Here is a 576716-nt window from a genome sequence, read left to right on the forward strand (position 1 = left end):
TGTGGGGTAGTTATACTGCCCTGGCATTCTAGGGGCCCAAATGTGTGGTAAGGAGTTTGAAATCAAATTCTGTAAAAAATGACCGGTGAAATCCGAAAGGTGCTCTTTGGAATGTGGGCCCCTTTGCCCACCTAGGCTGCAAAAAAGTGTCACACATGTGGTATCTCCGTATTCAGGAGAAGTTGGGGAATGTGTTTTGGGGTGTCATTTTACATATACCCATGCTGGGTGAGATAAATATCTTGGTCAAATGCCAACTTTGTATAAAAAAAAAATGGGAAAAGTTGTCTTTTGCCAAGATATTTCTCTCACCCAGCATGGGTATATGTAAAATGACACCCCAAAACACATTCCCCAACTTCTCCTGAATACGGAGATACCACATGTGTGACACTTTTTTGCAGCCTAGGTGGGCAAAGGGGCCCACATTCCAAAGAGCACCTTTCGGATTTCACCGGCCATTTTTTACAGATTTTGATTTCAAACTACTTACCACACATTTGGGCACCTAGAATGCCAGGGCAGTATAACTACCCCACAAGTGACCCCATTTTGGAAAGAAGACACCCCCAGGTATTCGCTGATGGGCATAGTGAGTTCATGGAAGTTTTTATTTTTTGTCACAAGTTAGTGGAATATGAGACTTTGATGATTTTTTTTTTTTCTTACAAAGTCTCATATTCCACTAACTTGTGACAAAAAATAAAAACTTCCATGAACTCACTATGCCCATCAGCGAATACCTTGGGGTGTCTTCTTTCCAAAATGGGGTCACTTGTGGGGTAGTTATACTGCCCTGGCATTTTCCAGGGGCCCTAATGTGTGGTAAGTAGGTAAATGACCTGTGAAATCCTAAAGGTGCTCTTTGGAATGTGGGCCCCTTTGTCCACCTAGGCTGCAAAAAAGTGTCACACATGTGGTATCTCCGTCCTCAGGAGAAGTTGGGCAATGTGTTTTGGGGTGTCATTTTACATATACCCATGCTGGGTGAGAGAAATATCTTGGCAAAAGACAACTTTTCCCATTTTTTTATACAAAGTTGGCATTTGACCAAGATATTTATCTCACCCAGCATGGGTATATGTAAAATGACACCCCAAAACACATTGCCCAACTTCTCCTGAGTACGGCGATACCAGATGTGTGACACTTTTTTGCAGCCTAGATGCGCAAAGGGGCCCACATTCCTTTTATGAGGGCATTTTTAGACATTTGGATCCCAGACTTCTTCTCACGCTTTAGGGCCCCTAGAATGCCAGGGCAGTATAAATACCCCACATGTGACCCCATTTTGGAAAGAAGACACCCCAAGGTATTCAATGAGGGGCATGGCGAGTTCATAGAATTTTTTTTTTTTGGCACAAGTTAGCGGAAATTGATTTTATTTATTTTTTTCTCACAAAGTCTCCCTTTCCGCTAACTTGGGACAAAAATTTCAATCTTTCATGGATTCAATATGCCCCTCACGGAATACCTGGGGGTGTCTTCTTTCCGAAATGGGGTCACATGTGGGGTATTTATACTGCCCTGGCCTTCTAGGGGCCCTAAAGCGTGAGAAGAAGTCTGGAATATAAATGTCTAAAATTTTTTACGCATTTGGATTCCGTGAGGGGTATGGTGAGTTCATGTGAGATTTTATTTTTTGACACAAGTTAGTGGAATATCAGACTTTGTAAGAAAAATAAATAAAATTTCCGCTAACTTGGGCCCAAAAAATGTCTGAATGGAGCCTTACAGGGGGGTGATCAATGACAGGGGGGTGATCAGGGAGTCTATATGGGGTGATCACCCGCCTGTCATTGATCACCCCCCTATAAGGCTCCATTCAGATGTCCGTATGATTTTTACGGATCCACGGATCGGATCCGCAAAACACATACGGACATCTGAATGCAGCCTTACAGGGGGGTGATCAATGACTCTATATGGGGTGATCACCACCGTCATTGATCACGCCCCTGTAAGGCTCCATTCAGACGTCCGTATGCGTTTTGCGGATCCGATCCATCTATCAGTGGATCCGTAAAAATCTTGCGGACGTCTGAATGGAGCTTTACAGGGGGGTGATCAATGACAGGGGGGTGATCAAGGAGTCTATATGGGGTGATCACCACCGTCATTGATCACGCCCCTGTAAGGCTCCATTCAGACGTCCGTATGCGTTTTGCGGATCCAATCCATCTATCAGTGGATCCGTAAAAATCATGCGGACGTCTGAATGGAGCTTTACAGGGGGTGATCAATGACAGGGGGGTAATCAATGACAGGGGGGTGATCAGGGAGTCTATATGGGGTGATCAGGGGCTAATAAGGGGTTAATAAGTGACAGGGGGGGTGTAGTGGTGCTTGGTGCTACATATTGCTGAGCTATCTGTGTCCTCTGGTGGTCGATCCAAACAAAAGGGACCACCAGAGGACCAGGTAGCAGGTATATTAGACGCTGTTATCAAAACAGCGTCTAATATACCTGTTAGGGGTTAAAAAAAATCACATCTCCAGCCTGCCAGCGAACGATCGCCGCTGGCAGGCTGGAGATCCACTCGTTTACCTTCCGATCCTGTGAAGGCGCGCGTTCACAGGAAATCTCGCGAGAGGACGCACCGGCGCATCCACCCAGAAGAGCAGGGCCGCCGCAAAGACGCAATCCTGCGTACGGCGGTCCTGAGGAGGTTAAGCTATAGGGGCTGAGGTGGCTATGGATACAGGAGATTTCTCAAAACTGGCTTACTGGCCCACAGCAATCAATCAGATTCCACCTTTCATTTTTCAGAGCTCCTTTGGAAAATAAAAGGAGGAATGTGATTGGTTGCTATGGCCAGCTAAGCCAGTTCTACTTTCCACCAGTTTTGTTGAGTCTCCTCTACTACTGGGGCATGTGGCTGGTATGGGATGGCCGATCAAGTCTGATCTAGTCTGCCACAGCACTACATTGCCACACACGTGCCGCCCGAATTATTTGGCACAGATGCCAGGCAGCCATGCACAGACACATAGTTCATAACAATGCAGACACACCCCCTCCTTATGGTTGCCCATCACATGTCACAGGGACCATAGTAAATGCGGGGACTGGCGGAGGTTTGGTGCCCCACACTGGATGGCAGTAAAACAAAGCTGGCCCCGGGCCACTGGCGCTAGTTCGTGTGCCACCAGCTCCTGTACAATGGTGCCCTTCCTTCCTGTGCACAAAACATGGAGAGGAGGCGGTGCACGCTCGGCCGAATACCAGCACTGGCCCCCGTGACGGCTGTTTATAGCGGGCGCCTGAGGTAACAGCGGCACCATGGCGGGCGCAGCCACTCGCACCAGGCGGGGAGAGCCCGAGCACCGCAGGCAGTGTCATGGCAGAAGCGTCTTACCTCTCCTGTGTTGTTATTGCTCGGCACCAGACTGCTGCTCCCTCTCCCGCCTGCGACCAGCTCAGCTCCCCTCCTCCAGTTCCCTCGCTCGCTGCACGGGGGAGGAACACACGCACAGGACTCCCGCCAAAACCGGCGTCGGCTCCGCTCCGGTGCAGGCCTCAGCGCTCAGTCAGCGCCGCGCTCGGCCAGCTCAGGAAGCAGCGCAGCTCCGAGATTCCCCTTTACTTTAGCGAGTTTAGTGAGCGGGCGCCCCTGCTGAAGACTTGGTGGACCCCTATTCTGTTGGAGTGGTGCAGCCCGGCTCCCCCTCCCTCTCTTTGAATGAAAAGAAGGCTTGCTGGCAGATTAATGATGTGTGGAGTAGCGGCTGCACTCTGTTCTGGCCTCCCTAGATTCTGCGGGCAAAAAGACTGATATGTCTAACCTTTAACCCTGAGGTAGGGCTGTCACCTTCCTAAAAAAAATAGTGCCTAGAATGTATGGGCTTCCAGGAGGGTCTAGTCTCACCCCAATAATCCTCAGAATTGATGTTCACCACTGAAACAACCCAAATCTTTTTTCTATGTTTTCTGTGTGGTCTCTTGTGTGTTAGGCCTCTTTCACACGGGCGTTCCGGATGCGTCGCGTGTGCATTGCGTTGTTCAGTTTTTATTGCGCGGGTGCAATGCGTGATAAAAAACGGAATGTGGTACCCAGACCCAAACGCGGACTTCTTCACTGAAGTTCAGGTTTGGGTTAGGTGTCGTGTAGATTTTATTATTTTCCCTTATAACATGGTTATAAAGGAATATAATAGCATTGTTAATACAGAATGCTTACTAAAATGTGGCTTTAGGGGTTAAAAAAAAACCTCACCTCATCCACTTGTTCGCGCAGCCAGCATCATCTTCTTCTTTCAGGACCTGCAAAAGGACCTTTTGATGACGTAATCGCGCTCACCACGTGGTGACGTCAGCCCAGGTCTTGCTGAATGAAGATAGAAGATCCGGCTGCGCGAACAAGTGGATGAGGGGAGTTATTTTTTTATTTTATTTTTTTACCCCTAAAGCTACATTTTACTAAGCATTCTGTATTAAGAATGCTATTATATTCCCTTATAGCCATGTTATAAGGGAAAATAATACAGTGAATAGACTTTAACCACCTCCCGTCTGCCCATAGACTAAAAACGTCCGGGAGGTGGTTCTCTATTTCTGAATGGACGTTCCAGAACGTCCTTTCAGAAATAGCAGCTGCACGCTAATCGTGCAGCTGCTGATCGGGTTGCCCGCTGTCAGTGACAGCAGGGCAACCCAGAGAGAAGGCAGGGACAGTGCCCAGGTGTCCCTGCCTTCTAGATCGCTGCATACACAGCGCTCACCGAGCGCTGTGTATACAGAGCAGGAAGCGCTATGCGCTTCCTGTTCCGACTGCGCGGACCAGAGAGTGCAGGAGCTATGTGAGGTCTTTCACAGACCTCGATCAGCCCTGCGATGAGGCTGTATTGCGCTGTACAGCCTCTCTGGGGGGTGCTTTTCTCCTGTAACTGGGGCTACTATGTCATCCCCAGTTACAGGAGAGATCAACAGTGAAAAGAAAAAGTGAAGTAAATGTCCCCCAGAGGTCTTGTATGACCTTATGGGGGCCGAAAAGTGTAAAATAAAAAAATAAAGTGTTAAAAATAAAAAAAAGGTTTCACATGTAAAAAAAAAATTCCCCAAGTAAGGATTAAAAAAAAAGTTAAAAATAGAAAAAATAAAATAGACATCGGCTCTATAAATATATCACATAATCGACCCAGTCCAATAAACACCATTAAAAAATAAATAAAATAACTGTCAAAAAAAGCAATTTTTGTCACCTTACATCACAAAAAGTGCAACACCAAGTGATCAAAAATGCGTATGTCCCACAAAATGGTACCAATAAAACCATCACCTCATCCCGCAAAAAATGAGCCCCTACATAAGAAAATCTCTCAAAAAATAAAAAAAAACTATAGCTCTTAGAACATGGAGACACTAAAACATCATTTTTTTGGTTTCAAAAATGCTATTATTGTGTCAAAGTGAAATTAATAAAAAAAAGTATACATATTAGGTATTGCCGCGTCCGTAAAAACCAGCTCTATAAAAATATCACATGACCTAACCCCTCGGGTGAACACCGTAAAAAAAAAAAAAAATAGAAACTGTGCTAAAACAACCAATTTTTTGGTCACCTTGCCCCATAAAGTGTTATAATGAATAATTCAAAAATCATATGTACCCAAGAATAGTACCAATAAAACTGGCACCTTATCCCCTAGTTTCCAAAATGGGGTCACTTCTTGGGAGTTTCTACTGTAAGGGTGCATCAGGGGGCTTCAAATGGGACATGGCATCTAAAAACCATGTGGAGTTCCTTTTCTTCTGCGCCCTGCCGTGTGCCCATACAGCAGTTTATGACCACATGTGGGGTGTTTCTGTAAACCGCAGAATCTGGGTAATAAATATTGAGTTTTGTTTGGCTGTTAACCATCAATGTGTTAAAGAAAAAATTGGATTAAAATGGAAAATCTGCCAAAAAAGTGAAATTTAAAAATTTGATCTCCATTTTCCTTTTATTCTTGTGGAACGCCTAAAGGGTTAACAAAGTTTGTAAAATCGGTTTTAAGTAACTTGAGGGGTGTAGTTTCTACAATGGGGTCATTTATGGGGGTATCCACTATGTAGGTCCCACAAAGTGACTTCCGACCTGAACTGGTCCTTAAAAAGTGGGTTTTGGCAATTTTCTTAAAAATTTGAAGAATTGCTTCTAAACTTCTAAGCCTTCTAACGTCCTAAAAAATAAAATGACATTTCCAAAATGATGCCAACATAAAGTAGACATATGGGGAATGTTACATAATAAATATTTTATAAGGTATCACTTAATGTTTTAAAAGCAGAGCAATTGAAATGTAGAAAATTGCGAATTTTTCAAAATTTTTGGTAAATTTGGGATTTTTTCATAAATAAAGGTAAAATATATTGACTCAAATTTATGACTAGCATGAAGTACAATGTGTCACGAGAAAACAATCTCTGAATGACTTGGATAAATAAAGGCGTTCCAAAGTTATTACCACATAAAGTGAGATATGTCAGTTTTGCAAAATTAGGCCGGGTCAGGAAGGGGGCAAATGGCCCAGATGGCAAGTGGTTAATGGGGTCCGGGGTTGCTTTCATCCCTATCGTCTCCTTAGCACCGTGAAAATTGCACCACATCCACACTTGCTTGCGGATGCTTTCGCAGACCCATTCATTTCTATGGGGCCTGCATTGCGTGAAAAACGCAGAATATAGAATATGCTGCGATTTTCGTGAAGTGAATGGGTCGGTATTCAGTGCGGTTGCAATGCCTTCACCTCACGCATTGCATCCACGCGGAATTCTTGCCCGTGTGAAAGGGGCCTTAGGATTAGCGCAATTTCGCACAAGCGTATTCAATCTGCAAAATACACTCTGTGAGGAAGATTTCTCAGAACTGGTGTAAAGGAAAACTGTTGTAGTTGTCCATAGCAACCAATCAGATTCCACCTTTCATTTTCCAGAGCTCCTTTGGAAACTAAAAGGTGAAATCTGATTGGTTGCTATGGACAACTACAACAGTTTTCCTTTATACCAGTTCTGAGAAATCTCCCACGTGTTAGAGGTATTTCTGTGATTCAAACACATGGCATTATAATGATATACACTACTCACAAACTGGGGTATTTGGCTTTCGGGTGAAATTTATGGAAAACGTAAAAAGTTCACGCTACAGTTATATTATATTATGAAAGCAGGACATTCAAGTAGAAGCATGCAATGGTGATTTCCTCATCTCAAACAATATATTAAAACAAAAGCCAACAACAGTGGTGGGTATACCCCCACAAAAATGTCAGTGTCTCAATAACTTGTCATGTGTCCTTGAGCGTCACTTACAGCTTGACAACGACGTCTCATGCTGTTCACAAGTCGACTTATTGTCTGCTGAAGCGTGGCATCCCACTCTTCTTAAAGGGCGGCCCTCAGGTCACCGAGGTTCTGAGGTACAGAGTTAGGGTCCATTCACACGTCCGTTGTTTCTTTCCTGATCTGTTCCGTTTTTTGCGGACCAGATCTGGACCAGTTCTGTACCCATTCATTTTCAATGGGTCTTGAAAAAAAATCTGACATTGAGCTGTCCGATTTTTTTTTCAGGACCCATTGAAAATTAATGGGTCCAGATCTGGTCGAGATCTGTTCCGCAAAAAACGGAACAGATCAGGAAAGAAACAACGGACGTGTGAATGGACCCTTACATGCCTCTACATGGCGACTCAGCTGATCCCATAGATTGTCAATGGCATTCAGGTCTGGAGAAAGTGCAGGCCACTCCATTTGAGGTACCTCAATCTCTAGCAGCTGTTCCCTAATGATGCGACCTTGATGAGCTGGCACATTGTCGTCCATGAAGATGGAATTAGGTCTGTGTTGTTCATGCAAAGGCACAATGACTGGATTAATAATGTTATTCAAGTAGTATGGGCTTGTCACTGTACCATTCACAAAGTGTAGGACAGTTCTGTATTGACTAGACACACCTGCCCAATCTGTAACACCACCAAAGTCTCATCTGGAAACAACAGTGCCTGATGCATAGCGCTCTTCTTGACATCTCCAACATTGTTGGCGGCCATTATTTCTGCTCAGCGTGAATTGACTTTTATCAGTGAACAGCACTAAGGCCCTATGGTCCCTCGTCCAGGGTAGATGCTCCCTGGCCCATGCAAGATGATGATGCCTGTGGTAAGGTACCCTTACAGATCGTCTAGCACACAGACCATGCTGATGTAAATGGCTTCGAATGGTCTGACGTGACACTTTGATGCCTCTCACCTCTCTTAAATGTGCCTGGAGTTGTGTGGCATTCATCATCCGGATTCGCAGGGCATTGTTCACAATGAAGCGGTCATCAGTGTGGGATGTCCACTTGTATGCCTTTATGTGACTCTTCCAGTCTATCTGTATCTCTGTTGCAACCTGCTGGTGACACTCTGTGACACTCTAAGCTCAGTAGCCACTTCTGAGAACATACTGCTTGAAGCCTCGCAATGGCGAGATACTGTTGATCAATTGTTACGTGTCATCTTGGTCTCATGATGTCAAAATGTGAACAGCATGATGAAGAGGACTGTTTAAATACCAATTCTAATTGAACCAGGAAATGTATTGGGTAATTCATGGATCAAACACCTGTTGTTTCTACTAGAAGTTATGAATGAATTGCTAGCAGTCTGCAGTAAGGGTACAGAGGGGAGGTAACAAGCTGGGGGGGGTGTACCTGCACAGTCTGAAAATGGCAGCACTGATTGGATAGAGTGAGTCTATGCAGTGACACACCCCCCTAACTGGTTACCTCCCCTCTGTACCCTTACTGCAGACTGCTAGCAATTCAGTCATAACTTCTAGTAGAAATAATAGAGGAATGGCACAACATAGAGCCATAAAAATAGATGCTCCAGAATTTTTATTACATGGGGAATGCATGTAGCTATTAAAACAGGCATGTCAGGAGTGGTGAAAGGTCCTCCTTAACAGCAACATTCATAACAGGTGTTTGATCCATGAATTACCCAATACATTTCCTGGTTCAATTAGAATTGGTATTTAAACAGTCCTCTTCATCATGCTGTTCACATTTTGACATCATGAGACCAAGATGACACGTAACAATTGATCAACAGTATCTCGCCATTGTGAGGCTTCAAGAATTGCTAGCAGTCTGCAGTAAGGGTACAGAGTGGAGGTAACAAGCTGGGGGCGTGTACCTGCACAGTCTGAAAATGGCAGCACTGATTGGATAGAGTGAGACTATTCAGATACACCCCCAACTGGTTACCTCCCCTCTGTACCCTTACTGCAGACTGCTAGCAATTCATTCATAACGTCTAGTAGAAAGAAAGGAATGGCACAACATAGAGCCATAAAAATAGAGGCTCCAGAATTATTACCTGGGGAATGCAAGGAGCGGTAGAAAGTTGTGCAAAAAGTACTGAAACACTGAACAGTTGGACATGTGTATTCAAAAGTTTAGAGAAGGTCACATTAAGTTCACCTATAAAGGTTAGAGTGCATTTTAGGGTCCATTCACACGGCCGCAAGTGTTTTGCCGGCCCTGTGATAGAAATGCCTATTCATGGCTGCGGACATGAATAGAGCATGCTTTATCTTTTTTGCGGGGCCACGGAACAGAACTACAGATGCGGAAAGTACACGGTGTGCTGTCTGTATCTTTTGCGGCAACATTCCAAAATTGTGGAACGGATGCGACCCATTCATACAGAATTTATGTGTGAATTGACCCTTAGGTTCGTCCTGAAATTTCACCCTCAAGCCAAATATCCATAACTATTTGTGAGTAGTATATAATGCTGTGTGTACCTGCCTGACCTCAGTTGTACTGAATTGTACTTACATAATGGGAGTCATTTACAAACATTTTTACACCTTTTTGGCAAAAAATTGTCATACTCCCCCATTTTTGCGTCTTTTTAAAAGCCTGTGTATTTAATTTCACACCAGGAAAAAGGCGTAAGAGTTGCAGATAAATTAGGCGCATCTCCGTTAGTCTTGCTAGCATGGACTACCAAAGATGCGCCTATTTTATGATGAAGCGCACGCTGTGTCATAAATTAGGCGCATCTTCTGGCAGGAACACCAGAGTAACGTACCAAAAAACACAGTCAAAAATGATGGTCTTAATAAATGAGCCCCAATGTCGTCTGTACAATTCAGTACACCCACAGTCTTGGAGGAACACACACCATTATAAGGGCTCATGCACACAAACATTTTTTTGTCCGTGTCTGTTTTTTTGCGGCCCATATGCGGAACCATTCACTTCAGTGGGTCTGCAAAAAAACAGAAATGACTCAGTGTGCATTCTGTATGTCCGCATGGCCGTTCCGCAAAAAAGATAGAACATGTCCTATTCTTGTCTGTTTTGCGTACATGGATAGGCATTGTTACCATGGATCCACAAAAAATGGATGCAATATAGATATCACACGAACGTCATCTGAGTTTTTTTGCGGATCTGTGTTTTGCGGACAGCAAAAAAACATACATTCGTGTGAATTAGCCCGAAGGCTAGTTTCAGACGAGCGTGTCCTGTGTGGAAATAACGCTCCATGTGTGAGCATGATTTCCCGTTATGGACACTGCTCGTTTCGCAGGCGCCCAAGACTGAGAAATACTGCTGTCACACAGACCGTATTTCACGTACTGAATAGCTCTTGCATACTGTGTTTTTTATTTATTTATTTTTTATGTTTTACTATTTAACCTTTAGCATAATTTAACCCCTTAGGCCCCATTCACACAACCGTATGTTTGGTCGACATTCAATCCGCATTTTTTGTGTATAGGATACGGAGCCATTCATCTCAATGGGTCCGCAAAAAATGCGGACAGCACATTGTGTGCTGTTCACATCCATATGTCCGTCCATTCTGTTATTTTGGAAGCAAAGGGCTGGCTTCTCCAGTCTCCTCCCTGGGATGCTGAGGAAAGGCCTGAGCTAGCTGTCCATCTCTCTCTCGCTCTCTCTCTCTCTCTCAGAAGACTGGTACCCTGGTGGTCTAGGGTCTATGGCAGCGTATTCCCGTCTCAGTTTCTTCTTCTGGTCACTCAATAATGTCAGAGTCTTGCCCTCCAAGCATTGATACCAAACTACTGAACACTAGGGGCTGTGACTGCTCTCCTTATATACCATTTCTAGCTAGACTGGAACCTTCTAGTGTTATTTAGTCACAGTATGGTGGTATTATCCAGTTGTGGTGCTATTATTTACTCATGGAATGGTGGTGTTATTCAGTCACTGCATGCTGGTATTATCTTGTCTCAGCATAGTGGTAATATTTTAGTTACTATATTTATTATTATTATGGATACAACTAATACATGTACCTGTATACAGATTCCAGATTCTGCTATTGATAAGATTGACACTGACATATATATCTATAGGTAAACGCACATTTGATGGCGTTAACATATTGTGTATTTAAAAAGACACAGCGTCGGCACATCTCTCATGCTTTTTCAGATTCCAAAGCTTCCAAAAATTGCCCCTGATTGGGGGCAGATCATGTTTAAACACACACACAGTGTTATGAGATTTAAAAAAAAGTGGGTTGAGGGAGTGTGAAACGTGATGGTTGGCAAGTGGCAATTAACTACTTTTGAAGACACACGTGCAAGTGTCCTATTGTATTCATCTGTACCATAAATTTGACAGATTGAGAGATGTCTAATGGTACCACTAAGTCTGCATTTTAATTAGTATATGTATCAAAGTTAATCCTTATCGTTTTGATTTAAGGTTCTAGATGTCAAATGTATAGAATGCAAGATGAAGTCAGACTTGCGTAGTTAACTCTTTATAGTATGATGCTAATAGCTTATACAACAGTGCCACCTAGGTATGAGTAGGTGACATTACAACAGCAGCAGAAATGCATTCTGGTTAATACAATGACCTCATAGTTCTTATCGTGTGTACACACCTAACCGATAATGATTGGAAAACCCCAAGTTAGGAAGGTGTGTCTAACTGAAGTTTTTGGTAATAAGCCAGATACACGGATGAGGAGGAAACCAAGCAACCAGGAGATCAGAAAACCAAATAGCTAGACACCTACAGAAGTTAGAATACAGGCTTAGACACACAAGGACAAGTTGAGCTCTCTAGAGTGGTCTATCAAGATGAAAGCCATGGTGAGATATATGATGATGGACCACCCAGCCTTCCTAGGAGCAGAAGTAAGATTCCTATTAGGACTTGGTAAGAGACGCAAAGAATGATATTTCATTTTATTAAGACTAATTGGATAATGTGGGTGAAATAAAAACATCTAGATTGGCGAATAAATAAATAAATTGATTTTCTTCATATTGAGATGTAGTCTTAGGATATTGTGAGGCTTCATTCTACCTGCAGAAGAATCAAGACTCATAATCTATCAAAGTATTAAATGATTGCTTATATATATATTGATAGTAAGCTAAGTGATAGATTCCCACAGGAAAGACTTGTTCCAAGTTCTTCCCATTTAGGACATAATAATAGCTTTGATCATAGATCCCTGTTTGTCTTAATAGTCTTCCCAAAGTCATATGTGTGAAAATAGTCCAGGATGGGGCGGAAGGATACAGTTATATCTTCTAAGTTATATCCTTGAATGGATTTGCCCATTCATTCATTAAAGTCATGTGAAGTTTAGTTGGTTAGAAGGGGGCGGAATGTATTTAACATTCCATATTGATGTTTAGGATTAGACATGCCCATCCTGATATGAGGTTTCCTTTGAACAGAAGTAATGTATATAACTTATTTTCCTATTTTGATATCCTAACCTAATAATAGCTTTGTTATAATGTGACAAGTTAAGCTTGTAACAACGCTGAATATATTTGTTTGCATGTATCATTGTGTTTATTTACTTATTTATGTTTATAACCTTCTAACCAATAAATCTGCATATTTTTATAATACCTGTGTATTATTGTATAATGCAAAACTACACCTTTAGCATTAACGTCATTTCACGTCAAAGAACTTATTATCTGAGGAAATAGTAGGACTCAGATGTGAATTGTATCGATTAGGTTGTCTACAACTATATATTTTTTTTTTTCATGGTTTAATTATTTTATGACCATAATTAATAATTGTTAATTGAATTATTACCGCCCGACAATGGGGCACCATCAAGAAGGCAAGGTAGGTGAGGTTTATACAAACCGGATTCCCATAAAGTTGGGACACTATACAAATCGTGAATAAAAACTGAATGCAATGATGTGGAGGTGCCAACTTCTAATATTTTATTCAGAATAGAACATAAATCACGGAACAAAAGTTTAAACTGAGAAAATGTACCATTTTAAGGGAAAAATATGTTGAATCAGAATTTCATGGTGGCCTGTTCAGTAGTTGAAGTCACAATTTTTTCACATATTTTTCGGACACAGGGTACAATGCAACATAACACTACTGACAATACTAGCATCAAGACTATCACCATACCTATCTGGGTGAGGAAGGATTTCCAATTTTTGAACCATCCAAAGTACTCATCCCATGGGTCTGTTATCCATGAGTTACGTTTTAATTCCTCTGAGAGGTTAGAAAGCTTGTTTATTGCTTCAGTTGCCTTTCCTTTGGGGCCAGTGTTATCTGGGATGTAGGTGCAGCAAGTTTCCCCAATCATTTTACAAACTCCCCCAGTCTCAGCTAGGATAATATCTAGGGCCATCTTGTTCTGAAAGGCCACAGCAGAAGTAGCCTCTAACTGTTCTGCAATTCCTTTTAGGGCATCACAGGTGTAGTTTACAAATCTTTGCTGATTATAATATATGTAGTTTATCCAGTCGACGTTCTTGTTGATTGTCACTATTGGGAGTAGGGATTCAAATCCAGGTGCCACCTGATCTCTGGCCTTAAACTCGTTGGGGACCCCCCTTGTGACTCCTATTGCGTCTATATAAGCATGTGGGTCAAAGCTCCCCTGTGGGGAGGCCTCCCTTTTTGACCTCCCTAAATAGGTTTTTTGAGTATACCCTCTAACTGTGGGGTCATCTTCTAGTATGTGAAGGGGCATTATGGTTTTCACTACGGTGCATTCACCGGACTAATTGCCTTCTAACCTAGTTCTTATTTTTCCGTCTCCACAGATCCAATAGATGTCCCCCAAAGATACCCTCTGATTCTGTGTTTCAGTGGACAGGTTGCTGTAGGATGAGCAGTACCCCTCTGTGAAGTTGCCAGGGTTGAAAAATCAAGAATCTCTGACTGCCAGGGTTGAAGTAACAGGTGTAGTTACCAGGGTATATGGTTATGCCTTCACCTGGTTTGGGGGTTTTTACTACCAGGGGGTATTTTCTCTTCCACTTTTCACAGGCAGAGTCATTCACGCTAGTGTTGGTGTACAGGCTGAGGAAGCAGCTTTCAGTCTCAGGAGGCAGATGCAAGGGCACTGTGCCTAGGTGTGTTGCATATGTAACAGTTCGTCTTATTGTGTGTGTCAGCATTGTATTTCATCCATTCTAACCACAGGTTGGTGTCAGAAAATTTTGTCTCGGCCGCCATAGTATCTTCAAAGGTGGGGTCTGCTGTGGCTGTCATCTGCCTAAGGGAGGTAGTGTAGTGTTCGGACGGACCCTTCTCTATCTTTGTGAGATTATGTAGGTCTTTTAGGTGGAACATGCCCATGTCCCCAGCAGTTACCACCATCCAGGTGCCTATAAGGTATGTCCCTGCTGGGGTTTTCTATTGTGAGGGTAAGTGGCATGTTGGAGCCTGTCTGTCCACTTGGGTGGCATCTTCCACTCTTAGTCTCATGCGGGTAAGAAAGGATTTACCCATTTTTTTATATTTTTTTGTCTCTGACACTCTGAAGTCTGTATCCCTATGGGTCACCCGTGTTCCACCCAACTGCTCCCCACAAGTTACACTGTTCCCCATACTGGTTATCAGTGACACAGATGTATGTAGATCTCTGGCTGCCCGTTTGGTACATGCTACATTGCTATGCTGGCATTGAGCACAATACTAGACTGCAATAATCGAATTTGAAGGTAGCCACGTGAGAACTGGAGGAATTAAACCAGAAAGTGGTCAATATGTAGCCATCCTTCTCTTTTTGTTGGGTGATGGCAACTTGTCTTCCTATCTTTGAAAGATTCTGTGCATATGTGACTGTGTAGGAGAGCGATAACTGTTGCAAAAGGCATCATGCAGATTCAGCGGTGGTTTCCTCGATATCTGGAGCTGGCACTCGTATTCTTTTGCAGTGTGATGCGTGGATCCAGTTAGGTCTCCCCTCGAGTTTTACAGAAGTTGAGGTGGTTAGCAGCACCTGGTAAGGTCCCTCGTATCGTGGTTCGAGGGTGCTTCTGATATGCTTCTTGACCACCACTCACTCTCCAGGTTTCAGAGTGTGGCTTCCTTCTAGGGAATTAGGATCTGGAATGGAAGAGAAAACTTGTGCATGTATGTTAGACAATTGTTTACTCAGAGCTATCACATATTTGGCAACAGATTTATAATGCATTTGCAACTGTTGCGGGAAATACTGGCCCATTCTAGGCCCTGTCCCAAATAGGATCTCGTATGGTGTCAGTTTGTGTGGAGGCCTTGGTGTGTGCCTAACTGAAAAGAGTGCTATAGACAAGCACTGCATCCTCTGCAGTCCCCCGATCTGGCTCCTAGTTTCTGTCCACTACACAATTGTCACTGGAGTCTTCACCCTCCCTGCCACTTTTATCAGACTGTGAGATATCATGAGGGCTCCTGGGCCCCCCTCCCCTGCTCTGTGTTTTCCCCGACTCACACTGCCTCTGCCATGGCTATAGGTGTTACTATTACTACCACCATCCAAGTATTCATGGGGTCATGATCCTCCTCCCCAACTTCCTCCTCAGGGCAGTCCAAATGAGTCGTCAACAGGGAGACTCTCTTGACTATCTGCCATAGGACGTGGTGGGGTTTCCCGCTTTTTAGGGAAAAGATAGGTGTCTCCCTGGGAAGAGCAGTGGAGACTGAGAGGACTCCACTGAAAGTCTTTGGGAATGCAAGGAGGAACCCTGTGACCCATGGCACGGTGTCGGACCCTAAAGTCACCCCACATCATCCTGCTGCAACTAAGAGGAGGAGTGAGCCATCCAATCCACTATCTCATCCTTAATTATAATGCGCCTCTCCCAAGCCAGCAGGGGCAACTGTGTCCTACTACCACTAGTACTATTTGTGGCCGGATAGATGGTGTAGCTACTACCCACATTCTGGCTCTGGGTCTTTCATTTGGAACCCGGACATTTTTGGGCCTCTCAGATAATCTTGTGTATTGGTGTAATAAACACGTATAAATGCTGGTTTGAATATATTCAACAACCCTCCCCCCCCCAAAAAAATAAAAAATTTGATTTAAATTTTTTTTAATTGGGAAACCGATTTGGACCTAAATTCATTACCACTCCCAGATACTTTTGTGTGCTACCCTGTCTATTGGTGTAGTAATCACATATATATGCTGCTAGTTTGAATATAATGAGTCCCCAATATAAAAAAAAAATTGATTGGAAAAAAACATGTTTGTGAACATAGAAATAAAGGGAAACTGATTGATTTAGGCCTAAATTTGTAATCCTTCAGATACTTTTGTGTACTGGCTGGTGTATTGTTGTTGATCACCTATAGTAACATAGTTTATAAGGCCGAAAAAAGACATCTGTCCATGCAGTTCGGCCTGTTATCCTGCAAGTTGATCCAGAGGAAGGCACAAAAAAAAAACTGTGAAGTAGAAGCCAAATTTTCCCCACTTAAGGGGAAAAAAAAATCCTTGCCGACTCCAATCAGGCAATCAGAATAACTCCCTGGATTAACGACCCATCTCTAGTAGCTATAGCCTGTAATATTATATGTTGGTTTAATTAAATTGAACAAGTACTAAAAAAAAAAATCATTTCAATAGTATGTAAACAGAAATTTGAGGCCTGGTGCTCAATTTCTCATTAATACATACAGGTAGATTGCTGCTATACATTGTGTCTTGTAATATTCACATATATATGCCGGTCTGGTTTAATTACATTTAACAATGGCAAAAAAATTTTTTTATTCAAACCATGTGGAAACTGAAAATACGTAAATGGACGATTGAGGCTTGACGTTCAATTTCAATTTAATATATAGAGGTAGATGCTGCCACACAGTGGGTGTTGCTGCAGTAATATATATATATATATATATATATATATATATATACAGTCAGGTCCATAAATATTGGGACATCGACACAATTCTAAAATTTTTGGCTCTATACACCACCACAATGGATTGGAAATTAAACTAACAAGATGTGCTTTAACTACAGACTGTCAGCTTTAATTTGAGGGTACTTACATCCAAATCAGGTGAATGGTGTAGGAATTACAACAGTTTGCAGTTTGGAACTAAAAGTAATGGGACAATTGGCTTCTCAGCTGTTCCATGACCAGGTGTGTGTTATTCCCTCATTATCCCAATTACAATGAGCAGATAAAAGGCCCAGAGTTAATTTCAAGTGTGCTATTTGCATTTGGAATCTGTTGCTGTCAACTCTCAAGATGAGATCCAAAGAGCTGTCACTATCAGTGAAGCAAGCCATCATTAGGCTGAAAAACCAAAACAAACCCATCAGAAAGATAGCAAAAACATTAGTCGTGGCCAAAACAACTGTTTGGAACATTCTTAAAAAGAATGAATGCACCGGTGAGCTCAGCAACACCAAAAGACCCGGAAGACCACGGAAAAGAACTGTGGTGGATGACCGAAGAATTCTTTCCCTGGTGAAGAAAACACCCTTCACAAAAGTTGGCCAGATCAAGAACACTCTCCAGGAGGTAGGTGTATGTGTGTCAAAGTCAACAATCAAGAGAAGAATTCACCAGAGTGAATACAGAGGGTTCACCACAAGATGTAAACCATTGGTGAGCCTCAAAAACAGGAAGGCCAGATTAGAGTTTGCCAAATGACATCTACAAAAGCCTTCACAGTTCTGGAACAACATCCTATGGACAGATGAGACCATGATCAACTTGTACTAGAGTGATGGGAAGAGAAGAGTATGGAGAAGGAAAGAAACTGCTCATGATCTAAGCATACCACCTCATCAGTGAAGCATGGTGGTGGTAGTGTCATGGCGTGGGCATGTATGGCTGCCAATGGAACTGGTTCTCTTGTATTTATTGTTGATGTGACTGCTGACAAAAGCAGCAGGATGAATTCTGAAGTGTTTCGGGCAATATTATCTGCTCATATTTAGCCAAATGCTTCAGAACTCATTGGACGGCGCTTCACAGTGCAGATGGACAATGACCCAAAGCATAGTGCAAAAGCAACCAAAGAGTTTTTTAAGGGAAAGAAGTGGAATGTTATGCAATGGCTAAGTCAATCACCTGATCTGAATCCGATTGAACATGCATTTCACTTGCTGAAGACAAAACTGAAGTGAAAATGCCCCAAGAACAAGCAGGAACTGAAGACAGTTGCAGTAGAGGCCTGGCAGAGCATCACCAGGGATGAAACCCAGCGTCTGGTGATGTCTATGCATTCCAGACTTCAGGCTTTAATTGACTGCAAAGGATTTGCAACCAAGTATTAAAAAGTGAAAGTTTGATTTATGATTATTATTCAGTCCCATTACTTTTGGTCCCTTAACAAGTGGGAGGTACATATCCAAACTGTTGTAATTCCTACACTGTTCACCTGATTTGGATGTAAATATCCTCAAATTAAAGCTGACAGCCTGCAGTTAAAGCACATCTTGTTTGTTTCATTTCAGATCCATTGTGGTGGTGTATAGAGCCAAACATTTTAGAATTGTGTCAATGTCCCAATATTTATGGACCTGATTGTGTGTATATATATATATATATATATATACAGTACAGACCAAAAGTTTGGACACACCTTCTCATTCAAAGAGTTTTCTTTATTTTCATGACTATGAAGGCATCAAAACTATGAATTAACACATGTAGAATTATATACATAACAAACAAGTGTGAAACAACTGAAAATATGTCATATTCTAGGTTCTTCAAAGTAGCCACCTTTTGCTTTGATTACTGCTTTGCACACTATTGGCATTCTCTTGATGAGCTTCAAGAGGTAGTCCCCTGAAATGGTCTTCCAACAGTCTTGAAGGAGTTCCCAGAGATGCTTAGCACTTGTTGGCCCTTTTGCCTTCACTCTGCGGTCCAGCTCACCCCAAACCATCTCGATTGGGTTCAGGTCCGGTGACTGTGGAGGCCAGGTCATCTGGAGCAGCACCCCATCACTCTCCTTCATGGTCAAATAGCCCTTACTATCAAAGTTTTCCCAATTTTTCGGCGGACTGACTGACCTTCATTTCTTAAAGTAATGATGGCCACTCATTTTTCTTTACTTAGCTGCTTTTTTCTTGCCATAATACAAATTCTAACAGTCTGTTCAGTAGGACTATCAGCTGTGTATCCACCTGACTTCTCCTCAACGCCACTGATGGTCCCAACCCCATTTATAAGGCAAGAAATCCCACTTATTAAACCTGACAGGGCACACCTGTGAAGTGAAAACCATTTCAGGGGACTACCTCTTGAAGCTCATCAAGAGTGTGCAAAGCAGTAATCAAAGCAAAAGGTGGCTACTTTGAAGAACCTAGAATATGACATATTTTCAGTTGTTTCACAGTTGTTTGTTATGTATATAATTCCACATGTGTTAATTCATAGTTTTGATGCCTTCAGTGTGAATCTACAATTTTCATAGTCATGAAAATAAAGAAAACTCTTTGAATGAGAAGGTGTGTCCAAACTTTTGGTCTGTACTGTATATATATATATATATTATGCCTTTGCAGGCAGGAGAAATTGGGTACTACCGGTAAATGACAAAAGTACATTCTCAGATTCCCCACCCACACTACCAAGAGTGTGAAGAAGACTAAACACATTAGTTTTTTTTTTCTTTTCACCTTTATGTTTAACATAAGGACATACGTTAACAAAATGTCCTCCTTGACCACAGAAAAAGCAAAGTCTTTTCTTAACCCTAAAGTTTTTATCACCTGGTCCAGGAGTGACCTGCCCCAATTGCATTGGCTCATCACCAGACATGAGCTTGAGTGTCTCTTTACCCAGAGTGTCAGAAGAGGCCGCTTCCCCATATGATAGTACGCCCCGGGCGAGAGGAACTTTAGATCTTTCCCTCAGGTGTCTATCAATACGTACCGCTACGGACATGGCCGCCTCCAATGATTTAGGATTTTCGTGAAATGCCAAGGCGTCCTTCAGGTTCTCAGACAGCCCTTGACAGAATTGACTACGGAGAGCTGGGTCATTCCACTCCGTATCAGTTGCCCACCTCCTATATTCAGAACAATAGGACTCTGAAGAACGCTCTCCCTGCCACAAACCACGCAACTTAGATTCGGCCAAGGAAACCCGATCTGGGTCATCATAAATAAGTCCCAGAGCTCTGAAAAATTTGTCTACCGACCGGAAGGATTCTGATCTGGTTGGCAAGGAGAAAGCCCAGGACTGAGCGTCACCTAGTAATGAAATAATAATCCCCACTCTTTGACTCTCGTCCCCAGAAGAGTTAGGACGTAGTATGAAATATAATTTGCACGACTCCCTGAACCGAACAAAGTTGTCACTTCCCCCGGAAAACCTATCCAGGAGAGCGACCTTAGGTTCAGGGCAGGCTTGATTCCCGTTGCCGGAACCCACCCATGGAAATTGTGCAACGGCTGTACGAAGGTCAGCTACCTCCAGACAGCCCCTGCATACGATTGACCAATGCAGAAACAGTATCCATAGCTGCACTGAAAAATACAAAGGATAACGTTTTTTGGGCGGTTGATAATGTCGCGGGTATGGGAAAGGGGAAAACACTGGATACACACAAAAGAAATAGACAACAGTCTAGGCCTCAAAAGCTAAGGAAGAAGGATGGTGACCTCCTAGTAATTCCTAGGCCTTTCCCTAACTCCTGCCAGTATGAGCAGATCCTAATGGTAGAAATGCTCATACACCGGATACCTATGCCCTGCTAAAACTGACGAGCCCTAGGATAGGTAGCAGGAGACGAGACAGCTGGTTCCTTCCCAGATGAAGAAACCCGCATCTCCCTGAGACCTAGAACCAAAACACACCAGAGAACAATAAACAGAACTGGCAACTTGTACTTAGCTTTGAGATAAATTTAGAAGCAGGAGATCCAAGACAAACAAGCTCTAGCAACTCCAAGAGGAAATATCAACCGCATGGTTAGCAGTGTGAGGCGGACCTAAATAGAGCCTCATCACTGATTACAAGCAGAACCTGAGGAGAGGTGAGATCCTGCCAAACAACAACATACAAAGAGGGAAACAGAGAGATCTGTCAGATAGCCTCACGTGCAGCAAATCTATACGATCTTCTCACTAGTCTACTACAGCCTGCACTTTGGGCAAGTGACTTTCCCAGTCGGTACTGTTGATGACAATATTGTCCAGGTAATCTGTAGCGTACCGACGATGTTGTCGCAGCACAATGTCGATTGGCCTTTGGAGAGTGGCGGGGTGCCATGCAGACCAAAGGGTAACACCATATACTGGTACAGCCCCTCCGGTATGATGAAGGCAGTTTTCTCTTTGGCAGCCTCCATTAAGGGTACCTGCCAGTAACCTTTGGTGAGATCCAAAACAGAAAAATACCAGGCTTATCATAACCTCAAAATCAGCTCGTCTACCCGGGGCATGGGATACGCGTGAAACTTAGACACCTCGTTTAATTTTTGAAAATCATTACTAAACCGCAACATCCTGTCCGATATGGGTATCAGTACTATAAGGCTGGCCTACTCACTTCTAGACTCCTCAATGACGTCTAGTTGCAGCATCAGTTGTACTTCCTCAGAGATGGTCGCCAAGCCTTGGGTAACCGGTATGGTTTCAACCTGATTTTGGCCTGAGGCTCAGTGACAATGTCATGCTGGATTATGGAAGTGTGCCCAGGGAGGTCTGAGAACACATCCGTGTTCCTGCTGGCGAACTCCCTGGCCTCCTGAGTCTTTTTAGAGGAGAGGCTGTCAGCAATCTTCACTGTGGCAACTGCTTCCCTTACATCAGACTTAGGGGCCGGAACCTCTTCCCCTAGAAAACTCGGCCGCGGGCTATTGTCAGTACTGGTCTCCCTATCCTTCCACGGTTTGAGTAAATTCACATGGTACACCTGCGGCGGCTTCCGCCGACCTGGTTGGTGTACCTTATAGTTTACTTCTCCAACCTTTTCGAGTACCCCATAGGGTCCCTTCCACCAATCCAGTAACTTACTGTCAACTGTCGGCACCAGAACCAAAACCCGATCTCCCGGGTTAAAGATCCGGACCTGAGCCTGGCGATTATACACCAGACTGAGCTGCCTCCATATCTTCCTTTACCAACGGCAACACAGTTTCCATACATTCCTGCATCTGGGTGACATATTCAACACTTTCATATGGTGTGGGTTGTTGCTACCACACCTCTTTGGCTATGTCCAACAGACCACGTGGATGTCTGCCATATAGTAGTTCGAAGGGCGAGAACCCAGTAGAGGCCTGGGGCACTTTTCACACTGCGAACATAAGATAGGGCAGAAGGAGGTCCCAGTCCTTTCCATCCTTAGGTACTACTTGTTTTAACATAGTTTTTAACGTTTGATTAAACCTTTCTACTAGGCCGTCAGTTTGCGGGTGATAGACGGAAGTCCGTAACTGTTTGATATTCAGCAACTTACAGAGCTCCCGCATGACTTCGGACATAAAAGGAGTCCCATGGTCAGTCAGAACCTCTTTGGGTATCCCCACTCAGGAAAACATCTCCATTAACTCTTGCTATGAGTTTGGCCGATGTATGTCGCAGTGGCACCGCCTCTGGGTACTGAGTGGCATAGTCCAGGACGACCAAGATGTGTTGGTACCCCCTGGTGGACTTCAGTAGTGGGCCTACGAGATCCATAGCGATTCTCTCAAATGGTACCTCGATAATCGGGAGGGGCACTAAGGGACTGCGGAACAGGTGCTGTGGGCTAGTGGTTTGGCAGGTCTGGCAAGTCATCCACCTCTCTAAAGACACTGGGCCAGTAAAATCGTTGTAGTGTCCGGTCCTGTGTCTTCTGCAGTCCCAGATGACCCCCGAGAACATGTTGGTGGACTAACTCTAACACGAGTTTTTGATAGGCCCCGGGCCCTAACAACTGTTCAACAGGTTCACCCGCAGCTGGTTTAACCGATAGCGCACATTCAGGTGGACCACAAAACGGTAAAACATCGACTTGTCCCCAGCTTTTTAGGGTACACCATCAAGTATTACCACATCCTCCCAGGCCCAGGATAGCGTTGGTGTCGGGATTCGAACCCGTGACCAGCCACATCCCAGGCGGTAGCCCTGCTTACTAGGCTACCGTCCTCTCTGGACATTCCTCCCTGAAGCCTATTAGTTAACCTCAGTCTTGCCTAGCCTTGCTCATTACCCTTGATTCCCCACACCTGGTACTTCCCTATATAGTCCAGCCCCTTGAACTCCAGTTTGCCGATTATTGAGCTCCTGAGCCTTGATCAAGCTTCTCCTCATCTGTTGCTCCTGCTACTGCTGGAAGTCCACTGCTGACCAGGAATTGCCTACCGACTACTCTTCTGCCTTATCCCTACCTACTGAACTGCTACCACCGTTGCCATCCGGATTGTCTGACCACGCTTACTACCTGCCTGCGGTCCTTGCCACTGGGCTCCACTCCTACCTCCAGCAAGCGGTCCTCTGACTCAGGTGAGCCTGTAGGACTGTTACAGAATAATCAGCCACACTATGGAGTCCGCAATGGCCACTCTGCGTAAGCAGGTCTCCGAACTTCAAGAATTTTGCCCAGCTCCAAGGCGTAGTCCAAAGCCAGCAAAGGGAGATTATTGAACTACAGAGGCAACACCTGGACGTCCGCGGCGCGGCCGCAGACACCCGCATGCCACTTCCATCAAGATTCGGCGGCGACAGACGCCAGTATCGGGGGTTTCTAAACCAATGCCGCATCTATTTTCAGATGTACCCGGCCCCCTTCACCACCGAGAAAAAGAAGGTGCTATTCATGGTCAATCTCCTGACGGAAGAAGCATTAGCATGGGCATCACCTTACGTGGAGACTAACAGTCAGCTCCTGGATGACCTAAACAACTTCATCACCGCCATGAGCCAAGTCTTCGACGACCCCAACCGCTGTGCGACAGCTGAGGCGCGACTACATGGTCTGCGGCAAGGGAGACGCTCCGTCGCCGAATACACCGCCGAGTTTCGCCGTTGGGTCACGGACACCACCTGGAACCCAGCGGCACAGAGGAGCCAATTCCGGCGAGGCCTGTCAGAATTAATAAAGGACGAACTCGCCAGAGTTGAGGCCCCGGACGATCTGGATGACTTCATTCAGTTATGCATCCGGATAGATCAAAGACTCTCCGAGAGGAAGAGAGAAAGACTCTGGTCCTCGGACCACAGACCCACTTACTCCTTCTCTTCCAACGCCCAGCGCGACCCCCAATCAGCAACTGAACCTATGCAGGTCGACGCTCTACGTAGGTCTCTATCTACAGCTGAGAAGGAGAGACGGCTGGCCGAAAACCTCTGCCTCTACTGTGGGGAGCCGGGTCATTTTGCCATCAAATGTCCTCATAAGATCCGAAAGACTATTGCCGTCACGGAACTAAAGGAGCAACCACAGACTCCAACCCCGTCAGCAGCCCCGGAAAATAACAATACGGCAGCTCATGGATCCCATTTCATCATTCCCATCCTCATCGACATTGAGGGGCGACAACTCCCCTGTTCAGCGATGTTAGACTCCGGGGCGGGAGGCAACTTCATGGACTTAACCTTCGCCTGCGAAAAGAACATTCCACTGACAATGAAGGCAGCCCCCGTTGACCTGGAAACCGTCGACGGATCCCCACTCTCCTCGGGGCCGGCCACTCACGAGACCACCGAACTACAACTCCTCATAGAACCCGATCACCGCGAAAAGATCCACTTCCCGCTGATCGCTTCCCCGAAGTTCCCGGTGATCTTGGGCATCCCTTGGTTGGCCACCCACAACCCCTCGGTAGACTGGGAAACCCGCTGCATACGATTCCCGTCCGAGTTCTGCTCGCTAAATTGCTCCCACAGACCCGTCCTTCCACCCGAAGACACCACCATCTCAAAGCTATCCGTCAAGGATCTGCTACCCCCTCAATACAGCGAGTTCCAGGATGTCTGCGACAAGAAAAACGCAGACAAGCTGCCACCACACCGACCCTACGACTGCCCTATAGAACTGTTGCCCGGGGCCGAAATACCCTTTGGCAGTATCTACTCCCTCTCAGAGCCTGAACTCAAGGCTCTGAAAGAGTACCTGGACGAGGACCTGAGGAAGGGGTTCATCCGGCCCTCCACCTCCCCCGCGGGAGCCCCCTTTTTCTTCGTAGAGAAAAAAGACTCCTCCCTGCGTCCCTGCATAGACTACAGAAAGCTTAATGACATAACCGTAAAAAACCGGTACCCGCTCCCACTGATTTCCGAACTCCTTGAGAGACTCCGGGAAGCGAAGATCTTCACCAAACTCGACCTTCGAGGGGCCTACAACCTCGTCCGAATCCGCCCTGGGGACGAATGGAAGACCGCCTTCCGGACACGTTATGGTCATTTCGAGTACCTGGTCATGCCTTTCGGACTCTGCAATGCTCCCGCCACCTTCCAGCACTTCATTAACGACATCCTCAGGGACATGCTGGATCTGTTTGTAGTCGTTTACCTGGACGACATCTTGATCTTCTCTGAAGACCTCGAGCAGCACCGCGAACACGTCCGCAGGGTACTGCAGAGGCTCAGACAGGACTCTCTCTATATTAAGCTAGAGAAATGCGAGTTTGAGCGAACCACCACTCAGTTCCTCGGATACATCATCTCCCCAGCGGGCCTAAGTATGGACCCGGGGAAGGTCCAAGCTGTGATGAACTGGCCCGTTCCGAAAAATGAGAAGGAGATACAAAGATTCATTGGCTTCGCCAACTTCTATCGGAAGTTTATCCGGAACTTCTCCAAGGTCATAGCACCAATCACCCAACTCACCAAGAAGGCAGTCCCCTTCTCCTGGACACCCGAGGCCCAGGAGGCCTTCACCAAGTTGAAACTCCTCTTCACTTCTGCCCCAATCCTAATCCACCCGAACCCCGAACTCCCATTTAGAGTCGAAGTGGATGCATCAGACTCTGCGGTGGGGGCAGTTTTGTCACAACGGACAGGGGAGAGGATGCTATTACACCCGTGCGCATATTTCTCCCGCCAGATGTCCCCCTCCAAGAAGAACTATGACATCGGGAACAAAGAACTACTGGCGATCAAGGATGCCTTCTCCGAGTGGAGACACCTGCTGGAGGGAGCCACCAACCCCATAATCGTACTAACTGACCACAAGAACCTCGAGTTCATCCGCAGCGCTAAGAAACTCTCAGCCAGACAGGCCAGATGGAGCCTATTCTTTTCCCGCTTCAACTATCTCATCACCTATCGCCCTGGATCAAAAAACGGCAAGGCTGACGCCCTCTCCAGAATGTTTTCCGAGCCCTCACAGAGTAACAAGGGCCAAAATAACATCTTACCCGAGAGAAGGGTCGTAGGGGCCACCTACTCTAAAGAACTCCTGGGCACAATCAAAGAAGGATATGAAAATGACCCCTTCCTCTCCCACCCCACAGGCAATGTCTGCCTTACGTTTAAGAACGGTCATTGGTTTCATCAGGACCTACAACTATATGTACCAGAAATCGCACGGCTCGAAGTGCTCAAACTCAACCATGACTCCAAGGTGGCCGGCCATTTTGGCACAAGAAAGACCCAGGAGCTTCTCTCCCGCTCCTTCTGGTGGCCAACATACAAGGAGGACATCAAGAGGTACATCTGCTCGTGCACGGTCTGTGCCCGCAATAAGACTCCTCGTTCCTCTCCCGTGGGTCTGTTACAACCCCTCCCGATTCCCTCCCGCCCCTGGGGCTCGATCTCCATGGACTTTGTGGTAGACCTTCCTCCTTCAAAAGGGATGAACACCATCCTGGTCGTGGTCGACCGTCTCACCAAGATGGCCCATTTCATCCCCTACAAAGGCCTACCCACAGCCAAACAGACGGCCGATCTTATTCTCAGAGAGGTCTTCAGGCTGCATGGGATCCCGGACGACGTGGTCTCCGACCGAGGCGTACAATTTGCCTCAAAGTTCTGGAAGAACTTCTGCCTGGCGCTCGGGGTTAAAGTGAACCTGTCCTCTGCTTTCCACCCTCAGTCAAACGGGCAGACGGAGAGAACTAATCAGACCCTAGAGCAATACCTACGCTGTTTCAGCTCCCACCTGCAGGATGACTGGCTTGATCATCTCCCCACGGCCGAGTTCGCCTACAACAATGCTGAGCACAGCTCAACCAAGCACAGCCCCTTCTTTGCTAACACAGGCTCGCACCCGGTGTTCATTCCCCACCTACCCGTTGCCTCCACCCTCCCAGCAGTGGCCGAACGCCTAACAACCCTACAGGAGGCATAAGAGAACATTATAGACAACCTCCAGCTTGCCCAGAGGCGCTTTAAACAGGGAGCAGACAGACGTCGCAAACCCACCCCGGGCTTCCATGTGGGAGACAAGGTGTGGCTGTCCACCAGGAACCTCAGATTGAAGGTCCCCTCCAAAAAATTTGCCCAAAGATACATGGGTCCGTTCTGGATCACCGCACAAATCAACGAGGTCACGTTCCGGCTCGACCTCCCGGACTCCATTAGGGTGCACCCTGTCTTCCATTGCTCTCTCCTCAAGCCATACGTGGAGAACACCTTCACAGGCCGCCACTCGCCCCCTCCACCACCTGTGAGGGTACAGGGTGAAGAAGAATACGTTGTCGCAAAGATTCTCGACTCCAGGATCCACCGGGGAAGACTACAATACCTAATTGGGTGGGAGGGGTACCCTCCCGAGGATAACTCCTAGGAGCGAGAAGAAAATGTCCACGCCCCCAGACTGGTAAAAGAGTTCCACCAACGGCACCCCGGTAAGCCTGCCCCTGCGGTGCCCGGAGGTCACCTTGGAAGGGGGGGAGTACTGTCGGGATTCGAACCCGTGACCAGCCACATCCCAGGCAGTAGCCCTGCTTACTAGGCTACCGTCCTCTCTGGACATTCCTCCCTGAAGCCTATTAGTTAACCTCAGTCTTGCCTAGCCTTGCTCATTACCCTTGATTCCCCACACCTGGTACTTCCCTATATAGTCCAGCCCCTTGCACTCCAGTTTGCTGATTATTGAGCTCCTGAGCCTTGATCAAGCTTCTCCTCATCTGTTGCTCCTGCTACTGCTGGAAGTCCACTGCTGACCAGGAATTGCCTACCGACTACTCTTCTGCCTTATCCCTACCTACTGAACTGCTACCACCGTTGCCATCCGGATTGTCTGACCACGCTTACTACCTGCCTGCGGTCCTTGCCACTGGGCTCCACTCCTACCTCCAGCAAGCGGTCCTCTAACTCAGGTGAGCCTGTAGGACTGTTACAGTTGGGCTGTATCGAAATGCTTCCCGAAGACGTTGAGGTCTGCCAACCCAGGACCCGGTGGCAACTCCTCCAAGTCTCCCACCATTACCCTACCCAGGGTTGTCTCCCCCTCTTCCACCGAAGTAGCGGTCACCCCTTCCGCTTGTCCTTCGGCCTCAGGTTCCCAGGGTTCTGGCTGTCCCCCTGAACAAGGCCAATCTCTTGGGCTTATTCCTGTCTCAGGAGTATCCACAACTCTCATAACTGGCCATAGGGCAGGGAAACCTGGAATGTCTCTCCCTATTATGAACTCATAGTGGAGATTTGTGGTGACTGCCACTTCGTGGGTCCACCTGCCGGCCACCGTGGTTAGAGACACCAGCGCGGTGGGGTAGTCTTTCAAGTCTTCATGAATACACATCACCCCAAATTTCCGGCCAGTATACTGAGCGGACCGCACCAGGGTAGCCCTTAACAGGGTCACCAAGCTCCCTGAATCCAGCAGCGCCTCCGCTTGAGTGTCTCCCACTTCCTACTGACACAAGTGGTCTAAAGCCTCTGGGGTACCTGTGGCACACAGTTTCCTAGCATATAGCGATTGTCGGTAACCACAATTAGTGTCCATGGGCTCAACCCGATGACGACACTCAGCCCTGGTGTGGCCAGGTTCCTGACACCGCCAGCAGATTAACTGGGCCCGGCCGATAGGAGGAACCTCCCGGGGGGGGTTTCATTAGCTCATACCAGTGGGCCTGGAGTAGGGAGTTCTGGAGATTGCCTGCCCTCCTCCCAAAAGAACACCCCTTGACCTCATAGCGTTCCACCAGGTCCACCATTTCCAGGAGATACCTGACCTATCCAGTGCTGGAGAGGGGGTGGCAGCGCCCTCCAGAATATGTCAGCCAATAGTCCATCCAGCATAGCCGTGGGACTCAGCACATCAGGCTGTAGCCACTTTTGCAAAAGGTGGAGTAAGTCATAATACTGGGGTCTCACGGGCTCAGCCGGCTTAAACCCCCACTGATGTACCGGCTGGGCCCGGACCAACACGTTCACCCACAGTCTTGCCAAAATCTCACCCTTTACCTTCGGGTAGTCGGCCGCTTGATCATCCGGCAAGTCGAAATACACCCGCTGGGACTCTGATGCCAGGAAAGGAGCGACGACCTCAGCCCACCGGTCTCGGGGCAGCTTTTCCCTGGTGGCCACTTTCTCTTACATCACCAGGTAGGTTTCAATGTCGTCTGCGGGTGTCATCTTAGGGATCGCTGCACGGACTGCTTTCTGGGCATCGTGGACGCTTGGGGTTGCTCCTGCTGTCTGCAAAGCCATCACGTGTTGTAGCAGCAACTGGTTGGTCTGTTGCTGCTGCTTATTAGCCTCCCATTGGTGCAGATTGGTCTCTCGCTGCTGGAAATTAGCCTCGATGAGAGCCTTCACAACAGCCTCCATTTTGTCGTGGGGAACGGGTTGAAATATAGCTGGTTTGATGTACGACATACAACTGTGCATAAAAAATATATCAGCATTCACGCTAGCCTCACTGCGTATACCCGCATCCTCCACCAATTGTGGGGTTTCGCTCTGGTAGTTAGGACTAGCGGATGCAGTATAGAGGCAAAGTACACAGTTCTTGAATCAAACAGCGGTGTTTATTCACACATTGGTGTATAACAAAATGCAGATAAGGGCTCTTTCACACTTGCGTTGTCCGGATCCGGCGTGTACTCCATTTGCCAGAATTACACGCCGGATCCGGAAAAACGCAAGTGAACTGAAAGCATTTGAAGACTGATCCGTCTTCAAAATGCGTTCAGTGTTACTATGGCACCCAGGACGCTATTAAAGTCCTGGTTGCCATAGTAGTAGTGGGGAGCGGGGGAGCAGTATACTTACTGTCCGTGCGGCTCCCGGGGCGCCCCAGAATGACGTCAGAGCGCCCCATGCGCATGGATGACGTGTCCATGTGATCACGTCATCCATGCGCGTGGGGCGCCTGACGTCATTCTGGAGCACCCGGGGAGCCGCACGGACGGTAAGTATACTGCTCCCCCGCTCCCCACTACACTTTACCTTGGCTGCCCAGGAGTTTAGCGTCCCGGCAGCCATGGTAACCACTCTGAAAAAGCTAAACGTCGGATCCGGCAATGCGCCGAAACGACGTTTAGCTTAAGGCCGGATCCGGATCACTGCCTTTCAATGGGCATTAATTCTGGATCCGGCCTTGCAGCAAGTGTTCAGGCTTTTTGACCGGAGCAAAAAGCGCAGCATGCTGCGGTATTTTCTCCGGCCAAAAAACGTTCCGGTCCGGAACTGAAGACATCCTGATGCATCCTGAACGGATTTCTCTCCATTCAGAATGCATTAGGATAAAACTGATCAGGATTCTTCCGGCATAGCGCCCCGACGACGGAACTCTATGCCGGAAGAAAAGAACGCAAGTGTGAAAGAGCCCTAAGCTGTATCACAAAACGCAGGCGCTTAGTGTTTGTTCACACACAAGGAAAGTCCATAAACAATAAAAGTCACCTTTTTTCCTGGGTGTTAATTCACACCCTGTTATCAGTTCATCCTCATCAAGTCCATAGGCGGCCTGTTCGCCTTTAGAGGGGCCTGAGTCCTCCAACCTGGCTCAAACCTCAAATCCCACCACAGTGCTCAGTTCACAGCACACAGACTCCTGAGCTCCACTGTCAGAGGGAGGTAATCCACACACCTGGCAGTCCTGACAGTTTTTTATGCCTGGCAAAACCCGGCCTGGAACATGGGGAGTAGTCACCCACCCAGCACTTCGACTACTTCCAGTAAGAGCCGTCCCAGATCAGCTATGACAGCCATGCTAACTCTCAAGGTGTCAATTAGCAATAGCTGCTGCTGACACATAAAATACCGGTTCTTACTTCACCGAGGCCAGGAACCTCGGTGACACATACCTTCCATCCACGATGATTCCAGGTACCTTCTTACAATATGTATGTGTGTATATATATATATTTATTTATATATATATATATATATATATATGTATACAGTACAGACCAAAAGTTTGGACACACCTTCTCATTCAAAGAGTTATCTTTATTTTCATGACAAAGAAAATTGTAGATTCACACTGAAGGCATCAAAACTATGAATTAACACATGTGGAATTATATACATAACAAACAAGTGTGAAACAACTGAAAATATGTCATATTCTAGGTTCTTCAAAGTAGCCACCTTTTGCTTTGATTACTGCTTTGCACACTCTTGGCATTCTCTTGATGAGCTTCAAGAGGTAGTCCCCTGAAATGGTTTTCACTTCACAGGTGTGCCCTGTCAGGTTTAATAAGTGGGATTTCTTGCCTTATAAATGGGGTTGGGACCATCAGTTGCGTTGAGGAGAAGTCAGGTGGATGCACAGCTGATAGTCCTACTGAATATACTGTTAGAATTTGTATTATGGCAAGAAAAAAGCAGCTAAGTAAAGAAAAACGAGTGGCCATCATTACTTTAAGAAATGAAGGTCAGTCAGTCAGCCAAAAAATTGGGAAAACTTTGAAAGTAAGGGCTATTTGACCATGAAGGAGAGTGATGGGGTACTGCCCCAGATGACCTGGCCTCCACAGTCACCGGACCTGAACCCAATCGAGATGGTTTGGGGTGAGCTGGACCGCAGAGTGAAGGCAAAAGGGCCAACAAGTGCTAAACATCTCTGGGAACTCCTTCAAGACTGTTGGAAGACCATTTCAGGGGACTACCTCTTGAAGCTCATCAAGAGAATGCCAAGAGTGTGCAAAGCAGTAATCAAAGCAAAAGGTGGCTACTTTGAAGAACCTAGAATATGACATATTTTCAGTTGTTTCACACTTGTTTGTTATGTATATAATTCCACATGTGTTAATTCATAGTTTTGATGCCTTCATAGTCATGAAAATAAAGAAAACTCTTTGAATGAGAAGGTGTGTCCAAACTTTTGGTCTGTACTGTATATATATATATATATATATATATATATATATATAGGAAAAATAACTGGCAGCACCATCCAAGTAGTATAGAAAAAAAGCAAAGGTGGGTGCAATGTCCAAGTATGGTAACCGGTGCTTACTCACTAATACAGAACAAGAAAATCGGACTGCACTCCAGATGAATCTTCAGAAAAGTGTATATTTATTCACCCATATGGTGGCAAAAGCGATGTTTCGGCTCGTACATGAGCCTTTCTCAAGCATTGGTAAGAAGTGAACAGGTTACATATAAAGGGGTGTCAATCACAACAATTGGTGCTTCAACTTAATTGATACTTTAAAAAAATGAATCACAAACTATTACAAGTACACCAAAAAACATCAGATTTGATGTAATAAATAAAGTGACAAGTGCAATAGGTGTATAAAGTGCATAATATATCGGAAATACATGTCATATTTACCCAAATACATAATAGTTTAAAGCTGCATTATATCCCAACGTGATTATTATATAAACCATGATTATAAACATGTGAAGGAGGAGGAACTTAGGTAATTGATACCTTAGGAAGCGCCCATGTAGACCGCCACGCTGTATAGCGCGTCCTCGCGATGCCTCTGCGCATGCTCAGATAGCCACCCCGTCATTGTTAGGCGTCCGCATAGGGATGCACGTGCGTCGCACAGTCACACATCAGTGACGTCAGCGGCGCACAATGCAGTGACGGATGGCGTCCTACACGACTGGCCTGCAGAAGATGCGCGTGCGCAACAGGCGTCTCCTGTCTACTGTCCACCATATTAGGGAAGGGAATATTGCCCAAATCTTAGTTTGCTCTGTAACTAGTACTCAGCCGCAGATAGCCGTTCTACAAGACGTCGCTATGGGTCAATCCCAAACTCCAGCAGGTTGGCTGATTCTCCACCTTTTTCAAGTAGGAGGATCAATTCCAATAGTTACCCCAGCTATGCAGGCACGTCAGTGCCGGCAATGCTGTGGGTCCCTAACCTGTTGGAGTGCGTGACTAGGAGGGTTCTCCTCTTTTCCATGTATCAGACTGGTCCCTGGCCTGGGTCGGCTGTAAACAATATGCTTAAACTGTACCCTACCTCAAGAGTGGGAAAGGAGAAGAAAGAAAATTGGGGACAGCCATATCTTCCATTGTGTGCCATCGGGACATGGACAAGGATCGCAAAGAATAAACAGAATAATATCACAAAATTAAATAAAGTATTTCAATGTGGGCCCCTCATTCACTATCCAGGTTCATCAATTTCCCAAGGTGCCTTTTTCAATCGTGCACGTGTACCTGAAATAAAATATATATATATATATATATATATATATGGTAGGAATGGGGGGACACTATGGGGCATTTCTTACTGGCACATTATGGGGGGGGGGGGGACCATGGGGGAGAGAGGAGCACTATGGGGGCATCTAGGGGCTCTAAAGGGGCATTTTTTTTACTGGCATATTATGGGAGGCACTATGGGGCATCTGGTGGCACTATAGTGGCATTATTTACTGGCACATTATGGGGGCACTACGGGGAGAGGAGAACTATGGGGGCATCTGGAGGCTCTAACGGGGCATTTTTTTTACTGGCACATTATAGGGGGCACTATGGCATCTGGCACTAAGGGGGCATTTTTTACTGGCATGTTATGGGAGGCACTATAGGGAAGAGCAGCACTATGGGACATCTAGTGGCACTATAGGGGCATTATTTACTGACACATTATGGGGGCACTACAAGGATAGGAGCGCTATGCGGGCATCTGGTGGCACTAAGAAGGGTGATTTTTTACTGGTACATTATGGGGGCATCTGGTGGCACTAAAAAGGTTTTACTGACACATTATGGGGGGCACTAAGATGGGGTATTTTTTACTGGCACATTATGAGGGACACTATGGGGAAGGGGAAGAGGAGCACTATGGGGGCATTTACTGGGGCACTATATAGGGGTATTTTATATTGGCATACATTATGGGGACATTAGCTCAACTGTGGGCTCTAAGCGGGGGTATTTTTTGTACTGTCATATTATAAGAAGAATTATTGCTACTAGGGGGCATTATGGTGAGCTTTACTACTACTGGGGGACTGTGGGGAACATGATTACTAGCATGGGCACTATGGGGGCATAATTACTACTAAGTGTGCTCTGGCAGATAATTATTTCTACAAAATTCAAAATGAAAGGTTGGAGGGCATTCAGATCTCTAGAGTTCATAGGAAGATATAGTGCATTATATTCCTATTAAAATACATTTATTATTAAAATTTAAATTAAAAGGGTCAACAACATCCAGAATAATGCATAAAATGTGGTACGCACAAATACAATACAATATATTCTAATTGTATGTATCCCCTTTCAATAGTCCATATGGAAATCGGTGCAATGGTACACACTATGTGATGTATCGGCAACGCAGTGTGTTCAGACTATAATCACCTATTCCACTTATGGTACTTTCACACTAGCGTTTTTCTTTTCCGGTATTGAGTTCTGTCCTAGGGGCTTTATACCGGAAAAAAACAGTTTTATCCTAATGCATTCTGAATGGAGATCATTCCGTTCAGTATGCATCAGGATCCATCAGTTCAGTCCCTCTTACGTTTGTGGGGGAAGCAGGGACTCCAAGGAGTGGTAACGTACATACCATTATATTCAAGCGCTGCTATATGTGTTCCAAACTGTTACAAATGCGAACCCTATTTTGTACTCAGCTATACAGAGTTCACTGTAGTAACTGTATACTCAACTGTATTAAGCTTGCCACATAAACTTTGTACTCAGCCATACTGAGTTTATTATACCAACCTTGTACTCAGCTATGCAGAATCTGCCACATCAATCTTACATTAAGCTATACTGAATCTGCTACATCTTGTATTCAGCTCCATTGTGCCCACCATATTCATCTTTGTATTCAGCTATACTGGGTCTGTTGAAAAAGACTATTAGTCTATTACAGCTTTGTTGTTGAATCATACGATTAACTATCCGCAAAAAGGACTACAGTGTTGCTGCCGATAATTCATAGGCTTGATCTTATGATCATTAACTTATATGTTTTAATTTTATCCCTTTTTATTAATTTTATTCTTATTTTTATTGATGTGGATTTGTGAGCTAACATTCAGTAACCTTTTTGGCATATTTAGCCAATAATAGCGGACCATCATTACCATAGGAAGCTGGGTGTTTGCTCTTGAATTCAGGGTACTACAATAATGCAATGTGTATATATTAGATAGAAAATCCGGATTTACGTTAGTGAGAAATTTGTAACCGTATATCACTGTGTTTTTAGTTTAATAAAATCTGCTTTATTGATATAATTTGGAGTGTCCTGTATGCCTACAGATAGTTGAGTGCCCTCCAATTTATATTATTTACATTTTCTCTTCAAATCGATAACGGGTGTATCGAGGAGTGTGCACCTTTTTGTATTTGTTATAACTTTTGGGGAATATACACCCCCAATTGAATAGTCTAAGGGTACTTTCACACTTGCAACAGAGGATTCCAGCAGACAGTTCCATCGCCGGAACTGCATGCCAGATCCGGAAATCCGGACGCAAACTGATGCAATGCATTGAAATACCGGATCCGTCTCTCCATCTGGAAAAACGGGTCCGGTATTCATTTTTTTCACAGATTTAAAGGTCTGTGCATGCGCAGACAGGAAGAACAGATCCGTCAATCCGGAAATTTTAATGCCGAATCCGGCATTATCACATTTCAATGGAAATTCCGGCAAGTGTTCAGGAATTTTGGCCGGAGAGAAAAATGCAGCATGCTGCGGTATTTTCTCCGGCCAAAAAACGTAAGAGGGACTAAACTGATGGATCCTGAACGGATTGCTCTCCGTTCAGAATGCATTAGGGTAAAACTGATCAGTTTTTTCCCGGTATTGAGCGCCTAGGACAGAACTCAATACTGGAAAAGAAAAACGCTATAGTGTGAAAGTACCATAAGTGGAATAGGTGATTATAGTCTGAACACACTGCGTTGCCGATACATCACATAGTGTGTACCATTGCACCGATTTCCATATGGACTATTGAAAGGGGATACATACAATTAGAATATATTGTATTTGTGCGTACCACATTTTATGCATTTTTCTGGATGTTGTTGACCCCTAATTTAATAATAAATGTATTTCAATAGGAATATAATGCACTATATCTCCCTATGAACTCTAGAGATCTGAGGGCCCTCAAACCTTTCATTTTGAATCATGTAGCACTAATTTCATAGGGCTTGGGGTGTTGCCCTTGGAGAGAGGATCTTCTAAGATTACACCTGCTGGTGAGCCACTGTTATTTTATTCACTCTATACCAGATAATTATTTTTATTGGTGGGATTTTGGGGAGCGCTGTTACTTTGGTGGGCACCCTGGCACATTATCAGTTTAGCACAATTATTTATGGGGGACATTATGTTTATACTATTAGTGTCCAGGACACTATTTACTGGGCACAGTTATTTTTTTAAGAGCACTGTGTGCCAATAATTGCTGAAGGGGGCACTATCTGTGTGGTACTAGTATTTTCAGGTGGACTGTTTCCGCAGTATTGTATTGGGGAGCACAGTATTGTGGATGGCAGGAAAGGGTGTTCAGAAGATGTGAAGATGATGGAAAAGTAGGAAACTAATGTCTGTTTGTCAATCTCTGCAGAGACAACAGATGGCTGAAAAATCATCATGGCGGTCTGGTCTGAATGGAGAAGACAAGGAAAGAGAACGTCTACAACAAAGGTGACATCACTGGATGTAAGAGGTATGGGGCGCTATGTAGGAGAGGAGATGCTCCGGCTCCTCCCCCTGCCATTTGCAGAAGGAGGATTCAGAGCTGGGTGAGGACGGCCTAGGGGGGCAGCAGGCCACGGGCGGGTGGCAGATGGTGGGGGAAACCACAGGCCTTGAGTAGGATTTGGGGAGGGAGGAGAGTGGAGGAGCTTCCTGGCTGTAGCCTGCTGTTTATTGTATAATGTGAAGCAGGCAGTGCCCTCCCCTCTCTGCATGATGTCTAGAGTCAAGCCTCCATCCGGACATACACACCTTCAATATCGCACAGCTCCTCCTCCACTCCTCTTTTGGCGCCTTCAGGACTAGGAGTGAGTAAGGGAAACTGCAACAGCTCCTGCCACAGAGCTACGTGGGGGACAGTGGGAGTTTGAGTACCTTAGCTTTATGTCAGGGCCCTGAGTATTGAGTACAGTGTGTCTATGGAGGATGAGACTCTTTCCTTCATCCTCAACAATATAATTTCAGCTGTACAGCGTTTGTTGGGAGTGGCCTATTATATGTAGGAGAGGCTTATAACAATGGGCGGGGCCTGAATTTATGAGAGCCATATTTTTTCGTTTCGGAATTCCCCTAGACATAATTCCTGGGTGCTCCCCTGCTGTAATATACTACTGAGTTTTCATGTTCAATTCCATGGCAAAAGAATCTGTAGCATATCCAGCACTTTTGAACATACCCTTAGGACCTGCACACAAGTGCAAGTTGGTCTGCAGAATTTCAGAGAAAGTTTTTTTTCAAAATCCCAACCCCTGCAGTTCCCTAAGTATACGTACTGCCCTCCATCGTGACTCCTGGACACTAAATGGCCCCCATAGTGTCCCAAGCATAAAGAATGGCCCCCATAGTGCCTCCCAGTACAAAGACTGGCCCCATAGTGTCCCAAGCATAAAGAATGGCCCCCATAGTGCCTCCCAGTACAAAGACTGGCCCCATAGTCCCCCCTAGTACAAAGAATGGTCCCCATAGTATAAGTAATGGACCCCTTTGTGCTCCTATTATAAGTAATGGCTCTCACTGCCTCAGTATAAATAATTTACCTTCGTTGTGCTCTGAATAATTATAGTGCCTAAGCCCCGAAAGTGCCAACAATTAACAAAAATACTTACCTCCAGTACGGAGCAAGTGCTCCCTCATGTGAAAGTGGAAAGTGGAGGTATTATTTTTCCATTTTAACCCTAGAAAGGCCTTTTTTTTTTACACAGTGTACTTGTTTTTAACGGCCTTTAGAAAATGCAAGCCTGGTTCAGTGGCTGTTAAAAATGACCCCATTGATTCCAATGGGGTCCATCTGTCCATGAAAACAGATAAAAATAGGACATGTTCTATTTTTTTATGGTCTCTGTTCACTGGCCGTAAGAAAAAAAATGGCGATGTAAAAAGCTTCCTAGAGTTTAATTGATTTTACAAAACAGCCATTTTTCACTGACAGGTGAATGAGCCCTAAAACAGTTTTCACATTTTTAATAAATGCCAAAGGGTCTCTTACATAAATCTTGTGGTTGGTCTGATTTCACAAAATGAATGGCATAAATAGTATTTTCACAGAGGTTCTGAATTTAGCCGCTAGATGGCAGTATTGCATCAGCTATCATAAACAGTCAACAAAGAAATACAGTCCTCTCCATAGAGATAGCTGTGAGGACAGTAGGATGCCATAAAATTTCACAATGAAGTACACAAAGAGAGAGATTCCAGGAAATGTGCAAAATACATTGAGAAAAACGAAATCTGTATTTGCTATTTAAGAATACCAAAGATTCAATGAAGTTTGTAATTTCTGCTATGATCTTCTTGAGGGTGAGTGCGACTCAAATGCAGCGAAATCCTAGTTTTTAGGGTGGTGACGCGCGTTGCTTTTTTTTTTTTTTTTTTTTTTTTTTGGGGGGGGGGGGGGGGGCATTTTATGGCTTGTTAAAAACGCCATAAAATTCATGCCTTTTTCAGAGGTGGCATTTTATAGTCACACAATATTTTTCTTTGGCTTGTTTTTAGATTTTTTTTCCAATAGAGAAGCCTATGGGAAAGTGCTTGAAAAACGCCACACCCAGAGCATGCTACGATTTGAAAAAAAAATAAAAAATTTATGCCAGGAAACTGTCTTAAAACACTACAAAAACCCAATGTTTGTAGGGTGTTTTATCATTTTCTGTTGGCCAGCATGTTATACAAAACTGCTTAAAACCACAGAGGTATGTACGGTTCTGAGTGCCAAATATTCTCCGTATAAGCTTACTTCCATCGAAAAAGTCTTTTAATGCATACTTGAGTACAAACTTCTGCATGTGTAGGCCGCTGTAACACATCGACATTCTGTAACAACTAAGGCAAATGAGATGTTCTACAACGTATCTTCTCGGTTTTCTGGCGTTCAGTGTGCTTCAACCAGTGCCTTTTGGATGCCAGACCACTTAGAAAAGAACATTTGTCTCTAACTGATCCATTACTTTGTTCCGTCTTGCAGGATACATCCATAGCTTGAATGCTGTGAGCTCTTTTTCTGTTGTTTGAGACTACTTTTACAGGGGAGTATTTGTATATGGTTCTATGTATATTTATTTCATATATATTCCATAATGATGTCACCAGTACTGCATATCCATAATTCTGATAGGCTGCCCTCTATGGAGGTAATACAATTTTGTAAGATGTCTCCTCTGAAATATGGATGCAATATGTATAATATATCAAAATAAAGAGCATCTGTCAGCAGATCTGTACCTATAAAACTGGCTGACCTGTTACATGTGCGCTTGTAGCTGAAGGCATCTGTGTTGGGCCTCTTTCACACGACCGTTTTTTTTTCCGTTTACGGTCTGTATACGGAACCATTCATTTCAATAGTTCCGCAAAAAAACCGGAATGTACTCCGTATACATTCTGTTTCCGTGTTTCCATTTTTCCGTTCAAAGATAGAACATGTCCTATTATTGCCCGCAAATCATGTTCCGTGGCTCCATTCAAGTCAATGGGTCCGCAAAAAAAACGGAACACATTCAGAAATGCATCCGTATGTCTTCTGTATCCGTTCCGTTTTTGCGGAACTATCTATTGAAAATGTTATGCCCAGCCCAATTTTTTCTATGTAATGACTGTATACTGTATATGGCCTCATGCACACGACCGTATTTTGTTTCCGTGTCCGTTCCGCTTTGTTTGCGGATAGGATGCGGACCCATTCATTTCAATGGGTCCGCAAAAAATGCGGACAGCACACCGTGTGCTTTCCGCATCAGTATGTCCGTTCCGTTGCTCCGCCAAATAAATAGTGCATGTCCTATTTTTTTCTAGTTTGCGGACAAGGATAGGCATTATTACAATGGGTCCGCCAAAAAAACGGATGCCATACGGAACGTCATCCGTTTTTTTTTGCGGATCCGCAATTGGCGGACCGCAAAACACATACAGTCGTGTGCATGTAGCCTATGCCCTACGGAAAAACGGAACGGAAAAACGGAATAGAAACCGAAACACAATGGAACCAAACAACGGATCCGTGAAAAACTGACTGCAAAACACTGAAAAGCCATACGGTCGTGTGCAATAGGCCTTGGTCTCATGTTCTTATGTGTTCATAGATTTTAATATAAGCAAATGAGCCTTTGGCAGCAAAGAGGTTCTGCTGTCTCTGCAGCTGCTACACCCTCTGCACTTATTGACAGAGTAAGAGCTCATGCACACGACCGTTGGCTGTTTTGCGGTCAGCAAATTGCAGATCCACAAAACAAGGATACCAGCTGTGTGCATTCCGCATTTTGCAGAATGTAACCGCCGGCCCCTAATAGAACTGTCCAATATTTGTCCGTAAGGTAGACAAGAGCAGAACATGTTCTATCATTTTGTGGGTGGCATGGAACGGACGTGTGGATACAGACAGCACACAGAGTGCTGTCTGCATCTTTTGTGGCCCTATTGAAGTGATCTGGTCCGCAAACAATAAGGATTTGCTGTGGACAAAAAATACGTTCGTGTTCATGACCCCTAAGTGTAAATGTGATCACGTCTGACCCTGTCAATTAGGGTCCATTCACACATCCGTTGTTTCTTTCCTGATCTGTTCCGTTTTTTGCGGAACAGATCTGGACCAGTTCTGTACCCATTCATTTTCAATGGGTCCTGAAAAAAAATCTGACATTGAGCTGTCCGATTTTTTTCGGGACCCATTGAAAATGAATGGGTACAGAACTGGTCCAGATCTGTTCCGCAAAAAACGGAACAGATCAGGAAAGAAACAACGGACGTGGGAAAGGACCCTTAAAGTGGAGAGGGTGCCGGCAGTTGCAGAAGTTTTTTGCTAATATTTGCTCATTTGCATATATTAAAACATAATTTTTTTGAGCAATATGGCCACATATGAACTTGGGACCCACAAAGATGAAGAAGAGAACATGTAACACGTCAGCCAGTTTCGTCAAATAAAGTACAAATTGGCTGACAGATGCCCTTTTAATTTGTTGCAAAGACTGGTGTACATGCTATACAACACATGTATTATGTGTTTTATACAGTTTTTGCACTTTTCTTGTCAAGAGGAAAAGGGGCAGGTGTGGACTGGCCTACAAGAAAATTTTCTAGTGGGCTGATGTCCAATGGGACACCTGAGCCCTCCTGACAGCTGCAAGCCGGGTGCGTAATGATCTGATGCTCTCAGCATTAATTAATGCTAGGAGCACCAGGTACTTATGCACCTGTCCAATGGATGCAAGTGCCCTCCTGAACTCAACTGTATCACCATCCTCAGAACGGTGATACAGTTGAATACTGTGGTGAGGGAGGCAGTATTTTGTGCAGCACCCCGTGGTATTTGTTTCTGTTGAGGCAGTATTTTCCCTTCTTGTGTTGCCCTGCCATCTGTCAATTTGGACCCGCCCCCAATGTGGGGCCACTTTAACGTTTTTTTTTTTAGGGCTTTAGATTGCCAAAGTGCCCATGGAAAAGGGCAGGGTTTAAGATGTGCCAACGTACACAAACATTTCAAACTAAATTTTGGTCAAAGTAAGCCAACCAATAGGGAGTGTAAAGCTAGACAAAAGTGTCCAACAATGCACCATCCAGCATCAGCTACTTTGATAAATTTGGCACATATTTAGATTACCACAAAATAGCACCCTAGCAGAACAAAATACCACGGTGCAGCACAAAATACTGCCCCAGTAGAAACAAATACCTCCCTATAAGTACTTGACATTCCCAGAATTAATTAACGCGTAAGGTTGTTAAAGGGGTTTTCCGGTATTTACGAAAATTAAAATACGTAAATATTACTTCATTATAAACATATTCCCAAATATCTTACATAAGTTATAATGACTCGTTTTGTCTGGGAGCAATCATTAGAAAAATCTAAATGGCTGCTGTCCTTTTAGTTCACATAAAACCTGTCCTAATTACACAGAAGGACAAGTTACTTCACAACACTGAGCTAAAGAGCTGCCTCATCCTCGTGTCTGTTTGCTTGTCAGGGATTATGATCCTGAATACAGTTTAAAATGGTCATCAGCTGTAGGAATTGAGTTCATGAGCAGATGTGGCTAATAAGCAGCAGCACTTGTATGTAGTCCCCATTACCACAGATCCACATTACCACAGTCTGTCCTGTCCATCCTCTCTGTACTTCATGTCTCCTCTTGAACTTCATTCCTACAGAGATTCAGCTGAAGATATTCTCATCTGTATTCAGGATCATAATTCCTGACAAGTAGAGCAGAGAGAAGGATGAGGCAGCTCTTTAGATCAGTGTTGTGAAGTAACTTGTCCTGCTGTGTGATTAGGACAGGCTTTGTGTGCACTAATAGGATGGTGGCCATTTTGTTTCTCCTAATCATTGCTCCCTAGATAAAGCGAGCCATTATAACTAATGAAAGGTGTTTGGGAATATATTTATAATAAAGTAATATTTACGTATTTTCATTTTCTTAATTCCCGGGGAACCCCTTTAAGTACCCGGCTGGCAGCCATGAGAAGGGCTCAGGCAGCCCCCTGGACACCGGCTACCAGGAAGTTTCCCTGTAGGGTCTATGACCAGTCCGCTCTAACTCTTTGACCAATATATGCAAATATCTGAAACTTTGGATCAGATTTATTACGTTTGTCTAAAATGTAGACAGCGTAAAGCTGAGCTGGATAAAACATTTGGTGCATGCATAAACACTTTTGTTTAAAGGGGTTTTTCACGTCTTTTATGCTGATGACCTATTCTTGTCCAACACCCAGGACCCCTGCTGATCAGATGTTTGAGAAAGCAGCGGTGCTGATTGACCCCCAAGTTGTCATATCATGTATTTTCTAAAAGTAGTCCTCTGGTACACTGTGAAGATGCCACACAGAACTTTATAATCATGGGCACTCTTACGCAATTATTTCATCAAGTTTTGTAAAAGCCAATGCATTAAAAAAAACATGTTTGTGCCTGATGTTAGCAGAAGCAAAGATCCACAACATCTAAAAATTAAAGTACAAGATGTGCATAAAGTACAAGTGTTCATACATGTCATTCATTCTTATATCTACATGCACATATCACTACATATTCAAAAGAACTAAATGCACCAGAATCTCTATGATCCAGATGCTGGCAAACAGAGCAAACCGAGACGACAAATCTCCTGATTAGGTGCAAGGGTTGATTAGATGTGGAAGTGCTCATCTTCTTTTTCCTTTAGTAGTAATAAAAAAGACTCTCAAGTGTAACAGAGGAAGCATGGCCTGCTAAGAGGGTGATAACACAAAACAAAATCCCTGTAGCCCACCCCCAGGAAAACTCTGGAGACTGTACAGGGGCACAGAGTGAAAAATGACAGAGTTTTTTTTTTTTTTGTTAAATTAGAAGGCTCCCTGTCATTTGGTATTTTTTTGTTACTAACCCTAAGTATTTTACAAAGAAGCCTTTTGCTAGCCTCATGATTTAAAATGAATATAACTCACGAACTGACAATATTCACACAGTTGCAATAAAGACGTCACATATTTGTTTCCTTTTTTCATCCTAACCCTCTTTAACCAATGTACTGACGGTACATTTTTGTAACATTTTCAGTGTCACTGGCAACAGAGAATTCCCTTTGGCTCAAATGTCATATTGTGATCAATGTTTTGCCAGAAGCTGCTCACTGCTGTAACTCTTCTCCAATTAACAGACACATAGGTCTTGCTGTCTATTGCTGAATCCAACACAGGGCACTAATAGTTTCTTATGCCTTAGAGAGCTTAAAACTCATGATGTGATATTATGGAACTTCCACCAGCTTAGGATTTCAGCTTTGAGGCCATTTCTGAAAGAAAACTATAGAAAACTTCTATATCTAGAACATTCACAAATATGCATTCATTTTTCACCTTCCTGACAGCCTTTTTGTTTGCAAATCTTGCAGGTCAATTTATGCGGTGATAACTTTGTAATGCTTTTACTTATCCAACTGATCCTGAGACTGTTATCTCATGACACATCGTACTTCATGTTAGTGGTAAATTTGGGTCAATATGTTTTATCTTTATTTAGTAAAAAATCCAAAATGGACAGAAAATTTTGCTCAAAACTAAACTAATTTTACTAACTTTGTTAACCTTTTAGGTGTTTCACAAGAATTAAAGAAAAATAAAGGTAAAATTTCACCTTTTTTCCAAATATTCGATTGTAGTGATTTACACCTTGTGCTGACAACTGTAGAGGCTCTGGTGTGAAATAATAAATGGAACCCCCCTCAGAAGTGACCCCATTTTGGAAACTTTGCCCATTAAAATATTATGGGGTAGAGTGAGCATTTTGATGCCACAGATATTTTGCAGAAATGAATACACAGTGGAACATGCAAAGTGAAAATTGCACCTTTTCTACAGATATGGCATTTCAATTCCCAATATTTTGTGCCCAGCTGGTGCCATCTGAGACTCACACTACACTATTTAAATTGATAGACAGGTTCTACTGGATTAGAAAATGTCATCAATATGGATGTAAGTTGCTAGATGGGCATAGAAGGGCTCAGAAGGGAAGGAGCACCATTTGGCTTTTGGAGCATTTGGGCATTTTGACACCACAGTTGCTTTGCAGAAATTATTGAGCAGGGGACTGTGCAAAATAAAAGTTAAAAGTTTTCCACAGATATGGCATTTCAGTCCCCAATATACTGTGCCCAACTGATGCCATACCATACCCATTAAACTGTTAGACAGGTTCTGCCTGGTACTGAAATGCCGTAAATGTGAGTATAAACTGTTGTTTGGTTACTCTACAGGGTTCAGAAGGGAAAAACCACCTTTTGGCTTTTGCAGCACAGATTTTGATGGATTGGTTTATAGGGACCATGTTGCTATTGAACAGCCTCTGGAGTACCAATACAGCAATTTTCTGGGAACCATAAACAAAAAAAATTCTCTCTCGACAAAGCTGTGTGAGGGTTTATTTTTTGCAGTTGAGTTACAATTATGATTGGTTCTATTTTGGGATACATACAATGTTTTGATCACTTTTTATTTCACTTTTTGGGAAGCAGGGGAAACATTCAACATTTCCACTATTGATTTTTGGGTTTTGTTATTGCAGCATACACCTTGTGGGAAAAATGTCATGTTATCTTTATTTTGCTTTTCAGTAAAATTACAGAGAAACCAATTTTAAATATATATTTTTTATGTTTTACCACTTTACACAAAGCACTGTAGATGCTACAGTCAGCATTGACCATGGAATCTAAGGGATTAATTCACCAGCATCAGAGTTTTCAGCGATGACAGCGGATACAACCAGGCTTCTGTACTAATCGAGAGGGCAGAGCTTCTGTAACTACTCAATCAGTGCACCATAAATGTACAGCGGATTGCAGGTAGTCACTTGCCCCTGTGTCGTACATGTAGGGTGCATGTTGGGAAGGGGTTGAAAAAAGCCTAGTAAAAAGATAAAGGGACACATTTTTTTCCACCAAGAGAGAAAAATGCTCCTGTGTCTTATAGGGCAAATACTTATGATCACTTCCATTATGGAAGCGCTCATTAGTACCGGAGGACCAGAAAGCATTGAAAGCTCTGTACTCACCACTTCCTGGTCCTCGTCTGTCGGCTGTGCAGTGACTGCAGCACAGCGTATGGCCGCTCTGTGACCTCAGGATCACAGCACAGCTGATGGAGGAGGAGGAAGAAGAGCGCTGGAGCAGAGGAGTGGCGGTGTCCGGAGCAGGAGAGGCAATATGGGGCTGCCGGGGGAGGATCTGAGGCAATATGGGGGCTGCTGGGGCTGATCTGAGGCAATATGAGGTTGCTGGGGGATGATTTGAGACAGTATCAGGCTACTGGGGGTTGATCTGAGGCAATGGGGGCTAATATGAGAGGCAATGGGGGCTGATATGAGGCAATAGGGGCTGCTGGGAGCTAATATGAGAGGCAGTGGGGGCTACTGGGGGCTAATATGAGAGGCAATGGGGGCTGATATGATGCAATATGGACTGCTGGGGGCTAATATGAGAGGCAGTGGGGGCTGATATGAGGCAATGGGGGCTTCTGTGAGCTAATATAGGAGACAATGGGGGCTACTGGGGGCTGATATGAGGCAATGGAGACTGCTGTGGGCTAATATGAGAGGCAATGGGTGCTGGTGGGGGCTGATATGAGGCAATGGGGGCCGCTGGGGGCTGATAGGAGACTGCTGGGGGCTGATGAGAGGCATGGGGCTGAGGTCTGATTGGGGGTCATTTACATTGGGGTCTGAGCTGAGGTTTGGTTGGAGGTCTGATCTGTTGGGGTTTTATTAATATTGGGGGTCTGATTGAGGCTATCAGCTGAGGTCTGATTAACATTAGGGGTCTAATTGGCGGTCTGACCTGAGGTCTAATGAAAAATATTTTTTTCTTATTGTCCTCCTTTAAAACCTAGGTGCTGCTTATGGGCTTATAGGGCGAAAAATGCGGTAATTTTTTATCACCTATCAACCGCTTACATGTGAATATTCTATAAGTGAATATATATTTTTTGTTTTTTTACAAAAAATGGGTGCATGGTTTTGTAAATTTTTTTGAAGTCACTCCATATATTGTACTTCCTGTATTGGCTTTTTAACTTCCTCCTTTGTTTGGACTTTTAACATAGTAAACAGCCTCACTTGACTTTCTCAGTCAGACCTTTCACTGCAACCAGAGAGGGAAGGGGATAAGAGACTCAATTGGAATAGTACACATTACACTAATAAATGCAATACTCATCTATAAGCATCTTTATCTAGGCATATCAAGAGATCAATAGAGCTGCCATAGTTATCCTTAATGCTACACCTTCTATTATACTAACAGGAAGCATATTCCCCTCACCTTAGCAGTAAAGTACAATTCGGTTGCCTATCTATATAGGAGTTTTATCTCTCTGTGCTGACTGCTACATAAAGACAATATTTAGTGTTTAATTTCCAATGACATAGTATCTCTGAAATGAAAAAGATAAACAGCCAGAAATTTTACAAAATTATCTATGAATGCTGAGTTTACAAAAAATAGCCCTTTTTGAGGGAAGTGAGTGTCCCTTTAAACCTGAAATAATCAGTTCACTAATTTCAAAAGATCAACATTTATTTTACCTTGCAAACTATGATCTTCATATCTGACAGTGGAACATGTTTGGATAATGTTGTACTGGATATGCTTTCACCTTTCATCTCATCATTTGAAAAGTTTGCCTAGAGCAGTAAACGTTGGAAGGTCGTAGCACATGAATAAAGGACTCTCTTTCCTTTACCCAACATTTTAAAAAGACATTCTGCACTGTCAATTAGCACAATATTTTTTATTTAAAATGTATATGTCTTGTTTTATTATTATTTTTTCTTCTCACTCACTGCCTACTATTAAACAGTTATGATCTCTACTAGAGATTAGTGTTGATCCCGAATATTCGAATTGCAAATATTTAGAATATAGTGATATATATTCGTAATTTTGAATATTCGAGATTTTTTTATTGCGAATTTTCAGAATGTGAATTTTTATCGCAAATTTTTCAATTGCCGAGTAAAAACATGATTCCTCCCTGCTTCTTGCTTGTGGGCCAATGACTCATTGGCCCACAAGCAAGAAGCTGGGAGGAATCATAACTTTAAATGGGAAAAATGATGAATATTCTAAAAAACAAATATATAGCACTATATCGAATATATTAGTTTTTTCGAATATTCGTAATATTTTAAAACAAGATCATATAGCAATATAGCGAATATTCTAAAAAACTAATATAGAGGAATTTAGCTAATATAGTGCTATAATCTTCTTTGTCTAATAGTTGTAATTTTTTTCTCATCTGAAGTTCATTGAACTATTGGAAAAAACAGATTATAGCACTAAATTGCTCTAAATTCATTTTTTTCGAATATTCGCTGTATTGCTATATATAATTGTTTTAGTATATTACGAATATTTAAAAAAAAAAAAATATTCGATATAGTGCTTTGACTCATTGGCCCACAAGCAAGAAGGAATCATGTTTTTGCTCGGCAATTGAAAAATTAGCGATAATAGTCCGCATTACAAAAATTTGCATATTATGCGATCATTACCTTGTTGATCTTTCGAGTAAAAAAAATCGTAGAATATTCAAATTCGTGAATATTCGCGAAATATCGCAAATTCGAATATGACCCCTGCCTCTCATCACTACTACAGGGTGGGCCATTTATATGGATACACCTTAATAAAATGGGAATGGTTGGTGATATTAACTTCCTGTTTGTGGCACATTAGTATATGTGAGGGGGGAAACTTTTCAAGATGGGTGGTGACCATGGCGGCCATTTTGAAGTCGGCCATTTTGAATCCAACTTTAGTTTTTTCAATAGGAAGAGGGTCATGTGACACATCAAACTTATTGGGAATTTCACAAGAAAAACAATGGTGTGCTTGGTTTTAACGTAACTTTATTCTTTCATGAGTTATTTACAAGTTTCTGACCACTTATAAAATGTGTTCAATGTGCTGCCCATTGTGTTGGATTGTCAATGCAACCCTCTTCTCCCACTCTTCACACACTGATAGCAACACCGCAGGAGAAATGCTAGCACAGGCTTCCAGTATCCGTAGTTTCAGGAGCTGCACATCTCGTATCATCTGAAGGCAATTGTCTATGCTGTGAAGATACGAGATGTGCAGCACCTGAAACTACAGATAGTGGAAGCCTGTGCTAGCATTTCTCCTGCGATGTTGATATCAGTGTGTGAAGAGTGGAAGAAGAGGGTTGCATTGACAATCCAACACAATGGGCAGCACATTGAACACATTTTATAAGTGGTCAGAAACTTGTAAATAACTCATGAAAGAATAAAGTTACGTTAAAACCAAGCACACCATTGTTTTTCTTGTGAAATTCCCAATAAGTTTGATGTGTCACATGACCCTCTTCCTATTGAAAAAACAAAAGTTGGATTCAAAATGGCCGACTTCAAAATGGCCGCCATGGTCACCACCCATCTTGAAAAGTTTCCCCCCTCACATATACTAATGTGCCACAAACAGGAAGTTAATATAACCACCCATTCCCATTTTATTAAGGTGTATCCATATAAATGGCCCACCCTGTAGAGATGAGCGAATTTCTAAAAAATTCGATTTGGCCAGTTCGGCAAATTTTCCCCCAAAATTTTGTTCGATCCAAATTTATTTGTGGCGAATCGCGTAAAAAATTGCTATTTCTGGGCTGCAGAGAGCCTTTATAGGTGTGCAGAGCACTGTGCCTTGCAGTAACATGCATAGGGAGTCTGCTGTGGTAGTGAAACAATATTGTGAGTCAGTATGACATGCAGATGACAGGCATCGCTCTTAGAATCACTGCACACTTCACTTATTTGGGCAGTTACGGGGCCAAAACTGACCAAATAACTCACGTGTGAACTCAGCCTTACGGGTCGATGTTAGCGCCAAGAAGAAGCGCACTCCTTTTACACCTTTATCAGCTGATTGCACATAGATGTCTACAGAACCTGTTCTATTAAACGCTTATACAAGTAGAGCCCCCCCGACAGAGTGGAGAGGGTGTCAGCAGTAAGTTTGCGTTGACGTCATTGATTATTTTGCCCTTTCTCTGATCCGTCAGAACAATAACCCACAAAAAATGGATCCTGTCTGTGGAGCCTCCACTTTCACTCAGTCAGCATTTGGTCAGTAATCCATCAGTATTGCTAAAGCCCAAAAAAACAGGAGTGGATCCAAAACAAGATGACACGTGAATGGAATATTTGTATGTCTTCTGTGTTTTGTACCTACTCCTGATTTTGGCTACCAAATCATAAGTAAATTCTGATGCAAAATAGGTACTATGTCATGCAGGCCTTACAGCTATTACATACAGTCGTGGCCAAACGTTTTGAGAATGACACAAATATTAGTTTTCACAAAGTTTGCTGCTAAACTGCTTTTAGATCTTTGTTTCAGTTGTTTCTGTGATGTAGTGAAATATAATTACACACACTTCATACGTTTCAAAGGCTTTCATCAACAATTACATGACATTTATGCAAAGAGTCAGTATTTGCAGTGTTGGCCCTTCTTTTTCAGGACCTCTGCAATTCGACTGGGCATGCTCTCAATCAACCTCTGGGCCAATTCCTGACTGATAGCAACCCATTCTTTCATAATCACTTCTTGGAGTTTGTCAGAATTAGTGGGTTTTTATTTGTCCACCCACCTCTTGAGGATTGACCACAAGTTCTCAATGGGATTAAGATCTGGGGAGTTTCCAGGCCATGGACCCAAAATGTCAACGTTTTGGTCCCCGAGCCACTTAGTTATCACTTTTGCCTTATGGCACGGTGCTCCATCGTGCTGGAAAATGCATTGTTCTTCACCAAACTGTTGTTGGATTGTTGGAAGAAGTTGCTGTTGAAGGGTGTTTTGGTACCATTCTTTATTCATGGCTGTGTTTTTGGGCAAAATTGTGAGTGAGCCCACTCCCTTGGATGAGAAGCAACCCCACACATGAATGGTCTCAGCATGCTTTACAGTTGGCATGACACAGGACTGATGGTAGCGCTCACCTTTTCTTCTCAGGACAAGCCTTTTTCCAGATGCCCCAAACAATCGGAAAGAGGCTTCATCGGAGAATATGACTTTGCCCCAGTCCTCAGCAGTCCATTCACCATACTTTCTGCATAAGATCAATCTGTCCCTGATGTTTTTTTTTGGAGAGAAGTGGCTTCTTTGCTGCCCTTCTTGACACCAGGCCATCTTCCAAAAGTCTTCGCCTCACTGTGCGTGCAGATGCGCTCACACCTGCCTGCTGCCATTCCTGAGCAAGCTCTGCACTGGTGGCACTCCGATCCTGCAGCTGAATCCTCTTTAGGAGACGATCCTGGCGCTTGCTGGACTTTCTTGGACGCCCTGAAGCCTTCTTAACAAGAATTGAACCTCTTTCCTTGAAGTTCTTGATGATCCTATAAATTGTTGATTGAGGTGCAATCTTAGTAGCCACAATATCCTTGCCTGTGAAGCCATTTTTATGCAACGCAATGATGGCTGCACGCGTTTCTTTGCAGGTCACCATGGTTAACAATGGAAGAACAATGATTTCAAGCATCACCCTCCTTTTAACATGTCAAGTCTGCCATTTTAACCCAATCAGCCTGACATAATGATCTCCAGCCTTGTGCTCGTCAACATTCTCACCTGAGTTAACAAGACAATTACTGAAATGATCTCAGCAGGTCCTTTAATGACAGCAATAAAATGCAGTGGAAAGGTTTTTTTGGGATTAAGTTAATTTTCATGGCAAAGAAGGACTATGCAATTCATCTGATCACTCTTCATAACATTCTGGAGTATATGCAAATTGCTATTATAAAAACTTAAGCAGCAACTTTTCCAATTTCCAATATTTATGTAATTCTCAAAACTTTTGGCCACGACTGTACACAGGATCCGTTGTACGTATAATTTTTCCTTCCTTCTGACAGATGAGAAGAAGGGTCAAATAAATGATTATGTCAGCCAGGCCGAAAGGCAAAATAGTGGCCCAGTCATGAAGTGGGAAGGGTGGGAACAGCATGAGAAGTCCACTGAATGGCCCTATGACATAGTGGTGAGGTGAAAGCAGTATGAGGAGACCACAGAGTGGCCCAATGACAGAGTCTAGAGGTGGCAGCAGCATCAGGAAGAGGCCACAGGGTGGCACAATAACAGTTTGGAAGTGGCAGCAGCATCAGGAGGCCACAGAGTGGCACAATGACAGAGTGAGGAGGTGGGGTTAGCATCATGAGGAGGCCACAGAGTGGCACAATGACAGTGTGGAGGTGGCAGCAGCATCAGGAGGCTACAGAGTGGCACAATGACAGAGTAAGGAGGTGGGGGCAGCATCAGGAGGAGGCCACAGAGTGGCACAATGACAGAGTGTAGAGGTGGCTGCCGCAGCATCAGGAGGAGGCCACAGGGTGGCACAATAACAGTTTGGAGGTTGCAGCAGCAGCATGAGGAGTCCACAGAGTGGCACAATGACAGAGTGTGGAGGTGGCAGCAGCAGCATCATCCGGAGGAGGCCACAGGATGGCACAAGGACAGAGTGTGGAGGTGGCAGCAGCATCATCAGGAAGCCACAGAGTGGCAGATTGACAGAGTGTGGAGGTGGCGGCTGCATCAGGAAGAGGCCACAGGGTGGCACAATGACAGTGTGGAGGTGGCAGCATCAGGAGGCCACAGAGTGACAAGATGACATAGTGTTGAGGTGGCAGCAGCATCAGGAGACCACAGAGTGGCAAGGTGACAGTGTGGAGGTGGCAGCAGCATCAGGAGACCACAGAGTGGCAAGGTGACATAGTGTGGAGGTGGCAGCAGCATCAGGAGACCACAGAGTGGCAAGGTGACATAGTGTGGAGGTGGCACCAGCATCAGGAGACCACAGAGTGGCAAGGTTACATAGTGTGGAGGTGGAAGCAGCATCAGGAGACCACAGAGTGACCCGGTGACAGAGTGGAGAGGTGGGTGGCAATACCAGTACCAGCTGAAGATGGTGGGTGAAAGAAGGAGCACTTGGCATCAGATGTATGGCATCAGGCGGGTGGCAGCATCAGAATAGTAGCTGAGGCAGGTAGCCAGGAGAAACTGGTCTCTTTTGTCAAAGTGTTGGTGTGGCACTATGGATGATCTAGTCTGATGCATCAGGCATTGGTGGGTGGAAATACTGGCTGATCCACGCCTGATTCATCTTGACAAAGGTCAGTTTCTCCACATTTTGGGTGGACAGACGAGTTCTTCTTGTGGTAACTATGGCTCCCGCCGCACTAAACACCTGCTCTGATGCCACACTACTGGCTGGGCAGGACAGCTTTTCCAGGGCAAACTCTGCCAGTTGCGGCCACAAATCCAGTAGTAGTCCAGCGGATCTTCAATGTGGGATGGCAGGGTGCTGTCCAAGTATGCCACCACCTTCTGGTTCAGGTCCTGCTCCAGGTCTAGCTGCTGCTGGATGACTGAGTCAACCATTCAAGAACCGCTGTGTTGCTGGTCAAAACACGACTGCTAAATGGCACCGGGAGCTCAGGCCTCTCGTTGCTACTCCTGCTGCCATGCTCCCTTACTCTGCTGCGACCTTTGCCTGCGCCAGAAACATTTATGCCTCTGCCACTCCCCTGTGCAGGGCCTGGCACTTCTCTGTCTGACATACTGTTATATCAAATAAATAAAAAGGAAATTAAAACACCCCAAAAATCTCAAAATTTCTCACTTCACCACACAATGGCTAATAAGCCAGTTTTTTCCCACTAATACACACCAAAAAGGGCTTTAGAACATGTAACTGCACCGTTGAACGGCAAATATACATTTTTTTTGCAACTAATACATGCAAAAAAGTGCTTTAGAACATATAACTGCACCGCTGAACGGCAAATATATATTTTTTTGCCACTAATACACGCCAAAAAGTGCTGTAATTTTCTCACTTCACCACACAATGGCAAATACTTTTTTTTTTGCCACTAATACACGCCAAAAAGGGTTTAGAACATATAACTGCACTGCTGAAAGGCCAATAGGCCCTTATTTTTTCCACTTATACAATCCACAAAAGGTTTTAGAACATATAACTACACTTCTGAACGACAAATAGACCCTTATTTTTTGCCACTAATTCAAGCCAAAAAGGGCTTTAGAACATATAACTGCACCGCTGAACGGCAAATAGGCCCTTTTTTTTTTTGCCACTAATATACACCAAAAAGGGCTGTAATTTTCTCACTTCCCCACACAACGGCCAATAAGCCCTTTTTTATCCGACTAATACAAGCCAATAATGCTTTAGAACATATAACTGCACCGCACAATGGCAAAAAGGACGTATAAATATTTTCTTGTAATAAACCCTGTTAATGGCTGTATCAAACAGCACTTGCGCCCCAATAACAAGAATGGTCTGCTGGAATTACAGAGTTGTATAATGGCAATTTGGATCCGCAGTCAGTGCAGAAAGGTAGAATAGGATTGTTTCTATTACCCAGGCTTTAAACTCCCCTACTGAACCCGGTTCTGCTTCAGTACTGTGGAATGATTCCTCCCTATCCTTTCCCTGCACTTCTATACAGCAAAATAAAAGTTTTAAAGTCCTTTCTACCACTGTCCCTAGCGCCTGCTGATGTCTCTCCCTGCACTAAGTACACTAGAAAATGGCTGAATCCAAGATTGCTGAGGCAATTTATAGGGCTGTGACATCACAGGGCTGGCTGGCTGCTGACTGGCTGCATGCATGGCATTGTGGGTGATCCCTCGTTCCCAGAGTTCCTTGCTCCATGTCATAACACGTGCAGCAGCCATTTTAGGAAAAAATTTGATTAGTTACCACGGAGCATGAGGAAATTTGGATATATTGCGAATCTAATTTTTCCTAAAATTCGGATCAAATTCCACTTCATCAACTTCGATTTGCTCATCTCTAATCTCTACCATACTCAGGCACACACCGCAGGTTGGTGTGAGAAAACGTGAATAAGAAAATGCTATTGATGGGCACCTTGTACAGATTTTAAAATTGCACTGATGTAGTTGTAAAGTCTTGTATGGTACCATGTTTTTGACATATTTCTGTGTTCTGCTTTCAATATGGTTGCAATGTGAGTTTAGTATATTGTTTTTATACAATTATGGTATAAGTTGCAAAATGTTTCTTGCTTTAAAACCAGTCACCCTTGCACGTAGTTCAGAGAAGAAAAATGCAGTACAGTACATGTTCAGAGGTTTTTACTTAAATTCATATACAGTGGTGGCTCAAGTTACAATATTAATTGGTATTAAGACAGTTAAAGTAAGTCTTTACATATAACATTCAGGTATAGGTAAATCACTATCTATGATAAGGACCAGAGATATAAAAAGGAGCCACCCTCACCTGACATCCAAAGGAGCAGGTCATCCCGGCACAGACAGAGGGCAGTACAGGTCACGTAGTACCACACTGTACTGTAAAGAGGCGCTACTAGACAACCAATACAGGTGTTTTACCAGAGAAAGGGCCATGTTGATTGGCTGGATCTGAGATATGGTATGTTGAGTCTAGTTTCAAATTATGATGACCCAGAAAAGACCATTGTATGCTGAAAATATTGTATCCTGAGGCCATTGTATCTTGAGGGACCATTGTACAATAAAGTTATTGACAATGAAACTCAGAACCTAATACAACTTTTAGTGGAGCATAGCACATTTAGTTTCGCCTGGCATCATACAGGTTACCTGCAAACATATGCATCATAAAGAGATACAGAAACATTCATAGCCTATCATTTGTTCCATTCTGAATTGCATAAACCCTTGAAGGCTAGGAACGCCTTTGTTGCATTTTTTTTCATTGCATATAAAATTTAAATTGAAGCAATTTTTTAATGGATTTGATTTAAAAAAGTAACCTATTGTTTTGTGTATACAGCTCCTATGCAGACCTATGTGTCCCCTTGGCAATCCGCAATAAACTGTGTGTAGTTTCATCCCGTAGCCATACACATTTCCATCTGTTCTCTTCAACTGGCTCACCTACCACATGCATTCTAGGAGGAAGTAGAATAAGCATGGCTGTAGGATCAAATTACTCACGGGTTGTTTACTGTCTGTAACCTTGGAGACACAGAGGTCTGTGTAGGAGCTGTAGACAAAAAATGGTTTGATATTTTTAATCAAGACTTTTTGCAGAGTTGTTTCATATTTTTTTCTCCTGATGCGAACAGTCTGATTGTGAAGGTGGTCCTATCCTTTAAAGAGGAGTTGTCACCTCTCCTGTAACTACATACATTCCTCGTGCAATAAGAACTCTGGAGCAGCTATTCTTATAACTGTATGTTGTGCCATTCCTACTTGAAGTTTTTAAGGGAATTGTCAGTAGTCTGCAGTGAAGATCAAGGTGCTCTTTATAGTCAGGTACAAAGTATTACAGCAATAGTTATCTACATTATGTTTCTAGTTTCACAGGGTTAATAAACTAGAAATTAACAAATTAAACGAATACCCTTGAATAAAAATTGAAAAAGTACATATGTTACTTCCCTCATGTACATAGGCATTCCTCTTTTTAACAAAACTACTAAAGACGTGCTGATTCCGGGTCCACTAAACATGCTAGGAAGCATCGGGGAATAGCTTTGCAATGTATATTTTCTATGCGTTTTTAATTCTATCTGCCTCAATGTAATGTCTTGCATTAAATCACATTAATTAGTGTCCAGTCAAATCTATTCAGTCATTTCAATATTCCTAATAAAAGAAACACGGTATCTTCTTTGAGGGGTTTAGTAATGTTTGAATCCCGTTATTTTATTATATAGGGTTTGTACATAAAGATCTTTCCTAGCTAATAGCAAACATCTCCCGAAGCTCAGCTTGTGCTCATATTCCCCCCCCCCCACCTCCTTCTTCAATACAGTGGAGGGAGCGTTAATAAGATGGCTGAACTGAGATACGTTTTGCATTTTCATCTTGTCATTTTTGAAAGCCATACATATGAGTTTCAGTCTCCAAGTAACGACTCTGCGTGCATTGCAGTTGCACCACTGTTATTTACTCTGATGTTACAGACGGGGTGATGCTGAGAGCAGGCAGCCAATCTATTTTGCTTCATTTTGTTCAAATGCTATGCTCTGTGTGGCGTCTGGAATATTCGAGTCTGCAGGCTGCCATGTAGTCAGCAGTAGGGCCTTTAGATAGAGATGGCTTGAGAAAGCAACCCAGTAGACTGTGATACACTTATAATCAATGATCTGTCCATTAATCCCTTCGTAACCCACCTACTGACACCACACAAGAGGCAACGCGTTCAAGCAGATCAGCAGTAACTGCTATGTGCAGCACTTGGACTCTCTACAAATGGCATTATATGTGCGTACTTCATTCCTGCCTGTGGACAAAAATAACAATCTGGCAGTTTTTCCCCCAGAATTTCAAAGGAAAACATCCGACGCATTGGAGAATAGATCACACACGGAGAAATCCTGGTTAGCTGACATCCCTTCAGTTCCAGTTCAGCACTCGTACGTGTAAATTTCCTGCTCTTACCTTTCGCTTGCTAACTGCAGAGCACTAAACAGGAGGCAAAAGAAGATATGTCGAAAAAAACCAGAGCCTTCTCTGTGGAATCGCGAAGAAAACAACATTCTAGAAGCAGAGAATTGATCACTTGTATTTTCTCATTTCAAGTGTGCTTCGCACCGCAGCATTGAAAGGGGGGATTATGAGGAAACTGCATTGCATTCAGACAATAGTGTCCATCTATACTCCTTATGTAGAGCCTGCTTTGTAAAAAGGACATTTCCTAAATATACTGTATAGTCAGAGTCAAATATGGTTCTTCCTTACATTGGCGCTATGTTTTTAGATATATTTTTCCATATCCTTTCTCCTGATGGGTAGCACGGTGGCTCGGTGGTGCCTTGCAGCCCACGGGTCCTAGGTTGGAATCTGACCAAGGGCAACATCTGCATGGTGTTTGTATGTTCTCCCCGTGTTTGCGGGACATACTGATAAGGAACTTAGATTGTGAGCCCCATTGGGGACAGCAAGTGATAATATCTGTAAAGCGCTGTGAAATATGTCAGCGCTATATAAGTGAGCAAACTAAATAAATAACATACACATCACAATTGCTTGTATACTTTATTTGATCATTTTCATTGTTAGGTATGGATATAATTGTTCTTACCCTTCCGTTAAAGAAAAACACACAATGGTCACTGAAATAACTTGAAACTGACAAAATATAAATTTACTGAAAATCAGACGTTGCTTTTGAATTATGGTTATTATTTAATAAAAGCCAAACTAATGAAACTGGCCTGGACAAACATGATGGTACCCCTAGAAAAGATTGAAAATAATTTGACCATAGGGACATGTTACACTAAGGTGTGTAATAAGCATCATAGGTGTCTTCATACTTGTAATCAGACAGTCTGCCTATTTACAGGGTGAAAAGTGGTCACCGTGCTGTTTGGTATCATGGTGGGCACCACACTGAACATGGACCAAAGAAAGCTAAGGAGAGAGTTGTCTCAGGAGATTAGAAAGAAAATTATAGACAGACATGTTAAAGGTAAAGGCTGTAAGATTACCACTAGTTATTTCCATTGTTCTGCTCTGATTGAGGAGCAGAACAATAAAAATTACGGAAGTGCCAGATTCGGCACATAACTGAAACTAACATAGCCAAACAGACCCTATTGACTATGATGAGTTTGGTTAGATTTCTGTTTGGGTGTCCAGTTTTGTAGCAGAAAATAGTCCTGCATGCAGGACTTTTTTTTATCAGCTCTTTTTGGTGAAACTTTTGACAGAGCCTCCAATGCAGACATGAAGATATCCTAAACAATGCTGCCATAATGTACAGCTAAAAATTTCGGCCGAATAGAAAAATTAAAAAGTGCCAACATAATGTACTTAAATAATCATAAGCAGTGCTGAATAAATGCTTCCTCACAGAATTCAAGCAAGACTATCATACAGTGAACACTGTCACTACAATAAAACTTTTGACATTGGAAGGAAGGGATGCTGAACAGTAGTGTTATATACCGCCAGGAGCTCAGCCAACGAGCGTCTGTCTTAGTGATGTGTACAGTGTTGGACTGGCCCACCACAGTGCCAGAGGATCCTCTGATGGGCCTTTACTCCGATACAATAATGTATCCCTAATGAAACAAGATCTAACAGAAATCTGTTTAATTTGGAGCTGACTTTACAGCCTATAATTTACCACTAGTGTCTATTTCTTATACAATGACATTAAAATCGAATAAGCAAATGTTCTGTATAGATTGAGGGTAGACCATCAGAACATTTGCTCCCATGGACCCAAGGAACCCCGGTCCAACACTGGTTGTGTAATCCCTCCAGCCTGGCTGATCTGAGTACCCTATCTGAATTTTATCATGCAGTGCTTCACTACTGCAATGTGTTGCCTATACTATAGGTCTACAAGAAGGACTGGCAACCATTACAACTTGTAACTATGCTACTTGCAAATGTACCCTGCCATTCTTACGACACCCTAGTTCTCCATACTTTTCATTACTGTTAAAACAATAACCTTGGCCCCTCATACCTCAAGGATCTACTATACATTTCTACTTGTCCCCTCCAGCACTATGGAACTGGCACTGTGAAGATTATTATCATTATTACAAGTTCCATGTTATGTAGGGCTGGAGAAGGGTGCTAAAGAAATGTTATAGTGTTTTGCATAGAGTTGCTGTTATAAGAGGGTTAGCCCACTACTGTACTTTGAAGATTCTTGAAGTTATATCTAGTGTACAGATACAGGCAGTGATTTCAAATAATTTAAGACTTCCTTTTGGATAGCTACAAGAAAGATTTAAAGGGGTTCTTCCGGGTTCTTAATATTGCCAAAGGTGCTTCAACTAATTACTGAGTACAGGGTCTGAATACTTGTCAATGCAATATTTTCCTCAATAAATTGAGTGACATGCTTGCCATACACTTTTATGAGAGTTCCAAAAAAAAAGCTGAGGGAGCGATCTCACTTATTTTTAAAAGTCCCATAGAAATTCATGAAAAGTGCACCACGCCATGGTGGCGACCACTCCATTCGGCTCTATGGGACTACTGGAAATAGCCTAGCCAGCGCTCGGCTATTTTTAGAATTCCCATAGAAATAAATGGAGGGACATACAGTAGGTGGCATAGCCTAGTGATGTGTCACCAATGTCTGAGGTGAGACAACCCCTTTAAATGCCGCCCCAAAGGTCTTGTATGGGGGGGGGGGCACAAAATGTAAAATAAAAATAAAGACTATTAAAAAAATTGTAATAAAAAAAACACCACACCGCAGCTTCTAGCCTGTCCCCCAGCAAACATAACCCATACATCCCATATATCAAAATGACCATATATTAAAATTAAAGGGTAAATAATTAAAAAAAAATTAGTTGCACATTGTGTTATGTGAAAAACAGACTATTTTTCTTTTTTTTTAATCATTTTCCTGATTATAAAAGATAAAAACAAAATATTAAAATAAAAATGACATCACTGAAAAAAGGTGCAAAAATCTGTTGCATAACTGAACAGAAATGAAAGTTATGGCTTTCAAAGATACGTACTAAAAAAGGGAAAATGCCCTGCTCAGGAAGGGGGGTAAGCGGCCTTGTCCTGAACTGGTTAATGTACCTAATATGCACAATATAGGGTTTTATAACACTGGAAAGAACACCAGTATATTTTTCTTTTAACCTTTTAATTTATACTATTTTTACATTTTCTGTACACTATACCAGCTAAAAGTTAGACTAGACCTTGCGAGGACACCTGATTTGTGTATTGTTACGAAACATTTTTCTTTTCTAACTGGATTTGACAGGTCAGTTACATTTATAAGAGAAAACCATACTGATAATGTGACATTTGTCACAATCACAACTTATGTGAATCTTGTTAGGCCCAGCAGCTCTGACATAGCAATGCACCTTGGGGGGACACTAAAATTATATAATATTTTGACAGCACAGCTTTCCCCTGTAACTGGAGTTGACAGCTCTAGTTGCAGAGGAAAACTACTGATGTCCAATCTGTTACAATCAGTACTTATCTGGTCTTGTTAGATCCAATGTTATTGATATAGGACTGGACTCCTGGTGGCCATGTGATCAGTGGATGCAAATTATGGTAGTACCAGTACCATATCCCTTTTGCACAGAGCTCATTGAACACTATGTAAAGTATGAACGCTTCCTGGAACTTTTACTGACTGCTGAACTAAACCAGTTTGAATAATTGGCTGTGCAGTACTTTGCATTATTTACCCAGATTATAGTCCTTTTCCAAATATAAGGGCATGTTCACATGTTTATCTCGAGAGAAAGCAGCCTCTTAAACTAAACTAATCTTTACTAGTAATCTTCTGTTTCCTGTTTGGAAATGTAATCGACTTTAATACCGGAAAAGCTCCCTTGTAAATTAAAGGAGTTGTGCAGCGGGTAAATATTGATGACCTATCCTCAGGATAGGTCATTAACATCAGATCAGCAGGGGTCTGACACCCGGCGATCCCACCAATCAGCCGCTTGAAGAGGAGATGGTACTTGTGCAAGTGCTGCTTCCTCTTCAAGATTATCTTTGTGTCGTCTTACTTGTAAAGGTGGCGCAGAGTACCACCTCCATTTCAAGCAGCTGATTGGCGGGGGTGCTGGGTGGTGGGCCCCCGCCAAACTGCTATTGATAACCTATCCAGAGTGTAGGTCATTAACCCCTTCGCTACCAGCTCTGTACATATACGGCGCTGGAGCGATAGGCAAACATGGCTCCTGCTCGCACGTGCAGCGGGCATCATAGCCAGCGGGTCTCCACTGTTTGAAACAACAGAGACCTGTGGCTAATTACCGTGACCAGCAATAATGCCGATCGAGGTAATTAAAGCCTTTAGATGCCGTGATCAAGTGAGATCACAGCATCTCAAGGGTGAAAAACCTGGAAGTTCGAGCTTCCAGGTTTCTTACCGGAATCATCTGCGGCCAATGAGGATGCTGAAGAGACCTAGGACATTTAAGCTGCAACTCTTATTTTGGCTAGAAGGTGGCAGGCCAACATAATAAATGAGCAATTCTAACATTTAATTGGACGTAAAAAATCCATGAATGTTCAGAATTAAAAAAAACTCAAATATGAGCTTCAAAATCATAACAAAGTAAAAAAAAAATTAAAAATAGATAAAAAATGTAAAAGTTTAAATCACCCTCCTTTCTGTATAATAAAAAACGAAATACATAAATAACAAAAAATATAAACATCATGGGTATCACCGCGACCAAAAACGCCTGTACTATTAAAATATAAAAATATTTTTCCAATACACCGAAAAAAGTGTAAAAATGCCCAATTTTCTATTTTTTCATTGCTTCTCTTACCCAAAAAATGTGATCAAAAAATCTCACACACTCAAAAATGGTAAATAAAGACTACAGATTGTCCTGCAAAAAATGAGCCCCCACACAGCTCAGTAGATATAACTATAAAAAAGTCATGGGGGTCAGAATATGGTGATGTAAAAAAAAATGTTTTTTTCAAAGTTTAAATTTCATTTTTACAGTATTTAGACATAAAAAACCTATACATTTGTGGTATTGTTGTAATCGTACTGACCTAGAGAATGAAGGGCATGGTTTAGTTTTGCTGCAAATTGTGTTTTTTTCCAATTCTATTTGTAAAATTTTCCCCTGCTTTCCACTACATTGTATGCCATAAAAAATGATGGCATTAGAAAGTACAACTTGTCCCGCAAAAAATACGCCCTTATACAACTATGTGAATGGAAAAATCAAAAAGTTATGGCTAGAAGATAGGGAAGAAAAATAAAAACGCAAAAAACTCTGGTTTCCTAAGGGTTAATATGAACAACCCCTTTAGGCCTCTTTCACACGGGCGTTGCGGAAAAATGTGCGGGTGCGTTGCGGGAACACCCGCGATTTTTCCGCGCGAGTGCAAAACATTGTAATGCATTTTGCACTCGCGTGAGAAAAATCGCGCGTGTTTGGTACCCAAACCCAAACTTCTTCACAGAAGTTCGGGCTTGGGATCGGTGTTCTGTAAATAGTATTATTTTCCCTTATAACATGGTTATAAGGGAAAATAATAGCATTCTGAATACAGAATGCTAAGTAAAACAGGGCTGGAGGGGTTAAAAAAAAATAAAAAATAATTTAACTCACCTTAATCCACTTGCTTGCGATGCCCGTCATCTCCGTCTGACTCTTTTACTGTAAAGGACCTGTGGAGAGCATTAACTATAGTTTAAGGACCTGGGATGATGTCACTTTGGTCATCACATGGTACGTCACATGATCTTTTACCATGGTGAATCACCATGGTAAAAGATCATGTGACGTACCATGTGATGACCGGAGTGACGTCATCCCAGGTCCTTAAACTATAGTTAATGCTCTCCACAGGTCCTATACAGTAAAAGAGTCAGACGGAGATGACGGGCATCGCGAGCAGGTGGATTAAGGTGAGTTAAATGATTTTTTATTTTTTTTAACCCCTCCAGCCCTGTTTTACTATGCATTCTGTATTCAGAATGCTATTATTTTCCCTTATAACCATGTTATAAGGGAAAATAATAAGGTTAGCGTCTCCATCCCGATCGTCTCCTAGCAACCGTGCGTGAAAATCGCACCGCATCCGCACTTGCTTGCGGATGCTTGCGATTTTCACGCAACCCCATTCATTTCTATGGGGCCTGCGTTACGTGAAAAACGCACAAATAGGGGCATGCTGCGATTTTCACGCAACGCAAAAGTGATGCGTGAAAATCACCGCTCGTGTGCACAGCCCCATAGAAATGAATGGGTCAGTATTCAGTGCGGGTGCAATGCGTTCACCTCCCGCATCGCATCCGCGCGGAATACTCGCTCGTGTGAAAGGGGCCTTAGGGCTTTTGCACACAAATGTTTGTTTTTTTCCATTTACGTTGCGTTTTTTGCGTTCCGTATCCGGTCCGTATATGGTCCGTATACGGAACCATTCATTTCAATGGGTCTGCAAAAAAAAAAGGGAAGGTACTCCGTATGCATTCTTTTTCCGTATTTACATTTTTCCGTTCCGTTCAGAGATAGAACATGTCCTATTATTGTCCGCATAACGGACAAGGATAGTACTGTTCTATTAGGGGCCAGATGTTCCGTTCCGCAAAAAACGGAATGCACACGGATGTTATCCGTATTTTTTGCGGATCCGTTTTTTGCGGACTTCAAAATACTGAAAAAGACATACGGTCGTGTGCAAGAGGCCTTACGCTGGGTTCATACCAGAGCGTACTGAAAGTACGCTCTGTATGCGCGATTGTACGGGTGTTTACAATCGCGCCGCGGAGACAAGCGAACGCCCATTGTCGCGCGTTCCCGGAAGTCTATGTATGGGAACGCGCCACACTACGCCCCAAAGAAGCTCCTGAACTTCTTGGGGCGTCGGGCGTTTTACAGCGCGATCGTACGCGCTGTAAAACGCCCAGGTGAGAACCATGCCGATAGGGAAGCATTGGTTTCTCCTTGTTAAGTGTTATACAGTGCGTAGGAATGCGCTGTAAAACGCTCAGGTCTGAACCGTCTTCCTCTGAACACTGGCTGACATAAGCAGTACTTGTATTCTCCTGATGGCACCTGATTTTGGTTATGATACATTCCAAAGGAGGCATGTACAGCAGATTTTTTATGCAATAAAAAAATAAAATATTTAGGCACTGTGGGAAGGGGATTTATAGTGCATGATGTACAGTACAAAAAAGTGAACATTGCACAATATACTGTAGCTGCACTATGCACTGTATTCTGACATTATTGTTATTTATATGTAAAAATAACATTTACAACCAGATAAATACAATTTTTTTAATATATAATAAAACAATGGAAAATGGTTCTCATACAGTTTATATCCTAAATTAGTAAAATCTATTAAATGGAGTTATTAAACTCAAATGTTTCACTTTAGTAAAGTGCTCTTACAATTATTATGATTATTTTTTTTTTACTTAGACTTCATAATACCATTTTGTTTATTCAAATACTGTTCATTCATTAGGGACCCTCTATTCTGTATGCAAAGCATGAGGAGTAATTTATAATCACATTTGAGCTCATTTCAAATTGATAATGCATTAATGTTGCTAGTTCTACAATGAGAGAATAGATCAGAATGAAATTATATTTTTTTGCCTTTTTCACGATGTCATCAGCACAAATAAGGTTACTAAATCTCACTAAGACATAGTTATATAGGACTTGATCAATCACCTGCTTCTGTGTTGCAACGTCATTGCCTTGCAGGAAGCAGTGGCAGGTGACTGGGTAGTGTCAGTAGGGGAACTGTGGGGCATCTGGAGGGTGTATACTGCTTTTTTATGTTTACACAGCATAGAAGTTTAGTCCATATTTTTATTGGAATTTCCTTTTAGGCTACTTTCACACTCGCGTTTGGTGCGGATCCGTCTTGTATCTGCACAGACGGATCCGCACCAATAATGCAAACGGCTTGTATCCGTTAATAACGGATCCATTTGCATTAATCATAAAAAAAAAAAAATCTAAGTCAAAACGTATCCGTCTTGACTTACATTGAAAGTCAATGGGGGACGGATCCGTTTTGAATTGCACCATATTGTGTCAGTGAAAAACGGATCCGTCCCCATTGACTTACATTGTAAGTCAGGACGGATCCGTTTGGCTCTGCATAGTCAGACGGTCACCAAAACGCTGCAAGCTGCATTTTAGTGACCATCTAAAAAACGCAACGGAGACCAAACGCAGCCAAATTGATGCATTCTGAACGGATCTTTATCCATTCAGAATGCATTGGGGCTGAACTGATCTATTTTGGGCCGCTTGTGAGAGCCCTGAAACAGATCTCACAAGCGGACCCAGAAACGCCAGTGTGAAAGTAGCCTTACATGTATTAAAGGAGAATTTCTATACTAAACTTTTATTGAATATCCACAGGAATAATTCATGAAATTGTATGGAGACTACAGTGGCCATGACTGGACTCCTGTTCTTTGGATAATTGATGGTCTCCGAGGTGGGACCTGTACCTTTCTGGCATTTATAGAATATTTATTACATATGCTAGAACTGTTTAAAGGGGTTGTCTGGCAAGTATTATTTTTTTTAAAAGAAGGCTCAGAATGACCCTCCCTATTGGCCTCTACTTCCTGGTTCCTCTCAACACAGAGGAAGTCACTGATCAGCCAATCACTGGCTAAGATGAGTCACTGCTGTGGCCAGGGATTGGCTGAGTCAGGGTTGGCAACCGTTCATAAATTTACTGAAAGTCTGCAAAAAAAGAGGCGTTTTTTCTGTGTTCCGTGTTTTTCACTGTCTGTGATTTTTCATGCACTATACACTGCCTGTCCAAAAAAAAATCGCTACCAAAAAAAAAACGGTTGCACAATCTAATATTTTGTAGGGCCCCCTTTAGCTTTGATTACGGCACACATTCGCTGTGGCATTGTTTCGATAAACTTCTGCAATGTCACAAGATTTATTTCCATCCAGTGTTGCATTAATTTTTCACCAAGATCTTGCATTGATGGTGGTAGAGTCTGACTGCTGCGCAAAGCCTTCTCCAGCACATCCCAAAGATTCTCAATGGGGTTAAGGTCTGGACTCTGTGGTGGCCAATCCATGTGTGAAAATGATGTCTCATGCTCCTTGAACCACTCTTTCACAATTTGAGCCTGATGAATCCTGGCATTGTCATCTTGGAATATTCCCGTGCCATCAGGGAAGAACAAATCCATTGATGGAATAACCTGGTCATTCAGTATGTTCAGGTAGTCAGCTGACCTCATTCTTGGAGCACATACTGTTGCTGAACCTAGACCTGACCAACTGCAGCAACCCCAGATCATAGCACTTCCCCCACAGGCTTGCACAGTAGGCACTAGGCATGATGGGTGCATCACTTTATCTGCCTCTCTTCTTACCCTGATGCGCCCATCACTCTGGAACAGGGTAAATCTTGACTCATCAGACCACATGACCTTCTTCCATTGCTCTAGAGTCCAATCTTTATGCTAATCACTGACAAGCTAATAGTGGTATACGTTCCACCATCAAAAATAATTCACTGTAGTTAGGAACGCTATAGGGATTAGATAAAACTAATACTTTATAAAATTTACAAAATGTGTGAGGAAAAGAAATCTACTAACTATATAAAATTCTAAGTGACCAGATCTATCCACGGATCCTGAGGCAGATCGAGGTATCACATGGAAAACCACGATCTGCGGTACCGCTCAGGTGTGGATAAGGTCACTAAGAGATCCACTTCAGGTGCACTACAAATGGTTGCAGAACCATGCCAGCCGGCTATAGTAATCTAACACAACCAAAAGTGCGCACCGTGGCACGGACAAGGTGCTCAGCTCAATCACCCAGTCTAGATGGCCCTGGACTAAATTAACAAACTAATCCATTGATTAACATCTACTCATTGGGTTCGACCTGCATCAAGAACCACCTGTTCATGGATATGAACCAGATGTCTGATTGTCGGCCCTGTGAGCACGAATCAAGGGACACTAACTACCTGGGTGTTAGCAAAAAGCTTGAGTGCACCTGTTCACATACTACAGAGTGCTGGATAGACGCAGACCACTTCTGTTGTGTGAACGCAAGTCAAGCGAAAATTCAAAAACATGGGTTTGCCCCCACTGATCGCTCGACACGTTTCACCATGTTTGGCTCGTCACGAGCATAAAATGTGGGTAGAAGGACAGACAAACAAGTCAGCTGCTGACCTCCGTGACAGAGGCTGCTGCTGTCAGCACTGAGTGGCCGTACGCGGCCGCAAGGACACGCGCTATATAAGGAGGAGACTCCTCCCCTCTTCTGGATCAAGCCCCTGGGGCGGCCAATAAGAAAGCAGGAGGCGCGGCAGCGCCGCAGCAACCAACCCGCCCCACTTACCCGCCCCCTCTTTGGGACGATCACAGGCGAATGTCAAAACATTCACATACTAATGTTAGAGTGACCAAACTGCGGTTTGAAATTAATAAGGTAGCACAGCAATGCAGGAACAGGGATCGTTGTCTTATTCTGGTAAGTGGTTGTGTGTAGTACTTAGCTAATGTAGTTGTTGTCACTAAAACAGGATAACTCTGAGACATGAAGAGTCCTGGATTATCCTAGAATATAGAGGTAATGCCTCATGTGAGTTACCATAATGCCTCGAGGTGACGCACAGCGTACCCAACTCTGAGATGGAAATATAGAGCGGGACAGAATATATCGCATCCTCATTTGAATGTAAACCAAAAGCACTCCCCATAGTAATGTAAGACAAATTACATGCATCGGGACTCAAAGAAAGCAAACAAAAGAGTTATACTCATTGAGTCCCTGCGGTTGGAGTGTGTGCAAGCGGTAAATCCACTGTGTCTCTTTTTGTAACAATCGCTTGTCAAAGTCACCTCCTCTTGGAGATCTTCTCACCACCTCTATGGCCTGAAATTTCATCACATCCGCATTACCACCGTGTAAGGTGGATGTGTGTCTCGCAATTGGGGTGTTCGCACCCTTGTCAGCACCCATCCGGGCCTGAACAATTGCGCATTGTGGCCACTTATGACTAGGCACATGATACGGTAAGAGAATTACTCACCAGTTATTGGGGCATTTTAAAATCAGACCCCGACATTGGTCATCTGGTAGGAGATACACCTCTGATAACGTACCGACGTGGACGCAATCTAAGAGATCGTTTGGTCCACAGTTTCTTTCAAGCCCCCACTACAACCACTTGGCTGAGTACCAACCTCAAAGGGACCTTCCCATGTGGAGGATGTGTGGCGTGCTCTGCTGTCCAGTTTGGTGCTACATTCACCTGCAGTGTAACAGAGCAAACGTTCACCATCAGATCCTTTGTTAATTGCAGGACTAGAGGGCTGGTATATTTGCCCACGTGTATTTGTGGAAAACAATATGTGGGGAAAACCTTTAGGGAATTCCGCAGAAGAATCGCAGAACATCTTAATGACATCCGCAAGGGTGCCGACACCGCAATTGCGAGACACACATCCACCTTACACGGTGGTAATGCGGATTTGATGAAATTTCAGGCCATAGAGGTGGGAAGATCTCCAAGAGGAGGTGACTTTTTTTTAATTTTATTAATTATCTTTATTAATTGATGTATCAAAACAGATTACAATACAAGAAGGATTAAATAAATAATCCCTAACTTCAATGTATTTTTTTCCCCTTGTCCCCATTCCCTACACCCTCCCCCCTCCCCATACCTGTGATGCGTCAAAAAAAAAAAAAAAAAGAGAAAGAAAACAATTATCACAGCTAATCAGGTCCTCCAACCACCCCATATCTTAGTCCACTTCTCATAAGCTTCCCTCTGTTTATAGATGATTTTCTCATAGTCTTTTACCTTATTAACTAGGTCCATCCATACATTTATATCTGGAGTATATTGAGCAAACCAAGTCCGACTGACCAAAACTCTGGCCAACATCAGTATCCTACCTAGGAAGATCTTTTGATACTTATGGTGACTTTGACAAGCGATTGTTACAAAAAGAGACACAGTGGATTTACCGCTTGCACACACTCCAACCGCAGGGACTCAATGAGTATAACTCTTTTGTTTGCTTTCTTTGAGTCCCGATGCATGTAATTTGTCTTACATTACTATGGGGAGTGCTTTTGGTTTACATTCAAATGAGGATGCGATATATTCTGTCCCGCTCTATATTTCCATCTCAGAGTTGGGTACGCTGTGCGTCACCTCGAGGCATTATGGTAATTCACATGATGCATCACCTCTATATTCTAGGATAATCCAGGACTCTTCATGTCTCAGAGTTATCCTGATTTAGTGACAACAACTACAGTAGCTAATTACTACACACAACCACTTACCAGAATAAGACAACGATCCCTGTTCCTGCATTGCTGTACTACCTTATTAATTTCAAACTGCCGTTTGGTCACTCTAACATTAGTATGCGAATGTTTTGACATTCGCCTGTGATCGTCCCACAGAGGGGGCGGGTTGGTTGCTGCGGCGATGCCGCGCCTCCTGCTTTCTTATTGGTCGCCCCAGGGGCTTGATCCAGAAGAGGGGAGGAGTCTCCTCCTTATATAGCGCGTGTCCTTGTGGCCGCGTACGGCCACTCAGTGCTGATAACTGCAGCCTCTGTCACGGAGGTCAGCAGCTGACTTGTTTGTTTGTCCTTTTACCCACATTTTATACTCGTGACGAGCCAAACATGGCGAAACGTGTCGAGGGATCAGTGGGGGCAAACCCATGTTTTTGAATTTTCGCTTGACTTGCTTTCACACAACAGAAGTGGTCTGCGTCTATCCAGCCCTCTGTAGTATGTGAACAGGTGCACTCAAGCTTTTTGCTCACACCCAGGTAATTAGTGTCCCTTGATTCGTGCTCACAGGGCCGACAATCAGACATCTGGTTCATATCCATGAACAGGTGGTTCTTGATGCAGGTCGGACCCAATGAGTAGGTGTTTATCAATGGATTAGTTTGTTAATTTAGTCCAGGGCCATCTAGACTGGGTGATTGAGCTGAGCACCTTGTCCGTGCCACGGTGCGCACTTTTGGTTGTGTTAGATTACTATAGCCGGCTGGCATGGTTCTGCAACCATTTGTAGTGCACCTGAAGTGGATTTCTTAGTGACCTTGTCCACATCTGAGCGGTACCGCAGATCGTGGTTTTCCATGTGATGCCTCGATCCGCCTCAGGATCCGTGGATAGATCTGGTCACTTAGAATTTTATATAAAGAAAAAGACACAAATGCAATAGCACTCTGCAACCAGCATTGGTGTACATTTTGGCCAGTACATTAGAATTTTATATAGTTCGTAGATTTCTTTTCCTCACACCTTTTGTAAATTTAATAAAGTATTAGTTTTATCTAATCCCTATAGCGTTCCTAACTACAGTGAATTACCGATATTTATGCTCCCTAGCAAATTAAAGCCTTTTTTCTGGTTTGCCTCACTGATTAGTGGTTTTCTTACCGCTACACAGCTGTTCAGTCCCAATCCCTTGAGTTCCCTTTGCATTGTGCATGTGGAAATGCTCTTACTTTCACTATTAAACATAGCCATGAGTTCTTCTGTTGTTTTTCTTCGATTTGATTTCACCAAACGTTTAAGTGATCGCCGATCACGATCATTCAGGATTTTATTCCCGCCACATTTCTTCCTTGAATATGATGTGTCCCCACTATCCTTCCAGTTTTTAATAATGCGTTGGACAGTTCTTAACCCAATTTTAGTAGTTTCTGCAATCTCCTTAGATGTTTTCTCTGCTTGATGCATGCCAATGATTTGACCCTTCTCAAACAGACTAACATCTTCTCCACGACCACGAGATGTGTCTTTCAACATGGTTGTTTAAGAAATGAGAAGCAACTCATTGCACCAGTTGGGGTTAAATAACTTGTTGCCAGCTGAAAGATAATCGCCCATGCAGTAATTATCCAATAGGAGGCTCATAACTATTTTCTTAGTTAAATCCAGGTGGCGACTTTTTTTTTGGACAGGAGGTGTATCTCTCAGCAGCAGCGGAAGGAGGAGGAGGATACAAGAGAGTGGGGACAGGGATTTCATTCAGACAAATACATAATCTCCTAGTTAGTACAGTGGGCAACCCAGTGTAATGAGAAGAGTGTGCACCTATTAGGAAGGTAGGTATATTTTGCCAGTTTGAGCTGTAGCCACAGCCCTGCTTCTTCCTTCACTGTTTATCTTCCAAGGTAAACTAGGAAGATTTCATGAATGCATGAAAATGCACTGACTCTCCCTGCATTCTGTCCACGGAGCCTGGGTTAAGGCTACTTTCACACTAGCGTTTTGGCTTTCCATTTGTGAGATCCATCACGGCTCTCAGAAGCGGTCCAAAACGGATCAGTTTTGCCCTAATGTATTCTGAATGGAAAAGGATCCGCTCAGAATGCATCAGTTTGCCTCCGTTTAGTCACCATTGTGCTCTGAAGGCAGACACCAAAACACTGCCTACACAATGTACGTCAACGGGGACGGATCCGTTTTCTCTGACACAATACAAAACGGATCTGTCCACCATTGACTTTCAATGGTGTTCAAGACGGGTCCGTCATGGCTATAGAAGACATAATACAACCGGATCCGTTCATGACGGATGCATGCGGTTGTATTATTGTAACAGAAGCGTTTTTGAAGATCCAATAACGGATCTGCAAAGAACGCTAGTGGGAAAGTAGCCTAACTCTCTCAATCCTTTCTATTTCACATGTAGCGCATGTGTGACAGTTTGCATCCAGGAGCAGTCCCACAATACAATCAGTAGTGTAGATTCAGACAGCTTTAGGAGTTAGTTTCTTATGTGAAAGTGTGAAAGAGGCAATTGTGCGTGAGGATGGTGAGGATGTGGAAACTTTATGGGTGGAAGTTCAAAGGGATATAAACACTGAAAAAATAATACTTAGTGTAATCTATAAACCCCCTAACAACACAGAAGAGATAGAAACGCAACTGTATAACCAAATAGAGTGGGCGGCACAGGCTGGTACAGTGGTCATAATGAGAGATTTTAACTTCCCAGACATTGACTGGGATCATGGTTCTGCCTCAACTGCAAAGGGGAGAAAATTCCTCAACTTGCTGCAGGACCACTTTATGGGCCAGTTTGTAGAAGCTCCCACTAGGGGCAATGCTCTGTTGGATCTGGTAATTTCTAATTATGCAGAGCTTGTTGGAAATGTTACTGTTCGAGAAACACTAGGTAATAGTGACCACAATATAATTATATTCCCCCTAAACTATAAGAAGCAAACTCTGTCAGGCAGAGCAAAGACACTGAATTTCAAAAAGGCTATTTTCCCCGGGTTAAGGGGCAGCATTTCAGGGCATAGACTGGGAGCAGCTACTGTCACATAATAATACAGAGGATAAATGGGAGAGCTTCAAATCCACATTGAGTAATTGCACAATTTTTTTTATCCCTTTAGGTAACAAGTATAAACGGCTAAAATTAAACCCCCCATGGCTTACAGCTACTGTAAAAAGAGCAATAAAAGGAAAAAAGAGGGCATTTAAAAAATAAAAATCTGAGGGGTCAGCTGTAGCGTTTGAAGATTAAAAAGGGCTTAATAAAATCTGCAAAAAGGAGATAAAATTAGCAAAGATACAAAACGAACAGCAGGTAGCAAAAGAAAGCAAAACAAATCCCCAAAAGTTTTTTAAATATATAAATGCTAAAAAACCTAGGTCTGAGCAAGTAGGTCTCCTAAATAATGGTAAAGGGGGGTAGTCACTGAAGATAAGGAAAAGGCCGAGTTCCTAAATAGATTTTTTAGCTATGTATATACAAAAGAAGAGAAAGGAGCTGATATCTGTGGCGCCGGGGTTGTTAGTACATCCAGTGATATACTCAATCGGCTAACGGTAGATATGGTCCAAGAGAAGTTAAATAGGGTAAATGTTAACAAAACTCCGGATCCAAATGGATTACACCCAAGAGTGCTTAAAGAGCTCTGTTCAGTCATTGCTGTGCCCCTGTTTATAATTTTTAAGGATTCTCTAGGGACTGGTACAGTACCAAGTGATTAGCGCAAGGCAAACGTGGTGCCCATATTCAAAAAAGGATCAAGGTCCTCCACAGGTAATTATAGACCAGTTAGTTTAACTTCTGTTGTGGGAAAAATGTTTGAAGGAATCTTAAGGGACTATATACAGGAGTATGTGATTATAAATAATATTATGATTATAACCAGCATGGGTTTACCAAGGACAGAAGTTGTCAGACTAACCTGATTTGTTTTTATGAGGAGGTGAGTAGTAGCCTGGACAGAGGGGCGGCTGTGGATGTAGTGTTTCTGGATTTTGCAAAGGCTTTTGATACTGTCCCTCATAGATGCTTAATAAGTCAAATAAGGTCTATTGGCTTGGAAAGTATAGTTTGTAATTGGATTAAAACTGGCTGAAGGACCGTGTCCAGAGAGTTGTGGTCAATGATTCCTATTCAGAATGGTCCCAGGTTATAAGTGGTGTACCCCAAGGTTCAGTGCTGGGCCCTTTATTATTTAATTTATTTAATAATGATATTGAGGACGGGATTAATAGCACCATATCTATTTTTGCAGATGACACTAAGGCTACTTTCACACTAGCGTTCGGAGCGGATCCGTCTGATGTTTCATCAGACGGATCCGCTCCGATAATGCAGACGTTCGCATCCGTTCAGAACGGATGCGTCTGCATTAAAACTTAGAAAATTTTCTAAGTGTGAAAGTTGTCTGAGCGGATCCGTTCAGACTTTACATTGAAAGTCAATGGGGAACGGATCCGCTTAAAGATTGAGCCATATAGTGTCATCTTCAAGCGGATCCGTCCCCATTGACTTACATTGTAAGTGTGGACGGATCCGCTCGCCTCCGCACGGCCAGGCGGACACCCGAACGCTGCAAGCAGCGTTCAGGTGTCCGCTCACTGAGTGGAGCGGAGGCTGAACGCTGGCAGGCGGATGCATTCTCAGTGGATCCGCCTCCACTGAGAATGCATTGGGGCCAGACGGATGCGTTCGGGGCCGCTCGTGAGCCCCTTCAAACGGTGCGCACGAGCGGACACCCGAACGCTAGTGTGAAAGTAGCCTAAGCTGTGTAGAACTGTACAGTCTATGGAAGATGTCCACAAACTACAAGCTGACTTGAACACTCTGAGTGATTGGGCCTCAACTTGGCAAATGAGGTTCAATGTGGACAAATGTAAAGTTATGCATCTTGGTAGTAATAATCTCTGTGCTTCATATGTCCTAGGAAGGTGATGTAGCACTGGGAGAGTCACTTATAGAGAAGGATTTGGGTGTCCTTGTGGATGGTAGGTCACAGAAGGAACAGTGGACAGTTTCAAAAAGGGTTTAGACGAATTCTTCAAAGTAAAAAACATAAATGCTTATGAAAACGTGTAGTAATCTCACTTCCTTCTGGGATTTGTGTCCCCACCTATCCCTTGGTTGAACTTGATGGACGTTTGTCTTTTTTCAACCGTATTAACTATGTAACTATGCTGTATTCACATTGTGTTTCTATTGAGCAGGGTCAGATTGTCCCAGCAGAGTACTAGAGGATCCTCCGGTGGGCTTAGGCACTGATACTATGGGTCCAAAGATCCAGGAAAAAGAAAATCTATTTAGTTGCCTTTGTAGCCAATAACTTGCCACTAGGGTCTATTTCTTTGATTGAAAACCGATTAAACTTTATAGATGATATTTAGGTTGGGCCGTGAGAATAATTTTCTCTGATGGGCCCCAGGAACCCCAGTCCTAAACTGTCATTTGGGGGTATGCATCTGAATACTTGAAAACGATATTCAAACTTATACCGCGTCCGGTACATTTCCTTTAATGGACTTCAAAGAATTTACCTGCTTTAATCTACTTTCTGTTTGTTTCCAGCCATTCGACTGGACAGAATAACGTGGTAGACTGCGCTATTCTGTCCAGACAAAAAGCCAGAAACAAGAGGAAAGAAGGTGAAACTGGGCTAAAATGTAGTGTGAATGCCACCTTAAAGTGTAACTGCCATTTAATGTTTTTTTTTACCGCTGTCAGGATCAAGCAATATTACCGTATTATACGTTGTTCATTTAATTACACCTCTCTACATGTGCTCCAGGGCAAAGTGGCAGGTTTATTTACCTCCCACCTGGTCGTGCTCACTTTTCAGGCATTCTTTGCTATTTGGTAAGTGGCACACACTGCAGAGAGGCCTTCCATCAGAGAAAGTAGCTGTAAGTGGAGCTGAATATGGATTTTACATAACAGAATGGGGTAATAAAATACATTGCATAGTATCCTAAATCATTCGGTCTTGACTAGGGTTGTTTCGATACCAAAATTTTGATTCGGTCTCGATACCATAAAAAAGTATTGCGATATTCGATACCACGGGAAAAAAATAAAACACCACAACTCCGCATTTTATGGAACGTCCGGCCCATAATAGATCAGTCCGATCCTATTTTTTGGGGGGACAAGGTGACTGGCGAATCGTGCAGTTTTTATTTATTTCTTTTTCTGTTACGGCGCTCACCGCATAGGACATTTTTTAAAAATATTTTAATAGTTTGGACTTTTCAGATGTGGCGATATGTGATATGTTTATTTATTGTTTAGATATTTTATATGTAAAATTGGGAAAGGGGTTATTTATACTTAATATTTTGATGTTTTTTAACTTTTTTTTTTTTTACTTTTATTTAATAACTATTTCCCCCTTAGGGGCCAGAACCTGGGATCTTTTAATCCCTTGTAGAGCTCTATTAGGGTGAATAGGACCTCACACTCTCCCTGCTGCCCTTTGCATAGTACCTACAGCAGCAGGGAGCTTACCATGGCAGCCAGGGCTTCAGTAGTGTCCTGGCTACCATGGTAACCGATCGGAGCCCCAGGATTACACTGCTGGGGCTCTGATCAGAAGCTGCCACTGCACCACCAATGAGGAGGAGGGGAGGGGACCCTGTGGCCACTGCCACCAATGATTTTAATACTGGGGGGGTTGGTTGAGGGGGCGACTGCGCCACCAATGATTTTAATACTGGGGGGTTAAGGGGAGGGGGTGCATTACGCCATCAATGATTTTAATACTGGGGGGGAGGGCGCACTGCGCCACCAATGATAATATCATTAACATTTAATACAGGAGACGGGATTTGTATTACACACTTACTTTCATTGGTGGCGTGGCTGCAGCGGCACAGGGGGGAGTGAGAGACTGCTTCCTTCTCCTCCGTGTGGCTAAGGAGAACACGGAGCACGCCGAGAGCAGCGCTCTCCATATTCTCTGATACTAGACTGTGCAATAGTGAAGCCTAGTATTAAAAAAAGGCAAATTCTTGTATCAAGGTCGATACCAGGCAAAAGTATCGATTGGGTATCGAAAATTTGATACCCGAAACAACCCTAGTCTTGACAATCGTAAGAAAAATGGAAGTTATAACTTTAATGGGGTTGTCCCACTGGAAGAACTTATGGGATCATTTATCTAACTAGTGTAGAGTAGAACTGGCTTAGTTGCCCATAGCAACCAATCAGATTCCACCTTTCATTTTCCAAAGGAGCTGTCCAAAATGAAATGTGGAATCTGATTAGTTGCTATGGTCAACTAAGCCAGTTCTACTTTACACCAGTTTGATAAATGACCCCATTATTCCCTATCAACAGGATAGGACATAAGTGTCTGGTTGATAGGGATTCGACAACTGGAATCCCCCCTAATCGCAAGAATGAGGACGGAAAATGAATATAGCAGCAGTCAAATCCACTGGACTGCCAGAGATAGCTGAACGCTATATTCAGCTTCACTTCTGTAGTCCCATAGAGTTAAATGGAGTAGCAGCATGAATATGTGACAGACACTCCGTTCACTCTAGAGTGCAAATTATTCTTGTGATTGGTGGGGGGTCCCAGCTGTTACACCCCCACCGATCAGATACTTATGTCCTATTCTGTAGATAGAAAGTTCTTATAGAGCAGGGATGGGGGCCACATTGCCATATCACACTCATTTCAAGGTGCCGCAAAAAAAAGTTAATCAGCGCTGGTTTGCATCAGCCTATTACACAGGCTAATCCAAAGTGACTGGGGAGGAATGATCACTACCACAGTCATTCCTCCCTCATTCACTTCTATTGATTATCGGCAGCACATTCCTGATTGCACAGTGCGATGTGCTGACGATAATTGTACATCTTTCATCCTGATAAAATATGCAAATCAGCCGACAAACGAGTGATTCCTTGTTTATCGGCTGATCAGCGGCACGATTATACCGCCAGATATCAGGAATGTTCCTACGAACACTTGTTCCCAGTAATTGTCCTGAATATCGTGCCGTGTAACAAGGGCTTAGAGATTTCCTGGTAAAAAATGATTTTTAACACGTTCCTGCATCATGGGGCTGAAACCGAAGATTCATACTTTCCTGCTCCCTGCCGCTCCCGCTGTCTCCATCTTCTGGTTCTGGCGCTGTTTACATCCGGTTGGCTATTGGCATAGTCACTTGTACCTCTCCAGCCAATGACTGGCTTCAGTGGTGATTTGGCCACAAGCAGCGTGTCACCACTAAAGTCAGTCATTTGCTGGAGAGGTGCTCCGAGACAGGAGGATGGAGACAGCGAGAGCAGCACGGAGCAGGAAAGTAGGGATCTTCTGTGTCAGGGACCATGCTACAGGAACTTGTTAAAAATAATTTTAACTAATAAACTCCTTTAAGTGGCAATGTTTTCTTCCTGCCTCATATTCACAAATGAGCACTTTACTTCACTGCAGAGGACAGCCCTCACTGGTACTTACCGCCTTCTGCACCCCCAGATATACTGTAGGTGCCCTGCAATAACCAGTAAGCACTTTCCCTGAAGGCTCACGCACACGGCCATTGTTTTAGTCTGCATCTGAGCTGCATTTTGTGGTTTGGATGTGGACCCATTCACTTCAAAGGGGCCACAGAAGATGCGGACAGCACTCCATGTGCTGTCCGCATCCGTTACTCCGTTCTGAAAAATGCAGAACACACATGGCTGGTGTCCTGCGGACACTCGTGTGTATGAGGCCTTTACTGACCAGGCCTGAAAAGGCCTTAATGACCAGTCACTTTTTTTGTGATTTAGCACACGTGGTTCAAACACTTTTAACTTTTTTTTTTTTTGGATGACCAAAATAACTTTTGCAGCTTTTCATTACATAACACAGGGCTTTTTAATATATTTTTTTTAGTTTTATTAGGGGGAACTGTACAAATTATTATTTTTTTAAGTCATTTTTATTCAAACTATAGCTCATTATTAAAATAAGCAAATTATTATAATTAGTTCCCTATATGTGTTGGATTGTTTTATTATACATTATGTATAGTTCACATGAATCGGGTGATATTGTAATGGTTTTGGTTGGTGTGGGCGTTTTTTTCTTTTATGTATTTTACAATTTTTTTTTTTATATATATACTGTATATTTCTGCTATAAAAAGACCTTTGGAGACACAGACTTTTTTTATTTTGCACATTTTTATTTTTTTCCTTTTAATTGTATTTTATTTATTTTGTATTTTGAATTTTTTTTATCGTTACTTTATTATTTATTTTTTAAATATATTTTTGCCACATAATATGACAGTGAAAAATTTTATTTTGCACTTTTTTCTATTTATAGTTTTCTTTTACTTGTATTTTCTTTATTTATTTTACATCTTTTCTTTTTTTTTTATATATATATATATATATATATATATATATATATATATATATTTTTTTTTTTTTTTTGCAGCACTTTAAAAGACCTCTGTGGGACATTGACTTTTTTTTTTTGCACTTTTTTTTAAATTATGTTTTGAAATATTTTTTTTTACTTTTAATATATATATATTTGCCACATAATTTGTCCCCAAAAGGTACATAAAAGACCTTTGGGGACACATACTTTTTTTGCACTATTTCCACTGTAACCGGAGCATCCAAAGAAGACCCAGTGACAGGGAAAATCAGCCCGCTGAGGGGGCTTTGTACAGGGCAGAGCTGGTGAGGCTCTGCAGTCCTCTGCCACGAGATCGCCAGGTCTAAACTGCACAGCGCGCTGCTCACCTGTGTGAGGAGAAGGTAGAAGCACTGATACACTGCTTCTGCCTTCTCCTCGGATCTCGTGCTGTCTCTGACAGCTGGGGACCCGTCGTGCTCCTGCTAGACTGCAGGAGCAGGAGCTGTAATCCCGCAATTGTGCGGCTCTAAGCAGAAACACAGCTGATCGCAGCCATTTGTTTAAATGGGAAAATTTTAAACTGCCGCTGCTCTTAGACTGTTAATGGCAGGGTCCTCAAACTTGGCACAGTTTGTCACTGGAGGACTGGGATTAAAATTCCAAAAAGTGGGCGGGGCCAAAAACAAACAATCATATTTATTTAATAGATTTTAATGGGCAAAATTAAAAATGCTGCCATTTTCACATTATTGATGTCATGGACCTCAAATATCACAAATGTGGTCATTGGGTGTTTCCACTTCAAGCTTGTAAAAAGTGGGCAGAGCCAACAACAACCAATCAAATTTCACTCATTGATTTTTCAATAGAAAAAAATAAAACTGCTGCCATTTTTACACGTTAAATGCCATAATTCCCAAACCTTAAAATGTTAGTCACTGGGTGACTGTGGTTCACAATTAGAAAAAAAAGGGGTGGAGTAACAACAGCAAATCAGATTTCAGCCTTTGACCTTAATGAAAAAAAGATAAACTGCTGCTATTATCACAGTTTAAATGCCAAGTGTCCCAAACTTAGCACATCTACTCACTGGGTGACTGCGGTCAAAGTTTAGTACAATTGGGTGGAGCCTAAAACAGCCAATCAGATTTCATCTATTGACTTCAATGTAAAACTTTCAATTGCCGCCACTCTTTGACTGTTAATGGCAGGGTCCTCAAATTTGGCACAGTCAGTCATTGGGTGACTTGGGTTCAAATTTTAATAAATCAGGTTAGACAGACTTTGCTTATATCTCTAGCGTTTCAAGCCAACATCCTGTGGTTTCTTCAGAAACGACACCATCTAGTTTTTTTATGTTGTTCGTGGTACATATAAAATGGGTTAACAGCCAGGATTTGAACTTCCACCAACCCTACCTGTAAAGCAAAAGCCTGCACTTAGATCTACACCTATAGGTAGGAACCTCCTCTCCCCAGGTAGGAGCAACGTGACACATAAAGAGACATATAGGCCGCACCACACCTCTCGGCAGTCCAACTAAACCTGGGACGTGATAGGGCCCTGGGGCGGCGCATTGCACCAGCAATGGAGACAATATGGACAATCACAATACATTAACTTTCTCTACATAATACATGCCACTTGCTGAAGAGAGACAACCCCTTTAAATGGGTTTTCTCATCACATAAAGTGATGGCATATCATAATATCTGTCTGGTGTATTTTTTTTTATTGCTCCTAGTTGCCAAATAGCACAATATTTTTGGCTAATAGTAGAGTGGACCCATGTGTCCTTTTGAATATGCTGTTTTACATAGGGCAGCACAATCTGATGACATTTGCCTGAGCGGTACCCATGACAAGCATATGTTATGACAAGCATATGTTTTAATAGGTCATATATTATAAACAAGGATTGTGTTCATATTAATATTATATTTATGGACTCTATTGTTAAAGGCTTTATTAACCCCTTAGGGACCGGGCTCATTTTCACCTTAAAGGGACACTGACAGGCCCAATAAGCATATTTAGGTATATATATATGACAGTACAGGTCTTCTAAAGTGTATTAAAAGCATATAAGTATACCCCTTTTCCACCTTATAAATACAGTAAACTGAAGTTTTATAACCTGGTTGAATCGTCTTCATTCTGCCCAAGGGGCGGCGTTTCATCTCTACTTCTGCCCAGCCAGCCGCCCCCAACTGCCGTTTTGAAGCGCCGCCCAGCTCATCAATATTCACTTCGCTGGGCGGCTACTACTGTCCCCGACTTCACAAGATCTGGCGCATGCCCAATACAATCCTATGGACATCGGCCTCCGTCTCATCTGAGAGCCATAGTTTTTTTGGTTTTTGGGCGTATGCGTATGACTTTTTGATCGCTTGCTATTACACTTTTTGTGATGTAAGGTGACAAAAAATAGCTTTTTTACACCATTTTTTATTAATTTTTTACAGTGTTCATCTGAGGGGTTAGGTCATGTGATATTTTTATAGAGCCGGTCGATACGGACGCGGCGATACCTAATATGTATACTTTTTTAAATTTACTTAAGTTTTACACAATAACAGCTTTTTTAAAACAAAGAAAATGATGTTTTAGTGTCTCTATATTCTGAGCCATAGTTTTTTTTATTTTTTGGGCGATTGTCTTAGGTTGGGACTCATTTTTTGCGGGATGAGGTGACGGTTAGATTGGTACTATTTTGGTGGGCATACGCCTTTTTGATCGCTTACTGTTGTACTTTTTGTGATGTAAGGTGACAAAAAAATGGTTTATTTAGCACAGTTTTTATTTTTTATTTTTTACGGTCTTCATATGAGGGGTTAGGTCATGTGATATGTTTATAGAGCCGGTCGATACGGATGCGGCGATACCTAATATGTCTACTTTTTTTTTTCCCTATTATTTTTTTACTTTATTTGGGGAAAATGACGTTTTTGTTTATTTTTACTTGAAACTTTTAATTTTTGGGTGGGGAATCTTTATTTTGTAAACTTTTTTTTTACTTTATTTTTTTGTTCCACTTTGGGACTTAAACTTTTGGGGGTCTAATCCCTTTTACAATGCATTCCAATACTTCTGTATTGGAATGCATTGGCTGTATGAGTAATACTGTGTGTATTACTCATACAGCTTCCGACCTGTGAGATCCAGGGGGCTGGATCTCACAGGCTTGTCACCGGAAGGCAGCGCAGATGCCTAAGGAAGGCATCGCCCTGCCTTCCATGCCATCGGGTCCCCCCTACAGACCCACGGGGACCCGATGGCACAGCTGCCTGCCGCCGCCCGCAACATGAAAAGCCGCAAACCGCAAGTCTGAACACGGGACCCCCCCTCGCATTTAACCAAGGTTCCTGCTCAATGATTTGAGCAGGCACTGGATTCCGATCACCGCCCGCCGGGCGGCGGTGATCGGAACTACACAGGATGTACAGGTACGCCCTGTGTCCCTAAGAGGTTAAAGGATTTATTAATCCACTATTTAAATAATAAGTGAATTAGATGTGTGTGAAATGTAATGCTGAAGGTATAACCAAATTTTCATTAAAGAGTTTGTCCCATGAAAAATATTCAAAAATTTTCGAACCAGCGCCTGGATCTGAATTCTTTTGTAGTTGTATGTAATTAAAAATGTAACATAGCCGCTGAGTTATTCAATAAAATGTATCTGTGTAGCGCCACCTGCTGTTTCATATTTTTTATTATTTCTTTCTCCAGTTTATTGAGATGGCCGGAAATGCTCAGTTTCATCCTTCAACTGCCTCCTGAGCTGTGATACGAAGAGAGCTACAACAGAAAAGACACCCCCTTGAGCTGCCAGCTTGATGTAAATCAAGCAGAGCAATAAATGGGTTGATCTCTGGATCCATGTGAGGTACAGGGCTGGTTCTTTGCTAGAAAGAGATTATCATGTACTTTATAATGTCTGATTTTCATTTTTTTACATTAGTCATCGGATAAGCCTTTTAACTAAAGGTAGCTGATGTATTGCTGCTTTCCTTATTTCAGAATTTCCTTATATTCAGAATTTCTGATTACCGTAAATATTTGCTCTAATAAACTAAAAAAACAAACACATTACACAGCACGACGGAGCTTACCACCTCTTATTCCCCTGTGTTTGTATTCCGAGGAGCTGTGTGTAATGTGTGACCTCCCACAGGCTTTTGCAATCTGTTACAAGCCATTAAAACCATATTTGCTTACTAAGGAATGAACTATTGAGCTAATGAAGAGTAATACTTGTTTTTTACTGTAGCAATACCAAAATCAATTATTTTCTTATTAGCTGACCCCTTCAGAATGCGGTTTTTGTAAATTATTCCAGACTGATACCCAAGCCGGTTTTGTTTGTGATCTAAGATATCTTCTTCTTCTTTTTTAACAGCTAGTATACCAGAATGCCGCAGCACATTAACATATGTAAGGGTAATACTTCCTATGGGACGATGGAAAATAGCCTCCCTTTCATAACTTTACAATACCGCGATTCCTGTTAGTGCAGTAATACAGAATTCCTTAGGTATAACTGCTGCTGGCATTATATTTTATTACACATTACAAGACATCAAGTAAATATTCTGCCATTGATGAAAACGACCCGGTGTTCCTTTGGAGCAGTATGACCAGATTTGAAGACTTTGGAGATACATTTTCATTGCAAAGTATCCATTTTATTTATGCAGTGAAAGAATCGCAATGGTTTAACTTTGTCTGTCTTATTTGCCGGTTAATCATGTTGAAAGCATATTAGGGTTTCATTTAAGGGATTCATAAAGTATAATCATCACTATAGCTCATGATATATGATGCAAATTGGAAAACTATATTGTTATTTAACAGCTGTTAAGTGCCGGTGATTAAAGGCAGTGAAGTGGCAGAGCTCAGCAGATATTCAGAAGTGAGCTTCTATAGTTCATTATGCAGGAGAGCGCATATTGAAAAAGGTGGATTTATTTCGTAAAGCAATGCATGATCAAATACATTCTAGAGATTGAAGATTCCTTTAAGTAAAGACATGCATTTTCTCTGCTGTTATTACCCAAAAGAATATGGCACAACTGTGTGAGCAGATGCTCCAAACCTTTGAGGAATCACAAGACTATATATGACTTTAGATATGCCAAGCCTGGGGCTTTAATAGCTGCATTACCAATGTTTAAAGAAGATGTTTCCTGTATCTTACGAAAAACAAAGATAGTAATATTTGCTGACAGCATCATTTTTTAAATTAAGGGTACAGCAAAATCAAGTAACTTGTTTGATGCATGTGAATGGAGATGGTTGGTCCTGCAAGAAAGTAAAAGATTCTTTGAGCTTAGATTCCCATGGAGCATACTTTAAAGAGTACAGTAACTATACTTTCCAAAAACTTTTGATAAGTCATAGTGACATATAGAAGGTTTGGATTGGTGGGGGTATGAGTGCTGAGATCCGTGCTGATTGCTAAAACTAGGAGTTAGAAAACTGCAGTTTAGCTCTTTTTCTCCTTGCGGCTGATATAGAGCTAAAGATGGACCCATAGATTTTCTGTTGAGTCCAAGTTCAGCAGTGAATCTATATAATTCCTTATTTTAGCGATCGGTGGTCACTTTGACCCCCTCTGATCAAAACCTTTGATAGTGTATGTCACTACGACATATCAAAACTTTTTGAAAGTGCAGCTACTCTATGGCAGCCACTTCACTCCAAAGGAATCCAGAAGAAAGAAATGACATGCTTCTAAGGGATAATAATAGGGATGAGCGAACCCGAACTGTATAGAATTTTGGGGTGTCCGTGACACGGACCCGAACCCGAACATTTTCGTAAAAGTCCGTGTTCGGGTTCAAAGTTCGGCACTTTCTTGGCGCTTTTTGAAAGGCTGCAAAGCAGCCAATCAACAAGCGTCATACTACTTGCCCCAAGAGGCCATCACAGCCTTGCCTACTATTGGCATGGCTGTGATTGGCCAGTGCAGCATGTGACCCAGCCTCTATATAAGCTTGGGTCACGTTGCGCTGCACGTCACTCAGCTGATTGAAGCATAGGGAGAGGTTGCAGCTGCGACGTTAGGGCGAGATTAGGCAGTGATTAACTCCTCCAAAAGACTTCATTCTGTGATCGATCTGCAGCTGTGGATCATTGAAGTGCTAGTATTGACTTGCTCACTTTTTTGAGGCTGCCCAGAGCGTTTTTAGATCACTTTTTTTCTGGGGTGATCGGCGGCCATTTTGTGACTTGTGGTGCGCCAGCGCAAGCTATCACCAAGTGTATTTAACCATCAATAGTGTGGTTATTTTGTGCTATATCCTACATCAGCTGCAGGCTGAGCCTGTGTCACCGAAGTGCATTTAACCATCAACAGTCTGGTTATTTTTTGGCCATATACTACATCAGCTGCAGGCTGAGCCTGTGTCACCGAAGTGCATTTAACCAACAACAGTCTGATTATTTTTTGGCCATATACTACATCTGGTGCAGGCTGAGCCTGTGTCACCCAAGTGCATTTAACCATCAACAGTGTGCTTATTTTTTGGCCATATACTACATCAGGGGCAAGTTGAGCCTGTCACCCAGCGCCTAAAAAATAGACCTGACATTTCTATTCAACCAAATCTGTACTGTTTTAGCTGGTCAAGTTATTTGTAGTGACCATAAAAGCACACTTTTTGTTCTGGGTTGAAAAACTATTCCCAAATTTGCCATTCTCAAAATAACTAGTTTCTGGTATTTGGGGCCTACTTGAAATCTATCCCAAAAATGATATCTTACATTGAAGGTACTGATAGTGTCATTCAGAAAAACCTAAGACACACGCTACCGTGCAGATAGAAGTCTGATTCTGTGATTAAACCTTAACCTGTCACACAGTGCAAAAAAAAAACAGGTCTCACATTTCTATTCAAGCAAATCTGTACTGTTTTAGCTGGTCAAGTTATTTGTAGCGACCGTAAAAGCAAATTTTTTTTTCTGGGTTGAAAAACTATTCCCAAATTTGCCATTCTCAAAATAACTAGTTTCTGGTATTTGAGGCCTACTTGAAATCTATCCCAAAAAGGATATCTTACATTGAAGGTACTGATAGTGTCATTCAGAAAAACCTAAGACACACGCTACCGTGCAGATAGAAGTCTGATTCTGAGATTAAACCTTAACCTGTCACACAGTGCAAAAAAAAACAGGTCTCACATTTCTATTCAAGCAAATCTGTACTGTTTTAGCTGGTCAAGTTATTTGTAGTGACCGTAAAAGCACTTTTTTTTTTCTGGGTTGAAAAACTATTCCCAAATTTGCCATTCTCAAAATAACTAGATTCTGGTATTTGAGGCCTACTTGAAATCTATCCCAAAAAGGATATCTTACATTGAAGGTACTGATAGTGTCATTCAGAAAAACCTAAGACACACGCTACCGTGCAGATAGAAGTCTGATTCTGTGATTAAACCTTAACCTGTCACACAGTGCAAAAAAAAAACAGGTCTCACATTTCTATTCAAGCAAATCTGTACTGTTTTAGCTGGTCAAGTTATTTGTAGCGACCGTAAAAGCACATTTTTTTTTCTGGGTTGAAAAACTATTCCCAAATTTGCCATTCTCAAAATAACTAGTTTCTGGTATTTGAGGCCTACTTGAAATCTATCCCAAAAAGGATATCTTACATTGAAGGTACTGATAGTGTCATTCAGAAAAACCTAAGACACACGCTACCGTGCAGATAGAAGTCTGATTCTGAGATTAAACCTTAACCTGTCACACAGTGCAAAAAAAAACAGGTCTCACATTTCTATTCAAGCAAATCTGTACTGTTTTAGCTGGTCAAGTTATTTGTAGTGACCGTAAAAGCACATTTTTTTTTCTGGGTTGAAAAACTATTCCCAAATTTGCCATTCTCAAAATAACTAGTTAATGGTATTTGAGGCCTACTTGAAATCTATCCCAAAAAGGATATCTTACATTGAGGGTACTGATAGTGTCATTCAGAAAAACCTAAGACACACGCTACCGTGCAGATAGAAGTCTGATTCTGAGATTAAACCTTAACCTGTCACACAGTGCAAAAAAAAAACAGGTCTCACATTTCTATTCAAGCAAATCTGTACTGTTTTAGCTGGTCAAGTTATTTGTAGCGACCGTAAAAGCCCTTTTTTTTTTTCTGGGTTGAAAAACTATTCCCAAATTTGCCATTCTCAAAATAACTAGTTTCTGGTATTTGAGGCCTACTTGAAATCTATCCCAAAAAGGATATCTTACATTGAAGGTACTGATAGTGTCATTCAGAAAAACCTAAGACACACGCTACCGTGCAGATAGAAGTCTGATTCTGAGATTAAACCTTAACCTGTCACACAGTGCAAAAAAAAACAGGTCTCACATTTCTATTCAAGCAAATCTGTACTGTTTTAGCTGGTCAAGTTATTTGTAGCGACCGTAAAAGCCCTTTTTTTTTTCTGGGTTGAAAAACTATTCCCAAATTTGCCATTCTCAAAATAACTAGTTTCTGGTATTTGAGGCCTACTTGAAATCTATCCCAAAAAGGATATCTTACATTGAAGATACTGATAGTGTCATTCAGAAAAACCTAAGACACACGCTACCGTGCAGATAGAAGTCTGATTCTGAGATTAAACCTTAACCTGTCACACAGTGCAAAAAAAAACAGGTCTCACATTTCTATTCAAGCAAATCTGTACTGTTTTAGCTAGTCAAGTTATTTGTAGTGACCGTAAAAGCACATTTTTTTTTCTGGGTTGAAAAACTATTCCCAAATTTGCCATTCTCAAAATTGTGGTGAACGGGAACAATGAGGAAAACATCTAATAAGGGACGCGGACGTGGACATGGTCGTGGTGGTGTTAGTGGACCCTCTGGTGCTGGGAGAGGACGTGGCCGTTCTGCCACAGCCACACGTCCTAGTGTACCAACTACCTCAGGTCCCAGTAGCCGCCAGAATTTACAGGGATATTTGGTGGGGCCCAATGCCGTTCTAAGGATGGTAAGGCCTGAGCAGGTACAGGCATTAGTCAATTGGGTGGCCGACAGTGCATCCATCACGTTCACATTATCTCCCACCCAGTCTTCTGCAGAAAGCGCACAGATGGCGCATGAAAACCAAGCCCATTAGTCTGTCACATCACCCCCATGCATATCAGGGAAACTGTCTGAGCCTCAAGTTATGCAGCAGTCTCTTATGCTGTTTGAAGACTCTGCTGCCAGGGTTTCCCAAGGGCATCCACCTAGCTCTTCACCAGGGGTGGAAGAGATAGAATGCACTAACGCACAACCACTTATGTTTCCTGATGATGAGGACATGGGAATACCACCTCAGCACGTCTCTGATGATGACGAAACACAGGTGCCAACTGCTGCGTCTTTCTGCAGTGTGCAGACTGAACAGGAGGTCAGGGATCAAGACTGGGTGGAAGACGATGCAGGGGACGATGAGGTCCTAGACCCCACATGGAATGAAGGTCGTGCCACTGACTTTCAGAGTTCGGAGGAAGAGGCAGTGGTGAGACCGAGCCAACAGCGTAGCAAAAGAGGGAGCAGTGGGCAAAATCAGAACACCCGCCGCCAAGAGACTCCGCCTGCTACTGACCGCCGCCATCTGGGACCGAGCACCCCAAAGGCAGCTTCAAGGAGTTCCCTGGCATGGCACTTCTTTAAACAATGTGCTGACGACAAGACTTGAGTGGTTTGCACGCTGTGCCATCAGAGCCTGAAGCGAGGCATTAACATTCTGAACCTTAGCACAACCTGCATGACCAGGCACCTGCATGCAAAGCATGAACTGCAGTGGAGTAAACACCTTAAAAACAAGGAAGTCACTCAGGCTCCCCCTGCTGCCTCTTCTGCTGCTGCCACCTCGGCCTCTTCTGCTGCTGCCACCGCCTCGGCCTCTTCTGCTGCCGCTGCCTCGGCCTCTTCCTCTGCCTCTGGAGGAACGTTGGCACCTGCCGCCCAGCAAACATGGGATGTACCACCAACACCACCACCTGCGTCACCAAGCATCTCAACCATGTCACACGGCAGCGTTCAGCTCTCCATCTCACAAACATTTGAGAGAAAGCGTAAATTCCCACCTAGCCACCCTTGATCCCTGGCCCTGAATGCCAGCATTTCTAAACTACTGGCCTATGAAATGCTGTCATTTAGGCTGGTGGACACACACAGCTTCAAACAGCTCATGTCACTTGCTGTCCCACAGTATGTTGTTCCCAGCCGCCACTACTTCTCCAAGAGAGCCGTGCCTTCCCTGCACAAACAAGTGTCCGATAAAATCAAGTGTGCACTGCCAACGCCATCTGTGGCAAGGTCCACCTAACCACAGATACGTGGACCAGTAAGCACGGCCAGGGACGCTATATCTCCCTAACTGCACACTGGGTAAATGTAGTGGCGGCTGGGCCCCAGACGGAGAGCTGTTTGGCGCACATCCTTCCGCCGCCAAGGATCGCAGGGCAACATTCTTTGCCTCCTGTCTCCTCCTCCTCCTACTCAACTTCCTCCTCCTCTTCTTCCACCTGCTCATCCAGTCAGCCACACACCTTCACCACCAACTTCAGCACAGCACGGGGTAAACGTCAGCAGGCCATTCTGAAACTCATATGTTTGGGGGACAGGCCCCACACCGCACAGGAGTTGTGGCGGGGTATAGAACAACAGACCGACGAGTGGTTGCTGCCAGTGAGCCTCAAGCCCGGCCTGGTGGTGTGCGATAATGGGCGAAATCTCGTTGCAGCTCTGGGACTAGCCGGTTTGACGCACATCCCTTGCCTGGCGCATGTGCTGAATTTGGTGGTGCAGAAGTTCATTTGCAACTACCTCGACATGTCAGAGCTGCTGCATAAAGTGCGGGCCGTCTGTTCGCGCTTCCGGCGTTCACACCCTGCCGCTGCTCGCCTGTCTGCGCTACAGCATAACTTCGGCCTTCCCGCTCACCGCCTCATATGCGACATACCGACCAGGTGGAACTCCACCTTGCATATGCTGGACAGACTGTGCGAGCAGCAGCAGGCCATAGTGGAGTTTCAGCTGCAGCACGCACGGGTCAGTCGCACTGTGGATCAGACACACTTCACCACCAATGACTGGGCCTCCATGCGAGACCTGTGTGCCCTGTTGCGCTGTTTCGAGTACTCCACCAACATGGCCAGTGGCGATGACGCCGTTATCAGCGTTACAATACCACATCTATGTCTCTTTGAGAAAACACTTAGGGCGATGATGGCAGAGGAGGTGGCCCAGGAGGAAGAGGAGGAAGAGGGGTCATTTTTAGCACTTTCAGGCCAGTCTCTTCGAAGTGACTCAGAGGGAGGTTTTTTGCAACACCAGAGGCCAGGTACAAATGTGGCCAGACAGGGCCCACTACTGGAGGACGAGGATGAGGAGGAGGTGGAGGAGGATGAGGATGAAGCATGTTCACAGCGGGGTGGCACCCAAAGCAGCTCGGGCCCATCACTGGTGCGTGGCTGGGGGGAAACACAGGACGATGACGATACGCCTCCCACAGAGGACAGCTTGTCCTTACCTATGGGCAGCCTGGCACACATGAGCGACTACATGCTGCAGTGCCTGCGCAACGACAGCAGAGTTGCCCACATTTTAACGTGTGCGGACTACTGGGTTGCCACCCTGCTGGATCCCCGGTACAAAGACAATGTGCCCACCTTACTTCCTACACTGGAGCGTGATAGGAAGATGCGCGAGTACAAGCGCACGTTGGTAGACGCGCTACTGAGAGCATTCCCAAATGTCACAGGGGAACCAGTGGAAGCCCAAGGCGAAGGCAGAGGAGGAGCAAGAGGTCGCCAACGCCGCTGTGTGACGCCCAGCTCCTCTGAGGGCAGGGTTAGCATGGCAGAGATGTGGAAAAGTTTGGTCAACACGCCACAGCTAAGTGCACCACCACCTGATACGGAACGTGTTAGCAGGAGGCAACATTTCACTAACATGGTGGAACAGTACCTGTGCCCACCCCTCCACGTACTGACTGATGGTTCGGCCCCATTCAACTTCTGGGTCTCCAAATTGTCCACGTGGCCAGAGCTAGCCTTTTATGCCTTGGAGGTGCTGGCCTGCCCGGCGGCCAGCGTTTTGTCTGAACGTGTATTCAGCATGGCAGGGGGCGTCATTACAGACAAACGCAGCCGCCTGTCTACAGCCAATGTGGACAAGCTGACGTTCATAAAAATGAACCAGGCATGGATCCCACAGGACCTGTCCATCCCTTGTGCAGATTAGATACTAACTACCTCCCCTTAACAATATATTATTCTACTCCAGGGCACTTCCTCATTCAATACTATTTTTAATTTCATTTTACCATTATATTGCGGGGCAACCCAAAGTTGAATGAACCTCTCCTCTGTCTGGGTGCCGGGGCCTAAATGTGTGACAGTGGCCTGTTCCAGTGGTGGGTGACGTGAAGCCTGATTCTCTGCTATGACATGAAGACTGATTCTGCGCTGACATAAGGCCAGATTCTCTGTTACGGGACCTCTCTCCTCTGCCTGGGTGCCTGGGCCTAAATGTGTGACAGTGGCCTGTTCCAGTGGTGGGTGACGTGCTTCCTGATTCTCTGCTATGACATGAAGACAGATTCTGTGCTGACATAAGGCCAGATTCTCTGTTACAGGACCTCTCTCCTCTGTCTGGGTGCCGGGGCCTAAATGTGTGACAGTGGCCTGTTCCAGTGGTGGGTGACGTGAAGCCTGATTCTCTGCTATGACATGAAGACAGATTCTGTGCTGACATAAGGCCAGATTCTCTGTTACAGGACCTCTCTCCTCTGTCTGGGTGCCGGGGCCTAAATGTGTGACAGTGGCCTGTTCCAGTGGTGGGTGACGTGATGCCTGATTCTCTGCTATGACATGAAGACTGATTCTGTGCTGACATGAAGCCAGATTCTCTGCTATGGCATGAAGAGACTGATTCTGTGCTGACATGAAGCCAGATTCTTTTCTATGGCATGAAGAGACTGATTCTCTGCTGACGTGAAGCCAGATTCTCTGCTATGGGACCTCTGTCCAATTGATATTGGGTCATTTTTATTTTTTTTATTTTTATTTTAATTCATTTCCCTATCCACATTTGTTTGCAGGGGATTTACCTACATGTTGCTGCCTTTTGCAGCCCTCTAGCTCTTTCCTGGGCTGTTTTACAGCCTTTTTAGTGCCCAAAAGTTTGGGTCCCCATTGACTTCAATGGGGTTCGGGTTCGGGACGAAGTTCGGTCCGGGTTCGGATTCCGAACCCGAACATTTCCGTGAAGTTCGGCCGAACTTCTCGAACCCGAACATCCAGGTGTTCGCTCAACTCTAGATAATAATAATCCCCTATGCAAATTTAAAACTTTTTACTTTATTTCTCTTGAAAGGGTTAGATTATACTGTTTTTTTACTGTGTTACTGCATTTTATATACATAAGAAGTCCAATAGAGCCTGTATGGCAGTGCACAGGGATCATATGGCTTGTGTCATACAAATTTTATGCACTGCCATGCTGGCTGCGCATGAGCTTACCCTGCAACAGTACCATCAAATATAGATATATGGAACCTGTATGGTGTGTCCAAAATGTGTACTCTACTATATGTAGATGTATAACTCTTTATGTTTCCTAAGACAGCTTCTAAATAAGGGCAGAGGTCCAGCAGTTGCAACATATGTATAATCTCTTTGCTTCATTAATTTGCATACATATGGCACATTTATTGCAGTTTATACACATTAAATAGCAATCGGTCAAATGTTTAGTCCCTCCTGACTCCCAGATTAACATTTCTGGCAATGGTAAAAAAAAAAGGATTGGGCATGTTAAAAGTTGTACAGGCTTGATTCTTCTATCCCCAGATGGCTGGGGACTCTATAGATGCCGGCATAAACATTTGTAGTACCCTGGAGCAGGGGGTACTTTTACATTTGGACATTTGTGGACATTTGCCTATATCCCCTATGCAAAGTTAATACTTTTTACTTTATTTCTCTTGAAAAGTTAAACTTATATTGGTTTATTACTGTGTTACTGCATTTTATATATATATGTTGTGATATATATCCTGTTCATTATGACTGTATTTACATGGCTCTATGGAAAGGGTTAATGAATACTGAGAGATTGCTAGGACTTTGATTGAGAAGCTGGTAATTTTAAACAGCTGCCATAGGGTTTGAAGAAGACCATGTTTTGGAGGGAAAATCCCAGACGTTGTTTACCACCAAAAGCAGACAGCCTGACCTTTTATATGTCTGGTTTTAGCTATGTTGTTATGTCTGGAAACTCTGCTGTGTCATTGCAATTGAGTATCATTGAAGCTCTAATGTAAGTCTATACCAGACGGGAGTTGAAGCGATTTATTTGTTTGTGCTAAGTTTCTCCACTCCACCGCTCCCACTAGAAGGTTCTAGTCTAGCAAAAACTGTATATAAGGAGAGCAGTCAGAGCCCCTAGTGTGGTGCAGTTAGGGAATAGTGCTTGGAAGAGGAGACTCTGCCAGACTACAGAGTGACCAGAAGAAGACGCTGAGATGAGGATACACTGCCACAGACCCTGGATCACCAGCCTTGGACCAGCATACTAGTTTTTTGAGAGAGAGAGCAGTGGCATTGCAAGGGGGGTGCGGACCGCATCGGGTGACACCATTGATGGGGTGACACCAGCAGGGCCAGCATTTACGAGTCATTTGTATTGCCGTCCTCAGGAGAGGGAAAGATGTGTCTGGGATTCGAACCCATGACCTTCTGTCAGCGATGCGATGCAGCCTCTTCCTGTGTCCCGCCCTGTATGTCCATATATGGAGTCAGTGCTTGTGTATTCTAATTTAGCCTGTATTTCAGAAAAGTTTTTGCTGGAATTCGAACCCACGACCTTTTGTATCAGAGGCAAAGCACTTACCCACACAGCCATAAGATCTGCCTTGCTGCTGACTGAAAAAATATGAGACTTCTACTGTTATAGCTGGCTAAGTGTACATCTATACACATGACAGCTGCCCCAACACACCCAGCACTGCTATATCTCTATATGACAGCTGTCCCAGCACACTCAGCTCTGCTATATCTCTATATATGATAGCTGCCCCAGCACACCCAGCTCTGCTACATCTAATACACATGACAGCTGCACCAGCACACTCAGCTCTACTATATCTCTATATATGACAGCTGCCCCAGCAAACCCAGCTCTGCTACATCTATACACATGACAGCTGCCCAAACACACCCAGCTCTGCTACATCTATACACATGACAGCTGCCCCAGCACACTCAGCTCTGCTATATCTCTATATATCTATCTACTGTATAGCAATACTTAGAGATATATAGACGTAGCAGAGCTGGGTGTGCTGGGGCAGCTGTCATGTGTATAGATGTAGCAGAGCTGGGTGTGTTTGGGCAGCTGTCATGTGTATTAGATGTAGCAGAGCTGGGTGTGCTGGGGCAGCTATCATATATAGAGATATAGCAGAGCTGGGTGTGTTTGGGCAGCTGTCATGTGTATAGATGTAGCAGAGCTGGGTTTGCTGGGGCAGCTGTCATATATAGAGATATAGTAGAGATATAGCACTTTTTTGGGGGGGTGGGGGAGAGATGCACTTGATACTGGCACTTTTTCGGGGGGAGGGTTGCACTATGACAGCTGTCCCAGCACACTCAGCTCTGGTATATCTCTATATATGATAGCTGCCCCAGCACACCCAGCTCTGCTACATCTAATACACATGACAGCTGTACCAGCACACTCAGCTCTACTATATCTCTATATATGACAGCTGCCCCAGCAAACCCAGCTCTGCTGCATCTATACACATGACAGCTGCCCAAACACACCCAGCTCTGCTACATCTATACACATGACAGCTGCCCAGCACACTCAGCTCTGCTATATCTCTATATATCTATCTACTGTATAGCAATACTTAGAGATATATAAATGTAGCAGAGCTGGGTGTGCTGGTGCAGCTGTCATGTGTATTAGATGTAGCAGAGCTGGGTGTGCTGGGGCAGCTAATATATATAGAGATATAGCAGAGCTGGGTGTGTTAGGGCAGCTGTCATATGTATAGATGTACACTTAGCCAGCTATAACAGTAGAAGTGTCATATTTTTTCAGTAGCAAGGCAGCCCTTATGGCTGTGTGGTTAAGTGCTTTGCCTCTGATACAGAAGGTTGTGGGTTTGAATCCCAGCAGAAACTTTTCTGAAATACAGGCTGACTCCATATATGGACATACAGGGCGGGACACAGGAAGAGGCTGCATCGCATCGCTGAAATGGAGGTAAGTAGAAGTGTTTTTTGTTTTTTTTAATACCCGACTGTTACTGCCATGGGGGGAGCTGATACTGGCACATGGGGGGGGGGGGGGGGGGGGGGCGGGAGATGGCACTATGATACTGGGACATTGGGACATGGGGGGGAAGAGAGAGGCACTTGATACTGGCACTTTTGGGGGGGAGATGGCATGGCACTATGATACTGGCACATGGGAGGGAGGAGAGAGGCACTTGATACTGGCACTTTTTGGGGGGGAGGAGAGAGGCACTTGATACTGGCACTTTTTTTGGGGGGAGGAGAGAGGCACTTGATACTGGCACTTTTGGGGGGGAGATGGCATGGCACTATGATACTGGCACATGGGAGGGAGGAGAGAGGCACTTGATACTGGCACTTTTGGGGGGAGGAGAGAGGCACTTGATACTGGCACTTTTGGGGGGGGGAGATGGCATGGCACTATGATACTGGCACATGGGGGGAGGAGAGAGGCACTTGATACTGGCACTTTTTGGGGGGGAGGAGAGAGGCACTTGATACTGGAACTTTTTGGGGGGAGATAGCATGGCACTATGATACTCGCACATGGGGGGAGGAGAGAGGCACTTGATACTGCCACTTTTGGGGGGGAGGAGAGAGGCACTTGATACTGGCACTTTTTGGGGGGGAGGAGAGAGGCACTTGATACTGGCACTTTTGGGGGGGAGATGGCATGGCACTATGATACTGGCACATGGGGGGGGAGGCGAGAGGCATTTGATACTGGCACTTTGGGGGGGGAGAGGCACTTGATACTGGCACTTTTGGGGGGGAGATGGCACTATGATACTGGGACATGGGGTGGAGGAGAGAGGCACTTGATACTGGCACGTGGGGGGGTTGGCACTTGATACTGGCACATGGGTGGGTTTGTCACTATGATACTGGCACATGGGGGGGAGAGAGGCACTATGATACTGGGACATGGGGGGGAGAGAGGCACTTGATACTGGAACTTTTTTTTGGGGGGGAGATGGCACTATGATACTGGGACATGGGGGGAAGAGAGAGGCACTTGATACTGGCACATGGGGGGTTTGGCACTATGATACTGGCACATGGGGGGTGGGAAGGAGAGAGGCACTTGATACTGGCACATTGGGGGGGTAGATGGCACTATGATACTGGGACATGTGGGGGGGGGGAGAGAGGCACTTGATACTGTCACATGATGAGGGGGCATCTATGGGGACACTTACTGGCACATTATTGGGGGGCATTATGGGGGACACTAGGCCGGCAGCCTATCAGAGGCCGGACACTGAGGGCATCTACTGGGGCACTATATATGGGGCATTTTATACTGGTACATTATGGGGGGCACTAGCAGGAAGGGGGGAGAGGAGCACTATGGGGGAATTTACTGGGGGCACTATATAGGGGTATTTTATACTGACACATTATGGGGGCACTATGGGGACATTAGCTCAACTGGGGGCATTACAAGGGGGTATTTTTGCACTGTCACATTACAGGGAGTGCAGAATTATTAGGCAAGTTGTATTTTTGAGGATTAATTTTATTATTGAACAACAACCATGTTCTCAATGAACCCAAAAAACTCATTAATATCAAAGCTGAATATTTTTGGAAGTAGTTTTTAGTTTGTTTTTAGTTTTAGCTATTTTAGGGGGATATCTGTGTGTGCAGGTGACTATTACTGTGCATAATTATTAGGCAACTTAACAAAAAACAAATATATACCCATTTCAATTATTTATTTTTACCAGTGAAACCAATATAACATCTCAACATTCACAAATATACATTTCTGACATTCAAAAACAAAACAAAAACAAATCAGTGACCAATATAGCCACCTTTCTTTGCAAGGACACTCAAAAGCCTGCCATCCATGGATTCTGTCAGTGTTTTGATCTGTTCACCATCAACATTGCGTGCAGCAGCAACCACAGCCTCCCAGACACTGTTCAGAGAGGTGTACTGTTTTCCCTCCTTGTAAATCTCACATTTGATGATGGACCACAGGTTCTCAATGGGGTTCAGATCAGGTGAACAAGGAGGCCATGTCATTAGATTTTCTTCTTTTATACCCTTTCTTGCCAGCCACGCTGTGGAGTACTTGGACGCGTGTGATGGAGCATTGTCCTGCATGAAAATCATGTTTTTCTTGAAGGATGCAGACTTCTTCCTGTACCACTGCTTGAAGAAGGTGTCTTCCAGAAACTGGCAGTAGGACTGGGAGTTGAGCTTGACTCCATCCTCAACCCGAAAAGGCCCCACAAGCTCATCTTTGATGATACCAGCCCAAACCAGTACTACACCTCCACCTTGCTGGCGTCTGAGTCGGACTGGAGCTCTCTGCCCTTTACCAATCCAGCCACGGGCCCATCCATCTGGCCCATCAAGACTCACTCTCATTTCATCAGTCCATAAAACCTTAGAAAAATCAGTCTTGAGATATTTCTTGACCCAGTCTTGACGTTTCAGCTTGTGTGTCTTGTTCAGTGGTGGTCGTCTTTCAGCTTTCTTAACTTGGCCATGTCTCTGAGTATTGCACACCTTGTGCTTTTGGGCACTCCAGTGATGTTGCAGCTCTGAAATATGGCCAAACTGGTGGCAAGTGGCATCTTGGCAGCTGCACGCTTGACTTTTCTCAGTTCATGGGCAGTTATTTTGCGCCTTGGTTTTTCCACACGCTTCTTGCGACCCTGTTGACTATTTTGAATGAAACGCTTGATTGTTCGATGATCACGCTTCAGAAGCTTTGCAATTTTAAGAGTGCTGCATCCCTCTGCAAGATATCTCACTATTTTTGACTTTTCTGAGCCTGTCAAGTCCTTCTTTTGACCCATTTTGCCAAAGGAAAGGAAGTTGCCTAATAATTATGCACACCTAATATAGGGTGTTGATGTCATTAGACCACACCCCTTCTCATTACAGAGATGCACATCACCTAATATGCTTAATTGGTAGTAGGCTTTCGAGCCTATACAGCTTGGAGTAAGACAACATGCATAAAGAGGATGATGTGGTCAAAATACTCATTTGCCTAATAATTCTGCACTCCCTGTAAAAGGAGAATTATTTCTACTGGGGGGGCATTATGGTGGGCTTTATTACTCCCCCATGGTATGACCCCCTAGTAGCAGCACCAGCCTCTCCCTGCTCTGCTATCCCTCTGCCCCTTCTCCAAATCCTTATTATGAAATCTTTCTCATTAGGAAAAAACACAACATCAGCTCCGCCGAGCCCCCGGCCAAGTGTTGAAGTGGTGTCCGAGATCCCCAAGGGCCAAGCCAAGTAATTGTAAGTTTTCATATGGAATATGTTTGTTAAACACATATAGCATACACTGTGCCACACAATATACAGTATACCGCTACACTGTGCCACACAATATACAGTATACCTCTACACTGTGCCACACAATGTACAGTATACCGCTACACTGTGCCACACAATATACAGTATACCTCTATACTGTGCCACACAATATACAGTATACTGCTACACTGTGCCCCACAATATACAGTATACCTCTACACTGTGTAGTCTGTGCTATAAGCACCAGTTTTATGGCAGCGGACAGAAAATAAACTGGAAGTGCCCCTCCCGAGACCAGGCTCTGACTGCTAGGGGGGGTCTGCTGAGCTAACGGATGCCCCCTATGGCAGTAGCACCACCATAGCCCCCATATATGGCTAAAAAATTATTGCTTCGGGGAGGGGGGGTGACACCATTTTCTATCGCACCGGGTGACACCAGCCCTAGCAACGCCACTGAGAGAGAGGGACAGCTAGCTCAGGCCTTTCCTGAGCATCAAACCCTTCTTCTGACAGGGAAGAGACTGGAGAAGGCAGCCCAATGCCTGGCCTGTATTGTTTTGTACCTGAATTCCTCCAGTAAAGAAGCACCCTGGTTTACTGCAGACCCTGACTCTCTGGACTTACAGTAAGGTCCTTAAATATTGGGACAGCGACACCATTCTAACATTTTTGGCTCTATACACCACCGCAATGGATTTGAAATGAAACAAACAAGATGTGCTTTAACTGCATTTACATCAAAGGTGATTTAACTGTATTTACATCAAAATCAGGTGAACGGTGTAGGAATTACAACAGTTTGCATAGGTGCCTCCCACTTGTTAAGGGACCAAAAGTAATGGGACAATTGGCTTCTTAGCTGTTCTATGGCCAGGTGTGTGTTATTCCCTCATTATCTCAATTACAAATATGCAAATAAAAGGTCCAGAGTTAATTTCAAGTGTGCTATTTGCATTTGGAATCTGTTGCTGTCAACTCTCAAGATGATACCCAAAGAGCTGTCACTAACAGTGAAGCAAGCCATCATTAGGCTGAAAAAACAAAACAAACCCATCAGAGAGATAGCAAAAACATTAGGCGTTGCCAAAACAACTGTTTGGAACATTCTTAAAAAGAAGGAACACACCGGTGAGCTCAGCAACACCAAAAGACCCGGAAGACCACGGAAAACAACTGTGGTGGATGACCGAAGAATTATTTCCCTGGTGAAGAAAACACCCTTCACAACAGTTGACCAGATCAAGAACACTCTCCAAGAGGTAGGTGTATGTGTGTCAAAGTCAGCAATCAAGAGAAAACTTCACCAGAGTGAATACAGATGGTTCACCACAAGATGTAAACCATTGGTGAGCCTCAAAAACAGGAAGGCCAGATGAGAGTTTGCCAAACGACATCTAAAAAAGCCTTCACAGTTCTGGAACAACATCCTATGGACAGATGAGACCAAGATCAACTTGTACCAGAGTGATGGGAAGGAGTATGGAGAAGGAAAGGAACTGCTCATGATCCTAAGTATACCACCTCATCAGTGCAGCATGGTGGTGGTGGTAGTGTCATGGCATGGGCATGTATGGCTGCCAATGGAACTGGTTCTCTTGTATTTATTGATGATATGACTGCTGACAAAAGCAGCAGGATGAATTCTGAAGTGTTTCGGGCAATATTATCTACTCATATTCAGCCAATTGCTTCAGAACTCATTGGACGGCGCTTCAAAGTGCAGATGGACAATGACCCAAAGCATACTGCAAAAGCAACCAAAGAGTTTTTTAAGGGAAAGAAGTGAAATGTTTTGCAATAACCAAGTCAATCACCTGACCTGAATCCGATTGAGCATGCATTTCATTTGCTGAAGACAAAACTGAAGGGAAAATGCCCCAAGAACAAGCAGGAATTGAAGACAGTTGCAGTAGAGGCCTGGCAGAGCATCACCAGGGATAAAACCCATCGTCTGGTGATGTCTATGCATTCCAGACTTCAGGCTGTAATTGATTGACTGCAAAAGATTTGCAACCAAGTATTAAAAAGTGAAAGTTTGCTTTATGATTATTATTCTGTCCCATTACTTTTGGTCCCTTAACAAGTGGGAGGCACATATGCAAACTGTTGTAATTCCTACACCGTTCACCTGATTTGGATGTATATACCCTCAAATTAAAGCTGACAGTCTGCAGTTAAAGCACATCTTGTTCGTTTCATTTCAAATCCATTGTGGTGGTGTATAGAGCCAAAAACGTTAGAATTGTGTCGATGTCCCAATATTTATGGACCTGTCTGTATTTCCCATTGGGGTGCACAACGCCTTACCATCCCTTCTGGAGAGCAGCAACATGTGGTGATGCCTCGACAGTGTCCGGGGGACCTAGCGTACCGTTGGGGCCACCCCAAACCCAGCCACTGCACATTAGATTGTTGGCTGAACCCAACAAAATTGGTAGGTATAGACTACTTTATTCTAATGAGTATTAGCCTTAAAGGGAACCTGTCATGTTGAATATGGTATCTGAGCTGTTCTGGAGTTATAGAGAAGGAGAAGCTGAGCATATTGATATATAGTTTTATGGGAAAAGATTTAGTATAACATATAATTTATTTACACTGCTCAAAAAAATAAAGGGAACACAAAAATAACACATCCTAGATCTGAATTAATTAAATATTCTTCTGAAATACTTTGTTCTTTACATAGTTGAATGTGCTGACAACAAAATCACACAAAAATTTAAAAATGGAAATCAAATTTTTCAACCCATGGAGGTCTGGATTTGGAGTCACACTCAAAATTAAAGTGGAAAAAAACACTACAGGCTGATCCAACTTTGATGTAATGTCCTTAAAACAAGTCAAAATGAGGCTCAGTAGTGTGTGTGGCCTCCACGTGCCTGTATGACCTCCCTACAACGCCTGTGCATGCTCCTGATGAGGTGGCGGACGGTCTCCTGAGGGCTCTCCTCCCAGACCTGGACTAAAGCATCTGCCAACTCCTGGACAGTCTGTGGTGCAACGTGACGTTGGTGGATAGAGCGAGACATGATGTCCCAGATGTGCTCAATTGGATTCAGGTCTGGGGAACGGGCGGGCCAGTCCATAGCATCAATGCCTTCGTCTTGCAGGAACTGCTGACACACTCCAGCCACATGAGGTCTAGCATTGTCTTGCATTAGGAGGAACCCAGGGCCAACCGCACCAGCATATGGTCTCACAAGGGGTCTGAGGATCTCATCTCGGTACCTAATGGCAGTCAGGCTACCTCTGGCGAGCACATGGAGGGCTGTGCGGCCCTTCAAAGAAATGCCACCCCACACCATTACTGACCCAATGTCAAACCGGTCATGCTGGAGGATGTTGCAGGCAGCAGAACATTCTCCACGGCGTCTCCAGACTCTGTCACGTCTGCTCAGTGTGAACCTGCTTTCATCTGTGAAGAGCACAGGGCGCCAGTGGCCAATTTTCCAATCTTGGTGTTCTCTGGCAAATGCCAAACGTCCTGCACGGTGTTGGGCTGTAAGCACAACCCTCACCTGTGGACGTCGGGCCCTCATATCACCCTCATGGAGTCTGTTTCTGATCGTTTGAGCAGACACATGCACATTTGTGGCCTGCTGGAGGTCATTTTGCAGGGCTCTGGCAGTGCTCCTCCTGTTCCTCCTTGCACAAAGGCGGAGGTAGCGGTCCTGCTGCTGGGTTGTTGCCCTCCTACGGCCTCCTCCACGTCTCCTGATGTACTGGCCTGTCTCCTGGTAGCGCCTCCATGCTCTGGACACTACGCTGACAGCAAACCTTCTTGCCACAGCTCGCATTGATGTGCCATCCTGGATAAGCTGCACTACCTGAGCCACTTGTGTGGGTTGTAGACTCCGTCTCATGCTACCACTAGAGTGAAAGCACCGCCAACATTCAAAAGTGACCAAAACATCAGCCAGGAAGCATAGGAACTGAGAAGTGGTCTGTGGTCACCACCTGCAGAACCACTCCTTTATTGGGGGTGTCTTGCTAATTGCCTATAATTTCCACCTGTTGTCTATCCCATTTGCACAACAGCATGTGAAATTGATTGTCACTCAGTGTTGCTTCCTAAGTGGACAGTTTGATTTCACAGAAGTGTGATTGACTTGGAGTTACATTGTGTTGTTTAAGTGTTCCCTTTATTTTTTTGAGCAGCGTATTTATATCCCTGCTCATTCTGGACTTTGCTGTCAAGGAGGTAGTCCTATCAGTGATTGACAGAGATAGCTGTCAATCACTGATAGGACCGCCTCCTGGACTTCAATGCTCAGAATGAGCAGGAATATAATGAATAAAATACACTTTTTACTGAATCTTTTTCCACAAGACTATATATATTGATCTGCTCAGCTCCACCTGCTCTATAACATGCTGATGGCAGATTATTTCACATTTTCATGGCATCAGGTTCCCTTTAAAATGGTCACAACCTGGTTCCAATTTTTGTTCAATTTGACACACAGATTCACCCACACTTCAGCACAATATCCAAATAGTCAAGAACCCCAAGGCATTGCTGCTGTATCAAACACAGCAACATTTTGGCCTTAAGCTGGTGTTTATCAGAAGTATTGCTAGGGTCTGCGAGCAAAATCCAAAGGATATTTCCTTCTCTCAAAAAATACAATACAATATAAGTACAAATAATATTGCCACACCACGAACAGATATTACTACTGCATAGTAATGGAATATTACTACCGTGGATGTTATTAAATAAGAACCACAGTACAAAGACCAATATTAACCCAATATAGTGGTAAAGACCAGTTCCATACAGGCAGGCTGTATAAGCTATTACAGTACAGTTTCATCCAGTCACAGCTGATGTCTTCTCTGATTGTAGCTGTTCACCTTTCCCATCTTTTCTAACTTGCCATGAAGGCTTCTTCCAGTCAAGACATCTTTGGTTCTTTGCTTTCCCATTGCTTTCATACTTGCTTCATACTACCTACTTAAACGTCCTATCCTACTGCTACCTCCAATTCTGTTCTTGTTGTTGCCCTATTTTCACTTATTAATGTATCTGTTGTGTTGAACATGATTCCAAATACTGTACTTCAAATATAATGTTGTCTTAACTATAATAGCCCCCCAAAATAGAGCCACATAGACAACACAAGTGCCATCTTTTGTGCACCACACAGTAAGAACATTTCACACAGAACAATAATGGCGCTTTTGTGTCCCCTTCAAAGTATAATTTCCCACTTTCTGCCCTCTAGTCAGTAATAATACCCCATTGACAGTAATTATGGTCCAACACAGTAAAAGTAGCTCCTATGTGCCCCTTGAAAGCAATAATGCTCCCTGTGCACCCCTAGAAAGTAATATTGCCTTATCCAAATGTGCATTCGGCTGGCATCCATAAGTTGTTCGCTCACTAGGAGCAGGTCAGCATATTGCACCCACAGCATGGCAGGTGTGATATGCTGCTGCACTGCTTCTACTGAATGAACAGCTTATGGACGCTGGCCAAGTGCACATTTGGAAATGCATGATAATGCAGTTGATTGCTTGATGAAGATAATTATGATGGATCATATGGACTATTTTCTATGGACTAAGTAATTATTTATGGAATAAATCTGAATAAATATAACGGCAGTTACCTTGCATGTCCTGATTATACACCGTGATTGACTGAATGTGTTTGGAGTAAAGGAACTCCATTGTGTTATAAGGAATTTTTTTGCCACGTTTTGTTGGATGTGACTGTGCTGAACACAGCACCAAGTCCTGTGTAAAGCATACCTAACCTAACCTTTCAACTAACCTTTTAACAAACCGTTAATCAATAGTACAGTTTGACTGCATAAGGAATAACACTAATTCTGGCGACTATAGGACTTGTTTCTGGTATTTTTTAGCAGTCTTCCCTTGTGCATGTTGAATGTCTAGTTTGCAGTTCTCCTAGATCTTGGATGTGGAGACTAGTTAACATCGACTGCACATAGAAAATAGATGGGAATCTGCTTCCTAACCTTGGGCTAATATAATATTCCAGTGGCTCAACTTTCCCAGGCTTTTGGAACAAGGTGCTCTGTCTTTGGCACACCCTCTGTCGTATTAAAAATAAAATAGTACCTTGAATAATTATAGTGACAGGCACTCTATACTTTGGAGTTACGTGGAACAATAGCCTAAATTGTATTGATCAATATATATTTATTAAATAAAAATATAAAAATATATAATTGCAAATAAATATTAGAGAGGGCTCACCTACTGATCAAGAAATGGTGTGGGTGCACCTACAAAGAAGATTCACCAAATCTTCTAGAAGTAGTTAAAAATAGAAAAGAGGGAGTAGGGCACACCTTCATTCAGCTACACATGGAGAGTTTGTAACACCTAAATTTATTCAAAATAAATCGCTAAAAATATCCTCACATAAAATATTCTCATAAAATCGATATTATAATCATAAAATTAAAATTAAAATAAAACATAAAAACATAACGGGGAATGATCCTAGTAAATCTATATATCTGATCAGCACTTTCTATGTAGTCAGTCTATATAAATAAATATTGTTATTCCTCCAGTAAATTCACTGGCTGGACTGATCTCACAGTCGGTAGTATTTGAAATTATATAGGATAGTCAGATAATCGAATGAAATCCTCGGTATAGTCACTTGAGTTGTTGGATTTGATCGCTTTGTATATTCAATATAGTGCTACGTATATCACTGCCTGCATACACAATCACAAAAAACAAAATGGCTGCACACCATTATATATACAAACAATAGATCTAGGAAATGGGGGTCATTCTAGATAAAAGTGGTACAATACCGACTATAAATGAGTATACATGAATAATGGAAGCTCTTAGCGCACATACGTATCGGGCCCATCTACCAGGCGTCAAGGTGGCTTCCGCAGATGGTTCCCTATCACTAAAGAAACTGCCTCACTTTGGACTTACTTAAGCCTACAATATTCAGGGCAGTGTAGGAACCAGCTACAAACATATTCTGCTCAGAAGTCCCAGGTAGATGGGCGTGTCCAGTCTAAAAGGGGTGCCACCCCCAACATGTTGCAAGAAAATTTAGACTAAAACCTTCAGGATCACAGGTGCCTGCATACACAATCAGTCGGTATTATTTTACTCACTATTTTGTTGAGTTTTAGTCATATTTCGTCTCTCGTGGCGTCTCACGTGTAGTGTGATTGCTGCAGGCAGCAATCTGGTTTCCAGGAGATTTCTCACAGATTTGTCCGTAGTTTTGTAGATCTTCGGTAATTGGTTGTAGGTGTGCCGTGCTAGTGGTTGTCTGTTATTATTCCTGCGCAGATGATTAATTAAGCGCAAGGACAGATCACACTAGACTTGTAAATTTTCGGCTTTTCCTTTACAAATTCTGTTACCGATCCTTCTCCTCTTTAGTTAGCTTTAAGCGCTTCGATGTTCCGGTCCTGTACTTTGTTTCATGGGGCTGTTGATCACCATACGCGTTTCGGAGTGAACTAAGACTCCTTCCTCAGTGGCTAGTTTTTCCCATGAAAATGGTCATTTTATATACACCTGACCCAGGTGTACTCCAAGTTAATTAAATTGTGCTTTGTTGAAAATGTGCCATGGATTTCTTAGGATTTCACTATGTTATAAAGGGGCATAATATCTTATCTACAGGGTGGGCCATTTATATGGATACACCTTAATAAAATGGGAATGGTTAGTGATATTAACTTCCTGTTTGTGGCACATTAGTATATGTGAGGGGGGAAACTTTTCAAGATGGGTGGTGACCATGGCGGCCATTTTGAATCCAACTTTTGTTTTTTCAATAGGAAGAGGGTCATGTGACACATCAAACTTATTAGGAATTTCACAAGAAAAACAATGGTATGCTTGGTTTTAACGTAACTTTATTCTTTTATGAGTTATTTACAAGTTTCTGACCACTTATAAAATGTGTTCAATGTGCTGCCCATTGTGTTGGATTGTCAATGAAACCCTCTTCTCCCACTCTTCACACACTGATAGCAACACCGCAGGAGAAATGCTAGCACAGGCTTCCAGTATCCGTAGTTTCAGGTGCTGCACATCTCGTATCTTCACAGCATAGACGATTGCCTTCAGATGATACGACATGTGCAGCACCTGAAACTACGGATACTGGAAGCCTGTGCTAGCTTTTCTCCTGCGGTGTTGCTATCAGTGTGTGAAGAGTGGGAGAAAAGGGTTGCATTGACAATCCAACACAATGGGCAGCACATTGAACACATTTTGTAAGTGAATAAATAGAAAGATAGTGGGTGAGCACTCAAGCACTTGGACTTGATAAAATTTGATTAAATCAATTTATTAATGCATGTACTAGTCATAAAACCATTTAAGATAGATATAAAACATAACATGAATTATAATCACCAATGGGAATGAATATGTTGAGTTTCCACACTTAAAATGAAGTATTAAAATTGTCCAAGCAGTGTGGACTGCCACAGCAGGTAACTGAGCACAAATCCACTGTCAAAGTGTCGATTCCAAAAATGTCAATCCTCAAATATGATTGTCAATCTTTATCCCATATATGGGACACATCAAGCACAAATAGATAGCCAAGGTATGATTAAGATAGTATTGTTTATCTCCTCCACAGGGTTGTCGGTGCAGTAGGATTAAACACAAGCTTAATGGCTATAGGTATTGATCATACCTTACGAAGAAAGTCAATCCTTTGGGGAGGAATGGCTCTTACCTTCCTTCCTATTCACACAAACGGCTGACGGTGCAGGTTAGTCGTGGACTCGGTCGCAAGCGGTGCAGGTTAATGCCGGCGTCACGCTCCACACTGTTCACGCTGCTAGTCCCGAACTAACGCGGGAGTTGGAGCGGGACTTGATGCGTCCGTGTGTGATAATCCTCCGGCTGGAACAAAGAAGTTACCTCTTCGGTCTGTGTTTGTTTGTTCCTATAGGGTTGACTGCGGCTGCAGTTGGAAGTAGCGTGGCCACGCTAAAGATCACGGAGGTGCTGCTCACAGGTGGGCCGGACACCTGTGAGCAGCACCTCCGTGATCTTTAGCGTGGCCACGCTACTTCCAACTGCAGCCGCAGTCAACCCTATAGGAACAAACAAACACAGACCGAAGAGGTAACTTCTTTGTTCCAGCCGGAGGATTATCACACACGGACGCATCAAGTCCCGCTCCAACTCCCGCGTTAGTTCGGGACTAGCAGCGTGAACAGTGTGGAGCGTGACGCCGGCATTAACCTGCACCGCTTGCGACCGAGTCCACGACTAACCTGCACCGTCAGCCGTTTGTGTGAATAGGAAGGAAGGTAAGAGCCATTCCTCCCCAAAGGATTGACTTTCATCGTAAGGTATGATCAATACCTATAGCCATTAAGCTTGTGTTTAATCCTACTGCACCGACAACCCTGTGGAGGAGATAAACAATACTATCTTAATCATACCTTGGCTATCTATTTGTGCTTGATGTGTCCCATATATGGGATAAAGATTGACAATCATATTTGAGGATTGACATTTTTGGAATCGACACTTTGACAGTGGATTTGTGCTCAGTTACCTGCTGTGGCAGTCCACACTGCTTGGACAATTTTAATACTTCATTTTAAGTGTGGAAACTCAACATATTCATTCCCATTGGTGATTATAATTCATGTTATGTTTTATATCTATCTTAAATGGTTTTATGACTAGTACATGTATTAATAAATTGATTTAATCAAATTTTATCAAGTCCAAGTGCTTGAGTGCTCACCCACTATCTTTCTATTTATTAACTATACAACCAGAGGGTGGGTGTCCCTCTATTTTGGGTTGGCAGCACCTGACTCCATAATCCGCTTGAAGTGAGCCATCATATTGTATTAATACATTTTGTAAGTGGTCAGAAACTTGTAAATAACTCATGAAAGAATAAAGTTACGTTAAAACCAAGCACACCATTGTTTTTCTTGTAAAATTTCCAATAAGTTTGATGTGTCACATGACCCTCTCCCTATTGAAAAAACTAAAGTTGGATTCAAAATGGCCGACTTCAAAATGGCCGCCATTATCACCACCCATCTTGAAAAGTTTCCCCCCTCACATATACTAATGTGCCACAAACAGGAAGTTAATATCACCAACCATTCCCATTTTATTAAGGTGTATCCATATAAATGGCCCACCCTGTAGATATAGACTAGAAATTTCAACTATAAAATTATATATAGTCGCAAATTAAAATATATATTAAATCTGTATGTGGATATATATTTATGAACACATAATAAAATGACAAAAGTAATAAAATCGGATATAATATAGTAATATAAAATAAAATAAAATAAAACAAAACAAAATAAATCAAAAATGGCATGGTTCAGCACTATCGTTGTAATATATATTGTTGTGTTTAAGTGTATTTATTAATACTAATATTTCCTAATCTTAATTTCAGAGAGAACCTTTTTATATATGAAAAAAACACATATTTCACACTTGCGGTTATATTGCGGCTTTTTCTTAAAAAAGGTCTCCATGCGTTTTTCATATTATTAACTTCCTCCAGATATTTCAAAGTACATCTATGTAATATAATTTTCTTCTATGATTGCTAGCGCTGTCCTTATGCCATTTTAGTTTAAGAACAATATTTGTGTGTCATTCATAATTAAATCTCTGTTGTTTTTGTGAACTAACAAATCCGCTATATGGTTAGTATCATAAAAGGTTAATGAATGTTCGATAGCTGTTATAGTCTACATCTTAAAAAATAGGAGACAATAAATAACAAAATAGTAGGTAGCAAGGTGATAGGTAGCAGAATAGATCTATTCTGCTACCTATCACCTTGCTACCTACTATTTTGTTATTTATTGTCTCCTATTTTTTAAGATGTAGACTATTAATTTGCGACTATATATAATTTTATAGTTGAAATTTCTAGTCTATATCTAGATAAGATATTATGCCCCTTTATAACATTGTGAAATCCTAAGAAATCCATGGCACATTTTCAACAAAGCACAATTTAATTAACTTGGAGTACACCTGGTCAGGTGTATATAAAATGACCATTTTCATGGGAAAAACTAGCCACTGAGGAAGGAGTCTTAGTTCACTCCGAAACGCGTATGGTGATCAACAGCCCCATGAAACAAAGTACAGGATCGGAACATCGAAGCGCTTAAAGCTAACTAAAGAGGAGAAGGATCGGTAACAGAATTTGTAAAGGAAAAGCCGAAAATTTACAAGTCTAGTGTGATCTGTCCTTGTGCTTAATTAATCATCTGTGCAGGAATAATAACAGACAACCACTAGCACGGCACACCTACAACCAATTACCGAAGATCCACAAAACTACGGACAAATCTGTGAGAAATCTCCTGGAAACCAGATTACTGCCTGCAGCAATCACACTACACGTGGGACGCCACGAGAGACGAAATATGACCGGTAAAACTTAACAAAATAGTGAGTAAAATAATACCGACTGATTGTGTATGCAGGCAGTGATATCTGTAGCACTATATTGAATATACAAAGCGATCAAATCCAACAACTCAAGTGACTATACCGAGGATTTCATTCGATTATCTGACTATCCTATATAATTTCAAATACTACCGACTGTGAGATCAGTCCAGCCAGTGAATTTACTGGAGGAATAACAATATTTATTTATATAGACTGACTACATAGAAAGTGCTGATCAGATATAGAGATTTACTAGGATCATTCCCCGTTATGTTTTTATGTTTTATTTTTATTTTATGATTATAATATCGATTTTATGAGAATATTTTATGTGAGGATATATTTAGCAATATATTTTGAATAAATTTATGTGTTACAAACTCTCCATGTGTAGCTGAATGAAGGTGTGCCCTACTCCCTCTTTTCTATAAAAATATATAAAATCACATTAACCTAAAAAATAAAAAAAATCTGAGAATATGATGCAATAACAGCAATACTATTTTTGTCATCAAGAAAACCCGGGGTATGAATCCATATTATCCTGCTTCTAATTACTGCCACCCACATTGCAAGTACATGCAGAGATCCTGTTCACCCATCAGGCAGTGAACAGACCGCAGATCATCCAGGCCGACTAAGGAATAATCCCCATCCACGTAGGACATCACATGGGACGCCAGGAGAATTCAACTCAGTGCATTAAGCGGCTGGCGTATGGCGCCTGAGTGCTACAACAAGCGGGAGAAAGGACTAGCGAGATACAGCTCGCCTTCAGCACTTGGAATTTCTTCGGGGTGGTAAAGTAACACTATTTCAATAACTTTCTATAAATGGAAACATTATGCCGAATGATTGAATGAACGACACAGGCTTCCTTTGAAAGATATAATTTATCAACTTAACAATTCACCACTATGGAATAGATACACTATCCAAAAAGAGGACATATTTATATTTGTTTAATTCACATTTGTCTACTGCGCACTAATACAGCATATTGGGACAGATTCAATTTATAACTATAGATTCAGAAGAAATACGTGATTATCATTGACTATTATAATTTAGTCTAGTCTATTTATTTATTTATGGTATATGTATTATATTTTACAAATTGTACACTTTAATGGAGTAACTTGTTTATAACTACGATATTGACACTAGTATTATTTATTTATAGTAAAAGACCTTGATATTGATTAATTCTCATTCATTTATGCATGTTATAATCCAGATGAATAGGAGAGAACTAGGAGAGAGTTAAGCCTCATTCACACGTCCGTGTCCGTGCTCAAATCCGTGAGCAGGCGGTCAGTGATGCATCCGTGAAGCTGTCTGTGAAGGATCTGTGTTGGGTCCATGTGTCCGTTTTTTGCTGTCCGTGTTGCATCTGTGTTTCACTGACACCGAACAGCTGAAAAATAATTTTCAAAGCATCTCTTCTTAATGATTCGTGAAACACGGATGCAACACAGATGCCACCCGTGTTTTCACGGACCCATAGACCATAATGGACGTGATGGATCCGTGAACACGGACAAAATAGAGCATACATCCGTGCTAAAAACACTGACCCACGGACCGTGCTAAAACACTGATGTCTGAATACACACATATAGTCCTATGTAACATCACAGATAACATAGTGCTAACTCTCTGAGTACAGATAATGTAGTAGATGTCACCTATAGTCCTATGTAACATCACAGATAACACAGTGCTAACTCTCTGAGTACAGATAATGTAGTAGATTCCACCTATAGTTCTATATAACATCACAGATAACATAGTGCTAACTCTCTCTGAGTACAGATAATGTAGTAGATGTTACCTATAGTCCTATATAACATCACAGATAACACAGTGATAACTCTCTGAGTACAGATAATGTAGTAGATGTTACCTATAGTCCTATGTAACATCACAGATAACACAGTGATAACTCTCTGAGTACAGATAATGTAGTAGATGCTTCCTATAGTCCTATGTAACATCACAGATAACACAGTGATAACTCTCTGAGTACAGATAATGTAGTAGATGCTTCCTATAGTCCTATATAACATCACAGATAACACAGTGATAACTCTCTGAGTACAGATAATGTAGTAGATGCTTCCTATAGTCCTATGTAACATCACAGATAAGACAGTGATAACTCTCTGAGTACAGATAATGTAGTAGATGTTACATATAGTTCTATATAACATCACAGATAACACAGTGATAACTCTCTGAGTACAGATAATATAGTAGATGTTACCTATAGTCCTATATAACATCACAGATAACATAGTGCTAACTCTCTGAGTACAGATAATGTAGTAGATGTCACCTATAGTCCTATCTAACATCAGAGATAACACAGTGATAACTCTCTGAGTACAGATAATGTAGTAGATGTCACCTATAGTCCTATCTAACATTACAGATAACACAGTGATAACTCTCTGAGTACACATAATGTAGTAGATGTCACCTATAGTCCTATGTAACATCACAGATAACACAGTGATAACTCTCTGAGTACAGATAATGTAGTAGATATTACCTATAGTCCTATGTAACATCACAGATAACACAGTGATAACTCTCTGAGTACAGATAATGTAGTAGATGTCACCTATAGTCCTATATAACATCACAGATAACACAGTGATAACTCTCTGAGTACACATAATGTAGTAGATATTACCTATAGTCCAATGTAACATCACAGATAACACAGTGATAACTCTCTGAGTACAAATAATGTAGTAGATGTTACCTATAGTCCTATGTAACATCACAGATAACACAGTGATAACTCTCTGAGTACAGATAATGTAGTAGATGTTACCTATAGTCCTATATAACATCACAGATAACACAGTGATAACTCTCTGAGTACAGATAATGTAGTAGATGTCACCTATAGTCCTATCTAACATTACAGATAACACAGTGATAACTCTCTGAGTACACATAATGTAGTAGATGTCACCTATAGTCCTATGTAACATCACAGATAACACAGTGATAACTCTCTGAGTACAGATAATGTAGTAGATGCTTCCTATAGTCCTATATAACATCACAGATAACACAGTGATAACTCTCTGAGTACAGATAATGTAGTAGATGCTTCCTATATTCCTATATAACATCACAGATAAGACAGTGATATCTCTAAGTACAGATAATGTAGTAGATGTTACATATAGTTCTATTTAACATCACAGATAACACATTGATAACTCTCTGAGTACACATAATTTAGTAGATGTCACCTATAGTCCTATATAACATCACAGATAACACAGTGATATCTCTCTGAGTACAGATAATGTAGTAGATGTTACCTATAGTCCTATATAACATCACAGATAACACAGTGATAACTCTCTGAGTACATATAATGTAGTAGATGTTACCTATAGTCCAATGTAACATCACAGATAACACAGTGATAACTCTCTGAGTACAAATAATGTAGTAGATGTTACCTATAGTCCTATGTAACATCACAGATAACACAGTGATAACTCTCTGAGTACAGATAATGTAGTAGATGTTACCTATAGTCCTATATAACATCACAGATAACACAGTGATAACTCTGAGTACAGATAATGTAGTAGATGTTACCTATAGTCCTATGTAACATCACAGATAACACAGTGATAACTCTCTGAGTACAGATAATGTAGTAGATGCTTCCTATAGTCCTATGTAACATCACAGATAACACAGTGATAACTCTCTGAGTACAGATAATGTAGTAGATGTTACCTATAGTCCTATATAACATCACAGATAACACAGTGATAACTCTTTGAGTACAGATAATATAGTAGATGTTACCTATAGTCCTATGTAACATCACAGATAACATAGTGCTAACTTTCTGAGTACAGATAATGTAGTAGATTCCACCTATAGTTCTATATAACATCACAGATAACATAGTGCTAACTCTCTCTGAGTACAGATAATGTAGTAGATGTTTCCTATAGTCCAATGTAACATCACAGATAACACAGTGATAACTCTCTGAGTACAGATAATGTAGTAGATGTTACCTATAGTCCTATGTAACATCACAGATAACACAGTGATAACTCGCTGAGTACAGATAATGTAGTAGATGTTACCTATAGTCCTATATAACATTACAGATAACACAGTGATAACTCTCTGAGTACAGATAATGTAGTAGATGTTACCTATAGTGCTATGTAACATCACAGATAACACAGTGATAACTCTCTGAGTACAGATAATGTAGTAGATGCTTCCTATAGTCCTATGTAACATCACAGATAACACAGTGATAACTCTCTGAGTACAGATAATGTAGTAGATGCTTACTATAGTCCTATGTAACATCACAGATAACATAGTGCTAACTCTCTGAGTACAGATAATGTAGTAGATGTTACCTATAGTCCTATATACCATCACAGATAACACAGTGATATCTCTCTGAGTACAGATAATGTAGTAGATATTACCTATAGTCCTATGTAACATCACAGATAACACAGTGATAACTCTCTGAGTACAGATAATGTAGTAGATTCCACCTATAGTCCTATATAACATCACAGATAATACAGTGATAACTCTCTGAGTACAGATAATGTAGTAGATGTCACCTATAGTCCTATGTAACATCACAGATAACACAGTGATAACTCTCTGAGTACAGATAATGTAGTAGATATTACCTATAGTCCTATTTAACATCACAGATAACATGGTGATAGCTATCTGAGTACAGATAATGTAGTAGATGCTTACTATAGTCCTATGTAACATCACAGATAATACAGTGATAACTCTCTGAGTACAGATAATGTAGTAGATGTTACCTATAGTCCTATGTAACATCACAGATAATACAGTGATATCTCTCTGAGTACAGATAATGTAGTAGATGTCACCTATAGTCCTATATAACATCACAGATAACACAGTGATAACTCTCTGAGTACAGATAATGTAGTAGATGTCACCTATAGTCCTATATAACATTACAGATAACACAGTGATAACTCTCTGAGTACAGATAATGTAGTAGATGTCACCTATAGTCCTATGTAACATCACAGATAACACAGTGATAACTCTCTGAGTACAGATAATGTAGTAGATATTACCTATAGTCCTATTTAACATCACAGATAACACAGTGATAACTCTCTGAGTACACATAATGTAGTAGATGTCACCTATAGTCCTATATAACATCACAGATAACACAGTGATAACTCTGAGTACAGATAATGTAGTAGATGTCACCTATAGTCCTATATAACATCACAGATAACACAGTGACAACTCTGAGTACAGATAATGTAGTAGATGTCACCTATAGTCCTATATAACATCACAGATAACACAGTGATAACTCTCTGAGTACACATAATGTAGTAGATGTCACCTATAGTCCTATATAACATCACAGATAACACAGTGATAACTCTGAGTACAGATAATGTAGTAGATGTCACCTATAGTCCTATATAACATCACAGATAACACAGTGATAACTCTGAGTACAGATAATGTAGTAGATGTCACCTATAGTCCTATATAACATCACAGGTAACACAGTGATAACTCTCTGAGTACAGATAATGTAGTAGATGTTACCTATAGTCCTATGTAACATCACAGATAACACAGTGATAACTCTCTGAGTACAGATAATGTAGTAGATGTCACCTATAGTCCTATATAACATCACAGATAACACAGTGATAACTCTCTGAGTACAGATAATGTAGTAGATATTACCTATAGTCCTATTTAACATCACAGATAACACAGTGATAACTCTCTGAGTACACATAATGTAGTAGATGTCACCTATAGTCCTATATAACATCACAGATAACATAGTGATAACTCTGAGTACAGATAATGTAGTAGATGTCACCTATAGTCCTATATAACATCACAGATAACACAGTGACAACTCTGAGTACAGATAATGTAGTAGATGTCACCTATAGTCCTATATAACATCACAGATAACACAGTGATAACTCTCTGAGTACACATAATGTAGTAGATGTCACCTATAGTCCTATATAACATCACAGATAACACAGTGATAACTCTGAGTACAGATAATGTAGTAGATGTCACCTATAGTCCTATATAACATCACAGATAACACAGTGATAACTCTGAGTACAGATAATGTAGTAGATGTCACCTATAGTCCTATATAACATCACAGGTAACACAGTGATAACTCTCTGAGTACAGATAATGTAGTAGATGTTACCTATAGTCCTATGTAACATCACAGATAACACAGTGATAACTCTCTGAGTACAGATAATGTAGTAGATGTCACCTATAGTCCTATATAACATCACAGATAACACAGTGATAACTCTCTGAGTACAGATAATGTAGTAGATGTTACCTATAGTCCTATATAACATCACAGATAACACAGTGATAACTCTCTGAGTACAGATAATGTAGTAGATGTCACCTATAGTCCTATCTAACATTACAGATAACACAGTGATAACTCTCTGAGTACAGATAATGTAGTAGATGTTACCTATAGTCCTATGTAACATCACAGATAACACAGTGATAACTCTCTGAGTACAGATAATGTAGTAGATGCTTCCTATAGTCCTATATAACATCACAGATAACACAGTGATAACTCTCTGAGTACAGATAATGTAGTAGATGCTTCCTATATTCCTATATAACATCACAGATAAGACAGTGATATCTCTAAGTACAGATAATGTAGTAGATGTTACATATAGTTCTATTTAACATCACAGATAACACATTGATAACTCTCTGAGTACACATAATTTAGTAGATGTCACCTATAGTCCTATATAACATCACAGATAACACAGTGATAACTCTCTGAGTACAGACAATGTAGTAGATGTTTCCTATAGTCCTATGTAACATCACAGATAACATAGTGCTAACTCTCTCTGAGTACAGATAATGTAGTAGATGTTACCTATAGTCCTATATAACATCACAGATAACACAGTGATAACTCTCTGAGTACAGATAATGTAGTAGATGTTACCTATAGTCCTATATAACATCACAGATAACACAGTGATAACTCTCTGAGTACATATAATGTAGTAGATGTTACCTATAGTCCAATGTAACATCACAGATAACACAGTGATAACTCTGAGTACAGATAATGTAGTAGATGTTACCTATAGTCCTATGTAACATCACAGATAACACAGTGATAACTCTCTGAGTACAGATAATGTAGTAGATGCTTCCTATAGTCCTATGTAACATCACAGATAACACAGTGATAACTCTCTGAGTACAGATAATGTAGTAGATGTTACCTATAGTCCTATATAACATCACAGATAACACAGTGATAACTCTTTGAGTACAGATAATATAGTAGATGTTACCTATAGTCCTATGTAACATCACAGATAACATAGTGCTAACTTTCTGAGTACAGATAATGTAGTAGATTCCACCTATAGTTCTATATAACATCACAGATAACATAGTGCTAACTCTCTCTGAGTACAGATAATGTAGTAGATGTTTCCTATAGTCCAATGTAACATCACAGATAACACAGTGATAACTCTCTGAGTACAGATAATGTAGTAGATGTTACCTATAGTCCTATGTAACATCACAGATAACACAGTGATAACTCGCTGAGTACAGATAATGTAGTAGATGTTACCTATAGTCCTATATAACATTACAGATAACACAGTGATAACTCTCTGAGTACAGATAATGTAGTAGATGTTACCTATAGTGCTATGTAACATCACAGATAACACAGTGATAACTCTCTGAGTACAGATAATGTAGTAGATGCTTCCTATAGTCCTATGTAACATCACAGATAACACAGTGATAACTCTCTGAGTACAGATAATGTAGTAGATGCTTACTATAGTCCTATGTAACATCACAGATAACATAGTGCTAACTCTCTGAGTACAGATAATGTAGTAGATGTTACCTATAGTCCTATATACCATCACAGATAACACAGTGATATCTCTCTGAGTACAGATAATGTAGTAGATATTACCTATAGTCCTATGTAACATCACAGATAACACAGTGATAACTCTCTGAGTACAGATAATGTAGTAGATTCCACCTATAGTCCTATATAACATCACAGATAATACAGTGATAACTCTCTGAGTACAGATAATGTAGTAGATGTCACCTATAGTCCTATGTAACATCACAGATAACACAGTGATAACTCTCTGAGTACAGATAATGTAGTAGATATTACCTATAGTCCTATTTAACATCACAGATAACATGGTGATAGCTATCTGAGTACAGATAATGTAGTAGATGTTACCTATAGTCCTATATAACATTACAGATAACACAGTGATAACTCTCTGAGTACAGATAATGTAGTAGATGTCACCTATAGTCCTATGTAACATCACAGATAACACAGTGATAACTCTCTGAGTACAGATAATGTAGTAGATATTACCTATAGTCCTATTTAACATCACAGATAACACAGTGATAACTCTCTGAGTACACATAATGTAGTAGATGTCACCTATAGTCCTATATAACATCACAGATAACACAGTGATAACTCTGAGTACAGATAATGTAGTAGATGTCACCTATAGTCCTATATAACATCACAGATAACACAGTGACAACTCTGAGTACAGATAATGTAGTAGATGTCACCTATAGTCCTATATAACATCACAGATAACACAGTGATAACTCTCTGAGTACACATAATGTAGTAGATGTCACCTATAGTCCTATATAACATTACAGATAACACAGTGATAACTCTCTGAGTACAGATAATGTAGTAGATGTCACCTATAGTCCTATGTAACATCACAGATAACACAGTGATAACTCTCTGAGTACAGATAATGTAGTAGATATTACCTATAGTCCTATTTAACATCACAGATAACACAGTGATAACTCTCTGAGTACACATAATGTAGTAGATGTCACCTATAGTCCTATATAACATCACAGATAACACAGTGATAACTCTGAGTACAGATAATGTAGTAGATGTCACCTATAGTCCTATATAACATCACAGATAACACAGTGATAACTCTGAGTACAGATAATGTAGTAGATGTCACCTATAGTCCTATATAACATCACAGGTAACACAGTGATAACTCTCTGAGTACAGATAATGTAGTAGATGTTACCTATAGTCCTATGTAACATCACAGATAACACAGTGATAACTCTCTGAGTACAGATAATGTAGTAGATGTTACCTATAGTCCTATATAACATCACAGATAACACAGTGATAACTCTCTGAGTACAGATAATGTAGTAGATGTCACCTATAGTTCTATATAACATCACAGATAACACAGTGATAACTCTCTGAGTACAGATAATGTAGTAGATGCTTACTATAGTCCTATGTAACATCACAGATAACATAGTGCTAACTTTCTGAGTACAGATAATGTAGTAGATTCCACCTATAGTTCTATATAACATCACAGATAACATAGTGCTAACTCTCTCTGAGTACAGATAATGTAGTAGATGTTTCCTATAGTCCTATGTAACATCACAGATAACATGGTGATAGCTATCTGAGTACAGATAATGTAGTAGATGCTTACTATAGTCCTATGTAACATCACAGATAATACAGTGATAACTCTCTGAGTACAGATAATGTAGTAGATGTCACCTATAGTCCTATATAACATCACAGATAACACAGTGATAACTCTCTGAGTACAGATAATGTAGTAGATGTCACCTATAGTCCTATATAACATCACAGATAATACAGTGATAACTCTCTGAGTACAGATAATGTAGTAGATGCTTCCTATAGTCCTATATAACATTACAGATAACACAGTGATAACTCTCTGAGTACAGATAATGTAGTAGATGCTTCCTATAGTCCTATATAACATCACAGATAATACAGTGATAACTCTCTGAGTACAGATAATGTAGTAGATGCTTCCTATAGTCCTATATAACATCAGAGATAACACAGTGATAACTCTCTGAGTACAGATAATGTAGTAGATGTTACCTATAGTCCTATGTAACATCACAGATAACACAGTGATAACTCTCTGAGTACAGATAATGTAGTAGATGTCACCTATAGTCCTATATAACATCACAGATAACATAGTGCTAACTCTCTGAGTACAGATAATGTAGTAGATGTCACCTATAGTCCTATCTAACATCACAGATAACACAGTGATAACTCTGAGTACAGATAATGTAGTAGATGCTTCCTATAGTCCTATATAACATCACAGATAACACAGTGATAACTCTCTGAGTACAGATAATGTAGTAGATGTCACCTATAGTCCTATATAACATCACAGATAACACAGTGATAACTCTGAGTACAGATAATGTAGTAGATGTCACCTATAGTCCTATATAACATCACAGATAACACAGTGATAACTCTGAGTACAGATAATGTAGTAGATGTCACCTATAGTCCTATCTAACATCACAGATAACACAGTGATAACTCTGAGTACAGATAATGTAGTAGATGCTTCCTATAGTCCTATATAACATCACAGATAACACAGTGATAACTCTCTGAGTACAGATAATGTAGTAGATGTCACCTATAGTCCTATATAACATCACAGATAACACAGTGATAACTCTGAGTACAGATAATGTAGTAGATGTCACCTATAGTCCTATATAACATCACAGATAACACAGTGATAACTCTGAGTACAGATAATGTAGTAGATGTCACCTATAGTCCTATATAACATCACAGATAACACAGTGATAACTCTCTGAGTACAGATAATGTAGTAGATGCTTCCTATAGTCCTATGTAACATCACAGATAACACAGTGATAACTCTCTGAGTACAGATAATGTAGTAGATGTTACCTATAGTCCTATATAACATCACAGATAACACAGTGATAACTCTTTGAGTACAGATAATATAGTAGATGTTACCTATAGTCCTATATAACATCACAGATAACACAGTGATAACTCTCTGAGTACACATAATGTAGTAGATGTTACCTATAGTCCTATATAACATCACAGATAACATAGTGATAACTCTCTGAGTACACATAATGTAGTAGATGTTACCTATAGTCCTATGTAACATCACAGATAACACAGTGATAACTCTCTGAGTACAGATAATGTAGTAGATGCTTCCTATAGTCCTATATAACATCACAGATAACACAGTGATAACTCTCTGAGTACACATAATGTAGTAGATGTTACCTATAGTCCTATGTAACATCACAGATAACACAGTGATAACTCTCTGAGTACAGATAATGTAGTAGATGCTTCCTATAGTCCTATATAACATCACAGATAACACAGTGATAACTCTCTGAGTACAGATAATTTAGTAGATGCTTCCTATAGTCCTATATAACATCACAGATAACACAGTGATAACTCTGAGTACAGATAATGTAGTAGATGTTTCCTATAGTCCTATATAACATCACAGATAAGACATTGATAACTCTCTGAGTACAGATAATGTAGTAGATGTTACCTATAGTCCTATATAACATCACAGATAACACAGTGATAACTCTCTGAGTACAGATAATGTAGTAGATGATTCCTATAGTCCTATATAACATTACAGATAACACAGTGATAACTCTCTGAGTACAGATAATGTAGTAGATGTTACCTATAGTCCTATATAACATCACAGATAACACAATGATATCTCTCTGAGTACAGATAATGTAGTTGATGTTACCTATAGTCCTATATAACATCACAGATAACACAGTGATAACTCTCTGAGTACAGATAATGTAGTAGATGTTACCTATAGTCCTATATAATATCACAGATAACACAGTGATAACTCTGAGTACAGATAATGTAGTAGATGTTACCTATAGTCCTATGTAACATCACAGATAACACAGTGATAACTCTCTGAGTACAGATAATGCAGTTGTCACGCTGGACAGGATACAAGATACAATAGACAAACATAAAACCACAAAACAAGTGTCTAGGCCAGAAGCTAGAGATAAAGGTCACCTCCTGACTAATCCCTACCAGCTCTTTCTAGACTTTTGTGCCCACGTTCAGACCCTAAAGGTGGGAATAAACATGCCCCTGTGCCTAAGGCTGAAGATTCCCTAAAATCCCTAAGATGGTGAAAGGGGGAAAGAGACAGCCTGCTTCCTCAGGACCTGGAGGGGGCAGGCGTCTCTTTAACAGCCTAGACAGAAAACAAAAAGAAAACTAAACCAACTTATCTTGTTACTGAGCAGAAACAGCAATTCCTTCCTTCCTTCCCTCTATCCTCTCTTCCTTCTATCCTTCCTTCTACAGGACACTGGGAAGGGGCGTAATTTAAACTTATACGAACGACCCCACCCAGTGCACCTGAAGGGAGGCGGATATAGCTCAAACCCAAAACAAAAAACTACACACGTGCTGCTAACCTGGCAGACCTCCACACATAACCTGAGCAGGGCATGACAGTAGTAGATGTTACCTATAGTCCTATGTAACATCACACATAGCATGGTGATAACTCTCTCTGAGTACAGATAATGTAGTAGATGTTACCTATAGTCCTATGTAACACCACACATAGCACGGTGATAACTCTCTCTGAGTACAGATAATGTAGTAGATGCTACCTATAGTCCTATGTAACACCACACATAGCACGGTGATAACTCTCTCTGAGTACAGATAATGTAGTAGATGCTACCTATAGTCCTATGTAACACCACACATAGCACGGTGATAACTCTCTCTGAGTACAGATAATGTAGAAGATGCTACCTATAGTCTGATGTAACACCACACATAGCACGGTGATAATTCTAAGAATGTACATATAGTAATATAGAAGTTCTTCTTCTGCATTCCCAAATCCCACTGCAACTGTGCTTGCCAGTGGGCAACTGGCGCACTATAACTGGCACTTTAGTAAACATTCCTTCTGGCGTGCCTGCTGTCCTGGACCTGAGGGCCAAGGCCCCCTAGTGGTGCTTACCTCATAGCAGCTGCTACGGCAGTAGTTAAGCCCCTGCTTTCACATTTTGCTAGCAGCATTGCGAGTAAACAGGAGTCGCATTGTGACCGAAAATTGACATACCATGCAAGAAATGAGACCTGCTGGATTATTTGCAACTGTCATGTCACAACAACTTGCAGATTGCAATGTCACCCCATTTACTTTCATTTGTTATGATGCTGTTGCAGTGCCCCAGAGAACTCCTGCAAAGTGTTAATTATGCTAAAAAAGGGTTAATTTAATTTTGCTAAATTAAATGTGATTTGTTGCTAAAACACTCATTTGTGCACTGTGTATGACTAAAATAAAAAATATTTAATATAAAACTATAAAATATAGTTGACAAAGGCAGATTTGATAAGGCTACTAAGGTGATGGACTTTGCCTGTCCCCTGGTTAATGGAGTCTTAATTTAGCAGAGCTACAAACAAGACTTATATGTGCAAGCTCCTGCAAACTAGGCCAGAGTCCAGAGAATCTTTATCTCTGAGGCTACATCTGATAGAAAAGATACTTTATCATCAGAGTATCCCTGAAGGAAAGAGACCAGCCATCTTAGAAGGTCCAGAACCATTAAGACCATGCAAGATAACTTCAGTAAGCTACTGCTGGTTTATGGCAAAAGACTTTACTGCCGTGGAAAGGGATAATTGCTTTTCGCACCCACTACACTTTGAGACAGACTGGTGATTTGGATAAAAATTCTGTACCCCTAAGCCCGGAAATTGAGAAGGAGTTAACAAGTATAGAATAGCATGCCTGTGGTTATTTTAGGAAGTTGCAAAATGTATTTAGATTGAGACTCATGGACTACTGCTACCATCATTGCTGCTGTCCATACAAAGACATTGGGGAGATACTGTATAAGCTCTGTGATATACCTCAAGACTGTACCATTTGTACCAACTGTTCAATTGTACTGCAACTCTCACCATCAGTCAAGACAAATTATTGCAACCAACAGGCCAGAATATTGCCTCCATCATCTGCCGACCCCTACATCTACCTTCCTGCCTTGCATCCTGCCAACTGTTCACCATCAAGAGCATCCCCCCACCACCAATCAGGAGCCTCAAGTCCAGGGTGTGCCCAAGGAAAGATAGAACACACCCTCCATTCACTGTACCTGGCCCAGGGTGATGATTGGCACCATGAACTTCACCATTCTTCCCCCTTTGGGTCACTGCACTGGCAGTGTCACACTGAAATATTTGGCTGTGCAACATGATTCATGACCAAAGTTGCCATTTAGCCCTACCATGAACTTCCCCATCCTTCCGTCCCCCTTTGGGTCAATGCATTGGCAGTGCCACACTGCAATCTTTGGCTGTGCAACATGATTCATGACCACAGTTGCCATTTAGCCCTACCCATACTCATTTCCTCTTTTAAGGCCAAGTTCACAGTTCAATTATTTGGTCAGTTATTTTCATCAGTGACTGTGAGCCAAAACCAGGTGTGGTCAAAAACGCAGAACAGTGGATCTTTCCATTATAGAGATTAGGGATGACCGAATCAACTTCGGATGAAACATCTGAAGTCGATTCGCATAAAACTTTGTTCCAATACTGTACAGAGCAGGAGCTCTGTACAGTATTAGAATGTATTGGCTTAGTTGAGCCAAAGTTATTGCTTCGCGAAGACTCTTGAGACTTCGGGTAATAACTTCATAAATTAATTTGTACTGTAAAAAAACATTTCCCGAACTGGGGTTTGGTTCCAAGGTACCCATTCTGAAGTTATTACCCGAAGTCTCGCGAGTCTTCGCGAAGCAATAACTTCGGCTCATCGGAGCCAATACATTCTAATACTGTATGGAGCTCTTGCTCCGTACAGTATTGAAACAAAGTTTTATTCAAATCGACTTTGGATGTTTCATCCGAAGTCGATTCGCTCATCCCTAATAGAGATATAACAGAGTTAACAGTTACAGTCGTAACGCATTAACTAGATATGATAACTCAACAAGTGTGACTGTTAACTCTGCTACATTTGGAACTTATTTATGTGTGGGTGTCACTACTAGTTTTGGCTCATCATAACTGATGGAAATAACTGACCAAATACAGTAACTGAAGTGTGAACTCAACCTAACTGGTCATTTCTAATGTTTACCTACAAGATCTGCAAGAAATTATCATGTATTTTTACTAGTATTGCTGAACATTTACCCTACATTTTTCCTTACTTCAATACATTTTCTCATAGCTAGTTACCCTACTGATATTTGCATTGAATCTCTCCAGCTGAGCACTATAATCTGTTTCCAACATATTTTAAACATCTTTGTAAATGTGAAAATGCTTGCTCCTTAGCAAGTTTAAACATACATATAGAATATCTGTATCAAGTCTCCTAAATGTGAAGACATCCAAGGAACATTGCATTATTTCTCTGAGCTATAACTATTATCTAAGATATCCAGGTTTCATAGGCTGACCTTAATCTCAATATGTAGTGTTATCTATGTATTAAAATTGGTTGTTAAATGCTAAAAAAACTCAAATTCCAGTTTATCTCAATAGGGATTAAGAGAATCCAGCATCATAGCCATGGACAGGATGAACATCATCTCAAAACCTACAATAGGTCACATGCGGAAGGATTTTAGACTGAATGTTCTCTGGGTGTTTTCAGTCGTTTTATGCTTCATTCTTATTTAATGGGATTTGGTCTGTGGGAAAGGCCTTTTATATATTATTAAAACTGCAGACGTGGTATTTCTAACCATAAAACAAATGTGAGAGCAATTGTCTTTGAAAGTTTCATTTAACTTATACATCATTTTGTATAAATAAAATAACCCTGTACTTGCCATAATGCCCTTTTGGAAATGGTTTTACAAGTCGTGTATTTGAAAGGTCAGTCAAGTTACTAACAGGAGATTTGATCCAAAGCTCTAAGCATTTACAAATCATGCACAGACACTATCTATTATCTATCTATCTATCTATCTATCTATCTATCTATCTATCTATCTATCTATCTATCTATATCCATCATCAATAATTCTATTTATTGATATACAATACATTCAGAAAGTCTTCAGATACTATCCTTTTTTTTTTTTTTTTTACATTTTGTTATGTTGTAGCTTTATGTTAAAATTAAAATGCTAGTAATAAAAATAAAAAATTCAAGTTTACCCCATCAATCTGCACTTAATCCCCCTTAATAAAAAATAAATACAGAATTTTAGGAAAGTTAGCTAATTTATTTAAAAGGAAAAACTAAAATTTGGAATGTACATAAGTATTCAGACCCTTTGCTATGAGACTTAGCTCTGGGGCCTCCCATTTCTCTTTAAGATTTTTCTATACTTTGATTGTATATCACCTGTAAATTCAGTTGACTGAACATGATTTGTAAAGACACAACCCTGTCTATAGAAGGTCAGCCAGCTGGCAATGCATTATCAGAGCAAAAAGCAAGCCTTGAATTGTCTGGTGCTTCTATTTTAATATTTTTTAACTATCCATCCATCTGTGTCTACCTAGTGAGAGAGCGGTTAACATTGAGTTAAATGGTCCAATTCTTTCTGCCACAAGGGGCACTACATATGAATTTATTATTGAGTTGAATTGGAGTTGCATAAATTCCTATGCAGTAAGCTTCCTTTAATGGTATCAAAAAACAGATCACTGACCCATTTAATAAATTCTGGACATCTTAAAATGAAAGAAAAAGGGCAGTTCAGAAACCCTTCAGATCCTAATATTAGTACTTACCTAATATATTAACCCCTTAACAACCAGGGCTGTTTAGACCAATGTATTTGTATGAAGGCTTCTTATTTATGACATTAGTTGGATTTTTTATGACACCATTTTGGGTGCATATGAGTTATAGTATTAGAATTTTTAGCCCGTTATCTAAAGAAGTTCAGGAATAATTCTGAAACTTTGGAGTTCACTGCCATGTCTCTGTAAGAATGGAAATGTGCAGAGTGCAGACAATTTACTGGTTCATCTTTTCACACATGCACTAGCTCTCTGCCATATAATGTTCCTCATCAATCATGTAGATAACTGCACTCATAACATTTACAAATAATGGATTTTGTTTCATTTATTTTAAAGATTGTGATCTCTAAATGCATTTCTGTAGACATTCACTTATTAACTGATACTATTGGCTTTAAAGGGTTATTCGCATCTCCTAACTGCAGCATTTTCTCCCGCGCCACTCTGCTCCTCATTCCCTTGCCGTGCCTGTTATGTGGGTGGCACACGTGCAAGTGCGTTCCCTATGCTGCTGTACAGTAATGTTGGCAGCATAAGGAGTTTGCAAACAGTGAGGTGACAGGTACATACAGCCTGATGATGTTTCTGGATCCCGACAAAGTCTGTGGCTCCATCAGTGTCTTCTGGGGGAATATGGGAACGGTTGGAGGTTCACCTGGCATCCATTCATACAGAAACGGCATCTAATCAAACTCTGCTCATTTAGGGAAGATTTCCTGAAGGAACCTTCGCGTGAATGCATTTAACAGATGCCACTGAGTGGCGTCCATCCTCCAAAGGTGGGGTGAATGGATGGCTCTGTACGGGATAGTGCAGACTATTGTGCAAATACTATAGGACAAAAGTACACTATTTTGGCCACAGTCTGTATAACGGGGTCCTGGTTTCCCTATAGAAAGCATCTGATTGCTGGGGGATACCAACAGTGGGATTCCCGGTGATCAACTTATTGTCAAGGGGTCCTTCTCACAAGTATGGCTTGTCCAAAGCGGAGTTCCCCTTTAAATGCCTGCTCTGCCTCAGCTCAGTGAGTACTGTTTAATTAGGCATATGATTTCTAGAAAAGCAAAAAAGAAGAGTGCTCCATAAGGTAGTATGTTCCAGACAGATGGAACCTGTTATCAAAGTAAAAAATGGAGGCTCACCTTATAGAGTTGTGCTATGAATAGGCATAACTCTACTGTAGGCTTGTAGGAATTATGTGTCCGGTAGTTGGGTGTGCAGCCGTGGTGTCCAGAAGCTTCAGGAGATGAGGCCCAATTCTCTCCAAAGGAGTTGCAATGTAGATATAGCAGGACCGCAAGATGGCGCAATAACACTGCCCAGGACACTTGAATGTAGGATAAGAATCTTCTTCTTTATTGAGTATTCTTTTAGCCAAGTAAAACTACGCGTTTTGGGGATGCTAAGGTCCCCTTCATCAGGTTAAAATGGAGTCATTTTAACATGATGAAGGGGACCTTAGCAACAGCACAGTGAGTGGTCTTATCAGTGATTGACAACCTTCCCTGTATGTGTGTCAATCTGTCAGAAAGACTGCCCACTGGATTTAAATGAATAAAATGCAAGCCATACTGAATATTATTTGTTAAGCTCCTTCTGTTCTATACCATGTGGCCTGCAGATAGGACTGGATGTGCAGCATGACAGGTTTACTTTAAAGGGAGCCTGTCACCTCCATATGGCCATATACAGTGCTTACATTGCCCTATTGCCCTATAGCACACCTATACATGAATGTAATGGTACCTTTGTCTTTGTCTTTACACTTGCAGAAGCTGAAAAAACTAACTTTGATTGATATGCAAATGAGCACTCGCAAGTGCCCAGGGGCGGCGTTCACTGTGTTTTTTCATTGTTCCCCCGCCCCAGCCTCTGCATATGCCCGCCCTCCTATTCCCTTGCGTCATCCTTCGGTCCGGCCGAGATCCCGCACCTGCGCACTGCCTCCGGGCCGGGGCATGCTCACTGCGATGCCCATTGTTGGCACGGCATCGCTTTAACCACTGCGCATGTTCCGGCGAACGGCGCAAAACCAGCGGCAATGTGGCGTTTGCCGGCACATGCGCAGTAGGTAAAGCAATGCAGTGCCCACGATGCTCGCGGGATCTCAGCCGGACCGAAGGATGATGCAAGGGAATAGGAGGGCGGGCATATGCAGAGGCTGGGGCGGGGGAACAATGAAAAAAGGCACAGTAGCCTGGGCACCAACACAGTGAACGCCGACCCTGGGCACTTGCGAGTGCTCATTTGCATATCAATCAAAGTTAGTTTTTCCAACTTCTGCAAGTGTAAAGACAAAGGTACCATTACATTTACGTATAGGTGTGCGATAGGACAATGTAAGCACTGTATATGGCCATCTGGAGGTGACAGACTCCCTTTAAGTTAATATAGACAAATAAACGCCTACCAGAAAATTAACTCCATATCACTCAATGACATGAACCATATATCCGATAAGCATATATTAGATAATAAACACGAAAGCCATCACAATGAATGTAAAAACAATTAGCAAAGATTGATAGTAATTTTGCTGCAAAGGTTACAACATCATGAAGAAATAGTATAAATACCCACTAAATTAAAATAACCAGAAGTCCTGGGAATGTAATCGAACAGTCACTTTATATGCTATAATATAAAGTGAATATACTGCAACCCATTAAAGTGCAAAAGTGCTTCTACAATATAGTCCCAAATCAAAAGTATGTGGTCTAGTAAGGAAAGTATAAGGACATAAGACATTCAGACGATTTGCTGAAGTTATCCAAGAAATTCGATTTGTTATGAATTAATTTGTCATGAATCACTATAAATTAGGTATACCCATATGTCACATTGGGAATATATGGCGGGTGCCGGCTGTATCATACAGCAGACAACTGGCCGCAATGACAGAAAATGACGATCCTGCCAAACCCCGTAGTTTAACCCCTCAGATACCATGATCAACACCGATAGCGGCATCTGTGAGATAAGGCAGAGGGATGAGGCTCCCTCCCCCTGCCTTCCGCTTAGAGACCCCACAGTGAAAGTGGGGCTCCAATTGGTTACCATGGCAACCTGGATGCTTCTGAAGCTTCCCATTAATGCCATCGTATCCCTCCCCCCATGCTGTGACAGCTCAGCAAGGAGCGTGTGAAAATCCTAGTCATCCTAATAGATCTCCATTAGGGTATATAGGACTAGGGATCAAAAGATCCTAGGTTCTAGCCCCCTAAGGGGATTAAAAGTTATCACTGTAAAAGTAAATATTTTTTTAAAATAACAGACATTTAAATCACCCACCTTTCCCAATTTTACATACAAAAATATATATAAACAATAAAAAAATAAACATATTAGGTATTGCCTTGTCCGAAAATGTCTGAACTATTAAAACATTTTTTAAAAATTGCACTGATCATCTGTCACGGCCACGGTTTTGGCCGTGACTCCTTGGGAGCCGCATACTGTTGCCCGCGGTTTTGGGTTGTAGTGTCAACCGCAGCTTGAGGCATAATGTAGTTAGCCTCAGGTGCGGTTGCCGCGGACAACAGCTATGTGTGCGGTTTCCTAGGAGTTGTGTGCGAGTATGTATGCACTTTTGTATGTCTGTGTGCACTCGGTTTTGTGTGTGGTGTGCACTGACATCTTCCCTTCACTGTGGTTGCCCGTGGCAACGTTTGGTTGTATGTGTACATGTGGTGGCAGTGTCCCGGCCTTCGGGCTGACTCCCAGGACACGCTTGCCACCCATGTCTTTGCCTGCGGCAACAGCCACAGTGTGTTTGTAGTTTTGACACGTCCCCTTTAAGTTATGTTTTCCCTTCTGTGGTATTGGAAGGGTTAACTCCCTTTCTGTGTGTCTGAGTCACGGGGTGTGTCTGATTGTTGGGTGTGGCCTCTTGGCCCTATAAAGCCTCAGTTGTAGGCAGTAGCCAGAGAGGGTGTTTCAGCCATGCTGGCTGTAGACATTCTCCTGGTTACTTACCAACTGCCAGTGGGGGCCAACCTTCTGGTCATAAGCTTATATATGTCCTTTGGTGTCTGAAGATGTGTTTGCTTTTATGTTGTTTTATTGCACCTGTGGTCCTGGGTTCCCGTGTGTTGTATGTTTGTGTGCTGAGTCCTGCTGTCTGTGGGCAGTACACCCACATGGGTTCCAGGCTTGGTTGTCTGTGGCAGGTCAGTGTGATGTTTGTGGCAAGTACCTGCCACTGCCACAGGTTGCACTTGTTCCCCTTGCTTGCAGCTTGGCCAGTGAGACTCCTGTTCCTCCGGATCCAGAAGGAACAGGATGTCTTACTCTGACTCCTAGCCTAGGGACCGGCGGAGGGCGAGTAGGGATCCGAGGTTCCTGCGCATGGGTCCTCCTACCTTCAAGGTCGGCCCATGCAGTTAGGAGTTAGGGTCAGGGTAGGGACGCTGTTAGGAGGTGACCTGCTCCCTAATCCTGTTCGTCCTGGTCAAGCAGCGACCATCTTCCTTCCGGCACACGGCTGAGGGTTTCCCCCATCTTCAGCCGTGACATCATCGTAATGGAAAAAGAATGAAAAAACACATGATTCACAGTTTTTTTAGCACCTTTTGCTTCCCCAAAATTTTTTATAACAGTGATCAGAAAGTTGTACGTACCACAAAAATGGTACCAATACAATCTACAGTTCGTCCTGCAAAAAACAAGCCCCCATACAGGTCTGTAGACTGAAATATTAAAAAGCTATCGCTGTCAAAAAATGGTGATGGAAAGAAAATTTTGATTTTTTCCAAGGTTTTTATTTTTTTTAAAGTAGTAAAACAAAAAAATTTGCTGAAGTTTGATATTGCTGAATAAGGATGTCATTTTTAGTGCACCGTAAACTTTGATGCAGGGCGTATTGGGAACTTGGCATACCCAATTCTCCAACCCCTGTGCTCTCCTGCCTACAGGTGGGGGCCCTTCTTCTGCATCTGCTTTTCCTCCGTTTCCACATCATCTGATATCGATAAGAAAATATCATCAGGAACATCCAGCCTCTCTTCTCTCTGCATCTTGCTGACTTTTCTAGGACATAGAAACCAAGAAGAATAATTTGGAAGAAGTAAAGCCAGCAAAAGATGAGAATGGTCATCATTAAGACCTAGCCCCCCTACGGGTGCAGACTATATTGTATAGGTTGGTACGCTGGCAGTGGAATAATAAAGTCTTCCATCTTATTAGTATTGATAATTTCATATTATTATTTATTTAAAAGTGCCATTAATTCCATGGTGCTGTACATGAAGAGGGGGTTACACAAACATGATATAAAAATGCAATAAACAAAAAACTATTAACTGCTGATGTACTAATAAGTAAATGTAAGAATAAATAAATAAAACTGAAGTAGAATATTTTTTTTGCTAACATAATGTATTAGCTGGAGATAAGCGAAGTTTTGAAAAATTTGATTTGGCCAATTAGCCTACGTTTGCCATAAATCTGGTACACCCAGGCCATTCTGCCTAATCAGATCCTTTCCACTTAGTGACCCAATCTCACTGTGAAGGCTTGGAAGTTAAACTGCAGGGAGCATGCAGGGAGACTGAAGGGAGAGTATATCAACGTGTACATCAATGAGCAGTGCAACAATATTCATAACTGATCCGTTCTGTTAGGCACTATCCAAAATACAGAGCAGAACAGCATTGTTCTGTCCAGTTGCCATATTTTACCGCTATTTGATAGCTCCAGTTGTTCAGCTATTTTCTTTGTTCTACTCCTATAACAGAGGAGAATGGAAAGCGCTGGTGTAAACCTGGCCTTAGCTGTAGTTACTTTGCTGTCAATATTATAGGCAGGTCTAATTAATTGTTGTGTACCAGGATTGTCAACCGGAATTTCTCTTTTTTCTGGAACTTTTATCCCAAAATCACGGACATTTTTTACCAACAAATTGGACTATCATAATGAATGATAATGATTATTATAAGTAATACATGTCTATAGCTCAATATACTGAATGATAAAACCTCATTATTAGCATTTACTGTGAGCTGTAAAATGATAATTACCACCAAAATAATCTAGTCAAGTACCCCAGCCTAAAAATAAAATAACGGACACGTCTATTTTTCTCACAGGAAAAAAGTTGTCTATTTTTACCAGCTGTCCAGACAGTTGGCAACCCTGCAGTGTACATAACTGTGCAGTGCACCAAGGTTCAAGTAGTCTGAAGTAGTGGCAGTAACAGTGTGCATCAAGATTTATGGCTAATCCCTTCTGTTAAACAAAAAGAAATGCATACAGCACCCTTCAGTAAAGCAAAAAACTCATGCACTCCCCTGCAGGAACTGTGTCCAAATGGCTTCCTAGTTGAACAAAATAAAGAAATGGAGGCAGCGCCAATAAATTAGTGGTGAAAAGAAAAGGTTCTTTTAATGCATGTTGTGGCAGTCCAAACACATGCTTTTTAGCTGTTGAATTACTGTGCCTGAGTATTACAGTTCACTGTTACCGTCAGGTCTAATTTATCGCCATGGACTTAACTGTGCAGTATACCAAGATTCAAGTAGTTGCCCCATGACAAAGTTGGGAGAATGGCAGCATCAGTAACAGTGACAGTAGTGGCCCCATGACAGAGTGGGGAGGGTGGCAGTAGCAGTGACAGTAGTGGCCTCAGGACACAGTGGGGAGGGTGTCAGCAGCAGCAGTGGCAGTAACAGTGATGGTAGTGGCTCCATGACACAGTGGGGAGGGTGTCAGGAGCAGCAGTGGCAGTAACTGTGATGGTAGTGGCCCCATGACACAGTGGGGAGGGTGTCAGGAGCAGCAGTGGCAGTAACTGTGATGGTAGTGGCCCCATGACACAGTGGGGAGGGTGTCAGGAGCAGCAGTGGCAGTAACAGTGACAGTAGTGGCCCCTTGACATAGTGGGGAGTGGGTGCAGCAGCAGTGGCAGCAAGGTTGTATTCATTCCACCATTTATTTTTCTGTTTTCTGATCCAAGAACAAAAAAATAAATAAGAGGATTCTGTATTTTGAGCATCCTTAAGGCTAATTTCACACCGTCATATTTGGTGATTATTTTTAGAGATGAGCGAATCTAATCCCACAAAGTGGAATTCGATTTGAATTTCAGGATAAATTCGATTCACCTTGAAGCCGAATTTCCTCTTGCTTCGTGTAAGCGAATCGATTTACCCTGAAATAGTATAAAGAACAAAAAAATGTATTCTTACCTCCTCCATTTGCTCGTGATGGGCCGCCAGCCGCGATCTTGATTGAAGATCTCATGCGTGTGGTGATGTACGACGTCACCACATCGGTCGGCGTGATGACGTAATCTCTCGTCGCGCGATTTTGCGCCAGATCTTCAATCAAGATGGTGGTGGCCGGCCCGTCACAAGCAATTGGACGCGGTAATTTTGATTTACATTTTTTTTAATGTTAATTTCACACAGTTTTTACACTCAGATGCCGCAATCGTGTATGAATGCGGCATCTGAGGGGTACAATGATGGGGGACGATGCTATCGCAGCTCCCTGTCATTGCACCCACTACTTACAAAAAAATGCGCTTTGTGACAAATTACTTCTTTACTTTACTTTTTGTAAAATTCTGCGAATCAGCCGAATCGAACTTTTGAAAAATTCGCTCATCTCAAATTATGGGTCCAAAACAGAGATAAAATGTAACGGAAATATTTGCATCTCTTCTGTCAAATACTGACCGAATATTAACCATGTTAAAGAGGCCTTAAAGGCCATGTTAAAGGACTAGATCAACTGGTCAAAAAGATCGAGCTATTTAGCCAGATATCAGACTTCAAGGTCAATCACTCTAAGTCCGAAATATTAAATATCTCACTTCCCGACTCCAGAGCAACCTCTCTACAGAATAACCTTCCTTTTCACTGGACCAAGGGAACAATAAAATACCTAGGAATAAAGATCACTAAGAAACTGGATGACCTATTTAAATGTAACTACACTCCCCTTAAAAAGGACATCACACAACTTCTACTGAAGTACAACTTACCTTATCTGTCTTGGATGGGCAGAAAAAATGTGATAAAAACATACGTCTTCCCCAAGATTTTATATGTTATACAACTGGTCCCGATACACCTACCAAAAACATTCTTCCTGGAGATTAGGAGACTTTTTCTGAGATTCCTATGGAATGGGAAGAAACCCAGGTTAGCTCATGATCTTCTGACAAGGAGTAGAAAAGACAGTGGTCTAGGACTCCCAGACGTCTCGAGGTATTATCAAGCAACACAACTAAATAGATGGCTGGAGCTAGTAGACCCTCAAAGACAACCAGACGTATTAGAACTAATGCGACATAGTGTAGGGCCCACACTACAAAAACTTCTCTGGTTAACTGACAAAGTCAAATTAAGAATAAAGATATAGACCCCTTATTGAAAGGGATAAGAGAGACATGGAAAGAACTAAGCAAAAAGTTAGCACCCGACCCGTCGCCCTTATTACCGGCAAACCTCATACCTGACCTTCTAGGAAATAATAGAGATATCCACCAGGAAGTTTGGTCGTCATTAAAGCAAGTCAGACTGGGGGAGCTAACCCCTGACATAGAATCATCTATAATAAGCAAGTTACCAGAACGAATAAAAAACTCCGCCTTTTTTTTTCTCACTAGAGCATATATAGGAGCTGTGTGCGGAGGGTTGAGGGAGAGATCTGACTCAGTGAGACAACTGACAGAATTTGAAAAAACTCTTTTGTCCCCACTTCGCAAGCAGAGGAAAATTACAGCATTTTACGCTTTATTAGGAACAGAGATTGAAAAAAAAAAAACATTATATATTAGAGACTGGGAGAGAGAGCTTGACATCAATTTCTCAGACCAGGAACTCAAAAAGCTTCTAGCTTTCTCGCATGGATCATCGCCATGTATACGACTACAAGAAAATCATTTCAAGCTTCTTACCAGATGGTACAGAACTCCAGAGTTCTTACACAAATGTGGTTTGTCAGGTGACCGGATTTGCTGGAGATGCGGCATTAGAGAGGGATCTTTATCCCATATATGGTGGTCATGCCCTCTAATCACCCCATTCTGGGAAGGCGTTAATAAGATAATAAATACAGTCTCGGCTATAGAACTAAAGATCACACTTGAAATGGTGTTCTTCTCACTTCCATCTGACCTTTACAGACCATCCAGACGCAATTTAGTAACCCACCTTATAGCGGCTGCCAAATCTATCATACCTCTCCACTGGAGAGACGCAAACGCCCCCTCAATAAAGGAATGGATTACCAAGGTAAATCAAATTTGTAGTTTCGAACAAATGATAAGTTGGATCAACAGAAACCACGAGAAATTTCTGAAAACCTGGCACCCTTGGAGGTCATGGAATGATGGGCAGTGATGTGAAAATTAGCAGATAACCCCATATCATAACAAACCACTGATGAGCTAGAGTCATCTAACCGACACCCTGATCTAGATCTTGAGCTTAGTTCTTTAGTTCCTCAACTCATACACAGTTCTACTGAGCACTGAAATAGCTTAAACCTTGCTTACTATCTATCCCCCCCTCCACCCCCCCTCCTCTTCTTCATCTTTCTTCTCCTTCTATCTCCTCTCTCCCCCTTTCTTTCTTTTTCAATATCTTTTTCTATCTTATCTTTTTTATGTATAAATGGCATATGGTCCAGACAACCATGGTCCCCCTTGATACTTTGATATACTTTGCTATGCAATTATTAGATCTTTACTTAACACCTCTAGGAGTCATATAGGGGACTGAGATCATTGCTATACCGCATGATATTACTTATGGATCTATAAAGATACGTCAAATAGTTAATATATGTAATGTATATGACCTGTGATATCAACTTTGTATACTACTATATATGGCCAAATGGTCATTGTTTGTTTTGAAAAATTCTGAAAATAAATAATTTACAAAAAAAAAAAATGAGGCCTTATGAATGCTCAAAATACAGGATCCTTTTTTTTTTTTTGTTCTTTTCTCGGATCAGAAGAATGGAAAAATCCACTGTGATGTGAACACGGCCAAACAGGGACAATAGTGGCCCCATGACAAAGTGGGGAGGGGGGTCAGCAGCAGTGGCGGTATCAGTTACAACAGTGGCTCCATGAGAGAGTAGGGACGATGGTAGCAACAGCAGCAGTGGCATACAGCACAAGATGGTGGCAGTTTACAGTAGTAGCAGAACACAACTGCAGTGTGATAGCAAGGGACAGTGGTATGCATATCTTTGTAAAAATATAACATGTACATATCAGTAGGCCATGAAGCCCCATGGTAGGAATGGCATTCGAGGCAGCAGGCGGGTGGATGCACCTGGTCAGAAGCAATGGCCTATTTTACACTATATTCCAGTGTGGCATCATACCACAGTATGATCATTAGTGGCAGAATGACCTATTCTGTTGCATCAGACACCTGTGTCTGGAAATCCTGGTTGATCCATGCCTGATTCATATATTATAAAGGTTAGTCTCTTAACATTTTAAGAGGAAAGGGGAGTTCTCTTAGGGCCCACCGCCGCACTGAACACTTGCTCTGATGTCACATTACTAGCTGGGTAAGAAAGCATGCCCATGGCAAACTTGGCCAGTTGCGGCCACACTTCAAGTTTGCATGCCAAGTTGTCCAGAGGATCTTGGGATGGGTGACAGGATGCAGTCCAAGTATGCTACCATCTGCTGGTTGAGGTTTTTGGATTTCCTGCTACTACTTCTGGGTGGTTTCTTCAGAAGGCAGCTGAAGAAAACTGCTCATCAGAGACTCCAGACTTACGTTGCTGCTTATGGAACTGGTGCTGCTGATGCCCCCCCCCCCCCACCAGTCATGGCAGTAGAGCATGAGCGCAGAGGTTTCCCCTGGTCATACCTTCCTCAGGATGGGTGATGGTACTTGTAGTCTCTATAATGATTCTTTTTGGCATCCCTCTCAGAATGTCTAAAAAATGCCCCCATTTTTGACTGGTTAGCAAGGATCTAACAATGTGCATAACCAGTAGTCATCCCTCTGCTGAATCCTGACAATGCAGCTGTCACTATGCAAACAAGAATGCATGCATCTGGCCATTTGCACAAGGGACTCGGAGGACCTCCCTGCCTCCATCTCCAGTGCATACAGCCACAGTCTATCGGGGTCATGTGCGTCATCTTCGTCGTCGCCCTCCAGATTCTCCTGCTCCTCCTGCTCCTCTCCTGTCAATTGGGAAGATAAACCACCTAGTTGTGTAGAAAATTCCTGGATGTCCTCATCCTTCTCCTCTGCCAGGAGATATAGGATGTAGGCTCCACGTCTTCTGTCCCCTGGCCAATCATATTTCTGGATCAGGATTGTAATGACATAATTCATCCTGTAGTTCTTCCAACTGACAAATAAAGTGTCCTTCTCAAAGGGTCTGAGCAAGCTGCACGTGTCATGCATGAGCTGCCACTGCCTTATGTGGAAGTTACACTGGGGAGTAAACCTGTCTGTCTGCATCATCAGGAAACCGTTAACCACCTTCCTCTATGCATACAGGCGGCCTAACATATGGAGCGTGGAGTTCCAACAGGTGGAAAGGTTGCATATTATGCGATGTTGGGGAACAGCATTTTGCCTTTTCAGCTCAAGGAGGGTATGTTTTGCACGGTAAGAGTGGCTGAAGTGCACGATCAGTTTCCTGGACATTGTTAACAGCTCTTGCAGTTCAGTGGAAGACTTGAGGAACCCGGGTGACAATAAGATTGAAGACATGTGCCGAGCAGGGCGCATGGGTCAGCCCTCCCTGAGCAATAGATGACATTGAAGTCGATGGGAAGGAATGACAGCTTCTTTCTGCTGACATTGACAAACCCTGAATGCTTGAGAGAGGGTGCGGGCCAGTGGGAGGAGCAGCGGTTGCTGCATCAGGCTGTAACACTAAGTGAGTGACATGGTTTTCCCACAGCACTTTATGGTGATGCTCCATGTGTTGACGCAGGGCCGTCATGCCAACATTAGCATCCTGGCTGTGCCTCACCTTCTGCCCACACATCCTGCATGCCATCACATTAACGTCCCCCAGTGACTTGGTGAAAAATTCCCAAGTATGGCATTTTCCCTCCACCACTGCAAGCATTTTCCCTCCACCACTGCATGATGCCTGCCTGACACTGCTTTTATGAACCCGTGCACCGCTAGTGTGTTGCCCTCCTGGGTTAGCTCCAGATCTCCCACTGCTTCCACCCTGCTGTCTCACAGGCACGCTGGCACCCTGCTTTCTCACGATCATGCTACCCCCCTGCTGTCTCACGGGCATGCTGCATCCTCGTCCCCTTATGATGATGCCCCATTTTCACTCTGCTCCTATGTGTCATCAGAGACATCATCATCTACAAATGTTTGGTCGTTAATTGTGTCACACTCACCTGTCTCTTATGCATGTCCCTGATCTCTCACAACATGTACTTCCACCGACTGTCATCATTGGTAGTTGCACGCCTAAAGGAGTCTGCAGTGGACCTATCCTCCAAGTCTGGGCTGGCCTGTAACTGTCCTCACAAAGCTCACCATTGCTTAAAAGTGAAGCAGAGCTGACGGCTATTATTACTTGGCTAACAGAAGGAGTAGCAAAAGCAAGAGGCAGGTTCAGGACAAGTGAGTGCATATAGGCAGTTCCTGGGCCATGCCAACTAAGCAAGGTGTCAGAGGAACCAGCCGATTCCTGTCTGTATGAATCTGTTGTCTCTTGAGATGATGTTCAAGAGTGAGTCAACCATTCTATTACAGCTGAATTGTTGGTCAAAACATGACTGCTGGATGACAGTGGCAGCTCTGGCCTGTTGCTGCGGGTGCCTTTCTTCTTTTTTGCCACTACCCATTGCTTTGGAGGGCCTAGGCAACTGTCTGTTGGCCATAGCGTACAGTAACTGTATCATTAAAATAACAGATTAACTCTGAATGTTGTTGCACTAGAACGTGATGCACATGGCAATATATCACACCTGCTTTTAATACTGAGGCACACTAACTATATCACAAAAATAATGGATTAACTCTGAATGTCAGTGCACTAGAACTTGATGCACACGTCGATACACTCTTCCTGCAGTTTCCCTGCACTTTTCCTGTAGTCCCCCTGCACTTCCCCTACACTCTCCCACTCACTCCAATATTGTTCTTTAAAATTGTTTGCAGCAACACTATCCCTAGCGCATGAGCACTCGTCATATCTCCCTTTATGCTCAGCTCAAAAGACAATGGAGACTGCGCAAGATAAGGGTTTTATAGGGCTGTGACTTCACTGGGGATGACTAACTGCGGATTGGCTGGCTGCATGGCATTATGGGTGATCTCAAGTTCCCAGGCTTCTTACTGTCACTTTGTAACCCGTGCAGCTGCCATTTTAGGAAAAACTGATTTGTTTACACGAAGCGCAAGGATATTCAGATTCGGTACAAATCGAAGTTTCCTAAATTAAGTCTGCTTCAAATGGTTCATTTCGCTCAACACTAAGAAATACATGTCCACAGACACCTTAACAAAAACAGTACTAAATATACAGACCCATATGGGGTAAAAAGCAATGCAGCAACAGACCACCAATGTGATAACCTGACACATGTTTTGAAGTAAGCATCATCAAGGGTAATGAGTGATTGAAACAGATAGGAAGATATAAGTATCAAAATAGGGGTGAGCATAAATGGTGTGGACCGATAGTTACAGCTTTAGAGGACAACCCCAGCATGAGGTGATAACTAGTCTCCTCGCTCATCGTGGTAATGAATCATTTTTCCTAAAATGGTGGCTAGAGTTGTCTTAGAAAGAACAGAAAAAAAAACCTCATCCACTTGCTCGTGAAGTGGTAGTCTGCTCCTCTCTTGAGTGGAAAAGACCTGCCGAAGGACCTGCGCATGGGAGCATTGTGACGTCACCGCACGCACCCATGTGCAGGTCCTTTGGCAGGTCTTTTCCACTCAAGAGAGGAGCAGACTGCCTGTGTGTGAGCAAGAATAAAGCATTCCAAATCTTCACGTAACCACATGAAGAACATAAAAAAGGGAACCAAGCCAAGTTACCAATCCAAATTTTCCATGAAGACAATACACATGGTGGACAAGAAGAAACAGTCCCATAAAGGGTTTATAAAAAAAAAAAGATAAGGATGACCTATCCTCAGGATAGGTCATCATTATCACATCGGCGGATGTCCGACACCTGGTAAACCTGCTGATCAGCTGTTTTAGGTAGCTGCATTCATTGGAGCTCCAGTGAGCACCGTGGCCTCCTGGCAACTTACATAGCATAGCGCTGTGCATTACATAGCAGCTATGCTTGGTATTGTATTGAATTGAATGGGGCTGAGCTGCAACTAGTCTATTCAACCGATGTATGGTGACATCACTGGCCTAGGAAGAGGCCAAGGTGCTCACAGAGCAAACAAGCTCCTTTAACAGCTGAGCTTTCGGACCCCCGCTGATCTGATATTGATGACCTATCCTGAGGATAGGTCATCAATATCTTTTCCTGGATAAATCCTTGAAAGGACGGAAAAAAAGGAGCCAAACAAACTAAATAATAATAAATGAAAAAAAAGAGAAGCAAAAATAATTATAACAAATACAATAGCAAAAAATAAAAATAAAAAAATAATACAATCAATATACACCAATAATTCACAGTTATAAAAAAAGTTGCAAATGATATCCAATATGACCTATCATAAATCAACAAAAAAATTTGGTAAAAATAAAGAAGATGATTGCCATGAACTGAAAAATGACCCCATCTATTAGAATGAGGAAAAGAAGTTTGTGTCTGTAATCTAATAATCCATTTACATTTGATCTTCCTTTAAATTAATCTGGTCAATAGATCTAACGTAAGTATATTGTGGGAAATTTATCAATATTGTTGTAGGATACATTTACTAGCTGGTGAACATAGGGACAATTGCACTACATTTATTAGACTGGGCAATGTGGAATAAGATATTTACTGCAGTTCCCTTTAAACTTTTTTTTTTTTAGGTCACAGTAGAGATAAACAGTGTCTAAAACACTTTACATTTAACACATACTTTGCAGTTAAGTGGAGATTATTTTTAGTAAATCTGAATGCAGATAAAATGTATTCTCAAAACCGAGGTCATTGCTCCACAATGTTTAGCAAAAAGCAAGAAACTCAAGCTCTTTATTTAATCCTCTAGGGACTGAAGTATCTAAAGTGTAGATCAGCCTAGTCCTGGGACAGAACATAATTTGGTCAATAAAAGTTTCAATCTATAGCACTACAGAACTATAGCTATAATGCTACTTATAATACTAGGCTAAAGATGCTTTACTTTTCCCTTTCTAATGTGGTTGAATTGCTTATATATCCTGACATCTACCTGTCCCTTTTCTTGAATAGATTTTGCAGTAAGGGCAGAATATCATAAAAATGGCCTCTCTACTATAACACATCAGTGTATCATCAGGATGTTGTTGATATCTTCCCGGTGAACGGAGAAATGTTTGTATTGTATATTGAAACAGTTCTGTCTAAACTTTTTGTATCCACTGACGTTTTCTTAGCCATGTTTTTTTTGTATAGCTGCTCCTATGGTAGTTGATAACACCCAAAAACATCTTGCATAGTACTTCTTTACAAAGCCATATAATGAATGGTCACAATTCAATTAAGACAGTCCAAAATTATTAAAGGGAATCTGTCATCTGGTTTGAGCATATTAACCACCTCAGCTCCCCTAGCTTAAACACCCTTAATGACCAGACCACTTTTTACAATTCTGCACTACACTACTTTCACGTTTTATTGCTCGGTCATACAACTTACCACCCAAATGAATTTTACATCCTTTTCTTCTCACTAATAGGGCTTTCATTTGGTGGTATTTCATTGCTGCTGACATTTTAACTTTTTTTTGTTATTAATCGAAATTGACCGAAATGTTTGCAAAAAATGTCATTTTTCACTTTCAGTTGTAACATTTTTCAAATAAAACTACATTTCTATATAAATTTTTCTCTAAATTTATTGTTCTACATGTCTTTGATAAAAAAAATGCAATAAGTGTATATTTATTGGTTTTCGCAAAAGTTATAGCGTTTACAAACTATGGTACAAAAATGTGAATTTCCGCATTTTGAAGCAGCTCTGACTTTCTGAGCACCTGTCATGTTTCCTGAGGTTCTACAATGGCCAGACAGTAGAAACACCCCACAAATGACCTAATTTCGGAAAGTAGACACCCTAAGGTATTTGCTGATGGGCATTGTGAGTTCATAGAAGTTTTTATTTTTTGTCACAAGTTAGTGGAAAATGATGATTTTTTTTTTCCCTTACAAAGTCTCATATTCCACTAACTTGTGACAAAAAATAAAAACTTCCATGAACTCACTATGCCCATCACGAAATACCTTGGGGTGTCTTCTTTCCAAAATGGGGTCCTTTGTGGGGTATTTATACTGCCCTGGCATTTTAGGGGCCCTAATGCGTGAGAAGTAGTTTGAAATCCAAATGTGTAAAAAATGTCCTGTGAAATCCTAAAGGTGCTCTTTAGAATTTAGGCCCCTTTGCCCACCTAGGCTGCAAAAAAGTGTCACACATGTGGTATCGCCATACTCAGGAGAAGTAGGGCAATGTGTTTTGGGGTGTCTTTTTACATATACCCATGCTGGGTGAGAGAAATATCTCTCTAAAAGACAACTTTTCCCATTTTTTTTTATACAAAGTTGTCATTTGACAGAGATATTTCTCTCACCCAGCATGGGTATATGTAAAAAGACACCCCAAAACACATTGCCCTACTTCTCCTGAGTGCGGCGATACAACATGTGTGACACTTTTTTGCAGCCTAGGTGGGCAAAGGGACCAAAAATTCTAAAGAGCACCTTTAGGATTTCACAGGGCATTTTCAACACATTTGGATTTCAAACTACTCACGCATTAGGGCCCCTAAAATACCAGGGCAGTATAAATACCCCACAAGTGACCCCATTTTGGAAAGAAGACACCCCAAGGTATTCCGTGAGGTGCATGGCGAGTTCCTAGAATTTTTTTTTTGGGCACAAGTTAGCGGAAAATGATGATTTTTTTTTTCTTACAAAGTCTCATATTCCACTAACTTGTGACAAAAAATAAAAACTTCCATGAACTCACTATGCCCATCACGAAATACCTTGGGGTGTCTTCTTTCCAAAATGGGGTCACTTGTGGGGTATTTATACTGCCCTGGCATTTTAGGGGCCCTAATGCGTGAGAAGTAGTTTGAAATCCAAATGTGTAAAAAATGTCCTGTGAAATCCTAAAGGTGCTCTTTAGAATTTAGGCCCCTTTGCCCACCTAGGCTACAAAAAAGTGTCACACATGTGGTATCGCCATACTCAGGAGAAGTAGGGCAATGTGTTTTGGGGTGTCTTTTTACATATACCCATGCTGGGTGAGAGAAATATCTCTCTAAAAGACAACTTTTCCCATTTTTTTTATACAAAGTTGTCATTTGACAGAGATATTTCTCTCACCCAGCATGGGTATATGTAAAAAGACACCCCAAAACACATTGCCCTACTTCTCCTGAGTGCGGCGATACAACATGTGTGACACTTTTTTGCAGCCTAGGTGGGCAAAGGGACCAAAAATTCTAAAGAGCATCTTTAGGATTTCACAGGGCATTTTTAACACATTTGGATTTCAAACTACTCACGCATTAGGGCCCCTAAAATGCCAGGGCAGTATAAATACCCCACAAGTGACCCCATTTTGGAAAGAAGACACCCCAAGGTATTCCGTGAGGTGCATGGCGAGTTCCTAGATTATTTTTTTTTGGCACAAGTTAGCGGAAAATGATGATTTTTTTTTTTTCTTACAAAGTCTCATATTCCACTAACTTGTGACAAAAAATAAAAACTTCCATGAACTCACTATGCCCATCATGAAATACCTTGGGGTGTCTTCTTTCCAAAATGGGGTCACTTGTGGGGTATTTATACTGCCCTGGCATTTTAGGGGCCCTAATGCATGAGAAGTAGTTCGAAATCCAAATGTGTAAAAAATGCCCTGTGAAATCCTAAAGGTGCTCTTTAGAATTTGGGCCCCTTTGCCCACCTAGGCTGCAAAAAAGTGTCACACATGTGGTATCTCCGTACTCAGAAGAAGTAGGGCAATGTGTTTTGGGGTATATTTTTACATATACCCATGCTGGGTATGCTGGGTGAGAGTACGGCAATACCACATGTGTGACACTTTTTTGCAGCCTAGGTGCGCAAAGGGGCCCAAATTCCTTTTAGGAGGGCATTTTTAGACATTTGGATTCCAGACTTCTTCTCACGCTTGAGGGCCCCTAAAACGCCAGGGCAGTATAAATACCCCACATGTGACCCCATTTTGGAAAGAAGACACCCCAAGGTATTCTGTGAGGGGCATGGCGAGTTCATAGAAGATTTTTTTTTTGGGACAAGTTAGTGGAAATTGATTTTTTTTTGTTTTTTTCTCACAAAGTCTCCCTTTCCGCTAACTTTGGACAAAAAGTTCAATCTTTCATGGACTCAATATGGCCCTCAGCAAATACCTTGGGGTGTCTTCTTTCCAAAATGGTGTCATTTGTGGGGTGTTTGTACTGCCCTGGCATTTGAGGGTCTCCGCAATCATTACATGTATGGCCAGCATTAGGAGTTTCTGCTATTCTCCTTATATTGAGCATACTGAGATTTTTAGCGATTTTTTTTTTCCATTCAGCCTCTGGGCTGAAAGAAAAAATGAATGGCACAGATTTCTTCATTCGCATCGATCAATGTGGATGCCTACGTGATGTAGAAGCTCCTGAGGGCAACAGCTTCAAATGTGTCAGTGGGCATGCGCCGAGCCCAGTGACAAATTTAAAGTTATTGCCCTTAGGAGCTTCTACATCGCGCAGGAGCAGGCAGTCCACGGTACTGCCCCTGCGTGAGATTTCACATAGCGGAGGTGGGCGGCGGCAAAGAGTTTGGATGTGGGCAGTTACTTATGCTGGAAGAGGCGTGCTTGGGCTCTAAAGGAATGCGGGCTGGGCACTGTACGGGGGAGTTCCTGGGCTCCAGATTAGGATAATAATGCCCCTCTGGGCACCTTGGACACTCATTTGCATAACATAAAAAGTGGATTTTATCTCTAATGAAGCAATGAAACACAAAATGAAGACTACAGCAAGAAATAAGGTATGTTATTGTACATGGCAGTAGTAACACCTTAATATGCTAAAACCAGGTGACAGATTCCCTTTAAGTAGAACTCCCTCACATAGGTCTGGCAGTCTGGCTCAGTTTTCCCCAGCGTAGGGCAGAAAATGATGGAGAGAAAATAAGACCACAACTGATCCCATAGTTTTTCATGGGATCATTCATGATCATAGTGCTCCTAGATGTCAATTAGCGCTATACAGAAAAATGCTGCATGCTGGGTGTTTCTGTCTAGCCCCATCAGTCTATTAACACTGGGCCTGTTCACTATGTACATAGGCATATACTGTAGTATATGGTGTAGATTGAGGAGATGTGCTTCATATCTTAATAAAAAAAACTTCAGCTAGATTTTCCCTGCCACTTTATTTTTCTCCTTGCAACAAAAGCCATTCTTGTTACCTTTGATTTCCCCATTTGTTTGATGTCATTTATGATAATTGGCAACTGCAGCCTATTATTCCCTGTTTCTTACTGGCCCCTTTGTAAAGCTATTACTTTGTGTATTGTTAAGATCTATTCACTGCTATTATAATCTCAGCTCATTATTTACCAGAGTTCGGTGATCTATTGTTGGTTATTTTATTCAATAAAGTGCATTTGCTTAACTTGAAAAAAAAAAAAGAAAACTGTTATTTTGTAGTTAACGGTCAGGAAAATTCAGTGTTATAATCCTTTATATGAAATGAGAGCTGATATTCTTGGTTGAAACTGATTCATGAACCCACATCCAGTTTGATTAATTACGGTATTCACCCTCACATCATCACAGAGCTCTTTCAATTTCAAGCTAAATGATCTAGTTGGATTGCCACTTAAAAGAACATATGCTTTGTTATCACTATCCGGGCGGCTTTCTGTTATCCAATTGTCCTTCCCATGGAAAACCATTTCTTGCTGCCACCAGTGTTAATAACAATATTCTGTTCCTTCATTAAACTATTTTGTTTGGTCATGTTCCCATTTTTACTTTATGTTCTTATTTTTACCATTTCCGTTGCCTTTTATTACATTCATAAACATGCTAATATAGTGGCCAAGCCATTATCTGAAGAGGTACTCAAGGCATATTCTATATTAAAAGCATTCTTTCCACCAAAATTCATTTTGAGATAAACACACAGTAGTTTATTTTTCAGATGCTATATAGTAAATGTACAGTTTATTTATAAATGAACATAAAATGACTTGATTGTTTTTCTACTTGAGCATAAATTGCAGTACAGACTTTCTGTGGTTCATGGTGAACGTGGTGCATAGATCCATACCAAGAGTATGTCATGTCGCCAAGACTCCTGTGTAAGCCATGGGAGCCTATAATAGGAGCTGACAGCACAAACTACAGAATGTCAATGCTGTAGCACTGATGTGCAGGGATTGCAACACAGCCCCATTCACTTGAATGCAGGAATGTTGCCATGAATAGTATTGAGCGGGAGGTGCCATATTCGATTTCGCGAATATTCGCTTGAATATTCGTCTTATATTCGTCGAAATCGAATATTTGTCATTTTTGTATTTATCGCGATTAATATGCGATTTAATCATTCGCATATTGCGATTTTTAAGCTTAGAATTAGAAGTTATAAATTATAACTTCTAATTGCCTTATAATTTAATAATAAGGCAACTTTCCTATTCTTTAATCTTGGAGATGTAGATTTAACACGAATATAGCACTATATTCTATGTCTTTATATTAATAAAAAAATCAAGATAGCGAAGTATTCTTTATTCTACATCAACGAAGATAGCGAAGTATTCTACATCAACGAAGATAGCGAAGTATTCTACATCAACGAAGATAGTGAAGTATTCTACATCAACGAAGATAGCGAAGTATTTTACAATGTAGAATACTTTACTATCTTCGTTGATGTAGAATACTTCGCTATCTTCGTTGATGTAGAATCTACATCAACGAAGATAGCGAAGTATTCTACATCTTCCTCAATTTAAGTTATTATCGCATTGCGATTACAACTTAGGCGATTTTGATAATGGTGGTATTGGGAGAATTAACGGTCGGATAACAAATATAGTACTATATCTAAGAATAGTGGATTATAAAAGTTGGATTCGCAATGCGGTTAATAATAATAGCAAATATTATCGCATTGCGATTACAAATTAGCACTGCTAGATTCCATATTCGTTAACTTTGTTAATTCTAGCAAGCTGACCCATTCCATTAGAGACCCAGCAGCAGCTACAAGTTAAAATCGGAATGCGATTAATATAACTTGAATTAATCGCATTGGGATTTCAATTTAGACCTGGTTTACTAAATTACTTTCAATTAGCGAGGATGACGAATATATTTATTAGTCAAAACGAAATATTCTCCATCTTCGCCTCATTCAAGAAAGCCAACCATTGTAAACCAGGTACAAGTTAAAATCGTTATGCGATTTATTCAAGTTATATTATTCGCATTGCGATTGCAACTTGATTCTCAAATCCGACAGTACATTCTAGCGTGGAGGCGTTCCCATGGTGATGGGGACGCTCCATGCGCACGGGAATTAGATAGAGGCGGCAACAGGCACTGACTTGAGCGGACAGGGTGCAGGAAATCATCTCTTAAAAGTACTGCCTTTTGAAAAGCTAGGGTAACAATAAAAATAAAAAAAATAAACGAATATTCGAAATAACGAATATATAGCACTATATTCGAAATATTCGCGAATTAGCGAAGTGGCGATATTCGATAAAAAATTTTGCTATTCGAATATTCGCGCTCAACACTAGCCATGAAGCAAAACACAGTGAAGGAGCCTGAGTACTTTTCTAGCACTACAACCCTTTCATTGTAAGGATTGGTGGGATTGAGGCTGAAGGATCTCTAAGGATCATTACGTGATGATATATGCTAGCTATATGCAAAAATTTACTATAGTGGGCAATCAATAGGGATATTCCATTCTTTCCAACGTATCCCCTATGCACAAGATATGGGCTAACTATTAGATCATTGGGGATTTTACCACTGGGACTTCCAATGATCACAAGAATTTATTAATAAATGGTAAATACAAGCTTAATTACAGAAGAATCCAAAATTATTCTCAACCAGTATTTTTTGTAGTATTGAAATAAACTAATCTGATATGATAGTCATAGATAGTAGTGATCATGTTAAAAATTTAACTATAAAAGGGTTCCCTACAACTTTAATAAAGGATGCACAAAAGGATTTTATCAGTCTATCACTAAACAATGTGTCGGGATTCGAACCCGTGACCAGCCACATCCCAGGCGGTAGCCCTGCTTACTAGGCTACCGTCCTCTCTGGACATTCCTCCCTGAAGCCTATTAGTTAACCTCAGTCTTGCCTAGCCTTGCTCATTACCCTTGATTCCCCACACCTGGTACTTCCCTATATAGTCCAGCCCCTTGCACTCCAGTTTGCTGATTATTGAGCTCCTGAGCCTTGATCAAGCTTCTCCTCATCTGTTGCTCCTGCTACTGCTGGAAGTCCACTGCTGACCAGGAATTGCCTACCGACTACTCTTCTGCCTTATCCCTACCTACTGAACTGCTACCACCATTGCCATCCGGATTGTCTGACCACGCTTACTGCCGCCTGCCCTGACTCACCGTCTGCCTACCGACTACTCTTCTGCCTTATCCCTACCTACTGAACTGCTACCACCGTTGCCATCCGGATTGTCTGACCACGCTTACTACCTGCCTGCGGTCCTTGCCACTGGGCTCCACTCCTACCTCCAGCCAGCGGTCCTCTGACTCAGGTGAGCCTGTAGGACTGTTACAGAATAATCAGCCACACTATGGAGTCCGCAATGGCCACTCTGCGTAAGCAGGTCTCCGAACTTCAAGAATTTGGTACTACATATCAGGAGAAATTTGCCCAGCTCCAAGGCGTAGTCCAAAGCCAGCAAAGGGAGATTATTGAACTACAGAGGCAACACCTGGACGTCCGCGGCGCGGCCGCAGACACCCGCATGCCACTCCCATCAAGATTCGGCGGCGACAGACGCCAGTATCGGGGGTTTCTAAACCAATGCCGCATCTATTTTCAGATGTACCCGGCCCCCTTCACCACCGAGAAAAAGAAGGTGCTATTCATGGTCAATCTCCTGACGGAAGAAGCATTAGCATGGGCATCACCTTACGTGGAGACTAACAGTCAGCTCCTGGACGACCTAAACAACTTCATCACCGCCATGAGCCAAGTCTTCGACGACCCCAACCGCTGTGCGACAGCTGAGGCGCGACTACATGGTCTGCGGCAAGGGAGACGCTCCGTCGCCGAATACACCGCCGAGTTTCGCCGTTGGGTCACGGACACCACCTGGAACCCAGCGGCACAGAGGAGCCAATTCCGGCGAGGCCTGTCAGAATTAATAAAGGACGAACTCGCCAGAGTTGAGGCCCCGGACGATCTGGATGACTTCATTCAGTTATGCATCCGGATAGATCAAAGACTCTCCGAGAGGAAGAGAGAAAGACTCTGGTCCTCGGACCACAGACCCACTTACTCCTTCTCTTCCAACGCCCAGCGCGACCCCCAATCAGCAACTGAACCTATGCAGGTCGACGCTCTACGTAGGTCTCTATCTACAGCTGAGAAGGAGAGACGGCTGGCCGAAAACCTCTGCCTCTACTGTGGGGAGCCGGGTCATTTTGCCATCAAATGTCCTCATAAGATCCGAAAGACTATTGCCGTCACGGAACTAAAGGAGCAACCACAGACTCCAACCCCGTCAGCAGCCCCGGAAAATAACAATACGGCGGCTCATGGATCCCATTTCATCATTCCCATCCTCATCGACATTGAGGGGCGACAACTCCCCTGTTCAGCGATGTTAGACTCCGGGGCGGGAGGCAACTTCATGGACTTAACCTTCGCCCGCGAAAAGAACATTCCACTGACAATCAAGGCAGCCCCCGTTGACCTGGAAACCGTTGACGGATCCCCACTCTCCTCGGGGCCGGCCACTCACGAGACCACCGAACTACAACTCCTCATAGAACCCGATCACCGCGAAAAGATCCACTTCTCGCTGATCGCTTCCCCGAAGTTCCCGGTGATCTTGGGCATCCCTTGGTTGGCCACCCACAACCCCTCGGTAGACTGGGAAACCCGCTGCATACGATTCCCGTCCGAGTTCTGCTCGCTAAATTGCTCCCATTTACAGTCGAAGTGGATGCATCAGACTCTGCGGTGGGGGCAGTTTTGTCACAACGGACAGGGGAGAGGATGCTATTACACCCGTGCGCATATTTCTCCCGCCAGATGTCCCCCTCCAAGAAGAACTATGACATCGGGAACAAAGAACTACTGGCGATCAAGGATGCCTTCTCCGAGTGGAGACACCTGCTGGAGGGAGCCACCAACCCCATAATCGTACTAACTGACCACAAGAACCTCGAGTTCATCCGCAGCGCTAAGAGACTCTCAGCCAGACAGGCCAGATGGAGCCTATTCTTTTCCCGCTTCAACTATCTCATCACCTATCGCCCTGGATCAAAAAACGGCAAGGCTGACGCCCTCTCCAGAATGTTTTCCGAGCCCTCACAGAATACGTTGTCGCAAAGATTCTCGACTCCAGGATCCACCGGGGAAGACTACAATACCTAATTGGGTGGGAGGGTTACCCTCCCGAGGATAACTCCTGGGAGCGAGAAGAAAATGTCCACGCCCCCAGACTGGTAAAAGAGTTCCACCAACGGCACCCCGGTAAGCCTGCCCCTGCGGTGCCCGGAGGTCACCTTGGAAGGGGGGGAGTACTGTCGGGATTTGAACCCGTGACCAGCCACATCCCAGGCGGTAGCCCTGCTTACTAGGCTACCGTCCTCTCTGGACATTCCTCCCTGAAGCCTATTAGTTTACCTCAGTCTTGCCTAGCCTTGCTCATTACCCTTGATTCCCCACACCTGGTACTTCCCTATATAGTCCAGCCCCTTGCACTCCAGTTTGCTGATTATTGAGCTCCTGAGCCTTGATCAAGCTTCTCCTCATCTGTTGCTCCTGCTACTGCTGGAAGTCCACTGCTGACCAGGAATTGCCTACCGACTACTCTTCTGCCTTATCCCTACCTACTGAACTGCTACCACCGTTGCCATCCGGATTGTCTGACCACGCTTACTGCCGCCTGCCCTGACTCACCGTCTGCCTACCGACTACTCTTCTGCCTTATCCCTACCTGCTGAACTGCTACCACCATTGCCATCCGGATTGTCTGACCACGCTTACTACCTGCCTGCGGTCCTTGCCACTGATCTCCACTCCTACCTCCAGCCAGCGGTCCTCTGACTCAGGTGAGCCTGTAGGACTGTTACACAATGTGTATGGTGGCATCAGAGTTCTCTCCAGACAGCAGATTTATGTATGGAGGTGTCACGGTTCTGTCCCATCAGCATGTTTTGAGGAAAGAAGGAGTGGGCATGTTGGATTTGAAAATGCCTGATCCTTTTTACTCATGAAATATAGGCCATTGTCAGAATTATCCCTTTTGAAAGTACATTTACACTAGGGGGGCAAGGGATTTGGAAGGAATAGCTCTATCTGTACTGTATATACTATATAATAATTGAGATATATATATATATATATATATACACACTCTCACCTAAAGAATTATTAGGAACACCATACTAATACGGTGTTGGACCCCCTTTTGCCTTCAGAACTGCCTTTATTCTATGTGGCATTGATTCAACAAGCTGCTGATAGCATTCTTTAGAAATGTTGGCCCATATTGATAGGATAGCATCTTGCAGTTGATGGAGATTTGAGGGATGCACATCCAGGGCACGAAGCTCCCGTTCCACCACATCCCAAAGATGCTCTATTGGGTTGAGATCTGGTGACTGTGGGGGCCATTTTAGTACAGTGAACTCATTGTCATGTTCAAGAAACCAATTTGAAATGATTCGAGCTTTGTGACATGGTGCATTATCCTGCTGGAAGTAGCCATCAGAGGATGGATACATGTTCTCATTGTGTTTACGCCAAATTCAGACTCTACCATTTGAATGTCTCAACAGAAATCGAGACTCATCAGACCAGGCAACATTTTTCCAGTCTTCAACAGTCCAATTTTGGTGAGCTCGTGCAAATTGTAGCCTCTTTTTCCTATTTGTAGTGGAGATGAGTGGTACCCGGTGGGGTCTTCTGCTGTTGTAGCCCATCCGCCTCAAGGCTGTGCGTGTTGTGGCTTCACAGATGCTTTGCTGCATACCTCGGTTGTAACGAGTGGTTATTTCAGTCAACGTTGCTCTTCTATCAGCTTGAATCAGTCGGCCCATTCTCCTCTGACCTCTAGCATCCACAAGGCATTTTTGCCCACAGGACTGCCACATACTGGATATTTTTCCCTTTTCACACCATTCTTTGTAAACCCTAGAAATGGTTGTGCATGAAAATCCCAGTAACTGAGCAGATTGTGAAATACTCAGACCGGCCCATCTGGCACCAACAACCATGCCACGCTCAAAATTGCTTAAATCACCTTTCTTTCCCATTCTGACATTCAGTTTGGAGTTCAGTAGATTGTCATGACCAGGACCACACCCCTAAATGCATTGAAGCAACTGCCATGTGATTGGTTGACTAGAAAATTGCATTAATGAGAAATAGAACAGGTGTTCCTAATAATTCTTTAGGTGAGTGTGTATATATATATATACTAGCTGAAGGACCCGGCTTCACTCGGGTATATTTAATCTATTTCATTTAATGTTTGTGTGTGTCGTTAAATATATATCAACAACACTATGTAAGATTTCAAAAAACCTGATCCTTTTTATTCATGAAAAATAGGCCATTGTCAGAATTATCCCTTCACACATTCACACTAGGGGGGCAAGGGATTTGGAAGGAATAGCTCTCTCTGTACTGTATATATAATAAATTATTTATATATATATATACTAGCTGAAGGACCCAGCTTCGCTCGGGTATATTTAATCTATTTCATTTAATGTTTGTGTGTGTCGTTAGATATCAACACTATCCACTATAACAGTGACATCTACAGCACCCCACCCCCTTAACAGTGACCTCCACAGCCCCCACCCCTTAACATTGACCCCCCCACAGTGCCCCATCCCTTAGAATTGGACCTCTACAGCAGCCCACCCCCTTAACTTTGACCTTTACAGCAGCCTTCCCCTTTGACAGTGAGTTTCACAGCACACCACCCCCTTGACAGTGACCTCCACAGGGGCCCGCCCCCTTAACAGTGGCCTTTACAGTCTGCCCCTTAACACTGACATCTATAGTGGACCATCCCATTAACTGTGACCTCCACAGCAGCCTGCCCCTAAAGTGGCCAGATGTCCAGTTTTAGGCACTGTGTTGTCTGAGTGTGAGCTGCAGGAAGAAAGTCACCGTCCTTCCCACCCCTGCAGCTGACAGAAGTTGATTTTTTACTTCATTTTTTCAACCCCTGTTGGTTGAGGAGTGGGAGGGGGCATGTCCTAACCAGATTGGGGCATTGCTTAGCGGGACCTAGAAGTGTCATCATGGGTAAGATAAGGGAAGGAAACAGAACACGACAAGGCAAACAAAACAACTGACTAGGCCCCAAATGCTAGGAAACAAAGGGGTCACCTCCTAGCAATCCCGAAAACACTTTCCCTAAGCTGCTATGATGGTAGATATGCACATGCCAATGTACCTAAGACTGTAACACACTGAACCAAACCCTCAGCTGTAGGGAAGAGGGAAAGAGACACCCAGCTCCTTCAACAACCGAAGGAGCTAGCGTCACCCCAGAGGCCTAGTAAAAACAGACACAGAAGGAAAAAAAGGAAAAGGACTTATCTAGAGATGTGTTGGAGCAGACGATCCACCAAACTTCCAAAGCTCACACAAGGCAGAACTATAACCTGCAAAGGCTATAGGGAGAGGGAGGAATAAATAGCCTCACCAATTACCTAAAAAACAGCACCTGGGTGGAGGTGGAATTCAATTCAAACCCACAACAAAACAAACAGATCGAGTCATGTGCAGCAACTCTGACAGATCTCCTCAGAACACCCACAGGGCAGGGCGTGACAAGAAGTTGATTTTTTACTTCATTTTTTCAATCCCTGTCAGCTGAGGAGTGGGAAGGGGCATGGCCTAACTGGATCAGGGGTGTGTCCTGTTGTGAATTTTGTTGTTAAGCTATTTGTTAGAGAACAGCAAGTTGTGCAAAAAGTACTGAAACTTTGAACAGTTGAACATTTGCAAAGTTTAGAAAAAGTCACATTAAGTTCACCTGTAAAGATTGGAGTGCATTTAGGTTCATCTTGAAATTTAACCCACCAGCCAAATATCCCTAACTTTTTGTAAGTAGTGTATGTATAGAAAAACATAAAGAAAAAGATTAAGTATGGCTGTGGTACAGGAGACAGCATATGTAGGCTTATAACTTTCAGCCTGTAATTCATTCGCACCCTACCTTCTCTGTCTACCCCTTTTTTCAATCACTCTTGATAACTGTGCAGCATCTATTTCGCTTTGTTCTTTTATTATATTCTGGAGAACATTGTGTGCTTTTGGCCTCCAATTTGGCAAGACAGTCTATGGTAAGCTACAAAATATATACTCATTTTCATTGCTTACTTTCTAAGTTGAATGGCAGGGAGGTCTTTATAAGAGTATAATTAACCCTTCATTAGTAAAGTAACGCCCCCAGTTAGAAGCTTTTTTATTCTGTTACATGCAGCATAATAGTTTTGGCTAAACTCCCAGTGGTTTAGAAAGGACACCAATTGCTTAATTCTTTCAGTTTACTTGTGCTGATGTTTCTGAATTAGAACATAATGGAAAGTGCTAATGACAATTCTGTATCTTATTTATTTATTTGCACATTAAGAGTGTAAGAAGTAACATTTCTACCAAGAAACAATCTATGTATAATTCAGCTATTGTAGCATTCTTGTAAATCTCTACAGTGCTGACAGCTAAACAAAGAACAATGTGACCTGGAAAGTGCAACATTTGTAAAATTAAATAACAGCAGGCGCTTCTGTTCACACTTTTAATTACCAGCAGTCACTTCTGTAAAAAGGTAAGTTAACAAATAACTGCCAGAAAATGAACCTTAACTGGCTTCTAATTGTTTGAGCCAGTACGTCTATTGTTAAATTTGTTCATTTAAAATGGCTTAGTGATGCATTTAGCACCAGTAGAACAAATTACTCAGTAGGTGATAGAGAAAGGAATTGCCATTTTGCACCTTATTTATTTTTACATAGTGTTTCCTTGGGTAATGAGGATGTTACCTATCCTGGAAACTATTGTTTATCAGTGTGCTTAATTAAAAAAAATTTACTTTTCAAGCGACAAACAAGAAGATAAAAACTTTAGCAGAATGGAATGTGTTTAACAATAGATGAAATGTAATGTTTATATTTAATGGTATGGGTCCCTCCAGTGGTCCTGCTTTATGTGACATTTGTTCTGCCTGATGTTTTTCTACGGTTACATCTACAGCCCCTTTGATATGCTGCAATAAATGGCTTGTGAAGTTTAGACATTGTTTCCTAATACAAAATGCAAGTGAAGACATTTAGTCCCCTTTCACACGGGTGAGTTTTCCACGCGGGTACAATGCGTGACGTGCACGCATTGCACTCGCACTGAATCCTGACCCATTCATTTCAATGGGGCTGTGTACATGAGTGATGTTTTTCACGCATCACTTTTGCGTTGCGTGAAAATCGCAGCATGTTCTATATTCAGCTTATTTCCCGCAACGCAGGCCCCATAGAAGTGAATGGAGCTACGTTAAAATTGCATTGCATTGTATCCGGAACCAAGTGCAGATGCAATGTGATTTTCATGGATGGTTGCTAAGGAGATGATGAGATGAGCCCCGGGACCCCATTAAAATCCATTTACTGTATGATTTCCCATTATAACATGGTGATAATGGAAAATAATAGCATTCTTTAATACAGAATGCTAAGTAAAATGTCTATTAAGGGTTAAAAAATAATACAAAAATGACTTACCTCATCCACTTGATCCCGCAGCCGTTATCGTGTTCTTTCTTCTTCTTGCAGGACCTGCAAAAGGACCTGCGCTGACATCATTGCGCTGAATGAAGATAGAAGGACCTTCTATCTTCATTCAGCAGGACCTTCACTGATGTTACCATGCTCACCATGTCGTGAGCGCGAAGACATCAGCGCAGGTCCTGCAAGAAGAAGAAAGAACACGATAACAGCTGCGCGATCAAGTGGATGAGGTAAGTCATTTTTGTATTATTTTTTAACCCCTAATGGATATTTTACTTAGCATTCTGTATTAATTAACCCCTTAAGGACTTATGACGTACCGGTACGGCATGGTTCCCGAGTCCTTAAGGACCCATGATGTACCGGTACGTCATGTGTATTTCCGATCACCGCCGCCCGGCGGTAATTTGGCTAAATGCGCGGGGGGGGGGGGGGGGGGGGGGGTCGGCGATCGCCGCAAACCGCAGGTCAATTCAGACCTGCGGTTTGCGGCGGAGTGTGGCGGTGCCATCGGGTCCCCATGCGGCTGTAGGGGGGACCCGATGGCATAGAAGGCAGAGCGATGCCTAAGGAAGACATCGCGCTGCCTTCTGGTGACGAGCCAGTGAGATCCAGCCCCCTGGATCTCACAGGCCGGAAGCTGTATGAGTAATACTCACTGTATTACAAAATTATACAATGAGGGGCACACCGGAGAAATAAATATATATAATAAGAGGAGTGCAGACCTGGTATCAAAAAGCAACCATGAAAAGCGACAAGAAAAGAAATACCACACTGCAGTCGCACATCCAAAAATAAGACATAATTTTATTTAAACAGACAATTGGACAAAGTTTAAAAGCATGGATGGACTGGGCAAACCCCAAGCATGGGAGAATAATTAAAGTGCAACAGTGCATAAATGATCATGCCAAATGACAAAAATGTCAAAAGAATCCTAGGAAATATACTTATCATGAAGCACAGTAGTAACACATAGAATAGCACAAACCCATCAGGGAGGGGAGCCCAGCAATCCTAACGCGTATCGCCAGTACAAATGCTGGCTTCCTCAGAGATCCATGTTGATGCTAGTAACTGCTAAAACCTTTATAGTTCTGATAATTAAGACATAATCATGTGTACCTGTGGTAAAGACTAATGAGGTAGCGGTGGTCTATAGAGAGGGGGGAGAGAGGAGGGCGGTAGCAGGGCATATGGGTAACCTGGGTCCTCCCCGGTGCATGGTCACGCGCAGCTCGGATGCCGGAACAAGTCGGCGTGTTGGAAGGAACACTGCGCATGCGCAAGATGGCGACCAAACCGGAACTCGATGCCGCGATGCGTTCCAAAGACCGGAAACGCAGCACGGCATCGACGTCACAGCCGGTCCCCCATCCGCGTCGAAGCAGCCACAGGATCGCAGGTGAACAGGCAATGCAAAAAGCGCAATGTGGTGCCTGCGACAATTTGTGACTCAAATATAGACCCTATATAATTAGATCAATGCGATATTCAAAAAATACAAATAAATGAATATATAAGGTATATATAGAAAGAGCGAGTCAGAGGATCTTGCGCAGTGTGTTTGGGGATAATTATGCATGAACACAAGTATGCAGTTAATATAGCTGCATGCCCACAGAAAATAAAAAATAAAAAATAAATAAAATAATAAATCAAAATTATAGTGTGCAAGCAATAATCACAGAATTGTGTATCTGATATATATACAGTCCCACAAAAATATGCATCAATGATAAGTCAGTGATTACATACAGATAATAACATTATGCAATATCAATATTGTGAATTCCGGAATCACAGTATAATCATTATGACATAGTGTGGACCAATCCCCCAAACCATAATTAGGTACCACAAACATGAAGTAATAGATAAATGAATAAAAAACACAGCAAATTCATTAGGTATCAAAAATATATATATATATATAACCAAAAAAGTTGTGTATACAAAAATCACATGGCTACAGCCCCTGTTACCCTAAGTATATAAATACTGTAAATATAATACTAAAGTTAATCATGACAATGCCATTGGGGTAATAGCGAACCAAGTGGCTATTATATTAACTGTCGTTCTAAAAATGTAGTTTACGCCCTTCTTTGTCCTTGCAACAGGATTTATGTGGGCCAGACTATGCAGGAGCTCAGGAAGAGAGTACAGCAACACACCTCAAATATCCGGCTGGCAGACCGGGACCGAACTAAAGGGGAAAAACCCCTAACATCAGTGGCAACCCATTTCTTGGATAGCCATAATGGCAGGTACGACGACTTACGGGTGGTTGGGTTGGATATCATTCGAGGCAATATCAGGGGGACACACATAGCCAGAAGTCTGCTCCGCTCAGAATCAAGGTGGATTTTTAACCTTGGTTCACAGGCCCCGGGTGGCCTTAATGAGGAGCTCACTTTCACTGGATATTACACATAAGTCCTGTTCTTCTTTTTTGAACAGATTTATGCTTTACCCAGTTGATTGGGTTTAACATCACGTTCACTTTATTTACTTTTATTTATTTCCTTTTCCCTTTTAGGTCCAAGCAGGTTGGACGAGACTGTCACATGGGAATAGAGGACTTATGGATCACGTTCATCCTATTTCACCTTTTGTGGACTTTCTCTGTGGCTGTTCGGCTATGGGGGACGGTTCCCGTCTCTCCTTGTTCCTTACACCCACAGGGACATACCCATAAAAGCATTATGCTCTTTTTTTTGGTGCCCAGTTGGAATCACACCTGGATGCCTTTTGCACGGTTTTTTCATGCACTTATTATTATTCTAAAATTACAACACTTTTTGATTTTTATTTCACATTTGTGTACTTCCTGGTATGACTTGGTATTTTTATCAATAATAACAACTTTTAGTATATGATGTGGGCTGTTTGCCTGTCTACCATTTTATATATGAGTAATATATATGCTCTCTGTTTAACTTTGCGCTTGCTTTTCTGGTTCCACCCTCCCCGGTGCATGGTCTGCAGCCACTTGGTTCGCTATTACCCCAATGGCATTGTCATGATTAACTTTAGTATTATATTTACAGTATTTATATACTTAGGGTAACAGGGGCTGTAGCCATGTGATTTTTGTATACACAACTTTTTTGGTTATATATATATATATATTTTTGATACCTAATGAATTTGCTGTGTTTTTTATTCATTTATCTATTACTTCATGTTTGTGGTACCTAATTATGGTTTGGGGGATTGGTCCACACTATGTCATAATGATTATACTGTGATTCCGGAATTCACAATATTGATATTGCATAATGTTATTATCTGTATGTAATCACTGACTTATCATTGATGCATATTTTTGTGGGACTGTATATATATCAGATACACAATTCTGTGATTATTGCTTGCACACTATAATTTTGATTTATTATTTTATTTATTTTTTATTTTTTATTTTCTGTGGGCATGCAGCTATATTAACTGCATACTTGTGTTCATGCATAATTATCCCCAAACACACTGCGCAAGATCCTCTGACTCGCTCTTTCTATATATACCTTATATATTCATTTATTTGTATTTTTTGAATATCGCATTGATCTAATTATATAGGGTCTATATTTGAGTCACAAATTGTCGCAGGCACCACATTGCGCTTTTTGCATTGCCTGTTCACCTGCGATCCTGTGGTTGCTTCGACGCGGATGGGGGACCGGCTGTGACGTCGATGCCGTGCTGCGTTTCCGGTCTTTGGAACGCATCGCGGCATCGAGTTCCGGTTTGGTCGCCATCTTGCGCATGCGCAGTGTTCCTTCCAACACGCCGACTTGTTCCGGCATCCGAGCTGCGCGTGACCATGCACCGGGGAGGACCCAGGTTACCCATATGCCCTGCTACCGCCCTCCTCTCTCCCCCCTCTCTATAGACCACCGCTACCTCATTAGTCTTTACCACAGGTACACATGATTATGTCTTAATTATCAGAACTATAAAGGTTTTAGCAGTTACTAGCATCAACATGGATCTCTGAGGAAGCCAGCATTTGTACTGGCGATACGCGTTAGGATTGCTGGGCTCCCCTCCCTGATGGGTTTGTGCTATTCTATGTGTTACTACTGTGCTTCATGATAAGTATATTTCCTAGGATTCTTTTGACATTTTTGTCATTTGGCATGATCATTTATGCACTGTTGCACTTTAATTATTCTCCCATGCTTGGGGTTTGCCCAGTCCATCCATGCTTTTAAACTTTGTCCAATTGTCTGTTTAAATAAAATTATGTCTTATTTTTGGATGTGCGACTGCAGTGTGGTATTTCTTTTCTTGTCGCTTTTCATACTCACTGTATTACTCATACAGCCAATGCATTCCAATACAGTATTGGAATGCATTGTAAAGGATTAGACCCACAAAAGTTCAAGTCCCAAAGTGGGACAAAAAGTAAAGTGAAAAAAAAAGTTGAAAAAATAAAGTCCCCCCCCCCCAAAAAATTTAAAGTTTCAAGTAAAAATAAACAAAAACTTCATTTTCCCCGAAAAGTAAAAAAAAATTGGTAAAAAATAGGTGGGAAAAAAAGTATACATATTAGGTATCGTCGCGTCCGTATCGACCGGCTCTATAAACATATCACATGACCTAACCCCTCAGATGAACACCGTAAAAAATAAAAAATAAAAACTGTGCTAAATAAACAATTTTTTTGTCACCTTACATCACAAAAAGTACAACAGCAAGCGATCAAAAAGGCGTTTGCCCACCAAAATAGTACCAATCTAACCGTCACCTCATCCCGCAACAAATGAGCCCCTACCTGAGACAATCGCCCAAAAAATAAAAAAACTATGTCTCAGAAAATGGAGACACTAAAACATAATTTTTTTTGTTTTAAAAAAGCTGTTATTGTGTAAAACTTACATAAATAAAAAAAAAAGTATACATATTTGGTATCGCCGCGTTCGTATCGACCGGCTCTATAAAAATATCACATGACCTAACCCCTCAGATGAACACCGTAAAAAATAAAATAAAAACTGTGCAAATAAACCATTTTTTGTCACCTTACATCACAAAAAGTGTAATAGCAAGTGATCAAAAAGTCACAGGCACCCCAAAATAAAACCGTCATCTCATCCCGCAAAAATCATACCCTAACCAAGGTAATCGCCCAAAAACTGAAAAAATGATGGCTCTCAGACTATGGAAACCCACAGCTATGAGCTGTGCGCTACGATTAGCCAGCGCTGCAGCAAGGGACAACCCTAATACAAAAACTCCGCCCAGTACAACAGAGGGAGCTACAGACACCGATATGCCCACTGATATAGTTAGTTTTTAAACTAGTGAAAGGTCCTCTTTAAGGTGAAATAGGGCTGGGTCCTTAAGGGGTTAAAGAACGCTATTATATTCCATTGTCACCATGTTATAATGGAAAATAATAAAATCTACAGAACTCCGAACCCAAACCCGAACTTCAGTGAAGAAGTTCGGGTCTGGGTACCACATTCAGTTTTTTATCACGCGCGTGCAAAACGCATTAAAACGCTTTGCACTCGGCTGGAAAAAACTGAGCAACGCAATCGCAGACAAAACTGACTGAATTTCCTGCAATGCACCCGGCCCTCATACGTTTAATACTGTATGAGACAAAAATAACTGAAATAATAACTATGGTAGTTTCACTGTGTATGGGCATGGTGCTTAACCAGTTCAAGACCAGGCCATTCACCCCCACTTTCTGACCAGCTGCATCTTCTTTTTTTTTTTTTTTTCTTAAGTGGATACATCTTTGCACGCCTTAATTAGTTTTATTTAGTTTTTTTTCTAGTTCAGTGATGCAAATATTTTTTGCATCTTTTCAGTGATACATGGGGCTTTATTTTTATATAATTTTTATTTATTTTTTTATACCCAGGAAATTGTATACACAGGAGAATAATTAGTTTTTCACATCTTACTATTTTTTGTTAATAGCATAAAATGCAACTAATATATATATATATACAGTATATATATATTTAATTATCGACCCTTTCTATAATGTTTTTTTTCCTATATAGGATGTACGGCTTATGGTTAGATGGGCTAGAATCTGCACTGCCGCATGGGTAGCATTGTCTTATTATTTTTTGATCTTTAACCCCTTAAGGACCCTGCCATTTTTCACCTTAAGGACCAGACCATTTTTTAAAACGCTTTTACTTATCCAAGCCATTCTGAGATTGTTTTCTCATCACATATTGTGTTTCATTTTTATTTATTAAAAAAATACAAAATTTACCCAAAATTTTTAAAAATTCTTAATTTTCAAAATTTCAATTTCTCTTCTTGTAAAACAGATAGTGATACCTCCTAAAATAGTTATTACTTTACATTTCCCATACGTCTACTTCATGTTTGGATTATTTTGTAAATGACATTTTCTTTTTTTGGGACGTTAGAAGGCTTAGAGGTTTAGAAGCAAATCTTGAAATTTTTCAGAAAAGTTCCAAAACCCACTTTTTAAGGACCAGTTCAGGTCTGAAGTCACTTTGCTTACATAATACAAACCACTCATAAATGGCCCCATTTAAAAAACTACACCTTCTCAAGGTATTCAAAACTTATTTTACAAACTTTCTTAACCCTTTAGGTGTTCCACAAGAATTAAAGGAAAATGTAGATGAAATTTGAAAATTTCACTTTTTTGGCAAATTTTCCATTTTAATAAATTTTTTCCGCTAACAAAGCAAGGGTTAACAGCCAAAAAAACCTCAAAATGTATTGCCCTGATTCTGTAGTTTACAGAAACACTCCATATGTGGTCGTAAACTGCTATACGGGCACATGGCAGGGCACAGAAGGAAAGGAATGCCATATGGTTTTGGAGGGCAGATTTCACTGGGATAAATTTAAGTTGCCATGTCACATTTAATTATACGTTTGGATAATGTACGGACTTGTGAGTGCTACAACTGTTGCGTAAACATACGATCTTTTTTCAACAATGCATACGAGATATATATATATACACTGTGTCATGTGCATGCATTAGTGAGCTGTGTATATTGTCACCACATATGAGTGTTCCATTTAGTTTTTATATATTTATGGTTTTATATATTCTAGAATTGCATGCTCAATACATTTCTTTTTATTCTTTTGAGTCTGTACAGAACCAGATTTTTTTCTGTGCCCTCTAACAGTTACTTTATATAATTTTTTAATGTGATATTTTTATGGCACCACAAAAACAGATCAATGGGACCAATATCATAAATTATATAGAAATCTTTATTAATCAAAATACATAATACTGATCAAACTTTAGAAAGAAGGACGACAAGATGGCAATTTGATACAGAAAAATACAAGGGGCACATTACCAGACAATGTCCATCAGAATCATTATTGTAACATCATTGTGGCTCTAAGAATACACTGTCCTATGAGGGAATATCTCTCAATACAGCCTACTATGATATTAATGGGCAGTGCAACACACCAACAATATAAAAGGCTGCCAAGATTATACATAGATAATAAGCAGGTGTGCCTTAAAAAAGCGAAAATACGCACAATTAAATAAATGATAGCACCTAGACATATATATCAGGTGTATTGAGCTAGATATAATATTAAGTGGCACGCATGTTTATCAGTCCTAATCCGCAGCCTATATGCAATTCATATCTTTATATATCCATCCCTAGGTATAGATATGACCATAATAAGTGTAAAACATACCCAGAGTCATAATGCACAGAGACTGGAATGTCGCCCCACGTACTGACACCTCGACACGTGTTTCGCCTCAACAGGCTTCATCAGGAGGTGATTGGGTAAGTAAAATGAGGGGTATATATATTAGGAAGAGGCGGGTAACAGCTTAATCCCTAACTAGGATCACCTGAAGAATAGCAGCCGCGGCGTGATTCCGCTATGATGGCAGACACCATCTTTCAGTGCGTTCCCACATCAACACTGCGCACACGCAGCGCATGGAGTGACGTGGAACGGAGCGCATCCAGAGGGAGCCCGACAGCGCATACGCCGAGTCGCGTCTTAGATTTAATCATTTGATCAGATATTCAAAGAAGAATCATGTGATATGATCTTACACGAGGGGTAGTGTGGCGAAACCAACCTCGCCACTGGGTTTTGGAGAGGCCTGTTTATCAGCCTCTTGCCTCAGGATTATGGCCCATACTAACTTTTAAACCCCTGAACCTATTCAAGTGAATTTTGGATAGGTTTGTCCCCAAGTTATACTGTTTAAATTGATGTAAGTTATATGTATGGCCAATGTAAACTCACAAAGTTGTAACAATTTATAATAAGTGTAACTTGTCAGCTTGGGAGGAATATGCTGGGTGTGTTTCTATTGTGCCATTGTCCCATTGTGTGTTTAAATGGTGATGTCTGTCCTGTTGTTCTCACATGTGTATTGGTGATTTCTCTTTGTCTTGAGAGATAATTGGATTACGCCTCGGGTGTCTCCAGGGCAGAGAGGAGTAAACCATGATTTATTGTGGGGATGTATTGTCTCTGTGTATCCTACAGTGATGTCACAGTCTTCATTCTGGTCCCCTAGGGGCGTGTACACCAGATGGGCTTGGTTGTTTTATACCTCCCTGTGGGCGGACCTGTATTCGCAAACAACTGTAATAAAAACCAGGCTGGGTGTGCCAGCACCTCAGACCACTGCTTGACCCTCAACACGGAGCCTTGTCTCGTTATTGGGGGATCCGCTGTATGCTGTTAGAGACTGACTGCCAGGAGTGTAAGCTGATTCCTGTTCGTCTGCTAGCAGCTATTCGTGAGGTTCCAGTTTGGAGTGCTACTTTGTATCCAGTTCGGGAGGTTGGTGTCCTGCAGTAGCTGTGCCTGTCTCTCAGAAAGGGGCATATCGCCTAAACGGATTTTAACCCCTTGTCTGCTGAAACGGTCCGTTACAGGTAGTATTTATACAAAATGATTGTATATGAGCGACATACCAGTTTCAAAAATACATGACCATAACCATATATCTATAGATTAAGAACAATGTTCTCATGATGATTTAAATAAAATACACTTATTTTATAAATATAACCACATGGTCTTGAAAACTATAAACATAGCTTATACATTTCATAATAGTTAATAAAATCTCATGATTATGATACCAATAATAAATTAGACACATGATCATGTAATATCAAAAATTTAGACACATGATCATGTAATATCAAAAATGTATAACACAAATAGTCACATGTGATTAAGTCCCATAATCATGATACTGATGTAAATCAAGTTCACAACAATACTTAGTGCACCAATCACTAATAAGTAGTAGTAACTGTAAAGTTCGGGTTCGTACCGAACTTTACGGTGTTCAGCACCCGAACATTTCAGTAAAAGTTGGGGTTCGGGTTCGGTGTTCGGGTAATATTAATATACCATCGGATCTGAGTTTTCTCCAATCCGATGGTATATTTTAACTTGAAGCGTCCCCATCACCATGGGAACGCCTCTATGTTAGAATATACCATCGGATTTGAGTTAGATCGTGAAAACTCAGATTCGACAGTATATTCAAACAGAGGCGTTCCCATAGTGATGGGGACGCTTCAAGTTAGAATATACTGAGAACTGTGGACATAACGGCCCTCTGCTGCCTGGCAGCACCTGATCTCTTACAGGGGGCTGTGATCCGCACAATTAACCCCTCAGGTGCCGCACTGCCCCTGCTGCCTGGCAGCACCCGATATCTTACAGGGGGCTGTGATCCGCACAATTAACCCCTGCGGCACCTGAGGGGTTAATTGTGCGGATCTCAGCCCCCTGTAAGAGATCAGGTGCTGCCAGGCAGCAGAGGGCCAGACCCCCCTCCCTCCTCAGTATTAAAATCATTGGTAGCCAGTGCGGGAGTTGGGGGGCCGCACTGGCCACCAATGATTTTAATACTGAGGAGGGAGGGGGGTCTGGCCCTCTGCTGCCTGGCAGCACCTGATCTCTTACAGGGGGCTGAGATCCGCACAATTAACCCCTCAGGTGCCGCAGGGGTTAATTGTGCGGATCACAGCCCCCTGTAAGATATCGGGTGCTGCCAGGCAGCAGGGGCAGTTATGTACACAGTTCTTAGTATATTCTAACTTGAAGCTTCCCCATCACCATGGGAACGCCTCTGTGTTTGAATATACTGTCGGATCTGAGTTTTCACGATCGTGAAAACTCAGATCTGAAAAAGCTAATACTATTATTTTCCGTTATAACCATGTTATAACGGAAAATAATAAAGTGAAGTTCGGGTCCCCATTGACTTCAATGGGGTTCGGGTTCGGGTCCAAGTTTGGATCAAGTTCGGGTTCCGAACCCGAACTTTTTTTTAAAGTTCGGCCGAACTCCCCGAACCCGAGCATCTAGGTGTTCGCTCAACTCTACTAATAAGCAGTCAGACCTGTTAAAATGTGAAGTTGCACGTATTGCCCCAAAATATTTGCATCGTTAGTGCAGATTTCGCAATCGCAAATATATTGGAGCACTCTATCTGCATATAAAGCTATTGTAATGTTCTGCCGTCCCAACAATTTTCTCCAGTCTCAGGAAACTTCTAGCAGCTTGAAAAATGGAGCTATAGTGACACATGCCTGTATTTTGGGCGCATTACGCGAATATTACATTGCCGATTTTTCGCGATCAAGAAAATAATCTCGAATTCGTGAATATATGATGAATATTCTACCATATATTAGCGAAATATCGCAAATTCAAATATTGCCCCTTCTAATATTTTGAGTACCATGGGGGGTCCTCAATTTTAACTATCATAAGTAAAAGTTAAGTTTTATATATACTCTGCCGAGGTCCTTTTTCTAAGGATTTATTCTATTACATATTTGATATTTATATGATAATTTTCACATAATTGCTCACATTTTTGGGCCTTATGACCTGTGTAGCATTCATTAATCACAATAATAGTATTTATAGCAAAACAATTACCTATCTATATTATAAGAAAATTTTCTTTATAGGATTGTGTATTTGCGTTATAAGATCTTATACTACATAATCATGTTTTAAATTTATTATGGATTGATTTACATCAGTATCATGATTATGGGACTTAATAACGTGTGACTATTTGTGTTATAAATTTTTGATATTACATGATCATGTGTCTAATTTATTATTGGTATCATGATCATAAGATTTAATTAACTATTATTGGGTTGGCGGAGCCAACTGAGCATGGTGGAGGACGTGTGCGTCTGAGCTCCTCGCCATAAGCCCGGTCTTTTAGCCTATTTCAAAGCTACCCGTCGCGATTATGGGGAAAATCGGTAGAGAAAGGAGAGGAGAAGTGGAGAGCACCCCGAAACTGAAAAGCTCACGAAGTGACATGAATAAATACCTCAGCAAGAAGATTTCTTCTCAGCCAGAGCGAGGGAAAGCAGCGCGATCCACGCCAGCAGTGGAGACGCGGGAAGACGACTCTGATGGCGAAAGTTCTGATGCCTGCTCTGAACTTCAAGGTGAGCGCGACACCCTGCCGATTACCAGAGCCTTCCTGCAGCAGTCGCTAGCCCAATCACTGGACAAAGCTTTGTCGCCAGTCCTAAAAGAGCTGTCGGACATTAAAACAGAGGTCCTACGTATGGGCCACAGAGTAGAGGCCTTGGAGGACTCACACTCCCTCATGACGCAGCACAGTGCGGGATGCAATCTCAACTTGCCTCGGTCTGTAAACAGGTGAATAACGCATTCTTGTATCTGGAAGACCAAGAGAATAGGGGTCGACGGAAGAACATCCGTCTGAGAGGAATCCCTGAGTCGGTCACCGCAGAGGAGCTTACACCCACAGTGCACCATGTGTTTGAAATGCTTATAGGCAAAGAACGCGCAGACGCCATTGTTATTGAAAGAGCCCACAGAGCCCTGAGACCGAAACCGCCAGCCACAGAACCACCCAGAGATGTGGTATGTGCTCTCCTGAACTACCTGGACACTGCGGCTTTGCTTAGAGCTGCAAGAGAAGTGGGAGACCTTTTGCTGGAGGAACATAAGATCCTATTGTTCCAAGACTTGGCGGCTAGTACGCTGGCTAAAAGGAGAGCCTTCCGTCCGCTGACCAATGCTTAAAGGGAGAGAAAGCTCCCTGTGAAATGGCTCTTTCCTTTTGGTTTAACAACCACTGTTGAGGGACGGCAATTTACTGTGCGAGCACCAGAGGATTTACCCAAGATGTGGGAAGCACTGCAGATGGATCCACTGGAAATTCCATCATGGCTACCGACGTCATTCCCGCCAGACCTACCTCAGCTCCCGCAGAACCTGCAGTGGCAAACAACTAGCAAAGGCCACTCGCCGAGGAAGAGGACCACCTGAGGAGCAGGACTTTGACCCTACAAGAGAAGTTTATTCCTCTAAAATGTCTATTATGTGTATTCATAGTGGGTCACCTTACATATGCCTGCGAATACCACTGAGATAACAGAGTTACCTTCCCCAGTTAGGGGCTTAATACTAATCTACATGTTTTAACCCTTTGTATTTACATAATGTTAAATGATGTAATTACGGGTATTCTTTTTCCAGCTTGATAGGCCGAGTGGATGGAGATGAGTCCCTGTGGCTTCTCCACACATGTTCCCCCCCCGCTGGCCTTGAGTACTTGACCAGCGTGTGCGTTACAGCGTCGCGAGACGCCATTGGGCCTTATAGCCCACTTGTTTTGTTCATAGATATTTTTGACTGTTGTTGTCTATGTCCTGTCTTACTTGACATCTACAATACTGCTAGTCACCTAGGCAGATATATATTTGGATATGGCTGAAGTGAAGGTTTACTCCCTCAATGTTAATGGCGCTAATATCCCTCAAAAGAGGAGCCAGTTATTAGGGATGAGCGAATTTTGGGGTGTCCGTGACACGGACCCGAACATTTTCGTAAAAGTCCAGGTTCGGGTTCGGTGTTCGGCGCTTTCTTGGCGCTTTTTGAAAGGCTGCAAAGCAGCCAATCAACAAGCGTCATACTACTTGCCCCAAGAGGCCATCACAGCCATGCCTACTATTGGCATTGCTGTGATTGGCCAGTGCATAAAAGGGTATATTAGATTGAAGGTGCGGATAGGGTCATCCTCAATAACTTCACACGCTACCGTGCATTTCCAAGTCTAATTCTGTCCGTAAAAGGGATACCTGTCATCCAGCACCTAAATACTAGGCCTACAATTTATATTCAGCTAAATCTGTTGTTACTGCTGTGGCTGGTCAATCTATTTAGTGTCTGCCAAAGCACAGTTTTTGTTCTGGGTTGAAATACAATTCCCAACTTAGCAATTCCCTAAATTAGTGGTTTCTGCTCTATCAGGCCAAGTTTAAATCTATCCATAAAAGGGTATATTAGATTGAAGGTGCGGATAGGGTCATCCTCAATAACTTCACACGCTACTGTGCATTTCCAAGTCTAATTCTGTCCGTAAAAGGGATACCTGTCATCCAGCGCCTAAATACTAGGCCTACAATTTATATTCAGCTAAATCTGTCGTTACTGCTGTGCCTGTATTAGTGTAATACGGTACCTAAATAGATAGCCAGATAGTGTTAGGTGCCTGTAAAAAAAGGCCTGAATTTGAATTCAATACATTGGGCCAAATAATTTTTTTCTTATTGTGGTGAACGGTAACAATGAGGAAAACATCTAGTAAGGGACGCGGACGCGGACATGGTCGTGGTGGTGTTAGTGGACCCTCTGGTGCTGGCAAAGGACGTGGCCGTTCTGCCACAGCCACACGTCCTAGTGAACCAACTACCTCAGGTCCCAGTAGCCACCAGAATTTACAGCGATATTTGGTGGGGCCCAATGCCGTTCTAAGGATGGTAAGGCCTGAGCAGGTACAGGCATTAGTCAATTGGGTGGCCGACAGTGGATCCAGCACGTTCACATTATCTCCCACCCAGTCTTCTGCAGAAAGCGCACAGATGGTGCCTGAAAACCAAGCCCATCAGTCTGTCAGATCACCCCCATGCATATCAGGGAAACTGTCTGAGCCTCAAGTTATGCAGCAGTCTCTTATGCTGTTTGAAGACTCTGCTGGCAGGGTTTCGCAAGGGCATCCACCTAGCCCTTCCCCAGGGGTGGAAGAGATAGAATGCACTAACGCACAACCACTTATGTTTCCTGATGAGGACATGGGAATACCACCTCAGCACGTCTCTAATGATGACGAAACACAGGTGTCAACTGCTGCGTCTTTCTGCAGTGTGCAGAATGAACAGGAGGTCAGGGAGGAAGACAGGGTGGAAGACGATGCAGGGGACGATGAGGTCCTAGACCCCACATGGAATGAAGGTCGTGCCACTGACTTTCAGAATTCGGAGGAAGAGGCAGTGGTGAAACCGAGCCAACAGTGTAGCAAAAGAGGGAGCAGTGGGCAAAAGCAGAACACCCGCCGCAAAGAGAGTCCGTCTGCTACTGGCCACCGCCATCTGGGACCGAGCACCCCAAAGGCAGCTTCAAGGAGTTCCCTGGCGTGGCAGTTCTTCAAACAATGTGCTGACGACAAGACCCGAGTGGTTTGCACGCTGTGCCATCAGAGCCTGAAGCGAGGTATTAACGTTCTGAACCTTGGCACAACCTGCATGACCAGGCACCTGCATGCAAAGCATGAACTGCAGTGGAGTAAACACCTTAAAAACAAGGAACTCACTCAGGCTCCCCCTGCTACCTCTTCTGCTGCTGCCGCCGCCTGGGCCTCTTCCTCCGCCTCTGGAGGAACGTTGGCACCTGCCGCCCAGCAAACAGAGGATGTACCACCAACACCACCACCTCCGTCACCAAGCATCTCAACCATGTCACACGGCAGCGTTCAGCTCTCCATCTCACAAACATTTGAGAGAAAGCGTAAATTCCCACCTAGCCACCCTCGATCCCTGGCCCTGAATGCCAGCATTTCTAAACTACTGGCCTATGAAATGCTGTCATTCAGGCTGGTGGACACAGACAGCTTCAAACAGCTCATGTCGCTTGCTGTCCCACAGTATGTTGTTCCCAGCCGCCACTACTTCTCCAAGAGAGCCGTGCCTTCCCTGCACAACCAAGTATCCGATAAAATCAAGTGTGCACTGCGCAACGCCATCTGTGGCAAGGTCCACCTAACCACAGATATGTGGACCAGTAAGCACGGCCAGGGACGCTATATCTCCCTAACTGCACACTGGGTAAATGTAGTGGCGGCTGGGCCCCAGGCGAAGAGCTGTTTGGCGCACGTTCTTCCGCTGCCAAGGATCGCAGGGCAACATTCTTTGCCTCCTGTTGCCTCCTCCTCCTACTCGGCTTCCTCCTCCTCTTCTTCCACCTGCTCATCCAGTCAGCCACACACCTTCACCACCAACTTCAGCACAGCCCGGGGTAAACGTCAGCAGGCCATTCTGAAACTCATATGTTTGGGGGACAGGCCCCACACCGCACAGGAGTTGTGGTGGGGTATAGAACAACAGACCGACGAGTGGTTGCTGCCGGTGAGCCTCAAGCCCGGCCTGGTGGTGTGCGATAATGGGTGAAATCTCGTTGCAGCTCTGGGACTAGCCGGTTTGACGCACATCCCTTGCCTGGCGCATGTGCTGAATTTGGTGGTGCAGAAGTTCATTCACAACTACCCCGACATGTCAGAGCTGCTGCATAAAGTGCGGGCCGTCTGTGCGTGCTTCCGGCTTTCACATCCTGCCGCTGCTCGCCTGTCTGCGCTACAGCGTAACTTCGGCCTTCCCGCTCACCGCCTCATATGCGATGTGCCCACCAGGTGGAACTCCACCTTGCACATGCTGGACAGACTGTGCGAGCAGCAGCAGGCCATAGTGGAGTTTCAGCTGCAGCACGCACGGGTCAGTCGCACTGCGGAACAGCACCACTTCACCACTAATGACTGGGCCTCCATGCGAGACCTGTGTGCCCTGTTGCACTGTTTTGAGTACTCCACCAACATGGCCAGTGGTGATGACGCCATTATCAGCGTTACAATACCACTTCTATGTCTCCTTGAGAAAACACTTAGGGCGATGATGGAAGAGCAGGTGGCCCAGGAGGAGGAGGAGGAGGAAGAGGGGTCATTTTTAGCACTTTCAGGCCAGTCTCTTCGAAGTGACTCAGAGGGAGGTTTTTTGTCAACAGCATAGGACAGGTACAAATGTGGCCAGCCAGGGCCCACTACTGGAGGACGAGGAGGATGAGGAGGAGGTGGAGGAGGATAAGGATGAAGCATGTTCACAGCGGAGTGGCACCCAACGCAGCTCGGGCCCATCACTGGTGCGTGGCTGCGGGGAAACGCAGGACGATGACGATACGCCTCCCACAGAGGACAGCTTGTCCTTACCTCTGGGCAGCCTGGCACACATGAGCGACTACATGCTGCAGTGCCTGCGCAACGACAGCAGAGTTGCCCACATTTTAACGTGTGCGGATACTGGGTTGCCACCCTGCTGGATACCCGGTACAAAGACAATGTGCCCACCTTACTTCCTGCACTGGAGCGTGATAGGAAGATGTGCGAGTACAAGCGCACGTTGGTAGACGCGCTACTGAGAGCATTCCCAAATGTCACAGGGGAACAAGTGGAAGCCCAAGGCGAAGGCAGAGGAGGAGCAAGAGGTCGCCAACGCAGCTGTGTCACGGCCAGCTCCTCTGAGGGCAGGGTTAGCATGGCAGAGATGTGGAAAAGTTTTGTCACCACGCCACAGCTAACTGCACCACCACCTGATACGGAACGTGTTAGCAGGAGGCAACATTTCACTAACATGGTGGAACAGTACCTGTGCACACCCCTCCACGTACTGACTGATGGTTCGGCCCCATTCAACTTCAGGGTCTCCAAATTGTCCACGTGGCCAGAGCTAGCCTTTTATGCCTTGGAGGTGCTGGCCTGCCCGGCGGCCAGCGTTTTGTCTAAACGTGTATTCAGCACGGCAGGGGGCGTCATTACAGACAAACGCAGCCGCCTGTCTACAGCCAATGTGGACAAGCTGACGTTCATAAAAATGAACCAAGCATGGATCCCACAGGACCTGTCCATCCCTTGTGCAGATTAGACATTTATAACTACCTCCCTTTAACCATATATTATTGTACTCCAGGGCACTTCCTCATTCAATCCTTTTTTTATTTTCATTTTACCATTATATTGCGGGGCAACCCAAAGTTGAATGAACCTCTCCTCTGTCTGGGTGCCGGGGCCTAAAAATATCTGACAGTGGCCTGTTCCAGTGTTGGGTGACATGAAGCCTGATTCTCTGCTATGACATGAAGCCTAAATCTCTGCTATAAGACCTCTCTCCTCTGTCTGGGTGCCGGGGCCTAAAAATATCTGACAATGGCCTGTTCCAGTGGTGGGTGACATGAAGCCTGATTCTCTGCTATGACATGAAGCCTGATTCTCTGCTATGGGACCTCTCTCCTCTGTCTGGGTGCCGGGGCCTAAATATCTGACAATGGCCTGTTCCAGTGTTGGGTGACGTAAAGCCTGATTCTCTGCTATGACATAACATACTAACATAGTAACATAGTACATAAGGCCGAAAAAAGACATTTGTCCATCCAGTTCGGCCTGTTACCCTGCAAGTTGATCCAGAGGAAGGCAAAAAAACCCTGTGAGGTAGAAGCGAATTTTCCTCACTTTAGGGGAATAAAAAATTCCTTCCCGACTCCAATCAGGCAATCAGAATAACTCCCTGGATCAACGACCCCTCTCTAGTAGCTATAGCCTGCAATATTATTACGCTCCAGAAACACATCCAGGCCCCTCTTGAATTCCTTTATTGTACTCACCATCACCACCTCCTCAGGCAAAGAGTTCCATAGTCTCACTGCTCTTACCGTAAAGAATCCTTTTCTATGTTTGTGTACATGAAGCCTGATTCTCTGCTATGGGACTTCTCTCCTCTGTCTGGGTGCCGGGGCCTAAAAATATCTGACAATGGCCTGTTCCAGTGGTGGGTGACATGAAGCCTGATTCTCTGCTATGACATGAAGCCTGATTCTCTGCTATGGGACTTTAGACATCCCAACCTGCAAAAACTCATTTCAGGGAGGTTTTCTTTTTTTTTTTCTTTCACAAACTTTTTATTACATTTTCCATACATATGCAGTATCTGCACACTTTGCTCTATGGTTTGGAGGACTGGGCTCATTACCCTGCCCCAAATTATCACATTTATGTATATGATTAAAGCATCCAGGGGGTGTGAATTTAACACTGGGGTAAATAATATAATTAAAATGGAGGGTTAAATGTGTAAATGTATTTAAAAAAAATACATCTCTCTCAATAGTTCTATAGCTACTGAATGAGACAGAAGGGATGCCTTTAACATATATATCTCCTTGAGAAGCCAATTTGACCCTAAAGGGTTAATTCAACCTGTAATCTAAACTCTGTCCTGTCACTTCTCTTATCTCTCTGTCTCTCTGCTCTGCTATCTGACTGAGATAAACCTTTCCGGGATATATTGTTTCACATGCGGGTGTCATGGAGCCACTATCTAATAGCGGGAGACTCCCTGAACGTCCGGGAGACTTGAGATCCCTGGGACCTCTCTCCTCTGTCTGGGTGCCGGGGCCTAAATATCTGACAATGGCCTGTTCCAGTGGTGGGTGACGTGAAGCCTGATTCTCTGCTATGGGACCTCTCTCCTCTGTCTGGGTGCCGGGGCCTAAATATCTGACAATGGCCTGTTTCAGTGGTGGGTGACGTGAAGCCTGATTCTCTGCTATGACATGAAGCCTGATTCTCTGCTATGACTTGAAGCCTGATTCTCTGCTATGACATGAAGCCTGATTCTCTGCTATGACATGAAGCCTGATTCTCTGCTATGACATGAAGCCTGATTCTCTGCTATGACATGAAGCCTGATTCTCTGCTATGGGACCTCTCTCCTCTGTCTGGGTGCCGGGGTCTAAAAATATCTGACAATGGCCTGTTCCAGTGGTGGGTGACATGAAGCCTGATTCTCTGCTATGGGACCTCTCTCCTCTGTCTGGGTGCCGGGGCCTAAATATCTGACAATGGCCTGTTCCAGTGGTGGGTGACGTGAAGCCTGATTCTCTGCTATGACTTGAAGCCTGATTCTCTGCTATGACTTGAAGCCTGATTCTCTGCTATGACATGAAGCCTGATTCTCTGCTATGGGACCTCTCTCCTCTGTCTGGGTGCCGGGGCCTAAATATCTGACAATGGCCTGTTCCAGTGGTGGGTGACGTGAAGCCTGATTCTCTGCTATGACATGAAGCCTGATTCTCTGCTATGACTTGAAGCCTGATTCTCTGCTATGACATGAAGCCTGATTCTCTGCTATGGGACCTCTCTCCTCTGTCTGGGTGTCTGGGCCTAAATATCTGACAATGGCCTGTTCCAGTGGTGGGTGACGTGAAGCCTGATTCTCTGCTATGACATGAAGCCTGATTCTCTGCCATGAGACCTCTCTCCAATTGATATTGGTTAATTTTAATTCATTTTATTTTTATTTTAATTCATTTCCCGATCCACATTTGTTTGCAGGGGATTTACCTACATTTTGCTGCCTTTTGCAGCCCTCTAGCCCTTTCCTGGGCTATTTTACAGCCTTTTTAGTGCCGAAAAGTTTGGGTCCCCATTGACTTCAATGGTGTTCGGGTTCGGGGTGAAGTTCGGGTCGAGTTCGGATCCCGAACCCGAACATTTCCGGGAAGTTCGGCCGAACTTCTCGAACCCGAACATCCAGGTGTTCGCTCAAATCTACTCAGGACCAATCTTATCTGGATGAGACCTGCAAAAGGCTTTCACCAAACGACTGGCATTCACGTCAGTTGCTGGTACCCATATCCTCTCCTCTGGTCCAGAACCCTTCCAGTGAACAAGATACTGAAGAGATCTACGGAGAACTCGAGAGTCAATAATCTTGGTGATCTGTAATTCCAAACTGCTGTCCACCATGACAGGAGCAGGTGGAAAGGGGGATGACTCCAAAGGTTCAACATATCTCTTCAACAAAGATTTGTGGAACACATTATGAATTTTCAGAGCCTGGGGAAGTTTAAGACGAAAAGCTACAGAATTAATAATGACAGTGATCTTATATAGACCAATAAATCTTGGACCAAACTTACAAGAACAAACCTTCAACTTAATATTTCTTGTGGACATCCACAAAAAATCACCCACACTTAGGTCCAGACCATTCATATGTTTCCTGTCAGCCACACGTTTATACTTGTTGCCCATAAAACATTCCTCCTCAGGGATACCGGAATAAGGCATAGAAACTAGGGAAAGAAGATGGACACCTCCTAGAGAAAACCCTAACTCCAGTCCTGACAGACTACAAGTATGAACAGGCCCCAAAAGTAGGCAAGTTCATACACCGGATACCTAGAATTCTATCTCACCCAATAGGACCCTGGAACTAATGTCAGGACTGAGTCTACCTGTTCTTCCAAAGGGAAGGACGAACAGGAGTCTCCCTCAGGCCTAATGACAATCAACAGGAAAGGCAACACACACACACACACACACACACACACACACATACATATATATATATATATATATATATATATATATAAACAAGGGAAACGCTTATCTTCAATGAAGCTTTGGTAGCGCCAGAAACTCAGCTGAGAACCAAACACAAGCTAACCACAAGTCCAACAGAATCTATAAACTGCATAGCATAGTGGGAGAAACAACATTAAATAGAAAAGGTGAAATGACCACAATAGCCACACCTGGGGAAAGAAGGTGTGGCAAGCACCAGAAACAACACAGACGTCATTTGATCCGAAAGGAAACATGTCAGATTAAGCCACGCGTTGCCAGTCTCACAGATCTCATGCCACCTGTCGCGGGAACATCTGTGACAGCTGTACATTGATCCAAGAGTGAATTTATTCTAAACGATTTCACAAAAATTAGTCCTCCAAACAAATACAAATCTTTTGTAATTAGTTTTGATCAAGTTGTGTAAAAATGGCACCCAGAGCCATTTTTATATTCGTGGGGGGACCATGAAGGAGGAAGAAGATGGAGATCACATGGCACTGGGAGGAAATGGTTGGAGGACATGCTCTTATTGGCTAAGAGGCTGAAATAGAGCGTGTTCATCCAGTCAGGGGGCAGGCAAAAGCTTCTGCAGAGAAAGAAGAATCACCATTCTGTCTTTATCTTTTAACTGTCACAGTCGTTACCTCTGGCTGTGACCTTCTGTCTATGCTCTCGCTGCAGCTCCATTTCTGTGTGTTATTTGTGGTTCTTTATGGGTTAACTCCCCTGTGTGCCTATTAGGAGTTAATCCTCTGTCTGCTCCATGGGTGTGGCCTCTCTGCTGCACCCATGGAACCTGTATTTAAGGCTGAGGTTTCCTCAGTTCTGTGTCAGCTCTCCTGGTGTGTGTTGTCTTGTCCTGCTCCTTGTTTGTACTCACTCTCCCATGCTGCTGACCCATGGGATCCGTGTCTGTCTGTGCTCTGTGGGTTTCCTACTTGTTCATTCCCGTCCTCTTTCCTGTCTTTCTGTTATCTGTTCTGCCAGTTATGTTTTAGTTACCTTGTGTGTATTCATATGTCTCTGTTCAGCAAGCCCTTGCTGCAGCGCACCTAGCTGCAGAGTGCTATGGGCAAGGCCACACAGTATACCACTGGTGGAGCTAGTCCTTCTCTGCTCATTGCCACTCCTGTTCCCTTGCGTGAACTCCTGCTTGTATTTTTAGTTGCCTGTTTGTTATGTTTGCCTATGTACCGTCGGTACCTTCTGGTACCTGTTGTCCATTTGCTCCTGTTGTCATTGTCTAGTTCACGCTCCAGAGTGGACCCTGGCAACTCCCTGCGGCAAAGCCTAACCCTACCATCTGGGGCCCTAGTGAATACCAGGAGTTGCTTAGTCACGCCCCTCTGGAGTATTACTAGACAGTGGCGCAGTGGGGGTTTTCCTCCCACTGTGCGGACGGTACATAGAGCTCTCAATTTCCCTGTGTTTCCCTCCTTGGATTCTGTTTGTGCAATAAACTCTTGTGTGTCTGTACCTGATTTCCATTTGTTTATTGCTTGACGACGCAGAGGTCTCTCCTGGGACCTCCAACTCGTGACAGTAACCTGGAAAGATGTGTTTTGTCAGTATCTGGCAAAAAGCAATTGCAGACAAAAGCCAATAATCTAACTGTACCAAGGGCACTACATAAGGTTTTTACAAATTAATAGACTTATTGCCAGCACCCAAATAGCATTCTGCTGCAAATGCTGAGTAATTGCACTTCTTTATTCTAAAAACCATTTCAGTGCATTATACCCATGTTATAAAATGTGTTGAATATTACTGAAAGATAATGTTCAGTTATAGAAAAAGCATTTTACAGCAATAATGTCATTATATCAGTGTTATTAAAAGTGTTGCATATTACTGAAAGATAACAGGTATTTATAGAAAAAGCATTTTATAACAATAACTCCATTATTATACCTGTGTTATTAAACATCAGTTATTGCAAAATCATTTTACAGCAATAGCACATTATTACACCCATGTTAGTAAATGCATTGCACATTACTGCAATATAGCGGGTAGTTATAGCAAAAGCTATATGTATCACTAGTATGTCACCCGTGGGTGATATAAGAGACCGGTGCTGGTAGACGAGCTAAACACCTTTTCCCAATGGAGCTTGCTTACTATATTAAATCTGCCCCTTGTATTGTGAGTTATAGCAAAAGCATTTCATGGCAATAACGCTTTTATTATACCTGTGTTTAATAACCCATTGCATATTTTTGCAAGATTACGTTTAGTTACAGTAAATGCATTTTGTGGCAATAATGCCATTATTACACCTGCATTAAATGCATTGCATATTAAAGCTAGATAATGGGTAGTTATAGCAAAAGCATGCTATTAAATGCTTTACTGTAAGATAAAGGGTTGTTACAGCAAAAGCAATACTGCAAATATACAATTTTTATACCCGTGTTATTGAACACATCAGGGCCGGTACAAGGCAGGGGCCGAAGGAGCGGGTGCCCTGGGCGCTACCATTTGCGGACAGGAGGGGGGCGCAGGTGAAGTGCCAGCAGCAGTGGCGTCGCCAGGGGGGGGCCAGAGGGGGCCACGGCCCCCCCTACATCATGCTGTGCCCCCCCATGTGCCCCCCCAACTAAAATGACCCCCCCCCCAAAGTGAGCAGCCGCCGCCGGGCACAGGGAGATGAGCGCTTCCATTGCGCTCATCTCCATTGTAAACTGTCTGTGCCAGCGGAGGTGCAGGGGAGGGAGAGGCGTGTCCCTTCCCTTTCCTCTGATAGGCTGCAGGCAGGCACCGAAGTGGAGGAGAGGCCCCGCCCCCTAATTACTCCTGTTTACCTTTCTAAAGCTAAAGGACCTTTGATGATGTCATCACAGGTCCTGTAAGGGAACTGCACAGTGTAAAGTGTAGTTCCCAGGTTAGAACAGTGCATCTGCCAGGACCTGTGATGACATCATCTTCAACATCACAGGTCCTGCAGAATCTAGCAAAGGAACTGCACCAAAAATGGTGTAGTTCCTAGGTTTCAAAGGTACATCTGCCAGGACCTGTGATGACATCATCACAGGTCCTTCAACCCCTAACAGCAAGTATTAAAAGTTCACAAGCAGCTCTGTATTGATCCATACAGACTGGAATGGAGAGGTAAGAGGAGGTCCTCCACTTTTCATCATTTACCCCCCCCCCCCTCCATGCCCTGTTTTTACTCATTGCTCACTCATGTATACTACTTCAGACAGTTACCACTACCTCATGTACCTCACAGTGACTATAATGCATAACTGACCACATATTTCTATAAACACTGCATCTACAGTATTATACCTTCTATGTGTCACATCAATACACTGCTCTGTATATATATATATATATATATACACACACATACATGCACACACACTGCATATATTACACAGTATTATACATGCAATATGTACAGATATATAGTATATACCGCAGTGCACTGATATGTGAGGTATGAGGTATAATAGATGCTGTGTGTACAGATATCAGTACACTTCTGTACATACTATATATGTGAGGTACGAGGTATAATAGATGCAGTGTGTACAGATATATAGTATATACAGCAGTGTACTGATATGTGAGGTACGAGGTGTCAATACACTGCTGTATTTACTATATACCTGTACACACTGCATCTATTATACCTCGTACCTCACATATTACACTACTGTATATACTGTATACACTGCATATATTATACCCCGTACCTCACATATCAGTACACTGCTGTATATACTATATACCTGTACACACTGCATCTATTATACCCTGTACCTCACATATCAGAACACTAGGGAATATACTATATACCTGTACACACTGCATCTATTATACCGCGTACCTCACATAACTGTACACTGCTGTATATAATATACATCTGCATCTATTATACCTCTTTTGTGTGCCAGGGCTGTTTTGTAATCCCATTCCGGCCCTGATGGCATAAATTATAAAACGCAGCAGCAAGAATAGTTCATGGAACAAAGGGAGGGGCTATAAAAGGGGAATGGGGGCCCAATTTAGATTCCTGCTATGGGGCCCAGTGATTTTTATGTACGCCCCTGGCTGCAGGCACTAGGCCGGCAGCCTATCAGAGGCCGGCGCAATGACGTCATCGTGCCGCCTGAGCCTTACATTACAGCGTGGGACACAGGAAGAGGCTGCATCGCATCGCTGACACTTAGGTAAGTATAAGTGTTTTTTTTTTGTTTTTTTTTACAATAGTGTTACTGGCACATTGGGGGGGCTTATTACAATACTGGCACATGATGATGGGGGGGACTTTATACTGGCACATGATGATGGGGGGGAACTTTATAGTGTCTGTGACTTTCAAAGTCCCACAGTCCTTTGTTCTATTGCTTTAAGTATATTCTTGTTTTGAAACAACATTGATTCTTTCTTAAAAACGGGGGGGCGCAGTTTGCCATCTTCGTCCTGGGCACCAAATGGCCTTGTCCCAGCCCTGGAACACATAGTCCAAAAGCATTTTACTGAAACATTGAATTGTTTTACCCTTGTTAGTGAACACATTACTGTATAAAACCATATAATTCAAAGACATGTTACATAAAAAAAATTGCATTGTTATACCCGTATTAGTGATAGTTCAAAGACATTTTACTGCAAGCATTGCATTGTATACACATGTTAGTGTATGCATTGCTGCAACAGACTGCGAGTTCAATCACGTTCTGCAAAATTTGCATTATTACCCAAGTAAATTGTCAACACCAGTGTATGATTGTAGAAGGGGAAGGACATTTTTCTGTCTTTAAATTGCAGAAAAAATACTTGCAACTTTGAGTTCCATTTATTAAATTGTGCACCAGACCAGTGACTTTTTATTTATAGGCCTCATAATAAAATGTCTGAAAAATGGAAGAGTGCAAAACAACATTATCGGAGAGTCAGAATGTGTGTAATAGCAGCAGTAGTAGCAACAGCCATAGTGCCACTAGTAGTAGGGCACAGTACTCCCTGGCTTCCGATAGGTGCCATATTATTATTGAGAGCAAAGATGATGAGATTGTGGACTGGATGGCTCACTCCTCCTCTCAGTCACAGCAGGATGATATGGATGACATTGTGTGTTGTAGCCAGGGGTGACAGCATTCCACTGCAACAACAAGGCCAGGTCTTATTGACACCTCCACGTTTGTGTTGGTCTGATTCCCACCAGTTGCTTATTCGCTGATCAGCCTGGGCAAGGGTAACCACACAGCTGATTATTTGTTAATGTAAATAATCATCCTGCAAATGTCTTACTGGCAACTCCAAGTCGGCAAGGTGGTCAGCAACAATGGCAGGAACATTGTGGCCATGCTGCATTTGGGGGAAATAACATATGCTCCCTGAATGGTTCATATGATCAATTTAGTTGTGCAATGCTTTTTGAAAAAGTACACTAGCTTGGAGAGAGTACTGGCAATGTCCAGGAGACTGTTCTTACATTTCAGCCATACTTTTGTGGAGGATGAGATGCTTCTGCTGTAGGAGAAGGAGCAGGAAGAGGAAAAATTGCTTGTGCCCAAAGACGAGGATAATGATGATTATGACAAGACTAGCCATGATGCCTAAATATCTCAGTGGGGAGCGGAGCCAGATTAACAAGGTCCTCAGGCACACTGGCACAATAGCAAACTGCATGCTTGCTTGCATACATACTGACAGGCATAAGGCATATCATTCATATGAAGCAATCTGATGATTACTGGATAGCCATGCTTTTAGACCCTCTGTGTCAAAGCAGAATGGGGGAATGTGCTGCTCTTGACAAAAGGGAGACCAAATGACATTATTACCAGAATACACTGCATATGCAGTTTGCCGCAGTTTTGCCAAACAGATGCCTGCCTCCCAAATTTCTGACCAGTAACCCCCTCTACTCTCCTTACAGAGTCACCCACCTCTTATAGTTTCTCTAGCACATGCAGCAGAAGCCTCACCAGCAACCAGTTCAGTATTATCAAAATGCTGGAAAAAAAATTCCATGTGCTGTTGCAAATCAGAAGACATACCACCTGAACACCCAGGTTCATTTCTACCTAGACTCTGGCCTTTCTCTGGAGCATACTGTGTACCCTGACCCCATAGACTTCTAGACAGGCACATTGGAACAGTGGCCGGACCTGGTCCACTATGTGCTGTACTTTCTTGCCCAGCCTCTAGTGTCATCTCGGAGAGAGTTTTGTGACACCCAAATGAGCAAAAATGCAAAATACTTTTGTCAAAATGAATGAGGCATGTATCTGTAAGGATTTTCACCCGTGATGAATAGATCTGCTCTTGCTGACAGTGCCTCATAATGTTACTGCCACTGTCTGTCTGCCTACCCTCATATTCTATTCTATACTATATGGCTGCTGCTGAATTCATGCCACTGCTGCTGTCTGCATGCCTACCATAATGTTCTTTACCATATGGCTGCTGCTACCACCATCATGCCACTGATGCTATCTGCCTGCCTACCATCATGTTTTGTACCATATGGCTGCTGCTGCTGTCATCACCACAGCTGCTACTCCCCCTACTGCCACTTCCATTTCCCCTACTGCCACTACCATTAACACTTCAGAGCCGTTATTACTACTACTACTACCCCTAAACAGCCGCGCACACATCTACTGCCTTGTCTGTTTTATGCTGTGCTGGTACTATTGAGGCCACATGCCACCATTAGATTACCCTTTCCACACTGCACTGCCGCTGATTCTTCTGACAAAACTTGTTTGTGTATAAATACGGACAGGCATTCTGTCCCTGTAAACAAATAATTTGTGGATGTTTGTGCAGAACAAGCCACTGTTTCTTATGACATTAACATGTATGTGTATAAATAGAGAAAGGCATCTGCCCACATTAAGGTATACTTATTTGGACACCTGGTCCCAACAAGCCACTTTTTTCCCTATAACACTGGGTGTGTTTGAACAGGATCTGCCTCTGATAAGGGACAATTTTTGGAAGCGTTCTAATATTAACAAGCATAACATGTGATGGCGCAGTGTGTGTTTTCAAACACACTGTTTAACCCCACCAATCACACGCTTACCCATCGCTATATATGTCAGTGTCACTCTGACATTATTTGCCATTGCTTTCATTGGGTTTAAGAGCTTAAAGGTGGGGGGGCTGAGAAAAAGAGCAAAAATTAATACATTTATTTTAAAAAAGAGATAAAATATATACAAAAAATATGAGTCCTCTGAGACCGCAGACTGTCATATACTAATTTTGAGGCCAACTGGAGCATACTTGATTCAAGTAGAATCGTTTTGGACACAAATTGGATTTTTTTTAAATTTTGATGAATTGGACTTGAAAAGATTTTTAAGAAATTTGCTAATCTCTAATTGATCTATATGTGTGACAGATTGGTTACTAGATTGATTCGCGTGAGGCTACCCTTTTTGAGGTGAACACTCTTTCTATACAGATATATCATAACGTAAACAAAGGTTAGTGTCTTCCCTGTCAATTTGAGACAGAGTGGTAGGGGTCCATCTTTGGTAATCTACAATTTTTACTGAGCAGGAGATAAGAAACTTGACAGACATGCAGAGAAGATTACTGGGTTGGCGCTGGCTTGTCTGTGGTGCAAAGGTATTCTCATGTTCCTCACACCTAAACCCTGCAAGGAGTTGTTGACTTTGCTGATAGGATATCAAGTTTGTGGTCACGAGAATACTCCCTAATAAACATCTGGAGAACTGTTAGTGAGTTAGTCTTAGGCTACTTTCACACTTGCGTTAGGAGCGGATCCGTCTGGTGTCTGCACAGATGGATCCGCTCCTATAATGCAAACGCTTGCATCCGTTCAGAACGGATCCGTTTGCATAACCATGAAAAAAAAAAAAAAAAAAAAAAATATATATATATATATATATTTTTTGTTAATGATAATGCAAACGGATCCGTTTTGACTTTACATTGAAAGTCAATGGGGGACGGATCCGTTTGAAAATTGAGCCATATTGTGTCATCTTCAAACGGATCCGTCCCCATTGACTTACATTGTAAGTCTGGACGGATCCGTTTGCCTCCGCACGGCCAGGCGGACACCCGAACGTTGCAAGCTGCGTTCAGGTGTCCGCCTGCTGAGTGGAGCGGAGGCTGAACGCTGCCAGACTGATGCATTCTGAGCGGATCCGCATCCACTCAGAATGCATTAGGGCTGGATGGATCCGTTCGGGGCCGCTTGTGAGAGCCTTCAAACGGAACTCACAAGCGGAGCCCCGAACGCTAGTGTCAAAGTAGCCTTAGAGGCATTGTCAGAAGAGAACCAGGTTGGTATCAAGCAGTTAAGTTCAGGTCCAAATTCTGTATGAGGAGACAGAGTTAGAAGTTCAGCATATGCACAAGGAAATAAGTAAGTTCAGAAGTTCACTTACGCACAAAGAAACAAATGAAAATACAAACAGGAAAATACCAGGGAACTTACAGGGCTGATAACAAGCACTAGGATACTGTGGCAGTTCCTTTTAAGTCCTGGAATGGTGATTTCACACAACTCACCTTAAAGCAGAGCATTGCACATAAGGGAAACCCATAATATCACTCACATGGCAAGAGAACCACTTCACAGGCTCTTGTTGACCCACAGTACCTGTCAAGAACACTAGAGACCAGAGATTGCCAACCTGAGGCTCTCCAGTTGTTGCAAAACTACAACCTCCAGCATGCCCAGATTGCCTATAGCTATCAGCCTGCAGCAGGGCATGGTGGGAGTTATAGTTTTGCAACAGCTGGAGAGCCGCAGGTTGGCCATTCCTGGTATAGACACTGTTAAACTATTTATCCCTATGCTGTATAAAGGACAATAATTTCCCTTTTGCATATGAGACATGTTTGTCCTTAACAGTTCTTGTTTTTATCTGTTGATGCCCAGATTCCCAAACTATTACTGACAGTTCCAGTTCTCATTCTACTCAACGTTAGATAGAAGGGCTGCTTTTGAGCCATAAAGTCAACGGCCCATTAGAGACCACATCCCAGTACTTCTGACAAGTTACTGAGACATTTAGGAAATATGAAATTGAGCACAAAGATGCTAATCTATTTTAAATACTGAATATGTGCTTGAAATAGTGGATCTTTCTCTCCTCTTCCTCTGAAACCATCATTGACTATTTCCTATTGTTCTTAGACTGACCCCTTTACTTAATGTATATGAACAGCTCTACCATTCAAGAAGATGCAGATTTGTCTATTGTGTCCCACTTCCCAAAGCTATAAGTACATATTCTTAAAATAATCAAGAAAAAGAAAAATGGTAAATTTTGTTATTAAATTTAAATTTTGCTTACAGGTTTTCTGTGGCATCACAGCTTAGCACCATCCATTCCCATAAAAAAAATGTATGTGGGTAAAACCACACAAGAACTTAGGAGACGGATCTCTAAACACTTCAGCACAATAAATACCAACAGTGATACACCTCTTTCAAGACATATGCAAAGTAAACATAATGGGAACATCCAGCACTTGAAAGTTTGGGGCATCTAAAAATTAAAGCTAGGCCCAAGAATGGGTAATTTAGATAAGAGACTACAGCAAGAGGAAACTCGGTGGATATACCGCCTAGGTAGCCTGGCCCCGAATGGCCTGAATGAGGGCTTTACATTTGCCTCATTCCTCTGAGAGAGATTCCGATAGAACTTAGAATTATAATAAATAAAAAGAGAATAATTACCAATAGAACTATACCAAAGGAAAAAACAGGGCGGACGACCAGGCACATAAAACCTGCAAATACGAGAAATAGGATATTTGTGGAGGCCTTCTATAAATTGGAATCATATCATATCCTGGCAGATCCTCTCAATATAGGAATAACTATTATTAATGAATAACAGAAATTAAATAAAATAAACCCTAAAGAATAAATAATAAATAAATGTATACATACCTGGTGGTTATGAGAGAGATGCAGTGGATACTGGAACATGCGAGCAATCTGGAAGACATATAAGAGAGGATGTGTGACGCTGAGGTACTTATAGGGTTAATAACAAAGAATGACAAGCATACTAAGGGAAAGGTTAGAATAGCAACCAGTGCAGTGATCACTGTCATGTCGCGAATTGTGGCTGCAGCGACGGAGCAGGATCACAAAAATGAAAAAATGGAGAAGTACCTGGGTATGCACCAGGAAGGTACAATATTTAGACATCTGTTAGAAACCATACCATAGAGATTAGAGCTGGTTGCTCATTGAAATATTTAGTGCCCCGATGTGTGCAATAGCATCCAAGGTGTCTGCCTAGAGAACAAGTTGCAGCGAGAGTGCAGTGTCGCACCATACCGGCCTTTTAGAGCTAATGCAGCAGAGCATAGAATTTGCACTGAATAACTACCAAGTACCTGAACAACCACTAAGTACCTAGACATGCATGGATAATGTGAGATTGGGAGAAAAATATAAGTACCTGGGCATGCGCAGTAACACAGGACACACACACAGACACTGAGTGTCCTGACATGCGCATTGGTACATCTGATGCCTTCATAGGGAAGAAGTTCTAACTCATGCGCAGAACCACATTTACCGGCTGAGTCTATCACTCGGAGCAAGCGCAGTGAAGTACCTAACCTGCCCCCGGAAACCTTATGGTGCACAGACATGCGCACAGCAGAGACATCGGACCGGTCCATCCATAAGCAAACACCATATATAAGCGCTGCGGTAAGTCTGGATCCTGGAATCAAAGACTGTATACATGCGCTGATCGATGGGAGGAATCGGGAGTATAGCGCAATAGCCTGGGCATGCACAGCAAGGGCTTACAATCCCGACCAGCAGAGCGGTGGTGAGCAGGCGCAGGAGGTCCAACAGGAGCCCATAGGCTATTAGACCAGTGGGAGGGACTCTCGACGGAGAGCCCTCTAAGCAGCGCACACTGATTGGACGGATGCTCGTAGACAGAAGTAAAAGAGACACACATTCGACAGATTAGTCATGACATATGCAGGGAGGTTTTAAAAGCCTGGTTCCGCCCCTTCTCACAGTTCACTGCCCATACCCCTGAAGACGGCAAGTGTTTGGCGAAACATGTCGGGGGGCAGAGAGTGATACAAGTTATATTTTAGCCAGCTGATGCCTTGCAAAGAAACAAGTTCAGTTAGGACTTCATAATTAGCGAATGGTGAACTCTAGGAAAGCTGCTACCACCTGCAGGTAGTGCACTGTGACACTAACAGTGCACACCAAATACAGTCTGGTGATCCAGCACGCAGTTAGTGGAGCCAGCCAGGCTGATGGAGGGTCATGTGATCTCCATGTGATGCCTACTTAATTCAAACACACTACACCTGCTCTAAAATCCCAACAGAACAAGTGCAGGTGGCAGGTGCAGTGTGTCTGAATGAAGAAGGCATTGCATGGAAGTTATTTGCCTGGTCACATGACCCTCCATCAGCAGCCATTTTATGGCCAGGACCTCTGTGTGGACAGCAGAAAAAACTTGTAAAAAAATGGGGCATGTCTTATAAAATATAGAATATGGTGCAGAATTTCAACAAAGACTGTATTAGTAAGTGCCATATAACCTTCTTACAAACACATCGGTCAATCGTAACCAGAAAGTGACCAACCCCTTTAATTGTTATTTAGACCTCCAGCACATGTCTATGTTGTATGGATCTGTGTATACCTCAGAATGTATCTGCTGGCACACAGAGATCTTTTCCTACATGTTCATATGAAATCGATGAAAAAAGAAAATTGTGGCATGCTCCATATGCCATAATACAGAAATACTTTAGAAGATTATATGGTGCTGAAGCACCATGCAGTGCACATGTAGTGCCTAGGGCACAGTTATAGAGAATTGTAGTGGATCTGTAAACTGCAGCTAATGCTTTGTGCATACTGCATTGCTGGATATTAAATTAGAGGTTTTCAGGGATTTTAATACTGATGGCCTATCCTCAGGATAGGTCAGGGATCAGCAACCTCCGGCACTCCAGGTGTTCTGAAACTACAACTCCTAGAATCCTCCTTTCACTTCTGTGGGAGTTATAAGAACAGCCGAGTAAGTTTGCATGCTGGGAGTTGTAGTTTCACAACAGCTGGAGTGCCGAAGGTTGCTGATCCCTGGGATAGGTCATCAATATCAGATTGGCGGGGGTCCAACTTCTGCCGATCGTTTGAAGAGAAGGCTGCACTCCGTGCGTGTTCAACCTTCCCTTCATTGTTTACCTGCTTGCTGTGGACATCGCAGCGGTGAGCAGGTATAATTACAAGAAGCCGTCACTTTCACTTCAATGGGATGCCTCCTTCTTATTCAAGTGTATAGGAGCGAGCCGTCCCATAGAAGTAAACACCTGCTCACTGCAGCAATAGTGTTCTCTTCGACCAGCTGATCGGCAGGGGTGCCAGGTGTCGGACCCCCACCGATCTGATATGGATGACCCATCCTGAGGATTTTTATCAGGCCAGCTACAAACTACGATTTTATAGTGTTCATACAAATACTGTAACATGTTCCCTAAAGCAAATCTGTTATTTTTCCCATTAGTGTAACACTATTTTAAATTTATTAACAGCTAGTAAACAATGCATAAAATTTGAGACTCTGAATTAACAAATGATGCTAAGAGAAAGAAATGGCATCTTTCACAGGACAGCCACTCACATTATTCTACTTTTACTGTATATATAATACAGGAACGGAAATTATCTTTCTCTCCAAAATCCAGAGGTCATTTTTTAAAAATGTGTAAAAACAATAATATGTATGAATAATTACAATAAAATATCATCACCTTCAGAGGGAGAGGAAATATACTTGTGAAAGCTGAAACAAAATACGAGGAGAGGAACAAACACTTATGACATTTGTAGATAGGTGTAAAACAGCCATCGTAAATGAATGAAATGTCAGATTCTTTTCAGAGGAAATTCAACCAGACTAGTTGGCAATCACAGGATGGGTATATATAACACAGCTATAAATATAGTGTACATGGACTGAATATCACATAAAACAATTTAATATATTTTATAGTATGTTCATATAATTTGTTCATATCAACGTTCATATCATTTATTTAAATATTTTTATACCTCTTCAATCATTATTGGCTCGCAGTGTCCTAAAATAACTGTGCCCAGCACATAGTGTACCCCAAAAAATAATTGTGCTAACCCGATACTGTGCCAGGGTGCCCCCACAGTAATAGTGCTCCCAAAATGTGAGGCATATGGAATCATGATGTAATTCCAGCCATTTACTGTCAGATAGCAGAGGGAGTAAACTCCACAGAAGGCCTAGCTTCAAAGCAGACCACATGTTTGCAATTCATACCTCAGTCAGCCGCAATGGCAACTCAAGCCTTTCTGGCAGGATGAATGCCGGTGGGGGGGCTGAGCTGGTCATCAGAACAAAAAGATTCAGCAGACATCATGAAACCGGGGGTTCATAAGGAATTATGAATTGCCCGTCCATCACAGACATAAAGCAGTTACATATCTCTGACCCTGGGGCCAAGACAGACATGCCCATGGTCATGGTTTGGGGGTAGGTGTCATGGCTGTCATGGTCTGGTGGTAGTGGACCGTGACACTTTTGCCGTGTATGCTTGTTGCTGTTGGCAACATGTTGTTAGCATGATTTTACACTTCCCCTTTAAGGCCTAGTTCACACGAACGTATGGCTTTTATAGTTTTTTGCGGTCCGTTTTTCACGGATCCGTTGTTCCGTTTTTGAGTTCCGTTGTGTTTCCGTTTCTGTTCCGTTTTTCCGTATGGCATATACAGTGTACAGTAATTACATAGAAAAAATTGGGCTGGGCATAACATTTTCAATAGATGGTTCAGCAAAAAACGGAACAGATACGGAAGACATACGGATGCATTTCCGTATGTGTTCCGTTTTTTTTGCGGACCCATTGACTTTAATGGAGCCACGGAATGTGATTTGCGGCTAAATATAGGACATGTTCTATCTTTCAACGGAACGGAAAAACAGAAATACGGAAACGGAATGCATGCGTAACACATTCCGTTTTTTTTGCGGAACCATTGAAATGAATGGTTTCGTATACGGACCGTATACGGAACACAAAAAAACGGCCCGTACACCCGCAAAAAAAACGTTCGTGTGAACTAGGCCTAAGGCTGGTGTTCCTTCCCATTTTGGTTTGTTTAGGGTTCAAGGAGTGCACAAGGTGTAGCTGGGTGTGGCCTCATGGCTCTTCATATAGTGGAGTTGTGAGCTTGAGGTTAGTGGTATGTCTGCCTTTGTATGAGTAGGAGCTTTGGTTTGCTCCTACTCCTACTCATACAAAGGCAAACTTACCACTAACTCCTTGAACCCTAAATGAAACCAAAATGGGAAGGAACACCAGCCTTAAAGGGGAAGTGTAAAATCATGCTAACAACATGTTGCCACCTGCAACAAGCATGCACGGCAAAAGTGTCACGGAACACTACCACCATACCATGACATCCGTGACAGTAAGAACCTAATAACGGTGCCATGTTTGATATCCACCTGTAGCCCGAACCCAGGCGGATCCATTGGTAACAGAACCATCTCTCTGTGACCTTCCGGTCTGGAGCTATGGGACATAATGGGTTTTGTGGGTCTTTGGCTACTAGGACAAGGAAGCGAGGGTGGACTCCTCCCAGAGGGAGGGAGGGGAGTGACTGACTACAGGTGAAAAGGTCACATCGGGGGTCACATCGAGTAATGGGTTTGGAGGGACCGTGGACAAACTGCTGACATTACTGCCCCCATGTGACTACAGCCAAGGATGCCCCCACAAAAAATGAGGAAAACACTCATATAAAATATATGTAGTTTTATTAATACATGAGATAGTTATACAATAACATAAGGCACATGGTCATGGGAGGAAGGGACGCCCCGTGTATCGGACCAGACCGTCCGGTTTGGTTCTTTTGGTCATAGTTATTTATGCTAGACCCCAGTGTATTGTATGCCGTTTGTTGGAGTTCTTTTATTGGTCGGTCTAACTACAGCCAAGGATTACAGCAATCCAGATTTCATCATAACCCAAAGGACTGGTAACTGACTCTTGCTCTGTTTAATTCTGTTGTATCATACCACCTGTATTTGTACATCCGACCACTGTATATATTCTCTGTGTGTATCGTGTATTGTCTAGTGCACCTTTAATGCAATTAAATATATATAATTTAATCTTGTGCTGTTCTTGTATTTCGGTCCACGAATTCCCACGTCCGTGTTTCGGCAGTGTTATATGCTACTGTTGGTTGGTTTCTCACCCTATATAATCCTGTTAGCGGACCGGGCTTATATCAAACGAGGAGCTGGTGGCAGTCTACTGGGCTGGGAAAGGTCTGTTTCACTGGGGCAGTGAAAAGACTCTCTCAGCTTCACTGGGTTGTAAGTGAGTGTGGAGTTACTCCAGAGGCCGCGTGGACCATCCCCTCTCACTCCCAGTGCCTCCCTGTGCTCACGTGGACAGGAGGCGTCTGTGTAAACTGTACTGTACGTGCTCCCAGGTAGGGCGTAACGTCACGTCTTGAAAACCAGTGACGAAACCATATCTCGTGGGCTCTACGTAGTTGACGTCAGTCGGGCCGCGGGGTGCGGGATTCATCACACCCACAAATAGTAATAATTCTCTGCCAGAGTGCACTTGGTAGTAATAGTGCCCCCAACAGTACTAATGTCCCCACTGTGCCCCAAAAGTAATAATGCTCCCATAGTGCCCATACTAGTATTCATGTTCCCCATAGTCCCCCAGTAGCAATAATGCCCAGAATAATGCCCCCCATAGTAATAATTCTCCTTATAATGTGACAGTAGAAAAATGTCCCTTTAAAGTGAGCATCAGTACAAAAATGCCCCCTTATAATGTGTGCCAGTACAAAAAATACCCTCTTTTAGTGCCCCAGTTGAGCTAATGTCCTCACAGTGCGTGCCAGTATAAAATACCCCTATATAATGCCCCCATAGTGCTCCTCTTACCCCTTCCCCATAGTGCCCCCATAATGTGCCAGTATATAATACCCCTATATAGTGGTCCAGTAAATGCCCCTATAGTGCTCCTCTACCCCCTTCCTTATAGTGCCACAAATAATGTACCAGAATAAAATGCCCCTATATATTGCCCAAGTAGATGACCTCAGTGTCCCCCATAATTTGCCAGTATAAAATACCCCTTCTTAGTGCCCCTAGTAGATGCCCCCATAGTGCTCCTCTCCTCTCCTCCCTTCCCCATAGTGCCCCCATTATATTTCGCAGTATAAAATGATCCTATACAGAGCCCCCAGTAGATGCCCTCATAGTGCCCTCCTATAATGTGCCAGTATAAAATACTCTCTGTGATGGAGTGAACCATCACTGGGGATGCTGGAGAAGCCTGAGGGCTAGCCTCCTTTCTACGGACTATGGACCCAGAACTATGGAGACCCCCTCAGACCTTTTGGGGTTACAAGGAACTATGAACCCTGATTTATGTGTGGAGTTCATATGCCACATAGTTCCTATTGCCCACTAAAGGTGCAGGGTGTGAATCCAGCAACACAAAAATGGTTAACTCTGCACTGAGACTCCCACTGATTGCGTTAGTGATGGGATTAAGATAGCTGACTCTAGGAGAAGCTGACTCTGGTGTAGATGAGTAGATCACCCTATGATACGCTCAGGAGATAATCCCATCACATGTGTCTCCTCTATCCCTATTCATTCATTAACATACTGGGGGGGGGGGATGTCTGTTTGCATGCTGTTCATGGTTGATTGATTTATGTTGTTAGACTTCTTGAACTGTATATATACAGAGTTGGTATTCTATAAAGTCAGTTCCTGTTTTACCCTCAACATAGCGCCTCCTCTCATGTGTGGGGGGAACAGCTATATTTACTCTGGGGATTGCTATCAGTATTATACTCCCCTGGGATTATCCACTGGTCTTGGGTCCAGGGTGGGTGGAGGACAGCAAGACCCCAGCCAAGCTGTAACGCTGGAAGTGGGGACTACAGTGCTGATGGTGTTCGGTGGAGTGCTCGGAAGTACTCGGTGAGCACTAGGAAGCATCGATTAGCGGAGACACACAGTCAGGGTGCCAAACAGTCCGTCACAAACAGTGCCCCATATAGATGTCCCCATAGTGCTCCTCTCCCCCTTTCCCCATAGTACCACCCATATAAAATACCCCATCTTTGTTCCCTCAGCAGATACTCCCATAGTGTTCCTCTCACCCCTTCCCCATCGTGCCCCCCCATATAAAATACCCCTTCTTTGTGCCCTCAGTTGATACCCCCATAATGTGCCAGTAAGAAGCCCTTAGATGCCCACATAGCGCTCCTATCCTTTATTGTGCCATGAGGCTGGCAGCGATGCGATGCAGGCCTCTTCTGGCCTGTGTCATGCGCTGTACGGGTCAGGCGGCACAATAGTGTCACCGGCCTCTGATAGGCTACAGTCACTAGACCTGCAGCCTATCAGAGGAACGGGGAAGGGAGGCACCCCTCCCCTGTCCCACTGCAGCATCCATCTGTATCACTGTCCTGAGGACTGCGATACAGATGAATATAGAGGTGAGCGGTTCCACAACGAAAGCGCTCGTCTCCTCTCCTACTGCTCTGCCACCCCCCACTTGCCACGAGGGCCCCTCCACCTACTTTGCGATGTGGCTCTGATAGTGAAATACAGTGTACATAGTCTTTATTGGCACGGATCTGAATGCTTAGACACCCACCAATTGCTAAAATGAGGAAAAAGAAGCACATATTGTTGTCTCTTCTGGCTGCTGAAGATGAGCCCAGTATAGAAAGTCTATGAGCCCTACTCGTCTCCTGCAGCAAGGAAAGGCTAAGCTCAATTCAAGGCTGGGAGGAAAAAACAAAAACAAAAAATAGAAAATCACCCAGTCATGAAGGGGTTAATATACTCTACAGTAAATGTTTATATCATTTTTCAAATATTTTTTTACCTTGGATGAACAAATAGTGACAGATAAATAGTCTTGATTGGTGGGGATCTGATTGCTAAAAACGAGGAGAAAGAAGCACTCACACAGGTGGTTGTCTGGTTGATGGTTCTGGTTGCTGAAAGTCTGAGCCCTACTCGAGTTAGTCTCCTGCAGCAAGTAGAGTTAAAGCTCTGTGCAAGAGCTTTTTTCTCCATTTTAAGTGATCCTGAGGGTATCAGCATCAACTCCCACCATTCAACACCTTTGATATTTCACTATGACTGTGATAAATAGACGCCTTCCCTGTAGTCTCTAATATCTGTGTATGATATTTGTTGTGTGAATCTGTACACTTAGATGCTACCATTCTGAAATATTGTCTGTACGTTGCCTTTCGGTCTAAACTCAGGGGCGTAGCTCTAGGGGGTGCAGAGGTAGCAGTCACTACCGGGCCCAGGATCCTGAGGAGCACAAAGACCTTTGTGCCACATAAGAAGTCATCGGTACAGTCCTGATCAAAAGTTTAAGACCACTTGAAAATTGGCAAACAATCATATTTAACATGGCTGGATCTTAACAAAGTACCAAGTAGAGCTTCAACATGCAACAAGAAGAAATGGGAGTGAGACAAAACATTTTTTGAGCATTCAATTTAGTGAAAACAACGAATAAACTAAAACAGGCTGTTTTTCAGCTGATCAAAAGTTTAGGACCACACCTCCCAAAAAAAACTAAACCCCCCCAAAACAGAAATCCAACTTCCAAACATGAACTCAGTAATGAGTAGCTCCGCCGTTATTATTGATCACTTCAAAAATTCGTTTCGGCATGCTTGATGCAAGCGTTTCTATGAGGTGAGTGGGAACATTTCTCCAAGTGGTGAAGACGGCCGCATGAAGGCCATCTACTGTCTGGAACCATTTTTGTAAACTTCCCTTGCCATCCATCCCCAAAGGTTCTCAGTTGGATTTAGATCAGGGAACACGCAGGATGGGCCAAAAGAGTGATGTTATTCTCCTGGAAGAAGTCCCTTGTCCTGCGGGCATTGTGTACTGTAGCGTTGTCCTGTTGAAAAACCCAGTCGTTACCACACAGACAAGGGCACTCAGTCATGAGGAATGCTCTCTGCAACATCTGGACATAGCCAGCGGCCGTTTGACGCCCCTGCACTTCCTGAAGCTCCATTGTTCCACTGAAGGAAAAAGCACCCCAGACCATTATGGCGCCCCCTCCACTGTGGCGCGTAGAAAACATCTCAGGTGGGATCTGCTTGTCATGCCAGTAATGTTGGAAACCATCAGGACCATCAAGGTTCATTTTTTTCTCATCAGAGAATAAAACTTTCTTCCACCTCTGAATGTCCCATGTTTGGTGCTCTCTTGCAAAGTCCAAATGAACAGTTCTGTGGCGTTCAAGGAGACGATGTCTTTGAAGACGTTTTTTGTTTTTGAAGCCCTTCAGTCTGAGATGCCGTCTGATGGTTGTGGGGATGCAGTCAGCACCAGTAAGGGCCTTAATTTGGGTCGAGGATCGTCCAGTGTCTTGACGGACAGCCAATTGGATCCTCCGGCTCAGTGCTGGTGAAATTCTTTTGGGTCTTCCACTTGACTTTTTTGTTCCATAACCCTCAGGATCATTTAAGAAATTCCAAATGACTGTCTTATTGCGTCCCACCTCAGCAGCGATGGCGCGCTGTGGGAGACCCTGCTTATGCAGTTCAACAACCCGACCACGTTCAAAAAGGGAGAGTTTTTTTGCCTTTGCCATCACAACGTGTGACTACCTGACAGAAAATGACAATGAATCCACATCTTTGCACAGATTTGGCCTTTTTAAAGGCATGTGGTCCTAAACTTTTGATCAGCTGAAAAACAGCCTGTTTCAGTAATCGTTATTTTCAATTAATTGAATGCTCAAAAAAATGTTTTGTCTCACTCTCATTTCTTCTTGTTGCATGTTGAAGCTCTGCTTGGAACCTTGTTAAGATCCAACAATGTAAAATCTGATTTTGCCATTTTTCAAGTGGTCTTAAACTTTTGATCAGGACTGTATTATAGAAAGCACACTGGTCAAATTACAGCTCTGGCTGGAGGGAAGGGGTTAGGTCAAGAATTTGACATTGGGGGAGTTGCTGTTTCAATTTTTGCCTCAGGTAACATGAAGGCTATGTACTTGCCTGCCCCAGCCACAAAGGGAAGGGGGACCCAAGCTGAATTCTTGCACCAGGGCCCATGAGAGTTTAGCTACGCCCCTGTCTGAACCTGTTTGTGGAATACACATTCCCCTTTGGAAGAAATCAAATTATCACCTGACTGCTAAAAACGGTCTCTTTGGGAATGGTAATGAGATGTTGTCTGGATTCTACACTCAAGCCCCATGGGAATGCATAACACCTGAGGTACTGTGTGGCTGCACCCTGCCACAGCAGATGTCCAGGAGCTTCTCAGCTTGAATACCAGAGGATGAATAAAATATATCATAGGCTGTAACTTATTCCAGGTACAGCGCACCATTAATCACTGTAATAATCGCATTTGATATAATGTGGGCATCACAGGGAGTCTAAGCCCGCTACCCCTGTAAGCAAGCATTCCCACATAATGAGCATCTCACATTCTGGGACCCCTACATCGGTATTAAAAAGATTGACATGAGGAAACATGCATTATTAAAGAGGACCTTTCACCAGAATAAAGTATCTAAACTGACTATACAGACGTGTAGAGCGGCGCCCAGGGATCCCCCTGCACATACTGTTATCCCTGGGCGCCGCTCCGTTCTCCGGTTATAGCCTCCGGTATGTTCATAGTTAGGCTCCACCCAGGGGAACCTGCCGCGGTCTCTTTCTCCTATGCTGTAGCGCTGGCCAATCACAGCGCTCAGCTCATAGCCTGGCTATGAGCTGAGCGCTGCGATTGGCCAGCGCTACAGCATAGGAGAAAGAGACTCCGGCAGGTTCCCCTGGATGGAGCCTAACTATGAACATACCGGAGGCTATAACCGGAGAACGGAGCGGCGCCCAGGGATAACAGTAAGTGCAGGGGGATCCCTGGGCGCCGCTCTACACGTCTGTATAGTCAGTTTAGATACTTTATTCTGTGAAAGGTCTTCTTTAAAGCCTGTTGGCTCCCATATGTCCATTAGAGTGGAAGGGGAGACATGCTTTATTGATATTTCACATTTACCAGCTGAGTGAGAGAGGTGGAGTATGCACATGTAATGAATGCCTTCCCAGAAGGCTGGACCAAGAATGGGAGGGATCTCAACTTTGCCAAATGTGGATACAAATGAGAGATTTTGAACCTTTCTTTGACACAATATGGGGATCCGATTGACATTGGGTTGTGATCCACATTCCCCTATCCCCAGGACCAGAGCAGACTTTTATCAAGCAATTCGCAAAGTATAAAGAACCTGTTCTGTTTTAACCCTTATGTTTTTACACATCTATGTATGTTATTTCTTAAAAAAATATTCTATATACAGTACAGACCAAAAGTTTGGACACACCTTCTCATTCAAAGAGTTTTCTTTATTTTCATGATTATGAAGGCATCAAAACTATGAATTAACACATGTGGAATTATATACATAACAAACAAGTGTGAAACAACTGAAAATATGTCATATTCTAGGTTCTTCAAAGTAGCCACCTTTTGCTTTGATTACTGCTTTGCACACGCTTGGCATTCTCTTGATGAGCTTCAAGAGGTAGTCCCCTGAAATGGTTTTCACTTCACAGGTGTGCCCTGTCAGGTTTAATAAGTGGGATCTCTTGCCTTATAAATGGGGTTGGGACCATCAGTTGCATTGAGGAGAAGTCAGGTGGATACACAGCTGATAGTCCTACTGAATAGACTGTTAGAATTTGTATTACGGCAAGAAAAAAGCAGCTAAGTAAAGAAAAACGAGTGGCCATCATTACTTTAAGAAATGAAGGTCAGTCAGTCAGCCGAAAAAATTGGGAAAAATTTGAAAGTAAGGGCTATTTGACCATGTAGGAGAGTGATGGGGTGCTGCGCCAGATGACCTGGCCTCCACAGTCACCGGACCTGAACACAATCGAGATGGTTTGGGGTGAGCTGGACCGCAGAGTGAAGGCAAAAGGGCCAACAAGTGCTAAGCATCTCTGGGAACTCCTTCAAGACTGTTGGAAGACCATTTCAGGGGACTACCACTTGAAGCTCATCAAGAGAATGCCAAGAGTGTGCAAAGCAGTAATCAAAGCAAAAGGTGGCTACTTTGAAGAACCTAGAATATGACATATTTTCTGTTGTTTCACACTTGTTTATTATGTATATAATTCCACATGTGTTAGGGTTCTTTCACACTTGCGGCAGGACGGATCCGACATGCTGTTCACCATGTCGGATCCGTCCTGCCGCTATTTCGCCGTGCCTATAGCCTTGACTATAATGGGGACGGGGGCGGAGCGCCGGCGGTGCATGGCGAAAGCCGCCGGACTAAAAAGTCGGACATGCAGGACTTTTTAGTCCGACGGCTCTCGCCGTGCACCGCCGTGCACCACCGTAGTCAATGGGGACGGAGCGGCGGTCCGGCGGCACGGCAAAATATCGGCAGGACGGATCCGACATGGTCCCTTTAAAAATGTTCTCCACAGGGCCCGCCCCTTTAACATGGACCTCCACAGGGCCCGCCCCTTTAACATTAACCTCCACAGTGGCCGCCCCTTTAACAGTGACCGCCCCTTTAGCATTGACCACCCTATTAACAGTGACCTTCATAGTGGCTGCCCCTTTAACAGTGACCTTCACAGTGCCCGCCCCTTTAAAAGGGACTTTTACAGTGACTGCCCATTTAACAGTGACTTTCACAGTGACCGCCCCTTTAACTGTGACTTTGACAGTGACGCCCTCTTTATAGTGACTTTAACAGTGACTTTCACTGTGAAAGTCACTGTTAAAGGGCCGGTCACTGTTAAAGGGGCGGTCATTGTGAAAGTCACTGTTAAAGGGGAGGTCACTGTGAAAGTCACTGTTAAAGGGGAGGTCACTGTTAAAGGGGCGGTCACTGTGAAAGTCGCTGTTAAAGGGACGGTCACTGTAAAAGTCGCTGTTAAAGGGGCAGTCACTGTGAAAGTCGCTGTCAAAGGGGCGGTCACTGTGAAAGTCACTGTTAAAGGGGAGGTCACTGTGAAAGTCACTGTTAAAGGGGAGGTCACTGTTAAAGGGGCGGTCACTGTGAAAGTCGCTGTTAAAGGGACGGTCACTGTAAAAGTCTCTGTTAAAGGGGCGGTCACTGTTAAAGGGGCGGCCACTGTGAAAGTCGCTGTTAAAGGGACGGTCACTGTAAAAGTCTCTGTTAAAGGGGCGGTCACTGTTAAAGGGGCGGCCACTGTTAAAGTCACTGTTAAAGGGGAGTTCACTGAAAGTGACTGTTAAAGGGGCGGCCACTGTTAAAGGGGTGGTCACTGGGAAACTTACTGTTAAAGGAGAGGTTATTGTTAAAGGGGCAGTCACTGTGAAAGTCACTGTTGAAGGGGCGATCACTGTGAAAGTCACTGTTAAAGGGGAGGTCATTGTTAAATGGGCTGTCACTCTTAAAGTCATTGTTAAAGGGGCGGTCAATGTGAAAGTCACTGTTATAGGGGCGGTCACTGTGAAAGTCACTGTTAAAGGGGCGGTCACTGTGAAAGTCACTGTTAAAGGGGCGTTCACTGTTAAAGGGGCGGTCACTGTGAAAGTCACTGTTAAAGGGGAGGTCACTGTGAAAGTCACTGTTAAAGGGAAGGTCACTGTAAAAGTCACTGTTAAAGGGGCAGTCACTTTGAAAGTCACTGTTAAAGGGGCGGTCACTGTAAAAGTCACTGTTAAAGGGGCGTTCACTGTAAAAGTCACTGTTAAATGGGCGGTCACTGTCAAAGTCACTGTTAAACGGAGGTCACTGTGAAAGTCACTGTTAAAGGGAAGGTCATTGTTAAAGGGGCGGTCACTGTGAAAGTCACTGTTAAAGGGGCGGTCACTGTGAAAGTCACTGTTAAAAGGGCAGTCACTGTGAAAGTCACTGTTAAAGGGGCACTTACTGTGAAAGTCACTGTTAAAGGGGCAGTCACTGTTAAAGGGGCCGCCACTGTGAAAGTCACTGTTAAAGGGGCGGTCACTGTGAAAGTCACTTAAAGGGGCGGTCAATGTGAAAGTCACTGTTAAAGGGGTGGTCACTGTGAAAGTCACAGTTAAAGGGGCGGTCACTGTGAAAGTCACTGTTAAATGGGCAGTCACTGTAAAAGTCCCTATTAAAGGGGCGGGCACTGTGGAGGTCACTGTTAAAGGGGCAGCCACTATGAAGGTCACTGTTAATAGGGTGGTCAATGCTAAAGGGGCGGTCACTGTTAAAGGGGCGGCCACTGTGGAGGTTAATGTTAAAGGGGCGGGCCCTGTTGAGGTCCATGTTAAAGGGGCGGGCCCTGTGGAGGTCATTTTTAAAGGGACGGGTACTGTAGAGGTCACTGTTATGGGGGAAACATTCAATATCTTTTTACGACACACAGAAACTTTAAATGAAATAGATAAATATACCCGTGCGAAGCCGGGTCCCTCTGCTAGTATATATATTTATATATAATCCAAATAAATGTAACGCAGCACTCCTTAGATAAAAAGTGAAAAAATCCTAAATGTATTCAACACATGTTGATACAGGTAACGTTTCAGCTCTCTCACAGAGCCATTATCAAGCCAAGTGAAACACATAATAAAGTGACTGTGCATATATAGGAACATTTCAGGAAGTAATCAGTGCTAATTTCCTGTTTAATTCCATACTGGTGCATATAAAAACTCTATACAAAACAATTCATTCTCTTGTGACAATTCATAGTGCAGCAACCATCGGATCCCCTCAGGTATAGTGTATCACATTTCCGTGATTGTCTTCAATTTCATAGTGCTTCATGTACTGTATACTCATGTTTTCCCAAATAGTGATAGTAAATAAAACATCCATGGCTTGCTCCAACATAATTCACACCTGTAAGAAAACCGCAACACGGCACTATATCACAACCACAGACGTGAAGACACGTTTGAACAATCACAGGTTTAGGCTACATTCACACGTCAGTATTTTTCTATAATCCGATTTTCTGTCCGTTTTTTGCGGATCCGTTGCTCCTGAAAATGTTTCCGTATGTCATCCGTTTTTTGCAGATCCGCAAAAAACGGAAGCATGTATAAATTTCAATAAGCAAATAAAGTTGTTTGGATTTCTTGAAAAGAATTTTTCAGGAAAAGAATAGGACATGTTTTATATTTAAACGGACATGCGGAACGGAACAACGGAAACGGACAGCACACATTGTGCTGTCCATTTTTTTCCAGGACCTATTGAAAATGAATGGGTCCAGATCTGGTCCAGATCTGTTCCAGAAAAAACGGAACAGATCAGGAAAGAAAAAACGGACGTGTGAATGGACCCTTAGTATTAGAAATGAGAGGAAAGACCTCCCGGTATCTAAACACTTCAGTGAGTACAAACATAAAGAACAGAAACTTAGGTTTATGATACTTGATCATGTGGCCATGCCAAAGAGGGGGGGAGACAGGGTGTCCCTCCTAAAAAAATGCGAATTGAGGTGGATCCATCGCTTGGATACACTCAAACCTAAAGGGTTAAACATAGAATTTAGAGTGACCTCAAGAATGATCAACTGAGGTATGTAGTGGATGGCGCACAAATTGCTGCTACCCTGGTGTCTGGCGACACTCGAGTCATTGTAGATGATACATTATGATATAAGGATTGTGCAACTTATTTATGTGAGTTGTGGACACCTACAGGAGAGATCGCTTACCCAGGTTTTATCCATTTCAGTTACCTTATAATATTTATCGTTACCATTATTACAGAGGGACTTTAATATGTGAGTATACGTATGCAAATGTTCATGTGTTGAATATAAAGGGTAGTATTCCCGGGAGGTCACATAGATTGTGGTCAATACCATATCTAATATAGTCCTCAATAAATACAGGTAACGATTATAATGATTATGTAATTCAGGCTGGGGTCAATACAAGGTTTTATTGCTGCTTCTAGTGAATACAGCGCTTTGATGTATAGAGAATCTTGGGCGACATGAAGCTGTTGCGCGATGTAATACTGATGGTTGACCAGGTTTCCAGACTTGGTAACTTTGGTGCTCCTTCGGTGTTCACCCTGTGGCGTGGGGTGCAGGGCATGCGCGTGTTGCAGTGTTGGTCCGCCCTGGGTGCCGGGTTTGTGATGCGCTGCGATGGTGGCGCAGGCGTAGTGAACATGGAGACACGCCGAGTTGGGGGAACGCTCCATCTTTAATGTAGCGCTGTGAGAGCATGCTGTGAGATTGGCCTGCCTCTAACACCGGGTGATGACGCACGGCGGTATGAGGGCAGTGCAGGCGTAGTGTACAGAGAGACATGCCGAGATGGGGGAACGCTCCATCTGTGATATAGTACCGTGAGAGCATAAGGTAACTGAATTTTATGGATTCCTGTGTTGCGGTTTTCTTACAGGTGTGAATTATGTTGGAGCAAGCCATGGATGTTTTAATCACTATCATTATTTGGGAAAACATGAGTATACAGTACATGAAGCACTATGAAATTGAAGACAATCACGGAAATGTCATACACTATACCTGAGGGGATCCGATGGTTGCTGCACTATGAATTGTCACAAGAGAATGAATGGTTTATATGCACCAGTATGGAATTAAACAGGAAATTAGCACTGATTACTTTCTGAAATGTTCCTATATATGCACAGTCACTTTATTATGTGTTTCACTTGGCTTGATAATGGCTCTGTGAGAGAGCTGAGAGTTGCCTGTATCAACATGTGTTGAATAAATTTTGTATTTTTTCACTTTTTATCTAAGGAGTGCTGTGTTACATTTATTTGGATTGTGTTTGGACCCCAGGACCCAGGGGAAAACGCTGGCCCCTGAATCATTTGCATCACTTGAAGTGAGGAGTGCTGCCCTGCCATCCTTTGGATATATATATATATACAGTACAGACCAAAGGTTTGGACACACCTTCTCATTCAAAGAGTTTTCTTTATTTTCATGACTATGAAGGCATCAAAACTATGAATTAACACATGTGGAATTATATACATAACAAACAAGTGTGAAACAACAGAGAATATGTCATATTCTAGGTTCTTGAAAGTAGCCACCTTTTGCTTGGATTACTGCTTTGCACACTCTTGGCATTCTCTTGATGAGCTTCAAGAGGTAGTCCCCTGAAATGGACTACCAACAGTCTTGAAGGAGTTCCCAGAGATGCTTAGCACTTGTTGGCCCTTTTGCCTTCACTCTGCAGTCCAGCTCACCCCAAACCATCTCGATTGGGTTCAGGTCCGGTGACTGTGGAGGCCAGGTCATCTGGCGCAGCACCCCATCACTCTCCTTCATGGTCAAATAGCCCTTACTTTCAAAGTTTTCCCAATTTTTCGGCTGACTGACTGACCTTCATTTCTTAAAGTAATGATGGCCACTCGTTTTTCTTTACTTAGCTGCTTTTTTCTTGCCATAATACCAATTCTAACAGTCTATTCAGTAGGACTATCAGCTGTGTATCCACCTGACTTCTCCTCAACGCAACTGATGGTCCCAACCCCATTTATAAGGCAAGAAATCCCACTTATTAAACCTGACAGGGCACACCTGTGAAGTGAAAACCATTTCAGGGGACTACCTCTTGAAGCTCATCAAGAGAATGCCAAGCGTGTGCAAAGCAGTAATCAAAGCAAAAGGTGGCTACTTTGAAAAACCTAGAATATGACATATTTTCAGTTGTTTCACACTTGTTTGTTATGTATATAATTCCACATGTGTTAATTCATAGTTTTGATGTCTTCAGTGTGAATCTACAATTTTCATAGTCATGAAAATAAAGAAAACTCTTTGAATGAGAAGGTGTGTCCAAACTTTTGGTCTGTACTGTATATATATATATATATAGTAGCAGAAGGACCCGGCTTTGCACGGGTATATTTCATATATTTAATTTAATGTTTCTGTCGTTAAAAGCTATCGACAGTACCCCGCCCCCTTAACAGTGACTTCCACAATGGCCTCCCCTTTATTAGTGACCTTCACAGTACCCTATCTCGTTAGCAGTGATTTCCTCAATAATACCCCCCTTAACAGTGACCTCTACAGAGCTCTGTTCCCTCAAAATGTGACCTCCACAACACCCCGCCCCCTTAAAAGTGACCTCTACAGCACGCCTCCCCTTAACACTGACCTCCATAGCGGACCGTCCCCTTAACTGTGACCTCCACAGTTCCCTGTCCTTTTAACAGAGACCTCCACAGCGCTCGCCCCTTTAACAGTGACCTCCACAGCATTATGTCCTCTTATCAGTGACCTCCACAGGAGCCCGCTCCTTTAACAGTGACCTTGACAGCATCCCGCCCCCTTAACAGTGACATCCACAGCGGCCTCCCCTTTATTAGTGACCTCCACAGTACCCTATCTCTGTAACAGTGATTTCCACAACACCCGTCCCCTTAACAGTGGCCTCCACAGCAATCTGCCCCTTAACACTGACCTCCATAGAGGACCGTCCCCTTAACTGTGACCTCCACAGCAGCCTGCCCCTAGGGTGGCCAGAGGTCCGGTTTTAGGCCAGACAGTCCGGCTTTCAGACTCCCTGTCCTCCGTCCGGCGCAGGGGCTGGACGGACACAGGGATGTCCTTTTGAACAGCTCACTCTAAGCAGTCTGTGTGTGAGCTGAAGGGAGAAAGTCACGCTCCCTCCCACCCCTGTAGCTGACAGAAGTAGATTTTTCCCTTCATTTTTTCAATCACCATTGGTTGTGGAGTGAAGGTGACCTAACCGGGTTGGGGCATGGCTTAGCAGGACCTGGGGGTTGGGTTTTATTTATTTTTTATTCCATTTTATTTAGTTTTCTTCATAATACAGAACAACACATATTATAATAGAAAAAACAGCCAATACAGGGTAGCCACTATAAAACAATAGTCAACTATCCTATAACATACCACAAAATCCTACAAAGATTATAAATAGGACTGTAAATTCACAATTACTACACACAATAAGACTATAACCTCCCACCCCTTCCCCCCCAATTGGCTGTCGTCACTCCAACTCTAATAAGAACCGACATAATTACCCTAGTAACTATGTCCGAACAGTCACACGTGCCGCTCTCCGTTTCCTTTCCATATCCTCATAAACTTTAATTTGTGGAAGGTACAGGATCCATTCATTTAACGAAGGTGGGGAAACAGAACCCCAATATCTGACTAAAATAACTTTTGCCACCATCAGACCCCTCATCCAGATCTGTCTGACCCGGCCCGGAACTTCCATAACTAGAGCATAATCTCCCAACAATACTGTCACCATCCCAGGGCTATATGTCGAAGAGGACTCCTTTTGTAGGGCTACAAAAACTTGTTCCCAATACCTTTTTATTTTACTACATCCCCAAAGTAAATGCCTGAAATCCGAGTTCACATATCCACATTTAGGGCAGCAACAGTCTCGGCCTTTATTTTGGGGAAATTTCGCTTGGATTTTTGTCGTATAGTACAACCGATGGAGGATCTTAAATTGAATTAATCTATCGGCATTAGAAATTGTAGCCTTTCTTACGTTCCTATATATACACTAGACCATTGTAATGGTGGGCAATGCAGCTCTTGCTCCCACTTACTTGCGCTTTTAAATAGAGTTACAGTTGCCAGTGCTGTTCGAAGTTTACTGTATAAACTAGCTATCTTAACCCTCTCATCTGTCTGGGCATAACAATAATCAAAAAATACATTCTCCCGTGGACAAATATAACCTTTACTCCTAGAAGCCTCATACACGTGTTTTAAACGTGAATACATAAACACATCTAATAATGTACTATCAGTGAAATTATAGTCCGATAAGGATTTAAAGTGTCCACACACAAAAAGATGACACACATTAACCACCCCCCTACGTAGCCAATAAACAAAGTCTGTGATTTTGAAGAATTCCATCAGATTCCAGTAGTCCCACAAAGGGGTGAAAGAAAAAGAGTAGGAGACTTTCAAAATACTCTTAAGCTTATTCCAAACCATTTGTAGGGTCCAAGGAATCAATAGAGACTTCCTCACCCCCAAATAACTAGATTCCAAACATGTAAAAATATTCTCTATTGGTTTTTCCATAACCTGCGACAAATATTGTGCTAATACACTCTCTTTAAAATTACAATGCTGAACCTGTGCACATAAATAATATCCTTGAAAGAAAGGAAATGATAGCCCACCATCTGATTCTAACAGCCATAAATATCTTTGTTTTATCCTCACCCTCTTCCTTCCCCATATTAGATCGTTAATAAGAGTCTCCAGTCTATAAAAAAAGATATCATCGATCCAAACAGGGGAGGCACACATCGGGTACATCACAATAGGCAGGATAATCATCTTGACCAGCGCTATTCGATCAGTCTGTGCCAATATCAATTTCTGCCAAGCACATATTTTAGACTTAACTTTATTCAAAACCGGGACTAAATTAAGCTCATAAAACCTCTTTATAGGAACCCCAATCTTAACCCCCAAATAGTCCAGGGTTTCATTGGGAGCAAGGACCCGGACTCCACTCCCCTCATCTACGGCCTTGCGGAACAGCGGGAGGAGCGATGACTTGGACCAATTGATCAGATAGCCCAAAAATCTACCAAAGTCCTCTATTACTGCCATCACATAAGGGAGGATTTTCCATCCCTGGTCCAAAAACAAAATAACATCATCGGCGTAGAGGCTTATTTTATCGTTCACTGCTGCCATCCCAAAGCCGACTATGCTGTTATCTAAACCGATCTTACAGGCCAATGGTTCAATGAATAGAGCAAAAAGAAGGGGAGAAAGAGGGCATCCCTGTCTCATCCCTCGCCGCATCATAACGGGGAAGAACCAATGCCGTTAATATTAATACGTGCTGACGGCTGTTCATATAACATTTGGGTCATTTCTATGAATACAGTCCCCAATCCAAAATGAGACATAGTAGACCACAAAAAAGACCACTCCATCCTGTAAAACGCCTTTGCGACATCTAAGGACAGGATGGAGTGGTCTATACTACCCCCAACAGAAAGATTCAAATACACCCTATAGAGACTCATCTGTATTTGTCGGCCCGGAATGAATCCCGTCTGATTGGAATGTACCAGAGAGGCTATGACCCTTTTCAAGCGATTAGCCAATATTTTTGCAAAGATCTTGTAATCTGTATTTAAGAGCGATATGGGTCTATATGATCCCATATCGCATCTATCTTTATCCTTTTTCAACACCAAGGTAATCACTGCCTTTCTGAATGATGGAGGCAAAGACCCAGATACACAGGATTCATTCAAGACCCGCAAAAGAATTGGAAGGAGCGATTTAGCATGGTACCTATAGAGTTCAAACGGCAAACCATCAGGACCAGGGGATGAATTATATTTCAGCAATGGAAGTATCTATCACAACTCCTCCAAACAAATAGGCCTATCCAACATTTCCCTATCCTGTAGATCTAACTGGGGAAGCCCTAGTTGTTGTAAGTATTGGTCCATATCATCCCGACTAAGCGTAATGTCAGACTGATAAAGCGAAGAGTAGTATTTCACAAATTCCTCCCTAATCATCTCTGGGGACCTCACCCTATTACCTTTTGAATTCCAAATCTCACTTATACTAGTAGCCTCTCTCTGATTAGCAACCAACCGTGCCAAGAACTTACCTGTTTTTCCCGATTCACAGAAGTGATTTTGAGCCTGGAAGAGAAGCTTATGTTGGGCTTTGCTATATAAGAGTATCTTAACCTGTGAATTGGCCTCTTTTAACTGGGTTATAAATTGCTCATTGTGGTGAGCAACCAATACACCCTGTAATCTCCTAATTGTCTCTGTCAGGTGTTGTTCCCTTTGACAAAGTTCACGTCTATACCGGTTAATTTTAGTAAAATATATGCCCCTTATATGGGCCTTCAATGCATCCCACACATAATGAATATGTGTCGACCCTACATTGAAGCCCCAGAATCCGACCTTGCTCCCCTATCACATCAAACCAGTGCGAATTCAATTTAAAGGTTCTGCCTGGGGCTGGAAAGTCCACCTCTCTGAACGAAATCAGGACTGGAGAGTGATCTGAGATTCCATGAGGTTCGTACTTCATTTTCACAATTTGATGACTCAAATCACGACTTGCAAAAGCCAGATCAATACGGGACATTGACCCATAGGACTGGCTAAAACAAGAAAAAATTATCTTGTTTCCATAGAGGTGGCGCCAGATATCAACCAGCGCCAGCTCCTGGCCAACAGAACTCAAAGGAGATCCAGTCAGACCTTGCCCAGAAGAGGTAGAAAAACGATCCAACTCAGGATCAGGAACAGAGTTAAAATCTCCGGCTGCTAATTGCAGACAAGGATTTTTTGTGGCTAGGTATTTAGATAATAGAGAAAAGACAGTTGACTTATATGGTGGAGGAATATAGATGAACGCCAATATAATCTCCTGCCCTTTCCAATACCCATGCAAGAAGACAAATCTCCCTTCTTTATCAATCATGTTATCTACTGGTAGAAATTCCATCCCACCGTGAATATATACACTAACCCCTCTTGCATAAGAGGAGAAGTAAGCATGATATTCAAAAGAAGCCCATTTTCTTTTCAATGTATAGAGCCTGTCTACTGTTGCATGGGTTTCTAATAATACCACGATTGCCGGCAAATGACGGGCCACAAGATCAAACACCACCGTCCTCTTCACCCTGTCTCCCAACCCTCTCACATTCCAGAATAGAATATTACGTGGCATAGGCAGTGAATAAATGACAATCCTGGTCCCCCATCTAGGAGAGAGACACATAGACCTAAAAAGCGAGTGACGACAGCCAATCCCTCCCTTATACCCACCCCCAAAAAAAACCCTCCATGGTTGATAAGGAAAAGCACATTACACATCAACCTCTTTCAATCCACCAAACCTCCCCCCAAGCCACTTCCCCCTTTAGCCTCCCTCCTCCCCACATTTACATTCTCATTATAACCCCATCGAGTCCAGCCATTGAACAACATCCGCCTGTGTAGAAAAAAAACGGACCGAATCATTGTAAACCACCCTCAATTTGGCTGGGTATAGCATTGAGTACTTAATGTTAGCTGCAGCTAATCTTTTTTTTACATCAAAAAAAGATCTTCTTTTAATTTGAGTCTCTCGCGAAAAATCTGCGTATATTGATATCAAATTACCATCAAAATATATCTCTAATACTTCTCTTTTACGTCTAAGTACCCAGTCCCGGTCTTTTGAGCAAACTAGTTTTGCCAGAATTGCCCTAGGTGGAGCCCCTGGAGGAATCTTTTTAGAGGGGATTCTGTGGGCCCTTTCCACGCAAAAAGTAGATGCATCATGATCTGGCCCTAGATTATCAACCAGCCATTTTTGGATAAAGTTTGCAGGGTTATCCTGTTCTGCCCCTTCTGGGAAACCTACCAGTCGCAAGTTGTATCTACGAGACCTATCCTCCAGATCTATCACTTTCCTTCTAAGCCAGGAACGATCATCATCTACCTCTTCTAGTCTCTTTTTTAATAGACTGTTCTCTGAAGTGGCAGAGTTAACTGCAGATTCCAGTTCCTTCACCTTCAGTCTTAGTTTAGCCATCTCGTCTCTGATTATCGTGATATCACCTTGTACTACTGAGAGGGACAAGGCCAGCTCTGTGACGGAGGTGTTAGTAGCATTTACTACTCCCAATATATCCGAAAGTTTTTTATTAATACTCTCAAAACCTTCACTCTGGGGTGTGCTAGCCTTTATAGTACCCAGCTCTGTCCGGTCCGTATTAACCACTCCCTGCTCAACCTGTAGGACAGATCTTTGCACACCTCCCCTGTTTTTAGGTGGAGGGGACTTCAAAAATTTATCTAAACGAGCCTGGGGGCTTCCCCCTTGACCACCTTTCGGCGAGGACATCCCTCCTGATTTACGATACTTAGGCAGCATTTTAGGGGGCCCCGTACGCACAATTCACATGGGGGAGAACCAATATTAGAGCCTGGCAATATGACACACAGAAGGATTTCCAATACCAGATCCACTAGTAGTCCGGATTGGCAAGGGAAATGCCCCACATTAACTATAAGATCCAGACAGCCTACTTTGTACTCATAGAGACATGAATGTCCCACACATAGATTTAACACAAGTAAATATGATACCTGGTAACCAAAAAAGCTGAGTACATATAGAAGAAAAACATAGAAGCTGGATACATATAGGCAAGGACGGAGAAAGACACATATTCAGCTGTGTGCATACACCCTCCCGCAGCTGTACAACCTTAAGGTCACAATATACAGGCGGAGGGCTCCTTTAACCCCACATTGGCAGTCTGGTTCAGGTAGCACAAGAGCCTACAGGCGAAAGCCACTGTAGATCTAAAGATCTTGCTAGATGAGAGTTTGTCACATAGATCACCTGCAGTGGATCAGGCAGAGGCCTCCTCAAACCTCACGGTCCTGCCCTCCAGATGGAGCCCCCAAATATGCCAATTCCACCCAGCGGACAAGTTTGTCAAGTCGCCCAGCTAGAAGCCTCCCAGCGCATGATATTTATTCAGAGGGCAGATCCGTCCAGACATACAAACAGAGGCACCTGAGAATCGCAGGTGGCGCAGAAGACCTTCATCTGTGATCTCATCCCCTCTCAAGCACACAGCACACAGAGGGACTCGGCTCCGCAGACTCACGGCATCCAAGTCCAGCCTCCACAAAAGACTCCACCGGTATCCACGACTAGGCACCGCAGTCCACCAGCATCCACCGCCTCCTCAGGAGAGGAAAAGGCGCAGCAGCGCCCACACGCCAGGACCACGAGAACCCCACCAACTCCTGTCACCCACCGGAGGTAAGCGTCTGTACTTCAGCCGATCCAAGCCACGGGCTCTGTCACTCTCCGGCTAGGCAGGGTAAGGGTAAGACCACAACAGTTTGGGCAGCGTCTCAGGGCCCAGGCCAACTCCAGCTTTTCAGACCAGCGCTACTACGCTCCACAGAGGGTGGGTCCCGGCATGCCACAGACGGTCGCTCCCGGCAGGTCACAGCTGGGCTCCACGTTCCACATCAAAGCCGGAGACAGGGAGAGAGGGGGGAGGGACGGAAGGAGGAGGAGTGCGGCACGCACACCTCCCAGATAGCAAGGATAACTTGCCACAAACTTGTGGCAGGGTTAAATTGTAAGTCTTGTTAACTTGCTGCAAACATTCTCTGGCAAGTTGTACACTTGCAGAGAACTTGCAGCACAAGTTCTAGTTGACACTTTTTCAACTTGCAGCAAATTTGCTTGGAAAGTCTCTAGCAAGAGCAAAGTTGCAGTAGCGAGTCTACAGCAAGAGCTCTGCAAGTCTCAGTGAGTTTTGCAAGTCTATGGCAAGAGCCCTGCAATTGTACGGCAAGAGCCCTGCAATTGTACGGCAAGAGCCCTGCAATTGTACGGCAAGAGCCCTGCAATTCTACGGCAAGAGTTTTGTAACTCTCAGTTTTTATAGGGCCTATTCACTAAAAAGTAAAGAGGTGAATGTCAGGTGAACTGCAAAATCCAGCCCAAAGTGACTGAAGTAGAAGAAATAATCTTCTATTCAAATATTCAACTTACTTTGGCCCATATTTTTCCATTTCCCTGACAATTCACCTGGATTCACTGAGTGCCTTGAGATAGAACTGATCTAAATAAAAATTATCATTAAAACATAATAAAATCAATACATAACACTGCATTATATCTTACAAACTTGTTTTATTATGTTGAACAGTTAACAAAACATGAAAAATAATTTTTACAAAACTAATACTAACATGGTACAAATAGGTACAATAAAATGGTAAAAATAGATAATTTTTTTCTGTCCTATGGGCTTGAATTTGGAACTGGCCTGTTAAAATAAAAACAAAAACAATTATTACATATCACCAAAATTCATTTCTACAGCTAAACAGTACTATCTAACAGTAGCTCAATTTTAGTTTTACATAAGTATTTCAATCAATAGACACATTAACTCTTAGATGCAACTAGTAAATGATTAGGAAATTGGCAGTCCTAAAGGAGAACTATGGGATTAGGGCTTTTCCACATAGTTCTCCTTAGGGTAACGGGAGGACACAAACTAGTGTCCTCCTGTCACCCTAAGCTCAGTATACAGCAAGCTACAGCTCTTGGTATACTGAGATGCCACATTATACCGCAGAGACGCTGCAGCTGAAGCGGATCCTGACAATTATGTCTGGATCCACCCATGTGCGTGAGTGACAACTGGTTCTGCCTATCGAGAGGCAGAGTTAGCTATACACACCCCCTCCCTCGTCCTTTCCGCCAGTCAGTGCTGAAGGATCGGAGAAGGGAGGGGGGAACCCAGTCCCTCCCCTGTCACAGCAGAGAGCCCATTTCCTGATCTACTGAGCCGACCTGTGACAGTCTCATTGTCATAGGTTGGCTAAAACTACACTGCTCAAAAAAATAAAGGGAATACAAAAATAACACATCCTAGATCTGAGTTAATTAAATATTCTTCTGAAATACTTTGTTCTTTACATAGTTGAATGTGCTGACAACAAAATCACACAAAAATTTAAAAATGGAAATCAAATTTTTCAACCCATGGAGGTCTGGATTTGGAGTCACACTCAAAATTAAAGTGGAAAAACACACTACAAACTGATCCAACTTTGATGTAATGTCCTTAAAACAAGTCAAAATGAGGCTCAGTAGTGTGTGTGGCCTCCACGTGCCTGTATGACCTCCCTACAACGCCTGTGCATGCTCCTGATGAGGTGGCGGACGGTCTCCTGAGGGATCTCCTCCCAGACCTGGACTAAAGCATCTGCCAACTCCTGGACAGTCTGTGGTGCAACGTGACGTTGGTGGATAGAGCGAGACATGATGTCCCAGATGTGCTCAATTGGATTCAGGTCTCTGGAACGGGCGGGCCAGTCCATAGCATCAATGCCTTCGTCTTGCAGGAACTGCTGACACACTCCAGCCACGTGAGGTCTAGCATTGTCTTGCATTAGGAGGAACCCAGGGCCAACCGCACCAGCATATGGTCTCACAAGGGGTCTGAGGATCTCATCTCGGTACCTAATGGCAGTCAGGCTACCTCTGGCGAGCACATGGAGGGCTGTGTGGCCCTCCAAAGAAATGCCACCCCACACCATTACTGACCCAATGCCAAACTGGTCATGCTGGAGGATGTTGCAGGCAGCAGAACGTTCTCCACGGCGTCTCCAGACTCTGTCACATGTGCTCAGTGTGAACCTGCTTTCATCTGTGAAGAGCACAGGGCGCCAGTGGCGAATTTGCCAATCTTGGTGTTCTCTGGCAAATGCCAAACGTCCTGCACGGTGTTGGGCTGTAAGCACAACCCCCACCTGTGGACGTTGGGCCCTCATATCACCCTCATAGAGTCTGTTTCTGACCATTTGAGCAGACACATGCACATTTGTGGCCTGCTGGAGGTCATTTTGCAGGCCTCTGGCAGTGCTCCTCCTGTTCCTCCTTGCACAAAGGCGGAGGTAGCGGTCCTGCTGCTGGGTTGTTGCCCTCCTACGGCCTCCTCCACGTCTCCTGATGTACTGGCCTGTCTCCTGGTAGCGCCTCCATGCTCTGGACACTCAGCTGACAGACACAGCAAACCTTCTTGCCACAGCTCGCATTGATGTGCCATCCTGGATAAGCTGCACTACCTGAGCCACTTGTGTGGGTTGTAGACTCTGTCTCATGCTACCACTAGAGTGAAAGCACCGCCAGCATTCAAAAGTTACCAAAACATCAGCCAGGAAGCATAGGAACTGAGAAGTGTCTGTGGTCACCACCTGCAGAACCACTCCTTTATTGGGGGTGTCTTACTAAGTGCCTATAATTTCCACCTGTTGTCTATCCCATTTGCACAACAGCATGTGAAATTGATTGTCACTCAGTGTTGCTTCCTAAGTGGACAGTTTGATTTCACAGAAGTGTGATTGACTTGGAGTTACATTGTGTTATTTAAGTGTTCCCTTTATTTTTTTGAGCAGTGTATAAGGAGGGTGAAAATTTGTCACCTCATAGTTCTTCTTTAAATTAGCTAAGGGGGCTGGGATCCAAATAATATCCACTTTGGCCTCAAAACTCATCTTGGTTCATGCTCTACTCTTCACTTAGAGCAGTGGTTCTCAACCCAATAGTAGGTCGCAACCCACAGTTGAGGGCAGGGCTGCCTGAGACAAAAATAGGTTTGGATATTTTGAAGTAAGCAGGCCAATCACATGGCCCCCAACAGTCCCCACCTGGTCACAATCTGAGGGCAGGGCCAAACAGCACAATCAAGGAGCAGGACCATTCGCCTAAAGCGGCCGACTAATTACAGGGGACTCTATATATACACAGTATATATAGTGTTGACTCTATAGTTGGCGCATACAGTACTGGCTCTATAGGGGACAAGCAAGTATAGGATAAATATGGGTCCATGGTGTATAAATGAGTGTTAAGTAAGCAGCAACCCTTGAAAACGAAATATTATAATATTACCACTATATTAATATTACTAATTTCTACAATGGTGTTACTTAGTATTCGTTGCCTCCAAAGCTGGCTAGTTGTCTTTGACTGGCAAAGCCTGTCCTCAAAATCATAGGTGGACTGTTCAGTTGAGGTCTAGCCTAGCAAACCTACAATGGGTTTCCAAGAGTGGAAGTGAAAAAGTAGAGAGCGGTAACAACCTTGATGCTATGTTCATGATCAGCCATACTTTGAGCCTTCTAGCACCCTCAGCCATGCCCAATACCAGCCCCCTGGGACATGTACTACCTGAAGAGCCTGCAGCCTGATCTGGAGCAGCAGCACCCCAAGCAGCACCAACATTTCCTCCTCATATCCTGCCCACCTCCATCTTATATTCTGGCCCCTGTGTGTCTCCTAAGTCAGCCCCATGTCCCCTCAGTCTGGTCCCTGTGTCTCCCCTCAGACTGCCCCCCCCCCCCGCATCTCATTTACTCCAGGAGTAACTGGTATCCGGTGATTTATGTCAAGTCAAGCACAGCGTCCCGCACAGTGTTCCCCGATCGGTTTAGATGGAGGTCTGATGTCCGCTGGAGTGGCTTTTCTCTTTGTCTGCTCTGTGGCTCCAGTTATATGAGAGCACAGAGCAGGCCATTTTGGCATAGCAGGCAGGGTCGATCACAATCAGGATGATTGAGTTGTGCCGGGTCCTGCCCCCAGGGCAAGTGCCCGGTATGCCCAATGGCCAGCCCAGCCCTGGTTGAGTTGGTCACCAGTGGTTTGTGCTGCGCTTAGTGAGAGCCCCTTCAGCCTCCTGCTAGAGCAGCAGTATCAGTACTCTGGCTGCGCGGCAGCTGGAGAGGATCGGAGAGAGAGGGGAGCAGGCGGATATCGCACACTACATCGTTATATCGGGAGTGGCATGAGTGAGTGTCAGCACTATATAGTTGTGTGTACATAGAGCACACTATATGAGCCCACACCGGCCACCAGATAGCTCACACTTGCCTTTTTGCTGCATAGCAGGGGACCACAAACCACAGACTGGATACGGACCAAGCAGCTGGTCCTTCCAGACCACAATTGCCAGTGACACCCAGGGTCCTCCTCTGTTCCCCACTGAGCATTGGAGGATGGAACAGTAGCTTTCGTCCTCTCCAGCCATAGCCAACTCTCCCTCACATACCTATCATTGCTGGAGCCCATGGGAGCCGGCGGTCCTGTCATTCACTAACCTCCTCTCCTCTGGCCCGCTGCAGCAGTGAGACACATGTCACAACGTCACCGCTGCCCCGGGCCTGGAAAAGAGAAGGAGCTGTGCAGTGATGTAGCTAGAACTGACTGGGCCCCACAGAAAATTTTAGCAGCCCCCCTCCCAGTATGTTGACATCATGTTTTTCATATTGGTTTTATGTATACAATGTGCAGCACTGCAGGCATGTGTTAATGTATATATTTTTTGGCAAAAATGTCATGTGAACCCAGTCCTAGTGTCAGAATAAGCCCCAGTACACAGCGGAGGGGAGGCCGCCATGTACTGACAGAGAGCTGCCTGGTCCTGGTGGTCAGAGGTGAGGAATGTGTCCCAAGGATCATTTATCTACTGGGAAATACAAGGCACAGTATAATACACTAGAATCTATAAGATATGAAGAGATTAGCCCTACCCCCGAATAATAATACAATTAGGGGGCATTTATTATACAGAAATACGTCTATGTTAGGCGTATTTCTTAAACAAATTGTGGAGCAAAGGTCCTTAGCACCGCAATTTGCATATTTTCCCTGTTCATGCCAGGTCTAATAAAGGTGTTGTGGGCAGGGAAAGGGATGCAGTTATGGCCATCCAGTTATTAGATACCACCGCCATACAGTGATAACACCGCCATAGGGGCACTGTACAGGGTGTGTTAAGAGGGCACAATGCAGGGTATAAATGGACACAGTACAAGGTAAGGGGGACAGTACAGGGTGGGGGGCACAGTCACATGACCCTGTGACATTAGAAGGTTGAGATGCCCCCATAATAACAGGCATAGTAGTGAGACAGGGGCCCGGGGCCCTGGATGCACAGGAAGGGTGGACACAGCAAGTAGGTGGAAGGGGCTCTGAGGGGGATTCATATAAGAAGTAGGGGCAGGAGGTCTGTGCAGGGCAGCAATAGGAGACAGGAGGGTGCACGCTGCAGTCTCTCTCCTCAGACAGCACGCTACAGTCTCTCTCCTCAGACAGCACGCTGCAGTCTCTCTCCTCAGACAGCACGCTGCAGTCTCTCTCCTCAGACAGCACGCTGCAGTCTCTCTCCTCAGACAGCACGCTGCAGTCTCTCTCCTCAGACAGCAGTTCTGTGTAGAGGGGGTGTGTCTGAGTCTATCATATCATGCTTAGTAAATCCATGATTTCTACCTCACTGAACTTTATATCAGACCTCAGTTTCCACTCATCTTACCTCACACCACTGCCAAAGTTAATGTAAAATGACTGTCAAGACCAATGAAAGAAAAATCTTACAGCAGGAAGCATGGAAAGAATATTCAGCCACAGTGACCCCTAGTGGTGGGATGACTATTGCACACATAACTTAACGAGAACTTACAGCAAGTTTGCAAAAGCAAGTTAATCTAGAGACTTGCAAAGCAGACTTGCTGCAAGTTTGCAACATACTTGTGAAGCTTGGCAAGTCTGGCAATAGCTTAGCAAGTCATTTTCAAACTTGCAGCACAATTACTTGCTATCTGGGCTACGTCATGCCGCTTTGCCCAACGATGGGGGGGTTTAACCACCTCCGGACCGCTGTACGCAGATTCGCGTTCCGGAGTTGGCAGCGCTGCGCACAATCACGCATATACGCGTCATCTCGCGAGACGCGAGATTTCGCTAAAAGCCGGCCCGCGCATGCGCATCGCGGGCCGGCAAAATTCAAAGAACAAGTTCGTCACCAGCCTGCCAGCAACGATCATTGGCTGGCAGGCTGGCGATTTTCAAAAAATCCAATCAAAAGTCATATAACAGATCATATTAGTAAATATGATCTGTTATATGGCTTGTCTGCTCCTGTGCTGGTCCTTTTCGTCGGTTGAATCCAGCACAGGAGCAGACTGAACTGTGAGTACACCAAACACTACACCTTAGCCCCAGATCACCCCCCTGCACCCCAATTAACCCTTTGATCACCCCTTTGATCACCCCTTTGATCGCCCCTGTCAATCACTAGTGAAAGGAAAAAAAGTGATCAGTGTAAACTGTCACTTTTTTTTTTTCACTGGTATTGGCTGTTAGGTTTTAGGGATAGTTTAGGCCCCTTGGTTAGGTAGTTAGCGTCAGTTAGCGCCCACCCCACCGCACCGCAGTCACTTTTATTCGCTGAATAGCGTATCGCTAATCAGCATTTGTACTTTTATAGTATCTGTAAGTGATCAAAACTGATCACGGTCAGATCTATAATAGTATTAGTGTCACTTTAGTTCGCCCTCCACCCAAAACGCAGTGTTTGCCCGATCAGGCCTGATCGGTCGCCCACACGTGCGTTCACCCACGCCCGCCCCACCGCAGTGACAAAAAATATATATTTTTTGATCACTGCACATTCATTTTACACGCACTGCGGCGATAAAAAAATCAGTTTTGATATTTTTTATCAACCGCAGCGGCCTCCGGTACTTCGCTAGCCTCCCCTTTGTAAGACAGGCTTGCTTTTTTTCTTGGGTAGTCTCAGGGAATAGCCCTAAATTCAGTAGTCCAAAATGTCAAACAGGGGGTATTCTTCTGAAGAGGCCTACAGGATTCTGACCCAGTCGGATGAGGAGTGGGAACCCTCATCTGACGAATCTAGCGGGTCAGAATATGAACCTGTGGAAAGCAGTGGCTCTCTGACCCAAAGTTCGGACGAGGTGGTGGAGGTCCCTGGCAGCACCAGGCGTACCCGGCCCCGTGTCGCTAGACCACAGGTTGCGCAGGATCCGCTTCAAGAGCAGCAGAGTGGGGCTGTCGCTGCCGGATCATGTGGTGAGGCATACACCAGCAGCGCAGCCCTCCCTGGACCTAGTACCAGCACTGCCGTACAACATGGTGACGTGGCGAGCACCAGAAGGGCAGTTGAAGCTGGTACGGTGGCACGTGCACTAGTTACCCCGTCGCAGCTACCGCACAGACAGGCCCGTAGAGCCCCTAGAATCCCTGAGGTGCTGGCAAACCCTGATTGGCAGTCACCAACTTCAGCCGCACCTGTAGTTCCCCCTTTCACCGCCCAGTCTGGAGTTCGGGTTGAGACAGCTCAAATCGGTTCGGCCCTGGGATTTTTTGAGCTGTTCTTGACTGCGGAGCTCTTGGACTTAGTCGTGGCAGAGACAAACCGGTATGCCACACAATTTATATCCGCCAACCCGGGAAGCTTTTATGCCCAGCCTTTCCGGTGGAAACCAGTCCAAGTTTCCGAAATTAAAAATTTTTTGGGCCTTCTCCTGAACATGGGCCTGACAAAAAAGCATGAATTGCGGTCATATTGGTCCACGCACCCGATTCATCACATGCCCATGTTCTCTGCTGCTATGTCCAGGGCACGATTTGAGGCCATCCTGCGTTTCCTGCACTTTAGCGACAACACCACCTCCCGTCCCAGAGGCCACCCAGCTTTTGACCGGCTCCACAAAATTCGGCCCCTCATAGACCATTTCAACCAGAAATTTGCAGATTTGTATACCCCCGAGCAAAACATCTGCGTAGACGAGTCCCTAATACATTTTACCGGGCGCCTTGGCTTCAAACAGTACATCCCAAGCAAGCGTGCCCGGTATGGGGTCAAATTGTATAAGCTCTGTGAAAGGGCCACAGGCTATACCCACAAATTTCGGATCTATGAGGGAAAAGATCAGACCCTGGAGCCGGTCGGTTGCCCTGACTACCTGGGGAGCAGTGGGAAGACAGTCTGGGACTTGGTGTCACCCTTATTCGGCAAGGGGTACCATCTTTATGTGGACAATTTTTACACAAGTGTGGCCCTCTTTAGGCATTTGTTTCTAGAACGGATTTGCGCCTGTGGCACCGCGCGAACTAGTCACGTGGGCTTCCCCCAACGGCTTGTAACTACCCGTCTTGCAAGGGGGGAGAGGGCTGCCTTGTGTAACGAAGAACTGCTCGCGGTGAAATGGAGAGACAAGCGTGACGTTTACATGCTCTCCTCCATTCACGCAGACACGACAATCCAAATTGAGCGAGCAACCCGTGTCATTGAAAAGCCCCTCTGTGTCCACGACTATAATGCGCTCATGGGAGGGGTGGACTTCAATGACCAGATGTTGTCTCCGTATTTAGTTTCCCGCAGAACCAGACGCTGGTATAAGAAGGTGTCTGTATATTTAATTCAATTGGCGCTGTACAATAGTTTTGTTCTCTACAGTAAGGCTGGGAGAACACGATCTTTCCTCAAATTCCAGGAAGAGATCATCGAGAACCTCCTTTACCCAGGAGGTTCCGTGGCCCCATCCACCAGTGTAGTTAGCCGTCTACACGAGCGACATTTCCCCAGTGTCGTTCCTGGTACCTCAACCCAACCGTCACCCCGAAAAAGATGTCGTGTCTGTAGCAGGAGTGCAATAAGGCGTGACACCCGCTATTTCTGTCCTGACTGTCCTGACCACCCTGCCCTATGCTTTGGTGAGTGTTTCCGGAAGTACCACACACAGGTACACCTAGCATAGGGATTTCATCTCACAGGACAGGCACACAGGGCTATTAGGGCCCTTTTACTCTCAGCTGCTGCAAACCTCTCCTTTCACCTGGGATAAAGTGCATAACGTACTTCGCCACATCTTTGGGCGATTTGCGCTTTGCACATTGTCCCATGGGGAAGGAGAGGTTTGTTCTATAAAGGTAAAAAAAACTAAACAAAAAAAAAATTACCGGTAAGTAAAAAAGTTAAAAAAGTTAAAAAAAAGTTAATATGTTCTGTTCTAAAGTTAATAAAGTTATTGCTTTGCGGCCTGGTTTTTTCTTTTTTGTTTTGTTTTTTTTTACCTTCCAGGTGGACCAACCGATCGACCAGCTGCAGCACTGATGTGCATTCGGACAAAAGCATTGCGCTGCTGTCAGATTACACGCAAGTCGGTGTATGCGGCGCTGCAAGACGAGATTTCTCCTCTGCAGTAAAAGATATGTTTGCCGAGGCATATGAGCTGAGGAGGTGGCGGTGTTCATATACTTTGGCAAACACTTTGTATATATAAAAAAAAAAATCCCAGCAATGATTTATTCATCCACATCGATTGATGTGAATGGAGAAATCTGGTTTGCCAGGGCATACGAGCTGAAGTGGGTATGGATGTTGGGCGGAGCTCCTATGTCCTGGCAGACGCCTTTCCCCTCCTTTTTCTTTTTTTGGCAGAGATTTTTTCATCCACATTGATCGATGCGAATGAAGAAATCTGTGCGGTTCATTTTTTTCTTTCAGCCCAGAGGCTGAACGAAAAAAAAAAATCTCATTACCCGTATGCTCAATATAAGGAGAATAGCAGAAACTCCTAATGCTGGGCATACATGTAATGATTGCGGAGACCCTCAAATGCCAGGGCAGTACAAACACCCCACAAATAACACCATTTTGGAAAGAAGACACCCCAAGGTATTCGCTGAGGGGCATATTGAGTCCATGAAAGATTGAAATTTTTGTCCCAAGTTAGCGGAAAGGGAGACTTTGTGAGAACAAAATCAAAAAAATCAATTTCCGCTAACTTGTGCCAAAAATTTTTTTTTCAATGAACTCGCCATGCCCCTCATTGAATACCTTGGGGTATCTTCTTTCCAAAATGGGGTCACATGTGGGGTATTTATACTGCCCTGGCATTTTAGGGGCCCCAAAGAGTGAGAAGAAGTCTGGTATCCAAATGTCTAAAAATGCCCTCCTAAAAGGAACTTGGGCACCTTTGCCCACCTAGGCTGCAAAAAAGTGTCACACATCTGGTATCTCTGTATTCAGGAGAAGTTGAGGAATGTGTTTTGGGGTGTCTTTTTACATATACCCATGCTGGGTGAGATAAATATCTTGGTCAAATGCCAACTTTGTATAAAAAAATGGGAAAAGTTGTCTTTTGCCAAAATATTTCTCTCACCCAGCATGGGTATATGTAAAATGACACCCCAAAACACATTCCCCACCTTCTCCTGAGTACGGAGATACCAGATGTGTGACACTTTTTTGCAGCCTAGGTGGGCAAAGGGGCCCACATTCCAAAGAGCACCTTTCGGATTTCACAGGTCATTAACCTACTTACCACACATTAGGGCCCCTGGAAAATGCCAGGGCAGTATAACTACCCCACAAGTGACCCCATTTTGGAAAGAAGACACCCCAAGGTATTCCGTGAGGGGCATGGTGAGTTCCTAGAATTTTTTATTTTTTGTCACAAGTTAGTGGAAAATGATGATTTTTTTTTTTTTTTCATACAAAGTCTCATATTCCACTAACTTGTGACAAAAAATAAAAACTTCCAGAACTCACTATGCCCATCAGCGAATACCTTGGGGTCTCTTCTTTCCAAAATGGGGTCACTTGTGGGGTAGTTATACTGCCCTGGCATTCTAGGGGCCCAAATGTGTGGTAAGGAGTTTGAAATCAAATTCTGTAAAAAATGACCTGTGAAATCCGAAAGGTGCTCTTTGGAATATGGGCCCCTTTGCCCACCTAGGCTGCAAAAAAGTGTCACACATCTGGTATCTCTGTATTCAGGAGAAGTTGAGGAATGTGTTTTGGGGTGTCTTTTCACATATACCCATGCTGGGTGAGATAAATATCTTGGTCAAATGCCAACTTTGTATAAACACATTCCTCAACTTCTCCTGAATACAGAGATACCAGATGTGTGACACTTTTTTGCAGCCTAGGTGGGCAAAGGGGCCCATATTCCAAAGAGCACCTTTCGGATTTCACAGGTCATTTTTTACAGAATTTGATTTCAAACTCCTTACCACACATTTGGGCCCTTAGAATGCTAGGGCAGTATAACTACCCCACAAGTGACCCCATTTTGGAAAGAAGAGACCCCAAGGTATTTCGTGATGGGCATAGTGAGTTCATAGAACTTTTTATTTTTTGTCACAAGTTAGTGGAATATGAGACTTTGTAAGAAATAAAAAATAAAAAAAAAAATCATCATTTTCCGCTAACTTGTGACAAAAAATAAAAAGTTCTATGAACTCACTATGCCCATCAGCGAATACCTTAGGGTGTGTACTTTCCGAAATGGGGTCATTTGTGGGGTGTTTGTACTGTCTGGGCATTGTAGAACCTCAGCAAACATGACAGGTGCTCAGAAAGTCAGAGCTGCTTCAAAAAGCGGAAATTCACATTTTTGTACCATAGTTTGTAAACGCTATAACTTTTACCCAAACCATTTTTTTTTTACCCAAACATTTTTTTTTATCAAAGACATGTAGAACAATAAATTTAGAGCAAAATTTATATATGGATCTCGTTTTTTCTGCAAAATTTGACAACTGAAAGTGAAAAATGTCATTTTTTTGCAAAAAAATCGTTAAATTTCGATTAATAACAAAAAAAGTAAAAATGTCAGCAGCAATGAAATACCACCAAATGAAAGCTCTATTAGTGAGAAGAAAAGGAGGTAAAATTCATTTGGGTGGTAAGTTGCATGACCGAGCAATAAACGGTGAAATTAGTGTAGGTCAGAAGTGTAAAAAGTGGCCTGGTCTTTCAGGGTGTTTAAGCACTGGGGGCTGAGGTGGTTAAAGTCCGTCTTTTGAGCGTGGCCTGAATGGCCGCCCTACCTGCCCCTGAACTGTGACCTCCACGGCACTCCATTCCCTTAACAGTGTCATCCACAGTGCCCTGCCCCTTTAAAGCTGACCTACAGCAGTGAAGAAAAATGACAGGGTTGTTATGGAAACCTGGTGTGAAACTGTGTGTATGTGGAGACTAAAGGCCTGCGAGCTTCTATTGGCTGATAAGGGTCATGTGACCAGGCTTCTATTGGCTAATGCATTTTTTGGGGGAATATCTCAAGCAGGGATGTCCTTTTGAACAGCTCACCCTCAGACAGCAGCACTGTGATGTCTGACCGTGAGCTGCAGGAAAAAAGTCACCGTCCCTTCCACTCCTGCAGCTGACAGAAGTTGATTTTTACCTTCATTTTTTCAATCCCTGTCAGCTGTGGAGTGGGAGGGGGCATGGCCTAACCAGATCAGGGGCATGACTTAGTGGGACCTGGGGGCAGGGTTTTTAAGTCCATCTTTTGAGGGTGGCCTAAATGGCCACCCTACCTGCCTCCTGACCTGTGACCTCCACAGCACTACGCTCCCTTAACAGTGTCATCCACAGCGCCCTGCCCCTTTAAACCTAACCTGCAGCAGTGAAGAAAAATGGCTGGGTTGTTATGGAAACCTGGTGTAAAACTGTGTATTTGTGGTGACTACAGACCTGCGAGCTTCTATTGGCTGATAAGGGACATGTGACCGTGTGTATGGCAGTTGGGATATGAAGAGAAAGACCTGCAGGCTTCTATTGGCTAATGTAGGTCATGTTATGTGCCATATTTGCATTTTTTTAGGGGGAATATCTCAGGAACAGTACGTGCTAGAGAGCTTTGACTAAAACCTTCCTGTACACCTGATGTACCCGTCTGCCAAATTTCGTGATTGTAAATGCAACGGTGCAGATTCCTTTGGCGGACATACATACGTACACACACACACATACACACACACACACACACACACACACACACACACATACATACACACACACACATGTCCTGCCACAGTGTTCAACTGTATGACAGCCATACAGTTGAATTCAGGATGACACCTGTGGCTACTGGCCAGGTACATAAGTACCTGATTCTCACAGTGTTAATTACCACTGAGACCACTAGATCTTTATATACCTGGCCAGCGGCAGCAAGGAGGACTTGGGCGGCGCCCTGTAGTGTCTATGGTCAGTCCATCCCTGTAGTTTCCCTAGTGAAAAATGTAAAAAAATTCAATTTTTTATTATTATTTTTAAAGTATTATAAATTTGGTGCCTCTGTAATTGTACTGACCCTCAGAATAAACTCAGTTTCATTTATTGCATCTAGTGAATGCAGTACGATCTTTTTTCAAATCCTCCACACAAATGCCCTGCAAAAAACATGCAGATTCAGACATCTACCGTACACATTACACCTACAGGAGCTTTTATGACATCCCATTTTAAATCCATAGGCATTAATATGGAGTTAGTCCACCCTTTGCAGGTAAACATCTTTCACTTTTCTGGGATAGCTTTCTACCAGATTTTGGAGTGTGCCTGTGGGGATTTCATCAGAAGAATATTCACCCAGAAAAGCATTTGTGAGGTCAGACACTGATGTTGGACTAGAGGGCTTGGCTTGCAATCTCCTTCTAGTTCATACCAAAGGTTTCCGATGGAGTTGAGATCAGGGCTCTAAACAGGCCAGTTCTTCCACACCAAACTCGCCCAACCATCAATTTATGGACCTTGCTCTGTTCACATTCATTTTGGTACAGAAAAAGGCCTTTCATAATTGTTCCCACAAAGTTGGAAGCATGCAATAGTCCAAAATGTCTTGGTATACTGAAGCATTTAGATTTTCCTTCACTGGAACTAAGGGGCCAACCCCCAAAAAACCTCGTAGTATTATCCTCCCTCCACCAAACTTCACAATTGGCACAATGCAGTTAGGTAGGTAACCTTCTCATGGCATTTGCCAAACTTAGACTCTTCCATCAGACTGCCAGATAAAAAAGCATGATTTGTGACTCCACAGAACACGTTTTCGCTGCTCCAGAGTCCAGTGGCAGTGTGCTTTACACCACTCGGTCTAATGCTTTCATTGAGCTTGGCGATGTAAGGCTTGCATGCATCTGCTCTGCCATGGAAACCTATGCCATGAAGCTCCTGATGCAGTCACCATTTAGCAACTCACTGCTCCTACTCCCTGCTTGATAGACTGCAATAGGCAGCAAGGGCCTCTGTGAGCTGATCCCTCAAGACAGATTTTATCTATGAATTGAGGGTGAATGATCAGTTCATAAGGGAGAGAGAGAGGAGAGGAAATGTTCATAGGTCGAGAAAGAGGCATTTTGCTCTAATATGAAGTATTATAAAGTTTCTTATATTTACTTTAATATTGATTCATGAAAAGTTGGTTAAAAGTACAGGGCCTGTTTAAATCTTTCAGTTGGGAAACCTGATAAATGCAGCACATTCTAAAAGTATTTAATCCCCTAAAAAATGACAAATGACACTGCTGTACTGCAGGCCACAGCATGTAAACAGTGGCATGTAGCTCACATTAGTAAATGGCTTTCCCCCTTCCTTTATAATCTGTGCAAGGGGACAACGCAGGTCTGTGGCAGTTATCTGTAATAACGAATGTAATTATAGTGACATTTGAAATGAAAAAAAAAAAAAAAAAAACTGTTTAAAAATCCGTCAAAGAATGTAATTGTTATTCTAGTTCATTTATAGACTCTTTTTACATTTCCCAACTTTTTAAGAACATTCTTAACTAAATTAGCTATTGTGTTTTTATGCCCTTTCGCTGGATTGAATTAATGGTTTATACAGAATTCTTGCAATAGTCTATTGCCTTTATGTGAAGTATCTTAGCAAACTAATGCAAGTCACTGCTTGGTTTGAAAGGAACAATTGCATTCTAGGTTCACGGTGTTATTTTATAGGATGTGAATCACATGCACATTATAATCCTGCTTTTATGCTGGCTTCTATGAAATGTGTGAATGTTTTATAGTGCACTATAATAGAGCTGTATAGATATCTTGCCAACTTTTGTGAAATAAAATTAAAGCAATAAACTAGAAGATGCACTCATCTGGCTTTAATTATATACCCGTGTATGGAATCTCACCAGAATCCACCATTTTCAGCAGCCCAAATCAGCAATTTTAAAATAGGTACTAATCCCCAGGTGAGGGATGTGTGTTCTGGAGTATACAAAAGAAAATTAAACCCATTCCTCATTTAACTGGTTTTCTCCAGTGTTTCAATTATTTATAACAGTGAGCAACTTTATCCCCCTTTTAGTAGAAAATGTAGGTGATATATAGAGCATAATTGACAAATATACAGTGATTTCTTTTAGTTGCAGCACCAATATTTTCTTAGATAATTTTTTCATGTTCAGCATGTGCTTTACTTCTTCAGAAGATATTGAAACACAATAGTAGAAAAAGGCAGGGAATTGTTTTTGAAATGTACATTAGGTTGGCAATGCATGCTAATTTTTTCATGTAATTATTTTTTTATTTTAGTCAGATTAGATAAACTTTCTACAATGTTGTTTGCATTATTTGCTAGTGAAACATGCACATTTCAAGTCTAAGATAGTTGAATAGCTAAATTCTAGAGAACACTCCACTGTTTGAACTGAATAGACATTTTTGTGACAATGTACAAATTATTTAATATAGATAAAAATACTTTTTGTGTCAGTTTTTTATGTATTTCTCTTAAAGGGTCATTTATTTTCAGCCTAATGGTGTCTCCTTCATTTTCATTGACAACTTTTTGAACTACATATCCCATGAACACCTACTAAATGCAAACTCAACACTTGGAATCAACTCCTGACCCTTTATCTCGTGAATGGGAACAGGTGCAGACCCATTCATTTTAATGGGGTCACAAAAGATGCAGACAGCACACCATGTGTTATCCACATTCATAGTTCCGTTCCGCGGTCCCGCAAGAAAGATAGAGCAAGTCCTATTCTTGCCTATTCATGCATATTTGCAGATAAGAATAGGCATATGTGGTCCACAAAATGCAGAACGCACATGGCCACTATCTGTGTTTTGCGGATCCACAATTTGTGGACCACAAAACACTACGGCCGTCTGAATGAGCCCTTACTGGCTATAAAATAATGAGATAACAGGCCACGCAAGACCATGCCATTACTTTTCATACAAATATACAATGCTGTACAAAAGTTTTAGGGGGAAAAATGCTGCAACATAAAAAAGGTTTAAATGCTTTAAAAAAAATAGATGTGTTATAAATTTATTTTTTATCAATTAACAAAATGCAAAGGGAATGTACAAAAGAGAAATCTAAATCAAATCAGTATTTGGTGTTACCACTCTTTGCCTTCAAAACAGCATCAATTCTTCAATATTCACTTGAACATAGGGGCATATTTATTTAGTCTAAAATGCTGGTCTTAATAAAGGCCCATAGCTGGCGGTGGATACGGGGTTATGAAGAGGCACCAGCCTCCCCATAACTTTGGCGCATCTAGCGCCAGTTGTAAATGTAAGACAGCTTCCAAGCAGTCTTACATTTAGACCATTTTCTACACCTAAAACAGTCGTAGAAAATGGTAATTGAGATGGGCCTGCCAGCCCGTCTCCTTCTCCACCCAAGCCATGGCCACAATTTTAGACCTGACGTCAGCGGGGCAAAGTCGTAGATAGCGGCGCAACTAACCATTGTGCCACCATCTGCGCCTGAAATAGGCGTATTTATACAGCTGCAAATACAGCTGCAAATACAGTGAAGGAGTTTAAGTATGCATGGGATAGGCATAAGGCCATCCTTCATATAAGATAGGGCCAGGGGCTATCCATAGTATTCAGTATATTGGGCAGACTAGATGGGCCAAATGGTTCTTATCTGCTGACACATTCTATGTTTCTATGTATTTCAGTATATTAAATGACCCCCACAGTTTTTAAAGGAACTCAGTAGGGAGGTTGTTCCAAACATCTTGGAGAAATAACAACAGATCTTTTGTGATGTAGGTTTACTCAAATCCTTCTGCTTCTTCATGTAATCCCAGGCAGAATGGATGATGTTGTGATCAGGGCTCTGCAGAGGCCATGTTCTTCGTTACACTGAACACAGTTCTTAACCCCTTCCCGACATGTGTCAAACACATACGTCGCAGCGGGAGGTCACTTCCCACAATCCGATGTACATGTACAGTGCATTAATCAGGCGGGCACAGAAGATGTGGTTGCTTGATCAGTACAGGGGCCTGACTGTTACTGATGGATTAGCCTCTTATATGCCACAATCAATGCTGACCGTGGCATCTAAAGTGTATACAGAGTGATGAAACCGCTAGCTGCTGATGGTTGCTATGGCACCCACAATATTACAAAGGCCTCTGTGTACAGAAGCCTATTAGGCTTTGATTTTCATTATCACAGCTAAGTGTTTCTAAGTTCTAAGAAACATCTGTGGGGTCAAAGCACTTACTACACTTCTCAATAAATTCTAATTTTCCAAATTGTGTTCACTTTATGGGGGTTTCCACTTTAGGGGTAGCTCAGGGTCTCTTCAAATGTGACATGGCACCTGAAAACTAATCCAGCAAAATCTGCCCTCCAAAAAGCCATATATCACTCCTTCTCTTCTGAACTCTGCAGTTTGCCCATACAGAAGTTTATGACATATAGGGGGTTGCATTGTTCAGGAGAAAATGGGTAACAAATTGTGGGATGCATTTTTTCCTTTTACCCTTTGTGGAAAAAATTTTTTTTGGGGCTATGCAATATTTTATTGGAAGAAATGAAAAAAAGTGTTTCTAAATTCTATGAAATGCCTTTTGGGTCAAAGTGCTCATTCCACCCTTTGATAAATTACTTGAGAGGTGTAGTTTCTAAAATGGGGTCACTTTTGGGAGATTTTTATTGTAGGGGTACCTCAAGGTCTCTTCAAAGGCAACATGGCTCCTGAAAACCATTCCTGCAAAATCTGCCCTCTAAAAGCCTTATTGTGCTCATTAACTTCTGAGCCCTGTGGTGTGCCCATACTGCAGTTTAAGACCACATATGGGGTATTTTTTGTAAATAGCAGAATCAGGGTAATACATATTGAGGTTTGTTATTCTGTTAACCCTTCATGTGTTACAGGATTAATTGGTTTATAATGGTAAATCTGCAAAAAAAAGTTACATTAGTAAATTTCACCTCCGTCTAGCATTAATTTCTATGGAACATGTTGAGAAAGTTTGTAAAATCAGTTTTCATTAATTTTAGAGGTCAAGCTTCTAAAATGGAGTCTATTATGTAAGTCCCTCAAAGACAACTGAATTGGTCCTTTAAATAGTTTGTTTTGGAAATTTTCAGGAATATTTGAAAAATTGCTTCTAAACTTCTAAGCAAGCTAATTTTCTGAAAAATAAAATAACATTTAAAAATGTTGCAAACATAAAGTAGGCATACGTTAAATTTTAATAACTATTTTATGAGGTGTAAAGTTATCTTCTATAATATGGAACACTGTTCACTTAAAATAAAGCTAGATTAAAATGTAAGGTATTTCTCCTCACATAAGAAACTTATACTTCTTCTTAATAAAAATGTGCAACTACTAAAGTATGTTATTTTTGTTTAAAAAGGGATTATTATGTTCTGTAAGTAAATGCAAATTAGTTGCATAAACTGTACAAAAAATATGAGCAACACGTAGACACAGATGCTTGCCTTTACTGCTCTGGCTGGTTTAAGTATTCAGATGTTCATGTAATAATCAGAGGCATTGTGATGTGCTGCGGTATATAAAGTTTAATGGAATTAAATATCGTATCACTAGTAGGCCATAAAATAAATAATTGGATAAAAAGCTTCATTTGTAATACAACAAATTACTTTCATTCACAACAATTATATAAGCAGGAGAAATTTGTCAAGAAATCAGTTGTATAAATATAGACAAATATATATATATAATTGTCGTGAAGAGTTGGACAATATCTGACTACTTATTAAAGTGAAAATCAGAGCAAATTTTTCCAGGTACTAAAATGAACCTACTACACTACAGTAATATAACATATCAGAGCCATAAATTATTTGACACTAATCCCCCAAATATATGTTTCTAAGGTGTTCTATTCACTATATGTCGTTAACATAACAACCCCTATGAAGCCTGCTGAATGTAGCTTTACAGATCTTGTTAATACCACGCAGGAGCACCTGGCACCTAAACCCTTAGTCATTGCAGAACATTTCAGATTTTACAATCGAAACTAAAATGAAGGTGAATCTATTGCCATCTATGTGGCTGAATTGAAGAGATTGTCTGAACATTGCCAGTTTAAGGGGGGTCTTATTGATGCTGAAGCTAGATTGGAACTCCATAAATAATCTATAAGAATTGTCCTCAATATCCAAATCTGTTAAAAATTAACTAAAACAATTGTTAAAGGATTCAGTAAATGTTTTTCAAAATGGTATTAGAAAACGGAAGCACATTAAAGGCAGCAACGTACTACATGAGAACAGCAGTCCTAAATTTCATAAAGCTAAACCTGTTGGATAGAATGGAGTCAGAAGATATTATGTCCAAAGTTGACTGGAGTTCATGAGCAACTCTTGTTGTTCCATAACCAAGAGAAATGGCAATGTCTGAATCTGTTGTGATTTCAAAGTCATTATTAATCCTGTGTTACACACAGAACAATACCCACTACCAAAAATTAAGGATATTTTTGAAAACCTATCTGATGGAAAATATTTTACCAAAATTTATTTAGTAGACGCTTACTTACAAATGTAAATGGAGGAAGACTCTAAAGAATTCCTCCCATTGAATACTCATAAAGGATTATATCATTATAATAAACTGGTGTTTTGGGGTTGCCTCTGCTTTAGCAATTTGGCAAAGGACCATGGTTCAGATATTACAAGGCTGTGCAAAGACCAAAGGCTTTTTGGATGACATCATTGTCACCGGAGAAACTGATGAAATACATCTGCAAAATCTCAAAACTGTCCTAAAACGATTAGATGAGTGTTGACTCAGGGCTTGTCAAAAAAAGTGTAAATTCTTTAAATTGAGTATTACTTACTGTGGACACACTATTGATGCACAAGGGTTACACAAATACCCTGAGAAGGTTCAAACTGGTGAATGCACAGAATGTGTCTCTGGTCCTCAACTCTGGTCCTTTTTTGGATTCATAAACTACTACAATTGGTTCCTACTAAACCTAGCCTCTGAGTTGCATCCATTAAATGCTTTGCTATAAAGATGAAGGCCCTGAAAATGGACTGAAATTTGCGAATTGGCCTTTAAAGAAGCAAAGAGGCCAGTGACATCTGATATAGCTTTGACACATTGTGACCCCAATTTACCCATAAAATTAGCCTATGATGCTTCACCTTATGGCATCGGTGCAGTTTTGTCACACATAGTGAAAGATAGAAGTAAATGACCTGTAGATTTTGCTTCTTGATCTTATTTCTGCCAAAGGAAATTAAGCACAGATTGATAGGCCCTAAACCTTGTCTGGGGAGTAAAACGATTCAACCAATATCTCTTTGGAGTACTGATCATCAACTTCTGGTCTCTATTTTTAAAAGGGTATTCCACCAACAGCTGCTACATGTATTCAGAGATGAGTTTAAAAGGACATATCTTCATGCCTATGCTGATGGGTTATCAAGGCTGCCATTACCAGACACATGAACATAAAAATTCTCAAATAATACATGGTTTATTTGATCTCCCACTGTTTCTAGAATCTCCCAGTAACTGCAGAACAGATTCAGAGGGAGACTAGGAAAGACCCAATTCTTTAATTGGTTTACACTGCGTGCAGAATTATTAGGCAAATTAGTATTTTGACCACATCATCCTCTTTATGCATGTTGTCTTACTCCAAGCTGTATAGGCTCGAAAGCCTACTACCAATTAAGCATATTAGACGATGTGCATCTCTGTAATGAGAAGGGGTGTGGTCTAATGACATCAACACCCTATATTAGGTGTGCATAATTATTAGGCAACTTCCTTTCCTTTGGCAAAATGGGTCAAAAGAAGGACATGACAGGCTCAGAAAAGTCAAAAATAGTGAGATATCTTGCAGAGGGATGCAGCACTCTTAAAATTGCAAAGCTTCTGAAGCGTGATCATCGAACAATCAAGCGTTTCATTCAAAATAGTCAACAGGGTCGCAAGAAGCGTGTGGAAAAACCAAGGCGCAAAATAACTGCCCATGAACTGAGAAAAGTCAAGCGTGCAGCTGCCAAGATGCCACTTGCCACCAGTTTGGCCATATTTCAGAGCTGCAACATCACTGGAGTGCCCAAAAGCACAAGGTGTGCAATACTCAGAGACATGGCCCAAGTAAGAAAGGCTGAAAGACGACCACCACTGAACAAGACACACAAGCTGAAACGTCAAGACTGGGCCAAGAAATATCTCAAGACTGATTTTTCTAAGGTTTTATGGACTGATGAAATGAGAGTGAGTCTTGATGGGCCAGATGGATGGGCCCGTGGCTGGATTGGTAAAGGGCAGAGAGCTCCAGTCCGACTCAGACGCCAGCAAGGTGGAGGTGGAATACTGGTTTGGGCTGGTATCATCAAAGATGAGCTTGTGGGGCCTTTTCGGGTTGAGGATGGAGTCAAGCTCAACTCCCAGTCCTACTGCCAGTTTCTGGAAGACACCTTCTTCAAGCAGTGGTACAGGAAGAAGTCTGCATCCTTCAAGAAAAACATGATTTTCATGCAGGACAATGCTCCATCACACACGTCCAAGTACTCCACAGCGTGGCTGGCAAGAAAGGGTATAAAAGAAGAAAATCTAATGACATGGCCTCCTTGTTCACCTGATCTGAACCCCATTGAGAACCTGTGGTCCATCATCAAATGTGAGATTTACAAGGAGGGAAAACAGTACACCTCTCTGAACAGTGTCTGGGAGGCTGTGGTTGCTGCTGCACGCAATGTTGATGGTGAACAGATCAAAACACTGGCAGAATCCATGGATGGCAGGCTTTTGAGTGTCCTTGCAAAGAAAGGTGGCTATATTGGTCACTGATTTGTTTTTGTTTTGTTCTTGAATGTCAGAAATGTATATTTGTGAATGTTGAGATGTTATATTGGTTTCACTGGTAAAAATAAATAATTGAAATGGGTATATATTTGTTTTTTGTTAAGTTGCCTAATAATTATGCACAGTAATAGTCACCTGCACACACAGATATCCCTCTAAAATAGCTAAAACTAAAAACAAACTAAAAACTACTTCCAAAAATATTCAGCTTTGATATTAATGAGTTTTTTGGGTTCATTGAGAACATGGTTGTTGTTCAATAATAAAATTAATCCTCAAAAATACAACTTGCCTAATAATTCTGCACTCCCTGTATTTAGCTGCTCAGTGTGGATGAAATTTTAAGCACAGATCCCAGTTAGCTCCATTTTACCACTTCTGCACAGATATTACCCTGGACACTGGTTGTATAATGTGGGGCTTCAGAGTAAGGCTGGGTTCGCACCTGAGCGTATTGGGTATGCGCATTTTACAGGCGTTTTTTTCAGGCGTTTTTGAGGCGTATTTTGGGGCGTTTTTGTATTTAGGAAACGCTCGTAATACGCGCGTTTGTGTGATTAACAACAGAGGCATCCAATGAAAAACTGTGGAGGACAGTGTTATGGGGGATCTGTGGAGGACACTGTAATATGGGGGATCTGTGGAGGACACTGTAATATGGGGATCTGTGGAGGACACTGTTATGGGGGATCTGTGGAGGACACTGTTATGGGGGATCTGTGGAGGACACTGTTATGGGGGATCTGTGGCGGACACTGTTATGGGGGATCTGTGGAGGACACTGTTATGGGGGATCTGTGGAGGACACTGTTATGGGGGATCTGTGGAGGACACTGTTATGGGGGATCTGTGGAGGACGCTGTTATGTGGGGGATCTGTGGATGACGCTGTTATGGGGGATCTGTGGAGGACACTAATATGGGGATCTGTGGAGGACACTGTTATGGGGGATCTGTGGAGGACACTGTTATGGGGGATCTGTGGATGACGCTGTTATGGGGTGGATCTGTGAATGGCACTGTTATAGGGGATGTGTGCTATGACACATAGGGCCATCAGGGGGGCCAGCATAAGACACACATATAGCATCTTATGCTGGTCCCCCTCATAGCCCTATGTGTCCCCTCATGTGTCCTAAACTGCGCACATAACTGGCTTTGTGTGTAAAGTATTTTACTACTGTCTGAAACAAGCTCTCTCCTATTGATAAAATGGCCAGCCTCTGTACTCACTTTCACTATGAATGCACTGCAGCGAGCGGCAGCGAGCTGGCCGGCCGGCGCGTGACTGACGTCACTTAGTAACGCTCCTCCCACTTAATTCAGGAAGCAGGAGCGTTACTAATTGATGTCAGTCACGCTGCCGCTCGCTGCAGTGCATTCATAGTGAAAGTGAGTACAGAGGCTGGCCATTTTATCAATAGGAGAGAGCTTGTTTCAGACAGTAGTAAAATACTTTACACACAAAGCCAGTTATGTGCGCGGGGCCCCTTCATATATAATCGTGAGTATGTACGCGCGTTTTAAAATGAGCAAACAAGAAACGCCCATTGTCGCGCGTTCCCGCTGAAGTCTATGGGCGGGAACGCGCGACAATACGCCCCAAAGAAGCTCCTGTACTTCTTGGGGCATAGGGCGTTTTACAGCGCGTTCGTACGCTCAGGTGAGAACCATGCCCATAGGGAATCATTGGTTCTTGCCTGTTGAGCGTTTTACAGCGCGTAGGAACGCGCTATAAAACGCTCAGGTGTAAACCCAGCCTAATTCTAACAGCTATTTTGAGAGCTCACGTATTAAAAGAGTTACATGTTGGCCATATTGGAGTGGTAAAGATGAAAGCACAAGCTTGGGGCTTTGTATGGTAGCCAGGTATCGACTAACAACTTAAAGAACTAGCTCAACATGATCAACAAAACATGCCAGAAACAGTTATCACGGTCGGCGTGGCTATCACATACGTGACACAGAGGGAGGGAACGAGGAAGGCCCTGCCCAAGTGAGAGGGAAGATGGTGACCCCTGACTCACCTGGCGGCTGGCACCTGGCTGCCCTGACGTCCCTAGACGGGTTCCTCACCCGTACGCCGATCACGTGCCTAAAGCCCTGGCTTTCCCTGAGCTGAGCCCTAGGTAGTGAACAGGGCGATGGGAACACTAGTCCGCACCACTAACTCTAAGGGAAAACACCAAGGGGAGGACAGACAACACAGACTCAACATATATTCCCAGGTGGGCGACAACAGGAGACAACAATAAGCCCAACAGGGATCCGGAGGGTAGCACTCAGAAACGACAAGCAGGATTCACCACTCCAGTGGGTCAGTATAGATGTCCAGGCAGGAAGCTCCATAACTGGCAACTAGAGAAGTGTGAGGGGAGAATATAAGGAGTGTCACAGAACCATGAACCAGACGTACAACAAGAGATAAGTGAAAATAAGAAGGCTTTATTTAAAATAAAGCTGTAACGCAAAAGTCCAAGCGGATGGCGAAACCGAAGCAGAGTCTTTGCGAAGCCAGAGGTCAGGAACCAGAAGGGTAGTCAGACGAGGCCAGGATCAGGAACCAGCAGGGTAGTCAGACGAAGCCAGGATCAGGAACCAGCAGGGTAGTCGGACGAAACCAGGATCAGGAACCAGCAGGGTAGTCGGACGAAACCAGGATCAGGAACCAGAAGCAGCAGCAGTCTAGAAGCATGTGAACACAGGAGGACCAAGCAAGGAACTGAAGCCACAGACCTCCTATAAATATGAGCTAGGCATCCAGCTCCTCCCAGTGGGAAGGAGAAGCCGCAGGGTGGGAGGCTACAAGAAACCCAGAAACCAAGATGGCCGCCAGCACATGTCAAACGAAGGAGAACAGCAAGAAGGTAAGACCATGACAGTACCTCCCCCTCAAGGGCCCCTCCTCCGCGGAGTAAAGAACGGTTTCTGAGGGAAGCGTGCGTGGAAGGCTCGGAGCAAGGCAGGAGCATGGACATCTGCGGAGGGAACCCAGGAACGCTCCTCTGGACCATAACCACGCCAATGGACCAAAAACTGCACCCGACCGCGGACCAGGTGTGAGTCCAGGATATTGCTCACCTCATACTCCTCACGATTACCCACTTGGACCGGACGAGGCCGAGGAACCGAGGAAGTGAAACGATTACACACCAGTGGCTTCAACAGGGAGACATGAAACACGTTGGAGATCCGCATGCCAGGAGGAAGCGCAAGGGCATAGGCTACCGGGTTAACCCTGCGAAGCACTCGGAAGGGACCAACAAAGCGAGGCGCCAGCTTGGGAGTGGGCACTCGAAGGTTGAGGTTGCGGGTGGACAACCATACACGGTCTCCGACCTGGTAGGAAGGAGCAGGCGCTCGTCTGCGATCAGCCTGGAGTCTCTGGCGCTGCGCAGAGACCTCAAGGGACTTCTGGATCAGTACCCAAGAAGCACGTAGAACGGAAAGGTGATCCTCCACAGCCGGAATATCCTGGGGAGAGAATACCTCCGGTAACACGGCAGGTTGGAACCCATAATTGGCCATGAAGGGAGACGTCCCAGAGGAAGAGTTCACCGCCGTGTTCCTGGCAAACTCAGCCCAAGGCAGGAGGTCAACCCAATTGTCTTGGTGATCGGAGACATAGCAACGAAGGAATTGCTCCAAGGCCTGATTGGATCGTTCTGCGGCCCCATTGGACTGAGGGTGGTAGGCCGAGGAGAAGGAGAGATGAATCCCCAACTGGGAGAAAAAGGCGCACCAGAACCTGGACACAAACTGACTCCCCCGATCCGACACAATCTCCTTGGGCAAACCGTGCAACCGGAAGACCTCCCTGGCAAAAATCGTGGCCAACTCTTGTGCAGAGGGTAACTTCTTGAGAGGAACACAGTGGCACATTTTGGAAAACCGATCCACAATCATGAGAATGACCGTATGGCCTCGGGATGCAGGGAGGTCCACAATGAAATCCATCCCCAGGTGTGACCATGGGCGCTCCCCGGTGGCTATGGGTTGCAGAAGGCCCAACGGAAGGTGCCGAGGGGACTTACTCTGGGCACAAACGGAGCATGCCGCTACATATGCGGCGATGTCGGAACGTAGGGAAGGCCACCAGAACAGACGTGAAACAGCCCAGGACAGCTGATTCTTTCCAGGATGCCCCGCGGTCTTGGAGTTATGGTAGGTTCGCAACAACCGAGTGCGCAACTCCTCAGGCACAAAACATCTGCCGTTGGGTCTCCCAGAGGGAGCACCAGATTGAGCCGCCAAAATCTGCTCACCCAGGGGAGAGGTCAGGCTGGTGCGAATGGCGGCCAGGATCTGATTCGGAGGTATGACCGAAGTCGGAATCGACTCCTCCCTGGACAGCTCGGAGTACTGCCGTGATAAGGCATCCGCCCTGATGTTCTTGGAACCGGGTAGGTAGGAGACCACGTAATTAAAACGTGACAAGAACAGAGCCCATCTGGCCTGACGTGGTGTCAATCTCTTGGCCTCAGAAAGGTAGGTCAGATTCTTGTGGTCCGTCAGGATGAGGACCGGAACCACCGAACCCTCGAGCAAGTGCCTCCATTCTTTAAGGGCCTGCACGATGGCCAATAACTCCCTGTCACCAATCTGATAGTTGCACTCCGCGGAAGACAGTTTCCGGGAGTAAAACCCACAGGGAAGCAGAGGACCCTCTGGTGTTCTACGCTGAGACAGAAGGGCGCCTACTCCCGTCTCAGACGCGTCCACCTCGAGGACAAAGGGCAACCCAGGGTTGGGATGCGACAGAATCGGAGCCGACACAAAGGCGGACTTTAGAGCCTCAAAAGCTCGGATGGCCTCGAGCGGCCAGACCTGGGAATTACTGCCCTTCCTGGTCAGATCCGTGAGAGGCTTGGCTAGCATGGAAAAGTCCCTGATGAACTTCCGATAATAATTGGCGAAGCCCAAAAAGCGCTGCAGGGAACGAAGACCACTGGGCTGGGGCCACTGTAAGACAGCCGAAACCTTCTCAGGATCCATGGAGAACCCCTCAGCGGAAATGATGTAACCTAAGAAGGTTACCTGGGATCGGTGAAATTCGCATTTCTCAAGCTTACCGAACAGCTTGTTCTCTCGTAACCGTTGCAACACTCGTCTGACATCCAGAATGTGGGCCTCCATGGATTCAGAATATACCAAGATGTCATCCAAATAGACCACCACACACTGCTGCAACAGGTCACGGAAAACATCGTTGATGAATTCCTGAAAGACTGCGGGCGCATTGCACAACCCAAAGGGCATAACCAAGGATTCATAATGACCGGTCCTGGTGTTAAACGCGGTCTTCCACTCATCGCCCGCCTTGATCCTTACCAGGTTATATGCCGCCCTCAGGTCGAGTTTGGTAAAGACCGTGGCCCCTTTAAGGCGATCGAACAGCTCGGAAATCAAGGGTATCGGGTAAGCGTTCTTGATCGTGATGCGATTGAGACCCCTGTAATCGATGCAAGGCCTCAACTCACCGCCCTTCTTTTTCACAAAGAAAAATCCAGCCCCTGCCGGGGACGAGGATTTGAGAATGTGTCCGCGTGAAAGCGCCTCCCTCACGTACTCCTCCATGGCCTCATTCTCCGCTACCGACAGTGGATAGACTTTGCCACGAGGAGGAACGGCACCAGATTGTAACTCTATGGCACAATCGTATGGGCGGTGCGGAGGTAGGGCAACCGCGCGCACCTTATCGAATACATCCCGGTACTCCTCGTATTCAGGAGGCAACAGAGAGTCCGAGGAAGTACACAGCAACTTGACAGACCCATGGATGCAACTAGCCCCACACTGCGGTGACCACGAGAGGATCTCGGCCGATCTCCAATCGAAAGTCGGATTATGCTTCCGGAGCCAGGGGTACCCCAAGACCACCGAGTAGTGTGGAGACGAAATAACCTGGAGGCAGACCGACTCTCTGTGAACGGCACCAATGGCTATCCCCACTGGAAGGGTCTCATGAGTCACGTGTGGCGGCAGAAGGGGTCTGCCGTCTATCGCCTCAAGAGCCAGTGGGGAACCTCGAGCCTGCAGAGGAATGGAATTGGCGGCAGCGAACACATTATCAATGAACAAACCACCAGCACCAGAGTCCACCAACGCCTGGGTCGTCACCGAGCCCCCGACCCAGGAGAGGACAACAGTGATCAGTGGTTTGTCAACACGGGAAACCGGGGACGAGGAGACTCCACCCAAGATCTGCCCCCGACAGGATCTCAGGTGCGAGCGTTTCCCGGACGGTTCGGACATGCCAACCGAAAATGCCCACCGAGACCACAGTACATGCATCGGCCCTCGCGTCTCCGGAGTACCCTCTCCCTCTCGGACAGGCGAGCAAACCCCAGCTGCATGGGTTCACCCCCAGACAAGTCATCCCCAGGAGGCGTGGGAGGAGAGGGAGGCACGGGTGGGACAGCAAACGTAGGCGCCAATCTGTTAGAAAACCTCCGCAGGCTCTCCTTAAAGGAAGGTCTCTCCCTGAGTCTGGTGTCAATCAAAATCAGGAAAGAAATAAGAGACTCGAGCTCCACTGGTAGGTCCTTAGCTGCAACCTCATCCTTCAAGGCATCCGAGAGACCATGAGAGAAAGCAGCGACCAGAGCCTCATTATTCCAGCCCACCTCTGCTGCCAGGGTACGAAACTCAATGGCGTATTCAGCTACGGATCGTGAACCCTGTCTGATGGACATAAGGAGCTTCGCAGCAGAGGCAGCACGAGCCGGCACATCGAATACCTTCCGAAGAGAAGCAACAAAACCGGAAAACTCGGCAACCACCGGATTGTTGTTCTCCCATAAAGGGCTGGCCCAGGCCAAGGCCTTGTTCGAGAGCAGCGAGATCAAGAAGCCCACCTTTGATCTCTCAGTAGGAAAGGCATGTGGCAGCAACTCGAAATAAATGCCCACCTGGTTAAGGAAACCTCGGCACTGAGTTGGCTCTCCCCCAAAGCGCTGTGGAAGAGGGGCAGAACCGGTCATACCCCGAAACACCGCAGGTGCAACAACAGGTGTCGGGGTAGACTCTGGCGCAACAACCGGAGCGGCAGTAGGAGCGGGCCCAGGAGCGACAACCGACCCATCGGCAACGGGAGCGAAATGAGCCGTGCGTTCAAGCAGGGTTTGCAACGCCACAGCGAACCGACCCAACAGGTGATCCTGCTGATCAAGTCTGGCAACCAGCGTGGGTAGCGAGGATGGCCCTGTACCGTCAGAATTCATGGCTTGGTCCTAATGTCACGGAACCATGAACCAGACGTACAACAAGAGATAAGTGAAAATAAGAAGGCTTTATTGAAAATAAAGCTGTAACGCAAAAGTCCAAGCGGATGGCGAAACCGAAGCAGAGTCTTTGTGAAGCCAGAGGTCAGGAACCAGAAGGGTAGTCAGACGAGGCCAGGATCAGGAACCAGCAGGGTAGTCAGACGAAGCCAGGATCAGGAACCAGCAGGGTAGTCGGACGAAACCAGGATCAGGAACCAGCAGGGTAGTCGGACGAAACCAGGATCAGGAACCAGAAGCAGCAGCAGTCTAGAAGCATGTGAACACAGGAGGACCAAGCAAGGAACTGAAGCCACAGACCTCCTATAAATATGAGCTAGGCATCCAGCTCCTCCCAGTGGGAAGGAGAAGCCGCAGGGTGGGAGGCTACAAGAAACCCAGAAACCAAGATGGCCGCCAGCACATGTCAAACGAAGGAGAACAGCAAGAAGGTAAGACCATGACAAGGAGGTAGGGAGTGGCAGACAAGAAACAGCTGAGGAGGAGAAGCTACGGATCCCTGAGAGAGACAAAAAGGATAGCAAGGCAAACACAGAAAACAATCACTAAAAAACAACGTGATCTTTAGATATAGAGCGCGCAGCCACCCGCTGCGACTTCCTGACCCCGGGTATAACGGAGTCAGACGTGGCTCTTGATACCCTCGTGACAGTACCCCCCCCTTTCACGAGGGGCCTCCGGACACTCAGGACCAGGTCTCTCCGGATGAGAGGCATGGAAAGTCTGAATTAACCTGTTGGCGTTTACCTCTGACGCTGGAACCCACATTCTTTCCTCAGGACTGTAACCCCTCTAATGCACCAGATACTGAAGAGAGCGGCGGACCCGACGAGAATCAACAATTCTCCAGATTACCAGCCACAATGACAGGAGGAGGTGGCAGCGGCGATGGTTCTAGAGGTGGAACATACTTCTTGAGTAACGATTTATGGAAGACGTTATGGATCTTAAAAGTCTGAGGTAGCTCCAGGCGAAAAGCCACAGGGTTAATGACGGCTACTATTTTATAGGGACCAATGAACCTAGGACCCAGTTTCCAAGAAGGAACCTTCAACTTAATATTCCTAGTAGACAACCACACATAGTCATTCACTCCTAGGTCCGGACCTGGCGACCGTTTCTTATCGGCCATCCATTTATATTTACCACTCATCTTTTTCAAGTTAACTTGCACCTTCTGCCATACCGATGAAAGAGATGAAGAAAACCTTTCCTCTTCGGGAACCTCAGAAGACCCCCCCTCTTTGAAAGTACAAAATTGGGGATGAAAACCGTATGCACCAAGGAATGGTGACTTGCCAGTGGACTCCTGATAATGATTATTTATGGCAAACTCAGCTAACGGTAAATATGATGACCACAACTCTTGGTTTTCAGACACAAAACACCTTAAATATGTTTCTAGGTTTTGGTTGGTACGCTCAGTCTGTCCATTCGACTGAGGATGGAAAGCTGAGGAAAAGGACAAGTGAACCCCCAAACGGGAACAAAAAGCTTTCCAAAACTTAGAAATAAACTGGGTTCCCCGATCCGAAACCACATCGGAAGGGACCCCGTGAAGCTTCACGATTTCACTGATAAACACCTGAGCGAGAGTTTTAGCATTAGGAAGTGCGGGTAGCGCAATAAAGTGTACCATTTTGCTAAACCTGTCTACTACTACCAAGATAACTGTTTTACCCGCCGACAACGGTAAGTCAGTGATGAAATCCATTGACAGATGTGTCCATGGCCTATTGGGGATGAAAAGTGGCAATAAAGACCCTGCTGGACGTGTATGAGAGACTTTCGCGCGTGCACAAGTAGAACAAGTAGACACGAAATCCATTACATCCTGACGCAACCTTGGCCACCAAAAACGACGAGATAAAAGCTCCAAGGTTGCTTTACTACCCGGGTGTCCAGCAAGTGCCGAATTATGATGTTCTTTTAATAATTCAAGACGCAGGTTTAACGGTACAAACAATTTCTCTGAGGGGCAAGAGGCCGGGGCGTCCCCCTGAGCCTCTAACACCTTTCCCTCTAGAACAGAGTGTACAGCAGAGACAACCACTCCTCTTTGTAAAATAGGTACCGGATCACAAACATTACCCCCTCCAGGGAAACTACGAGATAATGCGTCTGCCTTGGTATTTTTTGCCCCAGGACGATAGGTGATTACAAAGTTAAATCTGGTAAAGAATAGCGACCACCTAGCTTGTCTAGGGGTGAGACGCTTAGCCGATTCTAGGTACAGAAGGTTCTTGTGATCCGTAATCACCGTGACGGGGTGGATTGCTCCCTCTAAGAAGTGACGCCACTCTTCAAGCGCCAGTTTAATCGCCAACAGTTCCCTATTTCCAATATCATAATTCTTCTCTGCAGAAGATAATTTTTTGGAAAAGAAAGTGCAAGGACGCCATTTGCCAGGAGACGGACCCTGAGACAATACAGCTCCCACTCCCACCTCTGACGCATCTACCTCGACAATAAAAGGCTGGGAGAAATCAGGTTGAATTAGAACAGGTGCCGAGGTAAACCTCTCCTTTAGGGAGGAAAATGCATCTTTAGCGGCGACAGACCATTTGGAAAAATCCGTCCCCTTCCTAGTCATGTCGGTAAGGGGTTTAACAATCACTGAATAATTTTTAATGAACTTTCTATAGAAATTAGCGAAACCCAAAAACCGTTGTAGGGCTTTAAGGTTCTCAGGAAGATCCCAATCTAAAATTGCCTGGACCTTCCCAGGATCCATGCGGAAACCTGAAGCAGATAATAGATATCCCAGGAAATGTAATTCCTGAACAGCGAAGACACATTTTTCAATTTTCGCATATAATTTATTCGTGCGTAGGACCTGCAGTACTTGCCTGACATGCACCTCATGTGTTTTCAGATCAGCCGAATAAATTAAGATATCATCTAGGTATATGACTACAAACCTGCCGATGAGATGACTAAAAATATCATTAACGAAATGTTGGAAGACAGCAGGGGCATTGGTCAGACCGAAAGGCATAACTGGATTTTCATAATGCCCCTCAGGGGTGTTAAAAGCTGTCTTCCACTCATCCCCTTCCCTGATACGAATCAGATTGTAGGCCCCCCTAAGATCAAGTTTGGAGAACCACTTAGCACCCGCAATCTGATTAAAAAGGTCAGGAATGAGAGGAAGAGGGTATGGGTCACGGATGGTTATCTGGTTTAACTCACGGAAATCTAAGCAAGGACGCAGGCCCCCATCTTTCTTTTTAACAAAGAAAAACCCTGCAGCCACGGGTGAAGAAGAGGGTCTGATGTGTCCCTTAGCCAGACTCTCGGAGATATAATCTTTCATGGCTTGTCTCTCGGGACCCGAAAGATTATACAACCTGGACTTGGGTAATTTTGCCCCGGGAATCAGGTTAACCGGGCAATCATAAGGACGATGAGGTGGTAGTTTCTGACAACCCTTTTCAGAAAAAACGTCCTCAAAGTCCGAAATAAATGTAGGTAGGGAAGCTATGGAGGCGATTAAGCAATTGTTATTTAAGCAATTCTCTCTGCAATGCTCACTCCACTCCAATATCTCCCTGGCCTGCCAATCCACCACTGGATTGTGCGCTATCAACCAGGGAAGACCCAATACCACCGGAGAGGGAAGGCCCTCCAGAACGTAACATGAAAGACACTCATTATGGTGGTCCCCTACCCGAAGGTGTAAATTACGAACAATGTGGGTGAGGTTTCTCTGAGACAGAGGAGCAGAATCTATAGCGAATACGGGAATAGGTCTCTGCAGCGTACAGAGAGACAAACCCATAGTGCGGGCAAAATGGGCATCAATCAAGTTTACCCCTGCTCCACTGTCTAGAAAAACAGAAATAGACTCCGTCTTAACACCAAAAACAATGACCGCTGGTAACACAAATTGAGATGTTCGTATGGAGGAAACGTATACCCCCCGGCTGACATCCTCCGCACAGCCCGGGGTTAGTAGTTTTCCGACGGTCTTTTGTTTTTGAGAAAGGAGGGACAGACATTAATGAAATGACCCCTCCCCCCACAGAAAAAACAAGCCCCCCCCCCTACGGCAAACCTCGGGAGGACGGACCTGACGAGAAGTTCCGCCTAGCTGCATAGGCTCATCTAAGTCAGTACAGGCTGACTGTTGCTTGGGAGAGGTAACCAATTGCTCCGGAATTTTCGATCTCTCCCTAAGACGTCTATCTATTCTGATAGAGAGGGACATAACAGCATCAAGGGAAAGGGGGGTCTCATACAGCGCCAGTGCATCCTTAACCCTTTCAGATAACCCAGAGCAGAACTGACTCCTGAGAGCCGGGTCGTTCCACTGAGTATCCGTAGCCCACCTACGGAACTCTGAGCAATATTCCTCTGCTGACCGATCTCCCTGTAGGAGTCTCCGTAACTTCGACTCAGCCAGGGCGACTCGGTCAGGGTCATCATATATGAGACCCAAAGCCCCAAAAAATCCCTCCACTGACCGAAGAGCCTGAGAACCAGGAGGTAACGAGAACGCCCAGGATTGCGGATCCCCCTGAAGCAGGGAAATGACAATCCCTACCCGCTGTTCTTCATGACCTGAGGAGTAAGGGCGCAACTTAAAATATAATTTGCAGGCCTCACGGAACGTCGCAAATTTGTCCCTTCCCCCAGAAAATCTGTCGGGAAGAGCAACCTTGGGTTAAGTGACAACCTGGTTACCCATAGCAACCGCTGGGGGTGCGGTCTGCTGCATTTGCTGCTGTTGTTGGAGAACAGACGCCTTCAATCCTGCCACCTCCAAAGACAGGCTTTGAAGCTGTTCTGCCAAGGCATCAATAGGATCCATATTGGATTCTAAGTAGAGAGAGAAAAAAAAACAACAAATAAAAAATTATATAATTTTTTTTTTTTTTTCTCAAAAAGTAAGGGCCAGTTATAATATCACGGTCGGCGTGGCTATCACATACGTGACACAGAGGGAGGGAACGAGGAAGGCCCTGCCCAAGTGAGAGGGAAGATGGTGACCCCTGACTCACCTGGCGGCTGGCACCTGGCTGCCCTGACGTCCCTAGACGGGTTCCTCACCCGTACGCCGATCACATGCCTAAAGCCCTGGCTTTCCCTGAGCTGAGCCCTAGGTAGTGAACAGGGCGATGGGAACACTAGTCCGCACCACTAACTCTAAGGGAAAACACCAAGGGGAGGACAGACAACACAGACTCAACATATATTCCCAGGTGGGCGACAACAGGAGACAACAATAAGCCCAACAGGGATCCGGAGGGTAGCACTCAGAAACGACAAGCAGGATTCACCACTCCAGTGGGTCAGTATAGATGTCCAGGCAGGAAGCTCTATAACTGGCAACTAGAGAAGTGTGAGGGGAGAATATAAGGAGGTAGGGAGTGGCAGACAAGAAACAGCTGAGGAGGAGAAGCTACGGATCCCTGAGAGAGACAAAAAGGATAGCAAGGCAAACACAGAAAACAATCACTAAAAAACAACGTGATCTTTAGAGATAGAGCGCGCAGCCACCCGCTGCGACTTCCTGACCCCGGGTATAACGGAGTCAGACGTGGCTCTTGATACCCTCGTGACAACAGTGCAGTGTCCCACTCTGTGCTAGAAGCGGGCCCCTAAACCTTATGCATGTCATCTTATGCCATTGTCTATTTCCTAAGTATTAAGCTGCAAATTCCTCACAACAGGCTGGGAATAGCGATGAGTGAATCAAAGTTGATGAAGTGGAATTCGATCCGAATTTCAGGAAAAATTTGATTCGCAACGAATCTGAATTTCCTCATGCTTTGTGGTAACGAATCACATTTTTTCCTAAAATGGCTGCTGCACGTATTAGGACATGGAGCAAAGAACTCTGGAAACGAGGGATCACTCACAATGCCATGCATACAGCCAATCAGCAGCCAGCCAGCCCCTGTGATGTCACAGCCCTAAAAATAGCCTCAGCCATTTTGGATTCTGCCATTTTCCAGTGTGCTTAGTGCAGAGAGAGACGTCAGCAGGCGCTAGGGACAGTGCTAAGAAAGACTTCATTGTGCTGAAAAAGCAATTTACAAGTTCAGGGAAAGACTATTCAAGGTGTAGGGAAAGGATAGGGAGGCATCATCTACACTATAAAAGGAGAAAAGGGTGCAATAGGAGAGTGTAGCCTGGGTAATAAGAGCGATTCTATTACACCTTGCTGCAGTTATTGGGGATCCAAATTGGTGTTATACTGCTGCTTCTAGGTTGTTTGCACTTTATGACACATCACTAATTCCAGCAAACCTTGTTTGTGATTGGGGAGCAAGTTTTGTGTGATACAGCCATTTGTGGGGTGTATTAATAAGAAAGATACTTACAGTCATGTGAAAAAATTAGGACACCCTTTGAAAGCATGTGGTTTTTTGTAACATTTTTAATAAATGGTTATTTCATCTCCGTTTCAACAATACAGAGAGATTAAAGTAATCCAACTAAACAAAGAAAACTGAAGAAAAGTCTTTTCAAGATCTTCTGTAAATGTCATTCTACAAAAATGCCTATTCTAACTGAGGAAAAAGATAGGACACCCTCACATGTATTCCCTCTTAAATTGGCTCAGATCTCACACAGGTATATCACACCAGGTGCACATAATTAGTAGATCGTTACTCTGCATGTTGAATGAGGCTTGCCCTATTTAAACCTCAGACATTTAGTTTGGTGTGCTCCTGACTGTTGAAGTGAGAGTGAGCACCATGGTGAGAGCAAAAGAGCTGTCAGAGGACTTCAGAAAAAAGATTGTAGCAGCCTATGAGTCTGGGAAGGGATTTAAAAAGATCTCAAAAGATTTTGAAATCAGCCATTCCACTGTCCGGAAGATAGTCTACAAGTGGAGGGCTTTCAAAACAACTGCCAACATGCCCAGGACTGGTCGCCCCAGCAAGTTCACCCCAAGAGCAGACCGCAAGATGCTAAAAGAGGTATCCAAAAACCCTAAAGTGTCATCTCGAGAACTACAGCAGGCTCTGGCTACTGTTGATGTAGAAGTACATGCCTCTACAATCAGAAAGAGACTGTACAAGTTTAACTTGCATGGGAGGTGTGCAAGGAGGAAACCTTTGCTTTCCAAGAGAAACATCGAGGCCAGACTGACATTTGCCAGCGATAAAGTTGACAAAGACCAGGACTTCTGGAATAATGTTCTTTGGACAGATGAGTCCAAAATTGAATTATTTGGACACAACAGCAGAGGACATGTTTGGCGTAAACCAAACACAGCATTCCAAGAAAAGAACCTCATACCAACTGTGAAGCATGGAGGTGGAAGTGTCATGGTTTGGGGCTGCTTTGCTGCAGCAGGACCTGGTCAGCTCACCATCATAGAATCTACGATGAATTCTACTGTGTATCAGAAGGTGCTTGAAGAACATGTGAGACCATCAGTTAGAAAATTAAAGCTGAAGCGGAACTGGACCATGCAACATGACAATGACCCAAAACATACTAGTAAATCAACCAAAGATTGGCTGAAAAAGAAGAAATGGAGAGTCCTGGAATGGCCAAGTCAAAGTCCAGATTTGAATCCCATTGAGATGCTGTGGGGTGACTTGAAAAGGGCTGTACGTGCAAGAAACCCCTCAAACATCTCACAGCTGAAAAAGTTCTGCATTGAGGAGTGGGGTAAAATTTCCTCAGACCGATGTCGAAGACTGGTAGATGGCTACAAGAACCGTCTCACTGCAGTTATTTCAGCCAAAGGAGGTAACACTCGCTATTAGGGGCAAGGGTGTCCTATCTTTTTCCTCAGTTAGAATAGGCATTTTTGTAGAATGACATTTACAGAAGATCTTGAAAAGACTTTTCTTCAGTTTTCTTTGTTTAGTCGGATTACTTTAATCTCTCTGTATTGTTGAAACGGAGATGAAATAACCATTTATTAAAAATGTTACAAAAAACCACATGCTTTCAAAGGGTGTCCTAATTTTTTCACAAGACTGTATGTCACATTAGCCGTTCTGAATTGATTTTACATAGTTTTTTTTTTGGGGTGTATTAATAGGAAAAAAAGGGAAAAATATATGTCATAATTGCCATTCAGCGGTGAAGTTACATTGTACTATAGCTATTTACGGGGTGTATTAATAGAATAGATACGTACATCCTATTAGCTGTTGTGCATTGATTTTACATTGTTTTCCTTTTTTTGTGGGGTGTATTAATAGGAAAAGAAAAGAAAAAAATATATATCATAAGTGCCATTCGGCGGTGAAGTTACATTGTTCTACAGCCATTTACGGAGTGTATTAATAGGAAAGATACTTACGTCCCATTAGCCGTTCTCTGGTGAATTGTGATTATTTTTCTTTGGGGGGGGGGGGAGTTTATTAATCAGAAAAAATATATATATACAGTACAGACCAAAAGTTTGGACACACCTTCTTATTCAGAGTTTTCTTTATTTTCATGACTATGAAAATTGTAGATTCACACTGAAGGCATCAAAACTAGGAATTAACACATGTGGAATTATATACATAACAAACAAGTGTGAAACAACTGAAAATATGTCATATTCTAGGTTCTTCAAAGTAGCCACCTTTTGCTTTGATTACTGCTTTGCACACTCTTGGCATTCTCTTGATGAGCTTCAAGAGGTAGTCCCCTGAAATGGTTTTCACTTCACAGGTGTACCCTGTCAGGTTTAATAAGTGGGATTTCTTGCCTTATAAATGGGGTTGGGACCATCAGTTGCGTTGAGGAGAAGTCAGGTGGATACACAGCTGATAGTCCTACTGAATAGACTGTTAGAATTTGTATTATGGCAAGAAAAAAGCAGCTAAGTAAAGAAAAACGAGTGGCCATCATTACTTTAAGAAAAGTCAGTCAGTCAGCCGAAAAATTGGGAAAACTTTGAAAGTAAAGGCTATTTGACCATGAAGGAGAGTGATGGGGTGCTGCGCCAGATGACCTGGCCTCCACAGTCACCGGACCTGAACCCAATCGAGATGGTTTGGGGTGAGCTGGACCGCAGAGTGAAGGCAAAAGGGCCAACAAGTGCTAAGCATCTCTGGGAACTCCTTCAAGACTGTTGGAAGACCATTTCAGGGGACTACCTCTTGAAGCTCATCAAGAGAATGCCAAGAGTGTGCAAAGCAGTAATCAAAGCAAAAGGTGGCTACTTTGAAGAACCTAGAACATGATATATTTTCAGTTGTTTCACACTTGTTTGTTATGTATATAATTCCACATGTGTTAATTCATAGTTTTGATGCCTTCATAGTCATGAAAATAAAGAAAACTCTTTGAATGAGAAGGTGTGTCTAAACTTTTGATCTGTACTGTATGTCTTAATTGCGGTTCAGCGGTGAAGTTACCTTGTACTACAACCATTTACATAGTGTAGAAAAATGTAATATACGTACTTCCCATTAGTCGTTCTGAGTTGAATTGTGATTGTTATATTTCTTTTTTTGGGGTGTAGAAATAGAAGAAAAAAAAAGGAACAAATATATGTATTAATTGGCATTTAGCGGTGAAGTTACATTGTATTACAGCCATTTACGTGGTGTAGAAAAAGAAAATATACGTACGTCCCATTAGCCGTTGTTGTTGTTATAATTCTTTTTTTGGCTTGTAGTTATAAGAAAAAGAATACGTCTTAATTGACCTTCTGCGGTGAATTGTGATTATTTTTTTGGGAGGGGGAGTTTATTAATTAGAAAAAAATATATATGTCTTAATTGGCGTTCAACGGTGAAGTAACATTGTACTACAGCCATTTACGTGTGGTACAAAAAGGAAATATACGTACGTCCTATTAGCCGTTCTGCAGTGAATTGTTATATTTCTTTTTTTGGGGTGTAGTTATAGGAAAAAGAATATTTCTTAATTGACCTTCTGCGGTGAATTGTGATTATTATTTTTTTTTGGGGGGGGGATTTATTAATCTGAAAAAAAAAAATATATGTCTTAATTGCCGTTCAGCGGTGAAGTAACATTGTACTTCAGACTTTTTTTGGGGGTATTATTTTAATTTTAATTTAATTATTTTATTATACAGTATGTCAGACAGACAGGTGACAGGCCCTTCAAAGGGAACGGGCAGTGGGCAAAATGTTTCTGTCGCAGGCAGCACAAGAAGGGGGTGGCAACAGGAGTCGCAGCGAAAGGCCTGAGCTCCCGGTGTCATCTAGCGGTCGAGTCTTGACTCGCAACTCTGTGGTGCTTGAATGGTTGACTCGGTCTTCGACTTCGTCACAAGTGATATCAGACACCCCCAGCCAAGAGTCGGTGGGTTCCTCTGACACGACGCTTAGTTGGCATGGCCCAGGAGCAGGCCCTGTACCCCCACCTGTCCTGAACCTTCTAATGTCATTTTCAGTTCCCTCAGCACAAGAAGTATTATATGCCGTTGGCTCAGCTCCACTTTTCAGTGAGGACGAGCTACTAGAGGACAGTCGGCAGCTACTACCCAGCCAAGATGTGGATGAGACATCCTCCGCTTCCTCTGGTAGACGGGATAGTAGTGATGATGAGAGTCGTGTGGGAGCAGGTGTTGCGGTCAGGCTCCTTGCCTGAGACCATTAAAGGGGACATCAGTGACTTGCAGACAGTAGCAGATGATGATGATGTAGCTGATCGCACTTGGGAGCCGGGTGAAGAAGGGGCTTCATCATCATCATCATCATCATCAGGAGAAGAGGGTGGCAGCTTGCACGTGGGGCAGCTGCTGAGCAAGCAGGGTGGCAGCATGGCAGTGAGTCAGCAGGGTGGCAGCAGTGGGAGGTCGGGAACCAAACATGCCTGGGGTACACCACCCGCTTCGCAGGAGCCTACCGGCCCAGAAAGTAACGGTGCAGGGGTTAACGGAGGCAGGGGTAGCAGGCAGTCAACATGGAGTATTAGGGGGGAAAATGCCATACTCGGCGGTGTGGCAATTTTTTGTTAGACTGCCGGAGGAGGTGAATATGGCCATTTGCTGAGTTTGTGGGCAGAATGTGTAGTGTGGCCAGGGTGCCAATGTTGGCACCATGGGCCTTCGTCAACACATGCAGCATCACCATAAAGTGGCCTGGGAGAAACGTGGCTCCGATGTGGTGGTCCAGCCTGTCGCAGCAACAGCTGCATCACGCAGTGGCACGCACCCAATTTCATGCAGTCAGGTCTCCACCACCTCAGCCAAAGGGAGCTGTCTGTCCTTCCTATCATGTGCTGGTCCTGATCGTCCTGCTCCTCCTCCTACTCTTCGTCAGTCATTCCATGAGCAATCGATCACCGAAGCAATTGCCAAGAGACAATATGTGGGCACTCATCCAACGGCGCAGAAGCTGAACGTGCTCCTGGACACCGTGGCAGTATGCAGTGGAGATGGAGGCAGGGAGTTCCTCCAAGTCACTTGCGCAAATGGCACGATACATGCTCAATTTTTTGCTCACTTGCTTGCGTAGTGACAGCCGAATTGTCACCATTCGGCAGAGGGATGACTACTGGCTCTCCACCATGTTAGACACTCGCTACCGTTCCAAAGTAGGGGCCTTTCTTACACCTGCTGAGAGGGAGGACAAACTGAACTACTATCGAGACATCCTATGTAGTCAGTTGGCCACTGCCTATGTGCGCCATCGCCCATCCTCACGCAGGTCTGACCAGGGGGGGCCCTCTGCACTCACGTTCCACTGCCATGGCTGCTGCAGGTGGGGGGGGGGGGGCAGGAGCAGTATCAGCTCCATTAGCAGAAACTTAAAGGGAACCTGTCACCGGGATTTTGTGTATAGAGCTGAGGACATGGGTTGCTAGATGGCCGCCAGCACATCCGCAATATCCAGACCCCATAGCTGTGTGCTTTTATTGTGTAAGAAAACTGATTTGATACATATGCAAATTAACCTGAGATGAGTCCAGTCCCTGACTCATCTCACATACAGGACTCATCTCAGGTTAATTTGCATATGTATCAAATCATTTTTTTTACACAATAAAAGCACACAGAGCTATGGGGACTGGATATTGCGGATGTGCTAGCGGCCATCTAGCAACCCATGTCCTCAGCTCTATACACAAAATCCCGGTGACAGGTTCCCTTTAAGTCTAGAGTCACTGCTGAGCTGTTTTCTTCACCCGCCTACTGAAGAAACTACTCACCAGCAGCACCAGTGCCTGATGCATCAAACTAAATCATCCATGGTGCCACACCTACACTTTGACAAAAGAGAACTGTTTCTTCTGGCTAAATTGCTTTAGCTACTATTCTGATGCTGTCACCCGCCTGATGCCACACCTGCTGCCAGGTGCTCCTACTGCCAGCCATCTTCAGCTGGTACTGGCATTGCCCCCCCACCTCACCACTCTGTCACTGGGCCACTCTGTGGTCTCCTCATGCTGCTGCCACTCTAGCACTATGTCTCTGAGCCACTCTGTGGTCTCCTCATGCTGCTGCCACTTCAACACTATGTCACTGGGCCACTTTTTGGTCTCCTCTTGCTGCTGCCACTTCACCACTTTTTGGTCTCCTCATGCTGCTTCCACATCACCACTCTGTGGTCTCCTCATGCTGCTGCCAGATCACCACTCTGGGGTCTTCTTATGCCGCTGCCACATCACCACTCTGTGGTCTCCTCATGCTGCTGCCACCTCCCCACTATGTTACTGGGCCGCTCTGTGGTCTTCCCATGCTGTTGCCACATCACTACTCTGTGGTCTCCTCATGCTGCTGCTACCTCAACACTATTTCACTGGGCCAATTTGTGGTCTCTTCGTGCTGCTGCCACTTCAATACACTTTGGTCTCCTCATGCTGCTGCCACATCACTACTCTGTGGACTCATCATGCTGCTGCCACATCACCACTCTGTGGTCTCCTCATGCTGCTGCCACTTCACCACTCTGTGGTCTCCTCATGCTTCTGCCACATCACTACTCTGTGATCTCATCATGCTGCTGCTACCTTAACACTATGTCACTGGGCCACTCTGTGGTCTCCTCATGCTGCTGCCACTTCACTACTCTGTGGTCTCCTCATGCTGCTGCCAGATCATTACTCTGTGGTCTCCTCATGCTGCTGCCACTTCAACACTATGTCACTGGGCCACTTTGTGGTCTCCTCATGCTTCTGCCACCTCACCACTCTGTGGTCTCCTCATGCTGCTGCCACATCACTACTCTGTGGTCTCCTCATGCTGCTGCTACCTCAACACTATGTCACTAGGCCACTTTGTGGTCTCCTCATGCTGCTGCCATCTCAACACTATGTCACTGGGCCACTTTTTGGTCTCCTTATGCTGTTGCCACTTTACCACTCTGTTTTCTCCTCATGCTGCTGCCACCTCAACACTATGTCACTGGGCCACTCTGTGGTCTCCTCATGCTGCTCCCATCTCACCACTCTGTCATTGGGCCACTCTGTGGACTTCTCATGCTGTTCCCACCCTCCACACTCCATGACTGGGTCACTCACTATGTTGCCTTTTTGGCCTCGTTGACATCATCATTTATTTGACCTGTCTTCTGATCTGTCGGAAGGAACAATGAGACGCACAACGGATCCTGTCTATGTAGCAGCTGTAAGGCCTGTATGACATGGTCCCTATTTTGCATCAGAATTTTGCACAGAAGACATGCAAAGATTCCATTCACGTGTCATCTCTGTTTTGGATCCACTCCTGTTTTTTTTTTGGCTTTAGCAATACTGATGGATTACTGGCCAAATGTTGACCGAGTGATGGTGAGTGAGAAGAAAAGAAAGTATCACTCTCTCACTCAAGTCAAGCTAGAACCTGTTTAAAACTGCCCCATCAAGTCTGTTGTCTGGAGTTGCAGCTCAGCATTCTTTTTGTGAACCAAAGCACTATTGCTGAATGATACTACCTTAAGGCAACTATTCAAGTAAAGTTCCAGTTTGTTTAACTCCTGACTCTCTCCTTATTTGGCACTATCTCTCATTGCACCTTACGGTGCTGGCGTCATGAACAATAGGTGCCCTGCCTCCACGGCACCTTAAACCCAGACCACCAAGGGCACCTCAACCACCATCTGGCGGGAATCCCTGGACCACAGAGTGTTCTAACCTTCCCTGGTGATAACCTTCCCTACACTGCACGCCGGCCCAGGGAGCTCTACAGAACTGTGAGTAAAACTACTACTACCCTCATCGGCCAACCAACTCACATATTGCCCCTGTGGCCCGGTCACTGCAACAGCACCCCTACATCCTTGGGAATAGTTCACTTTAACATGGCAAAGAAATCATTTAGATTTTGCTGGACCTTCCATGGCAGCAACCCTTTTAGTAGTTGTAGATGCCTATTCAAAATGCCCAGAGTAATTTCAAATGTCCTCTACCATAGCAGCAGACACAGCCGATGTAATTAGGGGACTTTTTGCAAGAACAGGTGTTCCTATAACAGCTTGTTAGTGACAATGGGCCCCAGTTTGTTTCTGAACATTTCCAAACATTTTTATGGTTAAATGGAATACGATATACAGTTGCAAGAAAAAGTATGTGAACCCTTTGGAATTATATGGATTTCTGCACAAATTGGTCATAAAATGTGATCTGATCTTCATCTAAGTCACAACAATAGACAATCACAGTCTGCTTAAACTAATAACACACAAAGAATTAAATGTTACCATGTTTTTTATTGAACACACCATGTAAACATTCACAGTGCAGGTGGAAAAAGTATGTGAACCCTTGAATTTAATAACTGGTTGAACCTCCTGTGGCAGCAATAACTTCAACCAAATGTTTCCTCTAGTTGCAGATCAAACGTGCACAACGGTCAGAAGTAATTCTTGACCATTCCTCTTTACAGAACTGTCTCAGTTCAGAAATATTCTTAGGATGTCTGGTGTGAATCGCTTTCTTGAGGTCATGCCACAGCATCTCAATTGGTTGAGGTCAGGACTCTGACTGGGCCACTCCAGAAGGTGTATTTTCTTCTGTTTAAGCCATTCTGTTGTTGATTTAATTCTATGCTTTGGGTCGTTGTCCTGTTGCAACACCCATCTTCTGTTGAGCTTCAGCTGGTGGACAGATGGCCTTAAGTTCTCCTGCAAAATGTCTTGATAAACTTAGGAATTCATTTTTCCTTCGCTGATAGCAATCTGTCCAGGCCCTGACTCAGCAAAGCAGCGCCAAACCATGATGCCCACACCATCATACTTCACAGTTGGAATGAGGTTTTGATGTTGGTGTGCTGTGCCTCTTTTTCTCCACACATAGTGTTGTGTGTTTCTTCCAAACAACTCAACTTTAGTTTCATCTGTTTACAGAATATTTTGCCAGTACTGCTGTGGAACATCCAGGTGCTCTTGTGCAAACTGTAAATGTACAGCAATGTTTTTTTTGGACAGCAGTGGCTTCCTCTGTAGTATCCTCCCACAAAATCCATTCTTGTTTAGTGTTTTACGCATCGTAGATTCGCTAACAGGGATATTAGCATATGCCAGAGACTTTTGTAAGTCTTTAGCTGACACTCTAGGATTCTTCTTCACCTCATTGAGCAGTCTGCGCTGTGCTCTTGCAGCCATCTTTACAGGACAGCCACTCCTAGGGAGAGTAGCAGCAGTGCTGAACTTTCTCCATTTATAGACAATTTGTCTTACCGTGGGCTGATGAACAGCAAGGTTTTTGGAGATAATTTATAGAACGGTTTCCAGCTTTATGCAAGTCAACAATTCTTAATCGTAGGTCTTCTGAGAGCTCTTTTGTGCGAGGCAACATTTACATCAGGCAATGCTTCTTGGGAAAAGCAAACCCAGAACTGCTGTGTGTTTTTTCTAGGGCAGAGCAGCTGTAACCAACACCTCCAATCTCATCTCATTGATTGGACTCCAGTTGGCTGACACCTCACTCCAATTAGCTCTTAGAGATGTCATTAGTCTAGGGGTTCACATACTTTTTCCACCTGCACTGTGAATGTTTACATGGTGTGTTCAATAAAAACATGGTAACATTTAATTATTTGTGTGTTATTAGTTTAAGCAAACTGTGATTGTCTATTGTTGTGACTTAGATGAAGATCAGATCATATTTTATGACCAATTTGTGCAGAAATCCATATCATTCCAAAGGGTTCACATACTTTTTCTTGCAACTGTATAACATTTGCACCATATCATCCAGCTACCAATGGTTTAGTAGAAATATTTGTCCAAAGTATGAAGAATGCTATATGGGCCATGTCAGGAGAAAGTTGTTTCTAGGTCATTCCTTGCATTCTCATTTAGAGCTCCTCAGATCAGATTTGAAGAGAACTGTACAACAAAATCAACTGAAACAAATGGACTTATCTGCCGATAAGGCAATATGTCAGTTTGAAGTGAGACAAACTGTTTTGGCAAGAAACTATAATGGAAAACAAAAGTTGTGTCTTGGAAACATAGTAGCACAAACTGGTCCACTTTCTTACACAGTGTTCTCTCCTGGAATTACATGGATACATCATATTGATCAGCTCAAGAAAGTGAAACTATCCACTGTGGAAAACATGCCATGATCAGTGCCTGCCTCACCTTCTGTTTCTCCTGTCTTGCCTTTTACTGTACCTGCTGTGTCAGATACTAATTTGTCTTCTGATTCTGTTACTGAGACTCTCGCCTCACCAATGGAAGTTTCTGAGTCAATACCCTCAACCTAATTTGTTTTGTTCCTGAATTTCTATATATAATATATATATATACTACCCAGACATTTTAACTGTGACTACATCACACATAGCTAGAAATTGGAAGGGAACAAAACTCTTCCCCTCTCAGAAATCATACATTTTATTCAATTCAACCACATCATGGAACAAAAGGTGTCTGGTAAGCTAGCCAATATAGTCAACATTCAACAGTTTGGAACCAAGTGGGCCAGATTCCCAAACTGTGACATTTAAGACTTCTCTGTCACCAAATGTCTTGAATACACTTATTTAACTGTGTTACCTAATCTTACAGTGATCACAGCTTATTCTGTTGACATATCCTTGTGGATGTACTTTTCCCTATATTTTATTAATATTATGTCTATGTTCTAATATTTCCGTACACATTAATTGTAATGCAATGCCCATACAATAGGCACTATTCATGGTAATTTCTCAAGTATTATCATAGATGGTATTCTATGTGCAAATAGACCACATTTTTCGACTGTTACTGTAACTGAATAAATTTCTTTATGGTGAATCATTGGTAATAAAAATGTATTAAAAAAAGAGGGAATAGATTAAAATACAGAGTATCCTAAGGAATTAATCAGGGGCATTGCCAGGGTCTCAAAAAATCCGGGGTCCAAGCACCAATGCTTATGGCCCAATTCTCTAAGTCGATCAACCAACCCCTAACTATCCCCCCCAACCCCCTCAAACACTGGCACTGAAGACATTTTACTGTGCTTGCTATACAGCTATACAGCAGCACATACCACTCACATCCAGTGCCTCCCAGGTGACGTCTCTCTGATGTAGATCTTCTCTGTCCTCATCTTCTCCATTCTGTCCGGACAACTTCTCTCAGCCGCGCCTCGTCTCTGCAGAGTGTGAAACAGAGACATCTTAGCTTCCTCACTTTTCTGTACCCCCAAATATTATCCTGGAGAAAAATGAGTGTCCCCATAGTAATAATACTCCTCATAGTCTCAGCAATAGTAATTCCCTCATTAGTAATACTGCCCCCTACAGTGCCCCCAACAGTGATAATGCCCCCCAAGAGTGACTCCATTAGTAGAAGAGCCCTCCAGTATTAAAAGTGCCCTTACAGAGCCCCCAGTATAAATAAGGCCCCCTACTGTTCCCCCAATTGTAATAAAGCTCTCTACTGACCCCTCAGTAGTAATAAGTCCCCCATAATGCACTTAGTAGAAATAATGTGGATCTATAAGTCCCTCCTATAGAGCCTCCAGTAGTAATAAGAACGCCTAATGTCCCCTGGATTTAAAATGTCCCCACAGTGCCCCCAGTATACACAATGCCCCCTACTGGTATAATGCTCACCCTGAAGTGCCCCATTATTTATATCACCCACTACTCTTATAATGCCCCCACAGTGCCCCCAGTATTTATATCGCCCCCTACTGTTATAATGCTCTCCCTGAAGCGCCCCCAGTATTTATAATGCCCCCTGCAGTGGCCCCTGTAGTTATATTCCTCTGTTTACTGTCCTCAGAAATCATAATTCCTCAGCCCATCCACCATACAGTCCCATGTAAATAACATTTCTCTTCTCCGCCATTGAGTCCTATGTAAATACCATCACACCATCTCTCCAGCCCCCTATAATATGCAGTCTCATGTAAATAACATTACCCCCTCCCCAGCCGCCTTCAACATACAGTCCCATGTAAAGAAAATAACTCCCTCCCCAGCTGCCTTCAACATACAGTCCCATGTAAATAACATCACCCCAATATTCAGTCCCATGTAAATAACATCACTCCCTCCCCCAGACACCTTCAACATACAGTCCCATGTAAATAAAATCACCCCCTCCCCAGCCACCTCCAACATGCAGTCCCATGTAATTAATATTACCCCTGAACATTCAGTCCCATGTAAATAATATCACTCCCTCCCACAGCCGTCTTCAACATATAGTCCCATGTAAATAACATCACCCTGCCCCAGCCACCTCCAACATGCATTCCAATGTAAATAACATCACCCCTTCAACTTTCAGTCCCATGTAAATAACATCACCCCACCCCACTGTCCCATGTGAATAACTTTCCTCCCTTCAGCCCTAACATACAGTCCCAGTTAACTACAACTCCCAACATTTCTCTGCCTCTCAGACTGAGTAATCTGCCCCTTCACTTACCTCTCCTCATGTAGCAGACCTCACCATAGCTTCTTCCCAGAACTTCTCTTCACTGCTGAGCCGTCCTCTCCTGCACCGATCACATGATGGTGACATCATCGCAGGTCCTTTTCAGCTACTGCGTTTAGCACTGATCACATGACCTGTGATGTCATCACAGGTCCTTCAGCTTTTGCAGGGCATTAGATTCGAATGTATTGCTGTCCTGAGGATGGCAATACAGTTGTATCTATCTGGCAGGTAGGACATTCGGGTCCTGGGACAAAGCATCAGGGGCCCAGCCCCCTAATGTTTTAACCTAGCAACGCCCCTGGAATTAATGTTCTTATACCCTAGTGGTTTAAACATATTTTAAAGGCTGGGGGGAGAAGCATCTTCAAATAATGCAGTCTAAAAAAGAATACATTAAAGCTCTCAGTGTCCTTCTGCTATATCCTATGGAAATGATGACATCAAGATCTCCAAAGCAATGTTAGAATCATATTTTTATTCTTTGACAAGTATTCAAATACATTTTTGAAGAGGGTTTATGGTGATTGTGAAGCATAACATTGATTACACTTCAAGGGGCAGGCAGAGCCGAGCGAATCCTTTCAAAGCTTTTTTTTTCAAAGAATACATTTAATGCTTCCATAGTCTTAAACTGTCCTCATTTTCATATTGCCCTCCATTCAACCATGCAGCAGATTTTTTTTTATCTCTCAAATGTTATTTTAGAATATGGAGAAATGTTATGCACCGGCAAATAATATTATTTCACTTAATCCTTAGTATTCTTTTTTTTTTTTTATTTAAAGTGCATTTTCTCAGAAACTACATAGCAGTCCACATAATGTGCCTATGCATAACCATTTTGTATGTAAATTCACATAAAGTGAGTGAAAGAGATACATTATATATTTTTTCTTTCCCTAGACATGTGATAAACTGGTATTGGCCATACATATTAAATGTAGCTTCCGATTGGTGTGTGTGTGTGTATATATATATATATATATACATATATATATATATATATATATATATATATATATATATACTAATAAAAGCCCTGTGTATGTGCTCAGGGCTGTTGTCCGTGCGTGTGTGCCGATTAGTGAAGTGCGCATGCGCGGCACACAAACCAATCAGCACACACTCCACACACACAGCAGGGACCGCCCAAAGCACAGCGCCGCCGGCCAATAAAAACACGGCGCATCACCCGTGCTCAGGGCTGTTGGCCGTGCGCGTGTGCCGATTAGGCTACTTTCACACCTGCGCTGTGTACATAACTACCCCCTGCTGCCTGGCAGCACCCGATCTCTTACAGGGGGCTGTGATCCGCACAATTAACCCCTCAGGTGCAGCACCTGCCAGGCAGCAGGGGCCAGACCCCCCTCCTTCCCCAGTATTAAAAGCATTGGTGGCCAGTGCGCCCCCCCCTCCCTCGCTCCCCAGTATTAAAAGCATTGGTGGCCAGTGCGGCCCCCCCTCCCTCCCCAGTATTAAAAGCATTGGTGGCCAGTGCGCCCCCCCGCCCTCCCTCCCCAGTATTAAAAGCATTGGTGGCAGTGGCCACAGGCTAACAACCCCCCTCCCCCCCATCATTGGTGGCAGCGGAGCGGCATTTCCGATCGGAGTCCCCTGCTCTTGATGCGCCGCACAGACCTGTCACTTACCAGTAGGAGGAGCGCCGGCCAGCCACAGACAGCGCATGTAAGTATAAGCTAAGTAACCATGGCAGCCAGGACTGCAGTAGCGTCCTGGCTGCCATGGTAACCGATCGGAGCCCCAGTGATTAAACTGGGACTCCAATCGGAAATGCCGCTCTGCTGCCACCAATGATGGGGGGGGAGGGGGGTTGTTAGCCTGTGGACACTGCCCCCAATGCTTTTAATACTGGGGAGGGAGGGAGGGGGGGCCGCACTGGCCACCAATGCTTTTAATACTGGGGAGGGAGGGGGGCCGCACTGGCCACCAATGCTTTTAATACTGGGGAGGGAGGGAGGGAGGGGGGGGGCGCACTGGCCACCGATGCTTTTACTACTGGGGAGAGAGGGGGGTCTGGCCCCTGCTGCCTGGCAGCACCCGATCAGGGAGCTGAGATCCGCACAATTAACCCCTCAGGTGCGGCACCTGAGGGGTTAATTGTGCGGATCACAGCCCCCTGTGAGAGATCGGGTGCTGCCAGGCAGAAGGGGGCAGTTATGTACACAGTTCTTAGTATATTCTAACTTGAAGAGTCCCCATCACTATGGGAACGCCTCTGTGTTAGAATATACTGTCGGATCTGAGTTTTCACGATCTAACTCAAATCCGATGGTATAATGGTATATTCTAACATAGAGGCGTTCCCATGGTGATGGGAATGCTTCAAGTTAAAATATACCATCGGATTGGAGAAAACTCTGATCCGATGGTATATTAATAGGGACTCCTGACTTTACATTGAAAGTCAATGGGGGATGGATCCGTTTACAATTGCACCAATATTGTGTCAATTTAAATGGATCCGTCCCCATTGACTTACATTGTAAGTCAGGACGGATCCGTTCGGCTCCGCACCACCTGGCGGACACCAAAACGCTGCAAGCAGCGTTTTGGTGTCCACCTCCAGAGTGGAATGGAGGCGGGACGGGGCCAAACTGATGCATTCTGAATGGATCCGCATCCATTCAGAATGCATTAGGGCTAAACTGATCCGTTTGGGGCCGCTTGTGAGAGCCTTGAAACGGATCTCACAGGCGGACCCTGAAACGCCAGTGTGAAAGTAGCCTTAGTGAAGTAAGCATGTGCGGCGCACAAACCAATCAGCACACACTCCACACACACACAGCAGGGACCGCCCAAAGCACCGCACCGCCGGCCAATAAAAACACGGCGCATCACATGCAGCAGCAGCGCGGCCGTCCAATCAAAGTCGCCGCCCGGACCGCCCACAATTGCGCCAGCCAATAAACACACGGCGCACCACACCCTGTACGGACCGCCCACAGCATGGAGCCGTCCAATCACACCATCTCCACAACTGCACCGCTGGCCAATAACCGCCTCTTATGGTGTGTGGTGTCAGTTGGAGCAGAGTGCATAAGAAGCGCAGCCATTACATGCACAGTGACAGAAATTGCTCTCAGATACACACTGCAGCTGCTGCCAGCAGTATTAGCCAGCACCACCAATCAGTGCCAGCAATAATTGCCAGCCATCAATCATTGCCACCAATCACAGTAACAGCAGTCAGTGCCAGCCCTATCAGCCACCAGTCACAGTGCCAGTGGTCTCAGCACCACCAGTTAGTGTCACGGCTGTATGTGAGCAACAATAGTATACACAGTAAAAAGAGCTACTGACCGGACCCAAACTAGGGAGGATAAAGGGTGACCCCTGTCAGACCCTCAAAGCTCTCCCTATTCTGCTAAAGCACATGCTCGGATCCCAATGGCGGAACGAGGCATGCCCACGTGCCTAAGACTGATGACCACTGTAACCCCTACAATAGTGGAAGGGGCACGGCCACCTCACATCCAGTCAGAAAATAATCAGGTACACAACAATGTCTGTACACTTAGCTGAAGGTGTTGCAGCCGCAGAGAAGACGGATCCAAGGACAGCTGGCAATATCCGGAGTGCTTGCTGCAGCAGAACACAGGTCCAGTGAACTGATAGCTACAAGTGAAGATACTAAAGCAAGAGCTACAACTGAAATGAGAACTATAATCCACGCCCTACAATAGGAGGAGGGGTGATATAAAGAGAGGGAAATCAAACACATGAGGAACAGCTGGGAGGAAGGAAACCAAAAGTAAACAGAGCAGTGAGAACTCCTCCCAGCTCTAGTAGTGACATCATCACAGGGGTGGAGAAACAGAGCTGTGAGAACGTCCCAAAGCTCTGGTAGTGACAGTACCCCCCCCTCTACGGGTGGACTCCGGACACCCAGGACCCACCTTCTCAGGATGAGCCCTATGAAATGCCCTGATGAGGCGAGTGGCTTTAATGTCCGACACCGGAACCCACATCCTCTCCTCAGGACCATAACCCTTCCAATGAACGAGGTACTGAAGAGAACCGCGGACAATGCGAGAGTCCACAATTCTGGAAACCTCAAACTCCAGATTGCCATCAACCAAAATCGGAGGAGGAGGCAAAGAGGAGGGTACCGTGGGCTGGACATATGGTTTTAAGAGAGATCTGTGAAATACATTATGTATCTTCCAAACCCGTGGAAGATCAAGACGGAAGGCAACAGGATTGATGACTGACAAGATTTTATAAGGCCCAATAAACCTGGGACCCAATTTCCAGGAGGGAACCTTCAGTTTAATATTTCTTGTAGACAACCACACCAGATCACCCACATTCAGGTCCGGACCAGGCACACGTCTCTTATCAGCCACACGCCTATACCTCTCACTCATCTTTTTAAGATTACTCTGAATCTTTTGCCAAATGGTAGACAAAGACGAGGAAAATCTCTCCTCCTCAGGTAAACCAGAAAGAGCCCCTCCCGAGAATGTCCCAAACTGCGGATGGAACCCATATGCACCAAAGAATGGTGACTTATCAGAAGATTCCTGACGACGGTTGTTCAGAGCAAACTCAGCAAGAGGGAGAAATGAACACCAATCCTCCTGGTTCTCTGCCACAAAACAGCGCAAATATGTCTCCAGATTCTGATTGAGGCGCTCAGTCTGACCATTCGACTGCGGGTGAAAAGCAGAAGAGAAGGACAGCCGAACCCCCAGGCGAGAACAGAAAGCCTTCCAGAACCTGGACACAAACTGCGTGCCTCTATCGGAAACAATATCAGAGGGAATGCCGTGCAATTTAACAATATGGTCGACAATAGCTTGCGCCAACGTTTTAGCATTGGGTAAACCAGGGAAAGGTACGAAATAAGCCATCTTGCCAAAACGGTCCACCACCACCAGGATCACCGACTTCCCCGAGGAACGAGGAAGATCCGTGATAAAGTCCATGGACAGGTGTGTCCAAGGACGGGAAGGTATGGGTAACGGGAGAAGGGAACCTGAAGGCCGTGAACGAGGGACCTTAGCGCGAGCGCACGTCTCACAAGCAGCCACAAAACCCTCCACCGACTTACGAAGAGCCGGCCACCAAAATCTCCGAGCAATGAGATCTACCGTGGCTCTACTCTCGGGGTGACCAGCAAGAACCGTATCATGATGCTCCTTAAAGAGTTTGTGACGTAGCTCAGGAGGCACGAATAACTTCCCAGAAGGACAACGGGCAGGTGCCTCAGTCTGGGCAGCCTGGACCTCGGCCTCCAAATCGGAATATAGAGCAGAAACAACTACCCCCTCTGCCAAAATGGGACCCGGGTCCTCTGAGTTTCCTCCTCCCGGAAAACAGCGAGAGAGAGCATCACCCTTCACATTTTTTATCCCAGGTCGGAATGTAACAACAAAATTGAATCTGGAGAAGAACAGAGACCATCTGGCCTGTCTCGGATTCATACACCTGGCCGACTCCAAGTATGCCAGATTCTTATGGTCGGTAAAAACGGTGATAGGGGGCCTGGCCCCCTCCAACCAATGGCGCCATTCCTCGAAAGCCAACTTGATGGCCAACAACTCCCCATCTCCCACATCATAGTTTCTCTCTGCCGGCGAGAGTTTTTTAGAGAAAAAGGCACAGGGTCGCCATTTGGCAGGAGAAGGGCCCTGGGACAAAACCGCACCCACACCCACCTCGGAAGCATCCACCTCAACAATAAAAGGTAAGGAAACATCGGGATGCACCAAGACGGGAGCAGACGCAAAACTCTCTTTAATCTTAGAAAAGGCTGCAAGCGCCTCCTCCGACCAAGAGGAAAAATCCGCCCCCTTTTTTGTCATGTCAGTAAGGGGTTTGACAACAGAGGAATAATTCAAAATGAACTTTCTGTAATAGTTCGCAAAACCCAGAAAGCGCATCAATGCCTTCTGATTCTCAGGAAGCTCCCACTCAAGTACAGCACGGACCTTCTCCAGATCCATGCGAAAACCAGAAGCAGAGAGGAGAAAACCCAGAAATTGAATCTCCGATACCATAAAAAGACATTTCTCCAGCTTGGCGTACAATTTATTTTCCCGCAGAATCTGCAGAACCTGAAAAAGATGATCCTGATGGGTCTGAACATCAGGGGAAAAAATCAAAATATCATCAAGATACACCAATACAAATTTCCCCATTAAATGGTAGAAAATACTATTAACAAAATGCTGAAAGACGGCCGGAGCATTCATCAGGCCGAAAGGCATAACGAGATTCTCGAAATGCCCGTTAGTGGTATTAAAGGCCGTTTTCCATATATCCCCCTCTGACCCTGACCAGGTTGTATGCGCCTCTCAAATCCAATTTGGAAAACACCTTGGCCCCAACAATTTGGTTGAAGAGGTCTGGGATCAGAGGAAGGGGATAGGGATCGCGAATCGTGATACGGTTCAGCTCCCTAAAATCTAGGCAAGGTCTCAGAGAGCCATCTTTTTTTTTAACAAAAAAAAACCCCGCGGCCACAGGTGACTTTGAGGGACGAATATGCCCCTTCTCGAGACTCTCGGAGATATAAGTTCGCATTGCGATTCTTTCCGGTTGTGAGAGATTGTAGAGGCGTGCTTTTGGCAGCTTGGCGCCGGGAATGAGGTTAATGGGACAGTCAAACTCCCGGTGAGGAGGTAGCTCCTGAACACCGCTCTCGGAAAACACGTCCGAGAAATCCGAGAGAAATGATGGCACAGTTTTAGTAGACACCTCTGCAAAAGTCGCTGTGAGACAATTCTCTCTACAAAAGTCACTCCACTCATTTATTTGCCTTCCTTGCCAATCAATAGTGGGGTTATGTCTAGTGAGCCAAAAACTAACCCCAAAACTAGAGGAGAAGGCAATCCGTTAAGGACAAAACAAGATATATCCTCCACATGAGTGTCACCTACAGCTAGCCGGATATTGTGAACAATGCCCTTCAGAGATCTCTATGAGAGTGGAGCAGAGTCAATAGCAAAAACAGGTATATCCTTTTCTAATGTGCAAACCTGAAAACCATGCATGGCTACAAATTGAGTGTCAATAAGATTGACGGCCGCTCCACTATCGACAAAAATCTCACAAGAAATGACTTTGCTCTCTAGCGCCACCCTGGCAGACAGGAGAAAACGGGAACTGCAGGTCAGAGGAAAAGCATCAATTCCTACATCAACTTTGCCCAAAGTAGCAGATGAAGCAGAATTTGATGATTTACCTTTTGAGGTTTTTCTCTTATTATCGCTCTTAGTACAGTTCAAGAATCTCCTAGAGGGACAAACATTTGCCAAATGACCTATGCCCCCACAACAAAAACACACCATACTCTGAGGACTAAATCCTCTTTTATCAGGGGCAAGTCGACCTAGCTGCATGGGCTCCTCCTCAGAGGGGAGCGAGACAGGATGAGGCCCCTGCACACTGAATGAGTCCGCACCACTGCCCCTAGACTGACAATGGCTGGACAGAGAGGTCTCGTTTCTTTCTCTTAGACGCCTGTCAAGGCGTACCGCCAATGACATGGCAGACTCTAAGGACGTTGGTCTCTCATGGAAAGCAAACGCATCTTTGAATCTCTCTGAGAGACCATGACAGAACTGACTCCGGAGTGCAGCATCATTCCAACCCGAATCAGCTGCCCATCTCCGAAATTCAGAACAATAAAGCTCCGCAGACAGTTTGTTCTGGCATAAAACACGTAAGTTAGATTCGGCCAGAGCAACACGATCCGGGTCATCATAAATCTGCCCCAGGGCCACAAAAAATCTTTCCACGGATCGAAGGGAGGGATCCCCTGATGGCAGCGAAAAAGCCCAAGTCTGAGCATTACCCCTGAGCAGGGAGATGACAATCCTCACCCTCTGTTCTTCCTTACCAGAGGAGTGGGGACACAAGCAAAAATGGAGTTTGCATGCCTCTCTGAAGCGAACAAAATTCTCACTGCCCCCGGAGAACGTTTCCGGAAGTGAGACCTTTGGCTCGCAACAGACTCCATGAGCCGGAGCAGAGCCCAATGCTTGGAGCTGAGTCATAGATTGACGGAGATCCGCTACTTCCAAAGAAAGACCCTGCATGCGGTCAACCAGGCCAGAAAGCGGATCCATGTAAAAAAAGGACGGTTTTGGTGGATTATAATGTCACGGCTGTATGTGAGCAACAATAGTATACACAGTAAAAAGAGCTACTGACCGGACCCAAACTAGGGAGGATAAAGGGTGACCCCTGTCAGACCCTCAAAGCTCTCCCTATTCTGCTAAAGCACATGCCCGGATCCCAATGGCGGAACGAGGCATGCCCACGTGCCTAAGACTGATGACCACTGTAACCCCTACAATAGTGGAAGGGGCACGGCCACCGGTGCCCTACTCAGTATATGGAGGGAACCGTGGCCACCTCAGATCCAGTCAGAAAATAATCAGGTACACAACAATGTCTGTACACTTAGCTGAAGGTGTTGCAGCCGCAGAGAAGACGGATCCAAGGACAGCTGGCAATATCCGGAGTGCTTGCTGCAGCAGAACACAGGTCCAGTGAACTGATAGCTACAAGTGAAGATACTAAAGCAAGAGCTACAACTGAAATGAGAACTATAATCCACGCCCTACAATAGGAGGAGGGGTGATATAAAGAGAGGGAAATCAAACACATGAGGAACAACTGGGAGGAAGGAAACCAAAAGTAAACAGAGCAGTGAGAACTCCTCCCAGCTCTAGTAGTGACATCATCACAGGGGTGGAGAAACAGAGCTGTGAGAACGTCCCAAAGCTCTGGTAGTGACAGTTAGTGCCAGCTCTATCATCCACCAGTCACAGTGCCCGCCGTCTCAGCACCACCAGTCAGTGCCAGCAGTCAGTTGCGAGCTGTATCAGCCACCAGTCACAGTGCCAGTGGTCTCAGCACCACCAGTCAGTGCCAGCTGTATCACCCACCAGTGACAGCAGTCTCAGCATCAACAGTCAGTGCCAAGCGTATTAGCCACCAGTCACAGTGACAGTGGTTTCTACACCACCAGTTAGTGCCAGCTCTATCAGCCACCAGTCACAGTGCCCGCCGTATTAGCACCACCAATCAGTGCCAGCTGTATCAGCCACCAGTCACAGTGCCAGTGGTCTCAGCACCACCAGTCAGTGCCAGCCGTATCAGCCACCAGTCACAGTGCCAGCAGTCTCAGCACCACGTGGCACTGCCAGTCGTCTCAGCCACCAGTCAGCGCCAGCTGTTTCAGCCATCAGCTGCAGTCTCAGCACCACCAGTCAGTGCCAGCAGTTCGTGCCAGCCATCTCAGGCACCAGTCACAGTGCCCACAGTCTCAGCACCACCAGTCAGTCCTAGCAGTCAGTGCCAGCTGTATCAGCCACCAGTCACAGTGCCAGTGGTCTCAGCACCACCAGTCAGTGCCAGCCGTATCAGCCACCAGTCACAGTGACAGCAGTCTCAGCACCACCAGTCAGTGCCAAGCGTATTAGCCTCCAGTCACAGTGACAGTGGTTTCAGCACCACCAGTTAGTGCCAGCTCTATCAGCTACCAGTCACAGTGCCAGTGGTCTCAGCACCACCAGTCAGTGCCAGCCGTATCAGCCACCAGTCACAGTGACAGCAGTCTCAGCACCACGTGGCACTGCCAGTCGTCTCAGCCACCAGTAAGTGCCAGCTGTTTCAGCCATCAGCTGCAGTCTCAGCACCACCAGTCCATGCCAGCCATCTCAGGCACCAGTCACAGTGCCCACAGTCTCGGCACCACCAGTCAGTGCCAGCAGTCAGTGCCAGCAATTAGTGCCAGCAGTATCAGCCACCAGTCACAGTGCCAGTGCTCTCAGCACCACCAGTCAGTGACAGCTGTATCAGTCACCAGTCACAGTGCAAGTGGTCTCAGCACTACCAGTCAGTGGCAGTCATATCAGCCACCAGTCACAGTGCCTGCAGTCTCAGCCAAAAGTCAGTGCCAGTGACACATATTACAGCTTCATATAAGTCAGTATTACAGTAAGAGAAAATATTATAAAATTATAAAAGTACAAGCCTATATTACTTGGACTTTTTACTAAAAACATGCCACCCAAAAAAAAGGAGACATCAAATAGGACAAAAGACACAGACAATGAAACCCTACATAACCAAATTCTCCTGGAGAAACAGTCAAGTCAGCAAGTAAAAATCTAAAAAAAGAAAGGCTGAAAAACAAAGAAAAAAATGAGCAAATAGATCAATTCAAGAAAAAGAAAATGAGTGTCACAAAAACGCTAAAAGAGAAAGATTCAGAAGAGCAAATAGATCTATAGAAGAACAGGAAAATCAGCGTAAAAAACAATCTCTAAGAGAAAGACAAAGACGAGCAAATAGATCTATTGAAGAAAAAGAAAATGAGCGTCAGAAAAATATGAAAGCACACAGAGCTAGGAGAGCAACACTACGTCAGCAACAAGCAATAAAAAGAGGCAGGATAACAGACCTACAAACAGACACAACACATTTATCAACAGCCACACAGGAGAGGATAAATGATATAAGAGAAAGACAAAAACGTAAGAGACACGCTGAAAGAGAAAAAGCTAGGAGAGCAAGTCTTACATCAGAAGAACGACAATTACAATGTTTGCGGCAAGCACAATTACAGAGACTAGCCCGAAGTAAACGAGTGGAAAAAAACGAATGCCGGGCAACAATAGAAAGAATGGCAATGATAAATGATATAGTTAATATTAATGAGGGTAACATTATACCCCACACATGTGGAGATTTAAATCAGATATGCAATTTTTGTCAAGCAAAACTGATTAGTACTATCTTGGTGGGCAAACGCCTTTTTGATCGCTTGCTGTTGTACTTTTTGTGATGTAAGGTGACAAATTTTTTTTTATTTAGCACAGTTTTTATATTTTATTTTTCACGGTGTTCATCTGAGGGGTTAGGTTATGCGATATGTTTATAGAGCTGGTCGATACGGACGCGGCGATACCTAATATTTATACTCCCCCCCCTATTTTTTTTCAACTTTATTTGGGGAAAATTACGTTTTTGTTTATTTTTACTTTAAACTTTTAATTTTTGGGGGGGAAAACTTAATTTTTTCAACTTTTTTTTTCACTTAATTTTTTTGTCCCACTTTGGGACTTGAACTTTTGGGGGTCTAATCCTTTACAATGCATTCCAATACTTCTGTATTGGAATGCATTGGCTGTATGAGTAATACTGTGTGTATTACTCATACAGCTTCCGGCCTGTGAGATCCAGGGGGCTGGATCTCACAGGCACGTCACTGGAAGGCAGCGCGATGCCTTCCTTAGACATCGCGCTGCCTTCCATGCCATCGGGTCTCCCCTACAGCCACATAGGGACCCGATGGCACCGCCCGCCGCCGCAATAGGTAAAGCCGCCAACCGCAGGTCTGAATTGTCACCGGACCCCCCCGGGCATTTAGCCGAGGTGCCTGCTCTATGATTTGAGCAGGCACCGGCTACCGATCACCGCCCGCCGCGTGGCGGTGATCAGAAATACACAGGGCGTACAGGTACGCCCTGTGTCCTTAAGTACCAGGACATAAGGGCATACCTATACGCCCTGTGTCCTGAAGAGGTTAAAGAAGTGACTGTCCCCTTGCTGCCTTATATGTTCCAGCCCTTGGTAGGTGACATTGTCACAAGATAATCAATGTTATTCACTTCTGCTACTGTTGGTTATTTTAATGTTGAGGCTGATCACTGTGTGTGTATATCACTGCACAAAAAGACATGTTAGGTAAGTTAGACACTAATACACATTTTGTTCCAAGGCTCAGAAGGGCAAATATGAAATTAAATGCAGTCAACACTAGGTATAATGCTACTTTTAAACATAGTCATCTGTGAAATGTTCTCACCAAGCAATACTAGATATAATAATTCTGTAAAAGTGCTCTTTTTGCTATAGTACTGTACTTGGCTTCCTGTTAATTCTTCTTTACAGAATATTATTTTCCATATCTCCTTTCAATATTCAAACACTGACATATATGTTAGCAGGTCTGACTACATATTACTGATTGGTGCACTAAGTATTGTCACACTACCTAACACCCTGCACTGGAACCTATCAGCTACACTATATCATGATCTAACCTACACTGAGTATCTCCAACTAACTATCTTTGTTATATATATATATATAAGCTAACTAACTAACTAACTAACTAACTAACTAACTATCTAATGTAATTAAACAGTAAAGCACAGAGCACAGCAATGACACTGCTCTCTCTCTCAGAACTCCATAAAACGACAGAAAATGGCTGCTGGGGAGGTTCTTATATAGATCCTCTCCGTGCGCGTCTCTGTTCTGCGCATGCGCAGTGAATGTCTGACCGCTTCCCTGCTCAGACATCTCCACTGCGCCTGTTCCTCGGAGCACTATGATGTCATCGGCGCAGGCGCAGTGGAGATGTCTGAGCAGGGAAGCGGTCAGACATTCACTGCGCATGCGCAGAAAAGAGACGCGCACGGAGAGGATCGCATTCAGCAGGAGATGGGCGGGCTGGAGGGACGCGCTGGGCGGCGGCAGTTTATGAAGGTAGAAGGAGCCTCTAGGTGCTAATGACGCCCCCATAGCAACTAGAGGCTCATTAGCATATAGATATAAGTTGTTATTTTAGCAAAACGGCTGCCCCAAAACCTATCATATTAGGATGGTTTGTTAGAGCAGACACTAGCGGATCGCTAGTGTCTGACACCTAAATATGTGATATGAAGTGATAGAAACCCTTTAATAGTCCAAAACCAGCAATGTTGTATTCTTTTGTAACCTTTGTATAAGTCTGTACAACTTAAGTTGTTATTTTGTATAATTATTTATTATTCAATAAAAACTATTGTTAAAAAAAAAAAAGTTATGGGAGTCAGAATATTGTGATGTAAAAAGTTGAAATTTATTTTTACACTATTTAGACATAAAAAAATGATATATATATATATATATATATATATATATATATATGGTATCATTTTAATCATACTGGCCCAGAGAATGAAGGGCATTGGTCAGTTTTGCCGCAAACGGAAAGCCATGGGAACAAAACCCGTAAAACTGTGGAGGAATTTGGAATTTTTTTCCCGCTTCCCACTACATTGTATGCCATATTAAATGGCATTAGAAAGTACAACTTGTCCTGCAAAAAATAAGCCCTCATACAGCTATGTGAACAGAAAAATAAAAAAGTTAGGGCTCAAGGAAGATAGGGAAGAAAAATGAAAATGCAAAAAACTAAAAAAAAGTCTGGTATTCTAAGGGTTAAAGTTTCAGATTGTAGAATTCTGCCATTTTTTCTAGGTTCAAATAAGATATGAAATGAGAAGGCCAGTGGTCTAAAATCAGCCATCATAAATTGAAATGTTATTTTTATTCCTAAACAATGATAAAATCCTCAAACCACCTGCTTATTTTCCACTTTGGCTTGATGCCTATGACTAATTAGTTGTGCTCTTTAACCACTTAAGGACCCAGGGCGAGAATGCTTGTCCTAAATGGCCGGTACTTTGTGCCCCAGGACGAGCATTCTCATCCTGCGGTCCTTCTCTTCCATCACATGGGGTGCCGTGATCAGCGTCAGGGATTCGGCTGTTACTGACAGCCAGATCCCTGTTGCATCCACCAGCATTGGTAATACCACAGATGCAGGTGGATTAACCCCTAATATGCAGCGGTCAGCTCTGACCGCAGCATATGGGAGGTTTGCGCTCCCTCTCCTGAGCCATCGGGTTCCTGCGCTGCGGTGACAGGGACCCGATGGCTGCCATGGCATCCCCAAGCTTTCAAAAGTCTTGGGACGTGGCAGCTATGGAGGCCTATAAGGCCCAGCCCCCAGGCTGGGTATCATAGGCAAACTATCAGTGTATTACACTGTGTAATGCACTTATAGTCAATGTAGCACAATACAGATGTATTGTGCTACATTGAAACAGGGATCAGACCCTGTAATGTTAAAGTATCATAGTGGGACAAAATAATAAAAGTGAAATAAAAGTGTTTTTAACAATTAAAAAAATTAAAGCTTCAATTAAAAAAAAAAAAACTTTCCCATAAAAAGAGACATATAAAATTATAAAACAAAAACAAAAAAAAAACAAAACAACATATTAGGTATCGCTGTGTCTGTAACAACCGGCTCTATAAAAATATCACATTATCCACCTCGTCTGGTCAACACCGTAAAAAAAATGCTAAAAAAGCAATTTTTAGCACCTTTCATCACAAAAAGTGTAATACCAAGCAATCAAAAAGTCACATGTACCCAAAAATAATACCAATCAGACCATCATCTGATGCCGCAAAAAATGAGACACTACATAAGACGGCCAAAAAATGAAAAAGACATGACTCAGAAAATGAAGACATAAAAAAAAATCGTTGGTTTCAAAAATGCTTTTATTGTTTAAAACCAAAATATATTTAACGAAACAGACAAATTAGGTATCACTGCATCCGTAACAACCTGCTCTATAAAAAAATATCACATTAGCTAACCAGTCTGGTGAACACCATAAAAAGCAATAAAATAAAAACTGTGCCAAAAAAGCAATTTTTTATCACCATACTTCACATGCTACGGTTTTATCTCCGGCGTAAAAAACTGAAGACTTGCCTGAATGCAGGATCCGGCATTTTTCCCCATAGGAAGGTATTAGTGCCGGATCCGGCATTCAAAATGCCGGAATGCCGGATCCGTCCTTCCGGCCTGTGCATGCGCAGACCGGTAAAAATGCTAAGAAAAATACAAGACGGATCCGTCTGTCCGCATGACAAGCGGAGAGATCCGTTCTTGCAATGCATTTGTGAGACGGATGCGCATCCGGATCCGTCTCACAAATGATTTCAGTCACATCCATCGTCGGAACTGCCCGCCGGATCACACTGCCGCAAGTGTGAAAGTAGCCTTACCTTTCTGAACCCCCTCAATTCCAGTTCCACCACTACATCCTCCCCTGCTGGTCTTTTTAGGCAATCACTGGCCTCGCCATTCTTGTGCTATATACCACCGAGATCAGTGGTCTTGTGCCGAATATGCCTAAGACTAGTGTTTGGCTGCAATAGTCACATGTGATCTCTGAACATAGCAATGTGCAATAAAGTACCTTCATTCCTGCATGTGTCCTCTTTCTTTTATTCAACTTTTCATTCAGATGAAAAAGCGATTTTTCTGATATGCAAATTAAGTCTCAAGGTCCCCAGAGGGGCGTTATTACTCTGCTCAAGTCCCTGCAGTGCCCAGCCCGCCTTTCTTCCAAGCCCAGCACGCCTCCTAAGAAATAAATTTACTCCCACATCCTTGCCGAACGGCGCCGCCCCCTCCACTACGTCATTTAATTTATTCACTGCACCGTCCTTGCTTCCTCCTCTCTTGGCCTCCGAAATCCCACGCAGGTGCATTATCGCTGAGTGCCTGCGCCTATACGATACTCCTGCTCCTGAGGGCAACAGCCTCAATAGTGTCACTGGGCATGCGCCGAGCCTAGTGACGTAATCAGAGCGCTGTTACCCTCTGGAGCAGGAGTATCGTACAGGCGCAGGCACTCAGCGATACTGCGCCTGCGCGGGATTTCGGAGGCCAAGAGAGGAGGAAGCAAGGACATCTGAATGAAAAGTTGAATAAAAGAAAGAGGACACATGCAGGAATGAAGGTACTTTATTGCACATTGCTATGTTAACAGTATTATAGACTCAAAATAGGTGACAGATTCCCTTTAACTTCTTTCTTTTAGTATTATTAATAAACTGCATAGCTTTACATGTACATTGATTGAGCAATATGTCTGTGAAGGTTATCATTTATCCAGGTCATGGTATATCTGTAAAGAATAAATCAAGGCAACTGGACTTACTGTAGATTTCTTGAAAACGTTTCACTCGTTCTTCCAACGAGCTTTCTCAATTCTGAGTGACTGTACAAGAATTCTCTGGGAATAAACATCTGGTAATTATACCCAGCATGGGGTCAGAGCAGAGGTCATTATACCCAGCAAGAGTTACAGGCTTTCACCGACCACATCAACTCAGTGGATCATAACATCAATTTCACGCGGGAAGATATGCAGAACAACAAACTGGCGTTTCTGGACTGTCTTATAACAGTGGAAGAGGGAAGGAAGCTGGGAATAGAGGTCTATCGAAATCCAACACACACAGACCAGTACCTGCTATTTGATTCCCACCATCCTCTAGACCAAAAACTGGGAGTCATCCAGACTCTACACCACCGGGCAGAGAAAATCCCCACCAGCACAGAGGCCAAGGCGAAGGAATTCAAACACCTCAGAGGGGCACTTAAAACTTGTGGGTATCCAGATTGGGCCTTTGTCAAAACAGAAGGAAGGAGAAGAAAGAGAACCAAGACTACCAGTGAGGGCGAGAAGCATGACAGACGCAAGAATATGGTTATCCCATATATAGTTGGGGTGTCTGAGAAACTCAAAAGGATTTTTAATAAACATCACATCCCTGTCTGCTTTAAACCCAGCAACACACTGAGGCAACAACTGGTTCACCCAAAAGACCCAACGCCTAAACATAAGATGGACAACATTGTGTACGCAGTCCAGTACAATGAGGAATGCTCAGAACTGTATATCGGCGAAACAAAACAACAACTACATCAGCAGCGTATGGCTCAGCATAGAAGAGCCAAAACCTCTGGTCAAGATTCAGCTATGTACTTACATCTAAAAGAAACAGGTCACACCTTTGAAGACAGTCAAGTACGTGTTTTGGATAAGGAGGCCGATTGGTACAAACGAGGTGTGAAGGAGGCCATCTACGTAAAAATGGAGAAGCCAAGCTTGAATAGAGGCGGGGGGGTTAGACATCTATTGTCTGCCACATACAATGCTGTCTTGACACCTTTCTCTGGGAGGTCATTATCACCTACTGACTCCAATTAGGATAATGGATTCAACACCTTTGACCCCATGCTGGGTATAATGACCTCTGACCCCATGCTGGGTATAATTACCAGATGTTTATTCCCAGAGAATTCTTGTACAGTCACTCAGTATTGAGAAAGCTCGTTAGAAGAACGAGTGAAACGTTTTGAAGAAATCTACAGTAAGTCCAGTTGCCTTGATTTATTCTTTACAGATATTGATTGAGCAAAACTTTCCATAGTTGAAGTTGCCATGTTAATCTCTCTGGGATGATAGGTTTTCCTCTAATGAGGCAATATTTTACTTTAAATTTGTGTTATTTTTCTTCAGTCAATTAGAGCATTTAATGGTTTCCAAATCATCAGACTGGTCCAATTCACAGTACATTAATAAAAAATCTTCCTTAGGGATCATTCACACTACTGTATGAATGGGTCTGCATCCGTTTCCGCAATTTTGCGGAACAGGTGTGGACCCATTCATTTCAATGGGCTGCAAAAGATAGACAGCACACTGTATACTGACCGCATCCATTGTTCTGTTCCGTGGCCCCGCAAAAAAGATAGAACATGTCCTATTCTTGTCCTCAATCGTGGACAAGAATAGGCATTTCTATAATGGCCTGCCCGTTCTGTTCCGCAATTTTCCACACAGGTGGCCTCTGTGATTTGTGAATACGCAATTTGTGGAATGCAAAACACAGCGCAGTCGTGTGAATGTGCCCTTATTCTGTTGTCTGAACAAAAAAATATAAATTTTGCTCCCTGATTCAGATTCCAAATAAGGGCTGTTTCACACAAGCGAGTCCACTACTGGAATCGTGTGTTCCTCCGTTCTGGACTTCCAGGAGCGCACAGCATTAGGCCTCCTGCACACGGCCGTTTTTTTTTCCCGTTTAGGCCTCATGCACACGACTGTTGTGTGCATCCGTGGCCGTTGTGCCGTTTTCCGTTTCTTTTCGCGGACCCATTGACTTTCAATGGGTCCGTGGAAAAATCGGAAAATGCACCGTTTTGCAGCCGAGACCGCGATCCGTGTATCCTGTCCGTCAAAAAAATATGACCTGTCCTATTTTTTGGACGGACAACGGTTCACGGACCCATTCAAGTCAATGGGTCCGTGAAAGAACACGGATGCACACAAGATTGGCATCCGTGTCCGTGATCCGTGGCCGTCTGCATAAAAGCTTTTTCATAGCTGAGTTTTCACTTCGTGAAAACTCAGAACCGACAGTATATTCTAACACAGAGGCGTCCCCATGGTGATGGGGACGCTTCAGGTTAGAATATACTAAAAGAACTGTGTACATGACTGCCCCCTGCTGCCTGGCAGGTGCTGCCAGGCAGCAGGGGGCAGCCCCCCCCTGTAGTTAACACATTGGTGGCCAGTGCGGCCGCCCCCCCCCTCCCTCCCTTGTAGTTAACTCATTGGTGGCCAGTGGGCCCCTCCCCCGTAGTTAACACATTGGTGGCCAGTGCGGCCGGCCCCCCCCTCCCTCCCTTGTAGTTAACTCATTGGTGGCCAGTGGGCCCCCCCCCTGTAGTTAACACATTGGTAGCCAGTGCGGCCGCCCCCCCCCTCCCTTGTAGTTAACTCATTGGTGGCCAGTGGGCCCCCCCTGTAGTTAACACATTGGTGGCCAGTGCAGCCGCCCCCCCCCTCCCTCCCTTGTAGTTAGCTCATTGGTGGCCAGTGGGCCCCCCCCTGTAGTTAACACATTGGTAGCCAGTGCGGCCGCCCCCTCCTCCCTCCCCTGTAGTTAACTCGTTGGTGGCCAGTGGGCCCCCCTCCCTCCCCTGTAGTTAACTCGTTGGTGGCCAGTGCGGCCGGCCCCCCTCCCTTTCCCTGTAGTTAACTCGTTGGTGGCCAGTGGGCCCTCTCCCCTCCGTCCCCCTCCTAATTAAAATCTCCCCCCCTATCATTGGTGGCAGCGGAGGGTACCGATCGGAGTCCCAGTTTAATCGCTGGGGCTCCGATCGGTAACCATGGCAACCAGGACGCTACTGCTGTCCCGGTTGCCATGGTTACTTAGCAATTTGTAGAACCATTATACTTACCTGCGAGCTGCGATCTCTGCGTCCGGCCGGGAGCTCCTCCTACTGGTAAGTGACAGGTCATTAAGCAATGCGCCGCACAGACCTGTCACTTACCAGTAGGAGGAGCTTCCGGCCGGATGCAGACATCGCAGCTCGCAGGTAAGTATAATGGTTCTACAAATTGCTAAGTAACCATGGCAACCGGGACAGCAGTAGCGTCCTGGTTGCCATGGTTACCAATCGGAGCCCCAGCGATTAAACTGGGACTCCGATCGGTACTCTCCGCTGCCACCAATGATAGGGGGGGAGATTTTAATTAGGAGGGGGAGGGAGGGGAGAGGGCCCACTGGCCACCAACGAGTTAACTACAGGGGAGGGAGGGGGGCCCACTGGCCACCAACGAGTTAACTACAGGGGAGGAAGGGGGGCCCACTGGCCACCAACGAGTTAACTACAGGGGAGGGAGGTGGGCCCACTGGCCACCAACGAGTTAACTACAGGGGAGGGAGGGGGGGCCACTGGCCACCAACGAGTTAACTACAGGGGAGGGAGGGGGGCCCACTGGCCACCAATGAGTTAACTACAGGGGAGGGGGGGAGGCCGCACTGGCCACCAATGTGTTAACTACAGGGGGGGGCTGCCCCCTGCTGCCTGCCAGCACCTTCCAGGCAGCAGGGGGCAGTCATGTACACAGTTATTTTAGTATATTCTAACCTGAAGCGTCCCCATCACCATGGGAACGCCTATGTGTTAGAATATACTGTCGGATTTGAGTTTCACGATGTAACTCAAATCCGACGGTATATTCTAACATAGAGGCGTTCCCATGGTGATGGGGACGCTTCAAGTTAAAATATACCATCGGATTGGAGAAAACTCCGATCCTATGGTATGTTAACTCCTGACTTTACATTGAAAGTCAATGGGGGACGGATCCGTTTGAAATTGCCCCATATTGTGTCAACGTCAAACGGATCCGTCCCTATTGACTTGCATTGTCATTCCGGACGGATCCGTTTGGCTCCGCACGGCCAGGCGGACACCAAAACGACTTTTTTTTCATGTCCGTGGATCCTCCAAAAATCAAGGAAGACCCACGGACGAAAAAACGGTCACGGATCACGGAAAAACGGAACCCGTTTTTGCGGACCGCAAAAAAATACGGTCGTGTGCATGAGGCCTTACTGGCCGTTTTTTGCGTTCCGTATACGGTCCGTATACGGAACCATTCATTTCAATGGTTCCGCAAAAAAAACGGAATGTTCTCCGTATGCATTCCGTTTCCGTATTTCCGTTTTTTCCTTTCCGTTTTAACATAGAACATGTCCTATTATTGCCCGCAAATCACGTTCCGTGGCTCCATTCAAGTCAATGGGTCCGCAAAAAAAAACGGAACACATACGGAAATGCATCCGTATGTCTTCCGTTTCCGTTCCGTTTTTTGCTGAACCATCTATTGAAAATCTTATGCCCAGCCCAATTTTATCTATGTAATTACTGTATACTGTATATGCCATACGGAAAAACGGAACAGAAACGGAAACACAACGGAAACAAAAAACGGAACAACAGATCCGTGAAAAACGGACCGCAAAACACTGAAAAAGCCATACGGTCGTGTGCAATAGGCCTTAGGCCTCATGCACACGACCGTTGTGTGCACCCGTGGCCGTTGTGCCGTTTTCCGTTTTTTTTCGCTGACCCATTGACTTTAAATGGGTCCGTGGAAAAATCGGAAAATGCACCGTTTTGCAGCCGCATCCCTGATCCGTGTTTCCTGGCCGTGAAAAAAATATGACCTGTCCTCTTTTTTTCACGGCCAACGGTTCACGGACCCATTCAAGTCAATGGGTCCGTGAAAGAACACGGATGCACACAAGATTGGCATCCGTGTCCGTGATCCGTGGCCGTAGGTTAGTTTTTATACAGACGGATCCGAAGATCCGTCTGCATAAAAGCTTTTTCAAAGCTGAGTTTTCACTTCGTGAAAACTCAGAACCGACAGTATATTCTAACACAGAAGCGTTCCCATGGTGATGGGGACGCTTCTAGTTAGAATACACTACAAACTGTGTACAAGACTGCCCCCTGCTGCCTGGCAGCACCTGATCTCTTACAGGGGGCAGTGATCAGCACAATTAACCCCTTCAGGTGCGGCACCTGAAGGGGTTAATTGTGCTGATCACGGCCCCCTGTAAGAGATCAGGGCTGCCAGGCAGCAGGGGGCAGACCCTCCCCACCCCCCCAGTTTGAATATCATTGGTGGCCAGTGCGGCCCCCCCCTCCCTCTATTGTAATAAATCGTTGGTGGCACAGTGTGCGCCCCCCCCCCCCCCCCCCCCCCCCCCCCCCCCCCCCCCCCCCCCCCCCCCCCCCCCCCCCCCCCCCCCCCCCCCCCCCCCCCCCCCCCCCCCCCCCCCCCCCCCCCCCCCCCCCCCCCCCCCCCCCCCCCCCCCCCCCCCCCCCCCCCCCCCCCCCCCCCCCCCCCCCCCCCCCCCCCCCCCCCCCCCCCCCCCCCCCCCCCCCCCCCCCCCCCCCCCCCCCCCCCCCCCCCCCCCCCCCCCCCCCCCCCCCCCCCCCCCCCCCCCCCCCCCCCCCCCCCCCCCCCCCCCCCCCCCCCCCCCCCCCCCCCCCCCCCCCCCCCCCCCCCCCCCCCCCCCCCCCCCCCCCCCCCCCCCCCCCCCCCCCCCCCCCCCCCCCCCCCCCCCCCCCCCCCCCCCCCCCCCCCCCCCCCCCCCCCCCCCCCCCCCCCCCCCCCCCCCCCCCCCCCCCCCCCCCCCCCCCCCCCCCCCCCCCCCCCCCCCCCCCCCCCCCCCCCCCCCCCCCCCCCCCCCCCCCCCCCCCCCCCCCCCCCCCCCCCCCCCCCCCCCCCCCCCCCCCCCCCCCCCCCCCCCCCCCCCCCCCCCCCCCCCCCCCCCCCCCCCCCCCCCCCCCCCCCCCCCCCCCCCCCCCCCCCCCCCCCCCCCCCCCCCCCCCCCCCCCCCCCCCCCCCCCCCCCCCCCCCCCCCCCCCCCCCCCCCCCCCCCCCCCCCCCCCCCCCCCCCCCCCCCCCCCCCCCCCCCCCCCCCCCCCCCCCCCCCCCCCCCCCCCCCCCCCCCCCCCCCCCCCCCCCCCCCCCCCCCCCCCCCCCCCCCCCCCCCCCCCCCCCCCCCCCCCCCCCCCCCCCCCCCCCCCCCCCCCCCCCCCCCCCCCCCCCCCCCCCCCCCCCCCCCCCCCCCCCCCCCCCCCCCCCCCCCCCCCCCCCCCCCCCCCCCCCCCCCCCCCCCCCCCCCCCCCCCCCCCCCCCCCCCCCCCCCCCCCCCCCCCCCCCCCCCCCCCCCCCCCCCCCATCGGCCCCCCCTCCCTCTATAGCATTAACAACATTGGTGGCCAGTGTGCGGCCTCCCATCTCCCCCCCCATCATTGGTGGCAGCGGAGTTCCGATCGGAGTCCCAGTTTAATCGCTGGGGCTCCGATCGGTAACCATGGCAACCAGGACGCTACTACAGTCCTGGTTGCCATGGTTACTTAGCATCCCATCTCCCCCCCCCCCCGATCATTGGTGGCAGCGGGTTACTAGCAATAGTACAATAGTAGAAGATTCATACTTACCGGCTGCTGCGATGTTCGTGTCCGGCCGGGAGCTCCACCTACTGGTCTGTGCGGCGCATTGCTAAATGAACTGTCACTTACCAGTAGGAGGAGCTCCCGGCCGGAAGCAGACATCGCAGCTCCCAGGTAAGTATGAATCTTTTACTATTGTACTATTGCTAGTAACCCACTGCCACCAATGATCGGGGGGGGGGGTAGATGGGAGGCCGCACACTGGCCACCAATGTTGTTAATGCTATAGAGGGAGGGGGGGGCCGATTTATTACAATAGAGGGAGGAAGGGGGGGGGGCGCACACTGTGCCACCAACGAATTATTACAATAGAGGCGGGGGGGGGGGCACACTGTGCCACCAACGATTTATTACAATAGAGGGAGGAAGGGGGGGCGCACACTGCCACAAACGATTTATTACAATAGAGGGAGAAAGGGGGGGGGGCCGCACTGGCCACCAATGATATTCAAACTGGGGAGGGGGGGGGGGGTCTGCCCCCTGCTGCCTGGCAGCCCTGATCTCTTACAGGGGGATATGATAGTACAATTAACCCCTTCAGGTGCGGCACCTGAGGGGTTAATTGTGCTGATCACGGCCCCCTGTAAGAGATCGGATGCTGCTAGGCAGCAGGGGGCAGTCATGTACACAGTTTGTAGTATATTCTAACTAAAAGCGTCCCCATCACCATGGGAACGCCTCTGTGTTAGAATATACTGTCGGAAATGAGGTTTCACGATCTAACTCATATCCGACAGTATATTCTAACATAGAGGCGTTCCCATGGTGATGGGGACGCTTCAAGTTAAAATATACCATCGGATTGGAGAAAACTCCGATCTGATGGTATAAAAGGGACTCCAGACTTTACATTGAAAGTCAATGGGGACGGATCCGTTTGAAATGGCACCATATTGTGTCAACGTCAAACGGATCCGTCCCCATTGACTTGCATTGTAATTCAGGACGGATCCGTTTGGCTCCGCACGGCCAGGCAGACACCCAAACGACTTTTTTTTCATGTCCGTGGATCCTCCAAAAATCAAGGAAGGCCCACGGACGAAAAAACGGTCACGGATCATGGACCTACGGACCCCGTTTTTGCGGACCGTGAAAAAAAACGTTCGTGTGCATGAGGCCTTATACTGATTTATCATGCTATGTGTCTCTGTTTGACCTTACTTCTACAGAATCATACTGACATAAAGCTGTCACTATGATCCTGTAGAAATAAGGTCAAGCAGAGACACATAGCATTATAAATAATGATAATGCTGTGCGCTCCTGAAAGTCTAGAGCGGGGGATCACACTCACACAATGAGCGTGATTCCTGCAATGCATTCGCTCATGTGAAAAAGCCTTAATACTCAGATAAATAGGTTTACTGGCTTATAAGTACTACTAAGTGTTGTTTGTCAATAGAACAGATGAAGGTAAGGAAGCTGGAGTGTAATAAAAGCTTCCCCAAATAAATAAAATAAAAATAAAAACTCCCTGCTCAACATTGGTGTCAATCAGCAAACTAACTGATATCTAATTTTAGAAACTTCCTCTACCCACCCAAAGAAAACCCACCAGCACGGCACCTTTCAGTGCATTAACCTAGGGGGTCATTTATTAAACAGAAATACGCCTATTTCTGGAACAGATTGTGGTGCAAAGGTCCTTTGTGCTGCAATCTGCGACTTATCCCTGCTCACAACAGTTCTAAAAAAGAGGGCGTGGTATGGGCAGGGAAGAGGACGGGCCAGCAAGTGCCCAGGGGCGGCGTTCAGTATGTAGGAGCCCAGGCTGCTCTGTCTTCTTTCAGCGTTACTCCTCCCCAGCCTCTTCCTTTGCCTGCCCTCCCTTGTGTCATCCCTTAGTCTGCCCGAGATCCCGTGCCTGCGCACTGTTTCGCCGGGCTGGGGCATGCACACTGCGATGCCCATTGTGGGTACTGCATCAATTCAACTAGTGCGCGTGTGCCGGCCCGGCGAAGCAGTGTGCTTCGTTCTAATACTGTACGGAGCAGGCGTACAGTATTAGAATGTATTAGTGCCAAAGAGCTGAAGTTATTGGTTCGCGAAGTCTCGCAAGACTTCACGCAATAACTTCATAAATTATTTTGAAATATAAAAAAACATTTCCCGAAATTGGGTTGGTTCCAAGGTACCACTTGGAACTGAACCCGAGTTTGGGAAATGTTTTTTTTGCAGTACAAATGAATTTATGAAGTTATTGCGCAAAGTCTTGCGAGACTTCGCGAAGCAATAACTTAGCGACACCGGAGCCAATACATTCTAATACTGTACGGAGCTCCTGCTCCGTTCAGTATTAGAATGAAGTTCTATGCGAATCGACTTCAGATGTTTCATCCCTAAATATAATGTAGAGTTATGGGAAAATTATGTGCTAAAACAGACATGTCAGGGTAGCTGACATATCTTCTTTAAGTCCAAGATCTGCATTAAGCCAGTCACTGTGCTGTGAATACTCTACAATGTAATGACATTGACTTATTTATTTGATGAAGTTAGCCATGCTTCTTTTGGCAAGCTGAATCAATTTCTGTTCCGGAACAATATAAAATGTTTATACGTGTGAAGAAAGAAGCAGCAAAGTAAATGAAGTCAGATATGAATAGATACAAAATACACCATGAAAATTAATGCTTGTATGGCACATTGTTGAACAATACCCTGCATAGCTTATAAGGCAACGCCAGGACAAAAGGCTAATATATATATATATATATATATATATATATATACAGGAACAATTACATCTATTCACATGGAGAAATGAGAATTATATTATGTGGATCTAATTATGTTCTTTTTTGCACTGAAAATAGGTGTTGGTTTTATCTTGGGATCAATATCAAGTGCATTTCTTCCCTCACTGTAGGTTGCTAAAACAAGCCAGACCTTAATCAGTTGTTCTTTCATACACTTGGGCATGAGGGAGTCATGCTGTGTGCGCGACAGAGAGCCTATTTGCTGCTAGCATAGATTTTCTAATATAAAATGAGGAAGATCTATGTAGTGTTTTCCATTATAAAGTCATTGATCTGCTTTGGTGATCACTTCAATGTTGCTTAATTTGACTCCCGTATCCTGTTGTAAAACTTCTGGACTTCACAAAACAGCAATATTTTTCAGTAACATAAATATATACTTAGAAAAGTTGTATATTAACAACTTCCCAACGACCCGTTGACAATAAACATCCTGGGCGGTTGGGTTTATCTCTGAATGGACGTTTCTGAACGGTGACAGCAGAGCACCCCAGAGAGAAGGCAGGGACCATTTTTGGGTGTCCCTGCATTCTAGATCGCTGTATACACAGGGTTGAATGAGCGCTGTGTTTAAAACAAGGAAGCACTATGTTGCTTCTTGTCCCGGCCCCGGTGATCATGCAACCGTTGAGGCCGGGGGAGTGCAGGAGCTGTCGGGTCTTTCATAGACCACAATCAGCCCTGCACTGAGGCTGTACAGTGCTGTATAATGATGTACAGCCTCTTTGGTTGTGGATTTTCCCTGTAACTGGGGCAACTATGTCAGCCCCATTTACAGGAGATATTAATAGTTTGAAAAATATAAATAAATGAAGTTAAATGTCCCCCAGAGGTCTTGTATGACCTTATGGGGGACACAAAGTATACAATTTCCCCCCAAATCCGTAATTGAAAACATTTTTAAAATAGAAGAAAAAAAATAAAAAAGACATATTTGGTATCACTGAGTCCGCAACAACCATTTCTATAATAATATCACATGATCAACCCCATCAGGTGAACGCTGTAAAAAAATAAATAAAATAATGCTCACCTCCCATAAAACATAATGTTAATCAATCAAAAAGTAGCAATACAGACATCACCTCATCCCGCAAAAAATGAGCCCCCACAGAAGACCATAGCTTTAAGAAAATTGCAACACAAACACATTATTTGTTTTCTAAAAATGCTCTTATTGTATAAAACATAAAAAAAATCTACAAAAATATCACATGATCTACCCCATGAAGTGAACGAAATAGCTTTTTTAGTCACCTGACCACACCACAAAACATAATGTCAATCAATAAAAAGTCGTATGTACCCCCAAATGGTAGCAATAAAAACATCACTTCGTCCCGCAAAAAACAATCCCTCACACAAGACTATAGCCAGAAAAAAATAAAATAAAATGGCTCTAAGAAAATGGCAACACAAAAACTTTTTTTTTTCTAAGAATGTCTTTATTGTATAAAACGTAAAATAAAAAAAAACAAGACATATTTGGTATTGTTGCGTCTGTAATGACCGGATCTATAAAAAAACATGTGGATCTACCCCATCAAGTGAATGGTGTAAAAAAAAAAGAAAAATGACACCAAACAGCTTTCACCTCCCAGACTTCACCTCCCAAAAAATGTGATTAAAAGCAACCAGAAAGCCAATTGTACCAATAAATGGTGCAAATAAAAACTACAGCTTGTCCCGCACAAAATAAGCCCTCACGCAGCTCATTTAACAAAAATAAAAAAAGTTATCACTTATAAAAACCATGACAGAAAATTGCATGTTAAAAAATCCAGATGCCGCTCCTTCCTATCTGAGTCCCAGCGTATCCCCAAATAACAGTTGATGACCACAAAATGGGTAGCAAATGGTGGGGTGATATTTTCCTGTTATCTTTTGTGAAAAATAAAGTTTAGCCCTAAAGCATTTTCCACACCCTAGTATTAAAAATTCTATGAAACACCTCTTGAGTGAAGTGCTCGCTACACCCCTTAAAAATTCCTTGGGTGGTGTAGTTTACAAAATGTGGTCACTTTTTGAGAGTTTTCACTGTGGGGATACCCCAGAGTCTCTTAACATGTTGCCCAAAGACCATTCCAGCAAAATCTGCCCTCTAAAAACCATATGACGCTCCTTTCCTTCTGTGACCTGCCATGTGCCCATACAGTGGTATACGACCACATATGGGGTATTTCTGTAAACTGCAGAATCATGGTAATATATTAGGAGGTTTGTTTTGTTGTTAACCCTTGATGTGTTCCAGGAAAAAAAATGATTAAAATGGAAAATCTGCAAAAAAAGGGAAATTTTTAACTTTCACCTCTATTTTGCTTTAATTGCTGTGGAATACCTAAAGGGTTAACAACATTTCTAAAACCAGTTTTGAATAGATTGAGGGGTTTCATTTCTAAAATGGGGTCATTTATGTGTCGGTTCTATTATGTAAGCCCAGCAAAGTGATTTCAGAACTTAACTGGTCCTTAAAAAAGCTGACTTTGGAAATTGATTAACAATTTCAAAAATTGTTTCTAAAATTCTAAACCTTCTAACGTCCTAAAAAAATAAAATTTCATTACCAACGTTATGCCAACATAAAGTAGACATATGGGGAATGTTAATTAATAAATATTTTATGAGGTATCACTATCTGTCTTAAAAGCAGAGAGATTCAAATTTAGAAAACAGGGAATTTTTTAATTTATAAATAAAGGTAAAACATATAGACTGAAATTTACCATTAACATGATGTAAAATGTGTCATGAGAAAAAAAAATCTCTGAATGGCTTCGATAAGTAAAAGTGTTCCAAAGTAATTACCACATAAAGTGACACATGTCAGATTTGCAAAATTAGGCCTGGTCAGGAAGGGGGCAAATGGCCCGGTTTGGAAGTGGTTAAGAAATCTCAGTGAAAAGCATCCAAAAGCCTCCCCGCAGCCATCAGCTCTGTTAAATTTACCACCTACCACATATAGACCTTTCTATATAATCTCAGGTTTAGTGATGAGCGGCAGGGGCTATATTCGAATTCACAATATTTCAGCGAATATTCGTCATATCTCCATTCATTATTTTCTTCATTGCGAAAATCGGCAATGTAATATTCGCGTATTGCGCATGTGCAAAACGGGCGTGGCCTAGTTTAGCAACTTTTCTCAAACTACCCGAAGTTTGATGAGATTAGAACACATGGTTGGCAGCAATTTTCGCGACAATGAGGAAAAACTCCTGATCACTGTAAGTTATTTGACATTACAGAGGTGTATTTTATTACATTTCACAGGCATGTCAGAACAATCGCTTTATAGAGTGTTTCAAAATATTTGCGATTGCGAAAATCGTCGCTAATGATGCGAATGTTTTTTCGCAATACATGCAACTTCACATTTTATAAGGTCTAAGTAGATATTACTGATTGGTGCACTAAGTATTGTTGTGACATCACAGCACTATGTCTGTAGCATGTATATATGGACAGCAGAGAAATATCTCTCACATGCACATTGCACATCAATTTTCCTGCCGCACACTGTATACCCCCCCTCCCCACATACAAACACAGTCTATAGATTAGAGTTTGTGTCCTGTTGCTCAGGACTCAGGAGAAGCTTTCTTTGACCGCCAGTATTTGCTGGTTCATTTAGAGTTACCCAGGGTGCACCACGGGGAGGCAAACCAGATTTACACCCTATACCGTACGGTCACTTCACTAGACAGGTACATCTCTGCTCAGCTGGCCAATATCCGATTGCTCAGACCCCACACACATACAATCGCAATACAATCCGATATATAACGGTAACATTAAATCTAATATTTCCCCTTCAAAGACTTGAATACTTTTTGCTGTTTTGTTGAGGACATTATTTTCAATACTTGTATTTAAAAAAATTAGGATTATATGCTTGCATCTTTACCCTGCAGCATATGTTGGAGCGGGGCTATGACAGGACCAGGATCCAGTCTAAGAAGCAGGCCATTGTGAGGGGGATTTGTTTTGAGCTATGGAGGAAGTTCAATGGCAGGCACACTAACATGGCCATACTAAATAAATGGTCCGATCTGAAGAGGAGGAACTCGGAGCGGATCAGTGAGATCAGTGACAGAATATGCCCAGGTACAATGCTTACATTACTTTTGTATCTCTCGCCAACACTCTGTAATGTACAGTACAGACCAAAAGTTTGGACACACCTTCTCATTCAAAGAGTTTTCTTTATTTTCATGACTACGAAGGCATCAAAACTATGAATTAACACATGTGGAATTATATATATAACAAACAAGTGTGTAACAACTGAAAATATGTCATATTCTAGGTTCTTCAAAGTAGCCACCTTTTGCTTTGATTACTGCTTTGCACACTCTTGGCATTCTCTTGATGAGCTTCAAGAGGTAGTCACCTGAAATGGTCTTCCAACAGTCTTGAAGGAGTTCCCAGAGATGCTTAGCACTTGTTGGCCCTTTTGCCTTCACTCTGCGGTCCAGCTCACCCCAAACCATCTTGATTGGGTTCAGGTCCGGTGACTGTGGAGGCCAGGTCATCTGGCGTAGCACCCCCATCACTCTCCTTCATGGTCAAATGGCCCTTACTTTCAAAGTTTTCCCAATTTTTCAGCTGACTGACTGACCTTCATTTCTTAAAGTAATGATGGCCACTCGTTTTTCTTTACTTAGCTGCTTTTTTCTTGCCATAATACAAATTCTAAAAGTCTATTTAGTAGGACTATCAGCTGTATATCCACCTGACTTCTCCTCAACGCAACTGATGGTCCCAACCCCATTTATAAGGCAAGAAATCCCACTTATTAAACCTGACAGGGCACACCTGTGAAGTGAAAACCATTTCAGGGGACTACCTCTTGAAGCTCATCAAGAGAATGCCAAGAGTGTGCAAAGCAGTAATCAAAGCAAAAGGTGGCTACTTTGAAGAACCTAGAATATGACATATTTTCAGTTGTTTCACACTTGTTTGTTATGTATATAATTCCACATTTGTGTTAATTCCTAGTTTTGATGCCTTCAGTGTGAATCTACAATTTTCATAGTCATGAAAATAAAGAAAACTCTTTGAATGAGAAGGTGTGTCCAAACTTTTGGTCTGTACTGTATATATACAGTTATGCAAATAAGTATTTAATCCTTTTACAAATGATTACTTAGTACCTGGTGTGACAGGTAGCAAATCAGCAGGTTACATCTAGCGATGTCCCGAATAGTTCGCCGGCGAATAGTTCCCGGCAAACATAGCTTGTTCGTGTTCGCCGCGGTGGGCGAACATATGCAATGTTCGGTCCGCCCCCTATTCGTCATCATTGTGTAAACTGTGACCCTGTACCTCACAGTCAGCAGACACATTCCAGCCAATCAGCAGCAGACCCTCCCACCTCCTGGACAGCATCCATTTTAGATTCATTCGGAAGCTGCATTCTTAGTGAGAGGAGGGACAGTGCTGCTGCTGCTGATTTAATAGGGAAAGCGTTAGCTAGGGCAGTGTTCTGTGTCCACAGACTCATCTGCTGTAAGGACAGCGTCCTGACAGCACCCCAAAAAGCCCTTTTTAGGGCTGGTACATCAGTCTGCTTTTTTTTCTTTTCTTCATATATATATATATATATATATAGATGAGAGTTCAGGGCAGCACTCCTTTTAGCAAATGTTGGGTGCCAGCGGTATCGACACTCGACCACAGTGTCAAACAACCAGAGGAATAAATACACCGCAGCACGTCCATAAGGTTTTCAAGCAATGCATCAAATACAATTGTGGGTGTTTATATAGTCATGTCACATTAACATACATAAGTGGTACTTAAACAAAAAGTGAGAAATAAATACAAATCAATTCATATAGGTACATCCGGACACTATATCAGAGAGACAGCACAGCCCAATGCATGTTTACATATAACTCTAATATATGGAACCATCGGTACAACAAATATATACTTATTACAGTCAAGTGATGATTTACAGTGAATAATTGTCACCTGTGTGTGCAACATCATAGGAGGGCCGGGCATGGAATCAGGCGAGCTCAAATTGCAGGTAGATACAAAGTTCCGTGATGTATCTCGTGGATACGGCGTCCCGGAATATATACCGGTATTAAACTCATCCTTTTTCTTTGGTCTTTTGGCGCCTTGATTAGGATTAAACCGGTTACCGTCAGTCCAATTGTATACATGTCCCGTGGAATAATCCAATGATACATTGGATTATTCCACGGGACATGTATACAATTGGACTGACGGTAACCAGTTTAATCCTAATCAAGGCGCCAAAAGACCAAAGAAAAAGGATGAGTTCAATACCGGTAATGCTGCTACTTTTTTAGGACCTCCAACAATTACCACAAGAAAGCCACAAGAAGGGGCGGTCGGAACAGACACCGACACCGTAAAAACCAGGAGTCAGAAATCCCTGCGAAAAACTAATGCTTGACTGAACAGACTGTGGTAAATATATCCTCACATATTCTGACACCAGTACAATTACAATTGTTGGAGAAGGGCTTAAGTTTTTGTCCTGCTAGTGCCATCAACTGGTTTGAGTTGGAGGCTGATTTACTATATTTTTTCAGGTTGATTAAACTTAAAATTCATTTTAAGGATGCACAAAGTTCTGTTGTTACACCTATGCATGAATTACGGTTGGCTGATTGGGGGTTAAGATTAAAAAAGGACTTTTCTCCCCAAATATCCTCTAAAGCCTTTGATGTCTTTTCGGATGCAGTGCTGCGAGATATACAGGAGCTTAAACAATCAGGGCTCTGTGATCGCATCCAACATCCGAATATGACTAGACAAGAAATGCAGGCATTGAATCAGTTAATCCATGACCACTCCCTCACCATCAAATCAGCTGATAAGGGTGGTGCGGTAGTGGTCATGGATACCTCTATGTATATGGCAGAAGCGGCCCGTCAATTGTCTGACTCTGCAGTATATACCAAACTCCAAAGAGACCCCAGATTTGATATCCAGCGAGAATTAAAGCTATTGATCAATACATATACACAAATGGGCTTGATTGACGAACAACTTAACGAGTTTTTGCTGATAGATTTTCCGGTTACTCCCTTATTTTATTTATTACCCAAGATCCATAAAAATTTACAGTGTCCACCCGGTAGACCGATTGTTTCCGGTCGCGGTTCTCTTCTAAGTAATGCATCCATCTTTTTAGACAAAATTCTACAGGATTATGTAGTTCAATCTAAGTCTTACATAAAAGACACTACGGATTTTCTCAGAAGGTTAGCAGACGTGACGATGCCGGAGGACGCCATTTTGGCCTCCTTCGACATCGTCAGTCTGTATACCTCAATACAACATAACATCGGTTTAACAGTCGTAGAATCGGCCCTGGCGGGTTCTAATTACTCTATTGAAGCCCAAACCTTCTTTCTAGCTTTACTAAAATTAATTTTGTATAATAATTATTTCCTTTTCGGCGATGATTATTATATGCAAATTAGGGGGACGGCCATGGGGACGAATGTGGCCCCCACGTACGCCAACATGGTCGTCTCTCATTTGGAGGAACAATATGTCTATGTGTCCCACCACTTCAGCCATGTGCTGAGGTGGTGGCGATACATAGACGATATTTTTGTCATTTGGACGGGCACGGTTGCCGAGTTACATATGTTTCATGTGTACTTGAACAGCCTGATTCCAGATATACAGTTCACTTTGGAATTTTCATCCAGTGAATTGCATTTTCTGGATGTTAACGTTAAGCACATTGGTACACAGCTGCAAACTGAGGTTTATACGAAGCCCACTGACCGCAACACCGTCCTGAGGTATGACAGTGCTCATCCCCGGACGATGGTGCGGTCATTGCCGTATAGCCAGTTTACTAGAGTTAAGAGGATAGTCAGCGATACATCTACACTTGACAGTACTCTAGAAAAAATGACACAATCTTTCAAACAGAGACATTATCCAGCATCTGTCTTACGACAACAATTGAGCCGGATCAACCAGAGAGAGAGAAGGGATTTATTCCAGGGCACCAAGAGGGACCAATCTCAAAAAATACCCTTTGTATCTACCTTTTGTGAAGTCAGTACCCAAGTAGGTAAAATCATTAATAAACACTGGCCTATTTTAGGCACTGAACACAAGAATATTCCTGAATTTCGCAACAGACCTATACTGTCATACAAAAGAGCTAGTAACCTTAAGGATAAACTAGTCAAAAATGACATAGGTACACAAAAGGGTACACATCAGTTATTTCTCGCTCCTAAAAAGTGTGGCAGCTACCCGTGCCTTCACTGTGTAAACTGTAAGTACATGGTGAAGGGACGTGATTTTACTCATCCGAAAACTGGGGTCTCATATTCTCTTAAGTTCTATTTAACTTGCGACTCCAGTTATGTTATATATGTTTTATGGTGTCCTTGTAAGCTTTTGTACGTAGGGGAGACTACATGTGATTTCAAATCCCGCTTTAACCAACACCGTTTTTCAATACGGAAAAAACGGAAGGATTTGCCAGTCTCACACCACTTCGTGGACATGGGCCATGGGGAAAGTGATCTAAAGTTCATGATCATAGACCATGTCCCATTGCCACGCACAGGAGGTAATCGTATAAAGATCCTCAAAAAACGTGAATCAGAGTGGATCTTTAAATTACAAACTATTAAACCGAGTGGCTTAAATGTGGAGTATAAACCATGGCTGTTCATATGATTGCATATATTTTCTTGTCCTTGCCGGCTTCAGTGATCAGAAATTTGGTATGTTTTTATTCCAATATATTTGGATAATATATTTTTTAATCCACATTTTTTTTCACATACAGGACCTGTGGATGGAAGGGCTTAGCTCAGCAGGAGGTCAGATGCTCTGGATACGTGCGGCTTATCCCGAATTATACTATATCTATTACTGTATTCATATTGATGCGCTTCTGTATGCTTTTTTTTTTTTTTTCCCTTATTAACTCTAACTAATTTTGGATGCATTCTGGCAGCTAAGGGTTAATATAGGGGTTGTCAGGGCAACAGCGGCCGCTGTCCCCCTCCCCCGTTTGCACATTCCAGATGATGGTGCATCGTATGATAGCACATCACCTGGCTGTGCACCCTTGGCATTATATCCTGTATTATGTTAGGTCTCACATACTACTTTGCATTTTCGCTGAAGCGCTTCATTCATCTATGTTGTCTATGACGTGAGAGTCATGTGATACACTATTGTGAACACGTGACTGCCTCTTCAGTGACGTCACGGACATGCGCACATCCACTTCCGGGACGCCGTATCCACGAGATACATCACGGAACTTTGTATCTACCTGCAATTTGAGCTCGCCTGATTCCATGCCCGGCCCTCCTATGATGTTGCACACACAGGTGACAATTATTCACTGTAAATCATCACTTGACTGTAATAAGTATATATTTGTTGTACCGATGGTTCCATATATTAGAGTTATATGTAAACATGCATTGGGCTGTGCTGTCTCTCTGATATAGTGTCCGGATGTACCTATATGAATTGATTTGTATTTATTTCTCACTTTTTGTTTAAGTACCACTTATGTATGTTAATGTGACATGACTATATAAACACCCACAATTGTATTTGATGCATTGCTTGAAAAATGGTCCCAGCAAGCGGACCGAAACGTCGCTGCTTGGGTGAATAAAGGATCCCACATTTTCACCTTATGGACGTGCTGCGGTGTATTTATTCCTCTATATATATATATATTTAATGCAGTTGCCTGCCCGTGTGTGAGAGGCTACAGGCTCACAGACTGTACTGTGTGCACACCATTCATACAGGGTGTCACAGACAGTACCTTGCAGATAAAAAAAAGCCAATTTATTTTTTCTCTGTGATATAATCGCAGTTGCCAGACAGTGAGAGGCTGCAGGCTCACAGACTGTACTGTGTCCACTGGCCAGGCCACCACTCATACCGTTACAGGGTGTCACACTCACAATACCTGGCAAATAAAAAAAAGGCAATTTATTTGTTCTCTGTGATATAATCGCAGTTGCCAGACAGCGAGAGGCTGCAGGCTCACAGACTGTACTGTGTCCACTGCCCACCACTTATATAGGGTGGCACAGTACCTTGCACGCATAGTACCACTTATCTAAAAAAAAATGACAGGCAGAGGCAGGCCACCCCGCAGGGGCCGTCGTGGTGCTGTGATTTCCACTGGCCCTGGAATAATGCCCAGTGTTCAGAGGCCACGTACCCTGAACCCGAAAAATTCAGAGAAAATAGTTGACTGGCTTACACAGGACACCCAATCTTCAACAGCTTCCGCTAAGAACCTTGACGCACCATCCTCCTCCAGCTCAGCTTCGGTCACCTGCTCTCAAGTTACCACTCTCCCGCCCGCCGCCACCACTACCACTACCACCACAGCCACCACAGCCGCTTCACTTGATCCGTCAGAGGAGTTATTTACACATCAGTTGGATGAAATTTGTGATGCGCAACCATTATTGCCAGAGGATGGAGATAACAGAGATATGTCTCAGTCAGGCAGGATTACACACATGGACGTACAGTGTGATGATCATGATGATGTTGTACCCGCTGCTGCTTCCTTTGCTGAGGTGTCAGATACAAGTGAAGTGGTTGATGATGACGATGTGTCTGTGGATGCCACGTGGGTGCCTGCTTGAAGAGAAGAAGAAGAGGGGGAAAGTTCAGAAGGGGAGACAGAGAGAAGGAGGAGACGAGTTGGAAGCAGGGGGAGGTCATCGCAAGGAGCTAGTGGCACAGTCAGACAGCATGTATCGGCACCCGGGGTCAGGCAGACAGCACGCCAATCAACGCATGCTGTTGCCACCACCAGAATGCCGTCATTGCAAAGGTCAGCAGTGTGGCATTCTTTTTGTGTGTCTGCCTCTCATAACAGCAATGCCATTTGCAACCTGTGCCAAAAGAAACTGAGTCGTGGGAAGTCCAACACCCACCTCGGTACAACTGCTTTGCGAAGGCACATGATCGCACATCCCAAACGCCTATGGGATCAACACATGAGTACAAGCAGCACACAAACTCAAAGCCGCCATCCTCCTCCTGGTCCAGCATCTTCAGCCACGTCAACCACTGCTGTCCTCCTTGCCCCCTCTCAACCATCCGCCACTCCATCTCTCGCCTTGAGCAGTTTCTGCTCATCTGCCCACAGTCAGGTGTCTGTCAAGGACATGTTTGAGCGTAAGAAGCCAAAGTCACAAAATCACCACCCTGCCCGGTGTCTGATAGCTGGCTTGATGGAACTCTTAGCCTGCCTCTTTTACCATACCAACTGGTGGAGTCTGAGGCCTTCAAAAAAAAATTCGCTTTTGGGACACCACAGTGGAAGGTACCCGGACAAATTTTTTATTCAAAAAAGGCAATCCCAAACCTCTACTCTGAAATTGAAAAGGAAGTCATGGCATCTCTGGCATACAGTGTTGGGGCAAGGGTCCATCTGACCACTGATACCTGGTCTGCAAAGCACGGTCAGGGCAGGTATATCACCTACACTGCGCATTGGGTCAACCTGCTGACGGCTGACAAGCATGGAATGCGTGGCTCTGCAGCGGAGTTGGTGACACCGCCACGACTTGCAGGCAGGCCTACTGCCACCTCCTCTACTCCTCCTACTCCATCCTCTTTGATAACCTCCTCGGCTGAGTCCTCTTCTGCTGCGGCGTCTGGCTGCACATGAACTGAATCCCCCCAGCTCCCCAGGGGCTATTCCACATCCCGGATACGACAGTATCACGCTGTCTTGGGGTTGACTTGCCTTAAAGCAGAGAGCGACATACCGGACCAGCACTCCTGTCCGCCCTGAACGCACAGGTGGATCAGTGGCTGACCCCGCACCAACTGGAGATTGGCAAAGTGGTGTGTGACAATGAAAGCAATTTGTTGGCGGCATTGAATTTGGGCAAGTTGTCACATGTGCCGTGCATGGCACATGTGTTGAATCTCATCGTACAACGCTTTGTGTCTAAGTACCCAGGCTTACAGGACGTCCTCAAGCAGGCCAGGAAGGTGTGTGGCCATTTCAGGCGTTCCTACACGGCCATGGCGCACTTTTCAGATATCCAGCGGTGAAACAACATGCCAGTGAGGCGCTTGATTTGCGACAGCCCGACACGTTGGAATTCAACACTCCTAATGTTCGACCGCCTGCTCCAACAAGAAAAAGCTGTCAATGAGTATTTGTATGACCGGGGTGCTAGGACAGCCTCTGCAGAGCTGGGAATTTTTTTGCCACGTTACTGCACGCTCATGCGCAATGCCTGTAGGCTCATGCGTCCTTTTGAGGAGGTGACAAACCTAGTCAGTCGCACCGAAGGCACCATCAGTGACCTCATCCCATTTGTTTTCTTCCTGGAGCGTGCCTTGCAAAGAGTGCTGGATCAGGCTGTAGATGAGCGTGAAGAGGAAGAGTTGTGGTCACCATCACCACCAGAAACAGCCTTGTCATCATCGCTTGCCGGACCTGCGGCAACGCTGGAAGAGGTGTACGAGGAAGAGGAGTCAGAGGAGGAATGTGGCTTTGAGGAGGAGGAAGACCAACCACAGCAGGCATCCCAGGGTGCTCGTTGTTGTCACCTATCTGGGACCCGTGGTGTTGTACGTGGCTGGGGGGAAGAACAGACCGTCAATAACATCAGTGAGGACGAGGAACGGGAAATGAGTAGCTCGGCATCCAACCTTGTGCAAATGGGGTCTTTCATGCTGTCATGTCTGTTGAGGGACCCTCGTATAAAAAGGATGAAGGAGAACGACCTGTACTGGGTGGCCACGCTACTAGACCCCCGGTATAAGCAGAAAGTGGCAGAAATGTTACCAAATTACCGAAAGTCAGAAAGGATGCAGCAGTTCAAAACCAAACAAAAAAATATGCTTTACATAGCTTATAAGGGGGATGTCACAGCACAACGGGAATCTAACAGGGGAAGAGCTGAAAGTAATCCTCCTCCTCCCACGACCATGCCGGCAAGGACAGGACGCTTTACAGACGTGTTGTTGATGGAGGACATGCAGAGCTTTTTCAGCCCTACACATCGCCACAGCCCTTTGGGATCCAGCCTTAGAGAACGACTCGACCGACAGGTAGCAGACTACCTCGCCTTAACTGCAGATATCGACGCTCTGAGGAGCGATGAACCCCTTGACTACTGGGTGTGCAGGCTTGACCTGTGGCCTGAGCTATCCCAGTTTGCGATAGAACTTCTGGCCTGCCCCGCTTCAAGTGTCCTGTCAGAAAGGACCTTCAGTGCAGCAGGAGGCATTGTCACTGACAAGAGAAGTCGCCTCGGTCAAAAAAGTGTTGATTACCTCACCTTCATTAATATGATTGAGGCATGGATCCCGAAGGGACTGACAGTGGGGGATACGTTTGACTAACAAAAGGCCTGATGCCTTGGCCTCAAAATGGTCCCCACGCTGCTGTATTTAATGTCTGCATACTGGATGACTTTCGTGAATTCTCCGCCACCAACTAGGGTTCAAGCAGCAATGTTTTAGTCACCTTTCTGCCTGGAAAACATCTATTTTTCCGGCCTCTGCTACAACAGCGGCTGCAACAATACCATTATTTTTCAGGCATGTGTACATGCCTAATTTTTCTGGCCTCTGGTGCTGCACTGTGGCTGCAAAAACAAAACAAAAAAAAAGGCACATACATTTGTCAATTCCCCTTCGTGATCGTTACCATGTCGTGGTGAAGGGGCTTGCGTATCACAATGAAGCGATCATCACCTCTATGAGTGTGTTGGCAATGTTGCCACACCCCAGATGATAAGGCCGTTGCTTCATTATGATCAGACCAAAAGCGATCGGCTGGATAATTTTTCATAGAAAAAACATTAATATTTTTTTTATTTTTTTAAGTTGTATGGGTTTTTAATACATAAAATAAAAAAATCATAATAAAGTCTCTTAATAGTTTATTAGAAATAATGCAGACAATTAAAAAAATCACCATCAATTCCAATGCAAAGCAAGTACAGAGCTCAGAACAAAATTATTTCAGGATGTCGTAATGGTTCATTAATTCGACAATGGTTAATCAATTCGACACACGTCCCCGGATAGGGATTAAACTGATAGGGATAGCACTTGTTAAGACACCACTCATATAGGGTGTCACAGCACATTGCTCTGTGCACGCGCAGTGCCCCAACTTGGGAGTAAGAGGACCGACCAAGCTGCTTTTTCCATCTCCCGGTTCCTAAAATCAATTCAGTTTGGTGTATCAGAGTTTGGTCTGTCACTGTGAAGGCAGTTGAAGGTACCCGGCCTAAATTTTTTTTCTTCACAAAAGGCAATCCCTGATATGGGACGTAACAGGGATTAAACTGATGAGAATAGTACTACAGAAAATACCACTCATATCGGATGTGACAGTAAATTGCACAGCGCAGACGCAATGACCGTGGATTAAAACAAAGGGGAGGGAGCCAGCGTTTTTTTAACCATCTCCCCGTTCGAAAAATCTATTCAATAAATGGACCCCAGATTGGGGACGTAACAGGGATTAAACTGATGAGAAGAGAACTACAGAAAATACCACTCATATCGGGTGTGACAGTAAATTGCACGGCGCAGACGCAGTGACCGTGGATTAAAACAAAGGGGAGGGAGCCAGCGTTTTTTTAACCATCTCCCCGTTCGAAAAATCAATTCAATACACCATTCGGGATCCCTTGGTGTTGTACGTGGCTGGGTGGAGGAAGAAACCTTCAATGACATCAACGGGACATGGCTAGCTTGGTATCCAACCTTGTGCAAATGGGGAGTTTGCGGTTGGGCAAATGGACTGTTTGCGGTTGGGCAAATGGACTGTTTGCGGTTGTTTGCTGTGCATTAAAAGGGGAGTTTGGCCTGTCAATGTCTGTGAAGCGGGTGTAACCCTTACACTACCTGATCGATACAACATCATATCTGATCGTATACACACACTGGATGTTTTAAACCACGTTGTTCAAAAAACTTTAGAATTGTTAGGTGATTTATGCCCTTTATGGATTAAAACACAACTCTGCGTCAACTATGTAATTTTCCATGGGAGTTTTGCCATGGATCCCCCTCCGGCATGCCACAGTCCAGGTGTTAGTCCCCTTGAAACAACTTTTCCATCACTACTGTGGCTAGAAAGAGTCCCTGTGGGTTTTAAAATTCGCCTGCCTATTGAAGTCAATGGTGGTTCGCCCGGTTCGCCCGTTCGCGAACATTTGAAAAAATTCGCGTTTGCCATTCGCGAACGGAAAATTTTATGTTCACGACATCTCTAGTTACATCATACATCTCTACCTCGCCATGAGTATATATATATATATTTATACACATAGCGAGGTACAGATATATGATGTAACCAGCTGATTCTGTTTTACAAACACATAAATATATATATATATGTGTGTGTTTGTATATACATTAACTGCAATCATCATTCTGTATTCCAGTAAAAGGCCCAATCCATCATTACATTATATACATCCCCCACTTAGTTTGCATTTGTTATGAGTTCTGAGTTGTTTGTCTAAATTCTGAACATTGTGTAATTACAGGGGTTCCCGTTCCCTCCGTCCGCCGCAGGCCTTCGACAGTTGATCTGGAGGTGGTCATGTTGTCTGCGGAGGAGGAGGGAGAGGAGGGAGAGCAGGGCAGACTCTCCAAGCAGCAGCATGAGGCGCCACCCCCACCTGATGTGGGTGAAGAGGTGGAGGTGGAAGAGGCTGGACTCTCCCAGCAGCCGGATTCCTCCCCCAAGCTCCTGATGACGATGAAGAGGAGGAGGTTGTCACCAGCCCCCGCCAGTAGGGTACAATAAATACGTGCACATAGCAATATAATTTGTATCCATGTATCAATAATGTATCCATGCCTCTTAATCTGAATTGCAAGTAATTTTCATTTTTTTTTTTATCCTACTGGTGTAGGAAGGAGGGGTTTGGGTTCCTGGAAAACTGGGCCGACTTCTTTATCGGCTACAGGCTCTATCGTAGTGACGGGCTGCACCTCAATGGGGATGGGGCAGCTGTGTTGGGGAGAAAGATGGCTAGAAGGTTGGAGGAGTGTTTAAACTAGGGACTGGGGGGAAGGGAAATTACATTATAGGAGGGGAAGATAGTGCAGATAGAGACCGGGGGCAAGGTAGTGGGACTGGGGGAGGAATGGAAGGAGGGAATAGAACAGTTCAGAAGAAAAGGTGTAGGGTAAAAAATATACATAAACCTCTCAAATGTATGTATACTTATGCCAGAAGCCTGACTAATAAAACTGGGGAACTGGAATTAGTGATGTGTGAGGAGGACTATGACATAGTGGGAATAACGGAAACATGGCTGGATGATAGCTATGAGTGGGGTGTATGCCTTTATGTAAAGTCCTGTCTAAAGCCCACACTCCGGGAATATATAAGCGAGTGACATGAACATGTGGAGTCACTGTGGGTAAAGATACGTGGAGCTAAAAACAATAATAAACTACTAATAGGAGTTTACTATAAACCACCTAATATACCAGAGTCCACAGAAAATCTACTACTAAACGAGATAGACAAGGCGGCAAATCATAATGAGGTGGTTATTATGGGGGACTTCAACTACCCAGATATAGACTGGGAAACAAACTTGTATATCTCATAAAGGAAACAAGTTCTTGGTAGAGTTGAGCGGACACCTGGATGTTCGGGTTCGACGAGTTTGGCAGAACTTGAAAAAAAAGTTCGTGTTCGGGACCCGAATTTGACCCGAACTTGACCCCGAACCCCATTGAAGTCAATGGGAACCCAAACTTTTGGGCACTAAAATGGCTCTTAAATAGTCCTGGAAAGGGCTAGAGGGCTGCAAAAGGCATCAAAATGTGCTTAAAGGGAACCTGTCATGTGGATATTTGATTATAATCTAACTAATTATATACAATCATTAACTACTAAAAAGTACCTTAGATGTATTCACTTTGTGGTGTGACAGATGGTTACCTCATAATATACACACCAAGATGCCGCATGCCGCATGCTAATGAGCTGATTTGAGTCCAGCGTGATGTCACGCCCCTGTCACCCAGGCACAGCAGGGGTTCATTCACGGCAAAAGGGGGTTCATGTCACCCAGCAATAGAGCAGAGGATTTTGAGAAATTTAGGCCCCTGTCACCCAGGCACAGCAGGGGTTCATTCACGGCAAAAGGGGGTTCATGTCACCCAGCAATAGAACAGAGGATTTTGAGAGACTTAGGCCCCTGTCACCCAGGCACAGCAGGGGTTCATTCACAGCAAAAGGGGGTTCATGTCACCCAGCAATAGAAAAAAGGATTTTAGGAGATTTAGGCCCCTGTCACCCAGGCACATTCACGGCAAAAGGTGGTTCATGTCACCCAGCAATAGAACAGAGGATTTTGAGAGATTTAGGTACCTGTCACTAAGGCACAGCAGGAGTTCATTCACGGCAAAAGGGGGTTCTTGTCACCCAGCAATAGAATAGAGGATTTTGAGAGATTTAGGCCCCTGTCACCCAGGCACAGCAGGGGTTCATTCACAGCAAAAGGTGGTTCATGTCACCCAGCAACAGAACAGAGGATTTTGAGAGATTTAGGCCCCTGTCACCCAGGCACAGCAGAGGTTAATTCACGGCAAAAGGGGTTCATGTCACCCAGCAATAGAACAGAGGATTTTGAGAGATTTAGGCCCATGTCACCCAGGCACAGCAGGGGTTCATTCACGGCAAAAGGGAGTTCATGTCACCCAGCAATAGAACAGAGGATTTTGAGAGATTTAGGCCCCTGTCACCCAGGCACAGCAGGGGTTCATTCACTGCAAAAGGGGGTTCATGTCACACAGCAATAGAACAGAGGATTTTGAGAGATTTAGGCCCCTGTCACCCAGGCACAGCAGGGGTTCATTCACGGCAAAAGGTGGTTCATGTCACCCAGCAATAGAACAGAGGATTTTGAGAAATTTAGGCCCCTGTCACCCAGGCACAGCAGGGGTTCATTCACGGCAAAAGGTGGTTCATGTCACCCAGCAATAGAACAGAGGATTTTGAGAGATTTAGGCCCATGTCACCCAGGCACAGCAGAGGTTCATTCACTGCAAAAGGGGTTCATGTCACCCAGCAATAGAACAGAGGATTTTGAGAGATTTAGGCCCCTGTCACCCAGGCACAGCAGGGGTTCATTCACGGCAAAAGGGGGTTCATGTCACCCAGCAATAGAACAGAGTATTTTGAGAAATTTAGGCCCCTGTCACCCAGGCACAGCAGGGGTTCATTCACGGCAAAAGGGGGTTCATGTCACCCAGCAATAGAACAGAGGATTTTAAGAGATTTAGGCCCCTGTCACCCAGGCACATTCACGGCAAAAGGTGGTTCATGTCACCCAGCAATAGAACAGAGGATTTTGAGAGATTTAGGCCCCTGTCACCCAGGCACAGCAGAGGTTCATTCACGGCAAAAGAGGTTCATGTCACCCAGCAATAGAACAGAGGATTTTGAGAGATTTAGGCCCATGTCACCCGGGCACAGCAGGGGTTCATTCACGGCAAAGGGGGGTTCTTGTCACACAGAAATAGAACAGAGGATTTTGAGAGATTTAGGCCCCTGTCACCCAGGCACAGCAGGGGTTCATTCATGGCAAAAGGTGGTTCATGTCACCCAGCAATAGAACAGAGGATTTTGAGACATTTAGGCCCCTGTCACCCAGGCACAGCAGGGGTTCATTCACGGCAAAAGGTGGTTCATGTCACATAGCAATAGAACAGAGGATTTTGAGAGATTTAGGCCCCTTTCACCCAGGCACAGCAGGGGTTCATTCACGGCAAAAGGGGGTTCATGTCACCCAGCAATAGAACAGAGGATTTTGAGAGACTTAGGCCCCTGTCACCCAGGCACAGCAGGGGTTCATTCACGGCAAAAGGGGGTTCATGTCACCCAGCAATAGAACAGAGGATTTTGAGAGATTTAGGCCCCTGTCACCCAGGCACAGCAGGAGTTCATTCACGACAAAAGGGGGTTCTTGTCACCCAGCAACAGAATAGAGGATGTTGAGAGATTTAGGCCCCTGTTGCAGTATGCAGCCCTGCAGGGTGTAGCGATGTGAGGTCACGGTTACTTAGGCAAACGAGGGTTGCTATGGGTTACTCACAGTTTGTAGGAAGACCCTGGGCAGGCGTACAGTGATGGAGAGGCTGGCACAGAAGTCCTCTGGGGCACTCTCTGTATATCGGGACCAGACCTGATGGTGGGTGAGGTGCCCTGTATGTTGCAGATGTTTAATGTACCTAGGGCAAGGTCCCTTTACGGTTAGTGACGCCAGTGCCTGTAATGGTGGCACACCGATGGATAGAGGTAATAAGTGAGGAACACGCTGTTATGGTGAACCAAAACTTCCTTTACTGGAAAACGGTTAACTTTATACAGTGTTTTGTAAGTTCCAGGTAATGCAGCAGTAATAAGCAGGCTTTCACATCAATGGCAGGTACAATATTCTTTGCAAGATACTCAGAGGGTAAAAACAACACTTACAGACCAGGCTGCACTATTCCTCAGAACTCCTGGCTGTTTATATCCCAAGGCCCGTATGCCCTAATGCTGGCTTTATCCTTGGTAGCAAACTTCCTCAGGTATATACCCTTGCTTTGTGGGAATCCTTCTGCCCTTCAGCTCACTTGTCTAGCTGGAATACTGGCTCTGCTCTGCTTATGGGAACTTGGTTTCTCAGGAGGCAACTCTTCCCCTGGTAACAATCTTCTGAGCTAGCTCTGGCTCAATAACCACAGGCTGGCTAGTCTGCACTTACTAGCCTCCTGGTGGCAACTAGAAGCCTGGGCTGTCTAGTTGCATGTCAGAAGCTTACTTCAGCTGCTCTGTGGCTAAAGTGTCCTCTTGCTTCTGACCCTACTCAGACTACTGACTACACAGACTGACTCCTTCCTGTCTGGGCCTAAATATATATACTAGGGGTTCCCCAGCTCCCTCTAGTGCCTAGGATGCTGAACTACACCCTAATAGGCCTGCTACACATCTCACAGGAAAATACACATAAATACATATTAAAATGCATTAAAATGTACTGTGAAATACACTGCCACTGTCCCACAGGAGGTGGAGAACAACGTGGCCCAATTGACCCTTGTGTAGTGCCCACATTTACCTAGTGGGACACTACAACTGCTTTACCTGAATTGTCAGTTACAAGAGGTAACTTTGGGATGGCTAAACTCAGGGATCCAATGCTAACCTGTGTAAGAGGAAGCAGGATAGTGAACCCTGAGGTTGACAAAACTGTTCTAAAATCTGAAGCAGATGTGGTTACTGAGGAAATGTCCAACGTGGGGATTAGCTCATGTGTGCCCCTTGAGGTCAGGGCTGATAATGAAATGAGTGGTATATGTGATGTACAGTTGTGTTCCAAATTATTCAACCCCCAATGCTGTAAAGGGTTTTAGGGAATTTAGTGTACATTTGTAATTGTGTTCAGAATGAAATCTTACAAGGACTTTTTAAAGAACCAAATGCAACTAAAATTACATCAATTGTTTTTGTAATACAGTATTAAATGTTTTTTTTGTGATTTCTTCATTGACACAATTATTCAACCCCTTAAAGACTACCACTCTTAAGAACAGAGGTTCATTCAAGTGTTTTCGATCAGGTATTGAAAACACCTGTGGATGTCAAGGAGCAGCAATCAAGCATAATAAGCACCAATTAGGCAAATTTAAAAGGACTGTGATACTCAGCTCCTTCTAGACATTTACTGGTGTGTTTACAAACATGGTGAAGTCAAGAGAATGGTCCAGGAAGACAAGAGAAGAGGTGATTTCTCTTCACAGGAAGGGCAATGGCTATAAGAAGATTGCAAAGATGTTAAACATACCAAGAGACACCATAGGAAGCATCATTCGCAAATTCAAGGCAAAGGGCACTGTTGAAACACTACCTGGTCGTGGCAGAAAGAAGATGCTGACTTCGACTGCTGTGCGCTACCTGAAGCGCAAAGTGGAGAAAAGTCCCTGTGTGACTGCTGAGGAACTGAAAAAAGATTTGTCAGATGTGGGTACTGAAGTTTCAGCTCGGACAATAAGGCGCACACTGCGTAATGAAGGCCTCCATGCCAGAACTCCCAGGCGCACCCCCTTGCTATCTCCAAAGAATAAGAAGAGTTGACTGCAGTATGCAAAAGTCATGTGGACAAACCACAAAAGTTTTGGGATAGTGTTCTGTGGATTGATGAAACAAAATTAGAACTGTTTGGGCCCATGGATCAGCGCTATGTTTGGAGGAGGAAGAACAAGGCCTATGAAGAAAATGGTGGGGGGTCAATCATGCTTTGGGGCTGTTTTGCTTCTACAGGTACAGGGAAGCTTCAGCGTGTGCAAGGTACCATGAATTCTCTTCAGTACCAGGAGATATTGGATGAAAATGTGATGCAGTCCGTCACAAACCTGAGGCTTGGGAGACGTTGGACCTTTCAACAGGACAATGATCCCAAGCATACCTCCAAGTCCACTAGAGCATGGTTGCAGATTAAAGGCTGGAACATTTTGAAGTGGCCATCGCAGTCACCAGACTTAAATCCGATTGAGAACCTCTGGTGGGACTTAAAGAAAGCAGTTGCAGCACGCAAGCCTAAGAATGTGACTGAACTGGAGGCTTTTGCCCATGAAGAATGGGCGAAGATACCCGTAGATCGCTGCAAGACACTTGTGTCAAGCTATGCTTCACGTTTAAAAGCTGTTATATTTCATTATAAATGTTATGTTATATTTGTCTGACTTACAAGTGCCTCTTTGATTTAATTGTAAACAAGATGACTGAAATGATCAAAATCAATGTCAAACTGGCCAAAACACTCAATTTCAGTGGGGGTTGAATAATTTTGAAAACAACTGTATGTGCTGTGACTGATAGCAGCTCAGAGAGTGAGTCAGTTTCCGGTAAAACTAAGGTGATTGAGAGTGCCAACCAGGAGTCAGGTGTACCTGACGAGATGAGTGTCAAGTCGGTGAGCTTGATGTGGGAAGAGAAAATATCTGGTGACTGTATGCTGGAAGGGTGTACAGAACCAGTAATGGATCATGGAGGGACCTCCTTGGAGGCCACTGATAAGGTGACTGTGTGTACAGCAGGTGGCAATGCTGAAAAGAGCCTGGATTCCCTGTGTGATGATGGGAAGGTGTGTGATGCTGAACCCTATATGACTGATGGTGTCCTATGTACTGACCCCTCAGAGCCAGTTAAGTCAAGCAGTGAGATGTTGCAGGATATGGAGTATCATACTGAGGGGAATGTAGCTCAAGATAATACATTTGAGTGCCTGGATGATAAAATCAGTAGGGTCTGCACGCTGATAGATGTCGTGTTCACTGGTAATGAGTCAGAGACATTTGTGGAAAATTCCTTACAGGTGTCAGTTGTTGGTAGTAACTTGGAGTATAACACCACCAAAGAAGATGTCTATGGTAGAGAAGTGTGTTTAGTAGAAATGCTTCCCCCTGCAGGTCATGAGTGGAATGTAAACTACTGGTGGACCACACTGTGTAAGGATGTGCTTGATTATGTGTCTGCACCGTCTGTGCTCAGAATAAAGTCTCCAGGACCAAACCACCCAGGCTGTTGGTACCTCTTCCTGTTCCTGATGCCCCATGGCAACACATTGCCATGGACTTTGTTACAGATCTGCCTGCTTCGGCCGGATGTACAGCTTTCTGGGTGGTCGTGGACCGGTTCTCCAAGATGGCGTGCTTCGTTCCTTTGGCTGGACTGGTTTTGGCTGCTGAACTTGCTAAACTGTTCATGAGACACATATTCCACTTGCATGGTCTACCTTGGCATATTGTTTCCGATCGCAGAGTCCAGTTTACCTCTAAGCTCTGGAGAGCTCTTTGCCGCCTGCTCGAAATTGAGCTGGACTTCTCTTCTGGTTATCATCCCCAGACCAACGCGCAATTAGAGCGTGTCAATCAAATATTAGAGAACTATCTCCAGCATTTTGTTTCAGCCCAACATGACAACTAGGTACAGTTTCTACCTTGGGCTGAATTCTCCTATAACAACCACTCTAGTGAGTCTGGATCCTCTCCATTCTTTGTCGTTTATGGATAACACCCTCGCATTTCTCTCCCTGTTCCGACATCTTCTGGGGTACCAGCTGCGGATTCCTCTTTTAGGGATTTTTTGAAGATTTGGCGTGACACCAAGGACTGCATCAACAAAGTGGTGACTTGACATGAAAACGAATGCAGACAAGAGAAGAAGAAAACCGCCTCAGTTCTCATCTGAAGATAAGGTATGGCTCTCCTCTAAAAACATCCGCTTAAGGGTTCCCAGTTTCAAGTTTGCTCCTAGGTTCCTTGGACCCTTTGAAGTATTGAGGAGAATAAATGAAATGACATATAAGTTATGTCTGCCTCTCTCTCTCTCTCTGCGTATTCCTAATGCCTTCCACGTGTCCTTACTAAAACCAGTAGTTCTTAATCGCTTCTCGACGGCTCCATCTACTCCAACTCCGGTATCTGAAGATTCTGATGAGATATTTGAGGTCAAAGACATTCTGGATATCAAGAAGCGTGGCAAGACCTACTATCTTGTGGACTGGAAGGGCTTTCGTCCTGAGGAGAGGTCTTGGGAACCAGAAGAGAACATTCATGCTCCGAACTTGATAAAAAGGTTTCTGTCTCGTCGTGGACTCAAGAAGAGGGGGCATAAGGGAGGGGGGTACTGTAACAGCGACTGCTGTGCGCCGCTGTTCCCCTGCTTATCGCCGTGGTCCCGAGCGCTGTGTTCATAGGAGATCTGCTGCCTGTGTTTCCTTTCAGCCCTGGCCACAGCATGCTTGCTGCTTGTTTCCTGCAGCATTTCCTTAAGGGCCGGCGTGCATCACTTCCTGTGTTTTATGGGTTGGATCATGTGACCTAGCCAACTAATCCTAGCCCTCCAGCACATATGTAAGTGGCTCAACACCCTTCCCAGATGCCTCTGTGTCAAGGTCCTTGTGTCTTGCTAAGGTTCCTGATATCCGCTTGTGTTCCTGACTCGTACTTGTGTTCCTGGACTCTGATGGCGTATAAGTAACTCCATTTTGTCTTATTCAGCCACATGTATTACGATTGCATCAGGCCAGTGCACTATTCTAAGATTTCCATTTGTGTCTTTCTCCCTCTGTAGTATTGAGACCAGATTAGAAAAGGCCCATACATTTGTTTAACCAGCCTTACTTCACAAGGTCATTCTCATGTTTATACCTGAATGATTAACTGTCGCTACTATGAAACATCTATTTCTGTAAGTGCAGAGCTCATGTGTATTCAGGCCATACGATAAGACTAATGCTAACATATGATTGGATGTAATGGGAGGCCAATCCTCCCCTATATTAAGTGTTGGCACGCAGTGAATAAACCAGAATGGATTGGAAATAGACATGTGTTCATGTGGTCTATCTTCTTCATTCTCCCGGTACCGGTAAGGCTTAATTCAAGCTGGCCACTGAAATCATGTGTTAAGGGACACACCGTTAGGGAAGAGAGTAAAAATTTCCTTACAGATTTGGGGGCTCAGTTTTCGGGATTGGGAGGGTCAACTCTTCAGGTCTACCGTGAAAGACATCTTGTCCGCCTTGGACCTGGGAGCAATGACCAAAATCCCATTCAAGTAAGTCGAACCATCTATTTATGATTTCAGTGGACTGCGATGTCTGGGAGACACGCAAATGTTGATTGTAAGCGGCTCATATCATTGAGTCCATATCGTTATAAAATGTTGATTGTAAGAGGCTCATTTGAGTCCGTATCGTTAAGAGATAGTGCACTATATAAGGATATCTGTTCAGGGAACAGAAGGATACAAGCTTGAATTAACTCTTATGTATATATAGTATAAGTATTTTAGAAGTAATAAGATTATCTGTTTGTGTGAGATACTGATCGGTTGGTAAGTGTACGGTCATATCCCACTGTTATTATCAAATTGATGTATTTTGGGTTAACTACTGTTAATGTGTAAAATTGTTTGTGTTGTGGAGGACTGCAAGACGCCCCAGTTTTTCGGCTAAGAGCGATCTGTTGACCCGGAAAATTTGAACGCAAGTGGCGGTCCGAAACAACAATAGTCGATAGGGGTCCAAAGAGTATAGAGAGACATTAAGATACGAATCAGCTGATCAGTTGACAGGTCTTGTCGGCGCTATTTCAGTGCAGTACAGCCAGTCCTGACAGCGATTGTCTCACTTACTCTTTGAACTATAAATACTAACATGGGAGGACAAGGGTCTAAAACTAAATTCCCTAAACCCGAACCAGGAGAAACTTGCAAAGTCTATGTAGCCCGTGTTAGTCCAACAAACTATTACCTGATCAACCCGTGGGTAGATAATCTAGCAGGCTGGACTGAGGTAATGGATGCTGCAGATCCATTCCGCAGGGACGGTGATAATAGTATTTATCATATGGATATGGTCAAAGGACTATGTCTAGGTGATAAAACAGCCTGGCCGCATTTCGATGCGGATCCTTCCTGGGACATGGATTACATGTCCAGGAGTGCAGAACAATGGCTGGAAATAGCCCCCCACTGGTATGATGCAGGTAATAGCAAGAAGAATAAGAATCTAAAAAGTCCCAAAAATGATAGTTCTCTACATGAAATAGAACAGGAGGTAGGCACAAAGAAGAGAAGTCAGAAATCCCCTCCACCTTATAATAAATCCACCCCCACGGCACCTCTGTACCCAGTTCTGACTCAGATTGAGGAAGATGCTGTAACAGCGGTTATACCATTAAAACTAGAAGAAAAATACCGACCCCCCATGCCAACATTTGGAAACATAATGGAGCGCGGTCTAAATATTGGCACACCGCATACTAGTTATACTACACGCAGTACAAGTAGAATAAAATGTGAAACAGAATGTTATGCCCGGCTGGCAACAGGGATGAAAATCAGTTACATCAGAACTCCCGTGATTGTGAAGGGGGGCTATAGTGAGTGACAAGACACAGCAGAGTCAGGAAGTTAATTCATGGCAAGGGAAAAAGTGTCTCAGTGTTTGCAATTAGAAAGGGCTTGTGTTAAACGTTCAGAAATGAACTGGTTAAGTTTTGTTGCCCTAATGATCTGTGTGTGTTTAAATAGTGACGATTTATAGTCCCTGGAATTAGAGATTACAGCACTAAAAGATGGACAGTTAATGCATAAGTGTATTGATAGTTGAAGAGAGAAGTTGTTAAAGGATAATAATAGCCTGGTGCAAGCTGAGTAATGGTGAAAAAGTGTATATGGAAGTGACTGAGAGAACTTGAAGTTAGAGAAATGAAATGAGCAGCATTTCTTATTTCAAGATGGAGGATTTTGAATCCTATAGAGAACAAAGGTTGCCATGAGGCATCCCTCCCCCCCACCACATTCCAAAATGTCACTTGTAGTACTACAAAAAAAACAAGAAAAAAAAAAAAAAAAAAAAACGACATGGCATATAAGATGATTTGTTAATTTTAACAAAATGACTGTATGATTAACATGTATATTGTTTTACAGCAACAGACCATCAGCAATTGCTGTGTTTGTCTGTGCTGCAAGTTTTGGGATGTAACAAAGAGATTGTGTGATTGGGTGAAAGATACATGATTCAGTGAAATGTGAATGGGTGTGGCTCTGAGTTATATGTACGTAGCAGAGCTGTGTGTGTAATTCATATTTTATGTATAAGGGCGTGGTTATGAGCTGGTTTGTGAAGATGAGTACATGAAAATGTATATGAATGCGTATGGAATACGGTATTTGTTTTTAAATATGCGCATTAAGAATTTTATTTTATTTTATTGGAAGTTTTTGGGTTTTTTATTGGTACCAACAGCATTGATCAAGCTGTACATTTTTATTTCAATGAAAAGTTTTTATGGGCCCTTTGTGTGTTCATGTCTGTATTGTCAGATCTGTTTGTTTCAATGTTTGCAGTTACATGTTACATGTTCAGTGTTGTGCTTAACATCAGAGCTCTGCTCGTATGGACAGCTAAGATACTAATGGCTGAACAGAAGAAAGACCAAAGCGTCCACCAAAAGGGGCGGACTTAGGTGACTCAGAGTGTCAGGAAGGAAATGTGAGCCCTCTATGGGAATAAATGGGGTACTGACAAGGACATACAGAACAGATTCCTTACCAGTAGAAACCATGGACAGGGAATACATCATGTCATGTATTTAGCATTATACTAGATTGCCCAGTCAGCCTATTAGGGAGAGATTTGTTCATTAGGCTTAACTTGCAGGTATCAGCAAAGAATCAGGACATAAGAGTACACTCAGGTCTCATTCCAGTCTCTACACCAGTGCCACTGATTCTTGCAAACATACAGGACCACCCAGAATAACATTAACCCTGCATTATGGTCCTCAAATGAATATGACACAGGATTCATAGATTGCACACATTACACAGCTACTGTGAAACCAGGTGTCATCTCAGTGTTCCAGAAACAATACCTGCTGTTAAAGAGAAACTTGATGGGCTTAGGCCAATGATAGAAGAATTCCTACAAAAGGGAATCCTGGAAGAGGTGATTTCACCCTACAGCACGCCCGTGAATCCAGTGACAAAGGCAGATGGTGCTGCCCGCTTTGTACAGGATTTAAGGGCCATCAACAACATCATTGTGCCTATAGCCCCTGTTGTACCTGATGTCACTTAATTATTATCTGCCATTCCAGCAGACGCTGTTTGGTTCAGTGTGATAGATCTGAAAAATGCTTTCTTTTCTATCCCAGTTGATAAGATAACCAGACTACATTTTGCTTTTTCCTTTGACAGACGCCAACTGACCTGGTGCAGAGATGTCCCAGGGATATGCTGATTCACCTGTAGTGTACAGCATAGTCCTCCGAGCGATGTTAGAGTCATGGTACATCCCCCCAAGGTTCTGTGCTGCTGCAATATGTCGATGATTTATTACTGTGTAGCATGTCAGCGGAGGCCAGCATTCAGGATGGTTTATCACTGTTATAATGGTTGTCAGGATGTGGTCACAAAGTGACACTTAAGCAAATGCAATGGTGTAAAATGCAGGTTGAATACTTGGGCTTTGTCCTCACAAAAGGTGAACGGAGAATCAGCGCAGAAAGAGTCCAGTCTATTGCGGGTTTGGTCGCCCCGCACACCAAGAAAGAAATGTTATCTTTCCTTGGTATGATAAACGGTAGACAATGGATTACTGGTTGCTCCCACTATTGACAATGTTTTGAGGCAAGCCACTCTGGATGGAAATCCAGATTTGATTAAATGGTCTTCTGAAATGTACAATGCATTTGATTATCTGAAATGTTCGCTCATGTCGAGTCCAGGGCTGGGCCTCCCTGACTATAATATGCCCTTCCACATGTTTGCACGCCAAAATTGTAAAACCATGGCGGGTGTACTGACACAAGAAAACGGAGGCAAGTTGCGTCCTTGTGTGCTTTTCTCAAAGGTAATGCCCACCTCTGTCCAGGGGATGCCGGTATGTCTGCGTTCTCTTGCAGCCTGTGCTATGATGGTAGAGTCGGCAAATTCTTTCACAATGTGACATTACACCATTTTGCACACCACTCATGATGTTGTAGGCCTACTCAAGGACATCCGCACTCAACACAGCAGGCAGCTGAGCTTATTGCACTCACTAGAGCATGTATTCTACATGCTGATAGACCTGTCACCATTCATACTGAGAGTAGGTACACACATGGGGTAGTGTGGGACCATGGTATGATCTGGCAGAGGAGAGGATTTACGGCAGCAGATGGTAAGGATCATGTCTCACAGGGCAATGCGCTGGCAGTTAAGATGGCGAAATGAGTTGCCAAAAGCAACCTCACAGGTTTGTATAACCATTGGGAGATGCCATGTTTGGCATCTCCAACCCCTGAGATGCTGCAAATACTTACTGATCTTCAGTGGTATGTCACTGAACAGGAACAGCAGGACTGGTGTTATCCAGTATTGCAGAAAAATCCTGAGATAGGATTAGTCTGCGAAGAGGGGAAGTTATGCATTCCCCAACACAGTGCTTCCATCTTAAGTAGCACATTTCCACAGAGTAGGACATTCCACAGAGTAGGACATAAACAGCATTGAGATACTCATGGGTAGGCCTTTCCCCACACCATGGGCAAGACGCCCCCTGGTGGTGCAGGAAGGGGACTTGGACCTGATCAGAGAGAAGTACTAATCTGATCAAAGTCCTCAGTCAAACTGAAGAAAAAGTGGCTTGTAAGTCTCCTTCTCTTTCACAGGAATGAACCCGTCCATTCCGGATAGGCAACCAGGTGATGATCAAGATCTTAAAGAAGGGAAAGGAACCAGGAAGTTTCACCTACGGACAACCCACCGAGGTAGTCGCGATCACCAGAACAGCGGTCCTCACTGAACAATCGCCCACGTGGATCCACGCCACAAGGATTAAGTTGGTGAAGAAAAGAGAGGTACTAACGGGGGCAGACAGCCCTGACCTCCAACGAGGCCCAGAGGTACTAACGGAGGCAGACAGCCTTGACCCCCAACGAGATGACGCAGTCGGGAAATTCCTTGAGATGGCTGAGATGCAGTGCCTTAATAATTGTAATTTTGTGTCTCCTACTTACTGTCCCATGGCTGTGGAACAGACAGATATACCTGGAAACAGAATGCAGAGGGGAAGACAGTCTATGCAAGACAAAGGAGAACTTATGGCTGTACCTGGCCAAAACTCTGAACTTAACTGACTTTTGTCTCCAAACCACTTTATCGACATCTAACATTTTGGAGACATGTCTGGTAGCAGTCCCCACCCCACTAGACGTATGGACGGAGCTCCTACGTTCCCAATGGAACGACACAGACTTGGAGGATCATGATGTTAAATATGGATATGTAAATCCTTATCATGCTTGTTATGACTGTCCTACATATGAGAATCTGCAGAGTAATATGATAGAAATAATTACAGGTCTTGTCACAGCAGCAGAAATATGTTATAACTTCACCTGTGATGAGACACTATTGCCTCTCTGCATACAAGCAAAAATGCAGAATAAGATTAAGCCAAATATTTGTGATAGAGATTTAGGTAGTTGTAAAAAGATAATATCAGGAAAGAATATGCAATGTAATATTACAAAAACAGTACCATCCCTAGACAAACATGTACCTCTACCAGCAGGATGGGTATTGGCCTGTGGAAATACTAGTTACACATACATACCGGCCAATATTACAGAGGGACCCTGTACAATAGCTAGGTTGACGTTAACAATGATACCACTATTCCCAGCAATGCAGACACGACTCACGAGAGACACTTCCCTACAGTTACCAGAAAATTGTGATTAGAATGTGAATCTCCTCTCTAGATCAGAATATATGAGTTTAGGGGTATCTTTGATAGGAGTACCAGGGTTGGCCGTATATAACCACAGGACAATATCAAAACTTGCCTGTTTTATGGTAAAACAGATAAATGTCACTAGTGCAATTCTGCAAGATATGCTGCTGGATATACAATCGTATAAAAAGGCTATCTTGCAGAATAGGGCAACTATTGACTATTTATTGCTCCAACATGGTGTAGGATGCTCAGCGTTCGCAGGGATGTGTTGTTTCAATTTATCAGATCACTCCCGTGGTATAAAAGATAAAATAGGCCAATTAGAGGAGATGAGGAAACATATAAAACAGGATGTTAACCAAGGTTGGTGGGACTGGCTTTTTGGCTGAATACCTGACTTTGGTCAAATAAGATATGTTTTAGGAGTGGCACTCGCCGTGGTCGCTGCAATAGTGGGTCTCTGCTGTTGTCTGTAGTGTGTGCCCTCCCTTCTAGCCATATGTAAAAAAAAATGTGGCCGAAAGAGGGGTACACTCAACATTCCTCTATACACCGGTAAAGGTAGAAGAGGTAAACCCAACCTCAACCAAACCTGAGGATTATACTCCTGAAGGGTATATGGAATATCTAAAGGCTTACAAGCAAACAAAGGAAGAGCAGAGAAAGAACCATATAGTTTAAGATAAATATAAGGTTCTAAGAGGGGATTGATGGCGTATAAGTAACTCCATTTTGTCTTATTCAGCCACATGTATTACGATTGCATCAGGCCAGTGCACTATTCTAAGATTTCCATTTGTGTCTTTCTCCCTCTGTAGTATTGAGACCAGATTAGAAAAGGCCCATACATTTGTTTAACCAGCCTTACTTCACAAGGTCATTCTCATGTTTATACCTGAATGATTAACTGTCGCTACTATGAAACATCTATTTCTGTAAGTGCAGAGCTCATGTGTATTCAGGCCATACGATAAGACTAATGCTAACATATGATTGGATGTAATGGGAGGCCAATCCTCCCCTATATTAAGTGTTGGCACGCAGTGAATAAACCAGAATGGATTGGAAATAGACATGTGTTCATGTGGTCTATCTTCTTCATTCTCCCGGTACCGGTAAGGCTTAATTCAAGCTGGCCACTGAAATCATGTGTTAAGGGACACACCGTTAGGGAAGAGAGTAAAAATTTCCTTACAGACTCTGCTACCTGTTTGATCCCTGCCTGCTTTCCTTGTTTCTCATGTTGCCGACCTGGATTGCCTGACCTATTGCCTGTCTGACTTTGCCTCTGCCTCATCCTTCGGTCCTGCACTGTTGCTCCTGGTAACGACTCAGCCTGCTGACAACGCCTGCACCTCTGGTGCCTTTCTTAGGTACATCCTGGTCCGCCTGGACCAGCTGCCTCGTGTGCATATCCTCCTCAAAAGGTATCGACCTGGTGTTCCTCTCGGGAAAGTCTATCCCCACCATCAGGGGTACTGTGAAGATCGAGGGGTTCATTTAGACAACGCCCTTAGAGGAGGAAGGACACATTGCAAAGTGGGTTCACACCCGCTGGTTCGTGACAGTAAGCTATCACAATTTATTAATCTTTTTCACTGTATGCACTGTTATAAAAGCCCTGTGTCAGTCACATTGCTTTATCATTGTATTTCATTTGAGTTTCTAAATTTGAATTGTAACTTTATTCACTAATAAATAATATATTACAGCAAATTGAATGGTTTGGATTTCTTAGAATTTCTGAAATAGTTCCATTGTGGCAGTGAAACCTGTTGCACCCAACTTTGTAAATTTGTCACATTTTGGATGTACTGCCATGTCTACATTTTCTGTTCTCAATAAACATCACATTTTGTGCTGTACTGTTATGTTTTCAGGTGCTGTAAGCCATGCAGTTCTCTTGATACAGCTGATAGACTACATCTACCAATTATGCTATTTTTCCAAAAGTATAGAAAACCTACTATCAATGGAGAGAGAATAGATAGAATGAGAGGGTGACTCTAAAAAGGCATATAAATAATTGTTACATCAATTTATCCTCTACCGAGAATCCAGTAATGTAGACATATGGTTAACCTTGAATGCTACATCTTGAAATGTGCTTCTTTATAACCTGTCTTTCCATACCTTACATTTCTAGGGAGTTCAGTTATGACTACAAATCTATTCTGCTCTTGTTGTTCTTTATTATAGCAATACCACTATGCTACTTATATTGTAGCACTTTGCCCATCCTTTCCTCATTGTGCATCTCCGGATCCACTTTATACCGTTGAATCATCATGATCTTCCTTATTCTTTCAGTCAAGCTTTAGAAATGCTTACATTTTTCAATACTGAATTTCTCAGGAGCATAACCTAAGCTCAGAATTGTGCAGTATTAATATATATATAAAACCCTGGAGCCTTAAATAAATTCAGACTTTAGACCAGGCCCCCTAACTAAAATGCCCCCCCCCCCCCCCTAGTGCATACAGGAAACATGATGTGATGGTTGTCACTAATGGGCACTCTAATATGTATATATATATATATACAGTCAGGTCCATAAATATTGGGACATCGACACAATTGTAACATTCTTGGCTCTATACACCACCACAATGGATTTGAAATAAAACGAACAAGATGTGCTTTAACTGCAGACTGTCAGCTTTAATTTGAGGGTATTTATATCCAAATCAGGTGAACGGTGTAGGAATTACAGCAGTTTGCATATGTGCCTCCCACTTGTTAAGGGACCAAAAGTAATGGGACAGAATAATAATCATAAATCAAACTTTCACTTTTTAATACTTGGTTGCAAATCCTTTGCAGTCAATTACAGCCTGAAGTCTGGAACGCATAGACATCACCAGACGCTGGGTTTCATCCCTGGTGATGCTCTGCCAGGCCTCTACTGCAACTGTCTTCAGTTCCTGCTTGTTCTTGGGGCATTTTCCCTTCAGTTTTGTCTTCAGCAAGTGAAATGCATGCTCAATCGGATTCAGGTCAGGTGATTGACTTGGCCATTGCATAACATTCCACTTCTTTCCCTTAAAAAACTCTTTGGTTGCTTTTGCAGTATGCTTTGGGTCATTGTCCATCTGCACTGTGAAGCACCGTCCAATGAGTTCTGAAGCATTTGGCTGAATATGAGCAGATAATATTGCCCGAAACACTTCAGAATTCATCCTGCTAATTTTGTCAGCAGTCACATCATCAATAGATACAAGAGAACCAGTTCCATTGGCAGCCATACATGCCTACGCCATGACACTACCACCACCATGCTTCACTGATGAGGTGGTATGCTTAGGATCATGAGCAGTTCCTTTCCTTCTCCATACTCTTCGTCCGATCGTGTCGTCCGATCGTGTCCGGGTCGGACTCTATCTTTAGTAGTATCTCGGTGTTTCTTGACGAGGTTTTGCGTGACTTTGCAATGGGGGCGGAGTCGTATATACAGGATACGACTGATTTCCTTTGCAAGTTGAATATGATTGATCTTGCTGGTGTCCATGACGTCCATCTGGTATCATTTGATGTTACTTCTTTGTATACCTCTATTGACCATGACTTGGGTATAAGTGCCATTGAACGCATGCTTGATAGTTCATCCTATACTACATCTGCTAACACATTTATTACTGATTTATTACAAATCATTCTGAGATACAACTATTTCTTGTTTCAGGATGTATTTTTCCAACAAAAACGAGGCGTGGCTATGGGGTCGAACGTAGCACCGACCTATGCAAACATCTTCATGAGGTGCTTTGAGGAAGATGTCGTCTATCTGTCCCACCACCGCAGCCATATGGTGCGGTGGTGGAGATATATCGACGACATCTTCCTCATATGGACTGGCAGTGTTGTCCAATTGACAGAATTCTATACATTCTTGAACAGTGTGAATAAAGGCCTACAATTCACTCTGATTCATTCAGATACTGAATTACAGTTTCTGGATACTACAGTCAAATACAGTGAGGGCAAATTGCACACACAGCTGTTTACGAAGCCTACAGACAAAAACACCCTCCTATGCTTCAATAGCGGTCATCCGCGCAACATGATAAAACATCTACCCTTCTCTCAATTTCTCAGAGTCAAAAGAATTGTCTCTGAACCAGAAATTGTGGATCATTCCCTAAATGCAATGGCAAAAAAAATCTAGAAAAGGGGATATCCCTCTCAGCTACTTGACTATCACATAGCAAAGATCCATACCATGGATAGAAATAGCATTTTGGAAAGGAGGGAGATCAATAGGTCTCGGACCAGGATCCCCTTAATTTCCAAATATACTGAACAGAGCGAAGATATTAATTGCATTATCAAACGACACTGGGGGATCTTGGGAGGATGTCTGAGTGGGGTCCCTGAATTTAGACCCCCTCCATTGTTTTCATATTGCAGATCAAGAAATTTACGTGATCAGCTAGTTAAAGCGGACATTGGTCCCAAATCTAGACTGACACAAACTGCTTTGACTACACTTGGCAAGGGAAGTTTTCCCTGCCTAAGTTGTGTCAATTGCAAGCTGATATGTAAAGGTAGAACATTTGTCCATCCATCAACAGGAGTCTCTTATCCGATTCGTTTCCACCTCACATGTAACTCTAATTTTGTAGTCTATGTTTTGACTTGCCTGTGCAGATTGTTATATGTGGGGGAAACGTCTACCGATTTGAAGACGCGTTTGAATAATCATCGGTATACCATACGCAAAAAAAGACAAGATCTCCCAATCCCTAAACATTTTACTGACTTCAATCATTCTGAGAAGGACCTTAAATGTTGGGTCATTGACCATGTCCCCATGCCTAGACGTGGGGGCAATAGGGTACTGATGTTGAAAAAGAAGGAGCTATTCTGGATATACACTCTGGATTGTTTGAAACCCAATGGGCTCAATATGGATTATAACCCGAGGGTGTACTCTTAGAGAAGTGGTTTGCCCCACAGTGTGTGTATGTGTGCGACACGGCCGTGTCCCTGGGATTACATAGCGAATTAAGAACACATACAAGCCATACTTTATATTTATTGTTTTTTCTTTTATTTTTACAGATGGGATGGATGCTGGAGAACTGAGGAGTGCATATGAACACTGTGTCCACTTGCCTATGTTTATTTATATCATTGATAGCATTTCTGCTATTCCAAGTTGTGTCAAATATGCATTCTCTATTACAGACTAGCTTTAGACTACTTTGATTATTTTGAGTTTTCCACTAGGGGTGGTCATTGGAGGTATATGGTGGACTTTGTGGAGGTGGGCGTGGCGAGTCCCGTCGCGCACACGGACACATTATGTCCACATGGGAAGAGGGTCTGTGCCTCTGACGAGATGCAGCCTCTCCATATTCTCTCCAGAATATCCATGCCCCAGGACGTGGAATATACTCTGCGATGGCGCTGTCCGCTTCACATTAGATATGGGCATGCGCATATGATAAAAGAGGTCTTTACCTATGGAAAAATGGCCGCTAATATGGCGGAGCTCTAGTGCGTATGCTCCCGAAACGGCACGCGGTGATGTCATGCCGTGGGTCTTTGACGCAACTTGGCGCCTGCGCAGCAGCAACTTCTGAACGCCGTATTCGGCGACAACTGGCGTGTGAGACTCAGGTTATCGTACAGGGTAGGTCATCACTCCCTCTTTGTATCTCAGCATTGCATCACTCCTCCCACTTTTACTTTATAATGATGCACAGATGTACTTAATTATTGGCACTTGGCACTTTATTGTGTATTTTGTATGCGTATTGCTAGATATATAATGTACTATTTATGGATTTGTCCGTACATGGACCATATGCACTCTGTATGAATTAATGAGTTTTTTTTAGGATATTTTCTGCACTGTATTTTTGTGTAATATGTTAATTGATGTTCACTACTACATGATAGGGGTTGGACTATTTATACCCCATGATACACTTGTGTTCATTGCTTGAAAAAGGCTCTTTGTATGACCTGAAACGTTGCCTTCCACATGGGTGAATAAACACCATTTGTTTTTTACTTGGAGTGCTGTCCGGTTTTCTTCACTATAAATAAATATATATATACAGTCATGTGAAAAAATTAGGACACCCTTTGAAAGCATGTGGTTTTTTGTAACATTTTTAATAAATGGTTATTTCATCTCCGTTTCAACAATACAGAGAGATTAAAGTAATCCAACTAAACAAAGAAAACTGAAGAAAAGTCTTTTCAAGATCTTCTGTAAATGTCATTCTACAAAAATGCCTATTCTAACTGAGGAAAAAGATAGGACACCCTCACATGTATTCCCTCTTAAATTGGCTCAGATCTCACACAGGTATATCACACCAGGTGCACATAATTAGTAGATCGTTACTCTGCATGTTGAATGAGGCTTGCCCTATTTAAACCTCAGACATTTAGTTTGGTGTGCTCCTGACTGTTGAAGTGAGAGTGAGCACCATGGTGAGAGCAAAAGAGCTGTCAGAGGACTTCAGAAAAAAGATTGTAGCAGCCTATGAGTCTGGGAAGGGATTTAAAAAGATCTCAAAAGATTTTGAAATCAGCCATTCCACTGTCCGGAAGATAGTCTACAAGTGGAGGGCTTTCAAAACAACTGCCAACATGCCCAGGACTGGTCGCCCCAGCAAGTTCACCCCAAGAGCAGACCGCAAGATGCTAAAAGAGGTATCCAAAAACCCTAAAGTGTCATCTCGAGAACTACAGCAGGCTCTGGCTACTGTTGATGTAGAAGTACATGCCTCTACAATCAGAAAGAGACTGTACAAGTTTAACTTGCATGGGAGGTGTGCAAGGAGGAAACCTTTGCTTTCCAAGAGAAACATCGAGGCCAGACTGACATTTGCCAGCGATAAAGTTGACAAAGACCAGGACTTCTGGAATAATGTTCTTTGGACAGATGAGTCCAAAATTGAATTATTTGGACACAACAGCAGAGGACATGTTTGGCGTAAACCAAACACAGCATTCCAAGAAAAGAACCTCATACCAACTGTGAAGCATGGAGGTGGAAGTGTCATGGTTTGGGGCTGCTTTGCTGCAGCAGGACCTGGTCAGCTCACCATCATAGAATCCACGATGAATTCTACTGTGTATCAGAAGGTGCTTGAAGAACATGTGAGACCATCAGTTAGAAAATTAAAGCTGAAGCGGAACTGGACCATGCAACATGACAATGACCCAAAACATACTAGTAAATCAACCAAAGATTGGCTGAAAAAGAAGAAATGGAGAGTCCTGGAATGGCCAAGTCAAAGTCCAGATTTGAATCCCATTGAGATGCTGTGGGGTGACTTGAAAAGGGCTGTACGTGCAAGAAACCCCTCAAACATCTCACAGCTGAAAAAGTTCTGCATTGAGGAGTGGGGTAAAATTTCCTCAGACCGATGTCGAAGACTGGTAGATGGCTACAAGAACCGTCTCACTGCAGTTATTTCAGCCAAAGGAGGTAACACTCGCTATTAGGGGCAAGGGTGTCCTATCTTTTTCCTCAGTTAGAATAGGCATTTTTGTAGAATGACATTTACAGAAGATCTTGAAAAGACTTTTCTTCAGTTTTCTTTGTTTAGTCGGATTACTTTAATCTCTCTGTATTGTTGAAACGGAGATGAAATAACCATTTATTAAAAATGTTACAAAAAACCACATGCTTTCAAAGGGTGTCCTAATTTTTTCACATGACTGTATATATATATATATATATATATATATATATATATATAATTTATTTATATATTTATATCCTCAGGACGTCCGACTCCTGGCACCTCCGTCGAACAACTGTACGACCAAAAACAAAGTTATTGCAATATAGCGAATATTCATAAAATACACATATAGACTGCAATTTAGCTAATATAGTGCTATAATCTTTTTTTTTATAGTCTAATTTTTTTGTCTCTTCTGAACTTCATTTTTGGAAAAAATTGAATTAAAAAATTATACAGCACTATATTAGCTAAATTGCAATCTATATGTGTAAATTACGAATATTTGCTATATTGCTATAACTTTGATTTTTAGAATATTGCACATATTCGAAAAAACGAAGTTGTAGCAATATAGCGAATATTTGTAATATACACATATACACTGCAATTTAGATAATATAGTGCTATAGTATTTTTTTTTTATAGTGTCAATTTTTTCCAAAAATGAAGTTCAGAAGAGACAAAAAAAATTGACTATAAAAAAAGAGATTATAGCACTATATTAGCTAAATTGCAGTCTATATGTGTATTTTATGAATATTCGCTATATTGCAATAACTTTGTTTTTTCGAATATTTGTAATATACACATATAGACTGCAATTTCGCTAATATAGTGCTGTACATAAAGAGGAAAATTATAAATCAGTAATGAGAATCGTTACTGATTTATAATTTCCCTCTTTATGTAGGATAGTTTATGTTATGCGACAAATAGGCAATTACATATGCGAGTGAATCGGGTCGCATAAGGGCTGTATGCTATTTGGTTGGCATGGTCGAATAGACGAAGATAGAGAATATAGCGCTATATTCTCTATCTTCGACAATTCGACCAAGCCAAGCCAATAGCATACAGTCCTTATACGAAGAGATTCACTCGCATATTTAATTGCCGATTTATCGCATAACATAAACTATCTTACATAAAGAGGAAAATTATAAATCAGTAATGAGAATCGTTACTGATTTATAATTTCCCTCTTTATGTAGGATAGTTTATGAAGTTTTCTTCCACTGCGCCTCCGTTTTTTGATTTTACATTGTTCCCTGAATCCTCCACTTGGTGTTTTCATGGATTTAAATTTACAAATAGACTGGATGACCCAAAAGGTCATAAGCACAGCCCAAAGGAAAAGTACAGCATGCAACACTATATTGCACGCAGATTCCTTTCACTCATTCAGTACTATCAAGTCAGTTCCGATTGGTGAATTTACTCGTGCCAAAAGGAACTGCTCTACTGATGATGGTTTTAAACAGGAGTCTGTTCACGTTAGGAGCAGACTGAGCAATCGTGGTTATCCCTCATGAATGCTAAATAGAACAGAGAACATAGTAATTCAAGGAGAAAAATATCCAGCTCACCATAAGCGTTCGGTGCACGGAGAGGACTGGACCCGTCCCTTGTATAGTCAGAAAAGAATAGAGCATTCTCCAGCAGTCATCAAGGTTGATCGACGATCAACCTTGATGGATGCTGGAGAATGCTCTATTCTTTTCGAACAGAGAACATAGTAAAGTCAAAAAAATAGAAGGGATTTGTTATATTCCAATAGACCAGTTACTGTACATGACAGTAACACTGCTAAACTGGTGTATTTCTCAACCCCATACAGCTGTGAATTTAAAGCAATCGTGGTATTGTGAAGAAATATTTACCAGTGCTAAACATTGATCTTGGCTTCTTCGAAGTCCTCAAAGGTGGCGTTCAATGTATTCCAAAAAAAGATAAATCTCTAGCACAGATACTGTCGCACCAGTCTGTTTGTAGACAGGGCTGGTGGCTCTGCTCAGCCCACCTGGTTACAGTGCAATGGCTTCTTCAGGTGTGGACACACCAGATACACATGCTGTAGTACGATTCAAACATCCAAAGGTTTTGTTTCTTAAGCCAATGGTACCAAGTATAAAAGTAAACAGTATATTAACTGCAATACCAATAATGTAATATACCTTATCACATGAAAAACCTGCAGCCTACAGTATGCGGGCTGCACAGCGGGACCACTGAAAATCAGAATCAGCAGACACTTATCAGATGGTACCAATTTGGAAAATAAGAACAAAAAAACATTAAAACATATATCTGCTGTTTCTTATCATATTCTTCATGTGCATGAAGGGAACAGTTCACACTTGGAGGTGCAAGGTATAGAAAAGGTGACTCTGCCAGTCTGAGGTGGAGATGCACACCGTAGACTATTAAATGCCAAAGCCAGATGGATATTCAAACTGGATACTTGTGTACCTATCGGACTAAACCGTTAACAACATTTTATATTACATTATTGATTTTGACCAGTTTTGGTGCACATGTGTGTGTTTTATTTTTAAAGTTTTTCCAATGTATACTGCTGGTTGTGTCTGCTGTATCTGAGGTCAGTGGGGGTTATTCACTGCGAGCTGTGGTCCAACATGTATTAACTTTTTTAATTAATTCAATTCAGCTCAGCCCCAACCTCTGATATAAGCAGCACCAGTATTCACACCAGCTTGCTACGACTAAGGCCTTATGCACACGACCGTTTTGCGGGCGTTCCGTGCATTGTGTGAATGGGTCCGCATCCGTGATGCGGGGAGCACACGGCCGGTGCCCATATATTGCGGATTAGCTGTTTGCGGGCCGCAATACGGCCATGGCAAGGCAACGTCTGTGTGCATGAGGCCTAAGGGTATTATATACATCCAAAACGCGTCACAGGAGGTGCGATTTTTCTGTGTACTATGTGTTTGGCATACCTGGATTTTCTGACTATTTCTCAATAAAGGATTCCATTGTTTTATCCAGAGGCTTTCTCTTTAGTGTATGTCCTTGACCATCCAAAAAGTTGGTTTGTATGCAAACACAATGCTTCAGATCACACGTAAAAAGATCACACTTTCTGTACCTGCCAATTGTTTTACGTAGTGGCCACTCTCTATCATTTTATCAACTGGCTCCTAGCTGAGACAGACTAATGCCCGGGAAATGCCTCACTCTGCAGAACAGCGCCTGGTCCAACCTTTGAGCCGTGTCTTGTTTCCTGATCAGCTCACTTTAGCACCGCTGTGCTAGCTGTATAGGATTCTAGTCTGGACTCTATTACAGTGGTGTGGATTTAATCCCTCTCCTACACCACCTTGTTGGAGTTTGGAAGCCTGATTAGTCACAGACGTGATATTCAGTTTCCCTTATTTATATTTAATAAATCCTTTATTATTTTTCTCCTCATACGTCTACTCAGGCAGATAATTTTAGAACAGCCAATAGTTTACTGCTCCTACGGAAGTTCCCTCCTTTGTGTGAAACTCCTACATAATCCAGGATGTAGGCAATGATGAGTGAGAAGAGATGGGAAGTAATATAATATTTCAATCATAGAACTTTATCTTAGCATCAGCCTGTTCTCAAGAAAAAGTCCTTACCTGTTCTTATGATTCCAACAAGCAGATCTTTCTTTTCTTATGAACAGTGTTAAACTTTACACAGATGTAGTAAAATGATTACTTTTTCATACTTCATATTTCATTATTCCTGTCACAAAGTCATGCACTAATGGGTTTTGTCTTTACATTGACTTGTCAAAAGGGCAAAATGCTTTCATGCCAAACAAGCTACAATCTTGTTATCACAGTCGGTTGTCTTGTAACCTTTATATCTCATTTCACATGTTGGCAACAGGTTAGCGCAGTGCTCTTTGGAGCTTTGAGTTTCCTGTTATCATGTAGCTTAACCAAATTGGAACTACAATGGTTATCTCTTAGTTTTTAAATTGTGGCTCAAAATAAGAAAGACCTGCCTTTTTTTAATTCAGATTAATCAACCATCTGGTTGTTCCGAGTAGGCTTATGCAAAGTGACAAATGAATGTTTGCATTTAGCGGATCAAGTGTCGTTTCAGCCAACAACAAAAAATCAACTGACAAATCTCATTTTTGGCAAATTCTGAAATAACGGTCAGCCTAAATGGTCAAAATCAGCCATTTCAGACAACTTTTATCTTATGTGTATGGTCAGCTTTAAAGATTCAAGCTCCTTGGCAGAAGTCCTTGTGTAATTTTCATGTCCATATCAACTGAGGGTACACTAGAGAAGAAGCTGGGTAGAACAAATACTGCTTCTACAGAACCTACCCAGTGTCAATGCATTCATAATGGAGTGATCCAATGAGTATTTGTGGAAAACTGTTGAATTTTAGACTGCTGAAAAGAAGTTAAAACAAGAAAAATTATCTTTATTACTTAGGTTGGCCATAGATAGCTGTTGGCCGACAGCTATCTGATTCAACCCACCATATACAAATCTGCTCAGCTGTATGTGCCCTGAATGGAGAAAGGCAATTAAGCTGCTGTCAGATCCCTCTAGCAGTTCCTTACCTCCCCGAGAACAAAAATTTCACGGAGTTGAAATCTAGCTGCCAGAACCTTATTTCCCCAGAATCTGCTAATGGGGAATATTCGGGAGGCCATCTTATAGATTAGATGTTTGGCCATTCCCACAAAAAATTGGTGGGTTTGGCAGACATTTTTCCTATGACCAGCTTTACATAAAAAAGTATACTTTTAGGGTATCAGCTGCAGTTCTGGATAAAGCTGTCTGTGACCTAAGGGTACTTTCACACTTGCGTTAAACTTTTCCAGTATTGAGTTCTGTCCTAGGGGCATTCTGAATAGAGAGCAATCCGTTCAGTATGCATTAGAATGTCTTCAGTTTAGTCACTGTACGGTTTTCTCCATTCAAAACTCCGGAACACTTGCCGGCATTATTTTCCATTGAAATGCAAGTGTTCTTAAAAAACGGATCCGGTTTTGCGGTTTGCGTATGCGCAGACTTTTAAAAATGTGAAAAAGATTAATACCGGATCCATTTTTCTGGATGACAACCGGAGAGACGGATCCGGTATTGCAATGCATTTGTGAATGGGATCCATTTGCATACAGATTGCCGGATCGGGCAGGCAGTTCTGGCAACGGAACTGCCTGCCGGAATCCAACAACGCAAGTGTGAAAGTACCCTTAATACTAGCTGAGTGTGTGATACAGGCACCTTTCTTTTTCATAAACGGTTCTAAAAAAAAAATTGTAGATAAAAGAGAGAATGATTTATATGGCTAATGAGGCTGTAAATGATTAGGAGGGTTTCATATCAGAAGTGACAAGCAGGTGTGACTATTTACCTAATTCTATCCATTTGCTTCCTTTCTGTAATTTCTTTCTTATGTTTTTCCTTTTTTACATCCTTCTAAAAATAATTGAAATAAAAATTAATTAGTAAAACTGTCACTTGTTTATATAACCTTTGGAGCACCTGTATGCAATCCTCTATAGAATACAGAATGCCAAAAAGCAGAGGTGCAACTTTGATTTCTGTGTCCCAACTATCCAGCAGCGTTTGTTATGTTGCTTACATCAGAAGAAGCAGACCTTTTAAACACTCTAAGGCACCAGGCCCTAGGTGCAACTTAAATCTTGTGTGTTGCCATAGGGCTTTATGCCATTATTAAAAATGTGAATAAAATCTACATTTGAATTGAATTCATTAACCCCCTCTCAATGCAGTAATTTTCCGTATTTGTTTTTATTTTTGTTTTTCGCTCCCAGCCTTCCCGGAGCCATAACATTTTTATTTTTCCATTCACGTCACTGTATGAGGACTGTGGAACGAATTGTGCTTTCTAATGTCCCCATTTAATATTGCATAGAATGTAGCTGGAAAAAAATCCAAATGGGAATTGGAAAAAAAACGCAATTCCGATAACTTTTATGGGTTTTGTTTTATGGTGTTCACTATGCTGTAAAACTAATTTGATCTCCTAATTCTCCAGTTGAGTATGACTACGGTGATACCACATATGTATATATTTTTTTGCTTTTAATACAGAAAAAAATTAAAAACTTTTGAAAAAAAAATATTTTTTCTTTTCATCGCCATATTCTGAAGGCTCACTTTTGTGGGATGATCTGTAGTTTTTGTAAATACCATTTTGGATTCTGTATGACTTCTTAATCACTTTTTATTCAAGTTTTTGGGAGGTAAAGTAATGAAAAAATGGCGAATCAACCATTTAAATTTTTTTAACGTTAAGCCATGGGATATGCTTTTTATTTCTATATGGGCTTGTCCAAAAATGTCTTTCAAGCAGCCTCAATCAATTATGAGGGACTTTAAAGGGAATCTGTCATCACCTTTATGCTGTCCATACTAATGGCAGCATAAAGTAGAGACAGGTGAGTTGATTTCAGCGGTCTGTCATTTAAAAGTTAAAAGTAAGTGGTTGCCAAGAACCAACATCACAATCATTGCAGACTGGGCTTGGAAAAGAGTCCCGGCACCTGAGAAGAGTCATAGTTATCCATAAATTCCTGCTCTCCCTGCCCACCTGCTGATGACTGATGGTCTTCTACCTAGTTTTCTCCCTTTCTCTCGAGGAGAGAACTGCCAATCATCAGCAGATGGATGGGAGAGCAGGAGGTCATGAATAACCAGGACTCTTCTCAGGTAGATTTGACTCTTTTCAAGGCCTGTGCTGCAATGATTATGAGGCTGGTTCTCAGCAACCACTTACTTTTAGCTCAGGAGAGACACACCGCTGAAATAAACATTTCTGTCACTATTTTATGCTGACCTCAGTAAGGTCAGCATAAAGTTGATTATAAGTTCCCTTTAAATGTCACATGAGTTATAGATACAACATAACATCCCAACCAGGAAATGCTGATATTTTCTAGGGTTATGCATTGGAGAGATAGGACGTCTGACAGAGAAAGATAGAAAAACACCAAACACAGAAAGTTCAGTCTTAGGGTCCATTCACACGTCCGTTGTTTCTTTCCTGATCTGTTCCGTTTTTTGCGGAACAGATCTGGACCAGTTCTGTACCCATTCATTTTCAATGGGTCCTGAAAAAAATCGGACAGCTCAATGTCAGATTTTTTTTCAGGACCCATTGAAAATGAATGGGTACAGAACTGGTCCAGATCTGTTCCGCAAAAAACGGAACAGATCAGGAAAGAAACAACGGACGTGTGAATGGACCCTAAGGCTGAGTTCACACGGGCGTTGCGGGAAAATGTGCGGGTGCGTTGCGGGAACACGCGCGATTTTTCAGCGCAAGTGCAAAACATTGTAATGCGTTTTGCACTCGCGTGAGAAAAATCGCGCATGTTTGGTACCCAAACCCGAACTTCTTCACAGAAGTTCGGGCTTGGGATCGGTGTTCTGTAGATTGTATTATTTTCCCTTATAACATGGTTATAAGGGAAAATAATAGCATTCTGAATACAGTATGCATAGTAAAATAACGCTGGAGGGGTTAAAAAATGAATAAAAATAATTTAACTCACCTTAGTCCACTTGATCGCGCTGCCCGGCTTCTCGTCTGTCTCCTTTGTTGAACAGGACCTGTGGTGAGCATTCATTACAGGAACAGGACCTGTGGTGACGTCACTCCGGTCATCACATGATCCATCACCATGGTAAAAGATCATGTGATCTGCACCACTTTTTCTGCGTGCGAACTGTGACCGCCAAGTTCTGTTCAGTGCATACCTGCCTGATCAGCACCTAGGGATTAATCTTTGTGCTTTTTTTTTCAGATCTGTGTTGATTTTTTTTTGCCAATTTTTCAATTTTTTTGGTTCAAAAGGAAGAACTTGTAGTTAGGTCTTTATATAAATATATATAAAGTTCTATATTTTTATATATATAGATATAAGTTAGTTTTTAGCCAGTGTTCACCTTTTTAACACTGTAGTGTATTTTTATACTACAGGCTTTGCATACACACAATTATTTTTTAAATTTTTTGTAGTTAGTAGTAGTTATATATACAGTGGATATAAAAAGTCTACACACCCCTGTTAAAATGTCAGGTTTCTGTGATGTAGAAAAGTGAGACAAAGATAAATCATTTCAGAACTTTTTCCACCTTTAATGTAACCTATAAACTGTACAGCTCAATTGAAAAACAAACTGAAATCTTTCAGGTAGAGGAAGAAAAAAATATTAAAATAAAAAATTATGGCTGCATAAGTGTGCACACCCTTAAACTAATACTTTGTTGAAGCACCTTTTGATTTTATTACAGCACTCAGTCTTTTTGGGTATGAGTCTATCAGCATGGCATATTTTGACTTGGCAAGATTTCCCCACTCTTCTTTGCAAAAACACTCCAAATCTGTCAGATTGCGAGGGCATCTCCTGTGCACAGCCCTCTTCAGATTTTCAATCGGATTCAGGTCTGGGCTCTGGCTGGGCCATTCCAAAACTTTAATCTTCTTCTGGTGAAGCCATTCCTTTGATTTAAATGTATGCTTTGGGTCGTTGTCATGCTGATAGATGAAGTTCCTCTTCATGTTCAGCTTTCTAGCAGAAGCCTGAAGGTTTTGTGCCAATATTGACTGGTATTTGGAACTGTTCATAATTCCCTCTAGCTAACTAAAGCCCCAGTTCCAGCTGAAGAAGAACAGCCCCAAAGCATGATGCTGCCACCACCATGCTTCACTGTGGGTATGGTGTCCTTTTGATGATGTGCAGTGTTGTTTTAACACCAAACATCTTTTTGAATTATGGTCAAAAAGTTCAACCTTGGTTTCATCAGACCATAACACCTTTTCCCACATGATTTTGGGAGACTTCAGATGTGTTTTTGCAAAATGTAGCCTGGCTTCAATGTTTTTCTTCGTAAGAAAAGGCTTTCGTCTTGCCACTCTACCCTATAGCCCAGACATATGAAGAATACGGGAGATTGTTGTCACATGTACCACACAGCCAGTACTTGCCAGATATTCCTGCAGCTCCTTCAATGTTGCTGTAGGCCTCTTGGTAGACTCCCAGACCAGTTTTCTTCTTGTCTTTTCATCAATTTTGGAGGGACGTCCAGTTCTTGGTAATGTCACTGTTGTGTCATATTTTCTCCACTTGATGATGACTGTCTTCACTGTGTTCCATGAAATATCTAATGCCTTGGAAATTCTTTTGCTCCCTTCTCCTGACTGATACCTTTTAACAATGAGATCCCTCTGATGCTTTAGAAGCTCTCTGTGGACCATGACTTTTGCTGAGGGATGCGACTAAGAAAATTTCCGGAAAGACCAGCTAGAGCAGCTGAACTTTATTTGGGGTTAATCAGAGGCACTTTAAATGATGGCAGGTGTATGCTGACTCCTATTTAAAATGATTTTGAATGTGATTACTTAATTCTGAACACAGCTACATCCCCAGTTATAAAAGGGTGTGCACACTTATGCAACCACATTATTTTAGTTTTTTTGGTTTTCTTCCCACCACCTAAAAGATTTCAGTTTGTTTTTCAATTGAGTGGTACAGTTTATAGGTCACATTAAAGGTGGAAAAAGTTCTGAAATGATTTATCTTTGTCTCATTTTTTTACAGCACAGAAACCTGACATTTTAACAGGGGTGTGTAGACTTTTTATATTCTCTGTATATACAGTACAGACCAAAAGTTTGGACACACCTTCTCATTCAAAGAGTTTTCTTTATTTTTATGACTATGAAGGCATCAAAACTATGAATTAACACATGTGGAATTATATACATAACAAACAAGTGTGAAACAATTGAAAATATGTCATATTCTAGGTTCTTCAAAGTAGCCACCTTTTGCTTTGATTACTGCTTTGCACACTCTTGGCATTCTCTTGATGAGCTTCAAGAGGTAGTCCCCTGAAATGGTCTTCCAACAGTCTTGAAGGAGTTCCCAGAGATGCTTAGCACTTGTTGGCCCTTTTGCCTTCACTCTGCGGTCCTGCTCACCCCAAACCATCTCGATTGGGTTCAGGTCATAGAAACATAGAAACATAGAAACATAGAATGTGTCGGCAGATAAGAACCATTTGGCCCATCTAGTCTGCCCAATATACTAAATACTATGGATAGCCCCCGGCCCTATCTTATATAAAGGATGGCCTTATGCCTATCCCATGCATGCTTAAACCCCTTCACTGTATTTGCAGCTACCACTTCTGCAGGAAGGCTATTCCATGCATCCACTACTCTCTCAGTAATGTAATACTTCCTTATATTACTTTTAAACCTTTGCCCCTCTAATTTAAAACTGTGTCCTCTTGTGGTAGTTTTTCTTCTTTTAAATATGCTCTCTTCCTTTACCGAGTTGATTCCCTTTATGTATTTAAAAGTTTCTATCATATCCCCTCTGTCTCTTCTTTCTTCCAAGCTATACATATTAAGGTCCTTTAACCTTTCCTGGTAAGTTTTATCCTGCAATCCATGTACTAGTTTAGTAGCTCTTCTCTGAACTCTCTCTAGAGTATCTATATCCTTCTGGAGATATGGCCTCCAGTACTGCGCACAATACTCCAAGTGAGGTCTCACCAGTGTTCTGTACAGCGGCATAAGCACTTCACTCTTTCTACTGCTTATACCTCTCCCTATACATCCAAGCATTCTGCTGGCATTTCGTGCTGCTCTATTACATTGTCTTCCCACCTTTAAGTCTTCTGAAATAATTACTCCTAAATCCCTTTCCTCAGATACTGAGGTCAGGACTGTGTCAAATATTCTATATTCTGCCCTTGGGTTTTTACGCCCCAGGTGCATTATCTTGCACTTATCCACATTAAATTTCAGTTTCCAGAGTTCTGACCATTCTTCTAGTTTTCCTAAATCCTTTTCCATTTGGCGTTTCCCTCCAGGAACATCAACCCTGTTACATATCTTTGTGTCATCAGCAAAAAGACAAACCTTACCAGCGAGGCCTTTTGCAATATCACTTATGAAGATATTAAACAAAATCGGTCCCAGTACAGATCCCTGTGGAACCCCACTGGTAACATGACCTTGTTTTGAATGTTCTCCATTGACTACAACCCTCTGTTGTCTGTCACTAAGCCACTGCCTAATACACTCAACAATATGGGAGTCCATGCTCAATGACTGCAGTTTATTGATAAGTCTTCTATGTGGGACAGTGTCAAAAGCCTTACTAAAATCTAGATATGCGATGTCTACTGCACCTCCACCGTCTATTATTTTATTCACCCAGTCAAAAAAATCTATAAGATTTGTTTGACATGATCTCCCTGAAGTAAACCCATGTTGTTTTTCATCTTGCAATAAATGGGATTTTAGATGTTCCACAATCCTATCCTTTAATAGGGTTTCCATTAATTTGCCTACTATTGATGTCAGACTCACTGGTCTATAGTTGCTCGATTCCTCCCTACTACCTTTCTTGTGAATGGGCACGACATTTGCCAATTTCCAATCTTCCGGGACGACTCCTGTTACTTATGATTGGTTAAATAAATCTGTTAACGGTTTTGCCAGCTCACCACTAAGCTCTTTTAATAATTTTGGGTGTATCTCATCAGGCCCCTGTGACTTATCTGTCTTCACCTTAGACAGCAAACTTCTTAGACAGCGAACATCTTCCTCTGTAAAGATACATGCATCAAACGATTTAATAGTCATCCTTTCTAGTGGAGGTCCTTCTCCTTTTTCTTTTGTAAAAACTGAACAGAAGTATTCATTAAGGCAGTCGGCTAGCCCTTTATTCTCTTCTACATACCTTCCGTCCTTTGTTTTTAATTTAGTTATTCCTTGTTTTAATTTCCTTTTTTCATTTATATATCTGAAGAATGTCTTATCCCCTTTTTTCATAGACTGAGCTAGTTTTTCTTTTGCCTGCGCTTTAGAAGTTCTTATAACTTGCTTGGCCTCTCTCTGCCTAATCTTGTAGATTTCCTTATCTTCATTGCTCTGGGTTTTTTTATAATTACAAAATGCTAGCTTTTTATTTTTAATGATTTGGGCCACTTCTGCTGAGTACCACATTGGTCTCTTCCTTTTTTTGCTTTTACTGACAAGTCTAATGCAATTTTCTGTTGCCTTCAATAATGCACCTTTTAAGTAGTCCCATTTCTCCTGGACTCCATGTAATCCGTTCCAGTCTGATAAGGACTCATTTATGACTAATTTCATTTTTGAAAAGTCTGTTTTTCTAAAATCTAAAACTTTTGTTTTTGTGTGGTGGGACTCTTTCACAGTTCTTATATTAAACCACACTGACTGGTGATCACTAGATCCCAAGGTTTCGCCTACAATGACATCATATACCGAATCCCCGTTTGTGAATACCAAATCCAAAATGGCCTCCCTCCGGGTTGGCTCCTCAACCACTTGTTGTAGAGATAACCCCAGTAGGGAATTTAGAATATCTGTACTCCTGGTAGAACTTGCTATTTTGGTTTTCCAGTTTATATCTGGAAGATTGAAATCTCCCATAATGATAACTTCTCCTTTCATTGTCATTTTAGCTATTTCTTCAACTAGTAGATCATCTAGTTCTTTAACTTGACCAGGTGGTCTATATATCACACCTACACGAGTTACTGCATGGTTAGCAAACTGCAACGTAACCCAAACTGACTCTATGTTGGCCTCACCAACTTGTATTAGGTTAGATTTAATGCTATCTTTCACATACAGGGCCACTCCTCCTCCTTTCTTGCCTTCTCTGTCTCTTCTGTATAAAGAGTACCCTGGTATGGTTATGTCCAGTGACTGTGGAGGCCAGGTCATCTGGCGCAGCACCCCATCACTCTCCTTCATGGTCAAATAGCCCTTACTTTCAAAGTTTTCCCAATTTTTCGGCTGAATGACCTTCATTTCTTAAAGTAATAATGGCCACTCGTTTTTCTTTACTTAGCTGCTTTTTTCTTGCCATAATACAAATTCTAACAGTCTATTCAGTAGGACTATCAGCTGTGTATCCACTTGACTTCTCCTCAACGCCACTGATGGTCCCAACCCCATTTATAAGGCAAGAAATCCCACTTATTAAACCTGACAGGGCACACCTGTGAAGTGAAAACCATTTCAGGGGACTACCTCTTGAAGCTCATCAAGAGAATGCCAAGAGTGTGCAAAGCAGTAATCAAAGCAAAAGGTGGCTACTTTGAAGAACCTAGAATATGACATATTTTCAGTTGTTTCACACTTGTTTGTTATGTATACAATTCCACATGTAATAATTCATAGTTTTGATGCCTTCAGTGTGAATCTACAATTTTCATAGTCATGAAAATAAAAAAAACTCTTTGAATGAGAAGGTGTGTCCAAACTTTTGGTCTGTACTGTATATATACACTCACCTAAAGAATTATTAGGAACACCTGTTCTATTTCTCATTAATGCAATTATCTAGTCAACCCTCACATGGCAGTTGCTTCAATGCATTTAGGGGGGTGGTCCTGGTCAAGACAATCTCCTGAACTCCAAACTGAATGTCAGAATGGGAAAGAAAGGTGATTTAAGCAATTTTGAGAGTGGCATGGTTGTTGGTGCCAGACGGGCCGGTCTGAGTATTTCACAATCTGCTCAGTTACTGGGATTTTCACGCACAACCATTTATAGGGTTTAGAAAGAATGGTGTGAAAAGGGAAAAACATCCAGTATGCGGCAGTCCTGTGGGCAAAAATGCCTTGTGGATGCTAGAGGTCAGAGGAGAATGGGCCGACTGATTCAAGCTGATAGAAGAGCAACGTTGACTGAAATAACCACTCGTTACAACCGAAGTATGCAGCAAAGCATTTGTGAAGCCACAACACGCACAACCTTGAGGCGGATGGGCTACAACAGCAGAAGACCCCACCGGGTACCACTCATCTCCACTACAAATAGGAAAAAGAGGCTACAATTTGCATGAGCTCACCAAAATTGGACTGTTGAAGACTGGAAAAATGTTGCCTGGTCTGATGAGTCTCGATTTCTGTTGAGACATTCAAATGGTAGAGTCCGAATTTGGCGTAAACAGAATGAGAACATGTATCCATCCTCTGATGGCTACTTCCAGCAGGATAATGCACCATGTCACAAAGCTCGAATCATTTCAAATTGGTTTCTTGAACATGACAATGAGTTCACTGTACTAAAATGGCCCCCACAGTCACCAGATCTCAACCCAATAGAGCATCTTTGGGATGTGGTGGAACGGGAGCTTCGTGCCCTGGATGTGCATCCCTCAAATCTCCATCAACTGCAAGATGCTATCCTATCAATATGGGCCAACATTTCTAAAGAATGCTATCAGCACCTTGTTGAATCAATGCCACGTAGAATTAAGGCAGTTCTGAAGGCAAAAGAGGGTCCAACACCGTATTAGTATGGTGTTCCTAATAATTCTTTAGGTGAGTGTATATATATATATATATATATATATATACTAGCAGAAGGACCCGGCTTCACATGGGTATATTTCATCTATTTCATTTAATGTTTGTGTATGTCATTAAAAGATCGATAGTATCCCCCTTAACAGTGACCTCTACAGCACCCCACCCCTTAACACTGACCCCCCCATAGCGAACCGTCCCCTTAACTGTGACCTCCACAGTTCCCTGTCCCCTTAACAGAGACGTCCACAGTGCCTGCCCCCTTATCAGTGACCTCCACAGCTGCCTGCCCCTTTAACAGTGACCTCCACGGCGGCCGCCCTTTCATTAGTTACCTCCACAGTGCCCAATCTCCTTAACAGTGATTTCCACAATACCCCATTCCCTTAACAGTGTCCTCTACAGCAATCTGCCTCTTAACACTGACCTCGATAGCAGACCGTCCCCTTAACTGTGACCTCTACAGCAGCCTGCCCCTAGGGTGGCCAGAGGTCTGGTTTTAGGCTGGACAGTCCAGCTTTCAGATTTCCTGTCCTCTGTCCGGCGCAGGGCCTGGACAGACACAGGGATGTTATTTTGAACAGCTCACTCTCAGACAGCATCACTGTGCTGTCTGAGCATGAGCTGCAGGGGAAAAGTCAACCTCCCTCGATCCCCTGCAGCTGACAGAAGTGGATTTTTAGCTTCATTTTTTCAATCCCCGTCGGCTGCGGAATGGGAGGGGGCGTGGGTTAGCAGGACCTGGTGGCGGGGTTTTTAAGTCCATCTTTTGAGAGTGGCCTGAATGTCCATCCTACCTGCCCCTGAACTGTCACCTCCACAGCACTCCGCTCCCTTAACAATGTCTTCCACAGCACCCTGCCTCTTTAAAGCTGACCTACACCAGTGAAGAAAATGGCTGGGTTGTTATGGAAACCTGGTGTAAATCTGTGTGTATGTGGAGACTAAGGATCTGCAAGTATCTATTGGCTGATATGGGACATGTGACCGTGTGTTTGGCAGTTGGGATATGAAGAGAAAGACCTGCAGGCTTCTATTGGCTAATGTAGGTCATGTGATGTGCATATTTGCATTTTTTGGGAATGTCTCAGGAACGGTACGTACTAGAGAGCTGTGACCCCCACAAGATTTCTTTCCAGGTATCAAGGGATGTGTATACCAAGTTTTGCTTAAATCAATGGTTGCGTTTTTGAGCGATCGCGGAACATACATACGTCCTTTATATATATTTACATATATACAGTATGTATATATATATATATATATATATATATATATAAAGGAAAAATGGCGGCACTGGCTATAAACGGATAAAATTGGGTGCACGTTCTTAGGGAATCGACTTCTTACCCCACAGATAAATCCAGAAAATGGACGGCACTCCAGTCAGATGAAAAAAATGTGTGATTCCTTTATTCAACCATCTGGTGCAACGTTTCGGCTCTAAATGAGCCTTTTTCAAGCAGAGATACAATGTGTCTAAGAACAATTTTATAGTGAATCAATTAGTGAACAAATCATGAGGACACACCCCACTCTGGGTGTGTTTACAAAAATAGCAAAAAAATGTGAACAAATCTTAAAGACACATCCCACACTGGGTGTGTTCACAAAAATGTCAGTGCAGCAATGACAGGTGAGAATGGACAAAACAATAAATAATAAAGCAAAAAGAGGGAACACACATGTCCCATAATTGCATATTACAAGTGCATTACATTTTCCATATTTCATGTGAATCTGGGGACAGACCCATCAATCGAGCACATAGGGCTAATCGATGCGTGTGTCCGATACCATGTGTGAACGGAGGGCGGAGCAAGGGGACAATCGTGTGGACATACCAGACATCAGCTGGAGACATATTCCATGCGGCTGTTCGGCGTTGTGTACGCCCCAGTGCGCAAGTGCGGCGTTACACCCATCAGGGACTTTCAGCATCATCAGAGCTTGCCAGCGTCATTGCGTCATCAAGACGCCCTTAATGTGTTACGGCGCATGCCCAGTGTAGATCTTGTTCACAAAGCGCCATCTTGGATACTGGAGGAATGCCCTATACCCGTGTGACAAATATACAAGTATACAAAAGCATATAAAAGCATCAAACCTGTGAGAAACTAGAGTATAGCGATCAAGACAAGTAGGGACAACATGGTAAACCAGTGTGTCCACATACTGTACCCAAGTATCAACCCTTGACACACACGGACACCGCAGCGTGAAAACAGGTATATAACAAAGGTGTCATACCGCAACCTTACTCAAGAGGGCTCTCCCCTTACAGGTATACAGATGGCACAGGAGGCAAATCCAACCAGCAAAAATGGAAAATCTGGGCAGCACCACCACAGGCTAATATAACAGAATATATATATGAGTCCCAGGGTGTTCGCCGGGTCCGGCAATACAAAATTGAAAAATAAAAAACAATAGAAAAATAATGATGTCATAAACGCATAGCCCATAGGAATAAAACTCCTGCATATGATGCTGCGACCATTTCATCCTCTTGTTGCTGCCCAAAAAGTGCTGAGTGTGAGTGAAGTGTAGAGAAGTAATCTGAGAATAAAACAGAAAAATATATAAATATATATATTAAAAAAACCTTGAAATAGATAATAATACTCTCATAGTGTGTACACAAGACACAGAACATTAACCCGACGATCAGTGGAGGCAAGCCACCCCTCATACCACATCATCACCAAAGTTTAATTCAATGTTTAATCCTTTTGGTTTTAAGCTGTCCAGTCTATGGATCCAGCTTAGTTCCCTGCGTTTAAGCATCTTGGACCTGTCCCCCCCACGTCTGGGCTGGGGTATGTGATCGAGTATCCAGCACTTCAGATCACTCTCTTTATGTCTGGCCTCAGAGAAAGGCTTGGATACCGGTAGATCCAAACGTTTCTTCCGAATGCTCAGACGGTGGTTGTTCAACCGGGTCTTAAGGTCAGTCGTCGTTTCACCCACATACAACAGGTTACACGGGCAAGATAACACGTAGATGACATAACTTGAGTTGCATGTAAGGTGAAACCAACTGGTCCCGTAAATTTCTAGAGCGCCGATAGGAGAAAAGTGGTGGACATTGGAACTCCGGGATACACTTAAAACAAGAGTCCAGGAGTTCCCAGTGTCTCCTAAGAACCCTGTTGATCTGAGGGCTCAGTTCACTGTATATGGACACAAATGGAATTCTGTCAGTTTTCTTAGTATTTTTACGCTGTGACAGTAATTCACCCCGATTTAGCCCGCGAACCCTGTCCATGTGCTCATTCAATAGTCGTTTCGGGTATTCCATATTACGAAACCTATTGGCCATGGATTCAAGGGTCACGTCAGACACGTGTTCGTCGGACACAATACGTTTCACCCTAAGAAACTGGGAGAACGGCAATGACTCAACCATTCTCCTAGGGTGAGAACTGTTGTAACACAGAAAAGTATTAGTGTCAGTGGGCTTGACATATAGCTCTGTGTGTAACACACCCCCACTGAGTGTAACCTTGGTGTCCAAAAATTTAATGTCCGTTTTCGAATGGACGAGAGTGAATTGCAAACTGGAGTCATGGCTGTTCAAAAAGCCATGGAAGTCAATCTACTCCTCCTCACTGCCAGTCCATATGTGGAACTGTCACCTCCACAGCACTGCGCTCCCTTAACAATGTCTTCCACAGCAAGCTGACCTACAGCAGTGAGGAAAATGGCTGGGTTGTTATGGAAACCTGGTGTAAATCTGTGTGTATGTGGAGACTAAGGATCTGCAAGTATCTATTGGCTGATATGGGACATGTGACCGTGTGTTTGGCAGTTGGGATATGAAGAGAAAGACCTGCAGGCTTCTATTGGCTAATGTAGGTCATGTGATGTGCATATTTGCATTTTTTGGGAATGTCTCAGGAACGGTACGTACTAGAGAGCTGTGACCCCCACAAGATTTCTTTCCAGGTATCAAGGGATGTGTATACCAAGTTTCGCTTAAATCGATGGTTGCGTTTTTGAGCGATCGCGGAACATACATACGTCCTTTATATATATTTACATATATACAGTATGTATATATATATATATATAGAACAAAGAAATCGGACTGCACTCCAGTTGTATCTTCAATGAAAAAAGGTTTATTCACCCATAGGTGGCACAAGCGATGTTTCGGCTCGCAATGAGCCTTTCTCAAGCATTGATAAGATGTGAACAGGTTACATATAAAGGGGTGTCAATCATAACAATTGGTGCTTAAAACTTAATTGATAATTAAAGTCATATCTGCAGAAAAATATTACAAATAAAACAACATATTGCCAATTTAATATAATTGAATAAAGTGAAAAAATACAGTGAGTACATAAAGTGCATGATGCATCAAAATCATATCTGAATTCATCAAAATCATAATTGGTCACAGCTGTATTCTACTCAAGACATGATAATTACAGAAAACATAATGATACACATGTGTGAAAGGAGAAAACAAGTTAATTGATACCTGGAATAGTGCTAGCGACCACGCTGTCCATCGCGCTGTACAGCGCGTCCTTGTAGTGTCTATGCGCATGTCCCGACCGGCTACTACGTCATACTACGGCGCCCTCCCTGGGACGCACACGCGTGGTCAAGTCACATATCAGTGACGTGGGCGACGTATGCTGCAGTAGATACACGGGATGACATGAGCTCCCTGGAGAGGAAGCGCATGCGTGTAACTAGTCCCCGGTATACTAACCACCATATTGGATCAGGGAATACTGCCCTATTGCAGATATAAAATGTATCCTATGTAAATTGCCGTTATGCGTTCCACATTACGTCACTAAATTTATAGGCAAGTTGGAAGAGTCCCCTCCTTTTCCAAGAAAGGGGCTCAATTCCAAATGTTACCCCAGTCCTACGTCGGTACCATCAGTACTGTGGGTTCCAAACCTGCTGTAGTACGTGACCAAGAGGGATTCTCCTCATTAACATGTATCAGAACGTTACTTATTAATAAGTCGGCAGCATAAAACGATATAAACCTAAATTCCACCCTAATATAGATTGGAAAAAATGGAGCAATTGGCACGAAAATTCCCTGTATTGCACCTTCGGGACATGTGCAAGACACCACAAGAGAATAAATAAGTAGTACGAAAACTATTTTTTTCAACATAGGTCTCTCATCCACTGTCCAGGTCCATCAACTTTGTGAGATACCTTCTCCAAAAGTATACGTGTACCTAAAATAATGAAATAAAAATATATTAGCAGTGATATATATATGATTCATTTCACAATTTTCATTTTTTAGTTACTGATTTTTAAGTTACTAATTTTTAAAAAAATGTATTATAGCCAATAAATCCGTCTACTGCAAAAGAATCATCTGACGTAATACAAAAGCATAAAAAGGCAAACCACCCCATTCACAACCCACTTACATATCTATAGTCAATATTTAGTCCATTAGGGTGTAGACTATTTAAGGTCTGAATCCAGTACATTTCTCTTTTTTTGAGTAGAGAAATCCGATCCCCACCTCTCCGTGGCATTTGCACCTGATCAATGATCCAGCACCTAAGTTCTTTTTCACTGTGCTTTTTTAAGCTAAAGTGTCTGGGAACTGGAAGGTCTGTGCGTCCCTTTCTAATAGTATAGCGGTGGTTGTTTAAAATGGTCTTTAAGTCGGTGGAAGTCTCTCCCACGTAAAGGAGTTGACATGGGCATGATAGAACATATATGACGTACGAAGAATCACATGTTAAGTGAAACTTGATAGGAAATGTCTGTCCTGTCTCAGGGTGTGTGAATACCCTAGACCTACATATCACACGGCAGTTGACACAATGTAGGCATGGATAACAACCAATGCCACATGGTGCCAACGTTGTCTGCCTGGAAACTGCTTTGGGTCCCACGTCAGCTCTCACCAGCTGATCCCGGATATTCTGACACCTACGATAGGCACATAGCGGTAATGCCTCAAATTCTGGTACTGACCCTCGGCAACATCTCAATATTGCCCAATTTTTCTTTAAGATTTTGTTTATGGCAATGCTATGCTCAGAATACGTGGACACAAACGTAATTCTACTGTGGTTCTTACTTTTTTGATTACCTAACAACAGGGTATCTCTGTCAACCGCTGACGCTTTTTGTTTTTGTGCCTCAAGCAGTGTACTGGGGTACCCCCGTTGTTTAAATTTGGTCATCATCCCATCTACTGTTTGTACAAAGGTGTCATTGTCTGCCACAATCCTCCTAGCCCTTAAAAATTGTGAGTAAGGCAAATGCTTTACCATACTCCTGGGGTGACAGCTTTCATATCTTAACATCATGTTTTTATCAGTGGGCTTTGTATACAGTTCAGTAGAAATAACCCCATTGGACACAATTACATTAGTGTCCAAAAACTGAACAGCAGTATCCGAATAAGTGATGGTGAACTGTAGTTCATCATCCACTCCATTCAGATATCTGTGAAAGTCCTTCAGTTGTTGTTCGGTCCCAGTCCAGATGAGGAAGACGTCGTCTATGTACCTCCACCATCCCAGTATATACTGGGCATGGTGGGAGCCATAGACGACATCCTCCTCAAACTGGCGCATGTACAGATTCGCATAGGTTGGGGCCACATTGGACCCCATCGCCACGCCTCGCTTCTGGACATAGTATGTGTCCTGAAACAGGAAGTAGTTGTGTTCAAGTACAATAGTGAGTAAATCGATAATAAAAGAGCAGGCCTCAGATGTCAATGATGACATATCCAGCATTTTCTTAACTGCAGAAATACCTTTGGTGTGGTCAATAGAAGTGTAGAGGGATATGACATCAAAAGAGACCAGAATGCTTGCTCTAGTCTTATCCAAATTCACTTGATTCAGTTTTATCAGGAAGTCAGATGTGTCTCTGATGTAGGACTGACCCCCATTAGAGAAGACACGTAGCACCTTATCAAGAAAGATTGACACGTGGCCAAATACTGAGTCAGTGCCCGAAACAATGGGGCGCCCTGGAGGGTCCACCATTGTTTTGTGGACCTTTGGTAATACATAAATTACCGGCGTGATGGGGTGAGATACCAGCAAGTATTCTTTGAGCCCTTCATCTATGAACCCTGCCCTCAGGGCCCCAGACACACATTCATCAATCATCCGTATAATACAGAATTTTGGATCGTGTGGTAACGGATTATACACTTTAGTATCACTCAGCTGTCTTAAAATTTCTTTCACATATTTAACAGTGTCCATCACCACAACAGCACCGCCTTTGTCGGCGGGTTTAACCGTTAAGTCACTATCCCTTTTGAGTTCATTCAACGCATACACCTCCGCTGTAGTGAGATTGGGGTACCTGAAGCCACCCGGCCGTGAAAGAGACTTCAACTCCCCAATCTCAGTTTTAACTGCAGAGATGTAGGCCTCAATGGCTGGAACATTAACCACCGGTTGGAAGCAGCTTCTGTTGGACAAATTAAACATCTTACAATTAAACTCACTAGATCTCCTAATCTGTTCACAACTTGTTCCCTGAAACCATAATTTTAACTTAAGCGAGCGAAAAAAGTTACTCAAATCGGACTCCACATCCTGCCAATTCACCTGTGTATTTGGACAAAAAGATAGTCCTTTAGATAAAACAGTTACCTGTGCAGGAGTCAATATTTTAGAAGATAAGTTGATGACTGCTACTTCTTCGGTTTTTGTTGTGTCCGTGTTTTCATGTTGCGCATTTTTGCGGTACCTTCTATATCTGCGGCCGCCTCTCCTGGTTCGCTTCTTTTTGCTGTATTTGAGTCCATTTTGTTCCCTAAAAAAACCTCAGACTTGCTTTGATGTGATTGAATATTTTTCTTGGTTTTCTTATCCCTTGTATTAGTAAATGAAAAATTGCCAGGTTGCCAACTGTAGATGTCACCTTTTCTGTAGTCTTCAGTATCCCGGGCCCATTTGATTCTCTTGCCGTCTTCCAACTCTAGTTGTAGTTGTTGGAGCTGTGTAGTATACGAATACACAGCTCCAACAACTACAACTAGAGTTGGAAGACGGCAAGAGAATCAAGTATGACGTAGTAGCCGGTCGGGACATGCGCATAGACACTACAAGGACGCGCTGTACAGCGAGATGGACAGCGTGGTCGCCAGCACTATTCCAGGTATCAATTAACTTGTTTTCTCCTTTCACACATGTGTATCATTATGTTTTCTGTAATCATCATGTCTTGAGTAGAATACAGCTGTGACCAATTATGATTTTGATGAATTCAGATATGATTTTGATGCATCATGCACTTTATGTACTCACTGTATTTTTTCACTTTATTCAATTATATTGAATTGGCAATATGTTGTTTTATTTGTAATATTTTTCTGCAGATATGACTTTAATTATCAATTAAGTTTTAAGCACCAATTGTTATGATTGACACCCCTTTATATGTAACCTGTTCACATCTTATCAATGCTTGAGAAAGGCTCATTGCGAGCCGAAACGTCGCTTGTGCCACCTATGGGTGAATAAACCTTTTTTCATTGAAGATACAACTGGAGTGCAGTCCGATTTCTTTGTTCTATATATATATATATATATACATACTGTATATATGTAAATATATATAAAGGACGTATGTATGTTCCGCGATCGCTCAAAAACGCAACCATCGATTTAAGCGAAACTTGGTATACACATCCCTTGATACCTGGAAAGAAATCTTGTGGGGGTCACAGCTCTCTAGTACGTACCGTTCCTGAGACATTCCCAAAAAATGCAAATATGCACATCACATGACCTACATTAGCCAATAGAAGCCTGCAGGTCTTTCTCTTCATATCCCAACTGCCAAACACACGGTCACATGTCCCATATCAGCCAATAGATCAGCCGAAACGTCGCTTGTGCCACCTATGGGTGAATAAACCTTTTTTCATTGAAGATACAACTGGAGTACAGTCCGATTTCTTTGTTCCGTATCAGTGGGTAAGCACCAGTTACCATACTCGGACAGTGCACCCTCTCTACTTGTTTTCTGGCTTGGTGGTGCTGCTGGTAATTTTTTTCCTTTTATATATATATATATATATATATATATATATATGCTGTATTTTCCTGCGTATAAGACTACTTTTTAACACATGAAAATCTTCTAAAAAATCTGGGGTCGTCTTATACGCCGGGTGTCGTCTTATATGCCGGTATACGGCGTGCTGAAACTTACTTCCTAGCTGGACTGGAGAAGCTGTCCTTCTCCAGCTTCATGGACAGGCGCCCTCTAGATGAGCCACCGTGCGCTGCATTCCGTCCAGCCGCTCCTGAAGCAGCCCCCTCTCCCTACTCTCAGTGGTTTTCTCATGCCGGCAGTATCACATTGCGTACTACCGCTCAGATCGTCTTGAAGACAGGAAGGGCTGGGCAGGCAGGGAGAGCTGACCCACCCAATCCAAGCAGACTTTGTATGCAGTGTGCACAGAAAATATCTTGCCGTGATTGGCTGGTTGTTGTATACTGGGTTGGATTGGCGATTCTGAGGGAAGGCAGGGGGAAGCAGGAGCATCTGCACTTCAGGCAATTCTAATGTTCGAACGGCGGATCTCTAATGAAGTTTGGTGTGCATCTTATCTGTGGTGAAAAAACTGAGTCTATCTGGGGAGCAGATACATGTGGTGGTGAATACAGTACAGCACCAGTATCTGTACTGGTTCATACAGTACAGCACCAGTACATACAGTACAGTATACAAATGGCTAACAGTCAAGACCCCATCATGGCTCTACCAGCAAGAAGAAATAAATATGAGGCCAGTTTCAAACAAAGTTGTAAACTTTGCCATGGAACATAATAACTGCACTGCTGCAAGACAATATGGAGTAACAGAAATTATGGTTCGGGACTGGAAAGCAAATGAAAAAGTATTAGAGTATGCCAAGGGGTAAGTGTGCATTAAGAAGAGGCACTCCACATTGGCTAGAAATTGAAAAACATGTAGCAGACATCGCCAAAACGGTTATGTAGTGACACAAAATAAAATACATTTGTTTGCACTTCAGTGGGCCAAATCTAACTCAGATCACAGCAACAGATTTAAGGCCACTGTATCCTGGTGTATTAGATTCTTGGAAAGGCATAATATGGTACTGAGGCAAAAGACAGAAATTGCACAACAATTACCTGCAGATCTTGATGCCAAAGTAAATAGCGTTGGAGGGGTAGTCTTGTAAGGCGAGTATACCCCAAGCCCTATATTTTTTTAACTGGAAAAGTCGTCTTATACGCCGGAAAAAACTGTATATATTTCAGTTAGTATCAGTTTAGAATTTTGCACGAACGCACCATCTTTGTACGTGCATTTTGCAACCACTGAGCACCGATCAGTAGTGTCCATTACTGATCGTGTCTGCTCAGTTTGCACTGCAAGTTTTTTTTGTGCAGAAATGTTATTTTTTTTGCAGAAAAGACTTTTTTGGGATAAAACATTTTTCTCTCCTTTTTTTTCTTTTAAATTTAAAATTTATTACAAGCCCCTTTACGTGTGAAAACACAACATACACACCCCTCACAAAAAAAAAGATTTACACATTTCACACGTCACACCCCAATTAAATAAAAAATGGCCCATCCATTCCAACGAGTATACTCAGCTGAAGAGGCATATGCCATCTTTGCCTCCGATACTGAGTCTGCCAGTGAGGGAGAAGAGGATGCCGCTTTCCTCTACCCCCTCATCATCATCCTCATCCGCTGATGAGGGACCCTCTAGAAGGTGCCCCAGGATATCAGCGGAGGCAGCCCCCCAGAGTGAACCCTTATGGACTCTACCCCCTGACGATTATCAGCTCCAAATTCCGGATTTTGTGGGCAGCTCCGGAATACAGATAGACTGTGTAAGGAAATATCCTTATCTTTCCCTTATATTGTACCTGAGGTACAAGACTTCGGTATTCAGCTTGACTTGATTCCCAATATCTGGCCAGAGAGAGTGATAATGACGTAAAACACACTGCTGTGCAGTTTCAAAATCACTCTGAAGGATTTATTGATCTCGTGAGACATATATAGTCCTAAATGACATGATGTTTAGGTTAAACAGTAACACATGTTTTTAGCCAGCTAGTTATTTTATCTTCTACCAGAGTCCAAGGCTATCCATAACATGCGAGCAAAAACCTCTTAGTAATGACTTTTTCTATGGACTTTCACCTGCTACCTGTCCCTGCGTTCGTAATGTATTAACGTATAGATCACAATGTAATATAAGCTTATATAAAAATAGGTTTTGGACTGTAATAGAATCCTTCAACCCCCTCTTAAAAACTATATATTTCTATAGAATGTGTTTTTTTCAGTTTGTTCCTTTCTTGTTTTTCCTTTCAAAATATTTCGGTAAATATTGTTGGTAATCCTCTGGAGACCCAGGGTTTTCTTGAGGTATCTGAATGTATGCAGCTTGTGGTGTATCTGGGACTTGTCTACATCTCATAAATGTATTAATTAATGACGGTATACATTGGATACAGCAACATATCATGATCAAGGAGGCAATTATGATTGTAATACTAACAAATAATTTTCTTAACCAACTCAAATCCGGCATCCAGCTCAATAACCAGTCCCACCAGGAGGATGAATCAACATCCATCTTAATATTATTGGCTATGTCATGTAGCGATTGAATATGGGACTGGATTGATCTGGAATGGTCAGATACATTAAAGCAACACATTCCCTTAAAATCCTGACACCCTACATTATGTTTCAGCAACAAATAATCTACAGCAAATCTATTTTCCAGCACTGCTCCTCGTAGTCCTTGTAGATCTAATAGTATGTCTGATAAGGCAATAGAGGTATGATTCAAAGATTTGGCCAGGTCACATGCAATAGAATTTATAGTACGAGTATTATATATAGCCAGTGCAGGCACTCCTATTATGGAGACGCCCAAACTCATATATTCTGCACGACTGAGAAGGGGTAGTGTAGAGTCACAGTCTTCTGATAAAGTCTTGGTAACCGATCTGTAAGCTATCCTGATAGGGGGTCGACTGGGAAGGGCTAAAGTCAGCCTGGATAATGCACAGGGACCTCCAATAACATTGGCAGGGATGTAATTGTAAGTACTGTTACCACAAGACAAAAACCATTCCTTAGGGAGCATGATATTATAAAACTGGGAGTCACAATGGTTTTGTTACAACTCATGGAATTATTCAGAGAGCTAGCAGGTCTACTATTCTTTTTACAGGTTTCATCAATGTAATCATATACACTATTCTTAGGTAATCCTTCTTTTATACCTTTATCGTCACAATATAAAGTCATGTCTTGGGAAAAAGTAAAACAGGTTTCTGCTGCAGTTACGTTAATAGTAGTTATTCTAATATTATCCATGCCATTTTCTAATTTCTGAGACTCCCCACAGAAATCATACAAAGGAATAAAAGATTGTGGATTGTTAGCCATCGACCAGACTTCAAGGAGGGATTCATCGGGTGTAGGCACAGCAACAACACATGTTTGCATAAGGTCTCGTGGACTCTGTAAATCTTTAAGGCACAATGAGCTAACATTTAAGGCCTTCACTAGCCTGATTATACTATTTTGTTCAGAATAGGAAGAGCCAGGAACAAAAGGATCTTGTTCCTGAGCTCTTTTAGAGACTGTATGATTATTTGGTGCACCACATAATAAACTTATCTCCTCTGGATGATAAATACAAGTGGTAATGAGTCCGATTGGCAAGAAAACACAAAGATTAATAATCAGCAGCAGACAAACAAATCTCCCAGAATATTGTGGGGTCTTCATCTTCAGCCTGTGGCAAGGCTTCTTCTGAGCTCCCCTCTTTGTTCAGGGATTTCACACCTGCTTCACCCTCTTTGTCTTTGTTGGACACCGGAGAAGAAGCCTCAGGGACCTTCTTCACTCTGCTAGCGTGAATCCAGATCGGAGCCTCCTCTGTGAGAATCGCTGTTCTAGTGACTGCTACCACCGTGGTAGGGGGTCCGAATGCCAGTTCCTTGGGATCTTTTCCTTTACGTAGTATCCTGACCACCACTGTGTCCCCAGCCCGGAAGGGGTGTGTTGGTTCCTGTGGAAGAGAGGGAGACTTACAAGCAACTTTTTCTTCAGTTTTACTAAGAACTTTAATCAATTTTGTGACATATTCTTCCCTAATCTGGTCTATGTCGCCTTCCTGTACCACTAGGGGGTGACTTGCCCAAGGAGTTGGAAAGGGCCTACCCATAAGTATTTCAAAGAGTGACAGTCCTAACCTTTTATTGGGAGTCATTCTTATTTCTGCCAATATAATAGGTAGGATTTGTTTCCATTTCTCAAAAGTACCTGCTGTGGCTTTCCTAAGTTTGTCTTTAACTGTTCGATTCATGCGTTCTACAATTCCGGAGCTTTGGGGGTGATACGGGATATGAAATTTCCATTCCACCTGTAGCAATCTAGCTATTTCTCTATTTAACTTGGATGTAAATGCTGGCCCCCGATCTGATTCAATAACCAGGGGACATCCCCATCTCGGAATTATCTGCTGAGTGATAATCCTTGCTGTGGTCTTGGCATCTTCTGCCTTTGTAGGGAATACCTCTGGCCATCTAGAAAACATGTCCACTATGACCAGAGCGTATTCTTGCTTACCCTTTGTCTTGGGGATATGTGTGTAGTCAACCTGTAAATGGGTGAATGGAGTCGTGGGGTAATCAAGATGTTTGTGTAATATCCTATGTGGATTACCAGGATTAGCTCGAAGGCAGATCAGGCATCTGCTTATGTAGTTTGCAACCAAATGTTGCATGTCTGTTATATAGAAATTTTGGCTCAAAAGGATGCATGTTGTTTTGATGATGTTGTGCCCTAATCCGTGAAAATGTGCTATGAAAAGTGCAGCGCTGTGCTGGGGTATACATGGTGTCCCGTTCTTGCAGATCAATCCAGTTTGTGGATTTTTCTGCAAAACAGGGTAAACCCAGTCTTTTTCTTCTTCCTCTGTGGCATATCTCTGAAGCTCTGTCAGCATGTGTGTGGAGTTTAAGGATGGAGGCTTTAGGCAAGCCATTGTCCAAGGGTCTGGTTCATGAATCTGATTGGGATATTTTTGGGCCGTTTCTTTTGCCACCTTGTCAGCCAGGGCATTGCCCTGGGAAATCCTATCTTTTCCTCGAGTATGTGCTTTGCAATGTATAACAGCTATTTGTGAGGGAAGCTGGAGGGCGGCCAACAGATCATTTATAAGCTGGGAATGTGATATTTTCTTACCTTCAGCTGTAGTGAAACCCCTGCGTTGCCAGATTACCCCATGGTCCCACACAACCCCGTGTGCATATCTGCTGTCTGTATATATTGTGACAGGTTTGTTTTTGTGTATTTGACATGCTCTTGTAAGTGCTATTAATTCTGCAGCTTGGGCTAATTGCACATGAACGGATCGTGATTCAAGGATGATATCTGGCAGCATCACTACTGCATATGCTGCACAGTAGACGTTGTCGAGTGGACGTGAACATGAACCGTCTACAAACACTTCTGGTGCATCTAGTATGGGGATGGCTGACAAGTCTAGTCTGGGGGAGGTTTCGTATTCAAGTACCTTAAGACAGTCATGTTCCTCTGGTAAAAAGTCTTCTGTCCCTTTTAGTCCTAGTAATGCATTTAGTATAGGTGCTGGTCCTGCCGTATGTGAGGCATATTTAATCTGTAATGATGGATCACTGAGTAAAAGGACTTCATATCCTGACAATCTTTGCTCTGACATATGCTGTGTATGAATACCTCTGAGTAGTCCCACTACGTCATGGGTAGTATGCAAGACAGTGTGGTGTCCCAGTGTAAAGGTTGTGGCCAATTCCACCATCATTGCACAAGCCGCAAGAGTACGTAGACATGCCGGCATCCCTTGTACAGGGGCAGGCATTACCTTTGAGAAAAAGGCACAAGGACGCAACTTTCCTCCATGTTCTTGAGTGAGTACCCCCGCCATGGTTTTACAGTTTTGTCGTGCAAACATGTGGAATGGTAGGTTATAATCAGGGAGGCCCAATCCTGGGCTACACATCAATGAACATTTCAGAGTATCGAAAGCATTCAACATTTCTTTTGACCATCTTATTAAATCTGGGGATTCTTCCAGAGTGGCTTGCCTCAAAATATTGTCATAATAAGAACAGTCGGGGATCCATTGTCTACAGTAGTTTATCATACCAAGAAAGGACAACATTTCCTTCTTGGTGCGCTGGGTGACCAGGCCCGCAATAGACTGGATTCTCCCGGGACTGATCCTTCTTTCCCCCTGTGTGAGGATAAAGCCCAAGTATTCAACCTGCTTTTTGCACCACTGCAGTTTCTTTAACGACACTTTATGACCACATTCTGACAACCATTTCAACAAGGATATACCATCATGTACACTTGCCTCCACTGACATGCTGCACAACAGTAGATCATCAACATATTGTATCAGGATGGAACCTTAGGGGGGGGCGGGGGAGCCAGGGTTTCAAAGTGGCTTGGAGGACAATGCTGTACACAACTGGTGAATCAGCATACCCCTGTGGTATTCTACCCCAGGTCAGTTGATGTCCCTCAAAGGAAAAAGCAAAAAGTAGTCGGGTACTCTTATTAACTGGGACTGAGAAAAAAGCATTTTTCAAATCAATCACGCTAAAACAGACGGCTTTCGCAGGGATGGAGGAAAGGAGAGTTGTGACATCAGGAACCACCGGGGCTATGGGCACAATGAGATTATTGATTGCCCTCAAATCCTGGACAAAGCGGGTAGTACCATCTGCCTTTGTCACAGGATTAATAGGGGTTGAGTAAGGTGAAATCACCTCCTCTAGGATTCCTTTTTTCAGAAATTCTTCTATCATTGGCCGTAGCCCCTCAATCTTTTCTTTGGACAGTGGGTATTGCTTTTGATATACCGGTGTGGCACCGGGTTTAAGATTGGCTTGATAAGGTGTGCAATCAATCAGGCCCGTGTCATAGTCGCCCTGTGACCATAGTGCAGGGTTTATGTCTCCTAGCTCAGGGTGGTCCTGTAAACTAACAAAAGTACATATAGCCGGGGTCACTATGGGCATAGTGGTTGAGTGAATACTTAGTCCATCATTTTTTACTGTCACCCCCAAGTCCAGTTTCACAAACAGGTCCCTTCCTAATAAACTTACAGGGCAATCCGGTATGGTCAGTGATGTATTCACCATCCACTGTCTCTATTGGGAGGGCACTTGTTTTATATGTTTTAGTTAATACCCCGTTAATTCCGATAGAGGGGTCAGACTTTCTTAAAGGTCCCTTGTACATATCTTTATTTAGCACACTGGAGGTGGCGCCGCTGTCTACCATGAATCCTACCTTCCTTCCCGCAACTTTAAGCAGAATAATCGGTGTATCTCTCCAGTGGGTGGTGAGCTGTGTGAAAGCTGGGGTGACTCCCTCCGGGCCCCGTCAGTAGGGTTGTTGATGATTCCAATCAATGGGGAACCTGGGCTGAGTCTGCGTACCCTGTCTATCTGTATTCTGTCCTCTTTGTGTCATGGGCTGTTGTTGGCTGTGTGCTCCCCTATTCTGCGTGTCTCTCCTGGGCTTTGTGCACTGTCTAGCCCAGTGTCCCTCCTGTCCACAGTTATAACATCGGTTATTCATGGTTTGGAAGTCTTGGTTTCTATCGTTTGATCTATGAAAGTTTCCTGCTGCCCTTTGCTTATTTCTCCCTCTCCCTCTGTTCCCTGCATACGCATGTGTGGGGGCAGTGGATTTGCTAATGTCAAAACACCCTGCGGCTTCCTTTTCATAAAGGTGTTTTTCTAATTGATCTATGCTGTCTGAAGTCCACGTGGAGACGTTCTGTTTTACTGTAAGCATTAGTCTATCAGATAGATTGTTAATAAATGTAGAAATAATTAGACTGTCATTCTGGAGAACTGGTAGCCCTGCTTCCAATTTCCAACAATCAATAAATCTCCTCCAGAAATCAGTAACGCTTTCTGAGGGTTTTTGCTTACATGCTACGGCTACTGGGAGTGAAGACTTTTGTTTAAATACTTCTATCATGTGTTCTTCTATCTCTTTCCATATTAACTGTTGTCCGTACTCAGTGTTACAGATATAGTCCTTTGCGTTAGTATTGGGGTCTATTTCTGATACTGTTATTACCTTTTTCCAATCCCATGAACTGTGGGAACCCACTATTCCGTCAATTATGAGTCTAAGGTCTTCTTGGGTGAAATTCCTCCCTTTAACAGGCTTTCTTTAAATAAGCCACTGTGCCAGACGGAGCCACAGTAGGCTTGGGGCAGTGTTTAATAATTTTATTAAGGTCATCTATGTCCAAAGCCTTTTTCATTAGTTGATTACCAACCGTCAAAAAAGGCATGGATGTCTCAGGTCCCCTGGTCTCACTATCCTTTTCCTCTTTTTCCTTCTTCCTTAAGTTATATCTTGATACAGTTGGGGGTGTGGGTTGTTTACCTGCTATTATGTGACTGGCTGCTACTAAATCCTCTTCTTCATCATTTTTATATTGCTGTAAAGACGGGTAGAGAGGGAGGGGTGTGTGAGGGGGTGGTAGGGGCGCCGAACAGTTAATTTTATGTATATATGAAGGTGGGGGATACATCTGATGTTTTTTTTATCATTTTCCTTTATAGTCTGTATCTCATGTAGTTTTCTATCGTCTTTTAATCTTTTTAAACCTTTTGTCTTGCACATGTTGGGGTCATACCAGTGGGGAGCTATCTCTAACCATTGTTCTCCTCCTTTCTGCATATAATCCATATCCCATGAAGGGTCAGGTCCAAAATACGGCCAGGCGGCAGTGTCGCCTAAGCATAGACCCTTGACCATGTCCATGTGATATATGCTATTGTCTCCTTCCCTGGGAAAGGGGTCTACCGCTTCCATTGCCTCTGTCCACCCTCCCAAATTATCTACCCATGGGTTAACAAGGTAATAATTTGTAGGACTGACTCGGGCAACATATTGTTTACATGTTTCTCCTGGTTCTGGTTTAGGGTATTCTATCTTAGATTTTTGACTACCCATTATTAAAACTTATTTTCTTACAAAAAGAATTCAAAACAGTAATAGTAAAAAAACAAAACAGAATGTTAGTCTTGGGACGACAGCTGTACACTTACGACCCAGCTTGTCACTTCCCCTTATATAACTATTAAACAAAACAATTTATCATGCAAAACTTCTACAATTATCAAACAACTTATCATGCAAAACTTCTACAATTATCAAACAACTTATCATGCAAAACTTCTACAATTATCTTATTAAGAATCAAATCAAGCTGTTAAACCTTCTGTTCCCTGAACAGATCTTTTACGGGACTCCCTGAGCCCTCTGAAGTGCACTTTCCTGGTTACTGGATTCCCTGAATCCTTTCTGTTCCCAGAACAGATTTTTTACGGGGCTCCCTGAGCCCTCTGAAGTGCACTTGTCTTGTTACTGGATTCCCTGAATCCTAAGGCAAAAACTCCCTGAGTTATGCTTACTGTATCCCTGACACAGTACTTCGAAGTCTATCTAAGGGTTCCTTATGTACTTACTTGAATCGAGACGTGGTCAGTGCCCCCGGAATGGCCTAAAGGACAAAAATCTGTGTCTCTTCTTACCAAACATGAGGATGACCTTCCCAATTCCGGACGAGCCCTCAAATTGTAAGGAAATATTCTTATCTTTCCCTTATATTGTACCTGAGGTACAAGACTTCGGTATTCAGCTTGACTTGATTCTTAATATCTGGCCAGAGAGAGTGATAATGACGTAAGACACACTGCTGTGCAGTTTCAAAATCACTCTGAAGGATTTATTGATCTCGTGAGACATATATAGTCCTAAATGACATGATGTTTAAGTTAAACAGTAACACATGTTTTTAGCCAGCTAGTTATCTTATCTTCTACCAGAGTCCAAGGCTATCCATAACATGCGAGCAAAAACCTCTTAGTAATGACTTTTTCTATGGACTTTCACCTGCTACCTGTCCCTGCGTGCGTAATGTATTAACGTATAGATCACAATGTAATATAAGCTTATATAAAAATAGGTTTTGGACTGTAATAGAATCCTTCAGACTGTGTGGGCTTCACTGAACTAGATTTTTTCACGCTAAGCCGTCCTTCCACTGAGGAAGGGGTGTGGACGCCCCGAAACGCGTCTGGTGACAGGAAGAGAAGCGCCTACCTAATCCACTGGACTAAAGATATTGCATGGCCATGCGATAAGGAAACCCAATACTATTGACACCGCTTCAGGATACAGGATACAACTACAGGTTCCACTGACGAAATATTTCTCCTGCCTGCTGAATCCCGTGATCCCAGTGACGTCAGCAACCCGAGACTTGCGACGTGAGACGCCGTAGCAGCCGGCATCACTCGCTCCTCGTGGAAGGACAGCTTAGCGGGGGGACAACTCGGAACCAGGTAGGAACTTGAGTTGCTAAAGTAGCACAAAGTGGCGTAAAACCTATAGCTCTTGGCGGTTATACAGAACTAACCTTGGAGAGACTTGTCCGTTTGAATATATGTCCATATGCACAAGGAGACTTGAATATCATTTGGCGCTATAGGTATCTTCTCTTTTGGACATTCCAATTTCCGACCGCGGTTTGCGGTATCATCAATACCAATAGTGGTTTGTCTACTGCAAAATCCTAGACGGTACAAAGTGCCAATTTTGAACATTAATGGCACAAGGATTGCACACTTACCATTTACCAGTGTAATTTTATGTGTTGGTACCAACTATTAGTTTTATCAAGTTTTATTGTATTTGAGTGTTTATATATGAATGATATATTGGACATAACTGGTCCTATTCAATAAATATACCCTATGATCCAGATGGTGTGAGTGCTCACTCCTCTTTTTTCAGCATCTACATTTTCTTTGGGTCCGGGCACCCAAGTCGCGAGTTAGCAGCACCCGCTAATAGCCACCCAGGTGTGAGCCAACCACCAACCTATTTCTTCTTTAATTCATTGATCAGAACCCTACATCGCCATACGCTAGACCTCTAGGTTGGACCCCAGTAAGTGCAGCAGAGATGATGAAATTTTGGGGACTCATGCTGCATATGGGGGTTGTAAAGAATCCAGACAATATTGGAGTGCGGACATTTTCTTCCAGACTCCAATTTACAGTAAGACCATGACCCAGAAATTATTTGAGTAAATTTGGAAATTCCTACACTACAACGACAATGCACAGTGCCCACCCCAAAACGACCCGACATTTGACCGTAGGTTAGGCCTGTCATGGGCTACTTTAACACCAGGTTTGCTGAGGAGTACAACCCAGATAAAAATGTCTGTGTAGATGAGTCCCTATTACTTTTCAAAGGGAGGATTAGATTCTGCCAGTACCTGCTAGCAAACGGACAAGGTATAGCATAAAGATATACAAACTTTTTGAGAGTAGCTCAGGGTACACCCACAAGTTCCGCATTTACGAAGGGAAAGATTCCCGGATAGAACCCCCAGAATGCCCGCCTATACTAGGAGTTAGTGGGAATATTGTGTGGGACTTACTGCTCCCACTGCTCGATAAGGGTTACCACCTCTATATGGATAATGATTATACCAGCATTCCCCTATTCATGTCCCTAACTGCCAGAGGTACTGTGGCTTGCGGCACAGTGTGCAAAAATCAGAGAGGCCTCTCTAGATCCCGGGTAGGGAAACCACTGAGAATGGGTAAAAGTAGGGCTCTCCTCCATGAGAACATGCTGATGGTTAAATACAAGGACAAGAGGGACTTCCTTGTACTGACCACCATTCACACTAACACCATCTCCCCTGCTCCTGTACGAGGTACCACAACCACTGCCCCCAAACCAGTTTGTATCTCCTGGACTATAACAGGCACATGGGAGGGGTGGATCTTTCAGATCAACTTCTGAAGCCCTACAGTGCCACACGAAAAATTAAAGTGTGGTACAAAAAGCTGGCAGTACACATTGTACAGATGGCAATGTGCAATGCGTACGTGCTATTTCAATCTGCAGGCCACACAGGAACTTTCCTTCAGTTCCAAAGGTGGTTATCAAGGCCCAAATTCTTCAAAGCCAGTTGGGGAGGGTCCCAGTCATAGTGCCCGTGTTGTACCAGGGCAACATTTTCCAGGTCAAGTCCCCCAGACAGCACGGAAGGGAAAGACCCAAAAAGGATGCAGGGTGTGTTCCAAAAAGGGATAAGGAAAGACACCATTTACCACTGCGAAACCTGCCCTGAAAAACCTGGGCCTGTGCACGCAAGAGTGTTTTAAAATCTACCACTCATCCATGGAGTATTAATTTAATTTAATTTCATCTCATCCATGATATACCCTGTAGTTTTACCACCTTATATCTCTGATTTAGTCCGCTTAGCTTACAGATCCACTTTTCACCAACCACTACATATTTATTTCTCTGAAACACCTGTTAGGTCAAAAGTACCCTTTCCACCACTTAAAATGTTCGTTTGGGGGTGCTATTTCCAAAATGGGGTCACTTCATGGGGTATTTAATTTCTGGGGACCTCAGGAATTTTTTTTATTGTGGCATGGCACCCAAAATCAATGACTGCCAATTCAGTTTAGCAAAATCCATATTTTGCTGTTTAAATCTAGAGCCCTCCTGTGCGCCCATACATCATTTTTTGAGCACATATTGGGTGTTGCTGTAAACTCCAGATTCAGGGTAATAGATTTTGAGTTTTGTTTGGCTGTTAACCCTTGATATGTTTCTGAATAATAGATGAAAATTTTAAAACTGCTAAAAAATGTGAAATTTTGACATTTCATTCCCATTACTTTCATTCTCGTGGGACACCTAAAGGGTTAACAAAGTTTGTAAATTCAGTTTTGAATAGCATGAGGGGTGTAGTTTCTAAAATGGGGTGATTTATGGTTGATGTCTAATATGTAAGCCCCACAAAGTGACTTTATAACTGAACTGGTCCTTAAAAAATTGGGTTTTGGAAATCTTCTTAAAAATTTTAAGATTTGCTTCTAAACGTGTAAGCCTTCTAACATGCCAAAAAAATAAAATATAATTTTCAAAATTATCCAAACATGAAGTAGACATATGGGAAATGTAATAACTATTTTTGGAGGTATTACTATTAGAGTTGAGCGGACACCTGGATGTTCGGGTTCGATGGATTCAGCCGAACTTCGGAAAAATTGAAGTCAATGGAGACCCGAACTTTTGAGCACTAAAATGGCTGTAAAAATGTCATGGAAAGGGCTAGAGGGCTGCAAATGTTGTCAAAATGTGGTTAAGAGCATGGCAAGTGCTCTGCAAACAAATGTGGATAGGGAAATGACTTAAAATAACATAAAATACGTAAAAAAATAATAATAATAATCTTGATCTAGGAGGACCAGGTCCATATGGAGAAGGAGGTTAAGGAGGCGGTAGATGTAGCGGTGTAGGTGGAAGTGGCGGTGGAGGAGGAGGAGGTAGCCTACACTGCTTTTTGGTTTAAAATTTATTAATATTTTTTTTAATTAGGGTACACCCCAAAACATTGGGAAATATAACCCTCCAGTCGTGCTAAACACACGTTCAGACAATACACCAGCTGCAGGGCAGGCCAGCACCTCCAAGGCGTAAAGGGCAAGCTCAGGCCATGTGCCCAATTTGGAGACCCAGAAGTTGCAGGGGCTGACCCCTGTCAGTTAGTTCGTGTAGGCGTGTGCATACTTACTGCCCCACCATGTCGCATGTCCCCGTGATGTTCACGATCCAATTTGATATCTGCTCTATCAACTTTCGATGTTCTTTTATGCGCCTACCATGGTGATTACGGGTGGCGGGGAATCAGGGTTCCAGGCCGGAGAGGGAGCGTGAGAAAAAGAGACCAAATTTAAGGGAGATAAATTTATTTTAAAAAATTGGGATCGAGAAGAAATGTGGGAAAAGCTATTGAGGCGCAAATGTGGGACAAATTACAGAAGCCCAAATGTGGGCCAAAAGAGTCAAGCGGAATTGTGGGAAAAGCTATTGAGGCGCAAATGTTGGCCGAAAGAGTATAGCGGAAATGTGGTACAAAGTATTGAAGCTTAAATGTGGTACAACTTGTTTAAGTTTAAGCATTGAATCAAAGGAGGTAGCACGCATCAATTAAAGAAGCATTTCAGAAATTTTATTCCCTGTCACCTATGCAGAGCAGGGGTTTATTCACGTCTAAAATTGTATAATGTCAACCCAAGAATGTAACAGAAAAATTACAGAAATTAATTAACCTGTCTACTTGGTAGAGCAGGGGTCTATGTCAGAAAACAACTGTTTATTGTCACCCGAAAATGTAAAATAAAAATTATTGAAATGTATTAAGCTGTCAACTAGGTAGAGGAGGGGTATATTACACCCAAAAATTGATGAATTTGACCATAAAATGTAACTGACAAATGTTATATATTTTTTTTACCGGTCTAGTAGGTATAGCAGTGGCACTTTACACCAAAAAATTGCTGAATTTCACCAGAAAATGTAACTGACAATTTCTTTTTTAACCTCTTAAGGACATAGGGCGTACAGGTACGCCCTTGTGCCCTGGTACTTAAGGACACAGGGCGTACATGTACGCCCTGTGTATTTTCGATCACTGCCGTGCGGCTGGCAGTGATCGGAACCCGGTGCCTGCTCAAATCATTGAGCAGGCACCTAGGCTAAATGCGCGGGGGGGTCCCGTGACCCCCCCATGTCGGCGATCGCGGCAAACCGCAGGTCAATTCAGACCTGCGGTTTGCTGCGATTTCTGAAGTTTCTGGTCCCCGCAGTCCCTGACCGCGGGGATCAGAAACTTTATATGCCTAAAAAAAAAGTTTTATTCACCCCCCCCTGCACCCCCGAATGATTTTTATGGTGGCGGGAGGTGCAGGGGGAGGGTTGCGGGCGGTGTGGGCGGTGCGGGAGGCGGGTGGTGCGGCAGGCGGGATCGCGATCCCCCGCCCGCCTCCCCTTGTATAATCGTTGGTGTCTAGTGGGGATACCAGGGTGCCAGCACATTGCTGGCACCCTGGTATAAACGGCTGACATCTGCGATGTCAGCCGTTTAACCCTTTCCATACAGCGCTCCGTACGGACCGCTGTATGGAAAAGGTTAACAGCGCAGGGAGCTCCCTCCCTCTCCCATCGGGGGGCTGCTGTGCCTTTGCAGCCCCCCGACGGGGAGGGAGAGAGCCCCCAGAGAGCCCCCCGAGAGATCCCCTCCTTACCCTTCCCCGTCTGCGAAGTTCTGAGCAGACGGGGAAGGTTCCCATGGCAACAGGACGCCTCTCAGGCGTCCTGCTGTCCATGGTGCTGAACAGATCTGTGCTGAAAGGCATAGATCTGTTCAGTGTAAGTAAAATACAGTACAGAACAATATATATTGTACTGTACTGTATTATTCAGACATCAGACCCACTGGATCTTCAAGAACCAAGTGGGTCTGGGTCAAAAAAAAGTGAATAAAAGTGAAAAAAAAGTAAAAATCAAAAAACACATTTATCACTGATAAAAAATGAAAAAAATAAAATTCCCTACACATGTTTGGTATCGCCGCGTCCGTAACGACCTGATCTATAAAACGGTCATGTTACTTTACCCGAACGGTGAACACCATAAAAATAAAAAATAAAAAACTATGATGAAATTGAAATTTTGCCCACCTTACTTCCCAAAAAAGGTGATAAAAGTGATCAAAAAAGTCGCATGTACGCCAAAATTGTAACAATCAAACCGTCATCTCATCCCGCAAAAATCATACCCTACCCAAGATAATCGCCCAAAAACTGAAAAAACTATGGCTCTTAGACTATGGAAACACTAAAACATGATTTTTTTTGTTTCAAAAATGAAATCATTGTGTAAAACTTACATAAATAAAAAAAAAGTATACATATTAGGCATCGCCGCGTCCGTATCGCCCGGCTCTATAAAAATATCACATGATCTAACCCCTCAGATGACCACCGTAAAAAAATAAAAATAAAAACGGTGTAAAAAAAGCCATTTTTTGTCATCTTACGTCACAAAAAGTGTAATAGCAAGCAATCAAAAAGTCATATGCACCCCAAAATAGATGCCAATCAAACCGTCATCTCATCCCGCAAAAAATGAGACCCTACTTAAGATAATCGCCCAAAAGCTGAAAAAACTATGGCTCTTAGACTATGGAGACACTAAAACATTTTTTTGGTTTTAAAAATGAAATCATTGTGTAAAACTTACATAAATAAAAAAAATTGTATACATATTAGGTATCTCCGCGTCCGTGACAACCTGCTCTATAAAATTACCACATGATCTAACCTGTCAGATGAATGTTGTAAATAACAAAAAAAAAAACGGTGCCAAAAAAGCTATTTCTTGTTACCTTGCCGCACAAAAAGTGTAATATAGAGCAACCAAAAATCATATGTACCCTAAACTAGTACCAACAAAACTGCCACCCTATCCCGTAGTTTCTAAAATGGGGTCACTTTTTTGGAGTTTCTACTCTAGGGGTGCATCAGGGGGGCTTCAAATGGGACATGGTGTCAAAAAAACCAGTCCAGCAAAATATGCCTTCCAAAAACCATATGGTGTTCCTTTCCTTCTGCGCCCTGCCGTGTGCCCGTACAGCTGTTTACGACCACATATGGGGTGTTTCTGTAAACTACAGAATTAGGGCCATAAATAATGAGTTTTGTTTGGCTGTTAACCCTTGCTTTGTAACTGGAAAAAAAATATTAAAATGGAAGATCTGCCAAAAAAGTGAAATTTTGAAATTGTATCTCTATTTTCCATTAAATCTTGTGCAACACCTAAAGGGTTAACAAAGTTTGTAAAATCAGTTTTGAATACCTTGAGGGGTGTAGTTTCTTAGATGGGGTCACTTTTATGGAGTTTATAATCTAGGGGTGCATCAGGGGGGCTTCAAATGGGACATGGTGCCAAAAAAACAGTCCAGCAAAATCAGCCCTCCAAAAACCAAACGGCGCACCTTTCACTCTACGCCCCGCTGTGTGCCCGTACAGTAGTTTACGGCCACATATGGGGTGTTTCTGTAAACAGCAGAGTCAGGGCAATAAAGATACAGTCTTGTTTGGCTGTTAACCCTTGCTTTGTTAGTGGAAAAAATGGGTTAAAATGGAAAATTAGGCAAAAAAATGAAATTCTCAAATTTCATCGCCATTTGCCAATAACTCTTGTGCAACACCTAAAGGGTTAACGACGTATGTAAAATCAGTTTTGAATACCTTGAGGGGTGTAGTTTCTCAGGTGGGGTCACTTTTAGGGAGTTTCTCCTCTAGGGGTGCATCAGGGGGCTTCAAATGGGACATGGTGTAAATAAACCAGTCCATAAAAATCAGCCTTCCAAAAACCAAACGGCGCACCTTTCACTCTACGCCCCGCTGTGTGGCCGTACAGTAGTTTACGGCCACATATTGGGTGTTTCTGTAAATGGCAGAGTCAGGGCAATAAAGATACAGTCTTGTTTGGCTGTTAACCCTTGGTTTGTTAGTAAAAAAAATGGGTTAAAATGAAAAATTAGACAAAAAAATTAAATTCTCAAATTTCCTCCCTATTTGCCAATAACTCTTGTGCAACACCTAAAGGGTTAACAACGTATGCAAAATCAGTTTTGAATACCTTGAGAGGTGTAGTTTCTTAGATGGGGTCATTTTTGGGTGGTTTCTATAATGTAAGCCTCGCAAAGTGACTTGAGACCTGACCTGGTCCCTAGAAATTGAGTTTTTGTAAATTTCGGAAAAATTTCAATATTTGCTTCTAAACTTCTAAGCCTTATAACATCCCCAAAAAATAAAATATCATTCCCAAAACAATTCAAACATGAAGTAGACATATGGGGAATGTAAAGTCATCACAATTTTTGGGGGTATTACTATGTATTACAGAAGTAGAGAAACTGAAACTTTGAAATTTGCAAATTTTTTTCAAATTTTTGTTAAATTAGGTATTTTTTGGTGCAAAAAAAATTTTTTTTTTTACTCCATTTTACCAGTGTCATGAAGTACAAAATGTGACGAAAAAACAATCTCAGAACGGCCTGGATAAGTCAAACCGTTTTAAAGTTATCAGCACTTAAAGGGACTCTGGTCAGATTTTCAAAAAATGGCCTGGTCCTAAGGTGTAAAAAGGCTGTGTCCTTAAGGGGTTAAACGGCCTACTAGATATAGCAGTGGTACATCACACCCAAAAATTGGTGAATTTCACCATAAAATGTAACAGACAAATTTTTTGATTGTTTAACCTGTCTACTAGGTATAGCAGTGGTGCTTCACACCAAAAAATTGTTGAATTTCAACTGAAAATGTAACTGACAAATTTTATTTTTTTGTTAACTGGCCTACTAGGTATAGCAGTGGTACTATACACCCAAAAATTGGTTAATTTCACCAGAAAATGTTAATGACAATTTGTTTTATTTTTTTAACCGGCCTACTAGGTATAGCAGTGGTACATCACACCCAAAAATTGGTGAATTTCACCATAAAATGTAGCAGACAATTTTTTTTTTATTGTTTAACCTGTCTACTAGGTATAGCAGTGGTACTTCACACCTAAAAATTGTTGAATTTCAACTGAAAATGTAACTGACAATTTTTTTTTTTTTGTTAACCGGCCTACTAGGTATAGCAGTGGTACTATACACCCAAAAATTTGTTAATTTCACCCGAAAATGTTACTGACAATTTTTTTTTTTAACCAGCCTACTAGGTATAGCAGTGGTACTATTCATCCAAAAATGTGTGAATTTCACCCGAATGTAAATGACAAAGTAGTGAAATTATATAGAATAAAACACGTAAAAAAATAAATAAAATTGATTTATGAGGTGGAGTTCCATATGGAGTAGGAGTTTGAGGAGGCGGTGGACACAGCGGAGTAGGTGGAAGCAGCGGTGGAGGAGGACGAGATAGCCAACACAGGTTTTTGGTTTTAATTAAATTTTTTTAAATTAAGGTACACTCCAAAAGAGTGTGAAATATCCAAAATACAAACATGAGCCATTGCGCTGCAGTATAACAATGGCTGGTTAGTGCCGGTATACATGTCTATTCTGGACAAGGTATGGACAAGTCCTGAGGGATCCATGCCTGGTTCATTTTAATGAACGTGAGCTTGCCCTTATTGGCTGTGGACAGGCGGCTGCGCTTGTCTTTGATGACGCCCCCTGCCGTGCTAAACACACGTTCAGATAATACACTGGATGCAGGGCAGGCCAGCACCTCCAAGGCGTAAAGGGCAAGCTCAGGCCATGTGCCCAATTTGGAGACCCAGAAGTTGAAGGGGGCAGACCCGTCATTCAGTAAGTGTAGGGGTGTGCACACATACTGCTCCACCATGTTGGTGAAATGCTGCCTCCTGCTAAGACGTTTCATATCAGCTGGTGGTGCTGATTGTTGTGGCGTGCTGACAAAGCTTTTCCACATTTCAGCCATACTAACCCTGCCTTCTGAGGTGCTGGTGGTGCCCCAGCTGCGTTGGCGACCTCTTCCTCGTCCTCTGCCTTCACCTTGTGCTTCCACTGTGCCCCCGCTGTCAGGTGGGAATGCCACCAGCAGCGCGTCTACCAGCGTGCGCTTGTACTCTCGCATCTTACGATCACGCTTCAGTGACGAAATTAAGGATGGTACGTTGTCCTTGTAACGGGGATTCAGCAGCGTGGCCACCCAGTAATCAGCACAAGTTAGAATGTGGGCAACTCGGCGGTCGTTGCGGAGACACTGCAGCATGTTATCGCTCATGTGTGCCAGGCTGCCCAGAGGCAACGAAAAGCTGTCCCCTGTGTAAGGTGTATCATCTGTGTCCTCTGTATCCCCCCATCCACGCACCAGTGATGGCCATGAGCCGGTCTGGGTGCCACCCTGCTGTGAACATGGTTCCTCCTCCTCCATCTCCTCATCTTCCACCTCCTCATCCTCCAGAACTGTGTCCTTGCTGGACAATTGTGTACCTTGGGTTTATGGGTGCAGGAACCCACCCTCGGAGCCACTTGGGAATGACTGGCCGGATACACTACGAAATGATCCCTCTTCCTCCTCCTCCTCCTGTGCCACATCCTCTTCCATCATCGCCAGGAGCGTTTTTTCAAGGAGGCATAGAAGAGGGATAGTAACGCTAGGAACAGCGTTATCGGCACATGCCATGTTGGTGGAGTACTCGAAACAGCGCAACAAGGAACACAGGTCTCGCATGGAGGCCCAGTCATTGTTGGTGAAGTGGTGCTGTTCCGCTGAGCGACTCACCCGTGCGTGCTGCAGCTGAAACTCCACTATCGCCTGCTGCTGCTCGCACAGTCTGGCCAGCATGTGCAAGGTGGAGTTCCACCTTGTGGCCACGTCGCATATGAGGCGATGAGCGGGAAGGTCGAAGTTATGCTGCAGCACTGACAGGCGAGCAGCAGCAGGGTGAGAACGCCAAAAGCGCGCACAGACGACTCACATTTTATGCAGCAGCTCTGACATATCGGGGTAATTTTTAAGGAATCTCTGCACCACCAAATTCAGCACATGCGCCAGCGAAGGGATGTGCGTCAAACCGGCTAGTCCCAGAGCTGCTACGAGATTTCGCCCATTATCGCACACCACCAGGCCGGGCTTGAGGCTGACTGGCACAAACCACACATCGGTCTGTTGCTCAAGGCCCGTCAACAGCTCCTGCGCGGTGTGGGGTTTGTCCCCCAAAACAGATACGTTTTAAAACTGCCTGCTGTCGTTCACCATTGGCTGTGCTGAAGTTGGTGGTGAAGGTGTTACGCTGACTGGATGAGGAGCTGGTAGAGGATGAGGAAGCAGAGTAGGAGGAGGAAGCAACAGGAGGCAAACTGAAGCACCCTGCAATCCTCGGTGGTGGAAGGACATGCGCCAAACTGCTATCCGCCTCAGGCCCAGCCGCCACTGCATTTACCCCGTGCTTACTGGTCCACGTATCCGTAGTCAGGTGCACCTTGCCACAGATGATGTTACGCAGTGCACACCTGCTTGGTTGTGCAGGGAAGGGATGGCTCGCCTTGAAAAGTAGTGGCGGCTGGGCACGATGTACTGTGGGACAGCCACCGCCATAAAGCCTTTAAAACTATCCGTCTCCACCAGATTGAATGACAGCATTTCAAAGGCCAGTAATTTAGAAATGTTGGCATTCAGGGCTAGGGATCGCGGGTGGGTAGTGGGGTACTTCCTCTTCCTCTCCTGCATTTGGGAGATGGAGAGCTGAACACTTCCGTGGGACATTGTGGAGATGATTGGTGACCCAGGTGGTGGTGTTGCTGGCAGATCCTCTGTTTGCGGGGTGGCACTGTCACTCCAGAGGTAGGTGAAGAGGCCGCGACTGCAGCAGAAGAGGAAGCACGAGGAGCCAGAGACCTTTCTTGGTTTTTGAGGTGTCTACTCCACTGCAGCTCGTGCTTTGCACTTAAATGCCTGGTCATGCAGGTTGTGCTCAGGTTGAGAACGTTTATGCCTCGCTTCAGGCTCTGATTGCACAGCGTGCAAACCACTCGTGTCTTGTCGTCAGCACATTGTCTGAAGAACTGCCACGCCAGGGAACTCCTTGGAGCTGGCTTTGGTGTGCTCGGTCCCTTGCTGCGGTGGGTATTAGCAGGCGTACTGTCTAGACGATGGCCGCTCCGCTTTTGCACCCTGCTCCCTCTTCTGCTGTGCTGGTGGCTCTATGCGACCACCGCCTCTTCCTCCGAACTGCATAGGTCACTCGCATGACCTTGATTCCATGTGGGGTCGAGGACCTCATCGTCCTCCACATAATCTAACACCCCGTCTTCACCCCTGCCTTCTGTCACAGCCTTTGGTTTGCGCTGTGACACTGTTGCCACACTTGCGGTTGCCCGCGGCACCGTGTTGCTGTGAGAGCATGTGGTGGCAGTGTCTTGGCCTTCTGGGTGATTGCCGTGACATGGTTGCCACGCATGTTGTTGCCGGTGGTAACATGTGGTTTAGTATGCTTGTGTGTGCACTTCCCCTTTAAGTTGTAGCCTTCCCTTGTCTGGTGTTGGAAGGGTTAACTCCCTTCCTAGTGTTTTGTGAATACTGGGTTTATGTGTGTGTGGGTGTGGCTGCTTGAGCTATTTAGTCTCTGCTGGATGCTTGAAGCCCAGTGTTCCTCCAGCCTTGGTGTATGCTGGTGGTTCTCTGTTCCATCTGTCCAGTGAGGGCCTTCCTTGTGGTCATCAATGTTATCACGGTGTCTCCTTCCCTTCCTGTTCCTTTGTGTATGGAGTGGGTTTTGATCAGGGTGTTGGTATGTCTATTTTTTGTGTTACATGTCTGGTAGTGTTTGGTGTCCAGCATGTTGTTTAGACATTCCCCTGTTTCACATTTATTGCAGCTATGGATGTCCTGGGTCCCTGTGTGGTTTGTGGTGTGTGCTGTGTCCTTAATGTTTGTATGGACACCAGCACTTGTGCACGGGTTCCAGTCAGTGTGTCTGTGGCCGGTAAGTGTGTTACTGGTCTCGCTTACCTGCCATTTCTATAGCTGTATGTGTTCCCCTCTCCTTGCAGCCTGGCCTCAGATAGAGACTCCTGTTCCTCCATTACTGGGATGAACAGGTCATCTCTTTCCTGCTCCTTAGTGAGGGATTACCAGGGCGACTTAGGGTCTTTAGGTATCCTGAGTATGAGTCGTCCTACCATCGGGGTCCGCGCATACGGTGAGGAGTCAGGGAGAGAATTAGGGACGCGGTAGGAGGTGACCTGCTCCCTTACTCCTTTTGGCCAGGCTGATCCCCCTTTACCCTCTGACACCGCATGGTGGGGGGTTTCCCCCACTCCCCGCCGTGACCCCTTCCTTGTCGGTCTGCACACTTTCGAAAGCCCCAGCACTTGGCACCTGTGTTTCGTCATCATCCGAGACGTGCTGCGATGGTCCTCCCATGTACTCATCTTGAAAGATAAGTAGTTGGGCATCGGTGCACTCAATCTCTTCCACTTCTGGGGTAGGGCTAGGTGGATGGCCCTGGGAAACCCTGCTAACAGAGTCATCAAAAAGCAGAAGAGACTGCTGCATGACTTGGGGCTCAGACTGCTTGGCTGATTTGCAAGGGGGTGAGGTGAAAGACTGCATGGACATCGGCTGCAGGTGCCAACTGTGGTCTTTCAGCAGGAGACTAGATGGGAGATAATGTGAAGGAACTGGATCCACTGCCAGCAACCCAATCTACTATCGCCTGTACTTGTTCAGGCCTCACCATTCGTAGAGCAGCATTAGGCCCGACCAAATACCTCTGCAGGTTTTGTCACCTACTCGCACCTGAGGAAGGGGTTTCACTTGTGAGTGTAGCTGGCACAGATCGACCACGTCCTCTCCCTGCAACAGGAGCTCCACCAGCAGCACCACGACCTGGGCCACTTCCCTTATTTGACGCTCATGTTTTTCAAATTTAGGATCTTGCCCTAAATGGGTGTTTAAATAATAGTAGAATAGAATGACAGTATGTAAAGGTTGTATTTCACACGGCCTGAACCAGATTAGGCCTCAATTGAAGACTCTTTTGCCCAAAATGGCTGTATTTCAAATGCCTGAATCAAACCCTTGTATGTAGAGGGTGTATCTCAAACGGCCTGAACAAGTGTAGGCCTGAATTAAATATTTCTTTGCACAAAATGGCTGTATTTCAAATGGCTGTATTTCAAATGCCTGAATCAAACCCCTGTATGTAGAGGGTGTATCTCACACGGCCTGAACCAGTGTAGGCCTGAATTCAATATTGGTGCACCAAATGGCAGTATTTCAAATGCCTGAATCAAACCCCTGTATGTAGAGGGTGTATCTCACACGGTCTGAACCAGAGTAGGCCTGAATGAAATATTTCTTTGCACAAAATGGCTGTATTTCAAATGGCTGTATTTCAAATGCCTGAATCAAACACCTGTATGTAGAGGTTGTGTCTCACACGGTCTGAACCAGTGTAGGCCTGAATTAAATATTTCTTTGCACAAAATGGCTGTATTTCAAATGGCTGTATTTTAGATGCCTGATTCAAACCCCTATATGTAGAGGGTGTATCTCACACGGTCTGAACCATGGTAGGACTGAATGAAATATTTCTTTGCCCAAAATGGCTGTATTTCAAATGCCTGAATTAAACCCCTGTATGTAGAGGGTGTATCTCACATGGTCTGAACCAGTGTAGGCCTGAATTCAATATTGGTGCACCAAATGGCAGTATTTCAAATGCCTGAATCAAACCCCTGTATGCAGAGGGTGTATCTCACATGGTCTGAACCAGTGTAGGCCTGAATGAAATATTTCTTTGCTCAAAATGGCTGTATTTCAAATGACTGTATTTCAAAGGCCTGAATCAAACCCCTGTATGTAGAGGGGGTATCTCACACGGTCTGAACCAGTGTAGGCCTGAATGAAATATTTCTTTGCCCAAAATGGCTGTATTTCAAATGCCTGAATCAAACCCTTGTATGTAGAGGGTGTATCTCACACGGCCTGAACCAGTGTAGGCCTGAATTCAATATTGGTGCACCGAATGGTGGTATTTCAAATGCCTGAATCAAACCCCTGTATGTAGAGGGTGTATCTCACACGGTCTGAACAGTGTAGGCCTGAATGAAATATTTCTTTGCACAAAATGGCTGTATTTCAAATGGCTGTATTTCAAATGCCTGAATCAAACCCCTGTATGTAGAGGGTGTATCTCACACGGCCTGAACCAGTGTAGGCCTGAATTAAATATTTCTTTGCCCAAAATGGCTGTATTTCAAATGGCTGTATTTTAAATGCCTGATTCAAACCCCTGTATGTAGAGGGTGTATCTCAAAGGGCCAGAACCAGTGTAGGGCTGAATTCAATATTGGTGCATCAAATGGCGGTATTTCAAATCTCTGAATCTAACCCAAATGTATTAAGGGTGTATCTCACAATGACATCTGCATCAAAGGCTGCCAACTAAATTTCTTTGGCCCAAACGAGTGTTTGTTTAACAACTGAATTTTACAGCAGAATATAAGCCTGTAATTTCACACGTGCTATTGCTTCAAGGCCTGAAAATAGTGTTTTTGTCAAAAAAGTGTGTTTTTAAAACCCCAGAAAATGATGGGTGTATTTCTAGCTTAAATTGCACACTGACTAATCCAGATGTTGAAGATTGCCAAAAAAGTGGGTTTTTTGGTAACAGAATATGAAAGCTGTATATATTAAACTTGAATTTAACACTTGCAGATCAGGAAAATACAGTTTTTTGACAAAAAAGTGTATTTTTAAAGCCCCAGAAAATGATGGGTGTATTTCTAGCTTAAATTGCACACTGACTAATCCAGATGTTGAAGATTGCCAAAAAAGTGGGTTTTTTGGTAACAGAATATGAAAGCTGTATATATTAAACTTGAATTTAACACTTGCAGATCAGGAAAATACAGTTTTTTGACAAAAAAGTGTATTTTTAAAGCCCCAGAAAATGATGGGTGTATTTCTAGCTTAAATTGCACACTGACTAATCCAGATGTTGTAGTTTTCAAAAAAAAAAATGGTGATTTGCAATGTCCCAAAAGCTCAGATGCAGTGCTGGTGCACTGAGCTTGCATAAAATATAAATTACTAAATCACCCTAAGACACTGGGCGGAATCGCTCTGCCAGACCCCGAGTTATATGGTAAAGCAGTTCTCTTATCCAGAGTGATTGACTGGCTGAGGGCCCCATCCCATAAATCTTGGATCCCCATAGAGCAATCATTTATTAACTCTACCTTTAAGGCATACCTATTAGGCAACAAAACTCCTAAACCCCTCCACCCCAACGCCTCCCCATTATTTAGAGCCACTCTTTCAACATGGAACTGGTTCCAAACTACTCAATACTCAGTCCCTTATCCATCTTTGACTTTGCAGGTTAAGGACATTCTTCAATTAGCCCCAATGGCTCTCTTAGATCGTCTGCCTGCAGTCTGTAAGAACTCCGATACGCTATTAAGAGACCTGTATTATGAAAATAAACTGCTTTCACGGGAGGAGATGAGGCATAAACTATCGGTTGACAAAAAAAACATCAACTCCCTTTACTTTATCCGAGCATGCATCTCCCAACACATACACCTGGGGGACATGTCCCGCCCCCAAGTCTGGCTGGAAAGTATGATCGTTGGAGATCAATATCCCCACAAAATCATTTCTCAGATGTACAACAGACTTAGAACTCCTCCTGTTTCTCCTACTCCAGCATTTATTAAACTATGGGAAAGAGACACAAAACATATCTTTTCTGCTTCAGAAATTGAGAAGATCCTCATATCCCCACATAAATCCTCTAGATGTGTCAGAATTCAGGAAAATGGTTATAAGGTTATCATGAAATGGTACAAAACCCCTGATGTCACATGCAGGTATTCTGCGTCTGCATCAGACACATGTTGGAGATGCCTATCAAATAGAGGCACCTACTTCCACATTTGGTGGGAGTGCCCTATTCTCACTAGATGGTGGACAGATATTTTTCAACAGTGCAACCATATCTAATGCTGACTTCTCACCTTCTCCTGAGATAGCCCTGCTAAATATATACCCCCAGCCCAAAAACATACTAATATTAAACTATACAAGCAATTAATTCATGCGGCTAGATTTTTGATCCCGAAATTCTGGCTCTCTACCGAAATACCTACCTTGAATCAATGGAAACTAAAAGTAGATCAGGTATATAGATTTGAGGAAATCTCCTTGTGGGAACTACGCAATAACTAAGTTTTGTGAAGGTCTGGAAAGACTGGAAACAAAGTGGCAGTGAGAATGATAGGGGAACGTTATTCACTCCCAAGTAGGAAAATTCCACATAACATGATAATCCCAGCTAGGTTTCTGATTTTCTATGCCTGGCTCCTTGGTCCTTACGAAGGGGCGAACCCGACCCAGAGAGACATAGGGAAGACCAGAGATTTTGAAGCAACTTAGGTAATGATTGTGATATATTGCCACCCTTCTCTACGTTTGTGCTACGCTCTTGATGGTGACCGACTGTGTACTTATGTTATACTTTGTTTATCCTTACCTTTATTGAGGAGGAATGTTCCTAACCTCCTTGAACTGTAAACTAATACTTCAAAATAAAAATTTTATAAGCAAAAAAAAAAAAGGACAATATGTGAAGAGAAAACAATCTCAGAATGGCCTGGATAAGTAAAAGCGTTAAAGTTATCACCACATAAAGTGACACATCAGATTTGCTAAAAAATGGCCTGGTCCTTAAGATAAAAATGGCAGGGTCCTGAAGGGGTTAATCCTTCAGTCAAACTGTGACAAATTCTAAAAAATTTCAGCACAATAGCAGTGCTCATTCCACTGTTCATTCTGTAGTCTTTCTGTACTCTATTCTATTTTATACTGTACATTGCTTAAAACTTTAACAAGAAGTATTAAAGTAAGAAAAGAATTATAGCAGCAGAGACTTGATTTCAATATACGCTCCAGCTATTCTCCAGCCGGTAAATCTTGAGTCACATAACAGGATCAGCTTTACATTCATACTTTTAGTGAAAATTGCTCCCTTTGTAAATCTGGAAACATAAATCCAGGTGTATTTTGTAGTATTTCTGTCAAGTGATTTTAGTTCCAGTGTTTTTGAATTTTATTTGATATTTTTTTTATTAAATTTTTGTTTGTAAAGTAAAGAGGCCTTTTATAAACAGTGTTCAGCTCTGGACATTTTACCTAATGTCTAAATTATTCATGGAGTCAGATCCAAAAACATCTTCATAGGTAATATTACTAAAGTAGAAGCTAGGCATCATAAATTTTTTTTTAGCTTTAGGGCTCATGCACACAACCGTATGTATTTTGCGGTCTGCAAAAAACGGATGCAAAAAATACAGATGATGTCTGTGTGCATTCTGTATTTTGCGGAACAGAACAGTTGGCTCCTAATAGAACAGTACTACCCTTGTCCATAATGCGGACAATAAGGCCTCTTGCACACAAACGTTTTTTTTTTCCATTTCCGTTCCGTTTTTATGGATTCCGTTTGCGGTCCATATGCAGAACTATTCATTTCAATGGTTCTGTAAAAAAAAAAAACGGAATGTACTCCGTATGCATTCCATTTCCATATTTCCGTTCCGCTGAAAGATCGAACTTGTCCTATTATTGCCGCAAATAACGATCCGTGGCTCCATTCAAATCAATGGGTCCGCAAAAAATACATATGGAACACATTCGTATGTCATCCGTTTTTTTAAGATCGATGCCCTCTTTGCCCATGTGTATACTGTTAAAACACATTACTGTACATTACATTAATGATTAAAAATGTTATGTTTATGTTTGCGAGCTGCAAACAACGGATCGTATACAGAAACCATACAATTTTTTGTGGAACTACGGAATGGAAACGGAAACACAACGGAAACAAAAAATGAACAACGGATCCATTAAAAATGGACCTCAAAATACTGAAAAAGCCATACGGTCGTGTGCAAGAGGCCTAATAGGACATGTTCTATTTTTTTGCGGAACGGAAATACGGACATAGGCCTCTTTCACACGACCGTATGTATTTTGCTGTATTTTGCGGTCCGTTTTTCACGGATCCATTGTTCCTTTTTTTGCTTCTGTTGTGTTTCCGTTCCGTATTTCCGCAAAAACATCTCCATATGGTTTCCGTATGTGATCCGTTTTTTGCGGATCGCAAATGGAAACATAAACTTTGTAATGATTACTTCAATGTACTGTAATGTTTGTAAACAGTAAACACGTGGGCAAAGTGGGCATGGATCCGCGAAATACAGATGACATATGGATGTGTTCCGTATGCATTCCGTATTTTTTGCAGACCCATTGACTTGAATGGAGTGACGGAACGTTATTTGCGGACAATAATATGACAAGCTCTATATATTAGTGGAACGGATATACGGAAATACGGAAACAAAATGCACACGGAGTACTTTTTATTTTTTTTGCGCAACCAATGAAATGAATGGTTCCTCATATGGACCGCAAACAGAAACCGCAAAAACAGAACTGAAAAAAAATACGTTTGTGTGAAAGAGGCCATACAGAAACGGAATGCACACGGAGTAACTACCGTTTTTTTTGCGGACCCATTGAAATGAATGGTTCCGCATACAGCAAAAAAAAAACGGAATGAAAATATGTTCGTGTGCATGAGCCATATTTTTTGCAGGTCCATATTTTGGAGATCACAAATACATATGGGCGTGTGCATGAGCCCTTAGTCTGAGACTGTGCCGTACTGGGGCTCCTTAGACCCACCAGAGGAAGTAATACTGTGGGTCCACCATCCAACTATACAGAACCTGTGCATGTCTTCATTTAATTGCAACATAATCTTTATGGTTATCAATGAATACACAAAACACACAATCAGTAAGGTCTAATGGGGTGTTTGTGAATTACCCCACAAGATCAGAAAGATTCCTGTAAACTTCCGTTGCAGAACTTCAGCTTTGGTAAGTCATCATTGGGGCGTATTTTCTGGGGCATTAGTCTAGGCATTAGTTCTCTGTCTATGGTATGGTCAATCCATTTACCTATAAGCACAGCATACATACAGTTGCAAGAAAAAGTATGCAAACCCTTTGGAATTATATGGATTTCTGCACAAATTGGTCATAAAAAGTGATCTGATCCTTATCTAAGTCACAACAATAGACAATCACAGTCTGCTTAAACTAATAACACACAAAGAATTAAATGTTACCATGTTTTTATTGAACACCATGTAAACATTCACAGTGCAGGTGGAAAAAGTATGTGAACCCTTCGATTTAATTACTGGCTGAACCTCCTTTGGCAGCAATAACTTCAACCAAACGTTTCCTGTAGTTGCAGATCTGACGTGCACAACGTTTAGGAGTAATTCTTGACCATCCCTCTTTACAGAACTGTTTCAGTTCAGCAATATTCTTGGGATGTCTGGTGTGAATCGCTTTCTTGAGGTCATGCCACAGCATCTCAATCAGGTCAGAACTCCTACTGGGCCACTCCAGAAGGCGTATTTTCTTCTGTTCAAGCCATTCTGTTGTTTATTTACTTCTATGCTTTGGGTCGTTGTCCTGTTGCAACACCCATCTTCTGTTGAGCTTCAGCTGGTGGACAGATGACCTTAAGTTCTCCTGCAAAATGTCTTGATAAACTTGGGAATTAATTTTTCCTTCGATGATAGCAATCCGTCCAGGCCCTGACGCAGCAAAGCAGCCCCAAACCACGATGCCCCCACCACCATACTTCACAGTTGGGATGAGGTTTTGATGTTGGTGTGCTGTGCCTCTTTTTCTCCACACATAGTGTTGTGTGTTTCTTCCAAACAACTCAACTTTGGTTTCATCTGTGCACAGAATATTTTGCCAGTACTGCTGTGGAACATCCAGGTGCTCTTGTGCAAACTGTAAATGTGCAGCAATGGTTTTTTTTGGACAGCAGTGGCTTCCTCTGTGGTATCCTCCCATGAAATCCATTCTTGTTTAGTGTTTTACGTATCGTAGATTCGCTAACAGGGATGTTAGCATATGCCAGAGACTTTTGTAAGTCTTTAGCTGACACTCTAGGATTCTTCTTCACCTCATTGAGCAGTCTGCGCTGTGCTCTTGCAGTCATCTTTACAGGACGGCCACTCTTAGGGAGAGTAGCAGCAGTGCTGAACTTTCTCCATTTATAGACAATTTTTCTTACCGTGGACTGATGAACAGCAAGGCTTTTGGAGATACTTTTATAACCCTTTCCAGCTTTATGCAAGTCAACAATTCTTAATCTTAGGTCTTCTGAGAGCTCTTTTGTGCGAGGCATCATTCACATCAGGCAATGCTTCTTGTGAAAATCAAACCCAGAACTGGTGTGGGTTTTTTATAGGGCAGGGCAGCTGTAACCAACACCTCCAATCTCATCTCATTGATTGGACTCCAGTTGGCTGACACCTCACTCCAATTAGCTCTTGGAGATGTCATTAGTCTAGGGGTTCACATACTTTTTCCACCTGCACTGTGAATGTTTACATGGTGTGTTCAATAAAAACATGGTAACATTAAATTATTTGTGTGTTATTAGTTTAAGCAGACTGTGATTGTCTATTGTTGTGACTTAGATGAAGATCAAATCACATTTTATGACCAATTTGTGCAGAAATCCATATCATTCCAAAGGGTTCACATACTTTTTCTTGCAACTGTAGCACGTGGAAGGGAACTGTACATTGCCAAGAGTGTGTGTCTGCTCTGGTCCCACACAATCTCCTGTCTGCTAGTTCCTGTTTCCATAGAACATGCATGCTCTTTCTTTCTGGCTCTTAAAGGACCAGCACATGTGGCCAAATCTGTCACCAGCCAATTATTGCATTACATTAATGATTAAAAATGTTATGTTTATGTTTGCGAGCTGCAAACAACGGATCGTATACAGAAACCATACAATTTTTTGTGGAACTACGGAATGGAAACGGAAACACAACGGAAACAAAAAATGAACAACGGATCCATTAAAAATGGACCTCAAAATACTGAAAAAGCCATACGGTCGTGTGCAAGAGGCCTAATAGGACATGTTCTATTTTTTTGCGGAACGGAAATACGGACATAGGCCTCTTTCACACGACCGTATGTATTTTGCTGTATTTTGCGGTCCGTTTTTCACGGATCCATTGTTCCTTTTTTTGCTTCTGTTGTGTTTCCGTTCCGTATTTCCGCAAAAACATCTCCATATGGTTTCCGTATGTGATCCGTTTTTTGCGGATCGCAAATGGAAACATAAACTTTGTAATGATTACTTCAATGTACTGTAATGTTTGTAAACAGTAAACACGTGGGCAAAGTGGGCATGGATCCGCGAAATACAGATGACATATGGATGTGTTCCGTATGCATTCCGTATTTTTTGCAGACCCATTGACTTGAATGGAGTGACGGAACGTTATTTGCGGACAATAATATGACAAGCTCTATATATTAGTGGAACGGATATACGGAAATACGGAAACAAAATGCACACGGAGTACTTTTTATTTTTTTTGCGCAACCAATGAAATGAATGGTTCCTCATATGGACCGCAAACAGAAACCGCAAAAACAGAACTGAAAAAAAATACGTTTGTGTGAAAGAGGCCATACAGAAACGGAATGCACACGGAGTAACTACCGTTTTTTTTGCGGACCCATTGAAATGAATGGTTCCGCATACAGCAAAAAAAAAACGGAATGAAAATATGTTCGTGTGCATGAGCCATATTTTTTGCAGGTCCATATTTTGGAGATCACAAATACATATGGGCGTGTGCATGAGCCCTTAGTCTGAGACTGTGCCGTACTGGGGCTCCTTAGACCCACCAGAGGAAGTAATACTGTGGGTCCACCATCCAACTATACAGAACCTGTGCATGTCTTCATTTAATTGCAACATAATCTTTATGGTTATCAATGAATACACAAAACACACAATCAGTAAGGTCTAATGGGGTGTTTGTGAATTACCCCACAAGATCAGAAAGATTCCTGTAAACTTCCGTTGCAGAACTTCAGCTTTGGTAAGTCATCATTGGGGCGTATTTTCTGGGGCATTAGTCTAGGCATTAGTTCTCTGTCTATGGTATGGTCAATCCATTTACCTATAAGCACAGCATACATACAGTTGCAAGAAAAAGTATGCAAACCCTTTGGAATTATATGGATTTCTGCACAAATTGGTCATAAAAAGTGATCTGATCCTTATCTAAGTCACAACAATAGACAATCACAGTCTGCTTAAACTAATAACACACAAAGAATTAAATGTTACCATGTTTTTATTGAACACCATGTAAACATTCACAGTGCAGGTGGAAAAAGTATGTGAACCCTTCGATTTAATTACTGGCTGAACCTCCTTTGGCAGCAATAACTTCAACCAAACGTTTCCTGTAGTTGCAGATCTGACGTGCACAACGTTTAGGAGTAATTCTTGACCATCCCTCTTTACAGAACTGTTTCAGTTCAGCAATATTCTTGGGATGTCTGGTGTGAATCGCTTTCTTGAGGTCATGCCACAGCATCTCAATCAGGTCAGAACTCCTACTGGGCCACTCCAGAAGGCGTATTTTCTTCTGTTCAAGCCATTCTGTTGTTTATTTACTTCTATGCTTTGGGTCGTTGTCCTGTTGCAACACCCATCTTCTGTTGAGCTTCAGCTGGTGGACAGATGACCTTAAGTTCTCCTGCAAAATGTCTTGATAAACTTGGGAATTAATTTTTCCTTCGATGATAGCAATCCGTCCAGGCCCTGACGCAGCAAAGCAGCCCCAAACCACGATGCCCCCACCACCATACTTCACAGTTGGGATGAGGTTTTGATGTTGGTGTGCTGTGCCTCTTTTTCTCCACACATAGTGTTGTGTGTTTCTTCCAAACAACTCAACTTTGGTTTCATCTGTGCACAGAATATTTTGCCAGTACTGCTGTGGAACATCCAGGTGCTCTTGTGCAAACTGTAAATGTGCAGCAATGGTTTTTTTTGGACAGCAGTGGCTTCCTCTGTGGTATCCTCCCATGAAATCCATTCTTGTTTAGTGTTTTACGTATCGTAGATTCGCTAACAGGGATGTTAGCATATGCCAGAGACTTTTGTAAGTCTTTAGCTGACACTCTAGGATTCTTCTTCACCTCATTGAGCAGTCTGCGCTGTGCTCTTGCAGTCATCTTTACAGGACGGCCACTCTTAGGGAGAGTAGCAGCAGTGCTGAACTTTCTCCATTTATAGACAATTTTTCTTACCGTGGACTGATGAACAGCAAGGCTTTTGGAGATACTTTTATAACCCTTTCCAGCTTTATGCAAGTCAACAATTCTTAATCTTAGGTCTTCTGAGAGCTCTTTTGTGCGAGGCATCATTCACATCAGGCAATGCTTCTTGTGAAAATCAAACCCAGAACTGGTGTGGGTTTTTTATAGGGCAGGGCAGCTGTAACCAACACCTCCAATCTCATCTCATTGATTGGACTCCAGTTGGCTGACACCTCACTCCAATTAGCTCTTGGAGATGTCATTAGTCTAGGGGTTCACATACTTTTTCCACCTGCACTGTGAATGTTTACATGGTGTGTTCAATAAAAACATGGTAACATTAAATTATTTGTGTGTTATTAGTTTAAGCAGACTGTGATTGTCTATTGTTGTGACTTAGATGAAGATCAAATCACATTTTATGACCAATTTGTGCAGAAATCCATATCATTCCAAAGGGTTCACATACTTTTTCTTGCAACTGTAGCACGTGGAAGGGAACTGTACATTGCCAAGAGTGTGTGTCTGCTCTGGTCCCACACAATCTCCTGTCTGCTAGTTCCTGTTTCCATAGAACATGCATGCTCTTTCTTTCTGGCTCTTAAAGGACCAGCACATGTGGCCAAATCTGTCACCAGCCAATTATTGCATGTCCTGCACTATTTTAGGCGTCTCTCCCTACCTGAGCTCTGACTGTCAGGGATGTGCATGATCAGGGGCGTAACTACCATAGCGGCAGACCATGCAACTGCTATGGGTCCCAGGTAAAGAGGGGGCCCAGTTGCGATATCTCCTCTTCTACTGGGGTGAAAACTTGGTCTGGACTCTACCCTCTAAAGCAAGCATGTCAAACTCAAAGGCTAGCATGGGCCAAAAAAAATTTAAGTTTATGTGGGCCGCATCAAAAAAATAAATAAAAATCGTACATTTTCATAGAACAACATTGTTGTTTCATGACTGCTGACCCCCAACATCCCGTTGCCCAATAACACAAGTGAGACCTATATATATATACAAATATTAAACTTCACTATAAGACGCACCTAGGTTTTTGAGGAGGAAAATAAGAAAAAAATATTTTTAACCAAAAGTTGTGCTTTTGGTGGGCTTTGAATTAATGGTGGTCTGTGCATGACACTATTATGGGGGATCTGTGGATGACGCACTGTCATGTGGGGGATCTGTGGATGGCACTGTTATGGGGGAACTGTGGATGGCACTGTTATGGGGGATCTGTGGATGGCACTGTTATGGGGGATCTGTGGATGGCACTGTTATGGGGGATCTGTGGATGGCGCTGTTATGGGGGATCTGTGGATGGTGCTGTTATGGGGGATCTGTGGATGGTGCTGTTATGGGGGATCTGTGGATGGTGCTGTTATGGGGGATCTGTGGATGGTGCTGTTATGGGGGATCTGTGGATGGTGCTGTTATGGGGGATCTGTGGATGGTGCTGTTATGGGGGATCTGTGGATGGCACTGTTATGGGGGATCTGTGGATGGCGCTGTTATGGGGGATCTGTGGATGGCACTGTTATGGGGATCTATGGATGGCACGGTTATGGGGGATCTGTGGATGGCACTGTTATGGGGGATCTGTGGATGGCACTGTTATGGGGATCTGTGGATGGTACCGCTATGGGGTGGGATATCTGTGGATGGCATTGTTATGGGGTGGGGGGATCTGTGGATGGCATTGTTCTGGGGTGGGGGATCTGTGGATGGTGCTGTTATGGGGGATCTGTGGATGGCATTGTTATGAGGTGGGGGATCTGTGGATGGAACTGTTATGGGGTGGGATATCTGTGGATGGTACTGCTATGGGGTGGGATATCTGTGGATGGCATTGTTATGAGGTGGGGGGATCTGTGGATGGAACTGTTATGGGGGGGATCTGTGGATGACACTGCTATATGTCATCCACAGATCCCCCTCATAACAGTGTCCCCCAATACACCGGCCCTCTGCTCACCGAAGTATTTATAAACGTGAATCCTTATCCTGTTATTAAGTTGAACTAACGCTGCGCTCTCCCATGTTCCCATGTTCCCCTGTATCCCCATAGCACTTACTTAAGCTTCCATAGCAGGCAAAGCGGACGGCACCAGTAACGTCACTCACTGACGTCGCGAGTCTGCTCCGCCTGCTTCATTCATAAAGTGGGCGGAGCAGGCGCTCGACGTCAGTGAGTGACGTTACTGCTGCCGTCCGCTGTGCCTGCTATTGAAGCTTAAGTAAGTGCTATGGGGATACAGGGGAACATGGGAACATGGGAGAGGGCAGCGTTAGTTCAACTTAATAACAGGATAAGGATTCACGTTTATAAATACTTTGGTGAGCGGCGGGGCCCGGTGTAAAAGTACAGTGACTGCACCGGGCCCCGCCCCTAGTTACGGACTCCAGCCCCTCCTCTCTCCCGGCTCATACATAGCAGTCTGCGATGCTGCATCTTTGCCGGGCTGCAAAGATATTCATTGCGGGCCGCATGCGGCCCGCGGGCCGCATGTTTGACACCCATGCGTCTAAAGGATTAACTTTTGGCAAATGAGGCAGTGGAAAAATGGCCCAAGGGTTATTAAAAAGGGTGTGGGGGGCCTGGTTTGATCCTTGCTATGGGGCCCTTACTTCTCTATGTATGCCACTGTGCATAATTATAGTTTTACTACATACATACAGTAAGGTAAGGTACGCACGGCCATCCTAGCGTCGACGTTGCCGCCTCCACATGTGAGAGGGGCAGCGCTGCTTGTTTGTTTGTCAGTGTTGTTTGTCTATGCCCTCAGCTCCTGATGATTTGCCACAAAGAAACGCGTTGAGCATATAATGGGCGATACGTAGGCACATACAAACTGAAGCTGCTAGGTGTAGGCCGCTGTGCCGTCCCGGGCACTGCATCATCTTTGTTAGGGCGACATTACTAGGGGAGTTAATAGGATGATTTGGAGGTGAATCTAGAGGCTACACAGTGTGAGTGTACACCAACGCTTTTATTGAACACTGTATATAGCATATCTGCCCACTCCTCTCCCTGCAAGTAGTTTTGTCTCCTCAGTGCCTGGTTTTTATTTGTGTACGCATCACATCATAAATCATAGTATTGGTGGATGCTCTACAATTGATAGGGGTTTATTACCTTGCAAGCAAATTTTTGGCAGAGATACCTCCTCTATATACCCCGCATCAAGTGATAGGGGTGGGAGAATATTCTGACCAGAACTGGTGCCAATTGTTGCATTTATAGCTATACAAAGGATAACACTTAGGCCTCTTTCAGACGGGCGTTGCGGGAAAATGTGCGGGTGCGTTACGGGAACACCCGTGATTTTTCCGCGCGAGTGCAAAACATTGAAATGTGTTTTGCACTCGCGTGAGAAAAATCACGCATGTTTGGTACCCAAACGTGAACTTCTTCACAGAAGTTCAGGCTTGGGATCGGTGTTCTGTAGATTGTTTCCCTTATAACATGGTTATAAGGGAAAATAATAGCATTTTTCTGAATACAGAATGCATAGTAAAATAGCGCTGGAGGGGTTAAAAAATATAAAAAAATATTTAACTCACCTTAATCCACTTGATCGCGGAGGCCGGCATCTCCTTCTGTCTCCTTTGCTGAACAGGACCTGTGGTGAGCATCATTACAGGAAAATGACCTGTGGTGACGTCACTCCGGTCATCACATGATCCATCACATGATCCATCACCATGGTAAAAGATCATGTGATGGATCATGTGATGACCGGAGTGACGTCACCACAGGTCATTTTCCTGTAATGAATGCTCACCACAGGTCCTGTTCAGCAAAGGAGACAGAAGGAGATGCCGGCCTCCGCGATCAAGTGGATTAAGGTGAGTTAAATTATTTTTTATAACCCCTCCAGCGCTATTTTATTATGCATTCTGTATTCAGAATGCTATTATTTTCCCTTATAACCATGTTATAAGGGAAAATAATAATGATCGGGTCTCCATCCTGATCGTCTCCTAACAACCGTGCGTGAAAATCGCACCGCATCCGCACTTGCTTGCGGATGCTTGCGATTTTCACGCAACCCCATTCACTTCTATGGGGCCTGCGTTACGTGAAAAACACAGAATATAGAGCATGCTGCGATTTTCAAGCAACGCACAAGTGATGTGTGAAAATCACCGCTCATGTGAACAGCCCCTTAGAAATGAATGGGTCGGTATTCAGTGCGGGTGCAATGCGTTCAACTCACGCATGGCATCCACGCGGAATACTTGCCCGTGTGAAAGGAGCCTTATTGTGATCATTATTTTGCATAGGGATTCACTCTCGTTCCAATCTTTTAAGGTGTATTAATAAAGTTCAACATTTTTAAATATATACACATACAAACGTTCTATTGTTCAGTGATAAGTACATGGTAAGATATTCTAGTATTTTTTATACAATATTTCCATACAAATACATATACAAAAGATTATTACTTTATTACTTTTTATCCCAACCTCATGATACCCTCCCTACCCACCCTCCCATTGTGGTGCGTCTCTTCAAGAAAGTCAACGGAAGAGAATTCGAATGTCAAATTCCCCCGTATCTTAATCCATTTTTCCTCTATATTCCATTGTTTATAAAGAACTTCTTCATATCTTATTTTATTAACCAAGTTGAGCCATTTAGTAACTTTTGGAATACCCCGTGAAAACCAGATCTGTGTAATCAAAAGGCTTGCCTAAAACATTACTTTTATCAAAAGAATCTGGTTATATTTATGACAGTTTACCCTGGACAGATCACAAAAATATCCAACACTCCACCATAAAAGGAATCACAACTTTCAATTTTTGAGTAATAAAGTCGTCAATCGCTGACCAATATTCTTTTAGTTTTGTACAAAGCCAGAGCATATGGATAAAGTCATCTCCTGGTGCATCGCAGCGTGGGCAATTGGATGTATTCCTTAAAACACATCTATTAAGCGATAGTGGCATAACATAAACTCTATGTAAAATATTAAATTGAAATAAAACGTGATTAAAATTGTTAGACAGTAGTCTATATATTGGGGAATATATTCTCCCAATCATCTAGTTGTAGAGGTGAACATTCAGCTCCCCAGGCCCTCTGTCCAGGAGAGGATATATTATTAAATAGTGTTTTAACTAATAATTTAAAATGTTGAGCAATCTTAACCTTGTGACCTACACTCCCCATTAGTTGATTTAAGGGTGTAGAAACATCTATCTCTAACAAAAAATTTCCTTTATGGGTCCATTCACACATCCATATGTGTTTTGCGGATCCGCAAAACACGGACACCGGCAATGTGCGTTCTGCATTTTGCGGACCGCACATCACCGGCACTCTAATAGAAAATGCCTTTTCTTGTCCGCAATTGAGGACAAGAATAGGACATGTTCTATTTGTTTCGTATACGAAGTGCGGATACGCAAATGCGGATGCGGACAGCACATTTCGGCCCCTTTGAAAATGAATTGGTCCGCACCTGTTCCACAAAATTGGGGAACGGATGCGGACCCATTTTGCGGACATGTGAATGGATCCTAATACTGTGCAGTGCCGAACGTAACTAAAGATACCTAAACCAAGATAAGTTACTTATATTCTCTCTTTGTGCTAACTCAGAAAATGAAAGTATTTCACCATTCCTCACTACCTATGTAACATAAAAAAATATAATATTTTTTCCAATAGTGATCCCCTACCAATTAATCTAAAACCTGTAAATAATAGTTTTGCCATAAGGGGGTACAACCCAAAGAACCCTTTATTCCCATCCAACCTCTAATACTACACCAAGATTTACTAAACAATTTCCCTACCTCTCTATAGTCCTGTTGTATATTAAATGGCTGTCCAGATTCCAATATGGTAAATATAGTATCATAAGAAGATCTATTCAAAAAGGTCCTACATAATGGGCTTTTCTTCCATTCACAATAAAGCCATAATTGTGCAGCTATAAAATAACCCTTAAAATATGGAAGATTCAACCCTTCCGTTTCTATTGACTTATAAAGGTAATCCAATTTAAGTCTTACCCGCTTTCTTCCCCAAATTAGATCGTTAATGATTCTCTCTGTTAGTTTAAAAATGTATCCTCAATCAATTTTGGCAAATTCCTCAGGATATATAGGAACTGGGGTTGAATCACCATCATAATTAGGGATATGCTATCAACTCTAGATAAAGGAAGTCTCAACTATATAGTAGTTCTGGATCTAGTTTTACTTATCAAGGGGATCAGATTCAGGTACCGTACAAATAATCTTCAATCTTAGGGGATATCGTCAAACCCAAGTATTCAAAGGAATCAGAAATCTTCAAGATGTTCAAGGAGCCCTCATTGGAAAGCTGAAATCTGTCTATGGGCATGAGAGTGGTTTTTGACCAATTAATATAAAGGCCTGAAACTTCGCCAAACGAGTTAACTATCTGAATAATTCTTGGAAGTGTAATATTAGTATTATGTATAAAAATACTTCATCTGCATATAAAGAAATCCGATCCTCCCTCCCTTCAATCATTGAATCTTGCCTTACCCTAGCTGCAAGAGGCTCGACATATACAGGGTGGGCCATTTATATGAATACACCTTAATAAAATGGGAATGGTTGGTGATATTAACTTCCTGTTTGTGGCACATTAGTATATGTGAGGGGGGAACTTTTCAAGATGGGTGGTGACCATGGTGGCCATTTTGAAGTCGGCCATTTTGAATCCAACTTTTGTTTTTTCAATAGAAAGAGGGACATTTGACACATCAAACTTATTGGGAATTTCACAAGAAAAACAATGATGTGCTTGGTTTTAACGTAACTTTATTCTTTCATGAGTTATTTACAAGTTTCTGACCACTTACAAAATGTGTTCAATGTGCTGCCCATTGTGTTGGATTGTCAATGCAACCCTCTTCTCCCACTCTTCACACACTGATAGCAACACCGCAGGAGAAATGCTAGCACAGGCTTCCAGTATCCGTAGTTTCAGGTGCTGCACATCTCGTATCATCTGAAGGCAATCGTCTATGCTGTGAAGATACGAGATGTGCAGCACCTGAAACTACGGATACTGGAAGCCTGTGCTAGCATTTCTCCTGTGGTGTTGCTATCAGTGTGTGAAGAGTGGGAGAAGAGGGTTGCATTGACAATCCAACACAATGGGCAGCACATTGAACACATTTTATAAGTGGTCAGAAACTTGTAAATAACTCATGAAAAAGTAAAGTTACGTTAAAACCAAGCACACCATTGTTTTTCTTGTGAAATTCCCAATAAGTTTGATGTGTCACATGACCCTCTTCCTATTGAAAAAAACAAAAGTTGGATTCAAAATGGCCGACTTCAAAATGGCCGCCATGGTCACCACCCATCTTGAAAAGTTTCCCCCCTCACATATACTAATGTGCCACAAACAGGAAGTTAATATCACCAACCATTCCCATTTTATTAAGGTGTATCCATATAAATGGCCCACCCTGTATATTAAATAATAATGGGGAAAGAGGACATCCTTGGCGAGTACCTGTATTTAATAGAAAACTATTTGTAAAACTCCCATTAATATTCAAACTAGCCTTAGGGGACTTATACAAAAGCTTAACCATTGATTGGATTGGGCGTCACTAAATATCAAGCAACCATAGACAAGTTGGAGTATATCAAATATTTTTATATCACTTTAAAATAATTCACAACATGTTGCATCAAACTTATACACTAAAACAATCCTGTTAAAACTTAGACTAAAACTCTATGCACTGGAAATCCTTAAGGGAGGGCTGTTGAGCCAAACAGGTTAAAAAAGTCCAGAGATTCTTGTGATTATAGGTTGTGCTTGTGACCATGTATTTGCGCAAGTTTTAGAAACGCACCGTAATGACTCTTTCATAGACGGTGCGTTTCTAAAAATGGCGCAAATACATGGTCACGAGCACAACCTTTAATCACAAGTGTCTCTGGACTTTTTTAACCTGTTTGGCTCAACAGCCCCCCCTCCAGTGCATAGAGTTTTAGTCTAAGTTTTAACAGGATTGTTTTAGTGTATAAGTTTGATGCAACATGTTGTGAATTATTTTAAAGTGATATAAAAATATCTGATATACTCCAACTTGTCTATGGTTGCTTGATATTGAGTGACGCCCAATCCAATCAATTTTGTCCTCACTTTACCAGCAACAGGGAGTGCTGTTGGGCAGTGCACCTATTCAATAGTGGAACAGAGAGTGAGCCGACAATTTTTGGAAAAGCTTAACCATGTTTATAAACTTAAGTCCAAATCCCATCTTTCCCAAAACTTTCCATAGGAATCTCCACTCCACCCTATCGAAGGCCTTAGAGGCATCAAGCGACAGGATGGAGCGGGAGATCCCCTCAGAGGATTGTATATTGGCATACAGGCGATGCAGATTATAATGCGTACCCTTATTAGGAATAAATCCATTCTGGTCAGAATGTATAATTGAAGTAATGACCTTGGCCAGTCATGTGGCAAGAACCCTTGAGAGAAGCTTTACATTAGTGTTAAATAAGGAGATCGGCCTATATGCCTCTACAGCTAGGGGATCCTTGCCTTTTTTTTTTATAATATTATAACAGCTTCTGTCATTGATTCCAGAAGGGTACCATCCTCCAAAGATTCAGTGAATACCTCCAGTAAACATGGGAAAATAACCTCCTTATATTTATGATAAAATTCATGCGGAAATCCATCTGAGCCAGGGGAGGAGTTTCCCGAACAAATCTCTATTACAGCGTCTACCTCCTGCAAGGAAAGTTGATGATCAAGGAATTCTCTTTTGGGTATCCATTAGGACTGGTAGAGAAATGAAGTCTAAATACGCATCCATAATTTCATCAGAAATAATCTTATCTGATTTATATAAATCCACAAAATAGTTAACAAAAATTCCTTTTATAGATTCTTGATCTTCTATAATTAAACCTTCAGGCGAACAAATAGTTATTATTATTTTTTTGGTCCTGATTCTAGATCACCCTAGCCAACTATTTTCCTGGGCGGCCAGATTCGGCAAAATATTTTTGTCCCTTAAAGAAAAGCCTCTGCTGAGCCTTATCCAGAATAAAATCCGACTAGGCCTGACTTGCGTTCTCCATAATTCCCCTATTTTCTTCTGTTTTATTCCTGAAAAATTCCTTGGTGGCGCCTACCACTAGTTCTTTTAATTCCCTTTCTTTCATGCCATAGCCCTTTCTTAAGTTAGAGATGTTACTAATAAATAAGCCCCTCATAATGGCCTTGAAGGCGTCCCAAGCCAATTGGATTTTTGCCGACTTGTAGTTGGTACTCCAAAAATGGACAATCTCCTGTTCCCTCTTTGTATGATTATCCATTATGGTGATCCAATGAGGCTCTAATCTAAATCTCTATGGTACGTGGTCCGATAGAGCCCTGGACTCATATTTTATCCGCTTTATACATCTAAGATAATTTTTATTTATCAATGCCAGGTCTATCCTAGACATAGATTTTCCAGAATATAATTCTTTCCCCTTCCCTATATACCCCCATACATCAACAAAGGCTGATTCCAGGCAAAATCGTGCCAAGGAAGATCTTTGTACAGGAGTATAAATGTCTCATCCCCCTCCCCCCCCCCCCCCCGTTTTAATTATATCCATTGCTGAATTGATGACACAATTAAAGTCCCCATTAACTATTGAGGGACATTCAGGCCATTGATTCATAAAAGTTAGCAAACAATTAAGTACATATAAAGAAAAGGGTGGCGGAATATAAATAAAAGCCAGAATACATAGTATTCCAGCAAGTTTTCCATAAAGAAACTCAAATCTACCTTGCTTATAGACAGAGGATGCCTGACAGACAAAATTAATTTGTTTATGAACTAAAACTGTTACTGCTCTAGAATAACTAGAGAAAGTGGAGTGATAAGTCTGCTTGGCCCATCCCCTACCGATCCTCCTGTCTCCCCAGTGAGATGGGTCTCCACTAGGCAGACAGTGGCTGGTATGTGTCTCTGTACCAGATTGTATTTGAATAACTGTGGAATAATAAATGCACATCTTGTCAAACAATGGCCTGAAATATAAAAATAGCTTGGATAATATGAATGAAATTAGTCCACGGTAAGACAAATTGTCTATAAATGGAGAAAGTTCAGCACTGCTGCTACTCTCCCTAGGAGTGGCCGTCCTGTAAAGATGACTGCAAGAGCACAGCGCAGACTGCTCAATGAGGTGAAGAAGAATCCTAGAGTGTCAGCTAAAGACTTACAAAAGTCTCTGGCATATGCTAACATCCCTGTTAGTGAATCTACGATATGTAAAACACTAAATAAGAATGGATTTCATGGGAGGATACCACAGAGGAAGCTGCTGCTGTCCCAAAAAAACATTGCTGCACGTTTAAAATTTGCACAAGAGCACCTGGATGTTCCACAGCAGTACTGGCAAAATATTCTGTGGACAGATGAAATCAAAGTTGAGTTGTTTGGAAGAAACACACAACACTATGTGTGGAGAAAAAGATGCACAGCACACCAACATCAAAACCTCATCCCAACTGTGAAGTATAGTGGTGGGGGCATCGTGGTTTGGGGCTGCTTTGCTGCATCAGGGCCTGGACGGATTGCTATCATCGAAGGAAAAATGAATTCCCAAGTTTATCAAGACATTTTGCAGGAGAACTTAAAGGGCTTCTGTCACCCCACTAAACAGTTTTTTTTTAATTTTTTTTGTGTACTTATAATACCTATACTGCGATTTATCCATACATAATGTGATTAATCATTTTGGATCAGTAGATTCTGCTAAAAACGTACTTTTATAATATGTAAATTACCTGTCTACCAGCAAGTAGGGCGGCTACTTGCTGGTAGCAGCCGCATCCTCCTATCATAATGACGCCCCCTCCGCATGTTGATTGACAGGGCCAGCGAACGGGATCTTTCTCTGCTGGCCCTGTTTGCATTCAAAATCTGGCGCCTGTGCCATACCTGTCTTCAGTACCTGTCTTCGCTCGCTCAGCCGCTCCTTCCTCAATGCGCCTGCGCCGGATGTAGATGTGACGTCATCGGCGCAGGCCCATTGAGGATGGAGCGGCCGAGCCAGATTTTGAATGCAAACAGGGCCAGCAGAGAAAGATCCCGTTCACTGGCCCTGTCAATCAACATGCGGAGGGGGCGTCATTATGATAGGAGGATGCGGCTGCTACCAGCAAGTAGCCGCCCTACTTGCTGGTAGACAGGTAATTTACATATTATAAAAGTACGTTTTTAGCAGAATCTACTGAACCAAAATGATTAATCACATTATGTATGGATAAATCGCAGTATAGGGATTATAAGTACACAAAAAAAAACACAGTTTAGTGGGGTGACAGAAGCCCTTTAACCCCTTTAGGACACAGCCATATTTCACGTTATGGACCAGGCCATTTTTTGCAAATCTGAACAGTGTCACTTTAAGTGGTGATAACTTTAAAACGCTTTTACTTATCAAGGCCATTCGTCACATATTGTACTTCATGACACTGGTAAAATGAAGTTAAAAAAAATAATTTGTATTTATAAAAAAACACAAAATTGTAAAAAAATTTGGAAAAAATTGCTAATTTCCAAGTTTCAATTTCTCTACTTCTATAATACATAGTAATATCTCCAGAATTAGTTATTACTTTACATTCCCCATATGTCTACTTCATGTTTGGATCATTTTGGGAATGACATTTTAGTTTTTGGGGACGTTACAAGGTTTAGAAGTTTAGAAGCAAATCTTGAAATTTTTCGGAAATTTAAAAAAACCCAATTTTTAGGGACCAGTTCAGGTCTGAAGTCACTTTGTGAGGGTTACATAATATAAACCACCCAAAAATGACCTCATTCTAGAAACTACACCCCTAAATGTATTCAAAACTGATTTTACAAACGTCGGTAACCCTTTAGGTGTTCCACAAGAGTTAATGGCAAATGGAGATAGAATTTCAGAATTTCGTTTTTTTGGAAAATTTTCCATTTTAATCCATTTTTTCCAGTAACAAAGCAAGGGTTAACAGCTAAAAAAAAATGCTATATTTATTGCCCCAATTCTGTAGTTTGCAGAAACACCCCATATGTGGTCGTAAACTACTGTACGAGCACACGGTAGGGCGTAGAGGGAAAGGAATGCCGTATGGTTTTTGTAAGGCAAATTTTGATGGACTGGTTTATTTACAGCATGTCCCATTTGAAGCCCCCCTGATGCCCCCCTAGAGTAGAAACTCCATTAAAGTGACCCCATCTAAGAAACCACACCCCTCAAGGTATTCAAAACTGATTTTACAAACTTTGTTAACCCTTTAGGTGTTGCACAAGAGTTATTGGCAAATAGAGATGAAATTTGAGTATTTAAATTTTATGGCAAATTTTCCATTTTAATCCATTTTTTTCAAGTAACAAAGCAAGGGTTAACAGCCAAACAAAATGCTATATTTATTGCCTTGATTATGTAGTTTGCAGAAACACCCCATATGTGGCCGTAAACTACTGTACGGCCACACAGTAGGGTGCAGAAGGAAAGGAATGCCGTATGGTTTTTGGAAGGAAGATTTTGCTGGACTGGTTTATTTATACCATGTCCCATTTGAAGCCCCCTGATGCACCCCTAGAGTAGAAACTCCATAAAAGTGACCCCATTTAAGAAACTACACCCCTCAAGGTATTCAAAACTGATTTTACAAACTGTATTAACCCTTTAGGTGTTCCACAAGAATTAATGGAAAATAGAGATACAATTTCAAAATTTCACTTTTTTGGCAGATTTTCCATTTTAATAATTTTTTTCCAGTTAGAAAGCAAGAGTTAACAGCCAAACAAAACTCAATATTTATGGCTCTGATTCTGTAGTTTACAGAAACACCCCATATGTCGTTGTAAACCGCTGTATGGGTACACGGCAGGGCGCAGAAGGAAAGGAGTGCCATACGGCTTTTGGAGGACAGATTTTGCTGGACTGGTTTTTTGACACCATGTCCCATTTGAAGCCCCGCTGATGCACCCCCAGAGTAGAAACTCCAAAAAAGTGAACCCATTTTAGAAAATAGAGGATAGGGTGGCAGTTTTGTTGCTACTAGTCTAGGGTACATATGATTTTTGGTTGCTCTATATTACACTTTTTGTGAGGCAAGGTAACAAGAAATAGCTGTTTTGGCTCCATTCTTTTGTTGTTGTTATTTACAACATTCATCTGACAGGTTAGATCATGTGGTATTTTTATAGACCAGGTTGCCACGGATGCGGTGATACCTAATATGTATACTTTTTTTTATTTATGTAAGTTTTACACAATGATTTCATTTTGGCAACAAAAAAAATCATGTTTTAGTGTCTCCATAGTGTGAGAGCCATAGATTTTTCAGTTTTTGGGCAATTATCTTAGGTAGGGTATGATTTGACGGTTTGATTGGCATTATTTTGGGTTGCATATGACTTTTTGATCGCTTGCTATTACACTTTTTGTGATGTAAAGTGACAAAAAATTGCTTTTTTTACACAGTTTTTTTTTACGGTGTTCATCTGAGGGGTTAGGTCATGTGATATTTTTATATAGCAAGTTATTACGGACGTGGCGATACCTAATATGTATACTTTTTTTTATTTATGTAAGTTTTACACAATAATATAATTTTTTAAAAAAATAAATAAATCATGTTTTAGTGTCTCCATATTCTGAGATCCATAGTTTTTTTTCAGTTTTTGGGCGATTGTCTTAGGTAGGGTATCATTTTTGTTGAATGAGATGACGGTTAGATTGGTACTTTTTTGGGGGGCATACGACTTTTTGATCGCTTGCTATTACACTTTTTTGTAATTGCTTTTTTGACACCGTTTTTATTTTTTATTTTTTACGGTGTTCACCTCATGGTTTAGGTCATGTGTTATTTTTATAGAGAAGATTCCTACGGATGTGGCGATACCTAATATGTATACTTTTTTTTATTTATGTAAGTTTTACACAATAATATCATTTTTGAAAAAAAATAAAAAATCATGTTTTAGTGTCTCCATATTCTGAGATCCATAGCTTTTTCAGTTTTTGGGCGATTGTCTTAGGTAGGGTATCATTTTTGTTGAAGGAGATGACGGTTAGATTGGCACTTTTTTGGGGGGCATACGACTTTTTGATCGCTTGCTATTACACTTCTTGTAATTGCTTCTTTGACACCGTTTTTTTTTTTTTTTTTTTTACGGTGTTCACCTCAGGGTTTAGGTCATGTTGTTTTTTTTTTTAGAGCAGATTCCTACGGACGCGGCGATACCTAATATGTCAACTTTTTTATATTTTTTAACATAAAAAAGCATTTTTGTAACAAAAAAATCATGTTTTAGTCTAAGAGCCATAGTTTTATTGATTTTTTGGGCCATTGTCTCATGTAGGGGCTCATGTTTTGCGGGATGAGGTCACGGTTTGTTTGGTAATATTTTAGCGTACATACTACTTTTTTTGATCACTTTTATTACCTTTCTGGGAAATAAGGTGGGAAAGATTTCAATTTCATCATAATTTTTCTTTTATGGCGTTCACCATGCGGGAAACGTAACACAACCGTTTTATAGATCAGCTCGCTATGGACGCGGTGATATCAAACATGTGTAGGGAATTTTATTTTTTCATTTTTAATCAGTGATAAATGTGTTTTTTTATTTTTACTTTTTTTTTCAAATTTTTTTTTTACTTTTTTTTGTTCCAGACCCACTTGGTTATTGAAGATCCAGTGGGTCTGATGTCTGTATAATAGAGTACTGTACTGTATTTTCACAGTATTTTCACTTTACAAAGTCTGATCAGCACCATGGACAGCCTCTGATCAGCACCATGGACAGCCGGACGCCTGTGAAGGCATCCAGTTGCCATGGTAACCATCACTTGCTGCCACAGCAGAGCAGTGGGTGATGTGGAGGGAGGGGGCCCCCTCCCTCTCCCATCGGGGGCTGAAAAGGCACAGCAGCATCAGATGGGAGAGGGAGGGAGCTCCCTTCCTGTTAACCACTTCCATACAGCGGTCCCTACGGACCGTGGCATAGAAGGGGTTAAACACCTGACATCTGTGCCAAGCAAAGTGTCAGCAATGAGAGAGGCCATCCTGAGAGAGGGGGCGGGCGGATGATCGCGCACCTGCCCGGGGCGCCCCCCAGCTCCGCCCCCAGCTCCGCCCCCAACTCCGCCCTGATGATCGCGCCGCTCTCCCGCCCACACTTCCGCACCCCCCCTGCTGCGCCCATCGGCACATAACACAGAGGGCTGCAGGGGGGAGTTAAACATAAAATAAAAGTATTTTTAAGTTTCTGATCCCCGCGGTCACAGACCGCGGGGATCAGAAACCTCCCGAAAGCGCTGCAAACCGCAGGTTTGAATTGACCTGCGGTTTGCAGCGATCGCCGATGCGGGGGGTGATCGGAAATACATAGGACATACTGGTACGTCCTGTGTCCTTAAGGACCGGGACATCAGGTCGTACCGGTACACCCTATGTCCTAAACAGGTTAGGGCCATCTGTCCACCAACTGAAGCTCAACAGAAGATGGGTGTTGCAACAGGACAACGACCCAAAGCATAGAAGTAGATCAACAACAGAATGGCTTAAACAGAAGAAAAGTTCTGTAAAGAGGAATGGTCAAGAATTACTCCTGACCGTTGTGCACGTCTGATCTGCAACTACAGGAAACATTTGGTTGAAGTTATTACTGCCAAAGGAGGTTCAACTAGTTATTAAATCCAAGGGTTGACATACCTTTTCCACCTGCACTGTGAATGTTTACATGGTGTGTTCAATAAAAACATGGTAGCATTTAATTCTTTGTGTGTTATTAGTTTAAGCAGGCTGTGATTGTCTATTGTTGTGACTTAGATGAAGATCAGATCACATTTTATGACCAATTTGTGCAGAAATCCATATCATTCCAAAGGGTTCACATACTTTTTCTTGCAACTGTATGTCAAATGGACGCATAAAACGCAATAGGAACCCACCCTTACACATTCAGCAGCTTTAGTAAAAGATGTATATCAGACAGAAACTGCAATGAGTAGTGCTAGAAAACCAGCATTCCTTTTGGGAAGAAAACAAAATGATCTGCTATTTTTTTAACCTTTTTTTATTTTGTTGGGAAAAATTTTGTTTGAAACTGATATAGAATTCAACCATGACATTAAAGCCACAGGAACATCTTGGTAAATTGATTTCATGATGCTGGTAGATAAGATTATTGTAGGATTTGATTGCATTAGCATAATTTTTAGGAATATGGTTTCAATGATTAGATTACTGCATTACATATTGATGCCAAGTAGACTACTTCTTTAAAAAAATGGCTGTCCTATTGATAGCTGCTGGTTGGTCACAGGCCAATAGACTTGTGACAAAAATAATCACTTTCTCTGACATAGAACGTCAATTTTTTTTTTAAAACCTTATGCAGCAATGACTCTTAGCAATGGCTGAATTGTGACATAAATGCTATTTTCCACGTTTTATATATCTATGGTCTCATGAACATGGCTCTGAGTCTTACTGATCCATAATATGCCACACATACCAGTCCATGTGGCCTCCTTGTGCCTCTAATTTAATTTAATTTCAAGTCCCATCTACACTGAACAAAAATATAAACGCAACACTTTTGGTTTTGCTCCCATTTTGCATGAGCTGAACTCAAAGATCTGAAACATTTTCTACATACACAAAAGACCAATTACTCGCAAATATTGTTCACAAATCTGTCTAAATCTGTGTTAGTGAGCACTTCTCCTTTGCCGAGATAATCCATACCACCTCACAGGTGTGGCATATCAAGGTGCTGATTAGACAGCATGAATATTGCACAGGTGTGCCTCAGACTGCCCACAATTGGCATGCTGACTGCAGGAATGTCTACCAGAGTTGTTGCCCGTGCAATGAATGTTCATTTCTCTACCATAAGCCATCTCCAATGGCGTTTCAGATAATTTTGCAGTGCATCCAACCGGCCTTGCAACCACAGACCACGTGTGACCCCACCAGCCCAGGACCTTCACATCCAGCATGTTCACCTCCATGATCATCTGAGACCAGCCACCCGGACAGCTGCAGCAACAATCGGTTTGCATAACCAAAGAATTTCTGCACAAACTGTCAGAAACCGTCTCAGGAAAGCTCATCTGCATGCTCGTCGCCCTCATCGGGGTATGGATCTGACTGCAGTTCATCATCGTAACCGACTTGAGTGGGCAAATGCTCCCATTCTATGGCGTCTGGCACATTGGAGAGGCGTTCTTTTCACGCCAGCGCGTGTGGCATTGTGTGGGTAAACGGTTTGCTGACGTCAACTTTGTGGATCGAGTGGACCATGGTGGCGGTGGGGTTATGGTATGGGTAGGAGTTTGTTATGGACGATGAACACAGGTGCATTTTATTGATGGCCTTTTGAATGCACAGAGATACCGTGACGAAATCCTGAGGCCCATTGTTGTGCCATTCATCCATGACCCTCACCTCATGTTGCAACATGATAATGCACGGCCCAATATTGCAAGGATCTGTACACAACTCCTGGAAGCTGAAAACATCCCAGGTCTTGAATGGCCAGCATACTCACTGGACATGTCACCCATTGAGCATGTTTGGGATGCTCTTGATCGGCTATTGAAGAGGAGTGGACCAACATTCCATAGGCCACAATCAAAAACCTGATCAACTCTATGCGACGGAGATATGTTGTACTGCGTGAGGCAAATGATTGCCACACCAGATACTGACTGGTTTTCTGCCCCCCCCCCCCCCCAGTAAGGGCAGATGGCAGACAGCGCTTGTGGCATTGTGTGGGTGAGCGGTTTGCTGACGTCAGCTTTGTGGATCGAGTGGCCCATGGTGGCAGTGGAGTTATGGTATGGGCAGGAGTTTGTTATGGACAATGAACACAGGTGCATTTTATTGATGGCCTTTTGAATGCACAGAGATACCGTGACGAAATCCTGAGGCCCATTGTTGTGCCATTCATCCATGACCATCACCTCATGATCCTGAACCTGATCAACTCTATGCAACGAAGATGTGTTGTACTGCGTGAGGCAAATGGTGGCCACACCAGATACTGACTGGTTTTCTGCCCCCCCCCCGTCCCCACAGTAAGGCAAAACTTTTCAGAGTGGCCTTTTATTGTGGGCAGTCTAATCAGCATCTTGATATGCCACACCTGTGAGGTGGGATGGATTATCTCGGCAAAGGAGAAGTGCTCACTAACACAGATTTGTGAACAATATTTGAGAGTAATGGGTCTTTTGTGTATGTAGAAAATGTTTCATATCTTTAACCACTTAAGGACCACAGGTTTATACCCCCCTAGTGACCAGGCCCTTTTTTACAAATCGCCACTTCACAACTTTAACGGTTTATTGCTCGGTCATGCAACTTGGCACCCAAATGAATTTTACCTCCTTCTCTTCTCACAAATACAGCTTTCTTTTGGTGGTATTTGATTGCTGTTGAGATTTTTCGTTTTTCTGATATTAAACAAAATAGACCACAATTTTCTCAAAAAAGTGTATTTTTAAAATTTTCTGGTAAAATTGTTCAAATATAATTACATTTCTATACAAGTTTGTGTCAGAATTTATTGTGCTACATGTCTTTGATAAAAAAAATATCCAATAAGTGTATATTTATTGGTTTGCGCAAAAGTTATAGCGTTTACAAACTATGGTACAAAAATTTGAATTTCCGCATTTTGCAGCAGCTCAGACTTTCTGAGCACCTGTCATGTTTCTTGAGGTGCTAGAATGCCAGGATAGTATAAATACCCCCCAAATGACCCCATTTTAGAAAGAAGATGCCCCAAAGTATTCGCGAAGGGGCATGGTGAGTTCATGTATGATTTAATTTTTTTCACAAGTTAGCGGAAAATGACACTTTCTGAGGAAAATAAATAAATAATAAAGTTTCAATTTCTGCTAACTTCTGGCCCACGGACTCACTATGCCCCTCAGTGAATGCCTTGGGGTGTCTACTTTCCGAAATGGGGTCATTTGTGGAGTGTGTTTACTGTTCTGGCATTTTGGGCTGGGCTAAATTGTGAGCAACCCTGTAAAGCCTAAAGGTACGCGTTGGACCTTCGGCCCCTTTACGCACCTAGGCTGCAAAAAAGTGTCACACATGTGGTATCGCCGTACTCAGAAGAAGTAGGGCAATGTGTTTTAGGGTGTATTTTTACATATACCCATGCTGGGTGAGAGAAATATCTCTGTAAATTGACAACTTTGTATAAAAAAAAATTAAAAGTTGTCATTTACAGAGATATTTCTCACACACAGTATGGGTAAATGTAAAAATACACCCAAAACACATTGCCCTACTTCTTCTGAGTACGGTGATACCACATGTGTGACACTTTTTTGCAGCCTAGGTGCACAAAGGGGCCCAAATTCCAATGAGTACCTTTAGGATTTCTCAGGGCATTTTTACGCACTTGGATTCCAAACTACTTCTCACGCTTTAGGGCCCCTAAAATGCCAGGGCAGTATAAATACCCCACAAGTGACCCCATTTTGGAAAGAAGACACCCCAAGGTATTCAGTGAGGGGTATGGTGAGTTCATGTAAGATTTAATTTTTTGCCACAAGTTAGTGGAATATGAGACTTTGTAAGAAAAAAATAAATAAATTTCCGCTAACTTGTGCCAAAAAAAAAAAATCTTCCATGAACTCGCCATGCCCCTCAAAAGTGATTTTTATAGCGCTGCAGCGATTTTACTGTGTTTTTGCAGTGATTAGAAAAAAAATAATTTCTGTCACTGCGGTGGGGCGGACTGAACGCAAGTGTGCGCACAAGATCAGGCCTGATCGGGCGAACACTGCATTTTTTGTAGAGCCTAAGGTGACCCTAATGTACTGATATAGATCTGATTGCGATCAGTCTTGATCACTTACAGATACTATATAGTACTAGTGCTGATTAGCGACAGCGATGACGCTAATCAGCGACTAATCAGTGACTGCGGGCGCTAACTACCTAACAAGTAGCTAACTAACTGGCGGTGATAAGGGACCCTTAGGCCCCATTCACACGTCCGCAATTCTGTTCCGCATTTTGCGGAACGGAATTGTGGACCCATTCATTTCTATGGGGACAGACTTTGTCCCGCTCAGATCCGGAATTGCGGATCTGCACTTCCGGGTCCGCACTTCCGGGTCCGCATGTCCTATTCTTGTCCGCAATTGCTGACAAGAAAAGGCATTGTCTATATAGTTCTGGCAATGTGCGGATCCGCAAAATGCGGAAAGCACATTGCCGGTGTCCGTGTTTTGCGGATCCGCGGATCCGTGGATCCGCAAAACACTTACCGATGTCTGAATGGAGCCTTACAGGGGGGTGATCAATGACAGGGGGCTGACAGGGGGGTGATCAGGGAGTCTATATGGGGTGATCAGGGGTTAATAAGGGGTTAATAAGTGACAGGGGGGGTGTAGTGTAGTGTGGTGCTTGGTGCTACTTACAGAGCTGCCTGTGTCCTCTGGTGGTCGATCCAAGCAAAAGGGACCACCAGAGGACCAGGTAGCAGGTATATCAGACGCTGTTAACAAAACAGCGTCTAATATACCTTTCTGATGTGATTTTTAAAACATCTACAGCCTGCCAGCGAATGATCAGCGCTGGCAAGCTGTAGATTAACTTCAGAGCTGCGCGCCGCTGTGAACGCGCGTGCATGCGCGCACTCGTTCACGCGAAATCTCGGGTCTCACGAGATGACGCCAATAGGCATCCCTGAGAGCGCCGCCGTACTGACGCCTATCAGCGTTAGTGTGGCGGCAAGAGGTTAAGTTCAGCTCATGCATAATGGGAGCAAAACTGAAATTGTTGCGTTTATATTTTTGTTCAGTGTAAAAGCAATGTTTCTAGCTGAGGGTATCTTAATACATTGTTATAAGGTAACACTATATATCAGAAAGTATGGTTTTGATATCTGCAATATAGAAAATCTGCATGATATCTACTATCACCAACTGTAAAGGGTGGAATATCGATACAGCATTGTGAAACTTTTTATGAGCTCTGCTCTATTATGATGATAATAGGCTGAGTCCCTTCTAAACACTGTGCAACCTTTTTCCAAGATGGCCACAAGTGTGCAAAACTCTAAAAAATTTGTCCCAGACTACAAACCATCCACACCTATAGCAAGAGAGTATGGTAGGCGCCAGGGACTACTACCCATCTACATGCAAAAATTCTCACAATCAGATCTTCAATTTCCAAACTTCAATTTCCAAACTTCAATTTCCAAACGGTCGGCCAAACCATTCCATAAGTATAAAAGTTTTTTTTTAACTGTTAATCTTTCCATAAGCAGCAAAGTCTATCGCCATAAATAGCTAATATCTTGCTAACACGTATGGCCTTGTGATCCTTGACAGCTTGTGAATATCTTCTCCAGAATTTCCTCAGGGATTTTTCTCTCAGCAGGTTACATACAGCAAACCTATTAGGATTTTCATATGTAACTTGTGGGAGTGGGAGCACAGAGAGATCACAGAGGGGGTAAGTGAAGGTTAGGCAGTATGTCAAAGCATCTCCTATCCTACTACTTAGTGAAACTACTCAGGAGCCCATCCCCTAACTGACTGTTACAACAGCAGCCTATCCTCCATAGCAGCAGCCCATCCTCCACCCAGTCACAACAGCAACCTATCCTCCACCCAGTCACAACAGCAGCCTACCCTCCACCCAGTCACAGCAGCAGCCTATCCTCAACCCAGTCACAACAGCAACCTATCCTCCAACCATTCACAGCAGCAGCCTATCCTCCACCCAGTCACAGCAGCCGCTTAAGGCCTCTTGCACACAACCTTGTCCTAATTGCTGTCCGGACCCACAAATCAGCCAAATACGGATACTTTCCTGTGCCTTCTGCATTTTCCTCACTCCTATCACTAGAAATGACTTATCTCATCCGTAATTGGTATAACATGTTCTATAATTTGCAGAATGGACATGTGGATGCAGACAGCACACTCCGATTATTTTGTAAACCCACAGAAATGAATGTTTCGATGTACCATTTGTTAAAAATGCAGATTGCACACGGATGGAGAAATACAGTTGTGTGCACGAGGCCTAACTAACACTCCCCCCTTCACTACCACCGCTCACATAATGACTATAATCTTATGTGGTCCTCTTCCTGCCGAAAGCAATTTGCACATTTTCCCACAGGGATCACAGGGTCTTGATGCTGGCAAGTTCCAGGACATCTATGGTGTGGCAGTTGCACTGCAGAGGTGGCGCTAATAAAGATGACCAGTGACAAGCCTTACTGTGTTATACTCCACTTCTCAACTTTTCTGTGTTTCCCGTGCAGCATCTTTTGTGACCTCAGGGCTGCCTGACCAGACTTAGCTGTCTGGTGTGGTGGTATGTTCTGTCAGATAAATACTCATTGATAAAATGAAAAACATTGCGCCAAGTAATTCACCAAGAAGAAATTGTTGGAATTGAAAGAAACTTTCTATGTGTGAATGTAATGATGATATAAGTAAGTGATTACAATATTAGAGCAAAGTGATGTTTATTAGGGAAAACTGTACAATTGAAAGGAGGCTCTAGTAACCTGTTGGGCCACTTCTAGACTTGGTACAAGATTAAATATGGTTGGGCATGGAGGCATAGAGATTCCATATAGTATCCTGCAGTACATTTGCCCACAGATATTACAGCTGGACCTATAGATCCTGCACACTCATATGCTGCCAAAGCTGAAATCCCAGCTGGTCCCATAAATGCATAATGGGTGCTAAATACTTGATTGGCAACCAGGCAGGCCATGGAAGTGTTTGAATCTGGCAGAGGCATTCCTGGAAAACCCATGCTAAGTGTGGGCTAGCATTATCCTACTGTAAAATGCCAGTTGATAGCCTTGCCATAACATTTCTATTTCTATCAGGGTGCATTATTTTTTTGTCATTGTGTGTATATACACGTGGTGTGATGGGCAGCTTTTCAGTATCAGGAATGGTATTTCCTGGACAAAGCTTCTGTTTGGTGTCTACTTGGCAGGAGCTCAAACAGGTAGGTGTTGTCTACAGCTCTTCTAAGCTAAGACTAACTAAATAACTAGAGCAGACTAGACTGGTTGGTCTTCATGGCAACCTAACCAAGACTGCCAGTGTAAACTGTTTTATGTCCATACACAACCATTTGGAATACATTGAAAATCGTTTAAATTTTTGCATATATATACATATGCTTGATAAATACCACATTGAGCGTTTGAAACGTTGCAGAGGGGAATAAAGGATCCACTATCTTTTTCACCTGATGTCTGGAGTGCTGCTTCATTCTTTTGCTATTTATATATATATATATATATATATATGTATATATATATATAATGATTAAATAACGCTTTTATATATAATGATATATAACTCTAAGGGTCCATTCACACGTCCGTTGTTTCTTTCCTCTGTTTTTTGCGGAACAGATTTGGACCAGATCTGGACCCATTCATTTTCAATGGGTCCTTAAAAAAAACGGACAGCTCAATGTCAGATTTTTTTTCAGGACCCATTGAAAATGAATGGGTCCAGATCTGGTCCAGATCTGTTCCGCAAAAAACGGAACAGATCAGGAAAGAAACAACGGACGTGTGAATGGACCCTTACTGTAACAATGCAGGCAGCTTCAGGTATGCTGACTGTTAATTTTCACTGCGCAGAGAGTGCAAACTGAAGTGCAACTGTAGTGGCCAAGTGCTTTCCCTATGATTGGCGTATCACATTATCGGCACCAGCTCTGTTTGTTTTGCAGGGAGTTAAAGGGGTTATCCCATGACTATGGTAAAAAATAAAAATCAGACATTGTACATGACAACCTCTTTCTAACAAAGCTAGAACCAGCCCTGTACCTTACATGGATCCAGGGATCTCCCCATTCATTGTTCTGCTAGATTTATATCAAGCTTACTGCCCAGAGTGTTTTTTTCTGCCTCAGCTCAGAAAGCGTGTCCATTCTGCTGCAGCTCTCTCCCTATCACAGGCAGTTGAAGGATGAAACTGAGCATGTGCAGATATCTCAGTATACAGAACAAAGGAATAAGGAAAAACAACCAGCCTTTGGTGCTATACAGATGCATTTTATTGACTAACTCAGTGGCTATGCAAATTTTTAATTACATGCAATTACATTCAGATTTTATTCAGAGCCAGGTGCTGGTTTGAAAACTGTAGAATATTTTACATGAAACAACTCCTTTAAAATAGATCCTGCTCTCTGTCTGTATGCGCTGTACAGGAAGGGGTTCAAGTTTTCCATGCCCTTAATGGAAGGATTAACATTTATATGTACAGAAAAATGTTAGTTTTCTGCAAATTTAAATTGTGTCTCTGCTTACCAGGGCTGGGACAATGAGTAGGCGCCCACCTAGGGCTCCACCTTGCTACCCAGAAATGGGGGCGCAATCATGGCCACTTTTGAGGTCATTCAGCCTCATAGGCTTTAGGCTGCTAGGCCTAAAGCCTATGAGGGAGTAGGGTGGTGCAAGAGGCGATCTCATGAGCCAGATCTCGTGTGATCACGTCATCCTGCGAGATCTGGCGCAGGAGCGTGGGAATGTCATGTGGACCTCCTGCGCTGGGACTCGGTGGTGCCACATTATTTACTAGCACCAAGGAGGGGAAGCATTATATACTGGAACTGGGGAAAGGGGCAGCATTATATACTGGCACCAGGCAGGAAGGAGGCAGCATTATATACTGGCACTAAGGAGAACATTATATACTGGAACTGTGGGTGTAGCATTTTATACTAATTTGAAAATATTAGGATCTGCACACCTTTAAATGGGGTGGGTGCTCATAGAGGATAGCATTTTATACTGGCACTGGGGGGCATTATATACTGGCTCTAAGGGGAGAGCATTATATATACTGGCACTACAGGGGGAGATGGAGGAGCATTATCATTATACACTGGCACTATGGGGGGCATATATATATATATAGTCACTACAGGGGGGAAGGAGCATTTTATATATATATATATATATATATATATGCACTACAGAGGAGTTATAACTGCAAGGGGAAATTATAGCTACAGGAGGCACTGCTGGAGGGGCATTATAAATACTGGGGGCACTATGATGGCATTATTACTACTGGGGTACTGTATGGGCATTATTATTATTAGACACAATATGTAGGCATTGCTATTAATGGGGCACTCTTGAGGAGTATTGTCACTATTGGGGGCACTATTGCTAATGAGGGCAGTCTGGGAGCACCATTACTATGGGGGGACTATCTGTATGGCACTGTATTTTTTAACAGTATAGTGTTTGTGGGCATGAGGGAGCACAGCAGGCACAGTATTGGGGTTAGCAGCAGGATGACAGGAGCCTGTATAAATGTGGAGGCTGATCTCCGATCTGTAGAAATTAGGGGGCTGATATGCAAAATTTGTAACAGTACCCTATGTACCATGTGCCGTATAGTAATACTGATGTCTTCTTATGTGGCGGGGAGGCTTCACACCACTGACCAAAGACATCTGCGTGTGATGGTCTGGACCAAATGGAGAAGAAAAGGAAAGAGAAGAACTGAAATCCGTGGAGACGTCACCTGTAAGTCACTGGATCTGCCCCTGACTGCTTCTTGTAAATGTGTTTTAATCTCTTTATTAGGAAGTAATGTCACTTTTAATTGATTTGGGGGGTGGGGTTGGGGGGCACAATTTACCTGCTCCGCCTAGGGCACCGAAATACCTCGTCCCTGCTGCCTACTATTATTACCATGTCATCCAAACAATCTGCTCATATCCTTACAATTTCACTGCTTCTTCCTATGATGATCAAGAGGAGGTTACATTTGACAGTGCCCTGTTTCCTCCAATCTGATGTTTTGATTCCTTTTTGAGGGCCACATTATTCTGTGTGATCATCAGGAACTCTGTGAGCACTGTGATAGTGCTCCTGCATTGGTTGACGTTATTGTACACCCCCCAGGCAGGAAAGGCAGCTGCACCATAAATTGCTCTCTTGACTGTTATACTTCTGCATAGTGCATATCATTCAGATGCACAGACAATCGGACTTTCTATAGTTAGGCACCATTCAAAAATGCCATAGCAAATGACCTAAACTATCGTACACCCCTCCTTTCCTAATAATGTCCCCCCATGATTGCTGCTCAAAACAGCTGAGCCTCTATGATACCGTTGTCCCAAGAATTTGTCATGTCTACATGGATTTTCATTTGTGAATACTTTTGATGAAATATTCCTAAATATTTTTCCGTTTCCTATAATGTAATTACTATCTGAATCTCTAGACACATACTTAGACTTAGGTAAAAAAACAGATGAACCTTTTCTGCGGGCGCTGCCAAGGATCGCATCTACATCGGACATGTAGTTCCAATAGCTTTATTGTCTACGTGTTTCAGGGGTGAATAACCCCATTCATCAGGACAGTAAATCAGTTTTTTTACCTACGTCTGACTTCAGCTCTAGTACCCCCATCTGGGTGCAGGCAAGAACCTAGGCTGCAGCCAAGCCCCCGCATGCTGGTCGGGATATACACCAGCAGGAGTCTATATAGCTGTTGTGACTCCTTCACAACAGACTCTGGTAAGCAAACTACATATGCCATATTGTTTTCAGTAACACCACACATGAGGCGCTGTCCTCTCTCCCTTTTTTCTCTCCCTTTTTTAGACGCATACTTGGTAGAGTATGTTTCCCTTTGAAAGTCAAGGGGCTAGTATAAGGCTTGCATTGGCCCCATCGTATGGTAGGAACATACTTTATTTAGCAGGGAGAGCAGAGCTAGCTCCATACATCTTCAAAGCCTGTACAGATTAATGTGCCATCTGGAAACCCTGTGCTCATTTCAGTGCATAATGATTTTATTTTACTGGTTGTTTGTTATGTCAATGTGTTCAGTATTTGCTAGTCCTGTATATTTTTACAAGCAGGGATATTGTTCTTGGCTTGGCAGTGCAAAATTGTACTTTGCTATTCTGCACATGCATATTTCAATTTTAACTTCAAAATAACATGAATTATTACTGAAGAAATTCATTATATACTTCAAAGGCAATGCTCAAAGAGCAGGAAATATCTTCTATGATAGAGAAAAATGTGAACGTTAAAGTCAGCATTGTCAACAATAGAAATTGTTACAGGTAACCAAACTTAAGAACTAGATTTGTAATAGTTGTCAAAACATGCCTTTCAAAACTGCTGCGGTTGTGAAGTTGGCAGGAAAAAAGCTAAACCAAGTCTGGGGGAGGATAGTAATTTATTTAAACGTACATCTGAGTTCTTTTTTTTTTCAATCTGCATTTGACTGTGTTTCTAAAATTTATTTTTAAGACCTGTGAACCTGTTGATCAGTATGATAGGCTACATAATATGCACTCAGGGCTCATATAATGGGTCAGTTCCATGGCCATCTGTAATTGTACTACCTAGGGGAGAAGGTTAACCTTTAAGAACAGGATGACCGGGAGAGTTCTGCACTTCTATGATATCATGACTAGAGTTGAGCGGACACCTGGATGTTCGGGTTCGACGGGTTCGGCCGAACTTCAGAAAAAAGTTGGAGTTTGGCAACCGAACTTGACCCCGAACCCGAACCCCATTGAAGGCAATGGGGACCCGAACTTTTGAGCACTAAAATGGCTGTAAAAAGGTCATGGAAAGGGCTAGAGGGCTGCAAATGGCATTAAAATGTGGTTAAGAGCATGGCAAGTGCTCTGCAAACATATGTGGATAGGGACATGACTTTAAATAACATAAAATATGTAAAAATAAAAAATAATAATCTTGATCTAGGAGGACGAGGTCCATATGGAGTAGGAGGTTGAGGAGGCAGTGGATGTGGCAGTGTAGGTGGAAGCGGCGGTGGAGGAGGAGGAGGTAGCCTACACTGCTTTTTGGTTTGAAATTTATTTTTATTTTTTAAAATTAGGGTACACACCAAAACATTAGGAAATATAACCTGTGATAACCCCCTCCAGTCCCCCCCTAAACACACATTCAGACAATACACTGGCTGCAGGGCAGGCCAGCACCTCCAAGGGGTAAAGGGCAAGCTCAGGCCATGTGCCCAATTTGGAGACCCAGAAGTTGCAGGGGCTGACCCCTGTCAGTCAGTTCGTGTAGGCGTGTGCAAACTTACTGCCCCACCATGTCGCACGTCCCCGTGATGTTCACAATCCAATTTAATATCTGCTCTTTCAACTTTCGATGTTCTTTTCTGCGCCTACCATGGTGATCACGGGTGGCGGGGAATCAGGATTCCACACCGGAGAGGGAGCGTGAGAAAGAGAGACCACATCCAAGGGAGGATTTATTTTTTCAAATTTAAAATTATAGAGTTGAATTATGGGACAAATTATTAAAGCATAAAAGTGGGACAACTTTTTAAAGTTTGAGCATTGAATGAAAGGATGTGGCGCGCATTAATTACTGAAGAATTTATTACATTTTATTCCCTGTCAACTCTGCAGAGCAGGGGTTTCTATCCGTCAAAATTTGAAAAATGTCACCTGACAATGTAATTGATGATTTTTTGAAATGTATGTTCCTGTCACCTATGTAGAGGTGCCCCAGTGACATCCACCATCCATTTGGATATCTTCTCTATCAACTTTCGATGTTCTCTTCTGAGCCTACCATGTTGATCAGGGTTATAGGCGAATCAAGGTTCCATGCCGGAGTGGGAGTGTGAGAAAAAGAGACAAAATTTAAGGGAGATAAATTAATTAAAAAAATTGGGGATCGAGCAGAAATGTGGTAAAAGCTGTTAAATTGCAAATGTGGGACAAATTACCGAAACCCAAATGTGGGCCAGAAGAGTAAAGCGGAATTATGGGAAATATTATTGAGGTTAAAATTTTGGACAAATTAGAGAAGCCCAAATGTAGGCCAGAAGAGTAAAGCGGAATTATGGAAAAATTATTGAGGCGAAAATCTTAAACAAATTACAGAAGCCCAAAGGTGGGCCAGAAGAGTAAAGCGGAATTATGGGAAAAATTATTGAGGCGAACATTTTGGACAGATTACAGATGCCCAAATGTGGACCAGAAGAGTAAAGCGTAATTATGGGAAAAATTATTGAGGTTAAAATTTTGGACTAATTACAGAAGCCCAAATGTGGGCCAGAAAAGTAAAGCGGAATTATGGGAAAAAATTATTGAGGCAAAAATTTTGGACAGATTACAGAAGCCCAAATGTGGACCAGAAGAGTACAGCAGAATTATGGGAAAAATTATTGAGGTTAAAATTTTGGACTAATTACAGAAGCCCAAATGTGGGCCAGTAGAGTCAAGCGGAAATGTGCAAAAAGCTGTTAAAGCGCAAATGTGTTAAAAATTACAGAAGCCAAAATGTGGCCCAAAAGAGTAAAGAGGAAATGTGGGACAAAGTATTGAAGCGCAAATGTTGGCCAAAAGAGTAAAGCGGAAATGTGGGACAAATTATTGAAGCGCAAATGTGGTACAACTTGTTAAAGTTTAAGCATTGAATAAAAGGAGGTGGCGTGCATCAATTAAAGAAGAATTTCTTAAATTTTATTCTCTGTCACCTATGCAGAGCAGGGGTTTATTCACGTCTAAAATTGTATAATGTCAACCCAAGAATGTAACAGAAAAATTAGTGAAATTTATTAACCTGTCTACTTGGTAGAGCAGGGGTCTACGACAGAAAAAAATTGTTTATTGTCACCCAAAAATGTTAAAGAAAAATTATTGAAATTTATTAAGCTGTCAACTAAGTAGAGGAGGGGTATATTACACCCAATAATTGGTGAATTTCACCAAAAAATGTAACAGACAAATTATTATTATTTTTACCTGTCTACTCGGTATAGCAGTTGGTACATCACACCCAAAAATTGTTGAATTTCAACTGAAAATGTAATTAAAAATTATTTTTTTCTTTTTAACGGTCTACTAGGTATAGCAGTGGTACATCACACCCAAAAATTGTTTGAATTTCACCTGAAAATGTAACTGACTATTTATTTCTTTTTTTAACCTGTCTACTAGGTATAGTAGTGGTACATCACACCCAAAAATTGTTGAATTTCAACTGAAAATGTAATTAAAAATTATTTTTTTCTTTTTAACTGTCTACTAGGTATAGCAGTGGTACATCACACCCAAAAATTGTTTGAATTTCACCTGAAAATGTAACTATTTATTTCTTTTTTTAACCTGTCTACTAGGTATAGCAGTGGTACATCACACCCAAAAATTGGTGAATTTTACCAGAAGATGTAACTGACAATTTTTTTTTTTCCGGTCTACTAGGTATAGCAGTGGTACATCACACCCAAAAATTTGTGAATTTCACTGGAAAATGTAACTGACTTTTTTTCTTTTTTTTTTTTAGCCTGTCTACTAGGAATAGCAGTGGTACTTCACACCCAAAAAATGTTGAATTTCAACAGAAAATGTAACTGACAATTTTTTCTTTTTTTTTACCCTGTCTACTAGGTATAGCAGTGGTACTTCCCACCTAAAAATTGGTGAATTTCACTCAAAAATGTAACTGACAAAGTAGTGAAATGACATAAAATAAAATATGTACAAATAAAATAAAAAAAATTAGATTTATGAGGTGGAGTTCCATATGGAGTAGGAGTTTGAGGAGGCGGTGGACGTAGCGGTGTAGGTGGAAGCGGTGGTGGAGGAGGACAAGGTAGCCAACACAGGTTTTTGGTTTTAATTTAATTTTTAAAAAATAGGGTACACTCCAAAAGAGTGTGAAATATCCAAAATACAAGAATGAGCAATTGCGCTGCAGTATAACAATGGCTGGTTAGTGCCGGTATACATGTCTATTCTGCACAAGGTACGGACAAGTCCTGTGGGATCCATGCCTGGTACATTTTAATGAACGTGAGCTTGTCCACATTGGCTGTGGACAGGCGGCTTCGCTTGTCTGCGATGATGCCCCCGGCTGTGCTAAACACACACGTTCAGATAATACACTGGGCAGGCCAGCACCTCCAAGGCCATGTGCCCAATTTGGAGACCCAGAAGTTGAAGGGGGCAGACCCGTTATTCAGTACGTGTAGGCGTGTGCACACATACTGCTCCACCTTGTTGGTGAAATGCTGCCTCCTGCTAAGACGTTCCATAGCAGCTGGAGGTGCTGGTTGTTGTGGCGTGCTGACAAAGCTTTTACACATTTCGGCCATGCTAACCCTGCCTTCTAAGGTGCTGGCGGTGCCCCAGCTGCTTGGCGACCTCTTCCTCGTCTTCTGCCTTCGCTTTGTGCTTCCACTGTGCCCCCGTTGTCAGGTGGGAATGCCACCAGAAGCGCATCTACCAGTGTGTGCTTGTACTCGCGCATTTTATGATCACGCTCCAGTGACGGAATTAGAGACGGTACGTTGTCCTTGTAATGAGGATCCAGTAGCGTGGCCACCCAGTAATCAGCACAAGTTAGAATGTGGGCAACTCGGCGGTCGTTGCGGAGACACTGCAGCATGTAATTGCTCATGTGTGCCAGGCTGCCCAGAGGCAATGAAAAGCTGTTCTCTGTGGGAGGTGTATCGTCTGTGTCCTCTGTATCCCCCCAGCCATGCAACAGTGATGGCCATGAGCTGGTCTGGGTGCCACCCTGCTGTGAACATGGTTCCTCCTCCTGCATCTCCTCCTCCTCATCCTCCACCTCCTCATCCTCCAGAACTGTGCCCTGGCTGGACAATTGTGTACCTGGCGTTTGTGGGTGCAGGAACCCACCCTCGGAGCCACTTGTAAATGACTGGCCGGAAACCCTACGAAATGATCTATCTTCCTCCTCCTCCTCCTGTGCCACATCCTCTTCCATCATCGCCAGCAGCGTTTTTTCAAGGAGGCATAGAAGTGGGATAGTTACGCTGAGAACGGCGTTATCGGCACTGGCCATGTTGGTGGAGTACTCGAAACAGCACAACAAGGAACACAGGTCTCGCATGGAGGCCCAGTCATTGGTAATGAAATGGTGCTGTTCCGCCGAGCGACTCACCCGTGCGTGCTGCAGCTGAAACTCCACTATCGCCTGCTGCTGCTCGCACAGTCTGGCCAGCATGTGCAAGGTGGAGTTCTACCTTGTGGGCATGTTGCATATGAGGAGGTGAGCGGGAATGCCGAAGTTACGCTGCAGCGCTGACAGGCGAGCAGCAGCAGGGTGAGAACGCTGAAAACGCACACAGACGGCCCACACTTTATGCAGCAGCTCTGACATATCGGGGTAATTTTTAAGGAATCTCTGCACCACCAAATTCAGCACATGCGCCAGGCAAGGGATGTGCGTCAAACCGGCTAGTCCCAGAGCTGCTACGAGATTTCGCCCATTATCACACACTACCAAACCGGGCTTGAGGCTCACTGGCACCAACCACTCATCGGTCTGTTGTTCAAGGCCCGTCCACAGCTCCTGCGCAGTGTGGGGTTTGTCCCCCAAACAGATAAGTTTTAAAACTGCCTGCTGTCGTTTACCCCTGGCTGTGCTGAAGTTGGTGGTGAAGGTGTTACGCTGACCGGATGAGGAGCTGGTAGAGGATGAGGAAGCAGAGTAGGAGGAGGAAGCAACAGGAGGCAAACTGAAGCGCCCTGCAATCCTCGGTGGTGGAAGGACATGCGCCAAACTGCTATCCGCCTCAGGCCCAGCCGCCACTGCATTCACCCAGTGTGCTGTTATGGAGATATAACTGCCCTGACCGTGCTTACTGGTCCACGTATCCGTAGTCAGGTGCACCTTGCCACAGATGGCGTTGCGCAGTGCACACCTGATTTTGTCCCCTACTTGGTTGTGCAGGGAAGGGATGGCTCCCCTTGAAAAGTAGTGGCGGCTGGGCACAACGTACTGTGGGACAGCCACCGCCATAAGGCCTTTAAAACTATACGTCTCCACCAGACGGAATGACAGCATTTCAAAGGCCAGTAATTTAGAAATGCTTGCATTCAGGGCTAGGGATCGCGGGTGGGTAGGGGGGTACTTCCTCTTCCTCTCCAGCGTTTTGGATATGGAGAGCTAAATGCTTCAGTGGGACATTGTGAAGATGCCCTGGGTCACTCCAGAGGTGGATGAAGAGGCCGCGACTGCAGCAGAAGAGGAAGCAGGAGGAGCCAGAGACCTTTCTTGGTTTTTGAGGTGTCTACTCCACTGCAGCTCGTGATTTGCACTTAAATGCCTGGTCATGCACAGGTTGAGAACGTTTATGCCTCGCTTCAGGCTCTGATTGCACAGCGTGCAAACCACTCGTGTCAGACTGCTTGGCTGATTTGCAAGGGGGTGAGGTGAAAGACAGATGGACATCGGCTGCAGGTGCCAACTGTGTTCTTTCATTAGGAGACTGGGTGGGAGACAATGTGAAGGAACTGGATCCACTGTCAGCAACCCAATCTACTATCGCCTGTACTTGAGCCGCATTAGGCCCGACCAAATACCGCTGCAGCTTCTGTCGCCTACTCGCACCTGAGGAAGGGGTTTCACTTGTGCGTATAGCTGGCACAAATCAACCACGTCCTCTCCCTGCAACAGGAGCTCGACCAGCAGCACCACGACCTGGGCCACGTCCCTTATTTGACGCTCTCCTCATATTTTTTGAATTTAGGATCTTGCCCTAAATGGGTGTTTAATAATTAGTAGAATAGAACGACAGTATGTAAAGGGTGTATCTCACACGGCCTGATCCAGACTAGGCCTAAATTAAATATTTCTTTGCACAAAATGGCTGTATTTCAAATGGCTGTATTTCAAATGCCTGCATCAAACCCCTGTATGTAGAGGGAGTATCTCACACGCTCTGAACCAGTGTAGGCCTGAAGTAAATATTTCTTTGCCCAAAATGGCTGTATTTCAAATGGCTGTATTTCAATTCCCTGAATCAAACCCCTGTATGTAGAGAGAGTATCTCACACGCTCTGAACCAGTGTAGGCCTAAATTCAATATTTCTTTGCACAAAATGGCTGTATTTCAAATATTAAACTTGAATGTAACACTTGCAGATATGGAAAATACTGTTTATTGAAAAAAAAGTGTGTTTTTCAAACCCCAGAAAATGATGGGTGTATTTCTAGCTTAAATTGCACACTGACTAATCAAGATGTTGTAGATTGCCAAAAAAGTGTTTTTTTGGTAACAGAATATGAAAGCTGTATATATTAAACTTTAATTTAACACTTGCAGATCTGTAAAATACTGTTTTTTGGAATAAAATGTGTGTTTTTCAAACCCCAGAAAATGATGGGTGTATTTCTAGCTTAAATTGCACACTGACTAATCCAGATGTTGTAGATTGCCAAAAAAGTCTTTTTTTGGTAACAGAATATGAAAGCTATATATATTAAACTTGAATTTAACACTTGCAGATCAGGAAAATACTTGTTTTTAGCAAAAAAGTGTGTTTTTAAAACCCCAGAAAATGATGGGTGTATTTCTACCTTAAATTGCACACTGACTAATCCAGATGTTGTAGTTTGGCAAAAAAAAAAAATGGTGATTTGCAATGTCCCAAAAGCTCACATGCAGTGCTGGTGCACTGAGCTTGCATAAATTTTTTTTGGTCAATGGCCTCAGGGCAGGGTGAAATGATTGTGCCCTGCACCCACACAACTGTTTCTATGTAGATCGCTCAGTTAGATTCTCTCCTATTCTCTCCCTGAAATCACAAGTCCAGCAGCATCCTCTTCCTACACTTGTAACAGCTGAGTGACGTGCAGCGCTACGTGACTCAAGCTTATATAGAGCCTGGGTCACTTGCTGCTCTGGCCAATAACAGCCATGCCATTAGTAGGCATTGCTGTGATGACAGTTAACCGCTTGTTGATTGGCTGCTGTGCAGCCTTTCAAAAAGCGCCAAGAAAGCACCGAACACCGAACCCGAACTTTTACGGAAATGTTCGGGTTCGGGTCCGGAATCAAAAATCCTAAAGTTCGGTACAAACCCGAACTTTACAGTTCGGGTTCGCTCAACCCTATTCTTGATATTAGAATACATTGGCGAAAGTTTCATTATAATATCAGTGTGAGGGTTTAGCCATATACAGTTGCAACAAAAACTATGTGAACCCTTTGGAATGATATGGATTTCTGCACAAATTGGTCATAAAATGTGATCTGATCTTCATCTAAGTCACAACAATAGACAATCAAAGTCTGCTTAAACTAATAACACACAAAGATTTAAATGTTACCATGTTTTTATTGAACACACCATGTAAACATTCACAGTGCAGGTGGAAAAATTATGTCAACCCTTGGATTTAATAACTGGTTGAACCTCATTTGGCAGCAATAACTTCAACCAAACGTTTCCTATAGTTGCAGATCAGACGAGCACAACGGTCAGGAGTAATTCTTGACCATTCCTCTTTACAGAACTGTTTCAGTTCAGCAATATTCTTGGGATGTCTGGTGTGAATCGCTTTCTTGAGGTCATGTGTAAAGGGGGAATATTAATTACCAATATTTAGGCAAATATCAATAATTAATATTCATAAATAGGAGGAGTTGTCTAGTGATGACTCCGCCTATTTATACCTTTATAAAAATATAACAATACTTTCACTTTACCTTACGCTGATCACTAAACTGGCTGCATGCGCCTTACTGAACTATCGCTAATAACCACACGTTACACAGACAGTTACAAATAATACAAGATATTTATTAGTGCCTACAGTACACCACGCACACATTACACTAACAATACAGTACTATAAATACAGCACTAAACTACACTACACGGTTCCCAAATTCCACCCACAAAACTATCTAATACAGTACACACACACATATATTAGCAGCCCACCCCACCTGTTTCTAATCCTATCCCTAAGGGAATAACGAAGGGTTAACGGTGGCGCTGCAGGGGTGAATGCAGGCCACAGACACAGAAGTACAGTCAGGGGTACAGAATAGGGAGCAGGGATGCTCCTGCAGGGTTAGGGTAGGGGATTGGTGGTAACTGAAGGTAGGGGTACAGCAGGCAATGCAAGGGTTAATGCCCTGCAGGTGTATGCTGGGGTACAGGGGAATTAGGGTATATGAGGGTAATATGGGCAAGTAGGGGTGTAGGGAAATATGGGCAGGTAGGGGTAGTAGGGAAATATGGGCAGGTAAAATGTGGGTGGTGATCATTGGTGGGATAGTGGTGGGGGTAAATCAGGGGGATCCGTTGGTGGGAATTCATTGGTGGGACAGGGTAGGTAGGAATTAATATCATTGGTGGTATAGGGGGAAAGTAAGGATACTCAATGCTCGTAGTCCAGGGGGTGCTCGTTCGTCTACGGGTGATCCTCTTCAGGCGCGCCACTTGCTAACAGGCGGGAGAAGCCTTTGATCTCCCGCCTGTAGCACTTAGCATCCGGGCAGCGTCGATATGCGCATAATAGAAGGAGGGGAGGTTTCTCCCTTCCTTCTATCATGCATAATTATCTCCAGCAGCGCTGGAGATAATTAAAACAAAGGACCCAGATTCTGTTGAATCTAAGTTCTTTGTAGCCATCAGGATGACCGGACCCTTGTCCGGCCATTCTGATGCAATCAACCAGATTGCATCAGTGTGAATGCTTGGGGCACATTCACACTGATGCACCTGGTTTCAGGTCAATTTTGGGACATGTAAAGGGGCCTATGGAGGGGGATATATGAGGGGAGCATATATTAAGGGGATACATATGGGGGCACGTATATATATACACAAGGTACACATGAGTGGGCACATATTCCCCACAGGGGCCACAATGAGCCCCTGTGGACCACTAAGGACAGATGTGCGCAGATTCTGGGCACATCTGCGCACATCATCCTATAATGTGGCTGTTAAGGCATGCATATATATTATACATGCATGCACGTGTTTGCATGCATATATATATACAAACCGGATTCCAAAAAAGTTGGGACACTAAACAAATTGTGAATAAAAACTGAATGGAATGATGTAGAGACGGCAAATGTCAATATTTTATTTGTAATAGAACGTAGATGACAGATCAAACGTTTAATCCGAGTAAATGTATAATTTTAAAGGAAAAATACGTTGATTCCAATTTTCACGGTGTCAACAAATCCCCAAAAAGTTGGGACAAGTAGCAATAAGAGGCTGGAAAAAGTAAATTTGAGCATAACGAAGAGCTGGAAGACCAATTAACACTAATTAGGTCAATTGGCAACATGATTGGGTATAAAAAGAACTTCTCAGAGTGGCAGTATCTCTCAGAAGCCAAGATGGGTAGAGGATCACCAATTCCTACAATGTTGCACAGAAAGATAGTGGAGCAATATCAGAAAGGTGTTACCCAGCGAAAAATTGCAAAGACTTTGCATCTATCATCATCAACTGTGCATAACATCATCCAAAGATTCAGAAAATCTGGAACAATCTCTGTGCGTAAGGGTCAAGGCCGTAAAACCATACTGGATGCCTGTGATCTCCGGGCCCTTAAACGACACTGCACCACAAACAGGGATGCTACTGTAAAGGAAATCACAGAACGGGCTCAGGAATACTTCCAGAAACCATTGTCAGTGAACACAATCCACCGTGCCATCCGCTGTTGCCAGCTGAAACTCTACAGTGCAAAGAAGAAGCCATTTCTAAGCAAGATCCACAAGCTCAGGCGTTTTCACTGGGCCAGGGATCATTTAAAATGGAGTGTGGCAAAATGGAAGACTGTTCTGTGGTCAGACGAGTCACAATTCGAAGTTCTTTTTGGAAATCTGGGACGCCATGTCATCCGGACCAAAGAGGACAAGAACAACCCAAGTTGTTATCAACGCTCAGTTCAGAAGCCTGCATCTCTGATGGTATGGGGTTGCATGAGTGCGTGTGGCATGGGCAGCTTGCATGTCTGGAAAAGCACCATCAATGCAGAAAAATATATTCAGGTTCTAGAACAACATATGCTCCCATCCAGACGTCATCTCTTTCAGGGAAGACCCTGCATTTTTCAACAAGATAATGCCAGACCACATTCTGCATCAATCACAACATCATGGCTGGGTAGGAGAAGGATCCGGGTACTGAAATGGCCAGTCTGCAGTTCAGATCTTTCACCTATAGAGAACATTTGGCGCATCATAAAGAGGAAGGTGCAACAAAGAAGGCCCAAGACGATTGAACAGTTAGAGGCCTGTATTAGACAAGAATGGGAGAGCATTCCTATTTCTAAACTTGAGAAACTGGTCTCCTCAGTCCCCAGACGTCTGTTGAGTGTTGTAAGAAGAAGGGGAGATGCCACACAGTGGTGAAACTGGCCTTGTCCCAACTTTTTGGGGATTTATTGACACCATGAAATTCTGATTCAACATATTTTTCCCTTAAAATGGTACATTTTCTCAGTTAAAACTTTTGTTCCGTGATTTATGTTCTATTCTGAATAAAATATTAGAAGTTGGCACCTCCACATCATTGCATTGAGTTTTTATTCACGATTTGTATAGTGTCCCAAATTTTTTGGAATCCGGTTTGTATATATATATATATGCATACGTCTCAACCCTTCCTCAACATCACACAGCATTTCACAGCATTTCAATCGGGTTGAGGTCAGGACTCTGTCTTGGCCACTCCAGAAGGTGTATTTTTTTCTGTTTAAGCCATTCTGTTGTTGATTTACTTATATGCTTTGGGTCGTTGTCCTGTTGCAACACCCATCTTCGATGGAGCTTCAGCTGGTGGACAGATGGCCTTAAGTTTTCCTGCAAAATGTCTTGATAAACTTGGGAATTCATTTTACCTTCGATGATAGCAATCTGTCCAGGCCCTGGCGCAGCAAAGCAGCCCCAAACCATGATGCCCCCACCACCATACTTCACAGTTTGGATGAGGTTTTGATGTTGGTGTGCTGTGCCTCTTTTTCTCCACACATAGTATTGTGTGTTTCTTCCAAACAACCCAACTTTGGTTTCATCTATGCACAGAATATTTTGCCAGTACTGCTGTGGAACATCCAGGTGCTCTTGTGCAAACTGTAAACGTGCAGCAATGCTTTTTTTGGACAGCAGTTGCTTCCTCTGTGGTATCCTCCCATGAAATCCATTCTTGTTTAGTGTTTTACGTATCGTAGATTCGCTAACAGGGATGTTATCATATTCCAGAGACTTTTGTAAGTCTTTAGCTGACACTCTAGGATTCTTCTTCACCTCATTGAGAGGTCTGCGCTGTGATTTTTCAGTCATCTTTACAGGACAGCCTAGGGAGAGGAGCAGCAGTGCTGAACTTTCTCTATTTATAAACAATTTGTCTTACTGTGGACTGATGAACAGCAAGGATTTTGGAGATACTTTTATAACTCTTTCCAGCTTTATGCAAGTCAGCAATTCTTAATCGTAGGTCTTCTGAGAGCTCTTTTGTACGAGGCATCATTCACATCAGGCAATGCTTCTTGCGAAAAGCAAACCCAGAACTAGTGTATGTTTTTTATAGGGCAGGGCAGCTGTAACCAACACCTCCAATCTCATCTCATTGATTGGACTCCAGTTGGCTGACACCTCACTCCAATTAGCTCTTGGAGATGCTATCAGTCTAGAAGGTTCACATACTTTTTCCACCTGCACTGTGAATGTTTACATGGTGTGTTCAATAAAAAAATGGTAACATTTAATTCTTTGTGTGTTATTAGTTTAATCAGACTGTGATTGTCTATTGTTGTGACTTAGATGAAGATCAGATCAAATTTTATGACCAATTTATGCAGAAATCCATATCATTTCAAAGGGTTCACATACTTTTTCCACTGTATTGCCAATTGCATTTTCCATTGTAGTGTACCATTTCTTCTTTGTAACTGTTTGCTCTATATAGCCAATTACATCCACACATTTGGCTCCCCTGTGTAGGATGTTTCTGTGGTACATGTTGCCCGCAGCCGGCATCCTCCATTGTATAAATTATTGCTGGGGATTGCTGTTAGCAAGATATCACATGTGCAGGATTTGCTCCCCTGACTATATATGCGCAACAGCATATCGGGTTTTGAGCATCTTTCTGCCTTTTAAGACCACTTGATTCTGTTATTCTGTTTGTACATGCACACTTGGAGGTGTGGCAACTCCAGGTTTGAATGTGCCTGGACTTTGATCTAATAGCAACATTCAGGTGCACCTGTGCGGCCTGCGTCACATGAGTCAGTGATAGGTGGGACTCACAGCCTCCTCCCTTCTCCCATTGTATGAGTAATTTCACACTGGAGGTAACTAGGAGTTGTTCGCTGTGTGTCGGACCTTATGCCCCTGTAATTGCCCATACGGCAAAGGTAGGTTAGCGTTAGGTCCGGTGCCACTTTAAGATACCTTGACGGGATGCGCGGGCTCCGTTATTTTCTTGATATAAGAATATATTAGCGAAAGTGTAATTTTAATATCAGTGTGAGGGTTTATCCATATATTGTCAATTGCATTTTCCATTGTAGTGCACCATTTTTTCTTTGTAAATGTTTGCTTTATATAGCTAATTACAGCCACACATTTGGCTCCCCTATGTAGGATGTTTTTGTGGTACATGTGTTCCGCTGCTGGCATCCTCCATTGTATGCATTATTGCTTGGGATTGCTGTTAGAAACGGATCACATGTGCAGGATTTGCTCCCCCCGATTATATATGTGCAACAGCATATGGGGTTTTGAGCATCTTTCTGCCTTTTATGACAACGTTATTTTGTTATTTTGTATATTCCAGGACTGTATCTAACATCTCTCAAGCTCTTTAATGCCAAGGCAGCATTAATAACATGGGACAGTGATATATATGACTAGAGTATAGATAAATGAATGGGAGATAGTGGTAGCAAATATCATGTGTAAAAACACTGCACTGTTGGGTAGTCAAAAAATGATCCCTTTGTGATGGCAGATTACTAGTATGTAGGAGTCGTGGGGAGTGTGCTCACCGTTCCCTGGTCTTCTCCGGCCCCCGCTGCACTATCCTGACTGTGCATAGAGCTGGACTTGGAGAGTAGCGGAGGAGCAGGAGAGGTAAGTTAATTAGCTTATATAATTTCTGATGGACATCTGATCTGAGGTCTGATATGGGAGTCTGATGTAATATAGGGGTCTGATCTGAGGTATGACATGGTAGTCTGATCTGATATGTGGTCTGATCTGAGGTATGATGTGGGGTTTGATCTGACGTTTAACTCCTTAAGGACCGGGCTCATTTTCACCTTAAGGACCAGGTCATTTTTTGCAAATCTGACCAGTGTCAATTTATGTGGTGATAACTTTAAAACGCTTTGACTTATCCAGGCCTTTCTGAGATAGTTTTTTCGTCACATATTGTACTTCATGACACTGGTAAAATGGAGTAAAAAAAATGCATTTTTATTTATAAAAAAATACCAAATTTGCCAAAAATTTGGAAAGATTTGCAAATTTCCAAGTTTCAATTTCTCTACTTCTATAATACATAGTAATACCTGCAAAAATAGTTATTACTTTACATTCCCCATATGTCTACTTCATGTTTGGATCATTTTGGGAATGACATTTTATTTTTTGGGGATGTTACAAGGCTTAGAAGTTTGGAAGCAAATCTTGAAATTTTTCTGAAATTTTCAAAAACCCACTTTTCAAGGACCAGTTCAGGTCTGAAGTCACTTTGTGAAGCTTACATAATAGAAACCACCCAAAAATGACCCACTTCTAGAAACTAAACCCCTCAAGGTATTCAAAACTGATTTTACAAACTTTTTTTTAACCCTTTAGGTGTTCCACAAGAATTAATGTAATAGAGATTGGCTTCTACCTCACAGGGTTTTTGGCCTTCCTCTGGATCAACTTGCAGGATAACAGGCCGAACTGGATGGACAAATGTCTTTTTTCGGCCTTATGTACTATGTTACTATGTTACTATGTTAGATACAATTTCAAAATGTCACTTTTTTGGCAGATTTTCCATTTTAATATTTTTTTTCCAGTTACAAAGCAAAGGTTAACAGCCAAACAAAACTCAATATTTATGGCCCTGATTCTGTAGTTTACAGAAACACCCCATATGTGGTCGTAAACCGCTGTATGGACACACGGCAGGGCGCAGAAGGAAAGGAATGCCATACAGTTTTTGGAAGGCAGATTTTGCTGGACTGGTTTATTGACACCATGTCCCATTTGAAGCCCCCCTGATGCACCCCTAGAGGAGAAACTCCAAAAAAGTGACCCCATTTTAGAAACTACGGGATAGGGTGGCAGTTTTTTTGGTACTAGTTTAGGGTACATATGATTTTTGGTTGTTCTATATTACACTTTTTGTGAGGCAAGGTAACAATAAATTGCTGTTTTGGCACTGTTTTTATTTTTTGTTATTTACAACATTCATCTGACAGGTTAGATCATGTGGTATTTTTATAGAGCAGGTTGTCACGGACACGGCGATATCAAATATGTATACTTTTTTTTTATTTATGTAAGTTTTACACAATGATTTCATAGTCTGAGAGCCATAGTTTTTTCAGTTTTTTGGCTATTATCTTGGGTAGGGTTAATTTTTGCGGGATGAGATGACGGTTTGATTGACACTATTTTGGGGTGCTTATGACTTTTTGATCGCTTGCTATTACACTTTTTGTGATGTAAGGTGACAAAAAAAGGCTTTTTTTACACCGTTTTTATTTAAAAAACTTTACGGTATTCACCTGAGGGGTTAGTTCATGTGATATTTTCATAGATGAAGTTATTACGGATGCGGAGATACCTAATATGTATACTTTTTTTTATTTATGTAAGTTTTACACAATGATTTCATTTTTTAAACAAAAAAAATCATGTTTTAGTGTTTCTATAGTCTGAGAGCCATAGTTTTTTCAGTTTTTGGGCGATTATCTTAGGTAGGGTATCATTTTTTGTGGGATGAGATGACTGTTTGATTGGCACTATTTTGGGGTGCATATGACCTTTTGATCGCTTGCTTTTACACTTTTTGTGATGTAAGGTGACAAATTTTTTTTATTCAGCACAGTTTTAATTTTTTTTTTTTTACGGTGTTCATCTGAGGGGTTAGGTCATGTCATATGTTTATAGAGCCGGTCGATGCGAACGCGGCGATACCTAATATGTCTAGTTTTTTTCCCCCTATTTTTTACTAATTTTTTTAACTTTATTTGGGGAAAATGACGTTTTTGTTTATTTTTACTTGACACTTTAAATTTCTGGAGGGGAAAACTTAATTTTTTAAACTTTTTTTTTCACTTTATTTTTTGTCCCACTTTGGGACTTCAACTTTTGGGAGTCTAATCTTTTACAATGCATTCCAATACTTTTGTATTGGAATGCATTGGCTGTATGAGTAATACAGTGAGTATTACTCATACAGCTTCCGGCCTCTGAGATCCAGGGGGCTGGATCTCACAGGCTCACCAGAAGGCAGCGCCGATGCCTAAGGAAGGCATCGCGCTGACTTCCATGCTATCGGGTCCCCCCTACAGCCCCACGGGGACACGATGGCACCGCCTCCAGCCGTCGCCGCAACATTGAAAAGCTGCAAACCGCAGGTCTGAATTGACCTGCGTTTTGCGGCGATCGCCGACACGGGGGGGTCACCCCCCCGCGCATTTAGCCAAGGTGCCTGCTCAATGATTTGAGCAGGCACCTTGTTCCGATCACGGTGATCGGAAATACACATGACGTACCGGTACGTCATGTGTCCTTAAGTACCGGGACAACATGCCATACCGCTACGTCATGTGTCCGAAAGAGGTTAAAATGGGGGTCTGATCTGAGGTATGATGAAATTTGAGGGTCTAGTTTGGGGGTCTGGTATGAAGATTGAGAGTCTGTTCTGAGGTCTCATGAAAAATATTTGTGTCTTATTTTCTTATTTTCTATAATCTAAGTGCGTCTTATCATCAGGTGCTTATTATAAAGTAATAAATACTGCAGCTCTCTCACTGGCTTTTACAGCTGTGATTGGCCAGTCAGCAGAGCATTGGTGACTTTTATGTGCAACGCACCTCAGTACACGATCAACTGGCCTGGGCGGGGCTAAGCTCCATTCAGGTGAACGGAGCTTAGCCGCGCCCAGGCAAGTTGATACTAGTTGTGACGTCACTGGGCCAGCGGTAAACAGTGAGAAGGCCGTGGCACTGCTGGAGCGCCACTGCCTTCTCAAACAGCTGATCGGTGGGGGTCCCGGGTGTCAGACCCCCGCCAATCAGATGCTGATCTATCCAGAGGATAGATCATCGCTTTAAACAAACTGCAAAACCTGGATCGGCACTTAAAATCCGGTCTGATATTTGTCTTCACCTGGCTGTAAATCAGCCCAGCAGCACATGCTGGGAGGAAAATACCTGTTTTCCCAGACTAAATCTTTCACTGTGTCACACATCCTATAACAGTACCACAATGGATTTCTGTGAGCTCTTTAGAACAAGCCAATCTTTTACAAATGTTTGTAAAAGCAGACTGCATGGCGAGTACTTGATTTTATACAGCTGTGGGACTAAGTGAAACACCTGAATTCAGTGATTAAGAATATATGTATGTATTATCTATCTATCTATCTATCTATCTATCTATCTATCTATCTATCTATCTATATTATCACTTCTGCAACAACCCAATCTATTAAAATGTTCCATTATTTAACCTCCATAGTGAACACCGGGGAAAAAAATTCCCAACTTTTTGGTCACCTTGAATAAAAATGGTCATAATGTTTCATGTATCCCCAAAAATTAGCCTTCACACAGCTCAGACAGCAGAAAAAAATAATAATTATGGATGCCAGAATATGGTGACACAAAGCAATCTTTTAGTTTTTTTTGTAAAGAACTTTTTTTTTTTTTTTTTAAGTAGTCAGATATAACAAAAAATATACATTTGGTTTATCCATAATTGTTAGTTTAAATGTTATTATCACTGTGTAGGGAACACCATAAAATCGAAACCCTGAAAACATTTTTTATGTAAATTTTGAGAAAAAAATATTCATATGCATACCATGTGAAACAGGTTGGGGAAGATTTTACTAATAAGGAGGTGCCGCAATTCTGGCTGAAATTAGGCCAAAATTTTGGTGCACATGCTTAGCACCACATTTATTGAAGGGTTTCTGACACCAGAAATACCTAAATTAAACTTGCTGACATTAGCGATGGGCGTAATGTCAGCTGAACCTAACTAGCCTATTCCTAGTTTTATCCATGCCCCCATTACTCCATAAATGTAACTTTTATAATATGAAAATTAGCCTCTAGGAGCAGGGGGGGGTATTACTCCGACTCCCAGAGGCTCCGTTCTCCCACCTCTGTCACCTCCCTCCAAGTTTTGATTGACAGGACTGCGCTGTGCCGTTCAGTATTCAGTGCATGCGCAGTAAGGAAGTCGGCAGCCAGTGAGCTTCCTTCCTTCACTATGCCTGCTCCCACTCCTTCTGAACATCACTCTCTGTCTGAACATCACAGGAGCCTGTGTGTCTGTTAGTGTGACTTATCCCTCCTTATCTGTACTGTGAGCTCCAGAGCTGAAAAAAATATATAGTGGGAAATAAGGGAAATAATGTCACAGTAGTACAGTGCTGGCAGAAGGGAGACGCCTCCTGCTTCTGAGTGAAATGCATCCAGCTGTGCAGCTGAAACAGGGAATTATATGGCTGGAAGAAAAAAAACATATTTGCTGAAATGATGCTATTTTCTCTAAATAGTTGTTTGTATGCACTGATGGGTCTGCAGTAGAAAGCACAGGGTATATGAAATTCCTTGCAGCCCCATAGGTTATCATTGGTACGCTGCCAAATGCACATTGTTAATACATTATTTAAAGCAGCTCTAAAGTTAAGTCTTGGTTTAATGGGCTTAAGCATTGTTTTTAAATAGCTTATTATATTCACCATCATCAAATTCTAAATAATCATAATATCATCATACTTGATAGCGATCCAGTTATGTCCCCATTAAAAGTGTCCTGTCTGACCCAGGAAGAAGTACAACAGCGACTTAAAAAGATCGCCAGGATCGGATGGCATACACCCCCGTATCCTAAGGGAATTAAGTAATGTCATAGCCAGACCCTTATTTCTGATATTTGCAGACTCTATACTGACAGGGAATGTCCCACAGGATTGGCGCATGGCAAATGTGGTGCCAATATTCAAAAAGGGTCCAAAAACAGAGCCTGGAAACTATAGGCCGGTAAGTTTAACATTTGTTGTGGGTAAACTGTTTGAAGGTTTTCTAAGAGATGCTATTTTAGAGCATCTCAACAGAAATAAGCAAATAACGCCATATCAGCATGGCTTCATGAGGGATCGGTCACGCCAAACTAATTTAATCAGTTTCAATGAGGAGGTAAGTTCTAGACTTGACAGCGGCGAATCAATGGATGTCGTATATCTGGACTTCTCCAAAGCATTTGACACTGTACCACACAAAAGGTTAGTATATAAAATGAGAATGCTCGTACTGGGAGAAAACGTCTGTATGTGGGTAAGTAACTGGCTCAATGATAGAAAACGGAGGGTGGTTACACACTCAGATTGGGTCACTGTCACTAGTGGGGTACCTCAGGGGTCAGTCTTGGGCCCTATTCTCTTCAATATATTTATTAATGATCTTGTAGAAGGCTTGCATAGCCAAGTATACATTTTTCGCAGGTGACACTAAACTGTGTAAAGTAATTTACACTGAAGAGGACAGTATACTACTACAGAGGGATCTGGATATATTGGAGGCTTGGGCAGATAAGTGGCAGATGAGGTTTAACACTGACAAATGTAAGGTTATGCACATGGAAAGGAATAATGCAAGTCACCCATACATACTAAATGGTAAAACACTCGGTAACACTGACATGGAAAGGGATCTAGGAACTTTAATAAACAGCAAACTAAGCTGCAAAAACCAGTGTCAGGCAGCTGCTGCCAATGCCAATAAGATAATGGGTTGCATCAAAAGGGGCATAGATGCCCGTGATAAGAACATAGTCCTACCACTTTACAAATCGCTAGTCAGACCACACATGGAGTACTGTGTACAGTTCTGGGTTCCTGTAAACAAGGCAGACATAGCAGAGCTGGAGAGGGTCCAGAGGAGGGCAACTAAAGTAATAACTGGAATGGGGCAACTACAGTACCCTGAAAGATTATCAAAATTAGGGTTATTCACTTTAGAAAAAAGACGACTGAGGGGAGATCTAATTACTATGTATAACTATATCAGGGGTCAGTACAGAGATCTATCCCATCATCTATTTATCCCCAGGACTGTGACTGTGACGAGGGGACATCCTCTGCGTCTGGAGGAAAGAAGGTTTGTACACAAACATAGAAAATAATTCTTTACGGTAAGAGCAGTGAGACTATGGAACTCTCTGCCTGAGGAGGTGGTGATGGTGAGTACAATAAAGGAATTCAAGAGGGGCCTGGATGTATTTCTGGAGCGTAATAATATTACAGGCTATAGCTACTAGAGAGGGGTCGTTGATCCAGGGAGTTATTCTGATTGCCTGATTGGAGTCGGGAAGGAATTTTTTTCCCCTAAAGTGTGGAAAATTGGCTTCTACCTCACTGTTTTTTTTTGCCTTCCTCTGGATCAACTTGCAGGATGACAGGCCGAACTGGATGGACAATGTCTTTTTTCGGCCTTATGTACTATGTTACTATGTCTTTTTATGACACGAGTAATAATTGCTTATGCCATACTTTATTGCATTCCAGGACAGGTAAATATCATAATTAAGTTCATTGAATGTATGACAAGGCCTACATCATCCTTTCCACTGTGAAATTATTTAATCTAATGCAACTTCTTTGATGTCTTAATTCAAGGGTAAAGGAGTTTGTCTTCTGTGCTTTCACAGTAAGATTTAGTTTCATTTCATTTGAACACATGAGATGTAGTTAGCTCATAAACCATAAATAACATTAGCCTTCACAAATCTATGAAAGTATGGCAGCATGTCTTTGCTGTGGGCAATTTGAAACCTCTGGTGTAATCTTTGATCAAATTAAATAAAGCTTCTCTGCTGTAAGGGTTCAAAAAGTTACTGGTGTGCCAGTATTTCTACTTGAGTTAGTCAACTTTTAAGACAGACAAGGTTATTCACATCTGATTGATCCTGCCTCTTTCTAATGCCACACCAAGACAAACAATTTAACAATCAGCTAGTTGGTTCCAGTTTTTGCTATTTTTCTAATGCCATTCTCTATAGGAATTCCACTAGATGGCATTCCTTGCCTGCTCCACATAGGTCTTGCTAAATTGTACTTGATTTTAGTATATTCAAAATAATTTATGCTCAAGCTCTTGCTACTGGTAAAAAACAGATGTACAAAAAAGGTGAAAACAGACTACAATAGTTGTCAGACTTGACTACTGAAATGCTTAAAACTTGATAATGCAACCATGATAAAAAACATTGGGGGATTTGCAGTTAATTCAGCACAATGACATAATCTCTATGAGACTATAATAAGATAGCAAAAAGAGTTGAGCGGACACCTGGATATTCGGGTTCGGCCGAACTTCGGAAAAAAGTTTGAGTTCGGGACCCGAACTTGACCCCGAACCCGAACCCCATTGAAGGCAATAGGGACCCGAACTTTTGAGCACTAAAATGGCTGTAAAAATGTAATGGAAAGGGCTAGAGGGCTGCAAATGTCGTCAAAATGTGGTTAAGAGCATGGCAAGTGCTCTGCAAAGAAATGTGGATAGGGAAATGACTTAAAATAACATAAAATATGTAAAAATAAAAAATAATAATCTTGATCTAGGAGGACCAGGTCCATATGGAGTAGGAGGTTGAGGAGGCGGTGGATGTGGCGGTGTAGGTGGAAGTGGCGGTGGAGGACGAGGAGGTAGCCTACACTGCTTTTTGGTTTAAAATTTTTATTTTATTTTTTAAATTAGGGTACACCCCAAAACACTGGGAAATATAACCCTCCAGTCGTGCTAAACACACGTTCAGACAATACACTGTCTGCAGGGCAGGCCAGCACCTCTGGGGCGTAAAGGGCAAGATCAGGCCATGTGCCCAATTTGGAGACTCAGAAGTTGCAGGGGCTGACCCCTGTCAGTTAGTTCGTGTAGGCGTGTGCATACTTACTGCCCCACCATGTCGCACGTCCCCGTGATGTTCACGATCCAATTTGATATCTGCTCTATCAACTTTCGATGTTCTTTTATGCGCCTACCATGGTGATCACGGGTGGCGGGGAATCAGGGTTTCAGGCCGGAGAGGGAGCGTGAGAAAAAGAGACCAAATTTAAAGGAGATAAATCTATTTTAAAAAATTGGGATCGAGCAGAAATGTTGGAAAAGCTATTGTGGCGCAAATGTGGGACAAATTACAAAAGCCCAAATGTGGGCCAAAAGAGTCAAGCGGAAATGTGGGAAAAGCTATTGAGGTGCAAATGTTGGCCAAAAGAGTATAGCGGAAATGTGGGGCAAATTATTAAAGTGCAAATGTGGTACAACTTGTTTAAGTTTAAGCATTGACTCAAAGGAGGTGGCGCGCATCAATTAAAGAAGAATTTCAGACATTTTATTCCCTTGCCTATGCAAGGCAGGGGGTTTATTCACGTCTAAAATTGTATAATGTCAACCCAAGAATGTAACAGAAAAATTGCAGAAATTTATTAACCTGTGTACTTGGTCTATGACAGAAAAAAATTGTTTATTGTCACCCGAAAATGTAAAATAAAAATTATTAAATTTTATTAAACTGTCAACTAGGCAGAGGAGGGGTATATTACACCCAAAAATTGGTGAATTTGACCCTAAAATGTAACTGACAAATGTTTTTTTTTTTTTTTTACCGGTCTAATAGGTATAGCAGTGGTACTTCACACTGAAAAATTGTTGAATTTCAACTGAAAATGTAACTGACAATTTTTCTTTTTTAATCGGCCTACTAGGTATAGAAGTGGTACATGACACCCAAAAACTGGTGAATTTCACCATAAGATGTAATAGACAAAAATATTTTATTGTTTAACCTGTCTACTAGGTATAGCGGGGGTACTTCACACCCAAAAATTGTTGAATTTCAACTGAAAATGTAACTGACAAATTTGTCAGTTACATTTTCAGTTGAAATTCAACAATTTTTGGTACATCACCCAAAAATTTGTGAATTTTACCCGAAAAAGTAAATGACAATTTAAATATTTTTTTACCGGCCTACTAGGTATAGCAGTGGTACATCACACCCAAAAATTTGTGAATTTCACCTGAAAATGTAAATGAGAATTTTATATTTTTTTTAACTGGCCTACTAGGTATAGAAGTGGTATATCACACCCAAAAATTGGTGAATTTCACACGAAAATGTAAATGACAATTTTTTTTTAAAATTGGCCTACAAGGTATAGCAGTGGTACATCACACCCAAAAATTTGTGAATTTCACTGGAAAATGTAAATGAGAATTTTATATTTTTTTTAACTGGCCTACTAGGTATAGCAGTGGTATATCACACCCAAAAATTGGTGAATTTCACACGAAAAAGTAAATGACAATTTATTTTTATTTTTTACCGGCCTACTAGGTATAGCGACGGTACATCACACCGAAAAATTTGTGAATTTCAGCCGAAAAAGTTAATGACAATTTAAAATTTTTTTTTTACCGGCCTACTAGGCATAGCAGTGGTATATCACACCCAAAAATTGGTGAATTTCACCCGAAAATGTAAATGAATATAAAAATATTTTTTTAATCGGCCTACTAGGTATAGAAGTGGTACATGACACCCAAAAACTGGTGAATTTCACCATAAGATGTAATAGACAAAAATATTTTATTTTTTAACCTGTCTACTAGGTATAGCGGGGGTACTTCACACCCAAAAATTGTTGAATTTCAACTGAAAATGTAACTGACAAATTATTTTTTTTGTTAACCGGCCTACTGGGTATAGCAGTGGTACCTCACACCTAAAAATTGGTGAATTTCGCCCGAAAATGTAACTGACAATTTTATTTTATTTTTTAACCAGCCTACTAGGTATAGCACTGGTACTATACACCCAAAAATTTGTGAATTTCACCCGAAAATGTAAATGACAATTTTTTATTTTTTTTTAACCTGCCTACTAGGTGCTATACCTAGTAGGCCTGTTAAAAAAAATAATAATTGTCATTTACATTTTCGGGTGAAATTCACACATTTTTGGGTGTATAGTACCAGTGCTATACCTAGTAGGCTGGTTAAAAAATAAAATAAAATTGTCAGTTGCATTTTCGGGCGAAATTCACCAATTTTTGGGTGTGATGTACCACAGCTATACCTAGTAGGCCGGTTAACAAAAAAAAAAAATTGTCAGTTACATTTTCAGTTGAAATTCAAAAATTTTTGGTACATCACCCAAAAATTTTAGCATTTTACCCGAAAAAGTAAATGACAATTTAAATATTTTTTTACCGGCCTACTAGGTATAGCAGTGGTACATCACGCCCAAAAATTTGTGAATTTCACCTGAAAATGTAAATGAGAATTTTATATTTTTTTAAATCCGGCCTAAATTTATTTTTATTTTTTACCGGCCTACTAGGTATAGCGACGGTACATCTCACCGAAAAATTTGTGAATTTCAGCCGAAAAAGTTAATGACAATTTTTTATTTTTTTTTAACCGGCCTACTAGGCATAGCAGTGATATATCACACCCAAAAATTGGTGAATTTCACCCGAAAATGTAAATGAATATAAAAATATTTTTTTAACCGGCCTACTAGGTATAGCAGTGGTACTATACACCCCAAAATTTGTGAATTTTACCAGAAAATGTAAATGATCATTTTATTTTTTTTAACCGGCCTACTAGGTATAGCAGTGGTACTATACACCCAAAAATTGGTTAATTTCACCCGAAAATGTAAATGACAATTTTTTTTTTTAACCGGCCTACTAGGTATAGCAGTGGTACTATACACCCAAAAATTTGTGAATTTCACCCGAAAATGTAAATGACAAAGTAGTGAAATGATATAAAATAAAATACGTACAAATAAAATAAAAAAAAATTATTTATGAGGTGGAGTTCCATATGGAGTAGGAGTTTGAGGAGGCGGTGGACATATCGGTATAGGTGCAAGCGGCGGTGGAGGAGGACGAGGTAGCCAACACAGGTTTATGGTTTTAATTAAATTTTTTTAAATTAGGGTACACTCTAAAAGAGTGTGAAATATCCAAAATACACTACTCAAAAAAATAAAGGGAACACAAAAATAACACATCCTAGATCTGAATTAATTAAATATTCTTCTGAAATACTTTGTTCTTTACATAGTTGAATGTGCTGGCTAGAGTTGAGCGAACACCTGGATGTTCGGGTTCGAGAAGTTCGGCCGAACTTCCCGGAAATGTAAGGGTTCGGGATCCGAACCCGACCCGAACTTCGTCCCGAACCCGAACCCCATTGAAGTCAATGGGGACCCGAACTTTTCGGCACTAAAAAGGCTGTAAAACAGCCCAGGAAAGAGCTAGAGGGCTGCAAAAGGCAGCAACATGTAGGTAAATCCCCTGCAAACAAATGTGGACAGGGAAATGAATAAAAATAAAAATAAAATATATAAAAATAAACCAATATCAATTGGAGAGAGGTCCCATAGCAGAGAATCTGGCTTCCCGTCAGCAGAGAATCAGTCTTCATGCCATAGCAGAGTATCTGGCTTCATGTCACCCACCACTGGAACAGTCCATTGTCATATATTTAGGCCCAGGCACCCAGGCAGAGGAGAGAGGTCCCATAACAGAGATTCAGGCTTCATGTCAGCAGAGAATCAGTCTTCATGTCATAGCAGAGAATCAGGCTTCACGTCACCCACCACTGGAACAGGCCACTGTCACATATTTAGGCCCAGGCACCCAGGCAGAGGAGAGAGGTCCCATAACAGAGATTCAGGCTTCATGTCAGCAGAGAATCAGTCTTCATGTCATAGCAGAGAATCAGGCTTCACGTCACCCACCACTGGAACAGGCCACTGTCACATATTTAAGCCCAGGCACCCAGACAGAGGAGAGAGGTCCCGTAACAGAGAATCTGGCTTCATGTCATCACAGAATCAGTCTTCATGTCATAGCAGAGAATCAGGCTTCACGCCACCCACCACTGGAACAGGCCACTGTCACATATTTAGGCCAGGCACCCAGGCAGAGGAGAGAAGTCCCATGACAGAGATTCAGGCTTCATGTCAGCAGAGAATCAATCTTCATGTCATAGCAGAGAATCAGGCTTCACGTCACCCACCACTGGAACAGGCCACTGTCACATATTTAGGCCCAGGCACCCAGGCAGAGGAGAGAGGTCCCATAACAGAGATTCAGGCTTCATGTCAGCAGAGAATCAGTCTTCATGTCATAGCAGAGAAACAGGCTTCACGTCACCCACCACTGGAACAGGCCACTGTCACACATTTAGCCCCCGGCACCCAGACAGAGGAGAGAGGTCCCGTAACAGAGAATCTGGCTTCATGTCAGCACAGAATCAGTCTTCATGTCATAGCAGAGAATCAGGCTTCACGTCACCCACCACTGGAACAGGCCACTGTCACATATTTAGGCCCAGGCACCCAGGCAGAGAAGAGAGGTCCCATAACAGAGATTCAGGCTTCATGTCAGCAGAGAATCAGTCTTCATGTCATAGCAGAGAATCAGGCTTCACGTCACCCACCACTGGAACAGGCCACTGTCACATATTTAGGCCCCGGCACCCAGACAGAGGAGAGAGGTCCCGTAACAGAGAATCTGGCTTCATGTCAGCACAGAATCAGTCTTCATGTCATAGCAGAGAATCAGGCTTCACGTCACCCACCACTGGAACAGGCCACTGTCACATATTTAGGCCCAGGCACCCAGACAGAGGAGAGAGGTCCCATAACAGAGATTCAGGCTTCATGTCAGCAGAGAATCAGTCTTCATTTCATAGCAGAGAATCAGGCTTCACGTCACCCAACACTGGAACAGTCCATTGTCAGATATTTAGGCCCTGGCACCCAGGCAGAGGAGAGAAGTCCCGTAACAGAGAATCTGGCATCATGTCAGCAGAGAATAAGTCTGCATGTCATAGCAGAGAATCAGGCTTCACGTCACCCACCACTGAAACAGGCCACTGTCACATATTTAGGCCCAGGCACCCAGGCAGAGGGGAGAGGTCCCATATCAGAGATTCGGGCTTCATGTCAGCAGAGAATCAGTCTTCATGTCATAGCAGAGAATCAGGCTTCACGTCACTCACCACTGGAACAGGCCACTGTCACATATTTAGGCCCAGGCACCCAGACAGAGGAGAGAGGTCCCGTAACAGAGAATCTGGCTTCATGTCATCACAGAATCAGTCTTCATGTCATAGCAGAGAATCAGGCTTCACGTCACCCACCACTGGAACAGGCCACTGTCACATATTTAGGCCCAGGCACCCAGGCAGAGGAGAGAGGTCCCATAACAGAGATTCAGGCTTCATGTCAGCAGAGAATCAGTCTTCATGTCATAGCAGAGAATCAGGCTGCACGTCACCCACCAATGGAACAGGCCACTGTCACACATTTAGCCCCCGGCACCCAGACAGAGGAGAGAGGTCCCGTAACAGAGAATCTGGCTTCATGTCAGCACAGAATCAGTCTTCATGTCATAGCAGAGAACCAGGCTTCACGTCACCCACCACTGGAACAGGCCACTGTCACATATTTAAGCCCAGGCACCCAGGCAGAGGAGAGAGGTCCCGTAACAGAGAATCTGGCATCATGTCAGCAGAGAATAAGTCTGCATGTCATAGCAGAGAATCAGGCTTCACGTCACCCACCACTGAAACAGGCCACTGTCACATATTTAGGCCCAGGCACCCAGGCAGAGGGGAGAGGTCCCATATCAGAGATTCGGGCTTCATGTCAGCAGAGAATCAGTCTTCATGTCATAGCAGAGAATCAGGCTTCACGTCACCCACCACTGGAACAGGCCACTGTCACATATTTAGGCCCAGGCACCCAGGCAGAGGAGAGAGGTCCCATAACAGAGATTCAGGCTTCATGTCAGCAGAGAATCAGTCTTCATGTCATAGCAGAGAATCAGGCTGCACGTCACCCACCAATGGAACAGGCCACTGTCACACATTTAGCCCCCGGCACCCAGACAGAGGAGAGAGGTCCCGTAACAGAGAATCTGGCTTCATGTCAGCACAGAATCAGTCTTCATGTCATAGCAGAGAACCAGGCTTCACGTCACCCACCACTGGAACAGGCCACTGTCACATATTTAAGCCCAGGCACCCAGGCAGAGGAGAGAGGTCCCATAACAAAGATTCAGGCTTCATGTCAGCAGAGAATCAGTCTTCATGTCATAGCAGAGAATCAGGCTTCACGTCACCCACCACTGGAACAGGCCACTGTCACATATTTAGGCCCAGGCACCCAGGCAGAGGAGAGAGGTCGCGTAACAGAGAATCTGGCTTCATGTCAGCACAGAATCAGTCTTCATGTCATAGCAGAGAATCAGGCTTCACGTCACCCACCACTGGAACAGGCCACTGTCACACATTTAGGCCCCGGCACCCAGACAGAGGAGAGGTTCATTCAACTTTGGGTTGCCCCGCAATATAATGGTAAAATGAAAATAAAAATAGGATTGAATGAGGAAGTGCCCTGGAGTACAATAATATATTGTTAAGGAGAGGTAGTTAATGTCTAATCTGCACAAGGGATGGACAGGTCCTGTGGGATCCATGCCTGGTTCATTTTTATGAACGTCAGCTTGTCCACATTGGCTGTAGACAGGCGGCTGCGTTTGTCTGTAATGACGCCCCCTGCCGTGCTTAATACACGTTCAGACAAAATGCTGGCCGCCGGGCAGGTCAGCACCTCCAAGGCATGAAAGGCTAGCTCTGGCCACGTGGACAATTTGGAGACCCAGAAGTTGAATGGGGCCGAACCATCAGTCAGTACGTGGAGGGGTGTGCACAGGTACTGTTCCACCATGTTATTGAAATGTTGCCTCCTGCTAACACGTTCCATATCAAGTAGTGGTGCAGTTAGCTGTGGCGTGGTGACAAAACTTTTCCACATCTCTGCCATGCTAATCCTGCCCTCAGAGGAGCTGGCTGTGACACAGCTGCGTTGGCGACCTCTTGCTCCTCCTCTGCCTTCGCCTTGGGCTTCCACTGGTTCCCCTGTGACATTTGGGAATGCTCTCAGTAGCGCGTCTACCAACGTGCGCTTGTACTCGCGCATCTTCCTATCACGCTCAAGTGTAGGAAGTAAGGTGGGCACATTGTCTTTGTACCGGGGATCCAGCAGGGTGGCAACCCAGTAGTCCGCACACGTTAAAATGTGGGCAACTCTGCTGTCGTTGCGCAGGCACTGCAGCATGTAGTCGCTCATGTGTGCCAGGCTGCCCAGAGGTAAGGACAAGCTGTCCTCTGTGGGAGGCGTATCGTCATCGTCCTGTGTTTCCCCCCAGCCACGCACCAGTGATGGGCCTGAGCTGCTTTGGGTGCCACCCCTCTGTGAACATGCTTCATCCTCATCCTCCTCCACCTCCTCCTCATCCTCGTCCTCCAGTAGTGGGCCCTGTCTGGCCACATTTGTACCTGGCCTCTGCTGTTGCAAAAAACCTCCCTCTGAGTCACTTCGAAGAGACTGGCCTGAAAGTGCTAAAAATGACCCCTCTTCCTCCTGGGCCACCTCCTCTTCCATCATTGCCCTAAGTGTTTTCTCAAGGAGACATAGAAGTGGTATTGTAACGCTGATAACGGCGTCATCGCCACTGGCCATGTTGGTGGAGTACTCGAAACAGCGCAACAGGGCACACAGGTCTCGCATGGAGGCCCAGTCATTGGTGGTGAAGTGGTGCTGTTCCGCAGTGCGACTGACCCGTGCCTGCTGCAGCTGAAACTCCACTATGGCCTGCTGCTGCTCGCACAGTCTGTCCAGCATGTGCAAGGTGGAGTTCCACCTGGTGGGCACGTCGCATATGAGGCGGTGAGCGGGAAGGCCGAAGTTACGCTGTAGTGCAGATAGGCGAGCAGCGGCAGGGTGTGAACGCCGGAAGCGCGAACAGACGGCCCGCACTTTATGCAGCAGCTCTGACATGTCGGGGTAGTTGTGAATGAACTTCTGCACCACCAAATTCAGCACATGCGCCAGGCAAGGGATGTGCGTCAAACCGGCTAGTCCCAGAGCTGCAACGAGATTTCGCCCATTATCGCACACCACCAGGCCGGGCTTGAGGCTCACCGGCAGCAACCACTCGTCGGTCTGTTGTTCTATACCCCACCACAGCTCCTGTGCGGTGTGGGGCCTGTCCCCCAAACATATGAGTTTCAGAACGGCCTGCTGACATTTACCCCGGGCTGTGCTGAAGTTGGTGGTGAAGGTGTGTGGCTGACTGGATGAGCAGGTGGAAGAAGAGGAGGAGGAAGCTGAGTAGGAGGAGGAGGAGACAGGAGGCAAAGAATGTTGCCCTGCGATCCTTGGCGGCGGAAGGACGTGCGCCAAACAGCTCTCCGCCTGGGGCCCAGCCGCCACTACATTTACCCAGTGTGCAGTTAGGGAGATATAGCGTCCCTGGCCGTGCTTACTGGTCCACGTATCTGTGGTTAGGTGGACCTTGCCACAGATGGCGTTGCGCAGTGCACACTTGATTTTATCGGATAATTGGTTGTGCAGGGAAGGCACGGCTCTCTTGGAGTAGTAGTGGCGGCTGGGAACAACATACTGTGGGACAGCAAGCGACATGAGCTGTTTGAAGCTGTCTGTCTCCACCAGCCTAAATGACAGCATTTCATAGGCCAGTAGTTTAGAAATGCTGGCATTCAGGGCCAGGGATCGAGGGTGGCTAGGTGGGAATTTACGCTTTCTCTCAAATGTTTGTGAGATGGAGAGCTGAACGCTGCCGTGTGACATGGTTAAGATGCTTGGTGACGCAGGTGGTGGTGTTGGTGGTACATCCCATGTTTGCTGGGCGGCAAGTGCCAACGTCCCTCCAGAGGCGGAGGAAGAGGCCGAGGCGGCGGTAGCAGCAGAAGAGGCCGAGGCGGCAGCAGCAGAAGAGGTAGCAGGGGGAGCCTGAGTGACTTCCTTGTTTTTAAGGTGTTTACGCCACTGCAGTTCATGCTTTGCATGCAGGTGCCTGGTCATGCAGGTTGTGCTAAGGTACAGAACGTTAATGCCTCGCTTCAGGCTCTGATGGCACAGCATGCAAACCACTCGGGTCTTGTCGTCAGCACATTGTTTGAAGAAGTGCCATGCCAGGGAACTCCTTGAAGCTGCCTTTGGGGTGCTCGGTCCCAGATGGCGGCGGTCAGTAGCAGGCGGAGTCTCTTGGCGGCGGGTGTTCTGATTTTGCCCACTGCTCCCTCTTTGTCTTTTGCTACGCTGTTGGCTCGGTCTCACCACTGCCTCTTCCTTCGAACTGTGAAATTCAGTGGCACGACCTTCATTCCATGTGGGGTCTAGGACCTCATCGTCCCCTGCATCGTCTTCCACCCAGTCTTGATCCCTGACCTCCTGTTCAGTCTGCACACTGCAGAAAGATGCAGCAGTTGGCACCTGTGTTTCGTCATCATCAGAGACGTGCTGAGGTGGTATTCACATGTCCTCATCATCAGGAAACATAAGTGGTTGTGCGTTAGTGCATTCTATCTCTTCCACCTCTGGGGAAGGGCTAGGTGGATGCCCTTGGGAAACCCTGGCAGCAGAGTCTTCAAACAGCATAAGAGACTGCTGCATAACTTGAGGCTCAGACAGTTTCCCTGATATGCATGCGGGTGATGTGACAGACTGATGTGCTTGGTTTTCATGCTGTCACAGCCAGACAGCTGAGAAGCGCTCACAGGAGCTTCTCAGATCCTCCTCCTTGAATTTCTTTGTTTTGGTTTAGTTTCTCATCTCGTTAGTCTATCTCAGCTGTCATGCAGTTGGACTAATTGCTACCCTTTAAGTTCCTCCCCATAATGCAGTAGTGTACGGCTGATACAACTTCCTGGAGTGTGTGTGCATGCTGTTCCCAGTTCCCAGTCCTCAGTCGTCAGTTGTCTGCAAGATAAGTGCTGTTTATGTATTTATGATTTTGTCTTTTCTGGATCCAGGTGACCCTGACTCCCTCCGTGTCAGTGTAGGGAGCCGGTGGTCGTGTCCCTTCACTATTGTAGGGTCTTCAGGTAATAGATAGCCGAGGAACGTGGATATGCGGCCATCCACCTTTGGGGTGTTCGCATAGGCTGAGCAGTGAGGGAGAGCGGCAGGTCTATTGCAGGGGTCTCCCTTTGTTCCTTAGTTGTGGATCCAGAGAGACATTGTTTATATGGTATTGTCTTGTTTCCTGTACACCATCCGTGACACATGCACCATCTGTGCGCTTTCTGCAGAAGACTGGGTGGGAGATAATGTGAACGTGCTGGATGCACTGTCGGCCACCCAATTGACTAATGCCTGTACCTGCTCAGGCCTTACCATCCTTAGAACGGCATTGGGCCCCACCAAATATCCCTGTAAATTCTGGCGGCTACTGGGACCTGAGGTAGTTGGTACACTAGGACGTGTGGCTGTGGCAGAACGGCCACGTCCTCTCCCAGCACCAGAGGGTCCACTAACACCACCAGGACCATGTCCGCGTCCGCGTCCCTTACTAGATGTTTTCCTCATTGTTACCGTTCACCACAATAAGAAAAATATTATTCGGGCCAATGTATTGAATTAAAATTCAGGCCTTTTTTTTTACAGACACCTAACACTGTCTGGCTATGTGCTGTTCCTTTCATATTGAATTTCTGCACTGTATTATTTCTTGTTTTACCTATGTTGTTTAAGTCTATTGTTCTCTGCTGCCATCTGCTGGCCGGAATTCGTATGCTGCACGCCTTCATTTTTGTTAAATAAAGTTTTTCCTCTGGGCGTGGTTTTAGCAGCCTTGGGCCTCGTCACTTCCTGTAGCCTTTTTCAGTGCTGCATCCTTTGTGACTGGAGACACACACCTTGGCTTGTGAAGGCATCAGTTTTTGACCAGCAGTTGCCTCAGCAGTAGCCTCAGAAAAGACATCCACATCACAGCATCTACTGCATTCCTGTATTGCATCACCGTATGTCACTGCTCTGGATCAAATAAACCCACGTTTGATTGCATCCTCATGTCTACGTCTGGATCCATCTAACCTGAGCATCTGCCGGTCCGGTCTGCTCCACTGCTTAGATACGAAGGTAGGACAGTCACAAAGCCATTATCATTTACACCTTCATTCGCCTTCATGTGGGGACAGAACAGTCAAAAACTGCCTTAAAGCCTTATACCCAGTCAATATCCGTCTGAATGTCCAATGCCCGGCTGCAGGTTCCCTCAGAGCCCAGTGCCACACTCAGGAACCTCCCCTGCAACAGGCCCACTCCCAGCAAATCTGCCCAGCAACAGTGCACGTCCCATAAGCCTAAGGGGAAGCACGGCATGTCCGCAGTAGATATACTCTCACCTGGAAGTCCTCCACTACTCGCCAAGCCACTTTCTACATCCTATATTAACCCTTGCTCGCATGATATAAGAACTGTTCACGCACGTGGGGCCTCCCTCAAATCAAAACCCCGCAATTCACTCAAAACACCTTGGGAAACTCATCGGAGTGCCTCATCTGAGCCGCACTGCAATTTTCAGCCCCCAATTCAAAGGTTTGATTTCTTAAAGAGACAGCACACCTTAAATCAAAATGGCCGAAAAGGACCTTGTACAGTTCCCCAGTGATGAAACAAAGCAAATGCAACCTGATACTGATCATTATGAAGAGCTGGAGGTAGAACCCACACTTCCAGCAGACCAAGTCACGCGACCAAGGCGCCCTCTCAAACCAACTATAAAGATCACAAAAAATTATCACACCAGGAAAGATGAGCTATGTGACAACCTGGAAGAGCTATGGGAACGAGTTTCCTCCCTCATATCAGGACTTAAGTCTTCCTCAGGCGATGCCACCAGTTTACAAGTTGCCGTCGGGCGGCTGAACGCAGCCCATGAAAGATACAAGAGACTGTCCACAAGGTATATAACCTTTCTAAAAGAATCTAATATTGAAGAAGCCCCGTCAGAATTGTGCAAGGCAGAATCAATAGACAGACAAAGAGACGCCATGGTGCTGGACGCTAAAGATAAAGTGGAACTCCGCATCTCTCATTTACAAGAAACCAGATCACACAGATCGCATTCATCCAAACATTCCTCGCGGTCCTACAAATCCTCATGCTCTAGAAGCTCCGCCCTGAGCGACAGATTACTAGAGGCCCGCATAAATGCAGAGCAATCCAAAGTGAGGCGTTCCTTCACCGAAAAAGAAGTCCTTGCGAGGGCAGAAGCAGAGGCGGTGGCCAAGAGGGCAGAAGCGGAAGCCAAGAGGGCAGAAGCGGAGGCAGAAGCCAAGAGGGCAGAAGCAGAGGCTCGAATAAAGATCCTTGAATCAGAGAGGGAAGAGGAAATTGCATTAGCAAAGGTAAGACTACTTGAGCAAGCATTGAGCCAAGGCTTTGATTCAGTCTGCTTGCCACCAGAGGAGATAGACGATCCAGTTGATCGCACCAGCGACTATGTACTGAAACAGTTATCTGCACCACCCCCAGTGTGCAGTACTGTCCAAGCCAACAACACTGAAACCTCCAAGTCAGCTCTACCTGCAGTGGCAGCGATACCCACAGCACCCGAGCAATCCAATAACAGTCGCCCAGACGCACCCTCTCAAGGACAGTTATTACAGCAAGATGGCTACCAGGTGTTTCCTGGCCTACCTCCACAGCTCAAGCAGCAGTCATCAGAATCTACAGAGGCTAGACCACAGCTCAACCCTGCAGTAACATCATTCTACCCGGAAGCATCTCACCCTTTCACGCCACGCAACCTGAACGCCCCAGGGGCATCACAAGTTGTAATGGCAACAAGCAGTGAGAAATCAGATATGTCTGAGTTTGCCAGGTTTATGGTGAGCAGAGAGCTAATTAACACCAGTCTCTCAAAATTTGATGACCGTGCGGAGAGCTACAGAGCCTGGAAGGCAACCTTCAAAGCTGCCATCGCCAACCTCAACCTAACCGCAGAGCAGGAGCTCGACCTCTTGATCAAATGGCTGGGCCCAGGCTCCACAAATCGCATCAAGAGCCTTAGAACTGTCTATGTGGGACAAGCAGAAGCAGGTCTCGCTGCAGCCTGGCAGAGACTCGAACGCACCTTTGGCAGTGCAGAAGCAATAGAGAAGGCACTATTCAGGAGACTGCAGAACGTCCCCAAGATCAGTCTCAAGGATGTCCACAAGCTTCAGGATTTAAGTGATTTGCTCATGGAACTGGAGCTCGCCAAAAGAGACCCTCGTCTGTCCGGGCTGTGCTACCTGGATACAGCCCATGGGGTGAACCCAATCGTCGTGAAGTTACCATACAGCCTGCAAGAGAATTGGGCGGCATCAGTCTCAAGGTACAAAAGAGTGCATGACGTCACTTTTCCCCCATTTATTCATTTCTGCAGATTCATCGATGAACAGTCCCAGATGAGGAATGACCCCAGCCTCGACTTCCTGGAGTTCAATACTACAGCCTCAGTGACACCATCATCAAGGTATGAAAGTATTGTGCATAAACACAGAGACTTTAAGAGCAGCGTGAATGTTAGAAAGACTAACCTACCATCATCTGCAGTACCCACTGGTAGACAGTACACTACCTCATCAGGAGACAAGGCCTTCAATCGTGAATGTCCCATTCATAAAAAACCACACTCCCTGAACAAATGCAGAGGATTTAGATCCAAAACCATACAGGAGCGCAAGAAAGTCCTCACCGAGCTTGGGGTATGCTTTAGGTGCTGCGCTTCATTGGAGCACATGGCTAAGGACTGTAAATCCATTATCAAATGTGAGGAGTGTCATAGTGATAGACATGCCTCAGCTATGCACCCAACTCCACTCACAAGGGATTCACCTGCTGCCATCACCACCAGTCCTGCTCCAAGTCATGGCGGGGAGCCCCAGAACCACGCTAACACAGCCACTGCTGTTTCCTGCTCATGCTTGGAAGTATGTGGGGAGGGCCAGAGTGAGAAATGTTGTGCCCGCATATGCCTAATCAAGGTCTACCCGGAGGGGCTACCAGAAAAGGCAGTAAAAATGTATGCCATCATTGACGACCAAAGCAACCGCTCCCTAGCAGGACCTAAATTCTTTGAAGCCTTTGGAATAAAGGGACCGTCAGAACCCTACATCTTAAACACCTGCTCGGGTCGCATAGAGACTAGCGGCAGGAGGGCACAAGGATTCATCGCTTGTTCCGTCAGTGGAAATACGGAAATACCTCTACCGACGCTGATCGAATGCGATCAAATACCCAACCATAGGTATGAGATTCCTACCCCGGAAGCTGCATTTCACCATCCACACCTAAGGCACCTAGCCAACGTTATTCCACCTATGGACAACAACGCCGAGATTCTACTCCTGCTTGGCAGAGACAATCTAAGGGTACACAAGGTGCGTCAACAGTGTAATGGTCCCGACTATGCACCATACGCCCAGAGACAGGACTTGGGATGGGTGGTCATAGGAAATGTATGCTTGGATCAACCAAGAATCCGCTCTTTCAAAACGTACGTGCGTGGAGATGGACGCACAACTTGCATTAAGCCTTGCCCTCATCACTATGAGGTGAAAGAGAAGCCTCCAGACCTCATACAACCACCTGACGACATTCCTCCCTACTTTGCTGACAACTTGGGAAGATTAGTCTTTCACACAAGCAAGGACGATGATAAAGTAGCTTTGTCAGTAGAGGACAGAGAATTTATCAAGATAATGGACAATGAGTTCCTTAAAGACGAAACCAATCACTGGGTTTCTCCATTACCCTTCCGAGCTACCAGGGTGAGACTCCCGAACAATAGGGAACAAGCTCTGTCTAGATTTAACTCTCTTCAGCGTACCATGAACAGTAAGCCTGAGATGAGAGAACACATCATTGCCTTTATCGACAAAATATTCCGCAACAACCATGCAGAACCAGCTCCATCCTTAGGGAAGAATGACGAGGGCTGGTACTTGCCTTCATTTGGAGTGTATCACCCACGGAAACCTAATCAAATTAGGGTTGTTTTCGACTCAAGTGCCAAACATCAAGGTGTATCGCTTAATGATGTCCTTCTCACAGGTCCTAACTTGACGAATAACCTAGTCGGAGTGCTGATGAGGTTCAGAAAAGAGCTCGTTGCCATCACCGCTGACATTGAACAGATGTTCCACTGTTTCGTAGTCAGAGAGGACCACCGGAATTTCCTCAGGTTTCTGTGGTACAAGAATAACGACACCAACGCAGAGATGGCAGAATATCGAATGAGGGTACACGTATTTGGAAACAGCCCTTCACCTGCCGTGGCAACTTACGGCCTTCGGCGAACTGCATTAGAGGGAGAATCCAAGTACGGTAAAGACGCCAGAGACTTTGTAGAAAAGGACTTCTACGTAGACGATGGACTCAAATCACTACCGACTGAAGAAGCGGCTATCGATCTGCTCAAAAGGACTCAAAGTATGTTGTACCAAGCTAAACTTAGACTACACAAAATTGCTTCAAACAGCCTGGCCGTTATGAGGGCCTTTGAATCAGGCGATCATGCACCAGGATTCAAGGACATTAACTTGGGACTGGACAGTCCACCTGTGCAGAGGAGCTTGGGCCTCAGATGGGATCTCTCGGCTGACTCCTTCGGTTTTCAAATAAGTTGTGCAGACAAGCCATTCACAAAACGAGGCGTCCTATCAGTAGTAAACAGCCTATTTGATCCGCTGGGATTTGTAGCGCCCATTACCATACAAGGTAAATCTCTACTGAGACAGTTTTCTGAAACAGTCAAGGACTGAGATACCCCACTTCCCTCCGAGAAAGAGCAAAAATGGGAAGCCTGGAAGCGATCTTTGTGTGCCTTGGATGAGATCCACATCCCGAGATGCTATATTAAAACTTCACTTTCCTCTAGCATAAAGAAAGAACTCCACGTGTTCTCGGATGCCTCCACGGAGGCCATCGCAGCGGTTGCCTATCTGAAAGTGACAGAACCCAACAACCAAAATCACGTTGGATTCGTTTTTGGTAAGGCTAAGTTAGCCCCCAAGCCCGATCATACTATTCCCAGACTGGAACTTTGTGGGACTGTGTTGGCAGTGGAGATTGCGGATTTCATACAACAAGAACTGGGTGTCGACATAGCTGAAGTCCAGTATTACACCAACGGTCCAGAGTTTCTGCTTGGAGAGGCAGACGAATGTGTACAGGAAGTTTTCAGCATCCAGGATCCGGATAATGATCCAGAAATCCGCACTGAAGTTAATGCATTAGTCACTGGAACAAAGAAAACCGCCAGCTTCAGTTGTCAGCGCTTTGAACGTTTCTCCAGTTGGATGAGACCCATCGAGAACGTCCCTGATGGGTGAACAGGACTGTATCTAGCTTCGCAGATCTTCTCCATTCCAAGTTGGAAAACAGGACTAATCTATGTTTTTGCATTCTAACATGTTTTTCTTTTATAGGTTGTTTATATTTTATGGACATTCGTCATAGTGAAATCCCCAAAGTGAATTTCAGACGGGGAGTGTGCTGTTCCTTTCATATTGAATTTCTGCACTGTATTATTTCTTGTTTTACCTATGTTGTTTAAGTCTATTGTTCTCTGCTGCCATCTGCTGGCCGGAATTCGTATGCTGCACGCCTTCGTTCTTGTTAAATAAAGTTTTTCCTCTGGGCGTGGTTTTAGCAGCCTTGGGCCTCGTCACTTCCTGTAGCCTTTTTCAGTGCTGCATTCCTTTGTGACTGGAGACACACACCTCGGCTTGTGAAGGCATCAGTTTTTGACCAGCAGTTGCCTCAGCAGTTGCCTCAGCAGTAGCCTCAGAAAAGACATCCACATCACAGCATCTACTGCATTCCTGTATTGCATCACCGTATGTCACTGCTCTGGATCAAATAAACCCACGTTTGATTGCATCCTCATGTCTACGTCTGGATCCATCTAACCTGAGCATCTGCCGGTCCGGTCTGCTCCACTGCTTGGATACGAAGGTAGGACAGTCACAAAGCCATTATCATTTACACCTTCATTCGCCTTCATGTGGGGACAGAACAGGCTATCTATTTAGGTACCGTATTACACTAATACAGGCACACCAGTAATGACAGATTTAGCTGAATATAAATGTGAGGCCTATTTTTTAGGCGCTGTGTGACAGGTATACGTTTAATCACAGAATTAGACTTGTATCTGCACTGTAGCGTGTGTGTTAAGTTTTTCAGAATGACCCTATCAGCACCTTGAATCTAATATACCCTTTTAGGGATAGATTTAAATTAGGCCTGATACAGCAGAAACCACTAATTTTGAGAATGGCAAATTTGGGAATTGTTTTTCAACCCAGAACAAAAACTGTGCTTTTACTGTCACTAAAAATAACTTGACCAGCTAAAACAGTACTGATTTGGAGGAATATAAATGTCAGGCCTATTTTTTAGGCGCTGGGTGACAGGCTCAACTTGCCCCTGATGTAGTATATGGCTAAAAAATAACCACACTATTGATGGTTAAATGCACTTGGGTGACACAGGCTCAACCTGCACCTGATGTAGTATATGGCCAAAAAATAACCACACTATTGATGGTTAAATGCACTTGATGAAAGCTTGACCCTGATGTAGGATATAGCAAAAAATAACCACACTATTGATGGTTAAATGCACTTGGTGGTAGCTTGTGCTGGCGCACCACAAGCCAGCCACAAAATGGCCGCCGATCACCCCAGATAAAAGTGATATAAAAACGCTCTGGGCAGCCTAAAAAAAGTGAGCAATTGAATATCAGCACTTCAATGATCCACAGCTGTAGATCGATCACTGAATGAAGTCTTTTGGAGGAGTTAATCTGCCTAATCTCGTCCTAACGTCGCAGCTGCAACCTCTCCCTACGCTTGTATCAGCAGAGTGACGTGCAGTGCTATGTGACCCAAGCTTATATAGAGGCTGGGTCACATGCTGCACTGGCCAATCACAGCCATGCCAATAGTAGGCAAGGCTGTGATGGCCTCTTGGGGCAAGTAGTATGATGCTTATTGATTGGCTGCTTTGCAGCCTTTCAAAAAGCGCCAAGAAAGCGCCGAACACCAAACCCGAACCCGGACTTTTACGAAAATGTTCGGGTTCGGGTCCGTGTCACGGACACCCCACAATTCGGTACGAACCCGAACTATACAGTTCGGGTTCGCTCATCCCTAGTAGTGGTCACTGAACCTGTCTGAAGTATTATACATGAGTGAGCAATAAATAAAAACAGGGCGGGGTGAGGGGGTAAGGGGGTAAATGACGATAAGTCAAAGACCTCCTCTTACCACTCCATTCCAGTCTGTATGGATCAATGCAGATCTGATTGTGAACTTCTAATACTTGCTGTTAGGGGTTGAAGGACCTGTGATGATGTAATCACAGGTCCTGGCAGATGTACCTTTGAGGGTTGAGCGAACCCGAACTGTAAAGTTTGGGTTCGTACCGAACTTTATGATTTTTTGACCCCGGACCCGAACATTTCAGTAAAAGTTCGGGTTCGAGTTCGGTGTTTGGCGATTTAATGGCGTTTTTTGAAAGGCTGCAGGGCAACCAATCAACAAGCGTTTAACTCGTGTGCCCTTAGAGGCCATCACAGTCATGCCTACTAATAGCATGGCTGTGATTGGCCAGTGCAGCATGTAACCCAGCTTCTATATAAGCTGGAGTCATGTAGCGCTGCACGTCACTCTGCTCTTACTAGTGTAGGGATAGGATGCTGCTGCTGTGAGGGAGAGAATAGGAAAGAATCTGATATCAGAACTTGTTGTTAACTCTGCAATCTACAGCGTTTTTTTTTTTTGATAGTGCAATGCAACATTTTTGTACCCTGCCCTGAGCCCAGTGACACAGAAAAATAAGTTTTATCCGTCTGTTAGTTAGGTGGGCATCAGCGGCCATTTTGTGCAACAGCAGTGCACCAGCACTGTATATGTGCCAGGGACAATAATTTAATCCTGTTCTTTTAGCTCAGTGGGCAACATATACCCATTTTGTAAGTGCATCTGCACTGCATATGTGCCAGGGGAAGGGAAAATAATATACAGTAGGTAACCTGTCTGTGAGTTCAGGGACCCAGGGGATGCCATATTAACCCCTTAAGGACACATGACGTATCGGTACGGCATGTTTCCCGAGTCCTTAAGGACACATAACGTACCAGTACGTCATGTGTTCCGATCACTGCGGCCCGGCCGGCGGTGATCGGAACAAGGTGCCTGCTCAAATCATTGAGCAGGCACCTAGGCTAAATGCACGGGGGGGTCCCGTGAGCCCCCCATTTCGGCGATCGCAACAAACCGCCGGTCAATTCAGACCTGCGGTTTGATGCGCTTTTTGCAGTTTCTGATCCCCGCGGATCAGAAACTTAATAATGCCCAAAATATATATATTTCACCTTCCCCCTGCACCCCTGAATGATTTTAGACCGGTGGGAGGTGCAGGGGGAGGGTTGCGGGCTGTGCGGGAGGAGGGCACATTGCTGGCACCCTGATATAAACGGCTGACATCTGTGCTGCGATGTCAGCCGTTTATCCCTTTCCATACCGCGGTCCGTACGGACCGCTGTATGGAAAAGGTTAACAGCGCAGGGAGCTCCCTCCCTCTCCCATCGGGGGGCTGCTGTGCCTTTGCAGCCCCCCGATGGAGAGGGAGAGAGCCCCCAGACAGCCCCCCGACAGACCCATCCTTACCCATCCCCGTCTGCGAAGTTGTGGCAGACGGGGAAGGTTCCCATGGCAACAGGATGATTGCCTCTGCTAAAGGCAGAGATCTGTTCAGACAAAGTGTAAGTAAAATACAGTGCAGTACCCTATATAGTGTACTGTACTGTATTATACAGACATCAGACCCACTGGATCTTCAAGAACCAAGTGGGTCTGGGTAAAAAAAAAGTAGAAAAAAGTGGAAAAAAAGTAAAAATCAAAAAACACATTTATCACTGATTAAAAATGAAAAAAAAAAATATTTTCTACACATGTTTGGTATCGCCGCGTCCATAACGACCTGATCTATAAAACGGTTATGTTACTTTACCCAAACGGTGAACGCCATAAAAATAAAAAATAAAAAACTATGATAAAATTGAAATTTTGCCCACCTTACTTCCCAAAAAAAGGTAATAAAAGTGATCAAAAAAGTCGCATGTACGCCAAAATTGTAACAATCAAACCGTCATCTCATCCCGCAAAAATCATACCCTACCCAAGATAATCGCCCAAAAACTGACAAAACTATGGCTCTTAGACTATGGAAACACTAAAACATGATTTTTTTTGTTTCAAAAATGAAATCATTGTGTAAAACTTACATAAATTAAAAAAAGTATACATATTAGGTATCGCCGCGTCCGTATCGACCGTCTCTATAAAAACATCACATGATCTAACCCCTCAGGTGACCACCGTAAAAAAAAAAAAGTAAAAAAAGCCATTTTTTGTCATCTTACGTCACAAAAAGTGTAATAGCAAGCGATCAAAAAGTCATATGCACCCCAAAATAGTGCCACTCAAACCGTCATCTCATCCCGCAAAAAATGAGACCCTACTTAAGATAATCGCCCAAAAACTGAAAAAAACTATGGCTCTTAGACTATAGAGACACTAAAACTTTTTTTTGCTTTAAAAATTAAATCATTGTGTAAAACTTACATAAATAAAAAAAATTGCATACATATTAGGTATCGCCGCGTCCGTGACAACCTGCTCTATGAAATTACCACATGATCTAACCTGTCAGATGAATGTTGTAAATAACAAAAAAAAAAACTGTGCCAAAAAAGCTATTTCTTGTTACCTTGCTGCACATAAAGTGTAATATAGAGCAACCAAAAATCATATGTGTAATTTCTAAAATGGGGTAACTTTTTTGGAGTTTCTACTCTAGGGGTGCATAAGGGGGGCTTCAAATGGGACATGGTGTCAAAAAATAGGTCAAGCAAAATCTGGCTTCCAAAAACCGTATGGCATTCCTTTCCTTCTGCGCCCTGCCGTGTGACCGTACAGCTGTTTATGACCACATATGGGGTGTTTATGTAAACTACAGAATTAGGGCCATAAATAATGAGTTTTTTTTGGCTGTTAACCCTTGCTTTGTAACTGGAAAAAAAATATAAAAATGGGAAATCTGCCAAAAAAGTGAAATTTGGAAATTGTATCTCTATTTTCCATTAAATCTTATGCAACACCTAAAGGGTTAACAAAGTTTGTAAAATCAGTTTTGAATACCTTGAGGGGTGTAGTTTCTTAGATGGGGTCACTTTTATGGAGTTTCTACTCTAGGGGTGCATCAGGGGGGCTTCAAATGGGACATGGTGTAAATAAACCAGTCCAGCAAAATCTGCCTTCCAAAAACAAAACGGCACACCTTTCACTCTACGCCCCGCTGTGTGGCCGTACAGTAGTTTACGGCCACATATGGGGTGTTTCTGTAAACGGCAGAGTCAGGGCAATAAAGATACAGTCTTGTTTGGCTGTTAACCCTTGCTTTGTTAGTGGAAAAAATGGGTTAAAATGGAAAATTAGGCAAAAAAATTAAATTCACAAATTTCATCCCCATTTGCCAATAACTCTTGTGCAACACCTAAAGGGTTAACGAAGTTTGTAAAATCAGTTTTGAATACCTTGAGGAGTGTAGTTTATAGAATGGGGTCATTTTTGGGTGGTTTCTATTATGTAAGCCTTGCAAAGTGACTTCAGACCTGTAGTGGTCCCTAAAAATTGGATTTCTGAAAAATTTCAAGATTTGCTTCTAAACTTCTAAGCCTTGTAACATCCCCAAAAAATAAAATATCATTCCAAAATAATTCAAACATGAAGTAGACATATGGGTAATGTAAAGTCATCACAATTTTTGGGGGTATTACTATGTATTACAGAAGTAGAGAAACTGAAACTTTGAAAAATGCAAATTTTTAAAAATTTTTGGTAAATTAGGTATTTTTTTATGCAAAATTTTATTTATTTTTTTTACTTCATTTTACCAGTGTCATGAAGTACAATATGTGACGAAAAAACATTCTCAGAATGACCTGGATAAGTCAAAGTGTTTTAAAGTTATCAGCACTTAAAGTGACACTGGTCAGATTTGCAAAAAATGGCCTGGTCCTTAAGGTGAAATAAGGCTGTGTCCTTAAGGGGTTAAAAAAAAAATTCTGTAAAGTACCCCTGTGCTGCATAGTTGAGTGTAATCAATTCAGTAAATCCATCTGCCGGGGGGACAAATATTTATTTTTTTTGCTAAAAAGTACATTTGCGGCAATAAAACTGCAATTGTGATAGTGAAAGAAAATCAGTTAAATTCATCTGTTAAATTGTTCGTGAAAAAATCTTTTTTTTTTCATAAAGTACCTTTGCGGCCTGCGCTGCATTTCTGACAGTCCACTAAAACCGTTAAATACTGCTGTTACATTGTTGGTTAAAAAAAGCACACTTTTTGTGCTAGATAGTACATTTGCGGCCTGCGCTGCATTTCTGACAGTCCAATACAACCGTTAAATATTGCTGTTATATTTTTCTTAGTAAAAAACACTCTTTTTGTGCTATATAGTACATTTGCGGCCTGCGCTGCATTTTTAACGGTCCAATAAAACTGTTAAATACTGCTGTTACATTGTCGGTTGAAAAAAACTCACTTTTTAGCCATAAAGTACCTTTGCAGCCTGCACTGCAAATCTGACAGCCAGGCAAAAAAATACAGTAAATCCATCTGTAGGATTGTGGGGTGACATTTCCACGGTTATCAGGCCAGTCATTCACAAGTGGCTCGGAGAGTGGGTCCCTGCACTAACATAGGCCAGGTACACAATTGTCCAGCCAGGGCACATGTGCAATACATCATTTTTACACCCCAGACACAGAAAGACACAAGTGGTTGAGGAGCCAACCCGGAGGGAGGCCATTTTGGATTTGGTATTCACAAACGGGGATTCGGTATATGATGTCATTGTAGGCGAAACCTTGGGATCTAGTGATCACCAGTCAGTGTGGTTTAATATAAGAACTGTGAAAGAGTCCCACCACACAAAAACAAAAGTTTTAGATTTTAGAAAAACAGACTTTTCAAAAATGAAATTAGTCATAAATGAGTCCTTATCAGACTGGAACGGATTACATGGAGTCCAGGAGAAATGGGACTACTTAAAAGGTGCATTATTGAAGGCAACAGAAAATTGCATTAGACTCGTCAGTAAAAGCAAAAAAAGGAAGAGACCAATGTGGTACTCAGCAGAAGTGGCCCAAATCATTAAAAATAAAAAGCTAGCATTTTGTAATTATAAAAAAACCCAGAGCAATGAAGATAAGGAAATCTACAAGATTAGGCAGAGAGAGGCCAAGCAAGTTATAAGAAATTCTAAAGCGCAGGCAGAAGAAAAACTAGCTCAGTCTATGAAAAAAGGGGATAAGACATTCTTCAGATATATAAATGAAAAAAGGAAATTAAAAGAAGGAATAACTAAATTAAAAACAAAGGACGGAAGGTATGTAGAAGAGAATAAAGGGCTAGCCGACTGCCTTAATGAATACTTCTGTTCAGTTTTTACAAAAGAAAAAGGAGAAGGACCTCCACTAGAAAGAATGACTATTAAATCGTTTGATGCATGTATCTTTACAGAGGAAGATGTTCTAAGTTTGCTGTCTAAGGTGAAGACAGATAAGTCACAGGGGCCTGATGAGATACACCCAAAATTATTAAAAGAGCTTAGTGGTGAGCTGGCAAAACCGTTAACAGATTTATTTAACCAATCATTAGTAACAGGAGTCGTCCCGGAAGATTGGAAATTGGCAAATGTCGTGCCCATTCACAAGAAAGGTAGTAGGGAGGAATCGAGCAACTATAGACCAGTGAGTCTGACATCAATAGTAGGCAAATTAATGGAAACCCTATTAAAGGATAGGATTGTGGAACATCTAAAATCCCATGGATTGCAAGATGAAAAACAACATGGGTTTACTTCAGGGAGATCATGTCAAACAAATCTTATAGATTTTTTTGACTGGGTGACTAAAATAATAGACGGTGGAGGTGCAGTAGACATCGCATATCTAGATTTTAGTAAGGCTTTTGACACTGTCCCACATAGAAGACTTATCAATAAACTGCAGTCATTGAGCATGGACTCCCATATTGTTGAGTGGATTAGGCAGTGGCTGAGTGACAGACAACAGAGGGTTGTAGTCAATGGAGAACATTCAAAACAAGGTAATGTTACCAGTGGGGTTCCACAGGGATCTGTACTGGGACCGATTTTGTTTAATATCTTCATAAGTGATATTGCAAAAGGCCTCGCTGGTAAGGTTTGTCTTTTTGCTGATGACACAAAGATATGTAACAGGGTTGATGTTCCTGGAGGGAAACGCCAAATGGAAAAGGATTTAGGAAAACTAGAAGAATGGTCAGAACTCTGGAAACTGAAATTTAATGTGGATAAGTGCAAGATAATGCACCTGGGGCGTAAAAACCCAAGGGCAGAATATAGAATATTTGACACAGTCCTGACCTCAGTATCTGAGGAAAGGGATTTAGGAGTAATTATTTCAGAAGACTTAAAGGTGGGAAGACAATGTAATAGAGCAGCACGAAATACCAGCAGAACGCTTGGATGTATAGGGAGAGGTATAAGCAGTAGAAAGAGTGAAGTGCTTATGCCGCTGTACAGAACACTGGTGAGACCTCACTTGGAGTATTGTGCGCAGTACTGGAGGCCATATCTCCAGAAGGATATAGATACTCTAGAGAGAGTTCAGAGAAGAGCTACTAAACTAGTACATGGATTGCAGGATAAAACTTACCAGGAAAGGTTAAAGGACCTTAATATGTATAGCTTGGAAGAAAGAAGAGACAGAGGGGATATGATAGAAACTTTTAAATACATAAAGGGAATCAACTCGGTAAAGGAAGAGAGCATATTTAAAAGAAGAAAAACTACCACAAGAGGACACAGTTTTAAATTAGAGGGGCAAAGGTTTAAAAGTAATATAAGAAAGTATTACTTTACTGAGAGAGTAGTGGATGCATGGAATAGCCTTCCTGCAGAAGTGGTAGCTGCAAATACAGTGAAGGGGTTTAAGCATGCATGGGATAGGCATAAGGCCATCCTTCATATAAGATAGGGCCGGGGGCTATCCATAGTATTCAGTATATTGGGCAGACTAGATGGGCCAAATGGTTCTTATCTGCCGACACATTCTATGTTTCTATGTTTCTATGTTTCTAAAGATAATTTATCTGTCTGTTCATTCTGTGGCTGACCTTTCTACAGCAATTTTTTTGGTGGGCACAATGCAACATCTAAAATAAATATTAATAATTTAATACTTAATCCTTTTGTTAGTTAGGTGGGCGACAAACCCATTTTTGTGTGAAGTCCACCTGCACCTGCATATGTGCCAGGGACAATAATATAGTTAAACCGTCTGTGAGTTCAGGGGTTGACATATTTGCATTGTTGGCTGTTTTATGCCTCTGCTCTACATAGCAGACAGGGAAATAATAAAAAAAAAATTCATCTGTTACATTGTTGAGTGACATTAACAGAGTTTTGCCGTTTAAAACCCCCTGCTCTGCATACGTGACAGGGACCGAAATTACTAAAAATCGTCTGTTCCATTGGTGGGTGACATTAACCCATTTTTGCCATTGAAAAACCCCTGTTCTGCATTGCTGACAGGGAACTAAATTTATTCTTGCAGGGGCACTAATGGGGGGCATTATTCTTGCAGGGGCACTAATGGGGGGCATTATTCTTTCTGGGGGCACTAATGGGGCATTATTCTCCCTGGGGTGCACTAATGGGGGCATTATTCTTATGGGGGAACTAATGGGGGCATTATTATTCCTGGGGACACAAATGGGGGGCATTATTCTTACTGGGGCGCACTAATGGGGGCATTATTTTTACTAGGTGCACAAATGGACGGCATTATTCTTACTGAGGTGCACTAATGGGGGCATTATTTTAACTGGGGGGGCACTAATGGGGGCATTATTAATTCTGGGCTGCACTAATGGGGACATTAATATTATTGGGAGCCACAGTATGATAGTGACATAACGTCTTATCATCTATCTAATATCTATCTTTCCATCTATGTATCTATCTAATCTATCTATCTATCTATCTATCTATCTATCTATCTATCTATCTATCTATCTATCATCTACCTACCTCTGTATCTATCTATCTATCTATTGATCTATCGAACTATCTATCTATCATCTACCTACCTCTATATCCATCTATCTACCTATCTGTATATCTAATATCTATCTATCTTTCTGTTCTTTCTTTCTTTCTTTCTTTCTTTCTTTCTTTCTTTCTTTTGTCTATCTATCTATCTCTCTATCTGATATTTATCTATCTTTCTATGTATCTACTATTTATCTATCTATCTATTTATCTATCATCTACCTACCTCTGTATCTATCTATCTATCTATCTATCTATCTACCTACCTATCTGTCTATCTAATATCTATCTATCTATCTATCTATCTATCTATCTATCTATCTATCTATCTATCTATCTATCACTCTCAGGGGTGGACATACCGCCTGTGCAGCAGGTTCCGCTGCACAGGGGCCCTGCAAGGGAGGGGCCCATCCCAGTGCCAGCAGAGGTGTTTATTTTTTTATCCTATCATATTTTTCATTCCCTACCTCTGCCAACAGGGTAACCTGGGCAACTTGGTGTGGAAGATGGGAGGGGGCGGAGCTTTGGGGGGGGGGGTGGAGGGGCTGATTAGCACTTACTGCGAATCTGCTGCCTGTTTGTGTCTACACTCCATAGCTGAAGGACCTTCGATGACATCATAGTCATGTGATCTTTTCAGCAGTGGAAGTGGAGGTAGGACCTGTGATGAGGTCACTGTCATGTCACCAGTGCAAAAAGAGGCAGCGCTCAGCAGTGGAGGCCTGTGATGCCATGGAATGAATGTAAGTGTCAGAGAAATGCTGGGAGATGTGGTTCTCCCTATTATACCTCCTCCCTGCTTAGTGAGAGGGAAATATGTTATTTAACTGGGACTGTATGTTAGAGGGGCTGAAGGGAGGGGAGCGGTGTCAGTTACATAGGACTGTATGTTATAGAAGACTATAAGATAGATATGTTTTTTACATAGGACTATAAGTTATAGAAGATTGGAGGGAGATGACTGGTGTTATTTACATGTGACTGGATATTTTAGAAGACTGGAGGGTAAGGAGTGATGTTATTTATATGAGACTATGTTTTGGAGGGGGGTGAAGGAGGGGATTTAAGTTATTTACATGGGACTGTATGTTATAGAAAACTGTAAGGAAGAGAAGTTTTTTTTACATAGGACTGGAGGGAGAGGACTGGTGTTATTTACATGGGACTGTATGTTATAGAAAACTGTAAGGAAGAGAAGTTATTTACATGGGACTGGAGAGAGCGGACTGGTGTTATTTACATGGGACTGCATGTTATACAAGACTGAAGGGAAAGGAGTGAAGTTATTTACATGGGACTGCGTGGTATAGAAGAATAGAGGGAGGAGACGGGCATTATAATTTATGGGGGCACTGCAGAGATGATTATAACTCCAGGGGTACGGCAGGAGGTATTATAATTACAGGGGGCACTGCAGGGAACATTATAAATACTGTGGGCAGTGGTGGAGGGCATTACTACTACTGAGGGCTCTATAGAAGTGCCTTATAGATTATAAGAGGTGCCCTATAGGGAGGCCTTATTAGTACTGAGGGCACTGTAGGGAGCCTTATTACCACTGGGGATACTATTTGGGGGTGGCTTCTGCCTGGCAGTGAGCCCGGTGAGGTCACTGGCACTAATGGACATGCTTTAGTGCTGCATTAGCCTGTAAAATGGCTAGGGCAGCGCTAAAGCCACCCTTCAGTGCCAGTCTGTGTTGGGCCCATGTTCATATATGCCTGCATTATTGAGGGAAAAAAATGAATATTTGAATATATGCAAATTATCCTCTAGGAGCAACGGGGGCATTACCATTACACCTAGAAGCTCTGCTGTCTCTACTTTGACAGGGCCTGGCAGTGAAAATGTCATCCCACCGGGCCATGTTAAAGTGCAGAGAGTGCAGCAGTTACAGAGAGAGCGGAGCCTCTAGGTGTAATAGTAACGCCCCCGTTTGTATATAATAAAACATCACTTTTCTCAGCAATGCAGGCACTTAAGAACATGGAACCAACACCAATGCCTTCAGCTGCCGAGCGCACAGGTAACAGGTCAGTCCTTTTATTGTCGGAGTGTATGATGGAGTCCTGAGGGATAGCTGAAGGCCTAGGGAGCATTTTACCATCAGCTATGGACTTCATTGGGGGGAGAAAGCTGGCACTAAAGTGCCGCAGCATCAAATCTAAATATGGACCTGGCTCCACAGCAGCAGCAGGATGTAGTGTCACACATCACACTGCTGGTCTGTGTATGAGAAGGAGCGGTGCGGCCGGGAATCTGCTGTGCTCCTCCTCCTACACAGACCAGCAGAGCAATGTGTGACACTACATCCTGCTACTGCTGTGGAGCGCCAGCGGCTGAACTGAGATCATGAGGAACTAGGTGAGTATATATTTTTTTAACTTCCTGTGAAGGGGGCACATATCGGACCATTACTTCCTGTGAAGGGGGCACATATCTGGACATAACTACTATGTACTATGTATAATTACTATGTGAGGGCATTAACCGCCTCCGGACCGCCTAACGCAGGATCGCGTTCCGGAGGCGGCAGCCCTGCGCACAGTCACGCATATATGCGTCATCTCGCTAGACGCGAAATTTCGCTCAAAGCCGGCCCGCGCATGCGCATCGCGGGCCGGCAAAAGTTAAAGAAGTATTTCGTCATCAGCCTGCCAGCCAATGATCGTGGCTGGCAGGCTGGCGATTTTCAAAAAATCTAATCAAAAGCCATCTAACACATTATATTTGTAAATATGATGTGTTAAATGGCTTGTCTGCTCCTCTGCTGGTCCTTTTCGTCGGTTGGTTCCAGCAGAGGAGCAGACATCACAGTGAGTAGCACCAAACACTTCACCTTAGCCCCAGATCACCCCCCATCACCCGAATTAACCCCTTGATCACCCCTTGATCGCCCCTGTCAATCACCTAGTGAAAGGAAAAAAGTGATCAGTGTAAACTGTCACTTTTTTTTTTCACTGGTATTGACTGATAGGTTTTAGAATAGTTTAGGTCCCTTGGTTAGGTAGTTTAGCGTCAGTTAGCGCCCAGCCCACCGCACCGCAGTCACTGATTCGCTGATTAGCGTATCGCTAATCAGCATTTGTACTTTTATAGTATCTGTAAGTGATCAAAACTGATCACAGTCAGATCTATAATTGTATTAGTGTCACCTTAGCTCGCCCTCCACCCAAAACGCAGTGTTTGCCCGATCAGGCCTGATTGGTCGCCCACACGTGCGTTCACCCACACCCGCCCCGCCGCAGTGACAAAAAATATATATTTTTTTGATCACTGCACAATCACTTTCCAAGCGCTGCGGCAATAAAAAAATCAGTTTTGATATTTTTTATCAATCGCAGCGGCCTCCGGTACTTCGCTAGCATCCCCTTTGTAAGACAGGCTTGCTTTTTTTCTTGGGTAGTCTCAGGGAATACCCCTAAATTTAGTAGTCCAAATGTCAAACAGGGGGTATTCTTCTGAAGAGGCCTACAGGATTCTGACCCAGTCGGATGAGGAATGGGAACCCTCATCTGACGAATCTAGCGGGTCAGAATATGAACCTGTAGAAAGCAGTGGCAGTCTGACACAAAGTTCGGACGAGGAGGTTGAGGTCCCTGATAGAACCAGGCATACCCGGCCCCGTGTCGCTAGACCACAGGTTGCGCAGGATCCGCTTCAAGAGCAGCAGAGTGGGGCTGGCGCTGTCGGATCACGTGGTGAGGCATACACCAGCAGCGCAGCCCTTCCTGGACCTAGTACCAGCACTGCCGTACAACATGGTGAAGTGGCGAGCACCAGAAGGGCAGTTGAAGCTGGTACGGTGGCACGTGCAGTAGTTACCCCGTCGCAGCCACCGCACAGACAGGCCCGTAGACCCCCTAGAGTCCCTGAGGTGCTGGCAAATCCTGATTGGCAGTCACCAACTTCAGCCGCACCATTAGTTCCCCCTTTCACCGCCCAGTCTGGAGTTCGGATTGAGACAGCTCAGATCGGTTCGGCCCTGGGATTTTTTGAGCTGTTCTTGACTGCGGAGCTCTTGGACTTAGTCGTGGCAGAAACAAATCGGTATGCCACTCAATTTATATCCGCCAACCCAGGAAGCTTTTATGCCCAGCCTTTCCGGTGGAAACCAGTCCAAGTTTCCGAAATTAAAATTTTTCTGGGCCTTCTCCTGAACATGGGTCTAACCAAAAAGCATGAATTGCGGTCATATTGGTCCATGAATCCGATTCATCACATGCCCATGTTCTCTGCTGCTATGTCCAGGGCACGATTTGAGGCCATCCTGCGTTTCCTGCACTTTAGCGACAACACCACCTCCCGTCCCAGAGGCCACCCAGCTTTTGACCGGCTCCACAAAATTCGGCCCCTCATAGACCACTTCAACCAGAAATTTGCAGATTTGTATACCCCAGAGCAAAACATCTGCGTAGACGCGTCCCTAATACATTTTACCGGGCGCCTTGGCTTCAAACAATACATCCCAAGCAAGCGCGCCCGGTATGGGGTCAAATTGTATAAGCTCTGTGAAAGGGCCACAGGCTATACCCACAAATTTCGGATCTATGAGGGAAAAGATCAGACCCTGGAGCCGGTCGGTTGCCCTGACTACCTGAGGAGCAGTGGGAAGACAGTCTGGGACTTGGTGTCACCCTTATTTGGCAAGGGGTACCATCTTTATGTGGACAATTTCTACACAAGTGTGGCCCTCTTCAGGCATTTGTTCCTAGAACAGATTGGCTGCTGTGGCACCGCGCGAACTAGTCGCGTGTGCTTCCACCAATGGCTCGTTACCACCCGTCTTGCAAGGGGGGAGAGGGCTGCCTTGTGTAACGAAGAACTGCTTGCGGTGAAATGGAGAGACAAGCGTGACGTTTACATGCTCTCCTCCATTCACGCAGACACGACAATACAAATTGAGCGAGCAACCCGTGTCATTGAAAAGCCCCTCTGTGTCCGCGACTATAATTTGCTCATGGGAGGGGTGGACTTCAATGACCAGATGTTGTCTCCGTATTTAGTTTCCCGACACACCAGACGCTGGTATAAGAAGGTGTCTGTATATTTAATTCAATTGGCGATGTACAATAGTTTTGTTCTCTACAGTAAGGCTGGGAGAACACGATCCTTCCTCAAATTTCAGGAAGAGATCATCGAGAACCTCCTGTATCCAGAAGGTTCCGTGGCCCCATCCACCAGTGTAGTTAGCCGTCTACACGAGCGACATTTCCCCAGTGTCGTTCCCGGTACCTCAACCCAACCGTCACCCCGAAAAAGATGTTGTGTCTGTAGCAGGAGTGGAATAAGGCGTGACACCCGCTATTTCTGTCCTGACTGTCCTGACCACCCTGCCCTGTGCTTTGGAGAGTGTTTCCGGAAGTACCACACACAGGTACACTTAGCATAGGGATTGCATCTCACAGGACAGGTACACAGGGCTATTAGGGCCCTTTCTCTCACAGCTGCTGCAAACCTCTGCTTTCACCTGGGATAAAGTGCATAATGTACTTCGCCACATCTTTGGGCGATTTGCGCTTTGCACATTGTCCCATGGGGAAGGAGAGGTTTGTCCTATAAAAGGTAAAAAAATAAAATAAAAAAAACACCAGTAAGCAAAAAAGTTAACTTCAGTTCAAAAAGTTAAAAAAAAGTTTATATGTTCTGTTCAAAAGTTATTATAAAGTTAATAAAATTTATTGCGTTGCGGCCTGGTTTTTTCTTTTTTGTTTTGTTTTTTTTACCTTCCAGGTGGACCAACCGATCGACTAGCTGCAGCACTGATGTACATTCTGACAGAAGCATTGCGCTGCTGTCAGATTACACACAAGTCAGTGTATGCGGCGCTGCAAGACGAGATTTCTCCTCTGCAGTAAAAGATACGTTTGGTGTTCATATGCTTTGGCAAACACTTTGTATATATATAAAAATAAAAAAAATCCCGGCAATGATTTATTCATCCACATCGATTGATGTGAATGGATAAATCTGGTTTGCCAGGGCATACGGGCTAAGTGGGTATGGATGTTGGGCGGAGCTCCTATGTCCTGGCAGATGCCTTTCCCCTCCTTTTTTTTTTTGGCAGAGATATTTTCATCCACATTGATCGATGCGAATGAAGAAATCTGTGCCGTTCATTTTTTTCTTTCAGCCCAGAGGCTGAACGGAAAAAAAAATCTCATTACCCGTATGCTCAATATAAGGAGAATAGCAGAAACTCCTAATGCTGGCCATACATGTAATGCCAGGGTAGTACAAACACCCCACAAATAACACCATTTTGGAAAGAAGACACCCCAAGGTATTCGCTGAGGGGCATATTGAGTCCATGAAAGATTGAAATTTTTGTCTCAAGTTAGCGGAAAGGGAGACTTTGTGAGAAAAAACCCCAAAAAATCAATTTCCGCTAACTTGTGCCAAAAAATTTTTTTCTATGAACTCGCCATGCCCCTCATTGAATACCTTGGGGTGTCTTCTTTCCAAAATGGGGTCACATGTGGGGTATTTATACTGCCCTGGCTTTTTAGGGGCCCGAAAGCGTGAGAAGAAGTCTGGGATCCAAATGTCTAAAAATGCCCTCCTAAAAGGAATTTGGGCACCTTTGCGCATCTAGGCTGCAAAAAATTGTCACACATGTGGTATCGCCGTACTCAGGAGAAGTTGGGGAATGTGTTTTGGGGTGTCATTTTACATATACCCATGCTGGGTGAGAGAAATATCTCGGCAAAAGACAACTTTTCCCATTTTTTTATACAAAGTTGGCATTTGACCAAGATATTTATCTTACCCAGCATGGGTATATGTAAAATGACACCCCAAAACACATTCCCCAACTTCTCCTGAGTACGGCGATACCACATGTGTGACACTTTTTTGCAGCCTAGGTGGGCAAAGGGGGCCACATTCCAAAGAGCACCTTTAGGTTTTTACCGGCCATTTTTTACAGATTCTGATTTCAAACTTTACTTACCACGCATTAGGGCCCCTAGAATGCCAGGGCAGTATAACTACCCCACAAGTGACCCCATTTTGAAAAGAAGACACCCCAAGGCATTCCGTGAGGGGCATGGCGAGTTCCTAGAATTTTTAATTTTTTGTCACAAGTTAGCAGAAAATGATGATTTTTTTTTCTATTTTTTTCTTACAAAGTCTCATATTCCACTAACTTGTGACAAAAAATAAAAACTTCCATGAACTCACTATGCCCATCAGCGAATACCTTGGGGTGTCTTCTTTCCAAAATGGGGTCACTTGTGGGGTAGTTATACTGCCCTGGGATTCTAGGGGCCCTAATGTGTGGTAAGTAGTTTGAAATCAAAATCTGTAAAAAAATGGCCGGTGAAATCCGAAAGGTGCTCTTTGGAATGTGGGCCCCTTTGCCCACCTAGGCTGCAAAAAAAGTGTCACACATGTGGTATCTCCGTACTCAGGAGAAGTTGGGCAATGTGTTTTGGGGTGTCATTTTACATATACCCATGCTGGGTGAGAGAAATATCTTGACAAAAGACAACTTTTCCCATTTTTTTATACAAAGTTGGCATTTGACCAAGATATTTATCTCACCCAGCATGGGTATAAGTAAAATGACACCCCAAAACACATTGCCCAACTTCTCCTGAGTACGGAGATACCACATGTGTGACACTTTTTTGCAGCCTAGGTGGGCAAAGGGGCCCACATTCCATAGAGCACCTTTCGGATTTCACCGGCCATTTTTTACAGATTTTGATTTCAAACTACTTACCACACATTTGGGCCCTTAGAATGCCAGGGCAGTATAACTACCCCACAAGTGACCCCATTTTGGAAAGAAGACACCCCAAGGTATTCGCTGATGGGCATAGTGAGTTCATAGAAGTTTTTATTTTTTGTCACAAGTTAGTGGAATATGAGACTTTGTAAGAAAAAAAAAATCATCATTTTCCGCTAACTTGTGACAAAAAATAAAAAGTTCTCTGAACTCACTATGCCCATCAGCGAATACCTTAGGGTGTCTACTTTCCGAAATGGGGTCATTTGTGGGGTGTTTGTACTGTCTGGCCATTGTAGAACCTCAGGAAACATGACAGGTGCTCCAGAAAGTCAGAGCTGCTTCAAAAAGCGGAAATTCACATTTTTGTACCATAGTTTGTAAATAGAGTTGAGCGAACACCTGGATGTTCGGGTTCGAGAAGTTCGGCCGAACTTCCCGGAAATGTTCGGGTTCGGGATCCGAACCTGAACCGAACTTCGTCCCGAACCCCATTGAAGTCAATGGGGACCCGAACTTTTGGGCACTAAAAAGGCTGTAAAAAAGCACAGGAAAGAGCTAGAGGGCTGCAAAAGGCAGCAACATGTAGGTAAATCCCCTGCAAACAAATGTGGATAGGGAAATGAATTAAAATAAAAATGACCTAATATCAATTGGACAGAGGTCCCATAGCAGAGAATCTGGCTTCACGTCAGCAGAGAATCAGTCTCTTCATGCCATAGCAAAGAATCTGGCTTCATGTCAGCAGAGAATCAGTCTCTTCATGCCATAGCAGAGAATCTGGCTTCATGTCACCCACCACTGGAAGAGGCCACTGTCACATATTTAGGCCCCGTCACCCAGACAGAGGAGAGCGGTCCCGTAACAGAGAATCTGGCCTTATGTCAGCGCTGAATCAGTCTTCATGTCATAGCAGAGAATCAGGCTTCACGTCACCCACCACTGGAACAGGCCACTGTCACATATTTAGGCCCCGGCACCCAGACAGAGGAGAGCGGTCCCGTAACAGAGAATCTGGCCTTATGTCAGCGCAGAATCTGTCTTCATGTCATAGCAGAGAATCAGGCTTCACGTCACCCACCACAGGAACAGGCCACTGTCACAAATTTAGACCCAGGCAGAGGAGAGAGGTCCCGTAACAGAGAATCTGGCCTTATGTCAGCACAGAATCTGTCTTCATGTCATAGCAGAGAATCAGGCTTCACGTCACCCACCACTGGAACAGGCCACTGTCACACATTTAGGCCCAGGCACCCAGGCAGAGGAGAGAGGTCCCGTAACAGAGAATCTGGCCTTATGTCAGCGCAGAATCTGTCTTCATGTCATAGCAGAGAATCAGGCTTCACGTCACCCACCACTGGAACAGGCCACTGTCACACATTTAGGCCCCGGCACCCAGACAGAGGAGAGCGGTCCCGTAACAGAGAATCTGGCCTTATGTCAGCGCAGAATCTGTCTTCATGTCATAGCAGAGAATCAGGCTTCACGTCACCCACCACGGGAACAGGCCACTGTCACACATTTAGGCCCAGGCACCCAGGCAGAGGAGAGAGGTCCCGTAACAGAGAATCTGGCCTTATGTCAGCGCAGAATCTGTCTTCATGTCATAGCAGAGAATCAGGCTTCACGTCACCCACCACTGGAACAGGCCACTGTCACACATTTAGGCCCAGGCACCCAGGCAGAGGAGAGAGGTCCCGTAACAGAGAATTTGGCCTTATGTCAGCGCAGAATCTGTCTTCATGTCATAGCAGAGAATCAGGCTTCACGTCACCCACCACTGGAACAGGCCACTGTGACATATTTAGGCCCAGGCACCCAGGCAGAGGAGAGAGGTCCCGTAACAGAGAATCTGGCCTTATGTCAGCGCAGAATCTGTCTTCATGTCATAGCAGAGAATCAGGCTTCACGTCACCCACCACTGGAACAGGCCACTGTGACATATTTAGGCCCAGGCACCCAGGCAGAGGAGAGAGGTCCCGTAACAGAGAATCTGGCCTTATGTCAGCGCAGAATCTGTCTTCATGTCATAGCAGAGAATCAGGCTTCACGTCACCCACCACTGGAACAGGCCACTGTCACATATTTAGGCCCCGGCACCCAGACAGAGGAGAGCGGTCCCGTAACAGAGAATCTGGCCTTATGTCAGCGCAGAATCTGTCTTCATGTCATAGCAGAGAATCAGGCTTCACGTCACCCACCACGGGAACAGGCCACTGTCACACATTTAGGCCCAGGCACCCAGGCAGAGGAGAGAGGTCCCGTAACAGAGAATCTGGCCTTATGTCAGCACAGAATCTGTCTTCATGTCATAGCAGAGAATCAGGCTTCACGTCACCCACCACTGGAACAGGCCACTGTCACACATTTAGGCCCAGGCACCCAGGCAGAGGAGAGAGGTCCCGTAACAGAGAATCTGGCCTTATGTCAGCGCAGAATCTGTCTTCATGTCATAGCAGAGAATCAGGCTTCACGTCACCCACCACTGGAACAGGCCACTGTCACACATTTAGGCCCAGGCACCCAGGCAGAGGAGAGAGGTCCCGTAACAGAGAATCTGGCCTTATGTCAGCGCAGAATCTGTCTTCATGTCATAGTAGAGAATCAGGCTTCACGTCACCCACCACTGGAACAGGCCACTGTCACATATTTAGGCCCCGGCACCCAGACAGAGGAGAGCGGTCCCGTAACAGAGAATCTGGCCTTATGTCAGCGCAGAATCTGTCTTCATGTCATAGCAGAGAATCAGGCTTCACGTCACCCACCACTGGAACAGGCCACTGTCACACATTTAGACCCAGGCAGAGGAGAGAGGTCCCGTAACAGAGAATCTGGCCTTATGTCAGCACAGAATCTGTCTTCATGTCATAGTAGAGAATCAGGCTTCACGTCACCCACCACTGGAACAGGCCACTGTCACATATTTAGGCCCAGGCACCCAGGCAGAGGAGAGAGGTCCCGTAACAGAGAATCTGGCCTTATGTCAGCGCAGAATCTGTCTTCATGTCATAGCAGAGAATCAGGCTTCACGTCACCCACCACTGGAACAGGCCACTGTCACATATTTAGGCCCAGACACCCAGGCAGAGGAGAGAGGTCGCGTAACAGAGAATCTGGCTTCATGTCAGCACAGAATAAGTCTTCATGTCATAGCAGAGAATCAGGCTTCACGTCACCCACCACTGGAACAGGCCACTGTCACACATTTAGGCCCCGGCACCCAGACAGAGGAGAGGTTCATTCAACTTTGGGTTGCCCAGCAATATAATGGTAAAATGAAATTAAAAATAGGATTGAATGAGGAAGTGCCCTGGAGTACAATAATATATTGTTAAGGGGAGGTAGTTAATGTCTAATCTGCACAAGGGATGGACAGGTCCTGTGGGATCCATGCCTGGTTCATTTTTATGAACGTCAGCTTGTCCACATTGGCTGTAGACAGGCGGCTGCGTTTGTCTGTAATGACGCCCCCTGCCGTGCTGAATACACGTTCAGACAAAACGCTGGCCGCCGGGCAGGCCAGCACCTCCAAGGCATAAAAGGCTAGCTCTGGCCACGTGGACAATTTGGAGACCCAGAAGTTGAATGGGGCCGAACCATCAGTCAGTACGTGGAGGGGTGTGCACAGTTACTGTTCCACCATGTTAGTGAAATGTTTCCTCCTGCTAACACGTTCCGTATCAGGTGGTGGTGCAGTTAGTTGTGGCGTGGTGACAAAACTTTTCCACATCTCTGCCATGCTAACCCTGCCCTCAGAGGAGCTGGCCGTGACACAGCTGCGTTGGCGACCTCTTGCTCCTCCTCTGCCTTCGCCTTGGGCTTCCACTGGTTCCCCTGTGACATTTGGGAATGCTCTCAGTAGCGCGTCTACCAACGTGCGCTTGTACTCGCGCATCTTCCTATCACGCTCCAGTGTAGGAAGTAAGGTGGGCACATTATCTTTGTACCGGGGATCCAGCAGGGTGGCAACCCAGTAGTCCGCACACGTTAAAATGCGGGCAACTCTGCTGTCATTGCGCAGGCACTGCAGCATGTAGTCGCTCATGTGTGCAAGGCTGCCCAGAGGTAAGGACAAGCTGTCCTCTGTGGGAGGCGTATCGTCATCGTCCTGTGTTTCCCCCCAGCCACGCACCAGTGATGGGCCCGAGCTGCTTTGGGTGCCACCCCGCTGTGAACATGCTTCATCCTCATCCTCCTCCACCTCCTCCTCGTCCTCCTCGTCCTCCAGTAGTGGGCCCTGTCTGGCCACATTTGTACCTGGCCTCTGGTGTTGCAAAAAACCTCCCTCTGAGTCACTTCGAAGAGACTGGCCTGAAAGTGCTAAAAATGACCCCTCTTCCTCCTCTTCCTCCTGGGCCACCTCCTCTTCCATCATCGCCCTAAGTGTTTTCTCAAGGAGACATAGAAGTGGTATTGTAACGCTGATAACGGCGTCATCGCCATTGGCCATGTTGGTGGAGTACTCGAAACAACGCAACAGGGCACACAGGTCTCGCATGGAGGCCCAGTCATTGGTGGTGAAGTGTGTCTGATCCGCAGTGCGACTGACCCGTGCGTGCTGCAGCTGAAACTCCACTATGGCCTGCTGCTGCCCGCACAGTCTGTCCAGCATATGCAAGGTGGAGTTCCACCTGGTGGGTACGTCGCATATGAGGCGGTGAGCGGGAAGGCCGAAGTTACGCTGTAGCGCAGACAGGCGAGCAGTGGCAGGGTGTGAACGTCGGAAGCGCGAACAGACGGCCCGCACTTTATGCAGCAGCTCTGACATGTCGGGGTAGTTGCGAATGAACTTCTGCACCACCAAATTCAGCACATGCGCCAGGCAAGGGATGTGCGTCAAACCGGCTAGTCCCAGAGCTGCAACGAGATTTCGCCCATTATCGCACACCACCAGGCCGGGCTTGAGGCTCACCGGCAGCAACCACTCGTCGGTCTGTTGTTCTATACCCCGCCACAACTCCTGTGCGGTGTGGGGCCTGTCCCCCAAACATATGAGTTTCAGAATGGCCTGCTGACGTTTACCCCGGGCTGTGCTGAAGTTGGTGGTGAAGGTGTGTGGCTGACTGGATGAGCAGGTGGAAGAAGAGGAGGAGGAAGCTGAGTAGGAGGAGGAGGAGACAGGAGGCAAAGAATGTTGCCCTGCGATCCTTGGCGGCGGAAGGACGTGCGCCAAACGGCTCTCCGCCTGGGGCCCAGCCGCCACTACATTTACACAGTGTGCAGTTAGGGAGATATAGCGTCCCTGGCCGTGCTTACTGGTCCACGTATCTGTGGTTAGGTGGACCTTGCCACAGATGGCGTTGCGCAGTGCACACTTGATTTTATCGGACACTTGTTTGTGCAGGGAAGGCACGGCTCTCTTGGAGAAGTAGTGGCGGCTGGGAACAACATACTGTGGGACAGCAAGTGACATGAGCTGTTTGAAGCTGTGTGTGTCCACCAGCCTAAATGACAGCATTTCATAGGCCAGTAGTTTAGAAATGCTGGCATTCAGGGCCAGGCATCGAGGGTGGCTAGGTGGGAATTTACGCTTTCTCTCAAATGTTTGTGAGATGGAGAGCTGAACGCTGCCGTGTGACATAGTTGAGATGCTTGGTGACGCAGGTGGTGGTGTTGGTGGTACATCCCATGTTTGCTGGGCGGCAGGTGCCAACATTCCTCCAGAGGCAGAGGAAGAGGCCGAGGCGGCGGCAGCAGCAGAAGAGGCCGAGGCTGCAGCAGCAGAAGAGGTAGCAGGGGGAGCCTGAGTGACTTCCTTGTTTTTAAGGTGTTTACGCCACTGCAGTTCATGCTTTGCATGCAGGTGCCTGGTCATGCAGGTTGTGCTAAGGTTCAGAACGTTAATGCCTCGCTTCAGGCTCTGATGGCACAGCGTGCAAACCACTCGGGTCTTGTCGTCAGCACATTGTTTGAAGAAGTGCCATGCCAGGGAACTCCTTGAAGCTGCCTTTGGGGTGCTCGGTCCCAGATGGCGGCGGTCAGTAGCAGGCGGAGTCTCTTGGCGGCGGGTGTTCTGATTTTGCCCACTGCTCCCTCTTTTGCTACGCTGTTGGCTCGGTCTCACCACTGCCTCTTCCTCCGAACTCTGAAAGTCAGTGGCACGACCTTCATTCCATGTGGGGTCTAGGACCTCATCGTCCCCTGCATCGTCTTCCACCCAGTCTTGATCCCTGACCTCCTGTTCAGTCTGCACACTGCAGAAAGACGCAGCAGTTGGCACCTGTGTTTCGTCATCATCAGAGACGTGCTGAGGTGGTATTCCCATGTCCTCATCATCAGGAAAAATAAGTGGTTGTGCGTTAGTGCATTCTATCTCTTCCACCCCTGGGGAAGGGCTAGGTGGATGCCCTTGGGAAACCCTGGCAGCAGAGTCTTCAAACAGCATAAGAGACTGCTGCATAACTTGAGGCTCAGACAGTTTCCCTGATATGCATGGGGGTGATGTGACAGACCGATGGGCTTGGTTTTCATGCGCCATCTGTGCGCTTTCTGCAGAAGACTGGGTGGGAGATAATGTGAACGTGCTGGATCCACTGTCGGCCACCCAATTGACTAATGCCTGTACCTGCTCAGGCCTTACCATCCTTAGAACGGCATTGGGCCCCACCAAATATCGCTGTAAATTCTGCTGGCTACTGGGACCTGAGGTAGTTGGTTCACTAGGACGTGTGGCTGTGGCAGAACGGCCACGTCCTCTCCCAGCACCAGAGGGTCCACTAACACCACCACGACCATGTCCACGTCCGCGTCCCTTATTAGATGTTTTCCTCATTGTTCCCGTTCACCACAATTTTGTGAATGGCAAATTTGGGAATGCTTTTTCAACCCAGAACAAAAAGTCTGCTTTTACGGTCACTACAAATAACTTGACCAGCTAAAACAGTGCAGATTTGGTTGAATAGAGATGTGAGACCTGTTTTTTTTTTTTGCGCTGTGTGACAGGTATAGGTTTAATCACAGAATCACACTTCTATACGCACGCTAGCGTGTGTCTTAGGTTTTTCTGAATGACACTATCAATACCTTCAATGTAAGATTTCTTTTTGGGATAGATTTCAAGTAGGCCTCAAATACCAGAAACTAGTTATTTTGAGAATGGCAAATTTGGGAATGCTTTTTCAACCCAGAAAAAAAAGTGTGCTTTTACGGTCAATACAAATAACTTGACCAGCTAAAACAGTACAGATTTGGTTGAATAGAAATGTAAGGTCTATTTTTTAGGCGCTGGGAGACAGGCTCAACTTGCCCCTGATGTAATATATGGCCAAAAAATAACCACAGTGTTGATGGTTAAATGCACTTGGGTGACACAGGCTCAGCCTGCACCAGATGTAGTATATGGCCAAAAAATAATCAGACTGTTGATGGTTAAATGCACTTGGGTGACACAGGCTCAGCCTGCACCAGATGTGGTATATGGCCAAAAAATAATCAGACTGTTGATGGTTAAATGCACTTGGGTGACACAGGCTCAGCCTGCAGCTGATGTAGTATATGGCCAAAAAATAACCAGACTGTTGATGGTTAAATGCACTTCGGTGACACAGGCTCAGCCTGCAGCTGATGTAGGATATAGCACAAAATAACCACACTATCGATGGTTAAATACACTTGGGTGACACAGTCTCAGCCTGCAGCTGATGTAGTATATAGCCAAAAAATAACCAGACTGTTGATGGTTAAATGCACTTCGGTGACACAGGCTCAGCCTGCAGCTGATGTAGGATATAGCACAAAATAACCACACTATCGATGGTTAAATACACTTGGTGATAGCTCGTGCTGGCGCACCACAAGTCACAAAATGGCCGCCGATCACCCCAGAAAAAAAGTGATCTAAAAACGCTCTGGGCAGCCTCAAAAAAGTGAGCAAGTCAATAATAGCACTTCAATCAGGGCCGGCCTTAGGTGTCCAGGCGCCCTGTGCGAGCTAGCCTTGTGGCGCCCCCGCCCCCCCCAAAAAAAAAACACTGCTTGATGCTGGCATCATGGCATAGGCTGGCTGACTATCCAACCAAGTAGTTACCAGCCCACACACCCCAAAGGCCGGTGTAATGTTATACTTCCCTACTTCGTGAGATTTCCCTACCCTCGTCACTTCCGGTCGCACTGGACATGACGTGAGGAGGTGTGCAGCGCCGCGCAGGCGCACAACGTCAGGTTAGGGAAGTTTCACAGCAGAGTGCGCATGCGACAGGAGTAATTTTTCCCTACCCTAACCGCCGGCGAGGCTCCCAGCGCATGCGCACTCTGCTGTGAAATTTCCCTAACCCATCGTTGTGCGCAGTGCGCCCCCCCAATATAATAAACATTGGTGGCACAGTGCGCCCCCCCCCAACACCCCAGTATAATAAACATTGGTGGCGCAGTGCGCCCCCCCAACACCCCAGTATAATAAACATTGGTGGCGCAGTGCGCCCCCCAACACCCCAGTATAATAAACATTGGTGGCGCAGTGCGCCCCCCCCAACACCCCAGTATAATAAACATTGGTGGTGCAGTGCGCCCCCCCAACACCCCAGTATAATAAACATTGGTGGCGCAGTGCGCCCCCCAACACCCCAGTATAATAAACATTGGTGGCGCAGTGCGCCCCCCCAACACCTTAGTATAATAAACATTGGCGCAGTGCGCCCCCCTCCATATAATAAACATTGGTGGCGCAGTGCGCCCCCCCAACACCCCAGTATAATAAACATTGGTGGCGCAGTGCGCCCCCCAACACCCCAGTATAATAAACATTGGTGGCGCAGTGCGCCCCCCCAACACCTTAGTATAATAAACATTGGCGCAGTGCGCCCCCCTCAATATAATAAACATTGGTGGCGCAGTGCGCCCCCCCAACACCCCAGTATAATAAACATTGGTGGCGCAGTGCGCCCCCCCTCAATATAATAAACATTGGTGGCGCAGTGCGCCCCCCCTCAATATAATAAACATTGGTGGCGCAGTGCGCCCCCCCTCAATATAATAAACATTGGTGGCGCAGTGGGCAGTGCCAATGAGGGTTAAAAAATAAAAAAATAATTAACTCACCTCCTCCAATTGATCGTCTTCTGTTCTTTCTTTATGACCTGTCAAAGGACCTGTGGTGACATCACTGTGCTCATCACATGATCCATCACATGATCCATCACCATGTTAATGGGTCATGTGATGAGCTCAGTGACGTCACCACAGGTCCTGAAGAAAGACCGGCAGCTACGCGATCAACTGGAGGAGGTGAGTTAATTTTTATAAATTATTTTTTAACCCTCATTGGCACTTCCCACTGAGCCACCAATGTTTCTTATACTGGGGTGTTGGGGGGGGGGGGGGCGCACTGTGCCACCAACGTTTCTTATACTAGGGGGGGCGCACTGAGCCACCAATTATGTTTCTTATACTGGGGTTTTTGGGGGGGGGGGCGCACTGTGCCACCAACGTTTCTTATACAAATACAGGAGGCGGGTGCCGGAATCAAATAGCCGGCACCCGACCTCTGTGACAGGGAGCTGCGATCAGCGGCAGTTAACCCCTCAGGTACCGCACCTGAAGGGTTAACTCAACTGCAGCTGATCGCAGCTCCCTGTCATAGAGGTCGGGTGCCGGCTATTTGATTCCGGCACCCGCCTCCTGTATTTGTATTTCAGGTCAGTTTTCTTCATTGGTGGCGCAGTGGCCACAGCCCCTCCCCTCCTCCTCCTGTCTCTCTTCTTATTGGCAGCGGCGGGGGCAGCAGGCAGGTCAGACACAGGGGAGGAGGAGCGAATCAGGTCAGACAGGGGAGGGGGAGATGGAGGGGGCGCCCCGAGGGAGAACACAAGTGCAGCCTCGCCTGCCGCATATTACATTGCGAGTTGTCGGCCGCCCAGCGCCCCTGTTACTATGGCGCCCTGTGCGGCCGCACAGCCCAAAGGCCGGCCCTGACTTCAATGATCCACAGCTGCAGATCGATCACAGAATGAAGTCTTTTGGAGGAGTTAATCTGCCTAATCTCGCCCTAACGTCGCAGCTGCAACCTCTCCCTATACTGATCATAGCAGAGTGACGTGCGGCGCTACGTGACTCCAGCTTAAATAGAGGCTGGGTCACATGGTGCACTGGCCAATCACAGCCATGCCAATAGTAGGCATGGCTGTGATGGCCTCTTGGGCCAAGTAGTATGACGCTTGTTGATTGGCTGCTTTGCAGCCTTTCAAAAAGCGCCAAGAAAGCGCCGAACACCGAACCCAAACCCGGACTTTTACGAAAATGTTCGGGTTCGGGTCCGTGTCTTGGACACCCCAAAATTCGATACGAACCAGAACTATACAGTTCGGGTTCGCTCATCCCTATTTGTAAACGCTATAACTTTTACCCAAACCATTTTTTTTTTTACCCAAACATTTTTTTTTTTATCAAAGACATGTAGAACAATAAATTTAGAGAAAAATTTATATATGGATGTCGTTTTTTTTTGCAAAATTTTACAACTGAAAGTGAAAAATGAAATTTTTTTGCAAAAAAATCGTTAAATTTCGATTAATAACAAAAAATTTAGAAATGTCAGCAGCAATAAAATACCACCAAATGAAAGGTCTATTAGTGAGAAGAAAAGGAGGTAAAATTCATTTGGGTGGTAAGTTGCATGACCGAGCAATAAACGGTGAAAGTACTGTAGGTCAGAAGTGTAAAAAGTGGCCTGGTCATTAAGGGTGTTTAAGCTAGGGGGGCTGAGGTGGTTAAGGATACTGGGTGTGTATAGTTATGCTAGGGCACAGTTAGAGGTGTGACCTAGTATGAAAAGAATATATAAACATAAACATAAACATATTCACAACATGTTTTTTATTTGCACATATATGTTTAATATATGTTTATATTTGTATGTGTGGTTGGGGGGGGGGGCATGTACATCCTTTGCACAGGGGCCCTTTGCTGCCTGTGTCCGCCCCTGATCTATCTATCTATCTATCTATCTATCTATCTATCTAGCTACATTCTTAGGAAACACACATAGATGGGTTGTACTGTTATATAATGAAGTATTTATTTTTGCAGACAAATGGCCCTAAAAGGTAAGCTGACATAATGAAAGATGACATCCCCTGCCATCCACATCTGCACAACTAATTTGTAAAATAGTAGTCATGTCTTGATATACGGTTTGCATTTAAGAAGTATAATGCATGACATACCAAGTTCTCCAAAGGCTTTAGGCACCATTGTTGTAATGTGCACTGTGTGCCATTAGTCAGAAAAGAGAAAATGTAGAACAAGGACAAGGTTAGCAGTCCAGTAATATTTTCAGACCTAACAGAAACAATCCAGTGCATTACAACAATGATGGAGAGACATCTATTTATTTTTACTTTCCTTTGGTGTCAGGATTGAATGAACCATAATTGATCACAGATTATATTTGTGTTTCTGACAATAATAGGCACAGAGCAGTCACTGACAAATGGAAGGACCGTTGTTGTTCCATGTCTTTGTTAAAGTTCCTAAGAAGAGCACCTTTTTATTATCCGGTATTATCCAGTTGCTTAAAATAGGGGTCCAGAATGCTGCACCTCCACCAATTAGCTGCATTAGGCCCCTTTCAGAAGAGCGAGTGTCTCGCTGCAGACTTGCAGCGAGGAACCCGGCCTGAACTCCCAGCACTGCCGGGGTCGTGTAGCATTATATTAATTTATGACTATGTGGGAGTTCAGTGTTATCCAATACATTCCAGACCTCTAAGGGTTACATAGCATCATAAATCAATATAATTCTATGTGACCACAGCAGTGCTGGAAGTTCAGGACAGGTGATGCGCTGCGAGCCCGTAGCGAGACACTTGCTTGTCTGAAAGGGGCCTTACAGCTTACTGCAGCTTCATCTCATTCATCCCAAGTGAATAGCACTGAGCTGCACTGCCAGTCATGCCTACTACCAAAAGCACAGAGCTATGAATGGTAAACTATGAAGTGGTTGCTCCACTTGCCTGAGCGCTGTGGTCCATTCAATCAGCAGATTGGCAAGGGTGGTTGTTTTTCTTTTTGCAAGCTCTACTTGGGAGTTCAGATGGCCTTTACTTCCTTCACTTACTCAACCACTACACCAATGCCTCTACCCTATGCTAGTCACTGCACTGGTTACCCATTTACTTTAAACTACTATTTAAACATATTTCTCTCACTGACCAAGCACTCCATAGCACGCCTCCCTATATAGGTGTCTACCACTCTACCCTGCATACTACAAATGATCTAGTATCCTCCATAGTCTGAACCTCCCACTTCCTTCTTCAAAACTTGTGCTGCATTCTCTGAAAAGCACTGTGCCAGACAATCAGATACATTCCCACAGTTTTAAAAACAACTCTTTTTAGTCAGACCTATTAGTTTCCTAGTCTGACTAATTTCCTTTTACTCTCCCCCTTTCACTTCCTCAAAACCTGACCCCCCATTCACCAGTGTCCACCAACACTTCATGGGCTTTGTTCTGTTTTCATACACGCTCACACAGTGTGCAGTCTGACATTCAGCATAAACCATTCCTGTCTTCCAAATAGAGGACCGTTCTTTATAGTTTAACTTGTTTATTGGTAAAACAGGATTAGCATAACATTCGTGTTGTATAGTGCGAATTATTATACAGGTAAAACTCAAAAAATTGGAATATTGTTTTTCGAGTTTCACCTGTACTCTTGGACCTTTCCATATTGGGAGCCCTAAAGGCGTGTTTTCAGTTATGCCAACCTTTGCAGGGCTTCTGGCTCACAGGTAATGTCGATTTGTAAGACTGAGCTATATGAATTACACAGGCTATAGCATAAACAAGCAACATCTAGGTGGAGAACCTGTTGAAATGATGGGATTTGAGTTGGTGGTCTGAAGTCACCGTACGAAGAACAGATACTTCAGATCAGATTTCTTCAGGGTCTACCAATCTGGGTCTACCAATTCAAACATGTCGGATCTGATGCTGCAAGACGTTGAACGGTACATGAATGCAGGACCCGTAAACCATGTTGTGTCCTTAAAGTGGCTTGGTGCGACAGATATAGTCGCGAGGTCCACAGGATTATGCTATGTAGGCATGTAGTGACAATTTTTAGTGAATCTCCTGATCCTTAGCACCCGATTGCAGATGTAGACATAAAAGCATCTGGCTTCGTTGCAAATATATCCTAGGACTACCTTGCTGTCTGTATAAAACTGGACTTCTTCGATTTCCAGGTTCATTCCTGATATTATAAGTTCAGCTAACTCCACTGTAAGCACAGCAGCGCAGAGCTCCAGTCTGGGAATCGTGTGTTCGCGGAGTGGCACTAGTTTGGTCCGGCTCATGACAAATCCTATATGGCATCTTTCTTTGACGTCAAAAGTCTTTAGGTATGCTACAGCAGCAATTGCCTTGACTGAAGCATCACAGAAGATATGCAGTCTTTGCATCTTGACTTCAGTTGATGGCACGGAAGCATAGGGTCATTCCACGTGAAGGTTGGTCAAAGCTTCGAGAGACTTCCTCCAACCTGTCCACAGGTCCTTTTTCTCTGTGGGAAGTGGTTCATCCAAATCAGACGTCTCTGTGGGGAATAGAGATGGCCTTGTGGTTCGCAAGGAGGTCATTTTGCAGCGAAATTTTCATGTTCGCAATTCGCCTAACATGTGAACATATGGCAATGTCCGCCAGCGCCATATTCTTTTGCAATGCACCGAACTGTGACCCATGACACCTCCATCAGGTGGGACAGGACAGCCAATTGAGACATTTCAGCACATGGACACACCCCCACCCTATCAAAGAACCCGATCTGGCAGCCATTTTACATTCTGTGTAATGCCAGTGTAGGGAGAGGTTGCTTTGTGGAGCAGGGACAGGTTGTTAGGGACACGAAACGCTAGCTAATAGGGCCACAAAAGTCCTTTTAAGGATTGGCTTAGGTGTGCTATCGATAGGTATGATATACTGAGGGGCGTGATATGCTTATACTTTCTAACATAGAAAGTATATAATAGTGCATTTGTATTATGCAGCAGTTGTGTGCGTTTCTGCTACGATACTGCAGCTATATAGGACAAATGCTATTGAAACAACTTATTGCAACGGGTGTGATATACCTGTTGCCCCCCAAAAAAAAATGATTGAGGGGTGTGATATACCTATAATATACTTTCTAACATAGAAAGTATATAGTGCAATTGTATTGTGCAGCAGTTATGTGCGGTTCTGCTGCGATCTTGCAGCTATATAGAGGGAGAAGTGCTATTGGAACAACTATTTGCAACGGGTGTGATATACCTGTTGCCACCAAAAAAACTGATTGAGGGGTGTGATATAGATTCTACCACAAAATACTGATTGAGGGCTGCAATATAACTGTTGTCCCAAATAAACAGGGTGGTGTGATATACCTGCTACACAAAATACTGATTAGAGGTTCGATATACCTGTTTCCACCAAATATTTATTGATGCCTGCGATATAACTGCTTCTGCAAAATACTGATCAAGGGTTTTGATATACCGGCTTCCAAAAAATACTGATTGAGGGCTGCGATATACCTGCTTCCACAAAATACTGATTAAGGGGTTTGATATACCTGCTTCCACAAAATACTGATTGAGGGCTTTGATATACCTGCTTCCACAAAATACTGATTGAGGGCTGCGATATACCTGCTACACAAAATACTGATAAAGGGGTTTGATATAACTGCTTCCACAAAATACTGATTGAGGGCTGCAATACACCTGCTTCCACAAAATACTGATTAAGGGGTTTGATATACCTGCTCCCACAATGTACTGATTGAGGCCTGCGATATATACCTGCTTCCACAAAATACTGATTTAGGGGTTTGATATTCCTGCTTCCACAAAATACTGATTGAGGGCTGCGATATACCTGCTTTCACAAAATACTGATTAAGGGGTTCGATATACCTGTTTCCACCAAATATTGATTGAGGCCTGCGGTATACCTGCTTCCACAAAATACTGATTAAGGGCTCGTTCACATGAACGTGTGCTGCCTATTGCTGTATGGTGGACCGCATTTGCGGAACCACAATACATGGCCACCGATCCATGGCCATTCCGCATCACGGATGCGGACCCATTCATTTCAATGGGTCCGCAAATCCGGTGTTTCGGAACGGTGCGGAATGGAAGAATGGAATGGAAGAATGGAACGGAACACTACGGAAGCACTACGGAGTGCTTTCTGGGGTTCCGTTCTATGCTTCCGCACTGCAAAAAGATAGCACTTGCTCTATCTTTTCGCAGGAACGGAGGGATCGCTGACCCATTCAAGTGAATGGGTTCACGATCCCCATGTGGCTGCCCTACGGACGGTGCCCGTGCATTGCGGACTGCAATTTGCGGTCCACAGCACGGGAACGGGCTTCACACATGCGTGTGAATGAGCCATAAGGGGTTTGATATATCTGCTTCCACAAAATACTGATTGAGGGCTGCAATATACCTGCTTCCACAAAATACTGATTAAGTGGTTTGATATGCCTGCTTCCACAAAAACACTGATTGAGGGCTGCGATATACCTGCTTCCACAAAATACTGATTAGGGGTTTGATATACCTGCCTCCACTAAATACTGATTGAGGGCTGCGATATACCTGCCTCCACAAAATACAGATTAAGGGATTCGATATACCTGTTTCCACCAAATATTGATTGAGGCCTGCGTTATACCTGCTTCCACAAAATACTGATTAAGGGGTTCGATATACCTGTTTCCACCAAATGTTAATTGAGGCATGGGATATGCCTGCTTCCACAAAATACTAATTATGGGGTTTGATATACCTGTTTCCACCAAATATTGATTGAGGGCTGCGATATACCTGCTTCCACAAAATACTGATTAAGGGGTTTGATATACTTGCTTCCACAAAATACTGATTAAGGGGTTTGATATACTTTCTTCCACAAAATACTGATTATGGGGTTCGATATGCCTGTTTCCACCAAATATTGATTGATGAATGCGATATACCTGCTTCCGCAAAATACTGATTAATAGGTTTGATATACCTGCTTCCACAAAATATTGATTGAGGGCTGTGATATACCTGCTTTCGCAAAATTCGATTTTGAAACACTCCTTCCACGAGGACTGAATTCGGATTTTGAACTGTTTGGTTTCTTGTAGACATTGGAGATGTCTGACGGGACATCCTGAGTCTGGCTGTCATTCAGCACCAGTATCTCCCCTCGGGGGTAGGCTCCCTTCTCTTATACATTACAAATATTACAAATATCAGAAATGTCCAAGGAACCAATAAGGAATAAGTGGAAACAATTGATAAGGGGAAGTAGACAGATTGTAGTTCCATTAAACTAAGAAAATGAATAAGATAGGAGACAAATAATATATTTAATTCTTGATTTTTGTTTCCAAAACACATTTTTGTAAACAGGGAGGAACTTCACCAGTTGCTATAGGATAATAGAGATGGATGTGAGAGGGTGAAATCCATAGAAAACGCATCGAAAACGCATAGAAGACGCACATGCGGTTTTTGGATTGTGATGCGTTTTTGGATTTCTCCATGTCCTTGATCTCTTTATCCATATATAGATTGGAAATAATGAACAAAAATTAAGAAGGTAGAGAGATCGAAATATTGAGGATAAGGAGAAATTTGGACGATAAGTGGAGGATCTAATCAAATAAAATGTATTGCTAACTAAAATGTATTGCTAATCTAATATAGAGAGAACAAAAGGAAGGAAATAGAATCCAATGGATGAGGTTTTTTAAGTTCATTGTATTTTAAAGTATTTTAAGATATTTATGTTTTTAAAAAAATAAAAGATATGAGATGAATATGCCCAAAAAAAAGGCAAACAGATTCATAGGGATATGTACACATATATCAATAGAATGTATTGAAGACTTAGGAAAGGGTCAAGTTTGAATATTAGAAATCCATGCCGGGTTTTGGGTGGGGTTTAGAAAGCCGGAGTATATAAAGAAGAGGGTAGTAGTACACGCATTATAGCCACTGAGGAAGAGGGTGGACCCTCGAAACGCGTCTGTCTGGTCCTGCGAGTGATAACTACCCACCTTAACCCGAGCAAAGACCTACCTAACACAGTATTGGTCATTATAAGATCTCCATATAGATCTAAACGCGAGATCACGCAAATTCTGCAGAGTGCTTCCTGGACGGTGACACGCAAAGAGGAAACCACGTGGAACGCCGAGACCAGGGAGCAGCAAGCAGGAAAACTTAAAGTATCGGATCCCGTGTGCTACTTCGGGAGATACAAAGGACCCAGCAATCACTGGAGCAGCAACCTTATAAAGGACAGTCACTTTAAAGGGAAAGGTAAGAGGGTTTGTAAATAGGGGGACGCCCCAATTACAAAACCTGACCACCTTTCACATCTTATCGTATATATCTTACCCAACCTTGATCGCGGACTCTGTGTGGTATTGAAACATAGAATATCAACAGAGGAATTGCTTTGATCTATATTGCTACAATAGTGCTACATTGGATGGACACAGTTTCAATATTCTTACACAAGAAGTTGTTATAAGATTCCTTTTACAGGACACTTTTACACAGGATATTCATTTTTCTCACAGGACACTTATTTTGTTATCTGAATTGTTGTATTTATTTTCATTTACAGAATATCGGTCTTTATTTTATCACGAGCTATTTGTATGCACATTATAACACGTATTTCTTTCCGGATAGGATATTCATCTATATAATCATATATTGTAAAGAGCACTATATCCATCCTGATAGCTATATATAGTGAATGGGAATCGATCTATATGTACCAATATTAGAGATCTCAGTGCATATTGATTTTATATTATATTGTATTTTATATATATTTTATGTGTGATTTTACTATATAAAGATATCAACTATAGACATACCAGCTGGTGAGTGCCTGCTTTTATTTATTATTTGATTATATTTGCTACATAGGATGAATAGGTGAATCATCCAAAAAGCAGAGCACCTCAACCATATTAACAGATACGGGTGAGCCACGATATATATATATATATATTATTGTTTACAATAGAAAACTGATCTGTCCCCCTTTGAATTTCAATAGTGTTCAAGACGTATCCGTTTTGGCTATGTTAAAGATAATACAAACGGATCAGTTCTGAAAGGATGCATGCGGTTGTATTATCTGAACAGATGCATTTGTGCAGATTCATGAATGATCTTCACCAAAAGCAAGTGTGAAAGTAGCCTTATTGTTCTGACGGATCAGAGGAAGGGCAAAATAATCAGTCACATCAACACAAACTTGCTGCTGATACCCTCTCCACAGGGGGGCTCTACTTGTATAAGTGTTTAATAGAACAGGTTCTGTTGACATCTATGTGGAATCAGCTGACAATGGTGTAAAAGGAGTGTGCTTTTTCATGCTATAGTAGGATCTTGGGCATCTGCATGGTTCTTTATACCTGGCGCTAACATTAATCTGTAAGGCTGAGTTCAAACTTGGTCAGTTTTGGCCCCATAACTGCCCAAATAAGTGAAGTGTGCAGTCATTCTAAAGCCTCATGCAGACGTCCGTGGAACACGGTCCGTGAGATACCAGTCTGGCATTGCAGGAGCGCACGGCGTCATAGCAACCAATGACGCCGTGCGCTCCTGCAATGCCAGTCCGGTATCTCACGGACCGTGTTCCACGGACGTCTGCATGAGGCTTAAGAGCGACGCCTGTCATCTGCGTGTCATACTGACTCATACTGACTCACAGTATTGTTTTACTACCACAGCAGACTCCCTATGCATGACACTGCAAGGCACAGTGTTCTACACCACTATAAAGGCTCTCTACAGCTTGGAAATAGCTGTTTCTAATGCGATTCGCCCCAAATAAAAATTTTATCAAATCTTTTTGAAAATACGGTGAACCGACTGAATCAAATTTTTGCTAAATTCACTCATCTCTAGTTACTATGTCAGAAAGTATAATTTTACTGAAAGAGTGGAAGATTTTCAGCATAAACTCCCAGCGGGTGTGCTTGGGAAATCTACAGTGAGGTTTAACATGTCTGAGACAAACATATATCTATTTTAAGATACCGTATTTTTCGCCCCATAAGACGCAATTTCTTCCCCCCCAATTAAAAGTGATTAAACATGCCCCTCCCACTCCTAATATTACCGTACATCCTAACAGCTTCTGTAGAATGCAGGCAGGCAGGCCGGGGCGGGCGGCAGCGTAACTCCCTGATGTCACATGACGTGCCGGCCGTCCGGCCTGCCTGCCTGCATTGTACAGAAGCTGTTAGGATGTACGGTAATATTAGGAGTGAGGGGGCATGTTTAATCACTTTTAATTGAATGAGACATTTTATATTTGTATACTGCAGCACTGGAGCGGCGGGAAGGGGGGGATCTGTGGATGACAGTTTTATGGGGAACATCTGTGGATGGCACAGTTATGGGCTGGGGGGTCTGTGGATGGCACTGTTATGGGGTGGGGGGTCTGTGGATGGCACATAAATAACAGTGCCACCCACAAATCCCCGCTGTAACAGTGCCACCCACAGATCCCCCCTGTAACAGTGCCATCCATAGATCCCCCCTGTAACAGTGCCATCCATAGATCCCCCCTGTAACAGTGCCATCCACAGATCCTCCCTGTAACAGTGCCATCCACAGATCCCCCCTGTAACAGTGCCAGCCACAGATCCCCCCCATAATAGTGTCCGTCACAGATCCCCCCATAACAGTGCGTCATCCACAGATCCCCCATAACAGTGCGTCATCCACAGATCCCCCATAACAGTGCGTCATCCACAGATCCCGCATAAATGTGCGTCATCCACAGATCCCCCCATAAAAGTGCGTCATCCACAGATCCCCCCATAAAAGTGCGTCATCCACAGATCCCCCATAACAGTGCGTCATCCACAGATCTCCCCATAACAGTGCATAATCCACAGATCCCCCATAACAGTGCCATCCCCAGATCCTCCCATAACAGTGTCCTTCACAGATCCCCCCATAACAGTGCCATCCACAGATCCCCAGTAATAGTGCCATCCACAGACCACCATTAGTTCTAAACCCACCAAAAGCACACCTTTTGGTTAAAAATATTTTTTTTCTTATTTTCCTCCCCAAAAACCTAGGTGCGTCTTATGGGCCGGCGCGTCTTATAGGGCGAAAAATACGGTAAACATAAAAGGGAAATAACATAAGGAACAAATAGATGAACCATGCAGTCTTTCTTCTATGTTTCTATGTTCTATAGCAGGGTAGGCAACCTCTGGCACTCCAGCTGTCATGAAACTACAACTCGCAGCATGCCTACTTACTCTTGTCTTCTCTGAACTCCCATAGAAATGAATGGAGCATGCTGGGAACTGTAGTTTCACAGCAGCTGGAGTGCTGAAGGTTGCTGACCCCTGTTCTATAGGCATATGTCTTTCCATTAAATTCTGTGGACAGGACAGCAAATTAGTTACAGTAATGCATATTAACAATGTCAATTTAGCTTAATCAAACCTGCTTCATAAGTCCAAAATATGGGAATCCCTGAGATCATGGCCTGGTAGCTAAAGTGGACATTTATTATTCCCTCTGTGCTAGAAAACAGGCACCAAAAAACTGTTTGGTGCATGCTGTACTTGGACAAACTTTTGTGGCATTTCTGGTGGTTTTAAACACCACTCACCATTTTTGCTAGTATAAATTTCCTTTAGGCACATGTACCTGCAGAGTTGCACTACAGTTATTAAGAGGCAGATGCCTCTTAATAACTGTGGTCCATATTTTGACCCCTATAATTTTTTTGTAGTTATGTATATGGAGCTGTGTGAGGGCTCATTTTTTGCAGGATGAACAGTACTTTTCATGAATACTATTCTGGGGTGTGTAACAATTTTTGATCAGTTTTTTTTAAAAATTTTGTGGGAGGTGAAGAGATAAAAAAAAACGTTGAATCAGCCATTTTGACATTTTTTTGCATTTCGCCATTTTATTATTATTATTTATTATTAAAGCGCCATTCATTCCATCGCACTGTACATATGAGAAGAGGTATACATACATAATACAGACAATTGCACTAATCATAAACAAAACGAGTTACAGACTGGTACAGAAGGAGAGAGGGCCCTGCCCGTGAAGATGATGAGGGCATGTACAAGCATTTTCGCAGATTCAAAGTTAAGGAAAGCGCGGTTGCGGGAGATGTTTTTGAGTTGGAGGCGGCAGGTGGTAGAAAGGGCTTGGACGTGCGGTCGGAAGGAAAGGGCAGAATCCAAGGTCACTCCAAGGCAGCGGACTTGATTCACCGGGGATAGTGTGCAGCCATTGATCATGATAGATAGGTCTGTTGGGGGGGGTTGAACAAGATGGGGGAAAGATGATGAATTCTGTTTTATCCATGTTAAGTTTTAGAAAGCGAAAGGCGAAGAAGGATGATATAGAAGATAGACATTGTGGTATTCTTTATCATTTATCGTATGGGAAAATGTTTTATATTTTAATAGCACGCAGCAATACCCATGATGCATATTTTTTATTGTTTACATTTTGGGGAAATGGGGGTGATTTAAATTTTTTTTTTTTTTTTTACACTTGCCAATTATAACAAGCAATCATAAGATTGCTTCTCTCATACACTCCAATGCATTAGCCACAGGTGTTAGCTGTATTAAATGATAAAGGAATCCCAGCTGCTGTGTCTTTGTGAATAAGCCCAGTGGCGTACCGCCAATAGAGGCAGACCACGCCGTTGCTATGGGGCCCGCGGCACAGGGGGGCCCGGAGCACATGGAAGGCCCCGCCCCCTCCATCTACTCTGCACAGAAATCATAGTTAATATGCGTCAGGCAGCGGCACATGTGTTATCTCCCTCCCCCCCCTCCCCTTTCGATGATCTGGGCTGCGGGCGTGCGGCATTTCACACTGGCCAATCAGCATTTCGCAGCACAAAGATCCTGCTGCTGATTAGCCAGTGTGTTTCGCTGGCAGGCGCCGCCCAACTTTTCAAGTACACAGAGAGGCGCCGCGTGCACCAGGCGTAGCATCCTCTCTGCGCTTATGTCATCATCAGCCAGCGCCAGTGGCAGTGAGTGCACGCCCCCCCCCCCCAGACTGCAGCTAGTGACTAGTTCCCCAGCAGCCATAGAACAGCCTGGGGCGGGCCAGAGCGGCGGCAATCAGAGAGAGACTGGGAGGATCGATGGCAACTGCACAGAAGAGCAGGTAAAGGCTGAGGCAGGGGCTGCTGGGAGTGAAATGTGGGGCAGGAGGGGGACGGAGCCTAGGAGCGGACAGTACTCCGGCCATGTAGGCTGTGCTGTACAACATCTGTATACACTGACCCTGCACCCTGTATACACAGTGTATACAGGGTGCAGTGTCAGTGTATACAGTTATATGGAGTACAGCACTGTGTATACGGGGAGCAGGGTCAGTGTATTCAATATAAACAGGGTGCAGTGTCAGTGTATACAGTTTTATGGGGCACCCCGTATACACTGCTGTACCCCATATACCTGTATACATGGATCCTGCACCCCGTATTCACTGCTGTACTCCATATACCGTATGCATAGACCCTGCACCCGTATACCCCGCTTTAAAGGGGTAGTCTGGTTGTTTGAAGTTATCCCCTATCCAATGGAAAAAGAGGGCGTGGCGGGGAGGAGCTAGGGCAGTTAGTGGGATGGGCAAAAGGTGGTAGTGGGCGGGGTTGGGGGCCCTATTCAGACTCTTGCTATGGGGCCCAATGATTTCTATGTACGCCCCTGAATAAGCCTCTTTTTATTTTCTCAAAGTAGAATGTCCTACAACCAGGACCGGTTTCGGCATGCAAGCCTTTCTCAACAGATACATCCAAAACAGAAAAATCAAGCTATATATAACATATAGTACCGCCCATCTAGGGACGTCTCCACCCATTCTAATGTGTGGTATTCAATTAATGATCAATCAAACTGATTAAACAAGGTGAGACAAAGTAACATATAACTGAAATTTATATTTGTATTCTACCTTTTTGAAGAATCTAAATGTTCATATTTATTCATATTTCCATCATAAGGCTGAGGTCTAGAGAAAGTGCATAAAAGTGTATATCAATCATCTATAATAAACGTATTAATCTATTCACAACAATCTTATAAATGTATGACCTCATAGTCTCTGTTTAGACCCCTTGGATGCAGCGTATCTAAGGTGTGGATCCAAAAGGCCTCTCTTCTAAGGAGAAATCTTTTGACATCACCTCCTCTTCTAGGTCTCTTTATTTGTTCCAACACTTGAAACAGCAATTGTGCAACTGTGTGTTTAAATTTTTCAAAGTGATATGGGACCGGTAACAAATTTTAATTTTTCATGGTGACAGATTCCCTTTCAAATAATTAAAGACTAGTGTACCTGACCTGACATACTCAACATTTTTTTCCTAAAAAAGAATTCTATTTATCACAGACTAGTGTACCACCTGATGTATTTTTCTATGTCACAGTTGCCATACATCATAGTCGTGGATTCTGTCCAATATATCATTTGTTTGTACAAATTGTTGTTTGGGAGAAGATGGTGGTGCTGCTGCTGCTTTGCAGGCTTAAATACTGTCAGACCTAGGGCAAGCTGAGATGGTGATAGTGGTGGTAGCAGAAATTTAGTGAGTGTTGTTGTTGGCTCTGTGCAGCTGACAAAACCATCACAGTGTGCAAGCTCTTCAGGCAAAAAAAATAAGACATGACCATTCAAGCCCAAAGGTAGGAACATGGCATCACCTCATGGCTCATGTGGAAAGACAGAATTGGCATGCAACATCAGCAAGACTGTTCTTCCTCTTTCAGACATCAATCTAGTAGCCGGGGGACATTCACAAGCAGTACAGTGTCACTGTTATCACCATAATCTTCAAAATCATCAGCTACTGCTTGTCCTGCTCACACTCCTTCTCCTCTTCATCTTTTGCTTCAATGTCATTCATTCATAATGGAATCTGTGGGAAGGAAACAACAACATTCTGCCACTACTACACAGCTATATACCTCTTGCCTTGTACATCATGTTTCATACTGTCCTGTTGACAAAAAAAGGGATCATTTTTTCACAGCTTTTATAAAAACAAAAGCCACTGCTTCGACACTTTCCTGGAACTCAGGCACACTGATACTGACACATGTATTTGTGGTGGTGTAATTGGTGAAGATATAGATGTGTAAAATATCCCCAAACCTGTTGCTTCTTGGCCAAAAGGGATCATTTTTGGGCAACTTGTTCAAAACAAGCCATTGCGTCTTCTGATACCATCATGTGTGTTTAACCACCAACAGACATCTTCCCCCTAAAGGGATAATTTTGGGCCATTTTTATTTTTAAAAAGCATAAAAAATATGAGAGTGCAGTGTGTTTTAAAACCCACTGTTTATTACCATCTGCTACCATCCATTTGCCCATAGTCATATAATGCTGCTGTCATTTTTACATTACTAATGCTGTCTTGGCATTAAAGAGTTTGAAAGGGGTTTGGATATAGCCATAGGAGACCTCTGAGTATCATACACAACTTTTCAAGGCAACATGAGCACTTTCAATTGGGTTGGATTTATTCTGACCCAAATCAAATCTGCCTACTGATTAGTTCGAATCAGACCCGAAATTAGTTTAGATAAATTTGGTAATATATATGAAGAACAAATTTGTTCACACCGGGTTTTCTCCGCTGTGTATAGGGTTCCCACCCCAGAATGTAATATAATAAAATCACAGCATTGAGAGGTATTCTTTGATTGCGATTTATTTGGTGCAAGTGACATGCGACATTCATGTGAACGCGTTTTCGGCTGTATTAGCCTTCATCAGACACTATGGAACAGAGCATAATAGTGTCATATATATACACATACATATACAAGGTATATACATATACTTATGTGGTACACCATGGGCGACAGTAAATCAAAAAGAAACATAAAAGGTGAAAAAGAAGAAAAAAAAGGAACAAACAAGCAACATAAAGGAAGAATGGCAAGCAGATAATCGATGAGAAATCATCCTGATGTAGAGTTATAATTCAGTAGCTACATAATACTATACTGGTATATAACATAGGATTTGCATGGCGATGCGATGGTTCCTGGAGGATCGGATTAAGGAAAAGCCAAATCTAAACAGAGTCCTCTAATTGAAGTATGATGTCCATTCTAATTGGTTACAGACTAGAATTAATAGCCACAGGTATGATGTTGAGGATGACATATCAGACAGATGAATAACCCCCTAGAAAGTAACAGACTACAGGTATAATGATGAGAACAACATATCGGACAAAGGAATAACCCCAAGTATGATAATAAAATAACATATCAGTCAGATGAATAAGTAGCCTAATCCCCACTCAGGAGGACCTACCATTGCCGCTGGAGATGGAAGGAAATGTGGAGGACACACAGATATAGATCAGGTGCTGTCAGCACCAGTGGTTTGAGGTGTGTGCCCATAGCAGTGCGATGTACTGCTTTAAATGAGTGCCAGAGAGCGCGCCAAACGAGGGGGGCGGATCTGGGTAATGGAGCACGTGTGACGCCGTGCGTTCCATTGGCCGGAAGTGAATCGGCAAATGGAACGCATCGGGTCACGTGACTGCGTTCCAAAGACCGGAAGTGAGTCGGTCTATTGGATGTAGTCATCTGAAACGTCACTGGGGACTTGAAAAAGAAATCAAAGGATAAGGGATTGTATGGAATGGTATTATAGAAGGAAAAAGAGGATATGGACATGACTTTATGTGGTTATATGTGAAAGGACAATATAAAAGGATAATATAAGTGTATATAGCCAAAAGTGTTAGTATATACTGGTAATATGGTACAGTGTATATTCAGAACTGAAGTGATGTGATTACAGTGTTATGTTAAGATAAGATAGTATGAATGATATATGTGAACGGCACTGATATGTAATATGTATTTACGTGATATTGTGTTGGTGTAGACTAATAGAATATATAGATAAAGGATACAGTAGACGGCACGTGGTCCAAGAGGTGGGGATCAGGAGGCCTGTCAGAAAAAGGAGAAATAAGAGTTAATATGATAATAAGACATTCATACATAACTGCATTATAATAAACATTGGATCTCATATTCTTTGTTCATTCCTTTTGGATGGAGCGTCTGCAATGTGTGGATCCAGTAAGCCTCTCTGAATTTGAGATTTTTGATCCTATTACCCCCTCTGCGGGGTGGGGGTACCTGCTCTATTATCTGGTATTTTAATTGGGATATAGAGTGTTTATGTTTATCAAAGTGCGCCGGCACTGGTAGCAGTAGATTTTTCCTCCGAATTGTTGATTTGTGTTGGCAAATCCTGTCTCGTGCTTTTTGCGTAGTTTCTCCTACATAAGCCATTCCGCAAGGGCATTTTATGAGGTAGATGACAAAGTCTGTGTCGCAGGTGAAGAAGCCGTTTATAGTAAACGTTTTGCCGGTTTGGGGGTGTGTAAATTGGGAACCTTTCTGTACGTTAGAGCACTGGGAACATGTAAGGCATGGGAATGTGCCTTTCCTCTGCGTCTGCAAAAAAATCTGTCTAGGTAAACGTGCCTCGGAGCCCAGGTCTGCCCTTACCAGGTTGTCTCGTAGATTACGGGGACGGCGATTGCATGAAAGTACTGGGTTGTGAAATTCCTCTATTTTAGGATATGCCTTCTTGAGAATTGGCCAGTGATTGCGGATAATATGTAAAACTTTATTGGTGCTAGGATGAAAGGTATGGACAAATGGGATTCTTTTGTTATTATTTCTTGGACTCCTATTTCTGATGTTAGTCTAGAGGGTATGTTCTGGGTAACCCCTGGTCCTAAACCTCTGTTTCATCTCATCCTCCCTTTTTGTTAGTATGAGGGGATCATCTACTATGGTTTGTATTCTTTTAAGTTGTGAACATGGTAAAGATTTTTTTGTCATGGGTGGATGGAAACTGGAGAAATGAAGTAAGCTGTTACGGTCAGTCGGTTTACGGTATAGGTCAGTTTTGAGTTTGCCCTGAGAATTTATGGTGACAACTGTGTCCAGATAGGCTATTGATGAGTTGCTATGGTGGATGGTGAACTGGAGCTCGGGCCAAATGGAGTTTAAATGATTATGAAATGTGAGGAGAGATTCTTCTGTTCCAGTCCAGATGCAAAATAGTAATATATAGTAATATATAGACATGCATAATCAAAATCAAAGGAAGCTAGAGCATTTAGGGGAATAGAGGTTATGGGTGATATTGACTTTTTACTACTTTATGATCAAAGAAACTTAATAAATTCACAAAAAATCCTTTAGTTTCTCATTAATAGAAAAAAAGGTCAACATTTGTATAATGATACAATAGAATATATTGAGAATATATTAATACAGGTAATAATTACAATTAAGAAATGTTATATCAACATAAAAAATCAGTATTTAAGAAGAGTTTCTCTTTTATATACTGTAATCTGTTCAATTTTTTCATTCCTTATTGGATTATTTTCCTAATTTTCAAATCACTGCAAATTCACTGTTACATGTAAAATCTGAAATTGCATTTCAAAGATATGAGGAACTACACTGCTGAAAACTTATCTCAATCTGTTACTGTGTCAGACATTTCAGTTTTAAACATTAAGATGATTACAATTGAGGACATTTCAAAGCCTTGCTGAAACTTTAACTAAAATTAAATATGTATGAATCTAATCTAAATTATACATGGAATTGACGAGTTACAAAATGAATGCTTAGTTTGTGCTTTGTGCCCATATTTCTGGGCTGTTCAGTTGTCAGTTAAGAGGCAGTAGAACATTATTCATTTTTGGTACATGACCACAAAGTAAGAGACACTCTGTGAATGAATCCAAAGTTTGAATAATATTGTTTATTTATTGGAGAAAGTCCTACATTACCGGAATAAGTTATAGGGTAATTGTTATTAAAATATTCACTAAATTAGTTATTCATTCCCTTTCTCATCTCTCTGTCTTCTTGTTGCTAGACTAATTAAGTACAACATGACACACAAAGTAACTAGCTGGATGAAAGACAAATCTCTCAGTAGGCACGGATATATTGCCTACAGTTCCTTGCCAGATTGATGAATCAATTTATATTTTTCCTTAGAACATAAGAACTCAAAGGGTTAAAGTTCAGTAGGACGTCCTCTGAGGACGAAGAGGCCACAGTTTTACTGATTTAAGCAACTATAACTCTGTGACTATATTTGTATATAATAATAGATCAAAAAGGAACAGTGATATAATGTGAATGTTGAAATCATTATAACATGGACATATGGTACGATAAATTAAAAATGCAATAATTTATTTTGTAATTTCCTCAGAATAATAATAGAGCAGTCATATTGAAGACACAGACTTGCTACCTGAATTGTCACTGCGACAGGGTCTGTGTGTTTTATAGTGTTGAGCGAATCAAAGTGAAACTAGTTGCTGGATGTGATGACATAGGTGGTGCATCAGGCCCTCCCCTCCTGCCATGCAGCACCACGCTCCTGGCTACCCAACGATTGGATCTGTTCCAGGGTGATAGATCTATGTACCCGTCGAGTTTGCCTACTGCTGGAGTGCAGGAGCGTTGGCTTACCGGCTGCTGCGTGGAACCTGGGGCTTTGGCCGGTTTTCTGCTGCGGCTGCCCCTCGTAATGTAAAGTTCCCTTGGTTGCTGCTCTCGGCTGGGATGAGATTCGGAGTCTCAGGAAACATAGAAACATAGAAACATAGAATGTGTCGGCAGATAAGAACCATTTGGCCCATCTAGTCTGCCCAATATACTGAGTACTATGGATAGCCCCTGGCCCTATCTTATATGAAGGATAGCCTTATGCCTATCCCATGCATGCTTAAACCCCTTCACTGTATTTGCAGCTACCACTTCTGCAGGAAGGCTATTCCATGCATCCACTACTCTCTCAGTAAAGTAATACTTCCTTATATTACTTTTAAACCTTTGCCCCTCTAATTTAAAACTGTGTCCTCTTGTGGTAGTTTTTCTTCTTTTAAATATGCTCTCCTCCTTTACCGAGTTGATTCCCTTTATGTATTTAAAAGTTTCTATCATATCCCCTCTGTCTCTTCTTTCTTCCAAGCTATACATATTAAGGTCCTTTAACCTTTCCTGGTAAGTTTTATCCTGCAATCCAAGTACTAGTTTAGTAGCTCTTCTCTGAACTCTCTCTAGAGTATCTATATCCTTCTGGAGATATGGCCTCCAGTACTGCGCACAATACTCCAAGTGAGGTCTCACCAGTGTTCTGTACAGCGGCATAAGCACTTCACTCTTTCTACTGCTTATACCTCTCCCTATACATCCAAGCATTCTGCTGGCATTTCGTGCTGCTCTATTACATTGTCTTCACACCTTTAAGTCTTCTGAAATAATTACTCCTAAATCCCTTTCCTCAGATACTGAGGTCAGGACTGTGTCAAATATTCTATATTCTGCCCTTGGGTTTTTACGCCCCAGGTGCATTATCTTGCACTTATCCACATTAAATTTCAGCCCCTTATCTTTCCTCTCTGCCTAATTCCTCTGTCTCTGACTCCTATGTCTCAGTTTTCTGGAGAGGCTGATACTGATTTTGTTCACTGAGCTCCTGCATGCCTTGGAAAGTCTGCTTGCCTATCCCTATATTGTGTCCCATGTGCGCTCTCCTGGATAAACTGCTGCGGTCCGTGGCGTATTAGGAGAGGACCGTTGAGATCTTTTTGATTTGGACTGTTTTTTATTCCCCCCTTTTCTTAATTTGTCTGTTTTTTTGACTACTGTTCTCCCTATAAAGCATCATGAATAAGGAAGAACAAGGAGAAGGGGAGATTAACCCCTTAAGGACTCAGCCCTATTTCACCTTAAAGACCTGGCCATTTTTTGCTAATCTGACCAGTGTCACTTTAAGTGGTGATAACTTTAAAACGCTTTGACTTATCCAGGCCATTCTGAGATTGTTTTTTCGTCACATATTGTACTTCATGACACTAGTAAAATGAAGTCAAAAAATTTTTTATTTATAAAAAAAATACCAAATTTACAAAAAATTAGCAAGAAATTTAAAATTTCCAAGTTTCAATTTCTCTACTTCTATAATACATAGTAATACCTCCAAAGATAGTTATTACTTTACATTCCCCATATGTCTACTTCATGTTTGGATTATTTTGGGAATGATATTTTATTTTTTGAGGATGTTAAAAGGCTTAGAAGTTTAGAAGCAAATCTTGAAATTTTTCTGAAATTTTAAAAAACCCAATTTTTAGGGACCAGTTCAGGTCTGAAGTCACTTTGCGAGGCTTACATAATAGAAACCACCCAAAAAAGACCCCATTCTATAAACTACATACTCAAGGTATTCAAAACTGATTTTACAAACTTTGTTAACCCTTTAGGTGTTCCACAAGAATTAATGGAAAATAGAGATACAATTTCAAAATGTCACTTTTTTGGCAGATTTTCCATAATTTTTTTTTTCCAGTTACAAAGCAAGGGTTAACAGCCAAACCAAACTCAATGTTTATGGCCCAGATTCTGTAGTTTACAGAAACACCCCATATGTGGTCATAAACCGCTGTACGGGCACACGGCAGGGCGCAGAAGGAAAGGAATTCCATACGGTTTCTGGAAGGCAGGTTTTGCTGGACTGTTTTTTTGACACCTCGTCCCATTTGAAGCCCCCCTGATGCAACCCTAGAGTAGAAACTCCATAAAAGTGACCCCATTTAAGAAACTACATCCCTCAAGGTATTCAAAACAGATTTTACAAACGTCGTTAACCCTTTAGGTGTTCCACAAGAGTTATTGGCAAATGGAGATGAAATTTCAGAATTTAAATTTTTGGGCAAATTTTCCATTTTAATCCATTTTTCCCAGTAACAAAGCAAGGGTTAACAGCCAAACAAAACTTAATATTTATGGCCCTGATTCTGTAGTTTACAGAAACACCCCATATGTGGTCGTAACCAGCTGTACGGGCACAAGGCAGGACGCAGAAGGAAAGGAATGCCATACGGTTTTTGGAAGGCAGATTTTGCTGGACTGGTTTTTTTGACACCATGTCCCATTTGAAGCCCCCCTGATGCACTCCTAGAGTAGAAACTCCAAAAAAGTGGCCCCATTTTAGAAACTACGGGATAGGGTGGCAGTATTGTTGGTACTAGTTTAGGGTACTTATGATTTTTGGTTGCTCTATATTACACTTTTTGTGAGGCAATATAACAAGAAATAGCTGTTTTGGCACCGTTTTTATTTTTTGTTATTTACAACATCCATCTGACAGGTTAGATCATGTGATATTTTTATAGACCAGGTTGTCACAGATGTGGCGATACCTAATATGTATACTTTATTTTTTATTTATGTAAGTTTTACACAATGATTTCTTTTTTTAAGCAAAAAAATATCATGTTTTAGTGTTTCCATAGTCTGAGAGCCATAATTTTTTCAGTTTTTGGGCGATTATCTTGGGTAATGTATGATTTTTGCAGGATGAGATGACGGTTTTATTGGCACCATTTTGGGGTGCATATGACTTTTTGATCGCTTGCTATTACACTTTTAGTGATGTAAGGTGACAAAAAATTGTTTATTTTGCACATTTTTTTTTTTTTTTTTACGGTGTTCATCTGAGGGGTAAGGTCATGTGATATTTTTATAGAGCCGGTTGATACGGACACGGCGATACCTAATATGTATACTTTTTTTTTCCCCCTATTTTTTACTATTTTTTTTTTTTACTATTTGGGGAAAATGACGTTTTTGTTTATTTTTACTTGAAACTTTTAATCTTTTGGGGGAAAACTTTATTTTTTAAACTTTTTTTTCACTTTTTTTTTGTCCCACTTTTGGACTTGAACTTTTGGGGGTCTAATCCTTTACAATGCATTCCAATAATTCTGTATTGGAATGCATTGGCTGTATGAGTAATACTGTGTGTATTACTCATACAGCTTCCGGCCTGTGAGATCCAGGGGTCTGGATCTCACAGGCTCATCACCGGAAAGGCAGCGCAATGCCTTCCTTAGGCTTCAGGCTGCCTTCCATGCCATCAGGTCCCCCCTACAGCCGCATGGGGACCCGATGGCGCCGTCGCCGCAAACCGCAGGTAAAGCCGCAAACCGCAGGTCTGAATTGACCTGCGGTTTGCGGCGATCGCCGACACGGGGGGGCCACGAGACCCCCCCCGCACTTTTAGCCAAGGTGCCTGCTCAGTGATTTGGAACAACACATGACGTACCGGCACGTCATGGGTCCTCAAGGACTTGGGAAACATGCCGTACCAGTACGTCCTAACTCCTTAAGGGGTTAAATTAAATTTTTTTTAAAAAAAACTGTTGGGGGATTAAAAAAAAATATATATAAAAAAAATAATAAAAAATAATATATATATATATATATATATATATATATATATCTCAAGGAGAGAGAAGGAAAGAAGGGAAAAAAGGAAGATGAAAAGGAAGAAAAAAAGGAAAAAAAATACAAAAAAAACCAAAATGGGTCCTACACAAAAAAGGCGATCCGGGGACTAAGCTTAATACAAGAGCAGGTCAAAAGTTGACTTCAGATACTGAGGCTAAGAAAAATATTAACGTGGAATCTCCAGTGGAAGAGACACTGGATGACTACTCTCAGGCAGAGGGGTTGGAGAGGGTTGCTGAAAGTGATTCCTCCAATGTTGAATCTTTGCCTTTAAAACAAATCTTAGCTGCGGTAAAAAAAAACGAGAACTAATTCAAGACATTTCAATGCAGCTTGGGGCAATTCAGTCAGATGTGGATTTCATAAGGGATAATGTCTCAAAGATCCATGAGATAGTTGTAACCATAGAAAAATCTGTGGGGGCCCTGCAAAATGAAGCTAAAATGCTCAAAAATGAAACCCACATGCTGAAGTTGGAGCTGAATATGCTTAAAAAAAAGTAGTAGATCTGGAAGATAGATCCAGGAGATGTAATGTGAGAATATCGGGGCTTCATGAGGGCATAGACGAGAAAGAATCCATTCAAAAGATACAGACTTTGATTCTGGAGAAGTTTGGAAGAGATCATTTTTCCTTATCATTCCGCATCTAGTAGGCACTCTTGGTAAAGATACTTACCTCACGGGACAGAGATATGATTTTGAGAAGGGCAATATACTGTATATAATGGGAATAAGTTATCCTTTTATCCAGACTTCTCTAAGGAGATCCAAGAGAGGAGACATAGCTTTATTGAGGTTAAAAAATAGTTGCAGCAACAAGACATCAAGTATTTATCTGTGTATCCAGCAAAATTGCGTATTTCTGACTGCGCAACTCATTTTTTTCTATACCCTAATCTTGCGTCAGAATGGCTTGACTGCAATATTTGACTAGTTTTCTCTTTTTACTTGTTCGGCATTGGCGGGGGTGGGTGAGAGGGCGAGGGGTGGTCTTTTGGTGGGGTTTAGGGGGGTGGGTTGCTTCTTTCATACGAGCATGATGGATTAGGTCCAGATGCCTTCAGGGTGCGTTCAGTGAAACTCGCACCATTTTGCAAGCAAGTTCAGTCAGTTTTGTCTGCGATTGCGTTCAGTTGTTCAGTTTTTTCCGCGCGGGTGCAATGCGTTTTGATGAGTTTTTTAAGTGCGTGATAAAAACTGAAGGTTTGCAAACAACATCTCTTAGCAACCATCAGTGAAAATCACATTGCATCCGCACTCGTTTTTCACTGAAGCCCCATTCACTTCTATGGGGCCAGGGCTGCGTTTTTCACCCAACGCAGAACTGATGCGTGAAAAAAAAACGCTTATGTACACAGTCTCACTGAAATGAATGCATCAGGATTCAGGCGGGTGCTATGCGTTCACATCAGGCATTGCACCCGCGGGGAAAACTCACTCGTGTGAAAGGGGCCTTAGTATCAGGGGATGGGGTGTGAGACCCTCTAGAATCTCCATATTCTGGAGGTCTTTTGGCTGATTTAATGTCAGTTAGGATACTGTTCTGCGTCTTGACAGAGGATAGGCTGTGCAGACGTATCACTCCACTTTTAATAGTTATTCCAGAGGAGTGTCAGTATTCATTCATAGGGGGGTTGATGTTGTCTGCGAGGCATCCTCTGTTGATAAGCAAGGAAGATTTGTTTTTCTTTTTGGTAAACTTACTGGAAGAACATGCATTTTGGCCTTTATATTTGACAGCCTTTTTCTTTATATGTGCTTGATTGTTTACTAAACTTTATGGAGCAATGGCCTTGATGCCCCTCATTAGTTAATGGGGATCTTAATTGTGTTATGAACCCTACCTTAGAAAGGATCTCCATGGGGGGAGATATCTGTATCTCCCCCCAGGGGTCTCCCTTAGCATGCTTCTGTCAAGAATCGGGCTTCGTAGATGTTGGGGGATGTCTAGGGCGGGGGAAAAGAGTGTATTCTTGTGTAAGTAACTCTAAAAATTCTATGTCCAGATTAGACATGGCCTTAATAAATGAAAAATATTTGAGTTGTATAACCAAGATGAAATATGAGGCCAGGTCTGTCTCGGACCATGTACCCTTTTCCCTTGAGCTCTGCATGGTCCCTGACATAGGTAGTGTAAGACCTCCATTTAGACTAAACCCTTCTTGGATTTCGATTGTGGACAACCATGATTCGATAAAACAGGAAATTGTCCATTTTTGGGACACCAATTATAACTCAGCAAGGATGCAACTGGTGTGGGACGCTTTAAGGCCTATATGAGGGGGGACTTTGTGAGTGATAATTCTAATTTAAGAAAAGGATATGGTATTAAAAAGAGGGCTTTAAAGGAAGCAGCACTAACAGGCATAAATGAGTTCTTAAATAACAAGACAGAAGAGAATAGAAGGGCGATGCAGAATGCAAGCCCGGCATATTCCGATTTTTTTATTAGATATGGCCCAGCAGAGTTTGTTTTTCAAGGGTCAAAAATATTTTACTTAATCGGGTCGCCCAGGTAAACTTCTGTCTAGGGTAATTTCTAATCAAGAGCAAAAAAAATGGATATTTAATATTTGGTCTATAGAGGGTACAATAATTGAAGATCAAGACCTTATAAAGGCTACTTTTCCAAAGCATTTCTCGGAATTGTATAAAGCAGATAATACCATTACGGATGAAAAGATGGACTCCTATTTGGATTCCATTTCTCTCCTAACCCTAACAGATATTCAAAGGGAATCGCTGAAAGTGGACTTTTCAATCCAGGAGATAGAGGTTGCAATTAGAGTTGAGCGGACACCTGGATGTTCGGGTTCGACGGGTTCGGCCGAACTTCACAAAAAAGTTTAAGTTCGGGAACCGAACTTGACCCAAACTTGACCCCGAACCCGAACCCCATTGAAGTCAATGGGGACTCGAACTTTTGAGCACTAAAATGGCTGTAAAAATGTCATGGAAAGGGCTAGAGGGCTGCAAATGGCATCAAAATGGGGTTAAGAGCATGGCAAGTGCTTTGCAAACAAATGTGGATATGGAAATGACTTTAAGTAACAAAATACGTAAAAATAAAAAATAATAATCTTGATCTAGGAGGACGAGGTCCATATGGAGTAGGAGGTTAAGGAGGCGGTGGATGTGGCAGTATAGGTGGAAGCGGTGGTGGAGGAGGTAGCCTACACTGCTTTTTGGGTTTAAATTTTATTTTATTTTTTTAATTAGGGTACACCCCAAAACATTGGAAAATATAACCTGTGATAACCCCCTCCAGTCGTGCTAAACACACGTTCAGACAATACACTGACTGCAGGGCAGGACAGCACCCCCAAGGCGTAAAGGGCAAGCTCTGGCCATGTGCTCAATTTGGAGACCCAGAAGTTGCAGGGGGCAGAACCATAGGTCAGTTCGTGTAGGCGTGTGCAAACATATTGCCCCACCATGTTGCACATCCCCGTGATGTCCATGATCCAATTGGATATCTTCTCTATCAACTTTCGGTGATTATGGGTGGCGGGGAATCAGGGTTCCAGGCCGGAGAGGGAGCCTGAGAAAGGGATACCACATCCAAGGGAGGTCAATGGATGAAATTAAATGTAATCGAGTGGAAATGTGGGACAAAATATTGAAGCATAAGCTTCCAAGTTAAGGAGGGGGTGCACGACAATTACCCACTCCCGACTCGGGGAGTTAGTGACGATAAATAACAATACAGGACTCTTAAGATGCCCTGTTATTGCAATGATTAATAAAAAATTATAGGGAATGTCACAGGGGTATTTTGGATTTGGAAACGTTAGCCAGGAGAGGCCCTGCTGCCGCTTTGTTGACTCTAGATAACTTCTGCCTGATCGCACGTCCCTGTGACGTCCACGATCCATTTGGATATCTTCTCTATCAACTTTCAATGTTCTTTTCTGAGCCTACCATGTTGATTACGGTTATCAGCGAATCAGGGTTCCACGCCGGAGGGGGAGCGTGAGAAAGGGAGACCTCATCCAATGGAGGTCAATGGCTGCAATGGGATGAAGCGGAAATGTGGGACAGGTTATTAAAGCAGAAGGATCGAATGAAAGGGCCAATTAACCCCTTAAGGGCTTAGGACATATCGGTACGGCATGGGTCCCGAGTCCTTAAGGACCCATGACGTACCGGTACGTCATGAGTTTAAAATAAGATTGCGGCGCACCGGGGGTTCATCCGTATCGGCGATCGCAGCAAACCGCAGGTCAATTCAGACCTGCGGTTTGCTGCGCTTTTAGCCGATTCTGATCAAACTTTAAAATTGCCGAAATAAAGTTTTATTAACCCCCCCTGCAACCCTGAATGATATTATGTGGGTGGGTGGTGCAGGGGGGTGTCGCAGGCGGTGCGGGAGGTGCGGGAGGCGGGATTGCGATCCCCTGCCCGCCTCCCCTTGAATAATCGTTGGTGGACAGTGGTTATACCAGGGTGTCAGCACATTGCTGACACCCTGGTATAAACGGCTGACATCGGTGATGCGATGTCAGCCGTTTAACCCTTTCCATACAGCGGTCCGTACGGACCGCTGTATGGAAAAGGTTAACAGCTCAGGGAGCACCCTCCCTCTTCCATCAGGGGGCTGCTGTGCCTTTGCAGCCCCCCGATGGGAGAGGGAGAGAGCCCCCAGACAGCCCCCCGACAGCTCCGTCCTTACCCTTCCCCATCTGTGCAGTTGTGGCTACAACTGAGCAGACTGGGAAGGTTCCCATGGCAACAGGACGCCTTCTCAGGCAGCCTGCTGTCCATGGTGCTGAACAGATCTATGCTAAAGGCATAGATCTGTTCAGACAAAGTGTAAGTAAAATACAGTGCAGTACCCTATATAGTGTACTGTACTGTATTATACAGACATCAGACCCACTGGATCTTCAAGAACCAAGTGGGTCTGGGTCAAAAAAATGTAAAAAAAAAGTGAAAAAAGTTAAGATAAAAAAAACCATCATATCACTGAATAAAAAATAGAATAAAAAATAAAATAAAAAATACACTACACATATTAGGTATCGCCGCGTCCGTAACGACCTGATCTATAAAACGGTCATGTTACTTTCCCCGCACGGTGAACGCCATAAAAATAAAAATATTAAAACTATGAGAAAATTGAAATTTTGCCCACCTTACTTCCCAAAAAAAGTAATAAAAGTGATAAAAAAAGTTGCATGTACGCCAAAATAGTACCAATCAAACCGTCATCTCATCCCGCAAAAATCATACCCTACCCAAAATAATCGCCCAAAAACTTAAAAAACTATGGCTCTTAGACTATGGAAACACTAAAACATGATTTTTTTTGTTTCAAAAATGAAATCATTGTGTAAAACTTAAATAAATAAAAAAAAGCATACATATTAGGTATCGACGCGTCCGTATAGACCGGCTCTATAAAAATATCCCATGACCTAACCCCTCAGGTGACCACCGTAAAAAAATAAAAATAAAAACGGTGTAAACAAAGCAATTTTTTGTCATCTTACGTCACAAAAAGTTTAATAGCAAGCGATAAAAAAGTCAAATGAACCCCAAAATAGTGCCAATCAAACCGTCATCTCATCCCGCAAAAAATGAGACCCTACTTAAGATAATCGCTCAAAAACTGAAAAAACTATGGCTCTTAGACTATGGAGACACTAAAACATTTTTTTTTGTTTTAAAAATGAAATCATTGTGTAAAACTTACATAAATAAAAAAAATTGTATACATATTAGGTATCGCCACGTCCGTGACAACCTGCTCTATAAAATTACCACATTATCTAACCTGTCAGATGAATGTTGTAAATAACAAAAAATAAAAACGTGCCAAAATTTTCTTGTTACCTTGCCGCACAAAAAAGTGTAATATAGAGCAACCAAAAATCATATGTACCCTAAACTAGTACCAACAAAACTGCCACCCTATCCCGTAGTTTCTAAAATGGGGTCACTTTTTTGGAGTTTCTACTCTAGGAGTGCATCAGGGGGGCAAATGGGACATGGTGTCAAAAAAAACAGTCCAGCAAAATCTGCCTTCCAAAAACCGTATGGCATTCCTTTACTTCTGCGCCCTGCCGTGTGCCCGTACAGCGGTTTACGATCACATATGGGGTGTTTCTGTAAACTACAGAATCAGGGCCATAAATAATGAGTTTTGTTTGGCTGTTAACCCTTGCTTTGTAACTGGAAAAAAAATATTAAAATAGAAAATCTGCCAAAAAAGTAAAATTTTGAAATTGTATCTCTATTTTCCATTAAATCTTGTGCAACACCTAAAGGGTTAACAAAGTTTGTAAAATCAGTTTTGAATACCTTGAGGGGTGTAGTTTCTTAGATGGGGTCACTTTTATGGAGTTTCTACTCTAGGGGTGCATCAGGGGGGCTTCAAATGGGACATGGTGTCAAAAAAACAGTCCAGCAAAATCTGGCTTCCAAAAACCATACGGCGCACCTTTCCCTCTATGCCCTACTGTGTGCCCGTACAGTAGTTTACGGCCACATATGGGGTGTTTCTGTAAACGGCAGAGTCAGGGCAATAAAGATACAGTCTTGTTTGGCTGTTAACCCTTGCTTTGTTAGTGGAAAAAATGGGTTAAAATGGAAAATTAGGCAAAAAAATGAAATTCTCAAATTTCATCCCCATTTGCCAATAACTCTTGTGCAACACCTAAAGGGTTAACGAAGTTTGTAAAATCAGTTTTGAATACCTTGAGGGGTGTAGTTTATAGAATGGGGTAATTTTTGGGCGGTTTCTATTATGTAAGCCTCGCAAACTGACTTCAGACCTGTAGTGGTCCCAAAAAATTGGGTTTTTGTAAATTTCTGAAAAATTTTAAGATTTGCTTCTAAACTTCTAAGCCTTGTAACATCCCTAAAAAATAAAATATCATTCCCAAAATGCTACAAACATGAAGTAGACATATGGGGAATGTAAAGTCATCACAATTTTGGGGGGTATCACTATGTATTACAGAAGTAGAGAAACTGAAACTTTGAAATTTGCACATTTTTCAAAATTTTGGGTAAATATGGTATTTTTTATGCAAAAAAATTAACTTTTTTGACCCAATTTTAGCAGTGTCATGAAGTACAATATGTGACGAAAAAACAATCTCAGAATGGCCTGGATAAGTCAAAGCGTTTTAAAGTTATCACCACTTAAAGTAACACTGGTCAGATTTGCAAAAAATGGCCAGGTCCTTAAGGTGAAATAGGGCTGAGTCCTTAAGGGGTTAAAGATGAATTTTAGAAATTTAAGTCCCTGTCACCTATGCAGAGCAGGGGTTTTTCATCGCCAGAAATAGGTTAATGTGGGGGCGTGGCTTGGCGTTCATGCTGAGAAGAAGCAGCTAACAGAAGCTCCGGCTGCCATGTTGCAAAAGCTACAAAGTTAAGCTACTTGCACGGTTCTGATCAATTCCAAACTTCATACAAAGAGAGAAGAAGTGGAAAGGATCGTTTCAGCCGAGTTTCGAAAATTTTGAGCACATCAAACTCCTGATTGTTTCGTTTTTACATGCACCACCGGCAGTGAAGAAAACGACGCGAAATCACAGCGGCGGCAAGCTCCACACAGGAAGAAAACCCCATCACTTCTGAAAACATCATCAAGCTCTCAAAGCTTTCACTCTCGGAATACAACTCCCTGGAGCTCCATACAAGGACTTTACATGTAAGCAAGCAAGGAAGAAAATTTTCGAATACCACAGAACTACCTAAAAAACTTCCAACCTGTGGATTAAAATACCCATCTAATCACAAGCAGCGTTCAACTACTAGCATATTACTACCAAATCGCAAAGCAGAGGATCTATCAAAAGTCCAGGCTACAAAATCAGAGGTAAGAACTATCCATAACTATTACATGGAATAAGAAATCTTCCCAGTCTATAGATAATAAACTATCATGATGATGCGAATTTGTTAGCGAAATACTAGACTGAATTAATCGCAAAATACTATTGGCTGCAGTTAACCAATTATCGTATTGAAGCGAACTTGTTAAAGAAACACCAGATTGAAATTTTCGCACAATCTTACTGGACTGCAGATAACCAACTATCAAACTGATGTGAATTTGTTAGCGAATTTTTTCACAGAATTGTTTGCAAATGCCATTAGACTGCAGATAATCATAAAATCGCGTTGATGCGATTCTGCTTACGAATTATTGGCAAACTTTCGCATAAGCTTATTAAGCTACAAACACAGTTCTAATCCTCTGAATGTAACATAATTGATATTCTGAGATCCTTTGCGATTAAAGACAACTAAAAACAGTAATTTACTTCTGGACAGAAGCATTTACTCTCCCTGGTATGAATCAAACTCCAAAGAAAGAAACCAGACATAACCCAGATTATAACTATAGTGACCTTACAGATCCTACAAATATGTACTACTCTCAGAAAAATAAGACCAAATGGGCAAAAAATAAAAGGGACCAAAAACACACCCAACAGATTTTCCAACCTAGAAATAGAAGATAAAACTGAAGATGAGATACATTCGGACAACTCATCTGAAACATCAAGCCCTGTTAAACAAAGAGCAAGAAGAGGCAACAGCTCCGAACGCTCTACTAAAGATGATCACTCATTATCACCACCACCAGACAAAAACCCACCAGAACAGGAATTTGAAGCAGAATTAAATGCCATTCCAGCTACTGGCAAAACTGCATCTGAAAATTTCATTAAAGAAACTATGCTCCTTCTGCAAAAATCTTTCACCAAAGAGATCAACAATGCCCTCACTGCTACAAATATCAAAATAGAAAAAATTAACTCAAGGGTTCTACACATTGAAAATAAAATGGAGAAACTATACAAATCACATAATGAAATTGCAGACGCTACCAATTCTCAGTCTGACAAAGTGGAGAAGTTACAGAGGAAACTCGCAGATTTGGATGACCGCAATAGAAGAAACAATTTAAAATTCAGAAGAATCCCAGAAAGTATTACCCCACCTGAACTCACTAAATTCCTACAAAAATTGATTGCAACAGTATTCCCAGAAAGCCCACCTCAAGATTTGGAAATTGACCGGGCTCACCGCTTACCAAGCCCCAGACACCTGGATCAATCCATTCCTCGTGACACAATAGCGAGAATACATTTTTTTAGAGTAAAGGAATGCTTTCTACAAGAATTCAGAAAAGTCAAAACCTTACCAGAGGAATTCAGAGACATTCAAATATTTACAGATCTCTCCCAATTTACTGTTCAGAACAGAAATAAACTACAGAGCATCACCAATACCCTCAGAAGCCACAACATCCCATACAGATGGGGATTTCCTGTTAAACTACTAATACCGGATGGTGGAACCACACGAGTTGTCACTACGATCGAACAAGGAATAGACCTACTTCATAAATGGGACATTACAGTAGAGGAACCCACCTATTCCACAGGTGGAGCTCAAAAGAGAGAAAGGATCCGCCATAACAACCCACCATGATTAGACTCTCTCACCTACTAAAACATGAAGGTGAACTGTATCTCATTTTGCAGTTTCAGCCAAAGGGCACTAGCTTTCCAAGCACCTTTGTCATTTCCTTCTGTCTTACAACCCCCAAATTGTGTAGCGTTACCTACCCGAGTTCTTCTATCTCCTTTTATTAACATTTTATTTGACTTCATATAGTTTCACAATTTACTAGGAATTTGTAAAGTTTTACTTAATTTTGTTTGTTCTCTCCTCCATAGCAGGAATTGACCAGTCCTTGTCATTGACATATAACATCCCTTTTATTTGTACTACGAGTTGTAGTTTATTTGCACAAATATTGCAAAGACCTTCGTCCAGAAATCAATACTGAATACGCTTTGGTAACTGTTGGAAGGGTAAGAGCTTATTACACACACAAACCCAAAAAATTCCACTTATTCTGTCTCCTCTATTGATGAGCCTGGACAACTGGAATGACTATCATTGTTGAGTTACAATGTAAGGGGCCTGAACAGCCCACATAAACATTCATTTCTCAGACAAGACATTTTAAGACTCACTCCAGATATTTCCTTCATCCAGGAAACTCACTTTAAGGGGACTAAACATCCCCAACTTTAGCTCAAAGGATTTTCAAAATCCTACTATGCCAACGCAGAAGCCAAAAAAGCAGGTGTAGCGATAATCATAAAAGACACTTTGAACTTCCAGTTACTGGAACAACACCAAAGTCCATCAGGCAGATTCCTGATACTCATTTGCAATATAAATAACACTTTTTACATGCTAGTAAATACATATGCACCTAATTCTGGCAAAATAAGATTTTTAAACAAGTTGATGATAAAAATCAACTCATTACAAAAAGGGACTTTAATAATAGGAGGTGACCTAATCTCCATCCACGATCCTTCTTTAGATACTAATGGCAGACAAAACTTAGGCAGAATTGTACTAAATAGATGGCTACAGGATAATACTTTGTATGATGTGTGGTGCTGCTGCAATGCAACAGAAAAATATTATACCCATTTCTCCCAAAGGTATAATTCCTATGCGAGAATTGACATGTTCTTAATGAGATCCTACTCCATGGGTGAAATAACTTCATGCAAAATAAAAAAACATCTCATGGTCTGATCATGCACCAGTGCTCCTTGAAATAAAAAACTCAGCTTATCCAGGATTTGGATCTTCCTGGAAGAATAACACATTTATTCTATCTAATCCTGAAACACACAATATAATAAGAAATAACCTGGAAGAATTTTTCAAGATCAATGCCTCATCAGTAGACAACCCCATCACAGTGTGGAGATCACACAAAGCATTCTCCAGAGGCATAATTATCCAACAAACAGCTAGATTTAATAAAGCACATAAAAAAGACATTGAGGAAACACTGGGAAAATTAGACACTCTGGAAAAACAACACAAACTAGACAATTCTTACAACGTACTACAAGACCTTACTAATACTAGACTCAAGTTACATGAACTGATGCCAAAAAACTACCTAAAAATGTCAAAAAAATAGAAGCAAAATATTATAGCGAATTTAACAAACCCACTAAATTAATTTCCAATAAAGCCAAGGGGATAAGAGTGAAACATATGATAAATCACCTGACTCAGTCTAACATACAGCCTTAGAAGCATAATTTTCTGAAAAAGAAACTTAACTCACTATAAAATCATTACAACCTGGAAAATCACCAGGACCTGATGGGTTTTTAGCGGAGTACTACAAACTATTCGCAGACATACTAATTCCCCATCTAACAGAAACTTTTAACAGAGCCAAAAAAGATGGTGAATTCCCTTCAGAGATGTTAACAGCAAATATCGTTACACTACCTTAACCAGGGAAAGACCCTACCAGCCCAGGCAACTTTAGACCAATCTCATTATTAAATGCCGACATAAAGATCTATGCAAAAATATTGGCAAACAGGTTACAAGATATAATCCCAACCCTAATCCACCCAGACCAAGTAGGCTTTACAAAAGGTAGGCAGCCCTTTCATGGTACTAGGAAAGTCATTGATTTGACCCATTAGGCTAAATACAAGAAAACGCCTTCTCTGCTTCTCTCAGATGCAGAGAAGGCATTTGACAGAATACATTTGGATTATGTTAAAACCGCTCTCTCATATTACAATATACCAGAAGAATTTATCAAGGCTATATTTTCTTTATATACTGGACCCTCAGCTAGAGTCTAATGCAATGGCATCTTTTCCAATAATTTTCAAATAACCAATGGTACCAGGCAGGGACCTCTATCCCCATTATTATTCATTCTTGCTATAGAACCTTTAGCTGCACACATCAGGGAAAATAGAGAGATTAAAAAGGTATAGATACTCCCAAAGACTCACACAAAATTAGCATGTTCGCTGATGACATCCTATTGACACTTTCTCACCCACAAAAATCCATATCAGAGTTACAAAAAGAACTAGATAGATTTAGTCTCATATAATATCATAAGGTCAACTAAGGTAAATCACACATATTGAACATAAATATAGATAAACCCACCATGATCACCCTACAAAAAGAATTTAATTTAATCTGGAATCATAAAACTATTACCTACTTAGGTGTAGAAATAGCCCCAAACAAATTAACCATGATTAGAGAAAACTTCCCAAAACTACTAGCTGAATTGAAAAAGGAAATGGATAGACTGACAACTCAGGAGGGAAGTTCGTTCGGCAGATTGGTTCTATATAAAATGTTCCTCCTCCCAAAAATTCAGGACCTTACCAATTAAAATTCCTCTTAATATAATAAGATCTATTTTTTTCAATCACAAGCCTCAAAATTTGTCTGGAACCAACAAAAACCCAGAATTTCCTTACAAATTCTCATGAAAAAGATTAATAATGGAGGAGTAGCATTTCCAAACATTATGGCCTACTATAGAACCAATTTGCTAAAACAATCCCTAGACTGGATAAAAAATAACGATCCACAAAAACAATGGGTACAAATTGAGACCACCATAACACAAACGAATAATTGGAAACAACGAATCCTAAACTCACCCAAATTCACTGATATGCCTAGATTACATCTACCTTCGATAAGTGCTACTTTAGAAGTTTGGAGCTCCCAGATAAAGACTAATAGAGGTACCACCAATTCAGTTAAACATGAGATAGAGCTTGAGTCCTTGAAACTTACAGGACTAAACAAAATTACATCTTGGGCCAACAATGGCATTACATCATTGAATATTGTGTTAGCTGAGGGCAAACTAAGAACATTCAAATCACTAAAAAAATAATTTGATCTCAACGAGAAAGACTTGCCCATCTATAGCTTTCTTGAGAAACACTGGGAAAAATACCCCAACACAGAGGTATACCTCTCTCAACATTTAAGTGACCTACTAAATCCGAATCACAATAGTCTCATGGCAAAAAAATTCAAAGCACTCTATGACATCTCTAACTCCGACCTAAGCTCAGATTTACTCTGAACTTGACACTACCTCCAGATAATTGGAATAAAGCACTCTCATTGTTCAAAAAAGCCACTATGTGCATTAACCATAGGGAACAACTATACAAAATGACGACGAGGTGGTACCTAACTCCTGTGAAATTGCATAGCTTCTATGAAAATTGCTCAGATATGTGCTGGAGAGAGTGTGGCCAGAGAGGAACTTTATTTCACATTTTCTGGAATTGTCCCAAACTAACTAAATTAAAAGAAGACTTGTCCACACTAGTTAATATGGTGTCAGGCAAATCAACTGAGATTTCTCCAGAATTGGTACTTTTAAACTTAGGAATGGATGAACTAAACCCTCGGAGTCGATTCCCAATCACCCATTCCTTTGTTGCATACAGATCCACATTAGCCAGGCTTTGGAAAGCTAAAATCATACCAAGTATAAAAGATATCATAAACATGGTATTAAAAAATTATATTAATGAACTAACATACGCAAGATACTCAAACATGAACGAGAAGATACTTCTAAACTGGGAAGTATGGGTAAAACATTTCCCTCAACAGTAAGCTCTGTAGCATATTTGTCTAAGAAAAATGGTCAAGGACTGGTCAACTGTGAATTGATTAAATGAGAATTAATAAAAAGGAGGAATTTTTGTTAGTTTAATTTTGTTTATTCTTTGTTATAACTTGTTGTGCACAACTCATTTCACTTTCATAATAAAGTTGCACTTTCATAATAAAGATTAATTTGCAACAAATTGATGATAATACTGTATTGAACAACAACACTAAACAGATATTATTAATCAATGTAATTTGATTTTATAAACTACGGGTATCCTTAACATGTTTTTGCTATTGCTGAATTACATTTCATGTAATAACATCTTTTTAAATGTTTTAAATTTGAAAATTTAATAAAAAAATCACTCTTAAAAGAAATGGGTTAATGTCACCCATCAATGGAACAGATTATTTTTAAAAATTTCGGTCCTTGTCAGCTATGCAGAGCAGAGGTTTATTCACGGCAAAAATAGTAAAATGTCAACCCAAGAATGTAACATAAAAATTTGTGAAATTTATTAAGCTGTCAACTAGGTATAGCAGTGGTATATCACACCCAAAAATTGGTGAATTTCACCCGAAAATGTAACAGACAAATTAGTGATTTTTTTTTACCTGTCTACTAGGTATAGCAGTGGTATATTACACCCAGAAATTGGTGAATTTTACCCGAAAATGTAACAAACAAATTACTGAATTTTTTTAACCTATCTACTAGGTATAGCAGTGGTATATCACACTCAAAAATTGGTGAATTTCACCCAAAATGTAACAGACAAATTAGTGAAATGACATAAAATAAAATACGTGCAAATAAAAAAAAATTATGATTTATGAGGTGGTCCATATGGAGTAGGAGTTTGAGGAGGCAGTCGACATAGCGGTGTAGGTGGAAGCAGCGGTGGAGGAGGACGAGGTAGCCAACACTGGTTTTTGGTTTTAATAAAAAAATTTCAAATTAGGGTTCACTCCAAATTATCATCCATGCCTGGTTCATTTTAATGAACGTGAGCTTGTCCACATTGGCTGTGGACAGGCGGCTGCGCTTGTCTGTGATGACGCCCCCTGCCGTGCTAAACACACGTTCAGTTAATACACTGTCTGCAGGGCAGGCCAGCACCTCCAAGGTGTAAAGGGCAAGCTCAGACCATGTGCCCAATTTGGAGACCCAGAAGTTGAAGGGGGCAGACCAGTCATTCAGTACGTAAAGGCGTGTGCACACATACTGCTCCACCATGTTGGTGAAATGCTGCCTCCTGCTAAAACATTCCATATCAGCTGGTGGTGCTGGTTGTTGTGGTGTGCTGACAAAGCTTTTCCACATTTCGGCAATGCTAACCCTGCCTTCTGAGGTGTTGGCGGTGCCCCAGCTGCGTTGGCGACCTCTTCCTCTGCCTTCACCTTGTGCTTCCACTGTGCCCCCGCTGTCAGGTGGGTATGGCACCAGCAGCGCGTCTACCAGCGTGCGCTTGTACTCGCACATCTTATGATCACGCTCCAGTGAGGGAATTAAGGACGGTACATTGTCCTTGTAACGGGGATCCAGCAGCGTGGCCACCCAGTAATCAGCACAAGTTAGAATGTGGGCAACCCGGCGGTCGTTGCGGAAACACTGCAGCATGTAATCGCTCATGTGTGCCAGGCTGGCCAGAGGCAACGAAAAGCTGTCCTCTGTGGGAGGTGTATCGTCTGTGTCCCCTGTATCCCCCCAGCCACGCACCAGTGATGGCCATGAGCTGGTCTGGGTGCCACCCTGCTGTGAACAAGGTTCCTCCTCCTCCTCCATCTCCTCCTCCTCATCCTCCACCTCCTCATCCTCCATAACTGTGCCCTGGCTGGACAATTGTGTACCTGGCGTTTGTGGGTGCAAGAACCCACCCTCGGAGCCACTTGTGAATGACTGGCCGGAAACCCTACGAAATGATCCCTCTTCCTCCTCCTGCTCCTATGCCACTTCCTTTTCCATCATCGCCAGCAGCGTTTTTCAAGGAGGCATAGAAGTGGGATCGTAACACTGAGAACAGCGTTATTGGCACTGGGCATGTTGGTGGAGTACTCGAAACAGTGCAACAAGGAACACAGGTCTCGCATGGAGGCCCAGTCATTGGTGGTGAAGTGGTGCTGTTCCGCAGAGCGACTCACCCGTGCGTGCTGCAACTGAAACTCCACTATCACCTGCTGCTTGCACATTCTGGCCAGCATGTTCAAGGTGGAGTTCCTTGTGGGCACGTCGCATATGAGGCGGTGAGTGGGAAGGCCGAAGTTACGCTGCAGCGCTGACAGACGAGCAGCAGCAGGGTGAGAACGCCGAAAGCGCGCACAGACGGCCCGCACTTTATGCAGCAGCTCTAACATATCGGGGTAATTTTTAAAGGGTTTCTGTCACCCCACTAAAGTGTTTTTTTTTTTTTGGGGTAGTTAAATTAGTTAGATAGCGATATATTAAAATATAATAGTGTTCCTTACTTTGATCCAGCAGTTTAGTCAAAAAACGAAGTTTTATCATATGCAAATCCGGTCTCTACCAGCAAGTAAGGCGTCTACTTGCTGGTAGCTGCTGCAGAAATCCGCCCCCTCCTCTTGTTGATTGACAGGGCCAGCCGGGATCTCCTCCTCCGGCCAGCCCTGTCGGCATTTCAAAAATCGCGCGCCCGTGTTGAATCTGCGCAGGCGCTCTGAGATGAGGAGGCTCGTCTCCTCAGAGCTCCCTCAGTGCGCCTGCGCCGATGACATCATCGAAATAGAAGACGTCATCGGCGCAGGCGCACTGAGAGAGTTCAGAGGAGACGAGCCTCCTCATCTCAGAGCGCCTGCGCAGATTCAACACGGGCGCGCGAGTTTTGAAATGCCGAGAGGGCTGGCCGGAGGAGGAGATCCCGGCTGGCCCTGTCAATCAACAAGAGGAGGGGGCGGATTTCTGCAGCAGCTACCAGCAAGTAGACGCCCTACTTGCTGGTAGAGACCGGATTTGCATATGATAAAACTTCGTTTTTTGACTAAACTGCTGGATCAAAGTAAGGAACACTATTATATTTTAATATATCGCTATATAACTAATTTAACTAGCCCAAAAAAAAAAAACACTTTAGTGGGGTGACAGAAACCCTTTAAGTAATATCTGCACCACCAAATTCATTACATGCACCAGGCAAGTGATGTGCATCAAATCGGCTAGTCCCAGAGCTGCTACAAGATTTCGCCCATTATCGCACACTACCAGGCCGGGCTTGAGGCTCACTAGCACCAACCACTCATCGGTCTGTTGTTCAAGGCCCGTCCACAGCTCCTGCGCGGTGTGGGGTTTGTCCCCCAAACAGATAAATTTTAAAACTGCCTGCTTTCGTTTACCCCTGGCTGTGCTGAAGTTGGTGGTGAAAGTGTTACGCTGAGCGGATGAGGAGCCGGTAGAGGATCAGGAAGCGGAGTAGCAGGAGGGAAACTGAAGCGCCCTGCAATCCTCGGTGGTGGAAGGACATGCGCCAAACTGCTATCCGCCTCAGGCCCAGCCTCCACTGCATTTACCCAGTGTGCTGTTATGGGGATATAACGTCCCTGACCGTGCTTACTGGGCCACGTATCTGTAGTGAGGTACACCTTGCCACAGATAGCGTTGCGCAGTGCACAACTGATTTTGTCCCCCACTTGGTTGTGCAGGGAAGGGATGGCTCACCAGGAAAAGTAGTGGCGGCTGGGCACGACGTACTGTCGGAAAGCAACCCCCATAAGGCCTTTAAAACTCTCTGTCTCCAACAGACGGAATGACAGCATTTCAAAGGGCAGTAATTTAGAAATGCTGGAATTCAGGGCTAGGGATCGTGGGTGGTTAGGGGGGTACTTCCTCTTCCACTCCAGTGTTTGGGAGATGGAGAGCTGAACGCTTCCGTGGGACATTGTGGAGATGCTTGGTGACCCATGTGGTGGTGTTGCTGGCAGATCCTCTGTTTGCGGGGTGGCAGGTGGCACTGTCACTCCAGAGGTGGATGAAGAGGCCGAGACTGCAGCAGAAGAGGAAGCAGGAGGAGCCATTCTTCGTTTTTGAGGTGTTTACTCCACTGCAGCTCGTGCTTTGCACTTAAATGCCTGGTCATGCAGGTTGTGCTCAGGTTTAGAACGTTTATGCCTCGTGTCTTGTCGTCAGCACATTGTCTGAAGAACTGCCACGCCAGGGAACTCCTTGGAGCTGGCCTTGGTGTGCTCGATCCCTTGCTGCCGTGCGCAGTAGCAGACGTACTGTCTAGGGGATGGCCGCTCCGCTTTTACACCCTGCTCACTCTTCTGCTGTGCTGGTGGCTCTGTGCGACCACCGCCTCTTCCTCCGAACTACATAGGTCACTTGCATGACCTTGATTCCATGTGGGGTCGAGGACCTCATCGTCATCCACATCATCTTCCACCCAGTCTTCACCCCTGCCCTCCTTGTCAGTTTACACACTTTCGAAAGCCCCAGCAGTTGGCATTTGTGTTTCGTCATCATCTGAGACGTGCTACGATGGTCCTCCCATGTACTCATCTTGAAACATCAAGTGGTTGGGCATCGGTGCACTCAATCTCTTCCACTTATGGGGCAGGGCTAGGTGGACGGCCCTGGGAAACCCTGCTAACAGAGTCATCAAAAAGCAGAAGAGACTGCTGCATGACTTGGGGCTCAGACTGCTTGGCTGATTTGCAAGGGGGTAATGTGAAAGACTGTCGGACCTCGGCTGCAGGTGCCAACTCTAATCTTTCAGCAGGAGACTGTGTGGGAGACAATGTGAAGGAACTGGAGGCACTGTCAGCAACTCAATCTACTATCGCCTGTACTTGTTCTGGCCTCACCATTCGTAGAGCCGCATTAGGCCCGACCAAATACTGCTTCAGGTTCTGTCGCCTACTTGCACCTGAGGATGGGGTTTCACTTGTGCGTGTAGCTGGCACAGATCGACCACGTCCTCTCCCTGCAACAGGAGCTCCACCTGCAGCACCACGACCTGGGCCACGTCCCTTATTTGACGCTCTCCTCATATTTCTCAAATTTAGGTTCTTGCCCTAAATAGGTGTTTAATTAATAGCAGAATAGAACCACAGTATCTAAAGTGTGTATCTCACAATGACATATGCAGCAACGGCTGCAAAATTAAGTTTTTTGCCCAAAATGGGTGTTTGTTTAGTAACTGAATATGACAGCAGTATATAACCCTTGAATTTAACACGTACTGATGCAGCAAGGGCTGTAAAATTGTGTATTTTACCCAAAAAGGGTGTTTTATTAATAGAAGAATATAACCACAGTATCTAAAGTGTGTATCTCACACGGACTGATCCAGACCAGGCCGCAATTAAAGTTTTTTGCCCAAAATGGCTGTTTTGCAAATAACTGAATATAACCACAGTATGTAAAGGGAGTATCTCACACGTACAGATGCAGACTAGGCCGCAATTAAAGTTTTTTGCCCAAAATGGCTGTTTTTCAAATAACAGAATATAACCACAGTATCTAAAGTGTGTATCTCACACGGACTGATCCAGACTAGGCCGCAATTAAAGTTTTTTGCTTAAAATGGTTGTTTCGCAAATAACTGAATAGAACCACAGTATGTAAAGGGTGTGGCTCACATGTCCTGATCCAGACTAGACCACAATTAAAGTTTTTTGCCCAAAATGATTGTTTTTCAAATATCTGAATAGAACCACAGTATCTAATGTGTGTATCTCGTAATGACATATGCAGCAAAGGCTGCAAAATTAAGTTTTTTGCCCAAAATGGGTGTTTGTTTAATAACTGAATATGACAGCAGTATATAACCCTTGAATTTCACACGTGCTGATGCAGCAAGGGCTGTAAAATTGTGTATTTTGCCCAAAAAGAGTGTTTTAAAAATAGAAGAATATAACCACAGTATCTAAAGTGTGTTTCTCATATGGACTGATCCAGACCAGGCCGCATATAAAGCTTTTTGCCCAAAATGGTTGTTTTTAAAATAACTGAATAGAACCACATTATGTAAAGGATGTATCTCACACGTACAGATGCAGACTAGGCCGCAATTAAAATTTTTTTGCCCAAAACGGGTGTTTGTTAATAACTGAATATGACAGCAGTATATAACCCTTGAATTTTGCATGTACTGATGCTGCAAGGGCTGTAAAATAGTGTATTTTGCCAAAAAAGGGTGTTTTTAAAAACCCAGAAAATTATGGCTGTATTTCTAGCTTACATTGCACACTGATTAATCCTGCAAAGGCACCAGATGTTGTAAATTGCCAAAAATTTGTGTTTTTTCAAAGCCAGAAAATTATAAAAAAATTTAAAACTTGTTTTTACCAATCACAGATGCAGCAAGGGCTGCGATATTAAGTATTTTGCAAAAAAAGGTTGTTTTTTTAATAACAGAATATGAAAGCTGTATATAACGATTGAATTTCACACGTGCAAATGCAGCTAGGGCTGTAAAATAGTGTATTTTGCACAAAAAGGGTGTTTTAAAAACCCAGAAAATGATGGCTGTATTTCTAGCTTAAATTGCACATTGACTAATCCTACAAAGAAACCAGATGTTGGATATTGCCAAAAAAGTATGTGTTTTTTTTTACTAACAGAATATGAAAGAAACATAGAAACATAGAAACATAGAATGTGTCGGCAGATAAGAACCATTTGGCCCATCTAGTCTGCCCAATATACTAAATACTATGGATAGCCCCTGGCCCTATCTTATATGAAGGATGGCCTTATGCCTATCCCATGCATGCTTAAACTCCTCCACTGTATTTGCAGCTGCCACTTCTGCAGGAAGGCTATTCCATGCATCCACTACTCTCTCAGTAAAGTAATACTTCCTGATATTACTTTTAAACCTTTGCCCCTCTAATTTAAAACTATGTCCTCTTGTAGCAGTTTTTCTTCTTTTAAATATTCTTTCCTCTTTTACCTTGTTGATTCCCTTTATGTATTTAAAAGTTTCTATCATATCCCCTCTGTCTCGTCTTTCTTCCAAGCTATACATGTTAAGGTCCTTTAATCTTTCCTGGTAAGTTTTATCCTGCAATCCATGTACCAGTTTAGTGGCTCTTCTCTGAACTCTCTCCAAAGTATCAATATCCTTCTGGAGATATGCTCTCCAGTAGTGAGCACAATACTCCAAATGAGGTCTCACTAGTGCTCTGTAGAGAGGCATGAGCACCTCCCTCTTTCTACTGGTAATGCCTCTCCCTATACACCCAAGAATTCTGCTAGCATTTCCTGCTGCTCTGTGACATTGTCTGCCTACCTTTAAGTCTTCTGAAATAATGATCCCTAAATCCCTTTCCTCAGATACTGAGGTTAGGACTGTATCAGTGATTTTATATTCTGCTCTTGGGTTTTTACGCCCCAGGTGCATTATCTTGCACTTATCAACATTAAATTTTAGTTGCCAGATTTTTGACCATTCCTCTAGTTTTCCTAAGTCCTTTTCCATTTGGTGTATCCCTCTAGGAACATCAACCCTGTTACAAATCTTTGTGTCATCAGCAAAAAGACACACCTTACCATCGAGGCCTTCTACAATTTCGCTGATAAAGATATTAAACAATATGGGTCCCAGAACAGATCCCTGAGGTACCCCACTGGTAACAAGACCTTGGTCTGAATATACTCCATTGACTACAACCCTCTGTTGCCTGTCCCTCAGCCACTGCCTAATCCATTCAACAATATGGGAGTCCAAGCCCAATGACTGCACTTTATTGATAAGCCTTCTATGTGGGACAGTATCAAAAGCCTTACTAAAGTCTAGATAAGCGATGTCTACAGCACCTACTCCATCTATTATTTTAGTTAGAGAAAGCTATATATAACGCTTGAATTTCACACGTGCAGATAAATTAAGGGCTGTAAAATTGTGTATTTTGCCAAAAAAGGATGTTTGTAAAAACCCAGAAAATTATGGCTGTATTTCTAGCTTAAATTGCACACTGACTAATCCTGCAAATGCACCAGATGTTGTATATTGCCAAAAAAGGATGTTTTTTTACTAACAGAATATGAAAGCTGTATATAACCCTAGATTTTCACACATGCTGATGCTGCAAGGGTTGTAAAATAGTGTATTTTGCAAAAAAAGGGTGTTTGTAAAAACCCAGAAAATTATGTCTGTATTTCTAGCTTAAATTGCACACTGACTAATCCTGTAAATGCACCAGATGTTGTATATTGCCAAAAAAGGGTGTTTTTATTAAAAACCAGATTATTAGTGCAGTATTTCAAGCTTGGATTTGAATGTCACAAAAGCTCAGATGCAGTGCATAAAATGGCCGCCTCGGCGACCCACCTAACAGACGGATAAAAGTAATTTTTTTCTGTCACTGGGCTCAGGGCAGGGTAAAAAGATTGTGCACTGCACCCACACAACTAAATCTATGTAGATCGCTGAGTTCAATTGGAGTTCTGATCACAGATTCTTTCCTATTCTCTCCCTCAAAGCACCAGCAGCATCCTCTCCCTACACTAAGCACAGCAAAGTGACATGCAGCGCTACGTGACTCCAGCTTATATAGAGGCTGGGTCACATGCTGCACTGGCCAATCACAGCCATGCCATTAGTAGGCATGGCTGTGATGGCTTCTAAGGTCACACAGTTAAACGCTTGTTGATTGGCCGCTCTGCAGCCTTTCAAAAAGCGCCAAGAAATCGGCGAACACCGAACTCGAACGTTTACTGAAATGTTCGGGTCCGGGGTCCAAAAATCCTTACAGTTCGGGTTCGCTCAACCTTAGCTACAAATAAAATATACTATAATGAATTGTTGACCATTGTTAGGCCAAGGCTACCAGAAAGAGATACTCTTTGTTAGTGGCTCTATGTCCTGGCATTGAGCGAGGCTCCTAAGTGTGTGATCCTCCTTTGTGACATTTATTTGCACACTCCTTTTCAAAGCCACACACTTTTCCAGACCCTTTTCAAAACTGTCTAGTGAAGCTTAGTAAATATCTCCCACATTACCTAATAGTGTGTTTTAGTGTTGATTTAATCAATGCATCCAAAGTGAAATTCGGTCTGAAGTTTAGGAAAACTTTGATTCGCATCAAATCCGAATTTCCTTGGCTTCATGGTAAGGAATCAATTTTTCCTAAAATGGAGGCTGCATGTGTTGCAAAGTGAAAGTAAGAAGCCCAGGAATGTGATATGACCTATAATGCCGTGTAGCCAGCCAATCCGCCGGTAGCCATCCCCTGTGATATCACAGCCCTATAAACCCATATCCTGCGCGGTCTCCACCATTGTCCTTTGAGCTGAGCATAAGGAGAGATGTGGCAAGTGCTCATGCACTAGGAACAGAGTTACTGCAATAATCCAATGTTCAGCCACCTGGTCTTAACCCTATTGATTTTAAAAGCAAAATACCACTAGGTTCATAGTAGGGAGGGATCCCGGTCCTTATAAATGTATTCACATGGGATTATGGTCATTCCTGTTATAGATCCCTCAATTTTATTGCTTTGAGGAAGGTTTTTCTCAAGGTTGTGTACCATGTGTACCTGTGCTGCATCCCCTGATCCCCGGAGCACATCCAGATGACCACAACATCTGAAGGGTTAAAAGTCCATGACCGGCATTAACGTTAGTTGTTAACTGTAGTGCCGGGGGTCTGCTCTTTAAAACAGTAGAAACCAAGGTGGCTATGTCACCCGATGCATGCTCCAGTGGGCACCATTTTTAAAATCCTGGCTGCTGATGTAAATTTATTGTCAGTGGTCAGGAAAGGGTTAACTTCCAAGCCTTCACAGTGAGATTGGGCTACCAAGTGGGAAGAATATTATTAGGCAGAGTGGCCTAGGTATACTAGATTTATAGAGATTCATGACAAATTAATTTGCGAGCTTTGGCTAATAGGCCAAATCGAATTTTTTTAAAACTTTGCTCACCTCAACTGTATTTGCTGAGTTACTTTATTGTACGTTTCTTTCTGACTGGGTGAGATATCCTAAAGCATTTATGTTTTCAAATTGAGATTTTTGCAATTGATGTCTAATAAAGCAAGGCAAAACAGGTTAAACGTTAATTTCTTCATACTGTTGCAGAAAAGAGGAAAGTATGTAAAATATTAGGATCTTGGTGCACATAATGATATAGCATTATAGCATGGTGCATAAAGAGATGGTTTTATTGAATCTCATTTTACTTTAAAAGTATCAAGGGATCATTCCTTTATTGAAAATTAAGGTTCTAAAGAAAACAGAGTAAGATCATTCAGCAACATGTTTCTTGCTGTGACAGTGCTTTATTGTCAAACCTTTTCACAATGGTCCCTCTACTGTCCCGTGATTTATCCAGTGGCATGTAGACAAAAGAATTTATAGTAAAATGATTGCCCTACTCTACAGTTTTGTCATTATGATTTGAATATATGTCTCTAATATATCTGTTGACCTTTATTTTAAAACATTAAGAGGTAAGTATTATTTCTCTTGTGCTAGAGGTAAAATCCCTTGCAAAACATAATTTAAATCAAGCATTGTAATTTAATGAACATGGCATGTTCAAAGGGCACATGAGAATAGAACAAGGGCAAAGCGGGAAAAGCACATTTTAAAGACATATTATGCTGTGTTTAAGACATTTATGTCTGTAATATATTTCATCCCAATCTAAGAATGCAGAAAAGAATGCCCACACATATATTATTCCAAAAGCGTTGTCATTACAGAACATCTCAAAACATCTAAAATACCCTGTTGTAACATAAAACCTGGCTTTAACATTCTGTAAAATTTATGGTAGACTATGAATTAAAATATGTGATAAAGGTTGGAGTGATGCTGTGAGGAAAATATAGAAGAAAAAATGTCTCCTTTAAATCACAATTAGGCAAGTGTCAGCACACTAGCGCTAGCTGATAACAAATGATAGTAATTTACAGTCAATTTGAACAGCTTGAGATGGCTAGAATATTCTTTTTAGTCCACTAATTGAAAATAGAATTTAAACTTAGGTCTCAAGGAAAAAAATAATTATAGATTTCATCTCTCTATCGAAAATTTTGATATTTTTTTTTCTCTGTTGTAGGCTTTAAAGTATGTAAATGAGAATCTCAAATATCCAATTATTTAATTTTTAAACCAATAAATTGTACATAAAGTGACACTTCAAACTAAAACAACAATGATCATGTACTTTGGGTTTATTTTTGTAGTTTAGTAAAAATCTTGGTATCTGGAAAATCAGCGTTTTGTCTGAACGTGTATTCAGCACGGCAGGGGGCGTCATTACAGACAAACGCAGCCGTGTGTCTACAGCCAATGACGTTGAATAAATAAATGAACCAAACATGGATCCCACAGGACCTGTCCATCCCTTGTGCAGATTAGACATTTATAACTACCTCCCATTAACCATATATTATTGTACTCCAGGGCACTTCCTCATTCAATTCTTTTTTTATTTTCATTTTACCATTATATTGCGGGGCAACCCAAAGTTGAATGAACCTCTCCTCTGTCTGGGTGCCGGGGCCTAAAAATATCTGACAGTGGCCTGTTCCAGTGGTGGGTGACGTGAAGCCTGATTCTCTGCTATGCCATGAAGCCTGATTCTCTGCTATGGGACCTCTCTTCTCTGTCTGGGTGCCGGGGCCTAAATATCTGACAATATCCTGTTCCAGTGGTGGGTGACGTGAAGCCTGATTCTCTGCTGTGACATGAAGCCTGATTCTCTTCTATGGGACCTCTCTCCTCTGTCTGGGTGCCGGGGCCTAAAAATATCTGACAATGGCCTGTTCCAGTGGTGGGTGACGTGAAGCCTGATTCTCTGCTATGGGACTTCTCTCCTCTGTCTGGGTGCCGGGGCCTAAATATCTGACAATGGCCTGTTCCAGTGGTGGGTGACGTGAAGCCTGATTCTCTGCAATGACATGAAGCCTGATTCTCTGCTTTGACTTGAAGCCTGATTCTCTGCTATGACATGAAGCCTGATTCTCTGCTATGGGACCTCTCTCCTCTGTCTGGGTGCCGGGGCCTAAATATCTGACAATGGCCTGTTCCAGTGGTGGGTGACGTGAAGCCTGATTCTCTGCTATGACATGAAGCCTGATTCTCTGCCATGAGACCTCTCTCCAATTGATTTAGTTAATTTTAATTTATTTTATTTTTATTTTAATTCATTTCCCTATCCACATTTGTTTGCAGGGGATTTACCTACATTTTGCTGCCTAGTGCCGAAAAGTTCAGGTCCCCATTGACTTCAATGGGGTTCGGGTTCGGGGCGAAGTTCGGGTCGAGTTCGGATCCCGAACCCGAACATTTCCGGGAAGTTCGGCCGAACTTCTCGAACCCGAACATCCAGGTATTCGCTCAACTCTATTGGTGGTCTATTCATGATTATATTCAGAGAAAACTGAACGTGCGGATTGCTTTTATGGCTGATTCTTGGGTATTGGAGGATCTTGCCGGGGTGTCTTGTTATCAATATAAAAAAAATCTTCTGTTTAAGATAATGTTCCTGGCAAGACTCCTAATAGCACGCTCTTGGTTTGCGCAAGAGGCTCCAAGTATTAATACATGGTTAAACTTGCTAGATACCAATAAGAGATATGAACACATCTTATATAAACAAAGAGATACTGAGATAAAATGGAGTAAAATATGGAGTGATTGGAATAGATAGATCTTCCTCCGCTCTTTATCCTTCTACATCTTTCCTCGGTCGGGTTACGGAGGGCTGGTGCTGAAGGAGCACATATCAGGGGGTGGGATGGGGAGGGGTTTGGGGAGGGTTATATGGGTTTGAAAATGAAGGTAAAATATATATATATAAAATATATATATATATATATATATATGTGTGTGTTTAAAAAAATAAATTGTCTGTTACTGTTGGAACTTCAATAAAAAAACAAAACAAAACAAAAGAATGATATAGGCTCAAATAAGACTTTCCAACAAACATTTTTGACTTCTAAAAAACTGGGATGTTATCCATGCTTACACTGCGTGAATTGCAAATATATGGTTAAGGGTACACATTTTGTACATCCCACCAAACAAACTACATATATATTAAGACATTATTTGACGTGTGACTCCTCCCACATTGTATATGTTCTCTGGTGTCCTTGCAACCTACTATATGTCGGCGACATTACTTGCGATTTTAAAACACGGTTCAATCAGTACCGCTATTCAATCAGAAAGCGACGCATGGAACTATCGGTGTCTAAACACTTTGCCGATAAAAGAACATACTGAACGTGATCTCAAATTCATGATAGTAGATCAAGTCCCTCTTCCCAGAACAGGTGGCAATCGTATCAAACTACTAAAAAAACGCAAAGCGGAATGGATATTTAAACTTAACACAGTAAAACCAAATGGTCTTAATGTTGATGTCACGGGGTTCCGAAGGTGCACTCGGTCCCCCATTGCCCGCAGAACTGTTGCTTAGCTTTTGGAATGAGGTTCTGTGTTTGACCTCATTCCCAGGGAGGCTTTACTAGCTGGGTGGCTCCTTGCTCCTAAGTCTGCCTTGAGCGCCGAGCTGATCACTCGGTTCTCGACTGGTTGGTCTGTCGGTCATGTGACGCTGGCCACGTCACATGACCCTCACTCCCCACTATAAATACAGGCAGCCTGCTGGCTACAGGTTGCCTGTTAATTTCTAGGTTCCTGGTATTTGTTGGACTGCTGAATACTTACCTGATCCTGTTCCTTGACCATCCTTTTGCCTGATCCTCCTGTACTGCGCATCCGTCCTGGTATTGTGACCTCGGCTCCCACCTGACTACTCTCTTCGGACTCCTCTTGTACTTCTCTGCTCTCCTGGTATTTATGACCCCGGCTTCTCCTGACAATTCTCTGCTTGCTCCATTTGTACTTTGCAGCTTTCCTGGTATTGACTCGGTCCGTTCACGTCCTGTTGTTTGTCTGTCTGTCATCCCTGCACTTACTCCAAGTTAGGGATTGCCGTCCAGTTGTCCCCTGTCATTAGGACTCGCGAGGCAAGTTGGCAGGGCCAGGGGTAAGGGTGGAGCGCAGTGGTCACTTCCCTCCCCCCTGTGTGTGTGTGTACGCGACCGTTACAGATTAACAGGCCCAATAACCACTGTATTATGAATCCTCTGGTGACCCTGACTGACTATGTCTCTAATCTGACGCAGATGGTGCAGGAGTTAGGGGAAAAACTCAGCTCTTTTGAGTTAGGGCAAGGCTCTTCCACTCCTCAGGCCTCCAGTCCGCATTTTGAGCCCCAGATTAAACTCCCAGAAACCTTTTCTGGAGACCGGAAGAAGTTTCTCTCTTTTAAGGAGAGTTGTAAACTTTACTTCCGTTTGCGCCCCGTGTCCTCTGGCCCCGAGAGTCAACGCGTGGGCATTATCATTTCCCGATTACAGGGTGATCCCCAGGACTGGGCGTTCTCTTTACCTGCTGGCGCCAGTTGTTTATATTCTGTGGAGGGGTTCTTTCAGGCCCTAGGTACCCTCTATGATGAACCAGACAGGGCTCTAGTAGCCGAGACGGCTCTAAAGGCACTGGTTCAGGGCAATTTACCAGCGGAGGATTATTGCACCCAATTCAGAAGGTGGTGTGTCCCCTCAGGATGGAACGAACCAGCCCTGAAGAGTCAGTTCAGGTCAGGTCTGTCTGATAAATGAAAGGATCTTCTGGTCAGTTATCAACTTCCAGAGACCTTAGAGGAGATGATGACCCTTGTTGTCCGACTTGACCGACGGGTTAGAGAGAGACGACAGGAACAACAGTTCTCTTCCCAGATGGTGGTCCAGCCAGAGGCCTATCCCAGAGACAATGCTGAGGTCTCCACCGAGGAACCCATGCAGGTTGGCATGACCCGAGGGAATCTTCGCCGCAGACGTGGAGAATGCTTTTACTGTGGAGATTCTGACCATTGGATCAACCAGTGTCCTAAGAAGGTCCTCTCTGTCAAGTCTCCTAAGGCAAGGCAACCTAAAGACCAGGTACACCCTGAATTTTCTAAATGTAAGCTTTCGGTACCCATTACGATTTCTCTGGGAGTAGATAAATGGGCGGGTAAGGCCTTTATTGATTCTGGCTCAGCGGCTAGCTTTATTGACTCTGAGTATGCTGTTAGATTGGGTATTCCTATGTTTGCCTTACCAACTCCTATCCATGTCAAGGCTATTGATGCTACTCCTCTTATTGGTGGTACGGTGAGCTTATGTACCTCGGAGATTTCTCTAACCGTGGGTGTGTGCCACTCAGAGAGATGTTCGCTTCTAGTCCTGGAGAACCTACCTGCTGAGGTGGTACTAGGGTTGCCTTGGCTCCGACTACATAACCCCACTATAGATTGGTCCAATGGGGAGTTGGTGAGATGGGGGCCTAAGTGTGACTCGTGCCTGTCCGTGGTACAGGCTGGGGTCTCAGTAAAGTCTGATACTTTACCCTCTGTTGTTAGAGAATATTCTGATGTATTCTCATCACCAACCCCGGAGGTTCTACCCCCCCATAGACCTTATGATTGTACCATAGAGCTAGTAGAGGGGGCCAAGTTTCCTAAAGGACGAATTTATAATCTTTCTATGCCCGAACGCAAGGCCATGGAAGATTATATTAAGGAGAGCCTTGGTAAAGGGCATATTAGACCTTCTGTCTCTCCTATGGGGGCGGGGTTTTTCTTCGTTAAGAAAAAAGATGGTGGTCTTAGGCCATGTATCGATTACCGGAGATTAAATAAAATCACTGTCCAGAATAGATACTCCCTCCCATTGATTCCGGATTTATTTAACCAGGTCCTGGGGGCAACCTGGTTTTCCTAAATTGACCTGAAAGGGGCATACAATCTAATCCGAATCAAGGAGGGAGACGAATGGAAGACGGCGTTCAATACTCCGGTAGGACACTTTGAATATCAGGTGATGCCTTTTGGACTCAGCAATGCCCCAGCTGTGTTCCAAAACTTCATGAATGACATTCTTAGGGAATTCTTAGGTAAATTTGTTATTGTCTATCTTGACGACATTTTGATATTCTCTCCTGACTTCGAATCCCATGTGTCTCATGTTAGACAAGTATTAGAGGTGTTGAGGGAGAATCAGCTATCCGCTAAACAAGAGAAATGTGTCTTTGGTGTGCAGGAGATTCTGTTTCTAGGGCATGTTCTGACTCCTCACGCCTTCAAGATGGATCCTGGTAAGGTACTAGCAATTAAGGAATGGGTAAGACCTTCATCTTTAAAGGCCTTACAACGGTTCTTAGGTTTCGCCAATTACTATCGTAAATTTATTATGAATTTTTCCGTAATTGCTAAACCGTTGACCGACCTTACTAAGAAAGGGGCGGATTTGGAGAATTGGTCTACTGAGGCCATTTCTTCATTTGAAAAATTAAAAAAGGCATTCAGTAGCGCTCCCATTCTGATCCAGCCTGATCAGGAGAAACCTTTTATTGTGGAGGTGGATGCGTCCGAGGACGGCGCAGGAGCAGTCCTTTCACAAGGTCCTGCCAGCCTCACTAATCTGAGACCATGTGCCTTCTTCTCCAGGAAATTCTCTCCCACGGAGAGAAACTACGACATAGGGAATAGGGAGCTGCTGGCCATTAAATGGGCATTTGAGGAGTGGAGGCATTTTCTGGAGGGGGCAAGGCATTGTGTAACTGTTGTCACTGACCATAAAAACCTTATGTTTCTCGAGTCTGCTAAGAGGTTGAATCTCCGTCAAGCCAGATGGGCTCTGTTTTTTACTCGTTTTGATTTTTCCATCACGTTCAGGCCGGGAAGTAAAAATGTGAAGGCGGACGCATTATCTCGGAGCTTCCAGGCTTTTCAACCTACTGAGGTACCACCTGAATCCATCCTACCAGCAAAAATCTTCTTAGCAGCTCTTACCCAGGATATCTCGGCTCGCATTAGGTCGGAACAACATCTGGCACCGGTATCCACCCCAACAGATAAGTTGTTTGTTCCCGTACAATTTCGTCTCCAGCTGTTGGGTGAGTGTCACGATTCTGCCTTTTGTGGACATCCGGGTGTTGAGGGCACTAAGGATCTGGTTTCTAGATCTTATTGGTGGCCCACTCTAACTAGGGATGTCAAGTCCTATGTGTCAGCCTGTGAGGTTTGTGCCAGGTCCAAGACACCTAGGACTCGCCCTGCTGGTAACCTACGACCCCTACCCATTCCCAGTAGACCCTGGTCCCATATCTCGATGGACTTTATAACTGACCTACCGCTGGCTGTAGTGTGGGTAGTGGTGGATAGGTTTAGCAAGATGGTCCATTTCATTCCCCTGTCTAAACTCCCGAATGCCAAAACCCTGGCGTCTATTTCTGTGAAAGAAATTGTTCGATTGCATGGTATCCCGGAAAATATTGTTTCGGACAGGGGTGTGCAGTTTGTGTCCAAATTCTGGAGGGCCTTCTGTCAAAGATGTAAAATTTCGTTGTCTTTTTCTTCCGCCTACCATCCTGAGAGTAATGGGCAGACTGAACGCCTTAATCAGTCTGTGGAACAATTCCTGAGGTTGTATGTTGCTGATGACCAGCAATTATGGGTCAAATTCCTTCCGTTGGCTGAATTTGCTCTAAATAACCGTGTCAATTCTTCTGCTGGGGTCTCCCCTTTCTTTTGTAACCATGGTTTTCATCCCCGTTTTCATTCTGGGTCGTCCGTCTCCTCCTCTAACCCTGAAGCTGATAAACTCTCCTCCGAACTGTGCACAGTTTGGGCCCGGGTTCAATCGAACCTAGAAAAGGCTCAATGTTCTCAAAAACTCAAGGCCGATAGGAGACGTTCAAGGGGGGTAAACTTTCAGGTTGGGGATAAAGTATGGTTGTCCTCCAAGAATCTATCTCTCAAGGTAACTTCTAAAAAATTTGCTCCTCGTTTTATTGGACCATATAAGATCACGGAAGTGATTAACCCGGTATCTTTTAGGTTGGAGCTGCCTGAGTCATTCCACATTCATAATGTGTTCCATAAATCTCTGCTTAAAAAATATTTTGAACCGGTAGTACCATCAAAAGCCTCGCCTCCGCCAGTTCTTGTTAATGATGCTGTCGAGTATGTGGTGTCTAAAATAGTGGATGTCAGGAAAGTGCGTAATTCCTTGCAGTACCTGATTCATTGGAAGCGGTATGGACCTGAAGAGAGATCTTGGGTACCTGCCAGGGAGGTTCATGCTCCTAGACTTGTTCGTAAATTTCATTTAGAACACCCTGAAAAGCCATTGCCTGAAGTCTTGGGTCCGGTGGCCCCTCATAAAGGGGGGGTACTGTCACGGGGTTCCGAAGGTGCACTCGGTCCCCCATTGCCCGCAGAACTGTTGCTTAGCTTTTGGAATGAGGTTCTGTGTTTGACCTAATTCCCAGGGCGGCTTTACTAGCTGGGTGGCTCCTTGCTCCTAAGTCTGCCTTGAGCGCCGAGCTGATCACTCGGTGCTCGACTGGTTGGTCTGTCGGTCATGTGACGCTGGCCACGTCACGTGACCCTCACTCCCCACTATAAATACAGGCAGCCTGCTGGCTACAGGTTGCCTGTTAATTTCTAGGTTCCTGGTATTTGTTGGACTGCTGAATACTTACCTGATCCTGTTCCTTGACCATCCTTTTGCCTGATCCTCCTGTACTGCGCATCCGTCCTGGTATTGTGACCTCGGCTCCCACCTGACTACTCTCTTCGGACTCCTCTTGTACTTCTCTGCTCTCCTGGTATTTATGACCCCGGCTTCTCCTGACAATTCTCTGCTTGCTCCATTTGTACTTTGCAGCTTTCCTGGTATTGACTCGGTCCGTTCACGTCCTGTTGTTTGTCTGTCTGTCATCCCTGCACTTACTCCAAGTTAGGGATTGCCGTCCAGTTGTCCCCTGTCATTAGGACTCGCGAGGCAAGTAGGCAGGGCCAGGGGTAAGGGTGGAGCGCAGTGGTCACTTCCCTCCCCCCTGTGTGTGTGTGTGTACGCGACCGTTACAGTTGACTTTAGACCATGGGTATTTGTATGAATTCTCTAGTTTTTACCATGTCCTCTATTTTTCTGTCTTTTACAGCCTCTGTATATTAAGATATGTGGTTGTTTTATACTAAAGTATTTTTTTCTACTTCATTTTTTAGGATGGTTCCATGTTGGATATTGTTTTTTTTATCCATTTGATGTATATTATTAATTTGTGGCATGTATGAGATCTGTTACCCCAATAGCGTAATATTTCTGTCATATTAATAATTAACCACTATGTAAACTTGCATTATATGCTTTTCAGCTAATCTAAAAAGGTGTTTGCGATCCGGATATATACTTCAATTACTACATGCCACTGTATGAGGTATTCAGCTAGGTTTGATTGACACTTTTCGTGGTGGGTTATTGCCAGTTATCCACCACTCGTGTTTTTTGACATTGGATAGGTGCGCTTGATTGCAGCACCTCCTGTCCCTGCTGCCATTGCCGCTTGTGGATGTTGAGCTATATTAATTACACTAGGACCACGACAATTTGATATTCTGATTCTGTGTAGTGTTACGATTTAATAACATGACCTGTCATGATGCAGTAACGTGACCTGACATGTGATCACGAAAAACAGACCTGCGCACTGGAACCGTGTTCAACTCACACGAGTCCTGGCGATCATGTGACGAATACACACAATAGGGATGCGCATACATGCGCACCAGATCTGTATACATGCCATGCCGAACACATCGACTGTTATTTCTAAATATTTTACAGGTGAGCGGTCCCTGTCCTCTGTAGGTTACCACCTCCTACACCTAAAGATTAATCACACTAATTATGAATTATGAATTATGTCAATACTTGAGCTATGACTGAAACGTTGCACGGGTGAATAAAGGACTTCATTTTTCTTTCATCACGTTGGAAGTGCTGCAGTTTTTCTTCTTTTTTATATATATATTTTTCATATATATAGTTACCGACATTGCATGCACGCTCTCTATATGTTTCTGAAAATTCTCTAGATCCTATTACGATTATATATAAACGTGCCTTCCATATGTATCAGACTGAAATGTTTTATGTTTTTCTTTTTGCTTCTGCTGATTCTTTCCTCTGATAATATGCACAGAAGATTGGAAATCAGTCAGTTCAGCAAATACACTTGAGCAGTGGTATATTGTATTATATATTGGATATGTTACATCATCTAGCAGTCTAAATGCTGGAATGGATGCAGGTCAACAGTTTATCATCCAGACCTAACTACAACACTGACCATAGGCCAACCAATGTTTTCTATGTATCTACATTATTTAGTAGTTAGAACATTTGAAAAGTGTGTCTAGTTGACTGACCTGACCCTAGTGATACATAATGAAGCTGGAAAGATGCACAAAAGTACCCAATGTCTATGCATCATTTCATCTAGCATTGTTCATCTTGTTTCTGGATATACCTTGGGATGTCTCCAGGGATGTTGTTCTACTGTTGTTCAGGTCCTTAGGGAAGAATGATTCACAAATGAAACACAGTTAACCACTTGCCATCTGGGCCATTTGCCCCCTTCCTGACCAGGCCAAATTTTGCAAAACTGACATATCTCACTTTATGTGGTAATAACTTTGGAACGCCTTTATTTATCCAAGTCATTCAGAGATTGTTTTCTCGTGACACATTGTACTTCATGATAGTCATAAATTTGAGTCAAAATATTTCACCTTTATTTATGAAAAAATCCCAAATTTACCCAAAAATTTGAAAAATTCGCAATTTTCTAAATTTAAATTTCTCTGCTTTTAAAACAGAAAGTGATACCTCATAAAATATTTATTATGTAACATTCCCCATATGTCTACTTTATGTTGGCATCATTTTGGAAATGTCATTTTATTTTTTTAGGACGTTAGAAGGCTTAGAAGTTTAGAAGCAATTCTTCAAATTTTTAAGAAAATTGCCAAAACCCACTTTTTAAGGACCAGTTCAGGTCTGAAGTCACTTTGTGGGGCCTACATAGTGGATACCCCCATAAATGACCCCATTGTAGAAACTACACCCCTCAAGGTATTCAAAACCGATTTTACAAACTTTGTTAACCCTTTAGGCGTTCCACAAGAATTAAAGGAAAATGGAGATCACATTTTTAAATTTCACTTTTTTGGCAGATTTTCCATTTTAATCAATTTTTTTCTTTAGCACATCGATGGTTAACAGCCAAACAAAACTCAATATTTATTACCCAGATTCTTCGGTTTACAGAAACACCCCACATGTGGTCATAAACTGCTGTATGGGCACACAGCAGGGCGCAGAAGAAAAGGAACTCCACATGGTTTTTAGATGCCATGTCCCATTTGAAGCCCCCTGATGCACCCTTACAGTAGAAACTCCCAAGAAGTGACCCCATTTTGGAAACTAGGGGATAAGGTGCCAGTTTTATTAGTATAGTACTATTTTTGGGTACATATAATTTTTTGATCATTCATTATAACACTTTATGGGGCAGGGTGACCAAAAAATTGGTTGTTTTAGCACAGTTTCTATTTATTTATTTTTACAGCGTTCACCTGAGGGGTTCAGTCAAGTGACATTTTTATAGAGCAGATTGTTACGGACGTGGCGATACCCAATATGTATACTTTTTCTCATTTATTAAAGTTTTACACAATAATAGCATTTTTGAAACAAAAAAATTATGTTTTAATGTGTCCATGTTCTGAGAGCTATAGTTTTTTTATTTTTTGAGAGATTTTCTTATGTAGGGGCTCATTTTTTGCGGGATGAGGTGACGGTTTTATTAGTACTATTTTGTGGGACATACGCGTTTTTGATCACTTAGTGTTGCACCTTTTGTGATGCAAGGTGACAAAAATTGCTTGTTTTGACACAGTTTTTTTTTTTTTTTTACGGTGTTCACCCGAGGGGTTAGGTCATGTGATATTTTTATAGAGCTGGTTTTTACGGACGCGGCAATACCTAATATGTATACTTTTTTTATTTGTTTCACTTTAACACAATAATAGCATTTTTGAAACCAAAAAAATGATGTTTTAGTGTCTCCATGTTCTAAGAGCTATAGTTTTTTTATTTTTTGAGAGATTTTCTTATGTAGGGGCTCATTTTTTGCGGGATGAGGTGACGGTTTTATTGGTACTATTTTGTGGGACATACGCGTTTTTGATCACTTGGTGTTGCACCTTTTGTGATGCAAGGTGACAAAAATTGCTTGTTTTGACACAGTTTTTTTTTTTTTTTTTTACGGTGTTCACCCGAGGGGTTAGGTCATGTGATATTTTTATAGAGCTGGTTTTTACGGACGCGGCAATACCTAATATGTATACTTTTTTTTTATTTTTTCTATTTTTAACTTTTTTTTTTCATTCCTTACTTGGGGACTTTTTTTTCTTACACGCGAAACTTTTTTTTATTTTTTTATTTTCAACCTTTTATTTTTATTTTTTTTATTTTACACTTTTCGTCCCCCATAAGGTCATACAAGACCTCTGGGGGACATTTGCTTCACTTTTTTTTTTTTTTTTTTTCACTGTTGATTTCTCCTGTAACTGGGGCTGACATAGTAGCCCCAGTTACAGGACAAATGCACCCCTAGAGAGGCTGTACAGCAGCAATCCAGTGCTGTACAGCCTCACAGCAGGGCTGATTGAGGTCTCTGAGAGACCTCACACAGCTCCTGCACACTCCGGTCACGGCGGTCACATGACCGCCGGGCCGGGACAGGAAGCGCACAGCGCTTCCTTCTCTGCAGACACAGCGCTTGGTGAGCGCTGTGTCTGCAGCGATCTAGAAGGCAGGGACACCTGGGCACTGTCCCTGCCTTGTCTTAGGGTTGCCCTGCTGTCACTGACAGCGGGCAACCCGATCAGCAGCTGTACGATTAGCGTGCAGCTGCACTTTTTGAAAAGACGTTCTGGAACGTCCGTTCAGAAATAGACGTCCACCCATAGGACGTTTATATCCTATGGGCGGACATAAAGCGGTTAAAGATGAATTGTAGTTAAAGGGAATCTATTGTCAGAAAATGACCTATTGTTTAAATAAATTTTTTAGGATAAATATATTTTTTAAGAACCCTTGGTTGAGCTTGATGGACTTTCGTATTTTTTCAACCTTATTAACTATCTATGTAACCCCCTGTCACATTAAAATTGAAAGAAAAAATCTCCCAAAATGTCACTTTTTTCATTGTGGATTTTTAATGTGTCTGAAGTAAATCTTGTTGGTGCACAACTCAGGGGACATAATGGCATTTTTAACCCCTTAGTGACATAACTAATTTTAACCTTAAAGGGATTCTGTCATGACATTTTAGGCCTATAACCTAAACATATTGCCAGGTCCGTCCAAATAGCATGAATCCAAAACTGTACTTATTAAATGTGCCTGTGGCTTTATTAGCACATAAAACAGGTTTTTATAACCTGTCATTCACCTACGTAAGGTGCCCAAGGGGACGTCGCTTCATACAGGGTGCAACCATCTCCGTCTGGTGCCCAGCGCCGCCTTCCTCACCTCAGCCCCGCCTCCGCAATCGTCTGGTCCCTCTGCCAGATCCCGCGCGAGCGCACTAGGCATAACCTGAGGGACCGGACGATTGCAGAGGCGGAGCTGAGGTGAGGAAGGTGCCACCTTCCTCACCTCAGCCCCGCCTCTGCAATCGTCCGGTCCCTCAGGTTATGCCTAGTGCGCGCGCGCGGGATCTGACAGGGAGGGGGGCGATTTCTAGTGGGAAGGCGGCGCTGGGCACCAGACGGAGATGGCTGCAGCCGGGCACCCTGTATGAAGCGACGTCCCCTTGGGCACCTTAGGTAGGTGAATGACAGGTAATAAAAACCTGTTTTATGTGCTAATAGAGCCAGTTTTGGATTCATGCTATTTGGACGGACCTGGCCATATGTTTAGGTTAGAGGCCCAAAATGTCATGACAGAATCCCTTTAAGGACCATTAACATTTTGTGTTCTAGCAGTCATAACTTTAAAAAAATTTCTTCAAATTTTTATTTTTTTTGCAGGATTAGTTGGAGGTTTTTTTAGGAATTATTTTGGGGTGTATTATGTAAAGTCCTGTATAAAGCCCACACTCCGAGAAGATATCAGTGAGGGACATGAACATGTGGATTCACTGTGGGTAGAGATACATGGAGCTAAAAACAATAATTACTAATAGGAGTTTACTATAAACCACCTAATATACCAGAGTCCACATAAAATCTACTACTAAACGAGATCGACAAGGCCGCAAATCATAATGAGGTGGTTATTAAGGGGGACTTCAACTACCCAGATATAGACTGGGAAACTGAAAGCTGTACATCCCATAAAGGTAACAGGTTCTTGGCAATAACCAAAGACAAATACCTCTCCCAACTGGTTAAGGACCCGACTAGAGGGACGGCCATACTGGACTTAGTATTAACCAATAGGCCTGACAGAACAACAGACGGGCAAGTTGGGGGACACCTGGGAAGTAGTGACCATAAAGTAATAACCTTCCAATTATCATTAAAAAGAGCATTTCTACAGGGAGGAACAAAAATACCAAACTTTAAAAAAGCTAAAAATTTAGCCAACTAAGAGAGGCCATAGGCCTAACTAACTGGGACAAAGTCCTCAAAAATAAAAATACAGCCACAAAATGGGATATCTTTAAAAGCATCTTAAAATCTCATTGTGAGAGGTACATACCGTATGGGAATAAAAGGTTAAGGAACAAAAAGAAACCAATGTGGATAAATAGAACTGTAAAGAAAGCAATAAATGACAAAAAGAAAGCATATAAATCACTAAAACAAGAGGGTAGCAAAGAAGCACTGAAAAATTATAAGGAAAAAAATAGAACATGTAAAAAACAAATAAAAGGGGCCAAACTAGAGACCGAGAGATTAATTGCCAAAGAGAGTAAAACTAACCCTAAAATGTTCTTCAGTTATATAAATGTTAAAAAGTATCAATCTGAAGGTGTCGGTCCTTTAATGAGTAATGATGGGGGAGTAGCAGAGAGCGACGAGGAGAAAGCAAAGCTGTTAAATATTTTTTTCTCTGAGGAAAATAAACTGCCAGATAAAATGCTGAATGTAAAAATAAATTCCCTATTAAAAATGTCCTGTCTGACCCAGGAAGAAGTACAACAGCTAGTTAAAAAGATTAAAATAGACAAATCAACAGGAACGGATGGCATACACCACCGTATCCTAAGGGAATTAAATAATGCAGAAAACAAATTGGAAGAAGGATTCTGGAGACAAATAAAGGTCCTCTTTTCAGCTCTTCTTTATTGAATATTTCTTAAAACCGACATAGTCACTGTCCCCACGGCATGGTCGCTGACGCGTTTCGGGTGAGTACCCTTAGTCATAGCACCATTCTGAATGTGACCCCACATTATAAAGGAATTGGAGTGCGCCTCTTCAGAAAATCCAAAGAGAAACCTCCGATCCCATAGGCTGCCACAACAGAAGCACACCTCTTCCCCAATTATTTGTACAATTGAAAACACACTGTGTGGATAGTCCTGGGGCAGATTAACCCCTATTCTCCATGCTGTTGGTTTCTATAGGAATAAACCGCACAGTGTGAATACATAATCCTTTCTATCTGTTAAAATAACATTATAAACAACCGGAATGGCCTGACAACTGCGGTAAATTACAATCAGTTGTAAGCCGACAATAAAAGCACAACTGACTATTGGAACAGAAGTAAGCATATATAAAAATCACATTGTTGCGGCAATAAATGTTACAGAAAATTCACTATAAATACGTAAATCTACATAGCTAGTGTTGTGAATTTAGTTGCTCTATATATGAGAAGCAACTAGAGAAAACAGCACACTTGCTTCGGTATAATCTTATCACCATTACTTTAATCAAGCAGATTCATATTATGTGTGGATCATATTGTTGAAAAATAAGCCGCTCTGTGTGATCAGTGTCCTGAGCAGTGTTCAGCCTGCACGCACGATCCTATGCGACATTCAAAATCCCACTACTCCTGACTACTGTAACCAGAATGAAAAAATTTCCCATTGAGCTGTGGGTAAATGCACATCTCCACTTAGATAAATGTCAATCAGTGGTAGATGTACATAAGCTCTTTTCTCAGGTTAAGACCCGCTGGAATCCTAGACCCGAGTCTAAAGATCCAGTATGCCTCTCTGAGAAGAATTTTCTTTCGATGGTCACCGCCCCTTTTAGGTGCCGAAACTCTTTCAATGGCAAATGCTTGAAAAAATGTCACTTTGCGAGCATGTTTTTGAATAAAGTGCCTCGCTATATTAGAGATGTTAAGAATATTCGGGTTGCTAATATAATTCAAGTGTTCAAGGATGCGGCTCTTAAGCTTACGTACCGTGCTGCCTATGTACATCAGATCGCAATGGGTACATCTGACGACATAGACAACACCCTCCGTATTGCAGTTAATATAACTGCGAATGGGAAATTTGGCTGTATGTGTTGAGTTGTCAAAGGTTTGTGTGGGTAGAACGTAACTGCAGGTTTTGCAAGGGTTACTGCCACATTTAGTAAAACCCTGATAACCTAACCAGTTACTTTTAACATCTTTTTTGGTACGGCTAGCGGTGTAGAGAGACGGGGACAAGGAGCATGACAGGGTAGCAGCTCTTCTAGAGACTATTCTGCAACCTGTTTTCAATGCTTGATATAAAATATTATCGTCAAACAGTATAGGCAAACATTTTTTTATAGATGTGCTAATTGCATTGAATTCACTACTGTATGTTAAGGATAAAGTAGGAATACTGTCACGCTCCTTCTCCCCGCAAGCTCCCACAGCGCCTGTAGAAGCCTTTCCAGTTCTCATATACTTAGGCTTACCAAATAACATTTCCTTTCTATCTTTGAGTGATGCTACTGTTCTACCCCTTTTAATCATCCAAGTGGGATAATTTCTTTCCTTTAGTCTCAAGGCTACCTTGTCCATCTCCTCCTCTAATTTATCCCTATCACTACAATTTCTTGCTGTGCGCATAAATTCTCCCACGGGGATTGCTCTAATAGTATGCATTGGATGATGACTTTTTGCATTGAGAATTGAATTGCCAGACACTTCCTTTCTGTATGTGATGGTGTGCACCATTTCTCCCGGACACCCGCGGAGTGTCAAGTCCAAAAAGTTGGTATGGGACTCATAAGCTGAACAGGTGAATCGCAGATTGTAGTCATTATTATTTAAATAAGCCTGGAGGTCTGGGACGGCAGACACACCGCCCACCCACACCATAAGTATGTCGTCGATGTATCTGCCGTACCAGACCAAACCAGGCCCAAAGGGGTTGTCTTGACTATATATGAATTTCTCTTCCCAATAGGACATAGTCAGATTGGCCAAGGACGGTGAGAACTTGGCTCCCATTGACACTCCGCGGGTCTGTAGGTAGTGCACACCATCAAACACAAAGTAATTGTGTGTCAACAAAAATTTCGTGACCTCACAAATAAAGTCTATATGGTCGCAACCAAGTCCAGTATATCGATGCAAATGAAATTCCAATGCTAGTAGAGCAACCCCGTGGGGAATAGATGGATAAAGAGAGACCACATCCGCTGTAATCCATCTATAATTTTCATTCCACTCAAATTTATACATGGCTCGTAGCACATCTGAGGTATCTTTTAGAAACCCTGGGGTACGTCTGACCAGTGGCTGGAGAATATTGTCCAGCCAACTGCCCAGACGCTCCGTCAGGGAGCCTATACCAGAGACTATGGGACGAAGGGGGGGCGGCTGTATATCCTTATGGATTTTGGGCAATGCGTGCATTATGGGGGTGACTGGCACTTCCACATATAGGTATCTATATTCACTGTCACCGAATATACCACTCTCCCTTCCTTTCGATAGCAGCGAAACATAGACAGCCATATATTCTTGTAGCGGGTCACGCAATAATTTCTTATATGTGGAAGTGTCTGCCAACATCTCCCGCAATTGTTGGCCATAAATTATCTTATCCATAATAACAACCGCCCCCCCCTTGTCCGCCATTTTAATCACTATGGTGTCACATTGTTGTAATTGCTGAAGAGCAAGGGCTTGGGATGCATTGAGGTTATTATAATTATTATTTTTCTTACTTTCTAGTTCAATATTCCTCAATTCTTTTTCCAGGACCTCCTGGAAAACATCCATACTGCCTGTACGTGACATAACTGGATAAAATTTGGTGTTACGTGTGCTAAATTTGCCGGCCGGTTTCGGTAGGTCTCTAATTCCCTGTTCATCCTGAAGACCCTCAAGACAGCATAGAGCTAACTGTTCATTGAACAGGAGATCTTTATACGAGTTGTCTTCATAGAATTGTATGCTGTCCTGGGGGGGCTCAGGAAGAGATGGTATATCATGGAAATGTCGGGATACAGTGATATTGCGCACAAATTTATTAATGTCTAATAGGGTGGAGAACATATCAAAATGACAAGTTGGTGCAAAATTAAGACCAAGTGAAAGTACATTTATCTGTTCACTGCTCAGGACAACACTAGATAAATTAACAACACTTAGCTGCCTACTACTCACTTCTGTTTCGTCTGCAACCGAGTTGATCTTTGCTGCCGCTGGCCGGTGTCTCCGTCCCCCCCTGACTCTGCATTTTTTGAGGCATTTTTCATATCATCCTTGTCTCTTACAATCTTTGACCTCTTATAATATGAGGCAAAATTGCTAGCCTCCTCAGGTGCAGGGTGGAGGGCGGAGACATCGGGTCCCGGCTCCAGATCACTCGTCACATAGGAAGGTTCAGTCCCCTCTGCGTCAGAGGAGAAACTGACTCTAGACACCCTTTTAGGTAATCTTTTGTAATTACGGTTTTTCTGGGGTTTTAGGATAGATTTGGGTGTAGAATAAACATTCTCCCTCCTTCCCCATTCATAAACCTGATTATGGGTGTAGTCATGCAAATCACGTTGGTATTTAGAATGTTTATAGTCCATTATGGTATCTTCAAGTTTGGTAATGGATGTCTTTATGTCTTCGTCCATAACGGTATACTCCTTGCTGTTACTGTACTTAATTAGGGACTCTCTAGTAGATTGAATTTCCTGTTGTAAGGTTTGCAGTTTTATATTCTCAAAGTCTATAATGAGCTCCATAAGTTGCATCGAACAGTCCGAGAGGATATTGTTCCATTTAAGTACAAAGTCTTCCGAGAACACCGTAGTCGGTACTTTTTTAATCCTTAGTCCCCGTGGGATCATATTCTTTTCCTTATATTTAGATAAGGTAGTACAGTCCCACCAAACACGGGTTTCTTGATTTAATAGTCGTTCCAGATTAAACATTGTGGTTTTCAGATATACATCACCTGGGCCAGTCCGCTCCTCCACAGAAAAGACCGAATCCGCCTTGGATTGCCGGTCTAGCAAGGTGGAAAAGGCCATTGGAAGAAGTATGCACGTGTGAGACAGTGACTGTCAGTAAAAAATCGAGTTGTAGAGCCAGAGGTAAAAATGTCTTTTCGGGTAACCACAGGTGTAGCACGGAAATCAACACTTGGAAATATAGAAAAAACTTTTATCCAGCTCACCTTGGTATGATATATAGTCCCGGCTCCAGAGGCCCTGGGGGAGTGTTCCCGTAACAGGCAGAAAACAAATTGGAATTAAATAATGTCATAGCCAGACCCTTATTTCTGATATTTTCGTACTCTATACTGAGAGGGAGTGTTCCACAGGATTGGAGCATAGCAAATGTGGTGCCAATATTCAAAAAGGGTCCAAAAACAGAGCCTGGAAACTATAGGCCGGTAAGTTTAACATCTGTTGTGGGTAAACTGTTTGAAGGTTTTCTAAGAGATGCTATCTTAGAGCAACTCAACGGAAATAATCAAATAACGCCATATCAGCATGGCTTCATGAGGGATCGGTCATGCCAAACTAATTTAATCCGTTTCTATGAGGAGGTAAGTTCTAGACTTGACAGCGGCGAATCAATGGATGTCGTATATCTGGACTTCTCCAAAGCATTTGACACTGTACCAGATAAAAGGTTAGTAAATAAAATGAGAATGCTTGGACTGGGAGGAAATGTCTGTATGTGGGTAAGTAACTGGCTGAGTGATAGAAAACAGAGGGTGGTTATTAATGGTACACACTCAGATTGGGGGGTACCTCAGGGGTCAGTATTGGGCCCTATTCTCTTCAATATATTTATTAATGATCTTGTAGAAAGCTTGCATAGTAAAATAAAAATTTTCGCAGATGACACTAAACTGTGTAAAGTAATTAACACTGAAGAGGACAGTACACTGCTACAGAGGGATCTGGATAGATTGCAGGCTTGGGCAGAGAAGTGGCAGATGAGGTTTAACACTGACAAATGTAAAGTTATGCACATGGGAAGGAATAATACAAGTCACCCGTACATACTAAATGGTAAAACACTCGGTAACACTGACATGGAAAAGGATCTAGGAATTTTAATAAACAGCAAACTAAGCTGCAAAAACCAGTGTCAGGCACTGCTGCCAAGGCCAATAAGATAATGGGTTGCATCAAAAGGGGCAAAGATGCCCAAGATAAGAACATAGTCCTACCACTTTACAAATCGCTAGTTAGACCACACATGGAGTACTGTGTACAGTTCTGGGATCCTGTGAACAAGGCAGACATAGCAGACATGGAGAGGGTCCAGAGGAGGGCAACTAAAGTAACTGGAATGGGGCAACTACAGTACCCTGAAAGATTATCAAAATTAGGGTTATTTACGTTAGAAAAAAGACGACTGAGGGGAGATCTAATTACTATGTATAAATATATCAGGGGTCAGTACAGAGATCTCTCCTATCATCTATTTATCCCCAGGACTGTGACGAGGGGACATCCTCTGCGTTTGGAGGAAAGAAGGTTTGTACACAAACATAGAAGAGGATTCTTTACGGTAAGAGCAGTGAGACTATGGAACTCTCTGCCTGAGGAGGTGGTGATAGTGAGTACAATAAAAGAATTCAAGAGGGGCCTGGATGTATTTCTGCAGTATAATAATATTATAAGTTAGAGCTTCTAGAGAAGGGTCGTTGATCTAGGGAGTTATTCTGATTGACTGATTATAGTCGGGAATAATTTTTCCCTAAAGTGAGGAAAATTGGCTTCTACCTCACAGTTTTTTTTTTTTGCCTTCATCTGGATCAACTTGCAGGATAACAGGCCGAACTGGATGGACAAATGTCTTTTTTCAGCCTTATAAACTATGTTACTATGTTACTTTGTCCCAGCACTCAGTCAGCATAGGGACTGTCGATAAGTCGATGTCGTTTAGGACAGATCATCCAAGTAGGTAGCAACAGTGGTTGTGTGGAGTTTAGGTCTATGCAGTTCTCTATCCTTGTGTTCTGTTTGATTCTGATAACATTTGTCTTATAACCATTGTTGAATAAATCATTGTTTTGCTTAGTCTGTGTCATTAAGTCTTGTTCTGGGTTTCCTTGTGATATGTTCAGTGGTTCTCGTAACCCTTAAACATGACAGTATAATTAGATAAAAATTCTGTACATAAAGCTAAACTCAGCCAGGGTGTCTAACCCTTTTTATATTTATGAAGTATTTGAGCTTCGCAACCTGAGAGTTATTCCATATGAAAGATGTGTTCAATTCAAAGGCATTGTACAACTGAATGTCAGACTGTCTGGTTCTCCTTCAAGGGGATTAAATACTTTGCTGATGATACTAGCATAAATCAATCCATCAATAAAATTGGGCATATTCAAAGAGACCTGTGCTGTAAATAAATGACCCCAAGGAAGCATGTAAGCAAAATGTGCATTAGGTTTCCTGGGCATCCTATTTGGTTGGTATACCTTTGCTACTATTTGAACCTATGCCACATACGTACCATATTTTTTTAGACTATAAGACACACCTGACTATAGGACACACCCAGGTTTTAGACAGCAGAAAATAGTAAAAAAAAATGTATTGTGACTGCGAAAGAAGATGAGTTACGGTATTCAAAAAGATGTGATACCATGATTACTTTGTTTATTGTTTTGGTAGCTTTGCTTGGAGATACATAATACTATCACAAGAAAACATATTTTCCAGTCCTTAGACATAGGTGGAAGACAAATATTCTTAATATATTTTTAATATGGTATTCAGAGCTCCATTTTTATATAAAGCTGAATTTCCTACACAGACAGTTTTTAATGTGGTTGTAGCCACAATGGCAAGTTTAGCAGCTAGCTGCATGCAGCCTATATGCTGAAAATGATAAAGCAGTATGCAGTCAGCTCCTAAGCACCCCCTATTAGGAGGATCAGCTTACTGAAGGGGTCATGGTGCTCTGGTGAGCCCAGCATCCCCATCATTGTCTAAGCCACAACTTTATTTTTCCATTCACTTAGCTGTATGAGGGCTTGTTTTTTTTTAGGACAAGTGACATGCGCCATATTATTTTGCATTGCGCCGAATTTTGACCCATGAAGCATCCATCAGGTGGGACAGGACAGCTAATTGAGACGTTTCAGCACATGGACACCCCACCACCGTATAACAGAACCCGATCTGGCAGCCATTTTACATGCTGTGTTTTGCCATTTTAAGGAGAGGTTGCTTTGTGTAGCAGGGACAGACTGTTAGGGACACCCAACTGTAGCTAATAAGGCCACAAAAGTCACTTTAAGGACTGGGATAGGTGTGCTATCAATAGTTATGATATACTGAGGGGTGTGATAAACTTATGATATACTTATGATATACTTTCTAACATAGAAAGTATATTATAGTGCATTTCTATTGTGTAGCAGTTGTGTGCGGTTCTGCTGCAATGCCGCAGCTATATAGAGGGACAAACGCTATTGGAACAACTAATTGCAACTGGTGTGATATACATTTTGCCCCCAGAAAAACTGATTGAGGGGTGTGATATACCTATAATATACTTCCCAGCATAGAAAGTATATAGTGCATTTGTATTGTGCAGCAGTTGTGTGCGATACCGCAGGTATATAGAGGGACAAGCACTATTGGAACAACTATTTGCAACGGGTGTGATATACCTGTTGCCCCCAAAAAAACTGATTGAGGGGTTTGATATACCTGCTTCCACCAAATACTGTTTGAGGGGTGTGATATACCTGCTTCCACCAAATATTGATTGAGGCCTGGGATATATCTGCTTCCAGAAAATACTGATTGAGGGGTGCGATATACCTGCTTCCACAAAATACAGATTGAGGGGTGCGATATACCTGCTTCCACAAAATACGGATTAAGGGTTTTTTATGTACCTGCTTCCACAAAATACAGATTGAGGGTTGCGGTATACCTGCTTCCAACAAATATTAATTAAGGGGTTCTATATACCTGCTTCTACAAAATACTGATTAAGGAGATTGATATACTTCTTCCACAAAATACTGATTGAGGGGTGCGATATACCTGCTTCCACAAAATACTGAATAAGGGGTTTGATATACCGGCTTCCACAAAATACAGATTGAGGGTTGCAATATACCTGCTTACATCAAATATTGATTAAGGGATTCTATATAACTGGTTCCACAAAATACTGATTAAGGGGATTAATATACCTGCTTCCATCAAATATTGATTGAGGCCTGCGATACACCTGCTTCCACAAAATATTGATTAAGGGGTGTGATATCTCTGCTTCTACCAAATATTGATTAAGGCCTGTGATATACCTGCTTCCACAAAATACAGATTGAGGGGTGTGATATACCTGCTTCCACCAAAAAATTATTAAGGGGTTCTATATACCTGCTTCCACAAAATACTGATTGAGGGGTGCGATATTCCTGCTTCCACAAAAGGGGATTTATATTGCTGCTTATATAACTGCTTAACTTATATAACTGCTTATATAACTGCTTCCACAAAATACTGATTAAGGGGAATGATACAGTATACCTGCTTCCACCAAATTTTGATTGAGACCTGTGATACACCTGCTTCCACAAAACACTGATTAAGGGATTTGATATACCTGCTTCCACCAAATATTAATAAAGGGGTTCTATATACCTCCTTCCACAAATTACTGATTGAGGGGTGCGATATATCTGCTTCCACAAAATATTGATTATGGGGTTCTATATACCTGCTTCCATAAAAAATTGAATAAAGGGTTTGATATACCTGCTCTCACAAAATATAGAATGAGGGGTGCGATGTACCTGCTTCCACAAAACACTGATTAAGGGGATTGATACACCTGCTTCCACAAAATACAGATTGAGGGGTGCGATATACCTGCTTCCACAAAATACGGATTAAGGGTTTTTTATGTACCTGCTTCCACAAAATACAGATTGAGGGTTGCGGTATACCTGCTTCCAACAAATATTAATTAAGGGGTTCTATATACCTGCTTCTACAAAATACTGATTAAGGAGATTGATATACTTCTTCCACAAAATACTGATTGAGGGGTGCGATATACCTGCTTCCACAAAATACTGAATAAGGGGTTTGATATACCGGCTTCCACAAAATACAGATTGAGGGTTGCAATATACCTGCTTACATCAAATATTGATTAAGGGATTCTATATAACTGGTTCCACAAAATACTGATTAAGGGGATTAATATACCTGCTTCCATCAAATATTGATTGAGGCCTGCGATACACCTGCTTCCACAAAATATTGATTAAGGGGTGTGATATCTCTGCTTCTACCAAATATTGATTAAGGCCTGTGATATACCTGCTTCCACAAAATACAGATTGAGGGGTGTGATATACCTGCTTCCACCAAAAAATTATTAAGGGGTTCTATATACCTGCTTCCACAAAATACTGATTGAGGGGTGCGATATTCCTGCTTCCACAAAAGGGGATTTATATTGCTGCTTATATAACTGCTTAACTTATATAACTGCTTATATAACTGCTTCCACAAAATACTGATTAAGGGGAATGATACAGTATACCTGCTTCCACCAAATTTTGATTGAGACCTGTGATACACCTGCTTCCACAAAACACTGATTAAGGGATTTGATATACCTGCTTCCACCAAATATTAATAAAGGGGTTCTATATACCTCCTTCCACAAATTACTGATTGAGGGGTGCGATATATCTGCTTCCACAAAATATTGATTATGGGGTTCTATATACCTGCTTCCATAAAAAATTGAATAAAGGGTTTGATATACCTGCTCTCACAAAATATAGAATGAGGGGTGCGATGTACCTGCTTCCACAAAACACTGATTAAGGGGATTGATACACCTGCTTCCACAAAATACTGATTAAGGGGATTGATATCCCTGCTTTCACCAAATATTGATTAAGGGGTTCTATATACCTGCTTCCACAAAATACAGATTGAGGGGTGCGATATACCTGCTTCCACAAAATACTGATTGAGGGGTGTGATATACCTGCTTCCACAAATTATTGATTAAGGGGTTCTATATAGAGATGGCATTGCGGTTCGCTCAGCGGTCGTCTCGCGGCGAACTTTGCTCGTTCGCTGAATGGGCGAACATATGGAGATTTTCGCACCCGCCATATTCTTTTACATTGTGAAGAACTTTGAACCATGACACATTTATCAGGTAGTACAGGACAGCCAATTGAGACGTTTCAGCACATGGACATACCCCCTACCTTATAAATAAACCTGATCTGGGCGCCATTTTACATTCAGTCTTTTGCCAGTGTAGGGAGAGGCTGCTGTGTGGAGCAGGATCAGACTGTTAGGGACACAAAACGGTAGCTAATAGGGCCACAAAAGTCCTTTTAAGGACTGGTATAGGTGTGCTATCGATAGGTGTGACATACTGAGGGGTGTAATATTCTTATAATATACTTTCCAACATAGAAAGTATATTTTAGTGCAATTGTGTTGTGCAGCAGTTGTGTTCGGTTCTGCTGCGATACTGCAGCCACACAGTGCCAAATGCTATTGGAACAAATCATTTCTACTGGTGTGATTTACCAGTTGCCCCCCAAAAAAACTGATTAAGGGAGGGGTGTTATATACCAATAATATACTTTATATATAGTGCATTTAGGTAGTGCAGCATTTGTGTGTGGTTCTGCTGAGATACTGCAGCTATACAGAGTGCCACTCTGTAGTATCATGCTGCTGCTGCCATGTCACCTTGCCACTCTGGCCTCCTGATGCTGCCATCTCCACACTATGTAACCTGGCCATTCGCTGGCCTCCACATACTGTTGCCAACTACATACTCTGTGATTGTGCCACTTGGTGGCCTCCTCATACTGCTGCCACCTCCACACTGTCATTGCGCCACTCTGTGGCCTCCTGATGCTGCCGCCACCTCCAGACTTTGTCATTGGGCCACTGTGTGGTCTCCTCATGCTGCTTCCACCTCACCACTCTGTCATAGGGATAATCTGTGGACTTATCATGCTGTTCACACCCTCCCCACTTCATGACTGGGCCACTATTTTGGCTTTTGGCCTGGCTAACATCATCATTTATTTGACCTTTCTTCTGATCTGTCAGAAGGAAGGAAACATGAGACGCACAACAGAATCTGTCTGCGTAGCAGCTGTAAGGCCTGTATGGTCCCATCAGAATTGGCTTATGATATGGTAGACAAAAGCAGGAGTGGGTACAAAACACAGTAGACATGCAAATATTCCATTCACGTGTCATCTCTGCTTTAGATCCACTCCTGTTTTTATTGGCATTAGGAATACTGAGCAAATGCTGACCGGGTGAAGACGTATGCTCCAAAGACAGGATCCATTTTTTGTGGGTTATTGTTCTGACGGATCAGAGGAAGGGCAAATTAATCAGTGATGTCAACACAAACTTACTGCTGACATCCTCTGCTTAGGCCTAGGCCTCTACTAGTGACAGACTAGGAGAAGAAGACAAAGCTTGTTCTTTTCTGTACATTGAATGAATAATTTTTGGGGCCTGTACTCCACTGGCCTGCAGTAAAATTGATATCTAATGACTGTCTAATATACCTCCAGCCACATAATCACTTGATGTTTTCTATCCGGTGAATGCCTAATGTTTAGGGCCTGTACTTCCGTGGCCTAAAATAAAAAAAATTTAGCTTCCAGCAGGGCACATTTTTGAGAGTTTTAATTTAAGACGCATAAAAATGGCCCCTGATTAAAATACATATTTTTTGTAGGAATTTTAGCCATTGATCCCCCTCTGGTATGTCCATGTTGTGGGACGATTTGTGCACTTCTTGTAAGTATTTAGTGGCTGCAGATATGAGCTGAAGGTTTTTCAGGTTCGCCTGCCATTAAAATGAATGGGGCCCGCTGCAAACTTGCGGTTCGCGAACATTTGATCGCGTTTGCACGATCGCGTTTGCGAACCGTCCCAGCCGATGTTCGTCTATTACTAGTTCTATATACCTGTTTCCACAAAATACGGATTGAGGGGTGCGATATACCTGCTTCCACAAAATACTGATTAAGGGGTTTGATATTCCTGCTTCCGCAAAATATAGATTGAGAGGTGAAATTTACCTGCTTCCACCAAATATTGATTATGGGGTTCTTTATAACCGGTTTCCACAAAATACTGATTGAGGGGATTGATACACTGGCTTGATACACTGGCTTCCACAAAATACTGATTAAGGGGTTTGATATACCCGCTTCCACAAAATACTGATTTAGGGGTGCGATATACCAGCTTCCACCAAATATTGATTAAGGGGTTCTATATACCTGTTTCCACAAAATACTAATTGAGGGGTGCAATATACCTGCTTCCACAAAATACTGATTAAGGGGATTGATATACCTGCTTCCACCAAATATTGATTTAGGCCTGTGATACACCTGCTTCCACAACATACTGATTAAGGGGTTTGATATACCAGCTTCCACCAAATATTGATTGAGGCCTGTGATACACTAGTGTTGATCACGAATATTCGAATTTTGAATTTTTATCGCGAATATAGGTACTTCGAAAATTCGCGAATATTTTGAATATAGTTATATATTCGTAATTTCGAATATTAAAATTTATTTTCAGTTTTTTATTTTTTTTATTTTTTTTTATTTTTTATCAGTACACATGATCCCTCATTGCTTCTAGCTTGTGGGCCAATAAGAAGGCTGCAATATACTTGACTTTAGGAGTAGTAGTGTTCGCGAATTTTGCTCTATATTCGTTTTTTTCGAATATTCGCTATATTGCTATATATTCTTGTTTTAGAATATTACGAATATTCTAAAAAACTAAGTTATAGCAATATAGTGAATATTCGAAAAAAATCGAATATAGAGCAATTTAGCTAATATAGTGCTATAATCTTCTTTGTCTAATAGTTGTAAGTTGAAAATTCGCAATGAAAATTCGAATCCGTAAATTCGAATTACGAAAATTCGCATATTACACAATCATTACCTTTCCGATTTTTCGAGTAAAAAAAATAAATCGGGAATTTTCGAATTTGCGAATATTCGACGAATATTCTACAAAATATTCGCAAAATATCGCGAATTCGAATATGACCCCTGCCGCTCATCATTATGATACACCTGCTTCCACAAAATACTGATTGAGGGGATTGATATACCTGCTTCCACCAAATATTGATTGAGGTCTGCGATACATCTGCTTCAACAAAATACTGATTAAGGGGATTGATATACCTGCTTCCATCAAATATTGATTGAGGCCTGCAATACACCTGCTTCCACAAAATACTGATTAAGGGGTTTGATATACCAGCTACCAGCTTCCACCAAATACTGATTGAGGCTTGCGTAATATCTGCTTCCACAAATACTGCTCTTCTCTAGGGACTTTGGCACAGAATCATTTTAAAAATGACAGGCAGAGTAAGAGGCTGGCCGTTCTGCAGGGGTGGTAGGGGTCGGGCAGGTTTCCACCAGGCACCAAGTGGAAAGTTGGAGAAGGTGCGTGCGATTACGTCAAAGGACGCACCAGAGTTGGTTGAATGGCTCACTCAGCCTTCTGCTTCTGCACCCTCCTCATCCTCTGTATCTGCACCCTCCTCACTCTCTGCTATGTGCACCCCCAAAGACACTACCACCACTACCACCACCATAGACCCTCCACTCGAGTCAGAGGAATTATTTTCCCATCCATTCCCAGACCTTACCGATGCGCAGCCATTATTGGCATTGGATGAGAAAGAGGAGGTAGCAACGGCCGCCACCCAGCGGTCTGACGACAGTACCCAGATCAGCCCAAGGAGGGAGGGTGATCCCCGCTGTTGCTGCCTATTTTGAGAACTCTAAAGTCAATGGAGGTGAAGGTGACGATGATAAAGTGTCGATGGACGTCACGTGGGTGCACACAAGATAGAAAGAGGAAGGGAGTTCTGATGGATAGACTGAGCAGCAGATAGGGAGGAGAAGGAGAAGAAGCAGGCAGAACTCGCAGTGCACAGGAGGCAAAAAGCAGACTGCAAATGTATCTGGAGTGAGCCATCCACCATGCACGGTCACATCTTGCGCTCCCAGGACGCCGGCACAAGGCTCCGCAGTGTGGGCTTTTTTTAACGTGTCAGCTGCTGACAATAGTGTTGCCATCTGCAGACTGCTGTCAAGGCATAAGTTGTGGTAAGCCCAACACTGGGGATGACCACCTTAAGAAGACACCTACAGTTGTCTCCAAAATTATTCAACCCCCACTGAAATTGAATGTTTTGGCCAGTTTGACATTGATTTTGATCATTTCAGTCATCTTGTTCACAATTAAATCAAAGAGGCACTTGTAAATCAGACAAATATAACATAACATTTATAATGAAATAACCACAAATGTCTTTTCTGTGCTCACATCATTATCAGTTTTATTCAACCCCCAAGTGACATTCAATCTTAGTACTTAGTACAACATCCTTTTCCAGTTATAACAGCTTTTAAACGTGAAGCATAGCTTGACACAAGTGTCTTGCAGCGATCTACGGGTATCTTCGCCCATTCTTCATGGGCAAAAGCCTCCAGTTCAGTCACATTCTTAGGCTTGCACGCTGCAACTGCTTTCTTTAAGTCCCACCAGAGGTTCTCAATCGGATTTAAGTCTGGTAACTGCGATGGCCACTTCAAAATGTTCCAGCCTTTAATCTGCAACCATGCTCTAGTGGACTTGGAGGTATGCTTGGGATCATTGTCCTGTTGAAAGGTCCAACGTCTCCCAAGCCTCAGGTTTGTGACGGACTGCATCACATTTTCATCCAATATCTCCTGGTACTGAAGAGAATTCAAGGTACCTTGCACACGCTGAAGCTTCCCTGTACCTGTAGAAGCAAAACAGCAAGGTGTTCTTTTCTTCATAGGCCTTGTTCTTCCTCCTCCAAACATAGCGTTGATCCATGGGCCCAAACTGCTCTAATTTTGTTTCATCAGTTCACAGAACACTATCCCAAAACTTTTGTGGTTTGTCCACATGACTTTTGGCATACTGCAGTCGACTCTTCTTATTCTTTGGAGACAGCAAGGGGGTGCGCCTGGGAGTTCTGGCATGGAGGCCTTCATTACGCAGTGTGCGCCTTATTGTCTGAGCTGAAACTTCAGTACCCACATCTGACAAATCTTTTTTCAGTTTCTCAGCAGTCACACGGAGACTTTTCTCCACTTTGCGCTTCAGGTAGCGCACAGCAGTCGAAGTCAGCATCTTCTTTCTGCCACGACCAGGTAGCGGTTCAACAGTGCCCTTTGCCTTGAATTTGCGAATGATGCTTCCTATGGTGTCTCTTGGTATGTTTAACATCTTTGCAATCTTCTTATAGCCATTGCCCTTCCTGTGAAGAGAAATCACCTCTTCTCTTGTCTTCCTGGACCATTCTCTTGACTTCACCATGTTTGTAAACACACCAGTAAATGTCTTTTAAATCTGCCTAATTGGTGCTTATTATGCTTGATTGCTGCTCCTTGACATCCACAGGTGTTTTCAATACCTGATCGAAAATACTTGAATGAACCTCTGTTCTTAAGAGTGGTAGTCTTTAAGGGGTTGAATAATTGTGTCAATGAAGACATCCCAAAAAAAACATTTAATACTGTATTACAAAAACAATTGATGTCATTTTAGTTGCATTTGGTTCTTTAAAAAGTCCTTGTAAGATTTCATTCTGAACACAATTACAAATGTACACTAAATTCCCTAAAACCCTTTACAGCATTGGGGGTTGAATAATTTGGAACACAACTGTAAACTCCCATCACCGAACCCAGTGGGAGAAACACTGTCAGAAACCACAAAGCCACACTACCGGCGCTCCACGTCCTGCTCTTCTCCTTCTCCTCTCTCCTCCCATTTGTACTCTACTCCACCTTCCACCGTGCCATCGCATTCATCTGGCAGAAGGAGGGCTTCCGTGGCACAAATGTTTGAGTGTAAAAAGTTGATGACGCCGGATAACCCTATTGTCCAATGGCTGACAGCTGGCTTGTCGGAGCTGCTAGCCCGCCAACTACTGCCATATAAACTGGTGGACTTGGAGGCCTTTAGAAAATGTGTGGCCATCGGCACACCGCAATGGAAAGTCCCTGGAAGGAAATATTTCTCGCAGAAGGGCATTCCAGAGCTATATGGCCAGATTCAGCGGCAAGTGAATATATCTCTGGCACAAAGTGTCGGTGCCAAGATACATCTGACCACAGACACGTGGTCTATAGATTTGAGCGGACACCTGGATGTTCGGGTTTGACGGGTTCGGCCTAACTTCGGAAAAAAGTTTGAGTTCGGGACCCGAACTTGAACCGAACTTGACCCCGAACCCGAACCCCATTGAAGTCAATGGGGACCCGAACTTTTGACCACTAAAATGGCTGTAAAAATGTCATGGAAAGGGCTAGAGGGCTGCAAATGGCGTCAAAATGTGGTTAAGAGCATGGCAAGTGCTCTGCAAACAAATGTGGATAGGGAAATGACTTAAAAAAACATAAAATACGTAAAAATAAAAAATAATAATCTAGATCTAGGAGGACCAGGTCCATATGGAGAAGGAGGTTGAGGAGGTGGTGGATGTGGCGGTGTAGGTGGAAGTGGCGGTGGAGGAGGAGGAGGTAGCCTACACTGCTTTTTGGGTTTAAATTATTATTATTTCTTTTAAATTAGGGTACACCCCAAAACATTGGGAAATATAACCCTCCAGTCGTGCTAAACACACTTTCAGACAATTCACCGGCTGCAGGGCAGGCCAGCACCTCCAAGGCGTAAAGGGTAAGCTCAGGCCATGTGCCCAATTTGGAGACCCAGAAGTTGCAGGGGCTGACCCCTGTCAGTTAAATTGTGTAGGCGTGTGCATACTTACTGCCCCACCCACCATGTCGCACGTCCCCGTGATGTTCACGATCCAATTTGATATCTGCTCTATCAACTTTCGATGTTCTTTTATGGGCCTACCATGGTGATTACGGGTGGCGGGGAATCAGGGTTCCAGGCTGGAGAGGGAGCATGAGAAAAAGAGACCGAATTTAAGGGAGATAAATTTATTTAAAAAAATTGGGATCAAGAAGAAATGTGGGAAAAGTTATTGAGGCCCAAATGTGGGAAAAATTACAGAAGCCCAAATGTGGGCCAAAAGAGTCAAGCAGAATTGTGGGAAAAGCTATTGAGGCGCAAATGTTGGGCAAAAGAGTATAGCGGAAATGAGGGACAAAGTATTGAAGCTTAAATGTGGTACAACTTGCTTAACCGCTTTACGTCCGCCCATAGGATATAAACGTCCTATGGGTGGACGTCTATTTCTGAACGGACGTTCCAGAACGTCTTTTCAGAAATAGCAGCTGCACGCTAATCGTGCAGCTGCTGATCGGGTTGCCCGCTGTCAGTGACAGCAGGGCAACCCAGAGAGGAGGCAGGGACAGTGCCCAGGTGTCCCTGCCTTCACGATCGCTGCAGACACAGCGCTCACCGAGCGCTGTGTCTGCAGAGAAGGAAGCGCTGTGCGCTTCCTGTTCCGGACCGGCGATCATGTGACCACCGTGACCGGGGTGTGCAGGAGCTGTGTGAGGTCTCTCAGAGACCTCGATCAGCCCTGCTCTGAGGCTGTACAGCGCTGGATTGCTGCTGTACAGCCTCTCTAGGGGTGCATTTGTCCTGTAACTGGGGCTACTATGTCAGCCCCAGTTACAGGAGAAATCACCAGTGAAAAAAAAAAGAAAAAGTGAAGTAAATGTCCCCCAGAGGTCTTGTATGACCTTATGGGGGACGAAAAGTGTAAAATAAAATAAAAAAAATAAAGGGTTGAAAAAATAAAATAAAATAAAGTTTCACATGTAAAAAAAAAAAAGTTCCCAAGTAAGGAATAAAAAAAATAATTTAAAAATAGAAAAAATAAAATAAAATAGACATATTTGGTATTGCCGCGTCCGTAAAAACCAGCTCTATAAAAATATCACATGACCTAACCCCTCGGGTGAACACCGTAAAAAAAAAAAAAAAACAGTGTCAAAACAAGCAATTTTTGTCACCTTGCATCACAAAAGGTGCAACACCAAGTGATCAAAAACGCGTATGTCCCACAAAATAGTACCAATAAAACCGTCACCTCATCCCGCAAAAAATGAGCCCCTACATGAGAAAATCTCTCAAAAAATAAAAAAACTATAGCTCTCAGAACATGGACACATTAAAACATAATTTTTTTGTTTCAAAAATGCTATTATTGTGTAAAACTTTAATAAATGAGAAAAAGTATACATATTAGGTATCGCCACGTCCGTAACAATCTGCTCTATAAAAATGTCACTTGACTGAACCCCTCAGGTGAACGCTGTAAAAATAAATAAATAGAAACTGTGCTAAAACAACCAATTTTTTGGTCACCTTGCCCCATAAAGTGTTATAATGAATGATCAAAAAATCATATGTACCCAAAAATAGTACTAATAAAACTGGCACCTTATCCCCTAGTTTCCAAAATGGGGTCACTTCTTGGGAGTTTCTACTGTAAGGGTGCATCAGGGGGCTTCAAATGGGACATGGCATCTAAAAACCATGTGGAGTTCCTTTTCTTCTGCGCCCTGCCGTGTGCCCATACAGCAGTTTATGACCACATGTGGGGTGTTTCTGTAAACTGCAGAATCTGGGTAATAAATATTGAGTTTTGCTTGGCTGTTAACCATCGATGTGTTAAAGAAAAAAATTTTCCTTTAATTCTTGTGGAACGCCTAAAGGGTTAACAAAGTTTGTAAAATCGGTTTTAAATACCTTGAGGGGTGTAGTTTCTACAATGGGGTCATTTATGGGGGTATCCACTATGTAGGCCCCACCTGAACTGGTCCTTAAAAAAAGGGTTTTGGCAATTTTCTTAAAAATTTGAAGAATTGCTTCTAAACTTCTAAGCCTTCTAACGTCCTAAAAAAAATAAAATGACATTTCCAAAATGATGCCAACATAAAGTAGACATATGGGGAATGTTAAATAATAAATATTTTATGAGGTATCACTTTCTGTTTTAAAAGCAGAGAAATTTAAATTTAGAAAATTGCGAATTTTTCAAATTTTTGGGTAAATTTGGGATTTTTTCATAAATAAAGGTGAAATATTTTGACTCAAATTTATGACTATCATGAAGTACAATGTGTCACGAGAAAACAATCTCTGAATGACTTGGATAAATAAAGGCGTTCCAAAGTTATTACCACATAAAGTGAGATATGTCAGTTTTGCAAAATTTGGCCTGGTCAGGAAGGGGGCAAATGGCCCAGATGGCAAGTGGTTAAGTTTAAGCATTGAATCAAAGGAAGTGGTGCACATCAATTAAAGAAGCATTTCAGAAATTTTATTCCCTGTCATCTATGCAGAGCAGGGGTTTATTCATGTCTAAAATTGTATAATGTCGACCCAAGAATGTAACAGAAAAATTACAGAAATTAATTTACCTGTCTACTTGGTAGAGCAGGGGTCTATGACAGAAAACAATCGTTTATTGTGACCCAAAAATGTAAAATAAAAATTATTGAAATTTATTAAGCTGTCAACTAGGTAGAGGAGAGGTATATTACACCCCAAAATTGGTGAATTTGAAACTAAAATGTAACTGACAAATGTTTTTTTTTTTTTACCGGTCTAATAGGTATAGCAGTGGTACATCACACCAAAAAATTGCTGAATTTCACCAGAAAATGTTAATGACGATTTTGTTTATTTTTTAACCGGCCTTCTAGGTATAGCAATTGTACTATACTCCCAAAAATTGGTTAATTTCACCAGAAAATGTTAATGACAATTTATTTTTATTTTTTAACCGTCATACTTGGTATAGTAGTGGTACTATACACCCAAAAATTTGTGAATTTCACCAGAAAATGTTAATTACATATTTTGTTTTTAAACCGGCCTACTAGGTATAGCAGCGGTACTATACACCCAAAAATTGGTGAATTTCACCAGAAAATGTTAATGACAATTTTATTTATTTTTTAACCGTCATACTAGGTTTAGTAGTGGTACTATACACCCCAAAATTTGTTAATTTCACCAGAAAATGTTAATGACAATTTATTTTATTTTTTTAACTGGCCTACTAGGTATAGCAGTGGTACCATACACCCAAAAATTTGTTAATTTCGCCATAAAATGTAACTGACAATTTTTTTTTTTTACCGGTCTACTAGGTATAGCAGTGGTACTATACACCCAAATGACAAAGTAGTGAAATGATATAAAATAAAACACGTACAAAAAAAAAATGGATTTATGAGGTGGAGTTCCATATGGAGTAGGAGTTTGAGGAGGCGGTGGACGCAGCGGAGTAGGTGGAAGCGGCGGTGGAGGAGGACGAGATAGCCAACACAGGTTTTTGGTTTTAATTTAATTTAGTAAAATTAAGGTACACTCCAAAAGAGTGTGAAATATCCAAAATATAAACATGAGCAATTGCGCTGCAGCATAACAATGGCTGCTTAGTGCCAGTATACATGTCTATTCTGCACAAGGTACGGACAAGTCCTGAGGGATCCATGCCTGGTTCATTTTAATGAACGTGAGCTTGTCCACATTGGCTGTGGACAGGCGGCTGCGCCCCCTGCCATGCTAAACACACGTTCAGATAATACACTGGCTGCAGGGCAGGCCAGCACCTCCAAGGCGTAAAGGGCAAGTTCAGGCCATGTGCCCAATTTTGAGACCCAGAAGTTGAAGGGGGTAGACCCGTCATTCAGTACGTGTAGGCGTGTGCACACATACTGCTCCACCATGTTGGTGAAATGCTGCCTCCTGCTAAGACGTTCCATATCAGCTGGTGGTGCTGGTTGTTGTGGCGTGCTGACAAAGCTTTTCCACATTATGGCCATGCTAACCCTGCCTTCTGAGGTGCTGGTGGTGCCCCAGCTGCGTTGGTGACCTCTTCCTCGTCCTCTGCCTTCGCCTTGTGCCTCCACTGTGCCCCCGCTGTCAGGTGGGAATGCCACCAGCAGCGCATCTACCAGCGTGTGCTTGTACTCGCGCATCTTATGATCACGCTCCAGTGACGGAATTAAGGATGGTACGTTGTCCATGTAACAGGATTCCAGCAGTGTGGCCACCCAGTAATCAGCACAAGTTAGAATGTGGGCAACTCGGCGGTCGTTGCGGAGACACTGCAGCATGTAATCGCTCATGTGTGCCAGGCTGCCCAGAGGCAATGAAAAGCTGTCCTCTGTGGGAGGTGTATTGTCTGTGTCCTCTGTAACCCCCCATCCACGCACCAGTGATGGCCATGAGCTGGTCTGGGTGCCACCCTGCTGTGAACATGGTTCCTCCCCCTCCATCTCCTCCTCCTCATCCTCCACCTCCTCATCCTCCAGAACTGTGCCTTGGCTGGACAATTGTGTACCTTGGGTTTGTGGGTGCAAGAACCCACCCTCGGAGCCACTTGGGAATGACTGGCCGGAAACCCTACGAAATGATCCCTTTCTTCCTCCTCCTCCTGTGCCACATCCTCTTCCATCATCGCCAGGAGCGTTTATTCAAGGAGGCATAGAAGTGGGATAGTAATGCTGAGAACGGCGTTATCGGCACTGGCCATGTTGGTGGAGTACTCGAAACAGCGCAACAAGGAACACAGGTCTCGCATGGAGGCCCGACTCACTCGTGCGTGCTGCAGCTGAAACTCCACTATGGCCTGCTGCTCGCACAGTCTGGCCAGCATGTGCAAGGTGGAGTTCCACCTTGTGGGCACGTCGCATATAAGGCGGTGAGTGGGAAGGCCGTAGTTACGCAGCAGCGCTGAGTGGCGAGCAGCAGCAGGGTGAGAACGCCGAAAGCGCGCACAGACGGCCCAAACTTTATGCAGCAGCTCTGACATGTCGGGGTAATTTTTAAGGAATCTCTGCACCACCAAATTCAGCACATGCACCAGGCAAGGGATGTGCGTCAAACCGGCTAGTCCCAGAGCTGCTACGAGATTTCGCCCATTATCGCACACCACCAGGCCGGGCTTGAGGCTGACTGGCACAAACCACTCATTGGTCTGTTGTTCAAGGCCCGTCCACAGCTCCTTCGCGGTGTGGGGTTTGTCCCCTAAACAGATACGTTTTAAAACTGCCTGCTGTCGTTTACCCCTGGCTGTGCTGAAGTTGGTGGTGAAGGTGTTACGCTGACCGGATGAGGAGCTGGTAGAGGATGAGGAAGCAGAGTTGGAGGAGGAAGCAACAGTAGGCAAACTGAAGCCCCTGCAATCCTCGGTGGTGGAAGGACATGCGCCAAACTGCTATTTGCCTCAGGCCCAGCCGCCACTGCATTTACCCAGTATGCTTGTAACGGACCGTTTCCGCAGACAAGGGGTTAAAATCCGTTTAGGCGATAAGCCCCTTTCTGAGAGACAGGCACAGCTACTGCAGAACACCAAATTCCCGAACTGGATACAAAGTAGCACTCCAAACTGGAACCTCACGAATAGCTGCTAGCAGACGAACAGGGATCAGCTTACACCTCTGGCAATCAGTCCTCTAACAGCATACAGTGAATCCCCCCAATAACGAGACAAGGCTCCGTGTTGAGGGTCAAACAGTGGTCTGACTGTACTTGAAGTACAGCCTCTTTTATTCACAAAAAACAAACATAGTACTGCCCACAGGGGTTTGAAATACAACCAATCAGTATATTACAAGACATACAATGTAACTACAGCAACCAATCGTTCACGCCCCCAGAGGACCAGAATGAAGATTGTGACATAGGACAACATATCCCCACAATGCATCATGGTTTCCTCCTCTCTGTCCAGACAACCTGAAGAGCAATCCAATTATCTCTGAGGACAAAGGGAGATCGCCAATACACATGTGAGGACAACAGAACAGACATCACCATTTTAAACACACAATGGGACAATAGAAACACACCCAGCATATTCCCTCCCCTTATCCTGAGAGGAGACTCAATTATACATACAGTTAAACATACTTTCTACCCAACTTTCATAACTCTAAAACCATACATCACATTCACATAAAAATTACATATTCGCAATCAATCCATTCAGGGGAACAACATATTAAAAAATGGCATGAATCAGACCAGGGGTTCAAAAGTTAGTATATGGCCCATAATCCAGGGGCAAGAGGCCAGCAGCCAGTCCTCTCCAAAGCCCAGTGGCGAGGTTGGTTTCGCCACAATGCTGTTATGGAGATATAACGGCCCTGACTGTGCTTACTGGTCCACGTATCCGTAGTCAGGTGCACCTTGCCACAGATGGCGTTGCGCAGTGCACACCTGATTTTGTCCCCTACTTGGTTGTGAAGGGAAGGGATGGCTCGCCTTGAAAAGTAGTGGTGGCTGGGCACGACGTACTGTGGGACAGCCACCGCCATAAGGCCTTTAAAACTATCCGTCTCCACCAGACGGAATGACAGCATTTCAAAGGCAAGTAATTAAGTAATGCTGGCATTCAGTGCTAGGGATCGCGGGTGGGTAGGGGGGTAGGGGGGTACTTCCTCTTCCTCTCCAGCGTTTGGGATATGGAGAGCTGAACACTTCTGTGTAACATTGTGGAGATGCTTGGTGACCCAGGTGTTGGTGTTACTGGCAGATCCTCTGTTTGTGTGGTGCCAGGTGGATGAAGAGGCCGCGACTGCAGCAGAAGAGGAAGCAGGAGGAGCCAGAGACCTTTCTTGGTTTTTGAGGTGTCTACTTCACTGCAGCTCGTGCTTTGCACTTAAATGCCTGGTCATGCAGGTTGTGCTCATGTTGAGAATGTTTATGCCTCACGTCAGGCTCTGATTGCACAGTGTGCAAACAACTCGTGTATTGTCGTCAGCACATTGTCAGAAGAACTGCCATGCCAGGCAACTCGTTGGAGCTGGCTTTGTTGTGCTCGGTCCCTTGCTGCAGTGGGCAGTAGGAGGCGTACTGTCTAGAGGACGGCCGCTCCGCTTTTGCACCATGCTCCCTCTTCTGCTGTGCTGGTGGCTCTGTGCGACCACCACCTCTTCCTCCGAACTACATCGGTCACTTGCATGACCTTGATTCCATATGGAGTCGAGGACCTCATCGTCCTCCACATCATCTTCCACCCAGTGTTCACCCCTGCCTTCCTTGTCGGTCTGCACACTTTTGAAAGCCCCAACTGCCAGTTGCCAACTGTGTTTCATCATCATCCGAGACGTGCTGCGATGGTCCTCCCATGTACTCATCTTGAAAAATAAGTGGTTTGGCATCGGTGCACTCAATCTCTTCCACTTCTGGGGCAGGGCTAGGTAGAGGGCCCTGGGAAACCCTGCTAACAAAGTCATCAAAAAGCAGAAGAGACTGCTGCATGACTTGGGGGTCAGACTGCTTGGCTGATTTGCAAGGGGGTGAGGTGAAAGACTGATAGACATCGGCTGCAGGTGCCAACTGTGGTCTTTCAGCAGGATACTGGGTGGGAGACAATGTGAAGGAACTGGATCCACTGTCAGCAACCCAATCTACCATCGCCTGTACTTGTTCAGGCCTCACCATTCGTAGAGCAGCATTAGGCCCGACCAAATACCGCTGCAGGTTTTGTCGCCTACTCGCTCCTGAGGAAGGGGTTTCACTTGTGCCTGTAGCTAGCACAGATCGACCACGTCCTCTCCCTGCAACAGGAGCTCCACCAGCACCACGACCTGGGCCACATCCCTTATTTGACGCTCTCCTCATATTTTTTGAATCTAGGATCTTGCCCTAAATAGGTGTTTAATTAATAGTAGAAAAGAACGACAGTATGTAAAGAGTGTATCTAACATGGCCTGAACCAGACTAGGCCTCAATTAAAGATGTCTTTGTACAAAATGGCTGTATTTCAAATGCCTGTATGCAGAGGTGGTATCTCACAGAGCCTGAACCTCTGTAGGCCTGAAGTAAATATATCTTTGCACAAAAAGGCTGCATTTCAAATGGCTGTATTTAAAATACCTAATTCAAACCTCTGTATGTATATGTAGTATCTCAGAGGGCCTGAACCTCTTTAGGCCTGCAGCAAATACATCTTTGCACAAAATGGCTGTATTCCACATGGCTGTATTTCAAATGCCTAATTCAAACCCCTGTATGTAGAGGTAGTATCTCAGAGGGCCTGAACCTCTGTAGGCCTGAGTAAATATATCTTTGCACAAAATGACTGTATTTCAAATGGCTGTATTTTAAATGCCTGATTCAAACCCTTGTATGTAGGGGGGTATCTCACACGGTCTGAACCAGTGTAGGCCTGAAGTAAATATATCTTTGCACAAAATGGCTGTATTTCAAATGCCTTCTCTTCTGTCAGGTGAATGCCTAAGTTTTGGGGCCTATACTGGCCTACAGTAAATTTGATATCAACTGACCGTCTAATATACTTCCACCCACATAATCACTTGTTCTTTTCTTTTAGGTGAATACCTAATTTTTGGGGACTGTACTGGCCTACAGTAAAATTGTTATTTAATGAATGCCTAATATACCTCCAGCCACATAATCACTTGTTCTTTTCTGTCAGATGACTGCCTAATTTTTGGGGCTTTTAGTGGTCTACAGTAAAATTGTTTTTCACTGACCGTCTAATATACCCCCAGCCACATAATCACTTGTTTTTTTCTGTCAGGTGAATGCCTAATTTTTACGGCCTGTACTGGCCTACATAAAATTGTTATTCAATGAATGCCTAATATACCTCCAACCACATAATCAATTGTTCTTTTCTGTCAGATGAATGCCTAATTTGTGGGGCCTATTCTCCATTGGCCTACAGTAAAATTGTTATTCAATGACCTCCTAATGTACCTCCTGCCACATAATCACTTGTTCTTTTCTGTCAGGTGAAAGACTAATTTTGGGGGCCTGTACTGGCCTACTGTAAAAATGTTATCAACTGACCGTCTAATATACCTCCAGCCACATAATCACTTTTACTTTTCTTTCAGATGAATGTCTAGTTTTTGGGGCCTGTACTGGCATACAGTAAAATTGTTATCCAATGAATGCCTAATATAACTGCAGCCACATAATCACTTGTTCTTTTCTGTCAGGTGAATACCTAATTTTTGGGGCCTATGCACCTCTAGCCTACAATAAAATGATTATTCAATGACCTCCTGAATGTACCTCCTGCCACATAGTCAATTGTTCTTTTCTGTCAGGTGAATGCCTAATTTTTGGGGCCTGTACTCCACTGGCCTACATTAAAATGTATATTCAGTGATCGCCTAATGTACCGCCTGCCACATAATTACTTGTCTTTTTCTGTCAGGCGAATGCCTAATTTTTGGGGCCTATACTCCACTGGCCTACAGTAAAATTGTTATTAAGTGACCGCCTAATGTACCTCTAGCCACATAATCACTTGTTTTTTTCTGTTAGGTGAATGCCTAATTTTTGGGGCCTGTATTTGCCTACATTAAAATTGTTATGCACTAACCGTCTAATACAGTATACACCCAGCCACATAATAACTTATTCTTTTCTGTCAGGTGAATGCCTAATTTTTGGGGCCTGTACTCCACTGGCCTACAGTAAAATTGTTATTCACTGACAGTCTAATATACCTTCAGCTACATAATCACTTGTTCTTTTCTGTCTGGTGAATGCCTAATTTTTGTGGCCTATACTCCACTGCCCTACAGTAAAATTGTTATTCAGTGACCGCCTAATATACCTTCAGCTACATAATCACTTGTTCTTTTCTGTCAGGTGAATGCCTAATTTTTGGGGCCTTTACTGGCCTACAGTAAAATTGTTATCCACTGATTGTCTAATATACCTCCAGCCACATAATCACTTGTTCTTTTCTGTCAGGTGAATGCTTAATTTTTTGGGCCTGTTCTCTCGTGCCCTAAAATCAAAAATTTCTAGGCCCCAGCAGGGCACATTTTTGAGAATTTCCTATTAATACGCATAAAAATGGCTCCTGATTAAAATACATATTTTTTGTGGGATTTTTTGTCATTAATCCCACTCCCGTATGTCATTGTCCATTTTGTGGCACTATTTGTGCACTTTTAGTAAGTATTTGGTGGCTGAAATTATGACCTATAGGTTTTTCAGGTTCGCCTGCCATTAAAGTGAATGGGGCCCGCTGCGAACGTGCGGCTCACAAACATTTGAACGCGAACGCGCGTTCGCAAAACTTCCCGGCCGATGTTCATCCATCACTACTTTTATTTACCGTCTCTTAAAAACACACAGTCTAACATAATATACCAACTCTCACTTTATGAGATTTATATTATAATTTGAACTCTGTAAACCTTTTTGCTTTGTGGCACCCCCTTGTTGCTTTCTTGTTTTCCTCCGGATTAGCACCATTAACCGTAGCTTTTTTCTCCTATCCCATTGTATAGTGGCAGTGCTTGGTATTGCAGCTCAGCCCCATTGAATTAAATAAGGCTAAGCTGCAACTTGGCCGCATAACCGATGTCAACGACTCCTCTAACAGCTGATCTGCAGGGATCCTGGGTGTCACAACCCTGCATATCTGTTACCGATGACCTATCCTGAGGATAAGTCAAAAATATATTTTCCTAAATAACCCCTTTAAATCTCTTCCTCATCAGAAGATAGAAATATTATAACCCAAACCCACTGTTTTTGTAAGCAGGTAAATGCTTGCTCTTTGTATGATTAATTCAAACTGCATAATATTATCACATCATTTGATAATAAACTGTTTACACACTTTATGATTGTTGTGTCTAAGACAGCTTTATATACAATAAACAAGATTCATATTCCATTATCATATTGTGGCAATCATTGTGGCCTATAGGAAGAAACAGTTTATCAGCTTGAAACATTGTTCAGTTCCTCATGCGGTATTTCTAAGTAATCGGTGCTTAAATTGTCAGCTACATGTACATTATGGTATGGTAACAAAATCATTTGAATATTACTAATCTTTTTAGTGTTCCCAAGTTGCGGAACGGAAACTTGAATTTTTTTTAATAACATTTCCCTGTTAGTCATCCATCCCCAGTATGTTTATTTCTGTGCTAGAAAAAGAAAAAAATATCTAGTACATATAGATATTTTATAGATAAAAGCACACTGGATTCATCATTTTAATGGATCTGTCTGAATCTTAAAATATTACTGTATTCAATTCTTCCAGAAAGTTTTATCTACCTTTATAACCATTAAACCCTTAGTAACAAGCCTGTTTTGGGACTTAGTGACCCAACAATTGCTCTAATTATTTTCATTGTCATATTCTAAGAGCTATAGCTTTTTTTCTATAGGAGTAGTCATATAAGGGCTTGTTTTTTGCCGGACAAGTTGTAGTTTTTAATTGTACCATTTTGAGGTACACATAACTTACTGAATAACTTTTATTAACTCTTTTTGGGGTGGGGGAAACAGAATACAACCACAGAATTGTTATGTTATAAATTTTGTTGCATTCATTTTTTTATATAAAAAACATGATAACTAGAGATAAGCGAATCAAAGCTGACAAAGTCGAATTTGTTCTGAATTTCAGGAAAATTTTTATTCTGAACGAATGCGAATTTCCTCATGCTTGATCATGGTATCGAATTGTATTATTTCCTACAATGGCGGGCGGCTAAAATAGCGTCTAAAATTGGCGTCTACTACACGTGTGAGGACATGGGTCTAGGAACTCTGGGTAGGCGTGATGACCCATAATGCCATGCAGCCAATCAGCAGCCAGCCAGCCCGGTGATGTCACAGCACTATAAATACGGCGGCCATCTTATATGCTGCCATTCACCTTGGTACATTGGTCAGGGACAGACGTGTATGCAAGCGCTAGGGAGAGTGAAAGAAACCTTCAAAAATAAAATAAAAGAAAAGAATCGATTTACTAGTGCAGTGAAAGGATAGTGAGAGGAATTATTTCATAGGCAGGGACAGAGATGTGTGCAGATGCTAGTAGGGAGATTCTTCAGAATTTCCTCATTGTGAAAACCAGCGATTTACAAGTGCAAGGAAAGGACAGTGAGAGGAATCATTTCACAGTCAGGGATAGACATGTGCAGATGCTAGGGAGAGTCATAGGAAAATCCTCATTGTGAAAACAATCGATTTACAAATGCACGGAAACATTACATTTGGATCCAGATAGTCTCATAATACCTCTCTGTTATTCCAGCAATTAGTTATTGGGATGCAAGTGCTATGTTGAAAAGCCTTCTCATTTCTTAAACAACCATGTCGAAAGACACATCTCATGGTCTTGGAAAAGATGTTAGTCTGTTTGAGAAGGGTCAAATCATTGGCATGCATCAAGCAGAGAAAACATCTAAGGAGATTGCAGAAACTACTAAAATTGGGTTAAGAACTGTCCAACGCATTATTAAAAACTGGAAGGATAGTGGGGACCCATCGTATTCAAGAAAGAAATGAGGCTGGAAAAAAATCCTGAATGATCGTGATCTGCGATCCCTTAAACGTTTGGTGAAATCAAATCGAAGAAAAACAACAGTAGAACTCAGGGCTATGTTTAATAGTGAAAGTAAGAGCATTTCCACATGCACAATGCGAAGGGAACTCAAGGGATTGGGACTAAACATCTGTGTAGCCTTAAGAAAACCACTAATCAGTGAGGCAAAACAGAAAAAAAGGCTTAAATTTGCTGGGGAGCATAAAGATTGGATTCTGGAGCAATGGAAGAAGGTCTTGTGGTCTGATGAGTCAAGATTTACCCTGTTCCAGAGTGATGGGCGCATCAGGGTAAGAAGAGAGGCAGATGAAGTGATGCACCCATCATGCCTAGTGCCTACTGTACAAGTCTGTGGGGGCAGTGTTATGATCTGGGGTTGCTGCAGTTGGTCAGGTCTAGTTTCAGCAACAGTATGTGCTCCAAGAATGAGTTCAGCTGACTACCTGAACATACTGAATGACCAGGTTATTACATCAATGGATTTTTTCTTCCCTGATGTCACGGGCATATTCTAAGATGGCAATGCCAGGATTCATCGGGCTCAAATTGTGAAAGAGTGATTCAGGGAGCATGAGACATCATTTTCACACATGGATTGGCCACCACAGAGTCCAAACCTTAACCCCATTGAGAATCTTTGGGATGTGCTGGAGAAGGCTTTGCACAGCAGTCAGACTCTACCACCATCAATGCAAGATCTTGGTGAAATACTACTGCAACACTGAATGGAAATAAATCTTGTGATATTGCAGAAGCTTATCGAAACAATGCCACAGCGAATGAGTGCCGTAATCAAAGCTAAAGGTGTATAGGGCAATATTTTAGTAATACACTAAACATTTAAACGCACTGCAGGGTTGCATTCATTTCTGGTGAAAGAGTATAGGGGCTTATTTCATTAAAAAAATCTAAATATATACGCACTGCTGGTCAAAGTGTATAGTGGCCCATTTTCAGGTCACTTCTGCAGTTATTTCTGTTGAAAACGTATAGGGATGTATTTCAGTAAACAAAGAAAATTAGATACAAAATACACTGTTGCAGTTATTTCTGGTGAAAGCGAATAGTGGCCTATTTCAGTCCAACATGAAATATATTTTCTCAGGTCACTTCTGAAGTTATTTCTGGATAAAGTGTATAGTGGTCTTATTTCAGTAATACAAGAAAAATATATACCCACTGCACTGTTGCAGTAATTACTGTTGAAAGCGTATAGGGACATATTTCAGTTAAAAAAGAAAAATATATACCCACTGCACTGTTGCAGTTATTTCTGTTGAAAGCGTATAGGGCAGTATTTCAGTAATACAAGAAAAATATATACCCACTGAAATTTCTGGTGAAAGAGTATAACACAGTTGCAGTTATTTATGATTAAGGCGTATAGGGCAGTATTTCAGTAATAAAAGAGAAATATACAGCCACTGCACTGTTGCAGTTAATTCTGGTGAAAGTGTATAAGGCTGTATTTCAGTAATACAAGAAAAATATATACCCACTGCACCGTTGCAGTAATTTCTGTTGAAAGCGTATAGGGCAGTATTTCAGTAATACAAGAAAAATATATACCCATTGCACTGTTGTAGTTATTTCTAGTGAAAGCGTATAGTGATATAACAAAATAATAGCAAAGACAGGTGCACTCTGCGGTCTTACTAAACCCTCAAACTGATTTTAAAATTGAGAGATTAGCCAACATGTCCTACGGTGTAGGACGTGTCTGAGCCCGAGCACCACGCCAAGGTTTCTCAAGTAGCTCGGGACCTAACACTCCCCTACCTGTGCCATATGGGCAATACCAGGAGCCAGTGGGCAAATTACAGGAGCATGAGGCCGACTCACAAACAACTCACCAGTTACCTCCAGCATGTAACCATGCTAGCAATGGGAGGAGGGAGGAGTCTGCGAGTCCCACTCAAGACTGGCTGGTATGGCCCAGGCCTCACAGGTGCACCTAAATGTAGATGGAAAGCAGGCACATTTAAATTGGAGTTTATACACCTCCAGGCATCTCTATATATACAAACTGAAAAGAATGGCGTGGTGTTAAACAGGCAGGAAGTGCTCAAACCCACATGCAGTTGTGCATATATATAGGAGAGCAAATCCTGCACTTGTGGCCCGTTTCTAATGATGATCCCAGCAAAATTGCATACAGTGGAGGATGCCCACAGCGAACCACAAGTACCACAATAGAAATCCTACACAAGATAGCAATTATGTGGATGTGATAATTAATATAGCAATATAACAAAATAATAGCAAAGACAGGTGCACTCTGTGGTCTTACTAAGCCCTCAAACTGATTACACAAAGCTTCACTTATCCCACCAGGTCGTCCAATAATATCTGGAATTAGCTCCCTGACCTCAAATTTATCGCAGTATATCGATAAACTCTTACAGCCAACGGTTAAAAAATGAAATCATATGTCAAAGACATAACACAGATAATTAAAATGGTTGAAAATTTGTCAGTTGAACCACATTGGATAATAGGTACACTTGATGTACATTCGCTATATACCATAATTGACCATAAACAAGGTATGGAAGCTATGAGAAAAAGATTGTTGGAGGACAAAAGGATACCTCCGGAACAAGTTGAGTATATAGTGGAAGGGGCACAATTTATCCTAACACACAATTATTTTCACTTTGATACTGATTTTTTTCTCCAAATAGAGGGGACTGCTATGGGCACCAGATTTGTCCCCAGTGATGCCAACTTATTCAGGAGACCAAAACTCCCAGACTGGGGGCAGATCTGCTGTTATGGCAAAGATATAGCGACAATATGTTCTTTGTATGGCAAAAGGGAGAAAATGAGCTCCAAATTTTATTTTATTTTTTTATTTATTTTTTAGGATTAAACATCAATACTAAAAACTTACGTTTTGTGTCCAATATAAGTAGATCAGCAGTGGAGTTTTTGGATCTTCAGATTTGGGTAGAAAACGGTTATCTGATCTGTAATACGTATCAGAAAGAAGTTAGTAAAAATAGATATATAATACATACTAGCTGTCATTTACCAAAATTTTGATGTATCAAGAGAAATTGCACAAAGGAAGAAGACTTTGAAAAAGAATCGGTACAAATGAAACGGCAATTTCTGGCGAAACAATGCCCAATTAAAATAGTAGTTAACGCGTTGACTAAGGTGCAAGATATGAATAGAGAGGAATTTTTTAAAGATGAAACAAGACCGTAAACGAATTTGAAAATGTAATTCATATGATTTTGCAATATAATATACAACATAGGGAGATTCGGAAAATCATTAAGAGCCATTGGCACTTTGTTAGGAAAGATAAAACAATAGGCCCATTAATGTCTGACAATCCAGTAATAACCTTCACAAAATGCCAGAATTTGGGCCTGAAAATCGCCCCCTCTATTAAGCCAAATAAGAAAAAACATAATCTGTGGGTTAAAGTGGGTTAAATCTACAGTTTTTTTTAGATGTGGGAAATGCACAAATTGTGCGATTACAACTTTCACAAAAAAAAACATGATAAAAGCAACTTCAAGTTCATATGTACATACACTTAAAGAATATTTAACCTGCGACTCCACTAACGTGATTTACGTCATACAATGTCCCTGTAATAAACAGTACGTTAGAAGGACTAAGAGAACCCTGAAAAAGCGGATCTCAGAACATGTTAATAATATAATAAGTGGATATGACAAACATGCATTGTCTAAGCATTTTAAACTTATACATAATAAAGATCCAACTGGAATAAAATACACAGCCTTAGAAAAGGTAGAAAGGCACTGGAGGGGGCGATCACATAAGTAAAATGTCAAGGCTTGAATCAAGACAAATTTTTGAATTCAACTATGTAATACCTGAAGGTTTAAATGCAGAATTGGAAGTGTTTGGATTTTTGTAAAGCCAGGGTGGGTGTCCCTCGCCGATGGGTGACCAGGGTGATATTTATACAGCCACCACAGTCCCTTCTTGTCGAGAGGCCCCCACTTACCTGTCTCCATAGAATTGTTCTGACTGACATATCTAATTCAATTCATTTAATTTATTAATTCATATTTCCATAATCTCTGATATTAACAATTTTATGGAGAAATTTATGAGGATTCAGCCAGAATCGCACTAATACAGCATTAATAACACAGGTATGTCAAAATTGCTATATATATATAAGGAATGTATAATATAAACATTATTACCTTTGACACATTTTTTTTTACTATCTTTTAGATTATATTTATACATCTTTATATTTTTATATAAAAAAACAACCTTGCATTGTATAGAAAAATTTACCTTTTATATACAATTATGTTGCTATGTTGAACTTATGTGACATCCAATATTTATAGCTTATATGTAATATTATATATATATATATATATATATATATATAGTTCATAACCTTATATGAAATATATTCAATTTAAATCAGTAGTATATGGCCATGTGTATCAATGTTAGAACATATAATATACTGGAATTGACGCCAATCCACATCTTCTGGACATCTTAATGATACATGTGACCTACGGTATTTAAACCTTGGACTGACATTATGGGTGCTTGACCACTGAGGAAGGGACCAGTGAGGGTCCCGAAACGCGTTTGGTGCAGGAAGACCCCCTAATATTGTCTTTGCAGTAAAAGGACTGGAATTTACAAGTGAAATGGAGCGCTCCGCAATTTTCTCCGGCTGGAGACACGAGAAGATTGTACCTGCCAGCATCACCGCTGCACGATCTGCAAACAACCTTGCATTTAGTTGATGTCATCATCCCCCAGTGCACGAAAGCAAACAGTACACCATACCTGAGGTAAAATCGCTCTAAGCCGAGCGACTCGTGGGACGCCACGGCTGGCATAAGTTTGAGATCCCTCAGCAACTAACTGTGAGTCAGTGCGTATACATCCATGCATGAAAAAGGATTTTGGACATAAACCAACTTTACTGTGAACATTTCACATTTTACACCTTTACTGTCATAAAAAAGGTTACAAGAACGAACATCGTTATACTCATTAGAGCCAACTGTGCCACTAAAGGATGAATTAAGGAATTTATAATGTTGGATTAATGACACTATATATTGGAATACCTTCATTAGTGCTGCACGACCAGACATATTACAAGCTTCAGACCATCTGTATAGAATTGTATATATATATATATATATATATATATATATATATATATATATATATATATAAATATTCATCTTTTATTGCTATCATTTATTTTCATTTTTACTGTATTTAGGTCTCCATTTTAATTGAGAATATTTTAGTGAGATTTTAGTTGTTTTTTTTAGGTGGACCAATAAAGGTTATACATATTTTAAAGTATGTTCCAGTGTGATTCCAGAGAGAGTGCCAATCACTTATCTACTATATAAGCCATACATCTGCTATATCAAAATTACTGTTATGGAAAAGAAACATGATTTAAAAAAAGTTTTTTTTACTACACTTTGTGATTTCCAAAAAGTGTGAAACTGCTTTTCCTTTTTTGTACATTTTCCCTGTTGTGTGAAATATAAACAAAAAATACTGAAAAAAATTATGCAAACATACAGTACAAACCAAAAGTTTGGACACACTTTCTCATTCAAAGAGTTTTCTTTATTTTCATGACTATGAAGGCATCAAAACTATGAATTAACACATGTGGAATTATATACATAACAAACAAGTGTGAAACAACTGAAAATATTTCATATTCTAGGTTCTTCAAAGTAGCCACCTTTTGCTTTGATTACTGCTTTGCACACTCTTGGCATTCTCTTGATGAGCTTCAAGAGGTAGTCACCTGAAATGGTCTTCCAACAGTCTTGAAGGAGTTCCCAGAGATGCTTAGCACTTGTTGACCCTTTTGCCTTCACTCTGCGGTCCAGCTCACCCCAAACCATCTCGATTGGGTTCAGGTCCGGTGACTGTGGAGGCCAGGTCATCTGGCTCAGCACCCCATCACTCTCCTTCATGGTCAAATAGCCCTTACTTTCAAAGTTTTCCCAATTTTTCGGCTGACTGACTGACCTTCATTTCTTAAAGTAATGATGGCCACTCGTTTTTCTTTAGTTAGCTGCTTTTTTCTTGCCATAATACAAATTCTAACAGTCTATTCAGTAGGACTATCAGCTGTGTATCCACCTGACTTCTCCTCAACGCAACTGATGGTCCCAACCCCATTTATAAGGCAAGAAATCCCACTTATTAAACCTGACAGGGCACGCCTGTGAAGTGAATACCATTTCAGGGGACTACCTCTTGAAGCTCATCAAGAGAATGCCAAGAGTGTGCAAAGCAGTAATCAAAGCAAAAGGTGGAAACTTTGAAGAACCTAGAATATGACATATTTTCAGTTGTTTCACACTTGTTTGTTATGTATATAATTCCACAAGTGTTAATTCATAGTTTTGATGCCTTCAGTGTGAATCTACAATTTTCATAGTCATGAAAATAAAGAAAACTCTTTAAATGAGAAGGTGTCCAAACTTTTGGTCTGTACTGTAGATACTACATGTAGCACCAAAAAAGTTCAAAATTGATTTACATGTGTCAGCTCATTAATTTCAGGTCCAACATTCTGTACTTAGAGTATGCCCTAATACAGTTATCTTAAAGCCTCTTCAGCTGTTGCAAAACTACAGTTCCAATGGCTGTCTGGGCATGTGGAGAGTTGTAGTTTCACAGCAGCTGGAATCACACAGCTTAGCGATAACTGCTAGTGTTGAGCGATGCGAAGCATTCAAAGCGGAGTTCAGTTTAGGAAAACTTCAATTCTCAACAGATGCAAATTTCCTCATGCTTCATCGTAACAAATCAGTTTTTCCTAAAATGGTGACTGCACTTGTTAAAAAGTGAAAGTAAGAAGCCTGGGAATGTGAGATAACCCATAATGCCGTGCAGCCAGCCAATCCGTAGGTAGCCATCCCCTGTGATGTCACAGCCCTATAAAAATCGAATCCCTCTCGGTCCCCACCATTGTCCTGTAAGCTGAGCATAGGGAGAGACGTGGCAAGCGCTCATGCGTTAGGAACAGTGTTGCTGAAAATTATTATTAGAAGAATATTGGAGAGGGGAGTGTGCAGGGAGAGTACTTGGATACTTAGGCCTCATGCACACGACAGTGAATAATGGCCGTGTGACGGTGTCATGCCCTGCCCTGTGAATGATCTGAGAAGGTCTGTCAGACTTGCGGCACGTGAGCCTATCTGACAGATTGCTTTGTTGTGTTGTTGGGCAGGGTCCCACTTCCTCGCAGGTTCTGCTCGTTAGTCAGTTAGTGATGCTATTTATCTCTGCCTCTCACTATAGCCCTTGCGGCTTATAGTTTCTTCTGGAGTTCTCTGTTGGTGCTTGATGGATCTCCTGCTCCCAGTCCATCTTGAGATAAGTCCTCTTTTCTTCCCTTTTGTTGTATTTCCTGGCTAGGCCTTAGGAAGACACTGGTTCCTTCATCTCTTGCAAGAAACGGGTTGTCTTATCGCCTGTTCCCTAGCTGAGGGTCTGTTTCAGTTGCAGCAGGGATTAGGTTCCAGTGCATAAACACTTCTACCATTGGGATTTGTTCATGTTGTTAGCAGTGAGGGAAAGGCTTAGGGTTTGTCAGGTGGTGACCATTCCCTGTTCCTTAGATGTGGGGCCTAGCCTGGTGTTTTGTTACCTGTTAGTTGTGTTTGGTTTGCTTTTCTTCCCTCACCTTTCGTGACAGACAGCCGTCTACAGCCATTTTTAGCACCAATGAAAGTCTATGGGGCTATTTACATGGCCGTTCTTTTAATGCCCAGTGAATAGAGTCCATCCAAAAATAGGACATGTCCTATTTTTGGCCGTTTTCACGGTCAGACGGACCCATTGAAATTAATGGGACCATTTTTAACGGCCGATTGACAGGAGTGCACCCGTCTAACAGCCGTTAAAAACGGGTGCACTTTATCTATATGGCCATTTAGGGGTTAAAAAAACCCCCACCTCATCCACTTGCTCGTGCTGCGGCAGTCTCTTCTCTCTTCATTGATCAGGACCTGCGATATGCGTGGTGACGTAACCACGTGGGAGTGCTCAGTGACATCATCGCGCACATCGCAGGTCTTTCGGCAGGTCCTGTTTAGTGAAAAGAGAAGAGACTGCTACAGCACGAGCAAGTGGGGAATTTATTTAAGATAGTGACCTACATTGGGGGCATTATGAACGCTGGGGACATTAAAAAAATCATTTCTATACTATGGGGGACATTATTTAAGATGGGGCTCACATTGGGGACATTATTAAAGCTGGGGAGGTAAAAAACTAATTATACACTATGGGGGACATTATTTTTACCAGGGGGCCTACATGGTGGCATTATTAAAGCTTGGGCACTATAAAAAAAAATATTTACACCGTAGGAGACATTATTTTAGCTGGGGCCCAAATAGGGGACATTATTAAAGCTGGGGGCAGCAAAAAAATTAATTCCTACACTATGGGGGACATTATTTTACCTGGGGGTCTACATGGGGGCATTATTAAAGCTGGGGGCAGTAACAAAACAAAATACTACACTATGGGGGACATTATTTTAGCTGGGGCCCTACCATCCTGTGGGTCTTCTCAAAAGGGTGGGTCTAGAAATAACCGCCAATCAAATTCATCAATTTTTCATGTCCGTTTTTAACGTATATGAAAAACGGATGCAAAACGGATGCAAAACAGACATTAAAAATGGACACACGGCCAGAAAATGGATGCACACACTGATGCAACATGGCCATGAAAAACTGACAGTGTGCCTGTTTTTTTTTTCGTGTTAATGAGGCCTAAGGCTACATGCAACGTATGTTACAAACATCAGTGTGTGCATCCATTTTTTGGCCATGTGTCCATTTTAATGTCTGTTTTGCATCCGTTTTTCATGTCCGTTAAAAACGGACATGAAAAATTGATGAATTTGACCCGCCCGTCTGAGAACACCCACAGGATAGTAGGCCCCCAGCTAAATAAATGTCCCACACAGTGTATATAATTTTTTTTTACCGCCCCTAGCTTTAATAATGCCCCCAATGTAGGGCCCAATCTTAAATAATGTCCCCCATAGTGTGTTTCTTTTTTTTTTAGGGCCCCCAGCTTTATAATGTTCCCCATGGTATATATAATGCCCCCATAGTGTCCTGCAGCCCAAAAAAACAACAACAAACCCTCACCTTATCCACTTGCTCGCGCTGCATCAGTCTCTTCTCTCTTCACAGAACGGGACCTGCTGAAGGTGCACAATGACGTCACTGCGCGCTCCCACGTGGTTACGTCACCACGAAGATTGCAGGTCCTTCGGCAGGTCCTGCTCAATGAAGAGAGAAGAGACTGCCGCTCCGCGAGCAAGTGGAAGAGGTGAGGTTTTTTTTTAACCCCTAAATGGCCTGTGTACCCGTTTTTAACGGCCGTTAGATGGGTGCACTCCTGTTAATCATTGATTTCAAAAGGGTCCGTCCGGCCGTGAAAACGGCCAAAAATAGGACATGTCCTATTTTTGGACGGACGCTATTCACTGGCCGTTAAAAGAACGACCATGTGAATAGCCCCATAGACTTTCACTGGTGCTAAAAATGGCCGTGTGACGGCCGTTATTTAGATGGCCGTCACACAGCCATTTTTCACAATCGTGTGCATGTAGCCTTATTCTGCGTCAGTTTTATTTATTTATTTATTTATTCCTTCATTTACTTATTCCTACATCAGCTGTAAATTAATTCCAGTGCCAGTATGCCAACCTACACTATCCAGTCTGAACTCCTTAGGGGGGCCAGGTCTTAATGATCCTCATCTTTTGCTGGCTTTACTTCTTCCAAATCATCCTTCAAAGTCTCCATGTCCTAGAAAAGTCAACAATATACAAAAAGATGAGGAGCTGGATGTCCCTGATGATATATTCTCATAAATATTAGATGACGTGGAAAAGGAGGAAAAGCAGATGGCAGAAGAAGGGCTCCTACCTGTAGGGTAGAAGAGCGCTGGGGTTGGAGAAGTGGATATGCCAGACATCATTTATATTCAGTGTTTACTGTCAAGTAAAATAAAGGAGATTGCAGGCCAGAACAGCAATAATATGCATATTGTCCCCCACCTAACCAGCCAAACACCATACGAGCAACAACCCTTGTTTAAAGGTGCCGCGTGGCCATTAACAATGAAGAAGGACTATACAGTGCTGTCTTTGTTATTAGATGAAAGGCAGCTGTGGGCTAATTGGCTGTGTGATTCTTCACTGCATCATGGCCACAAGCCGCCCACAGCATGGCCGTTCCATGTGGCTGTACCCTAAGGAAGAGTGGCCTGGGTATACCTGATTTATAGCGATTTGTGATTAATTAATTCCTAAGTAATTTAATTTCTTGGCTAACTCTGTCGAAGTTGCCAAATCAAATTTTGTCTAATAACTGCCTTAATAATACATCTTTTAATGAACAGGCGCAGTATGCTTTATATGAATGCAGACAGCACTCATATAAAGGGTATAAAAAAGTATAAAAAATATAAAAAAATCAATTATGAAACTTTATAGGTGCCATATTTTTCACCCTATAAGACACACTTTTCCCCCTGAAAGTTGGGGTGGGGGGATGTGGGTGCATCTTATATGGCGAATATAGTGCAGTATGACCAGGGAGCAGTGAATACAGTGCTCCCTGTGCTGGCTCTGTACTCACTGCTCCCTGGCCTTTGTCTTCTGGCACCACACACTGTGATGTGGCATACACACCATGAGGATGTAGGCACATTCTGTGAACTGACGCTGTGCAACGTCAGGTCACAGCACAGCATGGGAGGAAGTGTGTTGGATTTCAGAAGCAATGGCAGCATCCAGAACAGGAGAGGTGAGTTGATTCCTTTAGGGGATAAATTAGAGTAACTAATTAATTAGACGTGTTGTTTCTTTAGCCGAAAAAGATTAGAAAATATAATGGCTTAAATAAAACGTTCTTAGTGCGGCTTATGATGCCAAAACTGGGAAATAATTGATCGCCTCCCTTTATTTGACAGTATATTAAACCTTTTTGCGTTTTAAAATGGATTATATCAATTGTATCTTCTGAAATGAAAATTATTCCCAGATAATCTTATTTTTTAAGATTTAACAGTACAAGAAACATATTACAAATGAAGAAGAATCAAATCAAAAGAATATTCTCATGAGAACCTTCAAATGGAAAAAACATTCTTTGTTTATTTCCCAGTGCAGCCATAGACACTTGAAAACATTTATTAAGTACCGTACATTTACAGCAATCTGCAGTTTCAATATAATTAAAATATAGCAAAATTGAGCCCAGTTATAACTTTAAGGTTAACTTCCAGATTGAGTTTACAGTGGCAAAGCTGCACGTAATCCTATAGATATTATAATTTGGCAAGCATTTCAAAATAAACTGTATCACTTAGGGGGTTAAATGAGCCACCAAAGAGACATATGTACAAATTAAAAGGGTATTCTATATGGGGCTTGGATGGCATATCGCTAGGATATGCCATCAATGGCAGATAGGTGTGAGTCCTACCTCTGGGACCCACTCCTATATCTAGTAATGAGAGGGCAGCCACACAAGCGTGGCCACCTTCTGTTCACTTCTCAACATTTAGTACAGTATTTTACTACCATCCGGATAACATAGTGATATGCCAACTAAAGATGAGCGAATTTCATATTTTGAAATTCGTTCACGCTTCATTTACTGGTAAAAAGTAAATTGCGTTATGGATTCCGTTACGACGGACCAAAACGCAGCTCTATGACGTAATGCACAAAGAAATGTCTTTAGAGGCATTCCGTTATTCATTCCTTCATAATAGAAGTCTATGGGATGCATAACAGATCCGT

The 576716-nt window shown here is 43.2% G+C and overlaps 1 protein-coding gene across 2 annotated transcripts in view; it reads right to left on the reverse strand.

The window, feature by feature from the left end:
• PSIP1 (PC4 and SFRS1 interacting protein 1) overlaps positions 1–3649 on the reverse strand; it is a 125416-nt gene extending 121767 nt beyond the window's left edge. The window contains exon 1 of one of the 2 annotated variants that reach the window (XM_040417172.1): positions 3360–3649. The gene's annotated coding sequence lies outside the window, so the exon portion shown is untranslated. The remainder of the gene's footprint in view (positions 1–3359) is intronic. The other variant, XM_040417171.1, reaches the window with a different exon arrangement.
• Between the last annotated feature and the right edge of the window lie 573067 nt (positions 3650–576716).

Source organism: Bufo bufo, chromosome 2 (assembly GCF_905171765.1).
Source record: "Bufo bufo chromosome 2, aBufBuf1.1, whole genome shotgun sequence".
NCBI classification, from domain to species: Eukaryota; Metazoa; Chordata; class Amphibia; order Anura; family Bufonidae; genus Bufo; species Bufo bufo.